We start from the raw sequence: 478,162 nt of genomic DNA on the forward strand, positions 1-478,162 counted from the left end.
TTGCTCCAAGCCCCTCAACCTGACCTTAGACATCATCAGGGATGTGGAACCCACAACCTCTCTGGGCAACAAGAGCTTGTGGTGCTCCATTCACAAGCATTTTCCACGAGGGAAAGTGGTGGTGGATAAATCACAACACTCCCATCACGTGGGATCCTTTTAGGTGGCTGTGATGGAAAACAGCTCAATCCAAGCCCCGTTCCTGCCACCAGGGCTGGTTGTGTGGAAAAGTCTGTGCTTGAAAGCTTCAGCAACAACATCTGCTGGGAAAGCATGATTGACACAGCAGAGGGAACGCCATCCGCCCCCGAGGAGTGGGAAGGGAGACAGACTGCAGCATCAATCTTGTGCATAAAATAGATTTATTGTTGGTACAGAGAGAGGGATTTTCGTCAGGACTTGATACGAGCGAGGAGCACAACAGAACCATCCCACGTAAATAAAGGCCATGGAGCACCCTAAGCGTTGGATCATGAACATCATTCCAGCAGAAGGCCTGCAGGGAGAGACCTCATCAAGTCAGGTAATTTGGGAAATAAGTTAAAGCACAGTTTACAACTCTACACTGCAAGGAGAACTCAGGCACAGGGACCAGGGGCTGCTCCCGAGGAACGGTCGCGTCCCGGCACTGCAAGGGTTACATCCCCTGCCTGTGACAGGGAGATGTTTCTGAGGAGATTCTACAGTGAAATAGCAGCATTTGAAGGATATTTCCCCTCTCCGAGGTCAGAGAAAGGTTCTTTTCTTTTCCTTCCTTCAATCACCAATAAGTGGGCTTTGATAAGGCGAACAGCGGCCTCGGACGGGCGAGTTCTGATGGAATAAGATCCAGGTCTCGGCTTCTCGAGTGGTCACACTGATTGAGCCGTGAGGATGCTGCCCTTCAAATGGCTCTTCCACTTCTTCTCTTTATTGGGCTGCCCTGCAAATGGGCTGCCCGATCATTCTTGGGGAGAAAAAAAAAGCTCTTCTGCTGAAATTAGTTGATGGTCTTGTGCTTGATTTGGACAATGCCTTTTATCCTCCTCTCCCAAGCAGTCTCTGCTGCAAAAACGATCAGAGGGGAGGGCAAGAGAGAGGGAGAAACACAGATTTAAGTAACTCCAAGTAATTCCAGACACTCCCTGAAGTTTGGCTACAATTCCTTCCTAAGATCTGCAATTTTTGAAATAAAAATACAGAATCAGAAACATTGCTGATAAACACATCGCGCCAGAGACAAGTCACAAAGGCAGAATGAAGCGATCTGAGGACTCAACAAGGCAGTGGTTTGGAGGCCTGAAGAGCCTCAGTAATGATCCAGTTTCATCTCCCTTCATGCTATTGTGACTTTAGTGCTGTGGCTATCAAAGGAAATTAAAACATCTGACCTTACAGTAAGATAAATGCAATTCCCAGCAATTAAACTCTTGAGGAATGATATCCTGAAGTCATCCAACACTGAGTAATTCCCTTACCTGGCTCCTTCCTGGGTTCTGAGTCAGAATCAAAACCCCAACAGCCTGAACATGTTGCACTCATCTTGGGCTTCGTTACAGAACCACAGATCATGGAATGGTCTGGGTTTGAAAGGACCTTAAAAATCATTTCATTCCTTTCACTAGACCATGTTTCCTGTTCCTGGAAGTGTCCAAGGCCAGGCTGGACCAGGCTTGGAGCAGCCTGGGATAGTGGAAGGTGTCCCTGCCCATGGCAGGGGGTGGAATGAGATGAGCTTTAAGGTCTCTTCCAACCCAAACCATTTTTCTTGCCTACAAGATTCATCAAAAGAGTAAGCAGTAATTATGAGTCTCCTTGCAAGAAATGGTAGGAAAGGATTCAATAATTCTGAGGCTTCATGTCAGGAACAAACCCAAATTTAAACCTTGAAATCTTACAGGAGACCTCCAGACAGCTGATTCAGGTGTCTGAGCAACACTTTGTGGCCAGACAGGGCACATTCTCCTGCGAGTCTGGAATGCATTGTCACAGTCACAGAAATCAGGGAGAATTAAATGTAAAGGGAATTAAAACCATGTCAGGTTTGGCTTCAACCAAATTCCCATATTATTCCTAAAAATAACCCCGTAAACTGTGCTATTCCACCCAGTTCCTGCAAGGGTTAAGAGCTGCACTTAGATTGGATTTTAGGAAAAACGTCTTTCCCTAAGGGATCGTCCAGCCTGGCACAGCAGAATCCCCATCCCTGGAGGGATTCAAAGCCGTGTGGATGTGGCACTTGGGGACATGGGTCAGCGGTGGCCTTGGCAGTGCTGAGAAAGGTTGGACTCGATGATCTTGGAGGTCTTTTCCAACCTTAACAACAACCTTCTGTGATTTTAAGATTCTCCAAGGTGTTCACACGAGCAGGTGGTGCCTGTCCTTGTGCCCACAAAATCCTCCAGAGTACACAGAGGAGAAGAAGAGGCTGATGGAATAAAAGGAGTCTGTTTTATGCTCCTTGGGTGTGTTTGCAAATAAAAATCTGGGAAAGTTTCATCCGTAACCAAAACCTCCAATCTCAGATCCACGGCAACCCCATGGAGATTTCTGTAAAGCTCAGGAAGGCTCCTCTACCTGGAAAATTCCTTTTTGCAGAGGAATTAAAGACTCACTCCAAGCCATCTCTGGGCTGAATATTAACTTTATGTCAATTTAACACTGCACAAGTTAAGGGAGGAAATTCCTAAGGGATCCAAGAAAAAACTGGCTAATTTCGTTTAGTGTCCTAAGGAAAGAAATTGCAGATATTTGTTTATCATGTGCGTATTTCTGCCCACAAAATTTCACCTTCAGGCAAATGGGCACGTTCCAGGCCTTGCTTTGGTTTTACCTTCATTTTGGAGGGTTTTTTTTAGTGGTTTTTCTTGTCATTTTAAATTAATGCATTCAAAATATTTCCCTTGTGTTTTTACGTAACACCATGGAGGGAGCCTGCTCCGTAACAAACTTCCTTCAATGAGGGCAGTGGTAAATGATGAGGCCTTTTTGTTGCATTTCAGTTCAGTGTTTCCAGATACACAAACTCCACAGATTCTTCTCTTAGACTAGAAATTGGTTTTAAGTAAAAATACTGGAAGACGAGGCTAAAATCCTGGTTTAATTCTATTTGGGATGCATAATTAAGGACCACTTGATCCAACCAATTAAAACAGTGGTTACAAGGCTGAAGGATAACATTTTGTGGCCAGGCTGTCAGGCACCAGCAGCTGCTGGTATTGTTATTTTAAGTACTGTTAAACCTCACCTGCCTGCAGAGAGCAGGATCCTTCCGGAATTCTGTGGTTTAACAGGAAATTATTGCACAGATTCATTAAACCATGGACTAGTTATGTTTTTATGTCAGAATTAGAACTTCTTGTAGCCCAGGGTAGAGAGAAAAATTGAAAAAAAAAAAAACCCCAAAATGTATATTTTAACAGCTATTGTCCATATCTATGGCTGGAAAACCAGGATAAAGGATTAAAAAGCCATGGATGGTCTGGCTGGAGTTACTGCAGCAGTGGCAGCACAAATAAATGCCACACACAATCCCAATATCTTCCCCGTAATGGCTCCATTAGGTTAAGTTCTCCTCTCCATTACTGGTATTATCATTATAATAAAATGCAAACATTAATAACGGAGTTTAATTTATCTCCCCAGCTTCTTGTGACTTTGGGAAGAGATTTCAAGGGAAGATACAACAATGTGTCAAACCCCTCTGAATTAACAACTCTCTGGGCTTTTCTAAGGAGGGGAGAAAAGGACAGATAGAGACATGAGATTACAGACAGGATGAGAAATAAGGAGCACACAGAAGAGAGGGGGAGATAATTATAAGCAAGATAGGAAAGAAAGAGGAGTCAATAAATTCAATTTATGAAAGGCACAGAGTGTGCTCAGCCCGAGCACAAGTGCCCAGACTCACCGCCAGGAAATCGGATTAGTTCACTTATTTGGTTTTCAATATCTTGCTCTATTCCCTCTAGCAAATTTTCTTCTTCCTTTGTTTCTTGTAGCCAGTGTCAGTTAACTTTTTCATTTCTGAATCTGCCATTCATCCCCCTCCTCTGGCTCCCAACCAGGCGCACAGAGAAGGTAATTTTGAAGTTATTTTATAGCAGCGTTTAGAAATTATTTCAAAGTAACTGTCTGGACTTGTGGGCAAACAGTGAGTAAAAATAATTATGATTACAGCTGCAGCACGTGGAGGATGGGCTGGTGTTCATTATGAAAAACAATTGCTCCTGCTTGCAAATATTTCCATCATAAAAGGCTTCTCCTTCTCTGTTATCATGAGAGAAACCTCTCTGAATTCTCATCTTGAAGCATGTGTGAAACAGAATAAGAAACATTTAGGGAACACTTTTAACTACTTGACAGGCTTGGGTGAAGATCTTCAACAAAAAAAAAAAGGTGTTTAAAAGGGTTCAAAAACCTAATGCTCATATTTATGCAATTTCCTTTTTCCTGCACCATCTGAACATGAATTAATCCATCCTCATCAGAGTCTTCTGAAGAAATTCCTATCAGATACAAACTCGAGTTAGAGCTTAAACATGTCTAAGTAATTAATCCATTTTTCTCTGGTTACTTTAAAAAATAATACAAAATTATAAATACAGTAAATTACCGTTGCAGGTGCTGCACGGCCATGGGGAACCCACTACAGAACAAACCCAAATAGGTTTACAAGTGACAGGACAAGAGGAAACGGCCTCAAGCTGCACCAGGGGAGGTTTAGGTTGGATCTTGTGGAAAATTTCTTCACTCAAAGGCTTGTCTGGCCAGGGCAGGGGTGGAGTCCCCATTCCTGAGGGGATTTCAAAGCAGTGTGGATGTGGCACTTGGGGACACAGGTCAGTGGTGGCCTTGGCAGTGCTGGGGAACAGTTGGATTGGATGGTCTTAAGGATCTTCTCCAACCTTAATGATTCCGTGATTTTAATATTACTCACTGGACTTTTCCTAAAAAAGGAGATTGGTGCATTCCAAAATGGGCAGGAGGAGAGTTCTTGGAATCACAGAAGGGTTTGGGTTGGAAGGGACCCCATGGGCAGGGACACCTTCCACTATCCCAGGTTGCTCCAAGCCCCATCCAAGCTGGCCTTGGACACTTCCAGGGATGTGACAACAAATATCAATAAAGGATGTATTAAAGGAGGTGATTTTGGAAGCTCTCAGTGACTGAGGAACAACTTCAGCACTGCCACACCAGCACTGCCTCCTCCTATGCTCACCCAGCACCACAAGCAGTGTTAATTCCAGCAGATCTTCGGGAATACCAGCTCCAGGCTGCAGCATTTTACAGCAAAAGGTCACAGAGAAGGATCAGAGCCAAAGTCTCACGGATTTTCTGCACAGGCAGAGTTAAGCCCAGTGAAGGTGATTACCATGATCAAACACCAGATGTGCTTGCCGGGTCTCCACTATCACACAGAGATGGGTGTCCTCACATGCTCAAATATTAACTCACAGATCTGAGCAGAAATAAAGATCAACAGACTGATTGAAGCACTTTCTACACATCCTGCACGTGGACTGTGAGCACATTTCCAGCTGGTTTGTTTAAGAACACAACTGAGGTCAATATATGAATTTCTTTATTTGAAAGATGCAAGCTGATGAAAAAGAGAAAAGCTGAGAAGTTGTAGCTTCTTTTAATTTAATGATTTCCATATTGCTGTCATTTTCCTTCATGCTGCACTAATAAAGCATGAAGATTTAATCTGCAGTGACACCCACACCCTAAAAACTGGAAGAGAGGAGGCCAATAGCAGTTTTAGACCCTTGGGTAATGCAAGACAGAAGAAATCAAGAATTCCAAGTGGTGACCAATCTAGTTGGAGACATCCATGAATTCCTCATATTTATGGCGAAGAGTCCCAGGTAATTTAATCCCCTTGTTTTACTGCTAAAACTGCAGGTAACAGGAAACATCTGCCAACAGCAAGAGCTCCTACACTAAACAACAGCTTCCTAGGGGAGGAGATGGAAACCTGAGCATTTAAATCAACTCCAAGTGGTCTCCACGGAGCTCTGGGAATGCACGTACTGGGAAATGCTTAGGCATGGAAGAAGGACTAACTGGATAATCCGATCAGCTTCCTCTCCTCATCATTCCATCATTTTTCAGTGGGAATAAGTCCAGCTCACCTGTTTGGCATGATTGACACAGTGCAGGTACTGGCTGGCCAGGGCAGAGCAGCTCAGGGTCTCCTGGGCGTGTTCCCGGTAGCACTGGAGGATTTTATCCTGCAGCTCCCCACAGATCGGGTGGGACTCGTATCTCCTGTGGGAACAGAGAACAGCTTCAGGGTTTCCTTTTAAAAACATCTCAGGAAAGACAAAAATCTTTTAGTATTTTATTATTATTACGATTGAATCGGTTTGGGTTGGAAGGGGCCATAAAGACAATCCTGTTCCACCCCCTGCCATGGGTAGGGACACCTCCCACGATCCCAGGCTGCTCCAAGCCCCATCCAACCTGGCCTTGAGCACTTCCAGAGGAAGAAATTCTTCCCTGTGAGGGTGGGGAGGCCCCGGCCCAGGCCGCCCCTGGATCCCTGGAAGCGGCCAAGGTCAGGCTAGACAGGGCTTGGAGCAGCCTGGGATAGTGGAAGGTGTCCCTGCCCATGGCAGGGAGTGGAACTGGGTGATCTTTAAGGTCCCTCCCAACTCAAACCATTCTGTGATTCCAATTCTCATTTTGCTGATTGGCCAAGGCAGATCTATTTTCCTCCAGCAAGGAAATGAAACACAAAGCACAAACGCTGCTCCTCCAGGGAATTGACTTCCTGACAATCACTGAAGACGTCATGCTAAAAAAAGGGAATGTTAAGTCACCTTGATTTTACACAATGTACCTATATAAAACATCTCTCTCTCTCTTCATTCGTTACCCTGCATCTGTGAAATCTAAACCAGAATTTAAATGCAGTCCCAGGTACTTCCACACTTTATGATCTCCAAGTTCAAACTCCTGCAGACTCTTACGGAGGAGGATTTTCCCTTAATCCCCCCTCTGCTGAGATCAGCACGCGCTTCAGAGGCGTGTCAGGCATCCAAATGTGCAATCACAAGGACCTGCACATGGAGGGAGGATGGCAAGGTCTGGACTGGGACAGGGAACAACAGAAGCACCAGGGATGTTCTCTGTAGACGTCTCCCAGCAGTGATGATTTAGGTCCAGCTAAACCAGAGCTTGTTTAAAATGCTCAACCCCCTGGTGTGAATTGATAAACCAATACAACAGAGCCTGAAGTAACTAAAAACACCCAGAGTAAACCTCGCTGTGCCTATATTCCAAGTGATTTTAGAGTGACTTATATCCAGGTGAGGAGAAAAGGGAATGGGCTGCTCTACCCTCGCTGCATAAATTCTGTCAGTGTATCTAAAGCCATTTCAAGGGGGGAACTCTCTAACCCATGATAAAGAGCTTTTTGATTGCTTTTTTTCCCAGAGCCACGCCATCAGTGACCAGAATCCAGGTATTATCCCTTCTTCCAGTGCTTCAAAGGATTCCATACATTGCCAACCATACGCGAGCCCTGTGGGACACATCATCTCCCGCCCTACAGTGACTTCTTTTCATACTCTTGACTTTTGGGGTGGGATTTTCGAAAACCTGCTCTCAGCCCTGTCCTTCCAGGCACTGCAGGTCAGTGAGAACAAGGCCACTTCCTTCAAATCAACCAAGTCCGTTTTCTTGGATTAATCTCTTGAAGGCAAGCACTGTCTCTGTATTGATCAGCTGTGCTTGCTCCACTCCCCTAATGCTCTGCTGGCACTTTTGGGAAAGCACTAAATGAAATTACTGCCTGGCATTAGAGGGCCACAAACCACAGGCTGCAGGATCTCCTCTTGAGGAAAGGAGATTCCATCGTGCATTATGGGAACCCCTCCGAAGGGTTTCCCATTGATTCCTGTCGGTGATGGATCACAGGACTCTCAGATGGATGGTCAGAAACAACAGCAAGGAAACTCCTCCAAAGGGAAATGAAGTATCTCCCTAACAGAGAACCTCCTGAAGCTGCTATGATTCCATCAATTAATACTTAGATGGGATACTGAGAAGGAACTCCTGGCTGGGAGGGTGGGGAGGGGCTGGAATGGAATTCCCAGAGCAGCTGGGGCAGTCCCTGGATCCCTGGCAGTGTCCAAGGCCAGGTTGGACATTGGGGCTGGGAGCAGCCTGGGACAGTGGGAGGTGTCCCTGCCCATGGCAGGGGGTGGGACTGGATGGGCTTTAAGGTCTCTTCCAACCCAAACCCTTCTGTGGTTCTAAGAATAAAAGTAATTTTACAGAAGCATTTAAGGGTCTGTGGGGTTTGACTGGGGGAAAAGCTTGTAGGAAAACGTAAACATTGCAAACCCAGCAATTATGTGGATGTGTCAGGAAAATGTGGAAGTTTTAAATGCCTGAGTGGATAAAGCAACCTGGTCTGGTCCCAGGTGGGGCCAGAAGATCCTTACAGCAGGAGGTCCCTTCCCTGAATTATCCCATGTCCCAAGAGAGAGCTGCATTTTTGGACATGTGGTGGGACAAGTGTCACCAGAGAATCCCAGAATGGTTTGGGTTGGAAGGGACCTTAAAGCCCATCCAGTCCAGCCCCTGCCGTGGGCAGGGACACCTTCCACTGTCCCAGGTTGTTCCAAGCCCCATCCAACCTGGCCTTGGACACTTCCAGGGATCCAGGGGCAGCCACAGCTTCTCCAGGAATCCATCCCAGGGCCTCACCACCCTCACAGCCAGGAATTCCTTCCCAATATCCCATCTAAATGTCCCCTCTTTCCACTTAAATCCCTTGCCCCTTGTCCTATCACTATCTGCCCCTGTAAAAAAAACCAAGATTGTGTCCCACATCGTATTTATTTATTTAATTGCTCCAGGATTTCACAACTAAACTGAAGCAAAAACACCAACCCTAGGAGTGCAGCAGGAATGCCAGGGAATGCTGACAGATCTCCATCTCCACTCAGTGTAATTCCAGAACTCCTTTACAGAAACAACACACCCAAAATCTCCAAATGCTTTTCTCAGCAAAAGTCAATACGAGCAGCAGCCACATGGCATGCGAGGAACGACGTGTTTCTTAATCAAGTTTGCAATTCCTTATCTGCTTTCCCTTCTCCAGCTGCTCCTGAAGCACCTCCCATGCCAGAATAATCTTTCTGTGCTGGAATAAACCTCTGAGGGAGCCATGCACCCACCTTTTCCATCGAGCTGATGCATCACAACCTCATAAAGGTAATAGGATGACAACACAAAAGGAAACGAGAGAGTCTTAGAAAGAAATATCCTATGCTAAAGCATGAAAAGAAAATTTAATGAAGGGAACTTTGTACTCATCTGGGTTCTCTCAAAGAGCATAGCTTATTGTACTCCTGGGGGCTCGGCAAGAAGAGCCCCTTCATGGCATTCAAACAAAATGTCTACTAAAGAGGAAATTTGAAATCACCACGGTGAGCTTTGTGAGTTTCGTGCTAAAACTGACACTCTCACTGAAGGAATCTGAATGGCTGATGAGTTTCCAGCTGTGCAGGTATCTGGCATAATCCCCCCCAGATCAGGACTTCAGGCAATTGTCATAAAATATGGGGGGAAAAAAATAGCAACAAAAAAGCAGAGCAAGAGATAAAAATAGTGCCATGAGATGGGCAGGAGTATCCAGGGCTTAATTTAATTCCTCATTAAAGTGCTGACACCTATCAAAGGCAGCTGATTTTATTTGTGTAACCCTTGGCTACTTGTGAAGTACTAAATAAAACAGACCAGACTGATCCTCTGTGCCCGAGCAGCACGGAACAGCCCAACCTGCAGCTCTTTGAGGTCAAATCTTGCTGTGCCTCCTCCGAAGAGCAGCTCAGCACATCCAAACCATAAACTGGGGGTGGTTCCTGGCACGAGGCCATGCTGGGGAAATCCAGGGAAGTCTTAACTCGCAAACAAAACCCTACAAATGAACGTGATCCCACTGAGCCCCAAAGCACCAGCACGGGAGGGTGTTGGAGAGGATGCTCTGACCTGTTTTATTTCGCCCTACTGATGGAGGAGAGGAGCCATGCTGTGACCAGGCCTGGCAGAATGCAAAATAAACAACAAAAAAAGGAGGATGTTTCTTGTCTCAGTGCTGTCATAACACACACAAAGGTAAGGAAGAACAAATTGATGCAAACAGGTGGTGAAACAAAAGGAAACTGAGGCAATCTACACCCTCACAGTGAGCAGCCCATAAAGTGTGAAACATCCTTATTGTTTTCAAGTGCTTTATGAACAGCCAAGAGGGTTTTCAGAAGGATCTGTGGGAATTTCATCAATCAACATCATCTGTGTCCAGCAGAAATTCCTTCTGAGAAAGAACAAATCATGTTTCATGGAATCAAGGAATGGTTCGGATTGGGAGGGACCTTAAAGCCCATCCAGTGCCACCCCTGCCATGGGCAGGGACACCTCCCACTGTCCCAGGCTGCTCCAAGCCCTGTCCAGCCTGGCCTTGGACACTCCCAGGGATCCAGGGACAGTCACAGTTCTCTGGGCAGTTTGGAAAGGGGATGAGTGAGGATAGAAGGTGGAGTCACAAACGCTTCAGAGAGAAGTCAGTAGGGAACTGGAAATAGCACAGAAGCAGAAGTGGGACATAGAGGGCTTGGAAAATGAAGATGTGTGATTTTCCTGGGATAACAGATGAGGAAGCCAGTGGCAGGATGAAAGGGGATGATGTGAATTTGGGGTAGGAAAGAATCTGCAGCGCTGCTTTCACCAGACACAGTCAGGGCAAACATCCATTTCTGTCGGCCAGGAGGGAAAAAAAAGGTAAAATAAACATTGGTAGCCTGAGCAGAGATGGATTTGGCTGAGCAGATGGACAGGAAAGGCCACGCTGGAGGTACTCTGCTTATGGAGGCAGCAGGAGAAACGTGAGCCCAGCTCAGGAGACCCTGAGGGAAGGGCAGCTCAAAGCTGAAGTGTGAACGACACCTCTGAAACAGCAGCGAGGCACTTGTGCTCTCCATCATCACCCAAAAAGGTGCTGGTGAGAGGGTTCTTTTTTTAACACGACCTTACCCAAAAAGAGTCTCTTCCAGCAGCATCACTGCCGAGCAAATCCACAGGACGGGTTTGTAGCACAAAAAATAGTTGTAAAACAGAACCCAGGGAAAAAAAGACAAAAGGGCATATGGTAATGAAGGTCCTCATTGCTGCACCATTATTTTTAGTTTTTACATTAATTTACTCTTTATATTAAACTATTTTTAAAGATTGTCTTCGCACATGAAGTAGGTGATGACTTGAAGGCGTGTCACGAAACACGCGAGGCACAAACCGAACGCTTCCGCTCTTCCCCGAATGGTTTGGAAGGAATAACACAGATCTGATTGCTGAATATCCACCAAATGCTGGTCCCTAATCAAGCTGTGCCCACACAGAGCCCTCACAATCACTGTGTGGGAAGTGCTGCCAGCAAAAGATCAAGTACTGCGGAGCCGATTCTTGCTTTTATTTACACTCCAATGCAGAGTGTGACTTCTCCAAAAGGTGTAAAAGAAAGAATTTTCCTTACAAATCTCTGCTGAAATGCAGGAGGAGAACCACAGTGGTTTCTGCTCCGCAATTGAGAATGTAAAATCTACAGAGTAATGCTAAATAAATGATTCATGGAGAGGTTGGAGCTCAACTTACTGCACCTTTTGTGCTACTAATGATCAAGTCCGGTGTTAATCTTCCCCGTGTTATTTTTAGATCCTTTCTCCAAAAATCCCAGCACCCCCAAAATCACAGGCAAATGTTTGCCATCCTCTCATTTATTTCATCTCTCACCCAGCCTTCTCAAAAGCAAATAAAGATCCAACACACATTCTGACCTTTGGAATTTAGGGACAGAGATGAGAAGAGGAGGGAAGACATTCCAGCACATTCACACACACTCACTGCAAGAAGAGAGACATTTACTGATGTCTGAGGAGCACCAGGCCAAGTTCAGTATGTTGGCAAAATCCTGGTTTTACAGGGATGACTGGCAGAAAATCCTACTGACCTTGCTAGAGGGCCGGGTTTTCAACCTGGAGAGTGTTTCCCACCTGGTCAAACACCTGGAATGCTGGCTGGATTTTGGAGCAGCCTCTTCGAAAAGCAAAGTGGAAACAATTTCCTTGTGTTGTAAGAAAGAGAGGGAGGGAAGAGCTTCTCTGAGTTAAACAGAGAGAAATTATGATCTTATATCTGGCAAAGCAAGTAATGAACAGAGCTTCAAGATGCTGGAGAAGGACTGGAGACAAGGCATGGAGGGACAGGACACAGGGAATGGCTTCCCAGTGCCAGAGGGCAGGGCTGGATGGGAGATTGGGAATTGGGAATTCCTGGCTGGGAGGGTGGGGAGGCCCTGGAATGAAATTCCCAGAGCACCTCTGGCTGCCCCTGGATCCCTGGAAGTGTCCAAGGCCAGGTTGGAGCAGCCTGGGATAGTGGAAGGTGTCCCTGCCCATGGCAGGGGTGGCACTGGATGGGCTTTAAGGTCCCTTCCAACCCAAACCATTCCATGATTGACCAATTCCACATTTGCACATCCTTAACGCCTTTCTTGGGCAAGGACTTAGAAGACAAAGACAATAGGATGAGGATGAGGAAAAATTATCCTGGTTGGGAACCCTGATTTGTTGGATGAACTGGTTGCCAAGGTAATTCTTCAGGCCCTCAGGACACTACATGAGGACCATATCTCTTCAGCCCAGAGAGGACAACTACAAGAGCTGGATCTCAAATATCAATGAGCTACAGGATGAAATTATCAATGGATTACAGGAGACAGGCAGCCAGAGAGGTTTTCTAGCAGTGGCTTTACAATGCAAAAATAATCCAAACCTTTCCCAAAAAACAGCGAATGAAAAGCTGGGACTCACTGTCAGGGAATACTGGGGTCATCAAAAGCACGTTTGGGTTCAAAAATAATTACCCAGGAAGGTGTGAGATTACAAGCAAGATTTGGCTCAGGAAAGCCCCACACCACCACTTGTTTGAAGGCAAAATGGCGTAACTGCTTATTTCCCTCATTTTTGGCACACTCCCTAAAAACCCACTCCCAGCTGTTGCCCAACAAGCTCAGGGGACTCTGATCCGACCTGCTGTGGCTGCCTATACTCCAAATATCTCGAGGAGCAAGCTATCAAATGAAAACAGGATTCCCATCAACCCTGAAAGACAAAATGAGTCTGAATACTTTTATTTAAATGGCTATGAATCGACTTGCACTCTCCCAAACCACAATTTGTTTATAAAATTCCCCTCCCCTCCAGAAAACGAAGAAAAACCCCCTTAAAATAAAAAGCACACCACCATTAACACACAAATGCACCTCTCCCACAGCTGGCTCCTGCAGCTGCAAAGGGAGCAGCGTGTGGGAATCACCCAAATTTAGGATGCACGTTTCTTTTCAGCTTAAGGGAGAGTTTTTAGTGAATAGCAGGATACTAAAATAAACAATCACGTGGATGGCAAGGATACAAATTCCTTCTAACAGGGGCATGGATGCTGCTACAGAGTAGGAAAGATAATATAGGAACTGCAGGCTTTAATTAGAAGGAACTCGAGGAGGACCAGTTTTATCTCTGTGGAATATTGTGTAGTACCTAAATGTTATATATAGAAATAAATAAAAAATTACTTCTTGGGCTTTCACACATCAAACCCAACGCCTAATTTTGACAAGTTCACACACAAAGAATGATCCCAGATGTAGCCAAGCCTGTCCAACCACTATTGAGGACAAAATCCAAACTCTTCGCAGCTCCAGGGTCCGATCAGCTCAGTGGGGATGGAGCCAACCCCTCCAATTCCACGATTCCGTGATCAGCAAACCAACATTTGCCTTCCAAACCTCATCATGTAAACCCAGATCACCAATTATTTTTAGAGCTTGCATGTGGAATCACTTGAGCTCAGCTTTACTCCATCCAAAAAAAAAAAAAAAAAACATTTAATGAAGATTGGCAAGACTCCACTTGGCTGTTCAGGAGAACACAAGTCAAGGATCATCACTGCAAACAACACCATGTGCTAGAATTCCTTACTATTTACTCCTAATAAGGAATTTGGAGGAGGTTTATGAAGGTTTAGGGAAGCAAAGGAATCAAGGCTCTCCTCAGCTCCAGCTCCAGCTCATGGAAAGGCAGATCCAGCCTCTGGGAGACTGAATTGATGCTTTGCTGATATTTCTATGATAGAAGTGGCTGATGCCAGTTCAGGACTACTTGGATATATTAACTATCAGTACACGATACACTAAACCTCACTATTTCTGATTTTTAAAGGAAGAAATAATTCTGCAACAGTTTGAAACCTGCTTCTATATAAAGGTGGCAAAAAATACAGTTTCATCCACTTAAATGATCCATTTTAATGGTATCCCTGTCCCTACATTGAATTTCCCACAGTAACTTGCCATCACTGTGTGTGTAAAGCACACAGACACACACACAAAAACTACAGACAGACCCAAATGAGCAGCACCAACCAAATCCAGGACAGCAAAGCACATTCTGGATTTATTACTGCCACTTACTTCCCAAGAGCTACGACTCACTGCAGGCTTTGTAAAGGCCTAACATCACACCATCATCCCCAAATCGTGGTGATAAAACCTTCACTGAGCCTCACACTAAAAAAAAAACCCCAAACCAACCAGTTTTGCCTTTATAAAGGTGCTAAATAATATGTTCTAACAAGCAGACACTTCTCTCCTCTCCAGCAAAGGTCAACTACAGTACTCAACACAAAGCACCACAAGACACTAACTCATGGCACATTATTATCCAAATATTACTCTCCAGAGCAATATATATTTAACTATTCTCTTCAGCTATAAAAGGCCCCAAAACCCTGTTAACTGACCACAAAAATAAAAGATATTATGGGCAGAAGCAGCGTCCAGAAAAAGCAATCACCAGTTAAACACTTCAAGTCTCGCCGCTCCCGTGGGTGACGATTACTTGAGGGAACTGAAGGTTGTAATCTTAAGAGACAGCAGAACAAATGCCAATTTTCCATTTGGGCATGAAGTTATTTAAGAAAACAGGCTTGGATTCACTCTGCTAAACCACAAAGGCCACGTGTGATTCCACAAGTCTTGGACTGGGATGAGGCCCAGCCACTCTTTTCATAAAATAGAATCGGCTGGGCTGCAACGACAATAAAATGTCATCAACTCCAACAAAGAGCAATAACCCCACTGAGAACACGCTGATGGTGAGGGGTTACTGGACCTTGCTCTAAATTATCTCAGCCTTAATGTGCTTGTACAGTGTGTTACAGAAACATTCAAACAGAATGCCCTCAGCAGCCTTTCTGGCATCCAGGGAGGGAAAACGCTCCTCACTGGGGCCAGGTCACGAACTGGAGCTGGAGGGATGAGCTGTGAACGACAACATTCACAGTTTTTCACTGTCCTCATTAGTTTAAAATTATTTTTCAAGTTGTAATCTTTCACTGCCTGTTGGTGGGTGTTTCCCTCAGGCTGTTTTAAGACACAACAATGAGGATACTCCAGGGCTGGAGACCCTGGGAGAGCTGGGGGTGCTCACCTGGAGAAGGGAAGGATCCAGGGAGAGCTGAGAGCCCCTTGCAGGGCCTAAAGGGGCTCCAGGAGAGCTGCAGAGGGACCGGGGCCAAGGCATGGAGGGACAGGAGCCAGGGAATGGCTTCCCAGTGCCAGAGGGCAGGGCTGGATGGGAGATTGGGAATTGGGAATTGCTGGCTGGGAGGGTGGGCAGGGGCTGGGATGGAATTCCCAGAGCAGCTGGGGCTGCCCCTGGATCCCTGGAAGTGCCCAAGGCCAGGCTGGACATTGGGGCTTGGAGCAACCTGGGATAGTGGGAGGTGTCCCTGCCCATGGCAGGGGTGGAATTGGATGGTCTGGAATGTCTCCTCCAACCCAAACCATTCCCAGACTCTGTGAGGGCACCAGGGGAGAAGTCTGAAGCAGAAGGCAGAGGGTACTGATGGAAACCTCAGTGCCAGCTCACAAAGACCTTCCAAAGGTCTCTCCTCACCCCCTCTGTGTGCTGGCAGCACTAATCAGACTCTGGCTTACTTAACAGAACTTCATTCTGCTCCAAGAAAGTCATTCTTCTGTTTTATAACCTTAGCACAGATGATTTTCAAGCTCCTATTTCTTTGTGCCAAGGTCTTCAGGTAGTTTGGGAGAGGGATGCTTTTAAGTTAAAGCAGCTCAAGTTTGACAAACTTTAGATTAACCACTCACATTTTCCCCAGTTAGGTCGTGGCCCTTGATTTCAGCTGGTTCTCACTCAAGTTTTCTGCTAATTGCTGCTGTCTGAAGAATTCAACTTGCTGCTGCTGAGGCTCATATTGTTACAAAGGATGGTGCCAGGCTGAGAGAAGGAAAATAGTTCTTGCCATCTACAGATGAAAATGGTGATCTTTGCCATCATGCTGAGGTTTTTGGGTTTGTTTTTAAGGGCTTAAATATAACAGTCTGAAATAACCCTCACAGGAGAACAGTCATAATTTAGGGGAAAATGCGCCAGGGATGGAAATTTTAAGAGAAACAGCTTTTTTTTCCCACAGACCTTTCCTCCTCCTCCTCCTCCTGGCTGGGAGAGCTGGGAATTCAGCTCTGGAAAGAAGGCTCCAGGGAGAGCTCCGAGCCCCTTGCAGGGCCTAAAGGGGCTCCAGGAGAGCTGCAGAGGGACTGGGGCCAAGGGCTGGAGGGACAGGAGCCAGGGACAAGGGATTGAGGCGATGGGACACTTGTGCAAGCAGGTATAATTTCAATGACCTCTTTCATTCCATACAAACAAAAAAGGCCTCTCTGGGGGGTCCTGCCAGTAGAAAGCAGCAGGATTTTCTCATGTTCATCCCACTCCGTGGGAAAGGTTGAGTCCACTTTAAAGCTGAGGTGGGAACAAGTGCAAACCCCCACCCCCCCAAAAGGTACAGGGAGCTCAGAGAGACAATAATGAACATAATTAGTCAGTTATTGTTTGCTCTCCTTACAACCCTACTTTATAATGCTCCTGCCAGCAGAGCTGGTTTATGGCATGTCTTTTTCATGCAGCAACCTTTCCATAAATCAAAGCCTCAAAGCAATACCAGGCAGTTTCTCCTGCAGCCTGTTTGAAAATAAAAGTTAACACCGAGCCCTGGCTGTTATCAATCTTCATAAATGTGCCCATGATACAGCAAATCTGTTCCATACTACCCCAGCTCTGATCCTAATGCATGCACAGGAGCAACCCAGTGGCTTAATGGAGCTCCTAAATGGCTTGGAAGTGGGAGCCACGTTAAGTGGCAAGGGAACTTTGAAAGGACTAACTGCTTTTCTCATTTCTTTCGATATAGGATAAAATTATTCCCCTTCTAGCTTGAAAAATGTGTACTGTGCTATGACAGGAATTTTCACACACACAAATAGAGACCCCAGGAAAATGGGGGTCGTGTTCCAGGGACTGCAGTGAGAAGGGGAAATTATCAGTATTTGAGCTGTTCCTTTTAGCAGGGGTCTGTGGGACTGAGGGCTTTTATATTCAAGCACTGAACTGAAAATCTGAGAGAATTAATAAACTTATTGCAGTGGCACACACCCCCTCTGAAGGAGGGGAAGGGAGACCTGATCTGTATTAATTTGTATTTTCCAGGGCCTAAAGGGGCTCCAGGAGAGCTGCAGAGGGACTGGGGCCAAGGCCTGGAGGGACAGGAGCCAGGGAATGGCTTCCCAGTGCCAGAGGGCAGGGCTGGATGGGAGATTGGGAATTGGGAATTGCTGGCTGGGAGGGTGGGCAGGGGCTGGAATGGAATTCCCACAGCAGCTGGGGCTGCCCCTGGATCCCTGGCAGTGTCCAAGGCCAGGCTGGACATTGGGGCTTGGAGCAGCCTGGGACAGTGGGAGGTGTCCCTGCCCATGGCAGGGCTGGCACTGGATGGGCTTTAAGGTCCCTTCCAACCCAAACCAGTCTGGGACTCTCTGAAAACAATTTATTTCCAGTGCAGATCCAGAGCAAGAGGTGGAATTTGATCTTCCCACATCTGCAGCAGAAGGATCCAAGGCGCAGCAATGACTTTTTCTGCCTGAATATCACATTTCCCAGGTACTGAGCAATCAAAAGAATTCCTGCCCCTTGCAGGGTCATGCTCAGAAACCAGAGAGGAGCAACGATCTCCACATTTAATTTAGAGCTAAATTAACTTTACCTTGAATTACTTCATTTCAAAAGCCCCCACATCCCTTTTTTGGACTGTCCACAAGAATATCTGCATTCCTCTACCTTGAGAACCAGAAGTATTTAGTAGAGAAAAACTGGTGAATTGCCTAAATTTGACACTGAATTTACCAATAAACCACTTGTTTTTAAGATCTACATTGACCCCACTGATGGGATCTTTTTATTGAGAGGATTTTAACAATTTTTTGGCCAAACTTTTGCACCTGGTCAAGGCAAAGGGAAAATACAGGATGAAAGAAAAGGGCCTGGATTCCCTCAGCCCCTCCCAGAGCAGGATTTCACTGACAGCAAAGAGGTTGTGTCCATTCCACACTGATCTACAAAGCCTGTCCAGCAAAACCTTTCCATTCTGATCTTTCTCTGCTTCCAGTAATTCCCATGGCACAGCATTTGTTTGGAATTTTATCCCTCTTAACCCTCCCTTGGAAGAGGAGTCCATCCTTATAGTTTACAGCCACACTCCAGTGGTCTCCTCTAAGGTACTCAAAATAATTTTATTTTATTTAGTTTCTTTTGCTCAGTTCCTTTCCTCAGGCTTAAAAAACTTGGCTCGAAATATTTCAGGGTATTCTTTATTTAATATCCCAGGCAGGTGGATGGGAAAACACAGTGAGACAAAGTGTGTATTTATAATTATTTAGGTTTTAAACACTGAAAAATTTTCCAATTTTAGTTACAGGTCTCCTGCATCTACAGAACCATTAACACTGAACTGCTCCATAAACAGCCCCGAGGAAAAAATTCTCCTAAATCTCTCCTACTGAGCAGTTTTCTGTCTTTTTATCCTTTTTTAGGGATAGAAGGATGTGCTTTTTGTGCTTCCATGGAACATAAAACTCAGGTCACATCCATCCAAGCCAAAAATGCCAAAGCAAACCACAAACAGCTCAGAAATCCCCTCTAAAAACCAGCAGGAAGAGTTCTGGCTTGCTTCAGAATGAAGCTCATGTTCAGGAAAACTGGAAAATGCATTCACCAAATACCATAAAAAGCTTTAAAAAATTGGGTTTAGGTGATTTCATGACAGATATATTCATTTTTCTCCCACAGATCTCAGTTTTATGCTTTAAAAAGCCACTGAAAGAAACAAGCAGCACGCTCAGAAAATAATTAGCATTTTGCAGCGAGGAATACTGAGAAAAACAGGCCAAAATTTGAAGAAAATACAGGCAGAATATCAGGAAAAAAAAATCCTGTAAAGGACGAAGATTAAATAACAGCAGAGCATTTGAAGGGAAATAAATGAAACTTGAATTTTCTGCCAGGGAGATGGGATTTTGTTGGATCTGAGTCCTTCCAAGCCCCCTGGATAACCTTTAGCTCCACACATGGCACAGTAACACCAGCAAATGTCTACAATTAATTGACTCACAGTCATTTTTTGAGATGCCCATTAGGAAACCTTGGGGAAAGCTTGGGAAAAACCGGAATTTTCAAGCTAAAATAAGAAAGGATTTTTTTTGGTCAAGGTTTGGTATCTTCTGGGAAATACTTCCAAAATGGCCCTATTCATAAATGGCAACTCATGTCTATAATTCAGTTGTCAAAATGACCAATTTTCCTTGATCAAAGGAGTAAATTGATGAAATGTGGAAGTTTCAGGGTAGAAAGAGGAAGTAAAGCTCATGAGAACAGGATTGATGCTGTTCCCCTGTTCAAAGCTGTATGAAAATGTACATTTTGGTGAACTCCTGGAGAACACAACTGCTTAAGAAATGAAATTATGGTGAGAAAAACCCACTTAAGCTGGAAATGCTACAGCCAGGATCAACAAAGAAAGGCAAAACCTCACTGCTTGAGGCTACTGAAGATGGAAACCAGAAGTTTGGTGACTTAAAACCTCTTGCTGTAAGTGAGACCCAAACCAATTCACTAAAAAAAAATACACATTTTGTATGAAGAAGTAAAAAATGGCAGTAATTAACCCCTTAATTCCAGATTGAACTACTGTCCCTTGGACCTTGGCCATGTCCCCACCCTTAAGGGATCCCACTGGTGTCCCACTGTACAGGAGCTTTCTGGTTTTAATTCCACTGCAGAGATGGATTAATTAAAGGTAAATTTACATGAGGCAGGTGATTTGCTGGCATTTTAAACTACAAAAAAGCCCAAACCCCAGGCACACCTGCAAAGGCTTCCCCAAAATCCACATGCTGCTCCTTCTCCGGATGTTTCCAGCTGCTGCTCTGCACTGCCAGGACCTCCAGTGTGAGGATCAGCCTTAAATAAATGCAGTTTGGCTCTGGTGTCAGCAGCATTTCTGCTCTTTGGATGCTCTGAGGATGAGGATTTATTTTAAAAATGTAAAGGCAACAGCACCTGGTGCTGGGTGGGTGTCAGAAGATAAAAAAGTTGTTGGAAATTCCAGACCTGATGGGACACCTGAAACCCTGACTTCTACCCAAGGTCCAAATCTGGTTGGGATTCACCTCAGTTTAGACTGCCCTGAGCAAAAAGAAAAATAAACCCCAATATTGGAAGATAAATTGCAATTACCAGTGTAGCTCTGCCATTAGAACCTACCTGTTCTCCTAAATTCTTACCTATTTCCCAGAGGAAAAAAAAAAAAAAAAAATTTTTATGCCATTCAGGATTTTTATACCACTTTACCTGTTAGTAACAGGGTAAGGCAGGTACACTACACCTGCCAGGTGTCACCATCCTCAAGTCCAGGAATCATTTTTATTCCCAGCAGTTAAAATTTCCCTTTTGAACTCATCTCATGTGAACCAGGAGGTATCAAGATGGTTTAACACTTCCCTGGAAGTGTCCAAGGCCCAGCTGGATGGGGCTTGGAGCAATCTAGGATAGTGGAAGGTGTCCCCACTGGATGTCCTTTAAGGTCCCTTCCAACCCAAACCATTCTGTGATTCTACGATTTGACCACTTTAAGAAACCTAAATATTCATTTTACAAACCTTATTTTACAGCACTTTGCAACAAAACCCAGGATTTGAGATTATTTCCCCACATATTTACTGCCTGCTTTGACTTTAGATTGGGATTTCCCTCAGGTGCAGTCCAAGCAGAATGGCTGTGGTGTATTTTCTTCCCTGATTTTCCAACACTACTGGAAAGGAGATGAAAAAAAGAAGAAAACCGTATGTCATGTGGTAACATATAGAGATAATTGGTAATTCATTCCTCACCCTGTGCCCAGGAACAGGTGAATTCTCCTTAAAAAAATCCCACCACCAGCTCTGGGAAACATCCTCCTTCCCCTAAGGGAGGTTTGCTGCTGTGGGCTCCCACATGAGATTTGTAGGATTTGATCCTACGGATGGCTTGGCCTCATTAAAAACATCCTTAGAAAAGGTATTTGTAAATCTCAGCCACGAAAGATTAGGAAATACAGAACAAATTAATAATAAAAAGGAGCTGCTCTGGGGTTTAACCTCACGGCTTTAACGCTGTAATTGGGAAATCAGCGACTCGTGTTTGGAGGAAATCCCAACAAAGGATAAGGCATTAAAACAAGAGGCTTTATTCCTTGTTTGCAATAAACCTTGGGAGGGAGCAGGCAGCCAGATGTCCCCTGGCAGAGCCTGGAAAGCCAAACTCACTGGGAGGAGCCACTCATTCCTTGGGAGCAGCTCCCAAACCCGCAGCTGGCAGCAGGGACTGTCCCTAACGAGGGCATCCAGCAATTTTCCCAGGACTGGGCTGATTCCCAGCCCACCAAAGGAGAATCCCATCGATTTTACTGGGGGCCACCAAGGTGAGAGCGCAGAGTTTCACTCGCTTCTTTCACAGGGAAGCCTTGAAACGACTTCGTGTTTCTCTGTAAGCAAACAGAGAAGAGCAGCGGTGCTGGAACACACTTCCCTTTCCAACACATCCACCCTGAACAGGAAAAGGATCTTCTGAACAGGAAAAGGACCTGCAGATCATAAAATCACAGAATGGTTCAGCTTGGAAAAGACCCTGAAGATCATCAAGATCTTCCAGTTCCAACTCCACCACCACAGGCAAATTTTCCCACACAGTTATCATCCCACTCTATCCCGCAGTTATCCCCCCACAACAATATCCTACAATAATTACCCTGCTCCACCTGTCCCCCCTCCCAGAAAATCTTTTATTTTCCGTATTAATCCCTATAAAATTAAAAAAATTCCTACTCCTGACTTGGTGCTTTACAAACATTAATTTTAAGATTGCTTTCTCTATTCCAGACAGTAAAGGATCTCACTGTGTGAAAAACTGGGGATAGCCCGAGGGGAGATTTAATGAATGTATCCATGATTTCTAGAAAGGGGGGAAAAAAAAAGATTATGCCAAACGTGGAAAAAATTGACTTACCCTCTTCATTAATGTGCTATCTAAATTTTGAATAATGGATTTTAAAAGTTAATATCACTCTCAAAAACCACAGAGCTTCGATCCTGTTTCCTGACCAACCAAGCACATTTAAATCTCACATCAGAGCTCAGAGATTTCAATGAAAACACATCCCCCTGCACAGACTCACCGTTCTCCGTGAAAGAGAAACACACAGATATTACACCAGGCTCCCTGGCTCCCACTTTGCTCAGAAGGAATCTGCATCCAGCTCCAAACGCACAATTAATATTTCATCCAGCCCTGCTGAGTACCCGTGAGCTCCTAATTGACTGCACTGATCAAAGGAACAAAGTTAAATATCTGCGTTGCTGGAGGGGAACCCAAAGTTGTCGTGTCTGAAGTGACAATCACAGGTAAACACACTGAAAAAGGGCTTTAGGGAATTCTGAGATTCCAAAGGATAACAGGAGAATGGCCGAAGGATTCTCTTATTTATTTATCGGTGCAGAGCAACTGAGACAGGGGGAACTGCTGCCCACCCAAGTCCCCTCCTTAAGCTGGAACCAGATGATTTTTAAGGTCCCTGGGTCAAAGCACAATCCCTTGAACAAAGCAGCAGAAAGTCCAACAGATTTCTTGAGTGAGTTCACAGCCCTCAGGTGAATCCATGAGGGCCAAGCCCTGAGTGAAAGAACTGAGCAAAGAGAAGAGTTTATTCACAAGGAACAGGATTTGGGACGTGCAAGATAAACAAGAGACTGGAAAGATCTATTAAAGTCTCTTTCCAAAGTCTCTTCCCACCTGAAGCAGCTCTGTGTGCTCAGAATCTGGACTGGTTTCAAGCTAAGAGGGGTGACAGCATCACTTCCATGCTGGAAAACTGTACCTAAACTGTACCTACTTGTGGAGTGAAATGTGTTTGAGATCAGACACCTCTGCTTGAGTCACGGTAAGAAACTCTCGTGGTGTCAGCACAGCTGTGTGTGAAGAGGTGAAAGAGCAGAAGGAGAAATAAGACCTTTGAGTAGCTCTGTTGCTAAGAAAAGCTCAGGGGTTGAGCTGAGTTATGGCATTTAACTCTTTAATTCCCAGCATCATTTACAAACAGCTCACACCTCTCTTAAGGGATGTCAGGAGTAACTTGGGACATCATCCCCAGACAGAACAAGTGAGAAAAAAATCAAGGAGACCACCAGCAACAGCATCATCAGCAAACAATCCTGCAGTGATTCTCTCCTGACAAAGCACCACCTGTTTGCTGTATTTGTAAGAGAAAAGATTAATTCCCGAGGTTTCTGTGCAGAGCTCACTGTCCTTGGCTGAGCAAAAGACGCTTAACTAAAGGCACAAAGCCTCCAGGCTCTGCCCAAGGATTTTTAGTAGCTTCCTATTTTCTGTTATTGAAAAAACAGTATTCATATAGGATTGAAAAAGTAGTATTTCATTAAGAACTGATAATCTGGACTTTTAACTTTCGTTTTTAAAAGCAGCTGATGTTAATTCAGGGCCAGGTTGGATGGGCTGAAGCAACTTGGTCTGGGGAGAGTCCCTGCCCATGGCAGGGGTTGGAATGGGATGGGATTTAAGGTCCCTTCCAACCCAAACTGTTCTGGGAATCAATGATGTTATTTAAGGTACAACAGGAACTTCTACAAACTGGAAGTTTGGGTCTGCACAAGCAGAAATAAAGCACAAATTCTTTGCGTGGCTCTCTGCACCACAGATTTCTGTGTTACAGAGGTATGTGAGTGCAGCAGGATGGTGACTGAAGATATTTGCATTAAGAAACTATCAATATTCCTCATTTACAGGCGGTGCAAGAGCCCTTCAGCAGTCACCATATGTGCCCCAACATCAGAAGGGTAACGAGGACAAGGAAATAAAGCCACACTTCCCTGGACTCGGTCCAAAACCATCAATAAAAAGCTGATTTTCTCTCTCTCCTGCCTTTTTTCCCTCAGTGTCCAAAGATTTGGCAGCACTGCTTTGTGAGACAATTATATCTGAATATCAAAGTGTTGCTGTTATTAATTTACTGTGGTTTCACTGCACTCCTTCTCAGCTTCACAGTTCACAACAACACCAGTTAGAACACAAAGGAACTACTGCTAATATTTCAAATATTCACAGCTGAGCATCAAACAGAACTTCATGTGGGAGGTGTCCCTGCCCATGGCAGGGGGTGGAACTGGATGATCCTTAAGGTCTTTTCCAGCCCAAACCACTCCATGATTTTCTGATTATAACAATGCCTTAAATTCTATTTTCAGTAAACATTATTGAACCAGGCTTTGTGATAGAGAAATCCCAATTAAAGGAAGACATGATATTGATGATTTGTCATTTATTCCCCCCCATTCTATGGGAACTGCCAATGAGGGTCATGTCCAAAAGTTTGTAATAAAGGGATAAAGCTCCCCAAAAATCTGTGACTCAATGAACACCCCAAACTTCCAGATGATGCAAAGGATCCTCTGGATTACAACTGTGTCAAAGCAAACTTTGGGGAATTAATTCCATTCTTGGGGAAAACCTCACCACCAAACTGATCAGTCAACCCCCATGGAGGACTTGGGGTTTCCATCAGTCTGGCCAGCTGGGGATTAAGTTTTTCCCAAAAAAACCCAGCAGTAAGAAGCAATTCCACATTGTCCATGAGAGCAGCGGAGCAGGAGAGGAATGGCAGAATATTTAGGAAAAAGCACCAATGCACAGCTACAAATTCTAAATATACCACCAGAAATCAAAACCCACAGAAGAGAAGAACATTTATTTTAGGCTGCCTTTGCCCTCTCTGCTTCTTAAATGAATAATGAAGATGTCACTTGGCTCGAGACACCACGGGGGAATAAAATGTCACCACCGCAGCTGCCGAATTCCCCGCTCCCAGCCCTCCAAATTAAGGGGAAAAACCCACAAAACAAAGGGAGAATTTGATTAGGAAAAGTTCAAATCCTTGCCCAAAGCCTGGCTCTTCCTGTAATGCTGCATTCTTCTCTTCTTGTGTAAACTTCTCATTATAACAGAGCCATCTTCATAATGGAATAATTGGGGTTATAATGTAACTGTGGGAACATAATTCCAGCTTTAGGAGGGGCAGCATGGCCCTGTAATGTTGTTTTAATGTGATTTGGGGACTGCAGGAACTGCCTGAACCTGCTCACTTAGGATTTGATCAATGGGAATTAGGCTCTTAAAGAGATGAAGCATTTGATAATTCCCAATTTGATCAATGTGAATCAGGGCCTTCGTGGGGATAAAACATTTCTCATGGACGTTTGGAATATCAGCTTAATGCAGGCAGCAATAGGAACTGCAGACTGAAGACTTGCAGGTCCCTGATCCAGATCCACGTGGGGTATTTATATTTTTCCCCTTTTAACGGGGTTTAATTATCCCTAGAGACTGATGAAGCCACAGCTGATGTAATTTCAGGGATTAAATGGAGGAAGGAAAATCCAGGAAATATTTAATATATAACAACACCATCCACTTCTTGCTCTTGGAAGTGATGCAGCTTAAAAAGTGGAAGAAATTCAAGTTCTATCACTAAAACTTGGTCCCTAATTCTAGACATGCCTAAAATAAAGTCAGACTATTTGCTAATAACCCCACAATTAGATCCATTAATCTTGCACTTGGAACCTGAAATCACAGGCAGCACATGGCTTTATGCATTAACAAAATTTAGCAGCTCAACCTTACTTAATTCTTCTTTTACAGCCAATTAAACAACTCTTTAAACACCACTGGAGCCTCTGTCCTCTGAATCCTCACGTGCAATTAAACTGCACATGAGAAGTGCCTGTGACACCAAAAGAGCATCTTTAGGTCTCACTAAATCATTCCTCATTTATCCATCAAGTTCCATGAAGGAGACAGTGATAAAATAACATCTCCTGCATCGAAACCTTCAATAAAAGGATACGGTGTTTAAAAGGATTTTATGTAAGGGAAAACCTTTAAATTGGAAAGGAATATTGGTATTTCAGGCACTTCATCAAATCTGCCACAATTTATGTGCATATTTCAGGCACCTTTTGATTTCCTGGTTTTTTCCTTTTGTTGTCTTTGAAGGCAATGGACCAATACTGGATCCACTGATGTAAAAATTACAAATAAATTTTAGGAAATTTGGCTTCAAGTGCAAAAGCAGCACAGCAATTGCAGTACTGCTATTACAGACCAGTCAAATGGATGATTTCAATTTATACCTTTCTAGAAAATTAAGAAAAGACCAAGCTCATCGAGTGTTAGGAATGTGATTCCCTCTCCAAATTCCCCTCAGTAAATATTCCTTGATTTCTGTACCCTTTAAAATGGTTTTCTTAGTTTCTTAGATGCTCAAGACTGGCCCCTGCTCTATCAATCAGCTCCATTTGTACAGAAAGGAACCCGAAGTATTTGATTTATCTATTTTATTTAGGAAAACATTTATGTATCAGGAGGAAAATCCCAATCCCAAACCCATCTCCCACCTCTGACCACTAAACCCAGCCAGAGCTCTTCAAATCCCAACAAAACCTTGTCTTGGAATAATGCAAGTGAAATGAGGCAATCATTTGATTTAAAAAGCTGAGAATATCCCACTGTAACAGAGGAAGGAGACACCCAGGTGGGAATTTTATCCCAACCTACCTGGATTTCCAGACATGATGGAAAACCCTCCAAATTATGCTTAAATCAGACCTTGATCAATGGTCGTCCTGTCCCTCTTGCTTAAGGGACAGATGAATTTAGTGCTCAGTATACTCTGCACCATTAAACACTACAAAATTTTTTACATATACACCAGAGAATATTCAACAATTCATGCTGTTAAGAGATAAAATGTGTTTTTCTTACACTTTAAAATTTTATTTGTATCATTACCAGCAGCTCAGAGAGGACTTTTCTCTTCCTGCTCATCAAAAATCAAAACAAAACACAAACCAGAAGAAAATCCCTCCACAAATCTAAAAAACTCGTGGCAGAATAATTCATTTTCTGCAGCATTTCTTGGTTAGAGGAGAGAATTGAGGCTGTAAAAAGTTCTGTGTCCTCACTAAAATGATAAATGGAACCTCTTGCCTGAGGGATGGAGCAGCCCAAAGGGAAGAGTCCAAGGCTAAGGGTCACTGTCACTTTGATCCATCAATTACCAGATCTTCACTTCACTCTCTTCAGGACTAATCAAAATTATTTAATTTGACCTTCACTGTTGAGGGCAGAGTGAAATTCCTCATTTAAATCCTTCCCATGGTGCGAGCACGGGATGGATGGGATCGTGATGCAAAGCTGGAATCCCATTCTCGGTGCTCCATCAGAGAGAGGGATCTATTCTTAGACTCTTTCATGCTTCTTATCAACTACAAATTAACAAATGTATACTAAGTGGGCATCCCATTTCTCTGCAGCTTATGGTTCCTATACATTGGCCTCCAAATTCTCCCAAATTCCCTCCTTTTAACAGCCAGAGGGACTGATAGGATCTGTGAGGGAGGAAAGGGGAATTATTGTGCATTTTAATGTGGACAGAACTCATGCAGCTGCCAGGAAAAAAACAGGAGAACAGACTCACTTGAACCGAGCTGAGACTTCATCAGCAGCTTTTTGGTATTGCTCAGTGGTGACTTTGTAGAACTGGGCACTCTGGAAAGAAAACAGAATAAATACAGATTCCAGTTAACAGCATTTACAGGCATGCTAATATCTAGTCAATAAAGCTAATTTGGATTTGTTTCAAAAAACCCTCAAAACCTAACCATAAAATGACAAAGTTTCAGAAATTACTTTTTTTGGGGGGTGGTTTTTTTTTTTAAGTGCGTCCTCTTGATTATGCAAAAGGAATGGCTCCTGGGGAGGAAACCCTAAAGGGACACGGGGTAGGAATCCCATACTCAGCACAAGGTGCTCCTGGACTCTCTGCAACTTCTTCATTAGGAATTAAAATGAAAATACAGATTCTTTACTCCTTTGCAGTGCCCTGTTTGTGTTCCTCACACACATCTCCTCCCCTGCCTCACAGGTGACACTCGAGCCAAGCTTCAAAGTCACACAATAAATTAACCATGGCTCCACCTTCCCTTTTGCTCCTTGCCTTGAAAATGCCTCTCTAAGGAGTTCCTGGAATATTCCAAACTCCCAGGTTGCTTCAATCAGTTGCTAATTTTAATTTTTAAAGCCAGGCAGCTTCAGAACTGATTTTCATCTCCCTTAAACCCAGGGATAGCTTTGATTTGGTTCTACAAAATCATTCATTTCCAAAGCACAGGTGGGAGATGCTCACCAAGCAACAGAACTTTTCTATGTGTGAAAACAGCAAGGGCAGTTTCTGGCTGTGGGAAGAAGGGGGAGGATATTCCAGAGGAGCACAAGGATGGCATGAGGTCAGACAGCTCTGGGAGAGGCCTGGAGGGGCTGGAGCGTGTCCAGGGAAGGGAACGGAGCTGGGAAGGGGCTGGAGTGGCTGAGGGAGCTGGGAAAGGGCTGGAGAATTCCTGAAGGAGCTGGGAAAGGGCTGGAGTGGCTGAGGGAGCTGGGAAAGGGCTGGAGTGGCTGAGGGAGCTGGAAAGGGGCTCAGCCTGGAGCAAAGGAGGCTCGGGGGGACCTTGTGGCTCTGCACAAGTCCCTGACAGGAGGGGGCAGCCGGGGGGGTCGGGCTCTGCTCCCAGGGAACAGGGACAGGAGAGAGGGAACGGCCTCAGGCTGGGCCAGGGGAGGGGCAGGGTGGATACTGGGAAAATTTCTTCCCCAAAAGGGCTGTCCAGCCTGGTAGTGGTGGAGTCCCCATTCCTGGAGGGGTTTCAAAGCCGTGTGGATGTGGCACGTGGGGACATGGGGGCAGTGGTGACCTTGGCAGTGCTGGGAATGGTTGGACTCGATGATTTCAAAGGTCTTTTCCAGCCTAAAGAATACTGTGATCCTACAGCCTGAGACAAATCACTGGAATGTTGTTTTGCTTCATGTCTCAGTAACACAGAGGTGGCATTTTTCAGGAGGTTTTTATAGCCTCGGCACAGCTGGACCTCAGCTACAATAACCAAGGCACCTGGCTGCCCAGCTGGAGGGAGAAAGCAAAGTTGAAGCAGCTCAAAACTCCTCTGAAACCATTTTCCTCTGAATGCTGGTGGAAACAGGGCGTGGAGAGGCAAAAAGGTTCTGCTGGCATTTGCAAGAATTCTCGTGTAGCTTTGAGTCATCGGCATCCCAGGGAGTGATGTTAACATGGCAACAAAATCCTGACAATCCCACACTGGGAGATTGCATCAAAACCAGCTGAATCCTTATTTTAACAACCTGGGACTTTATCCCACGGTTTGGAGTTATTGATGCCTCAATATTGATTTTGCATCTTTCAAATATTTAACATATGTCAGGCTGGGAGAGCTGGGAATGTTCACCCTGGAGAAGGTTCTGGGAGAGCTCAGAGCCCCTTCCAAGCCTAAAGGGGCTCCAGGAGAGCTGCAGAGGGACTGGGGACAAGGCCTGGAGGGACAGGAGCCAGGGAATGGCTCCCCACTGGAAAAGTGAAATTTAGATGAGCTATTGGGAAGGAATTCCTTGCTGAGAGGGTGGTGAGGCCCTGGCACAGGTTGCCCAGAGAAGCTGCGGCTGCTCCATCCCTGGAAGGAATTCCTGGCTGGGAGGGTGGGGAGGCCCTGGAATGGAATTCCCAGAGCAGCTGTGGCTGCCCCTGGATCCCTGGAAGTGTCCAAGGCCAGGCTGGACATTGGGGCTTGGAGCAGCCTGGCACAGTGGGAGGTGTCCCTGCCCACGGCAGGGGTGGCACTGGATGGGCTTTAAGGTCCCTTCCAATCCAAACCATTCCATGATTCCATAACACACATGGATGCCACGATCCAGTCCACGGGAAGCATCATTCCAATTTTAATCTGGGGTAAAACAAAGCAGTTTAGCTTAAGACACTGATGTATGGAAAACCAAAATGATGGAAACATTTTTAGGAGGAAAAAAGTGGAAAAGCCTGGAAGTGGAGAGATCAGTCTTCCACAAAAGTCCCAGATGACACAGGTCTGTGGTCACTGGGGGAGTAAACATGTCCTGAGGAATATTTATCATCTTATGAGCAGTGCTGGTCTCACTCCTGCAAAAGCACTTCCCGAAATTCCAAAAGAAGCAGCACCAACTACAGAAAAAAGGCAAAGAAAAACATTCTTCCAAGCTCTCTCCTTGTGAATGATAATCCTGAAATGTACCGAAATCAGTGAATAAAATGCCAGCTCCAGACAGGGGTAAAATTGTATTGCAGGGCTCCTGTTTTCTCACAAATGATAACAAATTGGGCAAGAGGCGCTGCAGGCAAAGGTCAGGCCTGGATCAGCAGGAGCTCAGAGCTCTGCTGCACTCCCCATTGCCAGCCCCACACCTAATCACTCATTTGCACCAAAACCGAGGTTTCCACGCACGGCACCGGCGGTCATTTATTTTTTCATAAATCATCGTTGGCCGGCGAGCAAATGGAAGTGAAATTCTCCTCACACCAGTGACCCCCTGGCATGCAGCAATCCCAGCTGCCCAATGACAGCCAGGCCCAGCTTGTTGGGATGGGATGGGATCGATAGGGCCGGGATGAGCCCGCGACGGGCGGCGGGGCGAGCGTGGCCGGGGCAGGGCTGAGATGATGAATCGCTCTCCATCACCCCCTGTCCCCTCCCAGGCCAACACGGACTAGAATCTTATTTAGGCTGCCATTTATCTTTCTTTGGCCCGGTCAATAAAGATGAACAGAACAGTTGTAAGGATCGATTGCAATTTTTTATCATTTTCAAGCATGAAGGAGCATTTCTGACATAAAAACAATATTGGGGGTGTACTTGTTCTGCTTTTTAATTGCAGTTCAAGTGATCAACTGAGCTGCTATGTATGCCCACAAGTTTCAATCCTACAAGCTATCAAGAAATCATTTGTTATCTTAGATGAAGTGTGCTGTTTGTTGGCTCAGGCCTTCCTTTGAAATTCACTCAGATTCTCTTTTAGAGATAAACTCTCTGTAATCCAGAGATGAAGTTTCATTTTCCCAGTCCTCCCTAATCCTCCAGATAAAAGTGCAGTGGTCATTTCCCTAAATGCAGATTAAAAATGGTGCCATAACATCATTTCCTCATCTCCAGATAAAGGCATATATTTATTATCTTCATCCTTGGAAGTGTCCAAGGCCAGGCTGGATGCAGCTTGGAGCACCCTGGGATAGTGGAAGGTGTCCCTGCCATGGCAGGGGTGGAACTGGATGAGTTTAAAGTCCCCTTCCAACCCAAATCCAGTGGTTTTGGCCCAAAGGTAATGAACATATTGCAGTAAAATTGAGTAACAAGTGGTGCCTTTTCCAGAACCACCTCCAGAGTGAACTGAGAGAAACAGAGGCTGAAAGAGAAGTTAAAGAGAATTTCAATTTTCATTGTAAATCCATCCAATTTTCCCTGACACATACACAGAGCCATAGAAAATACAAATAATGCCATAAGTCACGAAGAGCAAAATGAGATCTAACCACGGGTGAAAAGTGTTTTCACCACGTTTGCCACTGAAATAATTTTCCCTGAGTGAAAGTGGGAGCAGCTTTTTAAAGCTGGAGGAATAAGAGGAGAATTATTTCTCTCGACAGCTCTGATTTCAAAGGTCTGTGTAAGAAAATAAATTCCTGGAGCCCCTCACAAGGTCACTGTTTTGTCTGCATGGGGGACCTCAAAGCAGGAGTACACGTTTCACTCTGGGCTGAAAATCTTCAGATTTGCAGCCAGGTAAAGTTCTGAGAGATCCTGTGTCATGCAAGCTGATAAAAGATTATCAAAAGAACAAGGAGAACTTGAGATCCCTCATTTAATTTCACCAGAGCTACTTCACCTATATGCACCATTTTATTAAAAATGTGGTGAAGCTGTTTCTGCTGCAGACAGACCACGACTTATTTTGGCACTGAATTCTTGCTTTTAAGCCCTCTGGCTCTTAAAGCCCTGAAGAAATTCATTATGAGAGTAACATTCATGCAATCTATTTAATTTTTTAAATTAAATTTAATAGTTACGTAGTTAAGAGTTGATTTGACAAAGAAAAAAAAGACATTTGACTTGCATACAACAGAGACAAATCTGCCCTTTTGCTTCAAGTTAGTGCTGTGAAAGACAAAAATGAGCCCAGCTTGACTCCAGCTCAGCTCAGCACCTGCTCCACCCACCAAAGGAACGAAGGGCTTGGGCTGTTTGGCACCTTTGAGAATCAGGGGAGAATTTTTAATTTAAAGACTTCTCCTTCCTTCTCATCCTCCCCCACGGAAAGACTCAAAGCATCGGCAGGCAAAGATTATCCTGTTCCCTGAAAGGCAAATTGGGAAGTTTTCTGTGCCTCTTTTAAATCCATTTCTGCTGCAGTTAAGCTTCTTTTCTCCCTTAATTGTACTTGTGGCCATTTCATCTCAGTATCTCTAACAAAGCCATTTGTGGGTAATAGGAAGCATTTTGTTTTAATCATCCTGTTGACACAGAGCCTGAGATCTGAATGGCCTCAAGAGAGGAGATTTCCAAAGCCACAATGAAGTTGTTTCACTGATTTTAGTCCAAATTCAAGACTGACCAGGTTGCTCCAAGCCCCAATGTCCAGCCTGGCCTTGGACACTGCCAGGGATCCAGGGGCAGCCCCAGCTGCTCTGGGAATTCCATTCCAGCCCCTGCCCACCCTCCCAGCCAGCAATTCCCAATTGCCAATCTCCCATCCAGCCCTGCCCTCTGGCACTGGGAAGCCATTCCCTGGCTCCTGGCCCTCCATGCCTTGGCCCCAGTCCCTCTGCAGCTCTCCTGGAGCCCCTTTAGGCCCTGCAAGGGGCTCGGAGCTCTCCCTGGAGCCTTCTCCAGGTGAACACCCCCAGCTCTCCCAGCCTGGCTCCAGAGGGGCTGCAACCCTGGAGCAGCTCCGGGGTCTCCTCTGGGCTACAGAGGAAAAGGCAAGATTAGAAGAAATAAACTTAAAAACATCCAGTCATGTTTCCATCTTTGAAAGCGCCACCAAGTGAACAAGGACAGGAGGAATTAGGGGAGAAGAAAGAACAAAAAGAGAATAAAACCATCAACTGTTCTGTGCCTACACCCCAGTTCCAAGTCACATTAAATTACAGCTTTATAAATATGACCATTCCGATGGCATTTGCATTCGAATTTAATGCCTCTGTTTGTCTCTGAATTGATTTTAACAAGCTATGGAAAAGCAAGCATTTAACATCAGACAGCTTCCCAAGTAAGGCTGAATCTTCATTCTGCCTCCCAGTGATCTATGGATGAGGGAATCTCTTCTGAAATGTCAGCAGATCAGGCCTGTGCTTGAATTTTTAGATAAGTTATTTTTTATACAAGTTCTGACTGCTCTCATTTGATCCAGCTGCTCTACTCAGTCCATTGCTGCAGTTTTTATTCCAGAGATGAAACTAAGGATGTCCAAATCCACACTCAGGGATTCTACAGAACACTTAAGACTTCTACTCTTGTTTTAAAATCATATTATGAGCTCCTTCGTAATGAGGGGGCTCACTGCCCTCACTGGGGCTGTCATTAGGACTCACTGGATGGATGAGAAAGTTCTCTGGATCTGTCACAGGGCTGAAAATTGGGTTTTTATGAAATCTGTCCAAATGGAGCATCTTTCCTTAAAAAAATGGTTGCTGCCCAAAGCAAACCAGTTTTCCAATCCTTAACTACAGCATAAAAGGTGCCTTTGGAGAAGGACCTAAGAAATCCCTTCCACCACAATTTAGGACAACTCAGGGACTAAAGATGAATGAACAGAGCAGGGGATGAGCTTTTGCAGCAGAGGAGAAATTTTTTTTATGTGCAGTAAGCGGGAGAAGTAGCTGCAAGGCAGGGAGAAGGAATTCAAACTGAAAGAGAAGCCCCACAGAAAAAAAATGCAGCAAAGGAAGCAAGCTGGGATGCTGGACTAAACCTGCAGAGGACACACAGATAAGGGAGTTAAGGCTAAAGCAAATCATCAGGATTTTGGTGGTGCTTGCCTAGAGCTCCCTATTTCAAATTCAAGTGCAATTCCCTCTCTTCTGCCTTTATAAAACCTCATCTGTCCCTTGTGGCCTGGAAGAAGCTGCGTCAGGACCAGGCTGTCCCTCTGACAGAAGAGATGCCTGAACTGTTATGGACTGGAAGGAGGATTTGGGACACCCAAAACTACCCAGTACCTGCTCCTACAGAGAGATAAAACCCCAAAGGTATCCAAACATTTTGCAAATGCCACAAACCCACCCAAAAAAACCCCTGGAAGGTGTCCCTGCCCATGGCAGGTTGGAATGAGACGGTGTTTAAGGTCCCAAACCAATCTGTGATTCCACGAAACAAAGGAGCAACACGTGCTGTGCCTGGCAAACGCCCTGCAGGAAGAAAATTCACTTCCCATCAGTGATTGCTTGATTCCATGATGGGTGCTTGTCAAAGATATTCAGTGTGCAGCATGCGGGGTAAAATACTTAACTCAGTTATCAGCAGAAAATGGGGGGAAAGAGAGTGATTTTTGACCTTTTATTCTGAATTTCCAACTCTGTTTTTCAGGCACCACTAACTAATGCCTTTAACTGCAACTATTAATGGCTCTGAAGTTTCTCCCCAGCCATGCCTCACTTCACTTTTCTGCCCTGCTAGAACATCGATCTCTAATTTGTTAACACTCAGAGCTGCCAAGGAAAATGAAAACCTTTGTGAAAAGGACAATTCTATTCAAAGTTCTTACAGCTATTCAGCCAAGCAGCTAATCTGCATGTAATTGTAGTCCTGGTGTTAATACAAATGTGCTCAGGCTTAGAGACGAACCTGAAAATGCACAACTGTATTTATGGCCCCTCCTGATGACAAGAAGCCTCATTCAAATCATTCCCATTTACAATTTTCCTTCTCAGCTCAGCCCTGTTTTAAGGTTTTTTAAAAAAAGCCACTATTCTGTGTTTTAAATTATGTTCTCCCTCAGGAACCAATGGGGTTATTTCTCCATGACCTAAAGCAGGCTTTGCCCCCTAAAAGGAACATGGTACATCTTTGAGGCACACGGGAATGGGAATTGCTGCTGCCAGGGGTGATGCCCAGGAAATGTAAGTTGGGAAATCCCTTCTGTTGGTGGCATCAGGTACAAACGGCAGCACAGGAATAAGGATTTTAAATTTCTGTCGTTGGTTGCTTTTATGGAATTAATTCTTAAATACTGGTCCAATGGGCCACTTATGCAAAGCAAAAACCACACCACAGGGAGCTACAGCAGCTCACAGGCAAACCATGATCAGCACGAATCCTAAAATCCTGGAATGGTTTGGGATTGAAGGGACCTTCAAGATTATCCAGTTCCAAGCCCGTGCTGTGGGCAGGGACACCTCCCACGACCCAAGGGTCCTATCCAGGAATGGCTGTGACTTCCAGGGATATTCCAGTGTTTTATTCCAAGGTCCAGAGCTGTCCATTCTGCACATTTCATTTCAAAATACAGCAGCACAAAGTCAGCTCAGCCTAAATCTCCTACTCCCTTCCTGCACAGCTCAGCTCATCCTGCATGAACGACTCCCACAAAGTCCTGAGGTGTTGTTGGAAACTCAAGGCAAGACAATCTGAGGTCACTCACAGAGCTGTTTTGGCAAAACTTTAGCAGAGACAGCGCTAAGTCCAGGGAAGTTCTTCCACGGCCTACAGCAGCCATGATTTTAAGAGGAAGTCTCAAACTCTGAGAAAATCTGGGAAAATCCCTTTAACCACCACTTGTTTCCAACTCATTTTGACCAGAGGCAGAGGTCCCATGGAGTGGTCAAACAAGTACCTCCCTCCACGGAGAGCAAAGGGACAGGGATCCTAAGAGGCTGTGGTATCTGCAGCCTCGGAGGTCCCCAACAACCCCACAAAGCCCTCACCCATCTGCTCAGCGTCGGTGCTGACGCTGCTCTGAGCAGGTGCCTGGACCTCCCAAGGCCCCTTGCAGTCTTAGCAACTCCATAAATATGGAAATTTGGATCTGCTATCAGGGTGAAAATCTCTTTTGCCTTGTAGATGTGCAATCTGCTCTGCAGCTGGAGGTGAAATTCATCTTGTGGCAGCAGCCCAACAGAAAGAATCACAGATTAGCTCTGTCTTCTTTCAAATCAATGGAAAATAGCTGGGTTTAGCTCTGTTTATTAGATCTCCCCTATCACTGCTGCCTGAGATTGGCTGCCTTGGGCCATAATGAGTGCAAGATTACCATTTTTTGAAAAGCACAAATAACACTCACACGCCAGCCCAAGAGAGACCACGAATAAAGTTCCTGAAAGAAATTCTAAAATATTCTGTCTCTTTCAATCCAACAGCCCTGGCAACAGTGTCATGGCACAGGCTTGTGCTGCTGTCTCTCTCTCGATGCTTTAAAAAGTTTTGTCTGGTTTTTCCAGCTGATATTTGTGGGAACTTCCCTCAGGAAGCAGTTTGATCAATCCTACCAAATCCTCATTTTGTGGAATTATGAGCTGCAGTATCCAAATAGGATGAGTTCAATACCCAAAACCACTTTAATATTTGCATTTGGTCCGAGCAACAGACTTCTCTGAATGTTGCTGCCACAAATACTCTGAATTTTGGTGTCACCGTCAGGTGGTATTTTGATGGTTGGCATTAGCAGGAGAGCAAAGAGGGGGTGAATATGGACAGCAGATTTTTTACTGTGCCAAGTTCATGATCCAGGTGAAAACAGCCACAAGAAAAGGCAGAAAATCTGATATCAACTGACTGACAGCTGATGCTGCTACAACAAAAGCCAAAATGTAAAAATCTACGTATCAGTAACAGGTTTTGGTGATGGTGAAGCAACTGAAGAACTTCAAGGATGGTCTCTGGCAGCTGCTTTGAACACCAGGTGAGAGCAGTGAGGAGGTATCAGCACTGGTACAACAAAAACCACTGAGAATATAAAAAATCCCTGGTGAAAAACAATGTAGGTATTTGTTTGGATGACTGATAAGCACCTGAATCCAAGAAAATCACATTTTACACTCATATTAGGTGGAGAACTCTGCTCATATTTAGTGAAGCAAGAAAGGAAACGAGCTCTGAGCACGTTTAAATCAAAGTAATGGGAGAATTTCTCAGTGCTCTTCCAAGAGTGGATCCCAGCAGACCCATTGTGCTCGGAAGCTGCCTCGTGAAGGAAAAGCAGCCACAACTCAGACAGGTGGGCTCTCCCTAAAAACCTGCTCAGATAAATTCCAGGACCTAAGAAAACGAAAGCATGGCACAGTGGAATTATTAGCACCAAACACATTGATCTGGAAGTTTAAAAAGTCACTGCACTGCTCTTAATAAGGCAAAACTCACAGAATTCCTGCGGCTGGATGACACACGAGGCCAAATAATTCAAACAGATTCCTACAAGCATTCTGAATTTGTAACTATGTTCTGTGACCTCTGAAGATGATTCCCACTATTTCCTGGGCTCCTTTTTCCTGCATTCCTCATGGGTTCTGTTTATTCTCACTGCCCATTTCCAGCTCCCTCCTGCAGTGCATTGTTGAAGCCAGAGCTGTTATTCTGCACTTCAGCCATCCCGCAGGTATTTGGGGGATGCTCCCTCCTACAGATGGATTGTTTTCCACTGGAGCCCTTATTTTTCCTTCCCATTCCAAGTGATCCCTTGTGCTGCACACCTCCATTTCTCCAGGCATCCACAGACAGACATTCCACCTTTTCCCTCACTGGCCTGAACAGACTTTCAGTTGTTTTTGTGAATGCATTTTGTGTCACCTACGTTGTCCCCCTATCACGGCCATTTATTTTGGTAAAATCTCTGAACTCAACATTTCCCTGCGTAGGGTTAGAAAGGGTCTGCCAACCCCTGTGCCCATCGTGGAATTTGTTTTTTTGGATGGGATTCACCCCTGGAAGTGTCCCAGGCCAGGCTGGACGGGGCTTGGAGCAACCTGGGATAGTGGGAGGTGTCCCTGCCCATGGCAGGGGTGGGACTGGATGGGCACACACAACCACAATCATTTATAATTCTCCTTCATTCCTCACAGTAACAGGTCCAGCTGGATAAATTCCATCTCTGTATCGATTACCCAGCTGTCGGAGAATACATGGAAATACCTGTAAGTTTGGATTTTTGTATTTTACTTTATAAAGTATGGGAGCATTGCGGATGAACTTGATATAATCAATATTTTTTCACCTCTTTCTCCCTCCAAAGAACCAAGGTGACTCTAAAAAGCTCCCACACCTTTGATCTGGGCAGCTACAGGAAAAACATCCCTTTTGTTACTATAAAATCTGGAATTACCTCATAGGGACAACACTCTCAGGCACAGGGTGGGTTTTTTGGGGTTGTCCTGTGCAGGGCCAGGAATTCCTGCCAGCAGGAGTTTTATTTATGCCACCTGCACCCTGAAATTTTCCAGTTATTCTGTCTTCAAATTCTTAAAGCCTGGGCAAAACACTTCCAGGAAACTCAGTCACATAAAAAGAGGTTAGTGTGTCTGAAAACTTTTAATTGCATCAGCTACTCAAGTAAAAAGACATCAAATGTCCTCTCAAACACTGTCACCAAATCCTTGTTCTGTCAACAACTGGTCAAAGTCCCACTTCGAAAACATCCCACACACTGCACGGTACAAACACACAGAGCATTTTACACTTGATTTTTCCAATATAAAAGCACAGGTCTCGTAAGGATTTTTCAGTTTTTCATTAAGTTCTTTCAATTTTACAAGTACCTGAAATAATCTCTTGTCAGTTCAAGGCAACAATTCAAAGAAAAAAATTCATTGATGCTTTCTGAATTTAAAAGGGTCATTTTCTGCTTTTTAAAAAGCCTTTAAAAAACCCCAATTTCTGCAGATTTGCTAACAAAAGGAAGTCCAACCTCTACTATTATCCAATAACTCATCTCACCTATACACAGCATTATTTTGTTTTGCTCAGTTGAGATCCCACTGAAAAACTCCTGCCTGATCAGTCACAAGAGATTCTCAAGTCATCAGCATTCTGAACATTATTTTAAACATATAATTAAAGAAAGTTTCCAAAAAATTAAGTGACAGTAGCAGCAGAAACTCTTAAGAAGGAAGGAGGCTCACAAAAGCTGTTTGAAAGGTGCAATGAATACATTCTGGGCTGGATTTGTTCCACGGGGCGTGTTTGGCTGGCAAGGAATTATTGGGAAGAGTTAAATAAAAAAATATTGCACCTATTCGGTGGAATTAGAGGGACAAGAGAGAAAAGATATCAATAGTTTTTCATATAAACACAGCAAATGGAACAGCTTCAGCTACAGGGAACTGCACTGAGTAAGGACAGACAGAGCTCTGAGCTCTGGCACACAGGGAATGGCATTCCCTGGAAAACAGATCTGATTTCACACTGGGGCTCTTCTCTTATTCCAAAACATCTTTGATTTTCTTCTTAAAGAATCACAGAATAGTTTGGGTTGGAAGAGACATTAAAGCTCATCTCATTCCACCCCTGCCATGGGCAGGGACACCTCCCACTGTCCCAGGCTGCTCCAAGCCCCAATGTCCAGCCTGGCCTTGGACACTCCCAGGGATCCAGGGGCAGCCCCAGCTGCTCTGGGAATTCCATTCCAGCCCCTGCCCACCCTCCCAGCCAGCAATTCCCAATTGCCAATCTCCCATCCAGCCCTGCCCTCTGGCACTGGGAAGCCATTCCCTGGCTCCTGTCCCTCCATGCCTTGGCCCCAGTCCCTCTGCAGCTCTCCTGGAGCCCCTTTAGGCCCTGCAAGGGGCTCTCAGCTCTCCCTGGATCCTTCCCTTCTCCAGGGGAACATTCCCAGCTCTCCCAGCCTGGCTCCAGAGCAGAGGGGCTCCAGCCCTGCAGCAGCTCCGGGGCCTCTCTGGACTCTCTCCAGCAGCTCCAGGTCCTGCTGCTGTGTCCCCAGGGCTGGGGCAGCTCTGCAGGTGGGCTCTCACCTGAGAGGGGCACAGGGGCAGAATTCCCTCCCCTCTTACTCTTTACAGAACAACCCAGAGCTTCCAAAAAGCATTTTTTGGTGTGTTGTGCTCCCTTCCAGCATCACCTGCTGAATGCAAAGCTCTCGAAACTGAAACCCAGCAGGAGATGGGAATGAGAAAAGGAGGAAAAATCTCCATATTACTGTTGTAATCCCAAAAAGCCACACACACATCCAGCCCCTAACGCTGCTGCAAATCCCACCAAGTAGGGTTTGCTGAAAACTGATGCATGAGATATTTCAGTACCACCTACAACAGTCCCTAATATTCAGTTTTGTAACCTGCATTCTGCTGTTTCACTGCACTGCACGGCAAATCCACGTGAAATGGGAGCTGCCCAATACGAAAAACAACAATTCCCCATCTTAAAAGTTGGAATCTGATCCAAAAAGGGAAGTAGGATGCAAACATGTTAGACAAGGAGTGCCAGAAATGAGTAAATAGTCATTCAAAATGAATGCTCTCACACATTGCTGAATAAAAATGGTGGAAGGAAACGACTGCACGTTTTAACCCATGTCTGAGGATAATGAATTGTGTGCTGCCTCCTTCTAGAAAATTTATCAGGGAATTCACTCAATATCTGGATGATTCCACTGCTTTCCTCTTGCCTGGAGAAAGTGAGGCAGTGAAAAAATGGTGGATTTCCCAAGAGATGGAACAGAAGTAGTTCCAGTGAGGCCCTGGAATGGAATTCCCAGAGCAGCTGTGGCTGTCCCTGGATCCCTGGGAGTGTCCAAAGCCAGGCTGGACAGGGCTTGGAGCAGCCTGGGACAGTGGGAGGTGCCCCTGGGATTGGAACTGGATGGGCTTTAAGGTCTTTTCCAACCCAAACCATTCTGATTCCATGATTCTCTGAACTCCTGAAATCCACAAGAAGCTTGGCATGAACAGACATCAGAGCTGGCACGGAACAGAAATTATCTGCAGTGCTTTTAAAAACACATATGGCATCAAAAAACACCAGAAAATATTCTGTATTATTGTCGCAGCCTATGGGAAACAGGGAATATCTTCTTTGGGCTTTAAGTTGAATGTATCAATTTATATAGAGAATAATTTTTATTGCAGGAAAAAAATCTGTGAACTGGATTAAAGTGGTACCGGATATGAAAAACAGTCTTACCTTATTAAGGTAAGACATTTAAACAATTCTAATTCTCTACTGAGAATCAGGTAAATGTTTGAACTCCTCTGCTGTGGTTCATTTGGATTTGTTTCCTAATTAGCACAGATCTGCTTTGGTATTTTCCTGAGCATAAATTTCCTGAGTGATTATGGCCTACAAAGGGTTAAATTCCCTGACATGCAGGGAAAAAATAAAGATTTCTAAAGTGGCAGGAGAGTATCTCCTGGTTTCAAACACATGATTTTCCTCCCCTGTTTCAAAGGGAAAGGCCTTTTGAGGCACAGCAATATGCATGTGAATAGATCTGCATTGAAAAGTCCCAGCTCTCAGGTAGGAAAATGCTTTCTGCTTCCAAAGGAGTGAGGTGGGGGAACTTTCATTTCTCCCCGACACGCTGAAGGGGCTCAACACGCCACCAGCAGCAGCATTTCTATCCCCAGTCCCACCTCTGAGGGTTCATCCACTTCTGCTGTGTCAAAATCCTAATTAAAACCAAGAGCAACAACGAGCTCAGCCCAGCAGAGCTGGGTCTAGTTCATACCAAGCTGGTGGCAGACACAGAACCCACAAACAGGGTGGAAAACAGACCACATAAAAAAGAGAAGAAACTTCCACCCTGGAAGGATTAGTGTGAAAATGACACGTTATTTTTCTAGGAGGATCTCACAAATACAGAAACTCGATGCCACCTCTTCTCTCCTGATTCACAGGGGGTCAGAGATTTTAAAGGAAACTTGCAGTGCCCAAGACCAATTGGTTTTGCTCTTTAAAGCAAAAATTTGGCTGCAACGAAGTTGTCACCAGGCTCTTCACAAAGTCCACTACTCTGATTTTCTCTCACCTCTCCTATTTTCTCCCGTTTTCTTCCTACAACTCCCTCTGGTCATCTTCAATTAGACTTCCTTCTCTCCGTTTGAAATTTACTGGTTTAGTTTTGGGGGAGTTTCACAGAGCACAGAAAAATACAGAATTTTGCCTTTCTGTACTGAATTCTAAATGCAGAAGAAAAACCTTTACTTAAACTTTCATTCCTGTGGCAAAGCCTGGCCAAAGCTGGATCTGTGCCACAAGTAATGTCAGAAAAAGCTGGTACAGCTCTCTTCTCTCTGCAGTGGGGTCGCATCCCAGGATTTCGGTCCAGCTCCCACTGTGGCCGGACTCTCCCTGATTTTAAGGATGTTGCCACTGGACACAGCTGCTCCTGGGCAGGGCTTGACCTCCCGCACATGAAAAGCACAATAAAATGAGGTGAAGAAATGCTACACCCAGAGCAGGGTGTGGTGCAGAGCCCAGATTTCCTCAGGTATTGTGGGAGCTGGTTTGCTTTACACGAAGCTTTCCCCAAACCCAGCATCCCCTGTGCTTACACTACAGAAACAACAATTAAATCCACTGTCTTCTTGTTTCCTGTAACACAAAGGTGAACCAGCAAAACTCATACGGAAAAAGCCGGGTCTAAATCACAGCTTATTGCTCATAAACCTGAATCAACTTCCCAAAAATCCATCGCAGCCAGATATCAGTGGTCCATCTCTGGCTGCAGAGATTCCTCTCTCCCACTGCAGGCCAAGTTATTAATAAATTGTTTTTCAACTTAGGTTGGATTGATCATTTATTTTCAAAATTCCTTTTCCCATCATTTATTCATTACACGCCTCCTCCTGATGTAAGAGGACATTTATTGCCTTCTGCATTTATTGTGCTGGCAAACAGAGCCATTCAGCAGCACTTCCTGGGGATTCTGTAATTTATCTATCAGTTATGGCTCTGGACTATTTTTAGGGGCAGGAAGAATTAAAATATCACTCAGAGTGACAGCAGTGAAAATGAAGGCTGCAAGTCCTCGGGAAGATTATTCCTGTGATTCCATGATTGCAGCCATTGGGTTTACAGGATCATTTACCAAAAAAAAAAAAAAAAAAAAGGCATCATTTCTCATAAACATCGCTGCTTTCTAATGAGAACAATTACTCGTTAATGCTGAGGCAAAAAGGGTCTGTTTTCCTCTAATCATAAAATCATTTAGGTTGGAAAAGCCCTGAGATCATCGAGTCCAACCATTCCCCAGCACTGCCAAGGCCACCACTGCTCCCATGTCCCCAAGAGCCACATCCACAGGGATTTGAAACCCCTCCAGGAATGGGGACTCCACCACTACCAGGCTGGACAGCCCTTCTGGGGAAGGACTTTTCCCAGTATCCACCCTGCCCCTGCCCTGGCCCAGCCTGAGGCCGTTCCCTCTCTCCTGTCCCTGTTCCCTGGGAGCAGAGCCCGACCCCCCCGGCTGCCCCCTCCTGTCAGGGACTTGTGCAGAGCCACAAGGTCCCCCCGGAGCCTCCTTTGCTCCAGGCTGAGCCCCTTTCCAGCTCCCTCAGCCACTCCAGCCCCTTCCCAGCTCCGTTCCCTTCTCTGGACACGCTCCAGCCCCTCAGTGTCCTCCTCCTGAGGGGCCCCGGGCTGCCCCAGGATTTGAGGTCCCTCAGCAGGGCAAGCACAGGAGAATGGTCACTTCAATTTAGAGTTGTAATAATTTCTGATCCTGTTACCTCAACAAAGAAATCCTGCAAAGCACCTCCCTGAAGGTTCCTTTAATACAGAGTTAACTTAGCTCAGTATTTGTTCCCAAACTTCAACCTGTGCTGGGGAGATGGTGGGAGGAGGGAACAGACCCGGGTGAAGCGAAAGCTGCTTATTCATTAACTCCCCATATGTTGAAACATTTTGCCATATCCTATGCAAAGCGATAAACACAGCTTTGAACATTCAAATGACAAATTCCTTCAGTTTGTTCCTTTTTGCCTATTTAAAACGTTTTCCTCTCGTGACAGTTTTTTCTTTTGCTCGGTAAGATGGGGAAGGGGAAAAGAGCAGATGAAGCAACACCCAAAAAACCCCATGGTCACCAAGGGGGGCTGAGGCAATGCTGGAATGTTGGATTCAAAAAGTGAGTGGTGCTGGATAAACTTGGCCTCACTGGGATTCCACTGTCCCAGGCTGCTCCAAGCCCCAATGTCCAACCTGGCCTTGGACACTCCCAGGGATCCAGGGGCAGCCACGGCTGCTCTGGGAATTCCAGCCCACCCAGCCAGCAATTCCCAATTCCCAATCTCCCATCCAGCCCTGCCCTCTGGCACTGGGAAGCCATTCCCTGGCTCCTGGCCCTCCAGGCCTTGGCCCCAGTCCCTCTGCAGCTCTCCTGGAGCCCCTTTAGGCCCTGCAAGGGGCTCTCAGCTCTCCCTGGATCCTTCCCTTCTCCAGTCTGGGCATTCCCAGACGGTTTGGAGCACCCTGGGATAGTGGAAGGTGTCCCTGCCCGTGGCAGGGGGTGGAGCTGGATGAGCTTTAAGGTCCCTTCCAACCCAAATTATTCTGTGATTCTATAAACACATCCCAGCTCCAGGGCTCTGAATTGTCAGTTTCCATCCAGATACCATCACCCCTCAGACTTGTGCTAATTCTTCCAAAACAAAAACATGGTATTAAGTCATCTTTTTCCCCAAACTAAAACTACAAAAAAATCAAAAGTCTTCCTAAACCCTTGTTTGTTGAAGAAATAAAAAAGACTGCAACAACCTGTATGAAATTGTGGTTACACATTAAAAGTTATCAGGTGTTTTAGTGCACAGTAGGAAGAAATCCTGGAATATTGGTTATCAAGGGGTTTTTTGTTCTCTATAAAGACACACATACATAATGGAAAAATAATCTATAAACAAACATTTAGAGAAACATCAATACCTGCTATTCAGCGTGGAACAACTCCTCATTTTGTTATTAAGCAGCATTTCAGCCTTGCTATTGATTGGCTATGTGATAGTGAAAAATGAGACTGAACCAGGTGTTTTTCATGGTGAACATGAAACTGCATTTTTGGTGCGCTTCGGGGAAAAACACATGGCTGAGGTGTGTGTTTAATAATAAACATCTTAGCTACTTAGTCAGAAATGGTAAATAAAAGATTATGAGGAGGAAAAAAAAATGAAATCAAGGCTGAGACCCAATTGTTCAGAACAATGATTGTGGCTGAGCAAGATACGGAGGCAGAGCATTAAATCCAACACTCCAGCCCGGGCTGTCAATCAGGTGGAGGTTTCAGATATTGTAATTGGTAGCAAGTTTCCTAATCTCAACCTGCCAGGCAAGAAGCAATTCAACAAAAGCTCTGTCCCCCAAACAGAACGAAATCTGAAAAGAGAAATTTGCTAATATTGGCAAGATCACAGGGTGTGTTGACAGCTTTATTATGCTAAACTGACAAAAACATTACACTCTGGTCAGTGCTAAAAAGGGTGGTTTTTCAGGAGCAATGTGGAAATACAAAGCACTGGGAAAGTCTGATGAACTCCTACTTTTATCTCCCTGGTGCAGCACATGAGCTGAGACATTGAAAAGTCTCTTGGCCCAAGTACAAAATAAGAAATGAATATATCTTGATTTTCTCCTCAGCTCTCCCACCGCAGCGATTTGGGAGAGCTGCAAGAAGTCAGTGTGGCAGCTGAATACCCATTTAAAAAGGAAAAGGCCCCACTAACTTCACAGAAATAACACAATTCATTAACAATGAGATGATATGACAGCCTGTGGAATTCATCAGATGGAAGCTGTAATATATTTTATTGCTTCTATTAGAAAAGGGTTTGGAAATAGAGTTAAAGTATTGACTCTGTGTGTGTGTGTGCATATATACATTTATTTATTTGATACAGAAATAGAGCCAGCCAAACAGAAACAGGACACAAACACTGAGAGTATCTCAAAAATAGGAGCAGAGTGGGAATGATGGAATTATTTTCTTTCAAACCACGGATATTTAGGGAATACTGGACTAATTCCATGCCTCCATGGGAACAAGGACACCAGGTTTGTTGAGCTGTCCCTCCCTCTCCCCTAAGTGCTCATCAGCCAAAATAACTTCCTCCTTTGCTGGATCCAGCCTCAAGTCTCCAAACATGCACCTACATCCCTGCAAGTTGGCTTAGGAATGTGTGAAGGAATGCACACAAATGTGGGGAGAGTAAACATGTTTGCTCTGGCAAATACAGACTCCTAAACACGAGAGGTGAGAGCAGAATCATCCTCTGCTTGTGGAATTCTTGCTGCTACAGCCACGTGCGATGATGAAGAGTAAACAGACTGATAACTGAACACAAATAGAAACAAAAAAAAGCCTTTAAACTGCTAAATTACCTCGTAGGGAATGAAAATGTTTGTGGTTATTATCCTGCTTTGTACCTGTCCTTCCTCTGTTATCTACATCTTGCAAACTCCAGTGTAGGAAAAGTCCTGCAAACAGCTTCTGCTTATTGAGTTGTTGAGATCTGAAAAGGTAAACAAGGTTCTGAAGCATCTGAACAAATGTGGGGCTGGCATTGTTGGCACCTGAGCACTTCTGTCTCCACAAAAAAAAAGCCAATTCCTGGCTGGGAAGCTGCGGATCAGCTCCTCAGCTCAGCGCTGGGGCTATCACTGCAGAGCATGTCGGGCCATCCTAAGCCCTGAATAGAAAGAGATCATTAAGTTATAATTTCCCCACACAATTGGTATAAGCATTTCCTACCAACAGGATTAGGATGAATACAAGATCCCAGAATAAAGCTGCTCAGCAGTGAGGATGGCAGTTTAGTGTCTAGTAAATTTGATTTCTCTGAAAATCCTGACACATCATAATAGCAAAATCCTATTTACTGTAGCAAGCAGGATGGATAATACCATTTAACACCTGGTATAGAATGTGCCATCAGCTCAGAGCTTTGTGCTCTGTGTGCTCATCTTACCTTAAGGTTAATGCTCCTTGACAGCCTCCATGGAAAGCAGAATCCCCAAATTAAGCGCCAAGCTTGGGATTTGCAAATCCTTCCTCAACGTTTAAGTCAGGGAAAAAAACGGATGCAGAGAAGTGGATCAACATTTCCTGAACTTAATGTCTGTATTCCCAGGCTGGGATCTGGCCCTGAGCCCTGTGTGGAGCAGGAATGTCCCTACACCAAGGCCACCACAGCTCCAAGGCCATGTGGGGACTGTGGAATGGGCAAAGAACTGTCAGGGAGGTGACTTGTAGGCTGTTAAATCTGTAGTGAATCCAACGTAATACTGAAACCTCCAAATTCCTACAGAACGGCAGAATCATGGAATTGTTTAGGTTGGAAAAGCCCTTTGAGATCATCAAGGCCACCAGCGAGCCATGTCCCCAAGTGCCGTATCTTCAAGTTGTTTAAACGCCTCCAGGGATGGGGACTCCACCTCTGCTAGGGCTTGACAGCCCTTTTCATAATGAAATTTTCCCAATATCCAAACCTCCCCTGGCCCAGCCTGAGGCCGTTCCCTCTCTCCTGTCCCTGTTCCCTGCGAGCAGAGCCCGACCCCCCCGGCTGCCCCCTCCTGTCAGGGACTTGTGCAGAGCCACAAGGTCCCCCCGGAGCCTCCTTTGCTCCAGGCTGAGCCCCTTTCCCAGCTCCCTCAGATTTGTGCTCCAGGATAATCCCATTACCTCACCCCACAACCACATTCATCTACAAACTGCTCAACACTAAAGTATTTCTAGGAAACTCAGGAGCACAGGAACTTGGCTCCAGTGGAAAGTATTAAGATTAATATGGGGATCCATATCTTGCTCATTCACACTGATAAACTAAGTAGTTGTATCGTACAGCAGGGTATTAAAATTAATTTCCTTCTGCTCCCATGACTTGGGGCAGGATTCTCCTAATGATGCGTATTAGCATTAGGAAGCAGTGCAACATGAAAATAGCTGGGTTTGCTGGAGGAAATTGGAACTGGGGAGTCCCATCAGTCTCAGAGACAGAGCAGGAGCACAGGCAGTTCACTGAGTGTCTGTGTGATGCCAGAACTACAGCGAGAAGCAAGAGAGGGTCATGCTTTCCTTCATAAAAAATGTTGTAAAGCAAAAGCAACAGGGGTGAGGGAAAACTGGGATGTCACCTGCTCTGCATGAAAATTGTGTGCAAGTGTTGATGGGGACTGGGACCTGCACAGCAAAGGGACACCAGAGATGCAGAGATGGTTATGAATAAAGGCTACAGACACTGAGGCACTGAAACCAGTCAAAAATACTGCACCTCTCCACTGGAACTAGAGGGACAATACAGTGAAGATATCAACAGTTTTTCCTATAAACACCAGAAATGGAACAGCTTCAACTACAGGGAACTGCACCGAGTAAGGACAGACAGATCATGTGGCACATAGGGAATGGCATTCCTTGAGAAAGGGCTCGGATTTCACACTGGGGCTCTTCTCTTACTCCAAAGCATCTTTGATCTTCTCCTTAGAGAGTCACAGAATGGTCTGAGTTAGAAAAGACCTTCAGGATCACCCAGTTCCACCCCTTGCCATGGGCAGGGACACCTCCCACTGTCCCAGGCTGCTCCAAGCCCCAATGTCCATCCCAGCCTTGGACACTGCCAGGGATCCAGGGGCAGCCACAGCTGCTCTGGGAATTCCATTCCAGCCCCTCCCAGCCAGCAATTCCCAATTCCCAATCTCCCATCCAGCCCTGCCCTCTGGCACTGGGAAGCCATTCCCTGGCTCCTGTCCCTCCAGGCCTTGGCCCCAGTCCCTCTGCAGCTCTCCTGGAGCCCCTTTAGGCCCTGCAAGGGGCTCTCAGCTCTCCCTGGATCCTTCCCTTCTCCAGGGGAGCATTCCCAGCTCTCCCAGCCTGGCTCCAGAGCAGAGGGGCTCCAGCCCTGGGAGCAGCTCCATGGATTCCTCTGGACTCTCTCCAGCAGCTCCACGTCCTGCTGCTGTGTCCCCAGGGCTGGATCCAGCTCTGCAGGTGGGGTCTCACCTGAGAGGGGCACAGGGGCAGAATCCCCCCTTCCCCTGCTGCCCACGGGGGGTTCTGGCTCTCAGTGCCCATGGCCAGGGCAGGTCCAGCTCTCACCCACCAACACCCCCAAGTCCTTCTCCCAGGGCTCCATTCTCCCCCCAGCCTGGATTTGTGCTTGGATTGCCCTGACCCTTGTGCAGGACCTTTCACTTGCAAGTAAATAATTAACACAGTGTGGGGCACACACAGCTCAGTGACTCCAGCACTGCTTTATCTCTGGGTTTTGCTGTAGTCAAGAACCACCTTCAGCCCGTAGGTGGACGATGAAAAACAGTGACAAATCTCCCTCCAAGCTTCACGTGTGAACACTTAAATCACAGCTGCACATCCCAGTCAGACCCAGAGCACGGGAAGGTTGTTCTTTAACTCCTTTGTTAAGCTCTCTGCTATTGCTCTGCTGCTGTGGAGCATGTAATAACTAATAGCTTATGTGCTATCTTTGACCTAGAAACACTGGCAGCTGTTAGGGGAATTGCTGGGTTTTGGGGAAGTATCAAAAGGTTTTTAGCACATAAACCAAATTTATGAGCAGTTATTCCCCTGGAGAATAGAATTGTTTATGTTTTACTATCGCAGCTGTCACTAGTGCACAGTTATTTTGTCCTGTATTAATACCCTGTAAAGGTTGAGCATCTTCCCTCAGTCACTGAAATATTTTCAATTGACAGACTTCATCTGGCACTGAATATGGATAATTTTCTCCATAAGGAGCACGCTGTGCTGACACTAATCTGTTCTGTTGTCATCTCCCTTTATTATCAACGTCTGCATTGTTTTTTCAGCAGCATTGAAGAACACAAATACGAAGCTTCTAATTGAAAAGGCTAAGTAATCAAAAAGCCAATTAATCATCGAGATGAGTTCTGACACTCATGATGCAACAGCCAGAAATACCACATAGGCACAACTGAAGTGTTTTTAAAGTGTGCTTATTTGATGTGGGAATGATCTGAGATTGTAATTAGCATTCTTTGTCACAGGTGACAGACTCGGATTGAACATTTCTTCATCCTGACATTAATTCTCCAAGCTCCTCTTGCTCCCACCCCACCTCCTGTTCCGAACTTCCCTCTGCTGAGCAGCCCATGCTCTGTCTCTGTGCACCTTCCACTGAAATCAGGACAAGTTTAGGAACAACCAACCAGCCTCTTTTCATGCTCTGTCATTTCCAGACCTTCTTTTTTTTTTTTTTAAAGCTCTATTTCCATCTCAATTTTCAAAATTCCCAGCACAGAAGCTCACAGGTGACCCCAGTGAGGGTTGCAGGGCCTGGCCTCGGGGAAGGTGGGATTGCAGGAGCTGTGACTCCTCTGCTTGTCCAGGTTTTCACTCTGCAACCTCCACCTCTCTGAAGAAATTCCAAGTCAGATTTGGAACGCAGAGCTTGCTCCTCTCAGAGCTGGAACAGCACTTTTTTGTGTAGGAGAGAGATGAAAATGTACCTTGATGACAAACTGGATGACAGCTTGGAAAAGCAGAGGGGCTTTGCCTCACAAATAAAGAGTCAGAATGAAAAGACAAGGCTTGGTATCACAGAAACTCCACTCTGAAGACAGAGCAAACATCACCCATGGAATAAAACAAGGAATTCAGAATCACTCTGCTGTAATCCTCGAGATTTCCAAGCCAAGCAGAGAAACCAAGAGATGGCAGAACTTTCCTATTTCACATCCCCTGGGGGTGACAGTCTGGCAGAGCTCAAATAAAGTTGTTTAAAGTTCATTATCTCCTTTGCACACCACGAGGATTGATTTATACACACGATTCCACATTGGAAGTCTTCACTTAACAGGAGCAAGTGAAGCCACTGCATCAGTGACCCATTCGAATGTGAAAATAAGAAAAACATCTAAAAAGATGTAAAAGGTAAAAAAATAGGTGAAAGAAAAAGCTGTCCAAGACCCATGGTTTATCAGACATCCTGTGCCATGAATTATTCCACACTAAGAGCACAGCTACAATCACTCCAAAAGAAGCCAGGATGGGTAAGACCCCACTGAAGCTTTTTCCTCCAACACCAGTCAGTTACTGGAGAAAAAGGAAAGTATTGTGTGGATTTTTTTTTGGTGAAGGATCTTAATTTTGAGCTGTTTAAATTGATGCCATGATGATTTTTTGCCTTTTCTTTTATACCTCTTTTATATACCTTTTTACAGCTTTTCTATTCTTAGCGTTTTTTGGCCTACATTCTTAGACTTATTTTGTTAAGTAGGAGACTGAACATCTCAGAAACCCCAGACCCCAAGGTCCTCTCCAGAACACATTCTGTAAACTAAGGTAGAGCCATCCAGGGGAAGGCTCCTTGGGGAGGGGGGGGCTCATTCAAGCCTCTCACTGGGGAGTTTTTGATAGATATGCTAATTAGTAAGACCTATAATGATATACCAGATCTTTTGGGGGTGCATTGTGGTGTGCATTGAGGTGCATTTGACCTGGACATAGTGCACCTAAGGATCCTTAAAATAAATACCAAGGTAAAATCCCTTTTTTCCTTCTAACTGTGTTTGATTCTTGATTTTAAGACCAGGAAAAGGCATCAAAACAATGAACCAATTTAGAATCATTAAACGAATTTCCCCTCATCCTTTCAAACTCTGTTTCATTGCCAAGAACATGGGACTTCATTAACGTCATCTTCAAAAAGGGACGACAAAACACCGAGATAGTATCGGATATCCTCTCAATTTAAAATATTCATTAAGACCAATTATACATGCTGATAATTCATGCAACATGTTCTACCTCCTAATCCATAAGAACAAGGGGTTTTCTTCTAGCCTGCGAAGCTGCATAAATGAGTATGTACCTTGTTAATAATTTTCACAACCAACTAACACAAAAACCTCCAAATTAGTCACCAATATTTAAGCTCAGGAAGAAGGGAGAGGGGTAAAGGAGGCAAATGTATTCAGGCTGGAGGTTACAACCAACCTGGGAGGCAGAAAACGATGCCAGCAGTAATTATTTGAAATTAACATCCTATGAAATAATACCCTATAAAGGACAGGAATGTTAACAGCAATATGTTAAGCCACTGTAAGCAAGTCCCACAGCTTCCCAAGCTGCTCTCTGCAGTTTAATTTCAAGTCTGTGATGAGATAAAGACACAGCAGTGCTTTTTAAACACGGTATAAACTCGGAATTAAAATTAAACTCTCCATGTACTGATGGAGGAATCACTAATTCCACCCACTGAAAGCAGAAATTCACTATGTCTCTTCACACATCACTTTTTTTGTTGTTACTTTAATTTAAATTATTTTACTTGGTGGCATTTATTCACTTCCACTGGCTCTTCATCAGCGTTGGTAAAAAATTACCTCATTACTTCATTTTTCTGTCTGTAATTACCGTGACAGATGAAATCCTACAGCGAATGCAAGAACTTTGTTAGTAAAGAAAACAATATTCTCACCACCAAACCTTCCACCTTGTCAATATTAAGCCAGAAACAGCAGCAGCAATTCAAAAATAACCCCTCTGGCCTGAATTTTCATCTTTTTTCTCCTTTAAAAAGTCATCTTGGAAATATAACCAGGAGCAGAAATGAGCAGAAAACTCTTCATGAAAAGGGGAAAAAAAAATGTTTTACCCTCTCTTCCAGCCGAGCCAGCTGCTCTTTGTAGTAGGCATCGTGTTTCTTCAGCTCCCTGTCCTTCTCTTCCAGCTGCCTGGCCTAAAAAAAAGAAACAGGATAATAAAAATGTTGGATCATGAATACTGTCCACAGTCCTGGGCTTTTTCCTCCCCTCCTCAAGAGTTCTGCCCGAGTTTGTCCAAATGGATTTGGAAATGGCACCAAAATGGACCAGGCTGGGATTTATTTTTATTTTTTAATTTGAATTAACTTGGAAAATCACTTCCAAACTTTGGACAACCTAATTCTGAACAGATGGAAACTTGGGAAGAACAAAATCCTTTTATATATTTGCTAAAAAAGTGCATCTAAAACTCTGCTGGTCTTTAACCAGAAATCACTCCTCTGGAAACTCCCAGATTGGCTGAAGTACCCACTAAGTTGAAAAACTTGACCACAGGATCACTCCCATGTCCAATGATCTAAAATAATACAGAATAATTTAAAATATTTATCTTTTCAATCCCAGCATGACTTGAGTGTTCATTTAAGAGACACTGCTCCCAGCAAATTGATGTTTTTGGCTTTTCATCTGCAGTATTTCCCAATTTCCAGGATTAAGGGGACTCATTAAAAATTAGAAAATCCATTTAAAAAGCACACATGCACAGAGGAATTTATTAAAAATATATAAAGCTGTAAGTCCTGCAGCATAAATACCAGACAAGAGATTTTTAACAAGCTGTGAAGGGTTTAACACCTAAATTATCAATGCAAATACTTTCCAGGTTCATCATTTTTTAATAAAATATCTTTAGTGACTAATAATTATCTAATAGAGGTCATTATAACAATTACACCACATATTGTACAGACACAAGACTCGATTCCCTTTGTCAAGATTAATTTTTTGGGGTTTTTTTAGCAAACACCCAAGGAATACAGTAAAAAGTTTGGATTCTCCCATGTTTTCTTTTTCAACTACTTACCTTTGTTTCTATGTCCTGAAGCATGTAAAAGATGTTAAAATTCAAATTAGATTTATTATATAATGGTGAATAGAAAGAATGCAAAAAAAACCCCACCCACATGCACATCAGGTGTGTCTAGAAAAATGCAGAAAACTACTTGGAAACTGTTGGGGTTTTTATGCAACGTCACCAGAAATGCCCCAGAAAGCCGTATTTGGATGAACCAAACCCTGTCCTCTGCCAGCCACTCCAGCAGAATTCCATGGAGCACATGCCCTGTCCACCAGCATTTAAATCAGCCTGGACTCACTAATTACAGGTTTTCCAGAGCTCATTCCATGAAATATTCCACAGCCAAATTCCCATGTTTTGTACTGATCATGGTTTGCTTCTTTTTATAGCTAATTCCTGATGACCTCCCAGACCTGGTGGTTACAGAACAGCTGAAAATTCACTGCAGGTTCTGTGTGCCCCAAAACCATCCTCTCCCAAATGTGGATTCTTGGAATGGTTTGGGTTGGAAGGGATCTGAAAAATCATCTCATTCCACCCCCTGCCGTGGGCAGGGACACCTTCCACTGTCCCAGGCTGCTCCAAGCCCCAATGTCCAGCCTGGCCTTGGACACTTCCAGGGATCCAGGGGCAGCCACGGCTGCTCTGGGCAACCTGTGCCACACCACCTCATATTCCAGATCTAATATTCCATATCTGGTATTCCAGATCTAATATTCCAGATCTGCAAGGCACCTTCATGGGTACCCAATGCAATTATTCCATGTCTAACCATCCCATGATCCCCGAAAGACAGAAGATCCCCAGAACATTCCTTCTGTGCAAATGGATTCAACAGGCCAGTGACAAAGAAAACACAAAATCAGTGTTCCATAAAGCTCAGGAGAACTCGGTTTAGTTCTTACAATCCAACTGTGTTTCCCATGAATCTGTCCATGACCTGGAACTAAAACTGACTTTGGAAAGGCAATGGGATGGAATCAAACCCAGGGAAGAACCTCCTGACTGAATTCACTCACCCCATTTCTGACGATTCATGAGGGCAGAGCTTTTCAGGGTGTAAAACTCAACAGATCAAGGGCACAGCAAGGACAGAAGAGACAAAACCCGTCCTTATCCTCCAGAATTTAAGATGAGCTTAAATCCTTTTCCTCTGTCCTGCTCTGATCAGGGAATGCAGTAACATTTGTTCCAAGGTTATCCATCTGAAAGGAAGATTTTGCCCTGGAAAGTTTGATTTAACCTGGGAAGTTTTTTGGTTTTTGGGTTGATTTTTGGGTTTGGTTCCCTGTCCCCCTCAAAATAATTAATCATCAAACCAGCTGGGTTTTACTGCTCTCAGTGACTCTGCTCATTGCCCTGATCCAGCACTGATAAAGGAGAAATACTGTATTACAAAAATACTAAATAATATGGTTATCCAAATGTTTGCTTCCCTGTATTGTGGAAGTAACTGGAAAACTTGGTTGGCAAGTAAGAAACTCAGCAAAAAAGAGTTTCTTCCACCCCTGACACTTGTACAGTAACGCAGACACAGCAAAGTGCAAATGAATAAATAATAAATAAAATTATTCATTTATACAGGAGACTATAAATATGCCAGTAGAGGAGAACTGAGTGCCAAAATAAAAGGTGATATTATATTTATGGGGCTGCAGCAACGAGATCCCTGTGAATGTCAATGAGCTGCAAAAAAATAATTAAGAATAGCCATGTTTTCAATTAGCTGAATGCTGCACTTGAGGTGTACATGAGAACCTGGAACAGGTTTGCTGCTTCTTCACGAAGAAACTCTGATAAGCAAAACCTTTGCTTGGGTGTTTTTTAAACAGCAGCTTCAAAAGGCCACCTTTGGTTCCCAAAACCCCCCAAATTTAATACCCAACAGAGAGCACGAATATTAAATACAGGTTCTTCACAATCACAAGGAAGTTGAACCAAGATTTAAAGGCCAGCCTGGGTTTTGTTTTCAAAAGTAGCACCTGGATTTGGCACCGCACTGGTAGGAGTTGCCATCACGGGAAAAATGGGTATCTTCCCTACAAAGAAATTCCAGGAATCGCCTGGCTGCATCTTTGACAAAGCCAAGCCCTGCTCACACTGAACACAACAAAAACACATTTATTTTTGTCCTCTGTGAGGCAGAACGGAGCAAACAAGCAGCTGGCTGAAAAGTCATGTCTAATAATTAAATTTTAAAAGTAAATAAAGGAATCTGGTCAGCTGGATGCAACAAGATTCCAGGTGTGTGTGGTCATAAATTGTTGTTACTCAAAGAGCTGATGAAAAAGAAAAATCATTATCAGGTGGTTTAATGTAGGTTTTTAGGTAGATTTCAGACTCAGCTCCTGAAGCCTTCGGCAGTCCCAGGTTTAGAGCTGCCCCTCAGCACTGACTCCAAGCTCCAAATTCATTAACATCCCAAAAATTTACAGTGGAACTGCTGAGATGGCTCCAGTTTGCGTTTTTCTGGGAAAAGAATGATCTGCTTCAAAATAAGAGTCCAGTTTGAATTTATAAATTAACATCAGCCAGTTGAAAGTCCTCTGAAGGTCTTGCTTCAGGGTCATCTCACCAAACATCAGGGGATGGGGTAGGTGGACACCAAGGGACTGGTGACCTCCCAAGGCACATCCAAGGATTCCAGACCTGGCATTGAGGGTTGGGGGCTGGAAGAGCTCCTGTCACATCAGGTTTATGAGTGAAGGAGATTTTCCAAATGAAATCCTGATCACAGCAATGAGGGAAAGCTCACATGGAATATCTGCAGGCCTTGGGGCGAGCCTGAAGGAAAAATTCATGGATTAAAGGGCTAAAGAAAGTGGTGGCAGCTCCACCAGCTCCACCATCCCACAGGAGATCTGCTGGCAGCTCAGGATGAGTGGGATGCACCAGCACAAGAGAGATCTCAAAACATGATCTTCCTCTACCACGTTGCTGGAGGTTTTCCGTGTCTTTTCCAACCTGAGGTTTGCTGGATGAGCACATCCAGGCGTTAGGGCTGGGTGTGAATCCCACAGCTCACTGACATCAGGATCACTCGGGTCCAGGCTGTGAGTGCCACATAAAACAATTATCCAGCATTTCATAAAATCAAGGTTTGGGCTGGAGGGGTCCTTAAGGATCATCTCCCAAAGCCCTGCACAAGCAGAGACATCTTCAACTCCACCAGGCTGCTCAGAGCCCTGTCCAGCCTGACCTTGGATGTTTCCAGGGATCTGACATCCACTGAATTCCTCTCCCCCTCACCCAGATATAGCCCTGTGCATCCACGTTTGCACGTTGATAAAATCAGATAAAGCTTCATTATTTGCATAAATTATTACAATCAGCAAAACTACTCTCTTCTTCCACTGCATGGAGTGTCCCAAGAAAAATAATTCCCAATTTCCACATTTAATGGATGTTGAACTGCCACAGTTTTAATTTTTAACCTTCTATTTCAGCATATAAATACCCCCATCATTCTGAAGAGGCAACACCAGTAACTTATGGATATTCTTGGGAACATATGCTGCTCCCTTCCCCCTCAAAGAATTCCTTTTTAAATCATCACTATGCACAAAATCATTCCGAAGCACAAAAAAAATCATGTGGACACATCACTTGAAAAGAGGGATGTTCGTTTCCACTTATAAAGGCGGAGAATTGTTAGGAATTCGAAACGGCAGCACCAATAATGCATCATAAAACGGAGTCTTTGACAAGTGTAATTAAAACAAGCTTTTGTAATTACCACTAAATGTGCTACAGTACATTTTCTAAAAATAATGAAGTCCTAAAAGAGTGAGTCGAGCAGATAAAAAAGATCACATTGAGAGGAAGAGGCTAATGGAGAAAATTAAAAAATTGAATTTATGAACAAGTAAGGATCTAGAACAGAACATGTGACAAGAAGCTTCATTTACTGAATCTCGTTATGGACCAAAGGAGAAAAAAACAAATGTACAAATGCCAAGCAAAAGAATTACAGATTCCAATCCTAATGTGAATCACGGGAATATGCACAGGAAAATCCACAGGAACGTCGCTCTCCTTCAAGGCAGAAATTCATTGATGTTGTTGCCCCAGTAAAAAGCTGAATAAAAATGCCATTATTATGCCAGAACAAAAAAGCTGAACAAGGAAAATGCCAGAATGACTGAGGTTGGAAAAGCCCTCCAAGATCACCAAGGCCAAGCTGTGCCCAATGCCCACCTTGTCCCCAGCCCAGAGCCCTGAGTGCCACCTCCAGGAACTCCTTGGACACCTCCAGGGACAGGGACTCCAAACCTCCCTGGGCAGCCCCTCCAGAAGGTGGGACAGCCAGAGAAGGAGGTGGATGATTTAGGGAGAGCAGACACAGCCAGAGAGATCCCAGAGGTTTCTGCTCCAACAGGGGCAGCTGTAGAGGCCACAGCTGGCACCCCAAGGCCGTATCCAGCTGCGTTTGAAACCTTCCCAGCATGGAGACAGAAAAGCTCTGCTGAGCCTTCTCAATCTCCAAGGTCCCCCAGACTCTGTGCAGGCAGAGGGATCCCAGAGGAGAAACAGCAGGAGGGAAGTTCTGAGTCACCACTCACCCGAGAGGACCCCGGGTTCCTTCCAGCCTGATTTATTTTATGATCCTATCGCAAAATGAGGGGCAGAAGAATCACGTATTTGTACCATGTTGCCAGAAATAAGAAATTACAGAATCCCAGACTGGTTTGGGTTGGAAGGGACCTTCAAGATCATCTCATTCCAACCCCTGCCATGGGTGGGGACACCTTCCACCAGCCCAGGCTGCTCCCAGCCCTGTCCAGCCTGGCCTTGAACAGTGTCAGCACTAAAGAAAAGCCGCCACTTCTCACCAAACTCTGAATGAACCATCTGGTTTGCTCAGCTTAAAAACAACAGACTCTGAAGACTTTATTCCCTTGAAAATAAAAATTGAAATACACTCATGACTATTCTATTCATTAGCAACAGGCTTTAGAAAAGCCTTGTGTTCCCATCCAACCGTGGTTCAAGGGAAAAAGAGATGCTAAACAAATCTGAATTACATCTCTGCATGTCACTGGGAATGAAAGAAAGGCATGACTTATTCCTGAAACTCTACCCATGCTTTTCAGGCAGCCAACACAGTCCAAGGAGATCAAACATTTTAAAGACTATCTGTACTGCTGCCAGGTATTTGTAGCAATTCAAATATTGTCTCTAACCGTTGCTGACAGCTTCTGATGTTTCAGTCATATGTCAAACATGTAGTTTTCCACTAAACTGAAAGAAGCAGCGACTGCTCCATATGAGCCAGAGTGAATTTCTCTCTATAAAACAGAGCAAAAGGACCATTATCTTGTAAAGTTCAGGAAAAAAACTGCCAGCAAACTGATTTAGGACTCTGTTCTACTTCCATCTTTGTTGCTGTTGTAGCAAATCATAAATATTTTTGCCATTTTTTACCGTGCTCAGAATTGATATTAATGATGATTTTGCAGAAATACTTTTAAATTCCTGGATTAAACAACAGAAGGGTAAAGAAAAGTTATGGCTAAGCACAGTCAGCCAATATCTGAAGCATTTTTAAACAAAACATGATGTAAAGCAAAGCAAAATATAAGGAAGCACCTCCCTTTCAGAAGTTCACCACTGCAAAACCAAGCCAGAGAGAAGAAATTTGCACCTCAGTTGCCTCACACCCAAATATTCAGAGAAAATTTTGAAATTTCAGCTTTCCACCCAGAACTCTTCATTCTTTTGTCCAAAACCCAGCATCGTTTGTCACCAGTGTTGTATTATTATCGTTTTAAAAGCCCCAATTCTCATGGTTTGTAAAGTGAAGATTCAATGGGCTGCACATAAACAGTGACATAATTCTTAGGGCCGCTGCATTAATATCAGCAACAAAAACTCACCACCTCATTGAAGCCACTTCAAAGCCAATCTCATTTGGAATCCCATTGAAAACCTCCTGTATTTTCTGTTTATTAGAGGCCTCTCAGCATCAGGGGCCGTTCTCCACAGTTATTTTCCATCTGTGAATATCCCACTTCTTCTATCAAATGATCAAAACCCTGCATGAATTGGTATCATTTCCTCCCAGCACAAGTTGCCTCATTGGAAGAGGTTGCTCAATCTGTTATCCTGGGAACCAATTCCCACTAAAGGCAGAAAGTGATGATGCCCAAGGAGGCAAATCCACTTTGGAATACCAAATAAAAGGACATTTATTGCTGCTCAGCTATTCAAGGGATTGATTTCTGCTTAAGACACAGAACTGCGTCACTTGGAACTACATCAGGTGTTTCTCAATTTGAAAGCTACAACACAAGCAGAACCTTCATTTTTGGGTGTTCAAAAAGGCACTTAAAAATACAGATAATCTATTGCCTTACAGGTATTTTATCTGTGTTTTTTGGAATTTTGAGCTTGTTAAACTGAACTCTTCTATTGAGTAACAAACAAACCATCAAAACTCATTGATTCTGCCCAAATTATGCAGCCATTTTATTTCCCATTAATCCCAAACAGAGATTTTCCTACTCAGCTTGAGAATGAAAGAACTGTAACCAGCAGACAATTTAAGACTGAAGATGTAACTTGGAAACAAATTCATCTTTAAACAGAATATTTGACTTAACAGTGAAATGTGGGGATCAACCTCAGCATTGCCAAGGGAAGATACTTTTGGTGAACTTCTGGAATGCTACAACTTCGTCCAAAGACCTTTTGGCATCGAGACACACAAAAAATTCACATGGTAAAGAAAATATTTACAGCTAACTCATGTGCCAGATATATCAAACTAAACAAAATTTATCTCAATTAATAAGTCAGTTTTTAGCTCTGTTTCATTTTTTCCAGCACTCTGAAAACTCAATTCAAACAATTAATAGGACGGTTTGTAGTTCTTCACTTTATAGCCATAAAATATTTAACTAAGTGTGAAAATCCTGAGTTAATACTACATAGTTACCATAACTCTTTAAATTACTACCTACAAACCAAGATCCAGCAAAGCCTTGGGAAAGTGGGAGAACACAGCAGGATTTAATGCTCTTTGTATTTTAATTACTAAATTACAACACTGGTCTTTCAGCATTTTCTTTAAAGATTTAACAACTTACTCTGAAATAAAAGCACCAGACGATTACTACCTTGAGTAGAGCAGCTCTGAAAGGGGCTGGGATTGATTTATGCATCGATTATTGGTGAGCATCTTCCTTTTATATAATCCTATAACACGTGTCATTGAATTTCTGTGTCCAACTTCCACTCACTGCACTTTTATTTCTCTTCTCATTTGATTGCAGAGTCTCCAGGGCAGAGCCTGGAACTCACTACACATCTGTGCAGTGTTTAACATAATTATACTTCAAGCTCTGCTGGTGTTTGTGTTATTCTAACAGAAATAAATAATATTCTAAGCACTGAAAATATTCAAACTGGATGGAAAAAGGAGGTTTAATGCAAGACAGGCGGGGAAACAAACACTTGAGTTTTGTAAAGATCATAGCAGAAAAAGAAATCAAAATAATCAATTTTTTTAAAAGCCCTTGCCCTGTTCAGATGGCTGAGTGTGCCAGGAATTTGGGACTGGGCAACTAAACAAACTCTCAAACTTATGAATATAATTAAGTAATTGGAGGCAGGAAATACAATGAAGAGAGGGACTGATGCTGACATTTCTATTCCATGCTCTGACATCCTCGTCACGAACATTTGCTGAAACAACATTTAAAGGGTTTAACACTGCAGGGACTGCTCCAAAAACATGGTTCTATGTGGTTGTACTAAAATGTTTATACATTTTAGTGTAAATTTTTGTCACACTTGGAAAAATAAACCAGCTGTCCAACAGGATATTCAAAAATAATTTAATAGCATCTTATGCACAGAAAAATGTCAAGCAAGTAATAATGAAGGCCAATAAAATGCTCAAAGGCTTCATAAAAATTACTGGATTGAAATCAAAAAATTGATTCAAAAAAATTGAATCCAAAAAAAAGAACAACCAGAGGAGATCATGGCAGGTAATATCCCAGAAGGGTTTGGGTTGGAAGGGACCTTGAAGATGGGCAGGGACACCTTCCACTATCCCAGGCTGCTCCAAGCCCCGTCCAACCCAGCCTTGGACAATTCCAGGGATGGATCCAATGAGGATGAGTAGAAAATAACTTGGAAGCAAAAGTCTGCACCAGCCAGGTGAAGCTTTTTTGTTCTGACTGTAAAGCCCCAGACAAAAATTTGATATTCCTGCAGGAAGCCAAGGAAAACACGTCCCGTGTGTTAAGACAGCAAAATAAAAGCAGGAGATTTATGAAGAAAAGGGGAAGGAGAAGACAGCACCACACTGAGATCACAATATTTAATATAAATAAAATTCAGATCCTCCCAGAGCTCTGGTCACTCCCTGTATATTTTTATTTATTTTTATTTATATTTGTATTCTGGTCACTGCAGAGAAAAGAAAGAAGCTGGAGATACATAAAGACTAAACCCCTGAGAAGAGCTCTGTGTACAGGAGAGAGGTACACAAAATAATTAAATGTTCGGAGAAGGTGAGCCAGGCTCTCCTATTTACTCCTTCTCATAATACAAGACCAAGGAAATATTCAGTGAACAGTGAAATTGAAAAGCAACAAATTTGAAACCAATTAAATGCATAATTAACCTGCAGAACTCATTGCCACAAGTTATCAGCGAAGCCGATCTCTCAGCAAAACCCAAAAAAGTTGAGATGTTTGTATTACCTCTGCTAACATCCACACTTTCACCTTCAAGCTACCTCAGACTCCAGATTCCTTGGAGCACTAAACAGTCTTTTAACAACATAACATTATTATCAAACAATTAACAACACTGAAATCTGTCATGTGTCAGTTATTCGAGATCATAAGGAGGAAACTCCAAAGAACTACTTTATTTCTTGTGGTGTCTGACAAAAACCCTGATTTGAGTCCCAAATTTCAGCCCCTCTCAGCTGCTGTGATGCTGCTTTTACACAGCCCGGAAAAGTTTAAAATCAACCTTGCCAGCTTTTTTTACCACACTCAAGATGAGAATTTCTATGGGGATGACAAATCAACACCCACAGCTTCAAGGTCTTTGTGTAGAGCTGCCTCTTCTTGTTTGTGGCAACAGCTAAAGGGGGTGAGGAGCTGATGTTCAATGGAACTCAAGGTGTAAAGCAAAACAAAGAATCTCATCAGCAGGGAAAAGAAGAGTTAATGAGGAATTTAAATACTGCTGAGCCACAAACCAGATTGGATCCAATGGCTTGAGCAAGTGTCTGCTCAGTGAATTTCCATCCATCAGCCTCACTGTCCTGAACACAGAAATTCAGGCAGCAAAAAGAGCAATTTCCAGCTTGAAGAAGAGCAAAAGTGCTGAGAAGCACATGGAAGAAAGGGACAGTGATTCCATGTTCCAGGTTTAGCAAACGAAACCACCACTGGTGGCTCCCAGGGCTTCGCCCTTCCACTTCCACTCCGGGAGAGCTGGGAATGTTCCCCTGGAGAAGGGAAGGATCCAGGGAGAGCTCAGAGCCCCTTGCAGGGCCTAAAGGGGCTCCAGGAGAGCTGCAGAGGGACTGGGGCCAAGGCCTGGAGGGACAGGAGCCAGGGAATGGCTTCCCAGTGCCAGAGGGCAGGGCTGGATGGGAGATTGGGAATTGGGAATTGCTGGCTGGGAGGGTGGGCAGGGGCTGGAATGGAATTCCCAGAGCAGCTGTGGCTGCCCCTGGATCCCTGGCAGTGTCCAAGGCCAGGCTGGACATTGGGGCTTGGAGAAACTTGGTATCGTGGAAGGCTCCCCATCCATGAAACCCATGGTGCCCTTCCCGCATCTCCAGCAAAACGACCCTAAAATTGAGGGAGCACCATCCATGCAGGAGGATGAGCTGTGCTCTCAGTTCAGCTCCTGGTGCAGCCTCAGGAAAGATTTCTTTCCTTTCCTTTTCCTTTTTCAGGCTCTCAGTGATGCTTGCCAGGAGTCTGAGGCTGTCTGTACAGCACCTGGAGAATCCACAACCCGTGCATTTTCGAAAGGAATGCTATTATGTTAACAGGAACATTTTTATGTTGTGGGTGAGAGCGTCTGGAAGGGAAAGCAAACACTTAAAAGTGCTTTCTAAAAAAGACGTTTCATCCCAGTCAATAGGATGCTTCAGGAAAATACAAGCTGCCATGTACTTCTATAATAATGGGGAAAAGAAACAAAAAAACCCCGTCTTTTGGGAGTTGCTAAAACATGTCAATTTTATACAATGTTTTTTTGTACTGCCCAACATTGAGAGTGCTCGAAAGCAAAGCTCTCTGCTGGATTTGTGAAGTGTTGGTTTTTTTTTTCCTGCATGCCTCCAATCTATTTGTCATGCAATACAGCCTGTTCTAGCCCACAGTGAGAATTAATGCTTCATTTTCTAAACGTGGAGAGACATACCAACTATTTGCACAACTAATGGCACTGGTATTTGCATGAAATTGAGAAGAGCAAAGAATTGTTCAAATTAGATTAATTTGGAAATGATAGAAAAGTTACAACTTTGCTCTGTCCTTTAAAAGGGAAGAAGAAAAATCTGCAGAACAAAACATGACTGATCATAAATAGAGGAAAGGATCTAATAAAATGTTTATTCATCCTTTATAACACAGAGTACACGACACCCTGCTGAGGTTTCAGGTTATTAAACAAGATGTGGCTCTGCAATGAAATGGGAAAAACACCTGGGATTGAAGGAATTCTTCCCTGTGAGGGTGGGAAGGCCCTGGCACAGAGCAGCTGTGGCTGCCCCTGGATCCCTGGAAGAGTCCAGGGCCAGGTCGGACAGGGCTTGGAGCAACCTGGGATCATGGAAGGTGTCCCTGTCCATGGCAGGGGTGGAATTGGATGATCTTCAAGCTCCCTTCTACCCCACTCTAAAGAAAGACTCCTTTTATAAAATTTTAGGTTTAGAGGAGTAACAAATACAATGGAGGTTAAGGTATTTCAAAAACAAATTTCAAAAGAAAAAAAAAACATTTTTGCAGCGCGGGAAACAAGAAATTACATTACATATTTCACATATAGCTATAATTACATTTAATTGCCTTGCTAGCATCTGCAAGATACCACATCTATCAGCGTGCTAACTCAGCTATTCAAGTTCACCTGACACTCTGCCCTTATTTAACAGGGATACCCACGGATGGAGAGGCTAAAAAATCTGGTTTTCCAATAAAAACCCCACTTTTCTTGTAATAAACCTTATTCTGTAGCAATTGTGACCACTCAAAATGATGGAAAAATTATTTATATACAGGAAAATACTCTTTGTTGCATTTGGAATCACGGAATCACTGAAGGGTTTGGGTTGGAAGGGAGCTTAAGGATCATCCCATCCCACCCCTGCCACGGGCAAGGACACCTCCCACCATCCCAGGCTGCTCCAAGCCCCAATGTCCAGCCTGGCCTTGGACACTGCCAGGGATCCAGGGGCAGCCACGGCTGCTCTGGGAATTCCATTCCAGCCCCTGCCCACCCTCCCAGCCAGCAATTCCCAATTCCCAATCTCCCATCCAGCCCTGCCCTCTGGCACTGGGAAGCCATTCCCTGGCTCCTGTCCCTCCATGCCTTGGCCCCAGTCCCTCTGCAGCTCTCCTGGAGCCCCTTTAGGCCCTGCAAGGGGCTCTCAGCTCTCCCTGGAGCCTTCTCCTCTCCAGGTGAGCACCCCCAGCTCTCCCAGTTCTCTCCATGGCAGAGGTGCTCCAGCCCTGATTTTAAACACAGATAAAATCTAAACCCAGCCAGTCCCTGCCAATGTCCATTTTTCACTCCTCCCTTTATTCCATGGAGCTCTATCAGGCACCTGCCTCATTCCACTCCCATTCCAGCCTCAATTTCCAGGTGAACAGGGCTGTATTTTCCATGCCCAAGTTAAAATGTGTTTGGGCACTGAGATCCTGACAAGGAAACCATGGGAGAAGCACAGCTGTTATTCCTGCCAGTGACTTCCAGCTCCCAGACATTCCAGAGGAAAGCTGGGAGAGTGAACCTCTGTTATGTGGAACATCACCACAGGTGCATAAATTCAGCTCCTAGAAACTAAAATTCCTGAGAGTCTTGTTTGCTTCTGTGAAAGCTTAACCTCGAACACAGAGTGAGCAATAATCTTATTTAAATATGGAGAAAAACCTCTTATCTCCTGAAATTTAACTGGAGTCAATTAAGAAAAAAACAGACCCAGCAGTTTTCCCTGAAATTTAAGCTGGGAGGGTTCACAACCTTCAGAGAAACATGAATTCTCATTTTTCTAAGTCTGTAACAAAAAGACCAAAATGCACACGGTCCATGCTCCATGTGAAACAGAGCTGCTGTGTCAATGAAGACTTAAAAACAACACAGAAAAAAAACCCCAAAATTGAGATAAAATCAATGACCAATTCTCAGAGCGGAATCTACCTATTCAACCTTATTATGTGTGATTTTTTTCCTTGTCAGGGAGCTGTGGGGGTGTCACCTTTCAGTGCTTTTACTTCTGCCAAAGTCTACACTACTCTAAAAACCAGAGAAATATTCTAGCCAACACATTTTTATTCCCAAATCAATATTCTAGTAGCAAACAAGTAGATTTTCAAGGAACCATGGAAGTATTTACTGTTCAGGATTCCCAAATTAAATTACAACTCAGTAATGGAGCTGTGGTCAAGTGACATAAAAAATGCAGGCAGGGATTTGGAATTCTTAATTCCACCGAAATGTAGCTGGAAAGCAAACACAGGTGGATTTTTTTATGTGCTTTAGGCACACAGGTGGATTTTTTCCTCACTCTCAGTATAAAATTTTACACCTCTGTGCATGTGATTAGATATAAATGTATTTATACCTTTTTATTTATGTCTATATTTAATTTACTACTTAACTACAAATCTATCCTCGAATTCATTGGGACCAAAGCCAGATATTGATACTTTTATAGGGATTTTTTGTTTCTTTTTAATATAACAGGGAGTATCAAAACCCCTGAATATTGGACTGAACTCTTTATTCAGCTCCCCCAAAAATTCCAAAGCCTTAACACAAACATTCCCAAACTGCTCAAAGTGACAACAATATTTTAAATGCATTTTTTGCACAACAGAAGAGAAATCTGAAGACAAAGATCCACCCTTGTAGTTGGAGGCTCAGGATAATGGTATAAAATTGTACAAAATAACTGGTAAGGGGTGCAAGCACGGGTACACTCAGGGTGTTCTGAGCTCCGTGACAGGAATCACTTTTATCCTCCTATTCCCTGAGTATAATTTAGGTTTTTTCTGTCTAATATTTAGGGGAGGAATAATTGTGCCAAGGCTTTTATTCCCCTCTCTATTTGCAGACGTATTTAGATGTAAAAAAGCTAAAAAATTTATCACAAGTTGAGTACCAGAGATGGTAAAACCCCAAGAAAAGCTCATCTCCTGCTCCTGAGATGTTCTCAGAGCAAGACTGATAAATCAGGAAGATACAGAAATGCAAGAATTGTTGAAAAATGGAAATAAAATCAGGAAAAATGAAGGACCTGGCAAGAAAACATGGAAGGCTGATAGAATCCTCTTCCTGCAGGCTAAAAAACGTTTAATGAGACAGTGGGTGAGGAGGTAGAAGACAGAGAGGTTCTCCCTGAACGTTTATTCCTCCCTCAGGAAGTCAGAGAAGGAATTGGGACCAAACTCAGGGTAGAATCTGCCATTTCCATAGGGATAAACCCCAAGCCCTGCCTCACCAGGAAACCAAGAACCCTGAAGGAAGAGCACGAGGCTGTGCAGCTCAGGGATCTGGGATAATGATGGAGGAGTCTTCTCCTTCCATGTCCCACTTGGCTTGATACTCACCTTTGGACACCAACAAGGAAATGGGAAAGGAGCAGAAAATCAGCTTATAATTCCAATTTTATAATTCCTATCATTCCAAAGGTATAATTTATAATATAAAAACAACTGGACAAGGGGAGCTGAGCCACGAAATGAGCTCTTCCACCTTCTCACCTGCAGCTTATTCCCTCAAGGATGGAGTGCAGGAGGTAAGAGAACTTTATTTTGGTCCACACAAGCTTTAAAAATAAGATTTGTGATGTGTCATCAAGGGAAAGAACCAAAAAGGAGCCAATCAAGGCAAGAAGAGTTTGAGCTGAGGGTGGACACAGTCAAAGGTGACAAAATCCCAAATTATGGCTTGAGAACCTGATTCATCAAAGCACACTGGGAACTGCAACTGGAGGAGAGGCCTCTTGAGAATCTTCTTCTTTTCTGGTGGAATATTTCTTTCTTTTAAGATGTTGATGGATTTTTTTAAATTAAGATGCACCCACAGCACGAGGAATGGGAGATACAATCGTGCTGCTATTTTCCTCGGGATGTCTGCAGTAAAATGATTTCTAATATTTCCAGAGATACAAAAAAAAAAAAAAAAGCCTTGGAATGCTCAGAAATTCATAATTACTCTTGTAAGCAATTCAAAGATTGCCTTGGTATTAAAAAAAAACTCTGGATAAAAAGGAATAAAAACATCTAAGAGAATAAGTTAAATAGAGTGAGTTAATAATTTGTATTATCTTATCACTGAGGTTTAGACAGTCATAAACCCATAATGGCAAGGAAATTTAGATTCAAAAGAGAAATTACATCTAGAACCTTACCCACTTGCCTAAATATTAATTTTTTAAAAAATTAATGATCTGCTTATGCACAATATCAGATCAGAAGCATCTCGGCACAGTGCCAAGGGAGGCTGGATCCCCATTTATTTCGAAACCATTCCCACTGGTGCTCATGGCTAATGGGAGCACTCTGGAATTCCATGGCAGGGAATCAATAAAAGTCGTTACCATAAAACCTCGCCTCCACTCTGCCCTACTCCTCTCTCCCCAAAACATTGATCTATTTATATAGGAAAAATTATTTACATTTTACACCAGTGCCCACATTTGGCACAGGTCTCAAACATCACTTCAGGCTTAAGAGCCAAAGTTCAAGGGATCCTCCTTTCCAAAATCGTTGGTGCTGGCCCCAAAACTCCTTTAAAGCTTCATGAGGAACAAAAATTATGTCAAATAATCAAGTCACAAACACTCCTTATTTAATAGTTTTGAGTGATTCTTGTTAGCACAACTTTTCCCTGCTTTAAATAAACTACACAGGTTTTGGTTGGGTTTTTTGTTGGGTTTGTTGTTTTTTTTTTTTTTTTTTTTTTGAGCTATGGAGCCTATTTTTTATGTAGAAATATTAAAAATATAAAAAATAAAAAGAGCCAAGCCCTCAGCATGCAACAAAACCCAGCCATGCAAGCGCCACATGCCTGCAGAGAGATCTAAGGCAGGAACAAATTAACTTAATCTGATTATTTGAAGGTCCAGGACTGGAAAGAGCTGCTGAACATTTGATCTGCATTGTCACAGAAAAAGCCACATGACATTTACAAATGAAAACCATTCCTAATAAATGAAAGCAGGGCAGAGAACTCTGTGGATTAAATGTGTTCAGGAGAATCAGAGGGTGAAAATAAATAAAAATTAGAATTTTCTACACCTCTCTCCCACCATCTCAGATCCTTATTTTTCCTAAATTTTGTCCTAAAATTACTTTGAATCACTACATACATGAAAACCACGGTGGAAGGAGGAACGCACATTAAATATCAGCTGTACCTGATGTCCCTCTGCCCCTGTGCATTCCAATGCAACTGTGATTAAGAATTAAATCAATCCAGAAACAGAAACAGGAACTTTTCTGTTCTTAAATTAAAAATCAGAGGGCAAGAGTTTCATTTCCCCACCTGTCAGTACAGCAGGGTGAACTTAAATCCATTCCTCTGTATTTCAGTCTCTGTTTCCAGAAGGAAAAACTGGCAGTGACAATTTTATAGAGTATTTGATCAGCACTGATGCTGTGGATGCAAAGCAATCAATGCTCACTCTTATAAACAACCCAGGTAATGGGACATACATTGAAATTAAAATATTGTGACAATTCAGCCTCCGGGTAACTCCAAGTTGGTGTCTTTAAAACCCTTTTTTATTAATTCTGTGTGCTCCAAGCAGTATCTCAGTGATGATCATGTGAAGATCTCCACCAAATGCCAACAAAAAATCATTAATTCAAAATATAGTTTTGGAGAGAGTTTTTTGGTTTGGTTTGTTTTATTTTGGGGGGGGTATTTGGTTTCTATTGAGGTTTTTTTTCTCTCAGAACTAAGCTTTTTTCACTGTTTTAATCTTCTCAGAATTATCCCCATCCCTGGAAGTGTCCAAGGCCAGGCTGGAGGAGGCTTGGAGCAATCTGGGATGGAGGAAGGGGTTGGAACGAGACGATCTTAAAGATCCCTTCCAACCCAAACCATCCTGGGATTCTGACTGCTAAAAACATAAAAACAGATTTTGAGGAAAAACAACCTCTTTTAGCTGAGCCTGGTTTAGCAGAGGGGTTGGAGCTGGATGATCTCCAGATGTCCCATCCAACCCCAGCTGTTCTGGAATTCCATAAAGACCTTTTTGCTTTTCTTTCTGAGTAACTGTTCCCTCTTTCAAGCTGGCAGTGCCACTGCTCAAGAGTTTATGCATCTGGGGCAGATTGGAAGTTGTCAGGATTGCACTGTACAGGCTCCTTCTTAAATATTCAACCAGCACAGCTTTGGGGAGAGAAAAATTCCTTCCTGGAAAGAGCTGCCCAGGGGAGGGCTGCAGTCCCCATCCCTGGAGGGATTTAAAGCCATGTTGATGTGGCACTTGGGCACATGGTCAGTGCTGGAAATGGCTGAATCCAATCTTGGAGGGCTCTTCCAACCTAAATAATTCTATGATTATATGAGGGAGTTCTCAAGTCTCAAGTGCTGCAAACTACAATGATCATTTCATTCTTAGTATCTGCAGATATATTAAAAAAAAAGACCTTTTTAAATGATGTTGCAGAAGCTTTGCAGAACTCTGGATTGGCTCTGGTACCATTCCAGAGCTGAGAGCAAACCTCAGGCTGTGCTCAACACCCTGCACCTCAGCTTCACGGCTTTCTTCCCAAGAAACAAAAGAATGAGCAATTTGGGGTTATCTGCTTCGGCAGCCATCCCTGGAAAAGGATCCCTCTCCAAAAATGAGCAGAGAAGAGGCTGAAGCACTCAAGGCAGCAGCTGCTTCTCCATCCCCACCAAAGGGCAGCGGAAGCACCTGAGCAGAGTCCTACAAACACAAACTCAACCTCGTAAGAGCAACCAGAAAAAACCAAAAAACCAAGCACAGCCAGAAAGAACCTGCACTCAGGGCTGCTAAAAACTGCTAACTCCAGGAGCAGCTCAAGAATTTTTGCTTTTATAAATCCATCAGATTTGATTTAAGATATTTCTGGGAGTTTGCTGGACCTCAGCACTGCCCAGTTCTGGAATTCTGCAGCAGAAAACATCACAATGAGCTCAAACTTGCAAGCAGAAGTGAAAAAATCAGTTCAACTAAAGCCAATTTAGTCAACAAACTGTATCTGACCACAGTATTTGGTCCCAAATTATCAGTTTGGTACTTTCCTAATATATGTTCCCTTTAGCTCCACTACGAAAAAAAAAAAAAAAAAATCACCTTTATAGGCCAAAAGCATAAACTAACCAAAGAAAAAACAAAATATTTTGTTACTTCAGGCCTGGGATAGTGGAAGGTGTCCCTGCCCATGTCAGGGGTGGGACTGGATGATCTTTAAGGTCCTTCCAACCCAAACCATTCCACGATTCTACGAAATGAAAACAAGTTTTGATGAAGAGTTCCTTCCTCTCAGCTACACCTGTCCTTTGTGCCCATGAAAATACTGCAAACCTGGTGATGACAAGTCCAGCACATCCAGAACGAGGCAATTTCTCTCTTCTCATTCCAATGGCGTTAAATTATTATCTTTTATGTGGACAACTCTTACAGGGATGACACCCAAACGACCAGGGAAGGTCACGTAAAAGGAAATTAAAGACAGGAACAATGATTATGGACGGAAGGCTCAGTTTGCAGGAGCTCGTTCTCCGAAATTACTCCTTATCTGAGCACCCATCAGCACTCACCAGTTCAAGGTTACAGCCTGGTTTCCTCCAAGAAATTTTTATTACTAACTGCAGCCCTTAATATTAACTTTGCTGAGGTAAAAACAAGCTGATCGAGACACAGCCATGTTTTAAAATTAAAGTGCCATTACAGGTCATGCTGAAAAATAAAACGATGGAAGAAATTCTGTGTACAAAAGATCTTTCCCAACCACTGAGTCAAAGAGCCTGAAAAAAAAATACAATTCCAGGTCATTTTGTGCATTTTTAAGGACTGATGAGAAGCATTAAGATAAAGAAATCCTCCAGACATACAAAATGTACCTGCAACCCATCCCTGCAGATGTAGAGTTCTACATGGGCACGTTAAAAAATAACCCAAGAAGTAAAATACCTGTGCTAGGGAAACGAGGGATTCCATGGAGACATTAGTGCAGGGCTGGAATTGCTAAACTGCTATCCACACGTTTTAGGTGTCCATAAAACCAGCCAAAATTATGGGGTTTTGGAAAAATTACATCTTTAAAACTACTCTTTTCTTTTCAAGTCCAACACATTATTGGTTAAAGTCATGTTCATTCTCTTTTCATTACACTCAATTTGAATTTCCAAAGGAAAAAAATATTTTAAACAATAAAGAATTGTTAAAATATCTATATTTGTAAACATTTAACTCGATTGGTTTTATTCTGCTTATTTTCCTACCCTCCAGCTTGAAAATAATTTCCCCCATAAGCAAAAAAAGAAATAAAAACAACTAATTGGGGGGGGGGGAGGGGGGAATCTCTGTTTGCTTTCTGAAATATTTTTCTCCCAAAGCTTGTCAGTTTGTAGCCCCTCAAACCCTTCTCTGACTAAAGATATTAATGAAGAATTCTGGAAATTAAAGCTGGAATGTTGCTGCACTGCAGGGATTTGCCACATGGGGGATCCCAAAGTGAATGGACTTGAAGTCAGGGGGAAAAACCCATGAGATGACATGGAAAAGGTGGAAAATTCAGGGTTTACTTTTAAAAAAGGACAAGTCCATCCAGATGTATTTAAACATGGAAATGTGTTGTTCACTAAGCAGCTTTAGAAAAATATCCTTCTTTTTCCCCTCTGAAGCCAGAGCTATACTGGCAAGTTGCTCCTAGCAGTATAAAATGGTAAAAATCTCATAATTTTATTTATTTTCAGTATTTGAATCTTTTCTATTTTGCAGTGATGTCAACTTAAAAATGAATTATTGTGCCAGTTTGGCCAAATTTAGAAATACATCCTCTGAGAGAAGGCACAACCACCCCTCCCCCACCAGGTTCAGGGAACACAAATTTTCCTCAAAGGAAAGTGAAAGAGATAAAAACTATTTATTTACCAAACACACGGGAAAAGGAAAATAATGCTAAATAATAAAATGTTTCGCTGTGGAGGAAAAACCTGGGAAAGTGTCAGATTCCTCCCTTTGGTCTCCTCGGAGCTGGGGCTTGGCCCAGGCCCTCTGTGCTTGGTGGAAAGCCCTCCTGATGTGCTCTGAGGTTGAAAGTGTCCAGCAGAAAAGGGAGAAAATCCGAAATTCCAGGGAAGGGAAAAAAAATTCAACTCTCAGTCTCTCTCCAGAGAAAAAGAAACTGAAACAACTGGCCAAAAAACTGACCCGGGAAGCAGCAAGCCGGGTGCTTCCTCGCTCCCCTGCCCCAGCTGGGGAAAAAAAGCCGCTATCTCTGTGTGACCTTGAACAAGCTGCAAAGTGCTTTGAAAAAGTTTTGCTCAGTTTTTCCTTCCCCCTCTCAGGCTCAGTTTAGAGGCATAGAAAGGCACAAGAATTAATTTCTGGGCATAGGGCAGCGATATGGGATACACATCATAAGGTCACCCCAAGACAATTACCTATCTGTAAATGCATCCTCACACAGAAATGTATGCAGGAGCATTAGCACAGGTGTCCAATCTATCTCACACTTAATATTTTCACTATTATTTCAAGAATTCACACTTACACTGAGGAGTGAATCTGAGGTCTAAACCAAACCGCATTTCATTCTTCGAGTAAATTAAATTTTGTTTCACTTCACTGCTATGAATGTGGGGCTGGGAAGGAGGAAGAGGTTTTTGCTGGAACTGAGATTGGTATCAATAATTTGGGCACTAATTGGTACTTTTTGTATTCCCAACACCTTTAACATCCTTTAGACTTCAGCAGAGTTCAGCATGCAGGTGGCAGCTGCTCTCAAAGAGAAAAATACATGAAAAGGCCATGTTTAAAAACATTTACTGTCCAAGGGAAGTGATAGAAGACATGGAAAAAAATCCCATTTTTTCATCTTTATGTCAATGCCTGTTTATTTTACATTGTTACCAATTTGGAAGCAGATCTTTCTGAGGCCAGTACTTGATAAAAACTCCACTACTCTAAGTGGCATTTAAAAAAGTATTTTAGATCAAAGCCTCAGAATAATTCAATTACAGAATCATTGAATCACTTCGGTTGGAAAAGCTTTCTAAGATCATCGAGTCCAACCATTCCCAGCACCACCAGGGCCACCACTGCCCGTGTCCCCAGGTACCACATCCACATGGCTTTAAACCCCTCCAGGGATGGGGACTCCAGCACTGCCCTGGGCAGCTCTGCCAGTGCTGGACAGCCCATTCCATGCAGGAATTTTCCCGATATCCACCCTGCCCTGGCCCAGCCTGAGGCCGTTCCCTCTCCTCCTGTCCCTGTTCCCTGCGAGCAGAGCCCGACCCCCCCGGCTGCCCCCTCCTGTCAGGGACTTGTGCAGAGCCACAAGGTCCCCCCTGAGCCTCCTTTGCTCCAGGCTGAGCCCCTTTCCAGCTCCCTCAGCCACTCCAGCCCCTTCCCAGCTCCGTTCCCTGCCCTGGACACGCTCCAGCCCCTCCATGTCCTTCCTGAGCTGAGGAGCCCAGAACCGGACACAGCACTCGAGGTGTGGCCTCAGCACTGCCCAGCACAGGGGCAGAATCACTTCCCTAATCCTGCTGGCCACTCTATTCCTGGTAAAATCCAGGTGCCATCGGCCTCTTGCCCACTTAGGCACACCTGGGGATGTCCACCCACTATCACCAGCACCCCCAGCCCCTCTGCCCCCAGCCTGGAGTGCTCCACGGGGTTGGTGTGACCCAAGTGCAGAAGGAGAAGCAGCCCCAGGCCCCACTTCATTCACTCTCAGATGCTGCTCCAGTCGTGTCCACTGACTCCAAGATAGGAATTTTGTGGCTGCACAAACCAGTATCACAAAGCTGGTCCCAAATAAATGTTGGCTGCTGCACCAGATCAGACGTAACCCAAAAACACAACTGCCCAGAGCAGCATTATGGTAAAAAGCAACAGGCTCACAATTCCCACTTTAGATAGAGCTTTGTCCTTGCCTAGGAGTCATCAAAGCTCCACACAAAGCTGCAGACCACGATGGATGTTAATTCCACATCCTCTGCTCAATCCTCAAAGCAATCCGAGCCTTCCCTACACTCATCCTGCTGATTAATTTTAGGCTGAGCTTATACTGGTATTCCTCTTTCTGTTCTAACACTCAGTCGTCGTGGTACACTGGATTTCAACAATAAGAGGACTGTATTTTTCTCATTTAACAGCAAAATTTCACACAGATCTTCACACCATAAATTGCTACTGTGTTCTACCCCAGGAAAAAGAAGATATTTCTGTGAATAGTGTGAGATAATGTACTTAATTATATATTTAACTTGCAAAAGCCCTTTGAGAGCCCCGGAGATAGAATTCATTCTATGGAAGCTCTCTTTATTAATAAAACTACTTATACCAATTACTTTGAACTTCTATAGACAGTGCCTTATTTCAAACTATTTTAATCAATCCTCACAAAATCTCTTGGCAACGGCCTGTAGAAGTACACAGAGGCAAGGGAGCCGTGGTGCTTCAGTGGAGCTACCAATTCTTTATGTTTACTATTCATCTTTACTATGCTTTTTAATTAATCACACAAAATAAAACCAATGTGGTTTGCCAGCCTCCAAGTTCTCCTTTATTAAAAAAGTGATTACATCTAGTAATCTGGAGTTAATATTAGAAAGGCTTAGAGAATTTTCTAGTCTGTACTACTCACAAAGTAACTAATCATTGCAGGAGATTTAAATTAATTTGGGTCAAATGAGATTCAACATCATCTTCCAGGTGCAGCTGCTCCCTCTGCAAAGGTTACGGATCCCACTGCCACTGTTCTGGGGCTGTTCATGTCAATCCAGCAGCGAGGGAATCGGATTAGCTCAAACCATTCATTCCAACTTTTCCAGCAAAGGGATAATGCCCAAAGCAAATCAAGGAAGGGTTTGCATGAATGGCTGCTGGGCCAGTTGGTGAAGGACACTCAGCTCCAGCAAGGAGGAACAGGAGGAGCTGCTGGAGGCCTTCATTTCCTGCTCTGATGTTCCTGGATGGAGAAGGTGCTCACCAGAGCCCGGAGTGTGTGCAGACAGGAAATGATAGGGATGACTCTTCATTTCAGCTTCTGCCCTGTGATGTTTTGCCTGCCAATAATCCTGAAATTATGTGAATGGGATATGATTTCCTATAGAGCCAGGCTGGGAGAGCTGGGGGTTTCCAGCCTGCAGCAGAGAAGGCTCCAAGGAGAGCTCCGAGCCCCTTGCAGGGCCTAAAGGGGCTCCAGGAGAGCTGCAGAGGGACTGGGAACAAGGCATGGAGGGACAGGAGCCAGGGAATGGCTTCCCAGTGCCAGAGGGCAGGGCTGGATGGGAGACTGGGAATTGGGAATTGCTGGCTGGGAGGGTGGGGAGGCCCTGGCACAGGGTGCCCAGAGAAGCTGCGGCTGCCCCAGCCCTGGAATTATTGAAGGCTTGGAGCAGCCTGGGATAGTGGGAGGTTTCCCTGCCCATGGCATGGGGGAACAAGATGAGCTTTAAAAACCCTTCTCAACCCAAACCATCCTGTGATTCCATGATTTATATTTTATGGAATCATTAATACATTTTACACAATAAATGACAAATGTCTTAAAAGCACCAAGTCATCTTTTCAACAGAAGTTTCATTTGATTACTTATCATAAAAACCAAAAAGAGCTTTATTTTACGAGCACCCGTTTTATCTCCTGCTGAGATCAAGTGATCTCGGCCCAGCCGTAGGGGTTACTCTGACTTGTTTATTCCATCTTTGGAGCCAAACCCAGCTTGAGGACAAGGAGCAGTGCCAGATTCTCTCCAGCTGACAGCTGATGTTAAGCTAAGCCCAGGCTGGTGTCCATTAGCAGGAAAAGTGGGATTGCTCAGGCTGAGCTCTGCTGGTGGTGCCCGTGTGGGAGCTCAGTGATTTAGTGAAATCACCAGCAACTGCTCAGCCAGTAATTAAACCATAAAGGCCAGAGCTGAAAGCTTCAGCCTTTTGAAAGCAATAACCATCAGAATTCCCAGCACCACTGAAACGATTCCCATCTTGGATCATCAGCACTGTCTGTGCTATCATTCACTCCCTTCCCGTGGCTTCAGCCAAATTACCCCCAGCTCTTTTACTGACTGCTCGCTCTAAATGCCCATCCCTCAACAGATCTGCAGCTATTTTTTATCACGAGATGGGGATAAAGTTTTAGCAGCTCTGTTTATTCATTCCCAGCCTGGCTGTCACCAGGATACAAAAAAAAAACCCATGTGAAGTCAAATAAAACTTGAAAGACTGGCCAATTGTTTTCTTCCCATTTTTTACACCAAAGGCTGCATTAGCTAAATTTCACGATTCCCCTAAGTGCCTTTAAAATTACAAGCAATTTAGACTGTGATTCACTTTCATGCAGACTCTGACTGCATGCAATTTCCCCCCCCCAATCTCAATTATATCTTAATATTATGGGGGCTGAAATGCATTAAATAAATCATATTTCATAGTAAAGCAATAATACTTACATGCATTTCAGAAGAAATCGTCCTGCATTATAAATGTATTTATAATGTCATTACCTTATTTTCCACATTGACTGAAATATTAGACAGCAGCCACTGCTCCGAGCTACGGATGGAAGCTTTTAGCAAACCTTATGTTTATTCTGCTCTGGTAATTAGCTGGTTTAGTTAATATAATACAACGTTTACAAACAGCAATTTATCCAATATACAAACTCGCTCCTGTAATTAGTGAAACATTGTTATTGATTAAGATTTAATATGGCTGCTGCTGTTTCTGCAATGTACTACACAAAGGGAACCATCACTAATTTGTCCGAGGACAGTTCCCCAGTCAAAGTCATCTCCTGGCAGAGGACCATGAATTTCATTATCTATAAAATATTTTCTGTAATATTCTACTCAGGTTTAAGAGGTTTTAAAGGAGCAGGTAACAACAAAAAGAAATTTAATATATAATTACACACCCACTCTCTCACAGAGACCAAAACTACTTGATTATTCCTTTAATGCAAAACAAGTTTAAGGTGATACTTCTATTACTAAGATATTAAACCTACACCAAAATATTTTGAAGAACACACACACAAAACCCAAAAAATCTCTGCCACCATTTAAAATTCAACAGGGATTACACTATAACGATATTAAACACAAATATCAAGTGTTTTATCAGCACTATCAGTGAAATAATGAGCATTGGAACAAGGTGTCCAAATCAGGAGTCCCCATCCCTGGAGGGGCTTAAAGCCACGTGGAGGTGGCATTTGGGGACACTGGGCAGTGGTGGCCTTGGCAATGCTGGGGAATGGTTGGACTGGAGTATCTTAAAGGGCTTTTCCAACCTCAATGATTGTATTTTGTGTAGGAATATAAACATGAAAACTGATTTGTCAAAAAGAAGATTCTCTCAGGAAGTATTTGCAGTCATCACAGGAAAGTAAAGAGTTGATGTTACCTCAATTCTAAATTAAGGATGAACTCCCACTACCAACACTGGAACCTGAACTGTAATTTCTATTAATGGCACTCTGTATTAATCCTTAAACCCAGCACTGCTACCACAACTTAAATATAAAAACAGTCCTGGACACTTCCACTGCATCACTCATCTGATTTAAGAGTTCCTTTTTAGGAATATCACATTTTATACTTCCATTAGCAAAAGGAAATCAGACAGCTCAAAGTGAAGCCCCATTTCAGCCCCTTTAGGTTTTCAGAACAGGCACCACACCTCAGGAAAACACAGCACTAACGCACCAAAGCACGGTATAAAATAAATAGAACCAGTTCTCCACTCACACATTTATCTACAATTTTGAAAATTTCAGTCAGCTTTTAAAATTCCACATTTTAAAAAATGCTGTTGTCCAAAAGACTTCAGTTTTGTTGTTTGGGATTTTTTTATTTCCAGGCATGTTTTATTTTGAGTGTTTGTAACTAATAAAAAACAAGATTTCACTGGCGAAGTAAAGGGTGTACTTAAGAACATAAAACAGTCTAAAAACCTTCCTTCCTGTATGTTTGCGAAAGTGTATGAATTACCTAAAAGTTCAGTGTAAAGTACAAAAATCATCAATATTCTGGTCTGGGAACAGAGACATCCTCGTAACATTACGTGAGGTGTTTAGACACTTCTGGCAATAAAAGAAATAACCAATATAAAATCAGAATATTAATTAAAATGAGAAAAATTATTACATATACCCTGCTCAAGTGGGTGACATCCCTGCCTAAAATAGTGGGGCTGGAATTAAATCATCTTTAAGGTCCCTTCCAACCCAAACCATTTTATAATACATTTTTAATCCATTCCTAGACACTTGTGGAACTCAGAGTAAGACTCAAGGACTCACTTTTAAATGTACTCTTATCATTTAACCCAGTTCCATCCATATAATGACCAGGGGAATACTGCAGGAACGAGGTTTCTGTTACAGGGAAAGTCATGAAAATGATTATATTCATTAAAATGCTCCGAAAATGTCGAGTTTATCATCTTTGCTACAGAACAGAGCAAGCTGATCATAAATTATTTATGATGTGTAACAGTTTAATGGAGTATAAAATAGCTTTTTTTCTTCTCCTGAGTAGTACAAGCCCTGATTTTTTTTGTTGTCAGCTCCACACTCGGCGATGTGCTCGACCCATTTACAGCTGTGACATGCAACAATTTGTAAAATTGTTCTATAGAAACTCTAACTTAAAGGAACGACTTACACAACCTATTTATTACTCTCTTAAAGTGCTATCACAGCATCCTGCCAAGAGCACAGCATGAAATTCCAGGAACGCACAGGCAGCTCACCCAGAGATTTAGGGAAGCCCTTGCATGAGAACCTGCACCACAACGCCAAAACCCCTCTGTGGGAAGGGGCTCTAAGATCCATTCCCTGTAGCCACATCCATAATTAATCCAGCAGGACATGCTCCAATCCCAAGGAATGTAGAAATGAGTAGAAATTTGTGATTACTCACAGGACCAAAGCGATTTTAAGGCCAATGAGCTAAAAATTAACAGAACTATGGAGTGTACAATACATCCCAAAGGAAAAAGAGAGCCCAGTGTAAAACCCCTGACTCCCACCAATTCTTCACAAATGATTACAGAGAATAAATACATTCTGACAGAGAATCCTCAAATGGTTTGGGTTGAAGGGACTTTTGGCAGGGACACCTTCCACTGTCCAGGCTGATCCAAGCCCTGTCCAGCCTGGCCTTGGACACTTCCAGGGATCCAGGGGCAGCCACAGCTTCTCTGGGCACCCTGTGCCAGGGCCTCTCCACTCTCATCACATAAAATTTCTTCCTTCTATCCAATCTCAATCCATTCTCTTTCAGTTTCAAACCACTGCTCCTTGTCCTGTCACACAGGATGTTTCTGATTTATAATCCGCAGCTTTTGTGTGCCATGGATGTGGGGCCATGATAATATTTTTATCTTTTGAGTGAAAATCACCTCAGCTGTAAGTTGTCTACACAAGAAGACAACCAGAACCCTTCAAGCCAGACAGGCATTTACAGAGACACGGACACTTCTTCAGGAAAATCCATTTCATCATAAAATTCACATCTGGAACAGCTCTGATTGCATTCTGAAAGCACCAGTTTTTCTTTAATATTAAAGAGATCTGCAGGTGTAAAGTTCTGGCACAGCTGACTACACCTGTAACCATCTGAAATGTAGGCAGGGAAAACACTCCTCTGTTTGCCAATGACTGTGCAGGGATACTTTGGATTAAAGCTTTACAGCCAGGCCACTACAGAGAAAAAATCGAAATACTCAACTTTTAAGGCAGCATGAACTGGAGATTCCCCTGATCAGTTCTGTTCCTCCTTTGCGTAATTAACGTCACACCCTTGGAACCAAACATGAACAGTAAAACTGATTTTAAAACCCCCTCTCTTCCTTCCAATTTATGATCAGGCTTGCACTGAAAACTACTGGGAAAATAGTTGTCTCCTTACTGTTCCACTGGTACAAAAACCTTGTGTCATCCTCTCCATAAAATACAATTACTTTCCATTCATTTTCCACTCCACAGACCCTCCAGCTACAGTTCCAGAAGCAGGAGAGAGAGTTAAAGATGCTCCACACTTCATCTCCACCTTTTCTGAGGGCCTAAGCCAAATTCATTTCATCAATGTCAAAAGGAGAGAAAACCTTTCACTATAATAAATAGAATTTCAATTTCTTCTGCTGAGAAGTTTCAGCATTCATGTAGTTTCCAAGGAATCTGGTTACTACCAGGAGAGAGGTGCCCACCATGACAGTTTTGGGGCACTTCCTCCTTTTACCACCAATAAAGTCAAATTGAACTTCACCATTTCCATAAGATCCTGGGGAAAAATAAAATAAAATAAAAAAAATTTTAAAAAATAAAATAAAATAAAATAAGGGAGCCCAGAGACCTCCAGAGCTCTGTAGAACACACAAAGTCCTCCCAGGAATGCAGGGATTATAGGGAATTCTGCCTGCAATTATTCCTTCCAGCTCTGGAACACTGCAGCATCAGGCAATAGAGGCCAAGAGGACAAAGAACTCCCAGGCATCAGAGAGAAGAGGCAGAAGTTTGTCCTGAAAATATGGACAGAAGGATGTTGTGGTTCTTCCATAAGGAGAGGAAGAAAAGGGAGAGAGTTGGAGAAAAAGAAAGCAAAAATGAAGAACTGGGATGACCAAGGGCAGGAGGGCACCTCCAGGAGCTGGCAGAGATGGAATGCAGCAGATTCAAGAAAAAAGGGGAGGTACTGGGAAAAGTTTAGACAGAAACATGCCCCAAAAAAACAATTTAAGATCAGAATCTGTGAAAGAAGTAGCCACATTTAAAAAGAAGAATTAAAACTCAGATATGATCCCACACAAAACCAGGACTGATTCACAATTCCCAACTGTCAAAACTACTTTTTGTTCTCAGGACAACTTGGAAAGCTTCAAGAATGTCTGGGGTTTGCCTAGCAGTTCACATGGCATAGAGTTATATCACTCTCCCCAATATCTAAAACATGATATGAACTTATCTGGACTTTGGAAAGATGAAGAGAAGGAAAATCTGATTTTAAAACAGATAAAAATCAGTGAAGCAAGTGACACCAAAACAACAAAACATGACAAAATCATGGTTTCAGGAGTCATTTTATCTGGTATTTCTTTGCTGGTGAACTTCAGTTCTGAACTCTGTGTTTATGTAATCTTTAAATCTCACTTATCACCTTTACCCATCCTCAGGCACCAGACTGTCAGCACTCTGAACAGATAATTACACACAGTTTTTTCCATGATATTCCACATCCAACTCACCACCCTCACAGGGAAAAATATTTTCCTAATACCTCATCTAAACCCATTCTCTGTCAGTGGGAAGCCATCCCCTCTTGGCCTGTCACTCCAGGCTCTTTTCCAAAGACCCTCTCCATCTTTCTTGTCGGCCCCTTTCAGGACCTGGAAGGCCACAATTAGGTGACCCCAAAGCTTCCCTTCTCCAGTCTGAACAATCCCAATTCTCCCGGCCTTTCCTCATGGAAGAGCTGCTCCATCCCTCTGATCAACTCGCTGGACCTTGGCCTTGATGAACCTCAGGAGATTCCACTTCTGGACCTTGTCCAGTCCCCTCTGGATGGCCCCATCCTGCAGGAATGTCCCTGCACCCTCAGCCTGGTGTCACCTGCAGATGTGCTGAGGGTGAATATCCCTTTATTTTCCTCAAGGTCAAGTCTGTTCATAGAAAAATTTAAAGTTAGCTTTTCAGACCTATCAAAGGTTGCTATTTTTGTGCTGTGCATTCCCTCACTCGCAGGTAGTGGGTTCAAAGAATGATTTGCTCAAGTTCAGTATCTTCTTCCTACATCATTGCTTTGAAAAGGAACAACTACAAGGGTTTGGGGTTTTTTTCTCATGCTTCAAACAGGCTGATAAAAATGAGCAGGAAAATTAAAATATTCCATGAGTTACTACGATGTAAAACAAAGACCAGCTGACCTCTTTATCTGAGCACTTCTGAGATGTCCCCTTATGAAGGCAGAAATAACCCCCACTAATTATCCTTCCTTCCAGAGCATTACAAGGAAACCTGACAGTTATCCCATAGAAGTATTTCCTCACACCAAAATATTAAGTACATGAAGCCATTGCTGTGAGTCTGCTGGCACGACTTGAATATTTGAGATATTGGAATATTTCAGTTGTTTTACACACTGAAAATGACTGGTTATTGCTGCACACAATAACTCTCTTCCCTCCCAGAAGATTTCCAAGCAGCTTTCTGGCTCTGAAGGCAGAAACCACCCAGAAAAAGGGTGCAGAAGTCCCTCACTGGGTTCTTCACAGGCCTAAAGACATAAATAAAGTTTGAAAGTCAACCTGTAACCTCCAAATGACTTTAATTATTTTAATTCACACTCACACTCTTCATGCTACATACTCCAACACTTCGCTCAGCCCAAAACACTCACCTGCACCTCAGACTCCTTTCTCAAAGTCATGGCTTTTTGCCTTTATGGATTTTAAATACCCTGATTTTGGAATGCAAGTGTTCAAGGTGTGTTAATGACTCGGAATTGTGACAGCTGCTGCAGAAACAAGCCCTTGGCTCCAGCACAGCCCCATTAACCATCCATCAGAAACTACTCTGGATTTGCTCATTTATTACTCCTGCATGGCCCAAGGGGGGAAAAGGGGGAACAGCAAGACTTTCTTCCTCTGAAGCAAAATCATAAACCACTTACTTATCTTAATGTCATGATTCCCACTGTTTATCTGCATGATAATTAGGAAAATGAGAAGTAATGAAGTTTATTTATTTATTTATAAGCGTGATTTGAATTCAAATATCTCTAAAAAAAGACACTGCAGTATCTTACTGTTATCAGAGGGGTGGATTTTCCAAACTCAACTAAGTTACTAAAAGTAACAAGACAAGAAATATTATCACTCTCTTTTGCCTCAGCTCCCCCAAATTTATGGTGACAAACTTCACCTGTGTGAAAGTTCTGCTTTCAAAATTAAAAGTTTTGTTGGCTACTTGTTGAAATCAGGTATTGTGCGAAATGGAAGGTGCCTCCTTGTCCTTAAATCTTTATATTATTTACACAAAGCAAAGTTTATTTTTGTTCTCCATTCAGATTCCCCAAACACCCAGCTGTACACACAAACACTGTCAGCATCAGGTCCTGGCAGGAGGTTGAACTGCCAGCTCCAAAGCCCCCTGCACTTTGCAGGGCTGAGGTGACTCGCTGTGCAAATAAAGACCCTCAGCCTTCAGAAGACTGGGCTATCAGGAGAATAATTCTTCTTACTCAACTAAGAAGGTGTTTTAACATCCCCAGTTTATTAACCCTCACATTAAACTCTTCCTTTCTTTAAAAAATGGAGGCAGGGTAGTTTTTTGTACAGGCACATTGTGGTACAGCTACCACAGAACAAATCATATGAAAAACACTTGATAGGACTGAAAAATTTCTTTACATTTATATAAAACCCCCCCCAAACCTACACACTTCACCATGACATTCCACTTTTTTCCTCATCCTCTCCCTGAAATATCCTTTTCAATTGACTGGAGTACACCTGCTTTAGATGTAATGGCACCTATTGCTACAGCACTTGAGCACATCAACATATTCCAGACAGCCACTGATATGAAAAGATACTAAAAACATATTTTAAAAACCCTTAAAATTACATTAAAAACTCAAAATTACATTTAAAAATGACTTCTCTGAGGCTCTTCTCCAAGCTGAGCAAACCAAGCGACCTCAGCCACTTCTGCAAACAGCAGTAAAACAAACTGCCTGATTTCCATCCCCTCTGTCCACCAAAACACGTAAATCTGGTAATTCAACCCAAAATGAGGATAACCAGAGCACTCGAAAGGAGCCACAAGTGAATAGATCCCTACCCAAAATCAGCTTAATCTCAGAGCAAAGAAATATTGAATAAAAGCCAGCCTAAGAGAGACCCAGGCGATTGTTTTGTTGAGTGGAGGAGCCTTGCCTGCGTCGTGCTTCGAGCCTCGTGTCAAATGAACACGTTTTAATCCCTTGCATGTATTTGTAGCATGTCACGTACAAGGACAAGCCTTGACAAGGCTTTGATTTGGTTTTTGTTGTGTCACACAGCTGGCAGGGTGTACATGCTCCAAAGGCCCACAAGTAATCAAAAGGAGCCTGTGCTGGAATATTTATATGCCGGCATCGCGCTCCAAGAACGGTATTTAAAACATGTTTTCCGTGCTACCTCCAGGGCAGAAACAAGACTGCTCCCTGAAAGAGGGAAGGTGTGTGGAAAAAGGGATTATTATCCTTACTTTTTGCCCATGCATGACAAGGAATGATGATATTCATTTGGGGAGATAGCACGGCAATTTTGTTACCATTCAATAAAAAGGGAGTAGCACGAACAAATTGGTTAATGAATGAGGGAGGAGAGAGCAGAGTATTATGCAGTGAATCTATAAAAATGAACTCAATTTGAATTCAACCCAAAGAACAAATTGATGGAGCAGCAGGCTTTGTAAAGCACTAGATCTTCATGTGAATGCCGAAATAACACAGTGATTAATTTTGCTTCAGTCAAATATCTTGGGGTTTGCTATATAAGAATTAAAAAATAACATGCTTTAAATGCTTCTCGACTATCAAAACACATTCACCATTCAAAAAGAAATCTTAAAGAGAATAAATGCTCCTTCTCTGTACTTTGCTTGCCTTCAAAATTCTCATTTTACCGTGTTTTTCCTGTCTGTCAAACTTTGACACGGAGGAAAAAAAAAAGCCATTAACTGTTACATACAAGAATTATAAAAAAAAATACATCTATAACATGTTGCCAAGTGAAAAGCTGAAGGAAGGAGAAAATTATTTCTATTGTTCCAGTGAAACAAATATTCTGAATGTCAGCATGGACGTTGCAAAGGGAGACAGAAGAGAGACCCGGGTAAAGGCAACTTCTGGTTCCCAGGCCCTTCATGGCAATTTCAGAGAGGAAATAAAACATTTATTTACCATTTTATGTGACAAATCACACTGGGATTCCAACCCCAGCACCGAGGGTACCACCACCCACAAGCCATTTTAAATTCTTTCTACTGTTTACCTCTATCAAGGTAGGGGGGAAACTGTTCACTTATTAATTTTAGACATCAAATGGGTTTCACTTCTTCAAGGCCAGGTAAGAAAATCACTTATGATTTCACATATGTGATAGGCAGCCCCTTTTCTTACTGGCGGGAAAAAAAAACAAACCCAACTTTATTTGCTCAGCAAGAGCTTCTTGCTCATGTGGTAGTTTCACATCATTTGTTTAAGATCCCATAAAAGACCTACCCCAAACACCTTAATTTCTATCCCAAACCCTTCAGTGCTGCAGTAGAAATGCCAAAAAAAAAAGAGGGAGAGAAAGAAGGAATGTGTGCCAGGAGAGACATAAACCAAAGGAGCAATATTCTGTTTATTCCAAGGAAAATTGAGTGCAGTCAGTGCAGGGGAGTTGTGTATATTCCAAATATCAATGTCTTGCTGATTGTATCCCACTTCCTTCTCTAAAAAACAACCAGACCTCTTTACCCAAAACCAAACACACAGAAAAAGATAGATCCCATCCTCAGTATCCCAAAATACCTTCTTCCTCCTGTCTTCTATGACAGGAACGACCAAATCCAGGTTCCTCTTGCCTACAGCAAAAAGAGTTTTTGCTGCAACAGAACTGCTACTTCTAAGCCACAAAAACATCACAAAAATAACCATGTACATAGGCCTAAATAAGATTTTATGAGTGAAACTCCCCAAACCTCCACTTTCAACGAGGTTTCATGAAACATTTCTGCTTTGTAAATCATAAAACTGAGGAACGAGAGACAAAACAACTGTCAGTAGATTTAATTTTGTACCATGTGCTTCCCAAACCTTAAATCTCATGGTCTAAATGAGCCTTTAGTATTTTTACTGCCATAAATTGTGAATTACAGTCTCTGCTCGTGCTGGTACTTCTCTAAAAGCCCTCCCTGCACCAAGCAATCCTGTTTAGCCTCAGGAGTAGTAGTTTACCTCAAATTATTTCAGAATCATCTAAAAAGATTCATTTTTCTATTAAAATGATGAATGAGCTAAATGAGGTATGTAATAAATACCGCAGGTTTGTAAACAGACTTTTCTCCTGAGAACTAATGCCTTAACTCATTTAGTGATTCTTCCCCCTGGTATTTCCTAGTGAAGTCATCCTGAAAATATGGTTTGTCCAGGTCTGGTTGGGAAGAGCAGGAAGGGTCAGGATTTAATCTGTTTATGGAAAATAGGGAATGTCCTCTTGACAACATTAATGAATTGAGGACAGGAGAAATAAAGGCAGCCCCAAAGAGGAGGTCATTGCCCAGCACTGACTGGGACCAGTCACCCCAGGATGATGGGGAAAACACCAAACCAGTTCAGGCACAGAGGAGCAAAAGACTCCATTTTATCAACCTGTATTCAATTACGACAACAGGTCAAATTTCCTCCTCACATAACTCAACACACTTCAGCTCTGATAGGGCCAGGAATGTATTTTGTCTATTGATTTCAGGGCTCAGAGAAGTAAAAGAACTTCACATCTCAAACAGGATTTTGCTAAGGAAAAAATCTCCAATAATCTGATTATCACAGTGACCTAAAGTGCAAAAAAAGTGCTTTTTAATACAAGGATACTTCTACCAATCAATTTTTTTTTTTTGAGCAAGGCATTTTTTGATAGAACTTCTTGTGCAGAAAATTATTTACAAAACAACGAGATTCCTCAGCACCAACAGATTCCCCCTCAAACAGGTGCTTCAATGAAAGCCTGGAACAACACACAGGGAAATAGATATAATTGCATTAGTATGGATACAGACTTCTAATGATAGCAATAATCAAATTTTAATGTTCTGGTTACAGCACATGAACAGAACAATATTTCTGTGCCTCTTCAAAGGGAAATGAGACTTTAATGTCATTGGCAGCTCAATAAAACCATTTTCTAACATGCAGGCTCCTAATGACAACTCGTTTCAGTCCAGACAGAGGAGCAAATGTGTTCACAGCAAACTCCAGGTCATTATCAGGAGATGGAAATACAACAGGTCCCCTGCACTTTGGATAACTATTGATTTTTTACTCCATATTCTCCTCATCTTACCCTGACTTTCATAGTGACTCAAGTGATGGAACATCAATAAACTATTTATGGCAAAGCCACCACATTGAAAGCCGCTTTACAAGACCGTGCCCAACTCAACTAGGCCCAATTTTTAGATTTGCAGCAAAAATCTCCAATAATTAATGTGGCAAAGAACAGCTCTATGTGATAAAATACAATAAAAGTACTGTTGGAGCCATCGTAAGGACCTGCAACTTCACCCTTTGCTGCAGAGAACCACACCAGCACCAAAATTCTTTATGGCTGGGCTGAAATCAAAGATTTGATTTATTCTGAAGCCCTCTTTCAAGAGGGATGGGCAGAAAAAAACCATCGTATCCATGCTAAGAGTGTGTGGGAAAACAAATAATTATTTTTGACCAGCTGCAGTTCTTGAGGATGACTTCAAGCACTGGATGCACTTTGGTGAAATCACACTGACATCTTTGCAAATGTCACATCTCCGGAGCAAGGAAAGCTAAAGATACAAAACCACCTTGTTTGGTGGCAGGGCCAGTTCAAGCAGTTCTCATTTTTTCCCCCCTGACAATTGCCCTCCACACACACACTGCCATTTCCCCAGTGGAGCTGCTTTTGGAGTTGTTACAAAGCAGATTGGCTGCATTTAGAAAAGGCTCCGGGATGGGTTTGTAAAGCAGATCTGCACTGACACGACAGAAAAGGAGAACTGCAGAGAAGAAAAGAAAGAAATTCTTCATCACCAAAGCACCCCTTGCACCCAGCCCTGATGTACTGGGAGCCCTGAAAACATGCCAGGAAACAGCCCTGCAGACAGGGGGGAAAGCAGAGGGGGCAAAACCCAGGATTATAGAATGGTTTGGGTTGGAAGGGATCTGAAAAATCATCTCATTCCATGGACAGGGACACCTTCCACTGTCCAATGGTGCTCTAAGCCCCATCCAGCCTGGCCTTGGACACTTCAGGGATGGGGCATCCAGAGTTTCTCTGGGAAAACTGCCAGGGCCTCCCCACCCTCATTCTTCCCAGGTCTGCTCATTTCAGGATCAAACATCCCACAGGCAGAAACGGGGAGAAGCCAGAGGAGATCCAAGACCTCCCTAGCTCTCCCCAGCACCCAGAGTCTCCCTGGCATCACTTTTCCAAGACACGACCCCAAAGCTGTGGGATAAGGAAAGCCAGGCTGTGTCCAAAACACTCCCAGGCAGTGGCATTTAAAGGATTGCTAAAGGAATCGACAGCAGCTGCCTTCATTTCTGCTGAGTTAAGCACCAACAGTTGATTCAATCCTCCCACTGACTCCACAAGGGATTTCCAGGGTTTGGATTGGGGTCTGGAAATTCAGCTCTTAACAGTAATTCTGGATTTTGCTGGTACAAATGTCAGAATCACTGCTTTGCAAACCTTGGATCGCCCCAAAATACGTTTTTGCAGGAGCTGACATGCCACCAGCCACTCGCTCGTCCCCCTGAAGTGAGGGCACTTCCTGGGACATGTCACAGCACAAAAGTAGCTCAGGTATTAACGCATCATTTCATCCTTTTTTCTTCTCATTTGTATAAAGAGCTCATTCTAACTTTTGGGATGTTAACACTACAAATTTCTTCTTTCTGAGACTATAACCATTACGGTCTTAAAAGTTGTTTAAGAACGGAAAATATGACTTCATTTTATGTCTATTTATTAAAACCTGAATTAGCACCCTTTACGAAGGAAAACTAAAATTCTTCCTTTCTCACCACAATTTCTTTTCCTTTGCACTATTTAAACAATTTAGCAGCAGCAAAGGAATTTATTTTGCTACTGACACTTCAGGAACACTTTTGTTGTTCTCCAAAAAGAGTCTGACAAATCAAATCTGGGCTACACAAAATACAAACCTGATGCAGCAGTTTACCAGAACACAGAATTACTCACAGTACCTGACAAAGGATACACAGAGATACATTTCCCTGTGGTACAGATTTTAAATTCAGCTTGGATACAGGAAATAAATGCACAGGTAGGGTAGGCAATGAAGCCAAAGAAATAAAATCTGACCAATTACAGGAAAATAAGGGAGGTGACTCATAGGATTTGCAAGGAAGGTGAGAATTACTCAATATTTTCATATTTAAGGAAACAAACAAAAGCTTCTTCCTATTTTGATATCTTACAGTAGGCACTTCAAAGAATGAAAAGCTACAGTGGCAATGGCAAATCTGCAGTGGTGATAAATTTGCACCCAAGAACCACCAGATATTTTCAAATTTCACAGATGGAAACAGGAAAATTGATCAAAACTAAGATGACAACTGCTAACTTTGATATTCTAGAGCAAGTGAAAATTAACCAGAAAAATAACTAAATAAAGCAGTTTCATAGCCATAATAAGGAATTTCTCTTGCATTTGGCTCAGGAGAAACTCATCTTGTGCTTCCCAAAAATCAGAGAGCTCACCACAGCAGGGAGAAAAAGATGCAAACCCCCAGTAATTATGCAAATAATAGTCCCCATTATAAATCTTCAGCTCCTCATTAGCTCCAGGCCACAAAACCCTTATCTCTCCCACACAATATTAAGAATCCAAGGATTTAAGGCATATAACTGAGGCTGTACCTTGGTCATAATTCCTTTCCGTTCTCCTTTGTTCCCATGTTTTACAATGACAAAATATTAAACATTTGTTTACAACACTGAAATTATTCTTGAACAATAACGTTACCACAGAGGTGGAAAAGCATTGAGAAATGGCTGGAAAAGATACCAAGACTGAGGTGGAAATGGTTCGGGTTTAAATTGGGATTTGGAAAAATAACATGAACATCAGATTTTAACTCCCTCAGCACAGATGAAGATTTGCCTATTGAAGTGATTGATTACTAAATTACCAACCCATAAACTTAAAAAACCTTGGATTTTATTCCAGATTTAAGAGGGCCCAACAAATATTTATGTTGCTGCTGACATAAGTAATTCCCATTAATTTTCATAGCAATGCTCACATAAAGTATTTAAAAGGTCATTTCCTTGTAAATACCAATTTCTTCAGTATTTACACTCAAGTATATTTAGATTTTTAAGGCATATTCCCACCTCAGAGAATAATGATTATTGTTAGAAAGAAGAGTCAATAGAGGCTCACTACAGCAAGCAAACACTCTATAGAAAAAGTTATAAATCTGTCAGATTTTTGAAATGGACTGAAATGTATAATGTCAGTTTTCTGAGGAAAACAGCCAACCATATGTTCCAATTTCCTTGTCAGGAAGGTTTGATACATCAGCTCTAATGAGAGATGATTCTTCTGAACAGAATTTTCCACTGAGCTGGTTCCCAAGTTGGAAACGATCAGCAAAACCCTTTAAAACAGGGAGATTTGACCAAAATAAAATGACACGCTGCTACCTAGTAATGAAAAAATAAAGAATTAATGAGAAGATATCTGCTTTCCTCTTCTACTAACAGGCTTGAGGAGAGAGTTGCTTGGAAAATCGGAGATTTCTGTAAAAGTCTGAGGACTTACAAAGCGCTGAGCCTTCTGCCGCTCCTCCTCCGTGGCCGCTCTCTCCCTGAGGATGGCTCGAGTCAGGTGCTCATTTGAGGAGATCCTCTCCCGTTCCAGGAGTTTGCCAAACTCATCCCGAACATACATTTGTTCTTGTTTCAACCTACACGAGATGCAGGGACATTCAGATACAGAGATTTAGATAAATTTAGGAATTTACTTTCCGAATGTGGTTTCAAAGTAGAGCAGTCACTTTAAAAGCGGTCGCAGAAATAGTTTACTCTTGGCTTTTTAAGACACAGAAATACAAATATTCACTAAAAGAATCCAGAAGTTTATTTCATATTGAAGTATCAAAATCTGAATACACAAAAGTTACAAGTCTTGCTATCACTACTCATTAAATCATATAAATTACAACTGATGCAAGAACATATATTTCTAACTAACATTTAGAGAACTCTCTTGGTTGGCTGGGTTTTTCTCTGATTTTATGGAACCATTTTTTCCAGGCAAATCCTTTTCCCACCAGCCAGCAGGCACTCAATTTCCACCTAAAAGCTTTCCTGCGCTGAGAAAGCGCCTTCCTCCCTCTAAACACACCATAAACTCAAGGACTTCATCTATTTCCCAAGCTCCAAAAAGATCGAAGAACCATAATCAACCTTTCTCCCAGCAATTTGAGAGTAGGAGAGAAAATAGTTATTGAACTTGTTGCAACAGAGTTGATAAAGGCAACTTCAGGCCCAGAAAATCCTCAATATTTATATGTCACAAGCCATAAATAGATTTGAAACCTTCAGTGGAGTACTTGAGACAAGCACACCGTGTCTCATTTTCATGGAAACGTTCCGAAATCGCTCAGTGCATAAAACTTGTGTTGTGATACCGAGCACGGAACTCAGAGCAGTAATGGAGCTATGAAACACTGGGTTTCAAATGGATTTTTTTTTGAGAGAGAGAGAGAGTGATGGAGAGGAAGCTTCAATATTCTCAGTGCATTTATCTGTTGTCAAGGGAGCTCTGGAGAACAAATCCTAATGAGTCGGGTCACTTTGTAAAAGGTACCAGCATTAGAGTACATTAGATTCTTCCCCAGGGAATACATTTAAGTGAGGTAGGGAGGAAAAAAGACAATTACAAGATGTATTACTTCTGTGCTCAGCTCCAACCCTCTGAAACGCAGCAACCAACTGGGAATCTTTATAAAAGTTTATTAAGCCGCATCTTCAATTACTCCAGCAAAAAAAAAAAAAAGAGTCAGATTATGCAGACATGGACCAAATTCCATTAAGTGATTTCCCAAGGTCCCCCAAATTATTCCAGCAGGATTGATATAACAAATCCTTCATACAATCAATGGCACAGTCAAAACATGCTGGTTGTCTTTTGGATTGGAGAAATCATGTTTTGTCTAAAAAGGAAAGAAGTGTCAAAATAGAAGTCTCAGCAGCTTTTTCTGGTGAGCAACAGAGAGAGCATTTAATGCTTCTTGAGACTGAGGGAAGATCCTTCCTCATCCTTCTTGGATTTGACCTCCTGCAAGTGGTTTTCCCTTAAAAAAGTCTCTTATTATGCTGCTGTACATAGCTGAGCAATTAAAGGATATGAAATATACTTTACATAAAGAACAGCTGAAAAATCCAGCTAAAAGTTTCCACATTATAAACCCTGAAAAATTAAAATAAAACCAAAACCAAACCTCACAAACAAACAAAAAACACCAAAAAACCCCAAAACAAAACAACCCCACAACACTCAGATGTCTACATTTAATTCTTCTTTTTATTAATTCTTCTTCACATCAAATTAGGTCTTTACACCTTCTTCTTCCTAATCTCTCATTTAAATCTAGCTCAGGACACGCAGGGCACCTCAGTCAAAGAAAACTCTACATCACCCATTTTACTGTTTGGGCTTTTCCTCCCTTCCCTTCCCTTGCAGTCTATTACAAAAGAAAACTAAACTATTTCATTATCAAATTTTATACAATTTAGGCCAAAAAGGAACTTTTTTATGCCCAAGACTGTCTTGCTCCTGGCAGCACCTTCAAGCAAAAATTTCAAGTCTTTTTTCACAACTCTCACCCTCACACCCTCACGTGTGTGACCACGATCACACAACACAACGAGTTACATTCCTAAAGCACCCACCAAACTTTCATTTAAGGCAACTTTTACTCACCAAACAAAATTCCTAAACAGTCATCTCAACTGATTGAAATTCAGCAGAGTTTTTAACAAAATAAGCAGGATTTTGAAGTAATTTTCATTTATTTGAGTTCCGTAATTGGGTGGCTTGTAGGAGCTTAATGAAACAAACACTCGGCAGATCCTGCTGATCGCAAACACTCGCCTGCATCAACCTCCAGTAGGTTTTTTTCCTTGGCATTACAAATTCATTTTTCTGGCATTCAGCATGTACTGAATAAAGGCAAACATCAGCTGGATCTACAGTAATGAATGATATTATCTAGGCCAAAAAAAAAAAAAAAAAAAATTAAAAATAAAATAGAGAGAGGCACCTCTGCAATTTGTGAGGAGTTAAACAGCACAATTTGTCACTACTCCAGGAATTCCACAGGAATTCTTCAAGTGACATTTTTAATTACAGCAGATATAAAGGCTCAAGATAACGGTTCTCATGTTTGAGCACGGAACTCCAGACAACAGAGAGTGTCCCACTGATCATTTATACAAAAAGCATGTTAAAAAAGGTGCTGAAACAGCAGAAAACGCTGCTGGCTATACATTTTCCCACTCAATTGATATCTTTTTGAATAAAATCCTTCTAAATAATTATGAAATTCTGCTTTAAGGAGTGTAGAGTGGCTGATTTAATGAAGTGTGGCATGCAAGGCAATCACTTCTCATGGTGCTATCGGAAAACACACATAAAGCATTAAGAAGCAGCTCCAGTTAAAGTCTGCGTTAACACTTCACAATATTTCATTTCTCAACTGGTTTATAGCACACAACCAACACAAAAAAAGCAACAATTCCTGCCTTTCCCTAGCACTGTCACAGAGAACTTCAACACTTTTAACTTAATGCTGTGAAGAAAATTTATGTATCTGTATTTTTTTGTAAGAGGCTGGGTAAATCCTGATAAACCAACCACCAAGATTTAGGGATCTCAGAAGATTTATTCCTGTCAGAGGGGCATAACAAGAATGTGGGCATTTTCGTTATCACATTATCATATTTAGGCTCCACTGTAAGACAAATTTTTGACTGTTTTAGTCCTGAAGTCGCTTTAATCAAAACAACATTTGCGGTACATTTCAGCTCTAAATCAGATTTGGCTCATGCTGAACACAAAAGCCACCGTGTCACCTCAAGGAGCAATCACACAGCAAAAAGAATTCTGGAAGATACTCCCAGATATATATATAAATATGTAAATATATATATCTGTAATTACATAAATATATAAATATAGGCCTATTTTTGTTAATTTAGATTTTTTGAGATGTGGGCAGGAGGTACAGAGTGATACATGTGATCAAACCACCCATTCCAACCACCTCTCAAGCAGAGCTTCAGACTAAAGACAAAATACTTCACCAGAGTAACATTTCTGCCTCTACATTCCACCTTTTTATTCCTATCTTTTCCTTCCATAAAAGCAGGGAATGTGGGATTTTAGTGGCATTTGTTATTAACCAGCTTTTGAAGTAAATATGAATGTCCTACATGCAACATTAAGCAAAAGAGAATCTACCCGTGACTACATCAAATATTTCTGAACATTATCCAAGACAGCCTGAAATGCTTAACCCACATCTCTTAAAAATCAAGTAATAACAGCAGCATAATAACACAAAGCAAAGCAACAGGAAAAAGAATTTCTCAATTAAGCAATGACTTACAATTCATAACTGACAACCCTGATATCAAGTCCAACAAGAGAAGCCAAATATAGACTGGCTCCACTTTCCAAACAGAAATTAGAATTTGAAACATAGAAATAGAAATTTAAGACCCAAACAAGAAAGCATCTCTGAGGGCCAAGAAGTTTTCTCTATCACAAGAAATACAAAAATACACTCTGGTAAAAAAAGACTGATAAAACTGCGCTGCACTCCAAGAAGTCTCCATCTTTTTCACATGCATTTTTAAATTAAGTTGAAGAAAAGCAAATTGTTAATTTTGCCATGTGGATTTATGGCCCAGGACTCTCCTTCTGCCCAGCACGACCCCTGTTAGCCACAATAACAAGATGAGTAATTTAATTCTAAACCCACAAGAATTCCCTTTTGTTTACTTGAAAATATCCATTTCTGTTGTTCTTGAAAAACACCTGCAGATGTTAATTAAGGAAAAAGCACCTTATAATTCAGAGACAACAGCAACACACTGAGAAAAGCTGAAAAATATTAGTTTTGTGCTTTGATGGCCACTTCATGGTTTATTCTACATTAATCAAGAATCCGTAGAAATCCAAAACAGGCAAACAATGCTCTTAGAGAAATATAGTGATTTGTCATTTCCAACCCTTATTTCCAGATATTGGAAATTTATTACACTATCAAAGCCTAAGCATTTTCTTTTTGCTATTTTTTCGGGGCAATGATTACTTGCCAGTTGTTTTATCTTTATTACAGTCTCCCAGCTACACAATCTGATGGATCTGTGGCGTTCCAAGATAAACTCACTCAAGCCTAAACCATGAACCATGTCATTTTTCATTACTTCCAACCAAGGTAAAATCAAAATATTCCCTGTTCCAAAGTCCACTATCAGGAAAATCATCCTGTCTTCTATGAATTAGGGAAAAATTTAACGAGGTATCATTCTATACAGAACCCAAAAACTTACTCCAACTGGAGGTAAGATAGAACATAAGGAAGATTCAACAGGTTTTCTGCTTCCCTGGACCCCAACAAGCCATAATTCCTCCTGACAGACTCGCAGAAGATCCCAAAATGTTCCAAACAATGTGTTTAGGCCACGTTGCAATATTAATGACCGAATGATGTTTCTGAGTGCTGAGTTTCAATATTTCATGAGCACAACGCGGGATGCGCCACGAAAAGCCGCCGCTGGAAATCACCGGGGCTGATGATGGATTTGAAAGGATGTGAGAGAAGTCAGGAAAACATCTCCAAGCTGAGCTGAGCTTTGAGAGGTGTGAAATGGAGATTTCTCTGACTCCATTTCACCTGTCTGCAAAGTCACAAAAACTAGCTCAAGTTCATCTGATTTTACAAAAACATAACTAAGGACAGAGGTGGGGAAACAAATTACCTGAAAGGTCAAGTCTCAGACAACACAAAAAATTCTTCAAAACTGAAGTTTCTACCACTGTTCACTCATTAAAACATTATTCTCCACTCACGTAAGACTTTGCACAGCACAGGTGACAGGAGCTGTTCCTAACATTAGTAGCAACCACATTCTGTTCTAAAATTCCACTTTTAAACATTTCAGATCACTCAAATATTAACAGAAAATATAATTTTTCTTCACCTTAAAGCCATGGTGTCAAAAGGGCATTTTGCCTTCAAACTTTTGGTGCTCCTGTTGCTCAGCCTGGAGCAAAGGAGGCTCCGGGGGGACCTTGTGGCTCTGCACAAGTCCCTGACAGGAGGGGGCAGCCGGGGGGGTCGGGCTCTGCTCGCAGGGAACAGGGACAGGAGAGAGGGAACGGCCTCAGGCTGGGCCAGGGCAGGGGCAGGGTGGATATTGGGAAAACTCCTTCACAGAAAGGGTTGTCCAGCCCTGGCACAGCTGCCCAGGGAGTGGCGGTGTCCCCATCCCTGAAGGGATTTAAACAGTTTGAAGATGTGGCACTTGGGGACACAGTTTAGTGGTGTCTTGGCAGTGCTGGATTAATGGCTGGATTCAATCTTAAAGGAATTTCCAGCCTAAAAGATTCTCATAGAGATATAGCAAGGCAAACCCCAAACGCTGAAGCTTTAAAATCGTAGGGATATAAACTCAAAATAGATCATTCAGCTCATCAAACCCAGATTTATCATCATTTCATGAGGGCTTAGTGCAAAACCAGTCAAATGTGACGACAGGGACCCAAATTGGCCCTGCTTTACCCACCACAACCAGCACCATTAAAACTCTCTGACAAATGCATCACTACTGACCAAGAGTTCTCATGACTCCAGTGCAGGCAGAAGAGGGAAGGGATCACACTTCTGAGCAATTATGCTTGAACTTCACATTATTAAATTTAATGAGAACTCTGCTGCTTTATTCCATATCCACTTCTTCCTCAGGGTGACTGCTCCTCCTTAACATTTGCCATACATGCATATGAATTAGTCCTTGATTCATTACACATGGTACTGAGAACAGTGAAGTGATTCCAACACTGATCCCTGAGCTGCCAGTGACCTTTTCCCACCACATTAACTCCTCCCTCAGCTTTGGTCCATCCCACACTGTCACACAACTCCTACAGGAGAGTTTGGGACACATCCAATAGCAGTGACAAAGAGGGCAAGGAATCAGGGGATTCTGATCTTTCTTTTGGCTGAACTCCCACCTGGAGTTCTGTGTCCAGCTCTGGGACCCTCAACATCAGGAGGACGTGGAGCTGCTGGAGAGAGTCCAGAGGAATCCATGGAGCTGCTCCCAGGGCTGGAGCCCCTCTGCTCTGGAGCCAGGCTGGGAGAGCTGGAATGTTCATCTAGAGAGGAGAAGGCTCCAGAGAGAGCTCCGAGCCCCTTGCAGGGCCTAAAGGGGCTCCAGGAGAGCTGCAGAGGGACTGGGGACAAGGCATGGAGGGACAGGAGCCAGGGAATGGCTTCCCAGTGCCAGAGGGCAGGGCTGGATGGGAGATTGGGAATTGGGAATTGCTGGCTGGGAGGGTGGGGAAGGGCTGGGATGGAATTCCCAGAGCAGCTGGGGCTGCCCCTGGATCCCTGGAAGTGTCCAAGGCCAGGCTGGACATTGGGGCTTGGAGCAGCCTGGGACAGTGGGAGGTCTCCCTGCCCCTGTGGAATGAGATAATCTTGAAGGTCCTTCCCTCTGGTGGCCAGTGAATCTAAGTTACAATGGACAGAGAGATTTCAGTGGGACAAGTCCCCAGTACCACAGGAACCACTTCATGTTAGGGTGGCCAAAAAGGCTTCTCCTGGGATACTTGTTCTGTTCTGTTCATCTGCCCCAGTTTGGATTCCCCGGTTGCTGTCAGCCTCTACCCCTCGTCACTCCCCAGAGCTCCCCATTGCTCCCCGTTCCCTGCTCCCGCCTTTTCCCTGGATAAAACTGTGAGCTTTGGGATCACGTTGGTATCTGCCTCTGCACCCTTGGACAGTGTAGCAGCAATAAATGCTCCTGGCAGAACGCACACAAACGCCCTTCTGGACTCTTTGCTACCGACTGTAACACTGAACCCACCCGTGCGGCTGTGGGGGCACGCGGGACCCCGCAGAGCCGGGCAGGGACGGTGTTACCTCCCAACCCAAACCATCCCATGATTCTACGATTCAATGATGTCTGTTCTCAAACCCAAGAAAACACTGAAAATACAAATACAATTTTAACAATATTTTCCACCTTGTCCCACACAGCCATCGCTGCCTCAGTTACACCCTATTTCAAACACCAGACTTGTCACATCACCCAAACACTGAGTCCAAGCAACACCATTCATCCAGCAGAACACCCTCATTGTCTCTTTCCTTTTCCCAGCTGCTTCCCATCCCCAGCATAACATCTGTCAATGGAAAAATCCTTGTGAAAGCCACGTGATTTTATGTGCCAGTCCTTGATCAGAAGATCCAAGACGCTCATTTCAAAACTCAGTTATGTACTCAACTTACTCCAATTAATTCAATTTATCAACAGCACTCCATGGACAGCTTGTGAACACTCAGAGTAACAAGGACACTGACTCTCGGCAATGGTTGAGTTTTCTTGGAGATTCCGGAGTTGTGGGGGTGGTTTTGGGGCAGTGTTTGGTGTTGGAAGGAGGAGGGGTAAGGTTGGTTGAGGGGATGTTGTAATTACACTTCATGAAAGTGTAAATTTTAAAATATGTGCATATAGATCAGTATTACAGAGACAAAACCAATGAGCCAATTCCTACCTTTATGCCAGAGGCACGTGGAGAACCTGAGTCAGAACTGTAGAACTGCTTTACATAATTTGTGTATGTTTAGCTATCCACATAACTCCACTTGGAATTACTTTCCAACTTAATATCCTTCCCCTTGGGACCTGCAAAAGCAGTCCTGGAATTATGACAACATTAATTATCCATTAAAATGAAGTGACAGTTAGAAAAATTTTTATTATTATTTTTAAGTGTTTCTCTGCTGTGTCTGCTCATTTGCTGCTTTTCAAAATGAAAAAGATCAGCAGTTTGAAAGCAAAGGTTTGTTTAAAATTGCCGGAGGGGGGAATAGTTTTCGTCCTTCCTACCTGAATCTGAAACTTTGAAGTAGGATTATTTTTGTAGATGCTCTCTCACTGGCTCCAAGTAATTTTCCCATCTCTCCTAGAAATAAACTGATCAAGATGAAGCTCGGTATCCAAGCTGTCAACTGAGATGGCAGGTTTTAAAATCCAAGTGAAAAATAATCCCTTGAAAATTTGGGTTTATAAAGGTAGGAGTGAATTATAGCTCTGCTTTCTCCAATTTCCACCTCCCATCTCCAAGATTCATCTCTCCATATCCTGAGAGCCAGACATAATGGTATTAATGGAGAATCAGAGCAGGAAATCTTGGAGAGTAACTCTGCTGTTGCCAAACACCTTTTTTCTTCTGAAAACAATAAAAGTTGAACAGGCTTCTAAGGCAATTTGATACTTCCCAACTTCATAAACATTTTTATGCCTCCTTGGCATTTTGCAGGTAAAATTCACACACTAAACTTTCCTGGTTTTAAGAGCTGGAGGCCCAAAAAGGCATCAGCTACAACAGCTCACCTGCTCACTGCACTTATTTTACAGTTGAACCTCTGTTTAAATCCCAAATTCCTTCACACTTAATCCTGGCTTCTTTCCTCACCTGCAGAGGGACAGCCCTGCCCCAGCCTGACCCTCCTTGTTCCCTCTTTTCCTGCGACACAGCAGGAATTATCCCATAATCCTACAGACCTCAGGAATATCATGGCTGCTGAGGAATAAATCCACTGCTAAATCTTTTACTGAGTGTGAGATCAGATGAGGGAAATGTCTGCTGAGAGAGGAGAAAAAATGTTGGGGAGATGGAATGGCTGGGAAGGACGAACAGGAGGCACTCAAGATGGAAAAGTGATGCCAAAATCTGCTGCTGTCTCTGCAGCCCTGAGGCTGAAGGGGCCCTTTGGACATTCCAAGGAAAAAGGTTTTATTTTACATTTTTATAAAATTAGTTGCCCCTATAAAATCACCTTGCCATCCTCAGTGGGATTATCAGTTGGGATCTCTGGTTTTACAAAACCAGTGCAGCTTCTCTTGTCAGGAGATATTAAACTCTTATTTTTAACCTACCTCAAGTCAAAACAATTACAATCACTTTTACTGCTTCAGAGTATTCCCAGCTTTCTCTCTATCAGCAGCAGAGAAGATGGAGTTTTGTAGACTCTTTTCCCACTTAATCCAAACAATACCAGCAAGTCCCTGTGGCAGAAGACAAAATAACAACTATTTCCTAAAAAGGAGCTTTTTGTTCCCCCTGAGGACAATCTTACAAGAAAAAGCAGGTTTCCCAATTCAACATAGCTGATTATCTGGGAAAACATCATCATTTAGGAGGAGAAGAATACTTTGAAGAAGTTTTCACCCAAATTAATTCACTCCTCATGAACTGCAATGTTCCTCATACCTTTACCTCGCTGAAATATTGAATGAATATTGTAAATAAATCCATCATTTTCTTTTCCCCTTGTTCTCCATACCTATGCCAGGAAACTGGAATAAACATGCCATTAAAGCAGAAATCAATAGGAAGTTTTAAAGTATATACTAGCACAGAAAGGTCAAGCCCCAGTATTGATTTTAATATAACAATTTTGGTGTGCAGTTTCCCAAAGGCTTCTTGTGCAATACTCTTCTTCATTCTTCTCTCACTTCACATTTTCACATTGAATAGGTTCTGCACCAACTCTTTACTCCAGGTTTACTAAGAGCTCATTGTTTATGCAATGTACTGCTGAGACATGACAAAAAAAAGGTTGGGGGGAAGCACTCAGAGCATCAATGAAACCCCAGAGTGATGAGCAGTTATCTCCAGACCCTCCCTCCAGCACAAGAACAAAACAAACTTTTAAAAAATCTAATGGTTACAATTTTAATAACCTACCACAGAGAAACTCTGTGCACCAGGGTGGAGACAAAGCTGATTTAGAGTTTAAAATGATTGTCCTGAAACAGATGAGGATGTCACAAATACAGGTTGCAATAAGTTGTCCAGCTGATGACAGATAAAATGTCCCACCCTCTGGAGCCCAGAGATGAGAATCCAGCAATTCATTGCCAGGAAATGCTTGATGAGCTCTGGTCTGCATTACTCAAGGAAAGGATTTTTCATGTGCTTTTCAAGAGAAAAGTTACCCAAGTTTGACCATCTGGTCACAGGTGATGAGATGGTAGAGACAGAAAAAAAATCAAAAAGTTATCAAAAGCCATCACAGAATCCTGGAGTGATTTGGGTTGGAAGGACTGTAAAGTTCATCCAGTGCCACCCCTGCCATGGGCAGGGACACCTCCCACTGTCCCAGGCTGCTCCAAGCCCCAATGTCCAGCCTGGCCTTGGGCACTGCCAGGGATCCAGGGGCAGCCCCAGCTGCTCTGGGAATTCCAGCCCAGCCCCTGCCCACCCTCCCAGCCAGCAATTCCCAATTCCCAACGTCCCATCCAGCCCTGCCCTCTGGCACTGGGAAGCCATTCCCTGGCTCCTGTCCCTCCATGCCTTGTCCTCAGTCCCTCTGCAGCTCTCCTGGAGCCCCTTTAGGCCCTGCAAGGGGCTCTCAGCTCTCCCTGGAGCTTCTCTTCCTCTCTGTCGTACCTTAAACACTTTTAGAACAGAGCTGGCAGCAGAATTACTGAAGGGCCACCAAAGCAAACCAAAGTCTGTCTTTAAGCCCTTCCCTGCCTTAAAATTCCTCCTTACACCAGGGATTTTCCTCTAAGAAACAAATCCTGGAATCACAGCACATCATAGGACAGTCATGAGCAAACAGCACAGGGACAGATTTTTGGCATACCAACAAAATTCCAGGGATGAATATATTGAAGCCTTGAACAAAATATACTTCCTGCACTATTGAAGGCACTACCATGCAGAGCAGTTTGCAAAATCACCTCGCTCTACATAAAATTAATATTTGCCCTGTGCCAAATCATATTTAAGAAGTGAAAGCTGGAAAACACTTGCCAAGCAAGAAACTGAAACCCCTCTCCCAAATATAATTAGCCTGAGTTAAATGATAGCAAAATAAATAAGACTGGAAATCTCTCTGATTTTCGAGAGGGGGAAAAAAGGCAAGTCATCATTCAGGAATGTTCAATTTCCATGGGAAATCACATCCATCACTTGCCTCCAAAGCAGTGGTTTGTATATTTTAGTGGAGGAATCCAGCACTCTGATGAGGTTGGCAATACCTAAAATTTTATCATTATGCTGATGATAGAAGTTGCTCCTTTTGCTGTCTCAAAAGACTTTTTCCTTTGCCTGCACTTTTCCTAAAGCAAACCTGAAAAACAGATTTACTGAGCACCATCAGTGTCATGGAGCCCAACAAATGAACAGCTTTACATCCAAGGACAAAGTTAATGAATGGAGTGGATAAACTTCCATTCAGTTCTCTGATGGGAGAAGGAAAATTACCTATTTCCCTCATGCCTGTTCTCAAGGCCAGAACATTAAAAATTTTCTCATTTTCTTGGGAAATTAAAAAAAAATGCTAAACATTTGCTGAGCTTGTCTAGAATAAGCAGAGAAAAGGCAAAATTCAAGTTATCACCTACTGGTCCATTGAGTCGTGTGGATTTCTCTTATTGTTCATAATTCTTCTCTTAATTATCATTTATTGCCTGCCACCACTGTCAAGCTCAAGTTTTTGTGTCCATCCCCTCATTTTTATGTTACCTCGAGTATCACTTAAGGCTGCAGCTCTGACACATTAACTGCTCACAGTTACTATTGCAGACACTGCAAATTCTGCTGTAAATCAATGATAATCAATTTTCTAAATGAACTTTTCAAAATGAAAATGCTTCTCAGATGAAACATTTCAAAATGTTCAAAAACCAAAGTGAGGAACAAAACTCGGGCTGAGACAAAGGAGGAGTGAAGTGGAATCAGTGCAGAATTTTGGATATATATTCTAAGGTGGGTTTAAACTACTACTTTATTATTATTCCAAGTTCTGTTTAACAGGAGCTATAATTGATGTATTTTCAGTGAGTTGATGGCATTAAAATACAATTTAAGAGTCATTCTTCAGCTCCAATCCCCAAAATAAGCACAGATTTTAACTTTATATAGAGCAGCCCATCTGTACTGTGTATGGATGTGTGAACAAATAATTTATCTACAAGTTAAGATTTCTTCCCTTCACAGTCTGAAATGAGTAAAATACATTTTGCAATCAAACCCAAATGTGGTCATACAGTGCTCACGGAATAGCATCAAAATCAGCTATTAGGCAGTTGGAATCAGACAACAAACAGTCCAAAGTTTCAGATATTTTTATGTTTAAATGTTATTTCATTTAAACATTGGGAAAAAAACCTGGTTTTGAGAAAGGAGTGAGAATATAAACATGTAAAACACACCATCTATGGTAAAACAATCCATAAGATGAATGTGGAGGTAAAAACCTTAATTTTTGTGTCACATCCCAACAGGATTTGTCTGCAAAGTAGTGGGTTATGAAATGAAATTGTGAATAAATCACAAGTGCAAGGCCAAGCAGTTTCATGTAGGATATTGGGAACTCAGGTTTTTTTTCTGTTTTCCAACACTGCATCAATGCGTTTGTATTTATATTACAAATTATTATGGTTTATATTCCATGTTTCTTATTACCTGGAACATTCTGCACATGCAAGACAAAAGAATTTATCTGAACAATGTGAGTTTCCTGAATGTTTTTAAAACACAAACCTCCACCAGAATTCAGCCCGTGAAGTTTTACTTATGAAAAACAACCTGCATCTTTTACAGTTGTTTCATCCAAGACAAAAAAAGCCTCCATGCTCTGTTTAAAACAGATTTTTATAATTGTAAATACTGTATAAAGATTATAATAAAAAATTCTTGCTATGGCTAAAAAACAACTAAATAAATCAAAACTACAAAATAACTAAAGCAGTAACAAGTTTTTGATATTTGTCCTTTTTTTATCATCATCATCATTACTCATTTATTTTGGTATTTTACCCAATCTGCTCCCTTTTTTTCACAGACCAATGCACAACCCCTGGAAGCTGAACTCTGGAAGGTACTGAAAGCGGCACGTGACAAAATGCTGAAGTTGCAAACCAAATATTTCCATGTTTTAATTCCATTTAGCTGAAGCCTTGAGCACTCAAGAAGCTCAAAAGTAACCCAAGTTTTCCTGTCAAAGCCCAGCTGAGGAGAGATTTCACTGTAACTTATTGATTTCCTTTATTGCTGATGCAAAAAAAAAAGAGAGAAAAGCCTGATTTTTTTTTCCCTGGGACATTAATGTAGTCCTATCTCATTATATACTCCATCAGCCTAACTCAATTAAATAACAGAATGCTGGGTAGGAAACAACTGAGATCTATGCAGACAGTTTAAGTAGTACTAATTACAGCCTAATATTTTTTAATCCATCATAATGAGCCTTTCTCCCCATTTTCACTGGAGGACAATATACAGGTTCATATTTATACTCAGGGTGTTGTGTTATCTATTTACAACAATCATCAAAAGGAGAACTAAACACAGAAGTTCATCAGACACTAAAATTTCTAAATTTAAAGAGGAATTTTTAATTGCTAATAATGCCTCTGCCCAGGCTTTCACAGTCACTACAATCTCTGAGAAAAAAAACGCCCAAGAAAGGAATATTTCAATATAAAGAAAGGAATATTTCAAGAGACAGAAAGGAGTATTTCAATATACAGAAAGGAATCTAGAGCGTTTTACTGGTGTAAACTGGTTTAATACAGTATTTCACATATTCAAAGTACCTCAAAACATCCTGAAGCTCCCAGGAATCTCCAGAATTCCCAGAAACCTCCAGAATTCCCATTTCTGCTGCTGTTCCAAGGTACCCTTGCTCAACCCCCGGGGTCCCAGGGACCCCACCCCTGCTCTTTCTGTCTCTGCAGCACAAAATGATTATTTGGGCTCCAGAGAAATCAGCAAAGCTTGAGCTTAAAAGGCTGCAAAAAAAGCCCCACTCAGGAGGTCAGAAGGGATTTAGAGCAACAGTTTGGATCAGCTCTTACAAGGAAATTCCAGCTCATTTGGTGTTGAACATGGATTTAATATCCAAACCTGCTGCAGCCCCCAAAGCTCTCACAGCCAGTTTGTCTCGGGGCACAGAATTCAGCTGTTTTCAGCAAGCAGATAAATAAAATAAAAGCATTAAGCCCAAGTTTGTTTGAAATACTGTTATTAATGAACCAACCTCCTCTTCTGAGCTTCAGGGTCTCTCCTGGCTCGTTCCAGTGCCAGTTCCTCAGCTATTCTTTTCTTCAGCTCTTCATCATTAACTGCAATTAAAAGAAAATTCAATGAAATGTTAACAGAACACAACTTATTCCCAATTACAGAAACAACTGCATAACACAGTGCCCTCGATTGTTTCTTTTCTTTTTTCCACACAGCAGTTGGAGTTGCTTTCTTGTGGTTTAACCATCTTTGACATTTTAGCACACCACCAGCGAGCCTTTAAAATTTTTTCTTATTAAACAGCTTTTCAATTAGTGCAATCTTTTGAAATTTGAACAACATGGACTATACGTTAAATTAAATATTTTTCTTCAGAAATACTTCTTTGTAAAGTAAAGTAAAACCATGGGGGATGAGAGAGAGACATAAACAGTAAAGTCATAAAATGCTGCTTTTCATTCATATAGAACCAAAAGAAATATCTTTGTGTAATGACTCAAGCATTTTCAGATGTATTTTATACAACAAAGCTCTTACAACGTCCTGAATATCCATATTTCTAGCTCCTAGACAAAGATTTTGCCCCAAATTCTCCTGATTTTGTTTAATCAAGCAGATATGGAAAGAATGTTTCCTTCACTTAAGATTCTGTCAGATGAATCAATGAAAGTCTGGTTAAAAACAAAAAAAGGAGGGAAGCAACTTCTTCAAGAATACGAAAAAAGGGAGAAAAGCTGGAGAGCCACCAATCCTACAAGGCTGAAAGATATCTACAAAACACCAAAATCCACCTTAATCCTAATCCTGCCTGGAATAAAGCCCTACCTACACTGAGCTGAACCTCTGCCGTGCTCTGGATTTCCAGCACAGGCACCAAGGTAATTCCCTCATTCCTGGCTCAGTGTCCCCTCCATGGAAGCACAGAGCTCCAAGATCTGATCCCACCCCAAAACACCCAGGAAAACAAAGCTGCTGAATCCCAGAAGGTGCCACAACCTTTGGGGCAGTGACAAAACCACTGCTAGGGGAGGTCAAGCCCAGCAAAGTTAATTTCAGGCACTGCAGGATCTGCGTCTCAATGACCTCACCTCCAGGAGCTGGATTTATCTGCAAAGATTATCCAAAATCATTATTCCACATTCCCATTATAGCTCAGACTCACAGCAATTCTACTCATCCTAAAGCAGCCTCACAAAAGAGTTTTATGAATGAATGAAGCAGCTTCATCAACTTTATGGGAGTCTTGGCCAACTAATCCAGTTATAAACATCTTAGGAAAAGCAGCAGGAATCGATATCCATCGTACCAGGCCCAGGAAATGCTGAGATCACAGAAACACAGGGGAAAGTGGGGGGAAATCTGTGAGTTCCAAGTAAGACCCCAGCCTAAAAATACATTAAAATGAAAATGCAGAGGGAAACATGAACCTTTGAACAGATCTCTACCACAAATCTGGGTGAAAAAGCAAACCCCCATTTTATTGGGATTATCTCAACTGACACGACGACATTAATTATCTTTTTCACCAGCATCTACATCATGAAATTTATGGTTCTGGTGTACAAAAATGAGTACAAGAACTCCAACAGACCAGAGGATGGTCTATGTCATAATGAGGAAAGATTCGGGCACCAGCCAATAAAGACATTTGACCTTAACAATCAATTAGGCTGCCCATCGATCAGCCAAATACTAATAGGGAATAAAAGTGGAGCTATAGATCATTCGATAGAATTATTGTAAGATATAATTGGGTAGCTCCCAAATGGGAGCTTTATGATGTTTCAGTTTAAAAAAAAAATAATTGCAGTTCTACAAGGAGGAGGCATTTGTTCTAGGGCAAGAAGCATTTAAAAAGAGAAAAGGTAATTTATTTGAGAGAGGATCGGGAAAAGACTGTTTCTAGATAAAGCAGTAACATTTCTGATGGCCATCTCTGCTCACACTGCTGGGCATTACAAACACACAGCTGACCACTGAACTACTGGAGAATGTTAAACCTGGGGGGTGCAAGACTGCTAAAATATTAATGTATTATATTAAAAATTAAATTGTTATTGCATAGCCATTCCCACCACCACCCCCTTTAATATTTGAAGCTCTTCAGGATACTGAAATCAGCACCAACTTCATCCCAGAGCAGACAAACGGGGAAGATTTTCAGGCAAGTATATTTAGGATTTACTGCATCCCTGCTCCTACAGGAGCACAAAAAGTCACCCCCTGAGTGTGAGAGTGTTTAATGCACAGCTCCCATCACAAACCAATCTGGAGAGATGGGCAGTAATGGGAACACACTCCAAACCCCACAGTGCTGCAGCCAGGAATAGCTATTCTGTCCCCTCAGCACGCCACGGGGATGGGTGTCTGATTGGCACCGTTCACCTGGGATAATGGGAATGGAAAACCATGGGGATAATGGGAATGGAGCACCCCCAGCTGAGGCTGCACAACGCTCTGAGAGGCACCAAACTGCTCTGTGGAACAGCCCAGACACAGAATGGCTGTACTGGGTTTGTGTGGGCAGGGTTTGGTACCAGGGGCTACAGGGGTGGCTCTGGGGAGCTTCCTCCATGTCCAGCAGAGCCAATTCCAGCCAGCTCCAGGATGGACCCACCAGGCTGGGCCAACCAGGAATGGCGGTGATGCCTCTGGGATAACGGCTTTAGGAAGAAAAAAAAAAAGTTTTGTGCAGCTGACCAGAGCAAAGCAGGGTGAGAACATGAGAGGAACTGCCCTGCAGACAGCCAGGGCAGGGCAGGAGGGGCAGCAGCTGCTCCAGAGCTGAGATTCCCAGGAGATTGGGAATTCTATTAATTCTATTTTCTCTCCCTTGTCCAGCTGTGGAGGGCACTGAGGGAAAGGCTTTGGAGGGAGTCTCGAATCCAGACAGGGTCAAAAGTGATGAAAACCAGAAAGCTCCTGCCAGGATCTGGGCAGACCAAGCAGGGACGGTACAGGCACAAGGTTTTGCTATTTTGGTGGCCTCTGGGATACAGCACCCTGACTTATTCTTTAGGAAAAGTTTGAAAGACAATTCCTTCCTAATACTGAATGTAAACCCACCCTCCTTCAGCTTCAGGCCATTCCCCCTTGTCCTGTCACTACATGCCCTCGTGAAAAAGCAGATTTCAACACTTGTCCATTCAGTCTTCTCCAGACAAGAGATGAAGATTCCAATCCATCCAACATCCTTGGGCAAACCTGAAAAAGGCTTATTCCACCACCTTTTTAAAAGGTCACAAACCCTGATTTCCATTAAAAATATATTTATATAGAGTATGCAAAGCCATTTGCTCAACCCTTTGTATTTATTCTCCCACTTGTGCTTCAAAATCAGGCAAATAAGGAACCAGAAATCCAATGTATTTCCCCAGGGTCCAAAAGGCTTTGGATAGTTACAGGGACAACTGACAAGGACAGAGGAGCAAAAGAGACTGAAGGACTTCTCACTTCCCAGCAGTTCCTGAGGTTTCAGATGCATAAAATGTGCTCTGCCTTGGAACTCCAAAGATCACCCATGGGCAGGATGGGAGCAAAGCTTCACGTGATGCTAATTCTTGAGGAACCATCAGCAATTTTATCCTCCAGGTCTACGACAGGTTGGTACATAAACTCTTGTAGTATTTGCCTCCAACTCCTCAGCCCTTGCTAATCACAAGATCCAAGTCCATATCTTTTTCCTCTCTCTCTAAAGCAGTAGCTTTACGGAAAAGAAACAATCAGCAGGATGTCAGGATTACACCCCGAGCAGTAAACAACAAACCTCAGGGAAAGAAGACACCTGCAGCCTCAGAAATGTTAGCCTGAGAAATCAGCAATGTGATATGGACAAATTATTCAAATAACTTCCAGCCTGCAGAGCTGGGAAGCTGCCCATTAGCTGGGCGTTTGGAAAAAACCCATTAAAGTAAACAGCATTTATTAGCAGGCACCTTCACTAAATTCTCTGGAAAGGGCAGGTGCATTAAGTTATTAATGAAGAGACACTTAGGTTTGATACAATCAAATGCCTTTTAGAAAACACTTAGCTAGGTAATGTTCAGAAAATGAATTAAAAAAACCCAAAAAACAACAAAAACACAACACAAAAAAACCCACCAAGTTCTGTTTTTCCTTCTAGTTAAGCTTGGCTATTTAAAAGAAAAATGCTGGCCAGTGGAGATCCTTGCAGGATACTGGAAGGTTGCTCCAAGATCTCCACACAACCTTTTCCTCTCCAGGCTGAACAGCCCCAACTTCCCCAACCTGTCTTTGTAGCAAAGGTGCTCCTTATCAAATTCGTGGCCTCCTCTGGATTTGCTCCACATAAGAAGGAAGGCTGAAGGGGAAGAGAGGATGTAAAGAATTAAAGAATATGGAGTATTAGTCAAAAATGAGGCACCTCCACACTTCCTCCAGCACCGTGTTCAATCAGCCTTTCCACACCACACTTCAAGCCAGGGTAAGCTTTGCTAAAATCTCTTTCAGTTCCGCCAAAATTCATGGACCCAATACCACAAGCCCTTTGAAACATTTCCCTTGAAACGTTCCCCAAACAGAGAACACAGCTCCAAGGTATCTCCCAATCACTGCCAGCCACAGGAAGACTCCTTTTTGTGCTGGAAAAACCAATTCCCAGTGAATTCCTGCAGTTTCTTCCATTCACCTCTGGCATCTGGTATTGACAACAACATCAGGGCAGTCAAACCACGGATGCCATCCAAGGGGAAGTTCTCCCATCACTGTGAGTAGGAACATTACCCAGCTCCTTTGGGACAGGGCACCTCAGGGCTGCCTTCAGCCCCATCATCGGCCTCAGCTGCTACAGCTTCGGAGGAGTTAATGAAGATGTCACCAGGAAAATTCCTAATTGTGCATTAATGCTCATAAATATTGGATCAGGAAGCCCGCGTGCCTGGTGCCTTCGCTGCTCACACTGGCGGCTCACACTGATCAGGGGTCTTCCACAATTAAAACACTTTCCCCACATTTCAACTTAAGATGTGTAAAATGCAACTATTATAATATGCAAATTGCCTTGATTTAGTCTTTCTGCGTAATAAAAGCACCGGTTTGGTCCATATCTAAATTCCACGGGTCACACAAAAATCTTCAATATCAACAGGAAGAAATTCTTTCCTCAGGCATTGGAAGAGGTTGCCCAGAGAAGCTGTGGCAGCCTGGGATTATCCAAGGCTGGGTTGGATGGGGCTTGGAGCAAGCTGGGATAGCAGAAGAGATGATTTCAATGTTGATTAAAGCTGTAGAATATGTACTTGGTGTGTTTAAATCAGGTGGGAAGACAATGACACCATGAAATCTACTCTGCTTTCCTTAATTTTTGGTTCTCAAAGAGCCCTGGATTTGCTGGGAGCAGCACAGGAGAGGAGACAGGAAAATGTTGTAATTAAAGTGCATCAAGTATTGCTGGGAGATAATTACTTTTTAAATTTAGTGGGTTTCAAACACTGCTGTACCTGATCCTTAACCTTAAAAATAACCCAAATTAGCCTTGCACTCAATGAAAACAATAATGAACCATCCCTCCAGCCCAGCAGCAGAAAGAAAACCCTAAAAACATTTAAAAAGTCATTTACGTGCTTCAAAAAGCAGCCTTTAAACTGTTGTGGGTTTTCTTAAATATTATTAAAGAGCATTCTGAAGAACAAACTCTACTTTCAGACTGATACAAATTTAACTACCAACACACCCAGCAAGTTCTCCACTGAAATCCCCAGTTCCAGAAACTTCCTCCCATCAGGAATTCAGTACAAACAAAGCTCCCCTCCAAGGACAGAAATTTGTATTAACTGTTAAATATTAGTAATGTGCAGGAATATTTCAGATGAGTTCATAGGATAATGAAATACAAAAACAATGCAATTAAGTGTGCATAATTTAAAAATATTTAATATTTTACTTTCCAAAGGCGCTCTTGCATAATTACATTCTCTATTTTCCAATGTAAATGTGGATATCAATCAATTTATACTAATTTCAATTAGAAACAAGACAGTGCATGGTCTAGAAGTAACAAAACAAAGTTATTTCCTATTATATTTGGAATAGTCTCCTTTCAATATCCTGTTAATATTGGGATAAAGCAAATCACATTGGATTTATGAGGGGGCTGGAAAAAACAGGATTAGGAGGTTTTCCCCTGTGATTCTTTGAATTAGGTTGTACCTGCCTGTGCTAACGGCTCTGTTTTACAAAAATAATTCATTTCTGAGATTCACACTACCAAAAATACGTGGGTTTGACATAGTTCTGATATTTTGAAATATCCTGTCTTAGAGGACTTTAAATTTGATAAACAGGTGACAGATACAGGGATGTTGTGCAAGAGTAGAAACATGAAATATCTTCAGTACATCTCGAAATACGTGAGAGCCCATAAAATCAGGTATTTCCCACCAAGAAGTGCACTGAGTTTAAAAAGCCAGTTAAAAATTCCCCTAATTTTTAGTTTCTGCAGGAACTCCTGCTGTGTGGATAAATGACTTCACGGAGTTTTAATGTTACTTTTTCCATCGTTCTCAATGGCCCTGGAAGGGAGGGAGTGATTTCAACCAAACCTTTTTCATAACCCATCTTTTTCCCCCACCTCTGTAATAAAATAGAGAGATAATAACTCATTTCAGCAGCTATTTAGCCATAAGTCATTCTGCCCTCCTGTTAATTTGAAATAATTAATAAAAATAATGAAACAGAAGTATCACACACCTTTAAAACACTATCCCTGCCTCAGACTGAATACAGCAGTGGAGAAAATTCCCATTTCACCTGTTTTAGTAATCCCTACTCCACACACACTGGAAGGCTTTTTTCTTGTGGAATACAATGGATAAAAGAATCAGGATTCTGTAATTCAACATTAAAAAAAAAAAATAATCATATTGTAAGCAATGATAAGAAGGATTTGATGATTCTGCTTTCAAGAGGATTAAGCATGTGGTGTCCTTTCAGGACAATTTAAGTTGTCCAGTTCCTGATCTTTATGGTTCAGAAGTTTATTGTAAAGCTATTTTATCTGACAGTGCAGGGAAAATTTACTGGTGTCCTTTTCATCTTCTTGGACAAAATCTGTTTTAAATTCTTTCACATGTATTTCAACAAACTCCTTCTACGAGTGCAGAGGACAGGGAAATAATTATGTATTTTTACACATAGCAGGTGAGTAAAAAAGGGGTTTTTTTAACTAAAACATCTCTTAGAAGTCACCACTAATGGCAAAGAATTGCCAACCACTCCTGCTCAGTCCAACACTCCCAAATGGGCCTCCCTGCACTGCCAGGGCTCCAAAAATAGCAAATTTTGATGTTCAGATCATCTACCACCATCACCTCTAAGAAGGAAACTCCAGCTGTGATTGTGCACTATCGGTGGCACTGAAAAGTCAATTTTCCCCAATTTCAGCTCTGGATTGGAGCTACTTTGGGCAGGAATAAGGAAATCACAAAGCTGCTCATCACTGTCACAAAGGCCTTGGAGGGAGGTTATTTTTATACCTTTCCATGGGCAGGAACACAGGCTGCAGGCACAGAATTTTACTGTCAAATGTTCCCGTTCCAACTGTTTGTGGAGCAGGTGGCTCTGCTCTTCGTATCAGCACACCCCAAAGCTGCACCCACCACTCATTTCCACTAATGTTCATTAAAGCCATTCACTAAGTGCCACATCCAGTTGTTCCTTGATGTCACAGATCAAATGTGTGTGACATAAATTCTTTATTTAAGGTGGTGACATTGGCACAGATTTCCCAGAGAAGCTGTGGCTGCCCCTGGATCCCTGGAAGTGTCCAAGGCCAGGCTGGACAGGGCTTGCAGCAGCCTGGGATAGGGGAAGGTGTCCCTGCCCATGGCAAAAAATGATCTCTAAGGTCCTTCCAAGCCAAACCAGTCGTTAATTCCATTATCTTAAGGGTCTCTTCCAACCTAAATGAGTGAAGAAATCCAGCAAGAAGGAGGATGGAAAGGATAATGTAGAATTTTGAAAGCACTGATAAGGTGGAAGGGGAAGCAGGTGGGATTCAGAGAAGCAAACCTGCAATTAAACCAGGAAAAGACAAGAATGATGCAAAGAGCAAGTGGACAATAATGATGGAAAAGGTGTTTTAAGAGAGACTTTTGTAACCATTCTGCAGCACATCCACGTCCACTATGAATTTTCCCCATCTGTCCTGAGCAAATCCCTCTGAGGAAGTTCTTATGAATTCCACAAAACTCTACAACAGTGCCATTGACACCAACCCATTGGCAAGATTTAAAAAAACATGTGAATAAATTAATTGTCCTTGAGAAATCTACCTCTGTGGCTAAAACTAATTATAAAGATATTCTAGGAGAGAAGGGAGAGGAAAACGTAAGAATCCATAATCCTGTGAAAAAAACAAGCAGTGGAAGTGTCCTTACAGGTAAAGGTTAATGAAAGAAAAAAGTGTTTCACCCAAAGATAACACTCATCAATACCTCTGCTGATCCCATTAAACAGATTTCTCAGTGGCTGGAGTCGCATGGGAAGATCAATCAGGATATCAAGCTCCCACACTGCACATTTAAAGCCATTTAACACCCGAGCACTAAATTTTAAAGGGATTAAAAAATGTTCCAGTAGAACCTGAATATTGAGCAAAACTAGAAAAGGTGACTGACTATCTCTGTATGAAGTCCTGATTTCACTTATCGATGACATGGGCACCGAAAGGCTGCACAAAATCTGAAAGCAATCACTTCATCTCAAATTGGGTACAAAGAAAGCAGCAGTGAGAAATAAGTGGATCTTTAGCAGCTGTTGTGGTGTGCTCAATCTCATCTCCTGTTCATTCAGACAGGTTATAACAAGAGGCTGCTACAAAGCATCCATCGGAGCAGAGAAACCATAATTGCAGAATTTGTTTATTCCGCTCAGATGAAAACTCCAGCACGTTCAGGCTTGGAATTGCTGACTGGAATTTCAACATTTGTACAATGTTCTGGACATGGGAATCCCTTAGAAAAGGAAGTACAGGAGAATTTCCAAGTATTTCCTGATGCCTTGAGGACAACGTTTCCAGATTCCGACACCCCATACAGCAGCTTGTTTATTTTGGAGAATAATCTGGAAGTTAATTTAGTGCCCAAGTGGAAAAACATTTATTTCATGTAATATGACCCAAGAAGTCAGCTTAAAAATAGCCAATATTCACATTTCAAACATGTGCATCCTCAATAACTTGGTGCACAGGCACAAGCATTCATTTCTCTCAAGAAAAGTGGAAGTGACTTACACACATTTTGATGCTTTTTCTCCAACTCCAGCAAAACCAGCTTTTTTTATTGAATTATCAGCACACAGCTCCAGTATTGTCAACTTTGAATGTGTTTTCAGCCCAATATTCAGCCCTGTAATGCTGCTTTTAATAATAACTGAAAACAGGCTGTAAACAATGTGTAATCATGATGTTTATGGTTATTTTCATTATTCAGAAATTGTTTAAAAATAAAGGACAACACTGAAATGCTTGAAATTTTCACAACAACATTAATCCAACACCTGCATTTTTAATGATTTGCAATGAGATCTGCTAATAAAAATCACTTGTACAAATGACTGGTCTCAGCTGATGCAACGCTTACTACAAATGGTGGCTTTTTAGTGCTGCAAGTTGTGAGCAGACAGAAAACCAAGGTACTACAGGGAAGAAAAAGAGGCTGCAAGAGGTGAAATATGAAAATCTCAAGGAGAAAGAATAATGTGATTATCCTGAAGATGCTCCCGGAAAATTGAGGCATTTCTGAGGTTCACTTTGAGTAGAACATTCTCTTTTCTTCTGCAAACAGAGAAGAATAAAAGCAGAAATAAATGTGTTCAACACTGGCACAGAAACACAAGAGCCACCAAGTTTTGACCAAAGTGATGTGATACAAGTGGTGCTCCTCCAAAAATTCCAGCTTCCTTAGGTTTCTGATTAACACCAAAATCACTCTTCTCAACAACCGCTGCCTTTTAATTTTTCCTACCCATTTCTCTGGATATTATTATTTTTTCTCCTTAAATTTCCTAAATTGGTGCCATCTCCTCTTGTTGAGAAATGTCAGTTAGTAGCATCAGGGATAGTTGAGAGCTTTTTCAAGGATAAACTGCCTCCCTCTCATGAAAGGAGGAAAAGGGGGAGGAAAAGGTAAAAAAAACAAAAAGTGAAGCATCTTGGATAAACCATTCAACTCCTTCAGTAAAAAGTTCCAGAGATTAAGGGGAAGCAGAACCTTTCTGGGAAGAACCACCATCTCCCACCCTGAAAGAACAGCTGAGATTAAATGCTTGTTTTTTGGTGATTAACAAGAGGTGAAATCAAACATGGTTAATGAAGCTAAAAATGAGTATCTGATAAATTGGCTCCATGAAGCATTGCCAGAGGCACACATCAAACCTTGAAAAAATAGGGAAGAAATGCCCTTTCCTTACTTCCTAAATTTAGATTTCAACCAGCAGCTAGGAATAGCCGAAGCCCAATTTTCAGCCTGGTGTTGCTCAAAACTTTTAATATGACACCATTGAAAGTCAAAGAGTTCAGAACACAAGGAAAGCAGGATGGGGAAAAAAACTGTGGCAATAATTTATTGTGGCAATAAAGTTTTTCCCATTCCCTTGAGGCTGAGGAAAAGGATTCTAAGTGGTACCTCCTGTTTAACTAAACAACAACTGCACAAAGCTTTCAAGCAGCAGCACCAACAAAACACTTAACCTGCCTCAGCTGACAAGTGAGGAAGAGCTTTAGGAACGCTTTGCTGCAGCCTGAAGATGAAAGAATAAAACAAAGTGTTTCTTTTCATCTTATGCAATTAAATCGTAGGTTTAAAGTGTTCTTTTGTACCACACCGAGGAGTCTCTCGCTGGTAAATAAATCGGAATGGGAAGAAAAGTAGCAATTTACTATTAAAACCTAAAGGTTTTATTACTTGGAGGTCTCCTTGTGCTGCTGAAGTTGTGTTACATCTAACAAGTGCTATGTTTCAATAATACAAAAGAAAAAAATGCACTTAAATTCCTCTGCTCCTTCAGTCAGTGCAAAGATAAATTTGGATAAGAATAACTATTGTACTGTAAAACCACAGAGGATTCTACACAGCAGAATGGCAATTTCCTTGCTTGGTGCTATCAGGACTTGTGTTGGTGAAATCAAACAGCTCTAATTTACTCATTGGGTTTATCTCATTAAAATTGTCAATATTTTTTATTTTGTTCTTTAAGATAAAAAAAAAAAAATCATTCAAACTGCTCCAGATGACTTCTATTCCAACAATCCCTTAAATTACAAAGCTCTTTATCTGAGCCAGCTATCTGGGCTTTTTGACCTATAATCCCAGGAAGGTCTCTGAAGGACAAGAGAGGAATAGGACAGAACACAGACAATTCTGCAAGGACACACATAGGAGATTTCTAACAAAGACCACGACAAATGTTCCCCAAACAGGCATTTTCTTCCATCAAATTCTGATTTCTAATGGAAAAAGTAAAATTAAGAAAAACTGAAAGAAAAAAAAAACATGTTGCTAGATAGGTTTTTTATTAATTTTAACACACATAAAAGCCCCAAAACTCAAAAGCCCCACCACACAAGTCTGGCTCATAAAGAGTGGATAAACTCTGGCTTCATCTCAGCAAGTTCAGCCTAAGGCTGGGCTCAAAGTCCTAAAGCTTTTTCCAGGATTTAACTACAAAACAATTTACTCAGAACTAGTAAAAGGCAATGGCACCACTTCCATCCATAAATGCTTTAGATTTAGGCCTTAAAAGTCATTATTTCCTGACGTTTTGCAAAGGGCTCCAAGAACTGTGCCCAGTGCCTTAATTCTCCCTCCTGAATTGAGCTTACTAGAAATTAAAAGAATCACACACCAGCCACCAACAGTTGTTTTCCAAAATGATTTTCCTGCTAAGTACTGGAAGATGATACTTTAACAAGCACAAATCTCGTGCTCCCACATTAAAAAGCAGGAGGTTTTAACTTTTAACTCACAAGCCATTGCTAAGCAAGTACTTTGGATGTGCTTGTTAAACAGCAGCTACGACAAAAATCCCTTTATTTGTGCGCTACACAAGATTTGGAGAGCCAACGCCTGCACTCAGCAAACCCTAAGAGAGCACAGGCAGCCTAAAGCAGAATAGCATGAATTTAATTTCCCCAAATCCACCAGAGACCCAAAAAGCACGTGGAAGGCAGTACGTAAAAAGTATCTGTTTCTAAGAATAAATGGAAACAAAAAGCGACACTTCTAAATGAAAGCTCCTTGAAAAATAAATTCTGCCTCTCTGCAAGAAGCCACGCACAGAAAATCATTTGTAAAAGGCAAAAAACTGCAGAAGAAAGTGACTGTCACTGCAGTGAGTGTGCCTGAGACCTATTCACTTCTATGTATGAGGACAGGACCTGGCACATCCAGGGCTCTTCCTTTAAATTCCACCTGGAATAGCCCAAGTTCTCCATCAGTTGTAAAGTGAGAAACCTTTAAATCACTTTAATGTCCCCCAATATCTGACAATATTCATGGGATAAATTGGCTTTTGCCCTGGCCCTCATGTAGGGAAACAAAACAAAACCACAGCTCAATCCCACTGATTGAAAAACTGAATTCCTCCATTTGCAGAACCCTTGGAAACCTCAGAGTTCATTTCTTTAGTTCCCTTCCCAACACTGAATAACAAATAAAGCAACAGTGGGAGCTGAAGGGGGGCTGGGAATCACTCACTGCAATTTCAGCCTTAAACACCTCCCACACTGGGGCCACTCTTCCCATTCCACGTTGAACGGGATTGTTTCATTCCAACGAAAGAAAAAGAGGGAGAGAGGAAGGGAGAGACAGAAAAACCTCTCCTACATTTGGCCTGGCCTTTCAACTGCACAATCACAGAAACACAGAATCCCAGAATGGCTTGGGGTGGACTTTTGACTTTTCAGTTCATCCAGTCCCCCCTGCCATGGGCAGGGACACCTTCCACTATCTCCAGGTGTTCCAACCTGTCCTAGGACATTTCCAGGGAATCCAGAGGCAGCCACAGCTTCTCTGGGCACCCTGTGCCAGGGCCTCCCTGCCTTCATTGGTAAAAAACTTTCTTCAACCAACCCAAATTTGTGCCATGTCAAACTCCAGGTTAACGTTTACACAAATGGCATTTCTTGGAGCATGTTTAGATATACTTAGTTATAAATGGTTCTTGTAGGAGTTTCTGGGTTTAGATTACTGCACACCACATCAGGATAACAATAGACATGAGCAGATGAGGTTCATGGTAACATCAATTATAGGTTAAAAACATCACATTCACACAACAGGACATGTTCCAACACCTTTTGCCTTTTACTCCTGCTCGCCTTTAGCGTAAAATGCCTCATTCCATGGAATGTCTCAGCACTTAAAAAGCAACTGAGCCATGCAGCCCAGAGGTGCAGGGCTGCTGAAATCCCAACGACAGTGCTTCAGTGGAGATCCAAAATACTGCTTTGGAGTGAAACAAATGTTGGGAATATAGCACAAGAGAGCAAGCCAGCACATTCCAGCTTTTCATTCACACCTTGCAAGGTGAAAATTCATCCGGTTCTAGATGTTCATGGAATGGTTTGGGTTGGAAGGGACCTTAAAGGTCCTTCATTCCCACCCCCTGCCACACCAGGGACACCTGCCACTAACCCACATTGCTCCAAGCCCCGTCCAACCTGGCCTTGGACACTTCCAGGGATGGGGCATATTCCTTTTCCACAATTATGGACATTTTCCATGTTCAACTCCCATGATTCACCAGTTTTTCACAGGAATTTCAGCACCATTTGACAAGGCCTTACCAAGCCACCTGAAAGCACCCACAGAACACCCTGCACGTCACACAGACAGCAAAAACTTTAACTTCTGCAGCACCTCCTCCAACTCCCCTGCATAATTCCATCTTCCCTCTTCTGCTGCAATCCAGTGACAGGAATGTCAGGCTCCACTAAGGATTTGCTGTTACACTGACAGCAGTAAAACTCTGGCACCTTTAGCAATCTGGTGAGTTACAAGACGTTTCACCTTTGGATAATAAAACACTTCCATCAACACCTTTAACCCAAAGGATATCAATGGACATCACTGCAAAGAAAAGTCATCTCCAAGAAACTGTGTGACTACTAAGTAGCAAGAAATTATTAATATTAATTTATAACAAGCAAATCATGGCCTTCCAGGTCATCAGTGATCCACCTCAGTGTTGCCTGAGGGTCCCTCTTGATTTATTTCAGGTTTCCAGTACAAGTTTAAAACACTTTTTAGAAAGACTTCCCAGAGCCGCAAGTAGAGGAGGGCAAATAAACACAATCAAAAGCAAAACCCAAGCTCTCCTGGCTCCTGCTGCAGGAAGGAAGGTGGAAAATCCATGTCAGGAACTGCCTGAGCTTTCCAGGTGTCTCACAGCAAAGGGAATCAACCCAGGCACTGCCAAACCTCAGGTTTTTTCCTGTTCAAAAATAAGAGGAATTCTAGAAAGTAACATCACAAATGTCAGTTCATTTCATCTTTCAGTTCATGCAGAGAAAAAGTACTGTTGGAACAAAAAGGCGGATAGAAGCAATTAATACATTAAAGGACAAAGAACTGCCAGGGTTTATTTGCAGAGGATTCTTGCTTACCTGGCAGAAGTTCAGCCCAAATTTGTAAACTTCCAGGTGCTCACAAAAACTGACAACACAGAATAATTCTCACAAGCAATAGTGCAGAGCTGCCCACACCACTTCTCCTGAGACATTCCAATTTTAATGCAGTTTTTCATGCAGTATCCAACTATCCATAGTTACTAATCTCATCAGGATGTGCTGCAACTCTTCAAAAACATTCAATTTTAAAAAATCATCTTAAAAACAAACAAGGAATGAGGGCAATGATTCTGCCGTTAAAATTCTCAGCCACGTTCCCCTTGGCTGCACAAATCCAAGTGATCACAGTGGGCCCTTTCCATCTTTTAAGAATTAAAAACGCTCTGTGGCACTGAGCAAATGGATTTGCACACCCAAATCCTAGGATCACAGAATCCTTCAGGGTGGGAGGCGCCACAGGAGTTATTTCTAACCAGGATACAGGAATATTGGGAGGGACAGCTGAACTCCTGGCTGAAGTTGAGGTGAATGACACCTCTACCTTCTGCTGATCCCCAAATCCCCTCATTTTCCAGTCTCTCTCTGCTTCCACCTCATGCTGGCCTTATTTTTACCCTTTTAACCAGACCAGCCTCACAATGGATCCAATAATTTTCCTGAGTACTGGAATGTGATGTTCATGCACCAGGAATAGGTTGTCCTTAAGGATCTCCCACCTTCCCTAAAGCCCCCCAAGAGCTTTCTCCTATGTGACCCCACAACCAAAAGGTGAAGTTTGTTCTCCTAAAGTTCAGCTAAATCCTGGTTTTGTCTCCAGTTAGAACCCAACACTTGAAATCCTCATTCCTGAACATCCCAGTAACACCTTGGTATGTTTCTGACTGGCAAAAGGTACTGAGAGCCACTGAAATTGCACCCAAAACCAGACAGCAACACAAAAAAAGACACCAATCCACAAGAATTAATCCATGAAAACAAGCAAGGTGTAACCCAGCTCCTGAGGAGGCACAGAAGGCCTCATTTTACTACACCCCTGCCCAATATTTTGTCACATGGGGCCTTGGCTGATTTCTTCTCATGAGAACAGAATAACAAATGCAGTTTAAAAAAAAAGGAGAAAAAAACCTCTGTGTCCTTAATAGAACCTGTTTCTGCAAATGGGAAAGAAATGGCTGGCTGAGATGCTCAGCCTCTTAATAATTTAAGCATTTCTTCTTCTTTTTTTCCCTAATAAACTGTTAGTTTTTCAATATTCACTAAGCTAAATGAATTAAACCATTCCCTTTGTCTGAAGTTTTAGGTATAAAACACACCCAGGGAAAAAAAACCAAAACCTCATTGTCTGACCGAATTGCTTCCCATCAATATTGCTTTAGGAATTACAGACAGACTTGAAAGATTTTACACTTGTTAAATATTTTAGTGCATTTAATATTACTCAGAAGCCAGCAGGTGAGCCAAGCAAGCTGGGGTGCTTTAAGACATTGTCTTTAGATGTCAGATTTCAGTGTAAGTGGATGTAATTTCATTTTCTGACCCCAAACTGAAGTGAATAAATTCATCATTATTGGCAAGCAACAAGACACAAATTCTTTCACGTAACCTAAGCCATTATTCCTCCACCAAAAGCTATCAAAGGCTTGCCTTGAAGAAAGGGCTGGGTTTAAGAGCTCTAATGTTTCTCCCTCTAGACATCTTTCCTTATTTATGTAAAGTGTTCTTTGTCTGGGACACAGAAGCACTTCACCAAAACCACAAGTTCTTAAAGGAAAAATACTCCTAAGGTTTTTCAAGCTTGAGAAGGTCAAGCAATTCATGGAATCCTGGAATGGTTTGGATGGGAAGGGACATTAAAGAGCTTTTAATTCCACCCCCTGCCATGGGCAGGGACACCTTCCCCTATCTCAGGCTGCTCCCAGCCCCAATGTCCAACCCAGCCTTGGACACTTCCAGGGATCCAGGGGCAGCCCCAGCTGCTCTGGGAATTCCATTCCAGCCCCTCCCCACCCTCCCAGCCAGCAATTCCCAATTCCCAATCTCCCACCCAGCCCTGCCCTCTGGCACTGGGAAGCCATTCCCTGGCTCCTGTCCCTCCATGCCTTGGCCAAAGTCCTTCTCCATCTTTCTTTAGGCCACAATGAGCTCACCCCAAAGCTTCTCTTCTCCAGGCTGAACAATCCCAATTGTCCCAGCCCTTCCTCATAGCACAGGTGCTCCATTCTCCCCGATAAACTATGGACTCATTCCAAGTCTTTCAATAAATAAAAATAACAAAAAATAACAAAAAAGAAAAACCAACAAACAAAAAAAAAACCAACTAAGCAACCAAAAAAATAAAATGCACTATTTCCCAAATAGAAACAAAAATGAAAGCTCAAGATATGCAACAGTGTGAATTAGCAGAGAATTTCTGGGGTATCACAGCCCTCACCTCCAGTCCCCACACCCCAAAATCCCAGGATTTTCCCGTAACTCACATTTAAGGATGAACAGCAAACACCACAGGGAAAGCAGTTAAGACGTGCAAGTGTTGTTCCATAAAAATCCTCTCTCTACAATAATTTCTTCACCACAGTGAAATACAGGAACACAAGGAAAAAGCTACTATTTAAAAAATTTTTAAAAAAGAAGATTCCCTGTCCGTGGTTCCCTGCCCATTGAAGGGGGTTGGAATGAAAGCATCTTTAAAGTCCCTTCCAACCCAAGCAACTCTGGGATTCTGGGATACAGACCCCTCCAATTAAGCAACAGGAAACCAACTTTATGCTCCAGAATGAAGAAAGATGCTAAATTCTGTTTACTCAAGTCCTGCTGCAAGGCTGCCACAGGACAGGTGTTTAATCAGTGCTGAGTTTGCTGGGGTTTTCTCTAAGTATCAAGGCAAAAGGCCCTTGGGGAATTCTGCTATCATGAGTATTTCTGGAGCACTGATAAGAGCCTTACTTGAACTTCCCAGGTTTCAGGGAGTCCACAAATCACCTGTTCCAATCTCTGCCACTGCTCCTCGCTCCTGCAGCAGCTGCGTTGTGCTCGCTGTGCTGAAGGATTTTAAATTAGAGCAGAGCATTCCTGGCACGAGGTTTGATGCATTTCAACAGCCCTCAGTAACAAAATATAACAAGTTAAGAAAGCCATCGATCTATGTGAGCTGTAAATCACTTACTTCCACCATTCCAGGGTAGGAAAAGAGCACATTCTCTTTTTAATGTTTGCTTAAGTGTATTTCAGCAGAACCTCGCTAGAATAAAAGTCAGTTTTGATTAAATAACCAAGAATTTGCACTTCAGAACTCAAGACATATTTGGATATTTTCTTGTTCTGGGGTGTTTGGGGGTTTTTTTAAGTCTTTAACAATGGATAACAGCGTGGAAAGCCAAGTCTAATTTGTGTGTTACACTTGAATGTCAGCCAGAGGAAAACAAAGAGGAATTTCATTCCTCTAAAAGTCTGCAAAGCTAAAGACGAGCCAAAAAGTTAATGTCAAAAAAATCATCTCAGCAAAAGGGCAATGAGTTCATTACAATGCTCTGAAGGGCACATCTGATTCCTGTTTTCACATTAAAAGCAGAAAACCAGGAGCAAACCTGCACCTGATCCTCGGTGCTGTCTCCCAGGTGAGGAAGGTTCCTTCATCCGATCGATGACGCTGTCAGACAACTGCAAAACACAACAGGGTCACACTTCAGCTTCTTCTTTTTCCCCATTTCCCCTCCAAATGGAATGAAGCTTTTTAAAAACGAGCCTGGAGCCTCTCTGTAAGACATGACAGCTGCTAAAATTCAATCCCCAGCACAAAACAATCCCCTTACTTGTGAGGTGAGTGCTCCAAACAAACAGAACAAGAAGATTTTGGCTCTCTGAGAGGATACAGAGAAGAGTAAAGGACGTAACACCTTTGGGCGTGTTGCTGGTAATTAATCAGCATTTTTGCCTTTCTCAGGTGCAGAGCACTCAACCCAGGAAGAATTTCATCCTGGGAAAGCCCTCAAAGCACTTGTGCAACACAAGTGGTCACAGCTGAACACAAAGTTCATTTGGATGTTGATGCAAGCACACAGAAAAACACTGCCCCAAACTGTACAGACTCAAGCAGAGTAAGAGCAGCCTCCAGTTTCAGATCTATGGAAGCCCTGGATAAAACTAACAAGAGTAAAAGAATTATTAGCATAAGAACTTTCGGTTTCTAACTTCTGTCGTCAAATCACAGAATTATTTGGGTTGGAAGAAACCTTAAAGGGCTTTTAATTCCACCCCCTGCCATGGGCAGGGACACCTCCCACTATCCCAGGTTGTTCCCAGCCCCATCCAGCCTGGCCTTGGATGCTTCCAGGGATTTAGGGCCAGCCACAGCTCCTCTGAGCAACCTGTGCCATGTTTCAGAGCACATGAACTCTGCTCTGTGTGGAATATATAAATTTATATTACATTTATATCACTGCCACCTATTTACTCAAGAGCATTAAATGACCAGAAATGAAAATATGAGTTTGCTGAAACAGAATGAACTCTCAATGCTCTTCCTGCATCACTCCTCCCTAAAAGCAGCAATAAGTGGTAAGTTATTCTCACTCCTGACACGAGCTACATAGTGTCTCCCATGGAAAAATTCCTAAGCTGCAAGAATTCCCCAAGTTCCTTGTGTCACAAGTCGTATTTTGGAATATTACAGACGACAGGGGCGGCATTCCCGCCACCTGCCCTGGAACTGAATGTGGCTGCCCCATCTCTGGAAGTGTCCAAGGGCAGGTTCGACGGGGCTTGGAGCAACCTGGGGTGGTGGAAGGTGTCCTTGCCATGGCGGGGGTGGCACTGGTGTTCTTTAACGTCCCTTCCAACCCAAACCATGCTGGGACCGCTGATAAACAGGGAGAGACGGAGAGCGGCTCGGCGGGCGCACAGGAAGTTGGACACTCAGCGTGAACGGGAGCAGGACACGGGAAAGGGAGGAGCTCCGGCATGTGGAGGTCAGGGAAAGACAAACCGAGCTCCTGTAGTTACAGATTTCCCCTAGAACGGGTCACCACGCGGGGCACACGGCTCCTTATCCCAGCTGGGCTGGAGAGAGGGGAAATCACTGCGGGAGACGGAGGGAAACGGGACAGAAGCAGGGACAGAGGCAGGAGCAGGGACGCGGGCGAGGGAGAAGGGGAGAGGCAGAGTGAGAGAGGGAGCCGGGGCCGGGCCAAGCCCGCAACGCCCCGGCGAGCCCCGGGCCGGCCCCGCGCTCACCCGCACGCCCTTGACCACGGTGATATTCTCATTCTCGTCCGCCTCGAAGGTGACGCGCCGGGTGCTGCCGCCGCCGCCCATCTCGGCCCGCGGACACACGGACGGCCCCAAGGAGACTCGCCGAGCGCGCTGCCAGCCCGCCCCGCAGCAAGGCGGCTCCTCATTGGCCCGTCGCCCTCCCCCGCCGGTAGAACGCCGCTCCCTATTGGCTGCGCGGGCGCGTCGCCATGGAAATGGCGCAGCCCCCCCTGCGAGGAGCGACAGGTACCCGGAAAGGTGCGGGAACTTTTTCGGGACGAACTTCACATGGGGCGCGAGGACTACAAGTCCCGTGGCGCTCCGCGGAGGGAGGGAAGGAAGAGGCGGGCGTGCCCGCGCGGTGCGCGCTGGGTAATGTAGTCCGGTCCGTCCCTGAATCTGTCGGGTACGTGAGCGCCTGCCAGCACCTGCGGGGTGCTGAAAATCCGCTGAGGAGCGGCTGAGGGAGCTGGGAAAGGGCTGGAGAATTCTTGAGGGAGCTGGGAAGGGGCTGGGGCAGCTGAGGGAGCTGGAAAGGGGCTCAGCCTGGAGCAAAGGAGGCTCCGGGGGGACCTTGTGGCTCTGCACAAGTCCCTGACAGGAGGGGGCAGCCGGGGGGGTCGGGCTCTGCTCGAAGGGAACAGGGACAGGAGAGAGGGAACGGCCTCAGGCTGGGCCAGGGGAGGTTTAGATTTCGGTAATGGGAAAACTCCATGGAAAGGGCTTCCCAGCCTTGGCAGAGCTGCCCAGGGAGTGGAGGCATTTAAAATCCATGTGGATGTGGCACTTGGGGACATGGCTCACTGGTGGCCTTGGCAGTGCTGGGAATGGCAATGCTGGGAATGAGACCTCTCGATGGTCTGAGAGGGCTTTTCCAACCTAAACATTTCCGTGATTCCCTGGTGTGCTGTGGGGTGAGTGCCCCAGGGCCTTGCTGCAGCCCTGGGCTTGAGCTGGCACCTCATCCCCTTTTCCACATGAAATTCCCATTAGCACAGCCCCTTTGGGCATGTAATTTTCCTTCCAATAGATTAATAATATTATTAACAAATAACACATTGTCTTCTCAACCTACAAGATTAACTGCCTCTGGATCTGGCCGTTCTGGGGGCCTCTTCTTTTACCTCCTGAAGTCCCAAACCTTCTGTTGGGTCAAATAATGACAAATAACAACCACCATGATATTTGGGAAACCTCCTCTTTGGTTCTTTTCCCCCTTCCAAATCCTTCATTTCTTGCCTCTAGGAGGGAAAGCCTATTTGCACCAGTGACACCCAAACCTTCCCGTCCCCTTTGTCCCAGCGTGGGTTTTGAACAACAATCACAGCAGCTTTTTGCAGCCTGTGTGAGCTGACACATCTCATTTCTCTGCCTCCATGCAAACCCCACCACCAGCATCAACAGAGCTGCTCGTGTGTCCTTGATGTATTTTCAAGCCATTTTTATTTGGATATAAACTATCTATCAGCCAACATTGCAGCGGCGTCGGCCTTCCTTGGGGCTTAAGATATTGCTGAAGCCTTGGCTGATGGCCACTTTGCTCCCAAATAAAAATTGCTGGGGAATATTTCAAGGACACGAAGCTGTTCTCCTGAGGGGTGTGTAACACCGTCCCTGCCCGGCTCTGCGGGGTCCCGCGTGCCCCCACAGCCGCACGGGTGGGTTCAGTGTTACAGTCGGTAGCAAAGAGTCCAGAAGGGCGTTTGTGTGCGTTCTGCCAGGAGCATTTATTGCTGCTACACTGTCCAAGGGTGCAGAGGCAGATACCAACGTGATCCCAAAGCTCACAGTTTTATCCAGGGAAAAGGCGGGAGCAGGGAACGGGGAGCAATGGGGAGCTCTGGGGAGTGACGAGGGGTAGAGGCTGACAGCAACCGGGGAATCCAAACTGGGGCAGATGAACAGAACAGAACAAGTATCCTAGGAGAAGCCTTTTTGGCCACCCTAACATGAAGTGGTTCCTGTGGTACTGGGGACTTGTCCCACTGAAATCTCTCTGTCCATTGTAACTTAGATTCACTGGCCACCAGAGGTGTGACATGATGTTTATGGGCTGGTTTTATAGATGCTAAACCACTTTCTGTGAGGGGGCACTGTTAAGAATTCACCATCCCTGGAAGTGTGGTTTCTTTAAGGGAATAAATGTGGATTTCTCTGTCTTCGTTCTGAGCACCAAAAAACTGATGGTGTTGAGTTTTCTTTATTTTTCTCCACTGGGAATGTTTTTGAACGGTCAAATTGTGTTTATTCAGTGAGTGATGGAACTTGTGGAAATGCTCAGCTCCAAATCAGAAGCAGCTCTCCCAATATATTTGGCAGAGTCCAGACACAACCCTTGCCTTGCTGAACAGAAAGATTTATATTTAGAAATTAAGGTTTTAACAACAGCTCTTTCTTACCAGGGACTTTTTATGATTGTTTTGTATGGCTGGCAATTACAGAACATATGCAGAGATTTCAGTAGGAGGAGAAAAAAGGGACAAATGGGCAGAATTAAATCTTAAAATGGCTTTGGGTCATTTTGCTGTGTCTGGGAAGTTCAGTAGCCATGGAAAGAGCAGGACTGAGGTACCCCAGAATTTATGGCTCCCCTATAATAGGTGGAAATGAAAGACTCTTTGCTGCAGGCCAGGGCTATCTATATGTCAGGAGCTTCTCTCTGTGGACTGTCAGACCTATTGGAGAACTCTTTCAAGGGTATTGCTAGATGGAAAAAAAACCCAACCTATTAGAAATTAATGTTGGAAAAAGCTACAACAAATTTGCAGTCCAAAAATCATTCGTTAACAACTGGTAAATAAACTCATGTCCAGCTCACAGCTCTCAGGAGCAATTTGCAGATACAGAGAGAAGTTGTGCTGTGTAAAAGTGGAACAATTTATGTGTTCATATAAATAATGGGCTAATTTTAAAAGCAGTGTAATTGTTGTATATGGGGTTGTAGGAGTTCCATTCAGTGATTAGTAGAGAGTGCATTTCTACCAGGGAAAAAGACAACAAAAAAAGCAGAATGGGAAATAAAAGTATAGCAATCAATATACAGCTATTAATTGCTTCTGATCTTGATTGATCTGAACCCACTTCAGACATGTGTAAGCACAAAATCCATCTCAAACTGGTAAACTCCAGGTATTTCATTGAGAATCTGGAAAACCAGCAGGAACTTCAAATTAGAGAATCACAGAATCATTTGGAAAAATCCTTTAAGATCGTCAGTTCCAACCATTCCCAGCACTGCCAAGGCCACCACTGCCCGTATCCCCAGGTGCCACATCCACAGGGCTTTGAAACCCCTCCAGGGATGGGGACTCCACCCCTGCCCTGGGCAGCTGTGCCAGTGCTGGACAACCCTTTCCAGGAAGGAATTTTCCCGATATCCAACCTGAGGCCGTTCCCTCTCTCCTGTCCCTGTTCCCTGGCAGCAGAGCCCGACCCCCCTGGCTGCCCCCTCCTGTCAGGGACTTGTGCAGAGCCACAAGGTCCCCCCGGAGCCTCCTTTGCTCCAGCCTGAGCCCCTTTCCCAGCTCCCTCAGCCACTCCAGCCCCTTCCCAGCTCCGTTCCCTGCCCTGGACACGCTCCAGCTCCTCAATGTCCTTCCTGAGCTGAGGAGCCCAGAACCAGACACAGGAATTGAGGTGTGGCCTCAGCAGTGCCCAATACAAGGGTGAGGTTATTATTATTATTATCATCATTGTCATTATTATTACTATTATTATTATTATTATTTTATTTTTCGGTTAAAGGCTTTCGCTTTTTAGGCTGCCATGTGCAAAGTTTCCACATTTTCCATTTTTATGGCCAGTTTATAAATATCTGATTCTTTGTTAAAACACAACGCTCTTGTCCAATCCACTTTGTCCTTGTCTGCACATACTCCTTTGTGGCAGAAATAATTCCTTCTACCACTCAATACTCAGTTTTTCTGATGTACTCAAGCAGTACTGAAGGACAGCATTGCCAGGCATTCCCAAATAAATCCTAATGAGCCCAGGAACCACTCACTATTAAATTTCAGGCTCTTGTGTCAGGAACTGAAAAATGCCATGGAAACCCTGGATAGGTGAGGTGCTCACGGCTCATTGCACTCCTGCTGTCAGGTTTTGTTCTGTGGAGGATTGTCCTGCTCAGTCACTGTCACGCTGAGCTCGTTCCACCGTGTGACTTTGCCAGCGATCCCTTGGTGGTCACTCCATGGAAATGTTCAGCATGGAAGGGCTGCGATGGTTCCTCGGTTCCTCCTTAGCAGCACTGAACGTTGCAGCAACGTCTGCAAGGTCTCACAGCATGGAAACGGCTCTTTCCTGTGGGATGGAACACGGAGCCTTCTGCTGGAAATGGGATTCTGTGAGTAAATCGTGGAATGTATCTTCAGTTCATGCAGACAGTCAGGGGTGGTTTGGGATGGAAAGGACATTCGAGCCCATCCAGTGCCACCCCCGCCATGGGCAGGGACACCTCCCACTATCCCAGGCTGCTCCAAGCCCCATCCAGGCTGCTCCAAGCCCCATCCAACCTGGCCTTGGACACTTCCAGGGATCCAGGGGCAGCCACAGCTTTCCCGGGCAACCTGTGCCACCCCCTCCCCACCCTCCCAGCCAGCAATTCCCAATTCCCAATCTCCCATCCAGCCCTGCCCTCTGGCACTGGGAAGCCATTCCCTGGCTCCTGTCCCTCCAGGCCTTGGCCCCAGTCCCTCTGCAGCTCTCCTGGAGCCCCTTTAGGCCCTGCAAGGGGCTCTCAGCTCTCCCTGGATCCTTCCCTTCTCCAGGGGAGCATTCTCAGCTCTCCCAGCCTGGCTCCAGAGCAGAGGGGCTCCAGCCCTGGGAGCAGCTCCATGGATTCCTCTGGACTCTCTCCAGCAGCTCCAGGTCCTCCTGATGTTGTCCCCAGGGCTGGATCCAGCTCTGCAGGTGGGGTCTCACCTGAGAGGGGCACAGGGGCAGAATCCCCCCTTCCCCTGCTGCCCACGGGGGGTTCTGGTTCTCAGTGCCCATGGCCAGGGCAGGTCCAGCTCTCACCCACCAACACCCCCAAGTCCTTCTCCCAGGGCTGCCCTCCATCCATTCTCCTCCCAGCCTGGATTTGTGCTTGGATTGCCCTGACCCTTGTGCAGGACCTTGGCACCCACCCCTGCCGTGCCAAACCCTGCTGCTGTTGGTGCTGTTGGCACAAGCTTCAGTTCTTGTCAGGTTCGCACTCTGATCTACAATGAATTTTTCTTTCTCTGAGCAAAAAAAAAAAGAAAAGGTGAGTTCAGTGCTTAGTGTGTTACATGCAGGACCCTTGGATTTACCTATGGACTTCAACGTGTGATATATTAACATAATGTCACATTAATCTGTGATTATTTATGTTGATATCCTTTTATCTGACTGGTGTGGTTCCCATCACCAGCAAGTGAGCTGTGGGATTTGTAGCCAGCCCGACTGTCATCTCCAAGACCGGATTTGATTCATGGTCTCATTTCCTGTTTTTTCCTCCCACTGCTCACAGACCTTTTTTTTCCTTTCCTTTTCCATGGTCCATTTATTAAATGTAGAGTTAGAAACACAATTAGAATTTACTCAAGTCTATAATGTCTGAATATTAAATCTTTGGAGCAATAAAAATTCTTTCCCAAACGTTTCTTATCTGTGTTTTCTCTTCAGCTGATGAACTCAGGCCTAATTACTGAATGAGTAACCAAAAAAGAAGGACCTGATTTGGTCCATTCCAAGCAATGACTCTGTGAATAAACCTGACATTCCCAAGCACAGATAAAGGTCCTCTAGTCTTAAATTAAGCTTCATTCCAGCACCCAAAACCTGAACCATCTTTAGGGATGACTCCTCATCCGTTCCTCAGTACAAATAAAATATAAATTAAGGTGGTTGTGGTCATACAGAGCGCTTTTTGTGTATTGGGGTTTTCGTCTTGTTAACACACAAAAACAACCAAGGCACACTTCCTAAATGCATTTTTAAGTGGATGTTTGCAGCAGAGTGGATGGATTGGACTGGACTGGACGCCACAAAGGGCTCTGTGGTTCAGGTGATCCCTGAGGACAGGGATTGCCTGTCAGGGCTGGTCACCTGTGCCGGGGTAAATCCAGGAGGGCAGGGCTGTGCACGGAGCCGGGCTCCAGCTGCTCCAGCACAAAAGCAGGAGGATTTAATGTTTAACATCAATGTCAGCTGAAATGTTCCCTGACCTTCACCAGGCTCTGCCCCCGTGGAGTTTTTCATCAGAGAACGTGGCTGGGCTGGAGCATCGTCCAGGACACATCCGAGAGCTTCCTGCAGGGAGCATCAAGGGCTCGGGACTTACATTGAGAGTTGCTGGCCTCGCTCCTGGTGTTGAGTCATGAGGCTTGGGAGCTGCGCTTTCACCATCAGGCTTTTGATCATTATCTGTCCTTTCTGCTGTGTCTGAACAGAGAGAGAGAGATTTGAAGTTATCTCAGTTAATATTCACTTTTTCACTGCATCATTAAACGCCTCCCTCCTGCCCTCAGTTGTTTTTGGTTGGTTTTTTTTTGTGGAGGCTGAACTGCAGAATTCCCCTCTGGAAAACATTCTTTGATATTTCTGTTTATTTTTTGTGCTTCCTCAGCAGCCAGGAAGGCCAGGCAGAGTCTGCACATGGGAGCACATGGAAAAGAGTAGCATGGTCATGGTGAGCTCCATGGAAATGTGGAAGGGTCACTGGGAGGGGTTGGATGTCCACAGGGACATGGATATTGCTGAGGGAATCAGGCTCAGCCCAGGGGTGGTCTGGCCACCAGGAAAAAGGCACAAGAGGGAAAGAAGAGAAAGGAAAAATTAGAAGAGAAATTACTTTTCCAATGTGCGAGAGGGGATCTCCTTGAGGGAGCGTGTGGAGAAAAGCTCCGAAGTCACAGAGGATGGGGAAGCCTTTACTGTCCCCAGCAAGAGAGGGAAGGCAGTCTGAAAAAATCAGGATCCAAATACTTGCTTGGATACAAATACTAGCAGTCTTAACCCTCCTGTAATTAAACTTTCTGTGCCTTGTCTCTTTATTTATTAGTACGATGAGGGGATCCTTCTGCTTCCAGGCTGCTCTTGTCCTGAATCCCATTCCCAGTCCTTCCAGCAGGCGTGAGAAGAGTCCTCCCATGTTGGGACATCACCTGCACTGCTACTAAAATAGGCTTTTTTTCTATGTTACAGCTTGTCCTGCCTGCCCAACACATCATCCAACACAGTGTGAAACAGCAGCTCATAAACTAAGTAGGAGACTTAAAAATGGTGTAGGATGCCACCTAAAAATGGTGTAGGATGCAGCTTAAAAATGGAGCAGGGTTCATGTAAAACTCTTCAGAGTTTTTAGTAGTTTACTGTTCAAAAGAAAAAACAATTCGTAGCAGTCCTGGATATTCATTCACTGAAACCCCTCCATTTCCACAGGGAAATTTGAGCCTCAATCTTAGGGTTGATCTTTGGGGGAAAGTTAAACCCTTGGGTAAATCCAGTGGCCTAAACTTTATTAGAGGAAAATGGCTCAACATCACTTTGTTCCACATTGCCTAATGCCAGAAATATTTTATTCTTCAAGAGACCTTAATTTCATGTATCCAAACCCAAAATGGAGAACAGGCAGATTGTTTCTTTACACAATTTTCTTGGAGAGCTTTCCCCAGGGAGATCGTGGTTCTTTAATTGAAATGTGCCTGTATTTCCTTCAGCTCATTATCGGAGCTTTAAACAAGACACAGGCTGTGAGAATCAGCAGGGAAAAGTCCTCTATTTGCCATCCAGGTTACTCCACTGACACTGTTTGCTTTTCCAATAGTAAATTTTCCAACAGGCTGACAGCTCCGTTGTTGAAGTGCCATAATAATTAAAGAGGAGATTAAACAATTCGGGAGAATGGTGACTAATTGAAGGAGGAGAATTTCCCTCTGAGTGCAGCATGAGGGACACCACTGATGACATTCTGCCCCACAAATGTGTTCCAGAGGTAGGTGCAGTGCGGATACGAGTCCAGGAAACAACTCGGTGGTTGAAATAAAGCTTGACAGTGAGGCAGGGAGTTCAGTGCTTCTGCCTTGACTGAAAGATGACTGATGGGTTGATTACAGAGCTGAAACGCTTCCACAAGGAGGAAATATTGGAGTTTTCAACCTCACAGAAGGAAGTGTAACAGAGGATGGGTGTTAAAGGAGGAGAAATTCATTTTATGACACAGATCTGCAAGGATTTGGGACAAACCTGAAGGAAAAGTAAACCCTCTGTGTCTTCCCTGGGTGCCTGGAGCAGGGTCTCCTTCAGGAGTGTTGGCAGGGGACGGAAAAGTCGTGGCAGGAGGGCAAAGTGGATTAACTGATCACCTCCACTGGTGTTAAAAATCCTGTCCCTGTAGCTGCCAAGGATTTCAAGATCATCAATTAATCTGCATATCATGGGCACGTGGAAGATCCGGACAAGGAACAGACTCTTGCACTGCTCTGAAAACTCAGGTGTCTGCTCACATCAGGTTGGGGACATCCTGTGGGAACACCAGAGGGAATTAGGGGAACTGTCCTGTCTTACTGCTGGTGTCAGACACCTCCGTCTATGCTAAAGATGTGATTTTAGGAAAAAATTCTTTGCTCTGAACATGGGGACACTGCCAGAGAAGCTGTGGCTGCCCCTGGATCCCTGGAAGTATCCAAGGCTGGGTTGGACGGGGCTTGGAGCAGCCTGGGACAGTGGAAGGTGTCCCTGCCCATGGCAGGGGGGGCACTGGAAGGGCTTTAAGGTCCCTTCCCACCCAAACCATCCTGGGATTCTGGGATTCCCAGAAATGGGAGCTGGCTGTGACTCAGATGCCGCAAAGCATCCTGTCACCCCAATTCCTCCCACCGAGGCTGGAGCCTTCAGTGTGAGGTGGACAAAATCTCTGGTCCATGGCTGAGTTTGCCTCACTCTGACAGGGAGGGAACAGTGGCGCTTCCACGATGAGCTGAAAATGGGAAAACAGCATAAAAAAGGATTATGGGAATCAATGTGGAAAAGAACTTCTGTTGTCCTTTCCTTTGGCACAACCTTGTGCCTTTGCTGGTGCCTCAGCATATCTAACAGATTAAAACTCAGCATAATTCTAAATTATTTTCCTAATTAGATTCTTATTAAGATAAAATAAACCAACCAAAACTGAATATTTTTGTCCATAGCAGCTGTTGTGGCCAGGTACTGGGGAAAGCTGGATCGTGCCATGTTTCTGCAGATGTTTGATCCTCTTTTGGGCAAGGTTTTTATCTCTAATGTTCCACTCGCACAGCCCAGTGCTCTCAGGTCTGTGTGGGGAGGTCGCCAGCTTCTCCAGAGGTTTGTTCTGTGAAATTTGCTCTTTTCCTTTCTGGAAGAAATCCTGCAGTCAACTGCTCGTGTGTGCGACAGAGGCAATCCAAGCAAAACCCAGAGTTGTGTGTTATTTGCCAGGATGATCAGCAATGGTGAAACAGCAAACTGATTAATTATGCATGACCCAAGCAGATTATTTACTCAGCCAGACACTAACACAGGATCTTTTGTCTTGTTTTGAGTCTTGCTTGCTAATCTGTTTGATTTGGCAGTTTGTAAATAACTGGTTAATAAAATTTGGGAATATTAAACCTGAGTGGTGAGCAAAGGGCAGCCAATGCTCACATGAAAGGGCAGTGAAAGAGACGGATCTTTTTTAATCAGCTGGAATGGGAAAGAAGTAACAAAGCAGGGAGAGGGGAACAAAGACAGATACCCAAAATGCAGTTGTGTGACCTCACCTGGGGCCTCTGGCACGAGGATGTGGATCTGTTGGAGTCCAGAAGAGGCCACAGAGATGTTCCAAGGGCTGGGAGAGCTGCAGGTCTTCACCTGGAGAAGAAAAAGCTCTGGGGAGACCTTAAAGCCCCTTCCAGGGCCTAAAGGGGATTTATGAAAAGAGATAGAGAGGGACTTTTTGCACAGGCAGATAGTGACAGGACACGGGGAATGGCTTCCCAGTGCCAGAGGGCAGGGCTGGATGGGAGACTGGGAATTGGGAATTCCTGGCTGGGAGGGTGGGGAGGCCCTGGAATGGAATTCCCAGAGCAGCTGGGGCTGCCCCTGGATCCCTGAAGTGCCCAAGGCCAGGCTGGACATTGGGGCTTGGAGCAGCCTGGGACAGTGGGAGGTGTCCCTGCCCATGGCAGGGGTGGCACTGGATGGGCTTTAAGGTCCCTTCCAACCCAACCCATTCTGTGTTTCTATGATTATAATTCCAAAAAGCTTTAATTTACATTGAGAAGTATACCCATATAATATATAAATATAAATCAGTAATTGATATTGAATAACATTTGGCTCATAAAGGCATTTGGAAAGTGAAGCACCTTTATCCCTATTTTGCAGGTACAAAAAGTGAGGCACAGAGCAGGAGGGTGTCTGGCTCGAGATCACACAACCCCTGGCAGAGCTGGGAGCTCCTCAGGGTTTACACTCTGAGGAGATGGGCGCTGTGGAGCATCCTGGACATTGTGTGTGATGCCCACCCCAATCCCATCCCTGCTCCACGTTGATTTCCAACTCCGTGGTGTGCTCCACAAGGTCTCTGACCCTGCAGGGGAGCATTTGCTGATCCCTTGCTGTGCCTGTGCTGGTGGAATGTTAAATACCTGATCCCACAGAGATTCCTCCTGCAGGACACATCCTTTCCGTGCCCAGGATAATGGGGTGGCTCTGATGAGCAGCCATGGGAGGGGTTTGTGTCCACATCCTGGGGCCACATGCTTTATTTCCTGCACACTCTTCAATCCCAGCTCTCCAGGCAGTGATTAATGCTCTCAAGGACTTCTCCATGGCAACAATCAATCTGGCATTCCCTAATTTTCAAGTGCTTTGCTTTGCCACATTAACAGTGTTTCCTGTTAAAGGACGTGTGTTGTGTCCTGTATGTTTTTAATGTGGGATTTTAGTCCTGAATGGGAAGCTTAAATTTACATATTTCCTTTTATTCCAAAGATTTCTGAGGTAGCAGCAGCAGAGCGCTTTTCCCTCCATATGATGTGGTCACCTGTGATAATTGGGAACATCTTTGTCCTATATTTCTGTCTAGGGTTAGTAAATAAATGATTCCACACTGCAGAGATGCAGAAGCTGACAAGAGCATCAGAATCCATTGGAAGAGGGAGGCAGGAGGTCCAGACAGACACGAACGGGAACAGCAAGAAGCAATTTCCTTCTCAATCACGGAGCCTGTGCCCAGCAGTGTGTCCTCAGCAGAGTCCAGTATGTAAATTGGGTTTCTATTTTCGTGGCTTCGAGGTAACCAGCAACAGATGGTGTTTTGAAACACTCATAATTTTGGCTAATAGAATCACTGCTGCCAACTGTCCTGTCCTCCAAGCAGTGATTAATATATTATTAGTAATAAATAATACCTAATGATGATACAAACAGTCCAAACCCTGGAGTTCTTAGTCCTGAGCAGCTCCCACACTCTCCAAGACTTTGTGCTCCTGTCCTTGGATCACAAAGTGTTTCACTTCTCCCTCCTCTCCAATCCGCATTCCCAATCCTCATTTTTATTAAAACACATCCTATTGGCATCCTCCAGATGCCACCTCTCCAATGGGAATTCCATCTGGCCATTAGGAACAGAGCTTGCTCATGCAGGACTCTGCCATGGAAACTTTGATCAGAACTTCCATTAAATCCCCAGAGCACAAGAGCCAAAAAACTCTTGCCGGCTTTGTGCGCTCGGATCCAGATGGTCCCTTCCAACTCCACAGGAAGAATTTGAAAGGAAAAGTGAAATCCCATCTTTTATGGTTATTGCAATAACCTGGACATGGCTGGAAGGAGAGCCAATCACTTCTACCTGAGTGAGCGAGCAGTGTAAGGCCAAACTTTCCCGACAGAGGAGCTTCTTGTATTCCTGACAGTTTGGAAACAGGACAGAGCACATGGAACATGCAGCAGAAGGTGGGAGACAGTCCAGCTTGTGGCCAGGCTTCAAAAAAGGGAAGCAGGATAACCCTGGAAGTCATTGTGCTGTAAAAGCAATGCCTACACTTAAATGAAGGGGAAGAATAATGTGAGGGGGAAAAAAGCACTCAGTGTTATCCTGAAGGATCAGGGGAGAGCCAAGAGAAATGGAGATACTCGAGCCTGGAATGACAGGGGCAGTACCAGCAAAATGCATTCTATTGTATTAATTATATACATTCTATCATCTTATATTTATTATATTATTCCAAGTGGAGGGACTCAGCTAAAGAAAGGTGCAAATGCCTTGCATGGCCGTGCAGCTCCTAATAACCTTCCCAAAACCAGCATCCCAGGAATATTATCCCTCTCTCAGAGAAAGCAGCAGCATTTCAGTTCTCTCCTATTTAGCACATCCAACATTTTTAGGCAGCTGCTGAAATAAAGAACTGCCTGCCCTGAAATTCCTGGATTACTCTCAGTGCCCAGGTGGGACATGCTGCTGTTCCCTGGAGTCTTGCTCCTACTTCTCTCCACACTTCGCTCATCCACACCGATTTCTCCGGCACTTTTGCCAGAGAAAGGACTGATGATTTAAAAACTTGGCCCCAAACTTCAGAGCAGCAGTGGCAATAAACATTAGTCACTGTAGCAAACTAATTTGTTTTCCATATGGCATTTTCAATGGAGTGTGGAAGATTCACAAGTGAAATAATAATTACAAATGAGGAATACTTTGAAAAAAAAATGTGTTTTTCTCCCAATGCATCACTTAAAAGGGTTTCTAATTAAGTCAATACTTGATTATGCTGGAGATGACATTGGCTGCCAAATTACAGTTTGTTGGGTTTTGTTCTCAGGGAAAGATTGTTCCTAAGGGCAGTAAAATTCCTGCATCTGCTCAGCCTGCGGGGCTGCTGAGATGTGAGAGAGGTGAGAGAGGTGTTTAATTCCCTTGGGAATATCAGGAGCTGAACGTTTTCTTAATAACACTCCTCCCTGTAATAGAAAATTCTGCTCAGCAAGACAAGGATCTGGTATTACTGATTCAGCCAAGTCAAAGACAGATGCTCTGAGATACCCTTGATCTGTACCTGGCAAAATCCAAATCAGAGCTGGGAATTATTCTCCAAGGGAAAAGGGACAGAGCTTCCTGAGATCTCAGCCCTAAGATAACAAAAATGCAAAACCCCTTGTTCTCCTTCCAAACTCTGGTTATGGAGGGTGGCCACCACCCTGAGCTCTTCCCTGCAGGGGTGTAATGTCCCTGGGGGAATTCCTCCTCACTCCGGGGTGTCCCCAGGGGTGTGTCCATCCCCCCGTCCCCACCTAGGGCTGGAGTTTGCTGGGCAGTGGCCATAGGGGTGTCCTCAGTGCTGAGCTCAGGCACAAGGCCCTTGTTCAGGGGATATTTGTGGTCAAAGGCACACCCAGCTCAGCAAGTCCAGAGCTGTCCTAGCTGAGACCTTTTGGTGTTGGGTCAGTCCACGGACTTCTGCAAATGATGGCCAAAATCCCATCTATCAGGGTGCAGTTTCAGCCCAGACTCTGAAGCACTGGCAGCTTTGGATCTGGAGATTCAATTTTAAAATATAAAAAATTTTGATGAAGATCCAAGATCTGTTTCAGGTCTCTGTTCATTTTCCAGCCCAGTCTTGTAAGGACATCTTTCCTGCAGGGAGTTTTGCAGAGATTTTCTACCTGTAAATAGGAAGAAAGGTAAGAGTGATTTGTTCCTACTCCCTTGTAACTGAAGTATTTGATGAGTTTTACTCCAACATTCATTTTCCGCCTCACAAAGCAGGTTCAGGCCAGTCCTCAGCTCTGATTTTCACTGCCAGTCAATCAGGGAACTTGCAGAAGTGCCACAGCCACAGATGACCGAGCCTGTGCAAAGATTTAGACCTCGTGACTGCTTTTTTTCAGTAGTACAAATGCTGATTGTGCTTTTCTTTCTTTCATGCAACTTGGGCCCTGTCTATTCAGATCTTTATACAAATTTGGATTGCAGTTCTTATCTTTTAATGGTTGTCCAGCACATGCACAGAGCAGCCGTGGCAGGGCCCTGCTCTGGAGGCAGAACATCCTGACGGCAGCAGAACGGGGCTGGATTAATTAAATGACCCTGACTGAAAGACAGCCAAGGCCTGAGGCCTCACATCCCACAGGGAAATGTCCACTTCTGTCACATTTGTTGTTTGAGGACCTAAAATGCTTTAGAGGGTGAGATTTTTCAAAAGAGCCTGTGGAGAATGTAATTCTTCCTTGGGAAGTGCCCAAACCAGACTTTTTTTTTTTTTTGGGTCAGGATTATCCCAGAACAGGCCACAGGCCACATTTTGCTACAGTTGAATTTGGAGGAACGTTTTCTCTTTTGCAAATATGTCCACTCAGCAGGAAGTGTCAGGAGAAGAGATGGAAAAGTGAAATCACAGATTCGTGGAAATGTTTGGGTTGAAGGGACCTGAAAACCCATCCAGGTCCACCCCCTGCCATGGGCAGGGACACCTTCCACTACCCCAGGGGCTCCAAGCTCCGTCCAACCTGGTCTTGGACACTTCCAGGGATCCAGGGGCAGCCACAATCTTGATAAAAGAGGTTGTATGATAACAGGGACTGGAGAAGGAAACACAAGATGTCCTTCCTCAGTGCGTAACTGATAAACAATTTCCTCTCATCTGCACAGTTCAGTCCACGGCCCAAGCAGCTACACCAAAACAACCCAACAGTAATTTAGAACTGTTAAATATTTAATGATGGGAGGGGGAAAGCTGCTAAAAACATAAAGTATTTACAGAGTGATGTCAGTTGTATCAGACAGAAATGGTGCATTAGCAGAGATGATTCTGAGCTTTAATATCTGATTTGAGGCGATTCCAGGTTTGGGAACATGCAGCGCTATTGCCATGGAAATTTATGAACAAACTCCTGAGGCCACATTTGTTTTCTATTTATTGTTTTTCCTTGACTTTCATGACTCCAGGGTTGCCAGTGCTGGAGGATAATTGATGTTGATTTTTATCATCTGTTGTTGTATCATCACCATTTCCCACCTGGGTTTGGGGATTTTTTTCTTTTTTAATTTTTTGTTTGATGGAATTCTAGGATATCGTGAAACTTGTAAAAGTCAGAGCGCAGATGACTCTAATGTGACTATCAGGGATATTGTCTGTAAGTCATTTCCATCTGCCCTCTCCCCATTCTCCTTCACTGGGATTATTCTGAACATGACAGATTTGGTACATAAAGTGCCTGAAGTGCAGGGAGGAGGAGGAGAGACGATTACCCCACATCAGAACATGCAACTGTGAGCAGAGGAAAAACCCTTGCCCTCAGGAGAGGCATAATAAAATTAACTTACATGTCAAGATCCCCACTTTGAACACAAAAAGATTCACATCACATTTAAAAGATGTCAGAAGAGGATTCAATTGTGTCATTGTGCAGTTCAAGTCCTTAAAGAACGTTGCCAAAATTGTTAAGATTCTCTTCATCCTTGGGTGTTAATTAAGTGCGACAATGCAGGCAGTGTTCTGGTATTACTGAGGTTGCAGCGTTTGAAATGGTCCCTGTCAGCTGCTGAAAACTCTGCCAAAATATTGCTTTGGGGGTGACATTTTTCACGAGGTTTGTCTTCAGAGCAGGGGCAGCATCTTGGAGTTGGGAAGAGATGCCTTGGCATTATTTTGGGGAAGAGCCCACCTAGGAAAGGCTGTTGTGCACGAGCCAACCGAGATCCATTTAACTCTGTGCATCAACAGCTCCCGGGGAACTGTGTTAGGTTGGATATCAGGGAAAAGTTCTTTATCCAGAGGGTGGTGGGGCACTGACCAGGCTCCCCAGGGAATGGGCACATTCCCAAGGCTCCCAGAGCTCCAGGAGCATTTGGACGACGCTGTCAGGGTGAGATTGTTGGCGTGTCTGTGCAGGGCCAGGAGCTGGACTGGATGATCCTTGTGGGTCCCTTCCAACTCAGGATATTCTGTGATTCTCTGGTTCTCTAATGACAGAACAGGGGATTATATCACCCTGGAACTGCGGGGTGGGGGATTTGAGACAGAGATCACTCGAGCTGGAGTCCAGCCAGGTCACTGGATTAACCCCCTGGCTGCTGGGAAATGCCGAGGGGTCTTTCATGGCCCGAAGTGTGGAGGAGCTCGTCTCGCACGTCTCGTCTGCTGGCAGGAGAGAGGGGAATTATTTACTCTCTTTAACACTGGGCTTCTGTACCGCAAGTGTCACAAAAGATATTCCTTCGCAGGCAGATGTTGGCTGCCAGTGGGAAGCTGAGAAATGCCAGTTTTAATTAAAAGCTTTATTTTCAAATACAATCCAGAGATTATAAGCGGTAAGAGGGACTTCTCCGCTGGGAGGCTTCAATGTGCGGCCCTGAGCAAAACAGCAGTAATTGAAAGACAAGGCCTAATTCCCCTTCTCCCAGCTGGGTCTGAGCATGAGGCAGGGACATCAATCCAGCCCTTGAAGGAGGGCTGGCAGCATCTCGGATTTGTCATTGCCTCTGTTGTCAGAGGGAAGGCAGCCAGAGCAAGGCTTTACATCCTCCTGTCCCTTCTCTCTGAAGTCGGCTTAGGAAGGAAAACAAAGGAGAGGGGCAAAAAGGAGAAGGCTGTGCAGATTTCCATTAGAAAATGGTGTTTTCACATTATTTTTGGGGCACTTGGCACCCATTTCTATCCATTCATAGATGGTTCTGGGTCACAGGAAGGCTTTGCTGGATTCAGCTTGGTGGGGCGAACTCACCCATTTTCCATCTCAAATGAACACATAGGAAAAATGGGGCAACACCAGACATGAGCACTCTGTGCTGCCTTTCCTTAGATGGATAATCCCCAGGGCTTTTATTGGCCACTTTTAAAGACATTCACTTCTATTCAACAAAAAATCAGCTCATATCAACAGCTCCATCTGTTCTACAAATCAACCTCAATGTACCCACTCTCTGTCTTTGGGTTTTTGTGGTGTCTGCACATCAACTGATTCCTTGATGGGTCTGTTCTGCTTCCCACCTCACTTCCTGAAAGTCAAAATAAAGAAAACAGAATCAATCCTCTCCCTTTTGGATGTAATTCCTACTTCCAGTTATCCGTATGTCATCCTTTTGTCCTGGACAGCAGTGGCCAAAGTTTCTCTGCAGTCTGACATAACCTCTGCTCACCCAGCAGTAAATTTTGGTTGCCACTCTGGGTTCCTCATCTCCATCCCTCAAGTCAGAGCAGAGCAATGTTCACAATTGGTATGTCCAGCGAGGAGAAATGGAGCTTTGACATCCTCCTTGTGGCAGCAGCTGTGTCTCAGAGAGTCCCACAGTCTTTCAGAGCTGTGGATTCACAGGAACATTCAGAGGGAAAAGACCTGAGGAGGTCTCAACCAACCTCCTGCTCCAGGCAGGATCACCCTTAAGATGAATCCAGGTTCCTCAAGGGTTTCTCCATCCACACCTTGGAGACTGCACAGCCTCGCTGGGAAACTTCTTCCAATGCCTGACCAGTTTCATATCAAAATTTGTCCTTATTTCCAGTCTGAACCTCTCCTGCCTCATTGTCCACTCTCTCCAGTTCTCCCGCAAAACATCCCCATGAAGAGCCTGGTTAAACTGGTCAGGAATGATTTATGCTTGGTAAATCCATGCTAACCGTTCCTGATTATTTATTCTCCTTCTTGTCCCCAAGGATATGTTACAAGAAGAATCCCACCATGGTTTTCCCAGGAATCAAAGTGAGTCCTTTACATCCCCAGATCAGCTTTTTTGGCCTTTTGTATTTTTTTGTCAGCCTAATCAAAGAATCCCAGAATGGTTTGGGTTGGAAGGGACCTGAAAGTTCATCCAGTTCCACCCCCTGCCATGGGCAGGGACACCTTCCACTGTCCCAGGCTGCTCCAAGCCCCAATGTCCAGCCTGGCCTTGGACACTTCCAGGGATCCAGGAACAGCCACAACTTCTGTGGACAACAATCTTCATGGAAATTCAGGTTACTTTACCTAATCAAGTTCTATTAAAATATGAAAACAGATTTAATAACAACAAATGAAGGATAATGATGCGCTTTTTTATTGAAGTGATGAAGAAAAATGGGTTTGCTTTTAAAAATGTATTTTGACCAAAATTGCAGGGAAATCCAGAGCTGAAAGCATGAACTCTTAAGGGCTCTTCATAGAATCACGGAATACACTGAGTTAGAAGGGATCAACAAGGATCCAGCTCCTGGCCCTGCACAGACATCCCACCCTAGCCCTGGGAGCGTTGTCCAAACACTCCTGGAGTTTTGGGAATGTGCCCATTCCCTGGGATCCTGTTCAGTGCCCCAGCACCCTCTGAGGGAAGAACCTTTCCTAAAATCCAACCTAAACCCCCCTGGCATAGCTCCAGCCATTCCCTGGATCCTGCCACCAATCACCAGAGGGAAGAGATCAGTGCCTGACTCTTGAAAGACTTAAAGATCCTCAGGGGAGGCAGCAGGAGGGTCAGATGTGCCATGGATTTCTGGGATTTCTGGGAATGTCTGTCCCAGGTTGTGCTTCTCCTCACCTGAGATAAATGTGACCCTTTTGCCTAAATCCTTGTTCTTAGTTTATCATGGCCTGAACTTGGAAAAACCCTAAACTGGGGCAGATATGCAGGGCTTTTCCTCCCCCTTCCCAGACGTTTTTTCCGTGCCTCCCCCAGGCCCCGCCGCTGTTGTACTCTATCAAGTTCTGTACATATATTTAAATGTAATAAGATAGATTACAAGAATTGATTTTCCCCAGGGTCAGGTCGATAAGGCTGTATAAGCAGGGAATGTACAATGGATCAGGAGGAGCTGGCTGGAGTAGATTAATTAATGAGATGCAGGATAGAAACATCCAAGGAGCCGTGGCTCCTCTCGGCTCACCTGAGCTATTAACGGGAATCTCTGGCGGCATCGAACACTCGCTGCCAACCCAACAATACACAAATTTCTCTTGGAGTAATCACAGCAGTGACAGAGCTTTTGAAGATCCAAAGGTTACTCTGCCCTTACTCTTTCAAGGAGAAATCACAGTGGGAAGTAAATAAACTTTTGAACAGCACAGCACTGACCTACCTAGTCTTTATTGCAATCTAAGGGGGAAAATAAAGAACCTGCTGTAAATTCTGAGCCGCTTCTTGTTTTCCCAGAGATATTCAGTGTTTGGAAACAACAGGGGGAAAAGGAGAGAAAATAAAAGAGATGCTGCTTTCTGGCAGCGTTGGGAAAAACATATTGGGTTCTCTGTATTGAGTAATTTATTTTTATTCATAAAATGATAGAATTGTTAAGGTTGGAAAAGATCATTGAGTCCAACTGTCAACCCACCACCGTGGTCACCATTAAATCATGTCCTCAAGTGCCACATCCACACAATTTTTGAACACTTTCAGGGAGGGAACTCCACCACTGCCCTGGGCAGCTGTGCCAGGGCTGGACAACCCTTTCCATGAAGGAATTTTCCCGATATCCACCCTGCCCCTGCCCTGGCCCAGCCTGAGGCCGTTCCCTCTCTCCTGTCCCTGTTCCCTGCGAGCAGAGCCCGACCCCCCCGGCTGCCCCCTCCTGTCAGGGACTTGTGCAGAGCCACAAGGTCCCCCCGAGCCTCCTTTGCTCCAGGCTGAGCCCCTTTCCAGCTCCCTCAGCCGCTCCTGGGGCTCCAGACCCTTCCCAGCTCCGTTGCCCTAATTAAAGTGGTCTGATGGTCAGAAGAGGATTAGGAGATGCCATTTGTTCCCTGATACACAGCTGCAATCTTGAAGAGCTGTATGAGATACAGGTGGGGCATGTGCTCCATCTCCCTTACTACATTTCTTTCCTTTTGTCCTTGCTTGGCTCGTTTGGTTTTTTGGGTTTTGGGGTTTTTTTGCCTCCAGATCAAATACTTGTTTAAAAATTTTTTGAAAAATTTCCCATAAAAGAAAAAGATGTTTTAAATAGCAAAACTTCCTTCTGAAAGGCATTGCTAATCTCATCAGGAAAAATTGGTTAAAAGTTTAGCCTGACCCAACTCATACACGTGGTGCAGCCACTGCAACTTCAAGGTAATTTCAGAGCAAGCACAGGGGGTTTAGCTCTGTGAATTAGGACAGACTGGATACAAAAGAACCAGGGCTGCAACACTGGATTTTCACCCCATCTGTGATTTTCCAAGCTCATTCACCGAGCAGTGAGATTTTCCTAACAGGTTGCTTGACCTTTTCATTACCATTATTTATGGGCCAGTAATGTGCAGCATCTTTTAAACCCTGAAATGAGCCCTGCTGGGTGAAAGGTTGATATTTTAAGGGAACTTTCCTCTGCTTCAAGTTTATTATTGCTGAACTGGTGCTGTCGACATCTGACATTTATGGAGTCTGTTTAACCTCTGCTAATCCCTGAACATTTGGCAAATGAATGACCAGGTGCTGAAGGTGTTCCTGCCTTCTGCAATATCACCAGAGACATCCTAATTTACACTAAATGTGGCCAAGCAACTCAATGTCCTTAATCAGGACAACAGATTCCTCCCTAGCAAACAAATTCTGGGATATTAAGCTGCTTTTTTATGATTTTTCGTGGTCCTTAGAGAAGCTGGGGGCCCTCAGCCCTTTTCTGTGTTTTCCAGCTTTATTTTCCTGATCAATTTATCACCATTCCCTCTCCTTCATATCCTTGGACAGCCACAGCAGCTCAACACAGCTCTGATTTTGCCAAGATTTCCTTGGTTTTTGTGTGTGCCATGAACACTGTGTGTAACACTGAATTCGTGCTCTTGGGAAGGATAAAGTGGAGCTGGAAAAGGTTATGGGAAGGTTGAGAAGCAATGGGATGGCTCCCACAACAGGAATGGTCATAGAGGTACCACAGGTCTCTCTGTGTAGGGAAATGGGGAAAAAATAAGGGGAAAGGGAGAATTATGTTAGAAATCTGTAAAAAGATGAAGGTCACGGAGAAAGTGAATTGGAAACAGTTGTTCACTGACTTTTTAAGCCAAGAATTAAGGGAACATGAGTGAAATGAGGAGGTGACATCTTCAGAGCAGAGAAGGAAAGGCCTCACACTCCCTGCTGCAAGAGGTGGGTGCTGAGATTTCCCAGCAGCTCAGAGAAGCGTGAGTGGATAAACCCCCCAAAGGTTATTAAACACTAAGATGGCAATTCAGACTTACAAAATTCATTATCCACAAATTTCTGGAGGCTGGGAGAGCACACCAAGCAAGTCTGTTTGGGTGTTTGAGCAGAACACTGAACAAGAGACACCTTTGGGGTGAGCCGGGATATTTTTTCTGACATTCCTGTCTATAAATTTGTAAAATTCAGGTCCTTAAATGAAGGCAGAGGTCAGGCCTGCCTGACTATTTTTTTTTTTTTTTTTGCAGTGGAATGACCCAGTTTTCCCTTTTTTTTCTGTGGCTGCTTTAAAACACAGACCTGGCAACTGAGCTGCATTTCATCTGGAAGCAAATCCGCAATTCACAGCATAAATTGGAGTTACAGAACCACTGGGATGTTTTCTGAATGGGAATTGGCGTGGTGCAGACCTCAGGTTCCTGATGTGATGTGTTCCTCTGTCTGGGAGCTGCTCCATTTGTCTTTTCCTCCCAAAGGTGATTTTAGTTGGTGTTTTCGTTCTGGGGTTTGAAAGCGAGTGGTGGTAGCACGACATGGACTTTAGCAGCAGTGCTAAATCCATGCTGGGGATGTTCTGACTGAGTTAGTTACTCCCCAGTTGCGACTGCGAGTGGAAAAATGAAATAGATGCTAAGAGAACAGCTGAGTTTTATTTTATTTATATCACTTCCTTGTCTGACTAAGTGCCTTGACACATTGCACTTGTTCCCAGCATGTAACACGAGGGTAACGCAGTCTGCTGGGTTGGATCACATCAGCCTGGGTTCCAGTGGTGTTTAACGTGACAGGTTATGACAGAAAGTGCTTCATCCCACCCTGGAGAGCTCAGCTTTGCACACAGACACATATCCTGTTAGACTAGACTCAGAATGGTTGTGGGATCAACAAAGATTCCTTGTGAGGGGTCTGCATCTCCACGTTAAACCAGACAAGCTGGGGAGTTCATCTTTGGTTTCTCCTGAGTGGGAGAAGGTCCCTGTTTCACCTGTCTTAACCTTCTGCTCAGCAATGCCCTTGGAGCAGCTCCAGTCCCTCTCCATTGTCTGTAGAAACAAATCAGCCAATGCAAACCCCAGAACCACAAAAAAATTGAATGGGAAGGGACATTTAAACTCATCCAGTGCCACCCCCTGCCATGGGCAGGGACACCTCCCACTATCCCAGGCTGCTCCCAGCCCCAATGTCCAACCTGGTCTTGGCCACTTCCAGGGATCCAGGGGCAGCCACAGCTTCTCTGGGCAACCTGTTGTAGTGCTTGACCATGCTCTGAGTAAAGAATTTATTCCTAATATCTAATCTAACCCTGCTCTCTGTCAGTTTAAAACCACGCCCCTTGTCCTGGCACTATCTGCCTGTATAAAATGTCCCTCTGCCTCCTTTTTATAAGCGCTCTTTAGGCACTGGAAGGGGCTCTGAGGTGTCTCCCGACCCTTCTCTTCTCCAGGCTGGACACCCCCAGCTCTCCCAGACTATCTTTCTGTGTGTAAATACTCACATCAATGGGCTTTTCAGTATTTGGACATGCAGCACTATCAAATATGATATCTAAACCAGCATTCCCCTGGCTCAGTACCAATGCAAGAAGCAGGAATGCTGTGGGTCTTCCTCCTCCCTCTCCTCATCCCATCCAGTTCATTATCCCACTGTCATTATTCCGGGTATCCGAACTGCTTGGCTGCTGCTGAAATGCAAAGTGAAGTTCAAGCACGGTGCCCCTGCTGCTTTGCTGGGTATCTCAAGCATATCCTTGTAGGGCAGCCCTGCTGTGCTGGCCTAATGGCCACAGGATCCCACTGACACCTCGGATCCACTCCAGCTGTTCTGAGAAAGACAGCTCGGATGGGCAGACGTGTGGGAAAAGTTGGAATTTCGGGTTCGAATGGTCCCCCAAGGCAGATTGTCATGGTTACATTGTCCTTACTTCAATTGCCCGCTCATGGAAGTAGCAAATTCCATGCTGGGAACGACATGGAGCAGGTGGAATGAAGGATGGAACACCTCCTACGCTCAGGGATAAGTGACTGTGTCGGGACCGAGCGTGTGTAGGAGCAAGGGCTCTCTGCCAGTTGACATTTGGAATTATTGCTGCTGTTTGTCACTCTCCCAGTCAGAAAATGAGGTACAGAGTTTGGCACAAAAGAGATGGACCTTGCCCAAACTAGATGCACCTTGCCATGAAATCAGTCCCCTACAGGATGGGTTTTCCCTGCTGAGGATACCAAGCAATTAAGAAGAAAATCAAGCACTTCTTAACCTGCTCTGTGAACTCTGCCCTCCTCAGGAGGCATGAGAAGCAAGTGAGGCATCTCAGCATGTCTGGAGAGTCTGGGAAACCTGGGACACAGATTGGGATGTTTAGGAGTCATTAATCGCAGAATTAATCATAGAATCTCAATGGTTTGGGTTGGAAGGGACCTTCAAGATCATCCCCTGCCATGGGTGGGGACACCTTCCACTATCCCAGGCTGCTCCAAACCCTGTCCAGCCCAGCCTTGGACACTTCCAGGGATCCAGGGGCAGCCACAGCTTCCCTGGAAAGCCTGCACCAGGGCCTCAGGAGTTGGTCAGCATCAGTTGCGTACCTCAAGACACTTCGCTCCAGGAACGGCAGTGCCTTGTCATCAGTGCCACGGGAGCAACATTTTAGGGATTGATGAAGCAGAGATAGACAGTGGCATATTGATTTAGGAAAGGTGGGAAGGTAATTTAGCTGTCAGGACAAATAAGGGAGGGGTGGATTTTCGCAGTATTCAGGAGGAAAGGGGAGAAAAGAGAATTCAAACATGATCTTCAGTTTCATCAGCCAGAAGGCAAGAAGAAGAATGGTGTTATTAAGTGTGTTTAGTTAACAGAGGTAATAGAGGAAGTTTAGAGGGAAGTGACTCCTTTGGGAAGCTGGAGCTGAGTTCTGCAGTTTCTGGGGTGCCCCAGTGGAAATTCAGATAAAGCTGTAAACAACTGCAGGTGAGTGGAAGGTTAAAATGAATGATGGGATAAACAAGGTCCCGAATATGAAATGAGGTCAGGCAAAGCAGATTAATGTCACCTAATCTGTGCTGCCCAGATGAAAGAATATACAGACTGAGACCTCAGGAAGGTGGTGGAAGGTGCAAATCACAAGTGATGGACTGGAGAACAGAAGGCAGATCCCTGAAAGCCACTGATGAACAGGAGAGTTTCAAACCTGCCTTGGACTGAAACTACCACTTGATGGGTACAAAACCCCAGAGGATTCCAAAGGATAGGGAAAAGTGGGAGGAAGAAGGGGATGGCTGCAGAGAGAGAAGTGCTCAGGGAATATCCACAGAGGTGACAGTGCCAGCAAGCCGTGGAAGTCAAGAGACGGCAAGGACTCAAAGGGAAAGATCATGATGGGGGATGAAAATAGAGCAAGGTTGGACCACTTGCTCAGGTAGGAATCATTCCAAAGTGGTTTCCATGGAGACAGATGATGCTGGGGGGAAGCAGGTGAATGGAGAGGGGAAAAAATGAATGTAAGAGAGATACATAGATGAAAGAAGTGAAAAGAGATGGGACAATAACTGGAATGACAGAAAAATCTAGACGAGTGTTTTTTGCGGAGATCAGAGTGTTTTTGAAAGGGGAATTAAAGTCTGAAAGGGAGAAGGAAATGTCCGTAGAGCAGACGAGAGGGAGCCAGGGAAGTTGGAGCTAATTTTAAGATTTGAAAGTGAGGTTCATGCAAAATTAATTTAAGCCAACACAAGAGTCGCAAAGCTTCAGAAGGAGCAGGTCCCCCTCGTGCACGTCCTATTTGTAAAATTAGGAACAGCCACATTTGCACACAGATGAGATTTTAGACCCAACTGTTCCCAGCTTTATTCCCATTCCATGTCCGCTCTGCACTGAGCTGATCGTGGCAACGTCTGCTCGCTGGCAGCTCTGGGTCTTGCCAAATCGCTCTATACTTAAATTGCAGCCCAAATTTAATTTACAGAGCCTGGATTATCACACTTTGTGCCCAGACAGAGAAATGAGCTCTCCTCTGCTGTCTGCATTAAAAACCAGCACTGGTTCAAGAAGCAGGGCCTTGGGAAGCCAGGTAGGGATTTAATTCCTGATGCAGAGCAAAGGTTACTGAGGGATTCCTGGACAACAGGATCCAAACTTTCCATGGACTGGGAAAACCCACCTGGGCGGTCACCAGCTCTTCTCCTGCAACTCCCAGGATTGCCTGAGGTGTGAGCCCTGACCATGAAACTGCCTCACACTGAGACCATCTCCACCCTTCCAGCCAGGATTTTCCTCATTTGTTTTGGTAATGACTCAGTCCAGGAGCCAGCACGAACAGCACTCATTTCACCCTGTTCCTTCCAAAAACTCACACCCTGGTAGGAACCTGCGGGCACAGAGGTGCCACTTGGTGGCTTCCAGCTGGACAGGGCTGGGCTGGGGCATGGCCAGGATGAAGCTGCAAATGGAACAGCCTTCCACCTTTAAATCCCTTTATCCTTTCTGGATTTAAGCCCAAGTGGCAGCAGCCATAGAACCATAGAATCACAGGATGGTCTGGGTTGGAAGGGACCTTAAAAATCATCTCATTCCCACCCCCTGCCGTGGACAGGGACACCTTACACTAGATGAGGTTCTCAGAGCCTCTACCTGGGCCTCATCCAGGCCTCCCCTGGCCAAAGCAAGGTGCTAAATCGCTCAGATTTAGCTGAAATCACCACTATATCTGACTAAAAAATACATGATCAGAACTGCTCCTCTGTGTGTCTTTCCATGTTCATTTGAAAGAACGATGGCAGATCATAAAAACCCGGCAACATCCCCCAAGCCCAGAGGGTTTAATGAAGAACTAAGGAGATTGCAACTGCACAGCTGAAATAATACTGAGGAAATTGAATTATTCCACCCATATTAAATGCATATATTCTGGAGCATTTCTGCCAAAATGACTCTGCTAACCCGTGGTGTGAAATCCAGGCTGTTTTCACATGGGTGCATTAAACAAAGCTGCCTGCTCCAGTACAACAGCTCTGAAGAGAATGGAAAGGCAGCAGGATGAAAAAGCGCTCCCGACGTATGGTTATATCAGCTCTAAATTGGCTCACAGATGTTTCTGGCTCCATTAGATGGAAGACTGGGTAATTTATAGAAGTCATTTTTAACAATTTGATTGTTGGTATATATCTGCTGAATTGATTGGCTGGGGAGACAGATCTTTATTTTTATAATGGCAATAACATCCCTTGCAGATTACTGCTCAATTTATCCCTGATGTTAGCCGTGCTAGCCAGCAACTCTCCATTTATATTATGCTGTTATTTCTTAATTATCAGCCTAATTGCAGGGAAGAGTCCAGGATGGATGAGATTGGCTGGGCTGGACAAGAAACCAGACAAGTGAGGGGTTGAGCATTTTCTCCTTGGATCTGCTCCCAGCTCCAGCTGAGATCACTGGGATTTAAACACTCGAGCTTTGTGCTTTTAAATCTTTTTTGAAGTCTGCTAATCCTGTGTGGATTAGAGTGATAGTTCCCACTGAAATCAACAGGAATTTGGTTACAGATGAGACCGACTCAGATAATGCTCCCATTTCTGCATCTAATGATGCTGGAGATGCTCATCCTGGAAAGGAAGGAGCTTCCTATTTGGATCAGAAGGCTTTGACAGGCATGTGGGGATGTTCATGGATGACCAGAGCAGTGGCTGTGTAATTCCTGGTGCCGTCTTTGAGGGCAGCCAGTGCATTTGACTCCCAGGTGGCTCAGCTCTTCCCTGCTCTGTGTCTTGGGAGGAATTGGTTCCTGGCCTCTAAGAGTCGGGATGTGGTTTATACCTTGAGGCTTGGAGTATTTTGTCTGCTCTGAGCTCTTTTGAAAATGTGCCTGTATTAATTTGCTAAAATACCATCCACACCTTTGCTTTTAGTCCTTCAAGTCTCCAAGCCTCAGCAATGTTTTGGGGCAGTGAGATTTGCAGATTAATTAAGAAATCTTTGCTAAAATACCATCTTACCTCAACTTTGAACTTGTCACCTCTCAGTTTTGTCTCCTTGTTCTCACAGGATAGAGAAGAACTGGAAGTCTCACTCTGCTTTCCATAGATTACTTGTTTTCCTGCAAATTTCTGTCAATTAAAATTCTGAGGTGCAGTTGTCTCCTTCATTTTCGGTTGCTTAAGAGGAGACATCACTCAGTGAAATAGATAAGGAACTCAAGTCTTCCCCAAATTCCAGGCTAAATTCCCATGGTTTGTGCTATTAAAAATCTAGTCCTTGGCAGATGAAATTCTTCTTTCAGGTGTTAATTTCCAAAACCAAATATGGGAATTATATTCAGTGTTTCCCTGACCTCAGAGGGTGTTTTGTTTGAACAAGAATATGGGAGAGGGGACCCAGTGCATAGTCTGGTAACCAAGGGACTCTCTGAAATACTCCGGTTTCCTTGAAATGGAAGGATGGAGGAAAGGAGTGGAAGAGTCTGTTCAAAAATAATGGAATGATCTTTTCTTCTTCTTGGACTTTGAAAATTTTGAGGCAAGAAGGAAAGCAATGAAAACAGAGGTAACTCATTCTCCCCTTGCTCAGGGTGAGTTAACAGTAGGTGCAGTGAGCACTTAAAAATACTGGTGTTATTTACCTTTGGTGCTGTTCCTATAGAGGTTTATCGCTCCCTTTTCTTGTCACACCCAAGCTTCTTCCACTCAGACAGTCAGAGACAGCACTGATTTATAGAATCATGGAATCATGGCATGGTTTGGGTTGGAAAGGACCTTAAAGCCCATCCAGTGCCACCCCTGCCATGGGCAGGGACACCTCCCACTGTCCCAGGCTGCTCCAGCCCCAATGTCCAGCCTGGCCTTGGACACTTCCAGGGATCCAGGGGCAGCCACAGCTGCTCTGGGAATTCCATTCCAGCCCCTGCCCACCCTCCCAGCCAGCAATTCCCAATTCCCAATCTCCCATCCAGCCCTGCCCTCTGGCACTGGGAAGCCATTCCCTGGCTCCTGTCCCTCCAGACCTTGTCCCCAGTCCCTCTCCAATTTATGTCACACGCTCTTCATTCTCTTTCATCAAGGGATGAATTGTAACTGAAACGCTGCTCAGAGGTTTTTATTAACCCTTGGATTGTTTGGGGACAGTTGTGAGCAGGATCAGAGACTTGGGTTGGGGGTTTTTTGATAAAATCTATTCTGTATGTATTAAAAAGAATTGTGTCCACATTGCTTAAATGTCACCAAGCCCAGCAGGCTCGCGGTGACATCAATGGCTTGGATCTACAGAGGCACCAGCTCCCCTGGAGTTTATCAGTGCAAATCAAACCGGTCTCCACTCAGCTGGTAATCCAGGGCTTGTAAGTGATACTCAAATCCAATTTATTAAAAACACATTTGTTTTTCAAGCACCCAGGACTCCTGATTAATTTCCAGCACCGTGGGTTATTTAATGCTGTGGGTTTCATTGTCATCTTTGATTTTCCACAGAGCGCTTGATTGATAGGAGCTATTGTGAGCCCGTTCTTCGAGCACATTGTTCTTGTCAAACAGCAACGTGCATCTCATTGATGGAAAGTCAGTGTGCCTTTCATAGATGGCAAAATCAGCCTGCAAGCTTGGGGACCATGTGCTGAGCATATGCACAAATGAAGGAGGGGTGGCAAATTCCGCCAGGAAAGTTTAATATTGTCGGGAAGTTCCTGTGCCAGTCGAACAGTTAAATTCAGCTGGTGTAACAGTCCCAGCAAGCCATGACTCAGATGTTAATCAGTGTTAGATGCTCTTTTTCTTTTTGTGCTACTGCTGAGCGGTACAAAATCAAGTGTCTTGTACCGAGAGTGCAAATCAATTTGAAATTAAATTAGCTTTTTGTTTGGGAGGCACTTGGGATTTGTTTGGGCTTTGTTAGCTGCCCCCGGCCATGGCTTTGCAAATTGCAGGTGGTAAAGGGGAGAAGTCTCTGCCTCGTATTTTGGTTCATCCTTCTGCTGCCTGTAGGATTTCACCCCACAGAAAACCATCTCCTGTGCCCCTGGAGAGCCAAATCCTCCCTGCTGCTCGGAGGTGTTGCCGGGGAAGGGAGTGCAAATTGCATTTTAGGGGAGCAGTGAGATCTTCGGGCATGAAAACCAGGAGTGAAAGGGTCTCTGTGCTCCTGTCAGGACACCCTCACAACTCCCCGGGCTGTGAGACTGATTGAACTCACAGAAATGCAAATCCAAAGGTCACACAACTTGGGAGTGGAGCTCCAACCCGGAGGAAGAGGTTTCTCACCTCCAGGGTTGCTTTAAGAGTAGAGGAGTCACTTCTGCATATCAATAGGCACCTTGCAGGTCTTCCAGCTAATGATGTATGAGGCACAAAAGTAAATATTTTCCTTTTCTCCTCCTGTTAAGGATAAAGATAAAGATAATATCTTCTCACTCTAATCCCACATAATCAAATGTAGGACAGACAACACATTAGAAGGTGGGAGACAGGAATTAAATTCTTTATATTAGAATCTGGGAATTAAATTGCTTGTATTAGAACCTGGGAAGGTGTAGAAACCACAACGTTAATTTTTTCTGCCTTTTTCTGCACTTCAGGCAGGATATTTCTGGAGGATTCTTTGTAGGTCCAAGGACTTTGTAAGGCCAAAGACTTTGCACATGGGAGAAGAGCAGAGGTGCAAGGGTGAGTCCATCCCACACTTGAGCAGAGCCAAATCCTCACCATGGACTGGCAGTTGTGTGTCTGGGTGGGCTCTTCTGAAAAGAAATCAGATGCAAACACCCAGAGTGAGCTGTGGTGGACCAGGCTGGTTGAAAGAAGATTTTGTGATCAAAATCTTTCTAATCTTCAATCTAAATCCTCATCCTTATGCCACAGCAAGGCCTCTTCATAGGGACTTTTTGATATTAGGGTTCATGTCCATGAGTGGTTTTATGTCAGCTTGATTTTTGGCAGTTCTTACTTTCTAAAGTCCACGATGAAGGTTTCTTGGCTGGTCGAGCTGTCCACAGAGATGAAAAAAATCTCTTTTTGCACTGCAATCAGTGAGGGGAGGCTTGTGTTTGTGGGGGTTTGCTTCCCTACTGCTTGGGAGTGTGAGGGATTTACTGCCTCTCTTTGCCAAGTGTGGGTTTGTCAGGACGTTGTCTGAGTAGGGATAAGAAAAAAAGGCTGGAAAGATTCACTACCTATGGAAGAAAGTGGCTTCAACCTCCTCAGCTCCAGCTCAGCATCCTTGACTCAGGGCTGAGCTCCTGTGTGCAGATTCTGAACTTTCCCTTATGAATCAGCCCCTTTCCACAGCTGCTTTAAGATTTGACATAAAGTTGTATAAATCTCCCACTAAAGTCCCTGATTTTCCCAATGCTGGTAAAGGAAGAACATTAATTACCTGAAATTGTCTCTGCTCCACTGAGGCACAGCATTTGCCTCCAGCATAGCTGATTTTCCAGGATGAAAGCGATTCCACACATGCCTTCCTTTCCTCTTTACTCTTACCCACGCTCCTTAAAAAATCCCCTCGTACCCCTCAGCGTAAAAGCCCCAAACTTTTAGATTAATCAAGATATAAATTGCACTCCTGGGAGGGAAAAATTTCTCCGTGTCTCAAAAAGAAAAAAAAAAAAAAAAAAAAAAAAAAAAAAAAAAAAAAAAAAATTCCACACTTTCTACTGTGCTGCAGTCCAGCACCTTGGCTTCAACAGGCATGCAAGGAGCTGAGAGCCAACAGATTGTCTGCTTGAAAGTGAGACACAGCAATGCATCAAACATGCAAATCTGCTCTGCTGCTGCAGCTCCTTCCCAGGATATTTGCCCAAGGGAGCCGAGCAGCTGCTGCCGGAGCTTTGATAGTTTTAGCACGGAAAATCTATTATTCATACACACACACTCACTGAAGTCAGGATTAATGTGGCTTCAAAGCTGTGCAAGGATATTCCAATCTGTCCAAAACAAGAGCAGAGTCTCCAGCTGAAGTAACGGGGTGGGAGTTGAGTCAGCTTCTGAGAGGAGCAGGGCTGATGTCACTTCCAGTGACAGTGGTGCCACTTCCCACTGGATGAATCACAGGATCACTGAGGTTGGAAAAGACCTCCAAGATCGAGTCCAACCTTTGATCCCCACCTTGTCAACCACACCACAGCACTGAGTGCCACGTCCTGTTGTTCCTGGAACAATTCCTTGAACTGTTTTTCTGGGAAACTGGGTGCAACTGTGTTTTGTTCACCCTGTGACGGGCTGAGATGGAGCTGCCCTCTCCTGCCAACCCTCCTGTCCAACATCTCCTCCTGAGATCATGGAATCATGGAATCACTAAGGTTGGAAAAACCCTCTAAGATCATAGAATCCAACCATTCCCCCAGCACTGCCGCGCCCACCCCTAATCCATGTCCCCAAGTGCCACATCCACATGGCTTTTAAACCCCTCCAGTGGGATCCTTCTGCCCCGCTCAGGTGAGGCCCCATCTGCAGAGCTGCCTCCAGCTTTGGTCTCAGCACAGGAAGGACCTGGAGCTGCTGGAGCGAGGCCAGAGGAGGCACCAAGGTGATCAGAGGGATGGAGCAGCTCTGCTCGGAAGAAAGGCTGGGAGAGTTGGGATTCAGCCTGGAGAAGAGAGGCTTTAGGGTGACCTCAGTGTGGCCTTTCAGTATCTGAAGGAGCCTTAAAGAAAGAAGGACAGAGACTGTTCACAAGAGCCTAGAGTAACAGGACAAGGGGGAATGGCTTCAAATGGAGAGCAGGGTTAGATGGGATATTAGGAAAAGATATCACCTCTGAGGGTGCTGAGGCCCTGGCACAGGGTGCCCAGAGAAGCTGTGGCTGCTCCTGGATCCCTGGAAGTGTCCAAAGCCAGGTTGGACAGGGCTTGGAGCAGCCTGGAATGGTAGAAGGTGTCCTTGCCCATGGCAGGGGGTTGGAATGAAATGAGTTTTAAGCTCCCTCCCAACCCAAACCATTCCATGATTCTGATTCCCTGGTGACTCCACCACTGCCGTGGGCAGCCCGTTCCATGCCTGACCACCCTTTGGTGAAGAAATTTTTTCCAATATCCATCCTAAACACCTCCTGATCCCTAAATTCCTGCGTATTTTCTCACCCAAGGAACCTTTTGGAGTGCCTCAGACCCTCAGAAGAAACACATCGGCACCTGAGCAGGGCTGCAGAGACTGTCCAGGCACAGATCAGGTACAGAGCTGGTACCTGGAGATAACACAGAGGTATCCACAGGTGCCTGGAGAGAACAGAGTTTTCACACTCCATGGCTGGGCTACTTGAGTCTTGTAATTTTTTACCTGTGTACACTCATGCCTTGTATCATCACCAAAATTTTACAGACAGGCGCCAGCAAAGAAGAAAGAAACAGAATGGTTGAGGTGGGAAGAGACCTCTGGGTGTCACCTGGTCCCCGTCCAGTATCTGAAGTAGTGAAGGATTAGAGGAAGCCCTTGGGTGAGTAGACAATTAAATCCCTGTGTCCTGAGTCACAATAATGTGTGCTGAAGTCCTCAGCTTTATCTCTGAAATAATCAGTGTTCACAGCAAGCTCAGGGCTGGAGAAGTAACTCTGAAGGTGCAGTAACTCGAGGAGACTGAGACTCTCAGAGAACAAAGGAGAATCAATTTTAAAAAGCCTGTGTGGGGTCCTCTAGCCTTGGGTCCTTCCCAAACAGGACAGACAACGCTGGCGTCTTCGTGAAAAAGCTTTTTTGACATTCTGATACATCCTTTTGAATTCATCAATAAAACCCTATTTATTTGATCATCCAAATTTCCCTGAAATCCTGATTTCCCCAGAGCATCTCGCTAAAAGTGCAAAACTAGAGGGAGAAAAAAAAAGAACAAGAAAGGAGAAAGCACAAGTCCTTTTCTCTTTAATGAGTTCATTTGCTGGTGTTCAACTCACAGATTTGCTATTAATGTTAAATTATCTGGTTAAATTAGCTAATTATGGAAAATGCGTACAATAATCTCCATTTGGGACAACTGGCAGAGAACAGCTACTCAGCTAAACTGGTGAAGAAGTTACTTTTAGACCAAAGAAATTAGAAATACTGGAAACATTCAAATCAATCAGTGGCCTCTGTTCAGTATCCTGAGTGTCCAAAATCCAGTATCTGAGCAACCTGGTCTGGTGGAAGGTGTCCCTGCACATGGCAAAGGGGTTGGAATGAGATGAAATTTAAGGTTCCTTCCACCCCAAAATATTCTGGGATTCTGTGAGTGACCAGTGACGTGTTTTTGAGGGAGCTGCATTAATACATTATATATTCTTACATTTTAACATACCTGGCTACAGGCTGTGTATGTATCTGCACTCACTTTATACATGGAAGGAAACGGGAGGGTCCCTGTTACTCTGGTGTCATTGGAATTCTGGAATTACGGATTCTCTTCCTGGCTCTGCAATCACCCTGTGGCTTGGGAAAGTCATAGAATCAGAGAATTATTAAGGTTGGAAAAGACCTCTGAGAACATCAAGTCCAACCTTCAGCTGAATGCCCACTAAACCACATCCCAAAGTGCCATTTCTACTTCTTTTTGAACACTTCCAGGGATGGGGACTCCACCACTGCCCTGGGCAGCTGTGCCAGGGCTGGACAACCCCTTCCAGGGAAAAAATTTTTCCTGATATCCAATCTAAACCTCCCCTGGCCCAGCCTGAGGCCGTTCCCTCTCTCCTGTCCCTGTTCCCTGCGAGCAGAGCCCGACCCCCCCGGCTGCCCCCTCCTGTCAGGGACTTGTGCAGAGCCACAAGGTCCCCCCTGAGCCTCCTTTGCTCCAGCCTGAGCCCCTTTCCAGCTCCCTCAGCTGCTCCTGGGGCTCCAGCCCCTTCCCAGCTCCGTTCCCTTCCCTGGGCACGCTCCAGCCCCTCAGTGGCTCTCGTGTCCTGAGGGGCCTGGAACTGGACACAGCACTCGAGGTGGTCCCTCAGCAGTGCCCAGCACAAAGGGATGATGAATGTGGTGTGTATGGGGTTTGTATGTGGTGTTTGTGGTGTACATGGGGGCAGTTGGTCTCCTGAAACTCAGACAGCTCCCTCTGAGCAAAGAGCAGCTGGGAGGGGCTTTTACCTTGGGCAAGTGCAGCCAAACACAAGTTTGATGCAGTTCTGGAGTCCACAAGCTGATCCAAATGACTTCTCCTATCTCTCTGTGTCTTTTGCATTCAGGCACCATACAGAGATACCTTTGACTGGCATTTGATGACATTTTAGCAAAAATTTACACCTTTTGCTGCCTGTGAAAGCCAGCACATCTCATTAAAAACTGATATTGGTATACCCTTGTGGCACCTTGCTCGGGATGCAAATTCAGTTTCTCCTTGTTGCCGTACCCTGTTGAGCCAACATATGTCATGGCCCTTGAGTCTGAACGTGGCAGAGGTCTAATTGACCTGGGTAAATTTCCAGCACACACCACAATGGGTCACTGGAAGGTCCCAGGAACCCTCACCAAATTTTAATCAAACCTAATGAGACCAACAAGCGAATGCAGAGATGAGTTGTGCGATGCAGCAAATGCATCTAGAACCATGAGTGATTAATTCAACCCCAATTTTCTCTTCCTGGAGCTCCAGAGGACTTTGCTGGCTGCAAGGCAGGGAAGGGGTTGAAGGAGAGCCATTTAAGGAGCAGTCCAGGTGGATCCCATCCCAGCAACAGCATGGAAGGTTTCTCTCTCCAGAGGGAATGGTCCTCTGGGGACCATTAGGGAGGAGATATTGTGGATAGACCTGTCATGAAATGAAATTTCATCAAAGATCTGAGCCAGAAAGCCACAAAACCCTGTAGGACAGAAGTGCTCTGCTAGTAATGAGCTGTCTGCCCTTGGAAGAGAGCCAGAACCAGACATATCCCAAATAATTCCCCGACTTGGGCTTCCTCTTGCAGCTACCTGCTGGAATGATGGAATGCATGCCGGATTTTGGAATGCAGATGTAGCTGGAACTTACGTTAAAATAATTTTAAAAGAAGCAGGGTCACGCTGAGCCTTAATACCAAAAGTGGTAGGAATTCTGAGGCTGAGTGTGTGGGCCTGGGACATCACACCAGCTTTTTACCACCTCCTCCTAATCAACCCATTCAGCCAAGACTGAGGCTTCTTGTTCCAGCAGCACCTGCTTGTGCCACCATGTCGTGCAAACCAATTTGCAAATATGCAAATTAAAGCATGTTTGCTGCTTGCCTTGAAGAATTTACGGTCCCCATCAGTAACTCAAGGGACAAGTCTGGACAGAAGAGCTGTCCCGCAAGCAGGAATCCCATTTTCAAAGAATTAAGGAGATAATTCAGAAAGAAGTAAGTAAAGCTGGAGAAACAAAGGCATGGAGCAATTTAGGTTCATGCTTCAGAGCCCATAAAGAACCAGAACCAAGTAAGGAGAGGACTCAGGAGTCCTGCACTTGAGGCAATGTGGGATGGATCCCAAAAATAACTGAGGAATCAGGGAATAACTGGACCATCATCTCATGAACTTGGGATATTCTGCATAAACAGGGAGCTTTTGTCAATTTTCACCAGGTTTAAGTGAAGGTAAATTTGCCATTTCATCCAGGTTTTTCTTTCTGTTGCAAAGTCTTGTGATTTAAGCAGATGAAATGGCCTTTGAGCCTGCTGGGAAAATTTGCCTCCACTTTTGACTACAAAAAGCCTGAGAGCTGCTGCACGAGCTGAATGTGCCTTTGGGAAATTTAATCAGATCCTTTTTGTCATGGCTTCCAAAGCAGAACGAAAAATTGGGCGCCTGACAGAAATCTGCCAGGTTGGAGCAGGGAAGGCAAGAGCTGGGAGAAGGTAAAGCATAAAAATGTGTGTTTGCTGTTTCCTGCGTTATTGCTGCATTAGAGGTGTCAATCTGACACGGAAACTCGGGATGCAGAGATGGTGGATTCAGATTCAGCAAAGCCCATTACATTTACAAAAGCTCAGGAGAGATGTCCCAGCAAGAGAGTGATGTAATAACTACATGAAAATGTATTTTCAAAAAGATGGGCCCTTGGCTAAACTCTGTGCACCAGGGGATCTCTCTGCAGAAAGCTTCACTTATTACTTTCTTAAAATCCTTATTACATTTCCAGCTCTATAAAAACTGAGTAATTACTGTCTTCAATTACCTCTTGGCGCCAACTTGATTAATGTCCTTTACACCAATTGCTTTGTGAACTGTTGGAGAGAAAAGATGATCTGGGTCAATTCCATAAATGACTTTTTCAATGCCTTGTTAAGCTGAAAAGTCGGAACTTGTGTTCTCAGAGAAGGGTCATCACTTGATTGCTCTGAGGTGCTGCAACGGACAGACTGGTGGAAGCCACATTTCAAAATCAGGGTCCAAAATTCTGGTGATCCAGTGGGTCAGTCTTTCAAAGTTGGTTCTCTCTCTTTCCCTGCAAATTCCCCTGCTCTAAATCCCTGGCCCTGAGGCTGCAGAGATGGCACTAAGTGGGAGGATCAATGGTTGTCTGTTCTGGCTTTAATAATTAAAGCTATTGAGCTGTTATGTCTTGGATCAACAAACAGGGCTCACAGGTCACTCTGCCTGGCCTTGTAAATTGATTATTTTTCTACAGACAGTATTAGGGTCAGGGGGTTTGCCTGACCTGTTCTCCCAGGTCTGGGTATAAACAACTGCTGATTGGGACCATCTGGCCATGGTTTGGCTCAGGCCATTCATTATTCCCAGCACAAAAAGACTTTTCTCCTCCAGCAGAAGAGAGCAGTGTGTCAGGACCCTCGAGCAGGACCCTGCACCATGGAACAGGACAGCAAATAGGATTTGCTCCTGGTGTAGTTCTACTGCTGCCTCAGGATCTGATAGCTCATTAAAATCCTGAATTCTCTCTGTTGGCCCAAGTCATTTTGGGGCCTGGGTGCTGCAAACAGCTGGGCAAATGCTCCAGAAAACTTTATCAGCTTCTCGTCTCCTGTTTCAGCACCCAGTGCTGACACTGAGGAAAACACAGGAATTTCTTGAACTGTCAGGGAATGATCTGAAAGTGGGTAGAAGGAAGGTGGGAGACAACCACAGCTGCTTGACCAGTGTTGGAGATACTCCTTAATAACTCGACCTGTCCTAAGAAATCTCATTCTGCCACTTGGCCCCCTGCCCCACAGAGCCCCATTCCCACTGGTGTTTGGCCAGTCACTGGGAGGAAGGCTAAGCCAAGTCCTGAAAGAGAAGGATTAAACCTCCTGGAATGGCTGCTGGCTCTTTCCCTCAACTCAGCAGGGAATGATCCATGGAGCACTTCCAGAATCCAGGCGGAGTCTTTCCCTCACATCACGACCTTCCTTCTTCCTTACAAAATCAGCCAATCACTTAACTTCCCAATCCAGGCTTTTCTGTGGATCCATCTCTTCTCCAGGGGTTCCCACACCAGTGGCCACCTGAGGCAGCTCCAAGGCCCCACATGGGCCAGTCTGTCCTGGATAGTGGATACCTCCAGCTAAGGACCCCACTGTTTGCTGCCAGCTGATTTTTGGGGTCATCTGGGTCATGACCTTCAAAGAAACCAAACTGCCAGGCTCTGGTTTTAGCCCACAGAGCCAATTACCAGCAGCACTAATCAGAGGGATATCGTGAGCTAAACACTCCAGCATTGCTGCTGTGTCTCAGGCAGGGCTTGCAGCTGGCTCTGAGCATCACATTGTGGATGCTGCCCCTCTCTCTGCCTCCCCAGACAGCTTTTAAAGCTCTCCCAGGCACATCCACATGGTCTGCAGCCACTCTCTGATTGCAGCATAAATGTTTTCATTATGATCCAAGCCTCGGAGACACATTCCAAACCTCTGTCTCTTCCTCCTGCTCAGCTTCCATGTGGCAGGAGAAGGTCAGCCTGGAAACACTTTGTAATTGCTGGGGATCAATGTTGTTTTGCAATGCCAAATCCAGATCCGAGTTGGTCTTCTTTGCATGGAGGATTTTCAAGCAGAGGCAATATGGAATTTGCTCCTTGCAGCACAGTAGAACAATTCCCAGCAGAACATTATTCCATGCTTGGGGTTCATTCTGTTGTAATCTCACCTGTGTGTACTTTGATGGTTGGGTCTTGGTGTTTGTCTCTTCTCATTCCTTCATCAGGCTCCCAGTGCCGTTTCCCTAATCAAGGCTTGCAGCATCCCTCATTCTCAGCCTGAATTGTCTCCCTTTTCCTTTGATACCTGCATGAGTTTGGAACACTTGAATTTTACGCGCCGAATCTTGAATTTTTTTTAAAATTTGTTTTGCTCATTTTGACATTTTGGGTGGGTTTTGCAATTCAAAGAACTTCACCCTGGGACTGGAGAAACTTTACTGTTTGATTTGATTTGATTTTGATACTGATTTGATTTGATTTGATTTTGATACTGATTTGATTTCAGTGTGGGGTTGTGTGGTCCCCAAGAAGGGAGGGGTTTGAAGCACTGCTCAAGGCTGGATGAGCGTTCTAATCCCTGTGCTACCACCACAGGAAGCCACTCCTGCCTGTGCCAGGGGTTCAGACAGTGAGCTGTGTTCATCTCAGTGTGTACTGGATGGGGAAAGGGTGACAACACCAGATTTTTTTAAGTGGGAGACGGGACTTGCCTCATTCTGGCTGAGAACAAGGGCAGCGAGAAGCTCTGCTGGGCTGAAGAGGCTTCTGAGTCACAGAATGAAAACTTTCTGTATCAAGGCATAGCCACTGGTGAAAATGTTGGCACTTGAGGGCTGGCAGGGATTTCAAAAGGAGAATTTTGCTGCATTCCCAAGATCCATGGTCCCATCTGAATCCCACAGTGACACCTTCCAGAGGAGAGAGCTGGACCCAGAATTTTCAGGTGTGTGCCAGCTGCTCCATTCGCTGTGATCCTTGATGGCTCCAGGCTCCTCTCTGTATTCTCTGCTCTTTCCCAGCTCAGGGAGAGCTGAGCACCTGGGGACAGCATGGAAAGAAGGAACCCAAACAAGGGAATACATCTCTGGATTTTGTTTTCCTTCTGCAGCATGTTGATTTATATTTTCAGCTGTGGTGGGAATAAAGTTCTCATATTCCAGCCCCTTCCTATTCCATGGAAGCAGGGGAGCTTTTCAAGGACTGAAGGCAGAAACACACTGAGGAGCATATCTACCCCCATGGCTTTTCCTGCCTTCACATTCCAGCAACTTGTGGATCCACTGAACTAAAAACACTTCAGACAGATGGCTTCTTGCTGAAGAGGCCGCAGCATTTTTCCAAAGGTTCCAAAATTTACTGAACTCGTAATGACCGCAGCCGGCCACCCAGACTGCGATTGAGAGATCAGGATGTTCATAACCCAAGGCTACAAACTCACTGCTTCTTCCCTTGGAAAAATGAAAGTGAGGCTGTGTTTTCTCTCCTCTGGTTCCTTTCTACCTCGGTGAGAGAGGCACACGGCAAAGGCTGTTCACTGTTCTGCACTTTTCAACTCTTGTTGTCTGCCCAAATCCACGGCTGCTTTGTATAACCCCGTGAGCACGGCTGGGTGGGGCCAGTCTGCTCCCTGGAATGGTATCCCACAGTGATCCGTGAGAGAATCTTGCTACCAATACGGAGAATTTCAGGAGGACACAAATCCAGCTTTGTTGTTATCATATATCCAGGCTCTGTACCGCCCAACAGAAGAAAAACATTGACCTCAGTTTCATGAGGCTGACACAAGCACAGGGACAGAAGAAGGTGGATAGGTCTGGAGATCTTCCATAGTGACATCAAATCACAGATTCAGGGTTTGGGTGGGAAGGGACCTTAAAGCCCATCCAGTGCCACCCCTGCCATGGGCAGGGACACCTCCCACTGTCCCAGGCTGCTCCAAGCCCCAATGTCCAGCCTGGCCTTGGACAATTCCAGGGATCCAGGAGCAGCCACAGCTGCTCAGGGAATTCCATTCCAGGGCCTCCCCACCCTCCCAGCCAGGAATTCCTTCCCAATCTCCCATCTAACCCTGTCCCCTGTCAGTTTAAAGCCATTCCCCCTTGTTCTAACACTCCATACCCTTGTGCAATGTCTCTCTCCAGTTTTCTTGCAGGCCCAGGAAATGGCTGAATGCCTGGAGAAGGTAAAACAGGACACGTGGGACACAATTTTAGTAGGAAGGACAATTTCTGTTGGAACAGGGTATGATGGGCCTGGGTGAGCAGCCCAGCAGCAGATCTTCCTCAGCGACAATTTCCTGCAGGACTCATCAAGTCCCCTCATCTAAATTTTGAAAGAAGTAAGGAAAAGTCATCACAAGTTCACTTTAAGAGCAACAAAACCAACGTGGGTTCATTCCACAATTTACATTTCAGCCTTCACTGAAGTGTATTTTATTATCCTGCTAATTAATTATGCTACATAAATCTCCACTCTGCTACGGTTAAAATGTGGCCTCTGCCCCGATGAGTTTATAATTCAAATAGATGAGGTACATGAGTTAAGGAGAAAGATCTAACACAGGAACCAGCAGCACAATGATTTGTAAATTTAGGTTGTGTCACTACAATTTAAAAAATATCAGTGGTGTTTAGTGGAAAATGTCGGGGTTTTCATCGAGCAAACAGGATGGGGAGCCTGGACAGGCGTTCCAGGAGCCTTTTTATTATTTTATTCCGTTATCAGTCTCACATACAGAGTTGAGACAGAGATGGTACAAAGCTCACGCCGTCACAGGCATCCAGAGACCCAGCCAAACCTAGAAACTCCAACCATTGTTTTAATGTCCTTGCTTGCTATATAATTGTATCCTCTTCTATCTTCAAGTTTTCCCAGCTAGAGCTGATTCCTAAACTCTTTTTGCTTTATTTCTGAAAGCTGCTTTTTTCTCACACCTAAGAGCTTTTCCACCTTTTATGTTTCCCCACAGAAAATGTAAAGATTAAGGAAGAGGGGACACAATGGGAAGCAGGAGATGATTTGGGGAAGGATGGGGAATGGAGGGTGGCAGTGAAGGGGTGATGAAAGACAGCAAAAGGAGCAGCTGAATGGCATTCAGTGCCCGATCATCTCCAGCACCTGGCCTGACAGACACCTCTTAGTTTGTGGGAAATACCTGTTACTTGTGCTGATCTAATTTCTCACCAGACCCCTGGAGCTGGGTACTCCTTGAAATGTTTATCTTCCCCAAACCCATAAAGACCATGAGACAAAATATGATATTACATTGTAGGACTTGCCTTTCCTGGAGAGGAATTGTTACAAAGCAACAGCAGTCACACCAATGGCATCTTTAACACAGAGATGAGGAGACCTTTTAGTTCATTTTATCACATTACATTTCATTTTATAGATGTACAGCAGACAACACTTCATTTTCTTGCTGAGCATTTAATATTGCCTGACCAGACTTTAAATGGGAATCACAGAACCTCTGCTGAATCATTTGGATACACCACCATCTCTAGGAACTTTTCAGGAGCACTGACAGCTTAAATTCCTGCAACTCCAAGTGAATCTCCAAGAGGGTCATCTTTCTTGTGTTTCAAAGGTCACGTGGTCACCTCAAAGGTCACCTCTGCTCCACTGGCACCTTTTAAAGCACTGTCAGATCTTTTGGTGACTGAAAGATTATGGGTGAAACGGCCCAAAATCTCCCATCCTGATCTGTCCCTGCACCAGTGGTGAAGGAGTTGCAGGGTTCATCTGCAAGGATCTGTCTTGCTGATTTTGTCCTTCTTGCTGACAACAAATGAAAAAATTGAAGACATCCATCTTCAGCCCTATTCAGTGCCCACAGAACGCTGCTGTGCAACAAAGTTGATTTAAGTCTGTTGCTGTAGATTTGGTGCTTCACTTGGCCCTTTATCACAAGGCTTTCAAAGCCTGCAGCTCTCTGAGCATCCTCACTCTGCCCACAAACACTTCCCCAAATGTTGGGGAAGATGAAACAGGAAAGCCTTGGAAATATGATTGCCTGACAAAAGATTTTGGGAATATGAAAACTACAGGCAACATCGAAATGAAAGCCACTTTTGAAATACCAGGTCTTAGTTACTGAACAACTAGAAAACAATGGTATGGCCGACTGAAGTAATCCCCTCTTGATGGAACAATACCCTCTGCTTGCAAACAGGTCCAAGGGTCAGAGCAGACCCTACTAGCTCAGCAGAAGGGGTCCAAAGAGTAGTTTTTAGAAGTTAAGATGTAACACTCTATGGTAATATAAGAACTCTTATAGGCTGTATGTAAATGCTATAGGATTTGTATCTTGTATTAGATTGGTTAGTGACAATTAGAATATTCAGTGCAGAAGATGATTTATTGTATTGTAACCAGGACTTCAGAGATTCCTTACTACCACTTCTATTCATTCTCTCTCTCTTCCACTTCTACTCTTGCTCTTACACCCTCTCTCTCTCTCTCACCCATTCACTCTCTTGCTCTCTTGGGCCTGCTCAGAGCTGAGTCTACCAGCTCTGAGCAGTGCCCCAATACCCACGCCCTTTACAATAAACCGGCTGTGTCCCAAGACCTGCCTATAGAGATCTCTCGTCTCCATCCGTCACCGTCTACGTCCGGCCGTCCCGACTGGACCCCCAGAACCCCCAAAAACTACACCCAAATATTTGGGAATTATTGGCAGATTGGCTGCTGCTCAACAGCTTCCAATTGGATCTCCAAAGCTGCGTGATGGGTTTGTCCAGAGATTTCAGATTTGCCCAGCCTGAGAGTCAGGGCAGTGACTTCAGGGTTCGTCTTCCCCACCAAACTGGAATAATTCCAAGGTGATGCATCGTAAAGTTTTTGGGCAAGGGGAAAGTCAACCCTTCTCCATCACCTAAGCTGTAGAGCTGAGTCTGAGCACATAAAATCATGGAATTGTTAAGGTTGGAAAAGACCTTTAAGACCATTGAGTCCAACTGTCAACCCAGCACCACCATGTTCACCTTTAAACGATGTCCCCAAGTGCCACATCCACACATTTTTTGAACACTTCCAGGGATGGTCACTCCACCACTGCCACGGGCGGCCTGCTCTAATTCTTACCCTTTGTAATGAAAAAAAATTCCTAATATCCAATATAAACCTCCCCTGGTACAACTTGAGGCCATTTCCTCTTGTCCTGACCTCACACTGTCCCAGGCCAGGGCAGGGGGAGGGATCACAACAGCAGTCAGGGTGAATTTGACTGGCACCATCAAAGGCAACAGAGCCAAAAACCATCAGCCACGTGTGACAGACACAGCATCGTTGAAGTGCAGAGTGGGATATTACAGTACAGAAGGTCTGAAGGGCTTTTTCTTGAAGAAACTCTCCAAAAGAAACACTTTTTCTCCCTGATTTTTTTTAAGTGAAAATGCAGGACAAGAAGGTGCTGGTCAAACAGTGGGAGGCTCTGATTTCCAACAGCAGTGTGGGAAGCCCTTTCAAAGGCACCTCTCCTTCCCTGCAAAATCACAGAATCATTGGGGTTGGGAAAGACCTCCAAGACCATCGAGTCCAACCCATGACTGATCCCCACCTTCTCCCTAGCACTGAGTGCCACGTCCAGTCCTTCCTTGGACACCTCCAAGGGGTGGGGACTCCACCACCTCCGTGAGCATTCATTCCAAAGCTTGACAACCCTATCCATGAAGAAATTCCTCCTGATGCCCAAACTAGATGTTCCCTGGTGCAGCTTGAGGCCGTTTCCTCTCATCCCATCGCTTGTTCCCTGGAAGCAGAGCCTGACCAGGCAACTGGTCCTTTGAATATCCTTCAAAATCCCTGCGTTGAGCTGCAGACTGAGCACAAATCGTTCCAGTTTCTTCTCCTCTTGGCAGCAAATCCTTGAGATTGTCAGGTAAGTGGGGATTGTTGTTGTGCACTTGATTTTAGCATCCCTGGGTCACAGCTCCTCCTGTGAAATGGGGGTTGTGGTGCCTGTCAATGATAGATTTACTTTGTCAAAAGTACAACAACCGTCGTATTATCCTGCTCTTATATCACCTCAGAGCAAATTAAATTTGAGGCCAGCAGGACTGTTCAGCTGCTGAATCTTGTGCCCCATTTTCTGCAAGACAAGCCTTGAAATTGGCTGGCTGATGTCTCATTTCAGAAGGATTGATACCAGCGCTGCTCCCCTTGGAAATACAAGAGCGCATTGCCAGTACTGGGAGTCTTACTCACTGCAGTTCAAGTTCTTGTTGTTTCTCTTGCCTGGAGCTTCTACTTCCACAAACCAGAAAATATCCAAAGCTGCGTTCAGCAGGATGAAATATTTCTGTGAGCGCTGGAATTTCTGAAGTCTTATCTCCAACATATGTCATGCTCAGCTGCCTGTGGTTTAATAAGGTAGAGCTCTGGTATGAGGGTTTTTCCTGGGGTTGAGGCATCCATCAACTCTTCCTCCCAAGGGGATTTGCTGGGATAGGTGATCCAAGTGGCTCCAACTCCCCCTCAGTGCCAGCAGGACTTCTGGGACTCTCTTTTCTATCCAGCCACCTGTTCTCCCCCAAACTGTAGGGATTTAGGCTTGTTGAGCTGATGCCCAACAAATCCACAAGTCAAAATGTGGGGAACTTAATGGAGCTGGATTAAAATAAGAAATTTGTGGGTGGGATCTAAAAGCTTTTTACAGAAGTGGGGGGGGAAACCATAACTAAACATGGGAGAGTTGGAATGAGAATGTTGTGTTTTTTTGTCTCTTATGCACATGAGGTTTTCCATGGTTCCAAAGGAAGATAAGACTTAAGGATTTTAATTTCAAGAAGCCAACTTGCAGCCTGCACCCGTTCACCTGAAGACTTGGAAAATGGCTGTGGACAATTGTAAAAACATCATTCCCTTAGTAAGGATAAGTAAAATAAAGGGGGAAAAATTAAACCAAATAACTGGACTTTTTTTAATGGTTAAGAGAAGGAAAACATCCTCATTCACAGCATTTTACCTGCCTTTGAAGAGAAACATCTCATACCTGCCCTGATTTCCTTCAGGGACTGCGTTACCAGAGGTTCTGTGGCTTTGACATCAGAAAAGCAGCAGTATTTTTCCACTTAACTTAATCTTAGCTATTATTTTTCTGCAGCAGCAGAACACAGCGCAACATGGGAAATGTCAGGAGGCAAAAAACAATAAGGAGACATTTGAATTATATCTCTGCCTTGATTCCCAGCATTGAGCCAGGCAACTTCTTCTCCTGCCCCAGGAGTTTCTTCTTATTCACAGAGACAAAAAGAATTGATGGCAGCTACGTGCTGGGAAGAGAAACTGATTGTTGCTGTGCAGAAAATCCAAAATACAACATAAACCAGCTTTAGTTCACACTTACTTAATGGTAACTAGGAATAACAAGGGCATCCTGATGTGTGACTAATCCTAGAGCCAAATCCTGATGCTTCAGCACACTTTTACTCAGTTCTGTACTCAGGCAGTTTGGCAAAGCTTCATAAGAAAACCAGAATTAAGTTTATTGTAAGAAGAGGAATGGGACCTGATTCTTTACTCATGCACCAATTTCAGCTTAATGCAGCTGATGTGGGGGTGACAAGCTCTGTAAGAAGGGTAAAATAGATCTCATTAAACTGACTGAGAGATGCCAACAGGACCAAGCTCATCTTCCACAGGCAGAACTGCTCCTACAGCCCAGATGGAATGTCCTAGTTTGAAAACAAACCAGTGGGAGGCACCAAGTCAGAATAGCAATTTAACAGGGAAATTAAAAAAAAAAATAAACAAAGGCAGAAAACACTGGTTTAAGCTGACAGAGTCAGGATACAACCTGGCACCTTGTTAGTCAGGGTGGTGGTAGCTGCAGTCCTCCTGAAGTGGTAGATGTGGTTCTGTTGAAGTGGTGATCCTGTAGAAGGGTCGACTCTTCCTCAGAAAATTCAGTGGTGGCTGTGTAGCTCCTGTCCTCTGGAAATCCAGTGGAAGAGGGGGGGTCTGTGGTGTTGGGAATCTCAGATTATATCCAGGATGGGATGCTTGGTTCCTCCCTCTGGGTGGAGCATCTCACAATGGGGTAATGAGTCATGAGGCCAAGTGTTGATTAGGCTCATTAACAGAAAGATAGTCTGGGGGCAGGAGGCAAGGAAACACTGCCCCACCTGGTTCCAACAGCTCCTGAGGATGGTAATAGAATACACTGCAACCCAGGGCATGGGAATTCTGGCCTCCACTCTGCTCCCATCGACACGGCTGGAAGTCAAAGGGGATTTCATTATTACCGATATAAAGGCATTACACATGAGGCAATTACACCTGTAGGAGATTGGTGTGAGCTGAACCTTTTTGTCTGACATTTCCACTAATGTTTGAAATGAAATAACGAAATACTTGTGGTATTTTTTCAAATGTTAAAGCTGTGGTTGAGAGACCCCGTGAGTACATCAGCCCTGAGCACTGTTAAACCTCTTAGGTTTAGGGATTCCCAAGAATTCCCAAGAAACACCTAGAAAATATCAGGGGATAAACTGTGGAAAGGGATTGCAGGTAAAGCTACCTTGGGAAAGGAGGGAAGCAATCCCTTTGTGTCACACAAGTCATACGAGGAACAAAACTCTTGCTAGTGGAGTTTGTAAAACACCTCGCGAGGGAATAAACCATATTTCCCAAAGAACTGCTCTGCCTGTGCCTCCTCAGGATTTCCTCTGGCATAGCTCTGCACCACTGTGGTGTTCCCTTGGGAAACTGGCCCAGTGGATGAGGAACAGCTCAGCACAAGCTCACCCCTCCTTTTCTTTTTTTATTATTGAGGGGAGGATGAGGAGGAGGAATGAAACCATCTTTGATTCCCAGTCTCTTCTAAATGGGGGGACTCTCTACCTAGCCAATCTGATCTCTATTAACAAGCTGTGACAGTGATTCATTCATCATCATGAACATTTTGTTTGTCAGTTTGGACTTTATTTCATTTGAGCAACCAAGGAACCACCCATTTTTCCAGATATAGCTCGGAGTACTGAAACATTTCGTGAAAGAAACGTGAAAAAGAAAAGAAAAATTCTTTCCCCTGTTTTCCCTTCCATCAGTTTTCAGACTGAGACCTTTTTTTGTAAATTGTGCAAGGAAAAACAATGTTCTCGTGACCCTTCAGCCTCATTGTATCATATATTGTTAATCAAGCGAGATCTCAGCGTTCACGTGCTGCATCAGCCAGACCTCTGTTGATTTCTCCCCTTTCATTTAAAGAAAACATAAATTCCCACCTGTGGCTTTCCTTGGGTGAGGAGTGAAGGGAAAGGGCTGGTCAATGAAACCAGGCAGTGGTTTAGCAATTAGAGCCCAGGACTGAAAGTCAGCCAGGCCACAGTTCTGGGGGAGATTTGCTGCTGTTTGTCCTGATGAAGTTCCTCCTAAATGAGGTGATTAGTGCAGCTGTCAGGAATAAAAAGGTGGGACCCATCGATTTCATCCCCACTGCAGGCTCCAGGCCGTGCTGGAACAGAGCAGTCGATGGGAATTGTCAATTGACAGAAACAATATTGGCAAGTCGGCAGTTTGAGGAAAAACTCCCTCCAGCCAGTGCACAAACCTTTCACCGTTCAAATCACCGTCCTTGGGCAAAGGCATTGGCAAACCTGCTCAGAAAATCAAGGCAAATGAGCTTTTTTTTTGGCATAGCTGAATAGGAAATTGTGGAGCTGGGAGCTCATCTGCACAGGGGAAATGTAGCAGAACAGCTACACGGGAACACACTGAAGTGCACACCCTACCTGGAGATAAAAATCACTTTACTTTGGAGTAATTATTCTGTTCTGAAAACACACTGCTTATTCAGGAATAAAGTATCTTTTATTTCAGAATTAAAGTGCCCGTGCTCTTACTCTGTCCTTCTGCTAATGATCATAGATACAGCTGTTGATTATAATAAATGGAGGCTCTTCCACAACAGCTACGGTGGAATTCTTCCACTTGTAAATAAGGAATTACCATGCTTCCAATTACCTCGTGTTTCAAATACAGCTCATATAAATGGATGCTCTTGACTTACCTACAGATTTCAGCAATTTCCATGCAATTAAATCGTTAAAGTGCAGCTTTGGGCTGAAAAAACACCTCTGGAAGAGCAGCATCTTTGACATGATGGAGTGAACCTGGTTTAAAAACACCCAGCAGCTCCGAGTGATGCAAATGATGGCTGTTCCTACCTTTCCTAAGGAATTCTGCCTCTACAACAACAATGCTGGGGTTTGCAGGGTGTTTTTAACACAAGCTCTCAAAGGATGTGACTGGAGAGGTGTCCTTATCCCTCAACTGGAAACAGGGAAAGTGAGGCAGCTCTTGGGAGAGGTTTGTTTGATGTTTAGTGAAAAACAACCTTTAGTTTTCCAGCCCTGGACAGGGTGACCTCCACCTTCCCTTTTTCTGAAGCCGATCCTGCGGCAAGGGATGGAGCATGTCCATGGTAAAGCAAGGATTGCGGACAAGGAGGTTGGTGTTCAGTATCCTGGAACCACAGCATCGTAGGATCACGGAATATCCTGAATTGGAAGAGACCCACACAGTGAGCGTTGGGTGTCAGAGCATTTCCCAGGTTGTGAACTGATTCCGATCCGTCCCCTCCAGCTGTTCCAAACCCACAGTTCCTGTGCCAAATACTCAGGTTTGCTTTCAGAGCTTGCGTCAAGGACCACCTGGGCTGGCTCATCTTGGGTCACCTTACTGCCTTCCCAGTGAAAACTGGGGAAAATAATTCTTAATAACATTGTAGCTTAAAGATATTAAATTAAGGGAAGCGTCAGCAACTCTTGTAGGTAGGTGTATTTGTGATCAGACTCGCTTGGGCTGTGACACACTACAAGTATTTAGCATTACTAATTCATAGAACACGTTAATTTAAGTACTTAGGGCACTTTATCCACTTTTTACTCTATAAACATTTAAATCCCTCACTGTTCAGCCAGCCCAGCTCCGTGGGAGTTCGGAGGGGATGCTTTGGTCCCTCACACCCCCACCCCGTTTCCTGCTGCTCCCAGGGCGAATGACGGCTTTTGGGCACAGGTGTCTTTGAAGGTGTATCTTATTTGGTCGATAATTTTTTGACCTGTTACTGATTTTTAACCTCTCACTGATTTTTAATCACCTGTCGGAGGTTTGGGGGGGGGGGGGGGGGTGCTGTATCGCCGCCGCCATAAAAACTACAACTCCCAGAAGGCTCCGCGGCGCTACACCGCGCTTTGATGCCGCGCGCCCCGCCCTCCTCACTTCCTATTGGGTGGCAGCCCGTCTCCCTCGCCTATGATTGGCTGCGGCGCGCCACCACACTTGTCTGCGCCGTATTTGAGGGGGCGCAAGATGGCGGCGGGCGACGCTGTGGGGAGGTACCGCGGCACCGTGGGCAGGAGCAAGGACCCTTCGGGGCTGCTCATCTCGGTTATCAGGTAGGGGCGGCCCCGCTCCGCATCCTCCGGGCCCCTGAGGCTGGCCCAGGGCCGGGTGCGGGCCGTGCTGTACTGGGGAGGCCCGCCTGGGTCGGGCCTCGGGGGCACGGGGTCCCTCCTGGGCATCGGGTGCCCCTAGGCTTGGGTTCCCCCTGCTCCTGGAGCGCTGGGGAGGCTGTAGTGCTGGAGCAAACCTTGTCCTGCGGGCTGTCCCGCTGTCCTGCTGGCTCACTTCCTCCTGCTCCCAGTGCTTTGCTTCATGCTGGGGTCAAAGAGACCTGGACAGGCTGGATCGAGGGGCCGCGACCAACAGAGTGAGGTTCAACAAGGCCTAGTGCCGAGTCGTGCGTTTTAGCCACAATAACCCCATGTACTGCTCCAGGCAGGGGCAGAGGGGCTGGGAATCTGTCCAGCAGAAAAGGACCTGGGGGTGCCTCTTGACAGGGGCTGAACATGAGCCCACGTGGGCAAGAAGGACAGTGGTACCTGGTCTTCATCAAAAATAGTATGGCCACAGGACCGAGAAAGTGATTGTCCCCCTGCGCTGGGTGTTGGTGAGGCCACACCTCGAGTGCTGTGGGCTCCTCAGTTCAGGAAGGACATGGAGGGGCTGGAGCGTGTCCAGGGCAGGGAACGGAGCTGGGAAGGGGCTGGAGTGGCTGAGGGAGCTGGAAAGGGGCTCAGCCTGGAGCAAAGGAGGCTCAGGGGGGACCTTGTGGCTCTGCACAAGTCCCTGACAGGAGGGGGCAGCCGGGGGGGTCGGGCTCTGCTCGCAGGGAACAGGGACAGGAGAGAGGGAACGGCCTCAGGCTGGGCCAGGGGAGGTTTATATTGGCTATTAGGAGGAATTCCTGTACAAAAAAGGGTCATTAAACCGTTTTGGGTTTAATGGAATGAGCTGTCCAGGGCAGTGGTGGAGTCCCCATCCCCAGAGGTCTTGAAGAAAAGACTGAACGTGGCACTCAGTGCCCTGGTCTGGGTGACAAGGTGGGGTTTGGTCACAGGTTGGACTCCGTGGCCTTGGAGATCCCTAGCATTACAACAGAGATCTCTTCCAAACTCACTGATTCTGTGAATAAACCCTGCAGGTAGTACCAGCTTAATGCCATTCATGAAGGCCAAGGCACTGTCATGTTACTGCTGTGGAGTCCATGAGTGACCCCCACCCACAAACACAGCAGCGCTGAGTAAAATTCATCTGGTTACAAGTCTGGAGAACCAGGAAGTCCAGTTTGCAGACTCCATCCTGTGTGGCAATGCCAGAGTGGGCAAAGTGCTGCTGCTTCCAAGTCTGTCTTGTTGGGATTGAAAAGAAAGAGTTGTGTCCAGTCATATTTAGACATCAATTTTTGTCAGCCTTCATTCCTGAACTCTCCTCTGCTGGAGAGTTCTGTGACAGGCTTGGATGTGAATTCACTGTCCGCCCCCAGTACTTCCTTTAGCTGCTTGTAAATCTTTCCTGTGCTGCTTAAAACCAGTGGGTTGGCAGCTGATTGCCCACACTGAAGGTTTTAAATGTTCTTACACATTTTAAATGTGCTTACGCAGTGGGTGTGGGCAGCTGCAGTCACACCAGTGGGATACTGTGAGTTGTAACGAGCTCCCAAACTCTGGATTCTATTTCAGTGTTTTAGAAAGAATCATTCAGCTACTTTGGAGAAGTTATTGTGGCAGTAGTTCTGTATCTAGGACATGTTATGATTTAAATATCTTCTGTCAATGATAATGTTTAGGACATAATTCCATTCTTTTTCATTGCTCTGGTATTTAAAATCTTGCAAAACTTGAGGGAAATGTTGGTTCTGGAAAAAAAAAGCAGCTGGTGCCACTGTCTGTGGAAGAATAATAAACATGCACTGGTTGTGCAGCACTTCCTGTTGTAATCATCTTTTTTCTATGTTTCCTGTAATTTCCAAGAGTATTTTAAGGTCTTGCTTTTGTACCTCTATTTTAATAAATCTGGGTTTATTAAATTTATTTTAAAACAGAAGAGCGAGCTCACAGTGTTCTGTTATCCAAATAAGAAGAAATGTTTGTCTCATAATCTTTGGCTTTCAGGCACTGTTACCTTGGTTAGTTTAGGTCCAGTGTTTAGACAACATTGAGTTATTGACTTTATGAAATTGAAGTTATTCAGTAGAACAGCCTGATAACTAAACTTCTAGAGTTTAATTAGAACTTGGTTTGGATGTAGAGATTCTCTGCAGAGCTTGAAGTGTCAGGTTGAGCCAGACCATGAAAACCTGAGGGCAGAACTGATTGCAAAGGAAGGAGAAAGTGTTGTGGTAATAATATTGATGTTTCTTAGGCTTAGCCAAGTACAGAAAGCAAATGGTGTGAAAAGGAATTTAAATCACTTTTCTCTGTATGATGTTTTTGTGTAGGAGCTCAGGTGAGGATGAACTTGCCAAGCAACAGGTGAATTTTTCAGTGGTTTGTATGGCCATAAAATACCACTGCAGACAAATTTAAACCTGGGTGGGTTAAATGTAATTTTACTCAGCTACAGAAAAATACTACAAATCTTAACAGCAAGCTGTTGGTTTGAAATGTGACTGAGTTTCCTGTTGTTGATGGCTTTATTTCCAAAACCTTTATGCATAATAAAGGCTTCTGCCAATCTTTGTGGTTTTACACTTGCATTTCCTTATTTAGGCTGTTTATTTCTCCCTTGTTGCTGTGTGAAAGGTCCATAAAGGGAACAGTGTATGAAAAACAGGAAAAGTTTGACTGCATTTTTCTGCTGTAAACAAACAAAACCAGAGGAGCTTCTTCAAGTATTGATGTTTTACTTGGTTATAGCAAAGACAGTGATGTTTTCCAAAAACAAATCTTGTTTAGGTCTGCAAAATCTCTTCATGTTGCCTATGAAATGCTCTGAAATGTGAAGCTGAAAGGCCTTCTGTAAACAGAAATTATTTTATTAATGAAAGGATAATTTCTGATATTTACTCAAGCTCAGTAGCTCTCAATCACAAGAGACTGAATAATTTACTTTTCTGTGATCCCAGATTTAGGGATTCTTGTAGTTATGTGACTGGACTTCCCAGGAGAGTGTCTCACTTCCAGGGAGAGTGTTAGGGGTAAGATCCTTGACAAAGTTTAACTTGTATAGCAGCACTGAAATCCAGTAAGAAATGGAATTTTATGGGGTCTGGGGCTCTCGTTTGGGAATTTTCAGTCATCCCTGCTCTCTGTGGTGCTCTGAGATGAAGGAAAACCCAACAGGATCCCACGTGTGATTCCTTTCTGTCCCTGTGAAGTGTCACTTTTTCCTGTTGTGTCAGGGAACACATTTGTTCTTTGGGAGTTGTTTCCTGTGGGAGGATTCATGGACTCATGGAATTGACCTTGGTTTTCCGGTTGTTGCCAAGAGTAGACACTAAAGGCAGCCTCAAGGATGGATTCATTTGGAAGAATGTTCTGTGGGGGATGTGCAGCTGTCCCAAAAGAGCCAGGAGCTCCCAGGGAAATCCCAGAGTTAGGAAGGTGTAGTTCTACTCCCAGCAGTGCTGGGGTCACCCTGAGTTCTTGGGCAGTTCCCCTCGTTTCTCCCAAAGGAGAAATAACGGGATTGTCCACGACAATAAATCTTTTGGAAGTAAAGAGTGTCTGGGAAGTTTAATGTATGTTTGCAAAGTCTGCCCTTAAATCCCCACTTTTGCAGCGGCTCCAGGGAGCTTTTCCCTGTGCCTTTACAGCTGTTGGGACTATCTTCAATTTGTCCTTGTCCTCAGAGTGCTGAGAAGAAATGACCATTATTTGCCACGAGAAAACAGCTCCTGGGATTGTGACTTTCAGAGTGGATATTGGATATCAGGGCTTTACAGCTTCCTTCCCTGTGCTGCTGCACTTGTGCTCATTCCTCAGCACGCCCACTTCCAAAACCTGCTAATTCCTTTGTGGATGAGAAAGATCCCTCAAGTTCCGTAAATAAAAGTTACTTTGTAAGGTCAAGATGCTGTCACAGGAGACCAGAGGCTTTTGTTGGAGAAATCTCCTGCTGACCCCAGGGGCTTTGGCAATGTCTTTTTAAAAACCATGCAGATAACGGAGCGAATTTGGCTCATCTGCTGGAGGACAACTTGGGGAATGTTTTATTTTATCACTCAAAGGACAAACGTGTGTTTGTATATTGATTTTTCTTAACCTTTTGTTTTGTTGGTAGCTGGTTGAAGGAGCTTTTGTACTCTGAAACAAGCAACCTGGCATTTAGCAAATGCTTTTTTTTTTTTTGAGAGAGAGAGATCTTGTCAGATTTTTAATTGGTGAATGTGTCTGCCTTTTATTTATTGTTGGGCGTTTTTCTTCCCAATTAAAGGTTGCTATTTTTTAAACCTGGCCTTTAATAGCTGCTTTAATTGGGGGAAAACAAAGTTTAGCAGTGACTCCATAAGACCTCAGTGAAATCTTTGTGCTGAGCTTTCACAGAAGCAAACGCACCTGACAGATCTCTGCAGAAGTTGAGACTGCAGGCAAAAAACCTTGGAACATATTTTATTCTTCACAAGTGGAATTCTTTTTCTTTAATGCTTTTGGCCACTATTTTCATTATGGGTGAACTTTGCTGAATGGATTTTTGCTAATGACCTGGCATTTGGTCTTCTCTTCGTGTCTAAAACAACAGAACTGAGATCCCAGTTTGTGATGGAGAGTGAGTAACAGGGATGTGGAGCTGTTGCCCTCGTTGTTGCATTTGAGAAATAGCTGCTACAAGGAATAAACTCGAGTTATTCTGATCTGTAATGGTCTCTTAAAACCACTTTTATTGCTAATGGTGTTTTCCAGTGTTATAAAGGTAGCAGTTCTTCTACGAGAAAAGTACTTCAGAAAGTCCCTGAAAATAAATTGTATATGGCAGAGTGTGGTTGTAAACTATAAATTTCCTTGAAATGATCTCCAGGCACTTGTATAAAATGTTTAGGTATTTGGCAAATGTTGGGCTGTAGTTTGATACAGACCCTTGGTTGTATTTAAGAATGGGTAAAGGAGCACATGTGAATACACAACCACGCAGAAAAGGACAAGATGTGTGACTGTGCCAAGTTAAAAGCTCAAGGTACTTTATTTTTCAGCTCTTACTTTAGCTTTAGACAGTGCACTGTGCAGTAGAGTTGAACCTACCCTGGCAAAACCAGGAAGTGGAAATAGCTGGTTTTGTTAGGAAGTGATTGGGGTTTTAACTCTTTCAAAGGTGTTGCCTTCAACAGCTCTTGGTTCTGGTGCAGTTTTGAAACCTTCAGGTGAATGATGAAATTCCCCAAGCCTCCTTCTGGTTCCTGCAGGACTGCAGGTGTGATATCGAGGGTTCAGGGTGCACGGTGGGCAGTGGCTCCCAAAATATTCTTTATCCCTTAATTATCCAGGTGACAGGTCTGAGTAGCATAGTCCAGCCTCTGCTCTTGCAGATCTTGAAATACTGATCCTTAGGGCTTTTATTTTCTCCAGGGAATGTGGTAATACATGGAATAGTTGGTTTGATTATTGGATCTAAAGTTAATTGCCAAAAGAAGGTGAGAGTTGGTTCCTGTGGTTTCCTATACGTGGAGACAGCCCTGGACAGGGTCTCACATGGTGGAGTGGGAGCTGAGTCCCTCTGCTTGTGCTTGGAGGTGTAACTGGCATTTCCTGGGGCTTTCTGCTGCCTCCATCCCTGTTCCTGCATGGAAAATGTGCAGCTGGTTGGTGTCCCTGGGGTTTTTCTGTGTGTGGGATTGAAACTCCTCCTGTGCTGCTGCTGGAGCCACTGCAGTCCAGTCTTTGTTTCAGAAATGAGCTGATCACTCACTCCCCTGGCATCGTTTGTATCGGTGTGAGGAAATTTGATTAAAGGTTGGTTAATTTAGCAAAATAAAGAATTCCCTGCTGGTATTTATTTAGATGGTTGGAGGCTGCTCAGCCTTTTTGCTGCAACTCTCCTGTACCCATCTGCAAGGCCTCAATGATAAAAAGATCATCAGCTTCTGTTGAAAATGCTCTAACCAAGTGTGTAAACTGCATGAAAGATTAATGGAATGTAAGTAGAGGAGGAAAATGTTTTAAAATGCTCTGTTTGCTCTGTGTGCTTAACAGGATTGTGAACAGACTTGGTGCTGCTGTTCCTTGTAGTGAGTTATTTCTTTGCACAAGGGAGATGGAGTTCTCTGCAGGCTGAATACTTTGTGTTCCCCTTGGTGAGGATGGAGTGTGCTGGCCTCAGGATTTCATTTATTTTTTAATTTATTATTTATAATTGTTACAATCAGTTCTTGGGATACCCCATTTCCCATGCCCATTGGCTTGGGCACTACAGTTTTTGACTACCTGCTTTCCAGCACCTCACTGTCTCCACGAAGGAATAGTTTCTTTCCTGAATGCTTTAATTCATTTCCTCAAATCCAGAATTTCACAGGAACAATCCATTAACCTGTGAAAATAATGAGAAATCATTCAACATGTTGCTGCCAAGTTAAATTGTTAAATACCTTTCAGAGTTTTATTTTTTTTTCCTTCTGTCTGGCTTTGTTTCATAAGGATCCAACTCTTACAGCAGTTTCTGTGAGACTCCGGAGAGGTTTCAAAACATGAATTATCAGATTATACACTTTGAGGTTAAATAGTGCTGGAAGCTGTAGATCACCCCATCTGGGACTTGTCTTTAAGACAACAGTTTTCAATTATAAAATTGAAATAAGTCCATTTAGTTTAATGAACCTCTGGAAAATTTGTAGCTCAGTGGAGACACAATGGGTTGAAGTACAGTTGTTCTTGTCCTAGGGAGCTTTACAAAATACTCTCAATGTGCTCTTTTGAAATGTATCTGCTTGTGAGGTCTCGTGGGATGGAACAGCAGTCAGGAGGAAGAATATTTGCTGAACTGCTCTGGACAGGATCTTTTCCCCAGAGAGGATTTTTCACACCCATCAAAATAAGGTCGAGAGCAGGGGGGAAATATGAATAAACCCCTGAATTTCAGAAAGGAGTAGATTTTATTCTGATCAACTCAGGGACTTAAATACGGGTAAGATAATGTGTCTTTGATCTTAGGTGTTGCTTGACATTTTCACTACAAGGCCCAGTCCTTGAAATTACCAGTGTCAAAGCCACTGTGTGATGTTGTGCGTCTCTCTCCAGCTTTGCGGGGGGGGAAGGCAGTAACAAATGAGTGCATTTGTCACGGGTTATTGCTTGTAGAGCGCTTAAATGCATCTTCCACACCTCTGGGAAGTCAACACTTGATCCTCCCAACAACTTGCACTTCAAACTCACTCACTGCAGCAATTCCTGGGATCATTTTCAGCCTGACAGTGCCTGAGGAACTCTCTGCTCACGGCAGCTTGTGCTGGGCGGTGAGATGTGGAAGATGATCCCTCTCATCTCGGTTATTTTGTTCCTCTGTCGCATCCTGTCCTCCCCTCTCTTCTCCCGGCGGTGTTCCCTGGCTCTCAGCGTTCCTGCCTGGCAGAGCCGCTGCCCTCGGGCTCGGTGCCGCTGTCTCTCCGTGTGGCCGTGCCTGGCCTGGGGTGCCAGAGCCCCGCAAATGCTGCAGCGATCACAAGGGTTCAAACCGAAATGAGAAAGCAAATGCTGTAATTGCTGTGTGGCCACAGCCATGAGCAAGAGTGGCCTGATGAGAATAACTGCATTCTAATGGGTTTCCTTTGACTCTGCTTTTTTTTCCTCTTCCTTTTTACTACTGAAGTTTCCTTGGTACATTGCAGCTGTTTCCTGCAGAGAGGAGACTGGGCTTTCTAGACATCCACAACGCTCTGCTTAAATTATTATTTGTTGCTTCTAGCAACTGCTTTCTTTGTTTAACTCCACAAATCCTTTGTTGGTCAGAATTGTCTATTGGCTAAAGCTGTACTTTTCTTTTCTGCACCTTCTTTTATTCTGCTTTGTGTTTTAGGTCCTTGGTGTGGTGTAAAATGGAGAATAACAAAACAAACAAATCCCTCTAATTTTCTTTCCTGAAGGGTGATTTTGATAGTTTTAATGCTGCACTGTTTATTTTATTATCTGGACTGATGCAAGTATATATATAATTATATGATATATATATAATATGAGTCCCCCTGTGCTGGCACTGCTGAGGGACCGCCTGGAATCTCAGGGGCAGTTTTGGGCCCTACATAAGAAGGACATTGTGGGGGCTGGAGCATGTGCAGGGCAGGGAACGGAGCTGGGAAGGGGCTGGAGCCCCAGGAGCAGCTGAGGGAGCTGGAAAGGGGCTCAGGCTGGAGCAAAGGAGGCTCCGGGGGGACCTTGTGGCTCTGCACAAGTCCCTGACAGGAGGGGGCAGCCGGGGGGGTCGGGCTCTGCTCCCAGGGAACAGGGACAGGAGAGAGGGAACGGCCTCAGGCTGGGCCTGGGGTTTTAGATTTTGGTAACAAGAAAAGTTCCTCCTGTACAGTGGTGGAGTCCCCATCCCTGGAGCAATTAAAAAACCGTGTGGATGTGGCACTTGGGATGTGGGTCAGTGGTGGCCTTGGCAGTGTGGGGGAAAGGGTTTGTCTTGACGTTCTTATGGGTCTTTTCCAACCTTAACATGATAAATTGTGAAACATATTCAGCAGAGTTTTTACAATACTTCTGTTTAATACCTCCCCAGAACTTGTTATCTCCAGACTTCCAAGATGAGCAGTGAAAGAATTATCCTTTAACTGTCACCCAAACCGTAAAACAATGAAAACCTCACCCGATTTCTTCAGAAGGGATGGATCTTGTCTATCCCTGAAATTCTGGGTTTCGCCCAGGGCTGCTGCTGTTAAACAGATTTTTGGTGTTTTTGCTGGAGGAACAGGTCAGTACATCAGTGAGTCCTACCTTGGCCACACATGAAATGCAGCTGTAGCTTTGAGCAGGACAAGCTTTCAGCCACACTGCTCTGAGCAGTTGGTACCACAAACTGTGTGTTTGTAGCTTCAAAGGTGTTTTAAAGTGAGGAACTGGGAGCCTCAACAAGGTGTGTGATACAGCACAGAGCACTTGGAACAGGTGGTGGGAAGTTTACTGTGGATTCCTGTTAAAATAGGAGCTTTGTTTGATCCCCCCCAGCGATTCAGCACTCAGTTCAATTGCACTTCACTAAAATGTTCTTTTTCCTGATCAGATGAGAAATGTTTAAATTTTAGCAGCTCTTTTTTTTTTTTTGGTGGTGTTTCCCACTGTCTTTAATGAGTATTTTCATTTGAATGAGTGATGCTGAGTGAAGAAAAGTGAATTGCATGCTCAAAGAAACCTGATCCAGAAGAAAAAGAGGATTATTCCTGGATTTCCAAGCTGCACCTGTGCATCATGTAATACTCTTTTCTGTCTTTAACCACCAATATTTACATAAGTCTGCTCTGATGTTGGGGAGCAGAAGAAAAAAGGCTTTTAGAGGGATACAAAGATGCTGAACACCCACAGTGTTGGTCAAAAGCAGTGGGGCCTTCAACACTCCTTTCCTGTAAGAATTATCTGGTGCTAACTGAGCATTAATTTCCTAAAACTTGTATTTGCATTTTGCACACAGTATCTGTTCTTTCAGTTTTGCTTAATAAAAAGAATCCACACAAGCATAATGCCCACATACTGTTACTGCAATGTTCTTCCTGTGAAACAAATTTTCTAGTCAAGAAATTGATAATTAAGCCTCGGTTTGCCATCCATAGCTTAGAAGTAATCACACTTAACAGGGCTGGCCCTAGGGCAGGTAAAGTAGGCAGGCAGTTATCCACCCAGCCTGGCTGGAGGCATCAGAAAAAGCAAATTTACAGAAATGAAACATTTATTATTCATTAATGTTAACAGTTCTCTCTTAAAAATTGACATAATCTAATTTTCTTGGTGTTTTATTGGGCAGGTAGGAAGCTGACAGCGGGCTGGCAAAAGGAATTGCTCATCTGCACTGGAAAACAGAGAAAATGTATAATACAAACTGTGTGGGGAAAAATGAGTCCTGAGTGTAAACAGAAGTTCTTGCTGAATCTCAAATCTGATTCCTGTTAAAGGTGCAACTGCGAAGTTGGTGCCTGCAAATGGATCATCTTAAAGGTTGTAGCTGAATTTTTTGCCACAGTGCAAAATACAGGGGGGTGGGGGGCAGCAAAAGGCAGGATTTGGTGGAAAAAATACTCTTGTGAAGGGAATGAAGTGACAGGGGATGAGATGAAGCAGGAGGGGTGTGGATGGCACCGCAAATTCAGGTTCAGAACACTGAGCTTGTGTGTGCTCCAAGGGTGTTCAGCACCTTGCAAACCTAAATGGGGACAGATTGTGGGCAGTTGGAGCTTGGAAATTAATGGATCTGCCTCTGCCTGACCTATTTTTGTTATTGGCTGTTGTAGAATAAAAGAGGGTGGAAAATAGGACAAAGGGGAATGGCTTTAAGGTGGAGGAGGTTGGATTTAGATGAGGTTTGATGGAGAAATTCTTGGCTGTGAAGGTGGTGACACTGGCACAGGTTGCCCCTGGATCCCTGGAATTGTCCAAGGCCAGGCTGGACATTGGGGCTTGGAGCAGCCTGAGACAGTGCAAGGTGTCCCTGCCCATGGCAGGGGTGGCACTGGATGGGCTTTAATGTCCTTTCCCTCCCAAAGCATTCCATGGAAACAGAGCTGCTTCTCCAGTGCTTCAGACTGAGGTCCATTAATAGGGTGCTGTGTGCTAAAACTGAATCTTCCCTGTCAAACAGGAAAACAGACTTGAAAATAGAGGTGGAGGAGACTCCAGATACTGTGGACACCTATATGAATAAAATACTCCATCCCCTGGAAGCTTTGTGGTTTTGCAACACCAAGCTGAGCTCTTTGGCTCTGTGGCTGCCTGTAGGACCTGCCATGGTGCCAGGAAAAGCATTTCTTGGGAAGTGCCCCTGTGGCTGTTCTCAGTTTGTGCTGAGCTCGTTGCTCTGGGTACTGAGCAGCTAAATCTGGTGTGCATTTCATCCACATCAAAGCTCTTTCTGTAGCAGTTTGGTGCAGATAAGCTGCCCATATTTGTGGTAACAGGGGTGATACACAGAATAAAGATTAACCTGTATGTGATGTGTGCTCTGTGGTGGGATCCACAATGTTAAATCCTGTTTTGGGGCTGGAATGCTGCTGAAGCTGGAAAATAGCATTATTAGAGAGGGAGGTGAGTGGTTTCATAATTCTGCAGCTGATCATCTCGGTGTAGCATTGCTGTGTTCCTGGAGCTATCTGTTGTGCCACATGATGAGTGGTACAGTGGTGTTTGTTTTCTTCTGCTGCTGAATAGCTTAGTAAACATCATGTTCTTTCAGCTCACAACAATAACAGAAGTGTATTAGCTTGTGAAGAAATGATAACTTATTTTCTGTCCTTTTACAGCATCTGCCTGTTGTTCTCTTGTGTTGTTTGAATGCTGGAGAGTTTCCTTTTTCTTCCTTTCCTTCCCAAATTAATGCATCACAGTGTGGGAGTAATTTTAGATGAGACTGGGTGGTAGCTGTTCATTGGGCACATACACATCTGGGCCAGATCTATGGAAAGCATTGATTTGTCAAAGGACAAAGAAATATCCAACGCTGCCTGTAATGTGAAATAACTTCCTTCAGAGCGTGTGGAGTGGCTGGTGTTAGATGTTGCTGGGACCAGAAGAATTACACTGGTTTGTAGAGATAAATCTCTTTTGTCCCTGCTGAATGTATCGCATTTTTGAAGCTCTGTTTGTATTTCTGTGGTAAATACACACCACAGTTTTATGCATTATAAAAGTGAGACATGGTGTGACTTCCTTAAAAAATCACAGAACAGCTGGGTTTGAAAGGGACCTTAAAAACAATCCAGTTCCCATGGGCAGGGACACCTCCCACTGTCCCAGGCTGCCAAGCCCCATCCAGCCTGGCCTTGGGCACTGCCAGGGATCCAGGGGCAGCCCCAGCTGCTGTGGGAATTCCATTCCAGCCCCTGCCCACCCTCCCAGCCAGCAATTCCCAATTCCCAATCTCCCATCCAGCCCTGCCCTCTGGCACTGGGAAGCCATTCCCTGGCTCCTGTCCCTCCAGGCCTTGTCCTCAGTCCCTCTGCAGCTCTCCTGGAGCCCCTTTAGGCCCTGCAAGGGGCTCTCAGCTCTCCCTGCATCCTTCTCTTCTCCAGGTGAGCACCCCCAGCTCTCCCAGCCTGTCTTCTCAAAACTCCTGACTGTTTTACAGAGAGAAGCATTTCATTTTGCTCCTCAGAGGAAAATTTTGAGACTCTGAGATCTGTGGAGGGAAAAAAAATCTTTAATGCCACAAGTGGGTTTTTCAACTGCTTCCAAATACCTTGTTGAGCTTTTATAGTAAGAACATAAATCCAAAATCTTGCGTTTCTCTTCACTAAAAAATGAATTACCCTTTTGCTTTTGATGGCTACAGTCTGTGCAGCTGCTTTAAGAGGACAGGTGGGAGTAAATTCAAACTTCCTTCTGGGTCCTGCTGGTGGCACTTTGTCCCTTCACCTGAGGTGCTGAGGCAGGAAGATTCTTGGAGAGCTTGGAGTTCATTCAGTTTTTTTAGGGAGGTGCAGCCTCGTGCAAAAGTGGTAGAACTGGCAGTTATGTATATAAATATATATAAATGTGAATAAGTTTTCCTGTGTATTTACCTTCGGAAATGAGCTGTTCCTGGCCTTGATATGGGCTGTTGGAGGAAGCAGTTGAAGGCTTTGGGCTCTTCCACAATGACAGGGCTTCAGGACTCCTGAAAAAGTCTTTCCATATATTCCATCTGCTCATTGGGTTGGATGCTGGAAATAGGAGATGAAAAATGCTTGTGACCTACAGATCAACTTCTACTGAAATTAATAGTCCCATTGGACATTTTATTAATCTAATTCCAGTGTCAATTCAGTGACCTCAGGGAAATAACAAGGTTCAATTTTTTTTCTCCTGAGAAATGTGCTGTACATCCCATGATAAAAACATTTCAGGGTTGTGTCTGATCATCTTCTCCTCTCTCCTGTCTTCCATCTGTGGGAGTGACTCCAGTGAATGAAGCATTTTGCATTTGTGTAAGCTGTATTTTTAACTATGTAAAATCAAAAGTCAATGAGATTTGGCTCAATGAATTTCTGTTTTATCATAGCACAAAAATGTCTCTCAGCAGACTAACAGCCAGTTGGAATTACTGTAATCCTGGTGAGCTCTTGCTAATGAGACAGGCATCTTCAGCCATCCAGCTGCCAAGTACAAATTCCAGGTATCTTACAGAGGAGGAGGATTCTCATTTGGAAAAAAATCAAAATGAAAAAAACAAGTGAACTGCTCGGGAATCCCTCCTGGAAATCCCCACCGAGTTCAACGTCTGCTACTCAGGATCTAAACTGATTTTCCTTCTGTTTGTCCTCTGTTTTGATTATTTTTCAGGGAGTTCTGAAATGCTGATGTGTATTTACCATTGTTTCATAATCCTGTCCTCTTTTGTGATTCCCCCTTCAAAGTTCTTCCTGCAAAGTTCTTTTCCCAAACAATTTGGATCCTTTCTATTTGACAAACAGTGTGTTGACTTTCCTTCTTCCTTGTGACACATTTTAATAGGACTAAAACAAGCAGAGATGCCCTTGGCTTACTTTTCTGCAGTGTTAGCAGGAGCATGCAGAATCTCAGGAATATTAAATATTCCTTGCTTTTCTCTCTCTTTTTTTTTTTTTTTTTTTTTTTTTTTTTTTTTTTTTTTTTTTGTGCAGAGCAAGAAAAATAAATGGCTCCTGTACCATGAGACTTAGATGGGAAATTCAGGTGTAGTTTCAAGATCCAAATGATTAATCCAGACTCGTTATCACTGGAAATAACCAAGTCCTAAACCCAAAACCTTAAATTTCTGAAACTTGCTGGGGTTTTTGGTAAAATGAAAGAAAAAAAACTCTGTTGTTTTTTTCATTTGGGTCTTGGGTTTTGATTTAAACTCTGACCCTGTCTTTAAGGAAATAATCTACAGGTCTTTAAGGCAAACTCATGTGAGTGCCAGGCTAAGAAAAAACCTGTTGGGGAAAATTTGTTGTTGTGTGGAATTTTTTATCCTTTTTGGTGTAGGGTGTGGTGCTTGGGGACATGATTTTATGGGGACCTGACAGTGCTGGGTTAATGGTTGGACTCCATGATCTGAGAGATCTTTTCCAACCTTAATAATTCTGTGATGTTTTAAACCAGAACAGATGAAAGAACTGAGTTGTCTGGTCAAAATATGAGTGTGGTGGTGATTTTTAGTGGTGATTGTTTCCACAGTATTTTCCCAGACCCTGTAATTAAGAAAAGCAGGATGTTCCCAATACAGGTGTTTATTCTGCATCCAACGGAGCCAGCTGGAAATCTTGGAATGTGGCAATTGACTGAGCTTGAAACTTTTGTTCATCTTGGTTTAGTTGCCCTTTCAAGGGTGAGAGGAGACCAGAACTGTGCATGGTCATTGTATGATTTCAGTAGGAACAGTCTGGCGGGGTCTCCAAGGTGTCTCATTTGCAGCTCTCCTGGCTTTGTCCTTCTGCCCCTCCTGTTTCTGGGATCAGGAACTGCAGGGACCTCTCAGGCTGCACAAACAGCTCTGCTTTGGTGGGCAAATGTCAGGTGTTTTTAGCAAAATAGATTTTTCTATAGACAGGACAAGCTAAATTCAAATACAAGACAAAAAGGCTGGGCAACACAATATAAATCTGCTTAAAAACTATGGCTGGAATTTGTTAGGAAGCCTGAGCTGGATGGGATTTGCTGGAGCACTGGGAAAGGCTCGTGGCATCCTCTGACATGAGCGATTAGCTTTGGAGAGAGATCTTCAGCTTTTGTAACCAACTGCTGACACTGCAGATGGATTCTTTGGCAAATCCAGGATTCTGAAATTGAATTTTGTTTGATGAAAACTACAAACTTTCCTAGTCTGTGCTTTGGGCCAATTTGCTTCTGCTGCTCCCTTGTCTTTATCCAGACAGGATCGCTTCTCGTGCGATCCGTGCCGCAGGTTAGAGAGGATGGATGTTTTCATTAACTGCTGGGACAGGCAATCCTGTGCAGCTCCAAACCCAAACAAAATGCCAATTCCTGAGGAGGATATTCCTTGTGTCCATTGTAGCCATGCTGAAGAACATTCTTCTGGCAGAAGTAAGCAGTTCTTCACAAAGAAAATGCATTTATCTGCCAGAGCTCTTGATGACTTTCTGCCAGTCTTGCACGTGATTTTCTTTGTAGAATCATGGAATGGTTTGAATTGGAAGGTTCTTGAAAATGGTCTGGTTCCAACCCCCCTGCCATGGGCGGGGAGCCTTTCACTAAAATTTATATTTTTTGGGCCCTGAGTAACCTGATCTAGTGTTCTTACTTTTCAGATCCTTTTTAAAGAGCTTTGGCTAAAATATAATTAAATTTTTTTTTTTTTGTGAAAAGCTGATTTAAGACACAACTGAAAATGTCTGGGAGTAGAATTAACATAGAGTAGAATAATATTAGAAAGGATTCCTGTTTCTGTAGATAACCATGAAGCATGGAACTTGAAATGCTGCAATTAATTTATGCTTTGGAAGAAGCTGCTTTGAGGGGAGACTCGTGGGGGGCTGCAGCTTCTTCAGGAGGGGCAGCTCTGATCTCTGCTCTGTGTGACAGGGACAGGTCCTGAGGGACCCTATTTCAGTTATGTGCAGGTACTTTAAAGGTCCATGGAGCTGTGTCAGGGGAGGGTGAGGTTGGATATCAGGAATTCTGGGATTTTATTCTCCTCAAAGGGAGAAGGAGATCGCATTGATTCTCGAACAGAAATTTGGAGTGACATCAAGAAGCTTTGAGCTATGTCCAGTTTCACAAAGTTGTCAGCAGTTTTGCTGTAATCTTAATTGATCAAAATAAAAAAATAAAGTTTAAAAAGTCCTAGTAGATAGTGTTAGTCAGAGGTTAAAGCTGATGAAGAGGGGAAATAAGGGCTCGTGATCCTTCCATGCTGTACTGTTCATGGTGTATGTTTGAAAACTGTGGGAAGATCTGGATAGGTTTGTGATGGACTTCTCTGTGTGCCTGTGACATCCCTTACCTTTGGTAGGTAAATTATGGGAGCTACAACACTGCACAAGCTGCACTGACTCCCAAGACCAAAGTTAAGATTTTTTTCCATCTAGCTTTTTATAAATAATAAATCAGGAGATATTTCATATGCTACATTGTGCCTGTATTAATGACTCCCTGGCAATGTGATAACCAATAGAGAACTTCCCCTGAAAAGGGAAGAAAAAGCTCTGAAGCCTTTAAAAACTGGCAGAGTAATAAACCACAATATTGATGGGTTTTATTTTCTTGCAGTGCGTTGATCTCTGCCGAACACCAGACACGCTGGAATAAACTCCACCAGACTTAACTCCAAATAACTTTTGCCATCTTGGTGTCCTCAGGACTTTATCCACCAGCGATGACGTGGAGGACAGGGAGAACGAGAAGGGCCGGCTGGAGGAGGCGTACGAGAAGTGTGACCGGGACCTGGACGAGCTGATCGTGCAGCACTACACGGAGCTGACCACGGCCATCCGCACCTACCAGAGCATCACCGAGCGCATCACCAACTCCCGCAACAAGATCAAGCAGGTGGGGCCATCCCTGAGTGTTTCTGTGTTTGTACCAGCTCCACAGGCTCTGCTCCAGCTGCAAATCCCATTTTCCTCTCTGCTGGTGTTTTATTGGTGGTTTTACCACTGATGGAAGCTCCAAGCCCCTGTTTTAAGCTTTTGTTTCTCCGTTTTTCCAGCTTCTTGTCATTGTTCTGAACTGAATAAAAAGGGAGTTGAGAAAGTGCTGTTACCACTAAACTCACACCTGGAGTACTGTGTTCAGCCCTGTTGGAATAGGTCCAGAGGAGGCCCCAGAGCTGCCCCCAGGGCTGGAGCCCCTCTGCTCTGAAGCCAGGCTGGGAGAGCTGGGAATGTTCACCTGGAGAAGGGAAGGCTCCAGGGAGAGCTGCGAGCCCCTTGCAGGGCCTAAAGGGGCTCCAGGAGAGCTGCAGAGGGACTGGGGACAAGGCCTGGAGGGACAGGAGCCAGGGAATGGCTTCCCAGTGCCAGAGGGCAGGGCTGGATGGGAGATTGGGAATTGGGAATTGCTGGCTGGGAGGGTGGGCAGGGGCTGGAATGGAATTCCCAGAGCAGCTGGGGCTGCCCCTGGATCCCTGGCAGTGTCCAAGGCCAGGCTGGACACTGGGGCTTGGAGCAGCCTGGGACAGTGGGAGGTGTCCCTGCCCATGGCAGGGGGTTGGAAGAAAATGATCTTTTAAGTTCCCTTCAACTCCACATCTTTGCATGATCCTAATTCTAAGCCAGGTCTGAATACCAGTGGCTCTGTGTCATTACAGGATCATCCAGTCCCAATGTCACTGTTGCAAGTTGTGTCTTACTGGCAGCATTTTCTGTAGGATCTCACTGAGAACAGAAGTAGTTAAAAGTCAAACTGAGAGGTGGATGTGAAGCACAAAGCTTTGCAGTGCCCCTGTTCATTTATTGTCTGGGCATGTTGCTATCAGGTTTTTGAAGTCTTCAGGGCTGCTGAGCTCACACCTTTCCGTCTCATCTTTTCATGTTTTGCTGTCTTGGCCTCCAGCCACCTCCTGAATAGTCTGGGTGATTCATCAGCTTGCTTTTTGCTCACAGAATACGAATTTTGATGGTGTTTCGAAGCTCAGCTGTGTTGTGTGAATGTCCATGAACTCTGTGCCCCCAAATCTTTCTGCATTTTGAGTGCTCGCACTTGGCTACGGTGCCAGTAAATAACTCTGGCACTCGTGGCTGGGGATTTGTTTGAGCTGCTCTGTCCCTGCAGCAGCAGATGGGTTCTTTGGGCTCCTGTCTTGTACTTCCTGTGCAGTTTGCTGTACCTAAACTTTGCAAACCAGGCACCAAATTTTTCTTACTTTGTTTTGTTTTTCCTGGCTCTGTGGAAATCTCAGCTTAAAACCTTTCCCCACAGTGCTTTAGGAGCAGTAGATTTTTACCCTTGTGGGGTTACATACTGACCCTCTGGGCTTTGAAAATTCATTTAACATTTTCAAAGACAATGAGAGCATTCTGATGCTTTCCAAGGGTAAGAGTTCATTCTAGGATTTATGGACAAAGCTCAGCACTCTGAAAGCAGAGATCAATTCCGCTAAATTTGAAATCAACTATAGGCAGTGGTCTGGTTTCACCCAGTGTGCGAAGCTTTGCAGAGGTCACAACAAACAGAGAGTGGTGTGACCTTTGGGTCCCACCTAGAGGAATGACTGTGAGAGTGAGGGACCTTTGGTATTTAAGTTTGCTTATTAGTTTTGGTCAATATGTACTGAAGTGGGTTTGACCTAATCTCACAGGAGGCTGCAGATCTGGTTTGTCATCAATCTGTGTTACCTTCCCAGGCTTGCTCTTCGTGTCCCCTCTGTGCAAGGTGGGTGGTCACGTGGGAGTTCTTGCAATAGGAATTGTACAAGTGATAGAAATTCCAGATCCTTCTGTGGATTTGCCTTTTGTAGTCAATTCTTGTGCGAATTCCTGGTGGGAAGGGTTTAGTTTTGAGTTCAGCTACAGAGGTGTTGCCTCTGTAAAACTGAATTATGAAGCAGAACCAATTTGGGCTATCAAGGGGAGGGTTTTTTTGAAGATCTGCTGTTCATTTCTTCCCCTGCTCCCCAGATGTGGATAGAGTTGATGATCTTTCTTGCAAGGACCGCAGTAGGAATGTCTGGTGAGATTCCTTCTGGCCCCATGATTGTTTTGCTGACCTAATTTGGTTTTCTGTAGCTGCAGTCCACTGATGATGCTGTGCCAGGTCAGTGAAACATTTCCAATTAATGTACTGAACAGGGATTAGATGTGAAATGAACTCAGTGTGTGTTTTAGTTTGCCTCTGCTTTTTATGATGCTCTTAGATGAGGCTTTTTTTGTTGGCTGAGGATTTTTCCATGCTCCTCTTTTCAGAAGGACATTTTGGAGTGCAGTATTGAAATCTCAAACTCTCCTGCCTCTGGACAGAGGCTGTTTTATGGAGCTGTTATTTATCAGTGTCCAGTTTTGGTCCACTGATGTGTTTTTCACTTTTTTTTTTTAACTGCCTTCAGGTGGACAAGGTAGGAGAAAGTGCAGCTGAAGTGGGATTTGTGGAGTGCTTTAGAGGCTCATTATTTAAAAATAAATCGAAGGGCTCCTTCTGAGTGTCTCTCTTCATGTGTAATTCAGTGAGAGTTCAGCCTGAGAAAAGGTTGGGCCCCAAGTATTCATAACTTATCACAAAACAAAGAGTGGTGTGAAAGCAATGTGTGAAGCTGTGCTGCTAATTGCTTCCACATTTTAATATGGATTGTTGATTTGCATTATGCAGGAAAAGCTAGGTTACACTGACCTTAGCAGGGGAGAACCTGAAAGCAGGGAATGCTGTGAGTAGAGAGAATGGAGAAAAAAACCACCACTTGATGTTGCCTGAAGGGGGAAAAATGAGAGATTTTGCCACTTGGAGGATGGCATGAGGCTCAGGACCAAGCTGAATGGCAGCACTAAAGGGTTTGTAATGGCCTTGATAAATAATGGAAATGCTGATTCGAACTCATAAATGTTCTGATTAAATCTTCCAAAAAAATTAGTATTGTTCAAGTTATTGGGAAAATGGTTTTATTCTTAGCTAGTCTTGTTTCAAGGAAAGGACACCAAACTTGAAGAAAGGAGGATGATGTGCCAAAAGATTTAATAGGCAAATGGAAAATGTTTGCAGCAGGAAAATTAGTGGTGGCTTATTTGCTTCCACTGAAAATTGGATTCTTGCTGTTTGCCAAAATCCTGAATTGGTTTTTGGGAAACGGGCACATCAGGCCTTGGTTGTGGTTAAGAGGATCTGGTGTTTAATTACATTTGTGGTACTGTAGTTCAGTTTTCACTGGTGGTATAAAACCTGTATTAAAGAACATTTCACTAGGAAAGAAGTTCAGATTTTAGGGTCTCTACAGTTCCCCTCAGCCAAAGCACTATGAAGGAAATTAGATTTGGTTCTAGCCCTGTGATATTTCTGGAATTCCTATAAGGCAAACGTGGGGAAGGGCGGCTCCCAGTGCCAGGGCCAGATGTAGTTAACCCTTGCTGTGCTGCTGCAGGTGAAGGAGAACCTGCTGTCCTGCAAGATGCTGCTGCACTGCAAGCGGGACGAGCTGCGCAAACTGTGGATCGAGGGCATCGAGCACAAGCACGTCCTGAACCTGCTGGACGAGATCGAGAACATCAAGCAGGTCCCTCAGAAGCTGGAGCAGTGCATGGCCAGCAAGCGCTACCTCAATGCCACGGACATGCTGGTACAGCCTTCCTCCCCCTTCCCTTTGCCCCACCTCCTTCCCTTCTTTATCCATTTGATCTGCATGTAGGATCTCCTTCTTTTGCACTTTCATGCTTCATTTTAAAATTAATTTTCCAGATATCTGCCCGGATCATCTTCTTTCTTAAAATCTTATCAGTTATTTCAAAGCTCTTTTTATTATGCAAGGAGCTGTCCTGTGTCCCTCCTATTCCATCCCCAGAATGCACTCGCAGCTTTGGTCATTATTCAGAGGGGAGACTCTTGCACAGTTTAGGTGGTTTTGCCTCATTGTGTGGATGAGAGGACAAAACCTGAAGGTTTAGGTTGGACATTAGGAGGAATTTCGTCACAGATTAGGCGTTGGAAGGGACTGCCCAGGGAGGTTTGGAGTCCCCACCCCTGGAGGTGTCCAAGGAATAGCTGGATGTGGCACTCAGTGCTTGGGATTTGCCATAGGTTGGACTTGATGATCCCAGAGGTCTTTTCCAACCTAATTCGTTTTGTGACTCTGTGGTTCTTTTACCAGGGCTCTTGATCCTTTCTGCTTATTTCCAGCTCTTTTTAAGTCTCTTTTTCTCCCTTCATTCAAGTGTTTTTTCTCTTCAGTTCCAGCTCTTTTATAAGCTTGCCTTTCAGCTCCAGTCTTGTGCTGGAGTTAGAAGTTTCCTGGACTTCTCTAATAACAATTTTTTCTTCTTTTTCTAAACTTAACAAGCACATTTCCTCACCAGGCTCCAGTCCTTCCTTTCCTGGAACTGTCTTCTAGTAATTAAAATCAAGGGAGTGTTTTTTCCCTTTTCAATCCTGACATGTGGAGTGCTCAGTCCAGTTCTGGGCTCTCCAGTACAGGAGAGATGGAGTTACTGGATCCAGGCCAGTGGGGAATTACAGGGATGGTTAAGGAGCATCTCAATTGTGGAGAGAGGCTGAGAGAATCCTCGAGGAGATGTTACTGATGGTTATTACTGTCTGATGGGAGGGTGCAAAGAAAACAGAGCCAGACTCTCCTTAGTGGTGCCTATGGACGGACAGGAGAAGAGGAATGGGCACAGTCTGAAATACAGGGAATAGTTTGACCCTAAAACAGCCTTTTTTTACTGTAGGACTGGTTGAACACTTGAACAAGTGCAAGCTCTGTAGATCCAGAGAGGTTTTGAAGTCTCCCTCTGTGGAAAATTTTCCAGTCCAGACTGGATGTGGCTCTAGGTGCCCATGCTTGGGCAGGGAGGAGGATTTGATATTCTCTAGAGGTCCTTTCCATCCTTAACCACTCTGTGATTCAAAAGTGGAGGCAAAAGTAGTACCTCTGTTTCTTATTCCTCTTTGCCAGACAGTGCCTTTAAGGCCATGTTTCATTGCTTTATTTTGGTTTTTTTCCACTTTACTCTCCTTTGTTGTCTCTCTTAGCCGTGCCTCTTCACTTCTTTTTCATAAGTCATTACCCAAGAGGAGAAGGAGCTGGAAATGTTCATGTTGTCACCTTGAACTTTAATTTCCTCCCTCTTGCTTTGTCTTTTTTTACCTTAAATATGACTTTGTAAAACTAACCTTGTTCCCTCTGGTACATTTCCCACAGCTGGATGCCCGTCTCCTCCTCCCACCCTCCCATGGCCTGTGGAACCCCACCTGGTTTTTGTTGTTGCTGTCTCATCCTCGTGTCTGGTTTCACTCTGCCATCACCTTCCTTTTGTTTCTCTGTTCCTCCTCTTTTCCTGTGCCGCCCCTGCTGCAGTCACAGGATCATGGAATGGTTTGGGTGGGAAGGGACCTTAAATCTCATCCAGTGCCACCCCCTGCCACGGGCAGGGACACCTCCCACTGTCCCAGGTTGCTCCAAGCCCTGTCGAACCTGGCCTTGAGCAGCTCCAGAAATGGGAACATCAAAGTGTGGTGTTTGCCTGATATTTTCAATAGTCAGATGTAAAAAAAGAGGTGTAAATTAAGGGTGTTCAGTGTAGGTATTAAAACACAATATTCAGAGTTGCCATGACTATCAGTTGAAATGTTGCTGCTTTTTGCACCAGTTCGCTTGGTTTGGGCTTTTTTTTGTGCGTTCCTTTTTGAATTAAAAAAATTATTTTCAAAATTCCAGTCAAGTAATCTGTTTCCTATTGGAAATCTAAGCTAGGAGCTGTAAGAAGAAATATAACATTGCTTAGGATTTCTCATACATTATGCTTTAGAAATGGTTTTCAGCCCATGTATTTGATATCTCACTGGTTTGCAGTATTTTGTGTGCATTTATTTTAAATATAAACACTTATGTGTATAGAAATATGTGTGCTTGGGTAAAGTTGCCTGTGGCTGTGAGGGAGAGACATCATCAGATCTCTCTGATTTATAGATTTCTGCAGCATTTCTGTTGCTGCTCCAGTTGTTTTTTTGTTTTCAGAATAGAAAACTCTTTTCTAATAAATCAAATAATAATGATATAAAAAGCAGCTGTTAGTTCATGGGCTTTTTTTTTTGAATATATATCAAGGAATGCAGAGAAACCTCAAGTGGAAATTGAACACTCAATTTCAGCCACTCATTGACACTTGCAATTCTCATTTGAAGACAAATGTGCCTCTATAAAGAAACAGTAATTCACCTGCATTTGGAGCTTTTTCCTGGCCAAAAATCACTGCAGGCTCATTGGCTTTTGCCATCTTGTGTTAACACAGCTCTGCAAGGCTGTGATGTTGTAATCACTCACTGGCCGTGGGATAATTCCCTTCTCCTTTGATATGATAGGAATATTATGTAAAATCATTACTGATCTGTCAGGGAGGCAGAGTGTCCATAGATCTGCCTGTCCTTTGGTTTCATTCCTCAAGGTAAACAGCTGCTCGTGGCTTAGAAAAAGCCCGAAGTGATCTGACAAGGAGTTTGTAGCACTCACCCTGCAATTGCAGCCCTGATTAATGTTGTTCCTGTAGCCTTATGATCCATACAGTCGGAATTAGACCTTTGCAGCCCTGTGCTGGGTGGATGCAATCACTCCAAAGGCATCATTCCAGCCTGCTGCATCCCATTCCTGCAGCCTGCTCTTTGTATTCCACTCACATTAATTGAAGTAATTTTGCCACTGAAGCGTGTTTCAAACCTCTGCATTTAAATTGAAATTTTAATTCCCTTATTGTTTGGAAAAGACGGCTGAGGATGGCTTGTTACAGGTTTCATTATCACTCAAAACTCTCCAGCTGCTGGTTCTAATGTGCAGTGACTGAGTAATGCAGGCAGAGATTGTTAATAAAAGACTGGCAGCTTTTCCCAGTCGGATAAACACAATGCAGAGGTACTTTGTGACAGCTTACATTTGTATGAAGCTAAAATTTTTTTAAGTGACAGCTTTTTTCTTTCTGATTCTGTATCCAGCCAGAGCAGCACACAAATATCAGGTGTTCCTGTTGTGTGTTCCTCCAGCATCTTGATAATTCCAGCAGCAGAGGCAGTAGGATCAGGTTTGCTGTCCTACAGTTGCACATTGCAGGTTGTCTAAAAGAACCCATTTCCCGCATCCTTGGAATTGTGAAGCTTTGGAGAATTTGGGAATGTCTGGAACAGATAAAATGCCTGTTCGAGCTGGAATGCATTTTAGTTATTTTCCATTTTTTTATGTGCCTTTTTTATAGTGAGTTTGTACTTCTTCCTGAAATGGAGCTGTTTTTTCACACACTGAATTACTGACAGCAATATTCACTTTTATGTGGCATTTGAGTGCACGTGCAGCCATTTGTGGGTGGTTTTTGTTTAATGTAGAACAAGAAAAGGATTCTGGGGGGGACCTTGTGGCTCTGCACAAGTCCCTGACAGGAGGGGGCAGCCGGGGGGGTCGGGCTCTGCTGCCAGGGAACAGGGACAGGAGAGAGGGAACGGCCTCAGGCTGGGCCAGGGCAGGGGCAGGGTGGATACTGGGGACAATTGGGATAGGAGGGAGGATCACTGCTATTTCCATTTTCTTTTTTTTTTTTTTTTTTTTTTTTTTGTTAGGAAGACAAGAAGGAAGAGTGAAGGTGGAAAGAAGGAAGGATGGAATCCTTTAGTTATTCTTCACTTATCTTCCCCCATCCTTGTATTAGAGTGAAGAATTCATGTTTTCCTCATGGGCACATCCTTCTCCCATGTCTTTTTCCCAGGAAATACAAAGCTGAAGTGACACTAGTTGTTTTTCCAGAAGTAGGGAATGCTCCGACACCTACTTTTATTTCTCTCCCAAAGTTAAGAACTTAAACTTCAGTTTTCTAATGTCAGAAAAATAATAATAACAGTATATTATCTCTTGCTCTGCTTTCTGATGTGAATGATAACAGCAGGATTTCTTTGGAGCGGACCACTTTGTCACTGCAGATTTGGCATTTTACAAAAAAAGCGGCTTTGGTTTTTTAATTGTAGGACTTTACAACACAACTGGGTGACTTTATGGGTGACAACAGGGGCAGAAGTGGAAGGGGTGTTGATAAGTGGGAATGCTGTGCAGAAATCATGGAATGGTTTGGGTTGGAAGGGACATTAAAGCTCTCCAGTGCCACCCCCTGCCATGGGCAGGGACACCTCCCACTATCCCAGGCTGCTCCAAGCCCTGTCCAGCCTGGCCTTGGACACTTCCAGGGATCCAGGGGCAGCTACAGCTGCTCTGGAAAACAAATGAAGGTGGCACAGGAAAAGGAGAGAGAGGAGAAATTAAGCAAGGGTAGGGATATCCTGGAGAACAGTGAGGACAAGGAACCCCCCCTTGCTGTGGGAAGAGGGAGTCAAGCAAAGGGTTTAAAATCCTGGGATGTTTTCTCAGAGCTGAGGGAGGTTTTTGCTCTGTGTGCAAAATATTTACCCTCTTCTTACTCATGCCATAATGAGCATCTCATCCCAGAGAAGCTGTGGCTGCTCCATCCTTGGAATTGTCCAAGACCAGGCCAGACAGGGCTGGGAGCAGCCTGGGACAGTGGAAGGTGTCCCTTCCCATGGCAGGGGTGGCACTGGAGGGGCTTTAATGTCCCTTCCAACCCAAACCATCCTGGGATTCTTTGTCCTCCTCAACAACCTCCAGTACTCCTCACTTTTCTGTGCACTCCATGTTAATCCTCTGGAAAGGACTTTGGAGTGACGACACCTCCCTGGAACAGTTGGCTGTTTGTAGCCCTGGGCATGGCTGAGAGGTTTCATTTTTATCTCTTGACTGTAGCTGCCGCCTGTGGCTTTCCTCAGGATGGCACAGGGAGAGTCTTTCAGTTAAAAGTGCCTTGTAGTGAGCAGAGTTCTTAACACCTTAAGTAGCGTGGAATAATGAAATAAATAAAAATAACAATGCAGTTCTCAGTCTGCATTTTATTTACTGCCTGCCTTTCAGCTGGAACAAGAAAAATCAATAAAAACACTTTCATTTTGTTTCTGCATTCCTTAGTGCAGCGCTGGGATTCGCGTGCTGCCGTGGAAGAGTTTTGTATTTTGGAATTAAGTAGGTGGAAATGAGAGACCTTGGTTTGTTTGGGATTCTGTAGAAATGCTTTTATAGGTAAATTTAAATTTTGGCTCTGCTTGAAATTCTCTTTTGAGCAGTGCCATCTCCAGGGTTGTATCTCGTTCCCTGTGAGGTTTCTGTTAATTGGCAATGATTGGCAAACATGCTGATTTGTTAGGGTGAGGGACAGCTGAGAAAGAGGCACTTTGGTTTTTGTTAATTTAATTAATTACAGGTACACCTGGAATATATTCTGGTGATTGACAAAAACACAGAAATCATGGGCTTTGTGTGTCTGGTGAAAGGTTGGGGCCACACAAGGAGGATCTGAGGGCATTTGGTTTGTCCAGGTTAAGTTTGGTAGAACGCTGGTAAGTTCTTCCTGCCGGGGGGGTTGGTGGTGTATTGGTCCAATGCTTTCCACCTGTTTCCTGTATATTTTTTCCTCTAAAATCTGTTTTGCTTATCTTTTATCAACTTCAGGCTAGTTTTAAACACATTAGAAGGTGGAGTTTCTGTCCCTTGGAAACATCTTACAGTTTTTTCCCCTGGGCATAGTTATCAATTCTTGCTCTCATTCTTTTCCTGCTGTAATTTGCATTATCAGGGCAGTCCTCTTGCATGAAGTTTTAGTACCTAAAGCTGCCTCGTTTGCTTTGCCACGTGCTTGACCCCAGCTCCTCCTCGCTGCCTCTCCAGAGCATCATCAGGGGGCTCTTAGCTCTGCTAATAACAACCCTTCATTTCAGCTGATGAAAGTTCATTAAGTGAGAAATCAGCCTGTAATGAAGGTGGAGCAGAGTTGGAATACAGAGGATGCTTTCCCAGCAATCACTGGTCTTTCCAGGAATTCTTTTTTAAACTCTGGCGTGTAAGACAGAATTTTATCCCCAGTAAAACATTGCAATGACACCATGAAAAATTGCTGAAGGGTTATGGGACACTATAAAATAATCCAGATAAATCTGATTAAATTATTTTGAAAATGCAGCTTTAAAGCTGGTGGAAAGGTGTAATAAATTTAGCTTTTGCCAAAGCATTTGAAACATTTGGGATGAAAATGGAAATGAGGAGTGGAAGGAAAAAGTCTTGGGTAATTTTGTGATGCCAGTAGATAATTCTACCATTTCAGGGAAGTCATTTGTCCATACTGGTGCAGAAATTGCAGAATTTGTGTTCAGGTCCAAGTGAGCAGTTGGATAAACCTCTTGTTTATAGCCCCTCTCTTTCTTCAGCACCACTTTTGGTTCCAGCACTTTGTTGCTAGAAAGACATTGATGAATTACAGCGAGTGGAGGAAGAAGGAGAATGATTGATGGGTGACTGAGGCAAATGCAAAAGAATTAAATTTCTGTAGCTGGAGGAAAGGACAGCAAGTGAGGAACATAATTTTATAAATATTTAAAAGTTGGCAGAGGGAAAACAGTGTTTGGTCACTGCCATTGGAACACTTCAGCAAAATAAAAGCCGTTTGTCCTTTGTGTTAAGGTGTTTCAGAACAGGTTTGCCCAAAATAACCCTTTGACTTCTGTTTGTACATTTTTTCCTCTCCTTCCCCCATCAGATCAGTTTGCTTGTCCCAGGATGAGCTGTTTTCCTGCAAACTGAGCACTTTTTTGTGTGTGTGCAGCTCAGAATCTTTCAAACTGGTCTTCCAAAACTCTCTCCATCTCAGCTTCAGTCATCTGTGTCAGTCCTCCCCTTTTTGTGCATCGTTTGGTCATGATGCCATGAAGGGGAGTGAGCTCAGCTCTTCCCAAAATGTTGCAAAGGAACCGTCATCATCTTTCAGAGCTCTTTGTTTGCTTTTTGCTTCTTGATTTTTAAATGATTCTTAAAGGTAAACAAAATTGGGAGCAATTTTTTCCTTCACCTGAAAGGTGATCCTTTGAGAAAAAGGAGGGGAATACAGCTGTTGGACTCAAATGGTACCTGGAGAGCAGTGAGAAAAACTGGGAGCAATCTTTTCCCTCACCTGAATATCCCTTGTGTTCATCAACACCCAGCACTGTCCATCAGCTGCTCATCAATCCTCATGTCCTAGGCACCTTTGCTCCTTTTCCTGTTTTTAGGGAGAAGGAGGCAGTGGCAGTCAGGAATATCTCTGGGCTTTTCCTGTTTTCCATGATTTTTGCTGGAGACTCCCTCCTTTAGGATCACCAGGGTGGTTTTTTCCTTAACTAATTCCTGTTCACCGATTTGTCTCGATGCCACCTCACTCCGTGCTGTGGCAATTTGGTAGCAGACAATTCCCAACGTTTGGATTTCCTCTTCTACGCACAAGTTTTCCATGTATCCTGTTATTTGGCTGGCCCATCCTCAAAGGCCATCACTTTTCAGCTTCATCTTCATTCACCTTGCAACCAAAATACTGCAACAAATCTGCAGCTGAAGCACAGCCTTGATAAACCTTGGAATTGACGATAGAATTTGTCAAGCTCGGAATGAAAAGATACAAATTCAGCGTAAAGCAGCTTTAATCAGTTACTCATTAAGTGCTTCCAGCAGTGGAGGCTCCAAGTGCTTCATGGGCTTCTGGTTTTTGGGTGTTGTCCTCATAATTGGACTCAATGATTTTTGTGGGTCCCTTCCAACTCGGGACATTCTGTGATTCCCTCCATTGTCAACTGAAAATGTGGGAATTTTACAAGAAGAACAGCCTCAACTTCAGGAATTCCTTGCTTATTTTATTGCTAATTACCACAAACTTAGGAGTGATTTGGGTCTTGAGGTGGGGAAGAATAGAGAACACAAACAAACCCCGCTGAAGTAAACGTTTTCTCACTGCTCTCCAGGTACAATTCGAGTCCAGCAGCTTTATTCCCCTCCTTTTTCTCAAGTTGCTTTTCCCATGGCTTTTGCTCAGTCTGTCACAGCTCCTGTGCTGAGGCAGTGGGTGGCACAGAAATCCGGTGTCACCTGTGAGTGTTTCTTGCTGCCATCCTGCCTCTCTCACTGCACTTTGGTTCCCCAGTTTGGGTTGGAAGGGACCTGAAAGATCACCCAGTTCCCATGGGCAGGGACACCTTCCACCATCCCAGGGTTGCTCCAAGCCCTGTCCAGCCTGGCCTTGGACACTTCCAGGGATCCAGGGGCTCCCCACCCTCCCAGGGAAGAGAGGGATCAGCATTTGTGGGTGTTCTGTCTTTTTGCCCACTGCCGAGTCCCAAAAGCTGCTTGTGAGGACTTTTCCTGTTCCACAGCAGTTTCCAGGCTCAGTCCTTATCTCCTGCACGTCAGGTGCAAATGGAATTCAGTGACCTGCTTGCTTAGATCTGCCTACACTTATTTAAGCTGGTTTTTAGTCATTTTCCTTTCCTGTACCTTGTGAAAGTGAGTCCCTTGTAAAAGCAGCAGATCAATTCTCCTTTCAAATGTCAGCATTGTTGTATTCGCCAGCGAGGCAGCTGGAACCTTCTGGGTTGTTGTTTATTTATTTTACTCTTTTATTCCGAGGGCTCAGCTTTTCCCTTTTGTCAGATTGTGTTTGTGTACGACTTTTTTTTTTTATCTTGAATTATGACCCACCACGTTGTTTTCTTTTAACCTTTTCTCTGTTGCTTGTTCATGTTTCCATATCTGTTGTCTAAATTCAGAACAGACTGGTTTCCCAGCCAGAAAGGATTTGGTTTTCTAGTCTGAACAACCATAATTTAGGAAGGAATTCTTCCCTGTGAGGGTGGCAAGGCCCTGGTGCAGGTTGCCCAGAGAAGTTGTGGATTCCTCATCCCTGGAAGTGTCCAAGGCCAGGCTGGATGCAGCTTGGAGCAGCCTGGGATAGTGGAAGGTGTCCCTGCCCATGGGAGCTGTTTGATTTTTAATGTCCCTTCCTACCCAAACCATTCCATGATTTGATTATTCTATCATTATTTTGGGTTTTTTTCCCCTCCCTGCAAAAAAGCATCTAATTGAGAGTTTTCACTTTATCTCTGCTCACTTCCAGGCCTGGGGGGGTTCCACAGAACCTTTGAGGGAATAAATAGATTTCACTGCAAGCAGATTGGAAAACTTTGGCTGGAGTCAGGAAAGAAAGAATTTTGACAAATACCTTGTTAGCACTTAGGTTCTCGTTTGTTGTAAAATGCTAAATTAAACCCCTCCAAATTGCCTGGTACACTAAGCAAGTGTTTAGCTGTGTTTTCTTTTTAAGGCAATTAAGCTCTGCTATAAACTGCCTGTGACCTTTAAACAAGCTGCCTAATGGTGCTGGTGCCACAGTTATTTTCTATAAACTTGCGATTTTTAGCTTATACAAAGCACAGCTCTTTTTTCAGGCTTGTTTTGTCTCTGTTTCCTAAAGGGTCTTTACTTATTGTAGGTACTAATAAGTAGAGAGAGATAAGAAGATTTGCACATCACAAATTACTATCAGATCATCTAAGCCAAATTCCCTGGTAATCCAGGCCAATATTTTAATTAGTGTTTGACTAAATTACAGTTACTGTGTGTTCATGAGCAGCTTTCAATGGGTGAGAGAGCTGAATTAAAGAATTGAAGGAGGTGCTGGTGGGGACTGCCCATTCTTTTGGTCCAATTTGCTCATCGTAAAGCAGATTTTCCAGAAGAATAACAATTTGTTTGTTGTCGATTCTCTTTCCAGCTGTTTTGTGTTACTGTGGCTCTTCTCTACACCCCAGCCCCTGCCAAAAGAATAACGTGGGGGAGCTCTTTTACCTGTAATTACCTTTGTGTCCAGCTAGTCCAACACAATGCCATGATCTCCCTGCAGAAAAACAAACAAAAGTCACCTTATTTCCATTTAACTGAGCCGTGTGTGTGGAAAAAAAAAGCCAGGAAGGACCATCAGCTGCTTTTTCTGGACCCTTGAACCACTTGCAGTTCTTCTGTACATCTCATTTCCAGGTTTTCTTGGGCTGCTTTTCCATCATCGATATTAACTGGAGGCTTGCTGGATAACTCTTCCCCTCTCTATCCAATTCCACATCTTTTACTCCTTTTGGATGCACCTAGCAGGTGATGGGAGTGTTAAAAACCAGGGAAAGCTGATTGGCATCTCTTGCATAATCCAAGTTTTGGTGTGTTAGGAGCTGAGTGGGGGCATAAAGACAAAAAAGTTTCTTCTAAAGTTCCATTACTGATCTGCCTTTACTGCATATTTAATTTTGTGCATTTTTTTATTGGTGTCTTTGCTTCCTTTTGGTTGCTTACTCTGTTCTGGGGTGCCTTATCCAGCACACAAAGGTTTTAATCTCATATTTTTTTATTCTGGAATAGAATCTTGGGTGCTGCTTTGTTGCCAGGACCTAAATCATCTATCTGGAAGCAAAGCTGCAGAAAGGAAAAACGTTTGGTTAGTTTTTTAACATAATTTTTATATTTGTTGCCATCTAAACCAACTGGAGACCTTCCTTTGATTTCCATGAACATGGATTGAACCTTTTTTTTTCCTATGTGTAATAAAGGGTTGATTATTCCATTTTTTTCCTTAAAAGATGTGCTTTGGAGCTGTATTTTGGCCTTAATAATTATTTTCTGTGAGCAGTGAACTCTTTAGGAACTGGCAAGACAAAACCAGAGCTGAAAGATCCGAGTGGAAAGTTTCAATTCCCCTTCCTTGCGTTTCAGAGAAAACTTTTCCTGGATGTCTTGGAAGTTTTTTAGTGTCACTTCACTCTTGATTTCACTTCTTCTCTGGCTGCTTTTTCATCTCTCGGCTTCCCAGTGTTGCTCCTGCTCCTTCTCCTTGCTCTGGTGGGATTTTTGGCACAGCTCCCAGGGCAGTAGCAGCTCCCCAAAGCGATTTTGGGGGGGTTCAAGTGCTTTTGGAATGGGAAGATTGGGGGGACAGCTCCACCTGCCAAAGGAGGAAGGGAAGAATTAACACTTCCACTCCTGCCAGAGTTTCCCACGTGGTGCCTGCTGAGCTGCTCCCCTTGTGTGTGCTCTGCCGCCTCCTCTGGGGAGAAGGAATTTGGGTTTTCCCTTCATCTTCGGGGTGGTTTTGTGGTGTGTGATGGCCAAACTTCCCTGACTGTTCCCAGATGGATACTGGGAAGGAGGAGGATGGACAGTGTTGTGTGGCAAGTGAGGAGATTTAAAAATGAATTTTAAAAGCTTGGATGTCCCATGGATATTCCAGTTTTTTGCTGGAGTTGGAGGCCAGCAGAGGAATACACTGGTGATGGATGTTCTTTCAGCAGAGTTAATATTTACTGGTACTGAGGGAGCAGCCCTTGGCTGGGCTGTCTGCTCGCTGTATCTTTGCTTTTAATTTTTAATGTTTGGCTGACAGGTTTGTTCCGAACCGAGATCCTGAAGTGCAAGCAAATGTCTTATTTCACTGACAGCATCCTCAGTTAGCAGGGAATGGGTTTTTAAATTTTATTTTAAAACTCTGCATACCAAACACGCTATTGCCAGTTTCTTACAACATCAGCACTGAGAGTTTGGAAGCTGCAGAGGGATGCCTTTAGTTATTTATTAGCAACTGGAAATCGCTGTTAAATAGAAACCCATCCAAACTGGGAGGGATGCACAAGTGAGGGTGTCACTTTTAGGCACCAGTTTGTCATTCCTGGTGGGTTTTGTCCATGCTTGGGTTTTGTCCATGTTTGTTTTTAGGATAGAAAAGGCAATTGAGCCTCGTTTTAGTGCTCATGGGATGTCAGCTGGTCATTATTTCAGATACTCAGATGGTGTAGCCACAGGACGTAACCCTTGTGCAGCCTAAAGAATGAGGCCTCCCAAGCTTTTTTGTCATGACTTTAAGCAAATTAAATTTAAGGCGTTTTGTCCCCATTTGTAGAATTAGGAATAATGGGTATTTTTGGTGTTTCTGTAATGGAAAGAATAACAACCATCAAACATCATTGTCACTATCTTATTCTAACACTTTTCTACTAAATAATCCTCTTATTTGGGGATAAACCATGCTTTGATTTTTATTAAAGAACTGTGCTTTCGCTGACTTGTTTTTTGCATATGCTCAAAACATTTGAAGGCTGCGCATTAAATCTGAATTATTTGGATGTTGGACCCTTCTATATAATTCGTTTGGGAATAGACATAAAGAAATATTACTTCAAGATTTTCTTCTTTAGAAGGGTTTTAAGCATAGAATCATCCTGGTATTCAGACAAACCCCTAAAACAAGAGGAAAATTGCAAGAGTTGATTGAATTGACGGTGAGGTTTGAAAGAATTGATGTCTAAAAGTTATCCCCTGTTTGCCCCCCCAGGTGTCAGCAGTGGATTCCTTGGAGGGTCCCCTCCTGCAGGTGGAGGGGCTGAGTGACCTGAGGCTGGAGCTGCACAGCAAGAAGATGAACCTGCACCTGGTGCTGATCGACGAATTGCACCGGCACCTCTACATCAAATCCACCAACCGCGTGGGGCAGCGCAGCAAGGACAGAGCCAGGCTCGGGTGGGACAGCACTCCCTGTTCCCAGCCACAAACATGGCACAGAGACAGCAGCTTGCACCCCAGCCTTGCACTTCTGGCGTGGAAATCCCTCAGGATTGTGGCTGTGGAGAGCAGGAAAACTCAAGATTTGTTGATGCACCTTCGAGCCTGTTCGCGTTCTTTGGCTTTTCTCGGTGCTTCTCTCGGGGTTTTGCTGCTTCCCACAGCTCCTTTGGGCATTCTTTCCCATGCCTGATGTTATCCCTTTCCTACAAATGTTATGATCATGAGGCTCAGGTCAAGGAAAACCTGCTCATTTTCTAAGAAATAACCAAGTTTTAAAAGCCTTCCAACCACCCATAAGGTGATGAGATGGAGGCCACAGTATTGAAGTCTCTGAGCTGAAATGTCTTGGTTTTGATGTGTTTCCAAGGTGTTTTAAAGGTGTTGAAACTTCTTACCTGGTTGGTGCCTGTAGTCAGTGGAAATTCAATTATAGGCTATTTTTCCCTGATTTTGCAAATTCTAAATTTGAATTGTTGGAGGGAAGGAAGAAGGTGGCTGGAAAAGAGAGACACGGTGCTGGGAGATAATTTTTGCAGAGTAGGAGAGATGGAGCCAGCACTTGATAGAGATGCAGAGAAAAGAGAAATGAGCATTTTATTGTGACAAGGAATAAAACTCTGCCTGCCAAAAATGCAAGATGGTCAGTTGCATTAAATGAATGTTTAAAATAAAGGATTGATTGAAATTGGAATTTCTAGGAAGGAGGACTGCTAGTAAGTCATCAGTCTCTTCCTTACTCATCTCGTTAATTAAAAACAGCCACAAAGCTTTGGTGTACTCAGACTGGGGGACTGCTAATTAACTGCACTTTTGTTTGGCTGCCTTTCTCTTGATCTGGGTTCTCTTTTCTCACATTCCCTGTTGCACTTTGTGGGTATTTGATAACAGGAACTCTTGCAGCAAGGGTGGCTTGTTGTTTTGGGTGATTCTTCTGTGGGACACCAAGCCTAACCCTTGTTTTTGCAGGTTTCTGTGAGCATTTTGGCCTCTAAGCAAACATCCTGAGCTCCACTGTAGGAGACTTCCTCATTTCTTTCTCCTAAAAATGATTTCTTGCTTGTGTCCCCCTGCCATGTCCAGCAGCTGGGACAGTGTGACACATTTTTGGCAATTACTACAATGTGAATTTATGATGAAAATGGCCAAGTGGAAAATCTTTTCATTTCTGAGTGAGGAGGTTCATTTGGGAAGGGATGCACATAGGTGTGCTCCCAGCAGGAATGTGAAGGGCAGGGAAGAGGGTTTCTGGTGGGAGTAAAGAAGTTTGGAGGATTAAGTTAACAGAAGGCATGGAAATGGGCACATCTATTTCTTAGGCTTAAAATGTAAGGAGTAGGTGGATTATTTGTTGTGAGCAAAGACTGTAAATAATAATCAACTGCTTGCTTTAATTCTCTCCCCTCACACAGGTCCCTTGTGAAAGATGCCTCTCCTGTGCCTCTGATGGATGTCACTAATTTATCTACACCTCGGAAATTCCTTGAGACTTCCCAGTTCAGCACTCCTGGAAGCTCCAGCAGTGAGTATTTCAGCCATATATATTCATTTGTAGATCTTCAGCTGATTTTGCTGGAGTAGGAGGAGGCAAATCATCCCCTCGTGGCTCAGGGGAGACAAAAACTTGGGAAGCAATTGGTGCAGTGTCACAAAACGAGGGGGTGTTGTGTCCAGAGGCAGAACTTGCTTTTTTTTTTTCTCTTGGAAAATCATCTTTTGCCTCTCCTAACCCCCACCAGCTTCAGTTTTCTGTGCCTGTTCTCACCTTGATTGTGTTCTTGATATCTTGAGTAGCAGAGATTTGCAGTGGGTTCATTCCGTGTGGAGATTTCCTCAACATTATTTACTGCAGGCAGCCAGGTTTGTGTAGATATTACTGAAGTTTTTTTATTGTGTTGGAGCCAAAAGGTCAAATCTTTTCCATGTGGGAGCTTTGTAACTTTGAGTAAAGGTCTGTCTGTACACAGGAATAATCTGGGGCTGATCTTTTATTTGTGTTACTGCAGCAAACACTGAGGAAAACTCTTTCTCTGGTGCTTTTGTCAGAGGCTTTGCAAGGGCTGCAGAGAGGGGAAATTAATCTTTGTATTGTTTCAGAAGATTAATAAGTGAGGTTGTCCTTGATGAATAATACAGAAGTGACCTACAGCCTCTTCCCCCCTTTCAAACCTGATTATTTCAGTATTCCTCAAATGCAGAGACTCTTTCCTTCTCTTCTCAGCCTTATTAATCCCTTTGTCCTTTCGTTTCTAGTTCTGTCGAAGTTGCCTCAGAGATTGTTCCATTTGATTACTCTTATCTTCCGCTCCTGTAGGGGCTTTGTTCTTCAGCTCTGCTCCTGCCAGGCTGGCTGCTCTTGGAGCCTGGGGCTGTTCTTCTGTGTCCTGGAGGTTTGTGAGGAGTCACAAACTTTCAGAGCTGGAAACTGCAGCTTGGTCACTCGAAAGCTGGAAGAGAAGAACCGTATGAAAGTTCTGAGGGAAAAACTTCAGCATTCCTGTTCTACTCTGTGATCAGGGAGAAGTTCAGTTCAGTTTTCCTACAAAAGATCACAGGATTTTGAGGAATTGAGAAAATAAACCACAAAAACATGAATCCCAGCTTTACTACTGGAAATAGAATGGTTTGGGTTGGAAGGCACCTAAAAGACCATCTACTTCCAGTCCCTCTACATGTTAAAATACTTCTTTTATAATGATTTGTAGAGTGTCTGCTATTTTCCCCCCTAAAATATTGGTCCTCTCTAGAGTAAAAAACCCAAAAGGTCTGAAGTCATGGAGCTGATGGGGAATAGAGCAGGAGATGCCCCTTATGATCCTGTTTTTGCAGATCTCCTCTTGCTCTTCACACCCAACGCACCAGAAAATCTCTTCCTTGGCTCCTCCTTGTGCTCTGTATCTATCACTCAGTGAAGTGCTGGGCAAGTGTCCCTCAGCCTGGCAAAGATGTGGATTCTAACAGAAAACATTTGATCAGCATGAAATATGCATATGGTTCTGCTTCAAGTGCACAATGTACTTATGTAGATTTTTTCAGTGTAATTTTATTTAAAAGTAGCCTTTTCCAGGACTGCACAAGTACCAGAGAATTTAAAACTTATGTGTATGCATAAGAAAAGCTGTTTCTACCTTTAATCTCTTAAGTTCTTTGGCTTTTTATTGATAAACCAAAGTGGCTGTGCATATTAATGGATGTCATTCTAAAGCACTCGCTCATTCATCCCATCCCAGCAAAAATGCCAAAATTTGGAGTCCTTCCTGCACTCCCTTCCCGGAGGAGAGGTTACTTTGTGCTGTAGAATCTTTATAAGGAAATTAAAGCTGTTCCTGCCACACATAAAATAAACAAACCCTTCAGTAATGCTCACCTGAGGATTGGAGATGTGGCAGTTCACCAGTAACACTTTCCCTTCATGCCAGTTCAGAGAAATAAATTCACTTTTAAATTATATTTCTCTGCTTGAACTTTCTGTACTCCGAAGGGTATTTTGGAAGGTTCCTGCTTTGCCAGGCTCTTCCTGGAACTCTAACATGTGCTCGCCTGATTCACAGCAACCACAAAAATGCCTTTTCCTGGGAAATTTGGGATAATACTTCTTAGAAATCCAGCAGAGGATGAGCTGGTAGTGACAATAAATACTGCTGTGGGTGGCATATGTAGATTTTATGCTGAATTGTTAATTTATTTCAGGGATATTTTGGTTTTGAGCACTGGGAGAAAAATGGAGTTTCAAGGGCCAGGCAGTGTGGTGGTCCTAAGGTCAGGTCCAGGTACTGCTCCTGGCTCTCTTTCTTCAAGAACCAGGGACTTCTGTGTAGGTGACAACATTTGGATACCTTCAAACCTGCTCCTGCAAAATCCCTGCAGGAGCCAGAGCTTGGAATGTCCAATTCTCAAGGTGAATCTAAAACATGCCATTGTGCTACCTCATAGTCACAGGTGCTTCTACTTCAAACGAGCTCAGTAAATCTTCAGAAGATTTCTTTTCTTCTTATGAACCTCACCTGAGGATCTGACACCAGCTGGCTGATTTGCCTTTATCATTTGTTCTTAAAATTTAATGATCTGGGGATGTGTTTGGAGGAGGGAAAGGGGAAAAAAAAAATCAAGGAGATTTTAGATCCATGTGGTGAAAGCCAGGAGAGTAACACATAATTGCTGTTTCTGTATAATTTCATCCATTGTTCTGTGTGCAGTCCAACATCAGATATTTGCCTACAGTGCGCTTATATTTTTATATGGAGACTTGATTTTCATGCTTTTATTGATTAGGAGGATTTTGAAGTGGCTTTCTTTTGGATTTGGTAGCAAAGCAGAGCAGAACATTCCCAAAATCTTCAAGGACCCGTTTCTGCAGGAGCTGCCCCTTTGTTGCTCCATGCACGGGTCAGAACAAGGATTCAGCACCAGGAATTAGCAAGTGATGTTCCTTCAAATCTGAAATTACGCCTTTGGGCCACCAGGAACTCCTGTGCTTTTCTCTGGAAGGATTGAAGGTACAAAGGATATCACCAGAAGGACATAGATCATGGAAAATAGTACATTAAATTTTACTAGATTCCCATAAAAGCCCGTGGATAATGAAACCTTCAGTAATGAGGAGCAGCAAATTTTGGCCGTTCACTGGAATGAAAAACAAGACCCAAGAGCCTTTTTTTCAGCTGCTTTGCTTAAATGAGTTCCCAAAGTTGGCTTTTTGGGGATCAGACTGGAGCTATTAAAAAACTGCTTGCAGCAGGTTGGTTCCTTGGGAAAAGACAACACTGAGCAAATGAATTCCAACTGGAACAGATGTTTTTGTAGGGCATCATCACAGCAGGGATCAGGGAAGCTCCCTCCTCTGGGACTCCAGAGGTGGGGGAATCAGTGGTGCACATGGTTCAGCTTTTAGGGGTTTAATCCACGGCTCAACTTTTGCCTGCCTCAACACAGAGTTGTGCATTTTCAGATGAAAAATGGTTTGGTGATGAAAAATTTGTGAAAATGGCTGCAAATTTATTCGAGAATGTGACAAAATCATCATTCCTTTAAGCTGTTGTGTTAGGAGGCTTTTTGATAAAGATGTATTTAACTCCTCTGCTTCACAAGAGGTTTGCAGACTTGGTTAGGACAAGAGGATCAGCCCAGTCAGAGTGGGTTTAGGAAAGGCAAGCCCTGCTTGGCCAACCTGATCTTCTGTGGACAAAGTGACCCCCTTGGAGCATGAGGGAAAGGCTGTGGATGTGTCAGGTCTACCTGGACTTTAGTAAAGCCTTTGTTTCCCAAAACATTCTCCTGGAGAAAGCTGTTTGACATCTTTGTCAGTGACCTGGATGAGGGCACCCTCAGCGGTGACACTGTGGCTTGGGTGGGAGTTGATCTGCTGGAGGGTGGAAAAGCTCTGCAGAGCTCTTGGGTGGATCCTATCTCCCCCATGGACCCGTGAGTGTCCAAGTGGTGTGGACTGACCATTCCCCTTGGATTCTGGGGCTTCATTCTGCTCCCCATCCCTGCCTTCCCCTGGGCACCCCGAGAACAACTGGTGTTGCTGTTAAAGACTGAGACAGAAGGTATTTGGCACCTCAGGCTCTTCCTTTTGGCACTATTTCTACCACATCCAGCAAAGGATGGAGATTCTCCCTGGCCCACCTTTGCTTGCTGATGTATTTATGGAAACATTTTTATTGTCCTTTATAGCAGTGACCAGGTTTAGTTCTAGCTGGGCTTTGGCCCTTCTCATGTTCTCCCTTCACAACCTCACAACATCCTTCTATTCCTCCTGGGCTGCCTTCTGCTTCTTCCAAAGGCCAGAAACTCTCCTTTTCCCCTGAATTCCAGTCAAAGCTCTCTGTCCAGCCAGGTTGGTTTTCTTCCTACCTGCTCATCCCTTGGCTCATGGGGACAGCCTGCTCCTGTGCCTTTAGGATTTCCTTCCTGAAGGATGTCCAGCCTTCCTGGGCTCCTCTACCCCCAAGGAGAGGCTCCCAAGGGAGTCTCAGCCAGGCTCCTGGACAAGCCCAAGTCTGCCTTCCAGCAGTCCAGGGTGGCAGATCTGCTCTCCCATCTCCTTCCTTCCAAGAATCAAAGCTAGGAATAACTTCTTGATCCCAAAGAATAACAAAGTTATTCATATTCCCAGTTTAGGAGTAAATGCAGACAAAGCTCTCACTTCTGAGAGCTGATCTCTAGGGACAGCTTTCCTCACCCATGGACTCCTCTGCCCACAGGGAGCAGCACGTGGGGCTGCAGTTTTCCGGGTGAACTCCTTAGTAAATGCCTGTGTCCTTTAATGCCTTCCTGGAAGAGGAAAGGGACAGGAGGAGCTCCTTCCTGGGCCAAAGCTTTGTGGTCAAACAGCCCCTTGATGACATTAAATGGCAGGAGAGGGCGTTTGAAGTGTTGAAGACACAAGAAAAGAACACCCTCAGTTACCCAGGGTTGGGATCTTGTCAGATCTCACAGATAAATGGGCCCCCAGAGCTACCGAGGGCTCCTGTTTAATAGGCACAATGTGCAGGGAACACACTGAAAACAGGTTTCCCACTGTTTCATCAAACAACCAGATCTAACAGAGCCTCCAGACCTGTGTGCAGCTCCCAGATATCGAATTGCTCACTCTGCTCTTGTTTGTAAGAGATGTAAATCAATGTCCTGCCTGTTTGAGGGTGCTGGAAATTGGTTTGCTCTTTTGAAAATGGAAGTGTGTTTGTCTCAGTGTGCTGGCACAGTTCTCAGCAAGATTGCTGCTTTTACTCCTCTTAAATGCTGTCCTCACATTTGGCTACAGCTCCATTTCCTCCCTTTGGGGTGTTCATTGTGTGATATTAAGAATAATTTACAAGCTGCCTACAAAGGGCTGCAGCCTCATAACAGGGACCTGGTCTCTGAGAGGCTGCTTAGGCTGGGAAATATCTGCATTGAACTCAGAGAAACAAGATATTTAGGTTTTTTTTTTAAAAAGAATAGGTTAAACCTTTCTTCCTGTAGCATTTCCAGTGCTGTCTGTTCACAGCTCATTTTCTGTGTCTGTGCTTGAGTTTTGCTGTGGGTTTTGGAGAATAACAAATAACAATAACAGCGTGGGCAGAGACCAGGACTGCAGCCACAAAGGGCTTTGCAGCTCCGTGGGATGAAAGGTCTGTGATGGAGCAGAGCTTTGAGCAGGAATAGGTTTGCATCTAGTTGTTAAATTCCAATTGGTGTTTGAAATGTCTTTATATTAGCCTCGCTGGTTTTGCTGCTTTTTTTTTTTTTTTTTTTAAATAAATGCATTCTGGGCGTTTCTAGTTGCTTGTTCTGTAACTTGCTCACATTTAATTGAAAAAAGTGTTTGTGAGAGAGAAAAAAGCACTGTTTGATCTTCCTTGATGTTCGTCATCATGGGACCATGGAATGGTTTGGAGTTGGAGGGGTCTTTTTAAAGCTCATCCAGTTCCAACCCCTCTGCCATGGGCAGGGACACCTCCCACTGTCCCAGGCTGCTCCAGCCCCAATGTCCAGCCTGGCCTTGGACATTCCAGGGATCCAGGGGCAGCCACGGCTGCTCTGGGAATTCCATTCCAGCCCCTGCCCACCCTCCCAGCCAGCAATTCCCAATTCCCAATCTCCCATCCAGCCCTGCCCTCTGGCACTGGGAAGCCATTCCCTGGCTCCTGTCCCTCCATGCCTTGGCCCCAGTCCCTCTGCAGCTCTCCTGGAGCCCCTTTAGGCCCTGCAAGGGGCTCTCAGCTCTCCCTGGATCCTTCTCTTCTCCAGGTGAACATTCCCAGCTCTCCCAGCCTGGCTCCAGAGCAGGATCCACTCTCACCTCCCTCTCCCCTGGTGCTCTGTGTTCACATGTGAGACCATGTGTGCAGTGAGCTTGGTTTGATACAGAGGTGCAGAGTTTGGGATCACATTGCTGGAAAAAAGGAGCCTCTTGATTGACTGAGCCTGAGGCTGGTGTAAACTTGGCACTGAGAGGAGGGTTAATCATTTATCATGATTTCATTTATAAACTGGCACCATCCTTGGGCCATTGTTTTCTTGATCTTGCCCTGACTTAGCGCTGCTGCTGCTCCTCTGTTCAGAGTCCCAGCTTCAGACAGCTCCCTGTGACGTGCCATCCCTCACTCCTGCCATGTTCCTTACGTCCTTCTGCTGGATCTTTTGACATTTCTTCAGCTTCTTGGAAAAGTTCTGAAGTAAAAAAAATCTGTCGAGGAGTTGAAACCATGGGAGTCATCTGTCACCCACCAGCCTTTTCAGAGCTCAGCCCCAGTCAGTTGGAACAGCCTTTGGGTTTTAATTTTGATCCAAGGATCTGGCGTGGTGCATGGCACAGGGTGGCTGTAGATCTTCCAGCATGCTTTTAATTCAGTTTGCCTTGAAGACACTTACTTCACAGAAGTGTTTAAATATATTTATTAAATGTTTCACCCAGTCTTTAACAGAGCCACGCTTTTGTTGGTGCTGGGTGTTATCTGTAAATTAAGAAATGTTGCTTAATGAACCTACTTAAAACAAGCAGAGTCTCTCTTGCTTTCCCATCCCCTGTCGCTTAGCAACAGGATTTCTCCCTGTGCAATCCCTGTTACTTCAAGACCATGTCTGCAGTATCCTCTCTAATTCTTCTCACTTTTCCCTTCTAGAAGCCTTGCTGGAAGATTTGAGTAACTTCATCAACCCCTTGACAGACGTAATAAAGCAGAAAAAGATAAAATCAAACAATCAGTCACTTCGGCAGCATAAACTTTGCTGAATTCATCAGCAGTCTCTTAAGCTTGATACTGTTTGTAATGAAAATTCCTCTCTGGTGAAGGAAATAGCAAGGAAGAACAGCTGGGGATGAAACTGAGGGGGTTTTAGCTCCTTGAAACACATTCAAGGGATTTGTAGGGATATTGTACTTTCTCATTTATGAGTATGTTAGTTGTACCAGACTTCCTCTGTTTCCTAACACGGAATTTACACCATGAATTGTTCCTAAATCAATCCAGTGTGCAGGCTGCTGTATTTATGTCTAGGGAAGCCCCCAAGCAAACAGAAATATCCACGGCTTTCCCCCCAAAATCCAAGTGTTTCTGGTTTCCTTTTATCCTTGGTTGCTTCACGTGCTGGGAGTTCTGTGAAGCCAGAGGAGCTCTCGTGCTTCTTCAGGGTGCTGGTGTTGGGTTTAATGGTTTAAATCTGGGATTAAGCCTTTTTAAATCCATTGCAGTGCGAGACTCAAGCCTTCTGGAAATCAAAGAAGACACGGACCTGGATCCAGAGGAGAACAGCACTGTCTTCATGGGAATACTCATCAAAGGGCTGGCCAAGCTGAAGAAAATCCCAGAAACGGTGAAAGCCATCCAGGATCGCTTGGAACAGGAGCTCAAGCAGATTGTGAAGCGCTCCACCACTCAGGTGGCTGACAATGGTTACCAGAGAGGGGAGAATATTTCCCAGGAAAATCAGCCTAGGTAAGGATATTTCAACTGGCAGCCCTTGATTGCTGCAAAAAAAGTCCTAATTGATAATAAGACTTGAAATGAGAAAATTCAGCTCGGTGATTTCGACTGTAGCAGAGTCCAGTTAAGCTGATGCAGGTGCAAAGCTTTGAAATCATGTATGGAACTAATTATACCACAAATGTATGGCCAAGTCTCTAATTGTTTTGCGGCCCCATTGACGTTAATAGCAAGGTGTGGAAGCCAACTGAGCACTGTGTTTGTGCTGCTCCTCAGAATTCACTGGAACTGGCCTTTGGAAAAAAAAAAAAGTATTCCAGTAGGAATCCCTTCAAGCTGAAATACTCATCTGTGGCACTCCACATTGTCGTGATCATTGTCCAAAGGGAATTGATGACAGAAAAGTAAAGAGTGTGTCTTCTTTATGTGTAATATTTGTAGTTGGAAATCGCTCCCAAGGAAAACATTAGCTTGATAAAGACTTCTTTTTTAATTCCTCTCATTAGCACTGCTGTGGAAACAATTATGTTTTGAAGAATTTGTAGAGTTACAATGCTGATAACTCAGTGAAAATGAGCTTTTTTTAGGTGGGTCAGAAGGCAGAATTTTAGTTTCTGATGCCAAGAGTGTAGCATATTCTTGATACTTGTTTTATGAATCACTCTGGAGAGGTTGTGTGGCTCCTGGTTGTCTGTTGGAATTGATAAATTGGATCAGATCATATATCAATGCCATTAACCTGCCCAGAGGGTTGAGTAAGGCACAGAAAGGTTTAATGGGTTTTGGCATCTGTAGGAGACTGAGAGCCTTAAGATGCTCATATTCTAGAGCCATGGAAAGTGTCTTGAATTCTTGTTGAATACAGAGGTAATTAGAACCGGTTCTAAACCTAAATCACAAGTGAAGTTTACAGCAAGCAGGTGAATTAATTTATATTGAAAAGAATAAATTACAGTACAGAAGGGTGTACCCGCCCCTTAAATTAGCTTCAGGTTTAAATCAAAGCTCAGAGACTTTCCTGCTGTCAGGGGGGAGATAAATCTCAACAACAAGGCCCTGCTGCTTCAACAGAGCTCTGTAAGACCCCAGATTTGAGCACAATGCAGTGCCCAGAACTGCTGAACTGTTCATTAGGCTGTCAGGTGATCCTTGAAGTCCCTTCCAACCTGAACCATTCTGACTGAGGATGAGGCTGATGACCTACTTGGGGAAATTTTGGTGTAATTCCTTTTGAGACCCCATGCAACAATTATTTAGAGTCCCTCCTGTTGTACAAGAGAGAAATGATTCGTACAACCTGGCCAGAAAAGCTGCAGAACTGATAACAGCCACTGCTGATCTCATTCTTAGTTTTTAAATTTAACTCTCTTTTCCTTCCTTCTCTAGTCAGCTTTCCCATGTAGTTTTCTGCAGCCACCTTTTACACTTGTGTATAAAAATACAGTTAATTACTGCCAAGTTTTTAAACTCAAGATGTTTCTGGTTTGTGATGACTCTAAAGCAATCAGCTCCCAGAGAGTAATGCTGTCTCTCGTGCACCTTTGGGTGCTCTCTCAGATCGTCAGAGTTTCAGGAAGGGCAGGAGCAGGTTCCAGGTAGTTCCTTGTCCCTGGGAGAAGATAACTTTGAAAACTCTGCCTGAATCTCACCACATTTTAGCTGAGCTCAGCTTTAAGTGGACCATTTTAAAGTCCAGGAAAACCCTCTAACATTTTTAGATCTCTGTGCTTGAAAGAAGTTTGTGCATAAAGGCTTAAATATAGGAATTGCTGCTGCTTTATCCTTAATTAGCGGCTCATTAGTCACACCTTTGTGTTTAGAAGTCCTTATCTGGGGTTGTGGGGGGCAAAGTGTCCCAGAAGAGGCCGTGCTGAGTTACCTTGGGGTGCTGCCACACAAACCTTTGGGGCTGTCCTCAATTTCGGAAGAGTTTGGACTCCAGAATAACAATGTGGATGGATGCCTACTTGAGGGACAGATTTATGGGACATTTTGGTAAGAAAATATTGAAAATTCAGTCCAAAAAGAGATGGGGCGTTGACAATTTTGCTCCTAAATCCTATCACTTGGATTCCATGTGCTTTTCCCTACATGTCCATATTATATTTTGACTTTTGACCTCATCTCCAGGCTTTGAAATAACCACAGGAATTATGTCCAGGCCAGCCCTCTGACCAGGCACAGACATCATCGCTGCTGGAACGCCTGAATTGTCATTAATGTCCTCGCTCAGGTGGCAGCAGTCACTGTGCATCACTTCATTCCCATTATTGCCTGGACACTGGAAGTCCCTTCTGGGTGTGTGTCACTGTCCCCAGCACATTTCCCCTCTCTCTGGGTGCAGGGGTTACGGGGTGGCTGTGACAAATTGCCTGAGCCAGGCTCCTGTCATTGTGTGTCCCTGTTCAGCTGAGGGCACTCGCTGCTCCAACCCCATCCAGGTCAGATGATCTGATGGGTTTTGTCTCGTTGCCTGTGCCTCTTTTGGGTCACCTTCTTTCCAAAATGACCTGACAGATTTATAGGACTTTCAGAGAAAGGAAAAATTAAGATAAGAGGTGCTGGCTAAGCTGAAAACAGGGAGATACGGAAAATGGACTGGGGTGGCAGCTGCTGACAGTGGAGTCTGGATCTGGGGGGTTTCATGTCCATCAGTCTGGAATGTGGGAGTAGGGAGACACTGGAATTTCAAACAAAAGGATCTGATCAGTGTAGTATTGTTTTAGTAATGGCTCCATAAACAAGTTGATAATGTGAGGTCAGGCTCATTTAGTGAGAATAAAGTGAATTTGTCCAACTCTCCGGGTAGTTCAGTTCTGCACAACTGCTCTTTGCTGGGGCAGCAAGGAGGTGTAGGGATACCTGAGCTCTTGCTTGCCATGGGATGTTGCTGGAAGCTGGGCTGGCACTGATAACATTTTCTCAGTGGTAGGGAATTAATTTGGTTCTGTAATGTCAGTTCTTTAGCATTTGCTGCTATCCTGAAATATGGAGAAAAGGGCTATGCAGTTTATTGGGTTTTGTTTACATAGGTGTCTTGGTTCCAGTGGCTCTTTATTTTTGAGTCGAGGAGGGCACAAATTTATTCAGAGAGCTGGAGCCAGGCTGGGAGAGCTGGGAATGTTCCCCTGGAGAAGGGAAGGCTCCAGGGAGAGCTGAGAGCCCCTTGCAGGGCCTCAAGGGGCTCCAGGAGAGCTGCAGAGGGACTGGGGCCAAGGCCTGGAGGGACAGGAGCCAGGGAATGGCTTCCCAGTGCCAGAGGGCAGGGCTGGATGGGAGATTGGCAATTGGGAATTGCTGGCTGGGAGGGTGGGCAGGGGCTGGAATGGAATTCCCAGAGCAGCTGGGGCTGCCCCTGGATCCCTGGCAGTGTCCAAGGCCAGGCTGGACATTGGGGCTTGGAGCAGCCTGGGATGGTGCAAAGGAACGATCTTGAGGGTCTCCCCAAACCCATTCCCTGTTTCTGTGAACACTGAAGTGTGCTGGAGAAGGAGTGGGAGCAGCTCCAGCTCCGCTGCCGATCCTGTGTCCTGCCCTGGGGATCGCAGCTTCTGCTGGGCAGACTCAGAGCATGTGGTGGCTCCAAAGCTGCTGCAGGAAATGTGATGGAGCCTGTCTGTCAGAGCTAGAAGTGCCTAACATATGGATTTGGGAAGTGTTATCGTCACGTTTTGGTGGGGTTACGTGGGGACTGGAGTTGCTCATTAAACGGCAGTGAACTCCATCGGAATTTTTCTGTTCTCAAATGGTAGAAAGTGGGATGGCATTGCCTCGTCACAAACTGTTCAGGACCTTGCAAAAGTGCTTTAATTACGATAATTGGGCAGTAAGGAACCATAGGAGCAGGTACAGAGCAGTACATTTAGATGAGGTTATAACTATAACCAGTACAGCAGTAAAATCATGGTAAAGTGATGAGGGCTGATATTTTAGCTTTCTGCTATGTCCTGTTGTTTGAAACCTGCCATAGTATTTTAATAAGTCAAAAAGAATTCCTTTTATCCTGTTTGTGTGGGTAAGTCAGTTTTTCTTACCCTGAGACTTGTGTTTTCTTCTGGGGGAAGAGCCAGGTTGTTTCCCTCCCTGCTTGCAGCCCTACCTGGAATCTCACAATGGTGTCTAATACTATGTTAGTCCAATTTAATTACTGTGGAGTTATTAATGGGTTTATCTTCCCTGTAGCCCCAAGTAGGACACTTTAAAAATGGGCAGTGCTGGTAGAAGGAAGGGAATGAGGAGAAAAATCCTCAGGAGTGTTCAGGTACCAAGCCTGAGCTGAAACCGTGAGTCCACAGAGGGTTTGAAGCCAGGTGACCTCAGCATGTCACAAAACAGGACACAAAACCACAGTCCCCTGTCCCACTGCTCTGATGTGTGCCTGTGGAATGTTCCAGAAGCTGAGCAGAGCTGTTCCCGTGCTTCCCAGGTTGCTGCTGGAGCTGCTGGAGCTGCTCTTTGACAAGTTCAACGCCGTGGCCGCCGCGCACTCGGTGGTGCTGGGCCACCTGCAGCAGACAGTGGCCTCCCCCTGCAGCCAGTACGATGGGGAGATCAAGCTCTACGACATGGTGGATGTGTGGGTGAAGATCCAGGATGTCCTGCAGGTAAGAATCCCTCATGTTGGCAGCCTTTATAATCGTGCCAGTAAATGCCTGTCATGCTTGAGATTCAGCAGTGCTGGAATTTGTCTTGATTTGTTGGTAAGTGGCCACATTTACAACAGATTGTAAAACTCCAAAGAGCTTAAATATCAGCAAGAAAAATCCCGTGGATTCATCCTTATGGTGTTTGGAAAGGTTGATTCCTTTTGCCTACCAAGTGATTTATCAGCAGCTTTCAAAGTGACATTTTTGTTCTGTGTTACCATGTCATGCCTGTCTTATAAAGTGTCACAGCTCTAATGGCTTGTCTTCTGCTGTCATCATGGCTGGGTTATAGGCAGCTGAGACACTTGCTGCCGGCATGTTTTCAGCAAACTCTTGTTTGATTCTTCCTCTTAACTGCAAAAGACTAAAGCTGTACCTTGCTTAGGCTTTGTTCGGGTGCCGTGCCTCTCACCTGGGGATCTGAGGCTCTCTCAAGCAGCAGAGCTCTCATCTGTCATGTCTGTTCTCTCCTTCTTGCTGTGAGGCTCACACATGTTTATTAGATTTATTTATTTATTTATTTATTTATTTGAGGATTACCTTTTTACACAGTGCACAGATGTAGAACTTCACGTGGGATGTGATAGAGGAGGTCAAAGAAGTGAGCCAGGCATTATTTATAGGAGGTGGAAGGATTCATGGTGGTCATTCCAGCTCTGGGCCGGTGATGGAAAATGTTCTCTGCCTCCTGCCCGAACTCACTTCTTCAGTTTTGGGCTGGTTTGTAGCTGCTGCTCTGCAGGATTGCTTGGCTGTGCAGTGATGCAGTTTTTTTGCTTACACAAAACATCCCAACTGTGTGCATGGTATGAATTTAAATACTTGCACATGATCAATGTAAGGTGTGGGCCCTCAATCCCCTCCACTGACTCCTCACCCACATATTTGTCTTTCTAGAGGAATTATTATTAAAGAAATCTTGATCACTTTTCTCCATGACACAAACTTCCACCTCCCTTCAATACTGTTCTTGCAAAAATTTGCTTGGGAATGTCCAGCCAGAGGTTCATGATGGGTTTTCTAAACAAAAGGATGTCACAGAATTGAAGTGGGAATAAAGAAGTGTAGAATAAAAGGGAAGAATTAAATTTAAGGACATGTGGAATGGGTTTGGAATGGAGAATCTGCAGCCACCTTCCTGTGATCCATGAGGTCCACAAAAACTTTAAGCTTTGAGTTCTGCAGACTTTGCTCCAGAAAGACAAAAGCTTGGAGTAAGAATCCTCCCAAGATTTTTTCCTTCAGTGTAGCAGAACATCAAGGCTGGATATTCCCATCCTCTGTGGGAGTTTGGGATGGTTTCAGTCCTGGTGTGTGGTGAAATTTGGAGTGATTTCTATTGGCTGTTCCTGAACAACGTTGATGGAACTTGAAGCCTGTGGAGGTGTGAGCAGTGAGGAGTGAAACTGTTTCTGTGCTGGGGAGACAATGTCTGACCAAGATGTCTGGAAAAGATGTGCCAAGAAAAACACAACAACCCACCTGAAAAGGTTTCATTGCTCTTGGGTGTTGGGGGGAGTCAGAAAAGCTTCCAAAAGAGCTTTTACAATGCATAAAAGCAGCACTTTAAGATCCATAATCTCTTGCTGGTTTATGGTAAGAGATGAGCATTGACTGGCATGAAAGGGAGGAAATGCTGCATTTCTTTGTTCAAAATCTTGTGGGTGTTTGTACCTCAGTTCCACTCAAGTGGCTTAAAATGTTTTTACCTTAGAGTTGAAGAAAACCTTTGATCCCAAAGCCTGAATTATTTCTAGCCTGCTTTTCTGAATAAGGATAATTTTTGGAGAGGAGATCTTATGTCTGCAGCAGGGGGAGCAGAAAACTCAGTTTTAAAAGTGTTTAAAGTTGTTGGGGGAGGCTGAAAACTTGGAGGAAGTGGTTCAGGGAAGTGATAGAATTCCTTCAAATCCTAATGAATGGAATTCCATCACCACAGCAGAACAGTATCACACGGGTGCAGTTCACAGGGATAGCGTTCTGTACGTGTGCATTGTGCATCTCTGCGTGTGAAATTTGGGACAGCAGGGTTATCTCTGCATGTCTGTACAAAACAATGGCAGCTCGTGGTGGGCTGGAAATGGGGTTTTGTGGGCAATGAGTTGTTTTCTGCAGCTCGTTCTTGGAGCTGGATTTCTGAAAGCTCCCTAATAACTGCACCAGGCCACTGTGGTGTAGGGTGAGAGGTGGCTCAGCCCTGCGCAGTGTTGAGGTACAGAACATGCAGATATTAAATGACCTTCTCTGAGAATGGAGGAATAACACAGAAGACAGAGTGACCTTTTCCAGTTGGTAGTGGACTGCTAGAAAACAAACAAACAAAAATAAGCAGTTTGTCAAAATATTAGAGCAGCCTTGTTCAGGAAAACACCATTTGAAGTGATTTCCTTGTCCCAGAGCCAGCGTAGTCCGTGGTCATGGTGGTCCATCAACAGGAGAGGGGTGAAAGTTGTTTTAAGTTTTAACTCAGCATTTTGTGTGGAGCTAATCGAGCTCTTCAGTGCACGAGTGGGTGGAACATCCTCCTGACCAGCCTCAGTACTGTAGGATCAGGGGTTTGGCTGGAGAGAACTGGGAGCTGTGTTCCAGCAGCCATGTGCTGACGTGAGTGATTGGGTCAGGATAAAACACTGAGGGAATTCTGAGGTTCTCTGGGACAATTCAGTGTCTGTGCTGGATCATACAGGGCTGTTGGAATGAGTCCAGAGGAGCCCCTCTGCTCTGTACCAGGCTGGGAGAGCTGGGGGTGTTCACCTGGAGAAGGGAAGGCTCCAGGGAGAGCTGAGAGCCCCTTGCAGGGCCTAAAGGGGCTCCAGGAGAGCTGCAGAGGGACTGGGGCCAAGGCCTGGAGGGACAGGAGCCAGGGCAGTGGTGCAGGACCCTGCTGCAGGAGAAGCTACTAAAGACTTGTCCTGTTGGTGACATGACCTGTTAACAGCTCAGGCTGCAGCTGTTTGCCTCCAAGGAGGAGATCATCTCTCCTTCCTTAGTGCTGGAATTTGTAGCTGATGATTCTCAATTTTTTAAGGGTCTATATTTTTCATCCTCCCACAGAAGAGAGGGAAAATCACACGTATGCTCTGGGACATAAATCTTCAGCGGGCTCTCTGGTGGGCTGTCTACTGAGAAGACACTGACAACTAATATGTTCCTTTTTTGGGGATTTTCTGTCTAATGCTTTCCTGTGTTTTCCAAAATTGGTGTCATTTAGCAGCCCAAACATTGCTGAAAACATAAGGAAACTGGGGAAGGAGGAACTGAAGCCTCCTCTCTGCCCACACACTCCTGTTGTGCTACTGCAGAGCTGGAGATTTCAGACACTGTGCATTGAGAAACCTCTCTTAAGGATGCTCCACCATCCTCGTATCTTTCCTGAAAAACAGGAATGGCATTTGATGGAGGGAGCAGGGAAATGGGGTCATTTTGTGTCTCACAGCTGGGTCTGGCGTAAGTGATCTTGCAGAAACGCCGCATTTAAAATGCGTTTGCTGTGTCACACTTGTCCAGGAGTCCTGGGAGAGCACTTGGAATGCATTTCAGGGCATTGCAGGAACCTGAGTCCCTCTCTGGTTTTTAAGCAAATTAATGGCATAAAATACTGGTTCCCTTCGGCACGCAGGTGAGCAGGGGAAAGCCCCTGCAGTTCAGCAGTCTCAGTTACTCGATGGGAAAGGTGTGGGGAGGCTTCAGCTCCATCCCAGCCTCTGCCAGCTGTGCTGTCATCCCAGTGCTTCCTTTTCCACAGCCCAGGATGTTTTCTTTGCTCTGGCAGCGCTGCTCATTCTCCTGTCAGGAATCTAATTTGAGGGAGCTGATTTGGCCAAGGGTTTGCTGCTGGCTGCTTTTTCTGCTCGCTCAGGTCCCTGAACTGTGGCAGGGCTGGCACAGGAGCAGGCGAGAGAGGGAATAAACCATGGAAAAGGAAAGGGAAAGGGTTTTTTCCTGGCAAGGGAAGGGTTTTTCTATCAGCTGAAGCTGCTCCATGGGGCTGCTCATGGAGAACCCAAGGGGCTTTTGCTGGGTGGCTCAGCACAGGTCTGAACCTTCGCATCTAAAAGCTGAATGAACTGTTTGTGGCACAGTTGATGCTTAGAAAGTAAAATCAGCTCCTTGCATGAGAGCCATAAATCCTGGTTGGAATGCCAGAGCAATATCTGAAATTGCTGTTGCCTTTAAGAAGTTCACCAGGTGATGTTTTGAACCTGAAGCAGTTGTTTTTCACTAAGTGTCTCCACAGATATTTAATGGCTTTGTGGTCATCCTCCAAATAATGGGCCTGACAGTCTTTGTGGTTCTTTTTAAATGGTCTTAAGTGTGTGGAACTGCTGCCCTTGGACTCCTGACTGGTTTGTCTCATCAATGCTCATCTCACCGAGAGAACATTGGTCATAAAAGGGATTTGTCTGCAGCTTTAAAAAATACAGTTTCACTCAGTCTCTAGCAGGAGAAAGTGAGGAGGGAGAATTCCACTTCTCAGAATGCTTACATTTAAAAATGGAATTTAAATAATTAGAGTAGGTCACTTGATCCTTTTTTCTCCTCCTGTTATTTGAAGTGAGCTCAGCACATGCAGGAATAAATCCAGCAGGGTGTTACAGTGTTTTCTGCAAATATGTGCTGCTAAGAGCATGAGAATTTCTGGGGAGGTTCATGGTCCAGGAAGAGTTTCATCTTTCTGGATCTAGGAAGGCACCAGCTGATTTTGCAGGGAGGTATTTCTTTAAATTTTGGCCTTGCCAAGAAGGTTTGTAATGTCCTGCCTTCCCTCTCTATTAAAATGTTTCATAGATTTGCTCCAATTTGCCTGAAAATTGAGGTTTTCTTGCAATTTCAAACAGCAAATGAGTTGGTACCTTTCTCAAGCTCTTAAGAAGATGCACTTGGAATTTGGGGTGATGGAAATGACCTTGATAAAGGTGATGTCAGGAAGTGCAGAGACATCTCATGCAATCCACAGGAGATGGCAATGGCATCCTGAAAAACAAAGAATATGAAGTAGAAATGCCCCAGATCGATCTGTTTTCTCTTTGACTGGATGATCCAGGCTGAGCTGTGTTCAGAACTAACTGAATTATGTGGTAACAGGTACCTGGACGAGCTCCAGAGCTGAGCTGGCTACAGACATTGGATTATTTTCTTTCCCAGGAATGGACCTTGTTAACTGAGCTGTGCCATATTTTATATTAAATTCTGTTAGCAGGGTGACAGAGCAGAATTTTTCTCCAATACTCCTGCATTAGCAACTTTTGTTTGGAGACTTTTTTTATCCTGGAGCTGTTGATCCAGTGCATTTCATAAACACTCAACATTTATGCTGAAGTTCAAAAGAAGTAAAGCCCAGAATAAAAATTATTTGTTTGAGCAGCGCACAGACACTTGTTCAGTTCAGTGCAGAGGAGGTCAATGAGCTTTTGGGTGACTTTAAAAAAATATATTAACTCCTGTAATGAAATATTTGCAGGTTTATGAGCAAGGAAAAAATTCATCATCTTTTTTCCATGCTGTAGAGCATCAAGCTGCTCTGAACTTCATTTAAGGTGGATTTTCCTTTTAATTGTTGATCATATTTAGTTATTTTATAGTTTTAAAGGGGTTTTGGAATCTCTGGCTAAATATTCAAGTAATTAAATCCATGTGAGTTAAAAGTATCTTCAACTGTCTGCTGAAGGTGCTGAAAAAGGTGCCCAAATTCTTGTAGAGAGAAATAATTTCACAAAGCTGTTTTGTGGAGTTGTGAAAGTCAAAGTCAGCTCTGCTGGGTGTTAGGCTGAGAGGAAAAGGTTGGGAATACAGGATAGGGAATGACATGTTCCCTACTTTGATATTTGGCAGCTGGCACGAAACCTGTGCCTTGTGAACCCTGGGCCATCATTAAATTCTTTTTAATTGATACAACTTGAGAAAACAGAGTTTTTTCCAGTTTTTTTCCCAGTGATGCCACTTGGAAGCCTTTCTTTCCCAAGTTGGAATATTCTCTGACAAGTACTGAGAGGGGTGTGAAGTGACCATCACACCTGATGTGTGTCTGTATTTCCAGCAGGAATCGGAGTTTTGGAAGTAAAGGATGCAGAATTCCCAGCCTGTACAGGGCTTGGTAACCTTCATCCTCTTGGAGCTGATCAATAATGGGATGATGTGGAAGAAATGGAAACTCTGCTGAGGATTTGTGCCATATCTTTTATTTTAACCATTTTTGAACAGTTTTGTCAGCTCTGATGTGGATTTTTTTTCCCGTTTTCTGTCGGTGTCTGCTGCACTTCATCCCCGCTGTCAGCTGGAATTAGGAGGTGCTACAAGGAGTTCATCAGCATTTGTGGCCCTGTTTGACAGGACTACAAAACTTCTCTTTTGATGTGCTGAGCTCACGCTCTGTCCCTGTGTGAGTGGCTTTAACAGCAGCCACACGTTCCCTTCCCAGCACCATCAAACCACTGTGAAAGGAAAAAGGCCAAAAACTCCTCATGTCTTCCCTGCAGGACTCCTCCTCTGCCAGCAGAGCAGAGGGATCCATGCAGGCAAATTCCTGCTAATGGGAGAGAGAAGCTGATCTCCAAGGGAAATGTTTGGAAATTGTTTTGCTTAAAAGCCTTTCTGCTCCTGTGCTGTTCTTCTTGTGCTTCCCATGCGTGACATTTGCAAAATACTGAGGTAGAATCTTATTTTTTCCTGAGCTTTTCCAGCTCTTGCTGTTTCTCTTCAGATAGGAAATCTCTGCTTTTATTTTGGGGGGGCCTGAAGGCTTTTTTTTTGTTGTTGTTATGTAGGAAACTACAGAATTGCATCAGCCAAAATTCTCTCACAGAATCACAGAATGGTTTGGCTTGGAAAGGATCTTCAAGATCATCTCATTCTAACCCTGTGCTATGGGCAGGGACACCTCCCACTATCCCACGTTGCTCCATGCCCCATCCAACCTTCGTGTGCAAGCTTTGGTGTTTTATTTTGTACTTTTTTTATGGTTATGCTGACCAGCTGCCTTTTGAAGTGGTTTTATTTTGCAAATATCCTTTGGTGGGTTTTGAGCAGTAGCTCATTGTGTTTCTATGTGCACAAGGGCTTCAGTAGATAAAACAAAGATAATAAATGATGGATAATAAAGACTTGAGTTGGGATGTGATTCTTGAGGGCAGGTCCATCACTGCCAGGGCACATTGAAAAAAATATTTAAGCACATAATCATCCTTGAAACCTTTTTCTTAATTACTTTATATTCATTTTTTGGCCTGAGCCATATTTGCTGTACCAAGTTTTAGCCACTCGCCTTCCAAATATCTCATGGAAATGTGTCTGTACAAGCCAGCAGCAAGTGGCTGATGATTCACTGGTGTTCTCTGGGCTGAGAGAGGCTGCACAGCTCCAAGCCTGCCTGTTCTGAGGGAAATGACAAACTCCCAATTCATGTTGGGAACAATCAATCCCCCTCCACCCCCAAACCCTTCTGTTCCGCTCAGCGGTGTTCTGGTAATGGCTCTGTGGGTTCAGCATTCTTGGACGTCTAAATGCACTTAAAACTCCATTTATTTGTCACAAATAAACTGGGGAGAAGCTGCTTTCCCTCTGTTCTCATGGCTGTAGAAAAAATAGAAAATCTGGATTGCATTTCATCCCTCTGTTAGATTGTCCTTCCTTTGTGGGAAGTGCCAATATGACATCGGCAGACTCCGGAATGATTTTTAAATTTCTTTATTAATATTTTATTTCTTTATAAATGTTCTGTTTTCCTCTTTTTTTTAAGTGAACCAAAAAGACTATTTCAAAAATCTGAACTAAAATAAAAGATTAAATTTGTTTCATCTCACTGATTTTTTTTTTTTGGTTGGTTTTACATGCTTTTAGATTGGAGGATTTTTCCTAATTGGAGAATCACGGAATGGTTTGAGTTGGAAAGGATCTAGAATGAGATGAGCTTCAAGACCCCTTCCAACCCAAGCCATCCTGTGATTCTAGGACAGGAAAGACGCTTATCTATCAAAATACAGAATATAAGTACAAAAACAACAGCAGGATTTACCATCATGTTCCTTGTTGGTTGTAATCAAACCACTGCAGAGGAATCACTGTGTCCATGCTAGGAGCCATGAAAACCCATTTCCACCTGGGAAAAGGGGGACAAGAGGGGATCAGGTAATTAAGTGTGGCCTGTACACAGTGATTCTACTCTCGGTGTGTAATTAAATGCCTTGGAAAGCTCTTTGGGGTCTTCATTTACTGGCAGAGGCCGAAGAACTGTGGCTGTGGGTGTGCCCCGGGTGAAGCTGGGAGCTGCAATCTGATTAAATGAACACCAGTGTTGCATTGTTCATCCATTCTTTGCAGTCAGAAAAGCTGGACTTCCTCTGCTTTGCATTTGCTTGGAAAAAAACCCCAAAATATTAAAGAGCAGCACCAGGAGAGAAGGAAAAATCCCTGGTGCTCCCCTCTGTGGGCCTGGTGCTTTTATTGAGTGGAGCTTTGCCCTTTATTTTTATTTTTCCAGAGCCTTGCAATGTCACTGATCACTTCTTGCCGCTGTTCCTGTGGGTGAAATGTTGTTTTCCAGAGCTTTTCTCGTGGACAGTGTGGTGGTGGTGCCCACTATTCCCAGTGCCGTGTTGACTGAGGGGCCCTGTAAAGTGCTATAAAAATAATTCCCAGACTGTTAACTCAGGCCTTGTTTTTCTGCAGTTTCTGGTGAACCGTCCTATGAATTTCTGTGATGGATGAGGCTTTCCAAAAGAGCCAAAGGCATTTAGGATCTAACTCCCTTGGCAATCTAGTGGGAATTGGACAACTAATTACTTCGGATTCTTTGGAAAATCCCAGATCTAATTTTTTATTGTAATAACATGGTTGTAGAGGAAGGTAAACCTCCAAGAAAAATAACATTTAGTGTAATTTTTGATTTTTTTTAATAGGCAGGAGAGCTGTTTTTCTGGCCACTTCTCCTGTGTTGAACCTCCTTTGGAAAAGGCTTGGAGCAGGAGCTTGGATGGATGGCCTGGGTGCCGCCTTTTCCAAGGGCTGACCTGAGGTGAAAACACGAGCAGGACTCTTGTCTGATTCACTCCAATTGCACAGAGGTTAATTGTGTCATTAATTTTCTCTCTCAGGCTTAAGCAGTTGGAATTTGCTGCCTGTGACAGGGAGAATAATCCAAATTAGTTACACCTCCCAGCAGGTCAGTAAATAAATAAATCAATCAGAGTGGTCCCTTAAGCGTAATATCCAAAATCTGTCTGGTTTTACTGACAAAGGACACTGGAACAAGCCAGCAGATTTATACTCGGTTATCTGGGACACAATAAAAGGATGATCTCACTTTATTACAGTGATTTGGTGCTCATTCCCCCGCTGCTTCATCAGGGTGTCACATGCCTGGTGCCCTCTTAGAAAAACTGCATTTTCCAGCCCCTTTTCCTGCCAGAGTGATAAATGATGGTGCCTCTGAATTGTTCCTCTCATAATAATTTGCTTTAATTCACAAGGGTGACTTTCCCTTAGAGCCCATCTTGGTCCTGAGGTGGAAAAATGAAGACATTCCCAGAGATTCTGTGGACGTGACAGCTGTGGTGGAGAATGCTCTGAAAAGTTTGTGATCTCTCAGAAAAAGTGATGCTGATTCCTCCCTGCTAAAAATCACAGATCCTGGCTTTGAGTAGAGATCTGCAATGCAAGGGGATTGCAGCTTTCCCACAGGACACTTTCTTTCCAGTGGGACCAGTTTTAAGGTGTTGGTTTGTGAGGATTCATCTCTGCCTGGTCCACACTGATTTTTCAGTGTCCTGCCTGCCTTGCAGTTCTTCAGTGCTCACCAGCACTGCTTGGGCACTTGGAAAACAGAGATTTGAAAGTATTTCTCAGGAAATCTGCACTTTTGCCTTCACACTCAGAGGGTTCTTAAAAAAACCCAAGGATTCCAAGGGGAGGTGCATTTGTGAAAATAATGCGTGGGATTTCTTTCAGTGCATGGTGAGGTTTTGGTTCTGATTTTGATGTGGTGACAGGCCAAAACCTTGGAAAACATCACACTGCAAGCAAAATTTGAGCATCCTGATTCAGCTTTTTAGTGGGAAGCAGGATTGCAGGAGAGAAAATTGCATCCCTGCCTTCATGTGTGGTTCAGGACAGGGCTGTCACACCAGCAACTCGTTAACGCTTTGCCTGAAGCAGAACTGTGACTCTCTTTATGTTAATTATTAATTTGTCATTTTCAAATCTCAGTATTTGGAGCTGTTTGAAAGGATGAGGGGGTTGGAACTAGTTGATCTTTAAGGTCTCTTCCCAACCCATTTAGTGGTTTTATCATCTCTGTGCAACAGGTGCCTCAGTGCATCTGGGTTTATGCAGATCAGAGGATGTGATTTGTAGGAATTTGTACAGTCAGCCTTCCCTTAATAGCAACCTGTGTGATTCCTCTAATTCTCTGAGGTTGCAGGTTGCATAAAGCAGGTTAGAATTTGATCCTCATATTCCCAAATCCCGCTTTCCTTAGCAATGATTCTTTCAGCATAATGTTCTTTGGTTTAATATTCTTCAGAGACTGAGTTTGAGCGATGTTCTTTGTTACTCGTGCTTCATATCTGCTGTTTTGCCTCTGCTGCCTGTGCTTTATCTCTTAACTGTGTTTTCTGAGAACTAGCCAGATGTTAATCTGAATTTTTGCACTGACAACCTGAAATGTGTTCTGTGCTCCAGCAGCAGCAGGATTTCCTCGTGCTCACGGTCCATCCAAACACGCTTTGACATTGGCTGCAAAGTCACTTGGACGAAAATCCCAACATCAAACACGGAGTGAAGGGATTCTGCAGCTGCAGGGGACACAGAGATTTTATGAAATTTGTCTCCAAGGTCACCAAAATGTGCTGTGCCTTTCGAGGAGTCTTTATTGTCGCCTTGGGTGGGTCATTCCTTGTGTGCTGCTCAGCCCCCTGGGAGGTGCCAGCCTTGGCATTTTTTGGGAGTGCTTTTTTAAGGCCGAGGGTTCAAATTGAAGGTTTGGTTAAACATTCTTCTCTTTTACGTTTCGTTTTGCTGTGAGCTGTAAAATTACCGATTTCCTTAAAGATCAAGTTGAAGGTTCACAGATTAATTGATGGTCTAAAACCAGCCTGCTGTGACATTTCCTCATGGCCTGTGTAGGATTATTGTGTGATCTGGTAGGGAATTGTTCTTTTGGATGCATAATTTTGTGCTGTATTCATGATCTTGAGGGCTTTTGGCTTTATTTTGAAAGGTGGTGTAGAAGGAATGTGAATCCCTTTGACATTTCCAAGCTACAGCCCCCTCAAAATTGTAACTCAGTGTCTGCTAAAGGAGTAAATGCTGGAGAACAGGAGCAGCATAGTGAGAAATACATCCAGGGTAGGGCAATAGAGTTAAATTTAGGCGGAATTCATTAATTTAGGGGTTTGGTTTTTTTCTATTTGAGGAACAGACATGTGGCTTCTTCTGTATTGAACAGGGGGCTCTTCTGCACCCCGACCTTCCCTGTCATCCAGTGCCCATGAATTCCTGAAAATGTCCTTATCATTTCACTGTAGTCTTGGCTGAGGTATTGGAAAGGCAAAACTTCCTGAAGGTGTGCAGAGTATTCAAAATACCTTCACGAGCAGAGAACTGAAACTTGTGGAGTTTTTTGGGTGTCATCATGTGCTCAAAAAGGCTCTTTGTGATATTGAAAATGTGGTTGCAGGGGTTGTTGTTCCTTTTAAGCTTCACAGTGCCACGTTTGGGGTTTTTTGGGATGTTGTGTTTATGTGGCATTAAGGAAGGGGAAAGAAAGCAATGGTTTGTCCATTATAGAGGAAAGATTGATCATTCTGGGGTGGATGTGGGGTGAATGTGAATGTTTTAGATGCACTGCGTTGTAATTGATTTGTATTTGTGGGGGTTTTTTGCCTTGCTAAATAGTCAGGGTTTCAAAATAGTCCCAGCACCTCAGGAAGATCCTGATGATGCTGGCATTTATGCACCTGCTTAATTTGGGTTTGCAAGGGAGGCCAGCAAGGCTGCCTGGGAGACTTCAGCAATGTGCTGACGTGGCAGGACAGAGCCTGGTGCACTTAATGAATCTGAAATCATTTCCACCACGTATTTGCTGAACCTCATCTTATTTTTGCAATCCTGAAAACGGTTCATTAATTGCTGGGAGCCTGACCATCCCTCTGGACAAAAGAAGTTGGGGCCAAATTAGGGTTTCTCTTAAGCAGAGCTGACTTCTTCATTTTGATCCTCACCAGAGTGGCCCTGGGTAGTTGTGTTTGTTTCAAAGGAGACTTTGAGTTGAAAACTTTTTTTTTTTTTTTTTGCTTTATCTGCCTCATTCTGTATCTGAATTTTTACAGATTCATAGAATGGGTGATTTTGGCACACACTAAGTTTTGAGCCTTCTCTGCTCCAGGCTGTCCCCTGTGCTGGACACTCCAGGTGTGGCCTCTCCACTCACCCAAACTCTTGCTGGTTTCTCCCTCAGCTTCTGAACCACCCCATCGTTGGATTAGGATCACTTTTGTTGGGATAATCTGTTCATATTTTAGTGATTTCCCTATCCATGGTACTGTGTTTCACTCTAGGGTGAGCTTGTGCTCTATAAATATTCATTCAAGTTGTAAATACAACTTGTACAACTCAATGTTGCTGCTTTCCTGCACAGATTGAAAACATCTTGGATTTAAATGTTGTTTTCTTTTGGATCTCAGGTCCTGTAATGCCCTCTCAGATCTATGTTCTCTTGTGATCTGGCTGATGGAACAAGCTGTGTTATTTTGGAGTGTCAGATGGAGGCAGAGGCTGTTCAGGAGCTGTTTTGTTGCTTGCCTGGTGTGTTTTCCTCATTCCCCAAACGCCCATCTTCCCTGAATTTACTGCTCTGCTCCTTCCTTACTGCTGCATTATTGTCTGCAATACTTCCTATTGATTTTGTGTGTTGGGGATGATTTCCTTTGCTGAGCGCAGTTGTGAGGAATTGGAAGTCATTTGTTCAGAGAAGGTTTTGGGCTTCCTAAGATCTAGAAGATTGTTTAAAATCTCTTCTGTAGCCTAATTTGAGGAGGTTTGATATTCTTGTTTGGGGAGTTGTTGTTTTATTAAGGCCACTTGGTGCATTCCTGTCTCTATGGTTGGCTTTGTTTTCAGCCAGCAGGAAAAGCTGTTTCATTTATGTTTAAAAAATCTTACATTATGAATTAAATTTCGTATTCCATTTTGGGGTTCTCCAAACTGTTTACTGAGAGCAAAACAGCAAAAAATTCAATTTAGTCACTGTCAGATCAGTCTTGTGCAGACTTGAGGGAAAAGGAGCATTTTGAGGTGGATAGAGAGATTTATTTCCAGTATTGCCCTGCAAGTTGTGAGTTGTTGAGAGAAGTGAATAATCCACGTGCCATAATCTGTCAGAACTGGAACAGGTTCTCGCAAAATCTTTTATTTCTAGGATTGAGCCAAGAGTTTAGAAATTACCTGTTCCTATCTGATGTTCAGGCTGGGTTTTCCCGTGCCTGAATTTGCACGTGTCGGGGTCTCAGGGCTGTCAGGGAGGTTTGATCTATGGTGTGGGGAGTGCCCTGGCCCCGATCCAGAGGAGCAGTTAATGGGATGGGCTGATGGAGGGAGCCTTCCCAGGCTGGAAGCGGTGCCTGAGTGCTTTGCTGGCTCCTGGCCAGGCTGCCCAGCACCCTGCAGGATATAGGCAATATTTTTATAATAAGTAACAAGTCCAGCCTTTCCAGAAGGTGGTGGGAGCTCATTCCTATCTCTTTCCTGGGAAGCAGCCCAGCCTGAATCTCCCAAGGTTCAGAGTGTGTTCTATGGAATATCAAGTGTGTTTTATTGAGTATCTCTGGCACTTCTGGACCAGGAGGATAAGGAAATAAAGTTGTCATTTGTATTCTGCTGTTTGTCACCCTGCAGACGGGGGGATCTGGGGATAACAGTTCATTATTTACTTAACAAAACCTGTCACGTTGGGGATTAAAAATGTCATTTCTCAAGAAGTGGAGGGGTTGGGTGTACTGCTGGAGCCAGACACCTGTGTCAGTGCTGTTCTGTTTCCCTATGGGAATGGGTAACAGCATTTTCTCCTATGCTTTCAGCCCTACCTGTATCACCCTGCATTGAAAATGGGGAATTGACCTTTTTTTAAAAACAGGGGCATCTCACTGCTCCAAGAATTTGAGTGTTCTGCATCCAGGCATTATTCTCACCAAAAAGCTGCCTTTGAAACTCCATTCCTGACCTGCTGAACAGATTCCCAAGAAATCCCAATCCTACCTAAAACCTAAATAGACAAGAGAAACAATAAGAGGAGAAGCACCCAAGTTGATTTACAGCTCCAATTAAGTCATAGAATCATGGAATCATACAGACCATCTTGTTCTACCCTCAACCTGCCATCAGAGGAAGGACAATGTGGGAAAAGTAGAAATTTTTTGGGTTTTGGTTGTGTTGGGGTTTTTCTTTCTCTGGTTCTCCAAACCCATGGGCTCTCCCCCAAAAAGAGAAGAGTTTTTGAGCCCAGAGGTCGCTCAGCTCCCGTGATATTCATGTTTAAGGCACTTCTGAAATCCTCAGTTTAAAACACTGACCTGGGTTGAGAGAATTGGATTCAAGTGGAACATTTTGTAGAGAAGTTGCTACAGAATGTAGGGAGCAATTAGAGAAGGCAGGAGACACCTTCTTGCTGATAAAATGCAAGACAGCTCAGTGACCCAACAGCTTCAGGGCGCAGAGTAAAGGAGATTTTTTACTTGATTAATTTTTTGAGAGAGTAAGTGAGGTTTTATTGTTTTGTTTCTTAAGAGGGGAAAAATGAATAATAGGCCCTTTCTGCAAATATAACTTAAATATGAGATCTTAAAGGTAGTAGGACAGTGACAAAGAAAACATTTTCTCCAGTTTTATCTTTACAAATGGAAATGTCTAAAATGCGTGATGGCTCTTCAGTCAGAGACAGATGAAGGGGTATTATGTGGATGCATCTCGTTGTCATGATAATTCAAGAGGGACCATTTTCTTATCCAGCTGAAAGCTGGGTGGTGATAGATGTCAAATATTTGTCCTGGGTGGTAAAGTAAATATTTGCCATTTACCTGTCCCCATCAGTGAGCAAATCACTTGCAAACCACCACCATATTGCAAGGAGGAGGAGGAATGAAATGGCATAAAAGTTAAAGATGAAGCCACTGAATGAAAAGGAGACACTAAATAAACCTCAAAGTTAAATAAAACCGAGGTGGATGGATTCCCTTGTGATGGAGAAAGCCAAATTACAGAGTGCATTATGCAAAGGTGGTGAGATGACAAATGTCAGTGGGAATCTGTAAAGCTGTTTACAGACGAGGCATGGAAGACAGACTTTTTGTAGGAGGTGGAGGAACATGCCTTTATTTAAAGAATTCCTCTGTCTAGGGAGAGAAAAATTCAGAGTCAGAGGGGGCCACGTCCAGGGACAAAACCCCTGTGCCGTAGGAGTTGGAGGGTGTAGGCAGGAATTCTGTCTGGGGATCGAGGAGTGGGAGTGAAGCGGTTTTTGAGGGAATGAAGCTGTGTCAGGGCAGGTTTTGGTTGGATTTTAGGAAAGGTTCTTCCTGCAGAGGGTGCTGGGGCACTGAGCAGGCTCCCAGGGAATGGGCACATTCCCAAGGCTGCTCCAGGAGCGTTTGGACACCGCTCCCAGGGGTGCACAGGGTGGGATTTTGGGATGTCTGTGCAAGGCCAGGGGTTGGACCGATGATCCTTGTGGGTCCATTCCCACTCAGGATCTTCTGTGATTAAACATCCAGAGGAGCAGGCTGAGTATCAAATAATGAAAAGGACAGAAAAGGAGGTAAAGCAAAACCCAAATTCCAAAATCCCAAACGAGCAAAGGAAGCAAAACTCCTGACTGGCTGCTGGATTTCGGTTGTCCAGTCTTGGAATGATCTTGAAGAGAAAGAAGAGCATCAAACAGACCGTGTGGCTGCCAAGGTTGGAGCTGGGTTTATTTGGCATAAATAACTTAAAATGTAGAAACCAAGTCCCAGAAAAGCTGATAAGCTGAGATATTTTTGGGAGGAGGCAGTAGGAGGGAAGTGAAGATGACTGGTGTGGGTTTTGTGGATCAAATCTATTTGATGGATCTCTAGACCCTTAAAAACAAGACACCTGCAGAAGGCATCGTAGGTTTGTTGAATTGCACAAGATTTTGTGTTTTAAAAAACAAACAAAAAAAAATCAACGTTATGGGAAAGAGAAATGATTTCTTTGAAACCAGTCTGGAGTTGTGAGAGTGTAGACAAGGAAACAACCCAGAAATTCTTCCCTTCTGATAATAAAAACACACAGGCAAAGCTGGAGGCTTTGGAAAGAACTTAAAAATGAATGTAAGCTCCAAGGAACGATGTCAAAAGACTTTTTTGGGAAGGAGGAGTCTGAAGTCACTGAGAAGCCAGGAAAGATCAGCAGCCTCTCCTTAAAGCCTCCAGCTGAGGATTGGAGAACAAGCAGAAATGTCTTATTTACATGTACAGAAGAGCCTGCAAATTATTTATGTAGTGGAAAAATTGGCTCTTGTGAGGTTTATTTATTTATTTAATCGCTCAGAGCACTTGAAGTGGATAAAGAACTTTGCCGACGGGGTTATTTTGTTGACTGATTGGGGATTTTTTTGTTTGGTTTTTAATTGATCAAAAACACTGACCAGGAGATGTAAAACTAAGAATCGATGGAGAATTATCAATTTTGAAAGAAGAAAGGTTAATTCTGGTTTTGTGATGATCCTCATGGTGCTGATCAGGGCTCCCAAAAGGGCTCTGCAGGGTGATAGCAAATTCTGATGCCTGTCACAAAATCTTCTGCGTTACTTGGGACAGGAAGGGACTGTTAAATCTGTGAGATGTTTAAATAAGTGTGTTGAGAGGGAAAATAAAATTATTTGTGGAGATTCCATGGTTCTAAGTGAGGCAAAGGCAGGAAAGTGGGTGTCATTTTTAGGAGGCTCAGTGGCAGCTACCGTGAATGTGCAAAGTGGGATCCACGCTGAGGGATGGTGGGGTGTGTAAAGGATGGATATCCAAGGAAATTTTATTTTATTGTATTGTATTGTATTGTATTTTGTTGTATTTTGTTGTATTTTATATTATAGAAAGGAGTGCTGGCAGCCTCACTGGAAGTGAGTCTGCCAGGAATTGTCTGGGCTCACCCTGAAGGATTTTGCGGGACAAGAAGGGATTAGGATTGGGGCAGGGGTGTTTGCAGCACACTCACACACTGCCCTGGGAAGAGAGGCTGGAAAGGTTGGGTTTGATTCCCTTAGGAAGAGAACAGATGAGGAGGAATGATAAAATAACGGGTGGGGTGGGAAGGGGAGGTGGCAGTTCCCGGTTCTGCTCCAAGAACACAGAATTATAGAATAATTTGGGTGCAAAGGGACCTTAAAGCCCATCCAGTGCCACCCCTTCCACAGGCAGGGACACCTCCCACCATCCCAGGTTGCTCCAAGCCCCATCCAACCTGGCCTTGGACACTTCCAGGGATGGGACAAGGGCCATCAGCACGGCTGTGGGGCAGGGAATGTGTGGGGGGAAGGTTTTTTGGGACTTCAGTTGAATGGAGGAGCTGCTGCTTGAATCATATCTTATGTTATGAATTAAATTTCATTTTCCATTTTGGGGTTCTCCAAACGGATTACTGAGAGCAAAACAGCAAAAAATTCAATTTAGTCACTGTCAGATCAGTCTTGTGCAGACTTGAGGGGAAAGGACCCTCTGCCAAGGTCCATATTCATGGAACCATGGAATTGCTGAGGTTGGAAAAGAACTTGGAGATTACCAAGTCCAACCATCAACCAGCACCATGGTCACCACTAAAATATGCCCTTAAATGTCACATCCACACGTTTTTTGGAACTTCCAGGGATGGTGACTCCACAATTTCTTCATCATTTACTGTCTCTATATGGGTTTAAAATTTACAACTAGAAATGGACTGAGGGAGGCACGTGGGGAGATGTTCAGGGCATGAAATATGTTCCAGCAACCTGTGTTTCACACAAGTTGTTACGGGCAAGATTTACAGGTGAAGTGAACGAAACTCCTTGTCTGCTCTACCTGACGTTTGTCAGATTTAAGGAGATAAATCAAATCTGTGTGGTTTAGATGCTTCTCTGTGGGTTTTGTTTCCTCTGGCAGAGAATTTTATTGCAGGCTGTCACCCTCCTCTCCCTCTCTGTAGTAGCAGAAATGAGGTCAAGTCTGAGGGAATCAGTATGAGCTGAAAAGTTGGACAAATCTGAAAAGGAATAATATGAAATCCAGTGATTTTTGTACCAGTATTTTATAAATATGTAATATATATTATCTATATCGCTAATGTATATGGTCCCTTCCAACTCAGAATATTCTGGGATTATTGTGTTATCTGAAGAAAATATTATGAAATCCAGTGGTGCAGTGGTGGCCAAGTTGTGCCAGGGGAGGTTTAGGTTGGGTATCGGGGAAAATTCCTACATGGAAAGGACTTTGAAGTCCTGGCACAGCTGCTCGGGGCAGTGGTGGAATCTGCATCCCTGGAAGTGTCCAAACATGACCTGAGGATGTGGTTTAGTGGTGAACATGGTGGTGGTGCTGGTTGACAGTTGGACTTTTCCAGCCTAAATGATTCCAGGATTCTGTGATCAAGGATTTAGGAAAAACCCTGGAGCTGCAAAGGAACAACTCGTAGGTGACAAGACTTTGGTTTCAAATCTGTCAAGAGAGTTGAAAAAGGGAGTGGAATCTTGTGTTTCCCAGGATGTGATCCTGTAGGAAGTACTGAGTTCAAGACTGGCCAGGGAGACTCAAACATTCCCAGTTTTCCTGTCCATCCCAATGGAAAGTGTGTGTAAGCAGGGAGTGATCTAGGGATGTTTATTGTGGTTATCCTCCTGAAAAACTTCCAAACATCTCTCAAACAGGACAACATTCCTTGGAGGTGTTGGGGATGGACTGGGGGATCTCCTGAGCTCTCTTCCAAATTTTTGTGATTCCTGGAAAATCGCTGGGATTATAACCCTGCCACCAGCGTGAAACACCAGAGGGCCAATCCACCAGCTCAGGGTTGTCAGAGCTGTGCAACTTTCCCTGTGTGATTTAGTTCCAAAGGCCGCCCTGCAGGTTGGGATTGGGAAGAACACGGCAATTAAATGTGGAATTAACGGGAGGGGGAAGGGACGTGTTGCATTTAACTTCACACTCATGGTTTAAGTGCCAGAATTAAAATCATCATCTCCCTGTGTGGTCTCCTTATTTGTAACAACTCAAGTGACATTAAAATTGGATTAAAATGAGCTTTTGGTTGAAGGACTGATATTAAAATCAAGGGAAGCTGAAGGAGGAGGGAAGGGGGTGGTTTCCATGCAAACTCCCCGTTGGCAGAGGGGAACTGTGGTGTTTATATGGATGTGCACCCATCCTCCTCCTCTTAAAAGCTTTATCCTCACTGCAGCCATGCCCCAGCATCCTACTTGCCTTGATTTATCAATTATTTACACTTGGGCTGGAATGCATTTAAACTTTTGGAAAATAAAGGTGGATATTAGTGCTCCGTTTCTGAGTGATAGGATCGGGGGAGCAGCAGCAGACTAATGGAAGGGAATAAGGGAGCACTTGGGAGCTGCTGGCTCATCCTTGACAGTGATTTGTGTGTCTGCAGGATTTCAAGTGCACAGAGTGTTTAAAATGTGCCTGTTGCCTTTCCTTTGTCTGCCTGCAACCTGTGGGCCTGGATTTTTTCACCCTTCCTTGGATCCATCTCTTCTCGATGCCGTTTTTATTTGAATCTCGGCGATATTAAGGAATGCGCTCTGGATCTCTTGGACTCCTGGGCCTGGGGCTTTGTTCCACCCTGTGTGGTCTCTCCTAAGCCTCCTCCTTTTATCCCTTGTAAATAAAAGTAACAAATCTCCCTGCCCTGGTGTCCAGCTGAGTAATGGAACTTCTTCCATCCTTCTCTCTGAGCTTCCATGAACTGTTGCTGTGGGGCTTTTTTAACTTTTTAAAAAAATTTTTATTTTATTTGAAATAATTCTGCTTACTGGAAGCTGTTGCTGCTGGGAGGGGGAGGGAGAACTCCTAACTAACAGCTTCTTTGATCCATGGGAAGGGATTGGTGTCACACACCAATAAATAGGTAACTCTCCTCGCCGCCAACATTATTAGATTGCAGAAGACAGTAAATTCACAGACTCCCTTGTGAGTCACAAATGTCTTAAAAAACCTCACAAGTAATTATCTGAAATGGAGACAAGTTAATGTAGGTTTGTCTCTTCTAATTCTTGTTCATGGTTAGAAGCCATGTAGTAATTAGCTTTTTTTACTAAAGTTATATTTAAATATGTTAAATGTACCCTGACATAGCGGGACACGTAAACTGATATCCTGACAATCCTCTTGATTTTTTTGAGTTACAAGGGATACAAGAAGGGGGTTTTTTAAATAATTGTGGTAGCTTGAAGTTGATGGGCGGTGTCTGTGCAGCGTCCTGAGTAAATAAATGCACTTTTAAGCGCTGAAATTTCGGAGCAGGAGGGAATCGGTGCAGGGGGAGTGGCTGAATCTCGAAGGACAGAATTTACCGTGGTGGTGGCAGCTTTTCTTCTGAGCAAGCAGCACTTAAATGGTTGGAAAACTGGCGGAGTGCAGGAATGGATGTTCAGCCATCTGCTTTATCCTGGCTCCACCCTGTGGCATTCCCCTGCCAGTGGCACACACATTCCAAGGAATTCCGAATGAACCTGGACGTGGGGTTTGGTGCCAGTGCAGGATTTGGTGTTGGCTTTTGTAAAGGTTGAGCTGTTACACACATGCACTGTGTTTTCCTGCTCCTGTCCCAGTCAGGGGCAGTTTTGTTCGGAATTATCCATCCCTGTCCCTGTCTTTGTCATTCAGTGCCATGTATCAAGAAAATGAATATTCAGGGCTGTTGGAACCTGAATTCAAATATCCAGCCCTCTGGCCCGGATTAGTTGCTGACATGATACATTTTACCTCTTTTCCTTCAATTTTCAAACCTAATCCCCACCTCTCTTGTGCAATTGCAGTGTAAGCGAAGAATATCATCATTAAAAATTGACTGTGTGGCAGTAGCCTCAGGATGAGGTGGAATTTCAGCAGGAAGGACCAGGCTCTGGGATTCCTGTTGGGGACAATCTGGATGAATTCACATCTCAAACAATGACAGAGCTGTTCTGCAGTAAAAGGCAGGATGGAGATGTCAGGGTGCTGTTCAGGAGAGGCTTTTTCTGAGCAGCAGCACCACTACGTTGCTTAAATCCTACAAAAACACGGAGTGGAGGGGTTTTTGTGCGAGGCTTTTAGCTTTAAAGTGGATTCCTGTTGCTACTGCATTTACACTTCTTTTTGGCAATCTGAAGAGCTGTTTTTACTGAAGGGAGCAATGACGTGCGTGGTTGGGTTGGGTGTTGGAAGCCGCGGAGTGATTCCAGCAGCACTTACACTCTTCTGGGTAAACAAAAATGATGGCTGCAGGTCTGGCTGGAGAAATCTTATCTAAAATGATTTGAACACTTGCCAAACCCAGTGTGTTCTAGCAGGGCTGGGGAGTGCTTTGGAAATTAAGTGGAGGATTCAGGGCTTTCCAGCTGGAGGCTCAGGTGGGGCAGCCACAGCTGCGCTGGGAAACCTGTGGAGGCATCACCACCCTCCCAGCCAGCAATTCCCAATTCCCAATCTCCGATCCAGCCCTGCCCTCTGGCACTGGGAAGCCATTCCCTGGCTCCTGTCCCTCCATGCCTTGGCCCCAGTCCCTCTACAGCTTTCCTGGAGCCCCTTTAGGCCCTGCAAGGGGCTTGGAGCTCTCTCTGGATCCTTCCCTTCTCCAGGTGAATAATCCCAGCTCTGCTTTTTCCTTCTCAGTTCCAGTTTCATTCTGATAGTCAATTGGCTTTTTTTCCTACCATTAATAGACGAGGAAAGATAATCTTTGAATTGAAAGCCTCTTGCTTCTCCCTGCCCATTCCTCGTCCCTGTGTAGGAATTAATTCCATTGTTCCTGCTCCATCCCTTTAAAGGCATCAGAAGTGTCTTGAAGGTCACATTCCTCCTTGAAACTGATGATGGTGTTTTTCCTAATCCCATTACAAGGCCCCTGGTATCATTAGATGGAACTGGTACTGTTTAGCTTCATTTGATAAGCTGATGAAAGGGGGAGGAAAAGGCTCCCTGATGCAGAAAGGCACTCAGGGATCTGCTGGAATGGAACATGTTCACAAACATTCTAATCTGCTTAACAGTGGCATTTTGGTGCTGCACCTTTACAGAGCAGCATAAAAGGCAGAAGGGAGCAATCCTGATGGATGCTTTGAAAAGCTGGGATGCCTCATGCACAGCAGCTGTAAACAGTTGGAAATTTTTATTGGTTTTTTTTCCCCCCCGAGCCTGAAAATGGGAATCTTGTCTATGCTGTGAGCTCCCCCCTCTGGCATCACAGTATTTGGAAGAACATCAAAGACCCCGAAGCCTTACAAAAATAGGTATTTCTGGAACAAGCTCAGGGGCACTTTCCTTGTTAAAATGTGATTTTAAGCCTCCAAAACCAGAGTGCTGCCAGCACTGCTACAACTCCCACCCGTTTGGGAAGGGGATGAATGTAAAACCATGGGTATTGTAGGTTTGACAAAGAGGTTCTGTAGTTCTGCTGTCGTTTCAAAGACGTCAGTGGCCTTAAAGCTGGGCTTGAAATGGTGGCTGCTGGGTTGGTGTCAAAGGGGAACGTGCCCTTTCATCAACCTCTTGGTGGCACTGGGCTCGTTCGTACAGAAACCTCCATTTCTGCCCTGGAATTTTGCTGTTCTTTTGTAGGAACTCTTCACGCCACTAATTTTAGGGGCCGTGTCTCTCTTTTAGGTGCTTTGCCTCCAGGCCACAGTTGTAAGTTAGATGTAGTTGGATCTTGGAGGATTTGGTCAATTAGAAAATGCCAGTGTGGGTTTAAAGGGGTCAGGAAAGCATTTGGTGTTGGTCTGGTGCTTGTCAAAGGGGGCTGGTGGGTGCCAGGGTCTTAAATCTGAAAAGGGTGAGATCTGAAAGTCAGTTCTGACATGCAAGAGGTGAAATAGGAATTTACAAAATGTAGGATTTTTTAAATGCAGCATCACAGCCCTTCCGATGACATCTGTTTAAAAGCCTTTTACAGATAATGAGGTAACAACTTGGAGTTTAACTATAGCAGATTTCCTTTTTTTAGTCCACTCTTCCTCCTTCACACTGGTTTGTAAATCACTTTTTGGGTGATGGCTCCTGTTCCAGCAGCAGATTACAAAGAGGTGGGTGGAAGTTTCCCGGGGTGGAAGTTTCCTTGCTCATCCTCCTTTTTTCAAGTCGTTCTGATGACGTTTTTAATTGATCTGGAGGAAGATGAAGCAACTGGTGGCTCTGTAGCTCTCTTACTCACTTTAATTAACTTTCATTGTCCTTACCCCGTTTCTTTCTCACTATTTTCTCTCTATTTACACTCTCTCCTCACTATTTGCTATTCCAAGGCAAAAACCTCTGCTCCTCAAATGGCTTGCTCAGCCTCTGAGTTAATCCCAGGTGCAGCTGCTCTTCCCTCAGACTAGGATTTGAATAAAATACTTATCTTACAATATTTTGGCATCCCACAGCTGTGTGTGGCTGCTGGGCAGCCCTGTAGGGAAGGGCAGGATGCACACACTAATAACAAAATCCACATATCCCTGCGAGTGAGTTGATACCAGAGACTGGAATCCTTCTGGTTGATGAGAATAAGTCTTAACTCAGGTTTAAAACAGGGCTTGGACTTCTTTCTGACTAACACATTCAGTTTTTATATTGGTTCTAGCAGGTCTGTAGGTTACAAATGTGCAAATCCAGTTAATTATCAGCACCAGGGAGGGAGCCCAAGGCTTGAACTGGTCACTGGGAGCGTCGTGGGTGGCTCAGGGCTGGAGCTGAGGAGCGGCAAGCAGCACTCTGGCTGCTCTCAGGAGCGTTTGGCACCGAAGCACAGTGCAGACACACTAAATTTCCTCCTGCTGAAGAAGTTTGTGTACTTTTGACTGGTGCTAATTGATGGGCTGTGCCCTCGAGGGGCATAAATCTCTGCGAGTCAGATTTATGAGGACCCTTATGTTTGTTTGGCAGCGTGAGGCTTGTTCCAGGGATAAATGGAGCGAGTGGGGAGAGCTGACACGCTGACAAATGTTAGATCCTATTTCTCCCCTGGAATCCTGCAGCTTCAGAGCCATAAAACTTTAATTTCTGGCGTTTGGGACGAGCAGCTTGGAGCTGGGGAGCTGAGGACTGGGAGATGTGCAGGTGTTTCCTGAGGGAAGGATCCCCAGGTATTTTTGTTCTCGTGTGCTGGAGGGATATCACATGTTTTTGTCAAGTGCCTGATTAAGTTTGACATTTGAAAATAGAACTTCACGCCAAAATAAGTACTGTACTTGTGAGTATTTAATTAAGATGTTTAGTTCCTGTCAAGGTTGGTAGTTTCTCTTTCCTGTTAAGGGCAATACGTCTTCAACTGCTGAAATTTCAGAAACCTGTACTTAACCTTTACTCGTCATTCCATTTACATAGAAATCTGATTAACAACTTTTAAAGTTCAGAAGCTGCGACTAAATGCAATTAAAGCCCTTGTGGAGTCTGTTATTAAGAGCTGGCATTTAATGAAGACTGAGGGCACACTACTGTTACCATCCACACTGGAGCAGGATGTCTTAAGCAATTAGTTGAAGGCATGGAATACACAAAGCGTGCTGTATTACCCAGCAGTGAACATGGTTGGTATTTAAGCAACATGCTGTCTTTTTTTTTTTTAATTTCTGCCCCTCTCTCTGCTGGATTTTATGTGGCAGTTTGAGCTGCAAAAGCTCAGCTCAGGTGGGTTCAGCCCGGCCCTGGTTTTGCTGTGTGTTAGGATTCTTCTCTGGGAGGATGCTCTGAGAGGTGGGTGTGTGGCAGGCACTAAACATGAGTGGAGGTATCGCTTTCTTTGTGAATTAAAAATGTTTCGCTTTACTTCAGTTAGAACTATGAATTTCCAGCTGTATTCTTCCCCACCTCCAAACTGTGCAGAGCCACTGAAGCTTAGCTAAATTATAATTGCAGAGCAGAAATCTGCACTCAATTACCTGCTCAACTCTTACCCTCCTCCTTGACCTTTTTATGTGCTGCACGAACAAAAGGAAGTCCAGTTGAACTGACAGGGGGATATAATCCTTTGGGGAAATGCTTCATTTTATAAAGCAGGTGGTAAATACACCTTTCTGATCAAGTTCATTGTTTTGGTCCGTTTTAGGGTGTATTTTGCTTGTTACTGGACCATATTTATCTCACCAGCTTATCACTCCTATCAGAAGGACCACATGCTAAAGAGGTACTTGGAATGGAATTGGAGAATCTCGGAATGGTTTGGGTTGGAAGGGACTTTAAAAGTCATCTCATTCCACCCCTGCCATGGGCAGGGATGCCTTCCACTATCCCAGGCTGCTCCAAACCCCAGTGTCCAGCCTGGCCTTGGACACTTCCAGGGATCCAGGGGCAGCCACAGCTTCTCTGAGAATTCTATTCCAGAGCCTCCCCACCCTCCCAGCCATTCCCAATATGCAATCTAAATCTCCCCTCCTTGTGTGTGAATGCATGTGCAGACACAATATGTAAAAACACACATATGCACACACAAAGGTGGTTTTATTTGGTCATCAAAGTTGTAGCAATTACAAGCTACCACCCTGAAGCTGACTGGGTTCACTTGCCAAAAATTCCAAAAGGATTTATTTTTCTTTATTTGTTTTTGTGTTTTGTTTGGGTACCAAGCGCCTGATACCGAAGTGAGGAAGTGGCCTTGTTACTCAGATGGTTTCTGCCACTGTAATCTGTGTTTGCACAACAGCTGAGGTGCCTGGAGAGAAATAAATGCTGTCCATTTGTTTTATGACCCAGTTAGTCAAATGGACTATTGGTAGCTTAAATACATTTGTCATCAGTGTTTGTTTCTCTTTTATTAAAATATATAAATAATCCAACAGAACTACGGGGAAAGATGGGGAAAAAAACCAACAGCTCAGATCTTGTTCCTGTTTATAGAGACTGGGTTGGACAGGGCTTGGAGCAGCCTGGGACAGTGGGAGGTGTCCCTGCCCGTGCCAGGGGGTGGAATGGGATGAGCTTTAAGCTCCCTTCCAAAACCATTCCATGATTCAACACAGCACATTTGGCCTAGAGCTGCAGCACTAAGATTAAAACCCTTCTAATTTTTCAGCAATATTAACACATGGGCCAGGCTGAAAATCCTGGCAGCACTTTGCCTCCAAAAACAGCCTCAAGTTGTCCTTTCTCACTGCACTGACAGATTCCTGGGGTTCCCCCGGTATCATCGGCCTCAATTTATTCCCTGGGTCTGGATAGCCCCAGTTTTCCACTTGTTCTGCTCTCATTGTCCTCGTGGAGGATTTTAATAAATCTCCTCTTTCAGTGGTAGAAGTTGTGCTCTGGCCCTGTACTTATTAAAAACCACAGCAAGACAGAACCTGAAAATCCACTTTAAAGTTAAGAAAAACCCAGATATTAAAAATATCCACTTAAAAGGCAAGAAAAACCACCTCCATTTAAATCCTTACACTAGGCCCTTGTTACTGAGCCAGGGCCCCTTCCTTGGGAGCTGTGGGAGCTGCTGTGGCAGTCTGGCTGGAAGTGGTGCTTTTCAAGTAGTTTTGAGGTTTGTTCCTTCCCTTCCTCCCTCCCTGGAGGGAGATGAACATTCCCAGGTAAGCAATAATTCACAATTAGCATTGATAATGAGGGGAGCACTGATAGCATTATCTGCAGAGTTCGGGGGGGATTTTTTTACTCTTTCCCAAAAATAAAAAACAGAAGGAATTCTTCGTATGCAGGAATGGAATCCTGAGGTGCCTTGAAAGAATTAATTCTGGAAGGGATTTTATTATTATGTTTCAGTTAAATGAATTGGAGGAGCAACAAGAAGATTAGATAAAGCGGGTTGAACAGCATTACAGGGTGTTCACAGCCCCTAAAAATCTAAGTTTTGTTCTTTCAGACTTCTCTTACTGCTTCTTCCTCTTGCGTATTTGCCAATTGTGTGCTTAGCCCATGTTCTCCATGTGCTAAAACTGACACAGGATGCTCAGAGCTCTTAGAATTCAATTAACTGTTCCTCTTTTTTATAGAAATGCCACAATTCCTGCAGCATTTTAATTATCGGGACTTTTGATACAGCAAATTACTGGATAATTAGCCATAGACTGCTGTCTCACCAAGCTTTTCTTGCCTGGTTCTGGCAGTTTGTGAGCAGTTATCCTGTCTCCAGAGCTTGGAATCACGGAATAGTTTGGGTTGGAAAGGATCTGAAAGATCATCTGGTTCCAACCCCAATTCAGTCCTCAGGAATGATGCCTCTTTCCTGTGTTTACACAGCAGTGCATCCAACTTGAATTCCCAGTTTTTTTCCTTTCAGGAGTCATTTGCAGTTGCTTTCCTTGCCCCTGGAATCACCTGTGGCTGGATATCAGCATCTCTCAGGAGCGCTGTGCCTTCCCTCAGTGTCGTCTGATCCCACTGAGCCCCGGGATGCTGGATAATTTGAATCTGCTGTTGTGTTTTTAACCAGCTTTCCTCATTGAAATCCCATTAGGAGTCTCTCTTCTGCTTTGCTGTCCCCAGCTGCTGATTCCTCCCGCTTGGTCCAGCTAAAATGTAATTCCAAGGCTTTCTCAGAGGTTGGCACAGCTCAGGAGGAGCCCAGAGTGTTTCTGCCTCTGTCCAGGGTACCAAAGCATTAAACTGAAAATAAATCTTGCCGTCAGTGGCTGGTGCTGACACCAAAATGCCAGAGACATCACCTCAGATCCGCTGAGGGTCATTTCTGTGGGGTTTTCCTTCCTACACTTCCCTCAGAGCCCTCAGTTGGAGATTCATTGCCAGTGAGTGCCAAAGACAGGCCTGGCTGAGAAGTTCCCACTGGCACAAAGCCATTCCCCAAACACAGACCTTACCAGCAGCTGGGTTCATTTCTTCTGTCAACTGGAAATGGTCCCTAAAGGCGCTGAATTCCAGGGGTGATGGTCCCTCCATGCAGGAGCCTCAGAGCTGGCACTGGGTGGCTTTGAGCTGAAGGAGGGCAGGGTTAGATGGGATATTGGTAAGGAATTCCTGGCTGGGAGGATGGGAAGACCCTGGAATAGAATTCCTAGAGGAGCTGTGGCTGTCCCTGGATCCCTGGAAGTGTCCAAGGCCAGGTTGGAGCAGCCTGGGATAGTGCAAGGTGTCCCTGCCCGTGGCAGGGGTGGAACTGGATGAGCTTAAAGGTCCCTTCCAACCCCAAATCATTCTGTGAGGGGTGCAGCAGCTTTGTGAAGATCCCCAGATGACACGGAGCTCTTGTGATCTTCTCACCTGACCGCTGCATAAGACAAGCCTTGGGATTTCCTAGAATTAATTCCCATTTGACAGAGGGCCTGTGCTTTAGGAAAGAGGAGTCAGTGCCAGACAGCAAATTGTAACCTTGGATATCCCTGGTTACTGTTGCTCTGGAAGTTTGTGCCTGACCCTTCACCGCAGCCTGTTCAACATTCCAGCCTTTGGATTTGTAACAATAATTCCTCAGGGAAGGTGCTTCCTCAGCTCTGTGCCCTCTGTCCTGTGCTGGCTGCTCCAGTCACCCCTGAGCCTGCTCTTCTCTCAGCTAACAAGGCTGTTGTTGCTGGAATTCCTGTTTTTCCAGCCTTTTAATAATTTCCAGGCTGCTCTTGTGCACCTTCCACCCCTTTTTCCCCGATTTCTTGGTTCATCATGCCAGGGTTTGATTTGGAATTCCAGATGTGAGACCAGAGCTCTGCTTTGTATGACCATTTCCAGTGAACTAATTAGTACCCATTATCTTTAATATCCCCAAATTTTCCAGAGTCAACTTTACACAACAATCCCATAGTTCAAGACTTTTCTTTCTGTAGAAGTAGAAATTTTCCTCTGCTGACACTGAAATCCTTACAGTACATTGATTAGATTATTGAAAATAGCAATAAAAAGCATTAACAAGAGATGTGAATTTCTGTGTTCGCTTTATTACTTAACATTTTCTCCCCAAACATTATAATTTATAAACCTCCTGTAGTCATTTTCCATAGGAATGTGAGCCAGGAAAAGTTCAATCCGGAAAGGGTTTGCTGCAGCAACGCTTAAAGAATCATGGAATGGTTTGGGTTGGAAAGGACCTTAAAGATCATCCAGTTCCAACCCCAGGGACACCTTCCACTATCCCAGGCTGCTCCAAGCCTCATCCAACCTGGCCTTGGACACTTCCAGGGATCCAGGGACAGCCACAGCTTCTCTGGGAAAAACCACTTCTATGTGCTTCCATTGATTCAGCTTCCAGTCACCGTTGTTTTAAAAATGAAGATGGGTTGAATTTAGACTGAAAATGAGAAGGTTTCCATCCAGCAAAAGAAAAGGAGGCTGGAATAATCTGGTATTTCTCTTGGAGTACAGAGGACAAAAAGAGGCATTAAGATTTCTGAGAGCTTGTAAAATTCAGTGTCAGTGATTTTCTCATTTCTACTTGAACATTGTCCTGCACCTGCCTGGATTTCTTTGTTGACTTTGGGTGTTTTGGCTTTTGTCACGTCCTTGGTGGACAGAAATCTTTATCTCTTTCTGTTTATTTAAAGCTGAATTTGTCACCATCATAAGAATACTTTAAGCAGGACTTTTCCATCTTCTGGAAATCTGTGTTGCTGGACATGAATTCCATTATTCCCCCTTAATTCTTTTTTAATAGAATCTTCTATCATCTGTTCTGTGATATTGTCCCTGATCAATATCAGCTGGAGAGGCCAGTAATTACCTGGGCTTCTCATTCACCCTTGAAAAATTCGTTGTGTGGTGTTGGTTTTCCATGGATTTTCTGGACCCTCCCAAGTATCGGAAGGATGATGAAAACCAGGGTTCGTGGTGTGGAGTTTGAAACTGGTTTGGTGATGGAGCAGAGTTCCATCCGAATTCATAGTCTGTGAGGGTCTGAAATACCAATTACAGCTTTTAATTTATGGAATAGAATAGATTCAGAGCTCAGCCCTTCTAAAACCTCACAAAAGGTACCAAAAATGAATTAATTCAGCTGTCACCCAGGTGTGTTTTACTGCCCATAATTTGTTCGGGTCAATCTTGGACATGATAAGGCATAAAAACTTACCCAGCTTGTCCTGGGGCTCAGCCAAGGAAGGAAAATGTGGACCTGGAGTGTCACAGGAGCAGATTTGTCTTTGCCCCAGGGCTGCAGTTCAGAAGGACAGAGCAGAGCGAGCGTCAGCAGCTCAGCGTGACAGACAGGCCGCACACACTGCCACGACCTTTTGGAATCAGAGAATTTAATTACACCTCCAAATCCACAAAAACTGCTTTTTTCATAAAACACTTTCTATTAATTTTCGTTCCCAAAGAGCAGCTGGATACAGGGTGCTTTGTTCTCCTGCTTTATGGACAGCTTTATTTGTCTGAGGGATGTAAACACAGCCCACGGATGGCAGGATTCAGCCACGGAGCACAAAGTCAAAGTCCTTGTTCCAGATGAATGGGATGCTGCAAACTTCACAGTCCCTCATAAATCTTGCTGTGCAGCCACGTGATTAATGTCTAACGAGGTTTTTGATTGATGCCTTAGCAACTCCTAATCAGGTGTTGGGGGACCAAATCAGGAAATCCCTTACTTGGCTGCTTCGGGAAAGCTCCTTTCGCTTACACAGGCAGGAAGGGCCTGGTTTTTCTTGCCTTTTAAGTGGATATTTTTAATATCTGGGTTTTTCTTAACTTTAAAGTGGATTTTCAGGTTCTGTCTTGCTGTGGTTTTTAATAAGTACAGGGCCAGAGCACAACTTCTACCACTGAAAGAGGAGATTTATTAAAATCCTCCACGAGGACAATGAGAGCAGAACAAGTGGAAAACTGGGGCTGTCCAGACCCAGGGAATAAATTGAGGCCGATGATACCGGGGGAACCCCAGGAATCTGTCAGTGCAGTGAGAAAGGACAACTTGAGGCTGTTTTTGGAGGCAAAGTGCTGCCAGGATTTTCAGCCTGGCCCATGTGTTAATATTGCTGAAAAATTAGAAGGGTTTTAATCTTAGTGCTGCAGCTCTAGGCCAAATGTGCTGTGTTGAATCATGGAATGGTTTTGGAAGGGAGCTTAAAGCTCATCCCATTCCACCCCCTGGCACGGGCAGGGACACCTCCCACTGTCCCAGGCTGCTCCCAGCCCCAATGTCCATCCCGGCCTTGGACACTGCCAGGGATCCAGGGGCAGCCCCAGCTGCTCTGGGAATTCCATCCCAGCCCCTGCCCACCCTCCCAGCCAGCAATTCCCAATTCCCAATCTCCCACCCAGCCCTGCCCTCTGGCACTGGGAAGCCATTCCCTGGCTCCTGTCCCTCCAGGCCTTGTCCCCAGTCCCTCTGCAGCTCTCCTGGAGCCCCTTTAGGCCTTGCAAGGGTCTGAGGTCCCCTGAGTCCTTTCTCTGGAGATCTCTCCTGTCCCCTTGGCTGTGTCCTGTCACTGCTCAGCCCCGTTTCCAGTTAATTACTTCATCCTGAAGAATTTGTGGAACTGTTGAATTCAGGGCACTGGAGCAGAAAGAGCTTTGATCTGCCTGGCCCAGTTTCTCCTATGCTTGAATTTTTTAACTGAAAAATGAATTCCCAATTCTTGTTTCCCTGTTTTCATCTTCTTAGAAGTATCCACATCCCTGGAATTGTCCCAGGCCAGGGTGGACAGAGCTTGGAGCAGCCTGGGATAGTGGAAGGTGTCCCTGCCCACGGCAGGGGTGGCCCTGGATGGGCTTTAAGGTCCCTCCCAATCCAAACCATTCCGCAATTCGATGAATTTTGAGGATGATTATCAAAATCAGCTTTTACAGCTTCTTTTTCAGAGCCTTGTATCCAACCATCCTCCCGTGCCCATCTAGGAAATAGTTAAATAAAGAAAATTAACAATTAATCAACAGTTTTCTCTCATTTTCCCCCATCTATTGCATTTTCTGACTATCTTAGATCAAACCCAGCTCCTGGTTCTCTGTTTCACCTGTTACCCACAGGGATCATTCATTCTGCTCCCAACCCAACAGTCTCTTGGCTTATTGTAGTCCTGGATTTCACACTGCATATTCCCTACTCCTGGATATAAAGTGACACCGGAATCACAGAATCCATCATAAATAGGTTTCATCCATAATGGGAGAACAAATTGCTTAATGTTTTTCTTTTCTTTTTTTCAATTGATTAAGTTTGAGGGTTTAATTAGATTTTTGTGGTGATTTTCAGGTTGTTAATTGAAGTGGAAAAGATGAAATGCAAGGAGGTGAATACAAACGGGTTTGGTAAATTAGTGTCAAAAATTAGCACAGTGATTATTTTTACCAATAAACACAAATTTTCAAAGCCTGTGCTCAGGTAAAGTTTTAATTGAGACGGTTTTGGAATCAGATTTTCTGTGTATTTGTATTAATATTTTTTTTCCAAGCCATCCCAAGTTGTTTCTAATGAGGGGCATGATTCCATTTGCCTGGCTATTTATTCCGGTGTCATTTGTTTCAACTTAGGCAGCACAGGAGTGATGGATTCTTTTCATTACATCCAGCTCTCTTTGATGGGCTTTGACTGGCTAATTATTCACATGGAGCACATTCCCAACAGCCTCGGAGTAGGGAAAAATTCCTGGAAATAAACAGTGACTTTTGGAATACGCTGACAAAAGTTCATTTTCGAGGGCTTTCTTTTCATCTTCAGACACAAGGAAATGAAAATGGAATCACTTGGAGTCTGGTTTTACTTCTTCACCTTAAATAGCATCAAACATTGGGCTGCAAGGGTTTCACAGGGGGGACCCTCATGTCACAAAGGGACCTCCCAGCCCCTCAGTGAGTGATTTGGGATTGGAAAATCAATCCTAAGCTCCACTGGCACCTGTGGGAATTCCTATTTTCAGTGATGAAAGAAGCCTGGTTGGGTTGGGAGCTATTAAAGGACAATTTTTGCAGCTTTCCCAGGGTATTTTCCATCATAAATGACCCCCAGCACATGCATGGATGTTTCCTATTTCTCCATATAAATATGTAGGAAGTATTCAAGCACATAAATGCATTTATAAACCAAGGTATTTTAACTGCACAGCTCACTATTGCAAACCTTTATGTTTTTAGGAGCATTTATTATGTTTATAATCAGTGTACAAAGCTCAGCCACCCACTCCCCGTGGCTGCCATGGATGGAATCACCACAGGGAAGTTTTTGCAAGTTTCTTTTGGGACCATCAGGGGCTTGGAGCAGATTGAGTTGGTCAAAAACCCCATCCCTGGAAGTGTCCAAGGCCAGGTTGGACAGGGCTTGGAGCAACCTGGTCTGGTGCTCGTGGCAAGGGGTGGGACTGGATGATCTTGAAGATTCCTCCCAATCCAAACCATTCAGGGATTCTGAGGAATATAAAAGAAGCTTTTGCCAAATTAGAGCCGGTCCTCAGGAGCCCATTTTTTGAAAATCAAGCCGCTTTTCTGTCAATTAGAATTTTTGTTTTACCAGTTTTCCATACAAAGAACCTCAAAGTCCCAGGCCTTCCAGGGACATGCTGATGGTGCTTTACCCCAGCTGCTGAGCTCTCTTCCTTCCTTCCTTCAGATGCTGCTGACCGAGTACCTGGACATGAAGAACACACGCACGGCCTCGGAGCCCTCGGCCCAGCTCAGCTACGCCAGCTCCGGCCGCGAATTCGCCGCCTTCTTTGCCAAGAAGAAACCCCAGAGACCCAAAAACCCTCTCTTTAAGTAAGTGCTGGGGTTTTTAAGCTGTGCCTAAGCTGCCTTTGGTCCCTCAAGTGCTGCTGGTAATCACAGTTTCACAGTGTGAGAGGTGTGGAAGTTCCAGGATGGGGATTTAATGCCCGGAGCTGAAGATCTGTTACGGATTCAGCGCTGGGTTTTAGAGCTGAGCTCTTCCCAGGGCTCATTCCAGGACTGGGAATCCCATTACAAGAGTTGCTGCAGAGCATGGAGTGATCCATTATGCCTCTCTTTGTCCATGGTAAATTCAGGAGCTGTTAGAGGGAGCGATAAAGGGCACTGGACAAAGGGAATTAAGATAACTGTGTAATTACTGCATGGACTAAGCACTTAATCCTGTCACTAACTCCTTTAATTCAACGGTCAGGCTGCAAAGAATTAAGTGGTTGGGAGGAGAATGTAAGAGAGAGGATGAGAGAGGCTGGGTGGCCAAGGGAAGGATTTGGGAGAGCAAATTCGTGCAGGGGCGAGGAGTTGCTGAGCAGCGCTGGTGGGAGAGGAGATTCACACCTGGATTTGGGGGAGCTGTGCTGGAATTTTTTTTTCTCCCACTGCCTACCTGTGCTGGCCATTCTCTTGGGCCTCTTGAGGATTTTGGGGAGGAGCAAAAAGTGCTGTTTTGGCAGAGGTGCTCCTGGTGGATGTCCTCTGACACTACCTGAGATCCCAGTTAGAAATCCAGGTCTTCCACCCCGCCTTGGCTCTCCCAGGATGAGCTCTCCTGTCACCCCCTGTTATTAGAGGTTGTGTTGCCTCCTTCCTCTGTCAACCCATGATTATTACCCCCCACCCTTTTCTTTAACTCTCCCATGGTTGTTTTGGGCTGAGACTCACACTTTGAATTAATTCCGAACTGCAGATTGGAGCAAAATAGGGCTGCTCATCCCATGTCTGTTCCTGGGTGTACAAGGACCCAAGTTTGGGGTTTGAGAACTAAGTTTGGGATTTTGAGGAATGAGGATGCTCTGGTTCACCTGGAGCAGAGTGAGGCTGGGGAGAGTTTGTCAGCAGAGAGGAGGTGGCTGTAATTGTTTCCAGGAAGGTGGGAGCAGCATCTCTCACCACTCCTGGTGCTGTCACTGAGCGGTGCCGTCACCGCAGTGACAGCAGCACTTACTGGGATCTCTTATTTGGTTATCTGGCTGCTGTCAGCTGTCACCATATCTATGGAAATCTCCCTTGAAATGGAATTTCTCAGCCCACTGAGGTTTGTACGTGTTTGATGGAGTGTTATTCTTGTCTCCCTTCCCATCTTCAGTGCTTTCCGTGCCAGGCTCTTTTCCCTGCCTTTCCATTAGCTCTGGCCAAATCAGAGGAGCTTTCCTCTTGTCACCACAATATCTGCATTTAATTCCTCAGGAGTCTCTTAGGGCAGGGCTCCACCTCGTGTTTTGCTCACAGGGGGATGCAGGTGTTGGTACTGTGTCCTGTGGTAGCTGTGAGCTCATTTAATTAATATTTAATATTTCTGAAAACTCCTCAGTTGTGTCCTGCTCTCTGGAAGTCGGTAGCTGGTATTCAGAAGACACTTTGAACCCTTATTTCCTTATCTTTAAAGTGGGTATAACAAAAAAAAATGAAAAATATTTATTTAGTTGCAATGTTAGCTTGAAAAAGGAAGCTTCAGTTGAAGGGTAATTCGGGAATTCGGATAATTCATGCCACCATAAACCTGGTTTTCTTCTCTTGCCAAAGGTAGCCAAGGGCATGCTCAGATTGCCAGCTCAGATTTCCAAGATGGAAATCGGGAAATAGGACAGGAGTGAATTGTGCAGACAAATGTTGAACACCCAATAAATCAGTCCCAGACTTGGCTGTAATTCTGTGCAATTCTAAATAAAACAAAAATATTTTGAAAGCTTTGTGGGAGCATCAGCATTGGGAAAGGAGCTACAAGGGGAGAGGAGTGAAGTGGGAATAGGAATGTGGGGAAGAGCAGCTCAAGGAGGTGGCAGAGGAAGGGAAGTAGGGGAAAAAAACGGGATGGTTGTGGAAGAGAAGGGATGAGATGTGGGTTTGATGCCTGGAAAGACCTGTGGGGATAATGCTGCACTCATTGTCTCACTGGGGCCAGAAGGGAGCACATGGGGAACACAGAGCCAAGAATTTACAGCTCATTTAATTAAAGTCTGAAGGGTTTGTTGTATTTTGATAAATCATTATTAGTTCAGTTGCAATAACACCAACACTCCCAGTCCAAATTAAAGCAGAAAAGCCTCATTAATAGTAATAACCTCAACACTGGTGCCCCGGAAAGCTGTGGAATGCTTTCCCCTTGTCTGTGGCGCGATGCTCGTGTTCCCAGTGTCCCTCTGAGGCTGATTCCATCTTCCTTAGCTGTGGGATTGGGGAGGGAGTGAGGGGCGTTACACCAAATCATCAACATCTTGAGGTCTTCTTGTGGCAGAAGTTTCCTTTCCAAGTCTGGTGTCCACTGAGGCTGTTTGAAGGTGCTTTGTCCCCACCATGAGCTCCCTTCTCCTGGTCCCCAGAGCCCATCCAGGCACTCCCAGGACTGGGTGTTTTTTGGGAAGTTCCCACCTGGAGCAGCAGCCGTGGAGAATGTTCCCAGCACTGAGCTCAGGCAGGTTGGGCACGAGGCCCTTGGCCATGGGACACTTGTGGTCACAGGGACTTTGAGCTGTCCTGAGTCACTGAGGTGTCAGATCAGAGCCCAGTCTGGGGCCTTCTACTATAAGAGGCAAAAATCCTGTTGATGGGGCAGAAATAGTTGTAAAAATATTTGGATTGTGGACTATTAAAGCCGTACCATTAGACTGGTGTCTAACTTCCAGGAGAATAATATATTTTCATTTTATATTGTTTGGAGCTGAGTGGTGCTCACAGGAAGGATGCTTCCAGGGCTGGATTTATTTAATTCCTTTGAATTCCAGGTTTGAATCCTCATCCCATGCCATCAGCATGAGCGCCTACCTGCGGGAGCAGAGGAGGGAGCTGTACAGCAGGAGTGGGGAGCTGCAAGGTATGGAAAGGGATCCTGTGGTAATTGGGTAATTCCCTTCTGCAGGAGCTGGAATATCCTGTCCAGCCTCTGTCAGGTATTGATCTCTGCTCTAAACCTCTCCAGGTTTTAAGCTCTTGTTTATTATGAGGTTGTGAAGGGTTTATCTTCATTCTCTCAGCATTTTCAGCTGGAGGTCAAGGTCTTAAAAAATGTTCTTAAAACAATGGGTGAAATACAGACAGCCTCACCTTGAGCACGGGGTTTGGATACTGGAGTAACGTCGGATATTTATCTGCAATTTATTTCCTTACTGTGGTACTTACCCTGCACTGCTTTGGGAGCTGAGCTCAGGCAGCTCAAATTTGAAGCTGGATGGACTGAAGTGACCAATTTGTTGTGTTTTGTACATTTGAAGAGTTGCAGAGTGTTTGCAGATGGTGAATTTGGGGACTTGGGCTGCTCTTGCTGATTTATATTGCCTGTGGCAAGTGCTGCGTGTGCCCAGGGAAGTGTTTCCTGCTCCAAGCATGGCATCATTTCACCTGTTTTTCCTGAGTGATCCAGTGGTTTGGTTTGGCAGCAGAATCCAGGGAATATCCTACGATTGTCCTGATCATGTCCAGCAGGATTAAATTCTTTTGTGTCATCTATTCCAGTTTCTTCCCGGGCTAATCATAACAAGAAAATAATTTATGCTCTTCAGTATTACAGCGATGACCAAGGGTAGAATTTCTCCTGGAACTCTTGTCCGTGATAATTTTCAGCTGGCTTTTAATTGAGGATGTTTTATCATATGCAAGAGAATTTTTGGATGACTTTGTTTTCCCCTCCTCTTCCCATAACCTGTCTTCAGCGACAACTTAAACCCACAAGGGTGTGAAAAAAAGCCTTGAGAGACAGAGATTGTCCTTGTGACAGACTGATTCACTTGGGTGACTGTAGGGGTGATCTCAGCATGGATGATCAGGGGTGTAATGGTTCTGTGCTGAGTTCTGAGATCCTTTTGGGTGGACTGAGAAGGAAGAACCTGGGCTCCCGACGTGCTGAGGGTGACAGCTGCCCACACCCTGATCCCACAGCCTGTGGGAATGAGGGGAAGTGGAGGTACCTGTCAGCTAAATTGGGATCTCACCTTCTACACACACTTGGGAGGTGTTGAGCTCACAGCTCTCTGCATTTTGGCATTCAGGTTCTCACCTTCAAAAGTGTCACACACCCAGGACTGGCTGAGGGAAGTCACCAGGGTCAGTGGGATGTTGTTAAGCTGTTCAACCCCATTACCAGGTTTTATTCCAGGAGGATTTAAGTAGTTACTTCTCCACAGTTATGAGCTCTTTGTTACGAACTGGGACAAATGTGGGCTCAAAGCCAAGAATTTTGCAGCTGTTGAGAACTTTGAGCTTTGTGGGGCCATCAGGGAGCCTGCAGCACTTGCTCCAGAATTTCCTGTCCCTTTGGGATGAGTCCTGTTGCCTTCTATCATTCCCAGATGTCCATGTGTCTTTAAAAACAAGCAGAGAACAGAATTGACTCTCTCCATATCCGTGTCCTGCTCCAGGTACCTCATGGCTGAGATTTGGGGATTTTTGTGGTTATTGCTGTTACAACTGAGGGTTTTAAGGAGCTCCTGTGCTGGGTTTGGAGCTGGTTCAGAACCAGATTTCATGGAAGAGTGATTCCATGTGGATACAGGACAAATCTTGGGAGAGCATTTGGGATGAGGAGAACATTGGGAGCTGCTCAGGCTGCTCATTCCCCACGGGATGGGGAAGAACAAAGCCCAGGAGCTGACAAAGAAGTAAAGGACAGAACACAGGAATTAGTGTGGAGAGGGCCACAGTCCTGCTGCCCTTTGCAGCTCAATTGGAAGAGCCTGGATGTGATGCAATAGGTGACAAAAAGTCGGTGTGGGCAGTCAGTGGGGACAATAGATGAGATGACTTTGCTGAGGTTCTTTGCAGTTGAACCATCAAGAAAAGTTTCCCTTTGAACTTCACGTTAAAAATGCAGTAACCTCTGTCTCTATTATGAGCTGCTGCTCCCTTTTAGGTAACTCATTAATCTTCCCGAATCCCAGACCACAGCAAGATCTGCATTTGGATTTTTTTATATATATATATATATATATGTATATATATATATAATTTTTTTTTTTATCCCTTTTAAAGAGAAATACAATTTAATTGTTCAGTCAGGTTCGTGGAAAGCAGGCATGTGACACTCTGTCTTCTGTGAACGCTGCACAATTTCTGTTCCCAACAGCCTTATCCACAGGGATGATTTTTCAGTGGCAGCAGGGGGAGGGTGACTTGTTAGGGAATCTTTTTTCCTGAAAAGATCTTCAAAGAAACATATGCATGAAAAGAAAGGAATTTACAGAAGTTTGGCTCACGCTAACTTTTTGAAATAAGAATTTAATTTAAATAGCCTTAAAAACGTGTGAAGATCAGAGCGATGCTTTGTCATTAACCCCTTTGATTTGGACTGAAATAGTGCAGAGCACGAGGCTCACATTATCCCTCAGTGGGAGAAAGGAACCTGCTGCAAGTGATTTAGAGCTGGAATTCTTCTGTCTTATTCCACTGAAATTGCAGGAGAAAGATTTGGCCATGTGTTTTTCCCTTAAAGTTGGACACACGAGTTCTCTGACAGCTGGCATTAAAATAAAGGTGGGGGCAGGTACATAACTGAAATATTTCCCTCTGGACTGGTACGGTCTGGGGAGAGCTGGGGGTGCTCACCTGGAGAAGAGAAGGATGCAGGGAGAGCTGAGAGCCCCTTGCAGGGCCTAAAGGGGCTCCAGGAGAGCTGCAGAGGGACTGGGGCCAAGGCCTGGAGGGCCAGGAGCCAGGGAATGGCTTCCCAGTGCCAGAGGGCAGGGCTGGATGGGAGATTGGGAATTGGGAATTGCTGGCTGGGAGGGTGGGCAGGGGCTGGAATGGAATTCCCAGAGCAGCTGTGGCTGCCCCTGGATCCCTGGCAGTGTCCAAGGCCAGGCTGGACATTGGGGCTGGGAGCAGCCTGGGACAGTGGGAGGTGTCCCTGCCCATGGCAGGGGTGGGATGGGATGAGCTTTAAGGTCTCTTCCCACCCAAACTACTCTGGGATTCCAGGAACTTCCCAGGTTGCTCATCTCTGGCAAAGGATGGCAAACGTGGCAATAAAACAAAGCTCTGCTATAACGACACAATAAATTATAGTGGATAATTTTTGGAAACTCCACAGACTTTTTTTTGCTTGCCGGGTGATAGATGGAAAGTCCTGAACACCCCCCTGATACAAATTTAAATTCGGGGAATGGGTTTGTGTCACTCACCACTCTGCTGCTCATCTCTTCTGCACCCAAGCCTGAAAAATTCCTTACCATAAGGTTTTAAGTAATTAAAGAAAATCAACGAGAAACTCTGCTAATTAAGATTGTGACGCCAAGAAACAGCATCAGAGGCGAACGGGATCTGATATGACAAGGGCACGATGTAAGGCCAGGTCCAGGGAAAATGCAGTTATTTGTAGGTGCCGTGTTCCATTTGGATTCACCGAAGGGCTGCCGGAGGGAGCCAGCTGTGCTCAGCAGTGACAGAAACCAATCCTGACATTTGGGATAATGAAAATGCGGTTCAGCACCTCTCAGAGATGTGTATGATAATGTGTTGTCAGTCAGAGGTGGTGGGGAGGGGGAGAGGGAATGGGATTCGTGTCTGGTTAAAGGAGACGTTGTGACAAGTGGCCTGTGCTGGTTAAAAATACTCCTTAAGGAATGATGGGGAATAAACCAGAGGAAAAATCAGCTGAGGAGGGGGAGCTGATGTGATATCCTGAATTTCCTGTCACACCACTGCTTTTGTCTCCTTGTGATGTGCAGGATCACAGTTGGCTCTGAGCTTGGGCAGGGCTGGGGGAGAGGGAAGAGCAGGGCTTTGCTGGGGTTTGCCAGCTCTAATGCAAGTGGCTCTCCCAGCCCTTGGAATGCCATCCCTGATTTCCTTGGCGTGTGTTTGTCCCGGTGTAGGGGATTAGTGGCACGGCCTCTTCAAAGGCTGCCCAATCAAGGAGGGGTTATTAAAACCAGGCTGCTTTATGACTGAGAATTAATTAGAGCAGCATTTTCATGCAAAACATCCAATTTTTTGATTAGCAATGGAGCAGGGCCACAATTAACACTCTAGGAAGCTTAAATTTCCAGCGTTTTGATTCTCGGGAAATGAGATTATCAAACTGGGGTCAGGCCCTTGATGGCAAAAGGGGGATTATGTGTAAGAAAATCGTTTGTTTCTTGATTTTTCCTCGGAGATTGTTATTAAAGCTACAACAATTCAGAGGGAGATGCCTAAAAAAGGAGGCAGGAGGGTCCCTTTGCTTTGTCAGTGCAAAGAGCTGCTGGTGTTGGGGAGAGAACGTTTGGCATTTCATCTCCAGCAACAGGTTCCCATTGCTGGGTGGGGTCAGCCCTCCTTTTCCCATCCATGTGTGTTTGTTTTTTTCCTTTTTAACAATGTTTTTGATCCCTTTCAGGTGTCTAAATGTGCTCACTGCTGCTTATTAAAGGCTGACCTCAGCCAGCAGTCGTGTCTGTGAAAAAGGATCAGGGCATCTCCGTTAATCCTGGAGAACATTTTGGGGGGGTCAGATTTCCCATTTCATTCCTGTCACTTCTCAGGGAGATGTGAGGTGTTCAAAGTCAGGCTTGGGCTGTGAAATCTCTGCTTTGTGTCAGGGACTGTGAGCAAGGTAAAGCAGGAGGAGGAATTTTGGTGTCAGGGAGATATTTACTGCCAGGTCAGAGGGTGCCAGTGAGCACCGTGAGCATCATGATCATGGGGTGGATTTGGGCTGGAAAGGACCTTAGAGACCATCCAGTTTCAACCCCATTTCCATGGGCAGGGACACCTCCCACTGTCCCAGGCTGCTCCAGCCCCAATGTCCAGCCTGGCCTTGGGCACTGCCAGGGATCCAGGGGCAGCCCCAGCTGCTCTGGGAATTCCATTCCAGGGCCTCCCCACCTCGGTCTTGACCTCAGGCTCCTCTTGCTTTAATCTTTAGCCCCTTGCACTCTTCTCACCTTAGAGCCCAAACACCCCTCAGGTGCCACATGGTCCTTTTGGAGAAGGAAAACCAAAAAATAGGGGCATGAAGGGGGTGTATTCTTGTAGAGGAGCTTCTCAAATAGAGAGATGGAGAATCAATGCTGGCATCAGCTTTGAGTTCTGTCACCAGCTTGGATTCTCCATCCTCACAACTCTCCCACTGCTGCCAAGCTTCCCTCCCCTATTGATACAGGGGAGCACATTCCTTATTTTATAAAATATCCTGCAAATACCCCAGTTCTACTGATTTTGCTGGGAAGCTGCTCCAGCCAGGACTGGTTGGGTTGTGTTGTTACAGTTCTCAGCAGAGACTCCCAGGTTTTCTGGGACTCGCTGGGACTTGCTTGGTTGCAGAGCAGTCCTTGATTTTCAAGGCACTTATTTGCAGCTTCTTTCCAGCTTTGAATCTGGATTACTGAAGCATTTGAGGGCTTTGTGGGGAATTTACAAAGACAACATGGAATTATCTTCTATTATGCAGATTAAAACAGAATAGGTGGAGAATATTTATGCCTTTGAACTGTAATACCCTGTTTTATATCAATTACTGGAGTTTTTTCCAGAAGGAGTAGGCTTTTGGAGGTACAGAGCCATGGAATTTGTGCTTTTGTCTAAGCACCATAGCAAAGCATTTATTCAAAATGGGTTTGTTGTGGTGTTCAGGATCAGGAATCCCAGTTTGGTGTGAGCAGGTCTGGTTCCTCATGATCTGCTGTGCCTTGAGGAATATCCAGTGCTGCACTGGTGGAACTGGGCTGCAGCAGCCTGGAAGAATGGAAGAAAGCTCCTCAGGATATTAAGTGGATGGTGCTGGAATTGCCTCCTGTAAAATTTTAATCCTCTGAAGCCAAAATCTTATTTTTGGGTGCTGGCTTTTTTTAGGACATTATTTATGCAGAGCTACTGCCTTGACTCCTTTAAGGAATGATTTTAGGTGGTTCCTGTGTTGGGTTTGGGGTTGTGGCAGGACATTCCTGTGTGCCTTTGGTATCCCAGGTTTAGATTCCTACACTTCCCTGCTGGTATTGCTAATGACAGTAATTAACCACCCTGGGAACTGGGGTTTGCAATTCCCAAGTACTGAGCAGCACCTCAGAGTTAGGCTCTGAAATGAGGAATAAAACATCCATGGGAGTGCAGATCAGCTGGGTCAGGATTCAGCCTGGGGGAAGTTGTTCAGTCAATCCTGAATTTTTGGGATCTTGAGTCACCAGACTGGCCAAAACTGCAATACATTTCCTTTATACATTTTTGGGAAGAGATTTATACTATATATATATATTCTATATATATTCATTTTATATATATATACACAATATGTTTAGACTCTGATCCTTGTGGGTCCCTTCCAACTGAGGATATTCTATGATTCCACCTTCTTTCTAGACTGATTAATTGCTGTGATGGCATTGTATATATATTCTTTTTTCTTTTGTTTCTTCTGGCCTTTTAGATAGTGTAGAATCCTAGGATGCTCATGGATGTTTATGTCTTCTGTTGAAATCTTGCTGATATTTGAATTTTTCATCACCTTCTTCTTTTCATATTGAAGTTTCCCCTCATCCATGATTTTTGCTAGTCAAATTTCTTTGTTTTCACCAGCTTTCTTAGCAAGACTTTGATAAATACATTGCTGAAACATTCCTTTTCTTTCTCCCATTTGATGGAGTGTATAATCCTAATTAAAAAAACCAGCCCAACACAATTATCTGTGGGGACTGAGCTGCTTTCTTGCCTCTTCTGCAAATTTTATACCTTTCAAGCTGCTACTTCTCCAGGAAGTAATTCCACATCACAGGGGATGGCAAATTCCAACAGAGACCTCCGGGGTGAGTGTGGAGGGAGCTGCTGCTGCTCTTGTACCTGTTCAGGGGGTAAAGAAGTGTTTAATCTCTGGCCCTGTCATTCTGCTGCCTCTAATCTGTGTTTGAAATCCCTTAAAAATGCGACATCGTTGTTTTTCAAGGAGCATAACAAATGCACCCCAGACAGCTGGATTAGCATTTGGGGTTTCTCCCTCGCAGCCAAGAGGTTTTTATCTTAATAATGTTGAAATGGAACTTTATAGTGGCAGAGGAGTGGGCAGGCTTAGAGAACTCTGCTGTCAAGGAGGGCTAAAGCTGTTTAGGTGAGCATGAATTAACGTTTCCCTCGTCTTGTAAAGGTCAGCCTTTAATTGAGATTCACCACGCTCAGCCCAAAGCCCAGGTTCCAGGGCCCTCTCTCCGAAAAGGAGGCACAAATTGGCAGCATAATCTCATCAGAGGCTGAGGTTAGGTGGTAATAAATCACTCAATTCACAGAGAACGAGGCTGCCACGGAGCACAAAACACGCCAGATGCTCCAAAGACTTCTGTGGCTTCGAGTTGGAATAACAGTTGGAGGATCTGTAGATGTCTTGGGTTTTTCCTAATAAGGAAGAACTGATGGGGAGAAAATAATTTTTACCTAATTAAAGGATTAAAATGTTACACATTTGATTTTACGTTGGTTGTTATCCATTTGGTACACATAGGAATCGGAGGTGTCGTTCTCCTGTGTTTCCATTTGTGTATCATAGATTAGATATTACTGCCAAAAAAAAGGCAACACCTTTCATATATCCATTATTGCCTGCCTTTTGTGGGGAGATAAATGTGTGCTGAGGAGGTGATTCTCTTCTGCAGGATGAAGATGTAACTTTAATCAATGAAGGGATGTGATTTAGGGATCTGAAGATACAAAAGCTGACAGTTTCTCAAGGGCTCTGTGGGCCAAGTGCATAAATTGCTGTTGGAGTTTTTGTTTAATACATCATGGACAGCGTTAGAATATTTTCTTATCAGAAGACAGAAATATGGATGTTTGCCAGGTGAGGAGAGTTTCCTAGCATAAGGTTTTGCATCCAGTAATATTGTGAGGAGATGGGCAGGGAAAAGGGTGTTTTTCTGGAGGCTGGAGATGGAGAAAGGGAATGCCTGTGAGAACCAGAGACTGGTTTGGGTTGGAAGGGACCTTAAAATCATCCAGTCCTAACCCCTGCCATGGGCAGGGCCACCTCCCACTGTGCCAGGCTGCTCCAAGCCCCAATGTCCAGCCTGGCCTTGGGCACTTCCAGGGATCCAGGGGCAGCCACAGCTGCTCTGGGCAGCCACAGCTGCTCTGGGCACCCTGTGCCAGGGCCTGCCCACCCTCACAGGGAAGATTTTTTTTTCCTGATAAAAGCACCAGATTTTTGGATTTTTGTTGGTTTTGAAGCTTGAATGTAATTGCCCATTCCAGAGTGGGTGGCTCCCTGTGATGGTTTGGGATGGCAGCCTCATAATTCAAATTCTGTTCGAAGGTCCATCAGGTGAAGTCATAGAAGGACAGGAAGTGCACGTTGAATCCATCTCTAAAGGAGCCCTTTTTGGTGATTATTCCACTTTAACTGGCCTGAGAGGTGTGAACTGGGATGCATTAATGGGAAAATTTTGGAATGGACTCCCTAGCACTGAGAGAATGGAACCTTCCTCTCAAACTGTCCCTGAGTATCTCTCCAGCTGGATAATAATAGTGTGAGGAGTGGAGGCTCTGTGGAGTGATCCTTGTGGTCAGCTTCCTTTGGGACTTGGCCTGGGTGAATCCACATCCTTTTCCAAAGGCTGGGGGGTCCTAGGCCTTAGAGATTATTTCTGAACCTTACGAATTTGGTGGTGGCTTTGCCCATCCTTTTGCTGGTTTTTCAGATCCCCGAGTGATCAGGGCTGGCTGTCTGCTCCCAGAGGGATCTGGGTTGGCTGAAGCAGCAGGGAAGGTGCTTTGGAAGGGTTATTGTCTCCAAGTTAGCTGTCACCAGAAAATGTGATTTTGGGCAAAATGAGAGACATTTTGAGAGACATTTTTTGCCTCAGTTTCCTGGAGCATTTTGGAGTGTTAGGACTTCTCAGGAGTCCCAGGACTGTTGCCCTGACACGGCTTCTCTTCTGTGGATGCTCCCTCGCTCCTCCTAAAATTATGAGGCCCCTTTTTCCTTACGACAGTGAGTCCCTTTTCATCAGTAGGTTCAGAGTTCCAGCAAATGTCTGATGCTGTCAGACAGTCCTTGGGTTTTGTGTCTCCATTGGTGACTGGGATCATGTTAATTGGCTCATTTTGGGAGAGGAGTGCTCATGTGAAGCTTTCTCCCCAAGAATTCATTTGTTTACACACCAGACAGAGACTGGTCAGCCTTTATAGTCATTAATGTGCCACATTTGTGTGTCATTTCCTAAAGCAAAGAGGGCAGGGAGGGTGTTCTGTGTTCCAAGTGGTGCTTGCAGTTCCCCACATCCATGTGCCCACCAGGGCCTGCATTTAGATTCATGCTCTGGATATCGATTTCCCAAATTTTCCCGCTTCCCTTGCCAGTCTTTTGAGCCTTGCAGTCACCACAAAGGCGGAGAAGTTGTTGAAACCAGATTTTTCTGTGTTTTCTCCACATAAAAGTCGTGCAGCTGCCTGCAGGAGGTTGTTCCAAGTGTGCTGGAGAAAGCCAGACTGATTCTTTTTCCTCAAAACGTTGGGTGCAGCAAATCCTCGCTGCAGATCTCATTAATGTTTTCATATCTCATTGTAATTACTTAATAATATAATACCAAAGCCTTGCTGCTCACTAGCAGGTTTTTTACATAATATCAAAAAATCCTGTAAGTGATTGGGGGCCTCGACTACATCTGTGCTCCTCTTTTGGGATTTTAATTGCACTGATCATGCGGTTGTGTTTGACTTAATTGTCATCAGGAGTTATTGGACAAGCTCCCTCTAAGCCCTGCATTCACTGCACCTCAATGGCATCGAGGAATGTGGGAACAAATGGAACAAATGGCACTTCCTTTGTCTGCTTAATGAATGTGGAAGTGATTTCAAATGGCCTCTTCCCTCACGTGGCCCTTTCAGAGTGGGGGGTGTGTTGATATGATGTGGGAAAGCTGTAATTCCAGTAATAAGTGTTTTATAGCACTCAGGGCTGTGCCCTCAGCAAGGGGAGAAGCCAATATGGCCTGACCCCAGGGTGAGGAGGGATGTGCCCAGTGGGTGGTTGCACAAAAATCAGTGTTGGTGCCTTTTTAGCTGCTGTGGAAACGTGAGGATTTATCTGGAGTTGGCTTCAAGTTATTGGAACTGTAAGCAGCCAAAATTTAAAGAACTCTTAAGACTTTAAAGAGTTCAAGAGCCATGATGGGAAATGGAATCACAGACTTGTTTAGGCTGGAAAAGCCCTCAGAGATCATGGAGTCCAAGTGTTCCCCCAGCACTGCCAGGGCCACCTGAAGGGGCTGGAGCAGCTCCGTGCCCAGGAGAGGCTGAGGGAGCTGGGGCTGTTCGGCCCCGGGAGGGGACACGGCTGAGGGGGCCTCGCCCACGGTCCCGATGTCCAAAGGGAGGCTGCCAAAGGACGGAGCGGGCTCTGCTCCGGGGGTGGCACCAGAGGGACGGGCAGGGAACGATCCCAGGGAGCTCCCCCTGGACATGGGGCAGAACTTCTGCCCTGGGCAGTGCCCGAGCCCTGAGCAGAGACCAGAGAGGGGTGCAGTGTCCTCGCTGGGGATATTCCAGAGCCACCGGGACACTTCCCTGTGCCCTGTGCTCTGGGATGGCCCCGCTGGAGCAGGGAGTGGGACCAGGGGATTCCCTGGGATCCCTTCCAACCTCTCCCATCCTGGAATTCCATCTCTGAAATAACAGGCTGTATTGTCCATGCATTGTTTCCATCTTTATTATTTTTCCATAAGAGTTAATTTGTAAGTGAAGCATTTTGATGCAGAAAACAAAAATAATTCACCACCACCAACTTCTTACATTATTCCCCTCTCTGACTTAAACCAACCTTTAGATATTCCTAAATGCAGCTTTCACATTAGAATGTGGATTACAATGAATTCCTTGCAACCTTTACTTCCTAATTAGTTCCCCTGGAAGAGGGAAATGTTTGGAACTTCATTAGTGGTAATGGCTGGGGGTGTGTGTAAAGAGGAGATGATGCTTTGCAGGATACATTTCCATGTAAATATCTGACACTTAATTCACGTCTCTTATCCCTAATTGAGGAGTTTGGTGGGGCTTTGGGTATTTCATGGATCTGGGGGAAAAAAAAGCCTCAACAGAAGCTTGTTTGATAAGTGAAGAAGCCAAATGTTTATTCAGAGGTGTGACAAGGAGCCCCCATGAGCTCCTCTCACAAACACCTCAGGTCTCACTTGGGGTTTCAATGGACCAGCTTGGCATTATTCCATCAATCCCAAACTGGGCACTTCTCTCTGCTTTTCCATTGTCTCTGTCATTATATCCTGCCTTGCTGCTGGAATATTCTCCCAGAGCCTCTCTGGAATATGGACTAGAGTATTACAGAGAAAAGCCAGGGGTGGGTTTTATTCAAATATTTATAGCTCATTATCCTTCTTGTTGTTTCAAGAACTCATTTCATTTATAGAAGTTTATATAATTGATTTTACTGATTATTCCTTGATTTTTTTATCAGAGCCTGTGCTTTTTATCCAGAATTTTTGACCACTTCACACGTGTGTGTGTGTGTGTGTGAACTCTTCAGCTTCAGACCACGGGGCTTTGTGTTTGCGCTGGCACGTGGATTTTGGGGTGGGGGTACCCTGAGCCACTGGGCTGTGTGGAAGTGCTCCTGTGCCACCTGTGCACCTCAGATCCACCTGATCTCCTGCAGCTGAAAAGTGTTTGTGTCTCTAAAGGCTTTATTTTTATGGCCACTTTTGTAACTGGAGGATCCAATTTAGGAATTCAACAAAAAGTTGCCCGCTGGAGCTTGGCCTTTACCTTTGGATGACAAAAGATGCTTTTCCTGTTTCAAGTGCTGCAACTACAAAGCAGAAAGGGGAGAATAACTTTATTTTACCTTCTGTTGAGTGGTGATAAAGATCTGAAATACAGAGCTAAGTCTGCTTGGGGCAGGAAAAAATACAGCATCTCTTGTCTGAGAGTTTGAGGAGCAAATGCCCTATTCCCATTCCCAGTTAAAAGATGCTACAAAAAGGGAGATGAAGGAGTTCCAGGGCTCAGAATTGTGTCCTTCTGTGCCTCTGCTTTGACTCCTTTGGAAAACTGGAGTCCTTGCATAGAAAACTTGGTGTTACAGTAAAAAATGATTTGTAGTAGTTTCAGCATCTGTCAGGAAGGACTGATTTTTGCTCACTCAAAGAATCACCATCAAAGGTACCAGCCAAAAATGATACAGTTTGAATTGATAAAAATGGGAATTGACATTTAGGGTTTACTCTTGTACTCCATGGATGAAAGACCCAAAGGGAAATCGAGTTAGAATTGATTTAGAATGATTTACACAGAGACCAAAGATGCAAAAGGACAAGGGAGACCCCCCCAGTGGACAAAAGTTTAAGGGAATTAACAGTGTGGATCTCGTTGGGATGGATTTAACACACTGCCAGCAAATTCCTGAGGGTTTGCTGTGGATGAGGGATCTCTGCCGTGGGTAAGGATGGTCTCAGATAAGGAATTTCAAGCCTTGAGGGACATCTCAAGGGGAGGTTGAAGCATTTGGAGTGTGGTAGATAAAGCTTCAACCTCCATCCAAGGTGCCATTTCTGACACCTGCCTTTTTACTTATTGACTATTCACATTCTCCTCAGCCAGAAGTGATTAAAACCAAGTTAATTGGAATATTATGTTCTCCTGGTTTAATAGTGCACTGTGAACCCTCTAATACAAGGCGAAAGAAAATAGATTTTAGTTGAAAATTTCTTTCATTTCTTTTGCATTTTTTAATTCCATGCTATAACACCACAATCCCCATCACCTTAAAAAACATCTGAAAATGTAATTAGTGTAATTTATCCAGGAGACACTGGGTTTACCATCTTTTCATTACTAAAAATTAGTCCTAGGCTGCCTTTCTGGCCTGGTTTAGTAAATGAATCTCATCTCTCAGGGCTACACAAAATCAGCTTTAGGTGGGAACCACAGTGATTGTGTTGGGGTTTTTTAAATGTTGGTTGTTAACTCTCTATTTAATAGATACAGAAAATTATAAAACCATGGAAAGGTTTGGGTTGGAAGGGACGTTAAAGATCATCAAGTTCCAACCCCTGGCGCAAGCAGAGAACCCATAAAATCACATATAATTAAATCACAGGAGAATAGGAATGAGTTTCCCTCTTTTCCCACTGGAATAAATGAAATCCACATCAATCCCACCTGATTTCCTTTTTTTTTTTTTACTGGTCTGGGAGGTTTTGTTGGAAATGTTCTGAGCAAAGCCCTGTTGGGTTGATGTGTTGGATGATGAATCTGCCAGTTTTTTCTCAGCTTGTAGAAAATCAGTTGTGTTAGGGTACAACCATAAGTACCTTATTGCCAGGACAAAAAATGCTTTGTATTATCCTTTTTTTTCCAGTCTTTTTTTCCCCTTACTGGATGTAGGAACTTCCAAATTAGTCCAAGCCAAGCATAAACCATGCCTTGTGCACTGAGTCATTAAAACAAAGTAATGCCAGACAATTGAATTAAATGTGGAGAAAAAAGATTTAAACCTCTTGCTCTCTGCTTTAATAGGAAGTTGATGCAAATGGCAGAGGATAAGCAAATTATAATACATTTGGATGAAAAAGTGGCAAGTTGGAGTGATAGGTTGGAATGTCTGTATGGGAAGTTAATGATGCAGTTGTGAAGCAGAATGAGGGGATGGATGTGGTGGATGTAATACCAGGGAAATTAGGCAGGTTAATTCCAAGCCTTGCTGCAAGATTCCATTACTCTGCACTCTGAGAGCAGATTATTACAGTTATTTAATGTATTTAACCCACTTAATGCTTTCGGATCGTGCTTATTGCAGGAAACCAGAGGATGGAAGTGTTTTAACTTCACTTTTTTGCAGAGAAAGGGAATTTGTTTTTTAATTTGAAAATAGCCACGTATGGAGCACTCAATGTCCAGTTGCTGCTGTTCCCGTGGAGAGCAGAGCAGGGATTGAATCAGAAATATTTACCTGGAGAAAAGGGCTCTGCTTGGCTTCCCAGCTGTTTTCTGCTGTGGTCTTGTTTATTTTATTTGTTGCTAAGCTCCCTCCTTTCCCCTGTTCCCCTCATTCCCTCCCTTTCTGCCAAAGATTTTTCAGCCTGGAGAAGAGAAAATTCCAGGGAGAGCTGAGAGCCCCTTGCAGGGCCTAAAGGGGCTCCAGGAGAGCTGCAGAGGGACTGGGGCCAAGGCCTGGAGGGACAGGAGCCAGGGAATGGCTTCCCAGTGCCAGAGGGCAGGGCTGGATGGGAGATTGGCAATTGGGAATTGCTGGCTGGGAGGGTGGGCAGGCCCTGGCACAAAATGCAACTCTCCTTTAGGAGTTATTCCAGGACAGAGATATTTCCTGTCACCTTTTTTTTCCCCCCTTCCTTTTCTGATCAGCCAGTCCCTGGGTGAGAACTTCTTTCCCAGACTTTGAAGCTCCTTGCTTGGAGAAAGTGAACGAATCCTGAAAGTTTGGATGCATACTTGGAGGTTTTGTTTCTCCACTGGAAGTGGAATTTGGCTTTCAAAGTCCCTTAACTGACCTATTTTGCTTTAAAATGTTTCCATTTCTCCTCAGTGTCTCAGAAATGTCCCAAACCAGCTCTTAGCTTGGAATGTTTGTGTTCAGGTTGGGCTGAGCCCTCAAAATTGGGGGAAAGTAACTTTATTCCAGTTGTGGTGCTTGATCTTTTAAGGAAACAGGGACAGTCTCTGAATTTCCCTGAGTGAACGCATTGAGTGGTCAAGTCTTTCATGCAACTTCCAGCACCTTCATATCCTGGAGGTCTCACGATTTTTTGAAGACCCAAAGGGAATTTGGATTGATAGAATTTGGAGACTGGGGAGCCTCAGTAAACAGAATTGCATCAGCCTCACTTTCTGTAGAAACTAGCTCAAAATCCAGGATAATGTTACGGCTTTTTTATTTAATTCACAAGTTTTATATAAAACACATAAATATGCTTTTAGTAAGTTTTGGTCAGCATCCACAAGGGAGAAGTGGAGACAGTGAAGAAATAGGTTGGTTTGGGGTAAGAAATTGGTATTTTAGGGGAAGAAACAGGTATTTTGGGGCATGAAATAGGTACTTTAGGGCAAGAAATGGGTATTTTAGAGCAGAGGAGGAGAAGAGAAGGCTGCTGGGCTGGCGGGTCATGGAGCACAAGCCTTTCATACCTGTGGGATCTGTTCTGCTCTTCCCTAAAAGTGCCCTTAGGCAGAACCAGATTTCTTCCCACAACGTGGGTTTCACATTAAATTGAGTGGATATTGCTGTTAGGGATTATTCAGGAAAACACATCAGGAAATCATCCGTGTTCACACCAAACTGAGTCAGAAGGCAGAGATGGTTTAGATGGCGGCGACCCAGGCACCTGCCTCAGTCTGGAATGATTTTGGTTGTGCCCTGAACTGTCTCCCAGGAGTACCTGAACTATTTAGGAGTAACCTAATCCATGGAGATGGATTAGGAACCTGCAGGTGTTTTGTGCTGCCAATAGATACCCCTGAACTGACACTCGGATTCACTGCTTGACTGTGATCTTGGCTTTTCCCCACACCACAAATAGATGGTGTTTGGGTCTTTTAGGGTTTCTAACAGAGCTGGCCTGTGAGATGGTTGGTGCTGGGCTTTTACAGAGAAATCCTTTGGGTTTTGAGCACAGCCACTGCTGTTGGGTGAACATTTTCACAGATCAAATCAGCTGGGCAGAATTATTTCCCCGGTGAGACCAAGGCACCTCCATGCTTTCAGCTCTGCTCAGAAATTTCAGGGTGTTGGAGAGGGGGAAAAAAATAATAAATCTGTTCTTTGACAGGACTAGCAAATGTTCCTGGTTTCTGAGAAGCAAGAGCTGCGTGTATTTACTTGGACTTTTTCTATTTGATGCCTGCTTCTGACATTCTGGACATTTATGGATGCATTTGTTTTGTCTGGCTTTCTAAGGAGGAAGCCATCTGGTGCTGTCAGTGTTATTGGGTCACCCTTCCAAAAAGAAAAGGAGACTTTTGCTTTTCATCTTCCATGTGAAATAGCTCATTAATTAAAAATATACTTATTGAGAGACATAATACATTAAAATATATATATATATATATAGGGAAATGTAATGCACTAGACCGTGCACTGATCTTGGATTGTGTAGGGGAGAGCACAAGCCAAGGAGAGAAGTTCAAACCTCACTTGGCAGCAAAATCAGCCCATGAAGTCCTGTCAAACACGGCACACAAACAGTGCTGGGGACAGAGGGAAGGAAGGCCAGGCAAAGCTCTCCCTCAATTCTCTACACTTTGTGTTGGAGTTGAGCATCATTTCCAACCGAAGAGCAAAACCCCAAACCTCTTCATCTTGTGTTTCTCAGACTTTCCTGGTGGGTCGTTCTCAGCCAATTGCCTCAACAGCTTCTCCTCCAGCTGATAAATGAGGGCTGCATTGTTTTTATTACCCTCAATATGTTGTCTGCTGTGCTGTTAATGCTCAGTGGCAGGAGAAATTCCTGCTCAAGCTCATGCAGGGAATCACTGAAGTATCCAAGAGACCCCAGAAGCAGATGTGAGGGATCTGATTTTCTCTGCTTGTTAACTTAAATGCAGAAGATAAAAATGATGATCTTTTTTGCTTCAGAAATTCTTGAGGGTAAGGCCATGGATTCATCCTGCCAGCTGGCAGAGAGTCCTTAACGGGATTGTGAGCCAGGCTGCTCCAGCATCTCTCACCTTCCTCCTCCAGGGCCACGTGCAGGGCACGAGGTGTGAAAACTGGGAAAACTCCTCTTGTCCTCATCTGGGAACAGGACACTCCTTCGGACAGGAGATGTTTTATACCTCTCTCCCAGGATTTACATGAGCAGTGGACACGTTTTGGGGCAAGTCCTGCCATGTTTTTCTCTACCCCTTGTGTTCTTGCTGCTCTGGGATGCATCTTGTGCTGGTAACCTGAGGAGGCAGTGGCACTGACCCCACACATGCTGGCAAGGCTTCACCTGCCACTGGAACTTCTCTGTCAGCCTCAACCTTCCGGTGAGGGTTCTTTTTGCTGCCGTCTTTTTTCCCTTTATCTTCCAGGCTGGCTGATTGGCTGGGAAGTGCCGTCCTGAGGGAGAGAGCTGACGCCATTTCCCCGTTGTCCTTCAGGCCCTGCAGTTGCCAGGGAATGCTGCCATCTTGGGGAGGGGCCCTGCCGCCATTTCCCCTTTGTCTCCCGCCATCTTGGGAAGGGCGTTCCCGCCATTTTGGGGTGTCTTTGTTCCTGTGGGGTTCCCAAGATTTAGTGATTTTGTATCTAATGATTATTTACTGTTACACTTTTTGTCTGTTGCCATTTCACTTGTTGGTAAACTGTTGTTTTGTCACATCAACTCATATTCATTTCTTATTGGTGGAAGGGGATTGGTTGAAACTAAGGGAAGGTAACTCATTTTAGAGTGTCCGCCTCTTTAAATTGTCTTAAACCAAGACAAGGGGCTCCAAAAAAACTGGAGAGGATCTTGGGGCAAGGGGTGGAAGGGCAGGACAAGGGGGAATGGCTTCCCACTGCCAGAGGGCAGGAATGGATGGGATCTTGGGGAGGAATTCCTGGCTGGGAGGGTGGGCAGGCCCTGGCACAGAGTGCCCAGAGCAGCTGGGGCTGCCCCTGGATCCCTGGAAGTGTCCAAGGCCAGGCTGGACACTGGGGCTTGGAGCACCTTGGGATAGTGGAAGGTGTCCCTGGCCATGGCAGGGGTTGGACTGGATGATTTTAAGGTCCCTTCTAACCCAACCCATCCTGGGATTCCAGGAATCCCATCACCAACCTCTAGGAAGCATTTCCCCTTTTCGTGCAGTGTTTTATGATTTTTTTGGTAACACAGATGACAGAGGAGAGGGAAGGCTTTTGACTCCAGTGATGGAAAAACAAACCAAGTGAAATTCTTTGCCCTTTTAGACCTGACTAATGGGTAGAATTTAAATTTCTGGTTTGTATTGTGCACTCAATACCTGGGTGTATATATTTGAAAAAAGGAACCTACTCAGTTGGTAAACAATGTTCAAGAGGAAAAAAAAGCTGCTCCATTGATTTGTTCTGTGTTTGTATCTTTTCATTGTGTACTCCTGTGTTCTGGGACTGCTGGAGAAGATCTCGAATGCAGGGAGCACAAGTCTAATTATTTTGTTCACTAGAGGCAATAATTGGCTTGTTCAGAAGTAATGAGATAATTCAGATGTAAATTCGTTTTGGAGAGGGGGAATTTTAATAATGGATAATCTAGGAAATTATATCATGAATGAAAGAATATTTTGTTTATAAAAGGAACAAGTAATGTAACTACAGAAGGTTGGGGCCATCTCAACTCATTTGCAGCTGGAAGGAAAATCTGGGCGATTGCTGTTGATTCCTGTGTAAGTGCTGGGTGCTCTGAGCTGGTGCAGGGGGGTTTTAACAAGGCTCTTATCCTGTGAGTATTTCTGGCGTTCAGGAACTTCCCTGTGGAGAGAGTTTAAGAGGTGAACTTTATGGTGAAAGCACATGAGGGGCCATTGTAAGTGTAAACCTTATGGAAATGTTCTGGTGAGCAGAATCCAGACTTGAGCAGTCGTGTCTTGATATTTTTCCTTAAATTTTTCCTTACCATTCCTCAGAACATCCTTCAGGCAGTTTTGCTGAGCCAGTGTGTGTTTCCCTGTAGAAGCAGGGTTTGCTGTTCCACCTCTGATTTTGAAGGGCTGGGCTTGGCTTATTTAATGTCACAGTTTTATTTTCCTGATTCTCAAGCAGAACTGCTCTGTGCTGATTCCACATCCAGTGCTGGCTTCCTTTGGAGCTCCTGAGGAGTCTCCATGCCTTGGACTTTCAGCCTTGGCATAGTGAGCTTTGCTCTAGGGGAAGGTGTGGAACAGGATGATCTTTAGGGTCCTTTCCAACCCAAACCATCCTGGGATTCTGTGAATCTGCTAAAGCAAAGTGTTGGTGCTCAGTGGTGTCCCCAGAAGCTGTAAATGTGAGGGTGAGGTAGGTGGGCACCTTCTATCCTCCACATTAATGTTGTAACTCTGACTTTTGTCTGTTAATTCAGGGAATTGAGCAGTGGGGGAAGCTTTGAGGTGCTGAACGTCATTGAAGGATCCTGGAATTTAATCGGGGAATGTTTGTTGGCTTTTTTAGCATCCCTCTGCTCCCTTCCCCTCACCTTGTCCTTTGTTTCACCCTCTCCCTCTGCTCTGGAAGCATCTGAGCTGAGCTATGTGGCAAGCCCTTCTGGTTGGTCCTGTGCTGAAGAGCTGTGGCTAATTTTAATCAAGCCTGAACTGTCATTCCGGTTCATCAATGTCACATTAGCATCATTTCTCTTCATCAATGTCGCATTAACAGTAAATCCCAACTCTCTGATTATTAAAGTGGATGGAAATCACAGCTCTCTGTGTGGCCAAATAGCTGCTCATCAGCAGGGTGCTTGATGGGCCCTGATCGTTTCATTCGGGCCTTAATCAAGGACTCTCTGTTCTGCTGGGTTTATCCTCGTGCTGTGGAGTCACATTAACACCTGCACGTGCTCCCTATTTCTGTTCCGCTCACATCTGGAGCAGAAACCTGGATTTCAGCTGAAGCCGTGCTGGAATTAACAGCTTAAGCCCTCGGTGGTGATGAGACAAAGTGGGTAAGAATTGGTGTTTTAAGACTGGGAAGATTGGGAAGGTGGGGAATCGTTAAGGAGGGAGGATGAACAAATGTGTTCAGTGCAGAGGACCACATGTCAGAGCACTGCCTGGTTATCCCTGGGATAAATCTCCACTGCTTCATTAACCTGGATTTTGTTTGATTATTGCCTCTATTCCTTCCCTTTTCCGTGTGCTCTTTCCCTGTATCTCTGCCTTGCCCCATTCCCACAAGTTTGTCCCAGTTTGGACCCAGACTGGTCTGGTTACAGGTACAGACTGTAGGTTGTGCCTGAATTTGTTAAGGGTGATCCACACTTGGCTCTGAAGGTCCAAGGTAAAGCTTTGGGGTTTTAATCCACCCTAACCTTTGTTACTTTCTGTGGGCTCTGTTTGTCTTTTTGCTTTGTCTGTGGACAGACAAAAACTTCCACATTTCAGCAGAACGGGTGTTTCAACAGGAATGATCATGGGATGTGATTTTGGAAGCACAGATGATGCTCAGGTTGGAACTAGATGGTCTTTAAGGTCCCTTCCAATCCAAACAATTCCATGATTCCATGAGAAGTGCAAAGCATCGCCACAGAATCTTGTGGCTGCTGTTATTCCTCAAATCATTCCGTGCTCTGTTGAATTCCCTTGAGGCTCTTGCTTACCTGTGACCCCTTATTAAAGAATAATTTGCTTTTCCCCGAAATTGGCACAAAAGGTCCCAGTCCAGTGCAAGGAGCCTTTTGGTAATTCATGAGGAATTAGCTGAAATTTCAAGTTAACCAGCAGTGGTGCCCAGTAGCGTAACAGGAGCTGGTTAGGCACCAAATTAAATTCCTATGATCCCTTAGGTTTCTCCATGCTTAGAACAGTATATTTATGAAAGAATTCCATACCATCATGATAAATATTCCAAATACCCATGGATGTGTGGGCATTTAAGACTCAGTAAAGGAGTAAGAATTGAGCAAAGGGGTTTGTGATGCATTTTCTGCTCTCCAGCCCAGGCTCTTTCTGCCTGAAGCCACTTGAGCCGCTGAATTTCCAAGACATCCTTTCCCCAATTCCTGCCTCAGTTTCTGTGTGCAGTGAGTGCTTTCTCAAGAGTTCTTGCACAAATTTTAGTGCATAATTGAGTCAGTACTGCCACAGACTTCACTGGCATTAGACTTAATTAGTGCCAGCCTCATTAAGGGGAAAAAGCCTGTCTGGGGGTGTTTGGCAGTGGCTGATCTGCTCTGTCAAGGGGAGTTACAGTTAACCTTTAACTGGTTTGGATGGCAGCTAAAAGGTGCTTCCATCCTCTTCAGCTGCCATCAGGCCTGGTTAAAGGTCAGCATCTTGCTTCTGGCACTGGGATCCTGCCAGGGCACTCTTGTTTTCCCTGGAGCTCCCCGACCCAAGGTCCGATTTCCAAGCTGTACTCTTAAAAGACAACCAGAAAGCAAATAAAATCAAGAAAATTCAGATTCCATCTTAAAAACAACCACATAGGAGAGCACACATTTAGGAAAGAACAAATTCCTCTGTGCACTCTTCATTAGTGAGGCCTGGATTTAATTGGAGTCCTTAAACCAAAAGCCCTGGTGGCTTCTTTACTCCGGTGTCGCTTCCAGTCCCGACGCAGCCGATTGTCGAAAAATCTGCTCGTTAGGAAGAAGCTCAGCCCCTCGTTTCCTCCTGTACTTTTCTCTTTTGGGGGTCTGTTTTTAGGATATATTAAACATCGAATTCAAATAATGTGCTCCCTGGGGTGGGATTTGTCAGAGTTCAGCATCTCCTGCCTCCAAATTCTTGCCTCTGAAGCAGCAGCTGGATCAAAGCTCAGCTTTAGCAGCACTGGGCAGGTGGAAGAGAGTGAGAAAAGGGATGCTGGAAGGAGACCTGGTGGGTAGCAGAGCCTGTTTTATCCCCTGAAGATTTTGGAGCCATGGAAAGCCTTTGGACTCAAGATCCCCAGTGAAAATGATCACAGAAGCTACTTCCAAAGCCAACTGGACTTTTAAAATCAGGAGTATCATCCACATGGCTACAGCAGCATCTGAGGTGGAAACTCCATCCTGGAGCTCAGCAGATCCAAAGACAGGTTATGAAGTTCGTGTCTGGCTCTAAAATTAGCGCAGGTTTGGGTTTTTCAGCTGGTGAGCAGCAATTTAAGGCTGTAGGGGACTCTGGAAGGCATAAAAATCAGTGTAGCCGTGGGCAAGTGTGAAGTGTTTTCCTTTCTCAGGATTTTATATCTTTCATGTTGTTAGAGCAGTGTGATAAATAATGGGATTGTTGATATGTTGTTACCTGGTTTTGTAAGGTTTTAACTGAACTCTCTCTAACTAATTTCAAACTCATTTATGAGTGGCATTGTGATACATTTCTTTATTTTGGTAAGCTGCATCTTGATGGATTAAAACCCAAATAATTTTGCCTTTTCTCAGTGATACCCACTCATGGTGGAAAAAACCACCCATTTTTTGGGATCATTTATCAATGAATTGGTGCCGAGATTTTCTTGGAACCGCCACACAGGGGAAATGAAAAGCAATGACACAATTTACAAACAAGAGTAATTTCAGCTGTTTATACACAATTACAGCTCTGCTCCCCAAGGAAACTGCTGAAGGAGCATTGTAAGTTTAAGAACAGCTTTATTTTTATAAACACTTCTTTTAATTGCTGAGCTGAAGTTGTGTTTATTACTGAAAATTCCCAAGGCTTTCTGCAAACAGTGCAATCTCCTTCACTCAGGCTCGATTTAGTTATGTATTTTCATCCTCCTGGTTATGCTCTGTTTTTCTCATCTCTTCTTAAACTCATTTAGTCTCCAGGTTTCCATATATTATGGAAACTATCTCTGTTTTCCTGAGACTCATTCCAGCTTTCTAAGTGAACAATACTAAAAGTTAACAGAAGACTTTGTTCTTAAACACCATCCTCGTATAAGGCTTCGAAGTGTTACAGAAATATTCCTAATTAGTCAGTGTAAACCTTGTCTGAAGTATCTTAATGTTGATTTTCCAGATTAATAAAAGGAGTAGAGAGGGATTTACCTCATTTATGTGTAGCACCGAAGGCTGTATTTTATAACCTGACTTACTTCACCTTTCTTGGATATCATGGAGTGGTTTGGGTGGGAAGGGAATTTAAAGTTCATCCCATCCCAACCCCCTGTCATGGGCAGGGACACCTTCCACTATCCCAGGTTGCTCCAACCTGGCCTTGGACACTTCCAAGGATCCAGGGGCTGCCACAGCTTCTCTGGGAATTCCATTCCAGCCGCTCCCCAGCCTGCCAGCCAGGAATTCCTTCCTTTGGGAAGGTTCCTGCCTTTTCTGTCTTCCTTTTGCCTGAAGGGTACAAGAGGACTGAGCTTCATTCCACCTTTCCATGATCCCCACTCCTCTTCTGGTTTTGTCACTCCTCCAGAATCCCAGTTTCTCAGCCAAGGATTAACCTGTATCCCACTTTGGGAAGGAGGAGGAGGATAATCCAGTTCACCTTGCAGTGCCACCTCCACTGCCAGAGGAGGATCCCTGGATACACCTGATCCAACCAGCACTGAGTGAATGCAAAAGGATGGACTCCCCTGGCTCAGCCCTCCATGTCTTCAATTCCCTTTGGAACCTTTCCCAATGGATTCAGTAGGATTGTGACCTATTTTTGCTATTGCTGCCTTGAAAGATTCAAATTGCGCTCTGTGAGTACTCTGGAGCTGGTTTATAGTCACTACAAAAAGCAGCTGTGGAGAGGGAGACAGCAGCTGGGATGTGCTTTTCTTCCTCAGTCCTATTCTGCTGTCCCCAGTAGGGATTTTAGGGAGAAGCTGAATGTAACTCCTGCCTGTGGTTGGGTGAGAATATAGGACAAGCCCAACTATTCATTTTGGGACCGGTGAGAATTTCTTAAAGCTCAACTGACCTGAAAAATGAGCATTTCTTTGGTTTTTACTTCTTCTCCCCAGTCTCTCTAATCCTTTCAGCACATGCAGAAATGGATTTCTTGCAAAACTCTCATGGCACAATGACCTGTCCTGTGATTCCCACCAAACACTCATTACCCTTCTGTGTGAAACCCATTTCCCTAAATTCTCCCATTCTAACATCTTGATTTCCGAGTGCCTGTCCCACTTTCCTTTCTTTGTCATTAACAGGAATTTCTGAATACACCTCCTTGCAACAAATTAAACGAGGTTACAGCTTGGTGGCCCACCCGCGCAAGAGTCTGAGCTCGGCTTTGTGTCTTCAATCTTTGAACTTTGGCTTTGTCCTTTTGGTTGTTGTTCTCTGAATGCTCTGGCACGAGGACAAAATTAAAAAGCACTTTAGCTGCTGCTGAATGGTGGGTGATGCTGAACCCTGGTCTTGAAATGGAAATTAAAGCCCCATCTTTTTTACATTCCTTTTCTTAAGCAACAGGATATTGATCTGCTGGGTTGAAGTCTTTAAAAGAGCCGCTCTGTTATCTTTCTTCCCGGTTTATTTTTCTGGAGGAGCACGTTTCAGTTATCTCTGCATTCAGCGGCCTGAAAGAACGTGGAGATCAGATTTAGGTTATTAGAGGGATAAATCTTGTGCTTCATTCGCTGCTTTCTTATCCCGCCTCGTGCTGCCGATGAAAGCGGCGGGATCTGAGGCCCAGCTTTGTCTGGAAGTTTTTTAGCTGTGGGAAGGGTTCCTGTTAAATGCCTATTTGAGATTAAAGTCAGATGCATCAAAACCATTGATGTGTTAAGCCTGAGCGAGCTGAGTTCCTATTTTGAGTTTCAACGTGTCGTAGTGCAGTTGGACACGGATCTTTGTAGGGGCACTGTCCCAACTCTTCCATGCGGTCGTATCCTGGGAGCTGCTGCACAAGAGCCGAGCTTGGACCCGTTTTGTGAGTGTTGGTGGCTTTGTAGTGGCTGTTCTCAGCAGCAAGCCCCAGCTCTGGGCAGTAGTATCTGTGTAGTAGGGACTGTGTAAATGCTCACTGCTGGCAGCACATTCCAAGCCGCCTCGCTTCAGCTCTGTCCTTTCTTCCCAACACCAGAGACTTCAGGAAAGATTAAAAATTGGCTCTTCTACACTCAGTGCCTCACACAGAACTCTTGAGAGCCTTCTGCAGCACGAGAGGAAAATCCAACTCCTCGAGGTCAGGCGGAGGGGGAGGCACTGCAGCGTCCTGGGGTTGCTCCGCGATCCCGTCGCAGCGTTCCGTCATTCCCGGGTGCTCTGCCAGAGCATATGGATCTCCGTATGGACACTTGCTGGGGCTCTGCCACCTGTAGTCAGGCTGGGCTTTGCCCAGGAGATGAAGCAAAGGGAGTGCAGCAGTGAAATCAGGAACCACTCCAGTTTTATGGGGCTTGCTGTTGTCACAGCAATTACTGGAACAACCAAAAAACAATAAACAAATGGATTTAATGAGCGTTTCAGTAATCCAGGAACAAGTGGTTCCAACACCTCATTACTGGGGTGAGAGGGGCTCTACACATCCTTGTCTCCAGAAATACAAAATGATTTGTTTTGATACAGCTTTGGGGAGAAAAATGGAATTCAACAACTTGGTTGTCATTAAAAGCATTGCTGCTGAGTGATTTAAATGTGTCTTCATCTCCCAGAAATAATGATGTACCAATTAATAGTTAATGATTAATAGTAGCTGGTTTGAATTTTAAAAAAGCAGGGAAAATGCATCCTATGAATGGTTTGCCATAGATTGATTCTGTTAAGGTGGGGTTTTTTACAACACAAATATAATAGCTAAATTTACATTTCTTTGCTCTTTTTCAAGCAGCTCTGTTACTGCTTTGGATATTCTGTATGAGCTGGATCCTGTATTAGTAGGAATTTTCTAAAAAAGAAATATAAATATGTAACTTTTAACAGTTTGGGGGGGGGTTTAAAGCAACATCATGTGGGATTTTGCAATAATCTGTCATTTGGACACTTTTATATTTTTTAGGCGTTGTTCTGGTGTCAGGATTGCAGTGAGAGGTGTGCGATATTTTATAATCCAAGGGAAGCAGCACCAGGCATCTGAAGTTCTGGTTTTTCCAGGAGTTTTTGAGGTGGATTTAAATCATGCCAGTTGTGTGCATCAGAGACGCTTTTAATGAATATTGGATGGTGTTCAGGCTGGAAATGATGGATTTAAGGAGTTGGATGTAACAGATAACAACTTGAGGACAAATCAGAAGAGATTCACTTTGTCTACACAAGGATGTTGCTGAGGGCCTTTCTTCCCAAGTAACTCCATGTGGAATGGGAGAATTCAGATGTGTGCATTTACTTTGGTACCTCCTATTTTATTTAGAAGTTTTCCTGCTCAGTTCCAGCTAGAACAGTTTCAGTCATGTACTGAAAATTCAGCATTTTTAGCTAATCAAGACGTTTTTTACAGCTCAATGTCCTCAAGGTCTTGGGCATCTGTATTTAATTTTCTATCGGTTGGGGGGTAAAAGAGAAGTCCCATAAAATTAACTTTTTTTGGTTCTTTTTCCACTCAGTGTATCAAATATACACTGGAACTGATGGCCCTTCCAACCCAGACCATTCTGGGATTCCCTGAATTATGCATTTATCCCCTTTTTTAATGTTCCCCTTTCCTGGGAATTCACTGAGCATGGAGAGGGGAGGTTTTAATGCCCCATCCAGCTTTGACATCCTGGGCCATGGAACTGCAGCAAAGGAGCAAATCGTTCCATTCCCAGGAAGAATTCAGAAGTGAATTCACATCCCAGAAGTGAATGTGAGGAAAACGAGCCCGGTGTCCCTGAGGGAGGTGCTGGCTGTGGTGATTCCCTAAATTCCACGTGTGTCCAGCAGCACAGAGCGAAGCCATTAAATCCAGGCAGTTCCCTGCACTCCTGGCGTGCCACCAGATCCGTTCCTAATGGATTGGTGTGGCTTTAATAAAGCCCGGTCTCACGGAACTTGTTTTCTCCGGGAAAAGCTCTTCCCAGGGACCTGACAGATCACCTCTGCCGTGCTTCCCGACGTCCTGGCTCTCTAATTCCTCTCCCTAACGAGTTCTGTGCTGCACGATAAAATATTCATGTTCCAATAGGTTCTAAACTAATTACCTGCAGCCGGCACTTGCCTGAGCAGTCATTTGCTGTTAGCTTGGCTCAAGTTAATGGCTTGTATTTCAGTACAAATAGTCCCTCCTGGCTGTTTCCTGTCACTGATTCTTATCCTAAATGGAATTTCCATATGTGTCTGGAGCTAATTCTTGTGACATCCAAAGGAGCTTTCTCCTCCTGCGCCCAGGAAGAGGAGGAGGATGTGTTGTAGATGATATTTTATGTATTATGCAGTTGCTGCAACTGCATTTTCCTCAGAAGCGAATGTCTGTGGGTCTGATCGCTCCACGCTGGGCTGTTGTACTCAGAGCTTCCCTACACCTCGTGCATTTTTATCAGCTCTAAAATACGAGTTGTTCTACAGACAGGGACTATTCTGGTCAGGTATTGAAGTTAAACAGCAGAAAAAAGGAAGAAAATGATCTATCACGGGAAAACACAGAGGTAAAATAACTTCAGTGTTCATCTGGAGGTATCACATTAAATTTGAGCATCATCAGAAAATCCTCGTGATGTTGATTTGGAGCTTAAAAGTGCTCTTAATATGATAAAGGCTGAATAAAATGGCACTGGGTTCCAAAAAGGCTAAAAACACCTTGAATTTTCATTCTTCTGCCTGTGGTAATGCAGGTTTTTTCTCCCTCCTTTCTCAGAGACAAGCATGTATTTAAAATATTGACAGATCTTAATCTTTTAATGTTGCCATATGTCCACTTAGAGTAAAAATGTAAATACTTCCATACTCGAAATGTATGGCAGGGATTTTGACTAATCACACGTCCGTATGCCTAATTGTTACTGGGATCAAGGCCTGCAAGTGCTAACATGGAAATAAATTAGAAATCTTTATTTTTCCTTTTTTTTTTTTTTTAAATTCATATTTATAGCAACTAATTTAAACAGCTTGCAGGGAAAAAATCTGCTGAAGTTTCTGCTAATTTTTTCCCACATTAGTCCTAATGGGATGTTGTATCTGCCATGTCTGAGAAATTCATTTAGACATAAAATTTAGTAGAGATTTGTGTTACAGAAGTGGAGAGAGACTCTTGCTGTGGGTGTTTATTTGATACCTGAAGAGATGATTCTCTTTTCAGTTAAGCTAATTCAGACTTTGTGCAATCCAGGGGATGTTTTCCAGCTCCTCATGGACCCCATGTGGGTGCACCCTTGGAGAGCTGTTGGGAGCAGAAGGGATTCACCCAAGATCTGTTGGAAAAGAAACTTCTCCAAAATCCCTGATGTTGCCGAATGGGCAGAACCTCTCCCCAGCCTGCACAGGTCACTCCACCTCATCCCAGATCCGTTCATTTTCCCATTACTCTGGGTTATTGATTGTGGACTTTCACCACGAACCCAAGCTCATGAGTCTGGTGAGCATCTTCTGGTTTCTGCCTCTGCAAAGCCCCTCTAAGGTCTCCCCTTGGTGAGGTTCCATCTTTAGGTCAACAGAACTTTGCAGATGACACCAAGCTGGGTGGGAGTGTGGATCTGCTGGAGAGTGCAGAAGGATCGGGACAGGCTGGACCCATGGGCTGGGAACAATTGGATGAGGTTCACCAAGGCCAAGCGTTGTGTCCTTGGTCAAAACAACCCCATGGAGCACCACAGGCTGGGGCAGAGGGGCTGGAAAGCTGGAAAAGGCCCTGGGGGTGCTGGTGGCACTGGCTGGACATGAGCCCAGGTGTGCTCAGATGGGCAAGAGGCTGATGGCACCTGGATTTTACCAGGAACAGAGTGGCCAGCAGGATTAGGGAAGTGATTCTGCCCCTGTGCTGGGCACTGCTGAGGCCACACCTCGAGTGCTGTGTCCGGTTCTGGGCTTCTCAGCTCAGGAAGGACATGGAGGGGCTGGAGCGTGTCCAGGGCAGGGAACGGAGCTGGGAAGGGGCTGGAGTGGCTGAGGGAGCTGGAAAGGGGCTCAGCCTGGAGCAAAGGAGGCTCAGGGGGGACCTTGTGGCTCTGCACAAGTCCCTGACAGGAGGGGGCAGCCGGGGGGGTCGGGCTCTGCTCCCAGGGAACAGGGACAGGAGAGAGGGAACGGCCTCAGGCTGGGCCAGGGCAGGGGCAGGGTGGATATTGGGAAAATTCCTCCATGGAAAGGGTGATTAAACATTGGCAGGGGCTGCCCAGGGCAGTGCTGGAGTCCCCATCCCTGGAGGTGTCCAAGGAAGGCCTGGATGTGGCACGTGGGGACAAGGTGGGGATTGGTCACAGGTTGGACTTGATGGTCTCACAGGTATTTTCCAACGATCACTGTTTCATATTGATGCTAAATTTTGCACATCCTCAGTATTTCATGGAATTAAGGAGTCTTTAAATGAAACCCGTTCTTCCAGCAGTGCAGATCGGTGCACATGGGATTTGTTTCTTTTCCTCCTTGACTCCATTATCCAAATAATCCTTGTATCTGCAGAGTGTGAATATCCAGGAAGGCTTTAAGTGCTGAGACTTGAATCTCTCCTGCAGGGAAGCAGAGGAACGATCCTTTAGTGTGGGACTTGAGGGAATACAAGTTTTTTTCCTGTGTTATTTGTATTCTCGAATGCAATTGTTTTATAAATCCATCATTTACTTGTGCTCTTCCTGAACTGCTCGTCCCTCTCTGAGTAGTGCTGAAGAAATAATTTTCTGCTACATGAAAGATGTCTGATAGGAGGTAGAAATTGATATCTTGATCCTGGCTGTGCTTCCAGGTACTTATCAGTGATAATTTCTTCAATATCCTCTTGATTTGGGGAAAAAATAACCCTGTCTCCTCAGAAGTGAGTGGAATGAATGTTATCTTACCACAAGATGAATGTAGATTTAAAATTCACTTGATAGCAGCTCTATTGTGGTTTTAGCTTGATTTTCTAGGAAATGAGTCCCATCCTAAAGGAAATGAGCCCTTTAGGTTGTTCTGTCCATCCCTCCCCATTAATGGGATCGATATCGGCCAAATCTGCAAGGAGCAGGAGGTGCAAAGACGTGCAATTCCAGGGGAAGAGAACTGTGAATGTAAACAGCTGCAAGAGGAGAAAAACCAGGGAAAAACGAGGAACATTTGGCCCCTGTGGCTGGCAGAAGCCACTGGCCAAGGATGAGAGACAGAGCCTCAAACCACCCCTGTTTGGTGGTGTCTCCTGGGCAAACATCATAGGAATATTTGGAGATTTATGGATATTGCAGTGTGGGAAGCTGAAGGGACAAAGGCAGCACGTCTGTTTCTCCAAGTGCTGATCCTTCAATGGTTTTTTTGGGAACTGGAAGTGCAAATAGCATTTATTTATTTCATTCCCAGGCATCTTTATTACCGACTTTGGGCTTGATTTTTGTGTTCAACATCCTCCACTGTGCTCAAATTGAGAACAAGAGGTACAAGAGTTCATCCTGTCTGGAAACAGTGGAAATTTATTTTTCTCAGCTTGGAATTGAGTCCCTCATGGACACCTCCTTCTCCCAGATCCATGACTCTTCATTCAGTGTAGTTACATATCAAAATTAACTCCAACTTCTTGGTAATTTTGCTTCAGATATCTTGATAACAGGAGGTGTTAATGTGAACATCCCAAGGCTGCCCAGCATCCTGGTGTTCTCGCAAAGACAGAAGCATCCTGGGGACTTGCAGCACCTCTGGAATGGGCATCACTGGAATATTTGGTGGACAACAGTGAGATTTTCTTGTTGCTTTGAGGAGAATTGAATGTGGAGTGTGAGCAGGACAAAGAGTGAATGAGCACAGGTTGGTGCTGAGGTGAATTCGCTCTGGTGAGAGGCACTGAGCTCATTTGTGTCCTGCTGGCTGTGCAAATGTGATTAATGGACACTTGGGTAACGTGGTCTAGGCTTGACCTAGGTCCTCCTAGGAGTTCTTCCACCTCTGGGTAGGTTTAGCTCAGTGGTGGAGTCAGCCACATACACCTATTATGGAACATTTCTAGGAAAGGTCACTCCACCACTGCCCTGGACAGTCTGTTCCAATGCTTTACAGCCCTCTCCATGAAAAAAAAATCCCTAATATCCAACCTAAACCTCCTCTGGCACAGCTTGAGGCTGTTTCCCCTCATCCTGTCACTTGTTTCCTGGGAGAGGAGCCTGACCCCCACCTGGCTCCACCCTCCTTTTACACTTCAAGTGAATATTTATTTAATATTTATTTGGCTCCTTCTTACGTGAGGGAAAACATTGGCTGCACTGGAGCATTTCTGTAAAGGGCTTAAGAGGAAGAAAAAGAGAATTAAACCCAAGTCCTGAGTTGAACTAAAACAATCCTGAATCAGGAAATATCTTGGAAAAGAAGAGCTGTATTTGCACCAAAGTTTAAAGGATTTCAGGAAGAAAATAAAAGCTTAGCATGCCATTAATTGTTACAGCTCTTAATAAGGGGTTTAACTCTAATTCCTTGACTCATCCCTCTTTTTATTTTTTCCTTTTTTAAGATTTTGCTCCCTGGTCTCCCATGGCCTCACCAAATACCTTCCTAATTAAATTTGATAATAGAGAATTATTAGCCAGGTGTGTGGTTCTGCTGGGAGAGAGGATGGTTGAGGCTGATGAGAAAGAAAAAAAATTCCTGAATTTCAGTTGAACTTCCCAAAACTCTGACCTGAAACTGTGGAAGAGGAGCCAGAGAGGCTCCAGCAGGCAAGAGTTAAATGTGAAGTTTGATCTCCTCTTTTCCAGGGAGCGTTTTGGAGGCATAAATAGGAATAAAAAGGGCTGTAAACTTTATTCTGAGAGCCCTTAAAGAAAAGTAAGCTTTGTGCACCAAGTTTTTAAGAAAGGAGATCAATTTGGTACCATTGTGATTGAGTATTCTCCGGGAACATCTGTAAACTGTTGAGTTTAATTGCCCTGCAGCTGCCTCTGGTTGGAGCTTGGGGGGGAATTTTGTTTCCTTTTACTCAGTCTCTCATTTCCCTTTCTCTGTGCTCTCCTGGTGTCATTTGTTCTTTTTTTGTTTTGTTTTTTTCATGTTAAAAAATAAACCATAATACAAACACAGCTCCTTCAAAGAGCCCTGAAGAGAAGAGGGCTTGGCTGGAGGAGCATCTCTTGCTGCTGGAGCATCAATGGGCTCCAGCTGCTCCCATCCAGGAGAAGGAGGCTGGGAGTGAAAGGTTTGGGGCAACTTGGTTTCTTGGATTTGTTTGCTTTACATTCTGATTTTTTCCCCCATTTTTAGATTATTTTCCGGGTTGTTTTTGTTGTTTACCAAGTTAACAGGCAGCGCTGGATGGTTCTTGGAGTGGAGCTCAGCTCAGAATGGCAAGAACAGAAGGACAAGACTTTTCAGGTGGTTTTTTTTTGTCCAGCTGAGCTGTGAATACAGCAGTGGGGTTTTTGTGATTTTTCTCTCCTCAGAGTCACTTGAAAATAATACAAAGGATGAGTTTCGGTGTTGTTTTCTTACGGAATCACTGTTGTCATCCGCAGAGGAGACAGAATTAGGTGACAGCAAGGGGCTACAAAACTGCAACTGGGGCCTTAAATTTACCTTTATTTTTGTTATTAACGAGAGCTGCAGAGGGACTGGGGACAGGGTTTGGAGGAACAGGAGCCAGGGAATGGCTTCCACTGCCAGAGGGCAGGGCTGGATGGGAGATTGGGAATTGGGAATTGCTGGCTGGGAGGGTGGGCAGGCCCTGGAATGGAATTCCCAGAGCAGCTGGGGCTGCCCCTGGATCCCTGGAAGTTTCCAAGGCCAGGCTGGACATTGGGGCTTGGAGCAGCCTGGGACAGTGGGAGGTGTCCCTGCCCATGGCAGGGGGTGGCATTGGATGAGCTTTAAGGTCCCTTGCCACCCAAACCATTCTGGGATTCAGTCAATCCTGTGATTATTATTTTCTCCCCAAAGCAACTGATCATTTTTCCTGCCTCCTAAATACCTAATTATTCAATTTTACCATTTGTTGAACTTAGAACGTTAAAACTGGCTCTGCAGATTCAGAATGGTTCCTTTTTTTTCCTCTTCCAAGATAAAGATGCACTTTATATTGAAAAAGGCCTCAGTGGTTTAACTCTATTAACACTTAAATCATAGAACCTGCCCAGATTTTGCAAAACCTGAATCAGCAAGTTTAGAAAAGAGCAGCAATAATTTCCAAAAAAAAATATTTTTAGAGGGGGTGGCTGGAGGGAATCACAGCATCACTGGAAAAGCTGTGCAGAGAGGGAGCCAAATATGTATTTACATCTAATATTAAATAAAGGCGTGTTAAAAACTCAAGAACATTTGATGGAACATCTGGCAAAGTGTGTGGCATTGTTAAAAAATATTTGAAACAGCCAAAATATTTTCTGTTACAAAATGAAAACAAACTTCTGTGTGTCTGGGGCTGGGATATAATTGCATCCAGAGCAGAATATATTATTTTCTAAAATCCTGTTAACTGCCTTCCCTGCTGGAGATTGATATTTCCAATTAGAATTCCAGCATTTGGAACTCTGCCTGCGTCACCGAATCCAGCTCCTGCCTGTTCCTTAGGCAGGGAGACCCTTCAATCCTGCTTGGAAACCTGTCAGACCCCACAGGGACAGCAGTGGCCGGGCTGTGGGACCTCCCAATTCCGTGGGAAGGATAATCCCGGCCCGTGCCGCTCCTGTTGGGAAAAGCCGGTTTCTAATTCCCGTTAATGACCCGTTTCCTTACCAGCTTGTTCCTGTGCCAGGAAGGATTAAGCTGTTTGTGAGGAGCAGCTGGGGCTTTTTCTTTGGGAGCTGTGGGATATGAGCCGGGCTGGAGTGGATAAACCTCCGCCGAGGGAAGGTTGGCGTCACTTCAGTGGAGGAAGCGGTCGGAAGGCGCGGGATTAGGGAATGTGGTGTGCCGGCCTGAATGGGACACGTGCGCTGAGGTGGCACTGGAGTGACCCCACAGCAGCTGGCTCACTCTGGTTGTTGTGATCTCCAAAGAAATTCCTGTCTGGAGGTGGCTCAGGGCTTAATTTTGGGGCATTTGGAGCTGGTGTTAGTGAGGAACGACTACAGAGCTTTGATTAAGAGGCCAGGATGGTCCAGCAGGTATTTATACCTTTGAAGGATGGCAGATGAGTTAGAACAAAAGAATTTTTAAAAAATAAAAGGAGGGAAGCTGAAAGAAGTTGAGATTTAAATAATATTTTGGCTTTTTTATGGACCACGCATCTCTTTGATGGGGAAAATTGAGCAAGGAAAAGTCTGTGTGAAACGGCTGCGGCAAAAGCAGTTAATGGTGAGGGACAAGCTGTGGAATAAATCCAGAGGGAACAGAGGAATGACTGCAGAATTATAAAAGGGTTTGGACTGGAAGGGATCTTAAAGCTCATCTCATTCCCACCCCTGCCATGGGCAGGGACACCTTCCACTATCCCAGGGTGCTCCAAGCCCTGTCCAGCCTGGCCTTGGACACTTCCAGGGATCCAGGGGCAGCCACAGCTGCTCTGGGAATTCTATCCCAGCCCCTCCCCACCCTCAGGAATTCCTTCCCAATATCCCATCTAAATATTCCCTCATTCAGCTTAGGACTGAGGATGAAGTTGAGGGAATAAAAACAAAGCAGAAGAGAAGAGAGGCTGTAAATGTTTTAATGGATATGGATGTTTTTCCAGCACGCTCCCACCATCAGGAGAAGGTGGAGAGTTTAGGGAAGAAGGTTAAATATCGGTAAGAATGAGGCTGATATTTAGCAAATCATCCTAGAAGTGATTTGGCTTAATGCTGTGGAAGGAACAGATGTCAGAGGGGAAAAAATCCTAAGGAAGGCATAAGAACATGGAGAAATGGAAGGAAACACCAGAACAGGTGATCAGATGTGGCAGATTTCTGAAATCTGGCTGAACTCCTAAAGGACCACATTGGGAAGTGTGAAATGTGGGATGGGAGCTGAGCCAACCTGGGAGAAACAGAGACTGGTTCAATCCTGTGGTAATAATTAGATTTTCTTAGGTTTGGGTTGCAACAGTTGCCAAAGAAAATATTGTAACTTGTGAGTGGTCAAACACGAGAAAGACCAAAAAAAAACCCCAAAGGAATAACTTACTTTTTAGTAGTATCTGCTTTTTCTGTATTTTATTTTATCGTTTCTTAAAATCCTGGTTGCTAGCTGCATTTTATGGGAATGGAGGAGCAAATCCATGTTAGGGCACCGGTGATGTGCAGACTCCTGTTTGCTGTTCCTCAGTGCTGATCATTATCCACGTGTAAAACCAACACGTTAAGCAAAATAAAAATCAGTTCAAACGATTTCTGAAGATACGAGGAAGCTTCAACGAGAAGAGGTCTGAATATCTGGAATCTGTTAAAAACTGAAAATTGTGTATAAATATTTATGAGGAGGAATGGTGCTGGTGAGGGAGCAAAGCCATCTCGGGAGGCTTCCTGTCAATCACAACACCCAGATACGTTCGAGATGATTGAAATTCCTCAAAAGGTGGAACATTCACAGTAAATCTCCCACTTGAAGGGAGCGAGGGCAGGGAAAAAGCATCAAGGTTTGGGAGAGGGTGGCTTTTTTTGGGTTTTGGTGATTCCTTGTGGGTTAGTGCTGAGTTTTGTGACATCGCTGGTGTGAGGGGGACACACGGCGAGAGCGGCTCCGGCACGCGGAGCCTCGGCTCAGGGCCTGCTTGGATGGGCGGGGAAGGACAAAAACAGGCTGGAAATCGGTCAGACCTATTTGTTGTGTGGTGCCATGGCTGAGGAAGAAAAGAATTTGGGATTTTTGTGGTGGCAATAAGGATAAAAAGGAATTCAAGGATGTGAAGGGAACACTTTCACAGTGCTTGGATAAGACACTCAAAAGATGCCTCAAAAATGGGCAGGGACAGCTTCCACTGTCCCAGGCTGCTCCAAGCCCCAATGTCCAGCCTGGCCTTGGGCACTGCCAGGGATCCAGGGGCAGCCCCAGCTGCTCTGGGAATTCCATTCCAGCCCCTGCCCACCCTCCCAGCCAGCAATTCCCAATTCCCAATCTCCCATCCAGCCCTGCCCTCTGGCACTGGGAAGCCATTCCCTGGCTCCTGTCCCTCCATGCCTTGGCCCCAGTCCCTCTGCAGCTCTCCTGGAGCCCCTTCAGGCCCTGCAAGGGGCTCTCAGCTCTCCCTGGATCCTTCCCTTCTCCAGGGGAACATTCCCAGCTCTCCCAGCCTGGCACAGAGCAGAGGGGCTCCAGCCCTGGAGCAGCTCCATGGATTCCTCTGGACTCTCTCCAGCAGCTCCATGTCCTCCTGATGTTGGATCCCACAGCTGGATCCAGCTCTGCAGGTGGGGTCTCACCTGAGAGGGGCAGAGGGACAGAATCCCCGCCATCCCTGCTTCCCACAGCTGGGAACACCCGCAAGTCCTTCTCATCGTGGGTGCTCCCAATAAATTCATATGAATGTGGATTTGTACAACCTGACCCTTTGTGTGCCACACCTTCCCTCTGTGTTGCTGTTGTTTACAGCAGGCTTTACTGGTTTAAGCTACGGAACTAAAAATCAAATTGCCCCAAGATTAAACAAAGAAACAAACTGTTGTTGAGCTCTTACCACGAAAAGAGATGAGCTTGCGCAGAATAACCAAGAGGCTGCAGAGTTTGGCTGATGGGGAATGTGCTGAGAGAGAATTTTCCAGCCAGGGGAGGTTACAACAGCTTTTTTTGTTTCCCAAAGAGCAGAGTTTCCTCAGACAGTTGTTGGCCAGGGTGTGCCTGCTCTGCTGAGGTGGCAGCAACTGGAGCTGATGGGTTTTGAAAAGAGCAACCAAACAAACCTGGCACTGGCAGGGATGGAGAATGTTGCAAATCCCAGCCCTCAAAGGAGGAGAGGATTCCTTGATGAGCCGCCTTTTGTCCTAAACTTTCCTCTGTTCCGGTTGAATAAAGCAATGATCTTCCCTGTCCTAATGACCGCGGCTTTCTGGAAATGTAAAATTACCAGATCTCATTAATTCTGGGCTCTATCATTCATCAAAGCACTTCTTATGCCTCATGCTGGCTCCTTTTCTCTCCCCCTCTTAATCTTTCTCTCATTATAAGGATGTGTCTGCCCTTTGGACCTATCTGCTTCCAAGGAGTTGACACCTGCAGAGATCTCATTTGGGAAAGACTCGTTAACTCTTTGAGAGTTGAAACGCTGAAATGTAGGGAAAACAATCCGGTGGGAGCAGAGGATGCTGTAAATACCCCAGGGACAAAGACCAGGCAGAGGATGGCACATGAAGGAAAGGGAATTCTTTGTGTCCCTGTGCCTTTATCCTGATAAAATCTCAGTCTCGTGGTCAACAGGTCCCTGCAAATTCAGTTAATGGCTTGATATTTTTTTTTTTTTCTGCTCTCTTACAAGGATTTTCTGCTGCTTTGGAGACTTCTCCCAGCCTAATGCACTTTTCACATGTGCCTTGTGTAACTGGAAGGCTGAAAAAATGAAGATTTCAAAATGAGCCCAATTGCCATGAAATTAGACCTGGCTGGGGACAAAAGCTTTTGACACGTACGTGGAAACTGCTCCTCCAGATGATCCTCAGAGTTCTGTAGCAGCTTTTATCTCAAGAACTAAAGCACTTTGCAAACAGTCAGATTACAGAAGTGCTGCTCTGATCAGGTATTTTAGCCAAATAAATACTATTTATAAAGGAATTTTCAAAAGAGCTTTCAGAGATACCTGTCACAGTTCCGGCATCTTTATTCAATGACTCGAAGCTCTTATCTGTCTCAGTAGGGGATGCCAATTTACTGATGTACTTTTCAGTTAAAATCCAGGTTCCATAAGACAGGTTAGCAGTGAGAAAATGCAAGTCTCTTTGGGGGGAAAAAAAAAAGAGTTTGAAAGTTGTTTTAAAGTCGATTCTGTGATAAATGAGCCAATTGAGGAGATGTATCAGGTGCCACAAAAAAAAAAGTCACTAGAAATCGCTGTATCTGTGTTGTTGTGAGCACCCCACCTATCAAACCAAGCAGTTGAGTTCCCTTGTTCATCCTTTCTCCTCTGTTCCTGCCTGAAATGCCATTTCCTTTGTGAACTCCATGGGATCACACACTTTTTGTCATGATAAAGAAGCAGGCTCGTGTTCTGATCAACATCTCGACTCCCAGATATTGATACTGCAGGTTTTAATTACTTCATTAAATAAAACATCGTTTCTCGTGTAGTATTTGCCAGGCTCCTGTCAATATTTGATCCTGATGGAGCTGATGTGGTGTAAGAGCTGTCAAAGAATATTGGCTTGGAGGGATGTAGGAAAGTTCTGCAGAAATGAGGTTCAGTAGAGGCTGTATTTCCATTAATCATCTCTAAATACGTCGTGACAGCATTGGAGAGGCTGCTTGAGTCACTCAGTCATTGAGACAACAAATCACTCAAGTATAGGGATGCTTTTACCAGGACTTGGCCTTTCTTTGATTTTCTACTGAAAAATCAGCCCAGAAGTTCACTGCTTTGACATGTATAGATGTTATTTTGATAATCCCATCTGGATTTCATCATGGTCACTTTGCGTTTCGTGTTTTAACAGTCTCAGAATAATTTCTTCTCCTCTCCTGTGTTTCCTCGTCTCATCTTTTAATTTCATTAATTATTTTTTTTCTTGTAAGATGTGCTAATGCGTCTCCTGGCATCTCAAGACTTCTTAAATATTAATAGGATTGCTCTCCTGACCTTACTGGGAACAGTCCCCTGTCTCTTGGCTTGTGTTTGCTTTTATGGCTCCACGGTCTGTGTGGCCCCAAGACTTCCTGAGACTGATGGAAATACTTGAATTTGTCTTCTAAAATTCCAAGTCCTGCAGTGTTTACTTCATGGCAAACATTCTGAATGCACTAAAATAGGCAGTGTCAAATTGTATTCCCTTCCTCCAGTGGCCAAGGTGTGGAGTATCCGATCCTCCTGTGTGTTGGTAACAACTTCATCTCTGGCTTCATCAGCATCTCCTTTTTGCACATTAACTTCTGATCAAAGAATAAATAGGAACATCTCCTTAGCTCATCCTTGTGGATTTGGATTAGGAACCTTTTTGCAGTGCAGAAGTTGTTCTTTCAGGATAAATAATATTACTTTTTAATTCCTTCAGTTCATTAACCCCTGCACAGTCCTGTTCCCTTTTCTCCCTTCTCCACCTTGGTGTTTCCTTTCTCTCTGGGTCCTTTTGTTACAATTATTAGGTCATTAAATGTATTATTGAAGAAACTTGGTTCAAATGCCAGAGAAGCTGTGGCTGCCCTATCCGTGGAGGTGTCCCAGGCCAGGTTGGACGGGGTTTGGAGCAACCTGGGATGGTGAAAGGTGTCATTGGGGGGAACTAATTGATATTTGATCTCCCTTCCATCCCAAATCATTCTGATGGATCATATTCCAGAAGGAATTCAGCACTTAATCTCTGAGTTCTCTGCTTTTCTGTTTCTGGGTGGTGCCAGCACCATGAGAGCTCCGGCCCAAGTCCTGGTGGCCACCATCCCCACAAACATTCCCTGAGCACCACGGAGCCACCACGAGCTTTTTGGCTGCTGTTTCCCCCCCAGCCACTGCTCCCCTGCTCGGGTGGAGCCGATCCCTTTTCCCAGAAGGACGAGCTGCTTTCATCAACTCGATTGCATCAGTTTGATTTCTCCTGGCAGCCGGGCTGGCTGTGGTTGACAGATTCTGTCTGAGAAGGGCTCTGGTAATTGCTTGTTCTGTTCGGTGCCTGTGTTGGTGACAGATGGTCACACTGAATGTTTAAAATGTTCAGGACCCCTGCATGATCCCGAAGCTTATGAACAACAAACTTTGCCAGCATTTCTGTTGTCTATTAATTTAAAATGTTTGCTCGAATTACTATTTTTTCCCCTTACGTTTCAGGCATGTTTTGCTGGGTTTGTACTTTTCTAAAACGTTCTCTTTTCCCATTTTTTTTTCCTATTAAAGAAAGTCTCAAGATGTTCGTACAGACTGGCAGAAACAAGTGCCAACTGCTGTTGCAGACTTGTTAACAAATTTATTTTTGCCTGAGAATGGCACATATGGCCCAGAGCGGAAATATTAGGGGTCTGTGGTCCTTGTGAGGGCTGGCAGATATTGTCTTGGAAAAAAATAGCTTTTGGGTCAGTCATAAATTTCATTTTTATTTTTATTGCTGGAAGGACTTCTCAATTTTTAATTTTTTTTTTTTTTTTTTTGCTGAAGTGATGGTATTCAATCATTTCCCAGTCCTGTGACAGCTCCGGAGCTGCAAAAAAGAGGTGGTGGGGAAGTGGCCAATTTATTTATGGCTTCTCTTTATTGCACTTGAGTAGCTGCAAACGAGGGAAGTTGGTTTATGAGGCCCATTTGAATTTCATGGACCACAGTCCGTGGTTTAGGGTGTGTTGGCTGACCTGCAGGGTGCGAGTTTGGGACTTTATCTCCTGCATCTTTATTCACAAGACTTGTAAATCCAAATTATAAGTACAACAAAAATTATAAGGTCTTACATCCTTAATTCTCATTTTTTCCTGGTTTGAAGTGTTGGACATTTTTTTTTCTAGGTCGGTTTTCGATCCTGCAAACTCTAAAAGCAGAACAATGTTTGGCTTCCTACAAATTCCTTCAGCCCCCTCATGTTCTGAGAAATAATGTGATTTATTATTTTTGTTTTCAAGGCCAGGTTGGACAGGGCTTGGAGCAGCCTGGGGTAGTGGAAGGTGTTCGTGCCTAGGTCCCTTCCAACTCTCAAACCATTCTGGAATTCCATGTGCTGGTTTAGGTGGGATACTGGGAAGGAATTCTTGGCTGTGAGAGTGGTGACACTGGCACAGAGTGCCCAGAGCAGCTGTGGCTGCCCCTGGATCCCTGGCAGTGGCCAAGGCCAGGCTGGACATTGGGGCTGGAGCAGCCTGGGACAGTGGGAGGTGTCCTTGCCATGGCAGGGGATTGAAACAGGATGGGATTTAAGGTCCCTTTTCACCCAAACTTGGGATTCTGTGATTATTTCCAAATTTGGGGTGTCCTGTGCAGGACCAGCAGCTGGACTCAATGATCCTTCCAACTCAGGATATTCTCTGATTCCATGACTTTGTGGCACATTTCTGTCCATGCACAGCTGGATTTTTATACCATGGACCACCATGGTCAAATCTTTGCTGATGCCTCAGATTTTTCCTCGCTGTGCCGAGCTTGCAGTGAGGGCTGGAATAACCTTCCCCAGGTTTATCCCGTTGGATCAGCTTTGTGTATTCAGCTGGTGTGTGCAGCAAACTGGGTTGAAAATGAGTTCCTTGCTCTTGCAGTCCCTCCCGATGGATGTCTGGATCATTGTCCTATCTGCACATGTGAAAAGGAGAAGGAAATGATGCCACCCCCAGCCTCCTTCAGAGGAGTGAAGGTTATTCTGGAGATCTGGAGGGAGGGGATTGACGCAGCCAGGAAGTGTTGGAATCAAATCAGTAAATTAATCAACATCTTGTTATCCAGTGTTGAGTGCTGGATTTAATTAGGCAAAAAAGGAACTGATGTGTGCATAAATATATATATAAATATATATATGTGTGTGTGTGTGTATTTGGAGGAACTGTTCAATATGACTGGACTGTGTGATTGCCTGGGATCCATGAGGGGAACAGGCCAAGGATGGGTAAGTTTTCCAAGAGCTGGCAGCAGGAGATGCAGGTGGATTCAGAGCTGGAGATGTCTCTGCCCACAGCACACCTGCACCTCTCACTGCTTTTCCTTGGTGAATTTTCAGGGATTCTGCTGTTTTGAACAGACCTCTGGCTATAAATGCAATATCAGGCGTGTTATTTCAGTTTTTTCTTTGGTTTCTTTGTCTTAGGCACCTTTTTCTTTCATTTGGTTGATTTAGTCCAAGATTTATGTGGTGCTTTTTACCTGTTCATAGATAGGATGCTTTTGAATTAAAATTTCCTGTAAAGAATCCATGAGCTTCTCAGTATTCCCTGCTTTCTGAAGGGTTTATATATAAATAGATGGACTTGATGATTTTAAAGGTCTTTTCCAACCTAAATGATTCCTATGGCTTCTTTTGTCTGTTTCTCACACAATTTCATTGATGAAATCCTCAGTGCTGCTCCTCCTCATCTTTGGCTTGGAATTTTCAATCCTTGCATTCATTTTCTTCATTCAGTGGGAAAATACTGGAGTAGGTGGAAGTGATCTTTGGTGCTTCTCTCCACTGCTTTATTTGGTTTTTTCTTTGAAGCTGTATTTTGGAAATGAAGGACTTGGATTTCCAAGTGGCTCCTGAGCGAGTGCCTCAGCCCAGAGCTGCAGACTTAAATCAGCAACGATTCTGTCACCTGAAGGAAATCTGGAATTAAACACACTGAGATACGTCTCCAGCTGGGAGATGGAAAATATTTTTGGTTTCCTGGTGTTTCAGCTGATTTGAGGAGTGCAGGCATCCCATACCCTGCTTTGCTGAAGCCCTGAGTCACTCTAAGGATGATTTTCATTGTTCTCTCCAACCTTTGTGGATGAGCTGGAATTATCAAGGATGTTCTTCACCCTCAGGGAAAGCAGGGATGTAGCAAAATACTCATTTGGAATAAACCCTGTGCAGGTTGATGGTTGTTTGAGAGGCTCCAGGATGGGTCTGTCCTGGTGGTACCCCTGAGAACCAAACCAGAGCCAGTGAAGCTCCCCAGGAACCATCTGAGTGTGGTGGCAATGATCGTAGACATTGGTTGGGCACTGGAACGGGGAATGGTGACATTCCCGAGGCTGCCAGAGCTCCAGGAGTGTTTGGACAATGCTCAGGCACAGGGTGGGATTGTTGGGGTGGTCCTGTAGGGCCAGGAATTGGACTTGACCCTTGTGGGTCCCTTCCAACTCAGGATCTTCTCTGATTTTATGACAACGACACAAACACGTGGCAGCTCTTGGCCCCTTTCCATGGGATCCATGTGAAGCATCTTCGTGTTCCAAGAGCTGGGCTCAAGGCTCCTTGTGGGCCACTTCCAGCTCAGAACATTCCATGATTTTGTATTGGAAGAGACTGGAAAACTCCCAGAGCACTTCTGGGAAAGCCTCTGTGGTTTGACTGCCTCAGGTCCTTGTGATTCCTTTCCCAGCTCCAGATCATTTGATCAACTGTTCGGGATTGTCTGGGATTGACTTTCAGCAAGGACTGCTCTGTTCCAGCACATGGCTCTTTATTTTCTAAGGGAATCAAAGAGATTAATTACTTATCCAAGTTCCTTTTTTCCCCCTCTCTGTGGAAATGGGACCAAATAAAGCCAAGGAGAGGGAATGAATGAACCCATCTGGTTCACCTGGCAGGACATCAGTGTTGTCAAACTGTCACCCCCAAAAAGTCCAGTAACACCAGTCCGAAGCTGAAGTCGAGTGCTCCAGCTGTGTTGCAACCACCTCAAACTGGGCAGTGAAGTGGCTTTGAGTGGAAAATATTCCAAGCAGGAAGGTCACGTTCAGGTGAGCCAAGGGCAGCACAGAGCTTTGAAGGATCTGCCTTTCTCTGTGTCCAGTTTGGAGCTGGGATGGAGCAGGAGCTCTTTCCATAGCACTGCTTTTACCGCAGGATTTGTTCTTGCCAAACTCACTTGATTTTAACATTTATTTTTCAGCTGTTGTTGAGATTTTCATGGTGGCAGTGTATTTTCAGGAATGGTTCCTTCCCTCCCTCAGGACCTGCACACTCCAATCTGAGGTGCTGAATTCTCCTTCCCTGGCTTTGTCCTTCAGAGTCTTCAATTCTAAGAGGTTGCATTATGTAAAATTAGCACAAGTTGTGTCAAATATTATCCTCCAACGATGTCGGTGTTTAATTGGCGTTTTGTCACCTGATGTCTTTCAGTGTCCTTCAGGACTCTGCTTTCTCATTAGGTTTGTTTCAGGAGGTGTTTTAATGACTGTCAATCCTTGTAGTGATGGCCACAGTGATGGTGAGGATGAAATAACCTCCAGAAGCTGGGTCATCTTAGGAATCAAAGGAAAAGGGATGAAATTCCGTAATACTGAATGCACCTGGGAATTGATTTGAGCTCAGCTTGGAGCTGATCCATTGGGAAACGGTTGGGGGATGAGGAAAACTTGTTTGTTACAGAATTACTCCAAGCTGCCCAGCAGAAACTGGAAAGTTTTAATATTGCTGTGCACGTCCTCTGAAATGTTGGATGCAGTTTCTGGCTGTTTATATTGGGGAAAAAAGGACTGTTTCATGCTGGAATTTGATTCTGTTACCTGTACAAAATATCAGGCACCTTGAAGGGCTGGGAAGGAGCTCCAGACTGAAAACTGGAGTTGCCACAGACAGGAATGAAGTGGCCAAAAAGAAATTTAACCTGGAAATGGGAAAAAAAAAAAAATGTTTCTAACAAGTAGAGCAGTGAGGTCTGAAGAGTGAAGGCAAGAACTGGGTTTGAGCTTAAGGTGGGTGTGAAGGGGAGATGTGGGAGGTTGTGTGGAGGAGCTGAAGGGTGAATTAATGACCCTGGCAACCCTTTCAAGCTTTTTGTCCTCACTTGAAATCCTTTAGGTTTTTGTTTGTATGGAAATGGGAGGATTTCAAAGCAACTACAGGGAAAACCTGCTGGAATCACTCAGAGTTCTATGATGTTGGTTAAAGCTGCAAAGGGAAGAAATGGATTTGTTTTAGAAAACAGCTGCCACTCTGTTTCTCACAGAAACCAAACATTTTTCATGGAATCCCAGAATAACTTGGGTTGGAAGGGACCTTAAAGCTCATCCCAGCCCTGCCATGGGCAGGGACGCCTTCCACGAGCCCAGGTTGCTCCAAGCCCCGTCCAGCCTGACCCAGGTACTTTTTGTTGGTACTGAAGTCTAAGAAATGTTGAAATCCTAAAAGACTTTGGGGTTGCTGCCTTCTCCTGGATTTGTGAAAAATACCAGGTGTTCACCACTGGAATTAGCTCAGAAAGAGAAACTGGATCGTATCAAAATAATGATAAATAAAATTCCTCCCGAAATGCCAAAGTCAGGGGAGGCAGATGACTTTGAAATAGTCCATAATGACTGAACCAGTAACTGAGATTTGCCTTCTGTGTCAGGAGCTCGAGTTAGTCTAGAAGAAAAAAATCAGCCAATAGAACCAGAATTACATAAATAATAAAAGAGCTAAAATTGCCTCAGTTTTGTAATGTAGATGAAGGCAAGGTGTCATGACAGGAACACATTTACATATTAGAATTATTTAATTATCGCATCTTGTCCTCTAAAGAAGCAACCCCATCATGAATATTCATGGATTCAATTAAAATATTAATGGAAGGCTGAGACTTTGGTTTTCAGGTCTCCAAACAGCCGTAAACAGATTTATTTAAATGCAGTGAGGAGTAGAGGTCAAAAAGGAGCTGCCTTTCTGGGGCTGGGTGCAGAGGCTCCTGTTCTCCTTTGAAGGCAGGAGGATTTTATTTGCTCCACATTTGCTTTGGGATGGTTTTGGAGAGGAATTTTGTGGATTCCTGTGCTCTGCCCCAACATCTGGAAGTGTCTTCAGCTGTAGCTATTTCACTTCTTCAGTGCCAGCACCGTGAGCATGTTTGGTGTCATCCCAGAAATGAAGTTAAACCATCCTGCTGGCTTGCAGTTAAGGAACTTGAAGGTTTCATCAACAATTAAATGCATCCACTCACAGGCAAAAAAATATTTCCAGGTGTAAATAGTTTTAAAGAAGAGAACTGAGATCCTGAGGTGGTAAAACCTAATGAGGGAATAATCCAGAAGAATTCTACTCACTCTTAAAGCTGATTTTGCTAATAAAAAGCAATTCCTTGAGAAAAGCCAGTCAGAAGAGATGCAGCACTTTCAGATTTATCTGCTGGGAGGAGGAGGTGCATTTGATGATTTCATTTCTACAACAAAAATCATGGTCTGGTTTTCCATCTCTGTCTGTCACATTTTTCCATTTCTGGCTGTTACCTGGACACTGACAAAGCTGCTGGAATAAAAAGTCTCTTGGAATATGGCTGAGTTTGCCAGGGAGAAGGTGAGGAAGGAGGAAGGATCCCTTGGCTAACACAAGGAGATCAGGGATGAAGGAGCTGAACTCCAAGAGCTTCACAGTCGCCCTTCTGTACAGACCTTATTTAATATTTAATACACAACTTTTAGGTTTCTTTCTGAAAAGGATGCTCCTATTTTTGTTAAAGTCCCTTTTCTCCAAGGTTTACATGGAAAATAGAGACAGGTTTTATGGATCCACGTGGATGATGGTATCTGGTCCACCAGGAGGTGGAATGAGATGGTCCTTAAGGTCCTTTCCAACCCAAACCAGTCCGGGGATCCATGAGAACGCTGAGATATTTTGAATTGTTTCCATATGGAGCCATTTTGCAGCTTTTGGTGACAAGATTCAGAGGTTTTTTTGCTTGCAAAGAGTTAAAGGCAGCTCCTGACAACCAGGGCATGAATTCTACATCGACAACCCTGCGTTTGTTTTGAACTTTAAAAAAACAACACTCTGATTAGTTGGAGCAGCTTTTCCCTGAGGAAAGACTATGGAGTGGTAATTTCATTACAAAATACAGTGCTTGGAGATGAGCTGGAGTTGGAACTTATTTTTTTTCCCCCACCCTAAGGGATTTGACATTTCTGTTTCTTGACATTTCTCTCATTGGTAGACTGGGGGTTTTTTTGTGCTGGTTTTTTATTCCCCCCCTCTCTTGGTGCAATTGGAGCTCTCCTTGAAGCTTGGAGTGTCTCTTTTCTTGGAGGTAAAACTGATAATAGTTTGAATTAGTTCAACAAGCAGATGGTTGGGAAAGGAGCCTGTGTGGAAGTGTGGAGCACTGGGACATGTGATCTATTGCCAAAAAAAAAAAATTATATGAAATATGAAGCACAAATGCCTTGAACAGGGGTATGTGTAAACCTGTCATTAGGGAAGGGTGTTCTGTGGTAAAAAGAGATGTAAAAATAGCAGTGGTTTGCTCAGAGCTCTGGCTTGAGGTGTGTTAAGTGTGTCAGAAGTAGCTCCTGAGGCAGGTTTGCTCCTGAAGCCCATTATTTTAGGAACAATGGACGTTTGGACAATGGATTTTTCGGATTTCTGCTGCTTCCCTTCCCTGTTCTTTCCTGCAGTCTCTGAGTTAAGTGGAAGCAAACCCAGGCAGCTCCTCCAGTGCCTTGGAGGGTTTGTCCTTCATTCCCGGGAGAACACGGATGTTTTTCCACCTCCGTCCTTGGTGGTTCCATGGGGGCCTCTCCCGTTGTGTTCTGGGAATGGGGAACAGCCTCCACGCAGAGTTCACAGCATTGCTGCTGCTCTCAGCTCCCTGCCAGCAGAATTTTGGGAATTCTGGGGGAAGTTTTGTCCTCTCCAACCGAAATTCCAGCCATAATCATGGCTCAACAGTCAAGGAATTCATCACTTACTGTGGCTCCTTTACAGAGCGTGGCTTTGCTTTAATGCCATAAACCTATTTCAGATCAGCCCAAGTCCTCCTCTGACAGTGCTTTGTTCACAGCTTTCTTTTGATTTCTCCTAATATTTCATCTGGGCTTTTTCCTGCAAATGGAGAAAGATCTTTACTCCAGCAGCTTGCTGGGGGTGAGAGGTCCAGAGGAGCTGCTGCAGGGCTGGAGCCCCTCTGCTCTGGAGCCAGGCTGGGAGAGCTGGGAATGTTCCCCTGGAGAAGGGAAGGATCCAGGGAGAGCTGAGAGCCCCTTGCAGGGCCTGAAGGGGCTCCAGGAGAGCTGCAGAGGGACCGGGGCCAAGGCATGGAGGGACAGGAGCCAGGGAATGGCTTCCCAGTGCCAGAGGGCAGGGCTGGATGGGAGATTGGCAATTGGGAATTGCTGGCTGGGAGGGTGGGCAGGGGCTGGAATGGAATTCCCAGAGCAGCTGGGGCTGCCCCTGGATCCCTGGATCCCTTCCAGCTCAGGATATTCAGATTATCAATGATTCTCTGATTCCTCAGTGGCCATGAGCACCTTACAGGGGAGTTCGATACAAACCTCAAAATTCAGGAGGAGGTGGGAAACTCCAAATCTGCAGCTTTTGCTGTGTTGTGGGACTTTTTATTCCTGAGTCTTGCTCCAAACAGCCCATCCCTTTTCCTGTGTCACATTTGTCTGTCTTCCCCAGCTGTGAGTGGCCCTTGTGGGGGGAAGAGCTCTTGGAATCCTCCCTCCCTCCTTCAGATTCGGCATCTTCTGATTTTTCTTGATGAGCCGAGGTTTTCAAAGTGAGTTTGTGGCTGTTTGAAGCTGGAAGGTGAAGAGCAGAGCACAGGGGGGGCTCTGAACTCCCCACTCTGCTGCAGTGTGGAATGACTTCCATCTATTTTTAAAGAGGGAACGCTGGATTTTCAGGCTGCAGTTACAACAGAGCTTGGACAGCCCGGAATGTGCTCCGAGGTCTTGGAATAACTTCGGGTTGTGCCGTTTCTCCCCCTTCTTTTAAAATAACTTCTTGATGTCGAGTTGAATTTTTGCTTTTGCCATTTCTGGTTGCCCTGTACCAGTGGCTGCTCCTGCTTCCTGCAGCTGAACAGGAGAGCACAGATTTCCTTGAATTTTGTAATTACAAGATCAAGATTCCAAACTTTCAGACTTTCCCAACTGCTCAGCTCCTGTAGTTGGGAGCTGCTGAATCAGCAAGAACCACAAATGAAATGTTTTTTCTGGTGAAGCTGAAATGTTCACATTTGGCTTCTTTTGCTTTTAACTGTTGAAGCTTTTAAGTGGAATTAAAAACAAGGACATTTTTAATAATTGAATTTTTTTCCATGTGTACTTTTTGAGCTTTTCATAGATGGATAAAATGGTTTGGGTTGGAAAAATAGCTTAAAGATGATCCAGTCCCACCCCCTGCCACGGGCAGGGACACCTTCCACCATCCCACGGTGCTCCAACCTGGCTTTGGACACTCCCAGGGATGGGGCAGCCACAGCTTTCTCTGGACAACCTGCTCCAGTTTTCTTATCCTGGATACCTTTGCAGCTGGAGCAACGATTAAAAAGGAAGCAAAAATAAAGAAATCAATTAATATTTTTCTATAAAACAGAGTTCTTGGTTGGTATTTAGGGGAAATGTGAAATTTCCTGGTGATAGAAGTAGACAGAAACATCTGGAAAGGGCTGGTCAGCCTTCTCCCTGGAATTTGTGATACTGGAAACATCCTGATCCTGACACAGTGGCTGCTGTGAAATGGTGTTTTATTAAATCACCAGGTTATTCTTGTGCCACCAGTGGCTTTGATTAACACGGAATTAGGGTCATATCCTACAATAACAGCGTTTCGAAATCCCTGGCTGTGTTTGAAAGAGTTGTGATTAAAGTTCTGGCTGTTTTCCTGCAATTTCTGATGTCTCTGAGGGCTGAGTCCCCTCCTCTTTATTGGCATTTGAGTTTGGTTGCAGCCCCTGGGCTTTGGTGCCAATATCAGTGACAGTCTCAGGGGGAGCAATTCTGCATGAAAATGCAAGAAATAAAAGCTGTAACAAAATTAACCCAGAGCTCTGGAATTACCAGGACCACTGTGGGGGTTGTTTCCTCAAGTCTTAATTCATCTTTGATTGAATTCCAGGCCAAACAAAGCAAGGAGGATGAGGAGGTGGGGAAAGCCATCTGAAAGAGATTATGGATGAACAGGTTGAAGGATGCTGCCTGACAGGTCCCACTCGGAGCCAGCTGAGCGTTCCTGCCCGTGCAGGGAGTGGCTCCGTGCATTTTGTGGACAATCCACTGCCATTCCCTGGGGGAAAAGCTGGGTTATTCGTGGGGCCCGTTGTGCATATTGCTGGAAAATGAATTCCTCCCCGCAGTGGAGGCGCAGATGAGGACGTTGCTTTGTTGGTGTAAATTTCTGGAGGCATCCTGGTGTGGAATCACCAAGGAGGATTTATTCTGCCTTGTTTTACGTGCCAGGTTTGTAACATTCTCAACACTTGTCAAAAGAGTGGCAAATTTATCTTCATTAGAACTGACTCCTTCATAAATACATGGAAAACAAGCCCATGACAGCTTTCCTGGGGGCTGCTGGATCCCAGGTGTGTGACAGCCTCAAAATCCTCTTTCCATCTTCTTACCATCATGGTAAAATCTGAAGCGTTTTTGGAGCTCTTGGTTGGGCTCAATGAATTTCGAGGTCTTTTCCAGCCTTAATAATTCTATAATTCCATGTCTGCTTCTTCCAGAAGACCACACAACGTTTTATTTGTCACTTGGACGAGGCCTGGAGGGACAGGAGCCAGGGAATGGCTTCCCAGTGCCAGAGGGCAGGGCTGGATGGGGATTGGGAATTGGGAATTGCTGGCTGGGAGGGTGGGCAGGGGCTGGAATGGAATTCCCAGAGCAGCTGGGGCTGCCCCTGGATCCCTGGAATTGTCCAAGGCCAGGCTGGACACTGGGGCTTGGAGCAGCCTGGGATAGTGGGAGGTGTCCCTGCCCATTGGAACTGGACAATCTTTAAGGTCCTTCCCACCCAAACCATTTTGTCCTTCTGGAATTCCAGCCAGTTCCTTTGTCTAAAAATGTCCTGGAGCTTCTAAATATTAAAAAAAAAAAAAAGAAAGATGGGAATTTAAGAGTTAAACAGCTTGTAAGAAAATAAACCAGCAAACAACACTGTGTCAGGAAAGATCTTACTTTATTTCACTTGCTTTTTGTTAGCTCACTGTGGTGGGTTTTTTTTCCCTTTCTGACATTAAAACTGAATAGAAAACATGTCAGGGATATAAAAAATTCAGGTAGGAGCCATTTGCTGCTACAGGAGATAAGATAAAGGAAGAAAGCTCAGAGCAGAGAACAGTGGAAAAGTGGATGCAGGGTGTGAGCAATCACAGCTCATTAGCTCCAGCGCGTTTTCCAGCTCGGGATAAGGGATTCTGCTGCAGCCACGCTTTGGAAGAGCTCGGATCTGCACACGGGAGTTTTAGGCAAACCAACAAAACCCTAAATATGCAAGTTGACAAATCCATTAATCAAAGTGCCTGCTGCTCGGTCGTGTGGCCTGGGGGAGAGGAGAAAAAGAAAAAACAACAACAAGAAGAAAAAGAGGAGAAATATGCATTTTAAACAATTTCTGTAGCTGGAAGGAGAGTTTACATATGTGGCCGACACGGTGATCAAATGATAAAGGAGCCTCAAATTGAACCCCAACCTTTTGTGCAGGCTGTGAAAGCCGAGGCACGGCGCAGTTTTTCAAGGCAGATGGAGTGTGAGCAACTAATAAATCAGGTTTTGAAACATTAAAGAGCAACTTATTTAAATGCATATGGTGTTGGATCTCAGACAAGGCAGGATAGGGGAGTGAGGAGGGACTGGGAACATCAGCACAGCAATATGTCAGAGCAGGGGCTCGGGGGCTGCATCCAAATCAGGCACCAAATCCTGGGGTGTGCCACAGGAGAAGCTGTTTCAGGCAGGAATCTTGGAATTGTTGGTCAGTTTGGGACATTATTCTGTGTTCAATGGAAAGCTGAAGTCAAAGCATGAATTTAAAACAGTGAATAAAACGTTGGCTCCTTTTTTCCGACATTTCTCAAAAGAGCTTTGCCAGGGGAAGGTTGGAGCCGCAATCTCAATTCCCCTTTTGGGGAACTGAAGGGCAGAAACCTGGTCGAGGTCAGAGAGGGCACATCAGTCCCGTGGCTTGAATCCAGATCTGCCTCTCCTGCTTTTGGAAGTCACTTTTCCTTCAGGTTTGAAGCAGAGTTTGATCTGCAGACCTGAAAATAAACTCCAGCTCTGCTTGGAATCCCAGAGTCCAGCTCCTGGCTGGTTCCCAGTTTGCCTCATGGAGCAATGGGGTTGTGCTGAGGGACTGGGACACACACAGGAGTCCAGAGCTTCAAAAACAGGCACCAAACCCTGCTGAATTTGGGATTGGGACCATGTCAAGCACCACAGTGACCTAAAAGTCCAAACTGAAGTCAGAGAATCCCAGAGTGGTTTGGGTTGGAAGGGACCTTAAAGCCCATCCAGTTCCAATCCCACGGGCAGGGACACCTCCCACTGTCTCCAAGCCCCAATGTCCAGCCTGGCCTTGGACAATTCCAGGGATCCAGGGGCAGCCCCAGCTGCTCTGGGAATTCCAGCCCAGCCCCTGCCCACCCTCCCAGCCAGCAATTCCCAATTCCCAATCTCCCATCCAGCCCTGCCCTCTGGCACTGGGAAGCCATTCCCTGGCTCCTGTCCCTCCAGGCCTTGGCCCCAGTCCCTCTGCAGCTCTCCTGGAGCCCCTTTAGGCCCTGCAAGGGGCTCGCAGCTCTCCCTGGATCCTTCCCTTCTCCAGGGGAACATTCCCAGCTCTCCCAGCCTGGCTCCAGAGCAGAGGGGCTCCAGCCCTCCAATCATTTTATCCTGAACTATTTCCACTCCTCCTTTCCCAGTTTTATACCTGTACAGGATTTGTGAAGGTTCAGCCATCAGACTTGACTTGATTTGACCATCCCTGACGTGTCCAAGGCCAGGCCGGACAGGGCTTGGAGCAGCCTGGCACAGTGGGAGGTGTCCCTGCCCGTGGGATTGGAACTGGATGGGCTTTAAGGTCCCTTCCAACCCAAACCACTCTGGGATTCTCTGACTTCAGTTTGGACTTTTAGGTCACTGTGGTGCTTGACACGGTCCCAACCCCAAGTTCAGCAGGGTTTGGTGCCTGTTTTTGAAGCTCTGGACTCCTGTGTGTGTCCCAGTCCCCCAGCACAACCCCATTGCTCCGTGAGGCAAACTGGGAACCAGCCAGGAGCTCTGCCTTAATTTCTGCCCAACATTTGTAGTGTTTCACTGGAAAATTTTAGGCTGGAACCTGCCCTGCACCCCATGCTAGGGACCATCACCCCAAACGCTGCTTCTGGGAGAATAGCTGGGAATTTATCACTGAAGGAAATACTGAAATGGAAAGTTATGAACTTTATAACCTTCAGGATGAGCTTAAAGTATTTCCAAAGTGCGTGGAGAGATCTCAGCACGGAGTCCTGTGGCTTTAGGGTGCTGCTGCCCTTGGCCGTGCCAGTTTGGTGTCCCTTGTGCCCTGTCCAGGCTGGTAACAAGGCACTGGAAGCTGGGAACAGCCCTTGGAGTCACTCAATCATCTCCGAGCTCCCTTCCTGCCCCTGCGGATTCCTCTGCCCCAGGCCTGACAGCAGCCAGTGCTTTACAAGTAGTTACCACCTAATTCCCCATCGATTTTGGGTCTTTCAGAGTTCTGTCATCGCTCTGATCTCTGTTGATTTTGGGAAAAGCTGGGTGCCTGTGCGTTTTTAACCATCAGCCCCTTACTCCTGATGGTCTGATCTATAAATTCCCACTTGGCCATGATTAAAAGAAGAGCGGGTGATTAAGAGAAGCAAACAAGAAATGCAGTCTTTCCTCTGTCAGAAACCTCCGCTAAATTGCTTCTCCCCTCCAGCAAGGGAGTAATCAAGAATTGGCTGGAGCTTATTCCTGTCTATCTTGATAAGGTGGATTTTTTTTATCAGGTGCATCTCAGCTCCCTCATTCCTGTTCCAGGAGAGGGAATGGGAGCCCCACATGCGGGTCAGAGGGGGGTCACTGCCAGTTTGGGGGTGGAGAGGACAGAGGGAACAAACATCATCATTACAGGAGAACAGACAGAAAAATCTGCCTGAAATGATCCGCTCTGTGCCACCAGAAGTGTCCAGGGCCAGGCTGGATGGAGCTCTGAGCACCCTGGTCCAGTGGAAGGTGTCCCTGCCCATGGCAGGGGTGGCACTGGATGGGCGTTAAGGTCCCTTCCAACCCAAACCATCCTGGGATTCTCTGAAAGCAGAGAGGTTTGAGGATTCAAGACATGCAAAAGAATTGGAGAGGTGATCAATTCTGTTTGGTTCCATGTGAAAGTAATTGAAATGTGTGAGTGCCAATGCAGTGAATTACTGCTGTGAACCAGTGCAGGAAAAACAGGACCTGATGTTCCTGTTCTGGGTGGTTTATGGAGCCAGGCTGGGAGAGCTGGGAATGTTCCCCTGGAGGGGAGAAGGATCCAGGGAGAGCTGCGAGCCCCTTGCAGGGCCTAAAGAGGCTCCAGGAGAGCTGCAGAGGGACTGGGGCCAAGGCATGGAGGGACAGGAGCCAGGGAATGGCTTCCCAGTGCCAGAGGGCAGGGCTGGATGGGAGATTGGCAATTGGGAATTGCTGGCTGGGAGGGTGGGCAGGGGCTGGAATGGAATTCCCAGAGCAGCTGGGGCTGCCCCTGGATCCCTGGCAGTGCCCAAGGCCAGGCTGGACATTGGGGCTGGGAGCAGCCTGGGACAGTGGGAGGTGTCCCTGCCCGTGGTGCTGATGATCCTTAAGTTCCCTTCCCCCCCAGACCATCCCGGGATTCTCAGACACTTTCTGTAAACATGGCAGATATCCATGCAAACATTTAAATTTTAACGTAGCAAGCACAATGGAAAACTGAAGCTCTCCTAATGTTTGTTCTGACTTTCAGCACCTGCAGAGATTCCAGTTTCCCTGCTAATCTCCCTTTTTCATGTTGAAGCCTGACATTTTAGGCTCCATTGCAGACACTGTCACTAATGGCCCCGTCTCTGTCACCACTGGCAGTGACATTCAGGTGGGCACACTTCATTGCCAGCACAGCAGGAGGTGTCATTAACTCGGTGACAAATTCCACTTCATCTCCAAGTTTTCCTTGTTTTTCTTTTGTTCCTCATAATTTATTACCGGGCAGATTAAGCTAGCAAACTTCGCTCCTGAGAGGGAACTGCTGCAACCGTGCTGCTTCCAGACAGGTGGGAAAGTCGGGGATATTTTCCTGGGCACCTCGACAATGCAGAATTTGTCAGCTCAGCTCTGGTTTGAGAGGCTCTGCAAATTGTATCTCTGGTGGTCATTTGATAAGGAGAGAAAAAAAGGCATCATTTCCACTCCTCATGGAATTATGGAATGGTTTCAGTTGGAAGGGACTTTAAAGCCCATCCAGTGCCACTCCTGCCATGGGCAGGGACACCTCCCACTGTCCCAGGCTGCTCCAGCCCCAGTGTCCAGCCTGGCCTTGGACACTGCCAGGGATCCAGGGGCAGCCCCAGCTGCTCTGGGAATTCCATTCCAGCCCCTGCCCACCCTCCCAGCCAGCAATTCCCAATTCCCAATCTCCCATCCAGCCCTGCCCTCTGGCACTGGGAAGCCATTCCCTGGCTCCTGTCCCTCCATGCCTTGGCCCCAGTCCCTCTGCAGCTCTCCTGGAGCCCCTTTAGGCCCTGCAAGGGGCTCTCAGCTCTCCCTGGATCCTTCCCTTCTCCAGGGGAACATTCCCAGCTCTCCCAGCCTGGCTCCAGAGCAGAGGGGCTCCAGCCTTGGGATCAGCTCCGTGGATTCCTCTGGACTCTCTCCCACAGGTCCAAGACCTTCCTTCATCTGCAGCGTTGGGCATGGAAGGTGTCCCTGCCCAAGGCAGGGGCTGGAACTGGGTGAAGGTCCCCACCCAAACCATTCTGGGATTCTCCCTTCCCTGTTTTCTCCAGAGCTGCCAGTTTTGGATATTTGGATGAAGGATCCATTACCTCCCTGCAGGAGATGCTCTTGTTAGAATCAATCAGGATGAAGGAATATTCCTGGGGTATTTTTTATGGGAATGCTGGTGGCTCTCCAGCACAGGGAGGGGGCTGCAGTGGAGGAATCATGGCTGGTCGATGTAAATAACACATTTCAGACCTTGATACGATCAGGGAGAGTCCCTAGTGGAGATCTCCAATTCACAGGGAAAGGAATCCTTGCCTCTCCAGTCAGGGATTCTCTCCAGGGTCTTCCACAACAAAACTCCAGTATTTCGAGCAGTGGAGGAGGGAGGAGCAATGGCATTAACAGGTTGCACTGCTGGCTTGTAGCTGGGATGTCCAAAGCATCACCAAGAATAAGATTTACACCTCAGCATCTTTTTTTGGGTAAAATATTTAAATACAAACAAAATCCCTTCCTCCTGTAGCCTGCCCCTGCCTGCAGAGCACCCACGATTATCAGTGGAAAGCTGAGAGCCAAGGAGATGTAAAAGCACATTTTTCTCTCGATGCCAGGGTTCTGTTCTCCTCAAATCTATCATCATCTGGCGCAGCAGATCAGACAGATTGTTTTATTCCTCGCCGTGGAGTTCATCCCAGTCAATAATATTGATTAGCGCAGGGTGACTTGATGGAACAGGAATAACACCCCGCTCTTAATTGGAGCCTGCGTTTCCTCGTCCCTGCCTCAGCAGCTCATGCTTGGCTGGGTTCTTCAATAATTCTGTTCAGACACAGAGCCCACTGGAAATTGCAGGATCTGACTTGAACAGGGGAAGTGAATAATTTTCTTTTCCTTGAACTCGCGCCTCTTTTCTTCCCCGATTAAAGCTGCCACGTCGTGCAGGTTCACTCTCTAAACTGCCAGCTGAAATCCACTGATTTTTTTTTTAGAGCTGCCTCTTTCTAAATACCATCAGGAAAGTTTAAGAAACTCTTGTCTTCAGTAGCTTTGTGCTTCCCAAGTCCATATGTTGGGGTAGGATTTATCCAGGAGCTCCGTGTCCTCGGGGTTCCTTCGCGGAGCTGAGTCAGCTCTGGAAATGTTGGGACTGCAGATGTCCAGTTTCCCAGGATTTCCCACTCCACAGGGAGTTCAGTGCCGTAGCTTTTAATCTCACATCTTTGAATCTACACCAGTGATGGGAATTCTTGTAGGAAACTCTCCTGACCTAGAGGGATCCTTTAGGATATGGAAGTGCCGGTGTTGGTGACCTGCTTGGTCCTTGGCCACTGCTGCAGAAGGGTCAAATAAATTCAGCCACCAAAAGCTTTTTGTGCAGATTGATTGTTCTAAAGGATGTAAAATTCCCTTGGAAAAGAAGGTTGGAGTCACTTCCTCATCAGTTGTGTTCCTCCTCTTCCCCATTTGGAGAAATCCTTTTTGTTTGGAGGCAGAGGAGATGTCAGGGTCAAAAACTTCAATAACCTGCTGGGGTAGTTTTGATTTCAAAGCTTTGTCATTTCTCTGCCTCTAAAGCTGTCCCAATAACGTGTTTAGCTTCTGTATTTATTATTATCAGCCCTTAAGGAGAGTTCATGTGGAAAAGGCTTGATAATACCTGGGAAATACAAACTTTGCCCAAGTTCATTTTTGGGGAGGCCCTGGAATGGAATTCCCAGAGCAGCTGTGGCTGCCCCTGGATCCCTGGAAGTGTCCAAGGCCAGGTTGGACAGAGCTTGGAGCAGCCTGGGATAGTGGGAGGTGTCCCTGCCCATGGGATTAGAACTGGATGGGCTTTAAGGTCCCTTCCCACCCAAACCATCCCATGATGATTTGTTTATGTGTGGGGTGTCTGGCCTGTTGTCCTAAAAATGTTTTCTTCAGGAATGGTTCCAAGTGGACTTTGTTGCTATCAGGACATACAGAGCTTTCAGGAAGTTGATACTTTCCCTCCCCTCTCTTTTCCTCTTCCAATATCCAAATTTAAGGTACTTTGGTGTCAGGAGCTGCCTGTGGAAGTAACTCTGGAGTGACACAGTGACACTGCTCAGGGCTGCCACTCCAAACCCTGCAGCCTGTGGTGTGTAAATGATGTTCCCTGAGTGGAGTTTTGCTGCCAAACTCAGCAAATTTATTTTTCCCGTAGCTGAGAGCCCGTTTGTACCCAGGTGGAACTCAGGGAAGGGAAAGTTCCACTCAGGAATTACAGGACTCAGTGTTGGGAATGAACTCCTGGGAGAGCCAGTAATGCTAAAAATACAATAAATGAGTTAAATGCCAGTCACTGACATCCAAACCAAGCTGCCTTACAGGGCTGGAATTGTGCCATCCTCAATTAGAGGTGCAGCACTTGGAAGCAGGAAAATTCAGGGAATTGCTGCTCTTCAAACCCATCCCAAGCACTGTGGGCTTCAAAATACACCTGAGGCACGTGGGCAAGGGGTTGGGTGTTTGTCACCCAGCCTGAAGGACCTGGATTTGGTGGGGTTTGTGCCAAAATGTCCCTAACTCTGGAATAAGGAGCCCAAAGTCACCTCCAAACACCACCTGCATTGTTCCCTCTGCCCTGGCAGTGCTTGGGGAGGGCACAGAGAGCAAATCCTCCCATTAATTACTGATCTTTCACCAGGAAAGAAGCGTTTAATTCCTGTTTATTCATCACTTGCTAAATGTTTAATTATCACTTGCTATCTGAAAATCAAGGGATGTCGAGATCTGTTAGACAACTTGTCCCGTGTTATTTTCCAGGAGGACCAGATGATAACTTAATTGAAGGTGGCGGATCCAAGTTTGTCTGCAAACCAGGAGCCCGGAACATCACCATCATCTTTCACCCCCTCCTCAGGTAAAATCTGGCTTTTTTACACATTTGTACAGCTGGAAATAATTAGAATAAGTAGAATTAAACCTCTGATTTACGGAGATGTTGGGCACATTCCAGTTCTGAGATCCCAGAGCAAAGGGGTTGCTCTGAAGTTGTTGATGTGCACAGGTGTAAAAAAACAAACTTGGCAATGTTTTTTAATCTTCTGTTCAAACTGAACTGTGATGCCAGGTGGGATTTCCTGTCTGGGTGACCCTGTGTCACTGACCAGTGTCATTTATTGACCTGAGCTGGGTGAAGTTTATTTGCAACCTGTCACAAATGGTTTGTTGCTGTTCTTTGTGCTTATTAAAAAGTCAGAGGAACTGCAAGGTGAGTTCATTGATAAAACAACAGTGGGCTGGGGACTGCAAATTAATTCTTGGTGCAGAGTGAGCCAGTGATTACCAAAATTGTCACAGCTGGAAATCTAAACAGAGCAAGCCTTTAATAAACCTCTTCTCACTGCGTCGTTCACCTCTGTTACTTGAATTTTGCTCCTTTTCTAACAATTTGTCCTGTTGGTTTTGTGGAAATTAAATAATACAATGTTTGTCTCGGTTCATGTCAACCTTCCACCTCTTTTTCCCTGGGAGACTTTTCCTTTATCCCCAGACATGTCCCAGCACCTTGGGAGAGCATTTCCCTCCTTGTCTGTGTTTGGATGAATTCACTGTCCTGAGTCACTTAACTGCTGGGGCTTCTCTCCAGTGCTAAACCCAACCAGTCATAAAATAGTAATAAAAAATAATTGGACTCTGATCCCCAGAGGAAGGAATCTCCTCCTGACACCTCCGTGGCTGAGAGCTCTGGTTATTTGTGACTTCTCAGGACTTAAAAACACAGATGGAAAGTGCATAAATTCCTCCAAATTTAAATGTCTGATCTCATAACAGCAGATACTGGAATAATCTTGAGAACATCCTGAAATGTGGTGTGGTGTGCAAGCTCTTGCCTTGAAAAAAGAGTTTAGTTATTGCTACCTGCCCAAAACGAAGTGGAGGATTCCATAAGCAAGTTTCATTTCCATCTCTGTCTGTTTTAAACTAAAGAAAGGTGCTAAGAATTCAATTTGCTGCAGTATTTGTAGTTTTCAGCTATTTTATGATGGGAAAAGATGGACACTTGAGATGCCAGTTGTTCTTTAAGGTGTGTCTGTTATGATGTGGACTTCAATTCCTTAATCATTAATGAATTTACGGACACCTTGCAAGCACAGAGGGTGGTGAAAGCTCCTATTTTATTGATGAGCTCTTTCCCATTGATTTAAATTCTTTCTCTTTGCCTTCCTGCTTAATTTTTCCCCCCTTTTTCTCCCATCCGAGCGAAACACGAGTGCTCTGCTTTAAATAGCACTTCTCCCAACCACTTCACTTTGCATTCCCAGCCTGCAAGACAGGCAGGAGAAATCATTTGCCTCATAAAAAATAATTGCATCGAGATGAAGGTATCTGTGTACAGTGTATTTTTCGTGCCAACCACCTGCAACATCTTCACTCCCTTGCATTGAGGATTTCATCAATAACTGTAGGAAAAGAAGGAAAACATGAATGACCCAGTTTGCCCTCTTCTCCCTGCAGGATGGGGCAGTCTGGGGGTAAGAGAGGCCTCTAAAAACCATTTTAATGTGATTTTATTCATTTTAATGATGGACACAGGGAATGTGCAGAGAGATTTAACTCGTGATCTGTGACTTGGGGATGAATGAGATGCAGTGAATCTGGGGTGATCACAGGAGTTCTTTAGCTGACAGTAATTCCCTACAGGGAATTCTGTTCCTGGTGGGATAGCCATGGCCTGTCCCACCAGCAGCTGAAATGCTCAGTATGGTGAATTTGTTAAAATATTGATGCTTACAATAATTTCTAGCACATGGAATCATAGAATCATCATCTCTTGGTCAGATCCTCGTTGCCCTCTTCCAGATGGTCCTGTTTTAAATGTCCAGCTCTCCTGGAGGTGATTCCTGCAGAGCTGTGAAGTTTTCACCTGTTTTATTTTCCTTTTCGAGGTTCTTTCTGACCTGCCGCCCTCATCTTTCATCTCTGTCCCCTGTACATGCTTTAAATGGATCTGGTTTGAATTCAAATGATCAATATTTTATTTACAAGGGGTTTTTTTTCCCCTTGTTATTATCAAAGTCCCATAAATACATTGCCAGAGGAGCTTCAGCACTGCATGGACTTGCTGATTTTATGAGGCAGCCGAGTGCTTCTGAAAGTATTAAACAAACTGGATCACTGAGAAACCAGACCCTGGTATGCTGATTTAAAGCTTGAGCATCACATAAAGTGATGGCTTTAAAATATAATTCAGCCCTGAAATGTTGAGGGGAGAGTTGGAAGCAGAGCATTCACATTCATCAGTGGGAATTTCTCTCGTTTGTACTCGTGGTATGAGAAGTGTCAGTGCTGATCACATCAGAGGTGCACAAGCACAGGGACAAATCTGCTGCTTATAAAGCCACTTTTTAATGCTTTCTTATTTACAAACTGAGTTGGAGCTTGGCTCCAGATCGTCTTGAAGAACACAGGGTCAGACTTCGGGGAGGGTGCAGATGAGCCCCTTTCCAATAACCAAAGTTTGCTTAGAGAAACTCTTAATTAAAACCATGGGCAGTGTAAGGAAAAATACCTAAAAATGATTTTCAAAGCTTTCCTTGCCTTTGAATTCCTTTAGAGCAGGGAGCCAGAGTTGGGAAGTGAGATTGTGTTGTTCAGGATCCCTAATTTCCACAAGGACAACTGAGACACTCCAAGGCCCCGATTAATTACCAGGATTAATGACAGCACCACACGCGGAATAAACGAAGAGTGAATTTTTGAGAGACAAGGGGGTGTTCTAGAGGAGATGATTCCTGGGAACAGATTTTCCTAGCTACATCTGGAAACTAATTGCACTTACAAATTGAAGCAGAACCCACCTCTCATTTTCCTTAGTTACATTTCATGGGAGGTGCCAAAGTATAAAAGTTACCAAAGGAGTCCAGTTGCTTCCTTCATCCTTTGCTGGCAAGCGGCACTGGGGTTACTGGGCTGAGGAGTAACATCTCCCACCTGAAGAAGGAATCCCAGGAGCAATCCCAAAGCTCTTCATTCTGGAATATGGAACAGCCTGAGCGATGTCTGTCGTACCATTTGTTTGGTGGGGATTTTTTTGATGTCTTTATTTTTTAAATTTTTTTTTTTAAATGCTTATTTGTTTCAGCTGGCATTTGAAAGGCACTTGGCTCCTCGGGGTAATAATCATTTTACATATGCTTTATAGAGTGTGTTTATTACCAGACAATTGAGGAACAGATGTCTGCAGTCTCGAGGCTGGAGGGGGAGGAATGGGAAGGGTGGGAGATGGAGGGAACGGTGGTGCTGAGGCAAACGCAGCTGAACAGTGCTGGATGTTGGATATTGAGGCCGGGAGGGTTTCCATTTATTACCATCAGCCACACTTCATTAGGATCAAGCAGCAATTAAAAAGGGTTGGAGGATGGAGGAGAAAGCCAAGTGCTCATTGATTTGGAAGAAAGAGTCACTTCCCAACAGGACGTGACCTTGGGAAGGAGGAGTGGGGCAGAGAAATTATCCTGGCACCCTCTGGATCTCCACAGGGTCTGTTGGGATCTCCCCTCTGCCAGGTGGGAAGGACTGGGATGTGCCTGATCACTGCCTTGGATTTCAGAGTCTGGAGAGAAAGTGAAAAACAAGGAGTTGGTGTGTTGGGGTGAGAAAAACCCCACAGGGATGAAGGAAAAGCAAAATTCCTGATTTCCCTCTGCTGATGTTGTTTGGGATGCAAAGACTAAAGTTAAATGCTCTGGGGTGTGTCCAGGGCACTGCAAAGTTTTCTGCCTCTTGTTGTTTGGGGTTGATGGGAGTGGGGGGAAGAGAGCAGCAGTAGGTTGACATTTTCATGTAAAATGAAGTATTTCTGTTCATTTCTACAGTCTCCATAATTGAAAGCAGTAGTCTTGATAGCAAATTTGGAATTAACTGTTTCCTCCAGTTATTTTAAGGCAAATAAAAGTGGGATTGCTCTGTTATTAAATAAAAAAAAAATGCTTTAGGGACTAATCGGAGGGTGGTGATGGACTTTTGCTGCCTGTTGATATCAGAATATTCCTCTCCACTGGTGGCTCTGAGCTGCTGATGGTCAGTTGTCAGATCCCAGGAATTCCCTGTCCTTGGAAGTGCACAAGGTACAGGACATGTGCATCCACCCAGGTGCATGAGTGTAGCAGGGATGCTTTATGGGAGTAACCTTGCCAAGCTGCTGTTGAATTCAGGGTATGTCAGGATAAAAGGTGCTGGATATTGTCGAATTTAAGTCCTGTTTCTTTTGAAAATGTTGGGAGGGGACAGCAAAGTCCTTTGGTCTTTGAGCATCAGCTGCTGCTGGGGTTCAAAACTACATCACTAAATTGATCTAAAACTCAGTGTATGACTCAGAACCCCTGTGTATCTCACCAATAACCCCTTTTAGTGTATCTGTAGAGTTATAATAATAATAATCACCTCATTTTATTTTAAATTTGCTGTAATGTCTTGTGGCTGCACACTATAAAATTAGCACTTGATAATTCAGGGAGTGTGCGTTTTGGGAAGCAAAAGGACTGTGAAAATGAGATGACTTTGTTACATTTAAACCGTGCTAAATCACACCAAATAGGTTAAGAAAAATATGTGGTATTTTAAAGTGTAAGGGTTATTTATTATTAGTGAAGTAGATAGAAAATGTCAAGTCCTCCTGTGGCACAAATAGTGCTAAATAATGAGAGCTGATGCCTTTAGCTTTTTGAATCAAACCTAAAATACTTGATTTCAGAGAAATCAATAAGGCTGACTCAAGCTGGCAGAGGGAACTTGGAATATTGACTGCCTAAAGTTCGTGTTTGAGTCTGAGTAATGTGCAGAGGATCAGGGTTAAGTAAAAAAAAAAATATCTGAGGTGCTGTTAAGTGCACAGGAAACATGATTTGGAAACTTTTAAAGGTAGTGACTCCTTAGAAATGGAACCCTCCAGATTTTATCAAGTCTTACATTCCAACAAATCCCCTTCAAAGGGTGGGAAAATATCACTTAGTTAATGGAATTCTTGCTGCTGCAAGGTAGGGAATCTCTTCCTGCTCTCTGGGGCAGGGAGATGGGGCCTCTCTGTGGTGAGACGAACACGGCTCGGATCAGGAGATCATGGAACCCCAGGATCACTGAGGTTGGAAAAGCCCTCCAAGGTCGCCGAGTCCCAGCTGTGCCCGATGCCCACCTTGTCCCCAGCCCAGAGCCCTGAGTGCCACATCCTGGAATTCCCTGGACACCTGCAGGGATGGGCACTCCAAACCTCCCTGGGCAGCCCCTGCCAAGGCCTGAGCTCCCTTTCCATGAGGAAATTCCTGCTGATGCCCACCCTGAGCCTCCCCTGGCCCAGCCTGAGGCCGTTCCCTCTCTCCTGTCCCTGTTCCCTGGGAGCAGAGCCCGACCCCCCCAGCTGCCCCCTCCTGTCAGGGACTTGTGCAGAGCCACAAGGTCCCCCCTGAGCCTCCTTTGCTCCAGGCTGAGCCCCTTTCCCAGCTCCCTCAGCCGCTCCTGGGGCTCCAGCCCCTTCCCAGCTCCGTTCCCTTCCCTGGACCCGCTCCATCCCTTCCAGGGCTCTCTCGTCACGAGGGACCCAGAACTGGACACTGCCCTCGAGGGGTCTCAGCAGTGCCCAGCACCGAGAGATCTCAAATCCTTGTTACAGAAACATGGAATTAAACATTGGAAGGGACCTTAAAGATCAATTAGTTCCATCTCCCCACCATGAGCAGGGCACCTTCCACTAGGAGAACCTTCCCCTGAATACTCCCGGCTTTATTTTGGAAATGCCAATCCTCCTCTCAGAGCGTGACAAATGCTTCATACAACTTCTCATCCACTCGCTGCTTCCTTCGGCTGACCTGAATGGGAATCTTAAGGGAGCAATTTGACACCCACCTACGGAATGTTTTTCCCTCCCCCCTCCCACCCCTCTCCGGTTTAATGAGTGTTTAGGAGGCTTTTAGCTGAAGAGTCCCTCGCTGTTGACGTTCAGTACTTTCTATCTGTCAGCAGCAGGGATGGATGTTCCTCGCAGGCGAATCCCAACCCTTTTTCTCCCTGACAAGCCCTCACAAAGTCGGCGTTGCTGAATGATAAAGACACATCTCAGCAGAGCTCGTTGTTGTGACACTGCTAAGAAAAGGTTTCCTCCAGACTGGGGCCATCGCAGGGATGAGGGACTCACAAGGGGAAGGGATGGGGAACAGCTTCACATTTTGTGCTTTTTTTTTTTTTCTCCCCCCCGATGCTTTACGAGAACTGACAGTCTTGCTGTGTGTGTCTGATTAAAGATGACAGTTTATAAAAACCTTAAGGTGAGGCTGTTCATTTTCCATGACAGAAAATAAAGCGATCCCCACCCCACCCCCCCACCACCACCTCCCACACAAACAAAAACTCTTACACGCCAAAAAAAACCCCAAAAAACCCTCTTAATATGTGAGGCATTGATTTTATATTGTCTGTCGGAGACTGTGCTTCAGCAGATCAGTCAAGTTTGGAGTTTTCAAACATGCTTCATCCAAAAGGAAAATCAACAGCCTGTCAAAAATTTCACATGTCTCCAGCTCCTCCTTCCCCTTGGATGAAATACAAGCTGAAGGAACAGAGAAATTTTGACATTTGCAAGAGCTTGGGCTGAATAACTGAAAACAGTGTTAATGTAATTCCATGGTAATGAAGTACTTTGAACCAGGCTTGTGCTCATTGAGCCAACAAAGCAGGAATAGCTCATTCCTTTGATGGAATTACAGAATGGGTTGGGATGGAAGGGACCTTAAAGCCCATCCAGTGCCACCCTGTCATGGCCAGGGACACCTTCCACTATCCCAGGGTGCTCCAACACTGGTCTTGGACACTTCCAGGGATCCCAGGGCAGCCACAGCTTCTCTGGGAAACCTTATATTTACTTCCAGTGTTTCACTTGTATTCTCATGGAGGAGGATTGCGCTTCCCATATTGCTGAGCACTGTTATTCTTATTTTGTCACAGGGATTGATGATGTCATGGGAGTTTTCAGTGATTTATTTATTCCTTGGGAACAGAACAGTTCAGTCAGGATCTAAAATGATGACTTCATCCAATTCCCTGCACAGCTCAGGGCTGACTGTGTGGCCAGGGAAGTTTTGAGCAAAGCCGGAAGGGCAGAACGGATCCATCGATTCCATTTAACCATCTCAGGTACAAAATTAGAAGTCTGACGTAGAAACCAGAGTTCCACACTGAGACCCACATTTAGGAATCACTCAGGTTGGAAAAGCCCTCTAAGATCATCAAGTCCAACCATTACCCAGCACTGCCAAGGCCACCACGTGTCCCCAAATGCCACAGTAATTATCAAACACTACAAATCTCAATCGCAAGGTGAGATTCTGCCACGCAGGAGCTGATGCCTTTCAAGCAGCTGCTTTGGCAGTGAGGAGTGAACTTCCAGTAGTAGCTAAAACTTGCTTTAATTGCCCCAGTTTTCATTTCAAATACAGGAAATATTACTCTGACACTGCTAAAAAAATCTGCAGAGCAACAGAAGAGCTGCTCCCATGGCAGAACCAGAAAAGCATCTTTCGTTTTCATGGTGGAAGAAAAGGGGGAAAAAAAACTCGACAAATTCTAAATTTGTAATCTGCCTGCAGAAGCTGTTCAAAAAATACTTCAGTGAGGGTTTTCCCTGAATGGGGGAAATCCAAGGATGGAAACACACTGTGGTTTAAGTCCACGTTATGTTATTATTACCTTAAAAATTTTTATACAATGCCTGTGGTTGCTTTCATCAAGCTTTATGAATTTTTGATTGAAGACAGGAGAGCTGGGGCTTGCTGAGAACAAAAAAAGGTGATTCCTCTATTTAGGATTTGCTGTTAAAAGCAAAGATCTGAAGCCAGGAATGACAGTGCCTTTTGGACCCCACATCCCCCATGGAGCCATCAGAGCAATAGGCACATGAAAGGAAAGGTTAATAATTTAAATTTTTGTCATTATTGTATTTGATATCAGTGTGGTGGTGTTGTTTAGCTGAAGGGTTTTCTGGGAAAAGCCTTTGGTAGTGAGCTGGAATTCCCTTGGAGCTGGGCACTTCCTGTAGGAACTCTCAGCTTTGTGTTTTACCTGGATTATTCTTGCAAGGTTTTTGCAAAGCTCTTTAAAACCTTTTGTACAGTTTAAAATGTTGTGATTTGGGGAAACCGGAGCTGTTCCCTCGGAGCATGGAGGTGAATTTCTGTCTCCTCCAGGGATGCTAAAAGGGAAAGAAAGGAGATTTTCAAAGTATTTCATTTTCATTTATGATAATCTGAACTGTTTATTTCAACTCTTCCCCTCTTTTCAGTTTCCTGAGCTGAGCTACAAATAATGGGTTTGAAGTTCCTTCACCACTAAGCTTTATCTTCCCATTTTGCTGAATTCATGGACATTACAGCTCAGGACCCTCATTTTTCCTGTTTTACAGAGATTTTTTGGTTCAGACACATCAGATGTGGCTCCACAAACTCTTGCAGCGTTTTCATGAGCACGTGGTAAAAGGAAAGTCCTGGCAGAGCCATGGGAAAAGCCTTTTAGGGATGTGAGCCCATGGAAAAACAGGTTTTTCAATCAGCAGGTGGTGACACAAAATAACTTTTTGGTGGGATATTCCTGAGAGATTTAACTTTAAATTCTGTTGACTTTTAGAGATCTGCAGAATAGGCATAAATACATATTGCAGGCGAGAAGTTGGCCTTTAGTTTGGTTATTTTGGGTCCCAGATATCCTGCATTTCGGATAGCTCAGCAGGAATTGCACTTTGTGGAATGTCACTGGTAAGCACTTCCATAGTTCCTCTCCTCTGGTAACTTCCCAACTTTTCAGAGACAAAATTCCTTTAACACCTACGTGTGAAATTGCTCTGTCCATGGAAATCCTGGTGCTGGAACTGATGGGGATGAAGTTTTGGATGAAGTGTGAACGGTCCTAAATTCTGTGCAGATTTAGGATAAAGGGGGAAACCTTTGAAAGTCATAAATTCCCACTGTTACTAATCAAGCTCCATATTTCCCATTTTATATTTCCCATTTTAGTTTTGTCTCTCCGAGTTGTATTTTTATGAATGGATTTGCTCTGGAGGTGTGACAGGTCTGTGACAGCTCCAAGAGTCCTTCTGGAGCCTGAGGGGGACAGCTCTGCTCCTGCTCCTGCTGGGGTGGTTTAATCAAATTTACTGGGGTGACAAAGAGGGCTGTAGCCCCTCTGCTCTGGAGCCAGGCTGGGAGAGCTGGGGGTGTTCCCCTGGAGAAGAGAAGGATCCAGGGAGAGCTCCGAGCCCCTTGCAGGGCCTAAAGGGGCTCCAGGAGAGCTGCAGAGGGACTGGGGCCAAGGGCTGGAGGGACAGCATCTCTTTATTCCAAGCTTTATTATGGTTTATGAACCAATCCTTGCAATAATACTTGAAAACAATGGAGTGGTGGGGCCTGGGACGCCAAATGATGTCAGAATGCTTTGGAACACAAACCCACTTTGCTTATTTAGGGTTTATTTTGGCTGATTTATTGAAGGATAAAAAAGCTGGAGAGAAAGATATGTGCCAGCAGTGCTGTAAAATGTGGTGAAGGTGATGATCAGGTTCTTCGTGGCTTTAATAATTTTTGGTGACTTTTAGCAAACTCATTGTCTCTGCAGTAACAGTGAGAGGGTGTTTTCAAAGTGGGAAAAAAAAAAAATTAAAGCTTTATACACCCTGTAAGGTGAAATAATGCTGCTAAATAAGTGCAGGTCCCTCAAAAGTTGTGTATCCCTTGGGTTTGGGATACCCAAGTTTGAGATTTTTTACCCGAGCCAGGGAACTCGTTCAGGGGATGCAAGATGGAATTGTTCCTCCTGCAGAGAAAAACTGGAGACCTTCTAGAAATGGCACTAAATACAACAAAAAGGGGGAAATATTGGCAAATGTCAAATTTGCTTCTTTTCTAGCAGCTCTCCAGAGCTCCCAGAGGAAATCCTGGTGGATTTGGGTGGAGGATGAGTGACAGCCTGGTCTGGTGGGTGGCCAGAAACTCAGAACTGCTGCCCAGAGTAGGAAAATTTATATACTGTGAAGCTTTATGATCTTACAGGGAGGAAATAAAACCATCCCCTCGTGCTACATCCTTGCAAAAGGTGGAGGCAAATCTTGAGTCTGGGACAATTCCTCATTTTATTCCTTGGGGTTGTGCAGTTTGTCACTGCAAACCATCACTGAGACAATCATTCCTCTTGATACGCCCAGGCTGAGGGATGTGAGGGAAAATTGGTCTTGTGGTGCACCCTGACAACCAGGCTGGATCTGCAGCGCAGTCATTAATCTGAACTGAAAGCAAATTGTTGATAAAAAGTAATAGAAGTCGATTAATTGCAGGGAATCCCTCGGTTGCTGGTTGCTGTCTCCTCATAACATTGGGATTTTGATCTCTAGCCTTTCCCTGGCTCTAAAGTGCTGTTTCATCTCCTTCCCAGGCAGTCATTCCAAGTTCTTCATGGCACTGAGTGTTTGGAATATAATAGAATTATAGAATTACAGAATCGTGGAATGGTTTGGAGGGACGCTAAAGTTCATCAGTGCCACCCCTGCCATGGGCAGGGACACCTTCCACTATCCCAAGGTGCTCCAAACCCCATCCATCCTGGCCTTGGACACTTGCAGAGATGGAACAGCCACAATCTCTCCCATGTTTTCTGCTCCCAGGTCAATCTTTGCTCTGTGCAAGAGGTGCCAAACTTCTTCCTTTTATGACAGAAAAGTTCATCCAAGCTCCCCTGAGCTGCCTTTTCACCAAAGACCCCACTGCTGACCCCATCACCTGTGGGGTTTTTCCATTCCACCACACAAAACCCATTTTTCCCATTGTCTGATGGGACAAGATCTGCCATCTGCATGCCTTGGGAGCCTCCTAGGGAAAATTTTTACCTCCTCTTCCCTGTTAAAACAACAAATAGAAGTTGTCAAGGATGGAGAACTATTGTTGGAGCGAGCAGAATGGGTGCTTATTATCAGTTTTAGGCACGCCCAGGTCAAGAGTGAAGTGGTTTCTTCTGTTTAGTTTGCTGAAAGGCTGGAATGGGTTTAATTGCTGGTTGTCATTTGTAATGGAGTAGATGCAGTATTAGAATTATTCAGATAATTTGTTGTAATTACCCACCATCAAGAGCTTTACAATGTTCAAAATCCAGTCTTTGAAGTAATGGAGCTGAGTCCTTTGAATGGAAGGCGACAGCTCTTGAGAGCACAATATCATTTATAGATGCCAATCAGTCAGTCAAGTAAACAAAACAAAGGTGCTGGGCTTTTCCATAAATTCTTCCAGTGCCCTAAACCTTCCCAAAATCTTGGCAGAACAAGCAACATGCCTGGAGTGCTGATAAATCAAAGCTTTTGCAGAATTCCTCAAAGCACACAGGGTTTGAAAAGCATTGTGTGCCTTGAATAAAGTGTGATCCAGAAAAACCTCCCTGTGTCAATCCCCGAGGGATCATTATTCATTCTGGCTCTGCTGTGGCAGAGAGAAAATCTCTCTGAGGTGTCGTTGCCCCTGATTCTGTGTGAGAAGCGCTGGTGAGAAATGGGAAATGGGGCGCCGCTTTGTGGGAAGGCAGAGGTTTCCATTTGCATTGCCCTCCTCTCCACACCCAAATGAATCAACAGATGCAAATGAAGCAGGGGAGGCTGAACTCCCAAATTTGTATTCTCCTGGCTCTGGGCCTGAGCCTCGTCTGGCAAAGACAAGGAGAGGGAGTGAAAAAAACCCCGGAGCCTCATGAACAGAAGTGTGGGCTGCCGGTGACCTTTACCTACTGTGATAATTTTGATGTAGAACAACCAAATTCCTGGAGATGTTTAATCAGCAAAGTTGAATTTTGATGCAAGCACGTGTCACAGTGCCATTACTGCTGCAGGAATTAATTCTGCTTCATAGCAATATTCTGGCTTTGTGAGGATTAACACCAGTGAACTGTCACCTTTGCAGATTCCTTCCAGCCCTGGTGTCCCAAAGATTTGTTTAAGATGGAAAAAATGTGAGCTGGGACCCAAAACCTGCTGAGTGCTGGGCTGATCCCATAGCAGGGAAAGGGGATTCTGCCCCTGTGCTCATTCAGGTGAGACCCCACCTGCAGAGCTGCCCCAGCCCTGGGGACAACTTCAGGAGGATGTGGAGCTGCTGGAGAGAGTCCAGAGAGGCCCTGGAGCTGCCCCAGGGCTGGAGCCCCTCTGCTCTGGAGCCAGGCTGGGAGAGCTGGGAATGTTCCCCTGGAGAAGGGAAGGATCCAGGGAGAGCTGAGAGCCCCTGGCAGGGCCTAAAGGGGCTCCAGGAGAGCTGCAGAGGGACTGAGGACAAGGCATGGAGGGCCAGGAGCCAGGGAATGGCTTCCCAGTGCCAGAGGGCAGGGCTGGATGGGAGATTGGGAATTGGGAATTGCTGGCTGGGAGGGTGGGCAGGGGCTGGAATGGAATTCCCAGAGCAGCTGGGGCTGCCCCTGGATCCCTGGCAGTGTCCAAGGCCAGGCTGGACATTGGGGCTGGGAGCAGCCTGGCACAGTGGGAGGTGTCCCTGGACATGACCTGGAAAGGTCCCTTCCATCCCAAACTATTCAGTAATTCCGTATTAAATATCCCAGCACTGGAACATCATTCTCCACACCCACTCAGATACGGAATTTATTTGTCTAACAAAGCATCAAATGAAAGATGAATTAAGACATCATCTATAGATCCTGTATTTTTAGCCTAGATTTTGGATGAAGAGGTTTAAATTGGTTTTTTATTTTTCTTTGTCTCCAGGGAAGCACATGTCCATGTGTAGTCTCATGATGGGAATGACATCATTGCAAATTCCCTAAAATCCTCACCCGGAATGTTGTTTAACCCAGGCATTTAAAAAACGCCTCTTCGTCTAATTTAATGTATTTTAGCAAAAAATAGAGATGAAAAGTCCAGTGCTGTGACAGCAGTGACACTTTTCTTCTTTCGAAAAGAAGATGAAATTAAATCTTCCTTAGAAATCTTTCCAATTCCCGAAGCTCAGGGAGATCCCGTTGGAGACTTGTCTTACCTTCACGTGTCCCGTTGAATTTCAAAGACAATTTAAAATACGTTGTTTTCCTCTCCTTTTCATACAAATCCAGCTGGGATAACTGGGACTGACAGTGTGTTTTTATGGAGTTTAATGGGCATAAATCTCTCTCTGGCTGGAGTCAGCCTCGGGAATGACGAGCCCGGCTCGGGGAGATGATCCATGTCTGTGTGTCCCTGTCCCTCATGGGCACTTCCAAAGAGTTCCCTGGGCTTGCTGGCAACTCCCAGCAGCTCCACATGGAAAAAAAGTCAAATTGTCAAAAGTCATTAGTGGCTGTCACTTCATGGACCTTCACACTGGAGTTCCCCCTTTGGAATTTCACGGCGGTGATTTTATTTTGTCTCTACTTCAAATAAGTAGGACAATGTTGGACAAAACTGCTGGAATTTAACCCATTCGTGGCTTTTTGGTTATGACTGTGAAACAAGGGTGAATTTAGGAGTTTGAGGCTCCATTCTGTGCTCTGCCAGCACCTTTTCTCCTTCTAATTATTCTTTTTAGACTGCAATTCCCCAATTCCTCTGCTGCAGGTCCATGCTGAAGCTATGCCGCAATAAATCTCTGATTGCACCTCCTCCAGGACATCCCTGCTCCAAAGAAACCACGGAAGCAGAAGTCTGAGAGGGAGATTCTTTACATAAAACCCTTTTCTGTCCCTCTGACTACGAGAAGTGGATTTTGGGAGCCTTATTTACACTTCTTTTTTCTCAGAGTCTCAAAGTGGTGCTGCTGCCCAAGGCTGTTGAGACTGTGCTTCATGGGAAGTTATTTTTACAGATTCATTTTCTGCACAAAGTCATCCCGAAATAGAAAGGTTTTGCTTTCGTTTATATGCTTCAAATCCCCAAATTTTAAAGCCTGCATTAGTAATGCTTTGGTTTCCTAATTAAATACCTAATTATATTTAGCAGTTTTAGGGTTTTTGCTGCTTTCTGGTGGCTTTTGCTGCGCCGATCTTTGCTGTTTGTGACATTTCAAACATATGTTTGAATTCTTCTATCTCCTGTGCCTTGTCATTTTGTTGCTCTTTTTTTTTAGCACTGACATGGAACTTTTGCAAAAATAATTGCACAATAACAACTCCAGTGTTAGGTTTTGGTTGGTTTTTTTTTTTGGAAAGCCACAGGAGATGTTGGTATTCCCTTAAGGAAATGGAATAGGGAACCGTGGTGCTGCAGGTGGGCTGAGAACAAGGGCCCAGCTGGTGCTGGGAGGAGCAGAGTAGTTGGGGAGGTGTAAAAGAGTTTATTAGGAGCAAAACAAAAGCATGGAAGTCACCTTAAACGTGGCCTGGAGATGCTTTTTACAGTAAATCTTTTGACGTTTTTGATGTCCATGTCACGACAAAGTTCAGGGGGAAAAATTCCCACCTCATGCGACAAGTGACCCCGGAGAGGGCAGCTGTGTCACAGGCCATTAATGTTCATCATCCCAAAGCACAGCCTGGCTTTTCCTTTGTTCACCTCCATCCCTGGTGCCCAGAGGTGGCCAAGGCGGCTGGAAGGAGGGAAGTTTCAGGCTCCAGGGTTGCCTGTCTGGTGCAGCATCTGGAAAACGCTGCTGGCCCAGCAGGGATTTGTGCCCAGTGCTTGGCAAGGGGTGGGTGGCTCCGGTGTCACTTTGGGTTTAGCAGGGAATGTGGGTTTATGGAGGGAGATGAAGCCTGGCTGCTTCAGGGGGGTGGAATTGGGGTTGGCTCATGCTGGAGTGCACCCGGGGGTGGAGATGTGGGGTTGGCATCCTCAGGCCTTTGCAGCAGCGAAGCTTCCACGTGGTGCCACCAGGGATGGGCAGCTGGAGAATCCCCAGCTGGAGAGTCACTGAATTCCACTGCTCCCTGTGCTTCAAATCCCATGCTTTGGGGTTTTTCTTCCCTTTGTTTAGCTGTTTCCTGTGGAACAAAAAGCACAGCAAAATGGTGCCCCCTCTTTTCACACACCACTGTCCTTTTTTTGGGTGTATTTCTGTACAAAATCCTCTCATTTGCACTGAGGACACCATGAAGGTTTTGGGGCACAACATGAGGATTTTCAGATTCTTTTCATTCTGACACAAATCACTGCAGTAACTCAGTACTGGTGCAGTCTGGTCTGGTTTTACGGAATCCAGAGCAGGGTGAATTAAAAAGTGGATATTCTTGGGTCAGTGGGAGGTGTCCCACTCAGAATCCCAGGATGGCTGAGCTGGAGGGAAGCTTAAAGCTCATCCCATTCCATCCCCTGCTAAGGGCAGGGACATCTCCCACTGTGCCAGGCTGCTCCCAGCCCCAGTGTCCAGCCTGGCCTTGGACACTGCCAGGGATCCAGGGGCAGCCCCAGCTGCTCTGGGAATTCCATTCCAGCCCCTGCCCACCCTCCCAGCCAGCAATTCCCAATTCCCAATCTCCCATCCAGCCCTGCCCTCTGGCACTGGGAAGCCATTCCCTGGCTCCTGGCCCTCCATGCCTTGGCCCCAGTCCCTCTGCAGCTCTCCTGGAGCCCCTTTAGGCCCTGCAAGGGGCTCGCAGCTCTCCCTGGATCCTTCTCCTCTCCAGGGGAACATTCCCAGCTCTCCCAGCCTGGCTCCAGAGCAGAGGGGCTCCAGCCCTGGGAACAGCTCCAGGGCCTCTCTGGACACTCTCCAGCAGCTCCAGGTCCTGATGTTGGGTGGGCCTGGGTAGGTCCGAGCCTTCCAAGGGCTCCTCAGGCTCCTCCTCATCTCCTGCTCAAGGACAAAGCTCAGCTGATAATGAAATGTGCACATTTTCCTTCAGGGTGTTTGTAACCGTGGTGAGAAATTTGCTGCTGCCTTGCATGTCAAATAGGTGGGAATATGAATTCCCACAGACCAATTCCATCCAGGGGTGAGCACAGTGTGAAGAGACTTTTTCACCTTCTGAGTTGCATCTGAAAGGGAGAGCACGATCCAGTTCTCTGCTTCCTGGAATAAATGCCAGAAAGGACACGGCCTCATTATCCCGCTTCCCCTTTTCCATCCACGCGAACTCTGGCAGCTTTGTGGGTGTTGTTCAAAACCGCTGATTTTTGCCATTGATCCTAGAATTTCCATAATTTCAGCATTCACCAAGGAAGGCGGTGGAGTACATGTGTGTATTATAATTACATGATGACATGAAAATGATGTCTTCTGGGTGAAGAACCCAGGATTCTGATACTGATAAAAAGTTTAAAACCCCCCCTTTGGTTAAACTCAGCCTAAGGAAGTCTCAGGGTGATGATTTTCCTTGCTTTAAGTCCCTTGGCTTTTGCTTTTGCTGAGTTCACAGCTTTTCCTTAAACCTCTCCAGTCAAATATCCAAAGTGCCCCCATTTCCTTGAATCATTGGGATAATTTGCCATCAGAATAATTATTGTTATTTTAATGTTTTATGTTTTAAGTACATATTGCAGTGAGGGTGGATGATTTTCATTTCTCTTGGCTGCATTTCACAACAATTAATGAAAACAGGGAAGCTTCTGGGAAGAAGGTGCTGAAGAGCCCTGTGGGGTTGAGACATCAGTGGCTCTTCTGTTCTTCTAAATCTGGATGAATCAGATCCTTGTTTTGCCTTTTCCCCTTGGCTTGAATCTTCCACTGGAAAGCTTCTGAAAGGAGCTGGGCTGGGTGGAAGCAAAGGATTTCAGGTTTGAGATCAAGGCTGGTTGGACATTTGAGGAAATAACTTTGAGTTGTGCCAGAGGAGGTTTAGATTGGATATTAGGAAAAATTTCTCCATGGAAAGGGTGGTCAAGTGCTGGAACTGGCTGCCCAGGGAAGTGGTGGAGTCCCATCCATGGAAATGTTCCAAAAAATATGTGGATTGAGGACATGGTTTAGAGCTGAACATGATGGTGATGGTTGGACTTAAAGGTCTTTTCTAACTTTATCAGTTCCATGATTCTGTAATTTCCTTCAAAAAGGTGAAGCTGTTGTCAAAACCAAGTGGCAAAACCAAGAGGCAGCACCAACTCTGCTCCCCCCTCCCCTAATGACCTCTAAACCTGCTTTAATCAGAATTCCTTCCTCCACTGCCACGGCCCATCCTGGATAAATCACGGAACTTTCACCCCACTTTTCATCTTGCTTTTCTTTTTTAAGGACTCTTCCTCTTTCCTGACCATTTTGGTACAAATCAGCATCACAGTTGTACCGAGAATTCATTTCTCTAAACTTTCTGGTGCTTTGCTACCACCTCACAGTGACCAGAGCAGAAGGGAAGGGGATCAAACCTTATTCCAGCCAGAGATTCACTTTGGGAAGGGTTCAGATCCTCCTCTCTTTAATGTCACTGCTGTCCCACGGTGACCTGATGCTGAGATGGATTTGCTCCCCCCTGACTCGTGTCACAGCACATACTCACCTGACCTTTCCAAACAACACATTAACATTTATAAGTTTTATTTTCCTGTGGCTCATGGAGAGAAACGGTTCCAGGAGGACAGGAGGGATCCTTCTGTCGCGGCATTGCTTCGCTCATGGGTGTGGCAGCACATTCCCAACGCGTCCCTTTCCAGCCTGGAGCTGGCTGGCCTCATCCCATCCACTCTTCCATGTTGATTTTGTCTGTGCCTGCTGGTCTTTGGCTTTAATAAATTGGTTTTTATAATATTTTCTACTTTGTGTGGCCATCACCAAACACAAATTAAAGGTGAATCTTCTGTAAACCATGGTTGATTTCCGGTGTCTTTGGGAAGGAGGAGTTTTCTTGGTTGTTTCAATCCAGTTTCTGGTGGAGGTACCTGGTGGGGCTTAGGATGATCCTGCCCATTTTTGAGCAAATCTTGGAAAATCCTGGCTGTGTTCTCGCTCTAAGCTGAAGTTTTCTCCCTCAAGAGAAACACAAAATTAGAGCTCACTCTCTTTGGGTTTGGCTCAGTAGAGGCAAACTTTAAATTTCACTTCTTGCTGCCTCTCCCGAATTAAATTATGAACCAAAACTGAGTCTGAAGGGGAAAATGCGATTGCTATCCATAGTTATATTCCATGAATAAATGAAAATAGGAGTTTGGCTAAGGAATAAATGGATACAATTTCCCCTTTCCATCCCCTTTCCACTAAGACACAGTTTGTTGTCTTACTCTTTTCCTCACTGTGAATTCATATATCTGAATTCTCTGCTCACACTTCGGCACTTGTGTATTAATTTTTGGTTTCAAACTCGCTTTAATAATGCAAATTAATAAAAATGGCCTAAGAAGCAAAGCATCAACGTGCTCTAAAGGAGAGCTCTGGAATGCAGCTGGTGGCAGGTGTTTGTATCGAGTGACTTGTTCTGTGCCTTGGCTTTGGCACTGAACTTTCAGAGGTTAAAAATAAAATCAGGATGCAAATGCAATGTCAGTATTATGGTCTGAATGCGGTGCATTCCCCAGAGTGGATGGGGGAGAGCAGGAGGTATCTTTGGGGAAGGTGTCCATGGTTGGATTGAGATGATCCTTAAGGTCCTTCCCAACCCACACTGTTCTTCTGTGATTCCATGGCTCCGGTGCCGAATTCTTGGAAGCCCACCTTCTGTTGAAGCAATATTTTCTTTAGAGGAGAATAACTTAATAATGTCTTCATGCACAGGACATGGAGCTTTAGAGAGTCCATTTCAGGGAAAATTTGACTTGTAGAATTTAGGAGGAATTAAAGGAAACCTCAGTTTTGCTTTGCAGTAATTCCGGTGCAGCGGAAGGACCAAGATGTTCCTCTCACTGCATTATTGCTCTGGCTCAGTTTGGGGAAACTTAATTTATTTTTAATTCATAAGAAGAGATTTTAAAGAAGGTGCACGCTTGATATAAATCCCAGAATTACAGAATGGTTTGGGTTGAAGGGATGTTAAAGCTCATCCAGTTCCACCCCCTGCCATGGCAGGGACACCTCCCACTATCCCAGGTTTCTCCAAACTTCATCCAACCTGGCTTTGGAGGCTTCCAGGAATGGAGCAGTGTTTTGATAAAACAAAACCTTTATCAAAAAGCTTTGATAATTGGAGAACCAAAAACTGGGATTCTGCTCCTTGCAGGACTCAGTCCCAGCTCTCCCACTGATGCCATGAGTTCCTCCAGCACAGAACAGCTTTGCTCTCGCTGCTCTGCTCCTCTGCTTGGTGAACATCATCCTGTGTCCTACCCAACTCTGCCATCACAAAATGCCTGGGGATGGAAATGGATGTGTCACCACCTGCTTGTCACCGCGCTCCTGTCCCCTCCCAGGGTGTGGGATTTGCTCAAGCAGCCAAGCAGTTGTTGCTTAATGTGCAACCTCTGATAACGACTGGAATTAATTTCCTCGAGATGACGCTGTAATAATTAATACAGCCCTCTTGGGCTGCATGGGATGGAATTGATTCCAGGAAGTGGAGATATTAAAGTGTCACCGTCCTTGTCCCCACGTGTGAAATGTCATCATCAGCTCCTGCAATCTGCCTTTATTACAGCCATATTAAAATGAATGTTTTACATCTTCATTGCAGCCTATTAACAGCATTTCCTTGATTTAGGGAATGGCTCCGGGATGCAAACGCAGCCCCATTTCCATGAATAAATTTAGCACTTTAATGCTATTTATTTACTCCACGCTGCAAAATGGAATAAGATAAATAATGGGTCCCACAGGGACGTGGGGTAAGGTGGTGATGAACATCGGGGAACACAGCTGCAGTAAAGGAATAATGATGGGAATTCACGGGGCTCCCAGGGATGCCGTTGCTATACCTGGATCTAATAAAGGAGGAATTACAATGTTAACAACGTGCTTAGCACAGGGATGGGGATGGAATGAGACCGGCAGGGAGGAATGTACAGCTGGATCACCAGAATCCCAGTGTCCCATCGGAGCTGGGAATGGGGGAGTTTGATCTGATGTCCCATCCATGTGGGATTTGCTGGCTGTTGGATACCTGGGATTGCTTCTTTACCGCTTGGAAAATCCAGTCCAGGACAAGCTTTCTGCTCTGTCCAGTCATTCCTTGGACACCTCCAGGGATGGGGACTCCAAACCTGCCTGGGCAGCTCCTTCCAAGGCCTGACCACCCTTTCTATGGAGAAATTCCTGCTGATGCCCACCCTGCCTCTCCCCTGGCCCAGCCTGAGGCCGTTCCCTCTCTCCTGTCCCTGTTCCCTGGGAGCAGAGCCCGACCCCCCCGGCTGCCCCCTCCTGTCAGGGACTTGTGCAGAGCCACAAGGTCCCCCCGGAGCCTCCTTTGCTCCAGGCTGAGCCCCTTTCCCAGCTCCCTCAGCCACTCCTGGGGCTCCAGCCCCTTCCCAGCTCCGTTCCCTTCCCTGAGGTGCTCCAGCCCCTCAGTGGCTCTCCTGTCCTGAGACTCCCAGAACCGGACACATCATGGAAGCTGTAACATATCTGGAGACATCCAGACAATTAGAAATGGTAGAAATCCATGAGGTTGCCTCAATTTCCAGCTGGATGAACCACTTCTATTTTCAGGTGCTACCTTTCGTTTTCAGCAAAACACCAGCTTTGCGTGGAGCAAATGGATTCTTTTAACGGGAACGAAACCATTGAACAGATAATTAATTCCAGGGGAAAACTGCAGCGATTATTTGTGACCACCCTTAGTCACAGAAGCTCGTTGGCTCCACAGGCACACCCAGAGCAGATGCACTGGACGAGGAACGGGCTCTTCGGACTCATCCCTTTTCCAACCAGGCCCGCATTAAATCCGAATATAATTTACATATCATTGAGACGGTTGGAATTCCCAGCTGGACAGGAGGATACGTGTCTTGTGTTCCATCTCTTTCTCGTTCTGGTTAAATAAATCCTTTCCCTGTGCAAGAAAATAAAGCTTTCAGTGAGCTTTGGTGTGCAGGAACTCCTTCCCATCAGCGATTCACACAGCGCTTGAAAGGAATCTTGCCTCCATTGGTTATTTTTAGGAGGAGGAGGCTGGCATCAGGAAACCACCAGGGAGATCTCTTCTGCCTCTGGATACACATCCTGGAATAAAAGGAGCCAGTTGCTGCCTAAATGAGATGAGGAACTGGAAGCCTGGCACAGACTTGTGCCAAGATTTTCACCTTCCCAGGCAAAATCTGCTCTCATTTCTCTGCAGAAAGCTCCAGGAATTGTGTTTGGAGAGGAGGAGCGAGCAGAAATAACTGCTGGACTAAGTAAATTAGTTCAGGGACGTGGCAGGCTTCTCTAATGGCGCTTTTATGGATGCTGGATATTTGGGGAGGTGCGGGAATGAGCCAGCTCTAATTGCTCTGGGTGAGCGAGGTTGATTTGTGTGTCTGCATCTGCCCCGTTCTCATTTGTGGGATCACAAACCCTGCATCCCTGTGGTCTCCTAGGTAGGACAACGGGCTACAAAGAGCAGGAATCCAGTGGAGAAAACTTCCTTGCTCTGCTGTCGCCTAAAAAACCCAATGTGGAGTATTTTGGGAGAAGTGCTCATATTTCTGGCAAACTTGGCATTGAGGGAAATTTCTTACTGGTTTTTGTTTGAGAAACAGGGAATCAACAACATCCTGGCTTGGTACAGCCCCAGGGTGGGCTCAGCCCAGGGCAGGGACTGTCCCTGTGCTGGCTCAGCTGAGGGACCCTCTGGAATCTTGGGGGCAGCTCTGGGCTGAATTGAGAAGTTGCTTTACCAATGTAAGATGTTTAAATGCTCCAGGGCAAGCTCGGAGCCCCTTGCAGGGCCTCAAGGGGCTCCAGGAGAGCTGCAGAGGGACTGGGGCCAAGGCCTGGAGGGACAGGAGCCAGGGAATGGCTTCCCAGTGCCAGAGGGCAGGGCTGGATGGGAGACTGGGAATTGGGAATTGCTGGCTGGGAGGGTGGGCAGGGGCTGGAATGGAATTCCCAGAGCAGCTGGGGCTGCCCCTGGATCTCCCTGGCAGTGTCCAAGGCCAGGTTGGAGCAGCCTGGGATAGTGGGAAGTGTCCCTGCCCATGGCAGGGGTGGCACTGGATGGGCTTTAATGTCCCTTCCCCAACCCATCCTGGGATTCTATGAACGTCTTTCGGGATAAGCAGGATTGGGAATGGGGCATGGCCTTGCTTTTCCAAAACACTCAAGAAACAGAATAAGGGGATGGGAGGAATAATGAAGAGGAAAACCCAGGCCTGAACTGCTGGTGGAATTCTGTGCTGGGAAGAAATCCCAGTTTCTGGTCCTGTAGGCGAATAACTGGGAAAGGGAGGTGTTTGGCTGTTCTCACAGATTTTTCCAATAATGGTGCTGCTCTTCAGGCTGGGAAATCCCGATATTCCATCTTTGTCTTTCCATCCTGATATGGGAGCACAGTGTGACACCCAAACCCACATCTTTGGTGGCTCTGTCCACATGGCACTAAAGATCCCGTAATGCTGGGAATTAACCCAGGGCCATTCCTTCCTAATTGAAAACGAGTTTTGATGTCCAGAGTTGCCCTCGGCAACTGTTTGAATGAATTAAGATTCCAGCATTGCCTCATATTTGCTAACTCGCCGTAGAATGAACTCGGAGTCAGATCCTCATTTAGTTAAAATAAATGGACTTCCGTGGTTTTAAACAAATTTCAACCAGCGGACGATTTTGCCCGGGGGGATTTAAGAGGCTGCGTGTTGGATCAGGTTCTGAGTTGCATTATAATGAGCAGGAAATGTGGAATATGTGTGGAATTTAAGGGAAGAGGTTTATACCAGGCTGGTTTTTACCTCATGCCTCGTTTTCCTAATAGGAATGGAAACAAATGGTTGTGCCGTCGAACTGGGGTGGAAACAAATGGATGTGCCGTCAAATTTGAGGCTCCAGGAGGAGAATTAGTCAATACAACTTTGGAATGAACATTCCTTCATTTTCAGCCAGGAGATGCAGCTTTCCCTTCATGTTTTTGTTGTTTGGGCCTCGTGAAGAAAACATTTCAGTGAAGGAAAAGACATCAAGGGATGTTTTCAAAGTCTGCTCTTCCCCCCTCCCCAAACCTTTCAATCTCCTGGCTCATTTTCCGTACTCTGTGACCCTCTTGAATGTCATCTGCTCTTTTCCAAATGTAAAGCCTTTCCCTCTCCCCTCTTTTCCCTTGTGGGTCTCATCTCTTCTGAGCTGGCCTTTCTTCCTTTGTGAGCCTTCCCCCCTCCTCCTCCTCCTCCTCCAGCTGCCTCACTGGGGCTGACACCTTTTGTCAGCGTTATCAGACAGATTAGAGGACTCGGACTGGGAGGAACTGGTACAAATTCTTCTGGGTCAGCAGTTTGTTTCCTGATGATCCTTTGATTTCTCAGGATGAGATATCATTGATCCGTGTCAAATTTGTGGCTAAGCCCAAGTTTGAACGAGTGTGGGTTTAACCAGCTGAGGTTTTGTGGGGGTTTTTTTGAAGGAAACATTGATGTGGAGGAAAGGAGAGAAGATTTGGTGGTTGAGTTTTTAGCTCTTTTCCCCCTGAACTTCGCATCTCTTGGGTTTTAAATTAATGGTGTCTTGGGGCAAAACAGGGTAAGAAAATCATCAGGATGGTCAAGGGAGATGCTTGAAATTTTGGCAGGCTTGGCTTGTGATTCTTTCTACCTTTTCCAAGTACCTCTGCCAGTCCTTCATGGATCCACCCCCACGGCTGGGAGATGCCCCTGGGTTGTTCCCGCCTGGTTGTTTCAAACAGTTGCTGCATTTCCCTCCTCTGACACCCAGCAGTGGCTTTCTGGGTATCTCTGCTGCAGGGGTTTGAATGAATGTCCCTTGGCCTTACATGAAAGGCCAGGAACATCCCTTTAGATCATGGAATAAATGTCTTTTTTCTCGCTCTGTTAGATGTTCCCCCTCTCTCCTAACACTGAGCTCTCCTATCCCTCTGAACTGGAAGGAAGTTGTTTTTCTGTGCTTCAGCATTCATGAATATTCACTCAAGAATTTCAGAGTATTTGGAGCAAAGGGGCTCCGTTGATGTTCACAAATCTCCCAACCCTCCCTGATCCATCATCACCTGTGGCATCCGTGGCCAAATTCCCAATCCTGTCAGCCCAGCCCAAGGAAGGGGCTGGAGTTGGTTGTGTTTCTAGGTCTCCTCAGGTCAGTGGCATCACCCATCAATCAAAAAGCTGTGAAAGGAGCTCCTTGAAGCTCTGCCAGCTCCTTTTGCCCCAGACTGGCAGACGAGCTGCCGACAGCTCTCGGGGACCTGCCAGGCATGTGCCAGCTCCATCTCAGCCTGGATGCGGACACTTTGGGATTGCTCCGGGTGCACCTGGACAGACCTGGAGCTCGTGCTCCAGGTGCACATTGGTGTTTCCACCATGAATTCTGTTTCTTGAAGACCTCCTCTCTCAGATCTCACTAAGCACGTGAGGCCAGTTTACAAATCCAGGAGCGGGAATATTTATTCCATAAGAACAGTTGGAGGCTTGCTCTATAAAGAAGGAAAACCCAACATGCTGATGTGGTTGTAGGGACCCAAACGATGTGGATTTCCAAAACCCGTTCAGTCCTGCCATGTCCCAGTGGTGTCACTGGGGTTGGGCCTCCGGAAAAGGGCCTGGCTCTATTTACAAACTTGTGTAGAGTTGAGAAGTTCATATTAAAACATAAAATGGCAAAACCTTTCCAATTCTCTCTGCCACCTCTCTAAAATAATATTCCGTAGCATCCAAGTCTGCGGAAGTGAAATGAATTTCAGTTTGTGTCAGACAGTGGCTGAGGTTGGGACAAGCACCTGTGTTTTATTTTCTGCCCTACCATGCACTTAAGGGCAATTATGACTTTCTTAAATCTTTTAACTCTTCCAGTTTATTCTTTGCTTGTTGCAGGTAACTGAACGTATCCTTGTGGTTAAAATATTTCTCTTGGTTTTTAGAAAGAACAAACACTTGTGATCTAACTCTTATCTGTGGTGCAGTTTACATGGTAAAGAGTCTGTTGTGTTGTTAAATGCTCTCATCTTTATTCATGTCCCGGGATGATTCAGCCTTCCCGGTGAATTACAGGATCAGGAGCACTTTACAACGTGTAGGAGCTTAGCTGGCATCCAGAATAAACAGGGGGCGTTTTTTAAGGTCTGTACAATTTGTTTGTACTCGTTCAGGAGGCTGGGGCTGAGCACTGGTGCAGTTGGGTCGTTATTTGCTTTAATAACTCGCAGAAAACGCGGTGTTGAGAAGGAACGACGAGATTTTGGCTCTCTCACATTGATGCTGTTTGATGAGAGATACCCTCAGAAGCGTGGCTGGCTGCCATGAATGTAAATTCCCTGTCTGGATTCCTTAAATCCTGTCTAAAAGCAGAACTGGGGGAGATTAGCAGCTCCTTCTGAGCGCGGGTAAGTCACCTCTCTCTGAGCTGTGCTGGCAGTAATTACTGCGTTAAGTTCCCTCTGTTTGTTCATCCTTACAGTAAATTAAGAAGGGAAGATTTGGGACTTGTCTGGAACTTGATGGGCTTTGCAAAGAGAGATGTGCCTTCAAAGAGTCATTTAGAGCAATTATTTGAGAGCAGTTCTTTGCTGATGGAGACAAAACACGCTATTAGAAGTTAAAAAAAAAAAAGATAAGACCAGCACAGCAGTTATTTTCTTAATGTGCTCCAGTTTATGGCTTTTTAGTCTGAAATCGTGGAAACCCCCAGCTCCTCACAACTGTTTTTATACATTAACAGGGATTTTGAATTGCTACATCCGTAGCTCTGCTCCCAGCAAACCTCCTGGTGAAGGGCTGGAATATGATACCTGCCGATATTTCGATGGATTTTTCTGACTGGAGTGGGGCTGACTGGAAAAATCTTCCTTTTAATATTCCAGCGTGGGTTTTTTTATTCTTGGAAAGGCAGCACTCTGCCTTTTCAGGGAAAGTGTCTTCCCACCAGGCAGAGCTGGGGTATGGATCTGTGTGAGAGGCAGCTGCAGTGGGACATAGGGATCCTCCTCCCTGCATCCCAGGCTGCTGATCCCCACAGGCACAGTGGGATGGGAGAGATTCGGGCCCTGGCAGCAGAGCTCATGTGAGCCCCCAGAAAAGATCTCGAGTAAATCTTTGCAGAGAGACAACAGCAATTTTTTTTCGTGTCAGCTGAGATAGAAATACAAATTCTGGCTTGTGCCTCTTCTTAGGAAGGTTGTCCACTCCTCTTTAATTCACCTGGGGTGTACCCCCAAAGGTCAGCTCCTCTCAGACTCCCAAAACAACTCCTGCTGCTCCGTGGATAAGAAGTCACTGCTCTTTGAGGCTGGCACAAATCCCCAGAGTATTCCTGAGCTTCCCTGCTCCCTGAGCTGCTCTTTGCAAGCAGTTCCAGTGTGTTTTGTGGTGATTTTTTGCCCTCCCAAGGAGACATTCAGCCCCATCTGTAGAGGCAGGAGTACCTGCAGCTTTCTGCAAGAGGCTGTTGTCTCTATTTTTTGTGTTTTTCTGTGTCCAGACACAGTGAAAACACATTCAGCTTTAGCTTTTCTCATTCCCTGCCTGAATTGGTCTCAGTGTGCTGAAATCTCCCATTCTCACCTCCATTCCCTTTTCCTGCCCATCCTCATTCCTGTCTGTAGCAGCTCTGCCTCGATAATCACTGAAGGGTTTGGGTTGGCAGGACCTCGTGTTCATCCAGTTCCACCCCTTTTGCCATGGGCAGGGATCCTTCCACGAGATTTATTTCCCTCCCAAAGATTTATACAGGGCAACAGCATAATAGTAACCCAGTTTTCCTCCTCGTGTGTCTGTTGTTCCTTCCCTGTTGTTGGAAACTGGGATTGGTGTGTTTTTAGGGACATGCAAGGAGCAGCTCTGTGTGACCACATCTTCTCTGAGCTGAGCAAGTGCTGCTGTCCAGAGCTATCCATGCGCATCCAAAGGTTATGGGTCTTGGGAAGCAACAGAAGAAATCCTGGGAGGATGAAGTCCAGAGGGAACTCGTGACTCTGCAGCTTTGATGATCAGTCCAGGGTCTGTTCTCTTGGCTTAACTTGTTTGCTCCTTAAATGCGTTAGGCCACCTTGGGGCAGGTAAATCCCAGTTCTTCTCTCTCGTATCTCCCTGCAAAGGTGAAGCAGGGCCTGGGGTGCAGCTCAGCTGCCTCTTGGACTGCAGCATTCCCATCAGGCTTCCTTCTCTCCTCATCTTTGTGGCCTCCTCTGGACTCGCCCCAGCAGCTCCACGTCCTTCTGACGCTGGAGGCAGCTCTGCAGGTGGGGTCTCACCTGAGCCGGGCAGGGGGGGATGATCCCATCCCTCAGCTCCTGCCCACGCTGGCCCAGGATTCTCTTGGATTTCTGGGCTGCGTGGACGTGGCCAGGGCATGTCCAGCTTTTCATCCAGCAGCACCAGTCCCTCTGCTCAGGGCTGCTCTCATCCCTTCTTCAGCGAAACCCTGACCCACTTCCGCACCTTGCACTTGCCCTTCTTGAACTTCATCAAATTCACCACTCCTCGAGCTGACAAAAACCCAAAGCTTTAATCAGTAAATCCTGCTATGACAGGAGTTTAAACTTACCCCTCCCCTGAGTGCTGTACCACCGTGGTTTTCTTTACAAAAACACCTGGATTGAACACTTGTGATGTTCCAGGATGTTATTGGGGGCTATTAAAGACGGAGGAGTCATCAGTGCAACATCAGAAAAGGGGATGAGAAAAAGCCATCAGCTCTGTTGTTGCTGAACCAGTGGCAGATGGGGTACACAGAACGCGTCTATTGAGCGACAGCAATCGAAAATGAACTCTATTATTTCTCACTCACTCGTTCTGTCAGTGATTGAGGCATTGCAGAGCACAAGCAGGAAAATAATAGGTTGCTTTCACAATGGGAGAAGTTTAACAAGTGCTAAATCATTCATTCGACATCAGGGCTGTCGTCAGTGAGACTCCAGCGAGTGCTGCTGGTGCCTGATTGCTCCGCTCGCCTTTCACACCCAATCTCCCGGCAATGGGGCCCTGAACGTCCCAATTTGCTGCCTGTGGAGTGGGATTGAAACGCTGGGAGCTACGATGAGGGAGATGCTTCGGGGTGAGGCTGAACGCAGAGGTTTTCACACAAATCCCCTGACAGGCCCTGCTTCCGCCGACACACGGCTCCTAAAGCGGGATACAAAGCCAGAGGATGCGGTTTGGAAGTGGAATATTCTCCGTGGGTATTGATGAGCACTTTGGCATTGTGTGGATGTCTCAGTCCATGTTAGCCTGGGTTCCCTTTAGGTTGTAAAGTTTGACTTTCTGGCTTCTGTGTTGGGCAGAACTTTATTTTTGGACTTGGTGTGAGCTGTTCAGTCAGTGTCTGTCACTCGTGTTCACGTGGTTCGTCCTAAAGATGAAAGTGTACTGGGTGTCCTCACTTGTTATCATTTGTTAATAATCACAGAAATATGGAATGGAGGGACCTGAAAAATCATCTCATTCAATCCCCTGCCAAGGGCAGGGACACCTCCCACTGTCCCAGGCTGCTCCCAGCCCCAATGTCCAGCCTGGCCTCGGACACTTCCAGGGATCCAGGGGCAGCCCCAGCTGCTCTGGGAATTCCATTCCAGCCCCTGCCCACCCTCCCAGCCAGCAATTCCCAATTCCCAGTCTCCCATCCAGCCCTGCCCTCTGGCACTGGGAAGCCATTCCCTGGCTCCTGTCCCTCCAGGCCTTGGCCCCAGTCCCTCTGCAGCTCTCCTGGAGCCCCTTTAGGCCCTGCAAGGGGCTCTCAGCTCTCCCTGGAGCCTTCCCTTTCAATTCTGAGTGTTTGCATCTCAGCTGATGAGTTTGCTGGCACTTAAATTGGGACAACTGATTTCTAAGGTGGCTTCTGCCTGAAGATTGAGAAGCAGCTGGCAGGTTTCGTGTTTGGAAGGGGTCATTGTTTTTTATGGCTGGAAAGGCAGAGGTGTAGGAGAAGCCGTGAGTAACCTGGCACAGAGAGAGGTAAAGCTCCCATCCCCTTGTCCCCACTCTGCAAACCTCTCCCTTTGCTGTAGCTCTGAAGGCTTCTCAAATTGACTTGACAAGTCACAGCAGTAAGAGAAGTGATTTGTTGGTTTCTAGAGGGAGCACAGTCCAGGAGGTGACCTTTATATTTAACTTTAACTACAGCCACTACCAGAAACGTTCTCTGCTCTCGAGGGTTTTGCCTCTTAATTTCCAGTGCACTCGTAGGAACCCAGAAACAAGTTTTCCTTTGGAATGTGACTGTTTAACGTGGGGAATGGGATGGATTGGAACTGCTTTCCCTGCTGTCCGTGTGGTGATGTCCAAAGTCCTCAAGGCAGGACGTTGCTCTAAGGGCAGCAGTAACAGGGAAGAGAGAAAAAAATGGGATTAAGGAGAGGTGAGTGAGGGAAGCCTTGACAGCATCTTTCTGTTAGAAAAAATCCTTTTTTTTCCCACTGCTTCTGCTCTGCTCATCAGGCAGAAGATCTGCCTGCCTCCAGAAAATCCTCTTTAAGGCAGGAATCTGTGTCAGTAGAGCAGAAACAGTGGTGACACAGCTCTCCCAGATATTTCAGGGGTGCACAGCCACATTTCAGCCCAGCTTGTCCTAAAATGGGCTAAAAATAGCTCAAGGTGATCAGCTCACAGTGGCCACTTCGCAGACCCCATCAGCTGCCCAGTGCTCTCACTTCCATTTGGATCCAGTCCAAAGCCCTGGAGATCAAAGGCTTGGGATATGAGGGGCCCGTTCATTATCTGAGGCTCGAGTCTGGATCAGCAGCAGCCTAATTTGGCCCATTAGGAACAGGAAATACCCGAGTTAGGGCGTGCAGCTCTCTTCAGGCTTCACTTCTGGTTTGAAATTTTGCCAATTAGTCTTTAAAAAATTTAGTAATCATCTGTTAGGTATTTGTCTGGAAATAAAACCTGATCGTTCCCTCTTGGAACAGAAGTTTCTTGTGCCTTGATGGCCGTGAACTCCTGAGAGGAATATATGAAATTGTTTGAAACATTTTCTCCTTTTTGTGTGCGGTTTTGGGTTTTTTTCTCATTTATTTCCTATTCCTGTGGTTCACAGCGTACAAATCAATATAATCACTTTTTGGTCCTGATTTAACATTTTTTTTCAGCTCTGAATGCAGGAATTGAGTTACCTCAGAGAAGCTGCTTCGGTCTGGGTGATTTTGGAGGCTTGTTGTTAATATTTAGCAATTTGAGCAATTTGTACTTGGTTGCTTTGTCCTCTTTTCACTGATCTCACTCAGCGCCTCTCCCTGCATATTTGAGCACTTCAATAATGCTGTGCAAAGCCTCCCTCCCAGGATTTTCACCCATCCAGGGGGAAAAGAGAGACTTTGCCCTATCAGGCAATATCCTGAGTTGGAAGGGACCCACAAGGATCCTTGAGTCCAGCTCCTGGCCCTGCACAGGACACCCCAAGAGCTGTCTGTAGGTCTCAGAGGAGTAATCCATCAACATTAGGGCAAAGTTGGCAAATCTGAGCCCAAGTTGCTCCTTCCACAGCGAATTTAGGGAAGCAGGGACACAACAGCTCCATGGAAAAGACTGGGACAGAGCCAAGCTGTCATCTGAACACCAGCAGCAGAAAATGGAATAACCCTTGGTTTGCTGTCCCATCACATACAGCGCTGCAGAACAGCCTCATCAGCTGAAGGAGAAAAATTACGGAGTTTCCCATGATTTATTACATGGAGATCTCCTGCCTCATTTGTTGGGAGTCAGTATTTTGCCCACTCGCTGTGGAAGCCTCGCAGAACGTGGAGGTTCCATTCTGAAGCAGATCCCATTGGCATTTCTTTAATAAACTCATCACTTACAGGCTGTGTTTTACATCTCCTGCCCATGCCCCCAGAGTTTGTTCCAGCCAGCTCTGAGGAAATGAGCTGTGGAGTTGTTACTCTCCTTGATTAGGTCAATAAAATCCATTTGTCTTGTTAGGTGAGGAGCTCCGGTTGGCAATCCCAGATTTCTGCATTTTGGGGGAAAAAGCAACAGCCAAGGCAGTGATAAAATATGTGAGAATCAGAACTGAGCAGGCAGTGTCTGGAGTTTCTGGGGCAGGATCTGTGAATTGAGGTGATCTGGAATTCTCAGATGGTGACAGCAATTGTTCTACTGAAGAACATTTTGTTGTTTTTAGATGACAGAATTTAATGATTTGGGTGGTTTTCTTCTAAATTACCATCGCTGTGAAAGATACAAGATGGTTCATATGCTGTTCTTCCTAAGGATCAGCCACAATTCTGCTTCTTCATCCCAAAAGGTCACATTCCTGTGTTTCACACAGCCTGGCTGTTGTCTTGCACCCCGATGAGGAGACGTCCACTCGGAGCCATTATCAGCTGCTGGATCACCTTGCAGTTTGCTGTTTCCTCCAGCTTGTCAGAACCTTTACAATATCATCAAGGCCAGGGGTTTTATTTTTGGTTTTATTTTTATTTTCTTTTTCACCTGCTGTGATTCTCCAATTACACCTTAAAGGGCTCTTTGTCGAGGGTGGTGGTTCCAAGTTTCACCCAGTTTAATAAAAACAGTGTTTGCCTATTAACTTTCTTCCTGATCATGAAAAAGCTCCTTAGCTCCCTCAAGAGAAGTGTGAAATAGTATTAAAATCCAGCCTCTCTTAAGGTCCTGGATCCCTGGAAGTGTCCAGGGCCAGGTTGGACAGGGCTTGGAGCAGCCTGGGATGGTGGAAGGTGTCCCTGTCCATTGGAACTGGATGGGCTTTAAAGTCCTTTTCAACCCACAGAGCTCAGGAAACACAGCTCACGTGAGAGTCCTTCTGCCAGCAGCATTGAGGCTTTCAGATCTTTTTAGTATTCCCAAATTCTGCTGCTGATCAGGCCGGCTGGGCTGGTTGGAAGCTCGGTGGGAGCAGTGGGAAGGGGGATGTGGAAGCATCAGAGTGATTTTTATTTATTAATTATAATTATTATTTTTATTCCTGTAAGTCTTGGGGAGACACTTTCCTGAGGGAACAGTGCCCTGACCTCACTAAATTGCTTTTATCCCAATTTTGATCACTGCCAAACCCACAAAGAATTAGCAGGAACAGCAAGGACCAAACTCCTCTTGAGTTCCTGTTCTGTATTTTCTCCCTGCACTTTTGAGTATCTATTCTGGTGTTCCACACAAAACCAGCCCAGGGATTCCTGCTCCTGGTTGCATCACAGCAGGAAAAAGCCAAATTTGGGCTGTTTCCTGTGATTATTTGACACGAGCCAGCACTGGCACTTCAGAAGAGGCAGAGTTTCTGAACACAAACATCCTCAAAAAACTTTTCACTTTGCAACGTCTCTTTCGGCGCTTTCCGGTGTAAACTCCCAAATCCCTCCTGGATTAGAGCTGCTTCGGAGCTGTCACGTTTTGGGCTGCCGTTGTTTTGCAGTGCCTTTGCAGTTGCTGATTCACAGAGCAATAAACCCCCAGGACTTTGGATCAGAGTCTCTGAAAGCAAAGCAGCACACGAGGAATGGATTTCACCTTGCCACGAGGAGCTCTTGGCAAGCGTGCCCGTCGTCTTCTGGGGACGTTTGGAGACAATTCATCTTCCTCTCCCTTGTACCTGCTGCGCTGAAATCCCATTGTGAGGCAATAAAAAAGGGAGTATTCTCATTTAACTCGGAGCTTTTGGGTCAGATCACCTTTTTAGAGCTCTCTTGGAATGCTGTCTGCTCGTTGCACAGTCACCGTGGTAGCGAGCCAGTTTAACCAGTGGTGGGTGGCACAGTGACAGCTGCTAAATGGAGATAATTCAATGTTTTCTGATTAGCAAAACTACAAAAGCCAGAGGTGAAAATCCATTTTAGATTATCCCAGTGCAATATCTCTGTTTGTTATGAACATTAGAGTGACAGATCAGCCCTTCAGCCTCAGTGGGGGCCCAGCAGGGCACAGGCAGATGAAAAGAGGATGAAATGTGGCTAAGGAGGGCAAACAAGGGATGGGAGAACAGAAGGATAATTACTCCCGTTTTATGGATGGGGAATGAACACCCAGGAAGATCAAGGGATTGATCAAAGAATCGTTAAGGACCACATTCACCGCTAAACCACGGCCTCACGTGCCACATCCAGAGGTTTTTTGAACATCCCAGGTCTGGTGATTCCACCCCTTCCCTGGGCAGCCTTTTCCGATCCTTGTGGGCTGTTCAATCCTGTAGAGCTCTGCGCTCCCCTGGCCTTGATCCAACAAACAGCTGGAGCAACTTCGGATCTTTAATTCCTTGGAGTTTTAGGGGCGGAAGTGGGAGCTGAACCAAAACTCCTGTCGGGTGCTTAAAATCTGATCCCATCCACCAACTCAAGGAATAGTTTTCCTCCCATTTCTCAGCTTGCTGATGTGTTTGGAGGCAGCAATTGAACATGTTTTGGGGACAAAAAACCCACCCAGATGCTTATTTCAAGAAAGAAGAAGAAAGAAGAAAGAAGCAGCATTGTTAAAGCTGCATTTAAGTCGTTATCTGTTCTTATTGCTGCTGCTTCTTTGAAGAAGTCTCTCTGATTTGGCTTTCAGGGATAACAAACCCGGAGTGGAAAGCAGAGGTGGTGGCTGCTGGGCTATTCAGCATCTGGGGATTGGGAGGCAAAGAGAAAGGGGGAAATCTATGAACTGTCAAAATGTTGTTGGCTTTTCATTTCCAGATCAATGTCGGATCTCTCAGCACATCACAATGCGAAATGGTGCATAATATCACAGTCCTAAATTGGCCCAAATTATTGCATTTTTAAGCCAAGCCAGCTTTGTTTAAATAATGGCTTTGCCATGGAGATTTGTCTCATTGATTGGATACTTCGGAGTGGCAGAGCAAGAAAAATGAATTTGTGTCAGGCTGAATTACACGTTTCCATATATTATTTAAGCGTTGCTCTTTACCTCTCCCTCTGTCAATCATCATTTCCATGCAGATTGCTCTATTTTTAATATTTCTCAGAATTGAAGGTTACTTTCTTCTCCAGCAGCAGCTCTAAAGCAAATGCTATATTTTAGTGATGATGTTAACAGTAATTAATAATTAAGGGATTTATGAATGTGTGTGTTGCCATTCTCCCCCTCAACTCTCCTGAGACCCCACCTGCAGAGCTGCCCCAGCCCCGCAGAACGTGGAGCTGCTGGAGAGAGTCCAGAGAGGCCCTGGAGCTGCTCCCAGGGCTGGAGCCCCTCTGCTCTGGAGCCAGGCTGGGAGAGCTGGGAATGTTCCCCTGGAGAAGGGAAGGATCCAGGGAGAGCTGCGAGCCCCTTGCAGGGCCTGAAGGGGCTCCAGGAGAGCTGCAGAGGGACTGGGGCCAAGGCCTGGAGGGACAGGAGCCAGGGAATGGCTTCCCAGTGCCAGAGGGCAGGGCTGGATGGGAGATTGGGAATTGGGAATTGCTGGCTGGGAGGGTGGGCAGGGGCTGGAATGGAATTCCCAGAGCAGCTGGGGCTGCCCCTGGATCCCTGGAAGTGTCCAAGGCCAGGCTGGACATTGGGGCTTGGAGCAGCCTGGGACAGTGGGAGGTGTCCCTGCCCATGGCAGGGGTGGAATGAGAGGATCTTTCAGGTCCTTTCCAATCCAAACTATTCCATGGTTCCATTATTTATGAGCAACAAGTTTTTCTCTTTGCATTTAGTGAGAATCTGTTTTTCTGTCCAGTCCCCCTGGATTTGGTCAATCTGCTGCTCCCTTTGCTGTAGGATTACAAAAGGGAAATTGCAGCGCACAGTGGGACTGGAACTGGAAATCAAGAGTTGGAAGTAACAGAGCTGGAAGTGGAGGCTCCCACTGCTCATAGAGATCTTCTCCTGTTCCTTATTTCCATGGTTTTAGGAAGTCCCAAACAGCCCTTGCTGAAATCCCATGAAATCCCACATTCCTTGTTCATCAGCGGAGCGACACTGAGCGGGAATGAGCCGGAGCAAAAGTCAATACTTGCCACTTTTTCATCAAACCTTTAAACATTCCATTAAAAATGGATTGTTTGAGATTGCAGAAGGGGGGCACAGCAGAGAGGGCAAAGCTTCAGGAAGTCTGTGGATAACAATTTACAGCCCTCAGTGCCAGGGGAGGCAATTCCTTCCTTTTTGCAGGAAAATCTTTGGCCCTGGGTTTGTTCCTGCAGGGATACCAAAGCTGTGCTCACGTGAGAGAGGATGGAGCACGAGAGATTCATTCCCTTTGTCTTTTCCTCTGGTTTAAAGATTTCTTCCCAATTAATTGTCAAGAACCAGGGCAGGTGAGAAAACCTCGTCGTGCTGTTCACCCCATGGGTTTTGGAAAAGGAAGGATGGAAACTGAATTTTGATTGTGGAGCTGGTATTTAAATTCAGGAGTGCTGCAGGTGTAGCCTGAGGAAAAGAAATTCCAGATGGGAGGGGAGGAATTTGCCACTGTGCAAGTGAAGAAGTGTTCTAGTGGTAGATACTTACCTAGGGATAAATAATCCATGGTCTGGATGGACACACTCTTCCTGACAGGAGGCTGGATCCAGGTGGGGATCAGCCTCTTCTCCCAGGGAATGAGCAACAGGATGAGAGGAAATGGCCTCAAGCTGTGCCAGAGGAGGCTCAGGTTGGACATCAGGAGGAATTTCTTCATGGAAAGGGTTGCTAAACATTGTCAGGGGCTGCCCAGGGAGGTTTGGAGTTCCTGGAGGTGTCCAAGGAATTCCTGGATGTGGCACTCAGAGCTCTGGGCTGGGGACAAGGGGATCAGGCACAGCTTGGACTTGATGGTCTTGGAGGGCTTTTCCAACCTCAGGGATCCTGGGGTTCAGTGGGTGCAAAACCAGCTGGATGGCTGGGCCCAGAGGGTGCTGGGCAGTGGATTTACACCAGTGGTGTCCAGCAGGGCCAGTCCTGTTTAAGGTCTTTATCAAAATCTGGACAAGTTGACCGAGGGCACCTTCGGTCAGTTCTCGGATCACACCAGGCTGGGTGGGATGTGGGTCTGCTGGAGGGCAGGGAGCTCTGCAGAGGGATCTGGACAGGCTGGAGCCGTGGGCTGAGGCCAGTGGGGTGAGGGACAACAGGACCAAGTGCTGGGTTGTGCCCTTGAGTCACAACAACCTCATGTGATGCCACGGGCTCCATGCCACGGCTGGGTTTTTGATGGGAGAAGCAGTTTGGAGGAGTACAACCAGATGTGCTGCAGCCAAACATCTCCCTCGTGTCTTCTCTCAAGGCCACCACTGGGGCTGCTCATCCCTTGGGGTGGGACATGGCTTAAACCTCTCTCTGTTAAGGGAAATCACTCCCTCTGCGCCGCTCCTAAATCCTCATCTCTGGTATTTGGAAACAGATGGATATTAACGATTCTGTCGTGCAATTAGAAATGCTGGCACAATTCTTGGAGCAGCCTGGTCCAGTGCAAGGTATCCCTGCTCATGGCAGGGGTTTGGAATGAGATGATCTTTCAGGTCCTTTCCAACCAAAGCAGCCTGGGATTCATTCTGTGAAAATCCACTTTTTTAAACTAAAACAGCCCCTAAGCAAGGCCAGGGTGGGAGCAGGGCCTGACTTCTACCATCAGGGTGCTCTTTCCTGTAGTTGTGGCCGTGGTTTTGCCACCCTGCAGTTGTGCTCTCTCAGCTGACAGAATTGATAAAGTTTTGCAGGGAGTTGTGGAAGAACCATTGAATTTCATTCTACAACACATTGCAGAGGGTGAAATTGTTTGTATTGAGCTGGGGTGTAAATGCTGGGGAGTTTTTGCAGGCAAAAAGCCTTAAATTGACCGTCCACTTTCCTTGTCCAACTTCACTAAAAAAAACAAGAAACAAACCAGAGTTAAATTAAATTTTAGTTTGGTTTCATAACCAGAAAGAGCAGGTCGATATTCTGTGAAACAGAGGGGAAAACTTTTCTTGGAAGAATTGTTTTCATCTTCAGAATGTGGTTTATTGTGAGACTTTATTACTGAGAGCTGAATTCATTGAAAAGTTCTAAGTGCTGACAGCTCGTTCCATCCCATCCCATCCCATCCCATCCCATCCCATCCCATCCCATTCCCTGTGTTTAATATCTCTGAATAATCCTGGATAGATGATTGCAGCTGCTAATTACCTTTACAAGCCTTTTCTAACCATCTCACTACACCTGCTGATTTCTCCCCCTGGTCAAACAGTTGAGAATAATGCAGTAAACATACTTTAATAGGATATTTTTCGTTGTCTTTATCTCAGCAATGGTTGTTCCTCTGGAAAAGTGGAGTGGTTTATTTGACCTGCACCACGCCTGCCCTCACATGCCCTGTCCCTGAACACTGTAGCTCTTGTTTGAAAAATAACATTATTTTTAAGTGCTAAAAATTCATGTGTGGTTTTTTCCTTTTAAAAAATCACAATTAGCTGGAAGAGAGCAGTGATGAAGAGAGAGGTATCTGCAACTCAGGAGTTCTTCTGCACTATTTATGCTTCTTATCATATCTGGAACAACCTAGGAAATGAATTCCTGCAATCCCTATCCGCGTCAAACCAGGCTTATCAACGGGAGCCTCCTGGAAGTTGTTCTCGTCTGTTTGAAAGCAGATGGATCTGGAGGATTGGGATACAATTCCTTTCTTCTGTTACACTTGCAGGTGCTGCTGTGGAATGAAGTTTTCTTTTCCACTGAAGAAGGGTGATAAAAATTGCTCGTTAAATTGTTCCAATCAGAGCACGTTTTTATAAGTTTTTGGTGATAAGGGCAGAGCTCAGTGACACGGGCACTGAACAGCTGGAAATAAGAGAGGTTTCCTTTTGGTTTAGTGGTTCGAGTTGAGATGGTCAAAAAATCAATTAGAGCCAGGGGGAGGGAAAAAGGAACAGAAGAAACAAAACCAAAACAAATCCACAAAAATGCCTTTGGCCAGAACTGCTGGAGAGAGTCCAGAGGAGGCTCCAGAGCTGCTCCCAGGGCTGGAGCCCCTCTGCTCTGTACCAGGCTGGGAGAGCTGGGAATGTTCCCCTGGAGAGGAGAAGGATCCAGGGAGAGCTGCGAGCCCCTTGCAGGGCCTAAAGGGGCTCCAGGAGAGCTGCAGAGGGACTGGGGCCAAGGCATGGAGGGACAGGAGCCAGGGAATGGCTTCCCAGTGCCAGAGGGCAGGGCTGGATGGGAGATTGGGAATTGGGAATTGCTGGCTGGGAGGGTGGGCAGGGGCTGGAATGGAATTCCCAGAGCAGCTGGGGCTGCCCCTGGATCCCTGGCAGTGTCCAAGGCCAGGCTGGACATTGGGGCTTGGAGCAGCCTGGGATAGTGGGAGGTGTCCCTGCCCATGGCAGGGGGTGGCACTGGATAGACTTTAAGCTCCCTTCCAACCCAAACCATTCCATGTTTTACGAATTTGGAATGAAATCCAACCACTTCGGGAATGTAGGAGATAAAACACCCACTTTTGCTGGACAAGGATGTTGCTCCCAAGCACAGAGATCCAGCTGTTGCTGACTATGGAAGACACCAATGGGGGTTTTCTTCCAGGTTTTACCTTTCCTTCTTTCCTTCCTTCTTTTTTTTTGTTCCCAATCACAAATGTTCAGAGGATATTGGGTCACTTAATTGCTTTTTGTTTTTTGCTGGCTGCCGTTCTTCTCACGGCAGCACGAGACTCAGGGAGTTCAGTCAATACTTGTGGAATCAATAACAAAAATGACAAAGGAATCCTGGTAATTAGGCCAAAGCTGCTGCTTATGATTTTTCAATGATTACTTCAGCTTCCTCCTTCTCCAGCATCTCCAGAAAATGGGGGCTGATTGAAGGAGGGGATCTTGCTTGACTGAGGACGTGTCAGAATTCCACAAAACCGAGCGGGAAATCAAATGAGTGCTTTTTGTGTCAGCACATGAAGGGGTTTCCAGGGAGATGGAGGAAGAATGGAGTTGATTTTTCCATGGTGCCAAGGAGTGGCTGTGTCATTCTCTCTTTACCTGTTTGGCTCCATTTTCCTGCCTTGGAACATCTTCCCTGGCAGCAGCTCCGGGCTTGGATGTTTGGGAAGATCTCTGGGGAGATGAACAGAGGAAGACAAAAAGTTTTGAGCGATGTACTTCTCCTTGGCTTTGTCACATCCATGGATTTCTGAGGGCACTTATTTCCTGAGTAGATCCAGAAGGGAAGGGGGAGCTGATGGCTTGTCCACAGCAGGGTTTTTGGGGATGGAATTGCTGTGGATGGGAGGATAAAACCCCATAAACCCACGTGCTTCAGTGCTGAATCATCCATAAAAACATTCCATAGCATTTCCTGATCCCTCCCTTTGCTCAGCCAGGGAATCCAGGGGGTGGATGAGGGAAGGGATCGGCACGAACCTCAGGTGCCACCTTTGCCACCCAGATCCTGCCTCACTTGGAGAGGGAACACCAAACATCCAGAGGAGCAGTCTGGGTGGCTGGAGAGAAAAACCTGTTCCATGATCCTGTACTCTCTTCCCTTCTCCATAAATTCACTTCTTACCCTGGGGCTCAGTAGCAGCTCTTGAGTCCCTGAATGTCCTTTTCCAAACCAGCTGTGCTGGAGAGGAGCAGACTGACCTGAGCTTGTTCCAGAGGGGCTCAGGGCCCTTTCCAGCCTTTCTCTCCATCCTTTCAAAGCCGTGGAAATGGAGCCTGTGTCCCCTCCATGTTATTCCTGCATCCAGAGGAACCAGAATGGATCCCACACAATTCTGTCCCTGGGCAGCACCTTCTGCCCACCAGAGATCTCACCCCAGCCTTGGAAGAGGGAGAAAGGAGCAGGAGGATTTCTTGCATTGTTGGGGGTTTTTTTAATGGTTGAATCTATCACACTTCCTTTTACCCCTGTTTCCAAAAGTTCTGCTTTTCATGTGGGAAGTGTCGGAATTAATTTGGAAGTGTTACTGAGGAGTCCTGGTAGACACAGCTGTAAAAGCACCAGGACCTGCAAAAGCCCCCAAAGAGCTGTCAGAGCTTGGCTGTCGCTGGAGAAATCAAAAAAATTTTATATTCTTTTTTAATTTTTTTTTTCCCCCCAAATGTGCAGAAGCTTTTTGTCATTCCTCGAGATTCCAGGCAGCTTTTTAAAAATCTCAGTTTGCCACGTTCTGGTGCTGTGCTGCCATGTGGTGGTGACCCAGGTGTCCCTGCTTGGTGTCAGTCGTGTTACACTGTGGCTTCGTAGGGAAAGAGGTGGAATCATGGAATTTTAATGACTTTACCCAAAGAGCTGCCCCCCCTTCTCCCTCCCTCCCCTGCTCTCACCGAGGCACAGACCATTAACAGACTGAACCCTTCAAAGGTGGCATCCAAGGCGTGCCGGTGGCTCCGTGTGATTTGTAAGATTGTCACATAATTGCAGCCCGCAATTTTCTCCCCTTGGTCTGAAAACCTCAATAATCAGCCAAACCTCGGTGTCTGTAGCTGCCTTTTAACCAAGGGAGAAAGATGAGCCCTTCTCCCTGTCCTGAAAATTCAGTCACATGTTACTTTTGAAACAAAAGTTGCCAAATATTTGGCTGTTGATGGCCCAGGTGAGCCACAGAAAGAAATCCTGGGCCAAGATTTTTGTAGTATTGTGGCCACTGTTCTCAAGATCCTACAAGTTCCTCCCAGTTCTCTTTAGGATCCTCTTTGCTGTTGACCAACAGACACAAGTTTGAAGTTATTCTCTATAAAAGTCTCTTGCTGCCCAGTGTTGATGCCAAGTCCAATTCCCATTTGTTGGGTTTAAAACTGGAAAAAAAAAAAGGCAACATCAGTTTTTGTGCGGAAAGAGTGAAAAGTTTATCTGAGCACATAAAAAATAAAATGAGATTCTGAGCTGTCATTGGAATGACGACAGAAATCCGTGGTCCCTTTTGCTTTTCTGTGGCAGACTCAGTTCCCACAAGGAAATAATCTTGATTTGGATAAATCAGGAGATTAAAGCACTTGGTGGTGAGGCCCTTGCTGCTGACTCCGTGTGGTTTGAGCTCAGTTTTGGGCTATTTAACCTCATTTTAAACTTTCCAACTCCAAGGTTTGGCTTTGTGGGCATCTGAATGACCAAGCAGTGGAAAGGTTTGGGTTGGAAGGACCTTAAAGATGATCCAGTCCCAACCCTGGCCATGGGCAGGGACACGTTCCACTATCCCAGGGTGCTCCAAACCCCATCCACCCTGGCCTTGGACACTTCCAGGGGTGGGTGAGCACTTCCAGGGATGGGTGAACACCTCCGGGGATGGGTGAACATCTCCAGGGATGGGTGAACATCTCCAGGGATGGGATTTGGTCACCAGTGTTCTCCTAAGCCATTAGAGTTTGCCTGGTGCAAACCTTCCAGGTTGGTTTCTCCCCAGAGGAGCCTTTCCTGCGCACCCCAGCCAGGTCTGCAGGCAGGACCTGCAGGGGAAGGGGGGCCCAGGGCGATTCACTTCAAAAGCATCATTCCAATGTAGCTGCTTTATCTTCATTAGTGCTGTGCAGCCTTTGCCTCCCTTTGGAGTGGCTATTTCATGCAAATCAGGTTTCAAAGCCACCTCAATTTCTGCTGTTTCCCTGTTAATTTCGTGGCCAGGCTGAACTGCAGCTTTGTTGTGCTCTTTGCATTACTCAGGATGTGGATGAAGCCCTTTCAAGCTCATCTCCAGCGATTCCCCTTTGATGTGGAAAGGAGTTTGTGCAAGTGTTGTTCTCTTGTCACATTTACCTTCCCAGCTCAAGGAGCCGACCCCATCACAGCCCTAACTTTGCATTAGAACATTTTTGTGAAGGTTTTTCCTGGAGTGTCATATGGTAATAACAAAATGTGGGATTTGGGAATCGTTTTACCAGGTGAACTTTTCCCCTCTGCACGCCTTGTTCACATTCACCAGGGAGATGTACCAAGGAGGCAAAGGAATTATGGAAAGGTTTGGGTTGGAAGGGGCCTTAAAATCACCCAATTCCAACTTCAACACCTCCCACTATCCCAGGCTGCTCCAGGCCCCATCCAGTCTGGCCTTGGGCACTGCCAGGGATCCAGGAGCAGCCCCAGCTGCTCTGGGAATTCCAGCCCAGCCCCTCCCCACCCTCCCAGCCGGGAATTCCTTCCCAAGATCCCATCCATCCCTGCCCTCTGGCATTTTAAATCCATCCCCCTTTGTCCTGCCCCTATCTACCTGTGGAAGTCCCTCTCCCTTTTACATGAGCCTGTAAGTGCTGCAGGGAGTGACAGCATCAGATTTTCATGGCACAGAGAATATTGGGATTAAATTCCAGCCCAGTCCTTTGTGCAGTACGTCCTCTTGTAAATACTGTAATTCATTTTATACACTGCTCTCCCTCTGGAGGTTCTGCAAGAGCTTTGGAGAGGAATGTCTCACACCACACAACATCTGGAAAGTTGTAGGTCTGGAAGCAGGAATATCATTTCTTCCAGGTGGCAAATTCTCCCTGTTCAGACCAACATCCAGAGTGCCTCGGGAAGGTGCTGGAGGTTGTTGTGCTGCCCTGACTGCTGGCACAAAAACTCCCTTCAGGCGCTCCCCTGAAGGATTTTCTTGCTTCTCCATCCCAACCAAGTGCCATTAATTAGCTTTAGTCTGGTTGTTGTTGGAATTCAATTGTTTCAGGCTGTAGCTGCAGCCTGAAACGGCTGCACCAAATTATGGCTGAAAATATATTCAGGAAATGTGTAATTCCCATTAGTGAGGTCTTTGGGATGCACTGATGGTGACAGGGCAAACAAGGAGCCTCAAATAAGCTGTGCCATTCCTGCCTCTCATCTCCTGCCCGGATTTGCTGTCATTAATTGCAATGAATTATTGAGGGAAATACCCTCATCATAGAAACAAAAATCCCAGGTTGGAAGGGACCCCAAGGATCATCAGGTCCAACCTTTCCTGGCAAAGCACAGCCTGGACAAGGTGGCCCAGCAGCCTGTCCAGCCCAATCTTGAAATTCCCAACCCTGGGGAATCCACCACTCCCTAGGGAAATTATTCCAATGGCTGCTTGTTTTCCTTGAGAAAAATTTTCCCCTTGTGTCCCACTGAAATCTCCCCAGGAGTAATTTGTGCCCATCCCCCCTTGTTTTATCTGTGTCACTCCTGGTAAAAAGGGATTTTCCTTCATTCCCAAGCAAGGCACTCAGCTTGGGATGGAGTCTTCCAGAAGATACCTGGCTGTTGGAAATGGGTCACCCAGAGCCTGCAGAGCGGTTTCACAGGATCCCAGGATGGGTGAGGTTGGAAGGGATCCCAGGGAATCCCCTGGTCCCACTCCCTGCTCCAGCGGGGCCATCCCAGAGCACAGGGCACAGGGAAGTGTCCCGGTGGCTCTGGAATATCCCCAGCGAGGACACTGCACCCCTCTCTGGTCTCTGCTCAGGGCTCGGGCACTGCCCAGGGCAGAAGTTCTGCCCCATGTCCAGGGGGAGCTCCCTGGGATCGTTCCCTGCCCGTCCCTCTGGTGCCACCCCCGGAGCAGAGCCCGCTCCGTCCTTTGGCAGCCTCCCTTTGGACATCGGGACCGTGGGCGAGGCCCCCTCAGCCGTGTCCCCTCCCGGGGCCGAACAGCCCCAGCTCCCTCAGCCTCTCCTGGGCACGGAGCTGCTCCAGCCCTAAACCATCCTCACACCCCTCCTCTGGCCCCGCTCCAGCAGCTCCAGCTCCCTCCTGTCCTGAGGAGCCCAGAGCTGGACACAGCGCTCCAGATGTGCCTGCCAGAGCTCCCGGTCCCACCTGGGTGAGGACTGGGGTCACTGGAATCAAAGACTGTTTTGCATTAGCACAGATTTTCAGATGTCACCACGCTGCTGAGCAGAATTTCCTGCAAATGCCTATTTCCTTGCAAAAACCCGGCTAGAACTTGTTTAGCCAGCCTATTAATAGCGAAATACTCCAAAATTAAGGTATTTCTGTTTTATCCCTCAGTAATGCCACTGCTGCTTTGGTTTGCTAATGTCTCTCCATGCTGCCCTAAACTCCTGCAAGCCAAACTAAACTTCTTTTCTGTGTGTTTATAATGCATTAAGGTTTTATAATCTATTATACAACCCCTTCCTCGCTGCTGCAGCTGGATTTCCTCTGATCACCTCTATTCCATCACTCCAGAAATCATGCTTTATCCAGAGAAAAAGCCTTTTATCCCATCCTCTGATCATCTGTTTGCTCACAGTAGGTAAAACAAAAGGCTGAACGCCATCCCAGAAATCCTCTGTGCATTTTCCTGTTTTAAATTCCCTGTCGGAGATTTCTCCCAGGATAAGCAAGCGTTAAAATCCCGGTTTAGCCCGGCTGAGGTTGCTTTTTCTCCCAATATATTGTGCTTTGCAGGAAGGGTGGTGGATCCTGGCTTCAGAATTAGATTCTTTCCAAAAGAAGATTTGATTCTGCTGGAAGTTATTGAACGTAATAACACTTTATTGCTCTTTATAAGCAGCTCAGAATTTCTTGCAGAGGTTTTGACGAAAGGAAAAGTGAGAGAAAAACGGGGTTGTGAGGTGAGGTGGAAGCCACGGAGCAGGAGGAAGGTGCTGCAGCTGTGGAAAAGGCAAAGGGGATCTAGGGAAGAGTTTCACTGGGAAATTAATGTAGTTTTAATGAGAAGGGTTAATGTTGTTACACTGGATTCGTTTGGGACTTTCCCTGGGGTAACTGTGGCTGATTCTGGTGGTTCAGCTTCCCAAAAGGTGTGAGACAAGCTCTTGGAAAGAGCAGGAAGTTCTGCAGAAGCAGAGGGAAATAAAAATACTGAGTGGCTTCTATAAGGAAGAGTAAGGGTTGGATCTGGCAAGCTCCAGACTCCAGCCAGGGGACAACTCCAGGCCAAGAACTGGAGAGGGAATCCCCTCTCTGCACACAGAACCCAAAAAACCTTTGGGGTTTTGCCCAAAATGTGCAGTTTGCCCCCCAGACTCTGGGCGTGCGTCACAATTTTACACCAAAGTCAGTAAAATTGAAATTAGGATCCACCCAAACCTGTGCCCAAGGCAGATTGGTTTATTTTTGGATATTGATTCAGTTTATGTTGCTGAATAAAACTTGTTCTGCAGTTTATATAATATAACCTGAAGTTTAGGATTTTTTGCAGGATAGGATGAAAGTGGGGGGGAAAAATCTTCCAAAGGTTCTACTTCCATCAGATTGGATAGAGGCTGAATCCTGGTGTGGTGATAATGCTAAACAACCTGCCTGGCCTGTCTAATACCATCTTAAAATATCATATAAAAGAGTTTTAGATCCCATTTCTGCTGCTGTTTGAATTGAATTGGAGAAGATTCCCTATAAACCAGCACTGATTGAACAGCTGCACCTGTGTTTATATTGCCAAACTTATTACTGTTATTGGGAATATTTATTATGCCTCGGATAAATCCTCTGTTGTTTAAGATCTCATTTCTTTGGGAGGTTTATTTACAGGATTTCCTTTCTTCCCCCATGCCAAGTTCCTTTAGGTTTTCCTTCAAGGTTGGATGGGGCTCTGAGCAACCTGATCTTGATGAAGATGTCCCTGCCCATGGCAGGAGGGTTGGATCAGGTGACCTTTACAGGTCCTTTCCAACCCATTCTGTAATTCCATGAATTAGAAAACCCCTCCATAATCCTCACTGCTGGATTTGAACTCCTTGAGACCAAGTTCTTTAGGAGCAGGGTGGTTTCCTGGAGATGAATTTTGTTAAGACCCAGCTTTTTGGGGATTCTGTGGGTGTAACACAACTGGAACAGCAACTTCCAGAGTCTTCGGCTTTGGGATAAGTGTGTCCATCTCTTGCTTCAGTTCTCTGAGGTGTTGGGGCTCTTTTAGTCATGGACAGCAACCTTTAATTTCAGCAGCTTTTACATTTCATTGAATTCTTCATAGGTTCTCCAATCTTTAATCACAAACATAGATGCTGACATGACACATGTGGCCATCAAAACACAAAACCCCCAAAGTTTAAAAGGAAATAACATCAACTTTCCTGCTTCAGATCTCAAGATCTTTGGCAAGGAAGTGCTTCTGTTGTGACAGAGGATAATAAAAACATCCCATGGTGGGAAAGCACCCCCAGAACCTTGGGCAAACTCAGTGCCTGCAATTCCAAATTACACCCTGAGTTCCTGTCCTTATTCCATGAATTTTAAGCCAGCAGGAAGCCCTGATCTTCCAGTTTATCATCCAGAAATGAAATAAAAAATGAAAGGAAAGGAAAGGAAAGGAAAACCGTGGCTAAATCAGAGCTCCTCAAAGCCTGCAGGCACCACGGTAATACAAATCATACATTAAGAAATAATAAAGAGCAGAATGGTGGTGAGGAGCTTCAGGCTGAGAACAGGATTGGTAAACACTGAGTTTAACATCAAGAAAAAGAATCCTTTGGGGCTTCAACCTTCAGTGATTGTAGAGCGTCAGGAAAGAAATTATCATTTTTGTTGTTGTTGTTTACCTCAGAAACTTCAGGAAGAGATAGAGAATGGAGAAAAGATGCTCCGAGGAGCCCTTCTGGAAAAAGTCCAGACATTGCAGAGTTCCACAGATGAATTGGTTTAATTAGGCTGTATCAACACTTCTGCTGCTGCTTCAGAGACAGACTCATAAAAGATATTAAAGATGCAGTTGGGGTGTTGTATTTTCGTTTCAAAGATGCCCACGACTCCTCCATCATTAAGAGCTTCGTCCTATTCCTTTTCCTTTATTTTTACTGACTAAAAATGTCTGTACTGGCTGGAAACACTTAAACAGAGACAAAAATGAGGCAAAACCCCTCGTTTCTGTGATGTAGAAATTATTTAGGAGGAGATGACAACCTTAAAAGATTGAGGATGAAATTGGTGTGGAAAAAATGGGATTTTGTTCAGCAAGGGTTTGTTCTCCTCTCTGGAGGATCTGTGTTGGTGCCAATGGCCAAGGTGTCCATCCAGATATTACCGAATATTTGGGGTGGGAGGATCTTCCTGCAGACTCTTGGGGAGCTATCAGTGGTGCTGAATTCCCTGGAGTTCATTCCACGGGGACAACAGGGGTTTTTTTGGGAATTTGCTGATGAATTTTGAAGCTTCATCTCTCTCCTCACAAACACAGGGATGGATAAAACCCCTGGGGAAAGTGAGGGTGAGCTGGGAGTAGGGCAGCTGTAGGAACTCCAGACCTCGATGTGAAGCACTTGGAGCATTGACAAACCTCTGCTTAACTCCAGGGATTTGTGGAAAAATCATCTGGTGAAGTTAGAGGTGTGTTTGGAAAAAAAATGGGGTTTTTTCTGAAGTAAACCACTTCCAGTTGATCATGGTGGTCTTTGTGAGGGAACTTCCCAAGTTTTTGGGGGTGGTTGGAGACGCTTTTTGTCCAAGCCCTGAGAGTCCCTCGGCAACTGTCGCACGCTGTGTTGGAGGAAGGATGGGAGAATCCTTCTTCATGCAATCTTTCCAGACTTATTGACTGTCAGAGGGAAAATGCTGGGAAAATCCAAGTTTTCCATGCTTGGTACAGTGGACTTGCTATCTGCAGGTCTGAAATCAGTGATGGAAGTCAGGACATTCCACTTCAACGTGAGGGAATTCCACCTGGACTTGAGGAAAAACTTCTTTCCTGTGCAGTGACAGAGCACTGGAATTGATTGTCCATGGAGGGTGTGGAATGTCCTTCCCTGGAGATACTCCAGAGTTTTCTGGATGTAGTTCCATGCCAGTGCTCTGGGATGGCCCTGCTGGAGCAGGGAGCTGGGACCGGATGATCTCACTGTGGTCCTTCCAGCCTGACCCATCCTGGGATTCTGTGAACATCAGGAAACACTTTTTCCTGCCAGGGCATCAAACATGAGTCCAGGTGGCCCAGGGAGGTTGTGGAATTTGCATCTTTGAAGATCCCCCAAACTCACCTGGACACAGTCTTGGACAATCCTCCAACTTCAGCTCTTCCCCAACTCCGTGCCTTGACATGAGGGTGCATTTTCCAGGCTGCCAGAACAAGATGAAGGGTTAGAGATGACAAGTTGAACTTTTTCATTGTTTTAATTTAAGGAAACAGGGATTTTCCTTCAGAATCCTGAAACCCGGCAGTGTTAAAAGTTTTTCTGCACAGCTCTTCCATGACACAGAAAATAGACAGGGGTGGCACAATGCAGGGAATTCCAGACAGTGCAGGGAGTTCCAGACAGTGCAGGGAATTCCAGTGAATGCAGGGAGTTCCACACAGTGCAGGGAGTTCCACACAGTGCAGGGAATTCCAGCCAATGCAGGGAGTTCCAGACAATGCAGGGAGTTCCAGACAGTGCAGGGAATTCCACATCATTTCCCAGGGTCTGTGTGTTTCAGAAGGGCTGGGCAGAGCCTGATTTCTGCTCTTCTCTACCCAAAATTGTTTTATAATCACCGTGTAAGAGTAAAAACCACATTGGCAAGGCCCTGTACAATTACTTTGTTACGCATTTTGCTATGTTGGTGTATTTGTTTAATTAAGTTCCTCGCTAATTAGAGCTGTATGTACTCGTGTTAATTATTATTTGCTTAACACAATCAGCAGTGTAATTCTTTTCTAAGAAGCCACACACACTTGCCAGTGAAACGAAATTACTGATTCCGTGGGCTCTCCAAAAGAGTAGTTGCTCCATTTTTGTCAAATGAGAGGTTGCACTCTTTAATGTGAATGAAATTCAATTTAGATTACCTGAAACTTCACATAATATATTGTATTTTTAATTGGTGATTAAACAAAGGAAGAAAAAGCTGGTTTGATTTGTACCTTGGCACAAAGATGTCTATTTTTCCTGACTGGATTACAAAATTGGACAGCTCTGCTATTTATCACCCTCCAAGACCTTTTTCCATCTGACAAAGAAAAAGTACATTTGTCTTCAGGCTTTGGAAAGAAACTGCTTTCTCATGCTAAAAAATGTAACCCCGTGCGACTTCTGACCTTTTGCCAAGCTTTTAATTAATTTTTTTAAATACAAAGAACTTGAAACATGTTCCTCAGCCAGATCCCTGTTGGGGTTTTAATGCTGTGCCCATGTGATGGGCGAATTTCTGGTCAGCCCCTAAAATAGAAAGGAAAGTGGTGCCATAAATATCTTTAATCGTGTTCCAGAAGGGAGTTAATAACCAGGAATTGTTATTTATGAGTAGGGTTTGTGTACGTCCGCACACCCACACCCATCTGGGTTGTGTCTCTCTCTCTCTATCTGGTAAATCTTCAGGGCTTTGACTTCTGCAGGTTGTTGCTTGTTTGAGTTGCTGATCAGTTCTGCAAAATGTGTTTGGTATTTGGGGGAACCGCTATGGAATGTACTTAGTTGGGAACCTCGGGAAGGGAAGGAGGAAGCAGCTCCTCCAGGAGGAGCAGATGGAGGAAATAATTCTCCTGAAGGAAAATATAAACATGGCCAGGATTATGGAGGGAGATTGGGAGGATTTGTCCTCATCCCAGGAAGGTTGGGGATGTTTCTTTGCATTTCTCAAGAAATGTGGTGTTGAGTGAGAACCTGATCAGCAGAGGAGCAGAATATTAATGAGTGTGTTGAGCCCAAAAGGTTCTTCAGTGCCTTCATAAACTCTGAAATGAAACTGGGCAGGAAATGCAAGCTCTCCTGGAGTCCTCTGTAATTTACACCCAAGCCAATCTATTCATCTCAAACATTCCCTAATTGCAGTTGTTTTCAACTCTGCCACAAAATCAACAGGTTTTATTTAAAAAGACAAAATCAGCACTCGGCTCATGGTTATGTCCATCCAGTTGTGGCATTTTTTGTGTGCAGTTTGAATTCTGCCCCATCACTGAGATGCCTTGGGAACAGAGGAGTGAAACCAGCAAGAATTGCAAAGTGCTTCCACGGCATGGCCTGAAGTGCTTTGCTGAGCAAATGTTCAAAATGCACCTTGTCTGTTCATAATCACCATCAAAAATGTGCTGGGAAATGGGCATTTTACAGAAATGAGGGATTTACTCCTCCCTACACAACGAAGGGCACGAGGCCACTGTTGGATATTGTAATGGAAAAATCACAGGGGGGAAAAAAAGAGGAAATTGAAGAATCACAGGAGAAAATACAGACAAGTGGAAGAATCAATAATGACGTTAATGAGAACTGCTGGAAATGCCCGTTAGTGGGAATCGCTGCTCCAGGAATCATTTCCAGTCATCGGTCCCGTTGCCTTCCCACACGAGGAGCATCTCAGGGATGTGAACCAGTTCCCAAAACCAGCGTGGTTCATTGGAGGATTCTGCTTTACCTCGATGTGTTTTTTCTCACGGAGGCTGTGTGAAAAACATCAGGCGGCCCCCTCAGTCCCTTCACACTTCTGTTGTCCACCTGGAAAAGGGGATGAGAACATTTCACTGTTCCAGCGAGAAGGGAGAGTTAAGTAAAGATTTCTGTGGTGGAATCTTGCTGATGGTACCCTCGGGAGGGAGTGATTAAACGAATTCCAGAGCAATTGGCAACAAGGTCAGAACTTCTCATGGGCATCACAAGTGTCCACAGCAGGTGAATGAAGGGTTAAAACAAGATATCGAAGAATCGTGAGATGGTTTGGGTGGGAATGGATCTTAAAGCCCATCCAGCGCCAGGCCCTGCCATGGGCAGGGACACCTTCCACTATCCCAGGGTGTTCCAAGCCCTGTCCAGCCTCGCCCTGGACACTTCCAGGGATGTGGCAGTCACAGCTTCTCTGGGAATTCTATTCCAGCCCCTCACTACCCTTACAGGGAAGAGTTATCTGTGTCCCTTTTAGCCCCTAAAATTCATACCCAAATCCGTAAAGTCGTCTTCCTTTGGGTGACTTCGTGCAGCAAAGGGGTCGATGTCACCAGGAATTCCATGAAGAGGTTTCCATCCAGCTCCTTCGCTGTGCTCCCCTATGCCCTTGCAGAAACAGAGCTGGATTAATTTAGGCCTAGTCTAATTAACAAAAAAAGGACAGAACGAAGGTCTGACTGTGCAGGGTGCTCCACAAAACTCAGCTCCACGTTAATTGTGGTTGTTTGGATAGAATCGTTTCATTTGTCGCCTCCTGGCTATGCAGAGTTCCCACTTTCCCTGTGTTTGTGTTCTAATCCTTCTCCTTAAGGCTGCCTACAGCAAGAAGGAAGAAAAGAAACCCTTTTAATCCATCATTTATTCCAAACACTGACTACCAAACAGGAGGATTTAGGAATTGGGGAGGTAGGGAATGTTTAATAAGACAACAAAATTCACTCACCAGCTCGTTTCAAGGCGGATTTTTAATATTCTGGAGGTAAATTAGCAGATCCAGCACCAGCCCCAGGCCCTGACATGTGTTTCCTAATGACAGTTAATTAGGGGCTGTCTGCAGCAATCATGGGCTGTCAGGCCTCATCCAGGCTGGAAACGTGAGGGACACAAGAGCTGCCTCCCCCCTCCTTCCCTAATTGGAATGGTTTGCCAGGATTAACTGTGAATATCCGAAGAGGTGCTTTGACACTTAACAGAGCCTTTCCCACGTGCCATGGGCAGGGCTGGAATTCCTGCTGGGCTCGGCATGGTGAGAGTTATATGATTTCCTGGAATATTTCTTAATTCTTCCCATCTCCAGCCTTTCTCAAGGATTATTCTCAGGGTTCTCTATAAGAATCGGGAGATGTCCGATCCCACATGACTTTTCCAGTGGTGCTCCTCTCCTCTCCACCGCTGGGTCATCATTATCCTGGGATATGTAGGTCATGTTCTAGCAAGGAGGCAATTCTGTTGTCACTCATGGAAGCTTTTATGGAATTCTGGAAATGCTGATTCCCAGCAATTCCTGGTGCTCGCTGTGGTGTTTCAGGAAAATTGGCTTCGGAGCAGCTGCAGTGTAGAACCAAGTTCTCTTCCCACTTCATTTTTGCCTCAATAAATCACAGAATGAATTGGATGGGACCTTAAAGCCCATCCAGTTCCATGGGCAGGGATACCTTCCCCCAGGCTGTTCCAATTCCCATCCAGCCTGGCCCTGGACACTTCCAGGGATCCAGGGGCAGCCACAGCTGCTCTGGGAATTCCATTCCAGGGCCTCACCACCTTTCCAGCCAGGAATTTCCCGATTGGCCACCTATTTATGGATGTATTGGCCCTTTGCCCAGCTCCCCACTGCACCTGGAAGTCCTTTGAAGCCTGATGTGGGAATGTTGTAATTTTGGGATCGTCCTGGGGTTGGTCATTCCTGGTTTTCTCCTGCCTTTCCAAGTTCTTTCTCTCTGGCTTGTTTGCTGACCTTGAGGTTTGGTGGGGACAAAGTTGTCTCCACTTGATGTTCTGAAGGTGCCATCAGGGTGTTCAGGGAGTTCTTTTGGGCCATTTATTTAAGAGTTGAACTTGATGATCCTTGTGGGTCCCTTCCAGCTCCGAATGTTTCGTGAATCTGTAAATCTGGGACTCCTCACCCTCAGTTGCCTCTCTCGGCCTAAGTGGAGGAATCCCAGAGTGGGGAGGTTCTTGGTTCGGTTGGGAGTCCAGAGTGACCTGGAAATCACAGCTGGATCTGCAAGACACTAAACTGGGAAATCTTTCCCAGGAATTTTAGTACTTAGAGCAGGAAAATTCACCTGGCTGGATTTCTCAGCGCTCTTGAAAACCACAACTCTTGGCAGGTGTCCTGCAGCTCAGGATCACTTGGAATTGTGGCTTCACAGCAGTGCTGGGGACAAACTTTGTGTCTTTTTCCATCAAATTTTGCTGTAAGTGCTCCATCTAATCCCTTGTTAGGGTCTAATATCACTCCTGTCGCGTCAGACTTTTTCAAAGTTCATTTAAAGAAAATGCTGACGATATTTTGCGTCTCATTTATCCCCGTCCTGGCTGCTTCAGAGATCTCTAAGCAGATCGTCATGGCGTTAATTACGATTTCATGGTCAGGCCCTGCTCCTCCAGAGGAGTGACACGATTTTTACCCCTCTGTGTGTTCCAACAAGGAATCTCCAAACAGCCCTGGGATGTGTCCCACTGCTCCAGAAGATTTGATATAATGGAGGGCTGATAAAGCCATCAAACAAATCCTATTTACGCATCATCCCTGAGAGGATGATTTGTGCACCAGTGAGGGCTGGCAATGGGGAATTACCTTTGGAGTTGAAATTTCCATTCTGAAGTCGCATTGTACTTTTGGTTTTTCAGGCTGCAAGTTTCTGCTTGAAATTTATATCCGGTTGCCACTTTCACTGTACAAGCAAAGAAGCTTGAATACGAAATATTTCATGTGCTTGTCTATAAATTGGTATTTTGTAATCGTTTCATCGATGCTGCTGAATTTTACGTTTTGTCTCTGGTTTCTCAACAGCTCCAGCTTACAATCTTTGATGTGAGGGGGGTTTTTTTCTTAAATCTAAATAACAAAAACAGCAGTTGGAAATTGATTTTCTGGGCATTGTTCAACATGATCTCATCCCTTGTACTCCGTCATCATCATCCACTCGGGGGTTTATTTGGAATATAAAAAAGTCTGAGGTAAAGCAAGAAATTTTGGGTCTGTTTTTTGCTGCTATTCTTCATGGAAAGGGCTGGGAGAGGTGGGAAAAGCACTGGAAGAGGTTGCCCTGGGTAGTGGTGGAGTCCCCGTCCCTGGAGGGATATCAAAGCCATGTGGATGTGACACTTGGGGACATGGGCAGTGGTGGCCTGGGCAGTGCTGGATCTTCCAGACTTCTGTCTTTGCTTGGTTGTTGTTTTTTTTTTTTTTTTTTGGGCATCTGTGCCATGTGGGACCCTTGTCTGGACCCCACTCGTTACTTTTCCTAATAATCATTCATCCATAAGATATTTTGGAAAGGAGTTAATGCCCAAATTTTACAAATAGGGAGATGCAGTCAGGGTTAGTGCAGGTCATGTAGAACCACCCTGAAGGTCAGGAATAGGTTCAAGGACCTTGGTTTTTTCTCCTGCTTTGGTCGTTTGACCTTCATAGAAGTCTTTAGAAATCCCGTTTGGGAAGTGGAGGAGTTCCCTGTGTCTGGAGGAGTTCAGGACTGACAGAGGGTAACTTCCTGGAATGTTCCAGGCCAGGTTGGACGGGGCTTGGAACAACCTGGGATGGTGGAAGTTGTCTCTTCCCAATCCTTCCTTCCATCCTTTCCAAGCAGCCTTTGAAATCTGACCAAGCTCTGGGAAGAGTTTCAGTTTTTTTAATCGTGTGACCACTTTCTGTTCGGATGGAATAATGGAAGGAAACCTCTTCGGTTCTTCCTGAAGATGCCTTTTCCTGCCTTTTTTCTCATGAACTTAATTTTTGGGTGCTCAGTTCTTTGAGGTCGTGGCAAACGAAGGAGGGCAGCAGGAGGGATCAAGTACGAGGGACATTATTAATTTTTAATTAACTTTCCTTGACTTCATTCAGACCCTGCTCTACTGTCAGCACGAGGCTTTGTAAATCCAGGGAGTGATGAGGATGTTTTTGGATGGAGATTGAGTGTGGGGCCTTTTTAATGCTGAGTGCATCTGTTGAGATATAAATCCATTGCTTTTCCGTGTTCCATGCCCTGATCCTAAGGCAGGGATGAATTAAATGGGTAAAGAAACACAGAAGGTTTTCTTTTCCATTGTTTTAATTAAAAGCTACAATCAAAACCAGGTTTTTTTCCTTAGGTCCTCCACAGGTCTAGGACTCAGAGTTTAGGCTGATTTCCGTAACTTGATCTTAAACTTTTCCAGTTATTTTTTAATCAGAGCATCCCCGAGCCCTGCATGTGCTCAATTTTCCACTAATTGTGCTAAAAGCTGTTAATCACTTTTGGAATTTGCTTCCCACACCGTTCTTCTGTGCAGTTAGATATTCTGTATGTTGTATTCTATCTCCTCAATCCCCATCCCATCGCCCCAACCTCACATCCCATGAATATCCCCATTGGCTGAACTCCCACAGTGTTGGGGGACCGTGGTTTGTGCTCACTGCTGGATGGAGCCTTTTGATGATTAATTGGATTTTCCTTCCTCCTGGCCCTGTTTTTGTACAAATCCAGGGATCCCTGAGACCCCTCTACAGGTGATGGATCTGTTGGGAATGCCAAAGGTGTCTCTTCCCCAAGCCCTTTCTTCCTCCTCCCTTATTTCTTTCCTCCATAGCCACTGAGCAGAAATGTTCTGTTGTCATTCTGCCATTTCTCCTTTTTCCTCACTTTTTGTCCTGTTTCTTCCCACTTCCTGCTCCTCTCAGAAACTCCTCCTGCAAACTGCACGTCTCCCAAATCCCTTAGCTTCCAAAGATAAGCTGATCTGTAGCTCCTTAGGTAGAGCCTATCTCAAATAATGTGCGTTTGTGATACGAAGAGAAATATTTATAAACCATTGAATTCTTCGAATTGGCAGAATCTTGGGTTTATTTAGCATTTTCCACGGGCCCATCTGCTGCTGCACGTTGGCTGCTGTGCTGCTATCGGTGCAATTATGATTTTATTGATAAGATAAGAGCATGGGGGTGTAAATAAATATAGAGAGGGAGGAACTGAGAGGAGACCAATCTGTAGGTATTATTTCATTGGGGCTGAGCGCTGCATGCTGATGTTAAAGGGGCAAAATCCGAGGAGAAAGGAGCTCTTGGATTCCTCTTCCTGCTCCACTCGTTGGAGTTTCTGTCTCAGGAATACAGCAGAGGTTGGGATTCCATCTGTTTTCAGCTTTCTTCCCTAAATCCTGCCATTAAATGACATCAAAGAGGTTTAAATTCATCAGCTGAAGGCTGAAGTATCCCATTAAAAGGAAGCAATTTAAAAATCACCTAATTCCAACCCCCTGCCATGGGAAGAGACTCCTTCCACTATCCCAGGTTGCTCCAAGCCCCGTCCAACCTGGAACACTTCCAGCTAAAATCAATCTATTCTGAAAATGTATTTCTTTACAAGGAAAAGAATCAGCATAATCATAAATTTGGCTGAATAATAAATTATTCACGGCATTCAAGCAGTATTAGTTAGAGGGAAAAGATGAAATGCAGAAGACTGAAATGATTCACAAAAGGCTGGATGAGTTAGGACAAGTATTAGGATTCCTGGTGCAGTTTTTACAGCTCAGGGCAATAAAAATTCATGGAAAAAATCCAAACTAAAACTGCTGCAACATCCATCATATCCATGAAGCTGCAGTGCTACATTGTACACATATTTTTTTTTCCCCCCTCTTTTTGGTAATTGAAAAGAACTGGGAGTTGTCAGGAGAAAATGTGGGGAAAGTGAGCACAATTTACAGTGCAGGTGGCCACAAAGGCAGGGTTTATATCAGAAAAACCCACTTGTATTTGCTCAGATTGCTGCTGAATAGCTTGGTGCTTCCTAGGATTTATTTCCACCTCCTTCAGCTTCCCAAGCTCGGAGCTCTGTCACGCCCTGGAGGAATATAAACACAAACATGAGGCTTTATTTGCAGGGAGATTTCTGAATTCAGACTGGAAGAATTCCCACCCCCAGTGCTGTAAAATCCTTGTAACCCAATAAATGTGGGGGTTTGCCATCCCTCTGGAAAACCGTGAGCTCTGGCTGGCCCTGTGTTTGTGGGATTGTAACTGGATTAGGAAGAACTCTTCGATTGACAGTGAAGAGTTAATTAGGCTAACGACTTCCTGGTGCTGTGCCTCTGGAGTGTCCCTTTGGAAAATCCTGCCATTCTGAGCGTGACACCCCATCCCATCCCGGAACACTCCCGAGCTGGGGAGAGGAGATACCAGGGAGCTGCCATCGGGATCAGCGTGGATAAAATCCTGCTAAATCAGCCCATCTGTTCCAGATCCTTAATTAGTGTCATTCCTGTCAGGAATGAGAGTTTCCCCATCCTGGATTATGGACAGGTTTCACCAGAGGGTTCCTCTTCCGATGTGGAACGACAGGAGAGCTCCGAGCCCCTTGCAGGGCCTAAAGGGGCTCCAGGAGAGCTGCAGAGGGACTGGGGCCAAGGCCTGGAGGGACAGGAGCCAGGGAATGGCTTCCCAGTGCCAGAGGGCAGGGCTGGATGGGAGATTGGCAATTGGGAATTGCTGGCTGGGAGGGTGGGCAGGGGCTGGGCTGGAATTCCCAGAGCAGCTGGGGCTGCCCCTGGATCCCTGGAAGTGTCCAAGGCCAGGCTGGACATTGGGGCTTGGAGCAGCCTGGGATAGTGGGAGGTGTCCCTGCCCATGGCAGGGGATGGAACGAGATGATTTTCCAGCTCCCTTCCAACCCAAACCATTCCATGAAGCCTCAGGAGAGTTCACAGACTCAGGGAAGCACCATCCACGTGACCTTCCCATGGAAAAGGATGGGACTTGTCCCTTTCCAAGCACTGATCTGTGGCAGGGGGAGGACGACGACAGTGGCAGAGTCACCATGAGCAGTGCCAGGCACTTTGTGCCTCTCATTATGGGATGGAAATTCTCTACAACCTCAGAAACATCTGAGCAGCCTCTTCCAGCTGGATTTGGGAGGAATATTCTTGGTCAACACCCTGCACTCAGATCTGTTCTGGGCCTGTGTGTAAAGATAACTTCATCTCCCACCAAAACATGACCCTTTGGTCTGATAGTCTGTAATCAAGAGCCAGGGCGTGCCTTGCTCTGCCCTTCCAGCCCCGTTCGCCACAATTCCATGCTGATAGAACCAGATCTGCTCCTCGTGTGCCACGTGTGAGCTGTGCCCTGTAATTATGGGATAATAAACCTGACACACACATGAACATCAAATGACACTTCCCAGAGTCAGGAAATCGTTTTCCCGCTGGCAATAACAGCCCTTGATGTGTTTGTGCTCTGCTTTGCAGCAGCTTTATGAGGCTGATGAATTAAGTGGGATTTGTAAGGATCACTCTGTGGACAGGAGCCAAGTGTCTGGAATTCTTGTCAGGAATCAGCTGTCGGGAGTTCCTCATTCTAGGTTTGGAGATCCGGAGTTGGGAAAAGAAAAAGTCAGCCACGCATGGAGCTACACACGGAATTAGTGAAATGAGTTCCATTTGGAATAATGCAACTGCTGGTGTTGAGGCCGTTGAAGTAAAGCATTCACTCTTCAGAGAAGAGGAATGGGATCCTTAATGGAGGCACGGCATCCAATTTGTCCCAATTTGTCCCAATTTGTCCAAATTTCCTGCCTCCAGCAACACAGGGCTGTTGCAAATCCATTCTCCTCATTAGCCTGGCCCAGACCCTGGATGCCAAATGAGATGGATGATCCAAGGCAATTCCAGATCCCAGCTTTTCGTCTCTGTTTCCTCTGGAAGCTGATTCTGTTTTCCCCAAACACATCCTGCAAACACTGAGCCTCCTCTCAACCCTCCAGAGGAACAACGAAATCCTGGTGGTGTTTCCTTGCCAAAAATCCCTTCATGTGGGAAACTTCCTGTCATTTTTTGGTTGCAGCTCTGGCTCTGTGGCCAAGGTGTGAAGTTATTAATGACAGCCTGGAGCACAGCTGGGTCTTCAGTCACTGGTTCTTGCCTTCCTAAAAGGCAATATTGGTGTGTCCCAACTGAGTTTTTCAGCCAGTTTACTAATGGAAGTGATTAGGTCGGAATTTTGTGTAGGTTAAAGTCACCTGGCTGGATTTGTCATCTGGAAATCGGGATTTGTAGACCTCAGAAGTGCATTACTGTTACCCTGGCAGCTCTTGATGTACAGGGTCTTTGTGTTCCTGTGCAAACACCTGGAACTGAGCACCACCACCACCACCGCTGTGTGATCACAGAGCCATGGAATGGTTTGGGTTGGAAAGGACCTTAAAATTCATCCAGTGCCTCCCCTGCCATGGGCAGGGACACCTCCCACTATCCCAGGCTGCTCCAAGCCCCGTCCAGCCTGGCCTTGGACACTGCCAGGGGGATCCAAGGACAGCCACAGCTCCTCTGGAAAAGCTGGTTTTTTCTCCTTTGTGGTGTTGCATGCCCAGGGTTGGTGAGAAAGGAAAGTCCTCGTGCTCCCATTGCTCCGTTGGGGTGTGTGGTTCCTTCCCTGGCTGTCCTGGAGGGATTTGTGTTGTCCCTGCTCTTCTCTCATAATTTCCATGGAATTGAGCGTGGGTAAAACCAAACTCTTGTGCCCAGGTGGGCAAGAGGCCAATGGCCCCTGGGCTGTGCCAGCCCCAGTGTGAGCACAGCCCCAGGGTAGGGACTGTCCCCTGGGCTGGCCCTGATGAGGAACCCCCCAGAATCCTGGGGGCAGCTCCTGACAGGAGAGACCTGGAGGGGCTGGAGCATGTCCAGAGAAGGATCTGGAGCCTCAGGAGCGGCTGAGGGAGCTGGGAAAGGGGCTCAGGCTGGAGCAAAGGAGGCTCAGGGGGGACCTTGTGGCTCTGCACAAGTCCCTGACAGGAGGGGGGCAGCCGGGGGGGTCGGGCTCTGCTCGCAGGGAACAGGGACAGGAGAGAGGGAACGGCCTCAGGCTGGGCCAGGGGAGGGGCAGGGTGGATACTGGGAAAACTTCCCCAGAAAGGTTGGTCCAGCCCTGGCACGGCTGCCCAGAGCAGGGGGTGGAGTCCCCATCCCTGGAGGGGTTTCAAAGCCCTGTGGATGTGGCACCTGGGGACACGGGCAGTGGTGACCTTTAGCAGGGCTGGGGAATGGTTGGACTCGATGGTCTTAGAGGACTTTTCCAACCTGAATCATTCTGTGATTGTCCCATCCAGATTCTCAAGTCAGGCACCGAGGTATGGAAAAGATCTGGGATCTGTGTTCTTCTGTTCCATCCCATGTGTTTCAGGGTTTTATCAACAGTTTTGGGTACAGGACTAAAATGTGAATAAAAGGGTTACTTGATGAAAGGATGAACTTGATGTTGACTGGGAGAGAGGGAATTAATGCTCTGCCAGAGATTTCTGAAGTGATGGTGTCTTATTTCCAGCTGTGAAATGAAGTAGCCTGGGAATTCCACAGGGTTGTCCGTAGAGCTCTGTTTCCCCAAATAATTCCACAGACACGGGTTATGGGATGTTTACCTGGCCCTCCTGGCCTTTTCCTCACGTTGGATGATAGAAAATCCAACTGCTGTGAGAGGACAGCCAGAATCACTCCTGGTGGTGCCACAGGTGGTGATGCCCAACCGAGGTGTCCATAGCAGGACATCTCAACTTGTCCCACGTCATCTCAACTTTCTCCACGTCATGAATCTCTAGATCTGATCAATTCTGGCTCTGGTTCTCCTGGAGCTCCACCATGGTACTCCAGCTTTGTCTCCAGGTGGGCTCTGGAGTTACAACCTCAATTTGGACTTTTCTTTGCCCCGGTGTGTTTTTAGGATTTAACTGGCTGTCCCCACTCCAGAGACTCGGGAGTGAGTGGGATGCTAATGAGGGATTGTGCCATCTGCCCGCTGATTTAATGGAATGTCAGCACGAGGCAGACAGGACTAATTGGAGTGACAGGCGCAGACAGTGATGGGGCTCTTTGCTGTCTCATTGGGAAAAGCAGGGCAGCAAAGAGGTGCAGCAGAGCTGATCTCATCCTGTCTCTTGTAGGCTCACACAACCTGCCACACCAAATCCACGGGCTTTGAAACCTCTGGCTGCTCCCAGTTGTTCCTCCAAAGCCATTCCTGCGTTCCCATTCCAAAGCAGGACAACACAATCTAACAACCGCCAGTTTGCCCATTTGTAAAGCTGGCACTGCAGCTCCTCTATTAATAGAGCCATTTGAAGGATTTATCCTCAGCATATGTTGCTTTTTAAAAGGGGCCAGATTGAGAGCTGGGGGGGGCGGGGGGGGGTTGGAGCACAAAGAACGAGCCACCAGATCCAACTGAAAAAAAATAATGGGAATAATAAGTTAATTTTTACAGAGCTGTTGTGCTCGGGAGGAAATGTGAAGTTGTGGGGGGTATCATTACATTGCAGTGGGGGTCAACAAACAGGATGTGATAGGACATTAAAGGAGATGGGATTTAATAATAGGAAAAGCTGAAGTTAGTGAACTTCATGTTTTGCATCCCTTGGTTAATAGGGTGACATTATATGGTGGCTCTGTTAACATATTTATTGCTGTGATCCCCGAGTGTTCTACAGACATTTAATGCTGCCTCACAGTATTTCTGTGTGATGGGCAGGAATTCCTGTGGAATTGTCAGGATTGTTTAAAATTACAGTGCTTTTTAAGCAGGGCTGGATGTATTCTCTACCCTGCACGGAGCAAAGTAGCAGAGCAGTGGTGTTACCTGGTGTGGGAAATAAAGCCTTGACTTTGCTTCTGTGTAATTTTAAAAAAAAGAAGAAATGGTGAAATCTTCCAGGTTTGGTTTCATGCCCTGGGTTCACATAAAACAGGGACATCACAGACCTTTAGAGAGAGAGGTTGATGGGGTGGTTGGGGCATTTCTCTTCTGTAGGATTGGATTTAAATTACAAATGGACCGAGGGAGGGTAATTTACTTCAGTGGTCGTTTTGGGTTATCTCCATCTGGGAGCAATCTTGTCACTTGGAGGCAACTTGGCTCCACCTCAGTCTGGTTTTGGGCTGGAAATTTAGGGATTCAGGGATGGGAGAGGAGAAATTTGGTAGAGAAAAGCAAAGAGGTGGCTGAATAGGAGCTGGGTTTGCTCAGTTCTGTATAAAGTGAAGATATATCAATTATTAATTTATTTTATTGGTGACAAAGGATGAAGAAGGAGCTCATCAAAGCTGGATTTGAGGCTGAAGGTGAAGCCTGGTGCTGTGCACATCCCAGCTCTGCTCCCCAGTCCCTGGAAAAGCAGCGTTTTACATTTCCCTATTCCCCAGATGTGCACAGTTGGGGTTTTTTGGTCATGATCCCATCCCCTCCTGCAGTTTGGAGCATTTCTCATTTTGCAAACATCCAGTAATGGGAAAACACAGGCTCTGTGGACATGGACAACCCCAGAAAGGTCCTCCATAAATGAGGAGGAGACCAAACCATTCTCTCACAGGTTTCCTGCTTCCAGGTTCACGTTGTAAAGAACCTGCGCCTGCTCTAGGGGATGGAAAGCAGGTTCATGGCACAGAGGGAAGAAAGCTGCTCCCTGTTTGTTCTCCAGGTGAACCCAGAGGCCTCGTGGTGTCCTTAGGAGTCTGTAGGGATGAGCAGGATCAAAGCCTCTCCAAAGCCTCTGTGTGGGTCAGGCTGTGGGAGCTGTTCCACGCTGGGGGATTTAACCACAGACACACAGAGCTCTGCTGGAAAGCAGCTCCTGGAGGGAGCAAACGTCACTCCCTGGGCTGTCCCTGCTCTCCAGGGACAGGGTTTTGGCTCAGAGGGTCTTTAGGGTCTGAACAAAGCTCGAGTTTTATCAGGTTTGATCTAAAACCTCCGTGAAGATGTGGAGCAAACGGATCCCATCTGCTGTAGGGGGGTGAAAGCCAACACCAGTCCCAGAAGGGTTTGGGTTGGAAGAGACCTTAAAGCCCCTCCAGTGCCACCCCTGCCATGGGCAGGGACACCTCCCACTGTCCCAGGCTGCTCCAAGCCCTGTCCGGCCTGGCCTTGGGCACTTCCAGGGATCCAGGGGCAGCCACAGCTGCTCTGGGAATTCCATTCCAGCCCCTCCCCACCCTCCCAGCCAGCAATTCCTTCCCAAGATCCCATCCATCCCCACCTTTTTTCATCTTAAACCCATTAACCCATTCCTTAAGTAAAGTAGCCCCATTCCATTGTCCCACACAATATTTTTCCCAGTGCCCAGGCCTGTGATGCTGATACATTTCACAACCCTCCTTTCACAGTCACAACTCCAAGTTGTACCGTTTTGGTCCTTTTGGAACTCATTTTCTCCAAGAGGGTCCCCAAACTCGAGGCCTCTCCTCGTTCAGATTTCCCACCTTCGGGAAAATCCCAGCTGGCTCTTCGCTGAGGTTTGGCAAAGCATGGAATTGCTGCTGATTCCTGAATTCCTCTCCTGCCCTCACAGGAGATGAGAGGATGGAGAGCGGGAGATCTGAGCATCCATCCAACCACGCCAGAAACTTCCATTGGCTGGGCTTTCGCTGGTATTTGGGAAGAACGAGGGAGGAATCTGAGCTGCACGGCACGAGATAAACGTTTCCCCACGTCATGAATCTCTAGGTCTGATCAATTCTGGCTCTACATCTGCTGGTCCCAAATACGAGCCAATATTCCCCTCTGGAGACATCAGAAGAAATTGCACCTTGAGAGAGTCCCGTTACATCAGGAATTTGTGTCCTCAGGTGGCAGCTGAGCATTAAAGAAACAATATTTTTAGCAGCAGTTGAGAGCTAAATTTTAATTTAATTCTTTTTTCCAGAGTGTTTGTGGTTGTTTTTAGGACCTCAGAGACAACGAAACACTGATTTTTCTGTCACACCTGCACGGGAAGGTGGCATTTCTTACCTCAATCTCACGGCTGAGCAAGCACAACACAGAAATCGATTCTTTAAATCTTGTATTTTTTTTTAGCTGCTGTTAAAAAAGTGAAGTCCTGGACTCTTTCATCTTCCAGCTCTAAAGCTCTCAGCTCTGTGGGGACATAGAAATCTTTACAGTAACCAAAAGAATTATCTCAAGTCGTTGAGATTTTTTATGGTTTGGGAATTTGTGTTTGTACAGGGGAAGGACTGAATTTGGTGATTTACCCAAAGGAACCCATTAAACTCAGCTTGGGCTTGTGGGAACAACTCTGGCTGTTCCACCTGTAATGTTAATATTTTAGTGAAAAACACCCCAAATGCCGTGTTTGCTGTTAGCAGCAGTCATTCCTCTGGTTGTCACCTTCCTGGATGTTTTCTAGGCTATTTAATATTTCAAAATAGCAGAAAATTAATGGGTTTTTTTCTGATATTTGGTGATTGTTTTGGTCTGACTTTGCTGATATTTAAAAGACACTTAAAGTAGCCAAATGTCCGTTGAGTCTCCCAGAGCTGTTCACACTTCTTTTGGTGATCATTCTAATTTTAATCCCATTTTGGGATCACCTAGAAAGGATCTTAAACCTTTATTCCTCTTTTGGGAGTCACTTCATGCAGAATCAGTTCTATTACCTTGCACAGCCACGATATTTATCAGCAAGGTGTGAAACATTAATCCTGGAGTAGCTGATCATGGACCAAAATAATTCCCTGCAGTGAAGTTTTTAGGCAAAATACTGTGATTTCTGTTTCTTTAGGACCTCTTTGGTCTTCAGTGGCAAACGATCCACGGTCCATGTGCTAAAATGAATTAGATAAACTTAATTGTATTTATTGTATTCAGCACTTGTGTAACCATCAGGTGTGGGAGCATCTCTAGGCCTCACTTTGCCCTTGCAGGGCCTAAAGGGGCTCCAGGAGAGCTGCAGAGGGACTGGGGCCAAGGCATGGAGGGCCAGGAGCCAGGGAATGGCTTCCCAGTGCCAGAGGGCAGGGCTGGATGGGAGACTGGGAATTGGGAATTGCTGGCTGGGAGGGTGGGCAGGGGCTGGAATGGAATTCCCAGAGCAGCTGGGGCTGCCCCTGGATCCCTGGCAGTGGCCAAGGCCAGGCTGGACATTGGGGCTGGAGCAGCCTGGCACAGTGGGAGGTGTCCCTGCCCGTGGGAGGTGTTCCTGCCCACGGGGTCAGGACTGGATGATCCTTAAGGTCCTTTCCAACTCAATTCTTTCCATGATTCCATCGACCCTCTCCCAGAATTCCCACTGTTAGGGTGGGGTGGCTTTCTGAGTGGGTCATGGACAGTGTGGGACCTCCCAGCTTTCTCTCTTGGTTTAATGTGTCCTCAGACTTTCCAGAACTTCCAATCCTGGGTGTTTTATCCCTGATTTCCTTGAGTCTGACCAACCAGTTTGGAATTTCCGTTCTGTCGGCAACCAGGATCCAGTTCAAAGGATTTTTGATGTTTCCTTAATATTTCCTTGCTCTGTGGAAGCTCCCCAGAAGGTTCATCGCAGGTCCTCGGATGTTTCATGACTAAGGCAGAGGGAAGAGAACAGTTCAGGATCACACAAAAACCAACCAAGCTGAAGTGGAAATTTGGGCTGAATGTCAGAAAAAAATTCTCTTAATAAGGTTCTGGACTATTTGATATTTTTCCTGTCATTCATTTGTTTGAGGAGGGAATTTCAGGTATTATTACCATCATCATTAAGGCAAGGAGTCATTGATGCTCTGCATCTTAAGCTTCTTTTAATGATGTTTTAGAAGACATCTGAGAACAAGAAGTCAGAAGAAAGCCTCGGGAAGGCAGCAGTTGTAGGTTTCTAAATCAATCCATGCAGCTTTTTTAGGTTTGATGCTTTTTATCCCACACTTTCAGCTTAGGTACGACAGTGCTCACAACCAATTAAGTTGTGAGTTAGAATGAATTAAATTTTCTGAAATGAGGCACTTTTTTTTTTCTTTTTTAATCCAAATGACTGTCATTTACCAAAAGCTACTTCATTTTCCTGAAAGTGCTTTTCTGTCTGAGGGGAATGCTTAATTGCAGCCACAAATCACCTCAAATGCTTTTATAGGAGGATAAAACAAGTTGAAAATTGTGCATCATTTTAAAAATGCAGGTTCTGAATTCAGAATAAGATGCAAATTTCTATTTTTTTTTTTTCCCCCTCCTGGCTGCTCTGTTGAAGAACTCCATCCTCACCATGGTGTCTCCTAAAAGTGTCCTTCAGAGCTGGGACATCCCTACAAGCCTTTTTTAGGATTTCAGGCGATTCCCAGGAATATCTAGTGACCATGATTCAGGATCTGGTGACACCCCTGGATCTGAATTTTTATTCAGACAAAGCTTTTTTGCATTTTGAAGGTGGGACACAACTGATGGTTCTGGAGCCAGGCTGGGAGAGCTGGGAATGTTCCCCTGGAGAAGGGAAGGCTCCAGGGAGAGCTGAGAGCCCCTTGCAGGGCCTGAAGGGGCTCCAGGAGAGCTGCAGAGGGACTGGGGCCAAGGCATGGAGGGACAGGAGCCAGGGAATGGCTTCCCAGTGCCAGAGGGCAGGGCTGGATGGGAGATTGGGAATTGGGAATTGCTGGCTGGGAGGGTGGGCAGGGGCTGGGATGGAATTCCCAGAGCAGCTGGGGCTGCCCCTGGATCCCTGGCAGTGTCCGAGGCCAGGCTGGACATTGGGGCTTGGAGCACTCTGGGACAGTGGGAGGTGTCCCTGCCCATGGCAGGGGTGGAATGGGATGATCCTTAAGGTCTCTTCCAACCCAGCCCATTCTGGGATAAATATGGATTTCTGGGATAGCTGGGTGTCAAATCGCCTGTTTTGACATTTAAAAGTTCTGCAGATTGCTTGGATGAGTAGCACAACAACGTTTTTGGAAAGGACTCTCGGGATGCATTTTTTCACATGCTGTTAAACACTTTTTTGTTCTTTATAGAGACTGGATTCTGTTGGAATAAGGCAGCCAGCAACATTTGAAGCTGAAATAAATAAATAGCACCGTGTGTGCCTGTGAATGTGTGGCTGTGTCTGCCAGGCAGAAAATAGGGAATATCTGTCGGCTCTTTAATGCCACCCAATATTTCCCATTTTAAACTCTCATTTGCAGTTTCTTGTGCTTTGGCTGGTCTTTTATTGCCAACTGGGGCTGGTTTTTAGGAAAATATGTTTGAGATACTCAGGTTTTTTGAGAAGGAGAGATCTGTTGAATTCTGGTGACCTTTCCTGTGGCTGGGAATTTCTATCTCCACATTTCTCAGTAAGAAGAACTGTTGGGTGGAAGGTATGGAAAAAAAATCCCAAATTTGGCTTGTTTGGACCCCTTGTAAGAAGTGCAGTGCTCACACTTCTGCTTCGTGGCAGCCAGAATTCCCAATGGACACAACTCCAGAGCTCATCAGGACCAAGCCGAAGGCAGGGGTTGGTTCCTGAGCCAACAACTCTCTCCCCTCGTGGTGCTTTTTGGGCTCCCAAACCTGCTGGGCTCCTGGAAGAGAAACACAGGATGACCAAGTGGGATTGGGAACCAAGGAAAATAAGAGAACTGATGGCAAAATTCCCACAAACAGGAAAGGTATAGAGGGATGAGAAGGCAGGAAGAGGGAAGCTTGGAAGCAGAGAGCCCTGTGGGATTTCCTGGCAGAAGAGTCACTCTTGGTGTCACATTTATTCGTGCAGGTGACAGTTGCGTGTCGCTGGGACTCCAGTCACAGGCAGGGTTGGAAATTCCCAACATTCCCCAGCTGAACTCCGTCCATCCCATTCCTTGGACAGGACAAGGATCTGCTGACAAGGGCAGTTCTGGGCTGTTGTGTCGTGAAAAATGAGGCTGTGATGTCCTGCGCAGCGGGGCAAAGGCAGGCGACACAAACAGCTCCGGTCTTTTTGACTTTGCATCCTTAATTCATGGAATCATGCAATGGTTTGGGTGGGAAGGGACCCTAAGGATCATCCAGTGCCACCCCTGCCATGGGCAGGGACACCTCCCACTGTCCCAGGCTGCTCCAGCCCCAATGTCCAGCCTGGCCTTGGGCACTGCCAGGGATCTAGGGGCAGCCACAGCTGCTCTGGGCAACTCCCAGTTCTCTTAAATACAGAAAATTGATGGTTTCCATTATTAATCTGTTTTTAATGGAATTCTGAGTAGCCCTCCCAGTTCAGGACGTGGAGGCCACACCAGTGCTGCCATTTAATGTCCCAGGAGGATTCCTGGTGCAAATGCCACCCACATCTGTACCTGGAGCTTTGTGACTCTTGCTTGGGCCCCCTAGTCCTGTGCCCAGTGGGGTTTTGAAGGTTGGAGCTCCAGAGTGGCTGCCTCGGGTGCAGAGCAGTGTGGGACCCATCCTGGCTGCTGGAAACATGGGGAGGTCATCTCTGAACCACAGCAGATCCCAGCAAGTGGGATCCCAGTTGTCCTCTGAGGCTGTAAAAATCAATTTATCCCACTGGATTATCAAATCCAGGAACTCCCGGGCCATTCCTGGCTGTAAGCCACACTCTGACATCCATATTTCATTTTTCTTTACCTTTTCTCTGCTTCCATTTCCCTCGGCAGAGACCCTTGGATTAAATGAAGACTTCACTGGTTTCCATTCCCATAATCATTTCATCGAACTATCCTTGAACATCCCGGCTGAAGGTCTCCCATCCGTATCCTCCCGTTCTCCGTGCCGTGCACGGCTTCAGTCTAATAACTTCCTGCTGCTATCGAGTTGAGATCTGCTTCCTAAGCTCCTGAGCATTTGTTCTTTATCACAAACGATGCTGAGCACTCACAAAATCCTCTCTCAGTCACTGCTGTCTGGCAGCTCACTCATAATCCATGATTATTTTATGGTTCCTATCAAGGAAAACAGGGATATGGTTTGATCCTGAGCAGCATCAGGTGAACCACTCTCGTCTTGTCCATGTCGAGATGTTAAAACTTAACAGGATACATCAACCACAATCAAGGAGAAGTTTTCCGGAGGTGAAGGCACGCGTCTTTAGGAGAGATCTGGGATGGTGATTAATGCCAGGCACTGGGAAACAAAAATTCTTGATGGCACCATTTTCCAGCACTGACCTTTAGTCTGTGGTGCAGGAGACACTCGGGGTCACCCTCAGGATGTGGGATGAGGAGTTGCCACTCCCATTGTAGGTCAGCACATCTGAGCTCTGATGGTTTGCGTGTGGTCATTCTCCCTCTAAAAGGCTTCTTTTACTTGGTTTAGCCATTTTAAAGCATTTTCTGGACTTTAAAAGTGTTTAAAAGTTGTCCCTGTCACTTCACTGGACAATGCTCATTCCCAGTTCAAGCTCCTGTGTTGCTCCTGACCCACCGGAATGGGGTTTAATAGTAAAATTCACTTTCTGGGGAGTTTTGTGCTCTGTAAATAAACATAAAAAGGAAGAGTGAGAGATTTACTGGCAGCCGTAAAAGGACTCAATGAGTGAGTTTGACACAGTCCCATCAACCCTGACAACGTCCCCTTTAGGACATGAGTGGTGGCACTCAGAGCTGGTGACATCAGCCCTGGTATTTCCGGGATCAGCTCCGTGGAGTCTCTGCTCTCTTTCCAGACAACTCCGCTGTTTCCCCCTTTTACAAAGCTGATTCCCATTCTCACCCTGTGAAATCCAGGGAATAAATCTGCCAGGCTCAGTGATCCCCTCCCTGCAACATCTCTCCTTGGAGAAACAATCTTCCAACTGAACTCCCAAGGGATCCGCCCACGGAAGCTGCGTTGTCCGAATGTGTCACTCCAGACCCATGGAGTCAACAGGGAGAGGATTTAGGGAGAAAACAGCTCAGATTGGAAAGAAATCATCCATGGGAATTGGCTCCTCAGTCAGTGCTGGGAAGGGAAGTGCCTCCTCTGGAGTGAGGAACATGGAGGTAGAAAATGAAAGATAATGAAGCAGATCTCGGTGAAGGGTTTGGGAATAGGGTCAGTGCTAAGGAACAGATCATAGACTCCGTGAGGTTGGAAAAGACCTCTAAGATCATCAAATCCAGTCACTGTTCACTACCAAACCATGTCCTAAGTGCCACATCCATGTTTTTTGTCAGGGATGGTGACTCCACACTTCCCTGTCAGCCTGCTCCACTTCCTGACCACTTTCCACTGCATAATTTTTTCCTAATATCCAACCTAAGCCTCCCTCGGCACAACTCCGGACAGCGTGTCTCAATCCTTTTTGGCTCCTGATACTCAGTCCCTAATTCTTTTGAAAGGAATACCAATTCCACTGCCTCAGATGTAGTTAAGGACATGACGAGGTAATTTCGGGAAGAAAACTCCTCGCTGGTAACCAGATGGCAGCACAGAAATAAAGAGATTTTGCAGGAGATGGCAAACATTTGGTGTTGAAACATTCCCAGAATCGTCCTGCTGCTCTGCGTGCGCAGGAATGGGATCCTGGGATGGAACAATAAAGGGTGATAAAAATACACCATAACACAGACCTCCATAATGCAGGAGGATAATGGCATCGTGCACAGACACTGCTTTTTTCCATGTTTTCTCTGGATTTTGAGCTGGAATATTCTGCAGTTCAGTTTAGAGATGAGAAACCCACCTGTGGGAATCAAGTGACCGTGCCCAGGAGGAAGTTTGGCTTTTCAAAGGGATTTGTGGCATCTTCATTTTTTTAATGGTGATGTTGTTTTTATAAGGACATCTTCCCAGCATGTCCCAAATGGAAAAGCCAATTTTTTTTTGGACAAATAAACAGGAATTGTGCCTGGGATAGGGATTTTCTCTCATTTTATCTGTTCTTCTCCAGCAATTTAGTCTTCATCTCACCAACTGTTTGTATTTTATCTTTTTTTTCCTCTAAAACTACCTTGTGGACCTTTTCTCCTCTTCATTCCTCAAGCTGGGACAGTCCGTGGTCGTTCCCACCCTGCCGGCGCTCAGCTCTGAAACGTTGGAATGGCAAAGGCGGCACTAAAAAATCCAAAGGATCTGCATGGTTTAACTCCAATTTATTCTTCCCCTCTCTGTTTTCCAGGTTTATCCAAGAGATCGAGTACGCCATGGAGCTGGGCCCAGCCAAGCAGTGCCCGCTCCGCGAGTTCCTCACCATGTACATCAAGAACATCTTCCTCAACCAGGTCCTGGCCGAGATCAACAAAGAGATCGAAGGCGTCACCAAAGCGTCGGATCCACTGAAAATCTTGGCCAACGCCGACACCATGAAGATCCTGGGAGTGCAGAGGCCTCTGCTGCAGGTAGGAGCTGAGTGACCACTCAGGACATTCCTGGTTGTCCATGTCCAGCCAGGACCTGGTTGTGTGTCCAATAAGGAAGAACATGGAGCTGCTGGAACAGGTCCAGGGGAGGTCATAAAGATTCTCCCAGGGCTGGAGCCCTTCTGCTCTGGAGCCAGGCTGGGGGAGCTGGGAATGTTCCCCTGGAGAAGGGAAGGATCCAGGGAGAGCTGAGAGCCCCTGGCAGGGCCTAAAGGGGCTCCAGGAGAGCTGCAGAGGGACTGGGGCCAAGGCCTGGAGGGACAGGAGCCAGGGAATGGCTTCCCAGTGCCAGAGGGCAGGGCTGGGTGGGAGATTGGGAAGATTTTTGTGTGTGTCTCCTTTAGAAGTTCTGGGGACACCTTCCAGTCACAGAGCCGTGCAATCAGGATAAATACACATTCCAAGCTCCCAGGAGGAGCAGGGATGGGATCTGATCCCCCCAAGCCCTGTTGGTGATGGATGTGGAGCCCCACGGCTCCCTCCATCAGAAAAAGATGGGAGGGATTTGGGTTGGAGATGGAGTGTGTGTAGGAGAAGTCTTTGAAACACCTTTGTGAGTGTGGAACAGGGATAAAAGCAACAAGTCCTCATCCCAGCTCCGTGGAGAACAGGAGAGTGTGGAATCCCACCCTAAAATTCTGAATTTCATGTGTTGCCTTGGACTGAAAGGAATGAACTGACTCTTGCCATGAACTGAGTTCTTGTCAAACTCTTTTAATCCTTTAAAGTAATTCCCTCTTTCCTGTGAAACCCTCTTGTCAGGGATGAATAACACTTGGAGAATCCTTAGGAAGCAACACCTTTATCCCAAGGTTTATGTGGCCATTTTCTGTCCCAGTGTAGAGCTGTAAAACACAGGGATATTATAATACAGCAGTAGGAGTAACTGTGATTATTGTTATCATTTCTAGGATTTTTGATGGATTAATGGTCACTGACTCTGTGCCTGTCTGGGTGCAGCAGGGGTGGGATGGTCCTTTCAGAGCCAAAGCAAAATCAGATTCCAGAAGAGCATTTCCAGAAGTCCCAGCTTCTTTAGAAAGGGGCCAAAAGTCTCTGTCCAGGAGTTGAAATGTTTTGGAACTGCACAGAATCCCTGGATTGTTTCCTTCCCAAGCTTTACCAGCCTTAAAATGGATGAAGTATTTTTTGTGGCTCGTGGCTTCATTTCACATGAAAATGTGTTCTTTAATATCAATATATCTCCTTAAAGTTCGTTAGGGGTTGAAGAGACAGAATGGCTTGGAATTTTCTCGTCCAGTTGCTACAGTTTGTTTCTCATGATGGATGGAAATCGTTTTGAACTGGAATTATTCTTGGTCAAACTGTGTGTGGTCAGGAGGTCTCCTTGTTCCTGACATTAGAGAAGGGTAATTCTCTGAAAAGAGAAGAAAAATTGCTGCCTCTTTGAACCAACTCATCCAAATAGCTCCCTAAAATAATCCTATGGATTTTCCATTAAAGGGGGGAAAAAAAAAAGGCTATTTCTGCATGACAGGGCTGGAGCCTGGAGTCTTTGCCCCCGTCACCTCATGGATATGATGGAAACGTGGTGAATTAAGCTCTCCCCCAGCTTTTTCCTGCCTGGTTCATGGGTTCCTGCTTTAACCATCCCACTCTTTGCTATCCCAAAGATCTCTCTGAAGGTTCTGCAGCTGTGATTCGAACACGACTCGGGAATTATCAGCCCCCACTGCTCGGGCTGATAAAGCTGCTTTGGGATCACTATCAGCACATGTTTGAGCTGAACTAGTTGGGAGATAAGAGATTTTCCAGCATCGTGTCCTCACGGATGAATCATCCATTGCTGTTAAGATTATCCTTTAAAAAAATTGTCCTCTCTAAATATTCCATTTTACCGGAGCGCGGCCTCGTTTTCCATTCTTCCCTCCTCAAATGTAAAACACTTGAAACTCTTTTCCTTTCCAGAGCGACTGAATCACCGTGAAACTCATTTGTCTCAAAATTATTCAGCATTAAATTTCAGGCTGTAATTGTTTAAATCGATCCTAAATTGGGCTACAAGTGCCTGGACAGCTCCTTACAGGCTGTTCTTGTAGGGTTCTCAATGAGGTGATAAATCTTTCCACCCAGCTGGTCACTGGCCTTAAAAACCTGTTGCTCCATCTCCAAAAAAATACAAATTGCTTCACTCTGGAGCAGCACAGTGGGATTTTTCCTTTCCTTTAAAGCCTCTGTTGTTTCTTACCTCAGCATTGTGTCCATGATGCTCCTGATATTTTTCTGGCCAAACTCCAGCGGCTAAAAATCCCCCAAAAAAAAACCTCCTTAAAAAGTCAGGGTGTGCAGCTGTTTTTCAGGATAACAACTTGCTGGAGCCAATTCCCACAGCACCCACTCCATGCATGGAATCACTCACTTGTGACTTTCCAAGGAGACATCCCTGGGAGCTTCTGGAATGTTTTCTCCCCGTCAGACAAGTGGTTATTAAGGAGAAGGATGGTCCCAGCCAGCAGCTTTCGGTGGCTCACCAGGGCTGATGGCTCCACGCTTTGATGGAGGCTGGATGTTATTATTTATTAGTGTAAACAAATTAATTGTCTTTCCAGGCTGGCTCCCAGCCAGCAGCATCCATTAAGGAGCAGGCATGGCTGATCAATTGGGGTTTTTCCCATTCAAGGATAATTTTAAAGCAGTTTTAATGGTTCTGAGCCTCATATTTCAAATTTTTTTTTGCAGTGGCGTGGTGTTACAACCAAGATGTTTTCAGCTCTTATTTATATTTTTCATGTCAAGAGGGTAAAACCCACCGACTGCAGAATTTGTGCTAAATCTTCTTTTCCAACTAAAAACGAGAGACAGAATTATCTCTCGGTGGGAGTCTGACTCTCCCTGTTGCTTCCAATATTTCTTCAGATAATTTTTCCTCCGGGGGGAACGTTTAGTGCAGTTCCTGCCTTTTGTGGAAGCTTTCAGAAGGCTCCTGTATAAGTCAGCTGCAGATGTGTGAGTTCTCCACCGGGGAGTTCTGAGCTGTACAAAAGCAATCCCTTTAGGTGGAGCGTCAGGGCTTCAATTTATTTCAAAAAGTCGAGTTTCACTTGCACGTTCAGTGCATCCCAGGGCAGGGGAGTTGCATGTGGACATTTTCAGGCAGTGCCCCTCGCAGGCAGAATTATTTTCGTCCTCTTCAGATCTGCAAAAGCAAAGAAGCAAAGTCACGCTTCACAAACCAGCCCACAGATGTGAGTCATGTTCGACCTGGAGGGAACAGCCCCGTGTTTGAGGCCTCTGGATCCCATTAATCCCTGAAATCACTGGATGCCTCTTCCGTGTCGTGAGTTGGAGTTGGTCAGGAACTGGATAACCCTCGTTTGCTCAGTGCTGAATCATTCAATTGTGGAATATTTTGGGTTGAAAGGGACTTTTAAAGGGTTAGAAGGGACCTTTAAAGGCCTTCCAGTCCAGCCCCACTGCCGTGAGCACGGACACCTTCCACTATCCCAGATTTCTCCAAGCCCCATCCAACCTGGCCTTGAGCATTTCCACTGAGAGTTGGGTGCAAAATGTTGATCCTGGTCCCACCTGAGGCCACCAACCTGTTTTGTTCACCTCAGCAAGAGTCTGCCATGTTCTCCCCTGTGAGGGTGGGAAGGCCCTAGAATGGAATTCCCAGAGCAGCTGGGGCTGCCCCTGGATCCCTGGCAGTGTCCAAGGCCAGGCTGGACATTGGGGCTGGAGCAGCCTGGGATGGTGGGAGGTGTCCCTGCCCGTGGCAGGGGTGGGATGGGATGGGCTTTAAGGTCTCTTCCAACCCAAACCATTCTGGGATTCCATGAAGGGACCTCACCCTCACCCTGGCCTGTGCCGCTGCTTTTCAGCGCTGGTTTGACTACTCACTCAACCCTTAAAACCACTAAAACTTCCTTGTAATTTACTTTATTTTCATTTTTTCCCTCTAGCTGTCAGTTTTTCCTCAGAAATTGAGAGCAAACCACACGGATCTGCCCCCAGCCTCCATCCCAGGCCTTGATTGATTATTTTAATTACCCAAAGAGCCCTGCCAGGCTCCCTCAGCAGCACTATTGCTCTCATAAATCCTCATTTTGCCTCACAGGGCTGGTGTCAGACCCAGCCCCTGCTACCTCCCTGGCCAGAGGAGCGACCTTTCAGCCTGGCCACCCTCCTTGTTTAAAGCCCCAGCTGCACATTCCTCATTTGCAAACTCATTAAGGATCCCTGGCAGGAGAGCAGGGCCCTGCCATGCTGAGGCAGAGCAGCTTCTCCTCAGCCCAAGGGTGCTGCTGAAAATCCAGTGTGAAGTCACAGATCCAGCTGCCACAGGAGTGACACTCCCCCAGTTTTCCATTTTTCCTCCAGCTCCTTTTTTTCCAGGATTTCAGCAATTTTAAACCAGTGCTTTGCCTTCACTGGGGTTGTTTCGGTGATGGAGGAGCTGCAGTTCCAGGAGGAGCATCCAGCGCCTGGAAAGGCAAAGTCTGATAAACTTCATTTGAAGGAACCTGTGTTGCTCCATCACCAACATTCCTCCAGGAATTTCTTTCATGGAATCCCAGAATGGTTTGAATTGGAAAGGACCTTCAAACCCATCCAACTCCACCCCCTGCCATGGGCAGGGCCACCTTCCACTATCCCAGGTTGCTCCAAGCCCTGGCCTTGGCCACTTCCAGGCCTGGGACATCAAAAACTTCCACAAACTTCTCTGGGAAACCTGGTTCTTCCGTAACTTTCTTTTCCCTAGGAAAGTTGAATATTTGCTTTTTCAAAACACACCAATGGTTTAATTTGGGGCCTGGTTGGGCTGGGCTCTCTGCACCCATCAGCTGAAGGTTGTGTCCCCCTCTCACATCACACGTATTTTTCCTTTCCCTCTGCTTGTTTTGCTCCATAAATCCCAAATCCAGCCTGGAACAGTCTCAGGTGAAGCATTTGATGGATGGCACCAAGAGAAGAAACTTCCCCGTGTTCTTGCCAGGCTCCTCCAAAGTCCCATTACTTCTCTTCGCTCACATTTTGAAGCCCATTTCATTGAGGAAGAATAACTCTCATTTCCAGCTTTTGAAATGTTTTCCTAATCACAAGTGCTGCGTGAGAAGAGCCATCACATTTTGAATAATTGATGGCTACTTTATTGAGTTGTCAGCACTAATTCATCCTCCTTTTGAAGCGCTGCGCTGTTCAAAGCAGCAATCCTTTGGCGACGTGCTCATTTTTCGAGGAAAAGTTCATTTTTATAATTACTTTCTTTTTTTTTTCTTTTTTTTTTTTTTTCTTTTTCCCTCCCGCACCGTGGAATGTAATTGTAGCTGTGTGGTGAGAGGGAGGGATGAGGCACCTTCCAGCTCATGCACCCTGTAAAATGCCTTTATTACTCCTTTGGCTGCTCATTTCTCTGCCTCCCTCCTCTCGAAGAGCTTTAATTATACCTGGCTTAAAAGCACGTTTTGAAATATGACACCCGGCTCTCTCGGAGAACAAAAGAGACATTAATCTATTGTTGAAAGGGAAGGTGTAAAGCTCTTTTTTTTTGTGTGTGGCAGGGGCTGCCCCTTCCTGACAAGCAGCGTTCAGTGGGAGTAGTTGGGATTTTGGAGGCAGGGACTTGTCAACAGGAGAATTAAAAAATGAGCAACAGTGCAGGGATGCTGCCATTCCATTGAAATATTCCTCCTGGCACCGTGCGTTTGCTCCCTGCCTCTGGAATCTTCCTGCTGAAGTGGATAAACTTTGCAGCTGGAAGGTTCATAGCACTCAAATTTACATCTGAAAGAACCGAGGGAAAGCAGTAAATGAAAAGTTTCCCCTCTTGGTTCTAATTTATAAATAGACCCTTTCCATTTAAATAAAATAAAATGAAATAAAATAAAATAAAATAAAATTACAGTTTCCCTTGCACGCACAAAGCTGTCAGAATTGTGATTTGTTTTTTTGAAAATGATCTGCTTTTGTGCTGGGATTTTTGCTTTGTGGGAGCTGCACTGTGGAGAAGGGAAAAACTTTTCCCTCTCACTGTTGGAGGGTACCAGGTCTGGTCATCCTGGGGCTGATCCAGGATTTCCTGGGGAATTCAAACCATTGGGATGGGCTGTTTAATTAAAATATTTGAAGACTTTGTGCCTGTAAAGAAAACTGCTCCAGGGTGTGAAAATCGAGGAAATGCTACAACTCTACGGGAGAGCCCTGTCCAGGGCTGTTTTAATTAATTAGGTGCTGATTACTGGCTGCTGGAAAAGGTGAAGGAGGAGAGGACTGACAGGCATTGGATGTGTGGAAATGGAATCTCAATTTGGATCTCACCTGACCTCGAAGTCACTGGAGTAGCAGCAGATTTCTTTCAGTGGGAGGGAGATGAGATCCATCCCATTGGCCCTAAAAATGGTCTAAATAATGTCAGGCATTTGGAACAGGAAAGGACAGAAGGAGATCTGGTCACTCGGCTGCATCCCACTCCTCACTGAGTGAACAACATCCCTCAGTAACCTTGGGAGTCACACACAGTTAAAAGAAAAACAAGCCTGGAAAAGAAGCAAACAAAATATTCCAGCCTCCAGGGGAGCCCCAGGATGCTTTTAGCCCAAGGCACTGAGGATTCTCTGTTTAACTCTCTTTTTTCTCCTTTAAGGGTCGTGTCAGGAACGCTGTGAGGGACAGGTTGAACCCGCTTTGGGCGTTCCCTGTTTAATTCCCACTCTGTTGTTTTCTGTCACAAAATGAAAAATATTATTAATCCCTGTTCTCCCAATTAGCAAAGAGATGTTGGGGATGCTCCATGCCTGGAAGTGTCCAAGGCCAGCTTGGAGCAGCCTGGAGCAGTGGGAGGTGTCCCTGCCCATGGCAATGGGGTGGAACTGGGTGGTCTTGAAGTTCCCTTCCAACCCAAACCAGTCTGGGATTCCATGACCCATTTTCCTGGAATATGAACTGCCAAAATGTGCAGGAGCTGAGGTTTTAGAGCTCCAGGTGCTGGTCTAGTCATGGACCTGAAAAGAAAAACTCTTGTGTGTGCTTTGGGTCTTCTTAGAGTCACCTGAAGAATATTTCCTGGCTGAAAAGCAGGAATGGTGTTGGATTCCAGTGGGTGGCGCAGGAAAATGGAGCTGTGGGGTCACAGCTGCTCCTGCAGATTCTTTGGGATTGGGAGAAATGTTTGGAAAAAACCCATTCCCAGATTGGGGATGTCATTGAAGAGACCCTTTCAAAACAAAGCTGCTTCCAGGTGACTTCTGCTCCATTTAAAGCCAATTTTCCCATTCCCAGGTTCAAGGAGCATCCATCCCTTAACTTGGCACGTTGGACTCCTGTTGGGTTCAGAGCAATGTTCTGACACTCAGATGAATTCCTTCTGATAAAGCAATATTAGAAGGAATTAATCTGTGTCAAAATACTGGGGTTTGGAGGGATTTGGATTTGATTCCTTGTTCTTCCTGAGGAATTTTGTGTTTGCTGGTTTGTCAAGCCAATCACACCCCTCAGGAGCTGCCAGAACATCATCTGGGTTTCATCTCCAGAGAAACTCTGGGAAGAGTAGCAAAGATAATAATGATAATAATGATATAAATTATATTAATAATAATAATAATAATAATGACAGTAATAACAAATCCATGAATATCCATGACAAATTCCCTCAGGCAGGCAGGATCTATCATCTGTTGAGTTGAAACCAGCAAGTAACCAGAGGGTGTCAAGGCTTTACTTGGTCTTTAGGCTCTTCAAATTAATTTGGCAACACTTGTGGCTCGTTAATGAAGCTAAGAAAATCAGCTTTAATTGAAAGGAATTTCCTGTGTGGTTTAAAAGCATTTTGAGGTTTCTGTGTCATGACCCAGTGATAAGGGCTGAGTCAAGTCCAAATGTTGATTTGGCAGTGAGGAAAAGTTTAGCCCAGGAATTGAAATGTTCAGGCTTTTGGTTGCCTGCAAAGGTGTGAGATCCCAAATAAACCCCTTGTTGGAAATAATGGGAATAACTGAGCTCCTGAACATGAAACAATCCAGCCTTGAAGAGATGAAGGGGTTGAACAGCACCTGCACTTTTGTTTTGCAGAATGTTGGTCTGACATGGGGTTACAACATTAAAAAAAAAAATCAAGGAATTGCCCTAATGGAGCTGAGAAGGCAAAATCCTGGAATAATTTGCTCCAAGTTCATGCTCCAAGTCCTTTAGACATGGATCAAGGAGGAAAAGTTTTGGGCAGGGCTCAGATTTGTGGCAAGCACAAAGTCTTCCAAAAATCATCTCAAATTCATATGTTTAATCTTATTTATTTATGTTAAGAATATAAATAAGAATATTCATTCCCTAAAACCCCCCGGTGACTGATTCTAACTTGCAGCCGTGACGTAGTTGAAGGATTCTTACGGGTTATTCCCTATTTGCCTTCTGTAGTTGGGTCATTCCCTGCAGGTTGGTGGCAGCACAAAGCTTCAGGAGAGGTTGGAATGAAGGTGGGAATGACCTGCCTGGCCAGAGGAGGAATTTCCATGCCTTAAAAAGCCATGAAAGTCCTGAAATAATGATACTGGAAATCAATAAATGACACCACAGGCAGCGAGTGGTGGCCCGGAGGCACCAGAGCTTCAATTCCAGCCCTTTCCATTGATTTAATTTGGGGATTCACCTTTTTTAAGAGGTCCAGGTTGTGAGACAACCCTTTTTTTTTCTTTCATCCTGGACTCCAGAGGAATGGAAAGGAATTTAGGGAACATCCAGTTGGAAAGTTCATGGCAGCACAGGAGGGGGCAGGTTGAGAGCTGAGGTTGTTGTTCAGGGGGTTGCTTTTCTTTTCCAGCTGATTTGAGGTTGCAAATGTTGCTCTCAAAAAGGAGCTGTGTGGTTTTGGTTGATGTTCTGAACACATTGTTCTGCAATAATTAAATTTAAAGTCATTTATTGCAATTTATTTCACACCCCCTCATTATTTTTTTATTTAATTGCATGATAATGCCCATTTTTAAGCACCTCTATCATGGTAAAAGTAGCAGACAGGTGAGACTTTAAAGTATTTTCGCACTTTGGGGATCTTTTCCATCAATTTAACTGCCCATATCCCCTCTCTCCCAGCTTCCCCACCAGTTTACGATCTGGTGGAGCCTCCAGCATCCTTCCTGGTTTATTTTTGTGTATCTCAGGAAAGGAAAATGAAAATAGAGGAGAAAACTGGAACGCTGTAATTGCTTTTTCAGTCAATTTTAGAGAGCTGCTGGAGGAACAAAACGTGAGAGCATTTCAGACTCTGGTTTGTGCTCCCAGCTTATTGCAGGGAAACGCTCAAATCTCTTTTCTGCCGCCTTCCAGTGGAGGTGCAGCAAATTGTTCAATGGGTGGTGGGGTAAATATTCAAATATTTAGCTAAAGGTGGTGGAATTGGTCCATAAAATGGTGTTTTCCACTGACCCTCTGGGCCCTTTTTGCTGTCAGTAAAATCAGGGCCGTTTTGCTCGGGTGGTTTTGATAAATTGGTTCAGGGTGGGGTCACAGCTCAGGGTGAAACCCTCCCCTCTTTTAGGCAGGGTTTACTCCACGGTTACTCACTGGATTGTCCTTGGCTCAGGAGGGCAAAGAGCAGGATTTGGCCCGTTCCCAGCATTCCCAAGTGGATCTGAGTGCTGGACTCGGGATCCAGCAGCCAGGAGCGCTTTCTTTTTGTGGGAACTGAACCACTCAGCATCACCTCGAGCATTTGACCTCACTTTTGTTCCCTGAGGTCTCCCAGAAAACTCCCTCTGCCTCTGAATTCCTGAATCCCTGCTGGTGAGGGAATGACTCCCGGGTGAGTGGGACATGGGAGTGAGGATGGGATTTGTATGTCTGGGGGTGAAAAACCCTCCCTTTTCACACAGGGTGCTCTGTGCAGCTGCCGTGATTCTGCTGAGGGACAGGAGCTTGTGAAAGCAGTTTGGCCAAAAAGAAATTAATTCCTGAAGGGTATTTAATTGGCTCTTCACTTGGAGGGAGTTCAGGAAATTCCTTTGGGAGGTTGGTGTGTATAGCCACATCCCTCAGCCTTTTTGTGCTGCTGAAGGGGAAGATGTGTAAATACAGATCCCACCACGTGTTGCAGCAACCGCTGAATATTTAAAATTCCTCTTTCCTCCCCAAAAATTCCCTTTTTTTTTTGCCCAGTGATGGCCCCAAATTGTCTGTTTCCTGCCCAGTGGGATGATTATCCCATTTCTCCAACACTTCTGCTGTTTGATGCATGTTACCCATCAGGCCCGGCCGTCGTTTTTCTCTGGGTAAGATGAGAAATGTTTTTTCTACATAGGAATGAAACACAAGCCTGAGTAACTGAGTAGTAGCCTGGTAGTAACTGAGTAGTATCCTGGTAGTAACTGAGCTACTCCAGTTTTCTCCTTCTGTGTGAAACTGAGTGAAATTTGCTGCCGTTAATTGCAACAGCATCAGAGATTAATTCCCCCCATTCCATCCGGGCGAGATGAGTTTCTCCTCAGCTCTCTTTGCATTCCAAGGCCTCTCCCATGAGTGATCTTGAGTGCCACCTGCCTTCCCAGGAAAGCCTGGAATTCACCCACGAATATGACAGCGAATATGACAACATTCCAGAGACAAACGATCTCCGCTCCGAGTTAATTCCTGTTTCCCAGCAGGGCTCCGCCGTGACCCCGCTGGGTTTGGAAGCGCTGCCGTTTGGTTAATAGATGAATGTTTTGTGTGGATGGCTCCATCCATGCCAAGTTTGGCTCCCTCGCCTTCCCACTGAGTGCCTGCATGGATTTATCCACAGGGCAATCTCCGGAGCGTCGTTAGCACCGGGAAAACAACGGGCGATGAAACGAAGCGCTCCTTCCCCACCATCCATAATGCCTGGGAGGCCTCTTGGAGATGCTCTGGCTGCTGGGAAGGGGAGGTGGCTCTGGCAGGAAATGATGCACAAGTTCCACGTGGGAAGGGAAGATCCATGGCCTCATCCAGGCCGTTTTCTGAGCGGGATCGCTCGTTAATGGCACCAGCCAGGGATTGAACAATGGCAGCGCCGCCGTTATCAGACATCTCCCACAACGAGCTGACCCAGTGGGTTTTTCGCTTCCCAATTTGATGTTTTATTCTTTTTTCCTCCTAACATGTGTTTTTTTTGGGAAAAAGACAACTTCTTTTCCATGCTGCCCTTCTGCTGGATATTGGGAGCAGATTTTTGCCGTCGCGTGGGGCTTTGGGACAACAGAAATCCTGAGTTAGGAGCAGGTGGTTGCTAAATTGCTGAGTAGTCCCTTTAGTTATTTTTACTCCTTGCCAGGAGTTAAAGGCGTGGAAATACTCAGTGCTTAGTGTGCGAAACTGTGAAGTGCAGCTGAATAATTTTTGCTTTGTTTTGGTTTGGTTTTTTGGATTAATGGACAAGCCTTTGGGAAAATTGTGATAAAAATAGTTGGGATCTGAGGGAAGCAAAGGTGTCCTTGGTGTGTGATTCAAGATTTATCTGTACTACAAGGGCCTGGAGAGACAGGAGCCAGGGAATGGCTTCCCAGTGCCAGAGGGCAGGGCTGGATGGGAGATTGGGAATTGGGAATTGCTGGCTGGGAGGGTGGGGAGGGGCTGGGCTGGAATTCCCAGAGCAGCTGGGGCTGCCCCTGGATCCCTAGAGTTGTCCAAGGCCAGGCTGGACACTGGGGCTTGGAGCAGCCTGGGACAGTGGGAGGTGTCCCTGCCCGTGGCAGGGGTGGGATGGGATGGACTTTAAGGTTCCTTCCAACCCAAACCATTCTGGGTTTGCCTTGGTGGTGTCTGTGTCCAATCTATGAGATTCCCTGCCAGTCACAGAATCCCAGGATCCCTGAGGTTGGAAAAGCCCTCCAAGACCATCAAGTCCAACCTGTGACCGATCCCCACCTTGTCCCCAGCCCAGAGCTCAGAGTGTGCCGTATCCAGGCCTTCTTGGACACCTCCAGGGATGAGACTCCACCACAGATCCAAGTGGTGCCATTCCCACGCTGTCTTAAACCGGTGGGGCCCAGCTTTCCCAGTGGAGAAGGTCATTCTGAAAGGGAAAGTGCCCTGCAGGCCTCTGGCATTTTCCAAATCCATCTCTACTTCCAGAAATTGGGATACATGACTACAGCTCTCATCCCCACACCATGGCTCCTCCTTGGAATCTTCTTCCTTCAGGAATGGCCCCACCCTTGGACCTGGTGGGGTTTGAGTCAAGAAGAGCCAAAAGAAGGAGAAAACAGTGGGTTAAAAATGTTTCCGTTTAGCTCCAAGCCCACGGATCTCGTTGTCATTCCGGCTTCTCCTGGCAGGAATCAAAGGCTGGTGTTGCCGAGTTTGTCATTCCCAAGTCTCCGGGGCTTCGGGGTGGTCACTGTGGTTTGATGAATGCAATGTTAACACGAGCTGTCAGATCCTGGGAGCAGCCTCCACGCATGAGGAATTTCCAGATAATCCTTTGGAGACATCCAGGGACAGAGCTGTGATCTCCTCGGTCTTTGATGTGGAGAGCACAAGGCTGAATTTATTGAATAAATCACAAGGGATGCTGGCACGTGCAGCTTCCCTGAGTTTTCTCCTGTCTGTGCTTTTTGGGGGCAGCACTTCAGGCTGGATTTTCCCTTTTGGGATGTGCACAGACCCCCTGCATCACCCTTCAGTTGGTCAATTTGACCCCTGCTCGTGCCATGATGCAGAAATGCAAAATTTGCAATTTTGAGGTTTTTTTGTAAATGCAAAAAAAAAGAAGTAAACCAAGAGAGTAAGTGGAGTGGAAGATTTTTTTTTTTCAATCCTCTGCTTCATTTTTCAGAACATGAGACGATTCTCTTTTCGTAGCTTCCAGCTTGGGAAACTCTGCATAATGCCAAGGCTTCCAGTAAATTAAACTTAAAAAAAAAAAACAGATCTCAGATATTTGGGTTCTGTTCTTGAGTGGAGACCTTGAGTCCATCACCTCCCATTTCCAAGTGGTTTTGCTTTTTGAGTCCTTCCTGGGAGGAGCCCTCAGCTCTGCCCAGGTTCTGTCTGGAGATGCTTGGGAGACGCCTCCTTGCTGACTTGCATTGGGGTTTCTCCATCCCAGCACTGGATTTATTTCAAATCCTTTGGAATCAAAGGAGGTGGAGATTGGGAATTCCAGTGTCTTGCTTGTCATGGAGTTCAGTGGTTCCAGCACTGGCCTGTGCAATAAAATATTGAAATTCAGGTCCTGCTGAATGAATGATCTGAGAGGAAAATGTTCTCCTTCCTGTCCTTTTCCTAACCAATTCCTCGCCTTTATTTATAGACAATTCCACTGGATTTGTCTATAAATAGCATTCCATCCCTGGAATGTTCTAATGGAAATGTGGGAAACTCTAAATTTTGCCCATTCTTTTGAGAGAAACCTAAATTAGAAACACCTGAAGAATCAAATTGCCACCCTCTGGCCACCTCTGGCCTCTTGGGTGGAAATTGGGGTGGAAATTCCCTTTGGAAATATTTTTTCCTTTAAATTTAAGACCAGCCTTAAACCTGCATAAAATCCAGCTACGGAAAATAATACAGTGAATTTAACTGCGAGTTTTGATATTCTTTGGGATGCCTCGGAGGGATGGATCCATAGGAAGGCCTCTGCTCTCTCCCCCTGTTTGCCAAGGATTGCTTTGGTGAACAAAGACTTCTTCATCACATTAATTAGAGTTGGGTTAACGAGGAGTGAGACAGAAATGTGAGTTTTGATGCTGGAAGGTGAATTTTGGTGTTTAAGGGTGAGGTTTGAGTACCTTTTGGGATCCCCCTACACCAAAACCCGCTGGTGACATCAGCCTGGTCTCTCTCTGCATTCTCGCACCCCTACAAATGAGGCTTTTAGACACTGATGCCAAAATCTGACAAATTGGCTGCTAATTTCAGTGAAATGACATCTTTGTGAGCCCAGGAGCTCAGCCAGGCTTAGCTCAGGGTCCCTTTTAAGCCTTTACCTGTCATTCCTGGATTTCACCGTTTCTTTTCCAGTGATCTCTTGCATTTTCATTAATTTTGTTGAATTTAGATCATAATTACAGCTTTCTCACTGGACAGCACCAATCCAGGGACACAACAGCATTTTCTTTTGGGAGCTCAGCCCTTCTAAACCTTTCTCAATCCATTTTTTCCCAATTTCTTTTGGTTTTTCATCATCCAGCTGCTCTTGTCGTGATCGCTGTCTCTTTCCAGGAGCACCCTTCCTCCACCTGAACGTTCCTATTCACCGTCTCCAGCAAGACATTTTTAATAGATAAGTATATTTTAAATACTGGGGCTTTGAGACTGGGAAAAAAAAAAAACAGATCTCAGAGCACATAAAAATAACACTGAGGGGTTTTATTCTCCAAACTGGGCCCGCTGTATGAAAACATTTATTAAAAATGAGCTCTCTGCTCCTGAGCATCATTAATTCCATGCTCCACGTCCCATTTGTGTCGTGTTGCAGCTGCTAATGATGTTCTAGAGCAGGGATGACAAAGGAGAGGGAAAGCTGCCACTCACCACCGGTGAAATAAATTTGTCACCTTGCCACCAGCTCACCTGTAATTGGGGGAGTTGTGTAAAAACCTGAGTAAAAGCCACTTCTAGGAATATTCAAGGGCGGGGATGAAAATGTCAGGGATGTTTTTGCAGCTCCTGCAGCACAAACCAGGCTGGAATCAGTGGCTGTGAGTCCCTTTTCCTTGCACAAATGTATATTGATTAATAAAGGGAGAGCGTGGCGTTTTTAAGTGATAAACAGTTGTGCAGCAGTGCAGAGGGTGTATTAAAGGCTAAGAGCTAATGACTTTTCTGGTGGATGGAACACATTAAAAGCAGCGGGAAGCTGCAGCTATTTTATCACCCCACTAATGTCCCTGACAACATTCACTTGGTGGGAGTGAATGGATGGGAATCCATTTGGAGGAGTAAATTAAAATACCTTAAAAAATGCCTTTAATAATAGCTCCAGAACTCAGCGGGACTGGAGAAGGGAGAGATACAAAAGACCAATTAAATTATCCCGTCCATCTCCCTGCCGAGGCACTGATATTCCTTATTCTGCTGCGGCTGCTGGAGCATTCCAGGAGGATCCCAGTGGCTCAAGTCGGGCCTGGAAGTTGGGACTGTCACAAACTTCCCTCTGTGTCCAACCAGATTTTCCTTTCCCTGCTCATCTGCAGTGCACGTGAAATGGGAATAAAAGAAAGAAAGTCCTTGTCCAAGCGATCCTTTTTCTGTTCCCTGCTTTTTAAGCTTGTGACAAAGCTGGGTTAGGAGCCAGCTTGGCATCAGGGATTTACTGAAGATTATGGAGAGGCATCTCCTCATGAGGATGCTCCCAGTCCTGGCGCTGGGATTTTTGGAGGTGAGACCACCCTGGCAGGGAATTCCTGGATTGTCCAGCGTTGAAACAGCTGCCCATGGAAGTGATGGAGTTCCCATCCCTGAAAGTGTTCAAAAAACACGTGGAGGTGGCACCTGGGGACGTGGTTTGGTGGTGACCATGGCTGATGGTTGGACTCAGTGATCTGAGAGGTCTTTTCCAACCTTAACCATGATCCCGCTGGAGATCCAACCCCTTTCTGGCAACCTCCTGGGTGCTGGCTAAGAGTTCATGTGCTGAGAATTCCCATTTTGTGGGGAATTCAGGAGATCTGAACACTTCTGGTGTGTCTTGGGTGGACAGATTCACTTCTCTGGTGCTGGGGAAGAAAATGCCACCACTTGTAGAGATTCCAGCCTCAGAGCTCCTGGGACGGGGCTTTTGCTGGCTGGGGGGTTTTAATAGTAACTTGGGCATCTTTTGCTGTGGAATTCGAGCTCAAAATCAGAATAAAATCATCAGATCTGCAGCATAATCAGCCAGCAAAGTTTTTCCACCCAGGAATTTCCTCATCAAGTCCGTAATTCCATTGGGAATGCAGTGACTCTCCCAGGAAAGCACCTGGGCTTGATTTCGAGCCTGTCAGAGATGGAGAACCCAGCACACCAAGCTGTTCCTGTGGTCAGTCACCCTCCGTTAAAAACAGGAGCTCATTTCTGCTCTGCTGGGATCCAGCTTCAGCTCCCATCTGCTGGATCTCCTCCTGGATGCCTGGGAAGGCTGGAATGACGTAAAAATTAGGAGCTGGGAAAGGATTCTGACGTCACAGGCATTCAGGAGGTCACAAAGGAAAGGGTTTTTTACCTTCCTCTGTGCAAATACCATCCAAGTGTCATGAGAGACAAGTCCAGGTCATTGGGGCAGCATGGAACAGGCAGTTGAGTGGAGCATTTTTTCCTTGGAAAAACTTTCCAAGTGGAGTTATCCAGTCACATTTTTCTGTCCTGACAGTGGCAAAATTAGATTTTGCTGGGACAAACGAGCTGTAGTTGATGGGAGTGACCATCACACTTCACACTAAGGGCAGTGAGGAAGAGCTCAGCTGCACCCCAGGCGCTGGATCCATGTCCTGCGTGAAAATCCATGAAGGGAGAGGTTGGCAGGTTCTGGGATTCTGTAGGAAGGGAATCAGTTTAATTAGAAATTCGGGAAGTGGAGCCGGGCTGGGAGAGCTGAGGGGGCTCACTTGGAGAAGGGAAGGCTCCAGGGAGAGCTGCGAGCCCCTTGCAGGGCCTAAAGGGGCTCCAGGAGAGCTGCAGAGGGACTGGGGCCAAGGCATGGAGGGCCAGGAGCCAGGGAATGGCTTCCCAGTGCCAGAGGGCAGGGCTGGGTGGGAGATTGGGAATTGGGAATTGCTGGCTGGGAGGGTGGGCAGGGGCTGGAATGGAATTCCCAGAGCAGCTGGGGCTGCCCCTGGATCCCTGGCAGTGTCCAAGGCCAGGCTGGACATTGGGGCTGGGAGCAGCCTGGGATGGTGGGAGGTGTCCCTGGCCACGGCAGGGGATGGAACTGGATGATCCTTAAGGTCATTCCCACCCAAAGCATTCCATGATTCCATGAAATCTTTCCAAGGAAGCTTTTCCTTGCCGTGAAGCCCAGTCTGGAGCACAAGTTTATCTCAAATTTACCAAAGAACATGATGAAAATTCCCATCCAGCCGCAGCCTGTCCTTGTGCCTCGTCTCCAGCTTTGGGATTCGGCCTCCCATATTCCAGAAAAGCCACGAATGGTTCAGCTCTGGGGGCTGAATTTCAAACTGCAGAGCCACTGGTTTATTTCTGAGCCCTCGCAGGGTTTCCAGACCCTCGTGGCAGCCTCCCCTCTCTGTGTTTAACTGGCTGTGATCGATTCTGCATTTACTGGGCTTGTGCAGGGCTGGCCCCAGGAAATGTTCACTCTGTGTTCCAGTCAGGGACTCTGTGAAATCCTAAATATTGAATCGAGTGTTTAGAGGAGGGAAACTCTTCTGCCTGGCCACAGTATTACAGCAATAAGCAGATTTTATGGTTCATGTTCTCCGTTTTTAAAAAAAAAAAAACAACAAATGTACATTTTGCTCTTCATCAATATTCCAGTTCACTGGAGCAAAGCTTCCTCTGTGCCAGGTAAATAAGAGTTCTCCCGGACCTCGTTTGTGCTCTCATTTGGCTCCTGCAACATCACATTTAAAGTGGGGAGAGAATTCCAGCAGATCCTGGGCTCATGTCCGTGGGGTGAATTCACTCAGGACCTCTCAGGATAAATCCTATAGAAATTAAAACATCACCTGCATTGAAACAGGCAGAGTTATGGTTAAAACAAGAAAGAATCCCTTGGAGTTGGGAGCATTTGGGTAGCAAAGTTGTAGTGGGATATGGTATAACCAAAGTAACAGCTGATACTGGAATAATGGATTTTCCTGGGAAGAAGGACAGCAGGCTGTCAGATTGGAGACTGTGAAAAGAGATTTTGCTGCTCAACAAGGGTTTGAATGAAACTGATACATTCTAAAACCTGCAGCCCTTTGTAAACCCTGGATGTGCCGGAGAGAAAAGTGGGAAAATGGTGTTATTGCTCCATGTGGGATAACCACTAACCAGTAAAAGAGGGAATTTAGATTCTCCTCTTTCCTCTGTTGGCTGAAAAAAAGTGGATTTAGTTGGTTCAGGGCTGGTTTTACTCCTCTATTTTATTGTTTTACTCTTTTATTTTAGTGTTGGTGCTGGAATAGGGCTCCAGCTTGGCTCCCTATGGCACCGGTGGATCCAAATATTCCCAATCCCACTCCTGTGGCCTCAGGGCTGATGTTGGCTATTTCAGAGCCATCAAAGAGCACTGAACAGCCCATTTATCCCAATATTCCAGGCAAACTGGCTCCCCAGCTGCTGCTTTTCAGGTTTCAGTGAACTCTCAAACTCTGCTCATTTAGGGAGAGTTCTTCCCTGTGGCCTCGCGAGATATCTGGGAGAAATTTGGGTAAAGGGCCCAAATTTTTAACTCCCTTTCTCATTGCCCTCCAAGGCACTGACAGCACTTGATATTTATCAGCTCACAAGAGCATGGCCAGGTGTTTAAGCTTAAGGTATTTAGGTTTTGTCCCTTGGGAATGGTCCCAAATCCAGAGCTGTGGCTCAGCACTGAGCCTGAAGAGCTTTGAAAATGTTCCCTCTCTCCTGTCCTGCTTTAATTACAGCTGGGCTCTGTTTGGTGCTTTAAAATCATGAGCTGTCAGCTAAACTCCATCTTAAAAATTAGATCAGGCTTTATTAATTCTTCTCCTTCAAGGCAGCCATGTCCTGCCTGCATCTGGTGCCTTCCTCTGCCAAGGAATCTCGAGGAGAGATTTTGTGATGGGCGATAATCAACTAATAATGGACAACTTTTCCAGTGCCAAGGTCTCTTCTTCCATCTGCTGTGTTTTGGTGAAGACAGTTCTGAGCAGGATATTCCCATCTTTTGTCTGCTTTTCCCAAGGAAACGGAGCAAGGGAATGGAGCTTCTCCCTCCCAAGGAATGGGAAAAGCTGTGGTTTCTGCCAAAAGAAAAGTCCCGAGGGGGAAGATTGTTCCTCTAATCCAAGTACTCCTCACCAGGGAGCTAGAAAATAAAATTATGCACTTCCCATCCCTGGGAAAGTCCAAGGCCGGGTTGGACAGGGCTTGGAATAACCTGGGATAGTGGAAGGTGTCCCTGCCCATGGGAAGGAACGGGATGATCTTTAAGGTCTCTTCCAACCCAAATTGTTCTCTGATTCTATGAAAAGCTGAAAGTTTTGGAGGTTTGAGCTGTTGGTTTGAATTTCTGCACGTCAAGGAGTCATTGAAAATCACCTTTATTGTTCCAAAGCTGCATTTTTGAGGCACCCTTAAAAACACCTCCAGGGCTCTCTTTCTCCAGTCATTTTAGAACCTTCACTGGGGCTGCACAAGGCAAGAATCCCAAAGGAATGGCTGGAATACTGAAATCCCAAAGAATTGCTGGAATAGTATCTCCAGGTCTGCTTGTTCTGTGTCACAGAGCGGGAATTCTGCCTGCCCTGGAGCTGCTTTCCATCACCTGAAGCCCCAGCCCAGCTGAGAATGAGGAACAAATCAAGGGATAATGGCAAACGTTTGCAAAATGCATTAAAGACAAGCCCCGCAGTGTTAATGATCAGCGGTGCTGCCCTTTCATCCTCGTCCCCCCACCGCAGCTGAGGGATCCAGGCCGTCAGGAGGAATTTCTTTTTATTTTTAGCAGCTTTTGGCCTCTTTTAAAACCTTCCTGGAGGAGTAATGAACCATCTCCTCGGCGTGGTGTTGGGATTCAGGTGTGAGGAGCTGGGCATTGTTCCCTGGATGGGTTTCCTTGTTAGTGTGGGGATTTTTTTAAAAGGCTCCATTGAAGTGCCTCACCATAAAATTAAGCTTTGATCACATCTATTTGCTGTTAATGAGTCCAGATGGGGCAGAGGCAACGGGATTGTGGCTCTGGGGTAGTGCCTGAGCTGCCTTTCATTTTGGGGACTTTCAGAAGCTCCAGGCCTGGCCCAGCTAACAAATCCAGCTGTCCCCGAATGCCTCCTCAGACGGGGTATCCCCAGGGACACCTGCAGAGGTGGCAGCAGGGCTTTGGGAGAGGTTAAGATGTCACAGGGAAATGGCCATTACGTGTCTGGCAGTGTCTTCTTTCATATGGTAATTCCCTTTTCCCTCCCTTTTAGGTTGTTTTTTTTTTTTTTTTTAATCATTCCAGTAGCTTTGTGTTCCCTTTAAATCAAAAGGGTTTATTCTAAAATCCAGATAATGGCAGGAGCTTGGCTGGGATTTTAATGTTGTCGAGGAAAATAAGTGGGAAAAACTCCATAAAAACCACAATAGTTTCTGTTTTAACATGCACTCGTGGGATTTTAGGTTGTTGGTTTTTTTCCAAATGTTGAGTTACGGAAAGAAATTGAAATGAGCTGGATCCAGGCCAGGTTTGATTCCTCCTTGTGTGGTTTCGTGTTCAACCCAGGAGGGTTCACACGAGGATTCCTGGAAGGACAGATCCTGCTCCTGGGAAGCTGCGGGAGATCAGTTGATACCACAGGTAACCCCACCCTCCTCCCACTGCTGAAATCCCAGTGGAAAAGGAAAAATCTGTTTATCCACGCAAAAAGGAAAGGAATTGCTTTTGTCTTCTGTGTTGCTACATGAGCTGGGGAGGATTTTCCTCCTCTTTCTTATTCCCGAGGGATCAATGGTGACTTTAATCCCTCACCACATTTATCAGCCCAGCGTGGGCTTGACTTTAATCTCAAACCACACCAGGCTCTGTTGAGGTGAGACCCCACCTGCAGAGCTGCCCCAGCCCTGGGGACACAGCAGCAGGACCTGGAGCTGCTGGAGAGAGTCCAGAGAGGCCCCGGAGCTGCTGCAGGGCTGGAGCCCCTCTGCTCTGGAGCCCGGCTGGGAGAGCTGGGAATGTTCACCTGGAGAAGGGAAGGATGCAGGGAGAGCTGAGAGCCCCTTGCAGGGCCTGAAGGGGCTCCAGGAGAGCTGCAGAGGGACTGGGGCCAAGGCCTGGAGGGACAGGAGCCAGGGAATGGCTTCCCAGTGCCAGAGGGCAGGGCTGGATGGGAGATTGGGAATTGGGAATTGCTGGCTGGGAGGGTGGGCAGGGGCTGGAATGGAATTCCCAGAGCAGCTGGGGCTGCCCCTGGATCCCTGGGAGTGTCCAAGGCCAGGCTGGACATTGGGGCTGGGAGAAACCTGGCACAGTGAGAGGTGTCCCTGCCTATGGAATGGGATGAGCTCTTAAGTTCCCTTCCCACCAAAACCATTCCATGATTTTAGTAGGATTTGGGTAGAGCCTTAAAATGCTGGTTTTGCCCTCACTGGGCTCCTTCCCACATCCCAGGCAGGGATAGAAATGAACCTTGGCAATTTTGGAATCCTGGAGCTGACGAGCCGCGCTCACACCTCAGAGCCCATCCCTGTGGAATCGGCATCCAGGGCTGCCACGGCCCCTCCAGGCTCTTCCCTGCTCCATTTCCTGGGGATGTCTCTGGGATACAAGTCCTTCAGGGATTGATCTCCAAGCTCAGGCTGGGATTGAGTATTTATTTAAACGTGGATGTTTGGAGAAGTGGCACCAACAGGAGCATCCGAGCAGCAGCTATGCCAGAATCGGGTTTTGTTTGGCCAAAATAATCCCAACTCGTTGCTAATTACAGTAGGAAAGATGGGTTAATTCCTGGGACTTGCTTAAGAGCAGAGCTTAATAAGATACAAGAGCAACCAACAAAGTGGGATTGGTTTTTTTTTCTCCAAGTATAGTTGGGAGCCAGGTGTGCCAGGAAAAGCACAGGTGGTGCCTGAGCCTTCAGGGAACCCCCCATTCCAAAGACTCAGGAGTGCTCCCAATGAGGATGAGGTTGGAAGGTGCTTTTTTAGCAAATCAGGGACAGGGAGCGGTGCAGGATCAATTCCTGTCCCTCAGGGGGTGCTCTGGAGGAGCAGGATTAGGGATCCGGGCAATGCTGCCACGCTTTAATTGGGAAATCAGTGGAGAGGTGGAAGTTGGGCTCGTGGGGATGTGGCAGAGGTGGTGATTTGGGGTCGATGAGATTTTGTGCTGAGTCACCAACTTCTCCTCACGTCCTGATTAACAGACAAAGCAGGGCTCTTTCCAAATCCCTGCGATCCTCCCATAGAATTTGAGTTCCAAATTTCCCAACCAGGATTCCCAAATGCTTCAGTCTCTTCCTTTGCCTTTCCTGCAGTTCAGGAATGACCCTTCACTCTACTGAGACCGTGAATAATTCAATTTCTATCAATGTGGGACTTCCAAGGCCTCCCCTCTGTCTTGTTTGCAGCAACAAAATCAAACACAGTGGGCAAAAGAAATACAAACCATGCCAAGTCACCATGGGAGGGGGCTCAGAAATCCCAGAATTCATGGAGCTGTTGAAATCTTGGACATTATTGGATTTATGGTACCTCCTGCAGGCTGGAGGAAACCAAACCTGCTCATCGGGGGTTTTAGTGGCGCTCAGGGCTCTGGGCTGGGTGACAAGGTGGGGATGGGTCACAGGTTGGACTGGATGGTCTTGGAGGTCTTTTCCAACCTCAGTAATTCCAGGATCTATGGGATGTGGAGCAGCAGTTTGAGCTGTGTGTTCCTCGTTCCCCTAGAAATCACAATTCTCATTTTGAGGTTTCACCTAATGCAGGAAAGACCTGGTGAACTTCAGGAAGCGGCTCAGAAACCCAAACTTCCCGAGCTGATATTCAAGCCCTCAAACCACTTCCCTCCTTCTCTTTCCCAGTTTTTTCCTTCCCCTCATTAATTCAGCCTCGCAGGAGCCTCTGGCAGAGCCGCTCCAGCGCCTGCTCGGTGTTGGGGAGCTGCACATTTGCATCTGGGACGACAATTAGCAAAGCAAGAGAGGGCTGAGATAAAGATTCACCGAGCTGCTGCTCATGCCTGGGCTTTTGTCCCCTCCGCAGAGCACGGTGATCGTGGAGAAGACGGTCCAGGACCTGATGAACCTCATGCACGACCTGAGCGCCTACTCGGACCAGTTCCTCAACATGGTGTGCGTGAAGCTCCAGGAGTACAAGGACACCTGCACCCTGGCCTACAGGTACGGCCTGGGACAGCACTTCAGGGGGAATCACTGCTTTTGGCGTTGGCTGTTCTGCCGTGGTTCTCAGGAGTTCCTTCTGGAATCGTCTCTGCTGGGATGGTCAAGGGTGTTTTCTTCTTGGGAAAAAAAACACTGGAATTACAGTCAGTGGAATTGTGGTCAGGAGGAGTTGTGGCTTCCCAGCGGATTTATCCACATCGCTCCATGGTTTAGGGTCTTGAGATGTGGATGACGGTGGTAGAGCTTAGAAATTGCTCCAGCTCTTCCCTTAGTCCGGCAGGATGACACCTTCCAGTGCCTAAAGGGGCTCCAGGAGAGCTGCAGAGGGACTGGGGCCAAGGCATGGAGGGACAGGAGCCAGGGAATGGCTTCCCAGTGCCAGAGGGCAGGGCTGGATGGGAGATTGGGAATTGGGAATTGCTGGCTGGGAGGGTGGGCAGGGGCTGGGCTGGAATTCCCAGAGCAGCTGGGGCTGCCCCTGGATCCCTGGCAGTGTCCAAGGCCAGGCTGGACATTGGGGCTTGGAGCAGCCTGGGATAGTGGGAGGTGTCCCTGCCCAGGGTCCCTTCCAACCCAAAGCATTCCAGAATTCCATGGTAAAAGGAGACCTCAAGTTGGACACTGAGAGTCTGAAGTGTCCCCTTCAAAATAAATGGCTGAGTGTGCCTTTGGCTCTCTGGTAAAGTCATTCAGATTCTTCATCTGAACATTTGCAAGGAATTCAGCTTTATTTGAATTAATTGTATTGAGATTTGGGTACTCGGCTCTCGTGGCAATTCAGGAATTTCAGGAGAGAGGAAATGGCCGTAGGTTGCACCGAGAGAGGTTGAGATTGGATATTAGGAAAAATTTCTTCCCTGAAACGTTGGTCAGGCATTGGAAGAGGGGCTCCATCCCTTCCAGTTGGAGTCTCCGTCCCTGCAGGGATTTCAAATCCCTGTGGATGTGGCTCAGTGGTGGCCCTGGCAGTTCTGGGAATGGTTGGACTCGATCCTAGAGGTCTTTTCCACCCGAATTGATCCTGGGATTTTAGGAATTAGTAACTGTGTGAATCCACACTGGTTTTGGTGCAACTTTCCCAAAACAGTTCTGTAAACTGACAGGGAGTCCCCAAATGCTCTGTCCCTGTTCCCTTGACATTTTGGGATGATCCATCCCTAACTTTCCCCAGCCAAAGCATGGGATCTCAAGGCAGCACAATCCCACTGGCCACGGAGGTGTTTGGTTAAACCCTTCAGGTGCTTGATTTATCAGAGATTTCCTGATAAATCAGGAAATTTATAAATAAGGAAATTGATAAATAACTTCTCCTATTGATAAATAACTTTTCCTAAGTACATCCCAGTTATCCATCTGTAAAACAGCCCTCCTGGACAGGAAAACCAGGATCGTGCCCCATCCCATGGGGATAAATAATTCCATGAAAAACCACTACAGAGCTGCAGGAATGTAGGCACAAAGAGCTGCTCTACATCATCCCATCCATGGCTATTGAGCCTGAAAAAGCCCTTGTGTTTCCTGACCAAAAATTACTTCCCATTGCCTGATTTTTTTCAGGAAAAGCTTCATCCGGCAAACGGGCTCATCATCATCATTATCATTATTATTATTATTATTGTTGTTGTTGTTGTTATTATTATTATTATTAACAATGGCAGTGAGCAGAGGCTAAACTTTGCCTGAACACCACCCTAAATTGGGAACTGCTCGTGTGCCATTGTCCAAAATATTCCTTTTTCATCCCAAACTTCCCTGCCTGGAGCCAGACAATGGATTTGATTTGTTTGGCTTGAACTCCAAGGTCCTTCCTTCCTTCCTTTGCCATTCCTGGCTTTGGCACCTGCTGAGGGCTAATTAGGACAATGCTAATTTGGCCATCTCCTGATTGCAGCGAGAGGAAAAAACAGGAAATGTTCTCGTTTTGCTGCTGGCAAAGGACTGAAATAGAAATCCACATCCATTCCCGGGAATGCGGGGGAACGGAGCAGCTCCCGGCGTTCCCGGTTCCATCCACGGGGATGTTATGCCCTCTGCAGGGATGTGGGCTCCACACAGTCCTGCCCTTTGCTCCAGGGGTTTCCCTGGGGTGCTGGGATGGATAAATCCTGGTGTTGATGAAGTTGGGGGAGTTGGGATTATTTGTAGCTCCTTAAAATCGGGATGAACTCCTTGGAGCTGGGAGTCGATCCCATCCAGAAGAGCTGGCGGAGCAAGGGCTGCTCTTGGGATGGCAAAGAGTGAGAATTTGGGAAGCCACAGAGGTGGTTTTTGTAGGATTTGTTCCCCGTGTGTTCCTTCAGGGGGAGTGTGAGCAAATGTGGGTAAAAAGCACCCAAAGGGAGGCTCCTCCAGGCAGGATTTTATCCGGAGCTCTCTGCAGAACAGCTCGGGAAGGACGTCAGCACTGGGAAATGCACAGCTGAGATTGTTCATGTCTGAGCTCTGTTTGGCTCATGGTTTCCAGGGATTTAAGGGAAAAAAAAAATCAAACCTAAGGGGGCTGGGTGGGATTGGACGTTTCTATAAATAGCAGCTCTCGTGTGTCAATCGGTGACGAATTTCGGAAGTTCAGCATAGGTGAGATTGAGATCTCTCCTTCACATCTCATTTCTGTCCAAATTCCACTTCCAGCTTGCCACACAAACTGTTTACAAAAGTCAGCTCTGATTTCTGACTAATTGATGAGGGGCTGGGGCTGAAAATGCAAACAAAAACGGGAGATGGAGCCCCCAAACCTCCTGCCGTGCTGGCAGCGCTTTCCAGTCGTGTCCAACCCCCGTCTCCAGCAGATTTCCAGGAGAGCAGCCCAACTCCAGAGTTCAAAACCATTTTACGTTCAAAACCTGAGTATAAAACCATTTTTATGGGACTTTTGGAGGTACTGAAAGGCCTTAAAAGGCATCACAGGGGCGGGGAGTTCACAGCTGCTGCCCTTAACACGAGTCCATCTTTCTAATCTCCTGCCAACACCCTTCCCCGACAAAATTTGCTGCCTCAAATGCTAAAATCAATCTCTTTCCATGCCTTTCTACCTAAAATGACCACTATTTACCCATGTCCACATAGAAGTTGCACATCTTTATTTTGTTGCCCGCTTTAAGCTCTGTCTTGTGTGTCCACCCCCTTCTCACCCATCTTCACCCTCACCTCGTCCATTTTTGAACCTCTCTGAAGGCTCTGTGTGAAGGCATCGCTCACCCAAAGGTTTTTTTTTAGTCATAAAAAGAGATGGGCATCACCAAAATGGGATTCGGAGGGTTCAAAAGTGATTAAAGCCTCTGGAGGTGCTCAGCTCCCTCTGTGGAGGCAGCTTCTGGTGACCAACCTCCTTTGGCTGAACTCTCTCAGCTAAATTAGGGGGGAAAAAATGTGGGAAATAACTGGGCCTGGATCTCTCAAAATGGTGAAGAAAAGAAACCCTTCGTGCTTTCCAGCCAGGCAAAATAAATCCAAGCCTCTTTTTTATTGAGAAAGAGCAGATTAATTCAACCAAAATGTAGGGTGTGCAGTCAAACAGGATTTTTGGATTCCCCAGGAAATCATTTTGCTGCTTCTTAGTGGCATCTTCCCCTCCTTGCATGAATTTTTGGAGTTTAAGTTGCTTTTTTGACTCTTTTTGGGGTAGGGGTGTCCCCTCAGCTGCTTTTTAACCCTTGGCAGCACAAGCTCAGCATGGAAACATCACCTTGGTCATGGGAAGAGGAAAAAATCCTCCAAAAATCTAGATTGGTACCTGGGAAGGTGCTGGCACACACCAGGATTTTGGCCACAGCATCAAGGCTGCCTCTCCCAACATTCCCCCCTCACCAGCAGGCTGGGAATGGGCAAAATTTTGGGAAAGACATATCCAGGACAGCTGTCCCAAACTGATATTCCATATTTTATGACCTCTGCTCTGCAATAAAAGCTTGATCCATGAGGTTTTTTTCCATCTTTTCTCCTCCCTCTGTCCTCTGAGGAGGGGAGTGATGGAGCAGCTTGGTGGGCACTTGGATCCATGTCAGGCTCAAGGTCAGCTCCCTATGGCAGCAGCAGGAATAATTATGGAGGAGTTTGGGAGAAGGGGAATGGGGATGAATGGAAGCGTTTTGAGCCGTACTAAAAGGTGTCACCCTGTCCCAGGATAATTCACTCATGGATCCAAACTGGATTGAAGGTACAGAGGGTGAACACTGCCTGAGAAGCTGGGAAAAAAATGTGGGAAAAAGGAGTCTGTAACTGCTGGGGAAAGTTGGGTGTGCAGTGGAAATCGGGGATGTTTCACCCTCTCCAACATCTTCTCAATGTTGGAGCAAAACCAACCTGTCCATAAAAATCAGGAGGTGTTGGAGCCCTGGGGGAGAGTGGGGGTGTAATTCCAGGGGACCCACACAAGGGTGGGAGTGTCCAGCATGGATTATTTTGGAGCTCACTGATTTCAGTGGATCTGTGGATTCATGGATCTTGCCCAGAGAGGAATCCCCGTCCCTGGCAGTGTCCAAGGCCAGGCTGGACATTGGGGCTTGGAGCAGCCTGGGACAGTGGGAGGTGTCCCTGCCCATGGATGAGCTTTAAGGTCCCTTCCAACCCAAACCATTCCAGGACTCCATGGATACCACACCACCAAAAGGTGAGGAAAGCAGGAATCGTGGATTAGGCTCTTGGAAAACTCTGACCCTGGAAAAGCAAGGACACCAGGCTGAGTTTGCAGCTTGTTAGAGCATCCCAGCATCCTCCCATGTCTCCTCCCCAGCGCTGACTCCACAAGCAGCAGGAATTTTGAGGACAGAGGATAATAAGGATCATAAAACAGAGAGGTGGCTCTGTGTGACTCCATCAGGACACTCCCAAAGAACCCTTGGAATTGTGGACGTCTGAAGGGCCACGATAAGGCTGTAAATAATTGAAGAGAGCAAACAGTGGAAGCGCAGAGAGCTGAGCTGAGAGGGGAAATAACGGGGAGTAATGGGATGAAATTGAGGGAAATAAAACACGAGCTCGGTATCAGGAGTGTTTTTATCCAAGACTTGGATTTGTTCAAGTGTGAAATAGACTCCCAAGGGAAGGAGAGTATTACTTCAGTCATTTAAATGTGCAGGGGACAAAGCCCTGACTGATGTATTCCCTGGAACAGTTGTCTTGCCTTGGCACAGCAATGCCCAGATATCATCAAATGCCCTTTTTCCATCTCAGATGTCACACATCTGAGCTGCTGGTGGAGCTCTTTTATTCCCCTCTGTTTTCACCAGGGTGAAAAATAAAAGGCCTTTTTTTTTATTTCCCCTGAGTGGAAAAACACCGACTCCCTCCCAGCAGCAGAAGGCCCACACGGGAATGTTGACGCCAGGGTCTTGTGTGGCTGGAAACAAAACTCAGCCTTTTGTCTGTGACAGATTGAACGTGAAACTTGAAGGGAAGGAAAATTTGTCTGTAAGTGCATGTGACAAGTTCGTTTTCACAAATCCTGGGCAGCTCCTGAGCAGAGCTTGTTTTCCTGGTGGATGGGGAAAGGGTGGGAAGAGAAATGAGCTGTTCTCTTTGGGATGGATCGGAGCTGGCTCCTGCCTCGGTGTCTTTCTTGCTGTTTTCCTTTGCAAAGCGCAGATGCTCGGGGTGGTGTTGTTTTTGTTTCTATTTATTCCCAAAATCACCACCTGAGTGCTGCTGACAGCTCATCTCTGTCCCAGCGTTCCGGCCTGGATCCGGGAGAGTGTGTCTGGAATGGCTCTGCCGGGTCCGTGTCAGTGGATGCTGGGGTGTGGGAATGTCGCTGTTGGCTCAGCCCATTCCAAACTCTGCTCTGGAGCCAGGCTGGGAGAGCTGGGAATGTTCCCCTGGAGAAGGGAAGGCTCCAGGGAGAGCTGAGAGCCCCTTGCAGGGCCTAAAGGGGCTCCAGGAGAGCTGCAGAGGGACTGGGGCCAAGGCCTGGAGGGACAGGAGCCAGGGAATGGCTTCCCAGTGCCAGAGGGCAGGGCTGGATGGGAGATTGGGAATTGGGAATTGCTGGCTGGGAGGGTGGGCAGGGGCTGGAATGGAATTCCCAGAGCAGCTGGGGCTGCCCCTGGATCCCTGGCAGTGGCCAAGGCCAGGCTGGACATTGGGGCTGGAGCAGCCTGGGACAGTGGGAGGTGTCCCTGGCCATGGCAGGGGTTGGAAATGAGGATCTTTAAGGTCGTGGATTGACTGCTCCAAATCCAGCATCCCATTTGTCTCCTGAAATTCCCAGTCAGGAATTCAGATGAGTTACCCTGCCAAAAATGCAAAACAGGGAAATTCTTCCTGACTGGAACACACTGCGATCCCTGAATCAGTTTCCCACACAGGGTTTAGCTGGAATCTCCATCAGGAGATGCTTTGGATGACTGGAAAGAAGATCCTGGGCCCTTCATTTCCCCTTCATTGCTTCAGCCCCGGTCCCAGGCTGGGCCAGCTGGGGGTGGGGGGAGGTGGTGGCTTCCAGCCAGGGGTTCCTGGGCTGGTCCCACCTTGCGGTGACTCCACCATGGGCAGAGGCTGCTGAGCTCCACTTAGATTCCAGAGGAAGATGATCCATGGAGATGCCAGGACAGGGTGACCTCCTCCAGCTGGGTGCCAAGTTGAATTTCAAAGGCTGGAGAATTTAGGGAAATGGCCCTTTTTCCCTTAAAAGATCTCCCAAAGTCCATCAGGGGTTGTGTGTTTGAGAGAATTTTATACCCTGTCCACCCGCGTTGCCGTCCCCTCCTCGTGAGCTCTGTGTGGAATTCCTCATCTGTGTGATAGGGATTTAAATGACTAATGCAGAATTAAATTAAAAGTGGCACTAAAAGCACGATTTGCTCCTCTCTGAGGTGGTTGTTGCTGCTCTCCCCACAGGACCATCGTGCAGTCGGATGAGAAGTTGGTGATCAGCGCATCCTGGGCCAAGGACGACGATATCAGCAGGCTCCTGAAATCCCTGCCCAACTGGAGCAACATGGCCCAGCCCAAGCAGCTGAGGCCCAAGAGAGAGGAGGAGGAGGATTTTATAAGGTAAAATACTGGGGGGAGTTGTGAAAGGGTTTCAAGGAGAGCAGCAGCAAAAAGTGGGAACAAATTTACGGTGTTTTCGTAGCTGTTGTGTCCCCAGGTGTGAGGAGAGCTGTGGAACCGTTTGGGAAATGGGAAAGACTTTGGAGATCATCAAGTCCAACCATTCCCAGCACTGCCAAGGCCACCACTGCCCATGTCCCCAAGTGCCACATCCACATGGCTCTGAAACCCCTCCAGGGATGGGGACTCCACCCCTGCCCTCGGCGGCCTTTTTGGGGAAGTTTTCCCAATATCCAACCTAAACTTCCCCTGGTGCAATTTCTGCTTGCTGTGTTGTTCAAACAAAGCCATTTGGAGCGTTGTCCTTGTGATCTGAGTCAGGGAAATGCCTGGGATTGGGGAAGGAAAGAAAGGATTCCTTTGAATCCAGGCAGACCCTTGTCCTGCTGGTTGGTGCTGCTCTGATCGCCCGTGTGATGAAGGCAGCAGCATTTTCTGACCTAGTGGAGGGGCCAACTGGTTGTACTGGGCAGGAATTCCCAAAAACAATGCTGTGAAAGGAATGCCATGACCTGGTGGAGCTTCCCCTCCATCCCAGCTCCAGGAATTAATTCAGGAGAGCCAAATGAGAAATAGTGGTACTTCCAGAGGGAATTCTTTTGGAGACAACTCTCTGTGCCCAAACCAGGTTGTTCCTACCTTTCCAGGGCAGATTCCTTTTCCCTGCACGCTGGGAATGGCTCAGCTCCTGTGTGATTCCAGAGCCTGCACATTCCCATCCCTATTCATCACTCCCTTGATTGGCACTTGGCTGTAAAACTGGAGGAGTAGGAGAAGCTGTTGAAAATAACAAGTCTAATTTGCCCAGATTGTCATTTTCCTCCTTCCCTGCCTGGAAGCCCCGTGACAGGGAGGATGCAGCTTGGGAAGGATGGGATTTGTGTGGTCACAGAAGGGTTTGCAGCTTGGGCAGGGATTTAAAAACATCCCCAGTGGAACAGGGAGGCTGCAGAGGTCTCTCTGTGCAGTCCCTGAGTTGAATTTCATGGAGTCAGTCCTCACCTGCATCTTCGTTTTCACATTTATGCTTCATTTCCTTGCCTGGGAAGCCCTTCCTGGTTCTTCCTGTGATTCCTGAGCCATCAGCATGGGATACCAGAGCTCCAACAGGCACTGCTGGCTGAGTGGAAATTCCTGGTGAAGCAAAAGTGGATGGCGGAGCTCAGCCCAATGCTGGCAGAGCCAACATTTTGATCCTAATATGCATTTTATTCCATTTATTCCATTTTCCTGGCCATTAATTAAAGCATTTTGTGACACTGGATCAGAGGAGCTGAAATGGAAAGCCTATTCCACACTGAATTCCCTGGGAAAAGCTCCTGTGCCGGGACTTTTTTCAGCCCAGGCTTTAGGACAAAGATCTTTTCTCAGTATCTGTTTGCACAGAGCAGCATCTGTTAAGCCCCAGTTCCCCCCAGTGCTGTGTGAGTGCTCCTGTAGCATTCATTTAAATCATAATAATTGGTCTGGGCCAGATTTAGCCATTGATGGCTCAGAAACTTCCTCCAGGACGGGTGATGGTTGAATAGATCCCTCCTGAAAGCTTCAAAATAAAATTAATTGCTTGTCCGATTTTTTGTCATCCTCTTCCCATTTAAGCAGCCTTTTCCCAGCCTTTTCTCCTAACACAAAGGAACATGATTTCCTCACTGCTGCTGCTTCTTCCTCTTGGCACTGCTGATGGATTGGGAATAATTCTGCCTGGACACTGCAGTGGAGCCAAAGGGAAGTGGGTCCTGTGGATTCCAGGGATATGGCTGGGATGGGAGACCTTGGGAGAGCTCATTTCATCATCACTTTAACCTTTAGGATATTTAAAACTTCAGTATTTGGTGTTCATGGGCCCTAATCCTTGGCCAGCAGGGCAGGACTGTCCATCCCTTGCTGGAAAAAAAGGTTCAACTTCGATGAAATTTGGGAATACGATCTTTTTGGACATGGAGTTACTCAGCAGCATCCCTTTATGAATATTGGTAAATTAAATAAGTCCTAAAAGTTCACCACCAGTTTTTGTCCCGTGGCCTCAAAAGACATCAATGCGCAGCTTTCCCTCCTTCCCGTCTTTCCTGGAACTCATTTATTTAATTAAAAAGAATCCAAACAAAAAAATCCTTGCAAGAAAGAATCCTCTGCCTACCTGCGGACAGAGATTGATTTTGTTGTCTTAACCCCTCGCTATCTCTTGAGTGAGGACATGTCCAAAGGCAGGGAAGGCTCCAGCAGAACTTCCCATGAATATTCCAGTGGGGCTGGGCAGCCAGAGGGACCTGCTGGAGCATTTTAGAGGAGCTCAGCTTGGCGAGGAGAGGAAGGGAAGCAAAGCCCAGCCTCTGCTCCTGGAAGTGGTTTTTGAAGCTCTGGAGGCTGTTTGGCCCTGAGGGCAGTGTGAAACAGGCTGCCCTTATCTCTGTGGAAAGGTGATCCCTCAGCTCCTCACCCTGGCAGATCTGCTGGTGATTAACCCCAAAGGTGTTCCCAGCTCTGCCTTGGAGAGGGAAAAGCAGTGGGAAAAGAGCTTGGATCTGGTGATGCAGAAATTCCTGGGATTTGGAGCAGCTCTGCAGTGAGTGGGGAAAAGGTGCTGTGTCCTGCAGGGAAACCAAGGCTTTGGGAAGCTCAGGAGGTGTCTGGGAATTCACATTCCAGGTTGGGATGAAGGTCACCCCTCCATGCAAATAATTCTGGTTGTAGAGCTGAGATCCAAAGCTGTGGGGCTTTTCCTCTCACCTTTGGCTCCCAAGAAGCTCCTGAACGCTGAACTTGGGATCGGGTTCTCGGGCTGAATTTAATGGAGCAATTAAAAAACCCCTTCCCAGCATTTCCAGGTGCCACAGGACTTTTCCTTTCAGTGCTTTTGGGTTTTTAATGACTGCAGGGAGTTCCAGCTGCCTCCTGCTTCTCCTGCTCACTTCAGGATGCTCATCCTCACTTGCTCTGCACCAAAGGGATTGGATATATCCAAGCAACGGAAGGATCCTGCATCAAATCATCCCAAATGGTCAGAATTACCCAACTCCTGCTGTTCATTGGGATCTCTTCCCTTGGTTTAGGATGAGCAATGGAGCTGGGAAGGGGCTGGAGCCCCAGGAGCGGCTGAGGGAGCTGGAAAGGGGCTCAGGCTGGAGCAAAGGAGGCTCCGGGGGGACCTTGTGGCTCTGCACAAGTCCCTGACAGGAGGGGGCAGCCGGGGGGGTCGGGCTCTGCTCGCAGGGAACAGGGACAGGAGGAGAGGGATGATTCTGCACTGCAGGGAGTTGGAAAGGCTCCATGAGCTCTTCTCCAGAGGGTGCTTGGAGGTGATAAACTCAGGAGGTTGGGACAAAGCTCCTGGGACAGGTCACAGCTTGAGTTTCTTCAGCTGTTTCCAAAGGGATCAGGGTGCTGCATATTCCCATTCTGTTAAAAAAGTCTGGGCAAGCTCAGGAAGTGGAATTGGGAAAGAATCCCAGAATCCCAGAATGGTTTGGGTGGGAAGGGACCTTGAAGCCCATCCAGTGCCACCCCTGCAGGGACATGGCAGGGACACCTCCCACTGTCCCAGGCTGCTCCAAGCCCCAGTGTCCAGCCTGGCCTTGGACACTTCCAGGGATCCAGGGGCAGCCACAGCTCCTCTACCAGGACAACCCATCCTTCTCTGCCTTGGGGTGGGGGTGATGTTCCCTTGTTCCCCCTCTCTGGGCAGCCAAGGTTTTCCTCAAAAGCTGCATCTCAGGTTGTTCCAGCTGCTCTCTGATGGGTGTTTTTGTAGTGTTGGGCTTGAGGTTTTTCATTCTTTTTATTCACTTTTGCTGTCTCCGTGTTTTTCCCGCCACAGGTCCTTTCCTGAAGCCTTCTTGGGAGGCTTCTCCCTTCCTTTCCCTCTGAGCTCTCCCATTCTCAGCTTTTCTGTCTCTTCCCTTGTTTCTTTCTCTCTGTAGGATAAAAGATCTCCCTCTCCGATCCCTCAGGCTCTATTTATTATATCCACAATACTTTTAAGGGGTGAAAGGATGGGTTTGTAAGATTGGCAGTGAACTGGTGCCCTTTATTCCCTCTGGGAACACTTTTTTCCCCATCCTGGGACTATAAATCTGAGTTTGCCGTATGTGTGAGTCATTTCCCTTTGATGAGAGTCTGCTCCTTTATATGAAAGGAGTTTTTAGACCTTTTCCTACAGGAAAATGTGCCTCATCCCAAGCACAATTGATACCCATCCTGTTACTCTCAGGAGTTTCACCTCAGAGGTGTAAAACCGAGTGAGTTCCTGGATCTTCCCTACCTTCCCTGGAACATCCCAGAAGTTTCCTTCTGCTTTTGCTTGTCTTGTGAAGGCAAAGGAGTTTTGGAGGATTTGGGCTCGATTTGGGGGTTATTTTTGAGGTTCACATAAATTCCGAACCTGGATCCAGGAAGAACCTTCCGTTTCATTAATCCTACAAATGGCATTGTTAATCTCAAAAAGATCTTTTTAAGGGAGGCTATTTTTAATTTTTGCCTTTAATGACTCCAGTTGAGCAATTTAAAACCATTCGTGGTTGGGGGATGTTTCTGTGGGTTTTTTTGGTTGGTTTTTTTTTTTTCTAAAGTACCAGAGAATTCCCACAGATCTGGGGATAAAATCTGGAAATAAAAAGACTGGAAAGTGCCACTGCTGGGGTGATTTTGCTGCACTCCTTGGAGCTCTTCTGCTCAGCGGTGATTCCTCATGGTGACCTCAGAAAAGAGCTGATGGTGGAGATTTGCAGAGTTGGATGGAAGTGGAATTCCAATTCCCAACAAAAAGAGCAGCTAATGATGGGAAAAATATGCTGAGGATCAGGGGAAATGTGCCTCACTTGGAGCCTGGCAGTGAAATGCACCTGGATTCAGCTGGGGGCTCTTGGAATTGGGTGTAGGAGCTGTGTCCTGGTTTTTTCCATTCCAATGATGCCCCAAAAGTCTTGTGGAGTCTCCTCTTCTACCTGCAAAAATCTGAATATTTGCCATGGGAATACTCCTGGGACACAATCAAACAATTTCTTCGTGGAGATGAGGATTGGGAAAGCTAAATCTAGATGGAAAACATGGAGTGTGGCAGAAGATCACACCTGGAAAGATTTTTTTTCCAGCGTTTTTGGGTTAAACATGTTTCTCTTGGTCATTATTTTTCACCAGGTGGGGTCTCCTTGGAAGTCAAATAATTCATGGATTGATATTCCAAATCATTTATCTGTCATGATCAGCCATTGGGGTTTCACTAGGGATTTGTTTTAATGGATGTGGGGAGAAAAAGGGGATTCAGGGGTCGGAAGAGCTGATTTCCAGGGAAAGATGGAAAAGTGTTATGTACGGAAATCCCAGGGAGACACGGGAAGCACCTACAAAGTGTGAATTCCCTGTGGGGTGAGGAGGGGTGGGAGTTGCTTGGGATGGAGTTTGGAACTATGAGGAGTGAGGTGGAATTCCAGGACTGTAAATAGAGGGAGAAGGATGGGAAAGACCTCCTTGGGACAGAGGGGATTTTCTCTGGAACTCCCTCAGACAACATCCCCGGGACGGTCCCACAAGGGCCGGTTTGGCCTTCCCTGAGGTGTAACCGAGGCCTCCTCCTGCTGTCCCTGGTTCCACACTCCTGAGGGGGGCTTTGCTTTCCATTTCAGGGCTGCTTTTGGCAAAGAGTCCGAAGTTCTGATTGGGAATTTGGGAGACAAACTGATCCCTCAGCAGGAGATCCTGCGGGACGTCAGCGACCTCAAGGCCTTGGCCAACCTGCACGAGAGCCTGGAGTGGCTGGCAGGACGCACCAAGGCAGCTTTCTCCAGCCTCTCAGCGTCCCAGAGTAAGTAATTCCTGTGGGAAACCTCTGCCTGGGGATTGGAACAGTGTAAATACAGGATTTTAGCCGGAATGAGCACCTTTTGTTCCTGCTTTTCTGTGTCAGAGGGAAGCAGAAAGCGAAGCAGCTTCGTCTCTGTTCCTCCTGGGGGCTGTGGGGGCACCAGGGGAGGGCTCCAGGAGCATCACTTCCAACTTGGAAAAGTCTTTCAGCTTTTGAAGGCAAAGGAGTTTTGGAGGATTTGGCTTCAGTTTGTGGGTTATTTTTGAGGATTTTGAGGGGATCCCAGGACTCAGGGGGATGTGGTGAGGGTACAGGGAATTTCTGCAGTTTGGTTTGTGAATCTGGAGCAGAATCCTGAGGGAAGGTGCCCAGGACTCGGGGCAGCTGAGCTCTCCTGGGAGTTGGGAATTGAAAATCAGCTCAGACTTTTTTTTCTGGGAATTCATGAGGGAAATTTGCTGGTGCTGAATAAAAATCACAGCGTTTTATCTCCATTAAATCATTGTCCCTTTTAGCAGAGCTTCTCTGAGTGACTGAAATCTCTTCCTGTGGCTTCTAACTCTGGTCTAGAGCAGGACTTTAAACTCCTCACTCAGCTTTCCATGATCAGTTCCTTTGGACCCAGAAGGGTAATTAAGGTTATACAATCAATTAACAATTAAAACCCAAATTACTCCAGGTAGCTTTAATATCCTATAACCCAGACTTTGATTTCTCAATACCTGGGTGACAACACTTGCTCTGTTCTCGCTTTAGAGGAGTAAGAACAAACAACAAAATTAAACAAAACGCAGTGGGAAATGCTATTAAAGTTCAGTAGCCAAATATTTATTTAGTTACTGGGAGAGTTCTTGGGGCTGAGGATTTATGTTCTAACAGTCAGAGCTGTTAAAATAAAACATCATTTGTAATTCCAGGTCTGGTTGAAACTCAGGTTTTTAAATAAATCAATATTTTCCAGATATTAAAGGGCACGAGCGTGACTTTCAGGCTTTGGAGAGGACGTTCCACGCAGTGGTGAATAAACATATAAAAGCACAGAGAGTAATATTTCACTTGGCAGTGTCCTCCTGACAATAAAAATTCATCTTCCTTTGTAATATCTTCATCCTAAAATGTCTGTACACAAATGCCAGGAGGATCTGGAACAAGGGGAAGAAGGGGCAGTGGTAGGAAATTACAGAGGCTGTCCTGACCTCATGCTTATAAATGAAATTTTGATCTTTAATTCTTCCTCTTTTTCTGCCCCAACAACTTGAGATTCAGTCCTGGTCCCAGTCAGGGCATCATCCAAGGACCAGAATTTTTGGTGCAATGCCAGAAATTCCATAATCCCAATAATTCCATGACATGGAGATGGTGGCCCTGGATCCTGTCCTTGTGGGAAGTCAGCAGCTTTTCCAGCAAAGCTTCCTTGGATGCAAACAGGGAATTTATGAGCACAGCTCTGAATATCCAGAAAGTGGAGCTGCGCAAGTCTGATTTTGGGAAACCCTAAAAAGAGGCGTGACCTGCTGGTGGCTTTGGGGTGAGGCTGTCAAAGGCCCCTTCCCAGAGATAAAAATTCAATAACCTCTGGCTGTGGATGGGCTGCAATTATCCCTCATTTAAACCCAGCCTAGCTAACACAGGGTTTTATCGGGCTGGGCAGTCTCTGCATTGTTCATTATTTGGTGTTTGCTCAGCTGACAGCTCTTCCATGGCTCTTCCCTTATCTGCTCCCCTTCAGAATTGGATTTTTTATTTCCCCAGCCAGTCAGATATGACAAAATCATTTCCTTCTGCTCTTGTCTTTTGAGGGAATATAAACTCTTTTTAACAATAATCATTTAAGGATTAAAGCTGGTGGGAGAAGATGAATTTGCTGAGGAAGTCGAGTCAATTTTAAAGAGATTTTGTAGGAAAATGGAAGTGGGGTTTCCCTTTTTCATCTTCTGTGCTTTGTCAGCTGCAGACAGAACACACCCTCACCCTTTCCCCTTGTGAAGCTCCAGCCTTCTGAGGTTTCCTGAATATTAGAGAAGGAATTACTGTGCACCATGGAGGAGTTGGGACAATCTTCTTAAGATTTTTGACATTTTTAAGACCATTGCTTGCTGTGTGTAGGGAGGAGGATGAAAGATGAGCTGTTGGCTTCTGCAGCTGGAGCTGCCCTTTAAATTCAGCTGCTCTTGGCATCTCGTGACTTCAGATTGTTGTGATCATCAAGGAATGACTGACAGGCTTAAACTCCGTGTTGGGAATTGCTTTGTCATGGAATCATGGAATGGTTTGGGTGGGAAGGGAACTTAAAGATCATCCAGTGTCACCCCCTGCCTGGGCAGGGACACCTCCCACTGTCCCAGGCTGCTCCAAGCCCCAATGTCCAGCCTGGCCTTGGGCACTGCCAGGGATCCAGGGGCAGCCCCAGCTGCTCTGGGAATTCCAGCCCAGCCCCTGCCCACCCTCCCAGCCAGCAATTCCCAATTCCCAATCTCCCATCCAGCCCTGCCCTCTGGCACTGGGAAGCCATTCCCTGGCTCCTGGCCCTCCATGCCTTGGCCCCAGTCCCTCTGCAGCTCTCCTGGAGCCCCTTTAGGCCCTGCAAGGGGCTCTCAGCTCTCCCTGGAGCCTTCCCTTCTCCAGGGCAACATTCCCAGCTCTCCCAGCCTGGCTCCAGAGCAGAGGGGCTCCAGCCCTGCAGCAGCTCCGGGGCCTCTCTGGACTCTCTCCAGCAGCTCCAGGTCCTGCTGCTGTGTCCCCAGGGCTGGGGCAGCTCTGCAGGTGGGCTCTCACCTGAGGGGCACAGGGACAGGATCCCCCCTCCCCTGCTGGGATCAGCCCAGGACTGGGGGGATTCTGGGCTGGGGCAGGTCCAGCTCTCACCCCCCAACACCCCAAATCCTTCTCCCAGGGCTGCTCCTGAGCGACTCCAGCCCATATAAATCAGGATTGTCTTTCTCTTCTAGATGATTTATTGAAATTAAACTTTTTGCATTTGTACTGTGTGTTCATGGCTATTCCAGCTCGGTAGCTGCTCTTCCCTCAGCTCCTTTGTGTGGAGAAATCTTTATTTGCTCAGTGTGTCACGTTCACCTTCTCTGTGTGGGCCTTGTCTGTGTCATCCTTAATGTAGTAACAGCATTTTAATGCATTTTTCCAGTTGTAACTGGAAAATCAGGCACCAGCCTGAGGGAGGACCTCCTGACCACTGCCTTCTCCACAAAGAGGAAAATCTCTTCAGGAACAGACCCTGAGACCATTCCCCCTCTTCTTTATCCAGGCTGTGGCCACAGCAGGTATTCTCTCCTGTTCACCCCAAATCCAAGGGGGTGTGGAAGTTGTTTTCACCTTTTCCTCTGCAGATGGGCAGCTGCTGGTTCAAACTGGTGGTGGACAAAGTCACCTAGATCCTGTAGGTTCAGAGGAGAAGCAGAGGAAAGGAAGGAAAATCTCTTCTTGGCTATTGTATCTGCTTGGCCATGGCTCATGTCCACAGATCATTTTGTCCATCCCACATCTCTTCCCCCACAGAGTCCCAGTCTGGGTGAGCTACGACTTCATTCAAAAGCAGGGGAGGCAAAAATGAGGTTTGCTACAGCTTTTTCCTAAAATCCTGCATTTCTCTGCCACTGCCTGGCTTTATTAACGATAACACCAAGCATTTGCATCTCATTTTCCAGCCACACATCTCAAAATCTGCTTTACAAAGGTTCCTGAGTGCCATTACAGCAGCAAGCCCATCCTGGGCCACTTTGCCCCCAGAGGATCATCAGCCTCCCCTTTGCTTCCCTGAGCCTGGAATGGGCTTTGATGGCTGATCGGGAGCATCCTGCCCCACTCCAGGAATGATGCTTTTAAAATTGCTGCTGGAGCCCCTTTCTGCCACGGGAAGCTGTCATTTCCAGTCACTTTAAGGCCCCTCCAGAGTGGTGCAAAGGGGTTTCAGCACAAATGAAAATCAGGCCCGGTGTGGAGGGGAAATTGCTGCCTTTCATTCTGCAGCCAGGCCACCCAGCAGTGCCGAGCTCAGGCAGGGCTTTGTGTTTAACCCCCTAATGAACTGAATTCAGCTCCTAAGTGGGGCTCTATTTCTCTCAAGCTGCAGCTGATTTTTTTTCCCCTGTCACTGAACTTGTACCACATCTTGCTGTATTGATTGCTCACGGGGAATGGATTTTTTTTTTTTTTTAAGAGCTCTATTAATAGAGAACCTTATTTAAAAGCCAGATTAAAGACGATCAACACGGGCCTGCCCTGGGGCAGGGGAAGGACTTGGTGAATGCTGTGGCTTTGTTATTGCAACAAAAGTAAATTTCTGACTGCACCAGAAAAAGCTGCCCATTTCCATCAAATGCAAACCATTAAATTAACAAGATAAATCTTGAGTGCTCTGATGATTTGGTGAATATTTTCTGCTTCAATATGACTTAATCTAAATGACAGCTTTTTATTTAAGCTTCATAAATAGTCTTATTTTCCAGTATTTCTTCTTTTCCACTGCCTGAGCAGTTGGGGCTTTTCTGGAAGAGCATAAATCCTGGCCAGCTGCCCTTCCTAAGTGCTCTGACCCTGCTTCATGTGATCATCTCCAATTTGCTGTGCCCCCATGGATGGACCTGCCCTGGGAACAGGAATTAACCTGGCCTGGGAGCTGCTGGGTCAAACTGGTGGTGGACAAAGTCACTCAGATCTCCTTGGTTCAGAGGAGGAGCAGAGGAAAGGAAGGAAAAGCCCTTCTTGGGTATTTTATCTGCTTGGCCATGGCTCATGTCCACAGATCTTCCTCTTGTCCATCCCACAGCTCAGCCTGTTCCTGCTCTGGGATGCTCAAGAGATTCCCAGTGTTCTCCACAGGGTGCTCCAAACCCCTCCACAGAGAGGCCTCTCCCCAGAGAGCTTGGGGTGGTGTTTAATGAAGGAATGAAGGAATGAGATCCCTGCCTGGTCTCCTGGGTTTTCCCAGGTGGGAATGCCCTTGAGCAAAGACAGGGAGCTCTGCCATCCTCACCCAGAGTGATCTGTCAGGTCCAAACTAAACCAGGGGTGATCAGCTGATAATTAATCACCATTTGATTTGTAGCTTTGATAGAACTACAAATGTACGTGGACTTAGCAAAGCTGCAGCAAACAGCTGGGAGAGTTCAGAGCCCCTTGTAGGGCCTCAAGGGGCTCCAGGAGAGCTGCAGAGGGACTGGGGCCAAGGCCTGGAGGGACAGGAGCCAGGGAATGGCTTCCCAGTGCCAGAGGGCAGGGCTGGATGGGAGATTGGCAATTGGGAATTGCTGGCTGGGAGGGTGGGCAGGGGCTGGAATGGAATTCCCAGAGCAGCTGGGGCTGCCCCTGGATCCCTGGCAGTGCCCAAGGCCAGGCTGGACATTGGGGCTTGGAGCAGCCTGGGACAGTGGGAGGTGTCCCTGCCCGTGGAATTGGAACTGGATGATGTTTAAGGTCCCTTCCAACCCAAACCATTCAGGATTCTATAGCCAAGAGCTGAGCAGAGCAATTCAGGCAGAGAACAAGTGTCCAGCTGGGTCCCTCTTGGCTGAGTTGACTTCTGGAGGACTAAACCCCTGGAAAATTTGGGATGGTGAAGTGTTAAATCATCTTCAAGACCAGCAGGGAACTGCTGAACTCACAGAGATAAAATGCCTGGTTTGGTTTAACTGAGCACGAGGAGATTTTTTGGTTTATTTTAGAATTTTGGCAAGAAAATTTCGTAGCTGGAATATGGCTCTGCTTTGCTGGAGCTCAGAGATAGAACCCACAGTCACCAGTCACCTAAAAGCTCCTGTTTTCCCATCTAAGTGATCTCCTGGTGCCTTCCAGAGCCTGTTTCCCCTCTGGAATGTCTGCAGTGAAGCTTTTCCCATGGATCGCAGCCTTCCCCAGCCTCAGCGCTTTCCATCAAATATTTAATGGTTGAGGAAACGAGACGTTGTTTTCCTGGCCCGGCTGCTCATTTATGGGTTGTTGTGGGAGACAACACCAGGGATCTGTCCCGGGATCGATCCGGTGCCGCGGGGTCAGCACTTAACTCACCATCATCATTACGCTAATTACTCTCATTCCATCTTTCCTTCCTCCCACCCACCAGCCTTAAACGCAGGGGATTGTCATGTAAATAAGTGACCTAATTAGCGATGCTTTCAAACCGTTTTCCAGCCGGGTCCCGCGTGAGTAATGCCAGGAAATCGCGGTGTTGTGGGAATGGCTCCAAGGAGCCTGCTGGCCACTCCAGTTGGTTCATTCCATTAAAGTCCTTTTATCTCTCCTGGAGAAAATGGTTCTCTGATAGCAAAGATTGAGAGCAGAAAGTCATCCCTGCTCCTCCTTGGCGTGACAGAGGTGACGCCTTGCCCTGCTCTGGAAGGGGTGAAATTATTGTCAAAATTACGGGATTGGGACTCAGAATTACAGCCCGGGTTTGACGTCACCATTGGGTCGCTCTGATCTCACCAGCACTTAAATTCCTATGGGATTTGGGGAAAATCATTCTCAAATGACCAGGAACTGTGGAGAAATCAGGCTAAGAGGCCGATCAACCTGCTGCTTGTCCCTTTTTCTTTCCCATTCTTCACCCTGAATTTGAGAACTCTTCGTCATTCCCATGGATGTTCCCATTCCCACCTTTCTCTCCTGGACAAGGCTCGTTCATTCATTGTCTTCCAGACCTCTGGGCTGCTCCTCTTGCTTTGCAAACCAATCTGGTAAAAACAAACAGCCCTCAAGAAACCACTTTTAGCTATAATGGTAAAAAAAAAATATATCCTTAAGGATCTGTTTCACTGTAGTTATTTTCATTATACTTTTACTCCTGGGAATCAGGACACTGATTAACTTCAGGAATTTTATTCCTTTCTCTTCCAGTAGGTCCAACAGACTGGGAGGTTTAAGGTTCTTTTGGAAATAGATCCCTGTCAGGCCCAGAGGAATCCTGCATGAGGTTTTGCAGGCTTTTTTTGGGGAAGGTGCTCAGTATCCTGGAGGCCTCTGGGAAAAGACAGGAAAAGGGGGGTGAGGTTTTGGCTTGCTGAAGATTGATGGAAGTGTCTCCACTGACCTGGGATTTCCCGTTTTTAAGCAAAATTTGGCGAAGCACATTGGGAAACACCAAACAGGGGAAAAAAATCCTTTCCAGAACCCAGAAGGAGATGAAAGGACTTTTTAAAATCAAGTCACTTCTGAGATAATAGAAGTCAGCTCAGGAAATAACAATTCTGAGAAGGTCAAGCTCTGGGAAAATTACATTATAAATGACTGAAAACAGGAAAAATTAACACAGAGGAGTTTTGCCAGTTGAGCAAATCCTGGACTTTTTAGGGATATCCTTCCATAGCGAAGTCAACTCTGTTCCTAATCCCGTGTTAGGATCCTGCTCATCACTCTCCCTGCACGATTTTACTTCATTCAGTGAAAAAACCCCATCTTTTTAGGGAAAAGCACCTGATCTTTGGAGTTTTTTAAATGAACCGAATGGTTTTGGGTGGTTTTCAGGCCTTTTCCAGACTTCAGAGTGCTTAAAGAAAAGTGTGGATCAACCAAACCTTCCCGGGGTTGTAGGATGGAGCTCAAACCTCCCCACACACTTCTTCTGTTGCCGCTGTATTTTATTTAACAGATTCCTTTCCTCCCCAATAATCCTTTTTTTTTTTTCCCCAAGGCTGCATTTTTGCAGAAAAATGGAAAACAAACCACTTTTTCGAGGAGTTATTGCCTTTGGAAAAGTGCTAATTTCCTGGGGAAATTTATGCCCGGCGGCGGAGGCAGGCGAGGAGCTCCGCAGGCAGCGCTAACGAGACAATTCATTAAGTGCCGAGTGTACACACGCCGTAAAAAAACATTAATTCCCCAAATGAAAAACTAATCGGGTGTTTAGGCTGCTCTTTATCACCAGTGACAGCCTGGGTTCTGCTCATCATTAGTGTTTACCCAGCTGATACGGGCTGCAGCCCTTCCTTATCACCAAAGAGGTCGGGATGCTTTTTTCCAGCCTCATCCCTTCTCCCGCATTTGGATTTTAAGGGCACAAAGGCCATGGGAGGAAGTTTTCAGTGCCAGCCCTTCACTGTTGTCCTCTTGCTTTCCTTTTCCTTCTCTCTTGCTCTTTTTTCTTCCCTCTGTGTCCCTGTCAGAACCTCAAGGAGATTTGCAATGGGAAGATCCCTCCCTTAAGTTTCTTCCGATGCAGCCTGAATTTTTCTCCTAGAAAACAGGATTCACGGGTGGAAATTGGCTCTGAGATTTATTAATGAGCAGCTGAGCTCGTTTTCTCTTCACTTCTGTTTATCCTGTAACTTTGTCCCTTTGGCACCGGTGAGTGCCCTTGCCATTGATCCCAGTAAAAGGTGAATTCCCAGTAAAATGGGGGGAATTTGTTTCTCATTTGAAAGGTCCTGATCTCTGAGAGTTGTCCTCTCCTGATGTTGGTGTTGTTGTAAGGAGGATCCCAGTGTTTCCATCGCTCAGCCTGTTGTGCAGGTCGGTATTCTCCGTATCCCAGAGCTTTCCAGGAATCAGGACAAGGAGCAGGATTTGGGATTTGCATGGGATACTCGGTGCTGTCACCACCTCCCACACTTGGCTGAGAGACCAGGTGTCTGCAGGAAGAGGGACAAGCTCATCCTGGATCCATCCTTGTGGGAGTGAAGGATGTGCAGAGCCACTGTCCTTGGAAACTGCCTTTCCCTTTGGATCCATGTGAGGAAGACATCCCAAATCCAGGTGGTAGGTTGGACCGATGACCTTTAAAGTTCCCTTCCAACATTCTTAGTTCCCTTCCATTCCATGATCTTGGAAGTCTTGGGAGGTATCATTCCTCTGAGTGTTTTATTTCCCTGGATTTAAATTCTACAAAAGAGAACGATTTGGGTAAAAAGCAGCAATATCTGGGTGAATATTTGAAGTATTTTGTTGGGGTCCCTCCCCTGCCGTGTAGCCCTGGGAGAGGGGCCCTGAGGGCACAGACACGGGGCTTCCCTGTCCCTGCTCAGCCTCGTTCCCATTGGTTGGTTTGTGTTCCCTGCGCGGGCAGAAGGACCCTTGGTCCCGTGACTGGAACAGTTCCTCGGCAGAGCCCCGGCCATGCGGCTGGAGAAATAAACATCTCTGAAACAGCTATCAAGAATCTGTCTGTCCATATATATTTCCTTTCCACGGGACTCCTGGTTTGATATATGCGTGTTGCAGGATCCCCACTGCAACAAATGGTGGAGATTTGTGAGCAGAACGATCCCCGATCCCTAAGCGACTGATTTGTGTGAGTAAACCCTGGAAACTTTGGATTCCTCTTCTTGGTTTTGCTTTGCTATTCCGTATCTAAACTATGGAGGAACCGTGGGAAGACTCTTGGCTCTCAGAGCCGCATATGGACATTTATCTTAAACTTAAAATGATTCTTGAACAACGATTTGTAAATTTTAGCTTGATTCAAGCTCAAAAAGAACTGAAACACTTCCTGGCATGGTTGTTTAAGAACTTTTTCTATGTTTCTTGGGATTTAATTCTTACCAAGGGCTTTTGGAAAACCGTTTGGACACAGTTAATACTGGAGTCAAAATATATGCCGATGGAAGAATATTTTCGTGAATATTATTTAGTTACCGAGACTGTTGAGCAATGTCAGCTGTGTCCTGGCGAAGGGAAGCGTGGCGCAGGGACCGTGCGGCCCAGGCCACGTGCACCGAGCGCTCTGAGAGCAGCAGCGAGGCAGTTCCCGCGCGCGGGCGGAGCCACGCGAGCCGCAGTGTCGGCGGCGGAGCGAGGCGCGGCGGGAGCGGCGGGACCCGGCGGTGCCTGCCCGGTCCTGTGCAGCGCGTGGTGGAGCGAGCCCCGTGAACGCCCGACCGAGAGGGGCGGCGTGCGGGCGGCGGCTGGCGGCGATGGCGGTGGAACGGAGCCGCGCCCGGCCGAGACGCGCGCTGGAGCGGGGCGCGGGGGAGTCGTCGCTCGGGGGCCCGGCCGAGACGTGGGTGCAGCGCCCGGCAGCGGCAGCGAAGCTGCGACCAGAGGAGGCGACGCACGGAGAACTGAGCGGCGTGGCCCGGCCCGGCCCGCGCAGCCCCGAACGCGACCCCGGGAAGAGCGCGCAGGCACCAGCAGCCCCGAGAATTCCAACACGGGAGCGACCGAAGGAGAGAGCAAAGACGCAGCGAGACAGAAAACAGCAGCCACTCGAAAAAAGGAAAAGATCATAGCAACTAAGACCTTAGGGATAGTAAAATGGTATAATGTTAAGCAAAATTATGGTTTTATAACAAGGTATGACAACCAGCAAGACATATTCGTGCATAGAACTGCTATTAAAAAGAATAACCCTGAAAAATGCATCCCAAGCTTGGGAGATGGAGAGGTGGTGCAATTCAAAATTATACAAGGTAGAAAAGGGTTACAAGCATCGCAGGTCACTGGGCCTGATGGTGTTCCTGTAAAAGGCAGTATATATGCAAAAAATCGTAGTCATGTTAGACAGTATCTCCATTGTAAGCCCCCCCTACAGTTTCCCTTTCCTAATCCCACCTTTCCCTTTTACCCTATGTCCTATTACCCCCAGTGTATTCCCAATCCGTTTTTTCATCCATGGTTTCCCTCACAAAACCATGCTTTTGCCAATTGTTTCCCCAAAAATCCCTTTCCAATGCCGAGTGGGGGATGAAAAAGGGGGAGGGAAGAAGTTAAACCCTCTCCTGCCTCAGTTTCCCCACAAAGCATGCTCAGAGAATTCTGTCTCCCTTCTGTCAGCCCTAAGATGTTCCAGAGAATCTGTTTGGACATTTAAAGACTCAGGAGGGTGGCTTGTTTTGTTTTGAAACTGTTCTTGTTATGTTTATCCAGTTGTTTTCATTCTCCTTTTATTAAAATAAAACGGGTGAGGTGTTGGGGTCCCTCCCCTGCCGTGTAGCCCTGGCAGAGGGGCCCTGAGGGCACAGGCACGGGGTTTCCTGTCCCTGCTCAGCCTCGTTCCCATTGGTTGGTTTGTGTTCCCTGCGCGGGCAGAAGGACCCTTGGTCCCGTGACTGGAACAGTTCCTCGGCAGAGCCCCGGCCATGCGGCTGGAGAAATAAACATCTCTGAAACAGCTATCAAGAATCTGTCTGTCCATATATATTTCCTTTCCACGGGACTCCTGGTTTGATATATGCGTGTTGCAGGATCCCCACTGCAACAAATGGTGGAGATTTGTGAGCAGAACGATCCCCGATCCCTAAGCGACTGATTTGTGTGAGTAAACCCTGGAAACTTTGGATTCCTCTTCTTGGTTTTGCTTTGCTATTCCGTATCTAAACTATGGAGGAACCGTGGGAAGACTCTTGGCTCTCAGAGCCGCATATGGACATTTATCTTAAACTTAAAATGATTCTTGAACAACGATTTGTAAATTTTAGCTTGATTCAAGCTCAAAAAGAACTGAAACACTTCCTGGCATGGTTGTTTAAGAACTTTTTCTATGTTTCTTGGGATTTAATTCTTACCAAGGGCTTTTGGAAAACCGTTTGGACACAGTTAATACTGGAGTCAAAATATATGCCGATGGAAGAATATTTTCGTGAATATTATTTAGTTACCGAGACTGTTGAGCAATGTCAGCTGTGTCCTGGCGAAGGGAAGCGTGGCGCAGGGACCGTGCGGCCCAGGCCACGTGCACCGAGCGCTCTGAGAGCAGCAGCGAGGCAGTTCCCGCGCGCGGGCGGAGCCACGCGAGCCGCAGTGTCGGCGGCGGAGCGAGGCGCGGCGGGAGCGGCGGGACCCGGCGGTGCCTGCCCGGTCCTGTGCAGCGCGTGGTGGAGCGAGCCCCGTGAACGCCCGACCGAGAGGGGCGGCGTGCGGGCGGCGGCTGGCGGCGATGGCGGTGGAACGGAGCCGCGCCCGGCCGAGACGCGCGCTGGAGCGGGGCGCGGGGGAGTCGTCGCTCGGGGGCCCGGCCGAGACGTGGGTGCAGCGCCCGGCAGCGGCAGCGAAGCTGCGACCAGAGGAGGCGACGCACGGAGAACTGAGCGGCGTGGCCCGGCCCGGCCCGCGCAGCCCCGAACGCGACCCCGGGAAGAGCGCGCAGGCACCAGCAGCCCCGAGAATTCCAACACGGGAGCGACCGAAGGAGAGAGCAAAGACGCAGCGAGACAGAAAACAGCAGCCACTCGAAAAAAGGAAAAGATCATAGCAACTAAGACCTTAGGGATAGTAAAATGGTATAATGTTAAGCAAAATTATGGTTTTATAACAAGGTATGACAACCAGCAAGACATATTCGTGCATAGAACTGCTATTAAAAAGAATAACCCTGAAAAATGCATCCCAAGCTTGGGAGATGGAGAGGTGGTGCAATTCAAAATTATACAAGGTAGAAAAGGGTTACAAGCATCGCAGGTCACTGGGCCTGATGGTGTTCCTGTAAAAGGCAGTATATATGCAAAAAATCGTAGTCATGTTAGACAGTATCTCCATTGTAAGCCCCCCCTACAGTTTCCCTTTCCTAATCCCACCTTTCCCTTTTACCCTATGTCCTATTACCCCCAGTGTATTCCCAATCCGTTTTTTCATCCATGGTTTCCCTCACAAAACCATGCTTTTGCCAATTGTTTCCCCAAAAATCCCTTTCCAATGCCGAGTGGGGGATGAAAAAGGGGGAGGGAAGAAGTTAAACCCTCTCCTGCCTCAGTTTCCCCACAAAGCATGCTCAGAGAATTCTGTCTCCCTTCTGTCAGCCCTAAGATGTTCCAGAGAATCTGTTTGGACATTTAAAGACTCAGGAGGGTGGCTTGTTTTGTTTTGAAACTGTTCTTGTTATGTTTATCCAGTTGTTTTCATTCTCCTTTTATTAAAATAAAACGGGTGAGGTGTTGGGGTCCCTCCCCTGCCGTGTAGCCCTGGGAGAGGGGCCCTGAGGGCACAGACACGGGGTTTCCTGTCCCTGCTCAGCCTCGTTCCCATTGGTTGGTTTGTGTTCCCTGCGCGGGCAGAAGGACCCTTGGTCCCGTGACTGGAACAGTTCCTCGGCAGAGCCCCGGCCATGCGGCTGGAGAAATAAACATCTCTCTGAAACAGCTATCAAGAATCTGTCTGTCCGTATATATTTCCTTTCCACGGGACTCCTGGTTTGATATATGCGTGTTGCAGGATCCCCACTGCAACAGTATTTGTTCATAACTAAGAGGCCCAAACGTTCACACCTCAGTGAAGCACAGGGAAGATGTCAACCCCAAAATCCAGCTTGACTTGTGAGTTCTCATCCCTCTGCCATGAATCCCAAGAACTGTGGGAGAATCCAAATCCAGCTCCAGCTTTTATGGCTCATTCCAGTCCTTTCCTAGAAAGCTGGAATCCCCAAATGGACCAATTTAGGAGAGGGCAGTGACTGAGCTGTACCATGGAGTCACCTTTTGGTGGGGCACGGACACCTTGGTGACACTCCTGTCCCCTCACAAAGTTTTGCTCATCAGCAGCAGCTTTCCCTTGCTCAGCTGTGTCCCAGAGGACTTAACAGAGAGGTGGTTTTTAAATAGAGAAATATTTTAAAAATACTAATTTTTTCATGCTTTTTGGGTGTAGAAGTCAGAGGTTTCCTGGCAGGAATCCTGCTGAAATAAGTCCTTGATGCTGGATCTGATGTTCATACCCCACTCCTTTAAAAAATAATCACATCTCTCATTCTCCCCAGCTTCACCCAAAGCTTTTTCCTTTAAATACCAGATACTCTCCTTTTTCAAGGTGTTTGAGTTGTTCTGTCTCCAGTGGCATCGTCTCCTCGTGGTGCTAAAAGCTGTGGGAACGGGAGGCACGGGGAACCGAGTCAGCTGGAATGGCAGTGATGGATAAAAACGCATTATCCAGGTTTTACCTGCTGGGAACTCAAGCACAGGCAGAGAAAGTGGTGCCTGAGATCCCCAGGGAAGTCTCCAGCAGAGAGAAGAGTTAACCCTGACTCTGCAAAGGCTTAGTCCAGCACCTACCCTGTGACAAATTCCCTTTTTCCTGGGTTTTTGGGAGTTACTCTTCTGCAGAGGAAGGAAGGAAGAAATTAAAATACAAGAAGCTGTGAACTGGTCCTTCAACTCAGGAGGAGTTTCTTGCTACATCTCTTTCCCAAAGAAACTGGATTTTCCCCAGTTTTCTGCTAGATTTTCCCTCAGCAGAGCTGTAAAATGTCTCTGTGAGCCTCTTCCTTCCCCCATAAAGCAAATTAGGGAATGCTGGGCAAATCCTGAGCATTTTGGAAGTTCCTTCCTGAGGTTCAGGTTGCAGAATTTGTCTCCTTGGACTGATTTTGCTCCCTGTGCTGTTAAACCACTGGGTTCTGTCAGTGGTCACTCTGCTCACACTTGAGTGGCTCCAGGGAATTGTTTAATATTCCAGAGGTCTGGCAATCCACATCCATCGATTTACAAGGCACAACCTGCCAGGAGGCACCGTGGAACTGCAGAACGACTGAAATCGGGGGTGACAAGGCCTGTGTTGAGTTTATTTTTCTCTGCTTTGCTGGAATGAAATGTTTCTTTTCCTCAGAGGGAGAGGACTTGGCTGTGATTTCAGCCAGGGAGGAGAAATCCCAAACAAAACTGGGACTGTCATCCAGCAGCAGGGAAAATTCACCTCAGACAAATTAATCCGTGAAGGCTCCAGGATGATAAAGGCCAGTGGAGCAGGACATTGGCCAGGGTGTTGTGGTGGCCAGGTGGGCTCGTGTTCAGCTGGGTGGAAATGGAAATGGGTGAGGAAGGAGGAGAAGGGGGAGAAGAATTGGATGGCTGGTTAGTTTTTCCAGCATTCCAGATATTTTTTTCCCTTTTCCCAGCATTTCAGCAGTCAGAGATCCCTCCCCTTTCCAGAGTGTGGTGAGTCCACACCCACAGGAAGGCTCAGCCTTTGCCCAGAGAAGTGCCCAACTCCACAGCCAGCTCCAAATGACATTTTTTACTCGAGGCCCTTTAATAATTTAGGCTCTGATTATTTTTTGCTGCTCCAGCTCATTTGTTGCCTTCGTGCTGCCAAGGATGATGAAGTAAAACTGTCTGCAGTGAGACTTAAGGGAATGGGATTTTCTCTCCTTGGTTCTTTCTGGATGTCCAGAGAAGAAAGGAAAATTGATGGGCTCTGAAAGGCTTCCTTGGAGCTCCAAAAGCAAAAATACACAGGAGAAATTCAGATTCATCCCCCAAAAAATCCCACCTGAGCCTTCTCCCTGCCAGGGGGCACTGAGCATCCAGAAGGATTTCCGTGCTTTGAACAGGGAGCGGATTGTGCCCGTCCCCCTCCTCCCCTTATCTCCACTGGCAAATATAATTACAGTTTCACTTAAAGTGCTGCAAATGAATTGTGGAGAGGAGAAAAATGGCCTGAGCCTCTCCCTGCAGCAGGAATGAGCTGACTCCTGCTTTTCGGGTGATGGCTCCATCCATCTCCAGCACTTCCAGGGCGGGATCTCCGGAGAGAGCTGGCTCTGCTAAACAGAGATGATTCCTGCACCAAGTCCATCTCCAGGAGGATAAAAACTTCTCAAAATGTAGGATTTGGGGCTAAAAAATGATGGTTTTTCATGCATGGTTAAAGGTGGGGTTTCCTGCTTTCTGCTGTCACCAGGTAAGAATCCCTAGGCCTGACCCTGGGCTGAAGTCCTGCCACCCTCCAGTGTCACTTGGAGGACAAACAGCTCTCCCCAAGTGCCTCCTGAGAGGCCTGGGACAATCTGGAATTAGAGGTTTTGTAAATAAACCCCTCACCCCCTCACTGATAATTTCATTTTCTTTGTGGGACAGAGCTCAGTGAGCAGACAGAGGCTGGGAGGAGTCTCAGGGAGGGGGAATCTTTGTCATTCCCACCCACCCAGGCTGGATTGTCACTCTCATTTCCCTCTTGATTCCTCTTTCACACTCCAGGCCAGGTCATTATTTCCAGCAGTATTTGCCAGGCTCTGAATTCCTCAGCATTCCTTGGTTAAAAAAGTTACTCCGGGAATTTTGCTGTGATCTCGGGAGTTGCTGAGGGAGGAGCAGCCACAGCTTCTCTGGGCATCAAAAATCATCTACTTCCACGTTCTGTGATTTCCACACTTCTTTAATTGTCCAGTTCTCTCTTGTTTGCTCACCTCTGCTTCAATTTGTTTTGCACAAAAAAAAATTTGGGTTTTTTACCTCTTCATTTTTTTTGTCTTTCTGGGCTGGATCTGAGGGTGTGTTGAATTTTAGGCTGATTATTTTCAGTGTTTAATCCAAAGCTCAGCTTTCCCAAAGCAGGGCTGTGGCTGTACCAAAGTCACACTTCCTTAGATGTCCCTTGAAATGGAATGTGATTGTCACCAGTTCCTTGGGAATGTACAGATCCTTCCCATGCATGGTTGTGTTGGATCTGGGAAGGGTCTGGAGCCCCCCCAGGAGCACCTGAGGGAGCTGGGAAAGGGGCTCAGCCTGGAGAAAATGATTCCATGATTCTACAAACAGGGATGCCAGGGATGGGGAGCTCTGTGAGGGAAAGAATAATGTTGCCACGTAAAGAAGAAAATATAAAACATCAGTGAATAAGGTTAGGCTGGAATTTAGATCCCAAACTTTGCTTTCCCTGTTGGAGAAGTGTTTTGAAGGAGCCAGCAAGGATAGAAATCTTTTCTGTGGCACAGGAGTCTCTACTTGAAGCCATGGGACGCAGGGATTGTGGGGATGGGACTTGGAGATCCCTTTGCAATCCCATTATTTAATTCAAGTGGAAGTTGTGCAAATCTGATTTCAGACTCTGCTGGTCACCCCAGGCAGGATGTCAGCTCTAAAGTGCTGCTTGAACAAGGACTTGGACTCGGATATTTGGGATTCACTTCCTCTGGTTAGGGCGGAATGTGGGATAACAGCAGGTTCCTCTGTTACAGAGCTGCTTCTGCAGCTGCAGTGGCTGCAGGGAGGAGACTCAGGGCTCAGGCCCCGGGGTAGAACACAAGGGATGAAGTTACGGAGCTGGAGCTGCTCTGGTGGCTGGGATACAATCCCAGGAGGATTTTTAGGGAGGTCTCAGTGGAAGGAAATGATCCATGAGCAGCTCTTGGGTGTTGCCTGTGGTTTAATTTCTTTACTGCCGAAGAGCTGTGGTTAAGGAACAAACCCAAAGGAAGGCTCCTCTGAAGGGATGGGGACAGGTCAAGACTCACGTGAGGTTCATGGGGACATTGTGGTGACCAAAAAGGACCCTCTCACCTGTGGGTGCCGTGCCTCAGCTCCCAAGCAGCTCTTTCCTCCCTCCAGCAGAGCAAGATAAACTCTCCTGGATTCTGCAGCCACAGGAATTCTCACCCCAGAGCAATCTCTTCCCAGGCAAATGTGTCCTGGTGGTTGATGAAACCCCTCAGATCCACTTGGGAGTTGAATCCATTGCAGGAGCACTTTGCACCTTGAGACACTCCTGAATTAGAGATGTTATTGCTCAGGAGGTGGAGGGAACACCCAGAGTTGGGATGGGAGCACACAGGGGCTGGATGGGATGGAGAATGTCCTAAATTTAACTCTTTTCTCTTGCCAGCCATGTCCCCAGGCCAGGACAGCCATGCCAGCCTGGAACACCTTCCTGCATCCGAGCAGATCCTGCAGAGCCTGAGTGAGCTGGCCAGGTCCTTCCAGGAGATGGCCGATCGCTGCCTGCTGGTGCTGCACTTGGAAGTCAGGTAAAAACCTGGAACTTGGGGGTGGAGCAGGATCTCGGGAGGCTGCAGGTGGAGATCGTGTCCACAGGACATATTTTAGCAGGAGACAAATATAAACTTGTCCATGACAGCATCAAAGGTATGTCCAGAAATGCTGGATCACCAAATTGTGGGTGGCCAACTGTGGGATGGAGGCAGGACACCAAAGGTGGAATTTCCTGGGGACGTCTGTATCCTAACTAAAAAAGAATTTAGGAAGAAATTCCTTAATGTGGGTGTGGTGAGGTCCTAGCAGGGGTTGCCCCAGAGAAGCTGTGGCTGCCCCTGGATCCCTGGAAGTGTCCAAGGCCAGGTCAGAGCAACCTGGGCTAGTGGAAGGTGTCCCTGCCCACAGCGGGGGTGGCACTGGATGATCTTGCAGGTCCCTTCAACCCAAACCGCTCTGTGATTCCATGATTATGGATCAGAGACCAGGAAAAACGTGATCTGGGGGACTTTGTCCTTCCAAAACAACCCAGTGGTGTTTTCCTGGTCTAACAGGTGTCTCCACAGGTTTTTTTTTTTTATTGCAATTAGGGGCTTCTCCTCCTACTTTTTCCAACAGTAACAGGAACTAGGGAACCAGCTGGATTTTTTCCAAGGGCTGGATAGTTTCATGAAGTCTCTGACTTCACTTTCAAAGATCAAAGGCAGCAAATCCCTCTCTTCAGGCTGCCAGCTGCCCACTCCAGGGCTGGGAAGACATTTTTCCCTGGAGAATTGTTTAGGCCAGGTATATTTCCATTGCTTCCCTTTGCTCTGAAGCATCAAATAGAAGGAGATGTCAGAGATTTGATGGATCATCAGTTTGTTTTCTGGTGACACATCCCGAGCCACGCCGTGTCCCCGTGTGCATGGGCAGAACTCTGCTGGAGTCAGTGTGGAGCTCTGGAAAAAAATCCACATTAATTCTTGTCAGCACTCCCTCATCCTGCCATCCATCATCTGCTGGGCTCAGAAGGATTCGAGGAAAAGGTGGTGGAAGTCTGGAAATGGAGCAGTTTTCCAGCTGTGCTGTAACACGAGGTGATGCCCGAGGTAACCCAGACTCGTGGGATGGGTTTCTGGCCTCTGTGGCTTCTCGTCACACTTGGGTTAAGCAAAAATCCCTAAAATGGAATTTAGGGATAAATTCTGCTGTAATTCAGAGCAGAGCATTGCCCAGCTCCTCCAGGGCTTCCAACAGGAGCTGAGTTCGGAGCTTCGAATTCACCAAACCACATCCCTGTGTCCAAAGGGTGGAAGGGATTGAGGAGAGATGCTGACATGAGGAAAACCCCAGGGAGGTGGGAGCTTCCCTGGATCCCTCACTCTGCATTTCCAACCACCTGCAGTGGCAGAGAACAACCCCAGTCCCTCTGGTGCCTGTCCTAGCAGGATTCTCTGCTGTTCCTACACCCATTCCCTGGATCTGTGCCATTTCCAAGGCGCACAGCACAGTGGGAATTCAGCCACGGAATCCCTGTGCTTTCAGCAGGGACTCAGAGCACTTTTGGGAAGAGCTTGGGAATTTATCCCACCTCTGGCTGCTGCAGGTGCAGCCTGAGGAGACACAGCCTGGTAGATTTGGGAATTTGACACCATTATCCCATTTCTCCTGCCTCAGAGCCCCTGTTCCTTCCAGATGCAGGTTGGTATTGTCTTCTCCTCCTCCAGTAGCCCTGGACTTGACCCTGAGGTCACTGAGATCCTGCTCCTTGGTTTTGTATCTGCTTCCTTAGTGGAAGCATTTGGCACATTGAGATCATTCACCATTCCATGGAATCACGTCCTACAATCCTGGAGAGGTTGGGGTTGAAAAGGACCTTCAAGATCATCCCCTGCCACCTTCCACTATCCCAGGTTGTTCCATGCCCCATCCAGCCTGGGAATGGAAACATCTTTTGTTGGAATAACCATGAAATTTTAGACTACTTCATGTCTGTTACAGGATTTTCTTATTTCAAAAATAATATATAAAATTATATATAAGAAGCATTTACTCTGGGAATTGCCTTAAATTGGACTTGCCTGTGGTGGACACCTCAAGGGTGTTCTCCAGGGAATACGAAAGCCTGGACATCTCACTCACAGCTTTGGGCCACTCTGGTGTGAGCTTCCCATCTCCACGTGCTGATCCCGAGTTATGCCCCAAATGCCAGAGATTCTCCCCCAGGCTTTGATTTGTTCCACTAGCAGTTGAATTTCAGAGTTGTGGAATCATTTAGGTTGGAAAAGACCTTTAAGATCATGAGGTCCAACCATTCCCAGCACTGCCAAGGCGTGTCCCCAAGTGCCACATCCACATGGCTTTCAAATCCCTGCAGGGATGGGGACTCCAGCCCTGCCCTGGGCAGCCTGTGCAGGGCTGGACACCCCTTTCCATGAAGGAATTTTCCCTAAAATCCAATCTAAACCTCTCCTGGTGGAAGCAGAACCAAACCCTGTCCCCACTGAGTGATTACAAAAGTAGAAGGGTGGAATTTTTTCATTCTGCTATGGAATTTTCTGGACACAGCGCTTTCCTCTCTGGCTTTGAGAGAAAAGACTTAATTACAATTTTTGCAGAATCCTAATGGGATTTGACTGCACGGAAATTCTCCTTCCATGGAGGGATGATGGTTGGGCACATTGGTGAACAGGAAAGAGTTGCAGTAGTGTGAAATGCTTGGGAATAGGCACGATCTTGGAATTTTAATAATCATTCCATGACCCCCGGCTCACCCATTCTGCCGGTTACCACTGCTACGAGGTTTTCATGGAAGGAGTTCCTACTGGAGCATTGGTATCGTGTGGGAAGTTGGGGAATTCTGGGAAAATTCAGCGGGATGATGGAGGTCAGATCTGTCATCAAGGGTCTGTTGGATCCATCTCTGAAGATGGACAATGCCAAGAGGAGGATGCCTTTAACACAGACATCACCGCCTATCTCCTGAAGTTATTTTTTTACCAGCTTGAGGAAGGAAAAAACCGCTTTGCACCCCACAAATATTTTAAAGTGGGGCTTGTTGCATCGTGGTGTTTCTCCCTCGTGCCTCACAGGGTTCACTGTTTCCACTACCTGATCCCTCTGGCCAAACAAGGGAATTACGCCATCGTGGCCAACGTAGAGAGCATGGACTACGACCCCCTGGTGGTGCGGCTCAACAAGGACATCAGCGCCATCGAGGAGGCCATGAGTGCCAGCCTGCAGCAGCACAAGTTCCAGTACATCTTCGAAGGTCAGGCACATCCCAGTCCTTCCTTAATAAAGGCTTTTCTGTTCTCATCCCAAAGCTCCACGGGATTCCTTTCAGGGATAAAGCAGACTGAGGTGCTGTTGTCACCTACAGAACGTTGATGAGTGAGAACCACGTGGGGTTTGACTGGCTGGGAGAGCTGGGAATGTTCCCCTGGAGAAGGGAAGGCTCCAGGGAGAGCTGAGAGCCCCTTGCAGGGCCTCAAGGGGCTCAAGGAGAGCTGCAGAGGGACTGGGGCCAAGGCATGGAGGGACAGGAGCCAGGGAATGGCTTCCCAGTGCCAGAGGGCAGGGCTGGATGGGAGATTGGGAATTGGGAATTGCTGGCTGGGAGGGTGGGCAGGGGCTGGAATGGAATTCCCAGAGCAGCTGGGGCTGCCCCTGGATCCCTGGCAGTGTCCAAGGCCAGGCTGGACATTGGGGCTGGGAGCAGCCTGGGACAGTGGGAGGTGTCCCTGCCCATGGCAGGAGTGGCACTGGATGGGCTTTAAGGTCCCTTCCAACCCAACCCATCCTGGGATTCTGGGATTCCAGGATTCCCTGTTTGTTCAAGAAGAGGGAAGTGACTCCACACAGAGCCACGGGGACCATTCACATCCTGTTGAAGTTTAAATTCATACTCATGGTCCTCGTTAATCGCAGGCACCTCTTAAGCCCAGGTCTGGGATTTACAGATACCCCACATTCGCTGCCTGTTGATGAACATAAATCCTTAATTTAGACTTTTACTTGGCCTCTGGCCTTGCCCAGACCTGTGCAGTGTAAACCAGGCTTGGGTTTTGCTGTTCGTAATGTGACACAAGTGGATGCCTCATTGTCTGGGGGGTGGCTGTGTCCTTTAGCCCCCAGCTGTGTCCTTCTAACATCCTTCAGACACAGGAAACTGTTCAAGGCTGATCAGAGAGGGGTTGTGCATTGAAACACAGCTCATTCCTGCTCCTGGAGACTGAATTTACCAGGGAAAACACCACCCTGGATAACAGATTAAAATCCTGTGTTTTTATAGGAGCCGCAGTGATCCATTCCCCCAGACAGGGAAGGGGCATTGTGTTCATAAATCAGAGGTTGTGATAACACAGCTCAGAGGTTTGGGGCAGTTTTGTGGTTTTACTAAAGAAGGGAACGTGGAGGAAAGTCTTAAACTGCACCATGAAGATTTCTGAGGATGTCCAGGTAGAATCCGTTTATCCTTTGATCCAGCCCACATGCACCACGTACCAGTGCTCATTTTGGGGTTTTACCATGAATTATCAGCACTAAATCTCTTCCCTCTCGCAGGTTTGGGCCACCTCATCTCCTGCATCCTCATCAACGGCGCCCACTACTTCAAGCGCATCAGCGAGTCCGGCATCAAGAAGATGTGCAGGAACATCTTCATCCTGCAGCAGAACCTGACCAACATCACCATGTCCCGTGAGGCTGACCTGGACTTCGCCAGGTGAGCAGAAACGTCGGCGTTTGTCACTCCTTTGGTGTCCACAGGAGCAGAGGTGGCTCCTTCCAAAAGTCTCAGGTGGCTGGGTGGGTGTCGAGTTCAACACATGCTGGTAATTTTTGCTTTCCTTTGGTTGAACAACATTCAGTGGGACATAAAACCATCGAATCCAGGGATTTTTAAGGTCAGGAAAGATCTCCAAGGTCATCAAGTCCAACTGTGGATCCGTTGAGGTTGGTGTGAGGTCCCACCAAAGTGTCTGCGCTTGGTGCTTCCTTGGGGCTTCTCCAAGACCAAAACGCAGGCAAGAAAAAGCTTCGAAAGGTAGTGGGTAGAACTTAAACTGGATAAAACTGGGGCTTGGATTTATTCCCAGGTGAGAAATATTTTGGTTTGTTGAAGGCTCAGGGTCACCAGATCCAGGTTGGCTTGAAGGGACATCTCCCTCGAGTTCTGTTACCTTGAAATAGCAGTAACAGCAAAATAAACCCAAAACTGGGTGTGGCAGACCCCCTGCAGACTTCTGCCATATTTTGGGATTTATTCACTCAAGGAAGATTGAGGAATAAGCAGAGGGGTGAAGGCAAACCCTGAGCAGTGGTTTTGGCACCTGAACTCAGGGCTGGCTACAGGGAGCTCCTCAGCTGATGCTCTGTGGCAGCAGCTGGGTCAGGAGGGGACAGCTGAGCCCAGGAACAGCCAGAGGAAAGGTCTGGAACGTGGAAATGAAGGAATGGGGTCGAATGAGAGAGGTTTGTGTGGCACTTGGATCTGAGCCACCACCACCACCAGGAAAACTTGGTGCTATCATTTGGCCTCTGCTGGTGAAGGCTGAATTAGGAGGGAAGTTTGGATTCCCATGGATGAGGAAGAGTGTGACTGAGTGCCTCATTTATTTGGGATCTCACCTGGGGAATGATCATTATTGAATTCATTTCTTCCTATCAGCATTGGCATGAGGAAGTTGTGAGTGCTGAGGCCTGCAGGAGGTGGAGGGAGAAAGATGAATTAGTAATTCTCCAAGGAATAAACTTCCCAAATTCAATCTTTTCTTTCTTAAATGACCACCCTGTGGTGAAGGAATTTTTCTAATATCCAACCTAAACTTCCCTTGCCATGACTTGAGGCCATTTCCATGTGTCCTGTCTCTTGTTCCTTGGGGGAAGAGCCTGACCCCCACCCTCCCACAGCAGCTTTGTGCAGATTTCCTCCCATCAAATCCATTCAGCAACACTTCTTAGTAGCTTTCACGACTGCATCACCTCCCTCTTTTCTTTTGGGGTGTAATTCCGTGCTCTGAGGAGTCTGTTTGATTCTTTAGTTCTTCAGATGGCTCCTGAATGTTTAAATGTTTGTTATCCAGATTCTCCTTTTACATAAACAAGGCTCTGGTGCTTCCAAGCCCTGCCCTGCTCACCTGAATTCACAATCACCTGAGCAAGTTCCTCACGTCACCCCAGGGACTCCACGTACCCAGGTCTACTCAAACTATTAAATAAACATAACAGAAAGTATAAAACAACATCAGGCTGGGATAAAAGTGATTTGTACCTCTGTGATAGGGCTCAGGCAGGAATCTGTAAATGCTCTGTGCTGTGGTGAACTCTCAGTTTTGCCTTTTTCAAGATCAAGTGGTTTTTTCCTGTACAGGAGCAGTGGCAGAGCTGATGGAGAAATCCTCACTCCCCTGCTCTTCCTTTCCCCTGCACCTCCTGGGATAAATTCCCTCCCTGCCTCACTTCCCCAGGGAGCTGGGGGATCGTGAGTGGGACAGGAGACTCCTAACCCTGCCTGGATATTTCTGTGCCCTTGACACTGAGGGTTCAAGGAGCAATTAGCCTCAATTAACAATCAGTGCATCACTCTCCACACAGCCCCTCTCCACACATTACATCTGAATTCTGGAACAGCTCCCTTTTCTCAAAGTGAACCTGTTTGAAATCAGATGTGCTCCAGTTTGTCGGACAGACCAGAGCAGTTGAGAAAGGACCAGAAGTCCTTTAAGATTTTCCTGGGTGTCATGCTTTGGATTTTGCTTTTATTTTTCCCTTCTGATAATGTCTTCGAGGCTTTTTAGGGGCCTCAAAGAGCACTGGGCATCCCCTTTCTCCTCTGCTCAGTGACTTTAGGCAGAAATATCAACCAGGGAAGCTGGAAGGGGAAGCCCTTTCTCCTCTGAAGCCAAAATCACGTGGAGGATTTACAGCAAACCCAGGTACCACCTCTTGGTCCTGATGAGGCTCTTGCTGTTTAAAGCCCGTTTTTCCAAAGCTCTGTAACCTGCAGGTGACAACACCAGCATTTGCTGTTTTGGGAGGAAGGGGAAAACACATTTTAAATGAGTTTTGTGTGAAGATTCTCAGTTCAAGGCAGGGAAAGTCTCGGCAGAGCATCACAGAGCAGAGCTGGGAGCATGTTTCCATTGAAAAAAATTAAATTGCCAAGTGGTGTGAGGAGTTTTTTCCACCAGGAGAAAGGGTGAAACAGGCTGGTCCTGGCTGCTGAGGTGTCACAAAGGATTTGTAGCATTTGCTACATTTCCTACAGATATTAATAGGTTTTTCACTCCTGTGTGTGTTCAGTATCTAGGCCAGCAGAAGTGCAGGAGGTTGTTGGGGCTTCCACTACTTTATTAAGGAAAAAGCTGGATTTTCTCCCTGGGTAATATCCATGCAAACTCTGGGACTGAGCGTGACTTCCAAACACCTCCAAACTTCCAAAGTTTCACACCCAGAATTAGATTTAAGGCATGAGAGGAATAAAAGCTTCAAATTCGAATTTCTGTTCAGGTCTTCTCCCTTGTGCCTTCTTTCCTCCTCTCCCTCTATCCCCATCCAGAATTCTCTTGGATTTTATGAAGATTTCATCAGGGGTAGTCACAAAGGGTGAGCATTCTGCTTCAGACTTACCCTTCAATAAAATATCATTGGAAAAAGTGGCTCTCTGAGTCATACAAGTGTTAAAATTGAGTGTTCTGGAGAGTGAATTGAGGTGGTTGCAAAGGGAAGGGAGAGGGCAGGGACGAAATGGGAACATTTTCTCTAACAAGTGTCTCGGTGACCTCGGAAATGGAGGCTTCTGAGCAGTGCTGTCATTGTCCCTGGGTCTCAGCGTCCTCCCTGCCTTAGGCGGCGGCAGCAGAGGGATCCACAGATGTCCCCACACCTGGGAATCAGTTGGAGCTTTCCCTGTGCTGCCATTCCCGTTATTCCCATGGCTACCCCTCCTGCAGGGACCAGGAATCTTTTCCTGCTGTTGAAGGCATTACCAGGGATATTGGCTGTGACGTTTCTGTAGCACATGTGGCACCTCGTTGTCACTGCTGGTGGATCCCGACCGCTCTGGAGAAATTCCCGGGGAAATGGGGTTGGGAGAAGCCATCAGAGCTCCACTTGTTCCTGGTTTGGCCATCAGTGAACCCAAATCATGGAGTCACAGGATCATTGAGGTTGGAAGAGATTTCCAGGACCATCGAGTCCAAGCTGTGCCCAATCCCCACCTTGTCCCCGGCCCAGAGCACCGAGTGCCACCTCCAGGAATTCCTTGGACACCTCCAGGCATGGGGACTCCAAACCTCCCTGGGCAGCCCCTGCCAATGTTTAATCACCGTTTCCATGGAGGAATTTTCCCAATATCCACCCTGAGCCTCCCCTGGCCCATCCTGAGGCCGTTCCCTCTCTCCTGTCCCTGTTCCCTGGCAGCAGAGCCCGACCCCCCCGGCTGCCCCCTCCTGTCAGGGACTTGTGCAGAGCCACAAGGTCCCCCCTGAGCCTCCTTTGCTCCAGCCTGAGCCCCTTTCCAGCTCCCTCAGCTGCTCCTGGGGCTCCAGCCCCTTCCCAGCTCCGTTCCCTTCCCTGCACATGCTCCAGCACCTCGATGGGTCTGGGGAACACTCACGTTACTCAAACCCATCTTTATTCCAAGGCCAGGTTGGATGGGGCTTGGAGCAGCCTGGAATAGTGGAAGGTGTCCCTGCCCATGGCAGGGGTGGGACTGGATGATCCTTAAAATCCCTTCTCACCCCAAGCATTCCATGATTCCATGATCCTGTGAAAGTTTAGGATGGAGGACGCAGCTGGAGCTTGAGCTTTTATCAAACTCGTGTCGAACTCTGCGTCACTGCTGGGTTGGATCCCAGGGCTGGAGTGCCCTGGAGTGCATCTTCGGCACTCCGGGCTCCTCTCCTGCCCTGGCTGCCGGGCAGGGCAGTTTTTTCTTGGATTATTCCCAGATTTCTGCTGTTCCCCGCTGCACAAGGCTGTCCCGGGCAGGAGGAATCAGCAAGGACCTGCTGCCATCTACTGGGAGCTGCCGAGGGAAAGGGAAACATTCAAACATCCCAGTGCTCGGGAGGAAGACTTTTCATTGCCAAATCTTACTTCTCTGGCTGATTTTACTCTTGATAAATACCGTGGTTGTGCCTGGGTTGCCCGAGCATGGAGCTGGTGGAGGGAGTCTTCCTCTGAGGGCCATCCTTGAGCTTGATTTGTGTGTGGAGAGCATCAGGTCCAGCAAATCCTGACCCAGATCCCTTTGTTCGGTGTCAGGTGTCTCTGCAGAACTCCCGAGATGCTCCTCTGCTGCCTGTGGGTGAGGGAAGTATCTCAGATGTTCTCCTTGGAGCTGCTCTCAAGCCAGGACTAAACTTGGGGTGTTGAAATCATTCAGTTTGAGTAAAACCCGTGTCAGCTCAATAAACAGGGCACTCTAATGCCTGCACTTCATAGCCTGAATTGTGAAAGGTAAAATCCCCAAATCTTCACAGTCTGGATCCCAGGAAGTCCCTTCCCTACAGGGGATCCAGGGACAGACCAGGCTCTGGAGGAAAAGGTTGCCTTTGCTGACAGCATGGGAAAGTTGTGTTGTCTCCATCACAGGCTGGACTCGTGTGTCTGGAGCACGTCCTTGTTTGGGTTTGCAGCTTTTAATTAACAAGGCTGCTTTAGTTTTCAATTAAGGACTCGCTTACAACAAAATCCGCATTTTCTTTCCCTTTCTTTTCCGCCTTGTTTGCTCCCCCCTGTAGTAGTTTCCACTGAGCTTTGATCTCAGTGCAGGTTTAATTAGCTGTAATTAGTGGTTTCACTGCATTAACCAAAAATCCTGATCGCAGAGGATTAAGATCCACCCCTCAGCTTGATGGCCTCCTCCTCCCCTTCCTCCTGCTGCTTCCCCAGGGGGATTTAGGGGATCGGAGGGTCCCTGTGTGGCCCTTCCCCAGACGGGTGCTGCCCCTTCATCCCAAAGAGCCGCCCTGTTATGGGATCATTAAAATTCCCTGGAACAGATCCCCCATCCAGGGATTTAATTCCCACTTAAATCTGCAGCTGCCAGGAGTTTTAGGATGACTCCAATCTGTGCCTTCGCAGCACTTACTGGGGACTCTCCCTGCTTTCAGTACATTTGGAATCATGGAATTGTTTAGGTTGGAAAAGCCCTCTGAGATAAAGTCCAACCGTTCCCCCAGCACTGCCAAGGCCACCACTGACCCCATGTCCCCACGTGCCACATCCGCATGGCTTTAAATCCCTCCAGGAACGGCGACTCCACCCCTGCCCTGGGCAGCCCTTTTGGGGAAGGACTTTTCCCAGTATCCACCCTGCCCCTGCCCTGGCCCAGCCTGAGGCCGTTCCCTCTCTCCTGTCCCTGTTCCCTGCGAGCAGAGCCCGACCCCCCCGGCTGCCCCCTCCTGTCAGGGACTTGTGCAGAGCCACAAGGTCCCCCCGAGCCTCCTTTGCTCCAGGCTGAGCCCCTTTCCAGCTCCCTCAGCTGCTCCTGGGGCTCCAGACTCTTTCCCAGATCCTTTGGCCTTTTCAGCCAGGTGCCTGCTCCAGGTTTCCCACACTTTCAGCTTTTCCAGTCCTTCACAAGCTCCTGGAAGCTGTGGAGTGGCCAAGTCCTTTGCTGAAGCCTCCCAGCTCCTCAGCACAGGATGGAGAGGAGATTTTGGAAGATGTGACTCTGCTCTTCTCCATGGATGTGCACAGTCCTTCTTCTCAGGGCTGCTCTCAAATATTCCTCCCCAGGACAACCCTTGAGGCTTTACACCCTGTAGTAACCCCAGAGTAACTGGAGTAGGGGCTAAATTAACACGGCACTTCCTCCACCCCGACCAGGCTGGGTATGGGAAGTCACGGAGCATCCACTGTCCTTAGGAATCGCTCCAAGTGCCAGAGGAAGCATCTGAAAATATCAGCAGGCTCTGGAAGGCACCAGTCCTGCTCAGCCTTCGCAGTGTTGACTCAATGTTTTATTTTGATCAGGCATTTCAGCCCTTCCCGGAGGCGCTTTTAATCTTCGCTCTGTAACCTTTAAAGAGAGGTTTTCGTGGCCTCTGCAATGATTTTTTTTTTGCCTGGATGGGGATGTCTGAGCTGCTCCGAGTAAAGAGATTAATTCAATTTTGCTAAACTGGAAATGGACTGAAAAACTGAGAGGCTTCATTGACTTTTCCTCACTCGGCTCGTGGTGTGTTAGAGAAACAATCAATGGGGGTGAACTTCTCAGCCAGCAGAAACCTGGCGTTCCCATCTCCAGGGAACTGGCTGGGGAAGATGGGAATAAACATTTTTAAGAAGTCTGGTTTGGCCAGAGCGCGTTCCTCCTCCGTCTTAAAACCATCAGGATAAATTCTCCTGGAAATGAATTACAAACAAATCCCTCATTTATCCCCGAGGTGACAGTCTTTTGCTGATATGTGCTTTCTGGAGACTAATAAGTTTTGAATGTCGGTGGGGCGGGGGAAGGAAAAAAATCAAAGTAATTACTTTGTGTTCCCAAGCTCCTTATTTGAGTAGGTGCCTGTGTGTTTATCTCCCTCTGTCATGCTGCATTGCTAATGGTAATTAAAAGCAAGGGATTTTTCTTGCTGGAAGTTGTTCTTATTTTCCACCTTTAGTGATTTTGGCCTCGGCGACGACGCTTTGCCACCGGCCAGTTACTTGTGAACTGCTCTCGTAGAAGGTCTGAGTTCAGGAAACTCTGCTTGTGCAGCTGGAATTGGATCATTTTGTTAATGCAGGCCTGTGCAACGTGAGGTGGGCGGTGGTTTTTTTCAGGCCGGGGTTTGGAAGCACATCCTGGAGGTGTCCGTCCTGGCGGCCACTGTCATCTCCGTGGTGGCTCCGGGAAGTCACGGAGAGCTCCCGGCATTTGCTTTATTTGCACAGGATTCGGGTTGGTGGTGGTGGCAGTGAAAGTGTGGAGCAAACCCATGCGGTCCGTGGTCGGGAATGGGGTCTGGATCCTTGGGGAAACCCACCCAGGACACTTTGGCCGCGGCTCAGGGGTGGGACAAGGAGTTCTGCTGGGTCCCCAGCCTTGGAGGGGACTTCAGTTTCTCCCTACACTTCATTTTCCACAGGAAACATGGAAGATGTTTTGTTGGGAAGAGGTTTTGGCTGGGAAGAGGTCACAGGGCTTTCCCCACAGGCCCCTCAGGCTGCAGAATCTTAGACCAGGTCTAAAGTCTGGATCAGGAGGCCAAAATTGCCGTTCCACCACGGTGTCCAGATCGTGGAAGGTTTTTCATCCCACAGAAATACAAGGATGAGTGTCAAAGCTTATTTTTAGGTCGGGGTAAAGCCTCTGTGTGATGGATCCAGCACTCTTTAGCAGAATTTTATGTGCCCAGAGAGCCGCTTTGTTTGTGTGCTTGCTCTGAAACTTCTGTGGGAACATTCCAGCAAATCCTCTTCTCTCTGTCCAATCCAAGGACCTTCCCCTCGTTCCCTGCACTTCCACAGCTTCAGGCTCTGGAACTCACATTGAGCACCACACGAGGGGTTGGGCTGGAGGCACAGAGGCAGCAGCGTGCAGGGATGGAAATGTGATCCAGTGGAACTCCAAGTGAGGAAGAAGAGGGAATTCCCTTGGTTTTCCTTCATTAAAGGGTTTTTTTGCTTTAGAGTAGCAAGGCGCAGCAGCTCCCAGCACACGGAATGGGCTTCACTGGATCGTCTTCATTTGGAATCCCAGAATCATTTGGGTTGGAAAAGCCCTCGGAGATCATCAAGTCCAACTCTTTACCTGTCACTGCCGAGGTCACCACTGACCCCTGTCCCCAAGTGCCACATCCACATGGCTTTGAAATCCTTCCAGGGATGGGGACTCCACCAAGGCTGGAAAACCCTTTTGGGGAAGAAACCTTCTCTGATAGCCAACCTAAACCTCCCCTGGCACAACTTGAGGCTGTTCCTTCTTGTTTTGTCTACTTGGGAGAAGAGCCCAACCCTCAGACTGAGCTTGAGCAAACATCCAGAGCCATCCCATGGGAACAGATCCCACTGTGAGTGTATGGGAATGTGAGCTCCATGTCTGAGCTCTCCAATAACCTTGGATCTCCTGTCTGGGTTAGAAACTGGTTTTTTCTCCCGTGCTTAAAGGTGGGCTCTGTGCTGGATGCTGTTCTGGGAGGTTCTGATGAAATTCCCAACAAACAGCTTTAAGGGAAAGGACAGCTTTTTAAGAAGGGAATTTGTGTGACACACAAAAAAAGAAATGACAAAAAAAATAAGAGGAAGACCCATCAGTGTGTCACGAGCAGCCATCCCAGGCATTTGTCTGCAGCTGAGGGAAAGGTAAAGATTGGATTGTCAGCTGGAGATGCATCTCTATTGCCTGGCTCCCACCTGCAAATGGAAGCAATTAGGAAAATGTCCTACCTTTTTCACAGGAGGCAGCATCTTCCCAGCACGAGCCCCACGGCCAGAGAGACACGGATGAGGCCTGAAGGAGCAGATTGCTTTGCCCTGTCAGTCAGATCTCATTAGGACCTGCAGTGCCTCAGACCCCGTTATCAGCTCGGGGATAACTGATAGCAGGGCTGAGTGAGGGTGCTGGAGTCACTGCTTGTCACTTCTCTGGGCTCCGCAGTCAAATCTGCCACAGGTCTCTCTCTCTCTCTCTCTCTCTCTTCATTAGATTAAGCCAGGAGTGAAGCTTTCTGACCTGCTGATGCACCCTGGAACCAGAAATGTTTCCCTTGGAAGGGGTGGGAGCGGGCAGGGAATGGCTGGGAGGGAGGAAAACGTCAGTGTTGGGACACAAAGGGGCGGTGAGGACGTGGCCAGGTCTGGGAGCGGGGATTGCGAAGTGAGAGAAGAGAGGAGGAGGAGGAGCGATGGCCCAGGGCCAATTCCTGGTGGGATAGAGGAGGGAAAAGGGAAACTGAGGAAAGGATGGGAATAGCAGAAGTGAGAGGACCAACAGGGTCAAGCCATGCCACAGCATTGGGGTGGAGCAGGGATGTCAGCAGATGTAGCCCAGGAGCAGCAGGGTTCCAGCTCTTTAAGTCATTCACGGGAGGTTTAGATTGGATTTAGGAACATTTTTTCCCCCCAGAAAGGGCTGCAAAGCACTGGCACAGCTGCCCAGGGCAGTGGTGGAGTCCCCATCCCTGGGAGAGTTCAAAACCATGTGGATGTGGCACCTGGGGACATGAGTTAGTGGTGACCCTGGTGGTGAAATGGTTGCACTGGACACTTGAATTCAGGTAGATTGAGATACATTCCTCCATTTCCTTAATCACCAAGTTCTTTAATTCATTGACTTTTGGTCTGGTTTGGAGGTTTTGGTGAACTCAGGGCTAGTGGTGAGTCCTGGTGCAAAGCCCCATGTTCAGCTGGTGAATCTAAATAATCCTAAATAATCCTAAATAAGGATTTCTACCAACTTCATTCTGCAATCAGGAGTTTCGTCCTTCACCTTCTGCTAAGGACCTGTGCCTAGGGATGTGCTGGTCGTTCCAGGTGGTGGGATCTGTAAAATTCCCAGCTATCATATCTTCAGGGTTTATTCTCCTTGGCCAAAGAAAGTCCCAAGATGGTTTTTCCACCTTTGAAATGCTGAGAGCTGGAGCTGATGCTGCTGGGGGCACCTGGGGACCTTCCTTTCTCACTGGTGCTGAAGGATTGATGATTATGGGGGGAATTATCCTCATGCCAGGGAATGTTCTCAACTGTCAGCCATCTCCTGGCTCTGGGATCACAGAATCATGGAATGGTTTGGGTTGGAAGGGACCCTAAAGCCCATCCAGTCCCATCCCCTGCCATGGTCAGGGACACTTTCCCCTATCCCAGGTTGCTCCAAATGCCTCACCACCCTCACAATAAACCCTTTCCTCCTAAAATCAAATCTAAATCTCACCTCTTTTAGCTTAAAACTTTCCTTTTGTCCTGTCACTACCTCTGGACTGTGTAAAAAGTTGCTTTCCATCATTTTAAATTAATTCTCTTGAAGGACTTAAGGCTGCAAAGAGTTTGGGATGTAACCAAGGTTTTATGGGCTCCATGGGGTCAGCTGGGGACAAGATGCCATTCAGCATTTTCTGACCCATGGAGGAACAGTTGCACATCATCTTCTCCCCTCCCCCGCTCCCCTTTCCTCCCTCTTCAGCTGTGCAGTAACATCTTATTTGGGGGATTCAGCCTCCCCCACGGTGTTCCCCAGGAGCTTTGCCGGCAAAGGCGTGGTCCATCTGAGTTGGATTTTGGTGTGATTGCCATAATTACCCTCTGACTTCCACCCCCGAGTGAGATGAGATGGCCCAAAAGGAGAGCTGTGATTTTTGAAGTAAATAAATAAATAAATAAACGGAGAGATGATTCTTGAAGTGCCAAAGGCGAGAGGCTCCAGGGCAGGAATGAGCGGGGAATGCAGATCAGGCAACGCCGTCTATCCAAGGTGGAGCCTCTGCTGAGGCTGACATTAAAAATTCCGACTCAAATGCGGGAAACATGGAGTAAAGGAGGTGAATTATTGATGGGGAGCAGGGATTACCATATCTGACAGATGGAGACTGTCTGAGAACATTTTGCAGAGTGGCATCTGCACCGTGCCTGATTGGCGTCCCTGAACTTTCGCACGTCAGATGTCGAATATCAACACACAAACTCTGACGGAGCAATTAAATCTGTCCTGTAATGAACATGGGCCTCGTAGCCAGGAGAAATCCACACGGTCAGGTAAAGTCCAAATGCCTCAATTCTTATTTTTTAGGGAGCTATTTAAATAATTCCACCCAAAGCGGTGCATTGAATACACGCACGTGTGATGTCGACATTTAGATATATTCAGGAAATTATGTGCAATGTATCTTCTCTTACTCGAATTTTACTGAAGGCTGTAAAGCTCCCCCTCATATTTTATAATTCGTGTTCCAGATTGGAGCTCAAATAATACAGAAGAGCTCTGAAATTCAGCTGGCACCTCATGACACAGAAGTGCATTAACACCTAAAGCTGAAATGGCTCTCTCAAGTGCGCACAGAAGTCGTAGATCAGACACGGATTCCACATTGTCATGTGGGGAAAAACAAAGAGGAGAAGGGAAGAAGTGCAAATAAGAACAAGTTTGATGCTTTGGTGGGGAACAGCTTGGATTGGGAAGAAGCAAGATGGAAAACGTGGCTTTTCTAGTAGGATTCAGTGCCTTCGGATCCCGGGTTGTTTTCCTAAGCCCAGCCCATCGTGGGAAATGGGTGAATTTTTCTGCCATCTGTAAAAACTGGGGTGCTGAGGAAAATTCATGGAAAATGAATTCATGGAAATGAATTCATGGAAAATTTCCTTCAGGGAAAATGTGCAGATTTTGGGAATCATCAGGAAAAGATGCCTTTTGTCCCTGGAGGGGGTTCAGGGCTGGAATCTGGGAAGTTACTCAGCGAGCATCAGCATTAGGAAAAATCTCTTCAGACAGAGGGTTGCCCAGGGCAGTGCTGGAGTCCCCATCCCTGGAGGGATTTAAATCCCTGTGGCTGTGGCACTTTGGGGACATGGTCAGTGGTGGCCTTGGCAGTGCTGGGAATGGTTGGACCTCATGATCTTAAAGGGCTTTTCCAACCTCAGTGTTTCCGTGATTCCATGGTTTTGTGGGATGGCTGTTGCTGGGTTGGCTCCATCCCGTTGGACACACAAGGAGCCTCCCTCTGGCCCCATAATCACAGAATGGATAAGGTTGGAGGGGACCATGGTGGGGTCATTGATCCTTGTCACCCTCAAAGCAGCCTTTGAGAGAGCAGAGAAGTTCTGGACGAGGTGTCTCCAAAGTGCGTCGGGAAATTCTCAAATGGGAATTGAGAGAGGTCGATAAATTAATAAATCACTACAGAAAACTCCAGGTTCAGCTCTCCCAGCAGAGTCCTTTGGAGGTTTTGTGCAGTTGAAGGTGCGTTTCTGGAAGGAGATGAAAAGCAGTTCAGAGAATTGCTGTGCTTCTGATGGCTCTGATCTACTCCACCAGTCCAGAAGCAGTGCAGGGATTCTCTTCTCCCTCTGTGGGGACCGGTTTTGTTTCCAAGGAGTCACATAAAAAGTGATGAGCAAAGGGATGCAACTCCAAGGTATTCCACTAGTAAAACCTGTTTTTTCCATGCAGCGGAGAGTGGAGATAAAAACCACATCTACAGCTGTGGGTCTCACCCTGCACTGACATTGCCTTGATAATATTTTCATTTTAAATGCTCAGATCTGCTGCCTGGCAAAAAAAATATTGTAGTGAAGCTCTATTGGCTCAAAAATTTGGGATAATTGGAGCTAAACCCACCAGGAATGGCCAGAAGAGGCTGCAGTTGTGCTGCATACGGCAGTGTGGGAGCTGCTCTTTTAGGAGTGGTGGGTTTCAGTCCCTCTAAATAAGACTTTTACCCTCAGAATGATAGAGAGGGAAGAAAAATTTCAGCCAAAAATGCTGCAAATGAGCAGCAGCTGCCCATAAAAACCTGTGGCCTCAAACCTGGAGGTTTCCAAGCATCAGGAGAAGTGCTGAGAACTGGCGGAGTTGGGATGAAATGTTCCTCAGGCCAGCAGCTAGCACAGAAAGCAAGGAGGAGAGGGTTGAAGCTCTTAATCCCTCATCCAGGAGATCCACAGTTCCATGTTGATGTCCGCTACTTCTGGACATCTCAAAATTCGGCCTTGAACCCATCCTGGTTTCTTTGTGTCCCATTTCTTCTCCTTGGATGGTGGCAGTCATGTCCTTGAGGTCGTGGTGGTGGTGGCACTGATGTGATGGGTCACTGGGTTGGGTTGGAGGCTGCTGCAGGATTTGTTTCCTCCTGGTTTGGGTAACTCCGTGCCAGCAGGTCCCTTCCCAATGTCAGCAGTTTCTAGGCTGGATCAAGGCACCAGGAGAGAAAAAAAAGGGCCATGATGCAAGAGAATCCTAAAAAATAAACTCTTCCATGGAAAACATCAATGTGATCAAGAAAAAGTTACAACAAATTTGATCTGGTGTCAGCTTGCCCACAAAAACTCTCCATTCCCTAATTTTGGAAGCCACCACAGCATTCAAAGTAAATGAACAAAGGTGGCCAGAAAAAAAACATGGAGTGGTGTTTTCAACAGTTTGGGGCTGTTTGTGCGACCCCAGCCAGGGGTTCAAAGCTCCTGGGAAGCACCAGGGCCTGACCACGACCTACAACAGGGGAACACAGAGTTGTGGAACCCAACCATGGCCTACTACAGGTTCCTGAGTTGTGGAACCCAACCCCAGCCTACTAGAGGCAGACATTGACTTGATGGACTCTGCACAACCTACTCCAGACAGAAATTGATTTGTTGAACCCAACTACAGCCTACTACAGACAGAAACTGATTTGTTGGAATCAACCATAATTACTACAGGTGAACACTGACTTGATGGACCCGACCACAGCCTAATACTGGAGCTGACCACAACTACTCCACACACTGAGTTGGTGGACTCAACCACAACCCACCACAGACAGACATTGACTTCTTGGACCTGACCACAACCTACTACAGGCAAAGATTGACTTGTTGGACTCAACCATATTTACTACAGGCAAACAGTGGCTTGATGGACCCAGCCATGACCTACTACAGGCATACACTGACTTGTGGAACCCAACCACAACCTACTGCAGGCTGACATTGATTTGTTGAACCTGACCGTGACCTACAGCAGGCAGACATTGACTTATTGGACCCAACCACAACTACTACAGGCTTAATGGACCTGACCACAACTACTACAGGCAGACACTGATTTGTGGAACCAATCTACAGCCTACTACAGACAGAAACTGACTTGTTGCAATCAACCATAATTACTACAGGCAGACACTGGCTTGATGGACCTGACCACAGGCTAATACTGGAGCTGACCACAACTACTAAAGACTTAGTGGACCTGGTCACAACCTACTACAGGCAGACATTGAGTTGATGGAACCCAGTCACAACCTACTACAGGCAAACACTGACTTGTTAAACCCAACTACAGCCTACTACAGGCAGACATTGACTTGCTGGACCCGACCACAACCTACTACAGGCAAACACTGGGATGATGGACCTGACCACAGCCTAATACTGGACCTGACCACAACTACTACAGACTTAATGGACCTGACCACAACTACTACAGGCAGACCCTGACTTGTGGAACCCAAACACAACCTACTACGTTGACTTACTGGACTTAACCATGCGTACTACAAGCAGACATTGATTTGTGGAACCGAACCATACTTATCACAGGCACACATTGACTTACTGACCACAACCTGACCACAGCCTACTACAGGCAAACACTGGGTTGATGGACCTGACCACAGCCTACTACTGGACTTGACCACAACTACTACAGGCAGACACTGACTTGTTGGACCTGACCATGTCCTACTACAAGAAGACGTTGACGTGTGGAACCCAACCGTACTTACCACAGGCAGACACTGACTTGTTGAACCCAAACACAACTTACTACAGGCAGATATTGACTTGTTGGATCCAACCATGACCTACTACAGGCAGACACTGACTTGAGGGCCCTACTTGAGCTTCTGCCCCCCCATTCACTGTTCTGTCCCCACCAGGCACATCCCGTTGTGTCCTTCACCCCTCAGCAGCTCCCAACCGCTGCTGGTTTATCAAAGCTCAGCTGGCACCACTGAGCACGTCCCCGATCGCATCCAGTTCCACATCACTTGATCCGAAATAAAGCCGGGGTGTTGCCGCAGTAATTGTTGATCCCAAAGGGGAGTGAAAATGGTGGGGTTTTTTGCTGACTGGAGCAGTCTCTGCAGCACTTTCCATGGAAGTGCTGACTCCCTCTTCTTTCAGGCTACATTCATTCCCACGTTCCCTCTCATTTATGCATGAGGCAAGGGGAAAAATCCCTTTAATATTCCTTGTAAACTGGCAGATGGTATAGATAATTTTTTGGGTTTTTTACTATATGCAGTAAAACGCAAATGTGTGTGGCTTGTTTGCAAATGCTGGCATTAATAACTGATATTTAAACAGGCCAGATTAACACTTTTACTGATCTATTAAAAAGATTTTTTTCCAATCATTTGCACACTCAAAATCAATTTTAATACAACATGTAAATTGAATTTAATTTTTTTTATATAAAATTGCATTTATCTTCCTGAGCCATTAAATTTACTATTTAATATGTACTTTCCAGCTCACTTGGCTAGAATTTCATTGCTCTTTATCTGTATAAATTTAATTAGCCTTGATATCATCAGTATATTATAGAACTAATTAAAGATTTAGATAAGTGCTGAGGGTGCTTGTTTAATACCCTATAAAGTTCCATTTGGAGAGCAAGAATTTCCATCTTTCATTAGGATCAGCCGGTTCGGAGCTCCAAGGAGTGGCTCAGACATTGTTTTTTGAAGAATTATTTAATGGGGTTTAGTGGATTTATCCTTCCTTTGAAAAGCTGTGTAATTACTGTGTCTCCCTGCACGCTGGGAGGGGGCTTGGAGTTGTTCAGGGGTGGGTTTTAAGTGCTCCGTGCACGTGGTGATGCTCAGAGATCCCCATTCACAGAATCCTGGGGTTGTTGAGGTTGGAAAAGTCCTCCAAGGTCATGGAATCCAAGCTGTGCCCGATCCCCACCTTGTGACCAGCCCAGAGCCCTGAGTGCCACATCCTTGGACACCTCCAGGGATGGGCACTCCAGACCTCCCTGGGAGACCAATTCCAATGTTCACCAACCCTTTCCATGAGGAAATTCCTGCTGATGTCCCACCTGAGCCTCCCCTGGCACAGCTTGAGCTCATGTTCCCAGCAGGGCAACGTTGTCCAAGTGATGAACCTCGGGAGGAAGGGCAAAGGAAACAAGAAGGAAATATTAATGAAGAAAGAATAGATAACATGGATAAATATCAGGATAAAAAGGAGGAGGGAGAACAGGAGAGAGCTTTGGGAAGGGTGGTGACGTTCTGCACGTCCCTTCCCCTTCCCTTTGCTAATGAGCTCTGCATTTCAGCGGTGATTTCTGTGTTTGACAAAAAGCTCTGCAGCGGTGACAAACCCAGTGACAGAGCTGCACGTGGCACCCAAAGGTGTTGGCTGGGGGTGGGTTTAATCCCAAACTGCCTTCATCTGTATAAAAAGCAAACCCCCAGGTGAGCTGATTTGTATGTAGGGCTTCCTGCGCTGTCTCTGTGGTTTAAACTTTAAAAGGGAGAATAATTGGAATTTCTAACGAGGTTGTCTCTAATTAGAAGGTTGCACTTGTGCCTTTTGAATAAATACAACTGTTTTTCTTGCCTGGCTCTGTACCTGATCAGAGCCCTGTGTGGGTGCTGAGCAAAGGGTGAGGGCTTCCCAACTCTGATACTTTTTCCTGCCTTGGATAAATGACTTAATTTTAGTTATTCTTCCAGCTTTACGAAGAACCAGGCAATATTATCCTTCCATCCCTTGGTTGGTTATTAAGGGCTGTGATTTGCAGGGGTGTGAAGCACCACTGCACTCCAAATTCACTTTGATTTCCTCCTCTCATGCTTTGTTTTCTTTCCCAAACAATTTCCCACCTTGGAAGTTTGCACATTTTAGGTTTTTAAGTGGGGTTTTTTTATGTTCTTGTGGTAGCACAGCCCCAGACCCACGTGTGCCTCCTGCCCCAAATTCTGCCCCGTGTGGTGATGGGGCAGCTGCTTCCAAAGGGCTGTAGATGAGCACAGAGACGATGGAGATCACAGTGATAGGAACATTTTTTGCCTCCTTTTGGGTTTTTTTTCAGTCCATGCAATCATGTAGGGGCTTCTTCCTCACTCCAGGCAGACAGGAGAAGTGTCCAGGTCTTGGTGTGGCATCTGAGAGGAGCTGAGGTTGACCAGAACAGCAAAACCATCTCTGATGTGAGCTCCTCTAAAGCACTTTGGGTTCTTCTGGAGGCACAGAAGGAGCATTCTTGGTGCTGTCCCCAGAACTGCTCCAGGTTAACTGAAAATCAAGGAAGAAACCTGACCAAGTGCCCCCGTGGAATGGTGTCCTGAGGGTGATGGTATTCCCTTATTTTAGGGTTGTAGCTGCAACTTACGATGAGCAGTGGTTGGAGAGTGGAACTGGATCCATCCCTGGAAGTGTCCCAGGCCAGGCTTGCGTTGTCCCAGGTTTCTTGGAGCAGCCTGGGATAGTGGGAGGTGTCCCTGCCCATGGCAGGGGGTTGGAATTCGATGATCTTTGAGGTCCTTTGCAACCCATCTGTGATTCCATGAAAAGCTGAGATGCAGCTGTCCCATCCCTGTTTTCCGTCTTGTTGTCAGAAGCTCTGGAGATGGAACAAGCAGCTCCCTCCCATATTTGCAGATTTTTGGTTTAAAATGCTGCTCACTGACACATGTGTGCAAACATCCCTGCAGTCTTCACGAGGCGCAGAAATTACAGTAATTGCTGCTTTACCTGGATTTTCCTTCGGTGTTCTGAACTTTCAAAATTACCTTCACAAACTCCTGCTGGCCGGAGCTCGGCTCTCCTGCCCCAGCTCCTGTAACCGTTCTCAGCTCTTCCCCAATTCCCACCTCTAATGACTCCAAAGGGAAAAATGCCCCATGGGATTTTCTTCTTGGTCAAGCCAGGCCTGAAAATCCATTTATTCTGCCTTATTTGACTGAAGTTACCTCATTTCTTGCTGTGTTTTCCGGTTTTTTTGCACTCACTCTTGTCCCCTCTCTGTTTAAATGTCATTGTTCCACCATGATCTGCAAATATCAAAACTGAGTGATTTTATAATCACAGCTTCGGTCTTTTTTATCATCTTCAACTTCTTGCTTGTCCTATCTGGTGGTTTTCCATAAAATCAAAGGATTTGGGTTGGAAGGGACCTTAAAGATCATGGAATTCCACCCCTGCCATGGGCAGGGACACCTTCCACTATCCCAGGTTGCTCCAACCTGGCCTTGGACACTTCCAGGGATCCAGGGACAGCCACAGCTTCTCTGGGAATTCTCTCCCAGCCCCTCCCCACCCTCATCATAAAATCTTCCTTCTATCCCGTCTCCCTCTCCCCTCATTTAGTTTTTATCCCGATTCCCTGTAAGAGCTTCCTACTTAACCTTTGGGACTTTCCCATTAGAGCAGCAATTCCGGGTGCTGCCAAAGCGCCTCCCTAATCCCCCAGAAGAGAGGGAGATAAGGGACAGGATTTCGATCTCTCCTTTTTTTGTTGTTCCCTTTGGCTAATTCAGCCCCCAGACTGGAATTCCTGCCCGGTGAATCCATTCCTGCCGGCACCAAGGCAGAGCAGGAAGGGATAATTAAAGTGAGATCCTTTATTCTGAAACATCACACCCAAGGTCCTCCTCTGAAGAAGACATCAAGTCGTTCTCAGGGAAATCAGAATTTCATTTGGAATTCACCTGGCCACCTTTTGAAACTTCTTTTGGTTTTTTTTTTGGGTTATAGGTGAACATTAGCATTTAAATGGAGAATGGTATTAACAGCCCTCAGAGGAGCTGGGTTCATCCTCATTGCCTTTCCCGAGATTTTTTTTTTCCCTAAATGAGAAAGCTTCTTAATTTTTATTCTCTTTCTGCAAGAACAGAGTTCAAGAGACCATTTTTTAAATGTGGATCTCTCTCTATATACAAGCTCAAAATGCCTCCTTGTGAAATGGGTTCATTGTTGGCAATTTGCTGTTTTCTTTTAAAAGTGCTGCTTAAAACCCAACAAAAACAAACTGGTTTGGGGGTCAGGTGGCTTCTGCACTTTTGGTTGGCCCACAGGATGTTTTTTTCCTGCAGCTGGGAACCATTTCCATCCCATTAAAGGGATATTTAACCTTCCCTATCTGCTCTTAGCACAGAGCTGTTCTTCGTGTCATGGTGGACCTTCCAGGGGCAATTCCAGATGGGTAAAGGGAGCAGGGAGAGTTCAGTTTTGTATTCTTTGTTCTTAGGTTTGTCCTAAAAAATGCCAAAAAACCTCAAGGCAACTTTGCACTCAGTCCCGTTGCCAGTGGTCAGCGGAGCAGGCCCCGGGTGTCTTGGTTGAGATGTGAGTTCATCATATGAAAAATGGATTTTATTTTTTAAAAATTAACAAGTCCTTGCCGTCCAAACCATCAAAATTAGTTAATTATCCTCTATGAGCAGGATATTAATGATTTGGGATACCTCAGGCAGTCCTTCACTCCTCATTCCCCAAAATATTGCCATCAACACCGGGGCTGGATGCCAGTGGAGAAGTTTTTTTACCATCCTGAAGAGCTGAAGGCTTGGAGCAGATTAATGCTTCCTCCCCTCGTAAAGAGCAGCTGTTATTCCATAGGAACTCGGGAGAGACACTCCCTAAGAACCTGTTCCATGTTTTTGTGTATAAAGCCTCTCCGATCAGATCAGCTCAACAAATCCCACTGGTGCTTTTCAGCAGAACACAAATAAGTGATGACTGTGTGAATAAACACGGAAATAAAAGGATTTCCCTGTTGGGATGAGTCCCTGGGACACTTTGTTCCCATCAGCTGCATTCCCACAGCCCTGGAATGGGTTGGGTTGGAAGGGACCTCCAAAGTCATCCACTGGCCATGGGCAGGGACACCTTCCACCAATCCCAGGCTGCTCCAAGCCCCGTCCAGCCTGGCCTTGGACACTTCCAGGGACCCAGGGGCAGGGAAGTTTTGCTCCACGGCCTTCCCAAGGTGCCAGAGCTCCTTAAAAGAGGGAACAAGGACTAAAGCTGCGCAACCTGGTCCCTGGCCAAGCTCAGCAGCACAGCCCCAGCTTTTCCTCACAGCTCCTTCCTCACCTGTCCTAAATCTGGGCTGACTGACGAATCCTGCACCTCACAAACACAGGATTCATCTGTCGCTCTTTTCAGGATCAGATTATTTTCTAATTAAAAATTTCCTCTGAAATAAAAAGGGGAGCAAGCAAAGCAGCAGGGAAGGAGCACAAGGTGTGCATTTTTAATTGGGTGCAATTAAAAACCTGCCGCTCCGGCGTGGCAGCGCCTGCGGCCAAGCCCGATTTGCATGAGTAATTATTCACTCCATTCCAGAGTCTGCTCAACTTTGCCTTCCTTGTCTTTGAAAGTATTAATAAATATTGATCAGACACTCTCCTGTTTGCCTTCGCCCGAGCAGCTCTGATGGACTCAGCCTCTGATGTTATCAAATAATGAAATATGAAAGAGGCAGTGGGATGAGCCTCTTGTTCTGTGATTTTTTATTTAAGGCTCTTCATTTTCCTTTCACGAGTGTGTTTGGCCCTGCCATTATAAACCCTCTTCTGATTATCAAGAGGAGGCTGAGGAAAGCGAGGTGTAAAGGATGGAGGGAATAAATAAACGGAGGACAGGTGAGGGGAATGTGCTCCGTGGAACGCCGGGAAACTGCTTTGTGTTTGTAAAGTTGAGGTTTAAAACTGAGGAAAGGAATTAATCATCATCAACAGCTCCGTCTATCATCTGACAAACAGGTTAATAAATAATTATATGGGATTGGCATTCCTATCCAAAGAGGAAATTTAGCTTTCCAAGCTTTCTTTTGGCTTTAACGTGGGCACAGCCGAGCACGGGGAAGCTGATGTACCCTTCCCAGATCCTCAGCCTGAGCAGGAAGAGCTTCCAGGGCTCAGCAAGGGATATCTGGGGGGAGAAGAGAAGGGATCAAAGCAGGGGTGCCACTGGATGGGCTTTAAGGTCCCTTCCAACCCAAACCACCATGGTCACCACTAAACCTCATCCCAGTGCCAATTCCAATGCCTTTGGAACACTTCCAGGGATGGGGACTCCACCCCTGCCTGGGCAGCTGTGCCAGGGCTGGAAAATCCTTTGGGGAAGAAATTTCCTTTACTATCCAACCTAAGCCTCCCCTGGCCCAGCCTGAGGCCGTTTCCCCTTGTCCTGTCCCTGTTCCCTGGGAGCAGGGCCCAACCCCCCCCGGCTGCCCCCTCCTTTCCAAAAATCCCTGATTTTGGAGCCCTCATTCTCCATCCAGCAGCCTTTCCTCCATCTCACCTGGCTCCATCAGCAGCTGTTTGGGCCCAGTCTCTGGGCACAGGAGCTGAAAATGCAGAGCTCTGAAGGCCCAGAGCTCGGCAGGTGAGGTCTGAGAGCCTCCAAAGCTGCAGCCACTGCTGTGATTTGCAGTCTGGCAGTGTTGGGTGCTCTCTGCAAAGGCACAGCCACCCCTGAGAGCCTCAAAGAGGAATTCAGTATTCAGCTTTGCCATGCTTGCCCTGGTCGCTGTTTTAATGCATTCAAGGAGGACAGGAAGGGAGGGAGGTGAGAACTTTTCATGGAGCCCCTGCTCCTGAGTTTGAAATCATTTATTCCACCTGCCCTTGTTGTCCTGCAGAAGCTGGAGGAGTCATGCAGGGACCTCATCTCAGCTGCTCCAGCCCCTCCCTGCTTTGCTCCTCAGCCAAAAAAATGCTGAATATTTGGCTGAAACAAATCCTTGCTGTCCTGTGGTGCCTGCAGCCACATCGGGATCCTTTCAGTTCTCCTTCCCTAAGTCTCCTGAAGGTTGAGAGATTTGGTATCACTCACCTGGAGAGGAGAAGGCTCCAGGGAGAGCTGAGAGCCCCTTGCAAGGCCTAAAGGGGCTCCAGGAGAGCTGCAGAGGGACTGGGGCCAAGGGCAGGAGGGACAGGAGCCAGGGAATGGCTTCCCAGTGGGAAAGGGGAGATTGGGGTGGGATCTTGGGAAGGAATTCCTGGCTGGGAGGGTGGGCAGGGGCTGGGCTGGAATTCCCAGAGCAGCTGGCGCTGCCCCTGGATCCCTGGAAGTGTCCAAGGCCAGGCTGGACATTGGGGCTTGGAGCAGCCTGGGATAGTGGGAGGTGTCCCTGCCCATGGCAGGGGTGGCGGTGGATGGGCTTTAAGGTCCCTTCCAACCCGAATCATTGTGGGATTTTAGGATGATGTTCAGTAGGAGGATGTCCAGGCTTTGTTCAGCTTTCTCTGCTCGTGGCACTGCTGAATAAAAGCAACAACTTTTGGAATTCTGCAAAAATAAAGGTCTGGACCATCCAGCAGCACAATTACCCAGGTTTTTTTTTCTCTTTCCAGGCAGTACTACGAGATGCTCTACAACACAGCAGATGAGCTGCTGAACCTGGTGGTGGACCAGGGCGTGAAGTACACGGAGCTGGAATACATCTACGCCCTGAACCTGCTGCACCGCAGCCAGACGGGCGTGGGGGACCAAACCACGCAGAACATGAGGCTGCAGCGGCTCAAGGAGATCATCTGTGAGCAGGCTGCCATCAAACAGGCCACCAAGGACAAGAAGATCACCACTGTGTGACCTCCTCTGCCACCCAGCTCACGTGGGGCTGGCGGGTGGCACCTCCAAGTGTTTTTGTTTGGGTTTTCGTGTTGTTTGGTTTTGTTTCGTTTTGTTTTGTTTGGGGGTTTTTTGTTTATTTGTTTTCGGGTTTTTTGGGGTTTTGGGAGGGGGTTTATGTTGGTTTTCTTTGTTTGGTTTGCTTTGGGTTTTTTAGGGTTTTGGGGTTTTTTTTATTTTTTGTTGGTTTCTTTTTTGTTTGGTTGGAGGGTTTTTTTGGGTTTTGTTTTGTTTTAATCAAAGGCAAAAGCGCAAATCTTTTGGGCATTGTGGTGAGGAGGGAAATGCCATTTGAGATTTGGGGTTGGGGTGGTTTCAGTGTGTATCCACGTAATGCTTCCTTCATGTTCTCCCCGAAGCGATTCCACAGCAGGAACGGTGTCCCACTGGGGTTTGGGGCGGGATATTCGGCTTTGCTCTGTTGCTGCTGCTTCGCCTCGAGATGCAGAGGGAGCTGTGGGGTGGGAAAAGGGAAAATTGGGTCTCGGAGGTTCAGACCACACTAAATAATCAGCACCCTGCCAGTCAAGCCCAGACCTGTTGGTCACACGGGGGGATCTTGATGGTTTTGAGATGTTTTTTGGAGAGCTCTGCCAGTGCTCTCTTCAAGTTGTAGCCACGTGAAGTTTTCTGCTGTTTCCACTGCTGAAGGATGGAATTGTTTATCCCTTCAGGTGCTGATCAGCCAGTTCTCCACGTGGGAGGTAACACGGGACCATTTGTTTCCACCTCTCCTCTTTCATTATCCCGGAGCCATCTGGCGCCGGCTCCCGCAGCGCTGCGTGGATGAAGGAGAAAATTGCCAATATAAAATAACAAAAAACTTCATTCTCTTGTTCTGAATATTATCTTTGAGTCCCCCCCAGCTCAGAAGAGATTTTGTGGCTGTCACTTGATGCACTGGAAGGACGGGCAGGGGTTGTGTAGCTCAGCACCAATGATCAGCAAGGGCATGAGGGCAGATCCCAAATCCAGAGCACCATTTCTGCCCTGCCTTGACTCTGTAAATCCACCTGGCAAAAGGTTCCTTGTTCCTCCAAAATCAGAATACGCCGCACTTGTATTTGCCAAGAAAATTGGGGACCCAGCTGGGTTTCCTGTGCTGAAAAAGGTTCTCTCTGAGCTGTAGGTGCTTTGTGTGTCAACCTTGAAATTGCAGAATTAAAGGATGTTTCAAGGCTCTGGTGGTTTGGCTGGCTGTTTTTAAGAAGTGTCATTCCTGAGATGTTTAAAAGATTCCTTTCCAGGGCCAAATTCAATGTTCTCCAAGGCTCTATCAGTGGGGAAATGATTTTCTGAGTCATTCAGTCCAACCCTCACCTGCCACAGACCAACTCAAGAGGCTTCTCAACATGCATGTGAAAAGCAGAGCCCATCACTTGTCATTGTTAGGAACCTTTTTCTGGGGTTTTTCCTTATTTTATTCCTAATCCCGATTTCTCTCATGTCAATATTGGCCGTTAACTGCAGGAGTTCCTCCCTTTTCCTGATGGGTTTGTAGGAGGGTGGAGAATTCCGTGAGGGATGGTGATGGGATGTTCCTGGGATCACAGATCTGTGCTCACCTGCTCAGACATTGAGAAGTGCTGCGGTGCAGCTCCTGCAATCCTGGATATTCCCTACCCAGCCTCTGGAAAAGGGAAAAGCAGCTGCTTGGTACATGGAAACCCCATTTCAGACCCTTTGAGGTGCAGGAGTGATGTGTGAGGAGCTCTGAATTCAGACTGGGTGGCTGTGGGCTAACATCAGGTTGGGTTTTATTCCCTTTGACTTTAATTTCTTCCTAATCTGAGGCTCTGCTTTGCTGATCTCAAGCTTTGCAGTCCACATTTCCCACCCACCCAGCAGCTGTGCTGGTGGGGGCCAGGACACATTGGATAAAATCAGGAAAATCTCATCTTTGGGAGTATTTTTGCTTCTAAAATAAATTATTTTAAGTATTTTTCCTCGAGCTGCCCCTCACGTCGTCCATCACAGCCCCACAAGGTGTGAACAGAGCAGCAGTGACTCAGGGACTCACCTGCAGCAGGTGGAGAGGAAGGAGAAGCTTTAGCAACTGAGGTAATTGGAGCTTATAATTAACTGGTATCTCTCCTCAAGTGCTCAGACTTTCAGTCCCCTCCAAACCTTCACGAGGGAAGTAAATATTCCCTGGGTATTCCAGGGATCACACCGTGGAGAAAGGCAGGAGCAGCATGTGGAATGTGGGAATCCAGACCCCGAGCACCTCATTCCAGCCCCACACTGACATTCCTTGCTCCAGCTTCCTCTCCACATCACAAGAACGTTGGACTCAATGATCTTAGAGGTCTTTTCCAACCTTAATTCCAGGATTCCAAGAGGATGTTGCAAGAAAGAATCCTCATCCAAGAGTCCTTGCTGAGTATTTTTTCCTGGGAAGGAGGTTTTGGAACGAACCGTGTTTTCCTCCCACCGAAAGTGTAGCACACCACGGCTGTTGGGATTGTGAAGCACAGACGTTGGGTTGTTTATCTCGGAGAGTTGCTCAGCCTGGGGAAAAGGAGGCTCAGGGGGAACCTTCTCACTCTCTACAACTCCCGTACAAGAGGTTGTAGCCAGGTGGGATTTGGTCTGTTCTCCCCTAAGCAACAGGAAACCTCCTCAAGTTGCACCAGGGAAGGTTTAGATCGGATAGGAGGGAAAAGATCCCCTTGCAAAGGCTCTGGCCTGAGTGTTGGTGTTTGTTTCAAATCCTCCCTCACTGACAGGAGATGGAGTGGGTGTGGGGGAGAGATTTTGGGAACATTTTTTGTTTACTGAGCTGGGCTGTGGGTAGAGACAAGCTGTTGTGGTTGGGAGTAAATAACTCCTCAGACAATCGCCTCACCGTGTCCACACACCCTCCTCAGCATCCATCTGGAGCCACATTTAGGGGGCCAATCCTAAGGGGGTTGAAGAAGAAGGTGGCTCTGACCCACCAGGGGCTCCCGAGGTGTTGCCATGTCCCCTGAGGGCACATTTGGTCACCAGGTGTCTGGAGTCCTCTCCACAGAGGAGCCACCACCTTCTTGGGTTTGGGCCAAGTCCCACAGTCCCTCATTGGTGCTCGGGTGTCCTCGTGATCCTGTCCAGATTTATCAGGCTCTGGCTGTCCTGGATTTAGCAGCTCTTAGGGATGGAACAGAAGCTCGAGGCTCCTGAAAGCACCAGCCCTCGGGAAACTTTTCTGCCTTCCCAGTATTGACTTTTCCTTTCTTGTTGTCTGGTTCCTATTTCTCCATCCCAGCCTGTGGAACTCAGCCCCACAGGCATTTGTAACACGTTTGCAGTGGGACATGGTTTCCCAAAGGGAAAAAACCACAGGAGGGTGTTGGAAATGGTGCAAATATCCCAGGAACCTCCTTTATCTTCGACCTGAGCTGCACAGAGCACGATGTACCCCAAATCTGCCCTGCAGGAGGGACCCATTCCTCACTCTGGGACAGGAGCACAGAACATCTCCAGTTCTGCATCCAGGGCTGGAGCCAACAGCAGCAGGACCTGGAGCTGCTGGAGAGAGTCCAGAGGAGGCTCTGGAGCTGCTCCAGGGCTGGAGCCCCTCTGCTCTGGAGCCAGGCTGGGAGAGCTGGGAATGTTCCCCTGGAGAAGAGAAGGATCCAGGGAGAGCTGAGAGCCCCTTGCAGGGCCTAAAGGGGCTCCAGGAGAGCTGCAGAGGGACTGGGGCCAAGGCCTGGAGGGACAGGAGCCAGGGAATGGCTTCCCAGTGCCAGAGGGCAGGGCTGGATGGGAGATTGGGAATTGGGAATTGCTGGCTGGGAGGGTGGGCAGGGGCTGGAATGGAATTCCCAGAGCAGCTGGGGCTGCCCCTGGATCCCTGGCAGTGTCCAAGGCCAGGCTGGACATTGGGGCTTGGAGCAGCCTGGGATAGTGGGAGGTGTCCCTGCCCATGGCAGGAGTGGCACTGGATGGGCTTTAAGGTCCCATCCAACCCAACCCATCCTGGGATTCTGTTCCCTGCTCCAGTCTTTCCCTACAAATCGTTTTGCTGTCCTGACCTGACCCTGCAGGACACAACAGTTCACAGACAAAGCCTGGAGGTTCTGTTCTGTAAATCCCCATGAAATGCTGGCAGCTGTGCCAGGAATCATTCCATGGAAGTGCTCCTTTAGTGCTTAAACAGACAAGGAAATACTTCTCCAGACCGCAAGGCTAAAACGTTTTCATGGGGGCTGTAAAAGTTCATGGGAGTTTCACAATTTCCTTTTTACAGCCTCATAATCTTTACCGGGTTTTAATTATCCCACAATTTCAAAGCCTGCACCAGACACAATAGGAAAGGTGGAAGGAAAAGCAAATTGCTCTGGTTCCTTTCGTAGTTTGAGTGTCAGCCTCCAACACATCCTCTCCTGAGGGTTCCTTCCCTCTTCTTATCCTCTTGATTAAGGATGATACAAACCTGCCTGGAAGATATAAATTCATATATTGGATGTGCATAGATAGGATAGAGATGGATGGATGGATGGATGGATGGATGGATGGATGGATGGATGGATGGATGGATGGACGGACCCACCAGGGATATCAAGGTGCGGCTCCCCCCCAAAGTCATCACCTGCCATTCCCAGACAGCTCTGGCTGGAGAGGTTTGCTGAGCAGCCTCTCCACTGAGGCTCTCCCTTTGTCTTTTATTGCAGCAGTTTTATTTTATTAGCATGAATCACAATTGCAAATCTCATTCTGGATGTGGTGATGGCAGTGAAGGGGAGGGCGCTCAGACAGCGAGCAGGGAAGAGGTGCCAGGAGGAAGCCAGCACTGCAGCAATGTCAGTTCTGTTGCTCACAGACGAGCAGGGAGCTCTGTTTGCAGGGAAAAGGAGTCGTTTTACGGAGCTGAGGCCACTTGCACACTGATCCTGAGGCTTTGGGATTCCTTCCCACAGTGGAACATCCTGTGATAGGCAAGCCGTGCTCACCACCGCAGACCTTGGCCGCAAAGCTGCCTGAGCTCTAATTTCAGGAATTTATTAGCCAAGGATTCATCCTACCACACTTTAAATATCCAGTGACCCACATCAGTTACATCCCAGGAGCATCCCGAGCCCGGGGCAAGGCTGTGAATGCAGAGCAGGGGATGTTGGGCCCTGGGGACTCTGTGCTCCAAACATGATAAACTCCAAAGAAAGCTGAGATCCAGGGAAGTCAAATGTTGCTCTCCAGGCCACGGTCCCTGGTGGACTGGCCCTGTTCTTTCATTCCTTTCATTGCAGGGCCTTCCACTATTCCCATCCTAATCTGAGCTGGAGCTGCCCGTGCCCTGCAGTTCAAATTTCAGCTTTTGCACTGAACAGGGAGCGTGCTCAGAAATGAGGCATTTCACTTTATTTTCTATTCCTTCCTTTGCTGATTGGACCTAACCACCGAGCCAGGAACAAAAAACCTCGGTGGCTGCGGCCAGCATGTAATCATTAAATTTGCTTTTGGATGACCTGTGAGAAATTCATCAGGAGATATTTATCAGGAAGTTCATTGCATCGGTGTTCATTATTTACTCTGTTAAGCTGAGGCACAGTGGCAATCGGGAGAAAATTGGACTGCTCAGGCCTTGGACTTCAGTGTTTGTAATTTCCTCTGCTGAGTTGCAGCATGAAATGTGTTTGGCACAGACAGATCCCTCCTTGGGCTGCCTCAGCTCATCCCGTGGCACCCAGCCACTGTCGGAGAGGAGAAAGCAGGGCTGAGAAAAGGAGAGGAAAGCACAAAGCAGTCGGAATCCTGCCCCCGGTGCTGAGCACTTTCAAAGGCCTGTGGTGACTTTAATTAATATTATGGTTATTTTCCATGCCTCTGTCTTTCCATGCTGCTGCTCTTGCTCCTGGCTTAGTCCCCTCTCCATCGCTGGGCTCTGACAGGCACAGGGAGGCTGAGCCTGAGCTGAGCAGAACCAGGACTAAGGAGAGAGAGAACCGGGCCCAGGAAGGCCCCAGGGCAGGGACTGTCCCCTGTGCTGGCCCTGCTGAGGGACCCCCTGGAATCCTGGGGACAGCTCTGGTCATTCATGAAAAAAAGGACATGGAGGGGCTGGAGCGTGTCCAGAGAAGGGAACGGAGCTGGGAAGGGGCTGGAGCAGCTGAGGGAGCTGGAAAGGGGCTCAGGCTGGAGCAAAGGAGGCTCAGGGGGGACCTTGTGGCTCTGCACAAGTCCCTGACAGGAGGGGGCAGCCGGGGGGGTCGGGCTTTGCTCCCAGGGAACAGGGACAGGAGAGAGGGAACGGCCTCAGGCTGGGCCAGGGCAGGGGCAGGGTGGATACTGGGAAAAGTCCTTCCCCAAAAGGGCTGTCCAGGGCAGCGCTGGAGTCCCCATTCCTGGGGTTTCAAAGCCGTGTGGATGTGGCACGTGGGGACATGGGCAGTAGTGACCTTTAGCAGGGCTGGGGAATGGTTGGATTCGATGACCTTTGAGGTCTTTTCCAACAACTCTGTGATGTCCCAAGCCACTCCTGACCCCTCATCCAAGACTCTCCAGACTCCTGCAGGCTGCTGGCAGCTGTCCCCACACGAGGCCTCCACGCTCCAGGCAGCCACCTCTGATGGGACATGGACATTCCTGCCACCAACTCCCCCAGGGAAAATCTGGGGAAGGTTCAGCAAGAAACACAAGAAGATCAAGGGGAAATGGATAAACCCAAGCCATCGGCTGCAGGGAACTGATTTAAGGAGCTTGGATGTGCTCCCAGCAGGAATCCCAGGAACACAGCCCTGGGAAGAAGCTGAAGGGAAGGCGTCAAATAAACTCCCACCTCTGCCCCACCGCCATGAAAGCTGGAGCTGCAAAGCTGAGTTTAATGGGATTTAAGTTGCCTGCTTTCCGCCTCACTTCTCTCCCAGCTCAGGAGCATTTGGAGTTTCCTCCTCCCCACATCCAGCTGGGTCCTTTCATTGCCTGGAGCTTCTTGGTGAGTTGCTGAGTGAATTTGTGTGGGGCTTTCACAAGTGCAAAGGGCTGCCCATAAATCTGCTTTGCACGTGGTGCATATTGGGGAGCTGATTGTTTTTATAATTGAACGGTAAATCAATGTATTTAAGGCCAGTGTTTGCCATTAACACTCGGAAGTGTGAAGTGCTCCCCCTGTCAATAGTGGGGAGGTTTTATGAGGGCAGTAACTGCTGATTTACAGCTTCAGCTCTGGGGTTTGGGGTTATTTTTAATGGTCGTTCAGTGTTTGCTGTTCCAGAGCCAGGAGAATTTGGGGAACATTTCACACCACGGCCAAGCACTGTTTGAAATTTAAAATATTTGGGGAAACATCTCACCCATCTGTGCCCCCTCAGCCAATGAGGTAACAACAGATTAACGAGTTTTCCTTCATTAGCACAGCTGGAATCACTTCTCACCTGCCTGGGCTGCTCCATCCACTTTAAACTTTTAGCTTGAGAAACTGAGAGCAGTGAGGGCTCTTTCAGACATAATTTGGGACCGAGTCTATCCCAAACCGCTGAACTTCATTGATCCAGGAATGGTTAGACTCAGTGATCTTAGAGAGCTTTTCCAGCCTCTGAGATTCCATGATCCTGTGGGGCTGTCACTGGGTTGGAGCCATCCCACTGCACACACGAGAGATTTCCCTCTGACCCCTTAAAATACATTCATTACCACCAAACCCCCCACCCAGCACAAAACCAACGCGCACAGCTCTGTGCAGCACCCTCAGATGTGACCCCTTTCCACAGAGGGAAAGGACAGCTGCCAGGGAATGGCTCCTCCAGCATTCCTGGCCAACCTTGCTGTCCAGGAGAAACAGATGAGCACCAAATTAAGCAAACCAGGGGCAGGGCAACATTCTGGAGGTGGGAACACCAAACCCTGCCAGGAAATGGTGCCAGTTGGGATCCCGGAGAAGCTGGAGTTAAACTGACAGCAGAGAGGGTTGACAAGGCAGAGGGAAGTGCACAAATCATGGGCCAGGTGTAAAAAGCAGCACAGATCCTGGAGGAAGATGGACAGACGGCTGTCAGCCCCTCTGGGGATGGCCTTGCTCGGCTGTCAGAGTGCACTTTCTGGAGGAAAAAGCTCAATTTTTCCTCCTTTCTGCTGAGAAAGGAGAACATGCTGTGGGTGATCCCCTTGGCTGGACGTGCTGTGCTCATCCAGGGATGTGGCACTGGAAGGAGGAGGTCTGGGGTGACATTTCCCACCACCCCAGCTATTTTGTGGGTCCATCAAAATTCCTGTCACCACCGAGGCATTTTGTTTCTGCTCCTTTTTTGTAACGGCCCCGTTCAGGACCAATCTGTCTCCAGCCCAAAATGCACAATCATTTCACTCCATCCCTCATGGAGAAGGGTCTTCAAGGAGCCGTCTCATCCCAGAGCTTCCAGTGAGCTGCTCCCTGCTCTGCCAAGCCAAACAGATGGGGTGGGGGGAGACAGGGAAGGAGGACAAGTGTGATCCCGAGGTTTTAATAATCCCTTCTCCTGCCTGAATCATCCCAAATCCCAGTGGAAGGGCAGGCATTTTCCAGATGGTAGGAAATAAACTCTGGGACACGTCCATGCTGAGAACTCATTAGCTCTGCTGGCCGTGCTCCAAGCTCGGTGGCAGTTCTTGTAAACTGGATTTGGACCTGCCCTTTCTTCCTCTCATCTGTTCCCAGGAAATCTCCAGCCCTGTCTTACAAGGACAAGCTGCCCAGCTCGATATTAATTTGATTACGTGTGGCCTTTGCCTCTTGGAAGGGTTGGAGCAGGGGCAGGTGCCTTCCTGCGAACCTGCTGCATGTTAATCCCAGCACCTGGGCTGCCTTCCCAACGTCCATCTGCTTCCCGCTCCTTTGATGCGAATTCCATGTGGAGTCTGGGGAGTTGTGAGGGGGTTTTCTGCCTTGCAGGCTGTGAAGGCACAGCAGTGGACAGGGGAGGAAGGTGTATGCTGGATATACATGAATTATATCTCGTATTTACACACACACAGTGGGATTCCAGCCCCCCCAAACCACAGTGAGGGGGTTCTGCTGCACTTGGTGGCTGCCACTGCCACTTCCCACGGGTGGCCTGGCCTCCAGAGCAATCCCAAGGGTCCAAGTCACCTCCTCCGACCCCTGAGCCATTGGCTGAGTGACAGGAGAGCCACAGGAGCAGCAGCAGGTCCTGGCAGGGCCGTGCTGCTGGGGCTGTTTCTGGCTCTGTGTGCAGGGTCCTCAGCCCTGCGTGGCTGCAAGATGTCAGACTCATTGAATAAAGTGAATTTGAAATTGAAACATCGAGTAAAAGGCTCTCTGCATTTCTGTTTCTCTCTAAAACCACACAGATTTTCCAGAGCAGAGCTCTCCAAACCCTCTGACCAGCCCTGGCTTTACAAAGACAGAGGTTTCCACACCCCATCTCCTGTGGGGGTGACCCAACTCCCTCCGGTCACAGGGAGTCCTGGCACAGCAGGGAAGCAGGGGATGATGATCCTGCAGTTTGCAGAAGGCAAAACCTGCAGATGTGGGCTATAAAACAGCGTGGGTTTGGGAAGGGGAACATCCTGGAGATCGTGAAAGCTTGGAACAGGCGCAGCAGCACGAAAGGGAGCAAGAAACCACTGCCCTGCAGCAGCTGCTGCTTGGCTTTGCAGCTCTGCTGATCCCAAATTGTTCTCCTAGGTCGCAACAAACCCAAAATCCTCCCAAATCCCATTCCCAAATAGGGCTCCTCCTTCCCTTTCAGGGTTTTCTGTCCTTCCTGAGCTCTCCAGCCTTTCCCTTTGTTGCCCATCCCTGAAGCAGCTGGAGCAGAGCCTTCTGTGCCAGGGGCTGCGGGGTGCTCAGTGCAAAAGGAATAAATCCCATTAAGGGTTTTAATGTTTATGACCAGCGAGATAATAAAAGAATGTAATTTGGGG

The 478,162-nt window shown here is 45.7% G+C and overlaps 2 protein-coding genes and 2 long non-coding RNA genes across 8 annotated transcripts; 3 read left to right on the forward strand and 1 right to left on the reverse strand.

Moving 5' to 3' along the window:
• Positions 1 to 343: 343 nt before the first annotated feature.
• CHCHD3 (coiled-coil-helix-coiled-coil-helix domain containing 3) lies at positions 344 to 126,497 on the reverse strand. Of its 3 annotated transcripts, none has more exons than XM_048301824.1 (9): positions 126,314 to 126,497; positions 124,675 to 124,741; positions 106,514 to 106,598; positions 91,975 to 92,119; positions 53,979 to 53,993; positions 53,005 to 53,088; positions 28,042 to 28,112; positions 6,117 to 6,252; positions 344 to 1,044 (listed from the first exon to the last, which is right to left on the reverse strand). In XM_048301824.1, exons 1-9 carry the CDS (start codon positions 126,392 to 126,394, stop codon positions 1,018 to 1,020), a joined length of 711 nt encoding a protein of 236 aa, XP_048157781.1. In that variant the 5' UTR covers positions 126,395 to 126,497; the 3' UTR covers positions 344 to 1,017. The 3 variants fall into 3 exon arrangements, with proteins under 3 accessions (XP_048157781.1, XP_048157780.1, XP_048157782.1); XM_048301823.1 differs by having other exon boundaries at positions 124,669 to 124,741; XM_048301825.1 differs by lacking the exon at positions 53,979 to 53,993 and having other exon boundaries at positions 124,669 to 124,741.
• Positions 126,498 to 129,955: 3,458 nt separating this feature from the next.
• On the forward strand, positions 129,956 to 132,820 carry LOC125325102. Its single transcript, XR_007203203.1, has 3 exons — positions 129,956 to 129,996; positions 130,430 to 130,676; positions 132,532 to 132,820. It is a non-coding gene; the product is annotated as an uncharacterized LOC125325102 (long non-coding RNA).
• A 1,262-nt stretch (positions 132,821 to 134,082) lies between these two features.
• On the forward strand, positions 134,083 to 139,978 carry LOC125325103. Its single transcript, XR_007203204.1, has 3 exons — positions 134,083 to 134,291; positions 137,388 to 137,560; positions 139,908 to 139,978. It is a non-coding gene; the product is annotated as an uncharacterized LOC125325103 (long non-coding RNA).
• A 35,503-nt stretch (positions 139,979 to 175,481) lies between these two features.
• Positions 175,482 to 468,409, forward strand: EXOC4 (exocyst complex component 4). 3 transcript variants are annotated; one of them, XM_048301012.1, is made up of 18 exons: positions 175,482 to 175,594; positions 191,926 to 192,115; positions 195,633 to 195,827; positions 208,468 to 208,652; positions 210,107 to 210,216; positions 217,873 to 218,116; positions 222,531 to 222,708; positions 256,402 to 256,547; positions 259,457 to 259,545; positions 317,325 to 317,421; positions 387,497 to 387,716; positions 410,496 to 410,632; positions 417,470 to 417,625; positions 423,304 to 423,482; positions 440,955 to 441,096; positions 444,136 to 444,314; positions 445,610 to 445,769; positions 468,046 to 468,409. In XM_048301012.1, exons 1-18 carry the CDS (start codon positions 175,509 to 175,511, stop codon positions 468,281 to 468,283), a joined length of 2,931 nt encoding a protein of 976 aa, XP_048156969.1. In that variant the 5' UTR covers positions 175,482 to 175,508; the 3' UTR covers positions 468,284 to 468,409. The 3 variants fall into 3 exon arrangements, with proteins under 3 accessions (XP_048156969.1, XP_048156970.1, XP_048156972.1); XM_048301013.1 differs by lacking the exon at positions 195,633 to 195,827; XM_048301015.1 differs by lacking the exons at positions 423,304 to 423,482; positions 440,955 to 441,096; positions 444,136 to 444,314; positions 445,610 to 445,769; positions 468,046 to 468,409 and adding an exon at positions 420,561 to 420,775.
• The last annotated feature ends 9,753 nt before the right edge of the window (positions 468,410 to 478,162 follow it).

Source organism: Corvus hawaiiensis, chromosome 4 (assembly GCF_020740725.1).
Source record: "Corvus hawaiiensis isolate bCorHaw1 chromosome 4, bCorHaw1.pri.cur, whole genome shotgun sequence".
NCBI lineage: Eukaryota > Metazoa > Chordata > Aves > Passeriformes > Corvidae > Corvus > Corvus hawaiiensis.

Coding starts and splice junctions, on each gene's coding strand:
- CHCHD3 (XM_048301823.1), bottom strand. CDS start 126,394: ATGGGCGGCGGCGGCAGCACCCGGCGCGTCACCTTCGAGGCGGACGAG. Junction 92,120..106,513: donor CCTGAAGCTCAGAAGAGGAG/GTTGGTTCATTA, acceptor CATCTCGTGTAG/GTTGAAACAAGAACAAATGT. Junction 6,253..28,041: donor GAAGTCTCAGCTCGGTTCAA/GTGAGTCTGTTC, acceptor CTGTTCCCACAG/GAGATACGAGTCCCACCCGA.
- EXOC4 (XM_048301012.1), top strand. CDS start 175,509: ATGGCGGCGGGCGACGCTGTGGGGAGGTACCGCGGCACCGTGGGCAGG. Junction 175,595..191,925: donor CTGCTCATCTCGGTTATCAG/GTAGGGGCGGCC, acceptor TGGTGTCCTCAG/GACTTTATCCACCAGCGATG. Junction 222,709..256,401: donor AGATCCAGGATGTCCTGCAG/GTAAGAATCCCT, acceptor TCCTTCCTTCAG/ATGCTGCTGACCGAGTACCT.